The sequence below is a fragment of the Helicoverpa zea genome, chromosome 21 (assembly GCF_022581195.2).
Source record: "Helicoverpa zea isolate HzStark_Cry1AcR chromosome 21, ilHelZeax1.1, whole genome shotgun sequence".
Classification (NCBI taxonomy): Eukaryota; Metazoa; Arthropoda; class Insecta; order Lepidoptera; family Noctuidae; genus Helicoverpa; species Helicoverpa zea.
Genome location: NC_061472.1, coordinates 10,951,531 through 11,461,517, shown reverse-complemented (window position 1 = coordinate 11,461,517; position 509,987 = coordinate 10,951,531). Strand labels below are relative to the sequence as shown.

Sequence of the window (509,987 nt, the reverse complement as noted above, 5' to 3'; positions counted from 1 at the left end):
CTCTAGCTAGAACATTTGCGTTACCTTTCATTTAAAACGGTTGATTAGTTTTGGCTAGAAAACCGGACAGTCAAACAGACAGGGTTACTTTCGCATTTAAATTATTAGGTTAGGATAACACAATTATTTTGACGATCTATCTAAGTATCTTTAATATGTCTTTAATCCCCAGGCAGACCAAAATATGTACCAAACCTAGGTTTGGGACATTTGTGCAATACCTTAACTTGCATTTCACATTACTAGTGCAGCCAGTGGGTGGTTGCGTGGGCCGCGACACGCGACTTGCACCACTCGCTTACACCATTGTTGGGGTAAGCAGGATTCCAGCTAAGTATTTATAGAATTAGAAAACTGATAGAGAAAGTGGTACTTTTTAGCCTAACAATTTAGTTGCGAAATGTTGTTGTCGAAATTCATTGCAACTATTAGTACCTATAGCATTGCAAGAAGATTTGAGTATTAAATGGTTTACTATTAATATCCCTCTTCTTGTGAGATGACGTCAAACAGAGAAGTATGGAAGAAGAGAAAATGGTTTTCAAACACCAAATAAAAATTGTCATGACCTTTCCCAGACTCTAGACTATCTGTGTACCAAATGGATTCAGTAGTTTTGGCCTGATAGCCAAACCGATAGACAGTGTTACCTACTTAAGCATTCGTATATGTATTTACAGTACATAACAAATAGCTACTTAGGTTTAGGAGAAGTGAGAAGCTCCAAGTCTTGGAGCTTCTCACCTATTTATCTGCTATCTATCTATATTCTCTATTTATTTATCTTGGAGTCCAAGATAAATAGGTAGAAATATAGTAGACATACTAGGTAACAATACTCGTATTCAGGAAACTCCTTTTATATCACGATGTTCATACAAGCAGAAAACTCTGCAGGTAACATAATAATACAGTGTCTAAGATTCATCACCCTTTGTGCCACAGTCGGGTAAGATTTCAACACTACATTTTCTACTCAACAATAGCCAGACGAGACGTAATATTACCCGTCTTCGAGTAATTCCGACATTTTCTCCCGGACCGGCCAAAGATCCCAGTTTCATTACACGAAGAAATCTGGGTATCGGCCGTTACCCGGTGTTATACTGGCCCCGGCAGCTAGCATCCGGTTTATGACGAGCCGGGTGGGATTTTGGCGTTTATTTGATAAATAATAATAGTGAATTGTTTTCCTGGTCATTTTGATAGTTCATATTTTTTATTTTGTTATTAAATAAAAATCTAAATTACCTAGGTGCAGACAGATAAACCAGTTCCCAGGGTTCGCAATTTAAAGTCTACCATCAGCGCCACAAATCTACCTTTTTAACATAAAAAATCTTGATGAAACCCTAAAAAACTATTAAAGCCGACGATTTGAGGTCAAAATATAAAAAGAGACCCATAAACTACCATCTGAACAAAGGTGACTCACTCCACCATATGTCGTGAATGGAAGCCAGTAGACACATTGCAAAATGTACCTAATCTATAAAGCTATTAGGTTTAATTTCCCATAACGTGTTAATAATAGGAATCCTTATACGGCACAATTTTCTTAGAAATTCCGAACTAAAAATAGACTTAAGTTGTAGCTTTTTCATTCGTTTTAAGACCTTATTTTGAAGGTGTAAAGTTGTATTTTGATTACAGTTTGTGGGAAAATAGTATGTTTTTAATGAAATGTAGTAACAATAGGGTTTTTATGTAGGAACTTTGTTCTTGTTTAAACGGTGATTATAGGTTGTTTTAGCATATTTAACATGTAAGTCGTGAGAGAACTTTCTTTAAGCAATCTTAAAGTATTGTATTTTATTTATTTCGTAAGGAAATTAATTAAAACTTAACCGTTATTCATTTAAAAACTGCAAATAAGGATTTAAGCCAATAAAATTGCCAATCAATAATAATTCATATCTTAGCGATTAACGGTTATAAGTTTATGTGCTAATATAATATGATCAATTTCTGCGAACAATTATGTACAGCAATACGTCATGTGTAATGTTTGATGTTACAGCAAAGTACTCCTTTCTTTGAGAGTTTTTATATCCAAAACATCCCATTACTGTAATAACCTCCACTAAAAGGATTATTACATAACAAACAAACATTCGAAATTACGATTGTAAACACGACAGTTTTGAAAACGCCATACATGGCAACACTGAAGATAACAATCTTTTATTTCGTGTGGCAACACTTGTGCGATGTAATATTTGTTTATTTCGAGGATCAGAGAAAGTGGTGTCAAGGAATTGTTGTTATGAAGTTGAATGCTGTTAATTAATTTGCACATGCTTTTAGATAAAGAAAAAGCTTTAAGATTGGATCTTAAAACATAACTTTTTTACCATTCGAGTAATATGCAGAGGAAGATTGAAGACATGAATTTGTTGTTTTAATTTTAAACGAGCTGTTTTCTCGTTAAATTAATCACGTTTCGTTGGAATCACTGCCCATACCCGGGGATAAAGAATTTTGAAGTCGTGTCAGTAGTTTCGGATCCTTTTGGCTACAAACAAACATTTTTTCTCATCAATATAATATGATGGAAATATCCGGAAAACTTATACCTACATAATGCAACTATTTTCAGAATATAAATGCTCTACTCTGCCATGTAATTAGGTAGCAAAATGAACACTTTTCCTCTGACTTTTAGTGCCTGACAGAAACCATCCGACGCTCCAGTTAGTTCGGGCAAAAGGAATTTTACATAGTTTATAATAAAGTGTGCTATTTATTGTAGCCGAGTGTTTTGGTTCAACTGTTCGTGTGTCTATTTGCACTCCGGTATTAAAGATAGGTGTAAAATATTTTAAAAGTGGACTGGTGATTCATAGATGAGTATGTTGTTATGGGTTATATACGAGCTCAGGAAGTTTTTTTGGGGAATGATTAAAACCTATATTCAATTTGAATTGTCGGCTCAAATATATAAAACAATTGTTGTTGGACTTTACTTTTAATTTTGACTGCTAAATATTTTTGTGGAGTGTCCCAAAAATGAAACATTAATAGTCATCCCAACTTTCGTTAAGCCCCTTTAACTTTCTAAATAGGGAAGCATACACGTACTTATTATTTAACACCTGCTCCTTATAATAAAAAGGGTGATGGTGACGAAATATTGAGATGAATAGGAAGAAAAGTATAAGTAGTTGCTGTTGCTAAAGTAAAATGTATGACCTACTTATTCACAGGTCTAAATTATTAGTTTACCTAAACAAAAATTACCGTAATTTCCAAGCTAAAACAACAGGTAAATATAGCTCAATATACATTCGAAACAGAGCACAGTTTGTGACTGGTCCCGGCTGTCGATTGCATACTGCGATTGCTGTCACCCCCACGGGCGGGGACGGGTTACACAGATGGTAACGACAGATTAAATTAAACTACGGTTAACGGCTTTGAAAGGTATTGCTCATATTTTAAGTGTTACAGTTTTTGCTTGTGACATAGAAGGTGTAAAATATTTTGTTATCTCCTTAGAAGATGACATAGATATAGGCAATGTTTTATTGAAAACTTAATATGGTTACGAGTTTGAAAGGTATCATTCATATTTCGAGTGTTACAGTTTTTGCTTGTGACATAGGTGTAAAGTATTTTGTTATCTCTTTAGACGATGGCATAGGTGATTCGTTATTAAAAACTTAATTTCAAGGCTTTTGGCAATGATTTTGCAAGAACCTAATTATTTATTCAATGTTTAAAGGCCGCAGTCAAATGTCAAAGCATGCATTATATTGATAAACATCTACATATCAGATATGAAGTGGTATTTCGGGACTTCTGTTCAAATAGCATCTTGATCAATTAAACTAAAATGGCATTCCTTCTCATTGCTATTTGAGGCAGTTTAACAGAATGTTTTGTTGACTTTTAACGGGGGTTTAAGCAAGGGTGCCACCGACCCTGCCCTGGTTAATCTTGAAACCTGTAAGAGCCAGTCATCCCTGCGTTTATCTGCAATCTACTGATAAGTCTGCACTGCAGAACTGCAGAGTTATTTCTGTATTAACAGAACTTTAGCCGACAATAGCTTGGAGATTTTTGTTTTTTCTCTTGTTTGAGGCGTAAATATTGTTTAAATTAATATCTTTTGTCTGTTGTACGGAATACGTGTTCGAGTAAAAAAGAGTCCTGTGCTTTCCCCGATAACTATCTAACACTAAAATCAGATTACTAGTTCCTGAGATTTGCGCGTTTATGAAGACAATCAAACTCTCTAATGTACTCCATACTTGGGTATAATTTAGTAAGATACCAGTTAATTTGTCCATTCTAAAGTAGGTATTTAGTAAGCACGCGGTAATTGTGTAAGGTTATTATGCAAAATTAATTCGATGTTTGTTTATTAATGCTTAAATACCTATAAATAGTAAGTATGTCAATCTACCTGACCTTAGCTGATCTTTGTACCTCTTAGTTGAAAGAGTTGAAGTGTCACATACCTGTAACAAGAAAAAACAAATTATTAATTAATTTTGTTAAAAGACACACAAAACTGCAAGGAAACTTCAGTGATTTTATATAGCCTTAGGTAGTATAAACAGTGATTGTAATAACACAACACAATAAAATCCTCATCATTAAATGCGAAAGTAACTCTCTGTCTCTTTGTCGACCTTTACACAAAAACTACTGAACTGTTTCAAATGATAGTCTAGAGAACGAGCAAGAATATAGGCATTTATCCGGTTGCGGATGGTGAGTTCTCCCAGGACCGCCCGTGGGTGAAACCGCAGGAAAGAGCATATCACCTCAAAAATATCCCTGACATATTTTTATGTACGTCAATAAATCAATTACTACATAAATGCATTTGCAAGTACATATTCATTTCAGAGAACTGCTATCCAAAAATGCAATCGTTACTCACCTATTTGCAATTCCCATGAAATCCTATAAATAAAATATTTATACACACAATGGTTTTTTATAACCATCTCGTATGTTAATTCGGTTACCATTGACCAATATGTAAATCTAAGTCATAGTATTAGTTTGTATGTATTCTGAACACGTAATGTACCATGAGAACGAAGATTGTACTTACTTAGTTACTATTTAGTTGATTATATAGTTTGATGAGAAATAGTTTTTTCCTAAGGTACTTATGGAATTCCCATTAAGAAGATAAGTATCCGACATCCCTGTGATAAGCTATGCAATCTCTGGATTGCTTAGCTTAAGAAAAATTTTACTCATAAATATTTGTTCAGCTAACTTTTACTGAAACTTTTACTAAATAAAACATGGTGTACTTAGTATAACAAAAATAGAATAAATTAACAGTTACTGAATATCAGTTCCAAAATCCAATCATTAATCAACACTAGATACTAATTAGCAGGTTTAGGTAACATATCGACCTTTTCAGTCACAACACTACAACATTTCAAAATTCGAAACAATTTTTCACAAACAACTGTCAACTTAAAATTCCATTTTTAAAAAGGTTTCAGTCTATTTGTCAGCGTCGTCGCAGGAAACGTCAGATTTGAATTTCGAATGTGAGAACAATGCGATGCGAGCGTCGCGTGCGCATGACTCAGGCCGGGAATGTTTTGACATTTCACTTATTTTTGAAGCAAGATGTGATGTCATTGGTATTTCGTGGGCTGGATATGATTTTATGATGAGTTATGAATATTACATAGACAATGTGGTATAAATAAATGGCTGAAGTATGAGTGTATAAGCTGTGAACTTTCTTGGGAATTTAGCAAGCTTTGAAGTTTGACTTGAGGCCTGCTTTAAGATATTTTGAAGTAACTATCTATTGGCTTGCTTACAAAAGATGAAAAAGAGAATTTGGCAAAGATACTGAGCTTATTTTTTTTAATCTGCAGTTGAAGATGAGGTTAAATAATGTTTAACTTTCAGTGATTTTACTCATGTATCATTAGTTACAACTCACAAGTATAAATTAATGAAATGCCTATAAAACCTATAAACATGGTCTACAGCCATTAATATCAATAACTTGGCAGTGAATTGTAACAGTTGTAAATATATCAGTTCAATTAATGAAATGCGGTTGCAGTCAGCTGCTCTTTTATAACTTGCAGTCGGTTAAGCGCTGTAAAACAATGATAATGATTTATTGGGATTAATAGAATCAATTTTGGGATTATTTTTCAAAAATAAGGGTAAATTAAAAACAACTCGAGAAATTAAATATGCCTTAATAGATTATTATGTAAAGGTTTCAATTGAGCATACATAACATGCGAATGTATAGGTCTAGGTTTACAAAATGTTGGTATTTTTGCAGCCGAACATTATTTTGCTTGTTTAATTCAATATCCTTTTACATCTATGCTTCAATGGAAATAACACGAAATCCTTTTACGAATCTACACGCGAGATGTCGATTAAAAAATGGATTCCCTAAATCGTATATCAAAGGAAACATCGCGTGCAAGCAGCCTTTTGTATCAGACTGATTTTGACCAATCACAGCGTGGTTCCAAATTCGATATTTAAATACCTGGCTGGTGTCATGTTGGTACAGATTTTAAAAGCATTCGAAATTCGATCAGTTTGTTAATGGAATGCAAAATAGATTATATAATATTTGCTTTTTATAGGAATTTGATTTGATTTGGCAAATTGCATTTTCATCCCACCATCTCGGAAAGAGCAGTTTTACCCTTTGATATCTGAGCGCAAAAGCCGTTTTTATCCTCTAGAGCGGCAAAGTCATTTGAATTTAGAACATCGTGTGCAATACTCCATTTGTGACAATCTTGATAAGACTTTTCGAACAAATACATATTAAACAAATAAAATACTGCTTAAAATCATTAAGTAATTTTTATTATTGTTTTTACATAGATTTTTAACCTCGTTTCATTTTTTAACTGAGTTTTCAAATAAATGAACTTTAATAGGTACTTCTTTTTAATTTGATACTCATATGTGCGCGCCATTTTGTTTTCTTGCATTTAGTAATTTCCTCGATGAGGTGGGATGAAAAGTTACGTGTTGTACTCGAGTGCAAGGATTTTTCACCTTGTGCTCTTTTGATTCCCTCGCTATCGCTCAGGATTCTAATTATTGAAACACTCGCTACGCTCGTGTTTCAATTTTAGAATCCTTCGCTTGCTCGGTCATCAAAATTGAGCCCGCGGTTAAAAAGTAACTTTGCACTCTTGTATAACAAATAACTATTATTTTTGTTTTCAAGTATGCGCTTCCGAATATAAATATGTGGGAAAATAAATTAGCTATAAAATATAGAGATGGATAAGATGAAGATAATAAATATTATATTCTTAAACAGAACAGTGGAAGAGTCGATATAATTTCATAAATAAGTAGCTACCATTTTTTCTTTTAAACTTACAATTAAATTAAGGAGTTGAGAAATCTTTGGGCGAGGATTGCAATTGCAACAGAGAATAAAAAAAATAATGTAAAATAATGTCACGTACCTATCGAAGTCGCAATAACATTATTTAGTGTCACTTCGTTTAATTTGTTACTTAATTAACGTAACTTTCAGAACCTTATCTGCATTACGTAAAAACAATGATACTCGTAATTGCAACTGTCAAGGGTCTTTCAACAATATTATTACATCAAACTGTTGAGAGTTTCATAAACTAATTTATGTTGGATATTGTTTTTATAGCATTCTCGCGTTTCAGTGCTTCTATTATTAATGACTACATATTATAAGAACCAAATACATAAAATTGTTTTGTATTTTTCATCGGAATAATCTTATCTATTTTTTCGTTAACTTAAAGCTTAAAGCGCCATTCATGTGACATAGATAAAAAAAAACTAAAATTTTACCTACTGCAAATATTTGCCAACACCCACTTAATACCGTTTAACTACTGATTAACATAAATAGCACACACAACTAAGTTAAACACAGACATTCAATATTGTATCATTAATGTTTACACAGGAATCGAACTCCTGACTACTTAAGCTCTTTAAATGAGAAGATATAAAAACAGTTAAATATCATAGAGAGAACAGAAGTATAAATGATTATTTTTAAGTTTTCGTAGGACCAAAATGGATACCTTTTAAAACAACTTGCCTATTAATAATAGGCAAGTTTTTTTACCTACAGAAGGTTTAGTTAATGTCAGCCCATAGAACATATATGTTAATTTTCCAGATTTTTATTATTGAGACTCCTGGCACATAACCGAAAAATCCTATTTTCAAAAATTTTTGAAAGTTCCCTTCTCAGAACATGCTAACCATCTCAACTCCGTTAATTAATTATAACAGTACACTACTTTAAAAAAGAGGTTACTTTAATACATCGTATTGACAAGAAATTGCGAGAATTTGGACTTCTACAATTTAACCTTCACAGTTATAAAACCTACAGACAAATCTGGTTATATATGCAAAATTTCGGTGTGAATGACCTCGATACACTTGCGGCGCGAATTCGCGAGGTAACGCATCATCGCTGACCACATATTTGTGGCCTACACTGTACGGTAGTCTGGGAACATGTTGATATATGAAAAGGGTTTTAGAAATTTCAATATTTTCGGTTTTAAACCAGAGCGAAACTTCTCGTATAACATCAATTTCGAAAATATTGCAGCGGTAATATTGAGGACCTGTTTTTTGTTACTAGTATTTTTTTTTAATATGTATAAGGAAGCTTTTACAATAACATTAGTAAATAACTGTAAATGACATGAGAACATTTATAACCGTCTGAATAGCTTTGTGTTTTAAATAATTTGAGAAATACATAGATACATAAGGTGTTAAATAAATAAATGTAGATGAATCTCAAGAACTACTAGTCCGATTTGAGAAATACATAGATACATAAGGTGTTAAATAAATAAATGTAGATGAATCTCAAGAACTACTAGTCCGATTTGACAAATTCTTTCAGTGTTAAATGGTTCATTTACCGAAAAAGCTACATGCAACTTTTATCTGGTTGCAAATTAGTTTCGACGGGACGCGTGAAAAACTGCGGGAAACATCTCTATGTTTTATCTATAATGTTTAATTCAAAACATTACAAATTATTATGACTACGATACGTTGTTGTTATAAATAAAAGGACAACAGTATTAACATGCTAAATAGAGATGTAATGATTCATATGACTTCATAGGCGTTGCGTTTATGAGATAATTTTCTAAACAAGATGTCTCATCCGCGTGGTCATGAAGCTGTTTTTTATGTAGTACTAATATGATGTAAGGGTGTAATAATAATTATAATAGCAGAGCTGGGAGATTTATATATTAAATACTAGCCGTTTTCCCGCGGTTTCACCCGCGCGCTGAAGGAACTTCTGCCCGTACCGGGATAAAATATAGCTTATGTTACTCGGGAAGAGTGTAGCTTTCCAACAGTGAGGTTTTTCAAATCGTTTGAGTATTGTCGGAGCCTTCAGGTAACAAACAAAGGAAACATTTTCCGTTTTATTATATTAGTATAGAAGAATCATCATAAAACCATCAAGAACATACAAAATGACAAAGAATAATAAAACTTATAATAATACTATAAACTTATATAATAAGTTAGCGATGACTAATAAAAATAAACAAAACTATTCAGACCACAACCACAAAATCGGAAACCGGTAAAAAAATACATTCAATAATAAAACCAACGGTATAAATTAAAGCAAAGATGAACGAGCCGGTAGAATTTCGCGGTCGCCTCGTCCTCCAGACACAAACTGATAAGATTTCTGTCTTGTAGAACAACCCAATTATCAACAGGTTTCGCATAAATCCTCCAAAGATATTCCAACAGATATTAATCCCCTTTCAGAGCAAAAAGAGAGATGGCAATACTTAATACTTTAACGGTTTGATATAAATTATGTGTTGCCATTTAAATTTTAACATGTCAAACGATTTGAAGTGATTTATGATTGAGATTTAGGACACATTTGTTACAGTATATATAATTGAATATACTAATTTGTGGTAATTTTTAATGATTTAATTGTGGCTTGACTTTTTAGGAAGATTTATTGCTATCCAATCATAAGCTCAAATCAAGAAGAATAATCACGAGTTTACTTAAGTATTCCAAGTTTATGCCGCTATACATAAACAGGAGTCATTAACTTACCTACTTTTAAAACCAAATACCTTCCTAATACTACCACTTAAACAATATCCTCAGTAGGTTTTTTTTCTGCAGTGGCGTATTTTACAGTATCTACTAGATTCTCACCGTTTCCTCTTCCTCCAAAGCCCTGATGAGCTCATAGTACAGCATCTCCGCCTCCTGGGAGATCTGTACCTTCTCCTCGCAGCTCTTGTACGAGATCTCGCACGACAAGTCCGTTTGCAGGTGCATCTTCATTATTTATATCACCAACACTCACAAAAATAACATCACTATCAATAAATTTATCATGTACTTATTTGTGGATATCATCCATTGTCAATCACTGTTTCTTTGGTGGGTTTGCTTTATTATCTTCTAATAGGTTTCTGTTTATAACAAAATCTTCAATAAACAAATCTAGCATGTTTATGGCATTAACATTTTGGTTGCTACGCATAATTGCATTGATACGGATTCGTCATCCGATGCATTCAAATGAGGACCGGTCAAGGACCTATGTTAATTTCGGAATATACAAATAATAGCTTTTAAAACGCGACAGTTTGGTCTTTCAATGCGCAGTGCAATGCACTCAGAAAATTGGCAATAACACTTGAAGTCACGACCATCAATCAAATTAAGAAAACTTGAGCGGTAATAATTAATTCTGTCTCGACTTCATCCTGTCCTAAAGGACCAGGGCTGCGACTTTCAGGACCATAAATATCATAATTCGTTACACTTCAGCGAGACGTCGGCGGATCTACTCAAGTAATTCTTAGTATTTAGTTGGCTACTGATCCTTGGATTAACGTGGAATGTGGTAATCCTTAAGGATTAAGAGATTTATAGGAGACATGGTGATGATAATTGGAAGTTTTAAATTGGAAAGTGTCACCTGCTTATGATACGTTAGACGTAGAGTTTATGACATGCTGACAGAATTGAATTAGCTCGAGATAAGTTACGAAATTGAAAATAAAACTATGCTCTCTAATCCAACAGGTTTTATCGGTAATGACAAGACATATTTTGGTAAATGAATGAATATTTTATATCTGACTTTTTATCAACTTATTAATGAGCTGCAAAGGGACTGTCATTTAGAGTTATAACTGCTCAGTAAACTCCAAAAGGTAAAAATCACACAAACACCGGCGGACGGTGTGAAGCCGTGAGCTGAGATACTCGTGTCCTTTTTGCATAGCTTTGTGGCTGAGACGGTACTGATTTAGACTTGGAATGCCAATATACCTACACACAGAGTATAAAACCCTGGTAGGTAAACTTCAGAACCTTTGAAGTATCTGGTAAAAGCATTGCAGGGTAATAAACACGTTGGGCGTGATTTAAGCGATAATAAAGGATTAGACTAACATACTTGTGAAGGTGTTTTGTCTTAAGACGATGCGTATGAATAGCTTGTAAGTACAACCATCTTAGTAATTGCCCTTGTAAGTCTGTACTAAAGTTAATATTCAAGTAGATAATATTACGTTTTATGGTCTTTAAAAGCGTGCAAAGTAATGAGCTTCTAAGCGAGAATCAGACTCATAAATGCCATTAGCAAATTAAGTAACAGGACAACTTTAATTTTATATTAATGGCAGAGTCAAAGAAGATTATGATTGTGAAATATGCAGCGTTTAATTAAATCTTAATCTAAATGTCAAAGTTATTTGCATGAATGAATGAATTTGAGATTTGATCAATGTTGCAAAAAAATAAGCTGATGTGACCGAAAAGTAAATACGTATAGAAGGACCAAAATCGATAGAAGCATTTAAAACCATTGATAAAACTGCTGTTGAATCAGGAATCGATTGGTTGCCTCAGTCCTTTATCGAATCAAATCGTGATGAACGTTTGGCAGTTTTCCAATAGTTGTCCGAAGTGACAGTTAAGTTAGTTACGTATTGACGTTTTAAGCCAGTAAGTTTGTTACGACTGTATTCCTTCACTTATTTACAGTTTTTGGTGAATTGGGTATATGGTGCGATGATGCTTTGCGATTGCTTGTTATAAATAGTACGATAGATTCATTATTTTTGAGTTCAAAACTAGATATAGTTCTGGAATCAGTTTTCATGAAATATTTACAATATTTCTAATTGTTTGCTTGTTTGCAATTATGAATACCTACAATGACCATATCTTGTCATAGTCATACGAAATGGTCATAAGGTCGTAAAGAGCATGACTCTGAGTTCTGTCTACGTATTTTTTCAACCCTAAGGTTATCTCTGTGATCTCTAATCAGAGATAAGTCACAGAGAAGATAAAGCATATTCAGAGGGAAGATAAGGGCAATACGTTGCCTATCGTGTTTCACAGTATCTACAGCACTTATCAGTCGTGGGGTAATTTCTACTTGATAGTTATTTTTAAAACTCATGAACTACTTGATATTCTACATGAACATTATAATGAGATAACTTCTATGTTTAGGTCCTTTTTATTTTTGACATTGATGCCACTAGGCATGAATTTGGAGATGGCCAAGAGATAACAACTACCTCTACATAGTTACAAACAGTCGAGAATTAAAGGGTAACAACTTCTCATTTCATCAAAAGCGAACTCCAAAAATATCCATCGGAACTCGAACCGCACAATGTCTAAACTAGAATGTCGTTGCATTGTTCTAGACACATTTCCAAGTAGTCCAGCTATTTCCAGATCATACAGTTGACTAAACAATATCGGTGGCTGGTCGCCTTCCGTTCCAAGTTGGCACAATTTGCGGAACTTAGCAGTTATGGGCTTATTAAGTTCTCGAGAACTTTGCCACAAACACCCGGATTTAGATACTTTCAGTTCTGCTGTTGCTGAATTTTGGCAGGAAATAGGAATCATGGAATAAGCAATGGTTCTTTGTCGTCTTAAGGGAGCATTTTTGAGGAGTCTTTTTTTTCTATTAGTAGTAGATTTTCTAGTGCTTTTAGATGCATGCCGTTTCTTCCATATTTTTCTTATTAATAGGATCTATATTTTCTATGACGTTAAGACAAATATTATGTTGGCCATGACAAAGTTTTTCATTTATGTATTAAGTTTAGAGCAGTCAGCCCACCCAGTATGAATTGAAGTTACTTAACTCTAAGTACAATTCAAGCAGTTCATCAGACAAATGGTGTTTAAAAGGCCACAATTGAACACAAACTGTTTTAGGTCGTTAGCCATCGGCTGTGGACACTACATTCCTTACAGTTAACCCTCTCTTGTGTGGGACGAAAAGAACTAGATACAAATCGAACAAGTTAACGCGAACATGCCTAAAATGGACTGATGTTAGGTTAATGTTAAACAACATTGTTTGTGAAGTTTGGAATGGTTAATAACAGTTGTATTGTGATGTCTATATGGAAATGAAGAGGTATCCAAATCTGGATTGTATTTTTAAAATAGAAAAAGTTTTGAAAGAAATTACGAGAATTGATATCTTATGAAAGAAGTTGTATAAGTATTATATCTAGGTATAGTGTCGTAGTTATGTTACCTACAACGTTTTTGCCTAAATATCGCACATCTTCAAAAGGGTCGTGTTCTCCCACAAAACGTATGAAACCTATATTCTGAATACTAAAACAGCAACAAGATGAAAGTTATCCTCACAAAATCTGCTTTTGAGGATACAGCCCAGCCTCTTAACGACTTTTTTATTGAGGTCAACGATCTCTTGCCAGTAAAAAAAATATCCCGTACAATTAAGGGCGTGGAGGGTGGCAATTTCAGGATTATTTTTGTTCTGGCAACAATTCTTTGTTGGATGTTAAAAATTAATATTCATTATTATGGTTTGTTCGTGATCTGGGAAAGAAAACTGGCGGTACTTATGGAAACAATTTAGCTTTTAGTTAAAATTATGAGGACCTTATTAACTTTGGTATAGCATATATTTTTAATTCACCTTAAAGATGCATTGTAGGATATTTATTTAAGAGAAACTTTAATTTTTTTTCCCCCTTGTTATTTCAGACACATTAAGTAGACCTCCATTTTGAATGAAATCCATTAAGCAGGATTAACAGCCATGGCCCAGCCATTCTATCAATCGAAACCCCTAATCGTTATACCCACATTTCGAAGAATCCCTTAAAAATAACGATCTCCTTTTTTCGGTCAAAATCTGTCAAACAGGATGGATGCCAGATAAATGGTGCAGAAAGTGAATTTCACTCGAAACTAGTGAAAATCGCACTCAGTATTGTGTTGTACGCGCCCTGAATAAAGATGGCGCTAAAGTAGCATATTTCGTATGCAGGCTGGCAACACTGATTAAATTAAACGGCAAACATCCTTGTCATAAAGTAATAAGGCCATTAAATTAATTTGTGGACTTTTAAGAGTTTTTATTTTCGCTTTTATTGCTTTTTTGTCCGTTATGTTACTTCCGTAGATTAAATTAAAAAATATATAGCACAGACCCTACGTGCATATTGCAATTAAATTATACCATACAAGATTAAATTACCAAGAGTGCCGAGAGCGAAAGCTAGTTTTAAATATTAGGACCAAAACACCTTAAAGATTTATGGAAAACCCACTTAAGTTATCCTTTAGATAATAGTGCCTCCTTTACCTATCTTTTTATTTCTCAACATACCTCGGCTGGTAGCTTATGCAATAATGCTCCGTTTCTGCCATTGTTCTATAAGTGTTTGATATTTAAACTATACACTATAGGTATAGGTATGTATATCTATGTGTTAACGGAAGTACCTTTCCCATGAGTCAGGTATATTGTGATGCTGGTCCGTCAGCTTTATGCCATCGCGAATTTATGGGGGCATTGAACTTTGTTCATAAAAATTAAAATAAGGATATCAGATAATCATCTGTTTTGACTTTATTAGTGGTGTAACTAAAGCATGTTCCACTATATAAGCTTTAATGCCTAGTGTCCATAGTCTTCCCTAATAAGATACTCTCGGGTAGGGAAGACCATTTCAACCAACTAGTAACAATGTCTAGATTCTGGTCTAGACGGCAGAAAACAGGATCTAAGATACTAGACATTCAAAATAACAATCTACCCGCATCATTGATGTTTACAACTTCCGAACATATAGAAAAAAGTGCGAGTATCGTTACCAACCTACTTGAGACCCTATTATTCGAAGGGGTTAACGCCTAGGGCTAAAACATTCACTCATAATCGTAGAAAAGACAAAGGAAGTTGCAACAATAGTGTCAAATCGTGATAATTGCCAGCACCTGAGTATTTACACCGCTACACTGTTAGTCATTAATTACTTTGAGTACAGCCATTGTGTCGCAGAAATTTCGCCGTTGATTATGGAGGCTTTTACTCGACTGCGTAGGGGTGGTAATGATATTAGGTAATGGAGATGTGTATGTGGTTATGAATCAAACAAATCTAGGAAGTATTAAAGCAGTCGATAAAATGATAATTGAATAAGATAGAAAGATGGCTCTTTACATTATTCTATTAGAAGAAGCAAGTCAAGCACTTGAGATAATGCTCAAATTATTTGAAAACATTAACTAATTACTATCAGGTTTTAGTAAACTAGATAGGAAACTTGTTCTTCCTGTCTGATCATTCCATTAATTTATTTTTATGCTTTTTATTTTTCTTGTTATTACTAACATTAGGATATAAACTATATGTAATACTAACACTATGGATCATTGTTGTCCGAAATAAATGTTTTTATTTATTTTATTTTATTTGGGGAGAATCTCAACGAACATGCCTTAATTTTCGTCACGAATACTACTTATATTGTAAGTGTACTATTGGAAGAAGATTGGACAGGATGTATAATAAGAAATTACCAGTCTTCCAATGAATTAGGTTCTAACCCCAGAAAAAAGGCAATCTGTATAACATTACATACAAAAACAGTTAATGAACTAGAAGATTTGCGTGAGTAATATCTGTTACATTCATTACAACAGTAACAAGACTATTATAAGCACGTTTTGTACTCGATATTATTAATAATATCCTACCTATTACTACGACTGGCTTATCGCCTGTCTGTCCTGAAATGGGTATGGATGATAGACAGTTGAATCCTTTTGTATCCAAGTTTTTGATAGGACTAAGTAAGGTTCAAAGGTTTTGCTTTCAAAGGTAGAATTGATATTTGCCGTACGTGGAACATTTAAAATGATCATATCGATTATGTAGGAGAATAAGTTAGACTGTCAGACAGTGGTTAGGTAATCAAAGTTGGTGAAAAAAAGGTAAAAAGGAAGTAGGTATGTTTTGATTTAAAGAATGGAGTTAATGAGGTGATGGCTGAAAAGGCAGGACTTTCGATGTGGGAAACGATTCAGATCGTATGGGAACTAAAAGTATAAACATGAAGGTTTTACTATTAATGAATATAGAAAGATAGCCTAGACTTTAGGATTGGTTTGCTTCAATATCTTTTTTGTATTCCACCATAATTAAAAATGATACCTCTAGATAATATCACGACATTTCATAAAAATCTAAATCTCGTGTATTTCCAAGTAAACTTAATAAACTACCACTCGCGAAGTAAAGTGAAAACAGTAAAAATCCTTTACGACACAATTCCCAAGCTACATTATGATGTCAAAAGCCGGCCAAGGAACATAACATGCTCTCCTTGCATAAGGTTGCATAAACACATACATACAGACTTTACATGTATATATATGTATATACGGGTAGAGGATGACGTCAGTCGGGTAAGAAACCAGTCCCGTTGCAGAATACCCTGAATGTCTAGATTTTATGGTAATATCACAGAAATGTAGATCTCGCCTTATGAGAATATGGAATGCGTTCTGTTTTGGTTGTTTTGGGCTTTGGGAGAGTTTGGGGGATGAATGATGAATGCAGTAATATGTGTATGTATTTGGGGAAACGAATTTGGTTAAGGTTTTGAAGCAGATTAAAATATAATGATGTATGAAATATTTTATGTTGATGGTTCCATCTAGAATTATTTTTTGTTGAAACGCTTGAATAAATCCATTAGTGTCAATGTTTTAAAATATTTTTATGTAAGTTTATTTGTTTACAAACAACAAACAATTTGCATAAAGCAATCGCAAAAACCACTTAACCATGACGAAGCCAATCCTCATTTATTAGGTGAAGGTTCATTGTATAAGGGCATTAATTACAAAACCAATTCGAGCGAATCCGTCGAACGCACTTAGTTCAGAAACACGAGCTTAACATGACAATCGAAACCCATCATAAGATAACAAAACAGTAACACTATAACTCAATTACAAAAAACACATAACACTCACACACAAACAAAAACAAAAACAAGAAAAAAAACACGAGCGAAAAAATATTGCACGGAGAGAAAAAACTTCTTGAATTTGGAACGTTCACGGCGCAGAGCGCGCGTGCGCCTCGCAAGCCGGCGCCATGACACTGGGTTGCGTGCGCGCAGCCAGAGCGGTACAATTTACATATTTATTATTATGCTAGGTCCTGCGGTAAAGCTACTGCGTTCGATTCGTGATTGGAGGGAATGAGGGAATAATGAACGTTGCAATTTATTTGCTGTGAGAAAGCTTTGCGAGTTGCTAAACTTCTGATTTACGTTAAATTTTACCAAGCTTTAAGACTGTATTTTTATGATTCATCATCGGCTTTCCAACCCCCTTTAGGCAAGGCCAATTCTACTATAGAGAAGTCATGACCTCTAAGCTTGCTCAGACTAGATCCTTCTAATTTTTGAACAATTGAAATTAATCAATCAACTATGCCAACCAATAAATCCCCAAGTTCTGATTAAGTCAATCAATCTATCCTCTGGCTCAAAAGCTACGCTATGATAAAACCGCAAACTATTTTTACTAACTTTTTTATTTGCGGTGAACTTCTTCATATCATTGGAAAAGAACTGGCTAGTCATTTGATACTCGAACATTACATTACTACCCACCGCAGAGAGGATCGCGTGATGCAAAAAATATAGCTGATGATTTCTAGGTACAAGAGTAAAATTACTATGGGTCTGACATAATCGTCAAATGATTGTAAGGTTTAAAGGAGAAATTACTATCCTATGTCATGACGAATGAGCTTTATCTTTGTCATTATCAGTTTGTTTTGCAAAACTTGGTGCTAGAATTCATCTCTATTCTTTAGTGTTTTACATCGCAGTTATGTTTCTTTAATTCCTGTATGAAAAGCTACCTCTTTATCCATATAAAAGCATTATAATTTGTCGCCATAGTTATTCTGCGAACTGAGATTATGAAAGTACTTTAAAGTTTCTTCAAAAACACCCATTAGTCACTTAACGTTTCATGATAGCACGTACCCATAACTTTAATAAACATAATGATTCATCTCTAACCGTGGGATATTTTCCCATACTCAACTCTCCTATATCCTTTACAAGGCATATCAAGCAATAAACGTCTGAAACGAAATCATTACAGTACCTAAGTACATAAGTACGTTAATAACTTTCATTTGCCAACCCGGAACTGAACCCATTACCCGCGGGAGGCATTGTGAGTTATTTAGCAACATCCTGTCCACACCTCGGGTCAACGACCGACAGACAGACTTACGCAATTCATTATTGTTATTAGAGAGCTTTTCATGCACTGAAAAAGTTATTATGGGTTCTATTGTACGAGTTGTAATTAGGTGTGTATTGATCTTAAATGAGGTGGGATTGTCATGGTGTAACAAATAATTTGTACCTAAGTACAATCGTACATCGTGTTATGTCATAATTGTTCTCTTAAATAGTATCATTGTAGTATTTTGCTGTTGTTGCCCTAGGTCTGGTAAAATTTAATTCAAAAATGGTTTTATTACCTTGCCCTGCATTTTAACTGTAATGGTTCAGATCGTCTGTGCCATTTACTGCAGCAATCTTAACTGGAGGCTTATGTTCAACTAAACGGTTAAAGTCTAATTTAAAACAGTTTATATCTTCCATTTTATATGACTTGTTTCAGTCATAAACGGTTAGAATTTCAGTTTAGCCAAGTTTATTCCGAAAACCATTCCAAGACATTTAATGTAAGTCAGCTCCAAGATTCCATTATAACAAACGACTTCAAATAGTTTGTTGCAGAAAACACTAAAATTAAATTAGACCGTGTATGAAAACAACCGAGTCGGTTGATATCGAGTTGTTTTTGGCACCGACTTGAAAGTTGTTTCTTGGAAAGCCCGCTTTAGGATCAGATTCCCGAATCACTGATGCGGAAGATATTCCTATTCCTCGTATATGCCTATAAATAATCCAGGATTTTATTGTAGTGGTTGGACTAGGAAGTTGGGAAATCAAACTGTTGGATTTGTAGAGGAAACATCAAATAAGTAATAGCAGGCTTTGTGTAGAAGATATTACCATCCTCGCCTTCGGCAATGTGGAATTCCATACATAGAAATAACGACGTGGTTGGTCTGTCTCCATGTTTAGAAACCTGAAAATAATTGAATTTTCTCTTGATAGGCACCCATTAGATATCTTCGTTAAGTGAAATTATTAATAGGCTATTGTACTTGGTGTCTTAGAACAGGGCGAAATATGTTTACGTCTATAATAAATATTTGAACGGGACATGTTTTGATAGAGTAAATACTTCTTCTATACTGTCGTCATGTATTTAATCGTGAACTAACATAATATTGGTTGAGACTCGATCGGTCTCTTGATAGCAATTAATAGATTACTTCTGTAAACAGCAACACCCTGTGTCAATAAGGAAAGTGAACCGCCTGTAGTTGATAGTACTTATCAAGCTTGTGTCGGGTGATAAGCAGGGATTAAAGTACTAATGGAATTGTATGTCTGTTTTGTAAATTATAAACTTGTATTTTGTTACACTTTTTTATAGGTCAAATCATGCACTTTTTGACAGCTACAAGCATTAAAACATTCTTTGAATGAATATCATCATAGTAATTAAAAGGGTCCTGTTCAAATCAAATGAACTTTGCTGCAATATTGCTTATTGTGTAAGAACATTGAAATAAACATTCGTTAGGGAAGCTATCCAAAAGGATCATACTATGAGCTATTATTATTAGAATTCAAGTGTAATTTCCCAATGTACAGTTTAAAATAACACTTATGTAATGATGGCTGTCTGTCCGTCTATTCATTGTGAGCCCCTATCAATTATATTGTTAGTTCATCGTTAAGTAATTACTTGATTTAAGTTAGCCAAGTTGCGTTTCATGACTACTATTACTAAGATAAACAGTGTTATATTGATATGAAACTAATTACTTATATTAACTTTTAAATACGATTTTAATTAATTTGTGTTTATCTTATTATTTTCTATGATTTATGCCGAATACATTAAACAAACTCTAATCAAGTACTTATTTATTTATTTTTGTTCTTCTAAGTATTTATTTTAAATCAACTACAAAGTCTCTTAGGAAGTACAACAACAAAAGAGAGCGATGTAATTAAAAGCTAGCTGAAAGCTTTCCTGTGATTAGGACGACACGTGTACCATTGACACAATTACACGTGTCAATATAGACACACACACATACACACACAAGTACATATATTGAGAAGAAATGGGTCATACATACGTAGGTACATACAAATAGTGACGCAGATGGGTGACGGAAAACGGATATGTTTGTTACTCTGATCATTTATTTTGGGTTGTCTAATATACATTTATTCTACAGTTTTTTTTTCTATGTTAATAAATAGGGAGTTAGTATGTTGCAATAAGTTATTTTTTTTTTTGAAGAATTTAAGCTGTCAGTCAGTGTTATTCTATTTCAAATATAATCGTTATTGTAAATACTAAATAAATGATAGTATAATGCAAAGTTTCACATCTTCTAAAATTCTTCTCATTAATAAGTCCTGGTTTACATTCCCATAGCGAAACACTACATAAGCAAGTTCTATCATACAAAAACAAAATAAATATTTCAAAAAAATTCCTCAAACAATCCATCAAGTTTTCAAGAGAAACCTTAGTTAATAAGTTGTATGAAATAAGATAGGCTACGAAGAAAAATTAAATATATCCCGCCGTAACGAGAGAAGCCAGCAGTTCACTATTTAATTACGAATTTATGAACAGCGGGCGAAATGCAAACCTGAGGCGGGAGCGGGCACGCTGATGAGCGGAGCGAGTTTGCTAAAAGCGGGTTATTTATAAATTACATAAAAAATGAAATTTTGTTTCATATAGAGACGAAATGAAAATTTTAAGAGCATTACCTATGTTGGGGATTAGGAAGCCTAAAAAATGTTATTTAGGTAGGTAAAGAATCTAGATATTTGGAATACAATTTTGAATGGATTTTATTACTGTATAGGATTACAAACTTAATATCTGTTGCTGGGGAGTTTGTTGCGCCACTTCTTCTTCCCAGCAAAAACACATAGGAAGTGGTGAAGGGTGGGCGTTTTGGGGGCTGTCTTTTGTAAATTTTTTTTTTTTGACGTTCGAAAAGTGCTGTTTTGCAGCCAAGTTTGAATAAATGACTTTTGATTTTGATTTTGATTTTGATCTGAATATTCTTTGTGGAAAACATATATGGTTACATTCGTTTTATGATTAAATACAGAAGCTACGAAATCTTGTTCTTTTTACTGTGCAACTGAAGTAATGAATTGTTATATGATTTCCTTAATAAACCCGAGTAACCCGAGTACATTTTTAATTGGATCTCAATGAATTTCAATTTGCAATTTTTTTGCAGGAACTGGTTTTATAACGATGCCATAATATAAACTTGAGTTCAGACGGCGCAAGCCCTTACACCGGCTCAAGTAACTAGCGTTTTCGTAAATCGCTGTCGCTTATGACGATGTGAGCAGCCGAACCATTGCAGCATCTCTCAGTTTCGGTTAATTAAGACAGTGTTTTGAGTGGCACTTAGAGCGAGCTAAATAAATAAAGCCAGAGTGCGCCTGAGTTGGGGCCCGATGAATAGAAGTAATGTAAAACATTGTAAGAGGACTTTCATAGGAATATGTTTGAGAACTTTAGTAGCTTATTTTACTTAAGTGTGTGTAGGGTTTGCATACACTGAAAAAAGAAGAAATTTTAGAAGTTTGCATATTTAGTTTGTTAATTTAGGTGTGACGCTTTTTATATCGTTTTATAATAGGCACTATTTTTACTTTAGGGTAAAATCATATCTTGCTCCGAAATTCAAAATAAGCGAGCTTCTCGCATAATTAATTTTTGATACAGATTAATTAGCCCAAAATACCTAGAAGCACCCCTGAAGCCAAAACCCCATGATTCATGAAAATCAGTCCACTGATCGCACATTACTAATTCGGCTTTGTCCCGAATTTAATAAATGAACACACTGAATAATGAAGAGTTGCTACAGAATGAACTGAAAACGGTGTGAATATCTCGATTCAATTAATGTATTAATTATATTCGATCAGTTTTAATTAGAGGTGTGTGCTCGCCGGTAATTAATTGTGGCGATCATAGTGTGGTGAGCGACGGGAGTAATATTTATTTTTTATTTTGTGAAAATATTGTATTAATAAAGTATTCATTTTAACATGCAGGAATTATGATAGATATGATGAAATTATTTTTCTAGTATAGAACCATTGGTTGAAGTTTAGTGTTTTTTATGGCAGCTTATTCTACACATAATACATTGCATTAAGGTGGATTTCTAGCCTAAGTATTCTTCTCAATACTTTTGTCAGATTAGTGTAAAATCTTCATCAAATTCTTTTACAATTTTATGATTCACCGCTTCAAAAACAAAACTTTCCTAAAAAATCACTACTTTCCAAACCTAAAATCCAACTATCCTTTACCCACAATCTATCCTCCCACTAACTCCGTCTGAACACGCCATTATCCGGTAATCACAAGCCCACTACACTAGTTCGGCAATAATTACGTGTGAGCCAGCCGCTAAGCACACGTATCGGCGTATCTCGTATCAGCGCATATCTGGTAGATAGGCAAGGAGCTGGCTCTGTGTTAGTGCATAGTGTAGTAAGAGAGCTTGGCTTAATAGACTTGATCGAGTGACTTTAAACGTGGTGTTGTGTTTATTAACGTGTGTTTTGGGGATAATTTAGAGCTGATTCTAGTTAATGGTCTTGTTAGTTACTTGTTCTTCTTATGTTACCACGATCCTCATTCAATAGGTTATCAAAACTCTAGCAACCTATCCTGTGCCTAAAAGACCGGTCGTTAAAAAAGCTATAAAAAGACCATTATTGACGGCCAAGGTAAAATTCAGCAATAGCTTAATCAATAGATGTGTCTGGTCAATCAATACCACTACAATCTTTGATCAAGGTGAGCATTGTCAATTGAGAAGATGCATTTTAAATTTTTCAGTGTCCTTTTAAAAAACTAACAGTTAGCTGTAAATAATGAGCTAGAAACTATTCGTTGTGACGTCACTAAACCAAGATTAGTACAGTCTTTCTTGTATATTAATTACGGTACATACCAAATATCAATTAGCGTATATTTGAAAGCTTGTCTAACAAAGTAACGCAGCGGATATAGACGTTAAAGTCGTGTCGCAATCGCTGCGTTAACTGCCGCGTTCCGGTCGCGCGTTTCAGTCGCAACAAATGTCGCTCGTCTGAGCGTTTCCATTGCAAAGCTATTTAAGATACGAGGTTTTTTGTCTTATTGCACACTTATCACACTTATGGGTAGTTTCATCGATTACTGATAAAGTCTCCGATAGCCTATCAGGAACTTATCTGATAAATAAATCAGACAGAAAATATAAGCAGCCTTTATTTGCCACATAGCTAAAACTATGGAGTCTTCACTTTATATTGACTCTTGTAATTACTTTATTTCAAATTACTTTATTTCAAGAGTAGTCCAGTACAAAACGCCAGCCTATTCTTCAAAATGCCCTTAATACTAAAACATAATCGAGGACTATAAACCCATTTATAAGAAAGCCATATTCAAATACTCGAACGGGCGGGCGTTTTGGGGGCTGTTTTTTGTAGATTTGACGTTCAAAAAGTGCTGATTTTCAGCCTACTTTGAATAAATGACTTTTGATTTTGATTGATTTTGATTTTCTTTCGAGCCTAGTCGATTTTTGAAATATCGTTTATCAATGGAAACGCTACTGAAGTACCATTAAATAAGTATCATCCGGCGTTACGACAAATGGCACTTTATTGCGCTATTGTTCACTAAATAGTGTGTGACGAATCAGTTTGGGGCAATTAAGTTGTAAGTCAAAAGTATGCACAGTGAATAGGAAGCATACATTGTCAACAAAAATGCGTTTTGAAGAGGACTGCGGATGGGCGATGTGGCACACTGTGCGGCCATTACCATATTAATGCAAAACGTTATTAGGCACGGTAACTGATGACCGGCTTAGACGACCATGATGATCACTGATACTTCACACTAGTGTGGTTATTTGGGTAGGCAGGAGTTCAGGTACTGGGTTGATAGATTTTCAAGGCTTTTAGTAGGAGATGATTTAAGATTTCTAGTTTCTAATAAAGAGTACATGGGAGGAGGAATTTTCTATGAAGTTCATTCTTTTTATTTAAGTAAAATGACCTGATCCCCGCATATCAAAAGAACTAGTTCCCGCATCCGGATAAAATGTAACCTATGCCCTTTCTGCATGCTCAGGACTATCACATACTTAAGCTATATAATTCAAATCAGTTGAGTAGTTTTGGCGTAAATTGGGCAGACAAAATTTTGATTTAACTGAGTAGCAATTTTCAACGTAGTCAAACGTCAAAATAAACAAAACTAATAAAAAGTACTTCACAATATAAAACGCATGAATCGACAGTATATAAATACACAGTTCATTGCGTGCCCACAAAGCAATAAAGTATAAATCAAGATAACTGAACGCGCAACGGAAAGCGGTTTATTATTTAACTAGCAGTTACTGTTGTTGTAAAAGTAATTGCCGGTTAAACTATGGTACTTACGTGTTTAGTGTTATTTCTTAATTCTTAAATAGCTTACCTGTAAAGAAACAAATATTATCATTAATTGGGTAACAAGATGAGTATAACAAAAAAAAGTCAAAAGGACGATGGGCGTTTTGGTACCCTGTCCAACAGTGTTGAATCTAGTACCATTGCGTAGGTCTTGGCAAGGCAAAAAATGTTTACTATGACGACTAGTCCGAAATCCTTGTCCATTTCCCGTGACATCGACTAATAGAATGTGTAATGTTCATAAATCATCAACGTAGATGAAGTTCTTAAATCCAACTGTTTTGAATAAAAACTGGTAAAGTAAGAAAAAAACAGAAATTTGGCCTTTTTAGAATGTTTGCCTGCCGATTGATTTAAAAAAAGACTGTGCAAACCTTTGCAGTTCACGCAGAACCAGCTTATGTATTTGATGAAAGTCTTTCAGTATTTACAATCAATTGAGGTTAAAAAGTCAGGAGACGATGTTTACATAGTCCATATTACGACTCAATCTTGCTCCTCAAGAGGTGCTGAGATAATGGTGAATTTCTTCTTAAAAAAAGATGAATAGAAATGTTTTGAACTTTTGTCAAATCAGATGACGATTGTGTTTCCGTAGTATGACTCCATAGACTATTACAATCTTTAGATTATAATACAGTGTATCTCAAACAATGTAAGATGTCTATTAACTGAGTTTAAAATTATTACACTGACGTTATATGCCTCTTAATGAATTTGCATATATGGATGACATACTTGTTTCTATGTCGATTCAATTTTTATCGTTACTTGGATCGGACAGCTAATTGAGGCAAGCCCCATAGTTTTTATTATTGTTCACGTAAATACCTTTCTAATGATATATCATACGTTACTGTTGGAGCGGGTACCAAATCCCATACAAAGTGCCCATTGTCCTTTACTGTGGCTTTTCTAAGTTTTCCTTTAGAAAATCTTTTAATGAACTTTTGGATTTTTCATAAAACTTCAACAAAGCAAAATGGCACCCAAGATATATTATTTTAAATGTAGATTTAAAAAGAGCAGAACTATTGCATATCACCCGAGCTAAAAGAATCGGAAGTGACACGAACTTTTTAATCTTAACGGGAAATCGAACTTTGAAATTAGCAGTCATTTACACAACACTGTGACTATGGAACCATCATAGCAGTCATAAATATAACTTAAGCTTAAGCAATAAATATCACATTACTAACAGACTCCCAGAAAGATTTTCCCAAACCAATATAATATTACTCTCTTTTTAACCCCCGACGCAAAAACGACGGGGTGTTATAAGTTTGACGTGTCTGTGTGTGTGTGTGTGTGTGTGTGTATGTGGCATCGTAGCTCCCAAACGGATGATCCGATTGTAATGCGGTTTTTTTTGTTTGAAAGGAATGTCATTCGGGAGTGTTCTTAGCTATGTTTGGTGGAAATCGGTTCAGGTCTTCAAGGTCATCAGCTCGTTTGTTAGGTGTGATAGGAATGTTACACGCTCAGTTTACTTGCAAGCATATGTGGGATCTGAAATTTGAAATACTAATGTCTTCTGGAACCACTGAGCTGATCTGCTGTTAGGACACGAAGATAGGAGACGTAACCCTGAACTGCCGTTTAGTAAACCCATCGAGTTTGGGCTCGTTGAATTTGTCTTGACGAGTTCTCTTCATGTTTCTGATTGACGAGAACCTGATGCTGGAAATGGGATGTGGCGGATGAAACCCTGGAATGCCGGAATGAAACGGATAAACCGATTTATATTTTTGCTAAAAATCTAGAATGACCAAAGGTTAATCTTTGTTGTTTCTCAATCTGTGCAATTCTCCCAGAGCTGGTTTGTCATGAGGATTGTTAAACAGCTTCTTTTGGCCGAGATCGCATATAGCGACCCCATCTTAAAATAAAAGAAATTAAATGAAAGAAGGAAAAATTAAGGAGCTCCTTCAAAAAGCATGAAATAAAATTAAATTATAAATTTAAAAAAACCCCCGACCCAAAAAAAAGCACGCAATTATTATGACAAAAGGTTAAAAACGCTAAACCCTATAAAAAGAAAAAAATAACTTTTAACACTACGTAAGTACCAACTAAAGCATGTCAGACTAAACTAAATTTTGACGTGTCGGGGGACCGCTTTTTACCTTTAAAAATACTTACATAAATCAAATGATACCTACCTAATTACAACATTCGTATTAAAAAAAAACACGTATCTAAACAAAATTGTATAAAAAGTTATAAGAAGTATATGTAATGTAGTAGTATATAATTACTTCTAACGTTAGGCTAATAAATTAGAGCGGTCCCCCGACACGACAAAATTTAGTTTAGTCTGACATGCTTTAGTTGGTACTTACGTAGTGTTAAAAGTTATTTTTTTCTTTTTATAGGGTTTAGCGTTTTTAACCTTTTGTCATAATAATTGCGTGCTTTTTTTAAAATTAGCAAAATTACCATTCGCGTCAAAATCTAAAATGACTGCATACCCCAAATGCAATCTTAGTGCACCGAAAATAACCTTCTTCCCGTTAATTTGTGTTGCATTGCATTCCGAAAATTGATTGCCCTGCATTGTGTGGTGCATACAAAGTTGATAAGTGGCTGTAAGTCATTTCTTCTAATAAGTAAGGTTGTGTGTACACTGAGAGGGTAGAATATAGGCTCATTAGTTGCTGTAAGCTTTGCAGTGTTGATATTAGCTTTATAAACGAAATATGTATTTGTATATTTGTAATTAAGAAGGAGCTTAGGTATGTATTGCTGGATTATGTTCATGATTGTATGTCTTCCTACAGACAATTCTTAATTAAAATTTGTAATTTACCATTCCTAGATAAAAATTGGTCATCTACCAGCGCAGTTCGTATTTATATTTTTTTATTAAAAATACTTCTCAATACTTTGCCTTTTACTAACAATAAACACCCCTCATCGTAAACCCATCTATCAACACTCCACAATAAACCATTTATCTTTATTTCTTTCTTTCCCCCCTGTATGTCCCTGCCCTAACTAGCGCCATGCCGGCCTCGCGTGCGCCGGCGCCGTCGCTCTCGTATATCTGTCACTGAATGCGCGCGCGCAACGCGACGGAGCCTTTATTGAACGCCCATTGAGAAACGACACACATACACCACAGGAATTTGCAGTTTTGTGTGTGTATGTGTGTGTGTGTGAGTTAAGTAGGGTTAACTATTTTTAGTGTTAACTGGTTTTTAGTTTAAAATTGTCGTTTATTTTCCTAGTAGCTAACGAAATAATTAAATAATAATGCTGGGATAATTATCGGTGCATTTTTTAAGAAAAGCTCAGAAATTACCAGCTGAAAGATTGCTCCATTTGTAGCAAAAACTCTTATGAAGAAAAGCCTTTAACTGCCTGAGTAAAACTATTCACAAGTATCTGGCTATAATAAAAAAAATCTATACCTATATGTCATCGTCATCAGTCTAAATTAGGTACATATTAGACCCCAAATTATTATAAAAGGGACCCTTTTAAAATAATTTTACTCATGTACACTCCTAATTTTCTATCTTCCTTTCTACATCTACCTACGTATCTTTTCAATCTTTTACAGCGTATGAAACTTTAATCTTAACGTTAGTAAATGGCGTGTCGTTAAAATATTTTACAGGCATTTAAAATGGCAGCACCGGGGACTTTATTATGACCTCACATTGTAACCACTGTGTAGCTTGATGGAATATATATCTTATATTATGTCTGTCTATGGCATTTTACTTAGGTTGTAAATGTCGTGGAGATGATGAATCTATCTTTTGCAGATGCATAGTTGCAGGTTCCGTGCTTGATAAAGTAAAAACTGATGGTATTTTTAGAGCTCTCAATCAAATTACTATAGCGGTAAGTAATTTTGTAATCGTACGAAAATATAATAAGTTTTCTTAAGTTCAAAACCAATTGTTTTTGCTTTTCAAAAGGGCAAGGTGCATGGCAATTTTTTTTTAAGGTTCTCATCATCTTTCTCAGCTTGCAATAAATACAGCTGAGAAAGATGATGAGAACCTTAAGATCTTATTCACGCAAAGATAATGTTATTTCTCTTTTTGGTAGGTCCTTATGTACACGATTTTATATGTAGCCATATTTATCCCGAAACACAAGTAACTCCATAGGACCAACTAGAGGTACAATTAACAGTAATAATGTCTTGTTTATTACATATATTGTAATGTACAGTTATTTAGTATTATATTATGTTCGCTTGTTAAGTTTATAACGGCTATAAACGTTTGATTTACGATATATCGCCGTAACTGTGCAGTGTTTGGCTTATAATAACTTAACATTGATGTATATCACCTGTTTACATGATATTCATTACTATTTGATATACCTACAATCATTTCATTAAAAATTGTTGAATTACTTTTAATTAAATTTTGTTAATTTAAAAATATATTTAATTGACTTACTGTTTAAATTCGTAAATCCATGTCGGTCACATTTTTTGGGACATTCCCGATTAGTTGTAGTAGTAGAGTATCTATCGTAAAAGACGTCTTATTAAAGTAATAAAAAGTTCTGGAACCTAAGTTACGAATACCTGCTACGTATTAATTTTACACATTTGATTAAAAGATATACCTATTTTGGCAAAAAAAATCGCATTACTGACATTGACATAACCCAAGTTTGTAGCGCATATAATCTTATTAAGCATAAATCTTATTAAAAAACTTCCGTAAAGCTCCGTGACAGATAGTGGCTAAGCCGCAGTTAAAAAATAAAGTGAGAAAAAACAATATTTTTGCCAAAAACACGGCACAGAAAGCGGAGACCGCAGACCGATTTATTTTAATAACATTTCAACGTAGCCTCCGCAAAAAGTGTAACAAGTCATAACAGACTTACGCCCTTATCACAAGCGAATAAGGTTCAAAATCGTAAAGGAGTGCAGTCAAAAAATAATTAATTTCATCTACGTTATAAATGCAGTCGGTAAACCACAAATATTGGTTCAAATTCGCTTCTGGTGTTTACATAAATTTAAGTTTTCTATTTATTGTTGGGTTCTGTTGCAAATATAGTGCAAAAATTGAAATAAAAGATTCAAGGGAAACAATGAAACTTTTATTTCAGGCAGATTATGTACTGTATTTATGTACAGACGTTATTATAAAAATATCAAAAAAATACGCCTTCAAACGCAACTGAAAAAATCCTAAAATTCTTCCTGAACAAATTCTAATGCCGCTGATCCACTAGGTAAAGCTCCATAACCCAGTATCAGACACACCCAGTCGTCCAAATAAATCCTCTAGCGACACAGGATGTCAATTAGGAGCAATTTTTACAAACTGTTAGTGTGTGTGTGTTTGTGTGTGTGTCACCAAAAATCCCTTGCGAAGGCACGCCTAGGCTCGCGTTTAGTAAGCACGGTGACAATAGGGTGGACATGGTTTGGTAAATTATTGGGACAGTCTCTCATTGTTTGAGAGAGTCATTTTTACAAGTAATGAAAAATAGAGAATAGATAAACTAAAATCATACAAAAATAGCAGTTTCTATTGTTGCTAAAATACGTGAATATAGCGAGGATTTTTTTTTAAACAGGACAGAAAAAATATTTTATAAATTGCAAACTTTACCTTTTCTATAAAGTTTACTTTAACATGTCTGTTGCCCTAAACACGGGTAAGTATGGTTATCCACTCTTCATTAGTCATAGCATTGGGCTTCATCCTAATATCGGTTATTAGGCAAAATTCCAGAACTGTTCTGTTTTGGCATTGCTCCCGCGTGTCTGTCAACACTCGTGCATTAATTATCTGCATCAACGTGCCACTTGGTTAGTGACAGATTGCATTCATTACTTTCCTCAGTAGGATAGTAGAGATATTACTCTTACTGTTATTTTAAGTTCTGTTAAGTATTGTCAGCACAACTTTTTTTCTTGACACTTAACACTTTATTGGTTTTCATTCTTACTATGTAGAATATAATTTTGTGGAACTATTTATGTAGAATATTATTTTTGGCGGCCGGAACAGTACTATCGAAAAACTGTTGAAACCGAACCATATTTTAAGGGACTCTTCATGATTATTTGTTGCTGTCCATTAAGCCAATGCTACTTTCCTCTACATATTGCTTACTAACACCAATCGCAATCGAACCAAACACTTATTTACTACTCTATCTATCACAACACCATCTTACCCCCCACCAGGACATGTCCAGCTAACCCCAGGATTATGGAGGCAGTAATCCGCACCTCCGCCTGCATACGGCCGTGAGCTTGCATACATTACGCCGAGCTGATCGTGCGAGCAGGACTCTCTAGTATAATGTTTATTAATAATGTGTTGGTACGTACTTTTTTTATTTATAAGCAGAGTTTTTGAATGGAGGTTTAGGAGGTTTGTATGGGAGAAAAATGGGAGTGAAACTTTTTTGTAGAAAGATATACAATGCCTAGAAGTGGCAAGAATAATGCGTTGTTTAGCAGACATATCCCTCGTTTAATTGAAATAAAAGCTGCCTTTATAATCAAAACAACATTACTCCAATAACTACCCCCAACAAGCAACATCAAGCAGAAACATCATTAAAAAAATGCACTCAGCATAAATAAAATTTAAAAAAACCAGGTCACCCACTATAATCAAACGACATTTTTATTTCCATATATCGGCAAAGCACTTAAAACTGCAAACACAATTTTTCACATAAATATAAAAAGTTCGCGTCATAGAGCGACTGAAATATTGCGGGCCTAGTGTCGGTACCGCAAATAGAATGCGATTGAATTTATAATGAACCCCATTCACGGCGCGATATGTTGGTCGTCGGCTTCCGATATTGTGTCCAACTAAAGTTATTGGAATGACAGCCTTTATAGTGGGGTAAAAGGGTTGTAAAATATTTCTATATGTTGTGTATAAATAAAGTTTAATACTGTATGCTGGTGAGCGCATTCACTAACCAAATGTGTCTAGGATAGAAGACCCCTTTGGGTAAGTATTTTTTTTTTATGTAATCGAAATAGTATCAGAGACTTTCACAAAGAATCTTGGATACTATTCTATCATTTTACCAATATAAATAACAGTGACAATACCACAGATCGCGCTTGAAATTCTTTTATTATATTTCTGTGGCATTATTGTATTGGCTATGTAGCGTCCTATTCATAGCTAGACTGGGGATATGTCGGGTGACGCCAATTCTCACTTTAATATTGTCGCGATGTGGCCATTCTTTTTAATGGTGTACTGTTGGATTATCATATTGAAAGACTGATATTCTGAACGAAGAATGAAACATAACCATTTTTGTTATTTGCTATGGCTGATTTAGTCTGAAATAATTTTCATGGCCAGGGATTATGATCCCAGATTTAGGTAAACGCTTTTTTCAACTACACTACAGTAAAGCCTATGGTGATCAATTTAGATCACATCAACCCTGGGTGATTGATTCCTCATCACTTTACTTTCCCAAAAATTGAACCCAGAATTTGATGCTCTAAAGTAGAGTTATATTAAAATCAATTGGACCTAAAGATAAAAGTCATCTAGAATTTACTTAAGTAATTTAATGAAAATGCTTTTATAATCACAGACAATTGTATGGACGCATATATCAGCTCATAAGAATTACAAACCACAGTTCTACCAAAGACAATAAGCACATACCACTTTATGGTTTTATAATTCAGGATATAGCCATCTCATCTGGCATAATACGAGGAAAGCAGGACAAAAAATATAACAATTTGTAACAGATTGAACCGACTGCTAACGGGAGGAGCTGAATCTTTTACGTAGTGATGTGATAGCTTTCATTACTCACATCGATATCGATAATTAGGAACTTTTGCGATTTGGGTCATGATTTATCGGTATTTCTACTTGGTAATAGTAACGGATGGCGTATAAATGCCAAACTTTTTCGTATTTAGCTTTTGTTGGAGGTTAATTATAACCTTTTTCTGATTTGTGTAGCATCTCTAAAAAGATAAAACTTAGCAAGATCTTCAATAATATATCACAAGAATCCAATAACCAACTCAATGCTGTAAAATACAACAGACATAAACACAATTATATCCAAGCATCCACCATTATCACACCATCAGGAATTTCATCGACAATCGACACAACACTAGCACTCATCGCAAGTGGTCGCATAACGACGTCGATAACGAACCACGTTGCATTGTTATCGACAAAATGCTAAGCAGCTCGATATACACGGATTAGTGCGGGGAAAGCTCCCGTCTGATTTGAACTCAGCCTGTAGATAAGGATTATCTATATTATCTTAGATCTGGGGTTTGGAAAGCATTAATGGTTCGAAGAGGCTACTGTGTAGAGTGTACTGTTGTAATTTAAAATCTGGTAACCGACATTTTGTATTGAAATAAATATTTTTTGTCGTGTTTTAGTGAAAGGTAATGCTGTACGTTGATAATATTGTAGTACCTTGACCTTACTTGCTACTAAGTAATTTCACATTGAAAACTTAGGAATCGAATCCTAGGACCAAAGAGTTATGTATATTTATTATCATATGTAAAGACAGTGGTGTAGGTCAGTTACATCCTTTAATCTCAGACAGACTGATCCAATTCTCTTACAGCTATTTCTCCATTACATAATATATCTATACATATAAATATACAAATGTCTGTATGTATACGCCTGTCCCGTCTGGAACTTAGTGCCAGTGGACGTCTGCTTAATTAAAATAGTTTCAGTGATTTATAGCCGGCGTCGAACCCGGGACGTCACAGTGGCACTGACGAATAACTAACACAAAAAAATATGCGATTTGTTTACATGGGTCATTCTTATAAATATACTTATTGTTAAAAAACAGACAATTTTTTTAAGAGATTACTGATTTCGTTATTTGTATAAACAATAGATAGATATGGCTTTCTTCTTTGTGAGCCATTTATTAATATCTGTAATTTACATATATTATAAAGCTAAAGAGCTGAGTTTGTTTGCTTGAGCGCGTTTATCTCAGAAACTGCTGGTCCGATTTGAAAAATTCTCTCAGAATTAGATATGCAATTTATCGAGTGAGGCTACAAGCTTTTTTTATCCAGGTTCGTAGAGTAGTATCCACGGGACGCTGGTGAAGCCACTGGTAGAAGCTAGTGTTTTCTTATTTATATAAGACAGCGCAGAAACCTATCAGATTCAAACAAAGTTTTTCACACAACATTTTTCAAAATTCTTTCTAATAAACTCGGTTACCAATTCCTGCCTCCTAATAACTGCTAGCCATTAATTGAAACGCGCATGATAGAGTGGAGGGGGAACGAGTGCGCTCCGATGTGCGGCTTTTGTGTGCGCTCAGTTACTGTGACGGGACGTTGAACTGACACATCCAGTGCTATATAGCTTCGTAAAGATAATCTAAGCTGTTATAGTGATGTTAATTGGGTAGATTTTTGGTAGATTTTTAATTGATAAATAATAACTCAGATGAGTAAAGTATGGAAGGATGAGACATGCTGCATCGACCCCAAATAAAATTGAGATAAGGGCAGGAGGATGATGATGTATAAGTATGGTCACTTTAGCAAGGTATATGGATGGATCGGGCTCAGGTAACTGGGCTGCAGAGGTCATATAGGCAGTCGTTCAATATAAAACACAGGTAACTAAGCTGCATCCTGTTAGATCGAAATCCGACCCAAACATACTTCGAAAAACTTCATAAGGAGTACCTACCTTAAATTAATAAATCCCAGTTTTATTTTTATTTCCATTACTGCAGCCTTCAGCCGTCCTATTGAAATAACATAAATCGTCACCGCCATTCCATCCATTCCACATGGCTACACGGGAGGAATCAAGGAGTGTTCGCCACATACTCGGCATACCGACGGTATCAGATCATTGTCAGCGTCCTGACACCGTTGATGACAATTAACTACGCAATGCATTGATGTTAAGTGCTGGAAGTGGCTGAGGGTAGTTAGTGAGGGTTTGTGAGCGTAGTTTTGGACATTATGATTATCAAAGTTATTTTTTAGAGCTGTTTATACGATCCGGTTTTTGTAGAAACCTCTTGGAAACTATTATAATTTACAATTTTATTAATTTACCTTTTCATTTTGACTCAAAATTTTAAAATAAAAAATGTGCTTTTTTACATTTTACATGTCCATTCCCATTTGCATACACACACTACCACATCTAGCACCAAGACATCCATGGTCCCCAGTTGATTGAGTCGCAAGTATGCAGGGCGCGCCAAGCACCCAGCATCGTCGCCATTATGTCAGTCCCGCTGTACTGCAGCTGCTGCAGCGCTTGAAGCTGCTTACAGCTATTCTTATTAAATCACCATTTAACTATGTAACATATTTTTTAAATAAAAAAAATGATTGTCATTTACACACTCACACACACATTCACTACCACATCCATTTTCCCTACATCCGTGGTTCCCAGTTGATTGAGTCGCGAGTATGCAGGGCGCGCATTAGCTACCATTGTGTCAGCTGTATTGCAGCCGCTGCAGCGCTTTAAGCTGCTTACAGCTATTCAGTAGACATGCTCATTTGTTTGTCAATGGTTATGTCAAGCTGATTGGCCTGTTTTTTGTGAAGGTAGTCTTTTAATCTAGGGCTATCACTTTCCCCCGCAAAAATGTTCTTAGTGTAGTCTCGTAATAAAAATTGTTTAAAATGAGAAATAAGTTGGTAACTGCGGTTAAAAATCAGGTAACCTTACAGAGAAATGTAGCCATGACAATTGTTAAGTAGGTACCTAATTAATCTTTAATTTGAACCGACTTGGAACATAGGTACATGATAAGACTGCAATCATACCTATCGATATACCTACCTATGTATATTATAAAGGATGTCTGAATATCGCACGTCGTATCGTCCTTCATTCATTAAGTTCTTTGACCCTAAATTACCCACGATACGTGATCCAGCATTCACATGATAATACCTATTAAATCCATGGTGAAATCACTGTATTGTGCCTTTTATCTTCAGCGGATATCCGGTTTAACAGCTTTCAATGGGATCTCAGAAGCTTTGATGTGTTTATAAGTATAATGTCAATGTGTTTGTAGAAGTGTATAGTGGCGCCATCTATGATCAGTTTGATGGTTTAACTTTCGATCCGTGGAGCAGTTGCGAGCGAAAGCATATAGATGGCGCGGTATTCAATAAGGTCAAGTAAGGTTTTCTTAAACTCGAGAAGTATGTAAGTGCAGTATAACTAATTATTTACCTATATTCTACAGCAATAATTTCGATGGTAGCAATCTAATGTTATGGTGGTAAGGTAAACTGCTTTTAAAGACTGCTCATAAACTCTAACATAGAAAAGTTAGTTATTTCTAATCATAAATTGATTAGAAATAACTAACTTTTGCATGAAATAATTTAAAATCATCAAGTTCTTACCTGTACAGCATCATCCAAGCACCTTCCCCAAGCGTCGCTGCGGTCCACCAAGGAGTTCCACTTGTCTGCCAGCTTTGCCACCTCCCTCCTGATGGACCTGGCCAGCTCCCGAGCCTGCTCCTCCGCAGACCGGTAGCCGCGGGAGTCTCCTTCGTTGTCGCGACTCGCTGGAAGAGGAATCAGTGGTTAGGAAAATATTGTAATAAAACAGTTGTCACGAAAATAATTGAAGTAGTTCTAAAAGTTGTCTTATGTACCTTATTGGTTATTATTTGATAATTTTTTGCCTAAAAGATACAGTAATTTTAGGTACACTAGGTATAAACCACTTGTGTAAGCATTTATTGTGAAACTATTAAATTTTCTGCCTCTCTGCTTATGCCAAGAGGGAAAACCAGCAAGCAGTACCTACTACGAGTGACTTCTCAAATATCAAAATGATACAACAATTTACATTATTTTATCTACCTACCTTTAATAAACTACGGTGTTAAGTAACTCATTAAATAAAACAGGTAAAACGCAAAAAAGAAATTCCCTTCCTTAATTACGTAAAATAATATTCACAAATGAAAAATAAACATGTCACAGCATTTCAGTGTTAAGTAGCAACTTGGACTATCCTCGAGCGCTGAGCTCTCAATATTTGGAGCGTGAGAGGAGCCCCGGGCTCCGGGGAGAAGGGAGGTGAAGTGCAGGGGTGCGGGAGGGGAGGGAATTTAATAATTACAACGTTACTTCCACGCCGAACGTTCTTCTGCCTTCACTTTGGATATTGCAGTGGCATAGTTCGCGAGTTGCCCAAATTTTGGCGGTTCAGGAATTGTTGCTGACTTTGAGGGTAGCTTTTTGGGGGTTATGAGCATCTTGAATATTTTGGGTACATGTTTATTAATATACTTCAATCTGAGAATGTGCGGATAATAAGTTTTCCTAAGTAAAAAATGAATATAGGTAAAGGTATAATTGATTGACCTCGTAACCTGACTTTACCAACTAAAATAAACAGAACGAAAACCAACAGGGATATTTTTATGAAACCAGTAGGTTTTCAAGTCCACTCGCTTTGTCACTAGCCCACAAATTCAAACGAGGCACTCGTCGACCGCAGCGCCGTCGACCGAATATTTTTCAATTTTTTTCATCTTGTAACATTTTTCTCTGAAACGGTTCAGTAATTTAGTTAGCCTCGACTTTTGAGCATAGTTCTGCATAGTTTTATCTAATCATGATTCACCTTTTCTTTCTTTTCTGTATTGAAACTATTTAATTATGAATTGCTAACGAACGTATTCAACGCCTGCCTCAATGATGAGAAATAGTTTTTAACACATATGTACTATGTGATATTAATTGTAATGTAAAAGTGTTAAGTTAATTAGAACACGTATAAATATCTAGCAACATAAGACAATCTTCTATTTATAGAAAGAAAACTTTATAAGGACTCTATCACCCATTCACTTATATACTGAATAAATCGCAAATATCAGAAGTCCATCCAAACTTCTACAACGCATAACAGAATCATAAACACAAAAAAAACCGTAATAATTCTGCAACAAGCATTAAACGCCAACAAAGATAGCTGTCATCTAACCAAGCCTTTAGAACGCTCGATATTTTGTATAGAGTGCCAACACTAGCCCCAATCGACTTACGATTTTAGTCGAGTTTTTTCCTGTCACTAGTTTCGTGAATTTTGGACGAAGCGGCTTTTGCGTGCAATTTTTGTCAGGGGATTTGGGTGAACGTAATCCTGAAATATTGAGTGCAATTCACAAACATTTTAAATATTGAATGTTTGCACATGGAGACACACCATTTTCTAAATGTATTCTGTTTGGAGGAGTGACGGAGGTAGATGGAATTGTATCTAGGCGACCTGTTACTATCTCCCTCGTTTTCTTGACACTGCGACCTTATTCTTTTATTGTTTTTCATACTATGGTTCCCTTTGGTCGAGTTTCATTGTCATTAAAATGTGAAGGGATTCATAATACCTATGCTTAGTCCCCATGAAACATAGTGCAACAATAAAATATCAACAAAAAATACAACCTCCAAATTCTCCAATAAAAATGACGGGACGCCACTATCCGAAGGGTCGCTGACGTATTTCAAATCCTACCATTGGTCCACTGAGTCGGTTCCATTTTCAAATTTACGACTCAACCAATGGCCGTTACGGACGGTTACGTACGCCCCTCTACTTTATCGATAGAACTTTGATTTCTTACTGAGAATTTATGGAATAGTTTCTCATTGGGAAAATTGCTATTGAAACATGTAGCAGAAAATTTATTGTAACAGTTTAGAATTTTGTAGCTTCATCTACAGTCTAGATCTGTGTAATTTCTTACTGTCAGAGATAAACTCTTACGACTTTTTGCTTAAAAAAATATACCACCCAATTTTCTCGCCAAGATTTTATCATTAGTTTTAAAGACAAAAGCACTACAAGTAGTGATTAATCAAGCGAAATATACTCGAGACATAATTTGGCAGGTCCTGAGCGACACAGCCGAGGGCGAACTGACAGGCATTCAGTCGTATAAGCCGCTCATCTCATAAGACTGGCAGCTGGCAGCTATCGCAGCTCGTAAGCTTCGCACTTGTCGAATTGCCAATTATTATGTCCCTTGTATACTGGCTTTGGAGTACGAAATTGAGTGGCAAGGTGTAGGGTTGTAAAGGTATTGTTTTGATAGGTGTCCTAAACCCTTTGAAGGATAAGTTTAAATATTTTCAAAGGTTAAATTTACCTAAGGCAAGTCTAGGTTGCGTGAGTCACTGAATATTTGGAATGAAATCCATGTAAGAGATGCTGAGTGAAACCCATTACTGTTTCCTACATGGGACGTAACAAGCCACAAATCTTCCAATAGTCATCAAAACGCACTTAACCCTCAAACGCTACCGCTTAAAAACATAATCGGCGCGGCCAGCGCAATCAATCAATGCAGCTGGCAATTGATTGGCGCTAGCCGATTGCTATCACCTTGTGAATGCAAACTATATTGATTGAGCCGGTCCGCACGGAATTTGCAATTAGCGCGGCCGGTACGCTTCTAATTGCGTTCAGTCGCGTTCATTCATTCACTCGTTCACTGCTTTGTTGCTGCGCTTTTGTGATATAGCGTTTTAGGGTTAAGATTTGCGTTGGTGTTTTGTTTCTTTATTCTGCTATCTGATTTCATGGATCTTCTAACTCAAAGAGGTAACTTTTGGTATCTCATTGAACAAATCCAAGTTGTGAACATTATAGACACCTACATAGCTACGTCAATAGGCGTAGAAATGGTTGTGTACCAGATTCATAGTGGCAACGTCTCAATAACAAAGCGGCGTCAGCATCAAATATGCAAATATCAGGCAAGTCAGGCAACAATCAAGGTGTGAATGGCCACCGTCTCGGAACAATACACTCTGACATACGTACAGACAGACTTTAGGTACAAATGCGTGTATAGGCCTGAGGTGCGGCCGTAACAATAAGAGAATAGACACAATATTCTGTAGCACCTAAATATGAACGCTGGCGTGGGGAAGTGAATTTTGATAAGGTCCTCTCACATATTTCGTGTTAGAAGAGGGAAGTAATTACATAGATAAAAATTAAATTGATGATTTATATCAATATGCCCAGAATTTCTAAATTTCATTAACTTACAATGTGTGCTTTATTGCGAATTTTTTCGGTCTGTAAAATGGTGACCCAGTTCTTGCGGCTCGTAGAAATTGGTCCTTCTGTCCATTTGTGGCCTTACTACAAAAACTTTAACCACTGTTTTACACTTGTCTAAAAAAAATGTGGCTCCAAAATGAACCATATGTCAACGTCATAATTTGACATTTTTTTAGACAAGTCTTAAACTGACGTTAAAAAGTTTTTGTGGTAAGACGGATAGTGTTTTAGATTTGTGAATATTGATGTTTCGGCGGCACGGCAGATGGAATTCTGTATTTCGTACCCAGCGCTGCACGGAATGGAATCTTTTCCATGTTTTTCATTTTGTTTTCCATTCTCATGGTAGGCAGAAAGCGAAACGAGTTTTACGGCATTTTAAGTGCAGCATGCCTTTCTATCTAACACTATTGTGGAAACGGATTGCAAAAATCGCCAAAACCATGTACATACTTATAGCCACAAACTCAGTAAATAATATATGTACATACATGTAAATCTTCGAGATGTAACATTATTAGTATAAAATTTGTTAAATCAGCGCCATCTCTTATCGCCAATAAGAACTAGAAGCTAATATTTACTTTTGTTGCCGCTAGATGTCACCACATACCTTCAGTGTCGCTCGTATCTGACAGAGGCGGCTCGTTGGCGATGTATTGTCTGCCACTCAGAAGGTTGCTCTCGACAACTGGTCGCTTGTCTTCCAGTTGTCTTCTGAAAGCTCGATGATCATCCTGGAATAGAGATTAAAGATTAAGTATATGTCAGAGAATCAATGGTATTTTCTGTAGTTTTTTGTTGAAGATACCTGAAGTTAAAAGCATGTAATAGCTTCATATTTTTGTCGACAACTTTTTGGATGTGGATTATTACGAAATACCACGTTAAAGGCTTAGAACTTTCAAAATATATTTAACCACTTCAAAACCTACAGCCTAAAACCTTACAAGGTATTAAGGAATAGTTGCCAAACATCGGACATTCCTAAAACATTATGGGCCTTACTACAAAAACTTTAAACCCTGTTTTACACTTGTCTAATAAAATTTTGGCTGCAAAATAAACCATATGTCAACGTCATAATTTGACATTTTTTTAGACAAGGCATAAACTGACGTTTAAAAGTTTTTGTGGTAAGACCGTGTTAGTTTAATAAAATATCTTCCCGAAGCCCATATTTCCCGAACATTAGCCACAAAATTCGATTAGGGCCGATTACCCGTACCCTTAAACGCTTGTTAACATTCCACACGTTCCCGCCACTAAGCTCAGCCATTTTGTTGCTTCACGTCATTGAGCAAGTTCATACAGAAGTACTGCTTGTAATTAGTGCAATTAGAGTGCTGAAAAACGACTCCAAGAGACCATAAGTTTCTTTCTATTCCTTGCTTGGACATCTAATGTGCCAATTAGTTCTTCGTTCTATTTCTGTTATCAGAAAGTTTATCTTTTGTTTGAGAGCATTATAAGCGACAAGGATGTCAGACTGTTTATCAATTTTATTATGCAAAAATGAGAGACCAACTATGTCAAAATTCTATGTAAAATAATTTGATTCTCCTTCTGGATTCACTAGCTTGTGTCTTCACACAAAATGACGCCATGGTGTGGTTTACCCTCGATCCATGGTTCGGTGTTGGTCAAATTGTTTATCACTTACATAAACAGTTGACTCTTGCGCCGATTTGTGACATTGTTCAATGTTTGCACATCCATTATCGCTAATAGGATTGGTTTCAACTTTATGGTGTACAATAATTTCAGCTTCAACAACTTTTTGTATGTCATGGATGATAGTTTTGGTTCATTTTTAAATATTTTCTGTGTGAAGCTGATTAAGATGCTTGGGCATATAATAAAGTCAGAAGAATAAAATTGAAGCCACGACTTCTTCATTTAGATCTCTTGCAGAACATTGCATTTATATAATTGTCAATAACGTAAATTGCAGTCCACCTTTGTTCGAAAGCCAACTAAATACCAACAGATGCTCCAGTGGTAATAAAAACAAACACACTGAACAATTTAGTATCCAGTATTCCTGAGTTTATTACTAGTAGCTCTTAAAGCAATTTCGAACAAGTTGCCGGCTCCAAACAATTACTCTTGACCGAATTGCTCCGTCCGCCATTTTGTGGTGGAACTGTGACCAAAATGGCGTCGTTTTGCACGTTGAGCACCAGAACTGCCTATATCTATAGCTCGTTAAATTATACTTTCATTTATCTAACCGACTATACTACTACTATTTCGATTATATTTTTTATCACTACGGGAGGCATCTTTTGTCCAGAAGAAGGCAACCAAAATTCATTGATTGAGTAAGGCCTGGTTCCTAATAAAATAAACGATGCCTTTTCCTCACAGATGGTAAATCTAGTTTGGGCGTTCCTTATTGTGATATTACAGATCATAAAACTACCAATTGCAATAAGAAGCCTTTCTTGTTTATAGGAACCAGAAAATCCAGTGTAAAATTCAAAGCATACCTGTTGTTTAAGCAGTGCAGGCAGGTCACCCCTGGGTGGAGCGAGGGCGTTCAGCTCCGTCTCCTTCCTGATAACCCACTCGGTGAGCTCCCGGAGAGACAGCAGCAGAGCTGACCAGTGCTCTGCGTTGCTCTCTAAGCGGTTCCTGTGGAAAAGGAAGATGAGACTGTTAGTATAGGACGGAAGAAGAAAAGTGAAGTGGAAATAAAGAAGGTGTAGGTTTCTTGAAAGAGCTACTTGGTATTCACCTGTTCTATAAAGGAATGATGTGTCTGATGTTAAGTTGTAAAATCCCTAAAATCTTTAAAATAAATATCTCTAAAGTCCACCAGTACCCAGCACTGGTATTTAGCAGATTGTAAGAAAGATTTGATGATGATGACCTTACTGAAATTTTAAGATTCCTCTTATATTAAGAAGAGATTTAAATGAGTCTTACACAAAAAAGGCTTCACATTCAAATTCCGAAGCAAATCGAGAGCAGTAATTAGAATCCAAGCGTCTTGAACATTTCATTGTAATCCCCATTCCGGAAGATCGCTATAAAGCTAATCCCCAATAAAATGAAGCCGTATAAAGTACAGCGAGGTAAGCAGGGAGCCAGGCTATAACTCAAAAACTTGGCCGCGGCACAAAAGGAAGTACAATTGTTGAAATTTGGCCGCGTTGCCCGGACTCGAGTGATACCGAAGAGATTTTGGATAACGGTAGGGCTGGGAGTACAGTATCGATGTTAGATTATCTCTATTGTGGAGTAAAACTGGTGTAAAAGTAGCAAAAACAGGGTTTGGACAGTTTTATGAAAATTGATCTCTAAGAATGAAAATACATTTTGTAATTAAAAAAAAATATTTACAACGATTTTAATTGTTATTTTTGGCTGGATGAACTTGTAAAGCGCTGATACTCAGCTGAATCCGGTTAGACTGGAAGCCGACCCCAACATAATTGGTAATTTGCTCGGGAGATGATGATAATGGGACGAAAATATTCACATTTAATTTTAAAATAATTTATCGATATTTACAGCGGCACATCCCTACTCACACACAAGAGCTTTCACGGAACTTTTATTTAATCCCCGAAACACGATGAACTAAGTTTGCTAGAAATACCGAATTATATTCAGTGCAAACATGATTGATTGAGCATTGCTTTGTAACAGACTAACATACATTGTGTTTAGTTATATGTATAATATTATATTCAACTAGCACAAAGGCGATAATCAAGTTGCCGACAAGTGATATGTAAACGATGTTACTATGCTTAGTGTTGCTAGAACTAATTATGTCTTAACGTCGTAACTACTTTAACATAAAAAATAACTTTATATGGAAGTATGTACAATATCATACTTGTGAATTCACACTAATCTTTTCTTTCTTTTGATACATATCTTTTTAACAATTTCAATTCGGTCAGCCGTTTTATTTCAAAAGCATGTCATAGAATCTAATTCATTTTGCCATTATTTTGCCTACTATTACATTACTATAATATGTTGTAGGACAGATATACACATTTAGTCAGGTAGTTGTCATTAACCCCCCAGTGCCTCGAAGGGTACGTTAAGCCGTCAACCCCGGCTGCTACATTCGCAGCAGTCATAGTTACAATTCCATGTCAGAGGCTGTCAGGCGGATTTGATAAAACTCTGACAAGCGAGCATTTTGTGTTGAGATTTTCTCACTAAATGCACATAGGAGTATGTAACTTTTAAGGTGGTACTATGTGCTAAAAGCTAAGGAATTTATGTAAAGATATTACTACATTGAACTCCCACGTCAATGTTACTATTGATCTTGAAAAAAAGCATCAACACCTTCCTTAATCACAACACTATTTATTCTAATAATTTAAATACATAAAACTAAAGAACTAAACGCAACACAAGCCATTTCAAAGCACCATAGAATCCTTTTATAATCCCTAAAGTTTGACAGCAAAGTGATACAAACAGGACAGTGGGGCCACACAAAGGGCGTACCGACCGCAGGACATAAGTTCTACATGAACCGGCCCGAAGGTTTAACCAACCGAGCGGCTTACAGCGGACCGGGACTATTTACATTACATGATTAATTTTTGATAAGATTATTGTTTTGCATGAGTTATGAGGTTGCTGTCTAATATATGTACATTTAAGAGTAGATTTAGAATGGACTAACGCATTAAGTACTATAGAATGGGCATTGAATGTTGATTTGTTGGAACCAGTGAAATTAAACTGAGTTTTTTAGAAAAATGGTGACTGTAAAGGTCTGTTTGTTACAAGGAAAAGAGTTTTACATTACATTACTTTTGTAAAGAAATTCAAGATTTATTCATATATCGATCAACTACTCCCTAAACATGCAGATTGAGATGACAATCTCCCATTTCAAAGTCACAATAACGTCTCATAAAACGCCCCACTATAAGAATTCAGCTATTAAAGTGACTGCTCACTGCGCAGCCTGTATCGCCGACTTTATGGCCCACTTTACATGCGATAGTGCAGATAAAAGTGCCACAGTACTGCGGTAGGAACTATAAAGCAGGTTCGATTCCTATCCCGATTGGCTGTAAAATTCCTGTGGACTCGTAATTGGGACGAAGAAATAGGGTTTATGCATTGGCTTTAAACATCATAAAAATATCCTCCAGTATACACATAGGCAATTAATTTGAAATACTGGGTACAACGTTGGAGTAATGCAGTCGATTTTATCTTTCTGCTGCATTTTCCCGTAATGTATTTTTTTCAGTATAAGTCTATTCCAACAAAGTTTATAATTACCCAATTTTTCTTGACAAAATTGCTTGTTTTGTAGTCACTATCCCGCTAATTGCTCACAATGTGACCTCGCCTCAAGCTCGATAAAAGAGAATCTGCATGTGTGTCATATAAGCAGTAGGTGTTTAGTGACATAAAAGTCTGTTATATACCTGTTTATATAACTTTATCGCCTTTTTACGGTTTCCCTCACATAACAATATAACCAAGTTATTATTATTATACAACTTTACTATCAAAATATAACTGTCACCGCACCAAACAGGAATCCGCGTAAGAGGTACAACTTTTCAGCGGATAAATAAAGGCTTAAAATAATTTTATATAGTTTCTATCAGTGCAAAAAATACCCGTTCCTTGACGGGTAAAGTTTTATTTTTAATATGAAATTCTGTTTTATCGCACAAATGGTGTTTGATATGTTAATCGTATAACTACCTTTTAATCCATTCTATAAAAAGCTTTATATTAAGCTACCCTTCTACCAAAGCAGAAAAATACGATCGAATTAACATGAAAACACAGCTAAACAAAAGCAAATATAATTTACATAGATGGCACATCATAATTGAGTACGAACAGTCGACGGTTCGATTCCCCGACGGGGATACTTCAGATTTATTACACGTCGTTAAGTTTGAATGATTAATTCACTGATCGGTAGGGCCACTAGAAGCGCGGGAGAAAAAACGAGTCAGAGATTTTCCCCCTAATATTCAGCATAGATTCTTAATACTTTGTGACTTCATGGTCAACTTTTATTGCACCGTTTGAATTACAAGGAAAATTTAATTCCTATTTCATACGGAGTCAGCCGGAGTCATTTAGGCCAAATTCACAGCAGTTTTTAATTTTACTTCGGAACTCATGTTTCGAAATTTTTCTCTACTTTAATAAAATTTACCTGCACGCTGTTTTCCTGGCCCAACACATAAAATGGCCGCCTTTATTACGAATGACCGTTACACAGGCGAAAATTTAATTTTTTACCGAAGGATTATTTATGGAGCCAGCGATCGGTACCGTTTGCAAATAAATCTACTTGTTTGCACTTCTCATTTAATTGGATATCGTTCATTTTACGTAGGTGCCTTTTTCATTAACAGTACTATGAGTTTAGACTGTTTGTTTAATCAACCATATTAGTTTCTGAACCAAACTGAAAAAAAATGAGTAATAAACTTCTCCAGTTAAAATTGCATTTTCAGTCAATCTAGCACTATTTTATTCTATGTACTCGTAAAAGAGACAGTTGTGTCCAAACGTATTTATTTATAGAGTGACCATAACAACTTGATACTTGTGAATCTATTGCTTATTATTTCCGTGCTCCAGTTATAATCACTGATCGTAAACAAGAACCAATCTGATACGTCATATCTTCCTAAAACACTCCATCTTGCCTTCAATATCCTTTTACTATAAATTATATTATCATCGCCACAAGCACCAAACTCAATTACTTCTTGATAATATCTATAACAGTGTCCCTTTACACAATAATAGTCATTTTGAGAACGCCTGACTTTCTCAAAAGAAAAGGTACCTCTTAAAATAATACTCTGAAAGTTACTTTTAGTTCATAAATTCCTTCGACAAAGTGAATATCTAATTTTCTGTTAATTGACAACAGTGAGTCCCGTCAACCCTTTTAGCGCTAGAAAGGACAATATTAATAGTTTTAATATCGGAGAAGGATAGAAGACTTTTAGTTTAAAAGACTGGCCTAAATGTTTTGACTGATGTAATAGACGCATTTTAAGACTTCGGGTTGAATTCAATGGAATAGTTGTATAACTGAATTTTCATGAAAAAATATACTTATAGTAGCGTAACGAATCGGAATAAAAATAGTCCTAAGGCTCTTAGACCATACGGAATTTCAAGTAAATCGTTTGAACATATACTATTGCATTATTAGTAAGGAAGGAGTTATGCTTAACGAGAAGAAAAAGTTATTATTTTATGATATTTTCATCTCAATCAGTAAACATGGAGTTTGTTTAATACCTGTAGTTATCTTTCCATCTAATCAAATTAAACTACGCATTTAATCAGGTAATATAAAACCCCATGATTCATACTTACAAAACGCCATATTTCCCGCATTACCCACGTGGTAGTCGCCATGTTTGCCAACACCATAAATAATACTTAATGGCCTGTTTTTGTTCATCGTCTGTAAATACGTTCAACTTTTTAACGTCCCACGTGCGAGCGCAGTTTCAGGGTTAATTTTAAGCTTTCGTGTCTCAGTGTGAAGGTTTTAAAGTACTTTTCTATACTAATATATAAAGAGGAAATATTTAATTGTTTGAATCGACTAGGCTCTGGGACTACGGAACCAATTCGAAAAATTCTTTCACTGTTAAGAAACTACACTATCTGCGCTGAATATGGACTATGTTTTGTCCGAGTACGGAAAAAAGTTTCTCTAGAACGCTGGTGAAACCGGGTGTATCAGCTGGTGTTATGTAAGAATAAGTATTGAATGTATTTTCAAAACTTCCCGGCTACCATCTGGCCATCGGATTTCCTATTAATGAACACGATAAGCCGGATGATTAAATTTTTATAGAACTGTCTGCTACCAACCCTAAAACCAATTTACAAAATAAGTAAGCAAATAATTGCTTAATACCCCCCGCCACAAAGCTTATCCGAAGATCGATCTATCCCAAATAGAATTAGCTCTCCAATTTATTTCCTATCAAAAACCTTCAGCAGTAAGTGTATACAATTTGTTGAGGGGGGGGGGGAAGAGTTGTAAACTCCCCCCCACCCTCTCCATCGACGCAGCGCGATGTTGTGACACTTTGCAAATTAATTCCTGGTCCAGCAAAATGAGTTTCATTTTCTACTTTTAGTTCGGAAGGTTGCGGGTAGTTTGAGAACTTTCTATGGCAAATGGCTTGCACATAAATGCATATTCCATTTTTAACTTTGTTGGCTTTTGTGGTTCGAATTTTAGAGGTGTGTTTATTTAAATCCGAAGGCGTTACGTTATTTTACAAAGTTTTATTGTGGAACACAGTGAGACCTCATTTGAATATTGAGTTTGCTAACTGTTTTATAATTATACTGATAATTGAACTGTCGATATCTGTTTTAGACATTTTAATCCCACTAACGACCAAATTTTCCACCCTTCTGCTCAAATACTGCTCTGATCACTTTTGTCAAAAAAACGATCAAGATTGTACATCCACCTACGCGTACTACCAACTGTCACAGCATATGCACAATTCGGCACATTAATAGCAATTAAGACGAGAAACCAGTGACGTAATTGATTTAGCAACCAGTCGTGCGGCGGTTGCAGTGCCGATTGCCTCCGGTAACGGCCTGTTATTGGCTTACACGATATATTGATTGTTTTAGGATCTCCGTGGCGTAGCGTGGCGTGGCGTATGATCAGTACAATTTCTGATGTTGCGTATTGGGAGTATTGGTGTTTTGTGGTTGACATGTATTGTTACAGCCTTACTTAAACATCTGTTGAACACTGGTCTAAAAAAATGTGGCTGCAAAACGGACTTTATTTCAACGTCATAATCTGTCATTTTTCTAGATAAGTTCAACAGACGCTTAAAAGTTTTTGTGGTACATACGACGATTAATGTTTGTCTTAAAGCTACTCAGTATATTTAAATCAAAATAAATACCTATGTGCAAAAATATAGTTAAAATATTAAACTACGAAGTACAAAGAGGCAACCGTTTAAAACTGAAAGCTATTTGTTATGTTTAAACCTCAGTTTTTCATTACGTTGGAACTCGTAACGTTTCCAAACGAACATTTTTAAACGTCATACATGAATGACAGATTGCCGTTTGGCGCGAAACTGTGCGATTGTTTGACATGAGTTTTTCTTTGAATAAAATAAACGATTGCACTGGTTTTCACTGATTTGTTGTATTTTTAACGATATCAACTGATGACATTTTATCTACAACCCGATTCTCTTATTAGATTGCTTAGTACTTGTAAACAGTACCCAGTAAATAATATTAGAACACTGGCTTCTGCCACCAGTTTAGCCTTCCTTGATAAATGGGTTATCTAATATTGATAGAATTATTAAATTATACCTACAAACGGATCAGTAGTTCATAGCGTTCAAGCAAAAAGACAAACTAACCTTTTAGCTTTATAATATATAGCATAGATAGGTAAGGATAGGTCCACATCAAGCATTATTTGTGTATGTACATATTTATACTTCAAACTGCCTTGTTAACGTCAGTATCGCTGTCACTCCTCACCGATCCCCTTGAAACACATCACAGGTGCTACCAAATTTTAGGGGAGGCACTTTCAAACCACAATCTTTGTCTGTACTAACCTGATAGCCATACTCTTGGACTTGAGATGATGCCATCTCTGGTTCATCTCGTCGAGCCTCCTCTGCAGCATGACGGCATCCTCCTGCGAGGACAGGGAGCCGAGGAGTCGGCGTCCTGTCCCCGTGAGCGACGCGTACACATCGCGGTGTGTCTCGATCTCTGATTGAAGGTCCTGCAACAATGATGGAGAAGAGTTAGTACCTATGTGATTTTGATTCGGTATTTTATCAGTGACGTGACAGTTATGTATGTGCATTAAAAAAAAGTATTTTCAGGGGCATAAACGATACTGCGTTGAAAAAGGTATCGTATAAACATTTTCGACACCAATTTTTGCAGCATGCCAGGGATGCGCCGTTCAAGGGGCGATCAAATAGTTTATGATACATATAATAAATGTTTAAAAAGTGGTGCAAAAGTGCATTAAGTTGGATGCGGTTATATTAGGAATGAACAATAACGCATAGGTCAACGACTTTATTATATTTCTTTCTTCTTTCTAATATGTTAAAGTCCAACAACGCAGTTCAATATCCTGATGGTAATTCAGATTCGGGTGGTAATGTAGAAGACGACCGCAAAACACAATACTTAGTTAAAAATCGCCATGTACAGAAACAACTCCATCCACTCGCTTAACATTAAAAATCACCCACCAATAGCCCAGAAGAAACCAATCGAACACAAATATCAAATAGAAAAATCCATTTTCATAATGAACTTGAAGTACAGAGGGATATTTTCTTTTCATCCGCATTGTAACAAAACGAACAGAGTCCTATTACTGAAGCTACGCCGCAGTAATGCTATGCCATGTATTATTCATGCTGTGATTTCATAAAAACACAGATATGTCATAGCCTAGGTCTCGTCCTATGTGAAAGCGAGGCGAACAATGTTGGTACTTTAGGATTGGACAAGAGCTATGTTTTGTTAGGACTTTATGAATTTCTTTTTCAGATATTGAAAGCCTAAGTCGGTATCGAATACCTGTTCTAGATGGCTTCCAGATCCATTAACAGTTATGCTGCCATTGATTGGTTAGATGCGTTTCAAAACAAAGTATCAGTATTCCTAAAAGAGGGTAAAACAAGGCATTTTTCTAGATATCCCACAATTATTGCACAGTAATTTATAGCTATAGCATCGCATAGCATTGCCAGCTCCCGTAGTAAAGAGCTCCAGTTAAAGTAGCTTCCACAGCAGACATAAGTGGTCTATTTGTGCGACTTTACCATCGTCGCGTTAGCACTGCGACCAAATTGTCGACACTTATTGCTGTAGGTTTTGCGACTAGTCGCTCGTTTGTTTTCGGCTTTAGGTTATCATGGAGTGGTTTTTGGCTTTTGATTTAAAAGGCAATATGGTATAGTTATCGGCACGAATCTTGAGCCCTGACCTACATCTGCGCAGAAGTGATTTATTAGCAAAGAACCAATCCCGAGTGACGGCTATGACGCGATGCACTGAGAGCCAATCACCGCCTCACTTCATACCACAAAAGAGACCCAATAAATTACTTCTGCGCAGGTGAAGGTCGGAGCTCAAGATTCGTGCCGATAACTATAGTAAATGTTACAAGATAACTTACATGCGATTCAGTTGCATTAGGTATAAATAAATGATTATATGCAATTAGAAAAATATCTAGAGCAAAAAATGTAACTTTATGAATAATAAAATAATGACCAAATTCTACATCTACAAACCAAGACAAAAATAACCAAAATCCACACAAATCCCCATTGTTCGAACAAGTTTAGGCAGTAATACGTAAACCACAAACTGTTTACCCGGGCCGGATCAAACAACAAGTTTAATTATTGACCGGCAGTTAGTTAACTCATGAATAACTGATCGCCGTGTAACTTGTAACACAAACACGCCTGCTTACTCCCTGTACTATTGACGGATTGAAGGATTTGGGAGTCGGGGAATGTGTGCTTGTAATAGAACAATGGATTATGCGGTGAATTAATAGTGGGTTATGAAAAAATATGGGGATATTTAGTATTACACTGAAGGCCAGAAAAATCGGGGTAGTGGGAAATATTATAATTTCATAAGTTTCTACGACAACATTAAATTAATGCTGGTTTATTTTTAGTCAGGCTTGTCATATACAGAATTTAAGGTATAAATACATGACGAAAATCTTGATATATTTTATTTTTGTATATTATTTAGCCGTGATATTCTTCACAACATTTCTTGTATATAACTTGGCACTTCTAATTACTGAACGTGTACCATATGAGGAAGCTTGTAGTAATAAGCGTTGTGGAGGACTGTGCACACAGCTTACCTAGTGGCTGACCCGAGCACGATAGCGTAGTGATTGTAAATGTCGATAGAATTCTATCGATAGTCACTTATTTAAAAACAATACAAAGCAAATCTTAGACTACCAAATACACAGTTAAGTATATATTTGGAAATAAATAAATTCAAATGATATACACACAATTATAACCTGAAGGTGTCAGTATTTTTCCTATTTATGACCTTACAATTTCATACTTTCTACGGTATGCTACGGTTAACATAACCACATGAAAAACTAATGTTTCTAAAAAGATTTCACAGATTTAACACTTACTATACTTGCTATTTTACTATTCTTACTATTTTGACTGTAACAAGAAACACTGGCTCAATAAAAACTACGTAAATATGTTATTACATCGAAACATCGACACTATTATCTACATCGAACGTTCCCACCCCTAGCGACGACAACCCCAGCAATATTGATGTTGTTTACTCAAGCTATCGCCGCCTCACGCGCAGCCCTTATAATATAATACAATATCAAGGGGTTTATTATAATAAGGGCGGCCTAATGCTATGATTCGCCTTTGTTATTTCATCGTAGGGATAATCGATAGGGTTCAAATCAGCTGTAAGGGATAAGTAATGTTGCTTGTCATGCTAAGCAAGGTGAAGAAAATTAGGGTTTGTATTTAAGGTTCTGAACATTGGAACTTATGTACCTAGTATATTTGCCCAAAAAAAAAAAACTGTTAATAAACTTAATTTAAAAAGTTACTTATAATAGTTTGAAATTGCTAAACACATTATCGCACCTAAAAAAAAATTCTATAATCTACAATGATAAAGTTTCTTTTTTTCTTTTTCTTTTCTATAAATCTCTATTTTGATTCAAAGATCATCCACCCTTAGCTATATAAACGAAGTATGGGAACCGCCGTTTGTCCCCTGCGGGAGTTCACGAACAAACTGAACTAACTTCTTAAAACTAAGTTACGACCCTTCACGCAATTATGATGCCTTATTTTATTACTGAACGCGTAAAACAATTATAATTTAGTACTCTTGGACTTTAACTCCACTTCCAAGTAAACTTAATTAAATATCCATGGGAACTTCAGTTCAGAGGAATATTAAATGGTATTGCAAAGATAAATCTAAGTAAAAAAATAAAAGTCGTACACATCAGGCCAAAATAATTGACCACTTTGAATTCATCGCGAGCAAGCAAAGGAATAAAATCATACAGCCACAGAAACCGGATTAAACTGTCGATAATACCATTCATAACGAGATTCGCAGTTACCAATCGTTTAAAATCGTTACAGTTCAATATCAATCGGTTTAAATCATTCACATTCGCAAAACGTAGCAAAATTCAATAAAATTCAATCGAGAATTAATTAAAAATTCGTTATGTACAAATGTTTGTATTGTCCAACTGTTCGTTGATTACAGTGGCGGTTGAAAAAACTTGGCCATTTTTAACCGGATTTCTGCTATTGAATTCGGTTTACTGTGACTGTTACTGTTTGTTAGTTTAACTGGATAGTGATACGGTTGGCGGTTTATAATTCCCGGTGTGATTTGTAAAGATTTATTTTATTATGTTGCTATGTAGTTAATAAACAAAACTAAAAAAAAAATCTGCATATTGCCACATACGTAAAAATATTTCAAACAGTGTCATAAAGACATACGTTATTCAGTAAGGGAGATGTTGACTGTAGTACTTATATCTGAAATACGTATAAGTTTATTAAAAATACCTGAACAAAATATAAAGAAATAAGTTCTTTGACCTGCTTGTAATTACAAGAATTTGTTTCGTAAATATTCGGAATCTGTCGACAGTATCCCCTTGCAATATAAAAGATTCTCTTTAAAAATTACTCTTAGCAATAGCAATACTTCGGATACTTTGTTACAATATTATGAAATATCTTCAGCGAAGAACTTGAAATGTGGCTACTTGAGTCGCTTATTATTTTGAGTCCACGGTTATATGTACCGCAAAATATTTTGCAATGTTAAAATGCAGGTTATAATTCTTATTGCCAATATGTATTAAGTATATGTTGGTCTGCCTTAATTTAAAGTTTTTTTACTTTTTTTCTCAAAAAATATTAAGAAGATAATCAGTCAATAAAAAAGTTAGTTGCATTTTTTAATTCATGTTTATTTAGAATTTGCCTAATTTTATGTCAATGTAGTGTAAATATGACTTACATTATTCCGTCCCGATGTGTATTAAGGGTCGTATTTTTTAAAACACTTGTGTTTTTTATATAATTTATTCTCTAAAGTACTTCGTTAAATATTGGAAGTACTTATACAAATTCCCTTTGACAAAAAGCTGTTTATCTCTATACTCATTATTTATTTGGTCCCCGCGCTCCAAATTTCATGCCCGGGGGAAATTTACCAACTTACTTTCCAATAACAAGCTCTAAGACGAGACAATTCTATTAAATCCTAAAAAGATACAACATTTACATTTTTAGGTAGAAGGCTTTATGGAAAGTTTCGAAAACTTGAACTAAAAAGATCTTTTAGTTTCTAAGGGCCATTTACAAGCTGTGTATAGTTTCACGTATAGTCTTTCACTTTATAATAGGAAAAAACATCAGTCGTACCATATAAAAAGGTATCCAAAAATGTAAAAGCAACTCAAGTTCCCATTTTCCCTAATTCATATTTATAAGTCGTAATGAATATGCAATTACAAGAATATCAGATAACATTTTAGCCTGTATCTAAAGGTCGAGAAAATATGAGTTTCCCTTAGGTACATTGAATACTGCAACACTTCATTATACCGATAGGGGGCGATTCGTCTTCCCCGTCTTACCTGGTCCTCAAAGATTTATTACCTGCCAGATTTACTTAAGTACTTTTATTCAGCTTGTTATGAACAAAGATATTATGTAGACGCGCTAACTTTCTCGAGTTCTTGCCTACAGTTTTATAAAGAGTTTCGCTCGAATGGGTTTGTGGTTTGATTGAATTATGAATTTATTATATTAAAATTGAGTAAAAGATAGCACTCTTTTAATAAATTAATTAATTTTCTGTAACAATGTTTCTATTTCGTCGCTTAGGAATTCAGTAAATATCTCAATTGCAAGCAAGTACATAAATGAATAGTTTGACATTAATTAATTGCACAGTCACATTTGCTTCTTGATATATCTTTTGGGCGTTCCTCTAAAACAAACAGTCAATTATAGAACTAAAAATTCAAACAACTTCTATAAATTGACTCAATATCTTACAGTTAGGCATAAAAGGCGCGCCTAGTCTCTGAGAGGCACAGGTGCGCGCTAACCTGCCGGGTCGTATCGTTAAATTGATACACTCCGCCGGCCTACTGGCAGCTTATACTTAATACTGGCTCTTACACTCGTCACTTTAGCTTGTCACTACATAACAGGTACACTTGTATATCGATCATTAGGTTAAGCAACCCTTGTTGTAGTTGCTTTGTGGGTGGGTGAGCATCTTGTCGTGATGAGTTCCTGCATATTTCGGAAGGCACGTGAAATTGGTGGGTTCCAAAATTTGAACTTCTTTGGCAGTCGTTACGAACAGTCAGAAGTCTGATAAACAGTCTTAGCAAATCAGGGTATTGATTTGCCCAGGTTTGAGGAGGTCAGATAGGCAGTCGTTCCAAGTAAATTACTGGTACTCAACTCCATTTAGTTATGACTGGAAGCCGACTCCAAGATAGTCGTGAAAAGGCTAGGCAGATGACCCTTTAACTACACTTACTATAAATACACAAGTTTGTATGGAAATGTGTTCAGTTGTTGACGATTGCTTGACCAACATGTAACTTTGTTCAAACGACAGTTTGTGAAGTTGGGAATGAAATCTGTGTACTTGCACTGCATGGTGTAGTTAGTGGTAAGCTTATGTTATGTCGTGTAGCTACCGACGATAGCTTAGCTTACAATTTGTGTATCTATAGCTTCAAAGGGGAATATAATATTGTTTATACAGCAATCGTTTCCATATTTGATTAGGGCTGGTTACATAGAAAAAAAAGTTTCAGTGGTATGTATGATCTCGTATTAATAAGGAATGCAGAAAACATAACCTAAAACGTTAATGCAAATGCTGTTAGAAACATTGAGCACATAATACCATTAAATCAAGAATCTACTCAACCTGAATTCACAAACACATCCACAATCGTCAAAATTTAAACAAGGTCAGATTAAAAGCGTCCAACCGCCACTTAAACCTTCAAACACACAGGATAACAGGGTTTAACTATAAATCAAATTGGCCTCACAGAATCATCCCAAAATTCAGCACGAATGTGAATTAGAAAACCCAGCGATAACATTAAAACGAGGATTTATTCAAAACACGAATCTCACGTACTTATATGTCCCGGAACAAATTATAATGTCCAACAAAGCCTTGATGCCCGGGCACACCCGGGTGGAGCCGGGCGTCAAGTGTAAGTAGTTGCAAATTGACCGGACACATTAGGCCGAGTTTGATTAGGATCTAAACGCGGTTTGAATAGTAAAATTTTGGTCATGGGTTTAGGGTTAAGCGACAGGTGGTTGATGGTAAGGGATTTCATTATTGATGACGGGAAAACAGAGCATGTTTTTGTAGACAGAAATAACGTTGAAACTCCCTAAAGAAAAATTGCTGCAGTCATTTTCGGTAAATCCTATTAAAAAAGGACTGATATTTGAATAGAAACCCGTAATTAAAATAAATTATCTTGTCTTAGCCATGGTGATTTTTGGAAATTCAAAGTCCTTTTTAATTGAAATTGCAAAAACATGACGGAAAAAATACGAAGATGGGCAATAAATATTCAAAAAGCACAATAAATTATTTATAATTAAAATGGAAGCGGAAGGCTGCACAGATGGTGTACTAAGATTTACAAGAAACGATGTTTATTGAAATGAGTTAGGCTCAGTTGATATACAGCGAAAATTAAAATCTAAATAAGAGAAAAAGCCTATTAATAAAAAAACAACCACCCTGCGCAAATCATAATCATATTAGTGACAATTAAAAAGATGACGACCGGATTAAACCGGTTAGAACCAATTATAACTGGTAACAACATGATAAAATGGCGTCCAGTTTTTGCTTGAAACAATTAGCGTTTGTACAATTTATGCTCGCAATAATCATATTTGTCACAGCAATGCATTTGGATAATCTAATTTAGAAATTATTAGGCTGTGAGGTTTGGGATTAAATGGTTATGGGAGGCCATTTTCGGTTATTACTGGAAATATTACTGAAACATAAAACGTTTTTAAAGTTTTTGTTAATAGATTAGAAATAGAGGTTGAGGCGCAAAATTGCGTAACAGTGCGATCCTCCTACTTGCTAGTTAATTACTACATTATTATGGAAAACTTGATTAAAGAACATACACACGCTGAAATACCATCCATTAAAATTCACCACACAGTTGATTTAATGTAGTTAAAATTTCACTCACGTCCCTTCAAAATCGTTTAGACAAAGCATCATTAAGCCGAGCCAATTTCAAATGATTTAGCTGCCTTCATCTCCCATAGCCTACATTTCAGACCCCATCAGAAATACAAACATACATCAAGCATAATCCAAAATCGGAAAAAGGGAAATACATTAGTAAAAAAACTTGGTACAGCCAAGTGAATAAATCAAGTTGCAAACGACTGTGGTACCGGGAACCGGATCAAGCGAGTAATCCCTGGCTGGTAACCGGGTTGTAACCGGATTTAGGCGGATATAACCGGGCCGGCCACCTGCGATAACGACCCGTCGCGGTTGCGCTCCACTGGAGCTCAGTTAAGGTGTCCCCACACTTGGTTGTGCAGGCTTTTTGGCACTAAAATTGAAATGCACTTCGAAATACTTGGTATACACTCGAAAAACATTTTGAATTTTTATTTATTTTGTTTTTGATTTTATGAATATTACTTATCCAAATTGGAATCAATCATTTGGTCAAATTGGACAAGATACATTTCTTAAAGTCGGATTTTACATCTTTGAAGTTACTTTAATTCCAATGGCTGACCAGTTTTACAGCCACTGAAATCTTAAAGTCACTCTACGTTGTTCTCACCCGAATGCATTCGAATCCGATAAAAAATCGCGACCGTCAGCGATGTGGTAGCACCCTAACTCTCTTTGCTCGCTCACTCGTTACAACGTTCGCTTTTGTTAGTTTTACAACTTTCTTAGCTCACCTATTGCATCGAATTGAAAATTCTTTTTAAATATCTAGTTTAACTTTGTAGTTCGTTTGAGCGGAAATATTTAAAGGAATCCTGTGGTTGAAGGTTAGTTTAAAGTAATTACAGTTTTAGATGAAACTGGGGGTGGCGATGACAGTGTGGAAGAGTACAGTGACCCAACTGAGGAGAACTGATTTAATAGTAGAATTTTCAATGAAAACTAAACTAACTCACCAAGAAGAAGTAACAAAGAGGATATTTTAAAGAAAAACATAGTTCAAGAAGTACTTAAAGATACAAGTAAAACCACAGCAGACGTTGAAAATGAAGTAACATTTAACAGAGACGATAAAACCGCTAAATATGACAAGCATCTTCCACAGGTAGCCGCAAATTCCAACGTAACTTAGAATAAACTTAATATCTCGCAAGTGGGCCAGATACACCTGAAACTTGCAACTGTGACGTCTTCGTTAGATAAGTGGGATAAGTTATCTGTTCCTTAGTTAAGTAAGGGTGGGCAGACATCCAAGTGTCGAGATGGAAGGATAATGTTTCTCCTATTGTTTCGTGTTTTGTTTTGACTTGTATTAACTTGGATATCTCTGTAGGATCTTATTCAGTGCCTTATAAATTTAATAATTTTATGGTACTTGTTTCTTAACAGTTTTGCTAAAAATGGTGTAGTTTCTCAAAATATAAATGTTCATTGCAGAATTTTAACAACAATAAAGTGTTATATGTTTCCAACAGAGCAGCTTTCAGCTAAAAACCATTATTTTATTGCTATTCTCACAAAGGTTGAATTTACCCAAGCAGACATTTTACCATTTTGAATCATGAATGATAAAAGAGTTGGGTTACTTCGTAGTTACTTCAATAATTTCAAAGTATTTTACTGTGTTATTGGCTGGCTCATCTATCTCTGATGGAGCTCCATAATCCACACATAGACAAGTTAATACGTCTTCCAGACAAACTGTTCCTACATACCGAGACTAATACTTCAGCTGTCTTTTTATCCGGTCTAATCTAGATCGCACCGGTTGGCGGTTGCGAAAACTGGATAAGGGAGAACAGAAGTTCCATGGTTCTGTATTTGTTTATTGTGTATCTGAGTTCGATTACTAATGAGGAATAATGGAGTTTTTGTACAAAATTAATACCTAAAGAAGGTAATTCAAAGTTATAGGACGCGTAAGAACTTATATAAGTTTGATAATCCAGAAAATAAACTAGCGTGCTAACTCCTAATATCAATAACCTAGAAATAGGATTTTGATGTTAGCCTTATAACAGCAATGTCAGATTCCTATCGCTGGTAAGCAAACCCTCACAGATAATTTATTGAAATCCGTTGTAAGAAAACACTAATAAGATATATAAACAAAGTGCACATCTATGGACTTCTGCATATCCCTGCACATTCCACACACACATTCCATAACCGGATAAAACCAGTCACGTCGCTCTCAGGTTGCACGTACCATTACTATTGCATACCGACACTCCAGACACTCAGACACTTGAATATAAATTCTATTTACAGGGAATTATTGAAGCCATTTCTCGTAAAAGTGACGGAGGAAATATTATTTTGCTTATTGGCTTATTTAGAGGTAGTCTCCTTTGGTAACTAATTTATTGTGTCTGCGTTCTTTAAGATGGGCAAAAAGTCTTCTTCTTGTGATTGATAGAATATTTTAAGTTGCAATATAGAGGATTTTGGCTTAGTTTTACTTATCTTCACTACTACTACTAAACCACTGATTTGCTTGTGCTTTCTCTGTGGGACTTTTAGAATATCTTCTATAAGTTCATTATCTTCAACTTAAACCCTTTTGACTTCTCCATGATTATCTAACATACCCTCAGCTTCATATTACGTAATACACAGGGAGCATATTCTCGTCCTCACTCACACATACACACACTACACGTTGACGTCACAGGTATGTAGTTCGCATATTAAATAGAGAAGTGTGACGTTTATTAATGGCGGGAGAACCAACTGTTTTTGTATGAAAGCTTCAATGTGAGATTCTGGAGACAGTTGGATGAAAATAGGGGAAATTATTTATATGTAAACTGAGTAAAGATTAATTATAGGTTTTTCAATTCTTACTAATAGGTATTATAAATGCGAAACTAAAAGTCTGTCTGTCGGGCTTCTACGCCAAAACTACTCAACTAATTTAAATGTGATTCACAGACAGTCTGACCAAAAGACATAGGCTTTTATTTACCCGCTTGCAAACCCGGTGGTTTTGCCGGGTTGTTCATGCAACTACGGGGAACAGCTAGATGTTATATAAAATAAAAGAAGATCTGCTGTATATCGAGGTATTTCGTGACGCCACTGAAACCACTTTTGCATAACAGCGGAGCACTTAGCAAACATATAGAATATAGCGTTGCGGCCAAAAAAAACATGGTACCTAACTAAATATACAAAAATAAAATTCTGCAAAAAAATCTACGCTACCGACTCAGACGATCCAACTCGACAAATTAGTCGCAGCGTCCGCGGCGAGTAATCGCGTTATCTCAATCAGGTGGCGAGCGTGCCGCCGGCGTGCCCCAGCCGTGCCGAGGGCTCCACGCTGCGTTCACGAGATTAAACGCTCTGCTTACAGTGTGTGAACTGTCCTTAACTCGATGACGGACCAAATTGCCTGCCTGATGATATTTTTGATTAGGAAAGAAATTATGGCGAAATTGGTGAAATGGCAATTATGATTTTCGTTAAAATTGGCAAATGTTTTAAATAGAATTTGGTTTTTAATTTACCTAATCAAATCTATGTTTTCATTACAAAAAAATAAGTAAATAAACGAAAAATGTTTGTGTGTACGTCAGCAGCTAATAAACACTTAGGAAGCAGATCTGTTATAATTTTGATAGGTAATTGAACAAATAAATAAATTGTGCTGAGTGCCATAAAATTAGTACAAAAAACTAGGTGAAAAACAAACCTCTTGACCCTTCCCCTGTGAATTTAACCTGCAAACCTAACTACGTAATATCCGACATTGCAACATTCCCTTCAAAGTCGACAAACATCGCGCCTAGCCTCTTAGGGACAAAGTTAATTAATACCTCCGGTTCTACCCGGTTCTACCCGATTATACCCGCCTGCATTCACCATAACTGTGTCATGCTTTGAACCTGGTTTACATCTAATTACCGTCAAACCTACACCCAGTCAAATATCAACCCTATTCCTAGGAATTAAGGTTGAATTTACACTGAGTGTAACGAATTAGGGTAAGCCGCAAGTGAATATTTTAAGGGATGAAATTAATGTTTGATTGCGTTATTGTAATTTTCATGATGTGTTTACCTCGTATTTGTTCGGTTAATTGCTAATTTTAGTTTGTTTAGTAATCAATAAATCGATTAATTAGTATTGTAATAACGTTGATATAAAGTACCTAAAGTGAAAATATTGCAAAAACTCACCTTTTCAAAATGTTTCACCTCGGCCAGCAACACGAAGTTGATATGAATGAACCTCGCGTCCTCGCAGGACCGGGCCTTCTGTCTGTACCCAGGCTTACTATAACAATATCTATAACCCGTATACTCCGAACTGTTAATGTCCACTTTTAAACCCCCACTATAACCCCAGTCACCTCCACATCCCCAACAAACACCTTTGGTAACAAATTTCTCCCAAACATCTGTAAGGCCTCGTTTCTTCGCCCCCGCAAGGCCACTGCGGGGGCGGCCGGGCCATGTCCCGGCGTTGGCCTGTGGCCTGAGGCCCTTTTGAGTCCTTTGCAGTTTCCACTCTCCGTACGTCCCAGTATCAGCTGGCTTTTTCCATTTCCATTTGGATATCACGCGTGATTTTTTGACAAAGTTTTATTTTGCACTCACTTTAACTGTTTTCTTGTTGTTTGTCGTATATTTGCTCGTATTAGAATTAAGTATTTTGATTTCACGGTTTGCATTGGGTCTTTCTTTCTTTCTTTCACTTGTACCTGCTTTCTTCTTCAGTAAAGATACTCGAATTTCTGTTCAATAATTACCGGGTACTTAAACGTAATTAGCTTTTAACATAATTGGAGTTCGGAGCTGGTTTATTCAAAAGCGAAGAGGCATGGCTGACTTTGCTTTTGGATTCTCTTCTAATGTAATTAATTATTTATATCGCTTGTGACGTCACGCATAGAGATGTGTCAATGGTTTTACGATGCCGAAAGTATAAGTTTTAAGTAAGTTGTAGAACTAACTTCGAAAATAAAAAGGAACTTATTTCAAGAACCTTAAAGTTTGACAGCGCCGACGACGCTAGTAAAATTCCGCTACGACCGCTATTTTCCAAAAAAATCTTAAATAAAAACAACTTCTTCTTAAAAATAACGCAAGTTTCTTAACGTTCGAATTTGACACTTTCGTACTTATTAATTAGTCCCCGAAAATGTAAACTGAAGTGGCGTCTTTTGAGTAAAATCGCTAAATCATACCCCCCTCCTTCCCGCTCTACTCACCCCCTTGCAGCGCCTTCGGAGGCCTATTAATCAAATAACTCTCTTGTGATTAATTAGGAAATCAGCAATTAGCAAGAAATCGTTGAAATTAACGGACGTTACGATGTAGGAGAATAGAGCGCACAAACCTGCTTGGAGAAGGTAATTCCATATTGAATTTATATGTTCCAATTATTGAGATATGTTTCTAAGTATGCAAATCAAATCAAAATCAAATCAAACTTTTATTCGCGTTATGCCTCATACTTATTATCTATATCATTTTCTCGTAGGAAAAAAATAAAGTTAAGTAAACAAAAACCAACAACTCCTATGTAAGAAACAACATAATCCACCAACTAAATACATCATTGAACTACAACCCACATAAATAAATTAAAACATTTCCCAAGACCTAAATCTCTTAAGATTTATAGTCATAATAATGCCGCATCCAGACTGTGGCACTTTGTTAGTCTAGTGCCACTTTATAAGAAAATAAATTCGCGAGTGTAATCCTCACGAGGGATTAATATCTTATTGTGGCTTTAGATAATGAACGGGACGAATAAGTATAGATGAATAGTCTTAGCTGAGGAGGCTGGGATTGGCTCAATGGTATTGGTGATAAACGGACAGAGAAAATTAATTTATTCTGGGATACTAACTTTTTTTTCGGTGAAAATAAATGATTGAGTCTATTGTATGTAAAATACTACCTATTTACCTATTTTTAGGGTCTCCTTATAATATAAAAAAGCACTTATGCCAAAATCTTAGTAGAGGACCTTAGTAGGTCTGATCAGCGATTCGGAGAAACTTAGAAACCTAGGACTTTACTACATTTTATTTATCTGAAACTCACCCAACTTTCAAATTTATTTTGAGGGCTAAAAGACACATGTGACCAATAAAACTGCAGAAAAATCCCCACAATTTTTTCCTAAAACTAATTATACCATATTCAGCCACTAACGAGCCATTACACTAAAAGCCTACAATAAATTGTTAAATAAGACATAGTTTGTCTGTCTGTTCGTCTTGGCGATGTTCCAGTAACAATTACCCTGGTACCCTGCCTACCCTCTTCTATGTAAGCGTTATGTATTTCTCTCTCCTAAGGATTTGTTCCAAGTCAGTTTTTAATTGGCTTGCATTTTGTCTTGCTATTGTTTTCTACGAATTTAATTGCTAAGAAGTCTTGATACTGTATTTGGATCGTTGGTTCTCGAAATCTTGAGTCTGATTGGGGTTGTTTGTTTTCATAATTATGGAGCAACAACTTTTTAATTCGGTAATAATAAATAATGTAGTGCAGCTTAGTTTGCCGTATGTCTTTTAGTTTTGTGGATCAATGTTATGATATTAAAGAGATGAAACTCTAAAATGAACAAACACGTCGTAGAAGGTAAGATCTACGGAAAGAAGGCAAGGTGTCATCCGAGGAGTAGTTACATACGGAAGTACAAGAATTAGCATATAGTATAAAAAGAAAGAAGCTGTATCTATGAGAGCAAGGCTCTTAAATTAAGGGAAAAAGTTATAAATGAGACTTTTGGGCCCAACATCGCGTCTTATTCAATTATTATTCACTACTAAGTACATATTATTTACCTATTTGTCCAGTTACATAAAAACCTTCTACTAGCACAAAAACAAAAGCATTACAACCTTACTTATAGTTGGTATTACAAGAATCTACTATAATAATAAACCAGCAAACTTCCCAAACCCAATAGTATTAGTATTAGGATCTCACTCTGGCTTTGCCCGTAAGATCCTAAAAAGACCAGGTTTAAATTAAAACCTGAGAAAACGATCGTTTAAAAACAAAAATAAAGGAGCCACGAGCCACAGAAGTGGAAAGAGTTAGCCAAGTGTATTAAGATCATAGCCGCGGGCCGCTGTTTCTTGTTTACAAGTTTTTTTTAGTTTTCTACCGAGGATTTGTGGAAACTCCGCGCAGGAAATATTGTCTAGGACTTAGAGAAATATGAAAAATGTTAGCCTTTGAAGCTGGATAAGTTTTATTGTATCTGTTTTCTTTGTAAAATTCTATTTCTTTCAAAGAAAGTTTGATTATGACTTAAATTTAATTAGCATTTGAGTATTTCAAGGTTAGTATCCGTAACATCATTTTTCAAATGACAAGCAAACCAACGTTATCATTCAAAAGTTCTGAATAAAATCGATTCAGAGTAAACCAGTTCTCTCCGGAACAAACCAGTGTCGGGCTGATTTTACCCGGCTCACTCCTTTATCTGGTTGTGGCAATTTCCTGAATCACGGAGACTTATTATTGGTACCGAGGAAGGGTTGGGGAGGTTCTTAGGAAATATTTTAGGGGTAACATTTTTGTAGGAACTGTTGATTCGGTTCAGAGTAGTCATGAATTTCTAATCTAAGTGTGTGTTAAGGTTGCCTAAGGTGTTAAGATATTTAGGTAGGATTTGAGTTATGACCTGAAGTGACTGTTAATCAAGTAACAAGCTAAATAGATTTTCAAGTGATGTGATTTACTATGAAATTAAGTGACGAAAATAGGATAGTACAAAATTGTCACTTAACTGTCAATTTTTTCCCCAGATTTAAACCCGACTTTTTATCTCTACTTCTCCGCGGCAAATATCTGAGTGGGGTGTTTTCTACCCCAAGAGGCGTTTAGGAAATGAAGAAATCCGGTCCTTGGAGGGAGGCATGACATTAATAGAATTCTGTTTCATCCCCCCTTCATCCGCCCTGGGACATTATTTGGAAGAAAATTTCGCCAAAAATAACTTACAATTTAGATAGGTACGTTAATTTAGTATGGGGTCTTTTTGGATGGTATTCGATCATGACTCTATGACGAATTCAATTTGAACTTTTTGATTAGATATTGGCAGTTTGTTGGAGATGCTATTGAGTGGGAATTCCGTTCTAGATTGAATTGATTAACTGCGAATAATTAATTAGATACAAACGCGTATATTTTGCGGTTGAAGTCGGTTAAAGAGGGCTATTTGGGAAAACTCTTGACGAATTTCAACTTATTGGTTACAATAAGAATGTAACTAGCTAGTCTAGCTGGAGTAGTTAAGTTCAAGTAAAGAAACAAAGTATAAACCTAAGAGCCGTCGCACAATCTATTCGAGCTGAAAACTTTACGATTTATTAACACTCGCTACTTAATTAATGTTACAGATAGTTTTGTTACTAGATGAGGCAACCGAGGAGGAACTATTTGAGCGTACCTCTGCTTTTCTGTAATGTATTGATTTTATGTAATTGTACAAATAATACAAAAAGAACACAGTATGGTATTGAATAATATTTCTTGCATCCACGTTACGTCACTATTTTGAGCAAATATAAGCGAAAAAATGCGAATGTTTCTGTGAGTCTGTTATAGACTTAGATAAATAACTGAAGTTTTGGATGAAAAAGCCCTGCTTTTAATCTATCTATAAGTTTGTTGTTGACAAACTCTAGTAGCTAACCATATATTTTTAAGTAAAAAAAAAATAATATTTCAATTTACCATCTAGCAAATACATTCATCTGTGACTTCTACTTAAGAGTCCGTTAAAGTTTCAGTTAAGTGCGACTGATGGGTGGCAAATGGCTCCACAATCAACTGATGCCTTAAACTCCAATCTAACTCCTTTGGTTAAGTTTAACCTCGCAGTGTGAGCGTTAGGGTTAGGAGGACTTTCGAAGTCGATTGATTTCGAGTGTTAGTGTCAATAAGTAATTAAAGAGGGTATTAATCTAAAGTAGTTTTACCACGATTTTTTTTTTATGCGCGTAAATAGGTAATCCTACTTCCTACTAATATTATAAATGTGAAAGTTTGTGAGAATGTATGTTTGTTATTCTTTCACGCGTTTTCGGGTGGACCGATTTGGTTGAAATTTGGTATGTAAATAGGTGATATCCTGGATTAATACATTAGCTACAACACATCACGCGGGCGAAGCCGCGAGCGCAAGCTAGTAATTAATATAAGTAAGTTGAGTACAACTCGTAATTCATTGTTAACAGTCGCAATTATGTGAGTTGCTATCAATACTTGTGAAGGCGCTGTGGGTGAGTAATGTTTGGGAAGTTAATATTGATTATCTATTCCAGAATTAAAGAAATATATGAAAATTTGCCAATCAGTCAATGCCACTAAATTCTAACATAACTATTACCTCAATCCGAACCGAACCACACTACAAAAAGTCAAGTAACTTTTTCGAATCATTAATATTCAGAATGGCACGGTTCCTTTAACATCGGAATCCCGTACATTAACCTCGTTCAGTCCCAAAGTCCCGGATGCCGGGACCGAGACAGACAGGTAACCCTTTTTACCGACTTCCAGTTGGACGAAGTTTGAAGTCGGTTTGAGATACCTAATCGTGGCGCGGACTGACAGAATCAGACTACGGATAAACAGTTGGTATTTCTATCTTCGATTCTTGTTCTATTATTGAAGGAATTGTGGCAATAATAGATAGGTATACTTGGATCGATTTATGTCTTTCGTCTATACTATAAACGGTTTGTATCGTGTCTCTATCATTATCTGTATCTAGCTCATCCCCGCGCCACCAAGGAACAATTTTTTGCACCTAGACGAAAAATAACTTATGTCCTTTTCAAGCCCTGGACGTGCACCTTTCATTTATGTAAATCGGTTCAGTAGTTTTAGGGTGACCGCTGAACAGACAGACAGACAAATTTGTTTCGCATTTATAATATTAGCACGGATCTCTAAAGATTCATAATTCTAGACAATAAATTCGTCATTTTGACACCTCGAGAAACTTTTTGAAATGAACTGTTGGAACTTAAACTTAACTAAACAAATCTATAAACTTGGCCATTAAGTGGGTTCAAGTGTAAGCATTCCAGCGAGTTCATTAACCGTGTCTAATTGAATTAGTCGGAAGTTTATCATTTAAAGACAGATGACAAAGAAAGCGAGTTGGTGTCGGGAGATGGCAAGGGGCAAGCAATGAGCTACGAATTATGTCGGGGCGGGAAAACGTTATGATTTTAATTTAAAGACAATGGGCAGATGAACTTTATAGTCTTAGGATTGGGTAAAGGAGCATTATGAATGCTGTTTGCTTGGGAAGTATGGTTTTGATGATTCAACGCGGCGGCTGGGTTACCAATATTATTTGAGAGTGTTTATGCAGTTTAAAAAACGAAAGCAGCTTATAAGCCGCATTGAACTCATATTTAAGTTGCCAAATAAAAATATAATGTGTAAATAAAATATCAGTGTTTTACATGGAGCAACTGTCCATCTGATCACCTCAACGCAGGTGCGTTGCGGTAGCTAGCTTGCCCGAGTAGTTACCTGGGCTACCCAATGGTAAGACTGGTTAGAAATACTGGGTGTCCCATAAGTCCTTTGAAATCTAAATTTCGAATAAAATTTAAATGGCGCGCGGGAATGGCATGCGGGGTGCGGGGATAGCATCAACGGTCTTTCGGAATTCATTCGCCATGGAAAGTGTTACCTTAGCGGACCGTGGTTTTTGTGTGCGTGAGTTTTATCACAACAATGATTCGGCCACCATTGCGCGGCGTAAATTTAGAGAGTATCGCAATTTGCGCACGTTTAATGACTGTCCCAGTGTTCAAACGGTTAAAAATTGGGTTCAACAGTTCGAGGAGTTTAGATCTACAATTTTATTTTGTTGAATAAACAACGATCGGGCCGCCCAAGGACATCACGGACGGAAGACAACATCGACGTAGTGCAAGAGTCAGTTCGTGAAAATCCTACTCAATCCATTCGTAAGCGTTCCAATGCATTAAATACACCCAGATCGACGTTATAGCGCATTTTAAATAAAGATAAGAACCATCCACCACCATAAGAACAACAAGACATACACCAACCATAAGAACCATCCATAAAAAAATCACTTACTACAGGAATAAAAAGATACGCCGCGCAATGGTGGCCAATCATTGTTGTGATAAAACTCACGCACACAAAAACCACGGTCTGCTGCGTTAAAACTTTCCATGGCGAATGAATTCCGAAAGACCGTTGATGCTATCCCCGCACCCCGCAAACCATTCCCACGCGCCATTTAAATTTTATTCGAAATTTTGATTTCAAAGGACTTATGGGACACCCAGTACTTCTATTTAAGATTTTCCGGTGTTTACTTGCCGACCCCTAAAACATGACACGCGTTTCTAAATTACTACCTAATCATAACACCAATAGCTATGGAACTATCCAGCATGTAATGTAGCAAACAATTCAATCAAGTACACGCGATCATACCCGAGGGACGTTCCCGATCGATCGTCATAAGCGGAGCTCCCGCCGGCGCTAATAAACGACATGTACCTGGAACAAGGAAATTGCTTATTAGCATTGCTTTGTAATCACATGAGAAAGAATAAAAATCATCAAGAGTAGGTAAAAAATATTCAACACAAACAAATCGACGAGAATCAATCAATAACCTAGGGAGTCAATCACGATCTGGTTACCAGAAGTGGTATGAAAGTTAAATTATAATGAATACATAGGTTAAAAATGATATCCAACATTTATTGGTTTAAAATGTATATTGTACTATTATGATTTATTAACGAATCGATGAGGCTTATTAAAGCGTATTATGATAAATATAGTTAATTTGATCCGATTAGTGAAGTTAATAAAACCAAAGTAGCCGAAAATTATTTCCAATTTTCAAATCCGACGTAAACGAATGAAAGCTGATTCCGAGGGAAATCATCCCAAATTGTTATGAAAGTACCTTTTAATTTAGAGGTCCCGAGGGCCCCGTCTCGGTTCCAGTAAAAAGCTTGATTTTTATTTCACTTATCAGAGGGAAATAAATCAAAATATTTTTACATGTTCTAATTTGGAAACCCAAGATGTTTCACAGGTTTCAAAACGAAATTTTGAGATACCTTTATTTATTTTTTCAGTTTAATTAGTCTCCTATTTAATATGTTTTATAGATTAGTATTACCTATATTTAAACATTAGCAAGATATGAACAATATATAATACAAGTTTCAGGGAAGACAACGACGACAAAAGGAGTATTACTGAAAGCGCCTACATTTAAGACAAGAGCAACTTTGTCGCGGAACATTTTGCTATAATTTTAACATCAGACGCTTACACTAAGCGGAGGGGTGATAAAATCTGATGTTCCTAGGTGGCGCTTAGGACCTTATGTCTTAAACTTATGTAATTTATTCATGTAATTATACAGGGTGTTTGGCGCATGGACCGACAAAAATTTTTGGGGGATTCGTGAGGCCATGTACTAGTTTTCACTCATAGACCCAATGTCCTATATGTCACTGTATTCGAGATACGATTTTTTTTGTTTGTTTTTAAAAATTACCGGAACTATCACCTTTAAAACGCTATAACTTTTCAGTCTGTTGTCGAATTTACACCAAATCATCTCTTGGAAATTTATGTTTCCAGTCTCCCTCAGACGTCGATAGGTTGTAGCAAACGTCTCGTGGTGTGGTATACGCCGGTTAGGATAACGCTGCTGGTAAATTCTACGCGCTTCACGAGCGTTACAATTAGCGCTGCCATATGCCAACAACATGTCAGCATACTCTTCGTTGCTGAAGTTAGGCATTGTAACAAGCACGGTGAATACACCAACAGTTTAACAGAAAAGTTCAACAAACAAAACTTAACAAAAACAAACTTTAACAAAAAACAACGAAATAGGAAAACGTGAAATACACGGACACTTCCGATAGCAGAGATAGTCAAATCTCGACTAAACAAGGATCACATAATAAACTCCAACCCAATGATAGACAAAGACAAGAGATATTTTTCATGCGTAAGAAAGAGACAGGCAGTTTACCTGCCAATTACCTGCTTACCATTGTTCTATCAAACGGGTTCGTTGTTAGAGACGTTAGAGTGCGTGTTCGTTCCTGCTCTGATTTTGACGACATTATTAATGATTTCACACCCATGTGGCATATCGTTGGAAAGGGTATTAAGTAGGCAATTTTTTTTTATTAAACGAAGTTCATAAAAGCTTTTACTTTTTTTTATAATTAATTTTGAATTTGACATTTTTCATACGTTTTTTCATTTTTAAGAGTTTGGAAGCTCAACAAGTATTTTTTTTCCATCTAGTGCTATGAATTTATGTTTTATTTGGAATAATAATACATCAGAGAACGCAATGAAAGTGATTTGGTGTAAATTCGACAACAGACTGAAAAGTTATAGCGTTTTAAAGGTGATAGTTCCGGTAATTTTTAAAAACAAACAAAAAAAATCGTATCTCGAATACAGTGACATATAGGACATTGGGTCTATGAGTGAAAACTAGTACATGGCCTCACGAATCCCCCAAAAAATTGTGTCGGTCCATGCGCCAAACACCCTGTATAACGCTACTTTAATAAGAGAACTTATTGCTTCTTGTACAGAGTTGCTATTTATGCGACCAAGAAGCTCCTCAATTCTTGTAGGTAACCTAATATCTAGTATATTTGTATATTATACAAAACCCGGTCCTGCCGCAGTATAAACTTAGTAAATAGACTAGAACTTGCATTTGCTCTAAAATCGACCGCAGCCATAAAATTCTTGATCGCTTACTGATTTTAGGGGCCGTAAACAGAAAGTGGGGCATGGTCAGTTACTGGATGAACCAAGTACTATTTAAATAATATTCTATAAAATATCTTCATCTTATAATAATGTTAAGCTTATGCACTAACTATTCTAGGTTTTCTCATTCATAACTTTGTTATCCAAGTACCTAACAATAGTGAAGACAGAGTTATTATTATTTTTAGCTCCAAGACGAAGGATAAAGTTACTCTATCAACATTTTCTCTACGCTTTATATATATTTTAGATCAGCGTCTAGAAGCAATGTCTTGTTTTCCATCTGATCCGAAACAGTAAGGCTATTTCAAGCACAATATTGATATTTTCAGAAATATACTTTATCTGGCTTTCTTCTTGGATATTCTAAAGTTATGCTTGAGGCAAGCATTCTTATAGTAAAGGATTTTGAAGAAAATATTTTATAAAATTTCAGCAGGCGATCCACACACAAAATAAATACGTCCATTAAGGATAACACATAAAAACTCGATCGCACTATCAGTATTAAAATAAGACATGCGCATTTAAAATTCAACGTCCAAAACGTAATTCCGATCCAAGTCATTGATTGGATTAATTTAAATTCTAAGCCAAATAGTAATAAACTTTGAATTTAACTGCCAAGAAAATTAAAGTCTTCCGGACCCCATAATGGGTTCTCACCCAATAAATAATTTGCACAACTTGATAGGTGCTTTGCTGAACCGGGATGCGGTTGATAGTCATAAACTTGTGGACTTAGAGGGTAGTCCGAGCTGGAGCCAACTAAAACTGCTGACTCAAATAACACTAATCTTCGTTTATGAAGAATATTTTGTGGGTAGGCAATTATTACCGATGTTTAAGAATTCACATAAACTATCATCATGTTAAAGTCGAAACAACTTTCATAATAAACTAAGCATCAAACAAGTTAGCATTGATCTTCAAATAGCAGTTAAACAATGATTTACGATTACGCAAAACATTCAGAGGATTATCACAAAATACTATGATATCATCTAGTTACAGCAAACGGCACATAAATCCAAATAAGGATATCCGCAATAACCGCAGCCAACTTTATGTTTGTGGAGCTCTCTGTGCGGATATTAGCTCTAGTTCGCGGATTAGTTTCGGTCTGACCTTTAGTATACAACTAGATATAATATAAGTATACAGATATATCTATTTGATAATATCCTTTCCACAGATCCAAGTTTCGATGGTACATGATACATGTGGTACTTTAATTCAAATAATAGAGAAATGTTAGCTCGCAAAGTAAGGTAAAGTTCAGTAAAGTTACTACATTAATGTGTAGCTACCAGATCAATTTTAAAATTCTGAAAGTATAATGTAAGCACCGCTATAAGTTTTGAATTATAAACAGAAGACGCAACTCCAGTAGCCGCAACAGTTTTCTTGTATCCAGCGAACGGAAAATTTATTAAACATTCCATGAAATCTTAAACGCAAGCCCACATAAAATCAAATACCTACAAACTTTAAACAGCGGAGAAGCAAAAATATAAAATGTAGCCGCAATTTCAAGCAGAGATAGTCTAACCTCGTCTCTAGCTACGAATTGTGAATAAAACAAATCTGTCTTCTTGGCGTTTAGCTCTTATTTCCATCCACTTCCCAGCTATTTCCCACTTATGGTGCGGCCCAAGGCACACGGTAATGGCGTTCTTGTTTAAAGTAGTCGACTCTAGTCCCATGGCGAGGAAGATTAATAGCGTTTCAGAGAATACGTGTGGAAATACTTTGATTTTCCTGTACCTAGAGACTAGTCTTTAAGTTTCAATTTGTTGTGAGACTGTGCTGTGGAGTTTTATACCTAAAATATTTATTGGCTTCTATATTTACGGATACTTTGTTACATCTATGTATGTTTGTTACAGCCAATATACTTATGCTTAGGTATTTTTATTTCGTATTTTGACCTACTTCAACTGGTTTAATAAAACAACGACATCCCCACTCGATATCAAACCATCATTACCAAAGGCATTAATTTACTATCCAACACTTTCCGTACTGTTAACTTTCTCAATAAAACGTGCACAAACTCGCTAGTCGAACAGTTTGCGACAAGCGCGGACCATTTCCCGTGTTCCGCTGTGTCATTGCGCGCACACGCCACATCGTCAACTATTCAACCACTGTTCACATTCTCCTCTTGTGTACGTATCATAGGATTTATCGCTGACTCCGCTCCTTGCTTGTTCAATGTGTAGAAAATAGATTTTTTGCTAAGAATGCTCGTCGGTATCATGATGACTGAGCGAAATTATACCTTTCATATTTTGGGGCAGATTAGAGAAAATATTTGTAAGGGTTCATTGGGAAACAAGTACCTTATCAAAGGGAACTTAAACGTTCTAGTGGACATATACAATTAATTCTTTGAGTACAACGCTCCACATATAACTAAGTTAAAGTGTCATTCAGTTAAACTCTCAATTACAGTAAAACAACTAGATAAAAACGTGCAAATCTTTCTCAAAGACAGAGCTATAGTCAAGCAATTTGCATCGGAAAACCATTGAGACCTCAACAAACTCCAGAAACACGAGAAACTGGTCAAAATAAAGAAGTCACAATCCCGGCTAATAAGAGCGAGAGCCGTTAGCGGCTTCTGCGGGAACAAATCACTCGTGAACAGCTTACGTACTTATTTCCATTCCGGACTATTTCACACGTACCCTCAGTACCACATTATCTGACACACTGCTGGCTCAGATTTGGCTTTCAGGAAATGTCAAAATGTGGTCTAATAGCTTCCTCAAATTGGAACGATAATGTATGCAGTGGATTTGGGACAAGCATCATGCTTGATTACCATTCTTGTTGTTAGGATGGGATGAGCAACTTCTACATAGTTTTTCTGTTTGGTACTATACCTATACAATTATTCATTAAATTAGAGTTAAACTTTATAATTATAATAAATCATTTGAAAATTGAAATCTAACAAATAATTTTCCTAAAATAAATTTCGCTAAAGATTTGGCAAGTCTTTAAATACTATAGAAATGTTCTAGATAATTCTATACAAAAAGAAAAAACACAATGAAAAAGTTACTCGTCAATTCCCTAGTCTGTGTGTTCGGCTCACAAATGGTTGGATCTGAGAAAACATCGCGCCTGAGTTGATCGAGCGTGAATTATATTCATATGATATCCTCCCTGAACGGATTACTGCCGATCAGATTGTATTGATGCCTCTGTTTGCCGTCTGAGTGTGCTATAATCTTGTGATTTCATGTTATTCTGTAACTGGATTCAGTCTACGATGAACACGTTATGTTTGGATGTAGTCGATAAGCAGGAGCTTAGCTTTCTCTGTGTGTCGCTTTACGGAATTAACTGTTGTGTTATCATCAAGAAGCATCTAGTGACAAATGATATTTACTTCAAAATTAAAATCAGTGCTACCCAAAACATTGTCAGTCGAATTGTCCATTATTAAATCAGCCATTTCTTCTAAACTCCCAAATAATTCAGGATCATTTGTCGATTGTTCACCTCGTGGCTCCATTAAATCTACGTCGGTACAATCGTTCGTGACTTCCTCAATTTCTTAGAGCAACACAAACGATTTGTTTGGCCTACGTCTTGGCTTGGGGTCCCGAGTAGTTTCGTTACTGTTTTTTGCGACCCTCCACTGTGAATGATAGTTCTTGTGGTTTATTTGGACGATATATTCTTGTAAACATCGGCTTAACTTTGCTATGTATTGCGCAATAAGTTAGGACAAGCTTGTTATTTAGATTTTGTTTGTAAGATTCTAAGGCATTCATTCTCAGTGCTTTTAGTAACATAAAAGCCGAACAAACAATTACAAATCGTTTCCTTTCGAGTAAAATATTTTTTTGCAAGCAATTTAATGGGCAAGGAAAAACATACTTAATGAAATTGGCAAAGAACATTTTCGAACAAAACAGGCCATTACTTTTCTAACCCATATCTTTCAGACCCCATAAAATCAGTACCACTTAATTTATTTCAAAGCAGACATGTGGAAAGGCGGTCAGAGAAAAAAATTACCCAATCATGTACCAAAACGTTTTCAAGATTAGTTTTCTTTATGCTCGGGAGACAGAGGGGGTGGACGAGGGTCGTGGACATCAATCAGTCTGTCTCCATCCCCCCCACTGACACGGCTGTGATTTGTCAGGTTACGCGCTTATTTAATAGTATAAGTTGGCAAGTGTGAAGGATCTTGTTTTTTCCTCAATTCAATTTTATACTTGTCCTTCTAATGGGATTTTTCTTTTATAACGTCACTATTTTCCAGCATTAGTAACAAAGTGGTTAGTTTTTAAAGCATTCGTACATTGCAGACTTCCAGTAGCCAGTTAGAACAGCTTAAGACAAGTTTAGTCGTAATCTCACAAAGGCTCTCCGTATCGTTTCATTGGCCGTTTTCATCTCTCTCGGCAATTAGTTATGTCTGTAGGACTTAAACTTTTGGGTCCTAAAAACCTTTAGTTTAATTGGGTTCGCTAATGTTACCCTATTTAATAAAATAGAGTCTAAAATGTCCTATATCTGTACTTTCATGTTCTTTCTATTTTTTTCAATTTGCATGATTGTTGCTTCATAAAGCTGTACTCTCAAGCCTTTCTGACTTGTTATTTTCACTCAAAATATCCATTATATCATTCCCTGATGGTGGAATATTGTGCCACATCACGTCGTCAATATCATTCATCAAGAGGAACCAATTTCCGCCTGTTGCTACTCTCCCCTCTCATAGTGTTGATGTATCACCTTTTTATTTCACGTGCTCTGCTCTAGTATTATTACCGAGGAATTCTTGGGATTTGCGTGGATTATTATTGATGATTCTCTGACGGTGCGAATGAGCGTCGGTATTTTCTAGTTAAGTTGCAGATTGAACTATTGTATCCTTGTCATTTCTTATTCCATTGTCGTTGTCTTCCTGCTGTCTATTATATTACTTTTATATGTGAGGCTTCAAACCTACTGAAACGATTAAAAATATTATTTTACCGTTTGAAAGCTACACTCTTCTTTGGTGACATAAGCTGTATTTTATCAGGCTACGGGAAGTTTTTTCTTCGGGATACGAGTAAAAACGCGAGAAAAAGCATGGTCATCAATATTTCCTTAAAAAACACGGTCTCAAAATACCCCCAAAATATTCCAAAGTACAAGCCATAAACCTCATGGTATAAACAACCCATGTCCGAGCTGATTAACTGGTCATCGGATACAGGGGTGTAATGAACCTGACCCGGGTAATGGGGAAACCTACCCGGATGGTAAAAAATGGTCCGAATATGTTGTTTATGGTTTTCCGGTAGCTTAGTGACAGATTTTGAGAGTGATGACGCGGGGAATGTGACAAGGGGTTTACGTAGACGAGGCCTTCGTGTCTCTGAAACTGGATTATTTATTTCAGTTTATTTTAAATATGCATGTCATGTGTATTATTTACTAGCTTCTACTAGACGTTTCACTCGCGTTTCCTGTGTAGTAAGTAAGTACCCTGCCTCGATAAATGAGCTGTTTAATATTTAAATTGTACCAATAGTTCCTAAGATAAACACGTTTAAAATAACAAACAACCAACTCTTAATATAAACTTTATAATATAAACCTTTATAATATGAATAAAGCTTAAACTCTTTTGCTAATTGAGAGCTTCATTTATCGTTAGCTGCTAAAAGCTGTGTTTCATACACACAATACAGACAAAACCGCGTGTAGCAGCTAGTTTGTAATAAAATAAGTCTCGTATAAAATATGGTTTGGTGTACAAGCTACAGCTTTATTTATATCGTTTAGTGAGCGCGGTATGTATGCAAATGATAAATGGCTTTTCTCTCCTGTTTGGGAAACTACCACTAAATGTAAAAGAGTTAAATAAACATATCCATTCTTATAAAGTGACTGGGTCTGCATTATGAGCAGTTAATGCTATATACATATGTCGTTTATAAAGACATTTTGTTAATAATGGGCTTTCTGAATGAAGATAGAAATTAAGGTGATCTATGAAAGAATAGGCGACGGAGTGGCTTAAATTGATGTTTAAGTGCATAAAACAGCTGCTTGACATATTTATAAGCATCAAATTCCAAAGAAAAAAACTCAAAATGTAACACTAAAAATATGATCACATTTAAATCATGCAACAGATTTACGATCAATATATTCAGCGGACGAGGTCCATCGGTGACATAGTACCGACGAAATTGCCACATAAGTTAACGCCCGCGCCAATGGACAGCAAACGATGCCAATTCAACATGTATTCCGGCGACAATATCGATTTCCCCTTCTGAAACGGTTCTGTCTGTGGCAAATGATATAGAATCTTTTGTTTCGATGACAATTTTTGTGTTGTCCGGTTTGATTTGATTCTGATTGGAACGAGAGTTTTGTTACAGGAATATTTGAAAAGCCTATTTCCTAAAATATTGACATTGATAAATCACACAGCTATACTGTGTTAGGCTGGATGCATATTTGCAGATAAAGACTGTTTTATGCATCTGATGTACTTGACGGAGACTCCATTATCAAAACAAAAAAGACAAAAAACTAGTCGCTTAGCTTCGTGAAAATCTGTTATATGGGTATTTTGAACAGGCCACTAACAGCCAGGCAAGAGAAAGGGCAGTCTGCTGCAATGGCTCAGTTGAAACACAAACTCCGGCACTACTTATTTGCCAAAATGACGTCCGATTTCAGCCGAATAGGTTCCGATTGTAAAACCAATGTATCGAATAGGATTTTGCGGGTGTTTGAAACGATGTCCATACGCCTGTCTGTCTTGTTTAATGCTGATGTATTGTTTGTGGGACTAGTCGGTTTGATGGATGGGGAAACGAATCGAATTCGATTGTTTTACCGATGTGTTCCCGAGTTTGGGAATGTCTTATGAGGCAATTTGTTTTTCATCAAATTGTTTGTTTACTGTTCAGATGTGTGATCGGTTTGTTACTCTTCCTTCGTGTATCTATTTGTTATGTTTTATGTATGTGTTATACCTTATAACCATTTGAAGTGTGGACGACTTTATCTGGATGTGGCGAAATCGAAAAATGGCTTGTGATTTTTAATGTGGAAGAATATAAATTTGTAGAACATTGAGAAGCTCTAACAAAAGTTAAGTACTGAATTTTAAAGAGCTGGAACAATTACTAAATTCATAAATTAATACCCAACACATAATTTAACTCCTGAATATTCTAGGAACTCCTGCATCTTTAACTAAACTATTTGTATCCATCGACGCTGTAGAACCCGATGCAAAGCGTTACAAATTATTAACCAACAAATAGAGTTTAACTGGAGGAAATATTTCGCGAAGTGGTCAACTTTAAATTATATATCCAGAGTTTGGTATTAAGGAACCCACGGGTATTGATGTGGATGCAGTTTTGGAAGTTTTACTTTGAATAGAAAGGCTAATGGAGTGTTAGGATGATGAATAAGAGTTTTACGAAGTTGTTTATGAATTAAGTTGATGGTACAAATATTAGCAACAATGCGATGGAAGCTGATGTAAGCCAGGTAGAAGTGAGAGTTCACAGCCATAACAAAAGATTCTTTATTTCACAAAAGTAACAGAAATATAAAATCTAAATCGCAAAACAGAACCTATAGAGACAAAGAATCACTCTAAAGTATTAATATTGTATAAGTTGAAAGCAGTAAAGGAATCCTTGATCTAGCAAAGCATATATCGAGTGGGGGCGGATTGAAACAGATTTGAATGAAGGAATTGTGCAAACATTGCCAAGCTTGGAATTTTTCTGAAGACTTTCTGAAGGAAACGGCAGAGCTGTTGATATTTTTATTAGCTTTAAAAGAGGGAGAATTGTGGAACATGGTTTGAGATACTTATTTTTTGAACTATAAAGTGTAGTAGGAAGGTAGTTGATTTTATAAATTTATTATGCTGTTATTTTTTAAGAAATAAGTTTATTGTCTCTAAGTTGCAAAATAAATAGTTGAAAAATATTAGATGGAGTACCTATAAGTCCGAAGACAGGAACTTTATCAGTAAAGTGTCGTGTACTTTGATCCTTATCAATTGCGAAGTCATATCTATTCATTTCTCCCAAAGTAACAGCTACAACCTTACATTCAATACAATTCCATGAACCATACATATTTATCACCAGAGAAAACCCATTTAATATTTCGTTCAGCTCAGCACGGTATTCTCCAACCTCGGTCGGAACAGTGATTTATATTGCTCGATAACTGCCTTATCGATAGTACATTCGTATGCGAGCAAACAGTGCAGACCACCCGGTCCATATTATCTGGCCACAACACTAAGCACGCTGTAGCCTTGTGGCTGATATCTTAATGATAGGGATGGGGTATATATCGATATGTATGCTCAAGGTTATAATTGTAGACAATGTTCTATTGCTGCACATTTTTTGACAAATAATTTTAGAATTTTTATAACATTTTTCTACAGTTACAATAGCGAATGGCGTGATTTTCACTGAGAAGTATTTGAAACCGTTTATATGGTTATTTATAATAAGATTCAAAAATAATTCAAGCTCTCTTTTCTTCAAACTTTGAATGACAACCTCAAAAAAAGCAACAAAAATATCGACACTTCTCGATATCGATATGATGATGATGATGTCCTCCTAGCCGATTATCGGCTACGGCGGCTGTTCTCATGTAAGGAGATTAGCCAACTGCGCAGGACATATTATAGTGCACAAGCATTTGCGCAGACACAGGTGCACTCCCTATTCCTTCACTCTCATAGCCCGATGGGACGGGAATCCGACATGACCGGAAAGAGATCAGGCGCAGGACCGACATTTACGTGCTCAAAATATCGATATAACAAACACCCATCCCTACTCCACGCAGGTGCGCCTTCGGTCGTTGCGATCAATTAGTCGATAAGCGTTGTGTGCTTACGGCTCTATGGCCATGAACCACAGACAACCATACAGTAGGCAATGCAATTTAATCTAACCGTAATGTTTTATGTTGATAACACTTTATTTGCGTGAGAAATATATTGCTCGGAATATATTAAGCAATAGCTCCACCGAACAACGAGCCTGTATATTTATGTGATAGTATAAAAACGGCTGTCTTTGTAAAATACCGATAAGGCTGTTCAAAGTTGTCTATTTATGAGATTTTCATGTTTTCCGGTATCTAAAACGATGTCAGTTCTACTAAAAGGTGTGCTTAAGTTGGTATTAACAAGGACTACATTCAAGCTAGATAAGTGGTTGGGAAACCAAAAAGTAAATAAGTGTCTTTTATACCTCGAGAAAACAGCTTTACTTATACTCTGTAAAGACTATTTCACACATCAAAGACTTCTTTCATAATTTATTTTATGTTTTATAATAAAACTGAACTGGCATACATAGGAACAGACGCTATATTTTTTATTTTAAAACATAGTAGATACGTAAGAACTTTTCTTAACAGCCGTTCTAAATTGTCCTGCTGTATTGCCTAGCCTGTGGCCAAGGTTCTATTGTGTTGTGCTGGTATTCATAACGAGTGGCTATTGGCTTATTGTCTTAGTATTCATGTAAGACGATCCTATTGGATATTCACTGAGCTCCAGATCTAAATCTAGGGTGATATTTCAAGACTATTATTGAGAAACCCCTTTGAGATTTTTAAGAATAGAATTTGTATTAATAAAATGTTATGAACTTAAGCTAAAAAAGAACATCAAATTCGGTTTATAAAAAAGGAAGTTAAGGGTGAATTTAAGAATCTCTTCCCTTTTAGGGAAGTGGTTAAAAATAAGCTTACGTAAGTTAAAAACGATCTTATTTTTCTAGCCAGAAATATAATCAGAATTAACAGCACATACAGTTATTTTTCTTAGAGAACGTCGCATCGTGTCCGGAAGCAAGTGAGGGCGGAAATAAAAGTTGGATGTAAGGGGGATGGGATGGAGTCTGATAATCCCCAAGTAATCCCCTGATCCAACCAAACTGCTAAGTTGGAAACATTACTTTATAGTAGCATAGAATTATTTGTATTTCTTCATCAATATTCCAAATATGTAACTACAAAAAGTCAATAAAAAAGGCTTTGGAATTTAATTAACTAAAAGTACTCTATTTCATAAAGTTCAAAATGCACTGTTTTATCGACGTGGAGCACTATCAGTTTCAAAACTACCCACAAAACGTTATGAATGAAAACTACACGCAAGAAGTGTTTATAAAACCAAAAGATTTGTTTTTTGTTTCTTTTTCAGAAAACGGTTTATGTTGTAATGTAACCATTGTACGTGACTGAAGCAACAATACTGCTTACCTCGTCAGTTTGAGTAGGTCAATATGTTGTGATAACAATAAATATTATGTAGTAACTGAAAACTAGGTAACTTTGTGATTGTTAGTTTAAAACCCGTGTGAAACTGAATGATATAGTTTTTCAGTACCGTATTGTGTAATTTTCTATAAATAATTTATATAAAGCTGAAAAGTTTGTTTGTCCGTTTGCTTGAACGCGCTAATCTCAGGAACTACAAATCCGATTAGAAGAAATATTTCAGTGTTATACAGCCAATTTATCGAGCTACAGGCTACTTTTTATCCGGGAAATAGTTTTTCTGGGACGAGAATGAATCTTCTGGCAGAAACTACTAATATTGAAAAAGTAGACCTAGTATTAATACATGCGAAGGAATTTGTATTTTTTTCTTTCTTTGTATTTTCAAAATTGAAGTTAAATGGAAAGGACTATTGAAAACAGATTTTCTAACACAGCTTTAAGTTTCAACAGTAAACCAAACAGCACATTCAGCTTTAAACAAACTACCTTCAGCTACCATCTTCCTTAAACATTAGGCAAACTACCCTCCCGATAAGAGGGGAATTCTAATCCTACCCCGTCCATGTATCTTGCGAGCCAAGTGAACACCGGGAAGGCGGGGTCCCGCTACTCTGACGAACATTATTGAATATAGTGCTGGTGTAACTAGACTAGGTTTTAGCATGGATTAGAGGTCCAGACATTGGAGAAGACATGGGTCTACTGATTGGTTAGAGTTATGATGTGAAAAGAGTTAATTTTTAAGGCTGAGGTTAATTAGGATTTGTTTGATGAAGGAAGAATGTATTGAAGAATTCGGCAATAGTTGCCAGCTGTAACTTGTATAAGAACTCTTGGAGTAAACTTCAGAGGAATTACGAACTTATGACAGTAAACAATAACTGAAAACCTCATGTAAAAATAATGGCCATTTCCCAAAAATAGTATATCAATTAATAGTTTTCAAAGAAATCTACTTTGATAGATGAATGTTTAAGTTTATTAATTCACTCATAGAACTGAATATGTTTTTGTGATGGAAAGCTTTCAGCGGATCAGGCAGATTATCTGGGGGGCAGTTTATCAACCCTTAAAATATAACCCTCTGCTAGCGTGCCTTGTTGCTGATGACAAACTTTGTCCTGTATCGAACCTCAGACCGATCGCAATGGTACGAGTGATAAGAGGTAGCGGGAAGTAAATATTGGCGGCTTACAAGTAAATCACTAACTTTTAGTCATGTATTGTAAATCAATCAACGTTTAGTTACGTAGTACGCGTTATATTTGCATTGGTATTTAGTATTATTATTATATTTTAGAAGAAAATTGCCACACCAATCAATGAATATTGTCATTTGGCGATAGTACTCTTTATTTTCTTTTATATAAAATTAAGGTACATGTTGTGATTGCACTCGAGTTTCTAGGCAACTTTTGAATACTCTAACACCTTCTAACAAAAGTCCCTTACATTAAGATACACACTTTTTCCGCTACCACAGCAAAGCAGTCAAAAATCGCTACAACTTATAAACTAGACCTAAAAACTAACCAATAGCGTTTGAGCGAAAGATTAAGAAGTCACCCGGGGAACATGCTTCCTTACTTTGTTGGTCGCGCTAAGCTAGGGTTGTCACTAGGCTTAGCTTTATATTGCGACTTTCACTCTTTTTACTAGTTCTATTTTATTACGGAAGTGTTGGGAAAACTTTTAGTTTGGGAGTTTGTTGGTAATGGACATTGGGACATGCAACGGTTTTATATTTTGGTTTGGTCTTATTGATTGAAGTTGCTTTGAGCAATGTAAGGATATAAACATTTATGTTATAGTAAGTTCAACTCAGTCTTGCGCGCGGCCTTATGTGTGGGTAACCCTTGTACATACACAGTGACTTTGTGTGCGTGACAAGAGGTACAGTCGGGTACAAATACAGTTATTTAGGGGTTACGGCTGTTTAAAGAAAAACAGTTATTACGTAATTTAATGTTTATTTATTTATAATGATTCTGAATCGCTACTTGAAAAATCAAATGATGAATTTTCGGATTCGCTACTCTCACCGAGGTAAATTATAAATTTTGACTCCATGTCAAAATGTCTATAGTATTTTTCTTTTTTCTTTTGTACATGTCGACAAGTATTACCCAACATCCCTTCATCAATATGACTTAAACGTTCATTTATGAGTTTCATTATTTCCGTCTTATTTTGGTCGACATTATGCGAAGCAATATTATTTTTTAAAATTCCTCACACATTTTGTTTACATTATTATACTAGATTATACGTCTTTTTACATTCTTAGTCCACACTTTTATTTATTGTCCGCGTACCCCGAGATCTAGAAAATATGTAAGGAGTATTTAATTCATCTTAGATATTTCACCTCATTTATTTCTTAGATACTGTCAACGTCAATTTGAAAAAACTTATGAGAAAATAATGAAAAACTGTAAAATGTAATAATAAAAAGCTTTGAATGTTGTTTCATTTTTTGAAACGCTACCTGACTCCTTAAACATTTTCTCCGTGAAGAACTAGACATTTTCGTAAACGACTGTACCCATAACAAAAAGCGATAAGAACACGTCATGCTCGGACGACGTCACTGTCACACGAATGAAAGTTGTATATTTACAAGCCGACGCACACATAGGGCCGCGCGCAAATCTGAGTTGAACTATCTATACTAGATAACTTACACAGTTAAAATAAGCAGTTTTAAACCTAAGACAAATAATGTAAAATATAGCGAAAATACTAGACAGTCACACTTCCCAGACCAACAAAAAAGAAACTTACTTTTAACCTACAAATCTCTGTCAAACCAAGGTCAAACCTAGATCCAGAAAAACCAAATAGTATTTCTCGCTTCACAGCACCGAAATTTATTTTGCAAATGTCAGACCATTTATTTACGAAACAAATAAAATCATATCACGTACGTGTCAACCCTACGTTACGCACACATAGACACGAGCCGCGATGATCAATCACAGCGTCGCTTCGCACGCACACACGCGCATTCCTACGCTAATGTCACATTAGTGTGAGTAATAAAATAATAAGGGCTACCCTTACATATGGAATGAGTTTTTCTTGTAACTACGATCTATTCTGTGGACTTATATTTGGGATTGTTATGAAATATATTTTTTCGTCTCAAAAGTGCTTTTTTAGGACTTATACTGAGCTAAATGTGTTGGTTTAAGAACTTTTTACATATGCATTGCTAGCTTTTAGGATATGAAAGCCTTTTTCATGACACTATATTCCTGAAAAGTTATTGTTGTAAAAACCTCATTAGTTGCTCTAACGCTAAAAGTATTGAGAAGATTAATGATACGGTTCTAGACTTAAGTAATTAAGCTATTAATACATAGTTAACTAGTTTAGCTGTTTAAATAAATTAAAGATGTTGCTGCTTATTTAAACTGCGTTATTTAAATGCATTCGAGTTTAATATTGCAAAAGAAAAAAAGCAATTTTAAAAGATTATAAACAATGTCAGATTTATAAATTGTTAAATAACAGTCTTCAAATTCCCTGTAACCGCAGCTAAAATTTATTTAACTCCAAACTAACATAAACAGGATTCGCAGAAATATAATTTCCTAACCGAGGTGTTAGAAGTGAAAAATCAAGAGCTACACGCAAACTAAATTTCCCAGCTTCGAGGTGGAAGTTCAGACCTCGACTAAATAAACTAACAATTTGTTTTAAATTGAACTTGTGACTTCTGCTCTTTGACAACCCTGTGGGGTGCGGTGCCACTGTGAGCGGGGAGCGAACTTTTGTACACTTTCTTTCAATGTTTTTTTTTGTGGCAGTGTCTGATAGTGGTTGAGTTATTTGCTTAGACGGGCTTTTAATTAACTATTTTAAATATGTTGTTGTTAATAAAGGTCAAAATTATCAAAAAATATAAGTAAAGATGTGTTATAGGTATATTATAAGGTACGGCAAATAGACTGAAAAGTAGATTCGAAATTGACGCTAAGTATATGTCTTTAAAAATTAAAATTAGGTCTTTGCCAAATTCTGTGACTTATATTATACCAGCCGAAAATAAGACCGAAAACACAAAAATAAAGCCAAAATTCTAAAATATTCGGCCATCCTCCCGCTACACGCTAGTCATATGACCCGAGTGCACTCATAAAATTCACGAGCGGCGTCGGCTGGCGTTTTATCCGCACGCAGAGGCGAATGCATTAAACATACTTGGAAGATAAATAGGCTGAAAACGGGAGAGCTGGGGTAGGCAGAGTATAGGGCTTAAGAATGTTATATAGGAGACGTTGAATGATAGTTATTTATAATTATTTTTTAATATTAAAATGTTGGGGGACGTTTGATTTGCTTATTTTGACGCCATGTTTTGAAAGCAACTAGGAAAAAAAAGCATTGGTAATTAAAATGTGCAATTTTTTTAGAAAACACTTTATATATCTTAGTTTATTTTTTATAATACTGGAGTGTCTTTCAGGCAATATTTAAATCAGGCAAATCCATAGCATCTAAAGAGCCTAAAGATGATTAAATTTATCCACTTTAAAACATTGATAACCTGATAAAATGAGTCAGTTAATCAACTTTCAGTTTTAAACTACATATTTATTCAGGGGACGGCATAATATTATAATTAGGGTGGCCACAACAAGAGGTGGTTCGTGGTCTATCTCCCATCACGACCCTACAGGCTGAAATATATTTATTTTACTTACCTACCCACTTTTTAAAATAACAAGTGATGGTTTAAAATCTGCGGCGGCGAAATTAAGTTTGCTCGCAAGTGGCTCGAGGAAATGTAAATATTTTAAATTTTAATGTTATTTTTATATTGCTGCTTGGAGCTTGGGTTTTAAATATTAGTCCCAGTTATTTAAATGAAATTAAGTTTAAGTACTTTGAAGATTTCATGAAACATTAATGTAATTTTTGAATATTTCAAACAGCTAACCAAATTATTTCGCGCTTACTTCACAAGACCATGCTAGTTTATAAACCTCTAATTGAATTTATAATGATAAACCCGATAAAAATGGGTCATAAATTCGCAATCAGTTCCGTAGTTCAGCTACCTATAAGAAACCTATGTACATAAGCATCTCTTTCTAGACGTAGTCCTAAAAAGTACCTCAAACATCAATAAACAAACCTATAATTTAACAGTGTCAATCGTAACTCCAGTGGCACTCGTAACTTAACAGTGGCACTCGTAACCCAGTCACAGTGGTGACTGAACGGTTGACAACGTTATTGCGTCGTCACTTTATTACAAGCGGCTATTCACATAATGAGAGAAACAGATAACTTCGGTCTTTATTCTTATTGTTGTTTTTATATTTATTGACGCTGTTGATAGGTTTTTTAATTATGTACATAATTAGATAGATTTTTTGTGGTTCGTTACTACATCTATATCGACTCCAGATAAAACGATGATGCTATACTAATATGTTTATTACCAGAATACGCCAGCAGTTTCACTTGCGTCTTTTTACCGTATAGAATTAGCTAAGTAGGTAGCTCTTAAAGTTAGTATCTTGAAACAAACAAACTCCTAAGCTTTAGGTGTGTACTATTGATAGGTATACAAAGTTTATGCTGAAGAAGTAACAAACTATTTTTTTTTAAACGAGCCAGAAAATGCGCAATAAAAATGACACTGCGGTCTGTTAATGGCAAATGGACAGTTTTTCTCTATTTCTGTACATAGTAGTTGTAGCATTTGCGTTGTACACTCCGGAGACCAAGTTGCAATGAAAGATACACTTGTCTTGCACTACTGAAAGAGTTTCTTGGAAAGAACTCTGCTATGATTTAAATGGCACTGAAAACTATATTAGGTAGATTATTTTCTTGTTATATCTTATCTTTAAATGGCTATGTTTATGTAAGTATGTTTTTTTTACTTTAAATTAACACTTAATGAAACATATTATAATTTTATTTATTGGATTGACAACAGAAGCTACACAATAACATTAGTTACTTATGCCTTTTAATAGCATAGCTGAAGTTATATTTTCTCAAATACACAACAATCCCAAGGTGAAAACAAAATTATTTTTGCAGTTAAATGCCACTTTCAGTGTTCATTAGCCGAAATATAATAAAAAAGGAACCTATGATAATAAATTATTTCAAATTTTCCAAAACCTCTACAACAATAATAACTATAAAAACGAAATCCTAACTAAAAAACAAATCAGCATCAAACACTTGTACATACCCCGTCAAACCGGGTAATCCGTCCGCCGACAGGTTAATACCGTTGTTGTACCGGAACACACCCGGACAACTATTCTGTGAACCCTCGTCCACTGCGGGATGTTCATTCTATCCGTTTGTAACCCGTAATATTTACAGATGATCGCGTGAGGGTTCAAATAAGTATTGTTAGGAACCTTTTGTACCTTAGTTTCAACGTTCTTTTTTTTTTCTTTGTATAGTTGGTGAAAAGTTTGTGTTGGTAGTTTTGGTAATTTTCGTGTTTTGCTACAGTTATAGGTAAAGGGTTGTACATTGCGGTCTGATTCGAGATTTCTTATAATATGTGTTATAAGCATTATGGTTATGCTTAACAACTATTTAGATGTCACATATTTTTTCACGCTATTTTCTAACGTAAAACTTACAACTACGGTTTTTTAATCTTTGTAATAATTCTAGCTTTTCTACCGTATTTTGCTTGTTAAGATTTCTATAAAAATGAGCTCTGTTTTTTACTGCACTGTCCTATTTTCTTCTTGCATTATTTTCAGCGTTATTTATAAATAATTCATGACAAATAATTTTTAAATGAATAATAATACGTCCAGAAAATGGCCACGCAGACCACAAATTAACTAAATCATATCGGAATCATATCCGTATCAGTTTACAAGCGCTTTCGGTCATTTAATTCAATCATTAATATGGGGCTCTGTAACGCTAGTGATGTGCTGACGTCCCGGATTATACGGGATTTGTAGTTTTAATACCTCAAACAGATAATGGTTTTATAGTGGTTTACGCTTGGATGTATTGGATAATGATATTATGTTTTGCATTTTCATAGAATTGAAATGGCTGTAGCTTCAATCTCATGACTACTGTATAAAATGTAACACTTATCACGTGGGAACACCTAGCTTTCTGGTAACATACCATTTTCTTATTCACAGTAAATAATCTTACCTATTCATGATATAATAATAAATATTACTCAATTGATGAATCTAGACTCAAATGCACTATTGTGCCAAATGCATCTTCCATGCAATACAGTAAAAGAATCTCGAACAGATGTACCAAAAAGCCAAGTGGTCGTATTTACAAAATGGCGGCTTGCATACGTCGGAGCAGTCAAAAGAGCGACAAAGGCTTGCAAGCTTGCAGCCTTCCTCCTGGACAGGTTTTGTGCCGGCTTGTGATTTGTGCTGTCAACGGTACCGGGATTTCAAATCCCGGGGTGAAAGAATTAAGCTGGAATGTAAAGTGATGGGATGTGAATTCCGTTTGAGATTATAACATCACTAACAAGAGGTAATAAATAAGATGTATTCTGTGATAAATTGTGAGACTTTATTAGGCCTTTTAAGTATTTACCAACTAATATTTTTAAGTTCAAAAATTGTTGTATTATAGACTATAAAGATTGTGTATATTGATATTGATATTTTAACGATCGGCTTGTCGCATTCGCATCGTGTGGTAAAAATTAAACGTACCATTTAATTACAATTAACTTGCGTTAAATATAATACATAATATAGCAGTTATATACAATTAACTCCTTCCACGTTATACGTAATCGCACCCGCATGATTGCGTTAAACGGAACGCATCGCTGCATATCGCCGTATTATTATATTATCAGAACATTTCGTACCTGAATTATATTATTATATCAAACGTTATCTGTTACTGCGTAGTATTTAATGACAATGAATGGTGGAAATAATACATTATATTTCGATATAGTATAACATGGGGTACATTCTTCTATTATAATTTCCTGCGGTTACTTAGCGTGTCGAAGAAACCAATTTTGCTACAGCCTATCTCCATATTAAACTCAACAAATTAACATACTCGCTTTTCCATTGTACCTATAACATTCAAGTCAAAGTCAAAAGCATTATTTTATTTAGACTCAAAAGTCAGGTTCACGGTTCCATAATAAGGCCCTGTAGAGAAGAACCATCGTTAAAATAATTGATACGAATATTTCAGTTCACTAATTATGACTAACCTACCTGATAAATAACTCTAAACTGGCCTCCAATCACAAAAGACAAACCCATAAAGGCAAGATATACACCACACACCAAACATAGCTGGTTCACTAACTAAAGCCGTGACAGATCAGCGTAATTTCGATAAAATATCGTCGATAACTGCACGTGTTGCGGTCCATAAGATTTATGCGGTACCTTTACCTTTGAAGGCGCGAACTTGTAATTAGGGGAATAACTGCTTGTAGGAGTTTATTAATTGGGGTACATTTTTGTGGTTGTAATGTGGAATTTTGGGGCTTACGGAACATAGGACCATTATTTATTTGCAATAGCTTATTTGGTAAGTAAAATAGGATTGATGCAAAACTTTAATTAATAAATTATCAGATCACGGCTATGCCGTATTATAAAGATTATGTATTTTTTATTATGATACCCAGAGACAGTAAGAATAAAGTAAAAACTCCAATTTAATAATGTAGATACAAGTATTTCAGAATAGCAAGCTTTCACACCCGCAACTTAACCCTCAAATTAGAATAGGTGGGAAACGCAAATTGTCTGTACATAGGTAATATATTAAGTGGAAAGAGCCGACAAATATTTGTTCGTAAAGTTAGCTCAAGCAGGGTTATAAGCGTGTAAACATGCAAACACACATTCGCAGGCGTTTATTATAAATGGGGGATTAGTTGGGGTCTCTGGCCATGGCGTATGGTATAAGATGATAGCGAGTTCATCAAAAAGTAATTAACGGCCTACGTGATTGTTAAAAATCGTAAAATATTTCATTCCTAATGTTGGTCATTTTCGCAAAATTATAAACCCTCTATTTAACACAGTTTGTAAGACTAAGATTCACTGCGAAGACTTTCCCTTCACAAAGGGTTACCCTCAAGAAAATATAAGCGCAGAAAAAATATATGAAATACTATCAAGAAGGAATAAAATGTCTTACAACAAACTCGAGTACTAAGATGTCATACCAGTACCTATCAAAAACTATCTTTCACCATCAACAAATCCCCACATGCTACACACATCACACTACCCGCAATCGCGTCCGCTATCTCTCATCCCTTAACCCCCTGACACCTTAACCTCAGCGGTGTAAAAGCTAGCGCTAATGAATTTAATTAAATCGAGTGGTGTGCGGGATTTATCGGGCCGATGTGTTTGTGGAGCAAACAACTGCTCCCGACTAGGGAGCCTGGCAGACAGATTTTTGGTCCATTTAAAAGTAACTGCGGTTGGATAATGGGAGTTAATAGTTAATGAGTTGAATTAAAACGTTCTAACATGTGGATTTTTGTGGTGAGCATAAGTTTAGATTCTAAAAGTCCGTCCATAAATACTCATATATTTCTAAATACTTATTGGATACCTACGAGTATGTCGAGAATTTATAGCAAAAAAACGCGAATGAAGTACTACAAAAACAACAATGAACTACAAACGCATGTGCCATATACGATGGTTATAAAATGAATATTCGATCAAGTAAATCATTGAACTATCTCAGTAATCAATAACCACTTACAAATTCACGCAGAATCAGAAGAGTAGATACAAAAAAACATCAATTACCTGTAACAAAAATAAACACAAAATTAATCACTACACAAAACACTATCTATCCCTATTAATAACAAATACATTATCTCTACTGGCCTTATAATCTTCCTATCGTGCCATATTACGTGTATACCTAGGCTGAAATACAGAGCTTTCAGTCTAGGCGTTGCCTCATCTGGCTCCCACCCGCCTGTCTGTTTGCAGTCAAATTAACTGCAGTACCAGCTGCACTTAATGCTGTTGTTTTATTTTTAGTTTCAATAGTTGAGCCTTTTTTAGTTTTGGTGTTCAGGTTTTATAAAAGACTGAGAAGGAAAGTTTGTTTTGAAAGTAAGGTATGATTTTATATTAGCAGTGTTAGTGTTGTCAATATCAATATCCCACCAAAAACATTAAATGTAAAAAAAAGCCAATCCTCTACGCAATTCCTCCACCGTAAAAAGTTTTGAGATCGCATAGAAGCCAAGTCCTGTTCTACTTTATTTGTAATAATAAATCAATATTTTGTGACTATATCAATAGTTTCGTTCACTTTACAATAATATTGACTTGGCCATGAGCACAATAAACTGCAAATATAATACAGCATATCTTGGAGAGGTGAAAGTCAAACATGAAGTTTAATATCACAGAATTAAATACTTTTAGTTTATTCAATTGTTACTAAATGACCGACAGTCAGTTTCATCCAACATCAATGAACTGCACATGTACTATGGCGCATGTTTAGTCCATGGTGATCTCAAATTCCAATCAGTCCATAATCAGTCCAATCGTAAAATCATGTCCATATAGAATTTATCAACGCACATTATTTCAAGGAGCGACTTTTAACTTGTGCTCATGGCCAAGACAGTATTATTGTAATGTGAATAAAACTATTGATATAGTCACAAAATATTGATTTATTATTACAAATAAAGTAGAACAGGACTTGGCTTCTATGCGATCTCAAAACTTTTTACGGTGGAGGAATTGCGTAGAGGATTGGCTTTTTTTTACATTTAATGTTTTTGGTGGGATCTAATTTATTTTTTGTAGGTCTCTTTCTTCTCTAAGTATATAACAAATTAAATTAACTTACATGCAACTAACTAAATATATAACAAACTAAATATGTACACCGTGTACACCTAAAGTAGCACGTAAACAATATTTTTTTTAACCTAAAAAAATTCGAAATTGTCGAATTTTTTAATCGAATAGCTTTTAGAATAAAAGAGATTTATTTCAGAGGTAGATGACGCTATCACATGAAATTATTTGATTTTTTTTTAAGTACTACTTATACTAAGCTATGTAACGAAACCATAGCGCGATTTAGACCAGGACAACGCCATCTATCGAGCGAACATGCAGTGTTTATCGCACTGCATTAATATGAAAGATTTTATCATTATTCATTTCATTTAAACCTAGCTTTTTTATTCATATGTTGTATATTTAATACATAATAACAATATACCACTACGTAACAATAAAACAAATAGTAACATTTTGTACATAAATAAATAACAAAGTTATCAATGCAGTCAAAATTCATACACAATGTTCTTGAAAAACCGCAAATATAAATTTGTTTCCTATTTTTTTATTAAGTTTTAAGGTTTTTATAATTTTCCCTTTATATGTAGCTAATAACCTACCTTGGTGCCAAATTTGAAGGTTCTAAGTTTGCTAGAAGTACCTTAGACTTTTGATGATCGGTCAGTGAGTCAGTGACAAAATGGTGTAACTTTGATCGCTCATAACTGGTAAACTATTTATTCAAATGTCTTGTAATTTTGAGACTGAGCTTGTTCTAATACTTACTCTTGGTCATCGAAAACCTAAACTCCTAGCTTTGTTCACATGGAAGATTCAGGGGACTGAAATAGCCGCGAAACGCTTCGAGAAAAGATGGTACGGCCGTGCCCGCTTTGCTCGAGTCTTGGCTGGGGCACTGCCGTGCCCTCAGATAGAAATTGTGATGGAGAAAGTAAAACAATTAAAAACGACACAAGTAATAGTAAATAGTCTTAGGTGATTAAGTTCGGTATTAAGTAATCTGTGGTACTACTCGCAAGATACCAGCTCTTACATTTATAATATCTACAATTGAGCCGATGACAGAAAGTGCGAAATTTCCCAGCAAGGGAAAAGCCGAGAAATACTTAACGGCCTATGTAGAGTTATGTACATATATCTAAATATAAATGTACAAAGAAAGTGAGCGAAACAATCGGATTGTAAATATTGCCAGCTGTTACCGATACAATACTACGTTAGTGCAGAAGGTAAATGGTATACAATAACTAAGATTGCTCGAAAAAAATATTTCTACCGTCGCTAAGTACTATGATAAAATAATTGTATCTTCGATTACTATTATTAACATTCTTTGGTAAATCAATTTCAGGCTTTTCACTCATTAATATATTGAGTAAAGTTAACAGTCCAGAGCACTAAGAATAGCGAGATTTTGTAAATAAAGGTCAATTAAATCGCTATGATTGAAATAGTCATCAAAGAACACATATTTACATTATTATCATTTGTTTAAACGTAATCTCTTAAATGTTCTTGTAAAGTAAGTCTTCTGTATATTGTAAATATGGCAGTGAGTCTGGGATCGGAGCCAAGAAAGATTTGTTTAATGAGAGCCAACACGCGAGTTTCAAGGCCGACTAATGGACCTCCCAAATTACAAGAAATACCCTGATTACTGAACGATTTAATATTAATTTCAAGTGCCTACAATGTACAGCCGTTATTAATTAAGGAATATAAATTAATTAGGGATAAAGGAAGTCTACGGAGTGTTGCTTTTTCATAAATTATTAATATTAACACTTCTAAGGCGTTCGTAATTTGTCTGGGATGGCGGAATTGAGAGAAAACAATTTCGAGTCGACGGAGTAATCTTATGCTTCAGAAAATAGGAGGAAAACTATTTTTAGACAGGCTTTTGCTTTTCCTATACTTACACAAAATATCAAAACAGATATAAGAAGTGATTCAAGAGCTACACAAATACGCCAGCAAACGAGGAAGCTTATAAATCGATCTGCCATAAAAAATGGGCGAAAACCTTACTTCGGAAACAAGGTAACCGAAGGAATTTATGTGGGTAAATTAAGAGTAATGCCCCGCAATATTGAACAACTCCGAGTTTTGAGTTCAAAATATAAGAGTTTGGTCATCAGACGAATAAGTTAAAAGATTAAAGGGACCCCACTGAGCATTAGATAAAAGGGCGCGTGTGTACCGACTTTTCAAGATAAAAGGAAATATTCGTGTGGCTTATAATCTTCTGGTTATAAGCAAGAAGGTAAATGTTAAAATGTGAGGGAAATACCACGCGATTTTCTGCTTGAAGTCATTTTAAAAACACGTGTAATAACGAGGAATGAAGATGTTAGAAACAAGATGACCTTTTAAGACAACCACGACAAAATTGTATATTCTACATTACCTACGCGTTGAACTTATTAATAACTAAGGAAAATTACATCAAAATATAACTCTGTGACGTCACAAATTCCATATTTCCTCCTTCCCATCTCCCATGACATACGCTTAAATATTAATTAAGGGCAAGCTCAAGGAAAAATCTCATGTGAAAATAGGCGAAAGATATAAGACCCCACAAGTAATCCAATAGAGTCTGCGGCAATTACAAAAATTAACACTTAGTCGGGAATCTCGCAATCTCGCAAATGATATCGCGGGAACTGTTTATTGGAGCCCCGGGATCCCGGGGGATGTGTCCGGGACTGTTAATCAGGGCGGGATTACGAGATCTGTTGTGGTCAGCCGTCGGAAAGTTTTCGATCATGCGCCGGCTTTTGTTCGCGTGTTTGCGGCGCTTCGTGACATTTCGGGTTGCTAGAACATTTTATTACATGGAAAATTTTGTTGCTGCTAAGTGTGGATACTTGAATTTATTCGTTTAATTCTAGGCTACGTACTAGAGTACCCTGAAGGCTCCGAAACTACTAAACCGATGTGAAAAATGGTTTCACTGTTGGGAAGCTACACTATTCCCAAATAACATAAGCTATATTTAAACGTCTATTTAAAAAGAGTACAAAATGTCTTACACGCTGTATAGTCTACAATTCTCTTAAAATAATCTCCTAAAACATATTTTCGACTTCCTAAGAACTATTACTATAGCAATAAGATATGTATGTGTCAATTTACATAACAAGGGATAGCACAGAAACAAAACAGCGTCACTACGAAACACTTAGCTATCGAAACTGAAGAAAAAACGCGAAAATCAATAAATACAACCGTGACTGTACCGTAAAATATTGAGAAAAAAACTTTACTCCCACACTAGAATATCAACCCTATGTTGAAGGATTAAGGTTTATATTTCAATGGTGTGGTGTTGAACTAAAGGGTGAGTTCGACTACCCTGAATGGATTTTTATGCAGATTTCATATTCAATCTGCGATAGTACAATTTATTGTCGCCGTGATGCGAACTCGCGGTACATTCCGTTTGATTTGTTATTTTGTTGTTGTAAATAGTAAATGTGTTGTTTTTTGTAGTTTCTTTTTGGGATAAATTGAGTATTGGTTTGCAATTTGTTAGTGAGTGATATTCAAAGTATGTCTTGTTCTTCTTCCTGTCCTGTTCCCAATTTTGGCGCAATATGTTTTCTGCTTCCACTCAAAGTCACTCAAAGTAATTCAAAGTATTTAAAGTAAGATTTTGGCCGTTGACTAAAACATAGATTAAAATAAAATAGAGGTAACATGAAAATTCGTTGTGTATTTATTATTCAAAATATTAATATCCATTTCATTAAAATTTGATAGCACAACTAACCGGAATCATAAAGTAAACTACAATTTTAATAAACAGTTAAACTGCAATCCATTCGTGTAATTTCACGCGTACAAATGATTTACTCAATAAAAGTTACTACAAAACAAACAAATATATTTTATCATTTGTTATTACTGTTTAGAAATTGCTACAGTTTTAAATAAAACTGTTGGTAATATCCGGTTGTTATTTATTTTTGTTTGGACCTCCCTGTAGTGATATCCGCTGTAATATTATAAGATAGTATGTGTGCGTTTTAGAATTAAGATCACATTAGTGACTTCTAATAATAACGTTTTATAGGAAACCAGCTGTTCCTCGCGGTTACACTCACGTCTCGAGAGAATTTCTTGCCAAGCTTTTGAATACAGCTTTCATCAGTAAATGGATAGCCCATTAAAAATAACCTAACATTAATAAAAAATCTTATCAGACCAATCAGACAAAACTCCGGAAATTAGCGTGTTTGTAACTTTAAACATCATAATATAACTAAATATTGTAACAGCTTTTTTTCTCTATCTGAAAAGACGCTGAAAAGTAATGAGCTGTGCTTGAAACTAAACGCTGCCATTTGTGTTTCTAGTCGTTTAGTTTCTTACTTATTACTGCGGTTTGTAGTGTTGAAGATATCTTGTTTTATTATGCACTTTATGTTTTTATTACATTCTTTCAAGCAAGTTCTAAAACGAAAGGTATGTGCAATCGAAGTAAACAGGTCTTCAAATAGAATCGAAATGATTTCACAGCCAAACATCTCAATCATACAGTTTCGATATGATTGACACTTGCCTAAATATTTTCTAAAAGCTGCGAACAAACAAAACTAATTGTGTTATTATCGATTTCTGTTTATTTTTATCCTTCCATTTACATCGTCTATTTTACCTAGCATTACATAGCAAAATGGAATTTAAAGTATCCTAAAAATCATTCTTCTTACAAATGAAATTATGTGAAAATATACTTCGCACTTCATCCAAGATGTAATAAGACAAGCAGCATCTAACGGTGGCACTATCCCTATCGGCTGACATCAATACCGCATCCATATCGGGCAGCAGAGATGAATGACCAGGGCATCCGTCATCTTTGGTTAACTAGAACTGCATCCTGGATTGTTCGCTAGGAGATGAGTTACTATATTGTGTGTGAACCGATTTTAAATCAGTGTTGTCTTGTTATGAATAACTATTTGTTTTTGCTGGCGTAATTTACTGGATGCTTTTACTAGGACTGTCAGTTTGTTGTAGGAAAATACAATTCAATCTTTATACGGTGAATCTTCTATCCTTCTTTGGTAGGTTGGATATCTGATCTGGATGAAGTAGAAGGGAGAAGGGAATGTCTCTTACTGACTCAAAAGGCACCCATGTTTCTACTGGAGCCCTTCGTCTTTCAGGGCACTTTCGAATAATCCCTCTCCTCCCTGAGTTTATACTTTGTTGGGATTTGAAACGAATGAGATTATAGGATGCCTCCAAATGGTCTTACTAACTTATGTGGATAATAAACACTATCTTGCATGTCTACAGGAAAGTTCCGAATATGGATAGATACTGCTGAGAGGCGTATCGTTGTGATACGAGAAACGTACTGACTTACAAATCAGGCTGTTGCTGCATTTGGTTTGTCTCTAAGCACAACACCAAAGGAACTATTGATAATAACTGTATCTCCCTTACCTATTATTAAAATTCTTAATAAACTACTTTTTCCACTAACTATGAAAAAATCTGTTCCAGATGTGGATGAGGAAGACTGTAAGGTAACTTTAAAACAAAGTGCGCGAAGTAGTTCTCACGGGACTTGGGTTAGACCAATTGCGACACATAGTGAATTTTAGATAATCTAGGTATACTTCATTTCATAATATCTCGTGCAGACAAAAACAATTGTAGCAGTCTTGTGAATCATATTGTATTTCTCCAAATCCACAGTCCTATAGTCATCAAACTCTCGCTCATCAAGTCCACATAACAGCCTCATATCTTCCCATAACACCAGTACCACATTACCATTAACATCGCCATAATAATTAATATCAGCTCATAACAATACGTGAGACATACACATGCGATATATTTGACTGACAGGGCATTAATCCACACAAATATCGGCGTGACGGACAGATGTGCCGATTCTAACGTGTATGGGGTAATGTTTTTAGTGGGATCTGGTTTGTTTAGAAAGGTTTCTATGGATAGTAGTGTAAGTTTGAGAATGTCAAAGGATGGTAAGTACTAAATTATGACTTGTTTACCAAAGGGCATTTAACTCAAAGTTAGGGTATAACTGTTATTTCAATGTTAAATGTATGTTACATGCCCAATGGGTATTTAAAATTTTGCGCTATCAGTGGCTATGAGGCCTGAAATACATGACATTCTTTTCTTATTTAATTTCGACTGCTCAAGGCAGTCGCTCCATGTAAAATATTACTACTCAATTGCATCTGGGTAGAGTGAAAGCCGACCTCAGCATATTTGGAAAAAGGCTAAACAGATAATAATTTCCTAGGTACAATTCAATAGCCTACCTTCTCTGCAAGAAAGTCTATTTCTATACCTACACTTTAATCATTACCCTAATTCCTTCCTTAGATTTCCAACCATGACCCCAAAATCTATTATCTCGTAACCGTACTATCTGCTTATCCTGACCTAAACCCACAAGCGTGAACACTAACAATAAATTAGGGTAGGCAAACATTAATCAAGTTTACTTCAATAAGCTACATTGTATATTCATAAGCGGATTCCGCGGGACTAATCATTCATCTTGAGACAATGATAAATATATGAGCTGCGGAGAGAACGGGTCAGAAGGTTTGGTGTTTGGCTACCCTTCCAAGTTCCAAGTACTAAGGGAAAATTGGATGGAATTGAGTATGGACATAATTGTGGATCTCTCTCTAATGTCTTTGAAGAACTAATAGGATATGAATACCAAAAAGATTTGCTGAAAGAAGAGTAAGAATTGATAGCAAAAGGATTATTACCATTAATACCGATGAACTTCTAAATTATATTAAGATTGTATAAAAGTGGTAAATATTTTGAAAAATACTAACACCGTTTGTTTTTTTTTGCAATGGGTTTGGGTTTTAGGTGATATGCATATAACTACAGCTACTCTTTCGAAACATACATAACTGCTGGTTTTTATACATCAAACATATAAACTGGCTCTTAGATGATATTACTATTCTATTCGCCATCTATCTCATCATAAACCTTTGTATAAACTAACTCTTCTGGTTCACCTTATCACATGGTGCGACCCTAAAGTGACAGATAACGTCAAGGTAAGTCAACAGGGTCGGGCTGGCTCCAGCGAGGCAGGTTGGGTAACATGATTGAAGAATAGTAATGTATGGCTCCGGCCGTGTGAGTGAATAGAGTTATCTAAGGTCATTTGATAAGGGGAGGTGATTGAAAGGGCTGGCAGTGTTACGTAAAATTAGGTAGGTACGTTTTATGTGATAGCCCAATTAAGTATATTTTTTGGTTTATAAATAGAAATAAATTAGACATATTATGGTGTAATTTTATGGGAATAATTTATTTTTAATTAATTGCACTTGGCATTGGCAAGCCTCCGGTACTTATAACAGTTATAACTCAAGAATGGTTGAATCGATTCGGCTGAGGATTGGCTTTGACTTATTTTTTCGAAACCGATGGCAGAAGTTAGTACATCCCAACTGAAACAACAGGCACACGGTCAAAGTTACTATTGATTAAAATCACATTAAAATTGACTAGATGCAATCTATGCACCCTCCAAAACAAATACCCAACAGGAACACCAAAAGCAGCCCCAACAAAACAGTCTGAACCAAATCCAAAAATATCTAACACTACATCGATCGGTCTACAAATAGTCGTAACCGGATCGTCTCGCGTTACCGGAACCGAACCGCACACCGCACGGATCGAGTGCTGCCGATGTGAAGTCTGTTGTGAACCGCGAGACACCATGGCTTTGTAAAGGGATACGTGTCACATGAGCTGTGGTGATTTTTAAGATAGGTGAGGGAAATTCTTTTTAAAAGGCTTAAAGGAATTTGTGTGTCCCCGTTTGCAGTTAATTTTAGACTTTCAGGAAAATAAAGATAATATTAAGATCTATCAAAGTTTAAGTAATTTTGGAAAGTATGGTTATTCGATTAGCACTATTTTACGTCAATATTTACTGTGAAACCGTATCTCCAAAAATAGCCCCCGTTCGTCACTTCCTAGTGTGTATGTTATCTTATGTTAGTATTTATATGTAGGGAATAACTTAGTAAAGTATGCAGATATCTTGAATAATACATTGATAGAGTATGACGCCAGCAGAATAAGAATTGCTAAGTTAAATTCAAAGATCTTTTATTTTAACTAATCTAAAACAATTAAGTAACTCGATAAAAAGTTTTTTTAATTTACAGTCTTATTTTATTTCTTGTTATAAATCACTTTAATTGGCCAAAATTCACTACCAAAACAAAACACGACACCTAATCTAAACCTACAAAAAACTACAGAACCCTTGTAAAAACACCAGGAAGCCGGATGAAGACGTCCTCAAATAAGGCCGGACATGTTCCCAGGGTATCGGAAGCAATACGGCCGAGTCTCACGCATGTTTGTTTGTCCGACACTCCGTCGCGTGAGTGTTAAGTGTGTCGAGTGGCGCCTCTGTCACTGTGTATTGATCTGTGACGATTTTAGTGCTTTGAGTTGGAACTTGGATGTGGGGATCAGAATGTTGGTTTGCGGATCAGGTGTCTTGGGTTTGAATCTTGTGTCATCATCAGATGCGGGAAAATGCAGTACGTGGAAAATTTGGCATATAGAAATTCTAGCATAGAGTTATTTGAATATTTAAACAGAAGGTTAGTTACACAAACTCCGTCAATGGTATACGGTGTTGTTAATATTCCTTCTCTTCTAATTAAAGCTGTAGTTTTCGTTTATTAAATAGTTCAGTTTCCATTTAATTTCAGGATATTTCAGATCAATATAACTAATTGCCCTAAGACCACTAACTTAATTAGTCCAAAATTGAATCAATTCCAATGAAATTCCTATAATCTTACACGATTTAAATAAAAATTTCACATTACAAAGCCGCGCTTTTCAGCAGCACATCAATATTTTCGTTTGACAGTAGGACATCCATTATCCGCGAGTCACTCAGGACCGTCCTGTTTACACTGGGTGACAGCAAATGTTGTGAGTAGGGTGCGCACGCTGATGTGTTGAGCGAGACTCCAGGATAAACCGACTTTCTTACTGACAAGATTTGTATTGATAAGTGGCGTATTTTTAGTTTCCACGTGTAAGTGTAAAAAAGAGTGTTTGTTTTATACGAATCAATAGTATAGTGAAATATAATAGTCTGAGATTAATACCTTAATTATTTTTATTAAAACGTAAATTGTTATCAAAAACATGCTCTTGCTTACGAAGGTACCTTATGTTAATATAAAACTAATTCTAGAAAGAAAAAGACTTGATTTTCTGCAAGAAATACTATTTTACTTTAATTCTAATTATATTTTTAGTTTGTAATATTTCAGGAACAACTACCTTAACAACCTCATACCTACCATAGCTAAGATTAATCTGCAAGCAGCTTAAAAGGCCATCGACACCGCATAATAAGTGCTTATTTAATTCACAAAGACAATAGAAAATGATTGCATTACAAGTTGGCAAGATCAAGGCGGTCCACAGCATTATATGCTAATGTTACGTACTCACGGATAAATTAGATTTCAGAGGCAGTCATTTAGAAAATGGACCCATGGACCTTTAATATTATGTAAAGACTAATATGTTTCTTCTAGTGGACTTTTGCACTGTATTTTTTTCTGTTTAAGAAAACTTTTCAGTATTTATTTTTTAATTTGTTTTTTCTCTCAGTGTTTTTATTCGACTGAGACAATGTAACAAGACGGTTTTTAAGTTAATCTCATTTGGCACTTACCGCTTACATATTTCTATACTTGAATGTCTTGGTCGACCAAGTAGTATACCGTAGTTCTTAAAGACAACCATTGATGATCTTACCTGCAACAAAGAAAAATAAAATAATAAATACAATGTTTAAAATTACAAAAAACTAGATAGAACTTAATTTAATATACACAACAATAGTATTTCTTTGAGATGTACAAATTCTAATTAAAACGACAACCCGTGAAGTTCCTACAAGCTTGACTACCAAAAACTCTATTCAAACTAGGCTTGCCCCTCGGCCTCATCCGAAATTTCGGCCTCCAAAATATTATGGCAATTGTAAATAAAACTTCGCCATTCCAGCACTGGACGACCTCTTTTTACAAAAAAAGTTTCATCAAAATGCGCCCAGTATTTGAGTTGTCAAGAGACAAACAAATGACAAAGGGAAAAAATGACCGCCGCGGGTTTGTTCTGAATTGGAATTCCAATTTGTTAGTGGATTGTTCTAACTTTTTATTACATTCTACATATATTATTTAAAGTAACCAATTTTGTTTTCATAACTGTACCTATTGTAGTTGTGATGCATGAATAGACTTTTTTTTAAACATAGGTAATACGTAAAAAACCGTTATGAGTTAAATATTTGAACCCAAAAAACTATTTAACTTTTTATTGTGTGAAATTATACATTTTAACGAAATGTAATAAAATCGTACAAAATAAATTAAAGCATCTATTGAAATAGAGCATACATTTTAACGTTCCACAATTACACGTAGGGCCATTGTAACAGTAATAAAATAAAGTTTTACGACCTAAGGTCACAATGGGACTGCACTATTAATAAATAATAGCAACATTATTAGCTTGGTCACCGTTATATTTGTACGGAACCATCAGTTTTATGGGCTGGCTGTGTTGCCATTAATATTACATGAGAACTGCCGGGATGGGCTCCTATGTATGTATTTCTAGTTTATGGTATTTATAGTGGCAGTTATAATGCTGTATGATATAGTTTGTTAGATTCGCAACAAATCATCGGAATAGCACTCTTTTTTATACGTTTTTTTCAGCCCTACAAGCTTAACCTACTTAAGATGTAATGGTAATGGAAAGATTTTTATGTAAAGTTACATCTCCTTCAAATAGTTCTCGTTAAGTTCTAAGTCAAAAATCTACCTTCTGTTATTCCCCCATTTCGATTTTAAATAATCACTTTTGCATAAAGGCCCCTAAGTTCAGAGAGCACGCACACCAACGAACGTCAAATACGCACTTTTTCCAACACAATTGACTTGGAGCAAATAATCACTGGTCGGGAGAAAGCTCCCAAGTCCCTGATACCTCCATAAAAGCTTTAACGTGAGTGATAGTGTCCATTTCCCATCAGTCTTGAACGCGAAACAATGGCGTACTTAACATAATTACTTCCCTTACAAACCCTCTCACAATGGAAAACCAACCTTATGCCGTCCGCAATAAAGTACATTTTTTATAGTGCATTAATAAAACGGAAAAGGTCTCGAAATTCCCTACCAAAATTATGGTCACTAGACCACACGTGTGTTCCAATTTTTCTTTTTGTTGATATCCGTCCTTATTTGGGCACAGAGTCGTAATGAGTTCGTGTTTGTGCATTGAATAGCTTTTTAAAACGTTAAAAGTATGTCCCTGTGTGGCGTACCTTGTGTTTTCTTCTCAGAAATGACCAAAAAAAAATTTTTTTATAATAAATAAGTGGGGCTATAGATTAGGCCAGGGGTTAAAACATGACACATGTATTACTTTTCTATGATCATCGTCTTCGAATAAAGGTATAAAATTATATAGAATGCTGTAATTTTTTATGATTTCAATTTAACTCCACGTAATATAATAGTCTCAAAAAATTGTGAAGTATCAGTAACAATAATATAAGATATTCAGTTTATTTTAACAAGTTGAGATGCAGATGCACTAATCACTAATATAAACCTCGGTTTTCAGGACAATATGAAGTCAGAATTACCATGTTCATTAACATAGGTAAGCTCTAATTAAGGACAGCTGGAATTTACCGTGGCTTCAGCGTCAGGTAATTTCACTCACATGATATTAACCATTATGCTTCACTGATTGAGGAACTTAGGTAATTAGTGAATGAGGAAGCTCTGTAGGTACCTAAACAATTACCTTGCAGTTTAATATAAGGATCTTGTTAAATATTTGGAGGTTTCATAATTTATGCATTTATAAGTATAACTTCAACACATTGCATTTGACTATCTGCCTAGCCTATTCCTATTCATATCATCTGCCTAGTCTTTTCCCAAACTTCATATATTGGCAGTCTTTCAGCCAGTGTTTTACATAGAATGAAATACGGATATACTCGTCATAATAGACAACGTGTCATGAAAATTCCCTGTTACTTTGTAAAACTATGAATTCATACGATTCGTAGCACTCTAAAATTTTACTATAACAACCTATTTAACATAATACAATTTTACTCTTTTCCAACGATCTTCAAGCCTTCAAAATCAAATATCATATAACTTTGAAGCGAGATCAATAAAACTTTTTACGATATGCTGATAGTAAAAGTTTAGGTTTAACGTTAAGAAGAACCATAAAGCTACCATGCGTTGCTTTAACGGCACTAAACCGCCATTTTTACGACAAACTCCTAGAAACAGGATATTGCGAAGATAGTTCCCATATACGATAAGAGATGGCACTGCAATTAAATTTAATTAATGACTGAGAAACTGAATAGAAATCGTTAAATTAGCGAGTACGCATGAGTTTATGTAGAAATATGATTTTTAAGTTAATAGCTTATTTACAGTAGGCATTTAATGTTCTTGCGAATTTTATTACAAATACAAATTGTTTAGCTTGGGAAAACATCTCTATTAACTAAGTTTCCGATTTCCCAGTTACCAAGTTACTGCTATAGGACAATTAGGAAAACTAAAGATAAACAATTAAGTGAAAGTTAAAGTTATTTCAGTAGAATCTAGTAAACCTACTTAAAAAGAAAAACAAGGCAACACGAATGAAGAAACTTAGCTTATCATTATTGTTTACCACATACTAACTAATAAATCAATCAATATAATCACTTAATTTATCCTCGCTAATGTATACGACGTCACTTGACCTAGTTGCGCGCGCGCCGTTTGTTTATACATGTGCTGAAAGGAAGCGTAGTAACTTGTGTGGCAGAATTGGGCAATGTTTGGGCAATAGTGGCTATGTATTGTGTAAATAAATCGCTGTTCAATGTAATAGGAGTAGTAAATATTTTGAATGCAGCGATTTTGTTGATTTTTTTCATTAAAAATAACTAGAGATTTTATTTCAAATGCAGCGTACCATTGACTTCTTTTACTTGAAAGGACGTGATATTAATTGTACATAGCTTGATTTGATGTACGTAAGAAAAGTTAATTTTTTTTAAAGCAGATATGCAAAACCGCGGGAAACAGCTCGGTGCTGCTTGATAGTAGTTTACTTTTACAATTTCCAAAAGTAAACTCAATATTACAACGACAAATCCATCGATAAACATTAAACTACCAAATTTAAAAAAGCTCGAATATCAAATCCTCAATTTTAGTCTAATTACAAAATAGTCGGAGAGACAACACACGACATGTACAATGTTATTCAAAGTTTGTTCGAAGCTGCGTTTTCTTCCTGCTAGTTATGCTCGCGTTAGCTTGGCTGCAGGCCAGCACTAATCGTTAACAGCTTATGTTTCGCCAGCTAATGTGTTTCTGAAGCCTCTTCTAACAGGTGCGGGGAATTATACAAATGTATGGTCGCTTCATTAAGGGACTGTACTTTTTAATTGTTTTTGAGAAAACAAATTTGAGTGTATGCACCTGCTGGAATAATTCGGAGTTTAACAAGGTGCGATTAATACCGTGAACGTATTTGTTTTTAAGGCACTGTTGTTTATCCTTCTGGCAACGGAAGACAAAACTATCTGCCATTTACTCAAACAAAACTTAAAAGGGTTACCTATTCCTAACTGTCAACTGACGAACCACACATCGCGTTACACCAATCCTCAATTTGTCAACTCATCAAGTTATCAGCCAATCAAAACACAGAAGACCTATATCATCAACACCCATAGTTTACGGTCTATCATCACCGTGGTTAGTTGTAAATAATCACCGCAGTAACATAACGATTGATATGATTACTTATTGTAACGTTTACGATTACTACTCGCTTTACGATGCGTTTTACGAGCGAAGTGCGTGCTTGTAAGTTTGTGGATTGAGTTCGAACTACTTGAATTTAAGTGGGTGTGAATATAGAGATTGGCTGTATATCTTATAGGGGTGTGGTGTAGCTAAACATTGATTTTTAAAATAATCACTATGTCCAATGTAAGTAAATAAATAGTTAAGACCATCCCTCAAAACCTGATTAGTACAACAAACAATCTGAAAACAGATTAATCACATCATCCATTACTCCTCTACTTGAACAACAAACCACTTCCTCGCATACGAAACCGGTAATGTAGTGGGAATTCTCGCAAATGCCTGCTGTAAGTCATAACGTGGTAACTCCTAGCTGCGCCAATTAGGCAGGAATGCTAGCTCTCGGGCTCTCCGACTATAGCCAGCATAAATCTTAGCTGTGTACGGACTATGAGCTAATTTGGCTCATTGCAACTCGGTCTTGGGGTGTGTTTGTTTTTAGTAAATCATTAAGGGGTGAAATATCTGGACTGCAGAAAGGACAGTGTTAAATTAATTGTACGACTCACGTAGTTAGTAATGCATTTAGAGTTAGATATAAATAGTTCATACTATATTTTGTAAGAGGGATACAAAGTACTTTAAAACACATGAAACGTACATAGTATAAACAATTTGAAGAGTCGACCATATCTCAGACAGAGTATTGCACTTCCATATAAATAAATAAAGTCGTAAAAGAAAGAATTTAAAGTTCCATTCAGTTCGTAAGCTTCTTAATCATCGTCAATACTATTCAGCTATTTATATATTGAAATAAAATAACCATATCAACGTCTTCACTTTCAAATGAAATTCCATAAACCGCCTGTAGATGTGGCATTTTAAATTTGTCATCGAACCAAAATTTTATGGTGTTCCATTTAAAAATGAACCCATAAAATTATTGGGAGATAAAATGCATACCAGAGTTGAGTTAAAAAGAGCCGCAAAATATAAAAATCCCATAAAATTGGACCACATAGGTTAGTGTGACCGCAAGTCATGATCTATGGCGCAATGGCACTTCCATGGCAATTTTATGGCATCTGGCATTTTTAATGTATTAGAAAATATAATTTTGTGTGAATTGTGTAAGAGGGCAGCGGTTTATGGGTCGTTATGGGTTGGTTTGGGCATGTATGGGCTTCCTATCTTGTGGGTTGAATCTTTGAGTGATGGTATGTTGTAATGGTGATATTCACACTATATTAAAGTTTAAGCCATTAATAATATCATAGAGGCCCATCCAATACCTTTATTCAGATTTGTAACGCTTAGCTATTTAGAATATAGATATAGGAATTTAGCTTGTAACTTAAGAATGAGATTTGACTAAATTATCCGCAGAAAAAAATGATATTAAACAAAAACCTTTAAGAATAACTCAAACATACTTCATTCGATATTAATCTTACGTTAAAATACATTCCTGACTGCCATTCATTTAACGGTTGTGTCCACAAAATGCTAATATTGCCTTATCTTAAGATATTCCAAATAATTGAGACAAATGCCCCACAATTAGTTTGCAGGCAATTTATTGCTTCATTTATAAACTCGCTTATTAGCTTCCTTACTTTATTTATGTGCTTATTAACCGACTTCAAAGAGGAATTCTTGTATTTGTACCTGTGTATTGTTAATTTTTCTTGAAAGCTACTTATGTATGGGTGGGGTTTTTGGCCCTTGACGAACTTATAAGGAAGGACTCTGAGTTACTCAAGCAGGATTCGGTAGAAGACTTGGTTGTGGTTTTAAATAAGAGCTATCAAATCAATATTATTATTAAATCCGCTAAAGAACTTCTTGATTCTAATTCTTAGAAATGCAAAAAAAACTTGAAGATTATTAGATAAGATAAAGTTACTACAAAACGTAAACATCTCCAAGAATTAAAAAATACAGTTTTTAATACCTAGAAAAGTTAGAGATATCTTAAATATTTAATTAAATACTGGATCACAGTCATTTTTCTAGGAAAACTATTAGCATAATGAGATTTAAGATACTATCGAAGTTATCAAATATGTCGATCTATGATTCATGTACCTACTTGCTATAGTAGGGTATACCATGAACTATGGTGACTCAATGAGTTCATGACTAATGAGGAAAAATGCTATTCAAAACCATTCTTTATGGGACAAAAACTGAAACAGAGGTTTCGATAAAAACAACTGTACATAGTCTTGTATTATTTCATTCAAATTTTATGACGTAGCACTAGTATTTTCTTTATAGACAAGGTCTATAATTTACTTAAAAACACTTCAAAAGGCTTAATTACCTATAATTTAAAAAATCATGTTCAAAACATTTTTCTATTTCTGCATTGAACCACAAACTAAAGCTAAGTACACATCTTACTAAATCAATCACAGTGCAACACACCTAGAACCGATTGATACGGCAACACTACCATTAAGCCATTTATAACATAATAGCGGTTCACGAGCTATAACTAGATAATAGCCGTTGTGTACACAGCCTATATTCCGTGCCCTTGATACACTTGCAACTGTGCGTTATAATTGTTGGTTGATTTGAGTCGGATTTGGTTAGTAAGTGATAGTTTAGGGCTCGTGATTGAACCTTAAAAAGATATTAATACATGGCTAACTACTAAAGGAAACGGATGAGATAAAACTAGTCTTTTAAATGGAGCGATTGCTTACGTTACTTATACAACCAAATTAGCGTATCACACGATACCCAGGGTAAGAAGTGTTGACAATATTACTCAGTCTTTTTGTCTCTAAAAAAGTCCTCAATTACAGTTAACATTTGTATTTGAATATCTACAACGAGAATTCCAGAAAAGTTCACCAATCCGAAACTTTCAGACTCAACCCAACAAAACTAAAATGTTGCATCGAACAAACCAACAGGGTGTTCAGTTTTGATCACCAAACTTCGAAAGTCGAAGTCGTAGCATCACGATTCAGTTGTGGAATCGTCAAAAGCGTTTGATTGCCTCCACTACGCGATTCACACGGCCGAACAATTAAGTAGTGGGCGTTAGTCCAGCGGTGGGCGTTTGTGCGTCGATCAACAGTTTTTGTGGACCGCTTTTGTTTCTATAACTATTGATTTCTTTTGTTTCGTTACGTAGAGGCTTTGTTAGATATTGTGGAACACAAATTGTTTGTGGGCTTGTGTGTTTTGTGTTAGACTAGATCAATGAAAGAGCGGCTCACTCTGTTAATTAATTGCGTACATTATAAATTATTTAGAGTGCAATACCCGGCTTCTTTAGCTAATGTCAACGTCACTTAAATCTTATGGTCCATCTATGATTCCTTATCAATAAAAAACCAATAAAAACAAGCTGACTTGATCTCTAATAAGCCCATTAACCCGTTATTAATTGATTGATATCATGCCCTCAGATCAATCTAGATCGTGGGAGCAATAAACTATATCAATTGGGCGTGTCAGTTCGTCTGTCAGCGTAATATCAACATCCTGTATCAACTCGAGAGGGATATAAGCACTTCCTGAGGGTTAGCCGTGTGAGATTTTGGAGTTCTACGCTTTTTAGTTTAGTTTAGGGGAATATACTGTCCGGGAACTGTCCTGTGGCCATTTATGGTGTTGACATAGAAAGTGAAAATAGTGTCGTTGAAGGATCTCGTCTTTACTTACGCAGAACAATTCTAATATTGTAATGCTCTTGATAGGCTAACCATTCCAGATGACCCATCATCTATTCTCGCGGTCGAAGAGAAAGATTAAAATATACGTATTTGTTATGTGTGAGCATTTTGAGCAATTTTCCTGCTCATGCCAAAATAAATATTCTTCATCACGCACACAACAGGAAAAAATATTATATAAAGTAGCAAATAAAAGAAAAGTCCATATTTCCAAAAGAAAGGAAGAACCCGCGTCAAAAGTTCAAAGGTACAAAATGAGGGTTCAAATAATGATCACGTGCATCCGACTCTGAAACGACTTTTTAAAATATTTTTGAGTAATATTTCTTTTCATTTTACACCTTATGCCTGATATAATAAGAGTCAATAAACTATTAAGGCAAAATGCAACGTCTCCAAATGCCTTTGACACTTGCCGTTTGAAATTAAACGTTTAATATTTACGCGAAAATAAACCCTATTTTCAAAGGCCAACGCCGAAAATCGCTTATCAATATTCCCCGGACAGCGTTGTTCAAAACGTCGCTAGTCCTGTGCAAATAAGATAATAGAATTTTGAAATTTATTGCCAAATGAATTTACACTGTATTCAGCCGAAAATAGGGTTAAATTTAATTTACCTACCTTTTAGTAAAATTGGTTTTACGTAACAGACAGTATATTTGATTTATGATATTTTTGTACGATTAAATTAAAATGGCTTATTAATTTATTGTATGGTTTAAATAGCTGGGACGATAAAATTAATTAATTTAATAGCAGCTAGATATACTGGTGAGATAAATTGTGCCTTTACGTGTTTTAGAATCAATTAACCCATGTTCTACTAGAAGCTATTAAAGATATATCTAGGATAAAATTACATATTTTAAACATTTGGTTACTGTTTTCGGTCAATCATCACTCATCAACATTTACAACTGGCTCACAGTTTTTTTTTCTAAAGTTGATTCACAATATTGAATTCAAAATCCGCGTCAAAAAACCACAAAATGGTTAAACCACCGCAATACATAGCAGTATCGTTAGCACCCTCACACAGAATGTCACACTGCATACACATAACGACACCCGACTTTGCTCACTACATAAATTACTTCCAAACACTAGCACGAACATTTCCAGTGTATCCCTGTAAGCCAATGGTTTTAATCTCATAATTCTTAACAGGCGTACCGATACGCCAATACGGTAGTACGCCGATACGACACGACACGCCGGTACGCTGCATATTTGATTACGTCGTTACGATCCAGTTAGGTTCTCCCGCTGATCCAATAACGCTCTAACTCTATTTATTTCTATTAGCTAGGTAATTGAGTCTTTTAATTAACTAATAGTATGAATATAGGCTTCGTGGTAGTAAACACCGAAGAGTTATCTAGTTCTTGGTTAAGATGAACTTAGAACAATGACTATATTGACTTTGCGTTCCTCGAATTTCTCAAGATCCATGTTATTTTTTGGAAATCTGTTATATCAGGGTTTAATAAAATTACTGTTTTCAATACAGAAAGATAGACGACAACTACTAGAAAATGTGTTTCCAAGTGACGGTGGCATTTAGATCAGTATAAAATGTTAATATTGACGCAGGTGTAAGCAGAGTACGTTCTCAGTATGTCCATGTGGGTTGTCTCCAATACATGACCTGAGAGCTAATTGGAAGAAAACTCTGATAAGACTGGGTTGAAAGCTATTCTTTAACATAATAATGGAGACAGCAATTACAATCTTCGTAATAACTATTTATTTAGCTGACTATGCGACTGTTAAAAATCGATAACTAGGTAGAGCATGATGGTAAGGTTCAATATTTGACACCTCAACATTACAAAAACAAAGAGATTTTTTAAAGATACAGTTGCAAATAACTCAAGTCTTACTAAAACAAACATCAAGTAATTTCGCATTAAAAAACAAACACAGGATAGCAAGTAATATTAATAAGAGAAACCCGAGGTTCGCATGCAGGAACATTCAACAAAGTATCTACAATGGGTTAATTTCAGGCAATTAATACGTGCGTGGGCGCATAGGTAATTACATAATTGGTTCCCTTGCGGTTGGTAATTGTGCCTGATTTCGCCCAGCGCTGGGCATGTGGGCATTCCGCAATAAGGATGACCAACAATCCTGATTTGTAAGGATTCGTTCTAATTTTACACGAGCCTTGGGACGTAAGTTTGTGAGGAAATTATTCGAGTTTTCGTAACGAGAAGGAAACTTCTTGTCTATTAGGAATAAGTTTATTCATTAGTAGGTTTTTTTGGTAGGTCTTTCATTATTTTTCTTGTGTACTAATGATGATCATTTGAAGTCTTTCCTGAGCTGAAGTTAACCTTAATTATTTTATTCTATTTCATTTTTATGTACTTAGATAACTCTAGGTAAGTATACTACTTACTTCGATAAAATTACTTATCAAGCTTCTTCTGTCCCTATGTCCCTTTGTACGCTTAAATCTTCAAAACTACGCAACGGATTTAAATGTGTTTTTTTTTTAAATAGATACAATGATTGAAGAGGAAAGTTTGCATGTATGATAACACTAATTAAACAGTGGAGAAATACTGTTATCCCGTGCGAGGCCGGGGGGAATCGGTAGTCTTCTCTCGGGGTGAAGCTTGAAAAAATCTGTCCACAAAATTCAAAATTGATGGCGATCCTTAAATTAACATAATTAATGAAGCATAATACGATATAAGTGGATATATCCGCGGCTACTACGGAAGCCAAGCACGATGGGCGTCCATCGACAACCAGCCGAAGATCACGTGATTATCGATCGATCGATAATTGATATACGAGCGATGTTCGTAATTGGAGTCTCAGATTTTATCGCGACTTGTTAAATAGAGAGTAAAGTGTGTGTAATGGTTTTAAAAGCGGGTTTATATTGAGAATGTAGGTTTATAAGAGCAAAAAATATATGTGAAGAGTGACATTTGAAAATTATGGGATAACATGACCACTTACCATCAGCGGTTTTCACTTTAGACATTTGAAAAGAATGATGCATTCCTATTCCAAAGACAATTGAAATATCTCAATTGTCTACAATTACATTGTCTTGCTAGTCTTAGCATTTAAGTAAATGTTGCTTTACAACTTAATTGTTATGGTGATACGGTGATTTCTTGGGACGAATTCATTTACGAAGAGTTAGGTTCTTTTTGCTAATTGTGTTAATTAACAAATAAAAATATAGTGAAATTATGAGGTTTCAGGGACGCTGAAACACATAGATCAAATTAATGTAGATTATACTGCAGTCAGTCTGAATATAACTTTAGTATCTAGAGCGAAATATTACGGGAATAAAGTGTTTTACTGTCGCAACATTAACACATCAAAGAGAACTATTAATAATAATGGACCAAAAGGTAGGTCTACATAGCAATAAAGACACGGGTTCGATTCCCGACCCACAATTTTGATGAATGAACTCATACAACGTTTAATGGAAAAATAACTTTCATAGTTTTCTTTGAGAAATTCTCTTGAAGCGCACTGGTTTGTAATAGCGAAATTTTAATTAAAATGTCGGAAAACTGCATTTGTGTGGTAATTAATTATGCATAAAAGGCTGCACTTTTCCTTTATTTTTCAATTCGCGATATTTCTTCACTATAAACGACAGCACGATTTTTATTTTATTTCATCAACTTTGTACGAAAAGCATGTTATTTTTATGATACCAACTATTTTGCCGGAATTCCGCCATGGTTGCACATTCGGAATAAAAACAAGTACATTGCAATCATGGTGTCGGATTGTCGGATGCAAGGTTTTTCAGCGCACAATTTATCTGAATTACAAACAGTTGAAATTCGTGCGAGTTGGGGGCAATGACCTTCGCGCGCGGTTTTTGTGCGAATTTTAGGGCTGCTACCGTTTAGTTGTAAAGAAAAGAAAGTACCTATTGAAAAGTAAGGATGGTTTTAATTTTGAAACTTCTGCTGAGTGAATAAGTGTGAATAACCAATGACTGGTAAATAAACAGTTAACTTTAGATTAAATAAGAAACAATTTGCAAGCAGAAGCAATGTTATACAATGTTAATTTTAAAACGTAGTTGGTTTTATTACTATTTTAAATTGGATGTTTTTATGCCTGAATATGAGAAAAACTCCTTAACATTTATTACGTGTCGATGATTACACGATCATTACACAAGCTTTGTGTATTGTAGGCATATCAAATATTAGACGAATTCTTTATAATCGAAGTGTTTGTCCGTATTGCCCGTAAAGTGCTTAGATTACGTAGACTAATAATTTATAAGAAAAACAAAGAGGTTTTCAAAAAAACGTTCACAACAAAATTATATTATAAATGTTTATTTTTATTTATTAATGTGTTTAGTTATTTATTATTTATAAATGTTTTCCTATTTTCTTTGGTAAAAGGAAAGTAAACGTTGCTTCGAGATAATTTACCAATTTCTTTTTTGTTAAAATTACTTTAATCTTTTTACTGCACCTAATTACAAAAGGTAGGTATCAGAATATGCCTACACAAATGCATTTATACTATATAAACATAATAAAATTAACTCTGTAGGTTTTAAGAAATATGTCATAGATATGCTTATTTGCATCGCAGATCGCATGGAGATGATATTTATGGGAACTAGAATTAACAAGTAAGTATTAATTGTGTACAATAATATATTCTTGTACTTCTAAGGAGCTCAAGGCTTCCAATACATAGTACTGTTGGGTAAGACTACTGATAACTTAAGGGCATTCAATTATTATGAAAGTAAAAATGCACAAAAATAAAAACCACATTTTGGTAAACGAATGACAAATAAGCAATCGTAGAAAAAAAAAAGATCTGCCACGATTTTCATTTGTTTTTTAAATAAACAAAAGAAACCTATTCCACAGACACGAAGTATAAAAACCATCTGCTTCGAATAGGCTTTGTCAACGAGTTTAAAAACGATAGACAGATAACACGCCTCTCGATTTATTGCCAGCAAAAAAATACAAAAGGTTACTCTTAACTCGACTTAACAAAAACTATCGAAGCCAGGATTTTTTTCTTTTATTTTTTTTTTTCAATTTTTTCGGTTCGTTTGTGCCATACCAGTGGCGGTATTCACAGATTTTAGAGCCCCAACGTGTTTGGTAATAAATATTTGTTAGAACATAATGATGTTGTAATATCCTCCATAAAAAAACTTATTTTTTCACTATTTGCCGTGTCAAAGAGCCCATCAATCATTATTTGTGTAATCAAAATATTTTTTGTTCGAACCCTCGCTTAAAGACCTTTTAAATAATACAAATAGGTTTTTTGTGATCCACTATTAATTATATCAACATTTTGATGTGGGCGATTTGCATATTTTTTTCTTATCAAAGCGCAAATATGCTAGTTTGTTCTGTCAATAAATGTTTTATATTTTATTCATAGGTGAACTGTTTATATTATAAAGTTTTTTTGTCAGTTCGGAGCAGAGAAAATATAACAGATTATCACCTACCATTTCTGTAGCTAAAATAAATTGTGAAGTTTACTGTTTTCGCACTAATAATATATTGTTTTTTTTTTATGTGGCAGCCCTATTAACAAAGATGTTGTAATTCCAGCACAGTACGCATTCTTTGTGGTTCATTTGTTGGGCAATTTGCTTTACTTTTTTAGTGGTGAACAATGGGGTATCATGCACCATCTTATATGGTCATGCTTGGTGCCAGAAGATGTAGCTAAAGAGCACTTTCGAAAAAAAAACTGTGAATGAAATTATGAACATAAGAATAAATGATCCTGGCCATATATTACATATTTACATAATTATGATAGTCACCTTATTGCGTTTTTTCCATTTAAATGTTCATTGAAGTTTAAAAGTTGTTTGTTATAGTGTCTAAAATCTCACTCCTTGAACAAAACTTTCAATCATTTAAAAAGTCTAAACGATTTTATAAACTAGAATTTTATACCTTATTTTTTTCAAAACCCTTTACAACAGGCAAACATGAACAATAAGTACAGTATTCAATTGTAACAACTCGCAGTGTCGAGTAAGTGCAAACTCGAGTTGCAATCGGAACATCGATCGGAATATGTTAAACACCGTGTCAATTGCTTAGCAATTAGCTGCCGCTTTCAAGGATAGCTATCATTTAGCAGTAGCTTGTGGAACTAGAAAATTAGAGGTAAGGGTACCAGGTTTTATTCTCGTAATTTGATTGAATTTTTGAGTCTTCTTTTCGGAATATTGGGAGTCTATTGGCGATTGCAATCTAAGGAATTTCTTGTCAGTAACTAAATCTCTGTTCAAGCTACATATTTTTTATCACTCAAAAAGTTTAAGAACCGCCTAACACCTACGTTCATCTAGGAGAGAGTTCGAAAACGTTTTCGATTTAAGTCTTTTTAGACACTTTAAGATAATTGAATTGTGTCTGAGTGCTTATACTTGTATCTCTTGTAAATAATAAATATACAAATGCACCTCAAAAAAAAAAACAATCGTCGTCTTCTAAAAGTAAAGTGAGTTATTCTGACCCGAAATCATGGTGCCCTTAACTTTATCATTGCCATGAACTAACCAACGAGTTAATATCAGATACAGTGAGGTCAGTAGTCAATGGGTACAACTGAGATAATATCGGAGGCTGCAACTGACGGCTGGAGCGGAATGAGAAAGTTCCGACTTTCATTTTAGGTGAAAAATTTACGGGAATTTCTCGAATTTATTTCCGTTTGACAGATTTTTTTTTATTATGCACAAATTGGAATTTGAACTCTTAGTTACCTTGAATGTTACTTGACGTACAGTTTATTCAATACTGTAGGTACGTTTGAGGTGTCTGTTATTTAAAAAGTAACAAATTCCAATACATATCTGTAGTGTATGCAGGTACATGTGCATCATTGTATAGGTTATGTCATTATTATGACGCCTCGTGCGCATACGTCACTCGGTTATAAATACCGGATCGAGCGGTGGGGAGTCAGTCGTTGTCAGACTGTCGACCTGTGTGGTGGTGCGTTGGCGAGTCGATTAACATGATAAAATGAGCGTACAATACATTGGCGACGAGGATAAAACCGTGAGTGTTTGGACCAACAGTTACCTATTATCTAATTTTTTAATTTTGAACTACCTATTAGTTCTGTGATCCAGAAAAATATTTGATATACAAGGTTATACTAAATAATTTGTCCTATTCATGCCTATACCAAATTAATGTATGCTAAATAAGCTTTGACAACAAGTAACCTCTGACCGATGTTAATATTCAATCATATTAAAAAGAGCAAAAGGAAAGAAGGAAGGGAAGAGAGTAGAATGACAAAGTATACATAACTTTTATGTTCATGTATGTATCACCCGAATTGCAAACAAATTTTAACCTTTTTACGTAATTCTTTGTTTAAGTTTACCTTGTTACAATTCTAATGGAAGTAGCAATATTTATTGCATATGTTAATATTTATCAAATGAGTAATTAATAATACAAAATCATTACTTGGTGATCAGTTTACTCATTCTTAAACCTGCATCAAAGTTTATTCAATAATAGGCATTTATTGGAAGCAATATAAAGTTGCTGGTTGTTGAATTGTCGTCAAGACGACTTTAGCAGTGGTGGGATTTCCTAGAGGATATAATACAATAACCTATTTGCCTTATAATCAATTGTGTTTAATAATTGTTGTGCTTGCATGCCAACAAGGCGGAATGTACACGGATCTTATTATGTTGTTTACAATCCTATTTTGTAAGTGCCTGCATTCTAAGCAAATAAAGACCTATTCTATTCCAAAAATCTGCTGGTCATTAAATTGACAGCTTGACGGTTAGCAGTAGTGTATATCTACTGGTCATTAGATTGACAGCTTGGCAGTTGGCAGTAGCGTGTATCTACTGGTCATTAGATTGACAGCTTGGCAGTTGGCAGTAGTGTGTTTCTACTGGTCATTAAATTGACAGCCTGATTGTTGGCAGTAGTCTATATCTACTGGTCATTGAATTGACAGCTTGATGGTTGGCAGTAGTGTGTATCTACTGGTCATTAAATTGACAGCCTGATTGTTGGCAGTAGTCTATATCTACTGGGCATTGAATTGACAGCTTGATGGTTGGCAGTAGTGTATATCTACTGGTCATTAAATTGACAGCTTGGCAGTTGGCAGTAGTCTATATCTACTGGTCATTAAATTGACAGCTTGATGGTTGGCAGTAGTGTATATCTACTGGTCATTAAATTGACAGCTTGGCAGTTGGCAGTAGTGTATATCTACTGGTCATTAAATTGACAGCTTGACAGTTGGCAGTAGTCTATATCTACTGGTCATTAAATTGACAGCTTGACAGTTGGCAGTAGTCTATGTCTACTGGTCATTAAAGTGACAGCTTGACAGTTAACGGTAGTGAACGTCTACTGGTCATTCAATTGACTGTACACGCATAAATTATCTGGCGATAGTTGTCAACTACTGCAACAACTAAATAGTAAATCTTGATAATTTTTATATTTTCTGTGCCCGGTGATTTGGATCATAAAAAGCTTCCAAACTTAACTTCTCAGAGTCTAGTCAACAACTTATACCTGCTATATTGTTCTGGTACTTAACTAACTTAATTCAAGTGCTTGCAATATAGAGGATATTACAAGAACAAACTGGTGGGTTATATACTCAACGGTTCTACAAATGACAAACATGTGCTAGGTATCTAGTTAAACAAACAGCACATTGAGGGACCGTAGTGGGTTGGCCATGGATGTTGAAGAACTCGCCCAGCTATACTGGTATGTATTCACCTATGCACAACATCCAAGTCCATCAACACCTCTAGTGGGTTGCCTACCCATAATAGTGTTAATTATAACAGTTGCTCAGTCACCCTAGGTATAATTTCAATACTTTTACTTTATTTTGCTGTATTAAAGAGGTTGTTATACAACAGAGATATTCCAGAAGATACAGAACAGTAGAACAGCATACAAGCAGCAATACTAGCTGGAAAATGTGGATCAAAATTTTGGTATTCAATAGATAGAATCTTTGGTAAACATGCTAGCTCACAATTGTAATTTCAGTACTTTAGGTTGATATAAAACTCTTAGATCAAAAGAATATGGAACTAAGCATTGGAGCAATCTGTGATTTATTTGACAATGCTACTTTATCTACCCAACTGCCTCGTTGGTCTAGCTGTCGCAAGCGCGGCTGATGAGTTGGTGATTGATACACCCGTGCATCGGAAAGCACGTAAATGTCGGTCCTGCGCCTGATCTCTTTCCGGTCGTGTCGGATTGCCGTCCCATCGGGTTATGAGAGTGAAGGAACAGTGAGTGCACCTGTGTCTGCGCAAATGCTTGTGCACTATAATATGTCCTGCGCAGTTGGCTAATCCCCTTACGTGAGTACAGCCGCCGTAGCCGATAATCGGCTAGGAGGACATCATCATCATTTACCCAACTGGGCCTTCTCATCTGTGACAAAAAATCTTTTAAGGATGATACCTGGAAGGAGTTCCAATGTAGATACTTACTCTGGGAACTGTCTAATGATGATTAGCTCATGGATGATTGTTGCAATCAAGTTCTCAAAAGTTGATGATTGCGTGTGCTTTTAAAACCTTCAAGATTCAGGCTTGAATGAATTTTAATTGGTATCTTAGCCTCTTTTTTATTGATTTACATTGGTGTTTACAAATAGTTTAACAAAGTGGCCCTCATTATAATATTGTTATTTGCAAATTATGTTTTACAGTATTGCAGTACCAATAAGCAGTATAAGTACATTGAGAGTTGTGGAAGAATATGCTTCCATAGGGGCGAATAACATAACCATATATGAACGTATATGAAATAGAATCCATTTATTGATCTCAAGTTAATAAATCATCACATTAATATATTCTTGAAGTGCACACCTACTTGTAATATAAAGTTGTGTAATTTCCTCAACCCATCCCATAAGATAAGATCCATATGGGTGGTGGGATGGATATCTATTAACAAAATAATGTCTTGTGTCCATAGCGTTAGGGTTAATAATAATTGATCTTAGAACACCAATCTTAGGTTACCGTAAGACAATTGGACTCGCACGAGAGGTAAAGAACTTTATCACTATTTACATTTATCGACATTTATTACTCTTTTGTGCTAATTAAACTACACAGTTGCGTCGACATTTGGTTAATAATAACTAAAATATTATTAAGTTCCTAAGTCCTACTGCAATATATATAATCTGAGTAAGTGTTCCTTAAAGTATAGGAAGTAAAATTGCCCTTAGTCACCAAATCGTTTAAAAATTTACTGGGGTGCTGTCCCTATAAAAGATAATAATATTTTTATATTCTGGTTGTCTAACTAAAACAACGTAGATAAAGTCAGCTGCAATAAAGGGTAAGCGCTTTTGAACGAAACTATAAACATACTTATGCAGCCAACTATACTTACATAAAAACAAAAAAAATATTACGTTACCTATACGCGGTCATGAAATTGGAAAAGCGTAAAATATTAAAAATGGAAGCAGCACAAAGCTGATCATCAAATTGATGAGGTCAAGTATGACATGAGAGCAGCATAGCTGCTCATGAAATTGAGATATAGAATTAGAATCCCACATTTATCTATGTGTAGACAAATGTTTTAGAAAGGTTAGCGGTTGTTTTGCAAAAGGAAAATTGCATCGACTAGAAAACTGTTTGTGAGCTGCTGTCACCTTGTTGAAAGGAAGAAGAGCATGAGTTGAGGGTCAGGGACTCTTCTATTTTATGGTGATGCAGAATGTCACAGCTTCAAAATATATAGTGCAAAGTTAGTGACACCTGTTAAAGTGCGTTCGTTGCATAATATGGTTCTAATTAGTTAAAATCTGATTCGTAATGTTACTTTACACCTTCGTTATAATCAATATGTAACCATGACACTAAAAAGCTTACCATCAAAGCATAATAATTCTTTGACTACTTAAATTTTTGAAAACCACATTAGGAAAAGCAAACAAACATTACAGAACGCAATGTCCGGTGATAATAGTGTTCTTGGATGCCTAACCGAAATATAAGTATTCCTATCGCACTATTATATGCAGTATGGTATTCATATGTTGGGTGTTGAATGCTAAGAAGCTTACAGTTTCTTGACTAGATATTGGACATACATTGATGTAGGGTATTTAAAGCCTATATCAGAATTTCAGCGAGTGTACTAGCAGAAACGTGCAAAGTACCAGCGCTGATCAATAGGGTTGAAGACCAGATTGTTTGTTACATTGCTGAGATAATGATAGGCTTTGATATTCCACTCTCAAATTAAAAACTACATATTACCAAAATTAGTTGAGTTAGCATTCTCTTGCTTACAAGGCGCACAAAGTACTTAACTCGTACATAGAACTACAATTTAAACCATTAAATTGGAGACAAAGTATGTGGTCACCATTAAATGGGTGACAAAGTATGGAGTCACCATTAAATTGGAGACAAAGTATGTGGTCACCATTAAATGGGTGACAAAGTATATGGTCATCATCAAATTGGAAACAGTCCATCTAGGTCACCATTCAATGGGGACGATCTTATGTGATTACTTTCCTCGTACGGCTCGTACGGTTTTGAATGAGTGAAAAGCATTGATGAGGTACCCTAATGCCGATCTTTTACCTTGGAACAATGCATTCTGTATCAGTTTTAAGTGAAGTCGAACCAAGCAAGATGAGTGCTCATTATCTGAAGGTACAGCAATATTTGAGATTTGCTTGATTTCACATGGACTGATTGGCGGGATGTCTGCCAAATGGACGGATCATCTCTAGTGTAGATATAATACAGGGCCGGAACAGCGGCTACAAAACCTGAAGTTAAACTTGCCGGCCTGATATCACTGCTACGAATTTGTCTTGTTGAGCCTGAAGCAGATGCTGGTATGTTACCGTCTGCAAAGGGACGGATTTTTATTTATGTTTATTTCACAAGGGAAGGGATGTAGTGTCCCGCAGTATCACCGATATCTGTCGTCTCCTTAAATGGAAAGGGAAATGAAATGGAAACGGAACAAAGTAAATCAGTTTGATGGCAGTGTGATCGGTGGACTGATCTGATAGCGTGGTTTTGTTGTGCTGCAGGTGTTTGATAGATCTTTAAGAAATTACCAAAATATTTATGAGTTTGATTGTTGAACTTTTTGAAACAAGGTTAAAATCAAAACAACAAGGGAGAGATGTAGTGTATGCAGGTACATGTGCATCATTGTATAGGTTATGTCATTATTATGACGCCTCGTGCGCATACGTCACTCGGTTATAAATACCGGATCGAGCGGTGGGGAGTCAGTCGTTGTCAGACTGTCGACCTGTGTGGTGGTGCGTTGGCGAGTCGATTAACATGATAAAATGAGCGTACAATACAATATCTTTTCTAACTGCAAAATAGGTTCAATACCAAACACTATATGCATTTTCCTCGCAAAAATAAAATAACAGTGCAGAGAAAATATAATAATAATGCTTAGAACACACCGTGGAGTTTTGTTTGAACTAGCGCGCATACAGTGTGCCCCGGGCTTTGGCGTAAGGGAATTATTAGACGGGTACACTGTATTTTTAAGTTACATACATTTATAGAATTTTATTAACGGTAGGATTATATTTGTTATTGCTATTTTATTCTGTGGGGAAATAATATTGGAACGTAATAATATGAAGTTTCAATGGTAAATCATAATGTAGTAAGTTTCCAAAGGGTTGATATATAATTCAGGTATTATCGTTATAAACCCAAACTAAATGTATAACAGATACTAAAATCAAGGCAAAAGGAATATTATCAACAGCCACTACAAAACTCCTAAAAGAAAGAAAGCACCTTATCAACGAAAGAAGTACTCAAGATAGGAGACGGAAGTTAGCCAAAATTAGCAAAGATATCAACGAAAGTATGAGAAAAGACAGGAAAAAACGAAGGATGCAAACGATAGAAAATTACATACAGAAAACCGGTGGAACTAAAAAAGCACTGAAAGAACTAAATAACACGAAGAAATGGATCGTAAAAATGAAAAACGAACAAGGACAAATGGACCAACACAGAACTAGCATACTAAAAACAGCTACGTCATACTACAAAAAACTTTACCGAAACAATACTTCGCAAGCCGAAATCAATCTAGCAGAAACTTCGAACATCACTAGTATTCTCAAAAATGAAGTCAGCAAAGCCATCGATACCCAAAAAAGGGAGAAAGCACCCGGGCCCGACGGCATAAGCAATGAAATATTAAGATATTGCAAAGAGATCCTGCTACCCGTCCTCACAGATATTTTCAACGACATCATGAACACTGAAGCCATCCCTCAGCAATGGACTGAGTCTCACATCATCCTACTGTATAAGAAAGGGGATAAATACGACATCGGAAATTATCGCCCTATTAGCCTTATGTCCAATGTATATAAGATTTTTGCTAAGATCATCTTAAAACGGGTCGAAAGAACTCTAGACGAACAACAACCTATAGAGCAAGCAGGATTTCGCAAGGATTATTCAGTGATAGACCACATTCACGTAGTGCATCAAATTCTGGAGAAATACAACGAATACCAATTAACTTACTACATTGCATTTATTGATTACAGCAAAGCATTCGATTCGCTACAACATGATAAAATATGGGAGGCGTTACTAGAACAAGGAATTGAGCACAAGTACATTCGATTAATGAGGAACATATATAGTTGCAGCAGAGCAAGAATTCAATTAGAAAAAAATAGTGCTCCTTTCAGAGTTGAAAAAGGCGTCAGGCAGGGAGACCCTCTATCTCCGAAACTATTCTCCGCAGTACTAGAATCAGTCTTCCGAAAACTTAACTGGGAACATCTCGGAATTAATATAGACGGTGTACTGCTGTCGCATTTAAGATTTGCCGATGATATAGTGTTATTGGCAAAATCAGCAGGAGACCTAACCAGAATGATAAAGGAACTTGCGAAAGAAAGTGAGAGAGTAGGGTTGTCAATGAACCCGGAAAAAACTAGAGTAATGACAAACGGGCACAAACATACCATAGATCTAGGAAACACTGTAATCAACTATACAGACGAATACATATATCTGGGTCAGATCATAACTCAAAAAGACTCAGACAAGTGGCAGGAGTCACATGGAACAGAGTGGCTCAAGAAAGGAAAGAATGGAAAAGGTTGGAGGAGGCCTATGCCGACTGGCAAATAGATCTTGGAAAGATAACTAAGCAACAAATACTAGTTTAAATTAAATTGTTTATTAAGTTAAGTTAGTTAGTTATGTAAGTTTAAAAACCTTTGTACTAAGTGATCTGAATAAAGGCTATATTATTATTATTATAAATGTATGTCTCTTCCAGACCTCGGGACTACAGAGTCCCGGATTTTTGGGAGGCGAACGTGGGGCCGAAGCCAACACGCTGAAGCCCTTTTGAGACAACTTTAATGAAATGGCGACACAAAACCGACGATTATCCCTATATACACTATAGAAATGTACCCAAGGACAATTCCCGGTTCTGTGCTATACTATTGCTAGCTGTGGATGAAAACTACTTGGGCTATTGTGATGGGATGCTAATGGACTGGGAATGGGGATAACTATGGGAACTATGGCACCTGCCGATGACAATGTATTAAAACATGTAAAAATGGCAGGTGGAGACTCGCCACCTCACTTACTGGGCCCCCGGGAATCAGTCGCTAAATTGCAACAAGGGGGCAACAGGTACATGAGGGGCTGAAGGGTGAGGATACCTCGGCGGACTTTAAACGCAGATCACGCGCTCCCTGTGGGTCCAGCATCACCGGCCCACTCGCCACTTACCACGAGGCACCTACCCTCCGAGCTAACCCTGCTCTAGCGACTCCACTCTGACCGGCCGATGAAGGCAAGCCAAGAGGCTTATTATTATTATTATTATCGTTAAGAATAGGTACAGACTATTTGGTGTGGAATTGTGACAATATCTTAATATCTTCAGAATATTTTAATCAATTTTAGATTTACTGTTAACATTCAAAGTAATAAACGACGGCAGAAATCAAACACGCCATTTCTAAGCAATTCCTTGCATAAATGCATATCATTTGTTTAAGCCTATAAGAATCATAAAATCGAACGGATAATTCTACAGTACCTATATTTGCATCCCTCGTCTCTATAAAGTCCATAATACTATAGCTGGCCCATAACAGTCCATAACTCTGAATAGTGTCAATTTGTATCTCGATAACGAACATTATAGGCGACTACCGTTTTACCTCGTTAACTGCTAATAAACTAGCATGAAATAATATTATATATTGTAGAAGGAATGGCAATCTGTCGCCATGATAATATCTTTAGATAAATCCTTTACGAATAATGCTATTTAATATTTATCAAGCATATTGTTTTAATAGCCTCAATGAAAATCAGCTAGAACAGTTGTGTAGAAGTTTTTGAGTCGATTCTAAAGTATGTAGTACGGAAAAACCAAGAGGCAGCCCGATTTCTTTCGCTATTCATTTGTAGAGGACTTAAATATGATGAAAGAAATTGCATGAAGCATTTTAAAGTCCTTTTAACTATTGAAAAGGTTAGTACTTACCTCATAAAAAAAAAACCGATAAAAATGTAGTATTAATAGAAAGGTCATGCTTTTAATATATGAAAGTATATTAAGATAAAACAGATGACGAGCGTCTTTATAGAAATGGGAAACTTTTCACATAGGCACACTATTTGCATTTTATTGATCACTGACACATAGAAACAACAGTTCATTTCATTCCATCAGAAGGGTTTTATTCTCATTTTAATGTATTCAGCAATATATCTGGACAGATAACAATAACAAATAAGCACCTATTATTTTATCTAAAAGACGACAAAAGGTACATTTTCTTAACAACTACGAACAGTTTAATTCAAAAACGAAACGCATGTATGCATAAACGGTCTCATTGTTTCAAATCCTTTGAAAGAAGCCGCCGTGGGAAAAATATCACCAATATAAGTTGGCCTGTCAAAGTGATGAAAAAGTGGAGTTTCTGGTGAGTTTTTTAACTGGTAATATGTCAAGATATGCTGGCTATTATGTGATGTTATAGTTAGTGGGGTAACGACAGTATTCGGGTCACGATTGATAGTGAAATAGCTTTGTGAATGGTTGTAGGAAAGTGAAATATTGAGTCACGGTTTTTATAAGTCTTTTCTGTGGTTGCATAGATCTAAGTTGTATCTGTTCTAATATTGTGAAGCTCAGGAGATGACTGTTTACTTAAACGTACTGATGTCAGGAACTACTAAGCCGATTAGAAAAAATGGTTCAATGTTAGAGTAGCCCATTTATCAAAGAAATGAATAGCGCTGTAAAATACTAGTTAGGTACTCTAAAGACGAGGGAAAGAGTAACTTCAAAATTGCTTGAGTTTAAATTACTTAATCAACTTAAGATCATCATCTAATCTTAGACGCTAAACTTAATCACGTTTATTAATTTAGGAAACCCAAACTTACTTAGCATAAAATAACAAATAATTTCCTAACCGAATTATAAGTAGAATAAAGTATTTTACCCTCCCACGGTACGGGGTCGATTTGACCCCGAAAGTTTGAAACCGAGCAATTTAATCACGCTGAATATTCTTACGGGAAAAACTCTTATTTCAGTGAAATTAATTGAAATTATTGGAGTTTTCATTTTAATATACTTTTTGTTAATTGGCGCTAAGTGGGGTGTGCCTGATATTGTGTTTTACAATTATATTACTGCGGTTGTTTGTTATTGCGGTGAAAACGGAATAAATACTGTTTTAATTTCTTGATTATTTAATAATGTAAATTGTAATAATATTATGAAATAATGATATCGAAAACTTGTGGTTGGAATATAATTGGTGGGAAATCCATTCGAAAGCATTACTGGTTAGTTTGCGGATTTCAATAATCTATCTATGAGCGTAAACCCCTTACTGTCAAGTAACGTCAAATTCCTATCTCTAGTTCAGCTGTTCCCAAATGGGGTTCCGCGGAACCCTGAGGTTCCGTGACAGGCCCTCAGGGGTTCCGTGGAAAATTCAAGATTTCCATATGGTAAATCGTTTCACTTTCGACAGTATTAAATTATTATTAATTTTCAATTAAATTGTTTTAAATATTGCATTCCAAAATTCCATTTAGGCACCATATAGGTGGGTACATAAGTGTAAGTACGAGTTCGCGACAAGTGGCGGGGGAAGGCCACGGCAGCAGATAATTTAATTCCGTTTTTTACAAATTGTAGATTAACTTAATACCTCCAGGTCTTCGGCAATCGGCAAAAGTAGGTAGCGAGTCGGCCAAAAATCACCGCATTTTTTGGGCTTATTTCATCGCCAGGATTATACGTTTTCATACATTTGACAGGACGTGAAATGACACGGCATACGAGTATTTCTAGTGGCTATTTTTACCATGAATCAAAGTGTGACATTATTTCCAATTTTTGCACCTCCGCGAATCCGAAAATTTTGCGCTCGCTTCGCTCGCGACTCCATGTTACGTGTGATGCTTTTATGTTCGTTTAATTGCTCAAGTATCCAACACCGAAAAAATTTCGCGCTCTTCCGTCGAGGTTTCCTTTGATGTTTATTTTTTATTCCTCTGGTTCAGAAAAAGCAATAGCGCTTTCTTCGCTAGCTACTCATTCATTTGCATTTCTTTTTTTGTGTGGATATGGTACTTTTTGAGACCTTATTAATTTACAATGGTTTTGTTTATTCTGTGTAGGTACTTAAACTAAAAAAAATTCGTGCTCGCTTCGCTCGCGATACCGACTACCACAGGGTTCTTGGAACTTCTCTTTTAGTTAAAAAAAATCGCGCTCGCACCTGTACAAACCCAATCTATTTCTTTTTGTGTTTACTTTGTCAGTCTTCAAACTGAAAACTATTCACATAATACATAAAGTCAAGGGCGGCTAAATTGTTTTCTGGCCCGTGTGGCCATGCTACGCCCGAGTATAATGAATATGTCTCTTACCATATAACCATTTGGTGCGCTACTACGCGCCACGAGCCGTACCTAAGTGTATATACGTCTTTAGTTTACTTCTTAAGCTAAGGTTCCGCCGAAAAATGGTGAGACGAAAATGGTTCCGAAGCCAAAAGAATTCGGGAACCGCTGCTCTAGTTAACCAAATCAGCAGATGAATAAAACATTTTGAACGGCTCTTATTATACATCAAAGTATTTATTTGTGTTTATGCGAGTCTAATTCATTTCATCGAAACTATAATCATAAAACACTCGGTTAACCCATTACACATTGGTCATTGACACTACTAATTCCTGTCAACCCTCTAACCTATGGGTTCACCACAAAATCGACGACATCCGGATTTAAACCCACGACCTTCCGGGGGGAAACCCTAATCAGTAAACTATGCCATAGAATCCTTCCTTTTTATCTAGTAGGTTGTAAGTACGGCAAATATTTCATTCATTACGGCTGAACACATAAAAAATATACCTCATGTTCTGCCCAGCCTTTTTCTAACTATGTTGGAATTGTCTTCCAGTCTAACTGGATGCAGCTGAGTACCAGTGCTTTACAGAGACTGCCTATCTGACCTCCTCTAGTAGTTACCCGGGCAACCCAGTGCCCATAAGTAAGACTGGTTGTCAGACTTACTGGCTTCTGCCTACTCGTAACGACTAAAAATAAAAAAATCAAGATATTTGGACTGCCCAAAGTCCTGCATAATAATTTCCCTGTAAAAGCTAAGCCTGTATTTACATTTATAATCTATTCGAAAAGTCCTTTTATCCTTGCATCCTTAGATATCTGCTTATGACAAAAGGCATACGTAAGTACCTTCCATAAATGATGAGAAGTGGCCAAGACCGAGCGCTGCCGGAGTGCTCAGCTGATTTCATTACAGTTGTACCAGCGAGATGTTTTCATAAACATGGATTTTCAAATTGGGATTTTGCATCAATTTTCTGTATACTAAGCAAGATATTTAAGATATTTGTTCATTTTACTGCATAAAAGCACACAAATTGTGTAAAGTAAAAGAATAATAAGTTACACTACACCTACCGTTTACATAATTAAATCATTAACCATCTGACATACACAAAATAATTAAAAACTGCGTCCACAATAATGAAAACCTTCAACCCTAAAACACGCATTTAATAAATCAAGAAGTTAATATTAACCCTACTGATGGCCGGCTCGACCACACCAATTGTCCGCAAACACGCACGGGTCAATATGACCCCAGCAATTATTTGGTAGTTATAATCATGTGGGTATTAATTAAATAGTTAAAAACATATTGTCAGTTAAGGGTTAGTTGATTGAATAATATTTTTTGGTAATACCGAAATTGATGGAATTTCGTAAGTCAAAATTTTGAAATAACACGGTTATTCTTATTCATCCGTCATAGGGGTTTCGTAATGCGTTTTAGAGGATCAGTCCCTTTGAAATGTTTGTACCGTCAAAAGGAGCAATATTTACATGAAAGCTATCCGGAATACGGAAACCGACATTAACTGGTATAAGTGTATAATGTAAACAAGTCATGTCGCATCTGATGGCAGGCTGCGTATGAGCAATAGATCATATCTAAGTCGATATGACGGTAACTAGCGAGACACTTAACGTATTACACGAAGAGAATTTTTATTAGCCCTGTGAACTGAGAAAATCTTCGATAAAAGATGGTCTTTGATTGATTAGGATAAAAAGCTGGTCCATACAACATTTTTACTGTAAACGCATAAGGCTTAGGCAAGGTGTTGTTGTAATTTAATTGACGTTAACTTACTCATTCCTTATTCATAACAGTCGGATTAGAGAAATGATTTACTACACGGTTACTGACAAAATATTAAGATTTGGTATAAAATATTGAAATTGCAAAGGAAAACTGATCGTATAAATCATAACTCGACTTCGTTTACTTCTATTGTAGTCAAAATAGGACTAAGCAGTTTGATGTCAATTTCTACTCTAAAATTCTTGGTTGTTAGAATATTTTGATAGGCCGAATGGTGGACATGCATACAAACAATAACCTGGTATGTAATCACAAAAGTAATTGTATTTTATAATACATATTTAATTTCGTAAGTCCACCTCGTTATTGTTTTATTACAAAAATATGTAAATGTTGAAGCAATGTGTTGTCTAGTTAGTTTCATCAGAGAGGTTTTATAATTATACCAAATTACGAATGATAGTCACTTTAATGTGATTTCTGTTAATTTGCTGCTTGATTTATGATTTCGTAATTAACCGCTTGAGACGGTTTTAATCCACGTGTATTTTGAATACACAGTTGATATTGTAAAACCATATTTATATCGAACACTTAAACCATAGCTTTTCGTGTATCTATCGTAACTTACTTGCTAACATTTACGAATCTTCTTGATAATACAGCTTAAGTCGAAATCTATGAAAACAGATGACAATTAAACCCCCACAATGCAGAACATATTCACAACTATTTAATATGCAATAACCGAGGTTCCGATGCACAGCCTGCATGCTAGGGCATGCATAACGAGCCAGCTTTTACATACAGTCATACATACAAACAGACAGACATCGGCTTTTCATACATACGGCTTTGAGGCGGCTTCGGATGCCGACTGAATTCATTATTTGGAATATTGCAGCTTAGGATTACATGTGTATCTTAAGTTCTCGTTTCAATATATGCTTAATATAGTTTGCTTAACCGTTTCATTTTTAAACGTGAACTTCACACGCACGTAAAATGTTTCAGTGGTAGTTTGACTAGCTAAATAATACGATGATAATACAAAGGTAGGTTAGAATAACATAAGTTAGAATAGCAAAGAATAAATTTGATAAACAGTAGTCATAATATGGCGATATATTACCGTCACAATAAGTTCCTTCCGCTAAGTTAAACTTTTTTTAAACGTTGATAAAAAGTCTGATCAAACGGTTTTTTTTGGTACTAAACTTCAAAACCAATTTGTTGTCTACTTGGACATATATTATTTAGATAATTTTGCTCAAAATATTTTCAGCTAGTGATAAGGAAAAATGTATTTGATACCACACGAATGTGAATGTCCATACTTCCTCATAACTACGTCTACACGTCAATAAAACATCAATATCGTATATTCACAAAGCAAAAGCAATACGGTATCGATAGCAAAAAACTAAGGAAACTTGTTTAATTGAATGTCGTAACAAGGCTTTGTTCGGGCCAAGTGGAGTGGAACAATCAAACGAAGGGTTCCGTACAACGATTATATTGTACAGACGATTGATAAAAATATTTGAATTTATTGAATGATGAGGAAAAACTAGTGAAAATGTTTTAATACATACAGAAGATTTTGGTGATGCTAGTGGTACATACTATCGATATTTTATCTTTATAAGATGTGAGCTGAGGTGAGAGTTAAATTATGCGAGAGTGAGACGGTTAAAATTTAAAAACATGCTAGGGCAGGGCTCTATATTCTACCAAAAAATATGATAAAATTAAAATATGATACCTATGCTGTTAATTCATGAATGGGAAAACATTTTTTGGGGCATGTCTCGTCATTCAAACATTTTTAAAACAGCTTATATCAATTAGTCACATCCAAGAAACTAATTTTACTACAACAATAGCCACTACAATGTCTTTGCTAAAAATTTCCCAAGAATTTGACTTCAAAAAAAACATGGTTAAAAAAACTAAACAAGTTATTTAGCATTGTCGACTACCGTATTTAGTCATCCGACTTCATTGAAGGCCAAAGGTGGTCATTAGAGGCCAAACTTCAGTCAAAAAATTATGATGTACCTGTCAAAAGTATGTGAAATTACATCATTGCGTGTCATCAATATATATTTACAAATAACAATATATTTTTTGTAAATGATGCGGTATTCTGAGAGTGCCATATTAAGGCTCATTTATGTGAATTCTCAAGTACCCTGGCTCCTGTATTATAAAAAGTAAGAAATTCCCATGTCCCACAGTGCTCTCATGGTGAATGCCCTTAACGACCACATAACTGACGGTTAGGTTAGTGTGAACTCCTGCTTATCTGTGTTTATCGTCTACTTGTGAGTTTTCTCACGTCTCACATCTAAACACACAGCTTCTTTGAAAACATCTCGATACCAATCAGACCATAGCGTACATTTCCAATAGGTACTTATTTCATAATAAGTACCTTCAAATCAATGATATCATTATTTCGTGAATTCGACTTCCGTGTAACAACAGCTGATTCGTCACGACAACAAAAAAGATACGTACCTAACAACGCGCGGTTGAATGGCCCATGCGCATACGCATACCCATTGACACATCTCTATGAATGACGCCTTTATGCAACGTAAACCACAGCATTCGCTTACACGCACACTTACGAACCAATACCAATTTTTTCTCACAAAATAATACACAAAAAACAAAACACAGTTCACACACACACACCACCAAAAAAATAAAACACAACCAAAAAAATAGAACGCGAAAGTTCGAATTTTGAAAATTGACAACTGTCAAACGCAGTATAGTCGCGAGCTAAAGTGATTTGATGATTTTTATAGTGCGTTTGAACATGCGGTGCTCAGTGGTGCGGCCACAAGTGACTGACTAACGGGCCGTCCGTCCGTCCGTCCCGCTCCACAGTTGAGCAACTAACGGGGCATAGAGTAAGCACATTTTTGTGTACAGAGACGCGGTACTAAATGAGTTGGTAAACTGATGAAAGCTCTGTTATCGATACTCGATAGTTTAATTGCGATATTAGATTTTTAATCGATCTTATTTTATGGATTATTAATAAGGGATTTGCTATTGTAAATACACATACCTTTGTTACTTTGTGGCATGAAACGTATGCATTCTGCATACAAATAAAATAATTCCCAGTTGCCATTCCAGGGTATGTTGGTTGACGCATGGCATAATCCCACGATTTATAATATTGTCCTTGTGTTTGATCTGTATTTCCCAGCAACGGGTCGTATTCAATTATTCATAGTCTACATTTTTTATTCGTCTGATAGCTACTGTATTTGTATTTTTTTTGCTTTACAGAATTTCAAGGGAAATTAATATTATTTTTTCTTTTATGGTTAATTTTAGATGACACAATGAATAATAATATTTTTATTTTATTTTTGAAGGTTTCCTATTATATACGAATTTCCTTTATTATGTGGTATTGACGTCGTATGTAGAAAATTAGATAGTTGTTAAAACATCATCAGGTAGGTATGTCTACTCTAAAACCGATGACCAACAATTTGACTACACAACGGAATAATCTTTGTTTTACAATTAGGGACGCGCCCACGTGCTCTGCTGTACGTAAACTACACAATAGCGCTTTAAATCACTTGGTTAACTGCCTATAAGCCGGAGGAACTGTACGACGCGCAGCTTGTCTGTGGCGCCCAGTTCCCAGTTCCCACTATATCAGATCAATGAATAATTACTACGTGAAGCCATAAATTACGCATTTTATTGGTAATATTAATTTAATGATAGCGCTCGATGCACTCTATTAAAATTTACATTAATTATAGGTTTTAATATCGAAGTGTAAAAGATGTGTTATCGCGATATGAGAAAAATATGAATAAAAAATACATAAAGGTGTTATTTTTTCAAATTGAAAGTGTTCAGGTGATGGTTGAAGATAGGATAATTGTTGTTTTTAGTAACAGTTTATCTGTGTAAGAACGGCGGTGATCTAGTAAACTGAAATGGAATGTACTCAAGCGAGGCCACGAGACTCACGGGGCCTTGACATGAAAGGTCACGGTTTTGGCCAACGGCGTGCTGTGGCCTTATAGAAGGCCTAATATACCATGGAATACCATGCTCATTGTCTACTATCTACTAATAATAAATGGAAAAGTAAGTATGTTTGTGACGCTTTTACTGCTAAACTAGCGAATCAATCAAGATGAAAATTGGAATAGTGATGGATGAGATCCTGATAATTAACTATAAAATACTTATGTTATAGGTATAGTCCATATAATATTTATTTGTCAGGGTGGTATATTGTAGAATGATTTAGAAAGTTATCATACTGTCCTAAGTAAATACCTTATAAAGTCGCAGTATAAAGCTAGTTCAAACTATAATATTGTTACAAACAAACGCACGTGCGTACATTTCCCGGGAACGCAATAGGGAAGTAAAGAGCTTCTCAATGTGTACCGGGAACTCATGTTAATAGGTATTGTGTATGAGTACGTCTGAACGGACAGCTTTGTGGTTATTTATAGATTTAACTAGACTATTGGAAATTGATTTTACGATTACAGTAATTAAGATTTAGATGGTTTTACTTTTCCGTGCACGCGGTTAAAAATAAAATAAACCTAATATTTCTTGAGATTTGCGTTCAAACAGACAATTTCATAGAATATTAATTAGCACAGATATGTTACCCAATTTTATATCCTGATTTTCATCATAAAATTAGATTTATTACACAAACTAATTATTAAAGAGAGTTACATACCGACTACTAAAAGTCCAAGATTTCAGCATTTACTATCAAAGATTTGAATTGTTAATAATGATAGCTAAGTTATGTACTATTGTGTTCAAACGTGAGTACAAATAACTGAATATTCAAAAGACAAAAATATGCAAAAGGCCATACAGTAACAATTGTATAATCGCACACAATAAATTGTTATCAAACGACTTCCCAAAAGGAAGAAGATTCTTAACTCGTATGCTTATTTTTTCATTGTACTTAAATTGGTAACAATTATTGTACTCACATGAGGCCAAAGTATGGATTTATATCTTAAGTAAGTACCTGTAACAAATAATATAAACATTAGTATCATTCATAATATTAAGCTTAGTACCTACTAACTTGCTCGTTAGCATAATTAATTTCCTTTGTATTAGACAGAGCTTTTGAAGTTTGGATGACGGAGAGTAATTTTTATTACGTGTTCTCTTTTGAAAATGATACCTATGTTACGTGTTCTCTTGTGAATAACCGCAATAATGTAATAACCGCAAAACACGCAATAGTAACAAAGTAAACCACAATCATTTAACTTTAACTCAATACTTTTTCCAATTCACACTCACAATTCATTCGTCCATCGATATGCCACAAAAAGCTGTAAAAAACTATAAAACGGCTAGATCTTTTTTAGTGGAAACATAGTGACATTATACAGAGCCGGTGCATATTTACAACACCTCAATAGCTCAAAAATTGCATGTGAACCGCGCGGGTATCCGCAGGGGAACAAATATCACAACGCGTAGGGTCATGCAGAAGGATTGCAAACAGCTGTTACATGCGGTAAAAGTGCAGGATTGTAGGGTTTTGAAAATATTTGAAAAAAAAAGGAAAAAATTGGGCATTTAAGGATGTTGATGATTGGAAAAAAAAGTTACAGTTCGAGAAAATTTTCTTGATTAAGTAATTAGTAAGCTTAGAGATATAACTTTACCTCTAATTGTGTATTGCAGAGAGCACTTCCTATTTTTTAAATCTTTTTTTATCCAACTTGCCAAAAAGGAGAAGGTTTTCTTCCGAATATGTTTTTGTAACGTATTAGAATTGTAATATCAACCGCCAATTTTATAAACTTTGCAAATGCAGTTGTAGATTCAGTAAGCATCTAGTACTTAAATAATTAAAGAAAATCTCAGAAATTGACAGAAAAAAATTGAAAAACTACCAACAAGAAAACCTGTAAAGTTCGCCTTCTGTAGCTTTCAGTATGAAAACGTTCGACACACAGGCTTTCACGTGGAATAGTGTCAAGTGCGATCGATGGAGTCACTCCCAATATCGTAGGTGTCGATACACCAGTCTAGCAGCCCTTGTACCTACAAGAGGGGAGTTTGTTCTACAAGAATGTACTGTTATTGTACATCTTTAGATTTAAAATGTATGAACTAAAATTAATTTAGCTATCTCAATATTAGCAAAATGGAAAAGAAAAATATTGGTGTTGACTGTACTTTCCTATGCCATTCTCAAGAAAGGAGATTGGGCAAGAATGTATGAAGTTTGGTCCAAATGTCCACCACGATCGAGACCTATATAATTAAATAGTCCACTTAATTTAGAGTAACTTTTACTAAGAAAGTAAAAAAAAAAACAATGCCAAAAAAAGTTATAGCCAAAAATGTATTCTTAATTTTCGGTAGTTTTTGTATGTTATCATTATTATTTTTTATTTTATTCCACTTCCATTTCCGCACTTTATCTAAAACTAAGATGAGTAAGACACATTTGCCCATATTTTTTGCCCAATGGATGTACGAATCACTAACCAATTGAGGCGCCAGAAGTGCTTGAATATACTCAGCGGTTCCTGGATCTAAGAAAGATCGATGTAACTGGTGGTGTCTTCTCTCTAATAATGAACAATTCTATTTTGTCAGAAGTTACAGAAAGTACGAAAATCGAACATCACGAAAAGTAATTGAAAAAATGAAATTGAAAAATATCTATACAATGTTTTATTTTATTTTGCTATAAATTTTTTCTGGCATTATATTTTTTTTTTACTTTCATAACAAAAAATGTTCTATATTTAACGGGCTATCTAGCCATATAGGTCTCGTTCCTGGTGGACATTTGGACCGGAATCGCCCATTGTCCTTTAACCTTGTCCTTTACATGAGTAATCTTCAAATCTAAACTGGGTTTAGCCAGTCACATCAGGGCTCACGCTAGGAGATGAATTTGCCATGGTTCGCCGTTATCGAAATCGATAAGAAGGACTATGTAATAAATAGTATTGCTAATCGTAAGCAACATTGCATGAGTACAAAACATTTCATGGATCAGAAATGCAAAATTCGGGTGAAAGAGTGACAGTACCCAAATCTGAATTAAATTACATTTTTAATTTTCTGTACAGCAACTTATTATCTCATCACACTTTTAATTTCCACCACTTTTTAAAATATTTATTGTAAATAGGCTCTTTAAAGCTAATGTTAACGTTGTTTTTATCTCCTCCAAACTTAGTATAGTAGATGCAAGTACCGCCGGTACATCTGAAGGTACAACTAGTAACATTCCTAGCTCTTGTCGTGGGCGCCCGCGCAGTCGGGACAGGTTGCGAGCGCTTGACAGAAATCGGACCGACTTTTACTTTCCTATAGATGCTCAAGTTCGAGAGCATTGTTATTTAAATATTACTGCTTTGAGTGCCTTATGTTTTGGGTGGCTGGTCGAGTGTTTGGAGAGATTTTTATTATTGTCATGTGGGCTGGTATTAATTGGGAAAAGTTAAATGACAAAATTTAGCACATACTATTAGTAAAGAAAGTATAGTCACAGTTTAAATGTGTAGTAAATTGCAAGTCAACGCGAAAGTGTAAATATTTAAATTAAACATTAATATCTAATTCAACGATAAATTAATTCATTACACAAATAAAAACAAGAATTAAAAAAGGCATTCGCTGAAAGTAAGTCACAATATTAAACCTGGTCTAGCCTCCGAAGCTAAATCACAGAACATCTATTTCTATTAACTTTCAGTTTGAGAACAACCAGTCATTGTGACAAGAAGGAAAAAACAAAATTAAAACTATAAATCATGATTATTACGTGACAGCCGTGGCGAAAATCCGAAAGCGTTCATAATCACAAACCATATTGGAGAGATTTGGAGCGCTCACTACTTGACTTCTAGTCGAAACATTAATGTATAGATTGTCACAGGTATTACACGTATTTATTTAGTAACAAATATATTTTTTGATATTAATAAAACACCGTGCATTTTGCAAGCAACAGTAAAGATAATTTGTTTCTGTAAACAACATTTCTGTGTTCGAGTGTACTTAAAAAGGAAATAAAACGTGGGAATTATCAGTGTAAATATCGATAATTACATTGATGATAGATACGAAATGTTTTACAACCAAATTATTTTATTTTTCAGAAGTGTATAAGTTTTATGAGCAATTACGAATTTAATGGATATATTTTCTTTAATGAAGAAACTTCACTAATAACATCAAGTAGATACATAATCAAGAAAAAACACATTAAAGAGCCTGCAACTAAACACCAAAGTTAATGACCATTTTACCACCAAATATGGACCTACGGTACAAATGTACAAGTGTCCAACATACGGATCATCCATATACGGTGATGTTTGACACATTATAGACGTGGGATGTCCCAAATGGGTGCATGGTGAAATCTTGGAGATCAGGTTTGATGGTATTCCTATTCGCCCACGTGGGTCAGTTGCTTCATAGTACGTAGGCATTGATTATACGGAAGAATGTTGTGTTTTTTAAATATTCTGTTGTGTTTTGGTGGTATGAAGTGAAGATATTGTGTCGTGAGACGTCAAAATGTTGATGGTTTTAGGGTTGTAAGTGTAAATGTTAAGTATGGGGTTCGATTTCCGGGTTGGGAAAAGTGTTATTGAGGCTCTTTTAAGTGGGGTTTCTCTCGCCCACTATGGGGCTAAAAATACCTACCCAACACGTTTTAACGTGAATGAACGCTAAGAAACCATTCACCTATAATGGCACATTTTTCAAATTAGTCACATTCATAATTAGAAGAATTCATAACGCCATATAAGAGGAAGGTCGTTTGAATAATATAATATATCTAACCAATTAATACAGAGGCGTGTTCCAAAATTTATTGACACCACTTCCTCTTATTAATGTTATTGAAATATCTTCCAAAAACGTGGTTTATAAAAAGCCTACTAGTCAACAGGTGGGTCTGACATAACGTGCAGTAAACAGAACTTGTTTTAACGGTCAGACTCCTACGCTATGGATTCGTGAATGAAGAGGAACTAAAACATACCACTACTAAATGATGATGGTATGTATGAGGTAAGCGAAGTGAGGTTGTGTCGAGAACAGATTAACATAGCTATCGAAAAACAATATTGCGAGAGTATGTATTTAAAAAAAAATGCATGTAATTAAAAATAATAACATTCAGGATAAAAAGTATCTCTTTATGTTCATTTGTATGTCAAACTCTATAGAATGATCCCAGATTTAAATCCAGCTAGAGGCAAAAGACTATTTAGGTCCAAGTGACCATCTTCTTCAAGAATAAGTCAATGGTTTTAAGAAACTAACACTGCAAAGGATAAATAGGATTCAAAAAACATAAATGTTATAACTAATTTCACTATACTAAAACAATACAAACATCTACAACAATACAAGAAGCAGTAGATCAATCAAAGCGATTTATAACGGAAAGGGTAAGTCCGGCCGCTGTCGGATTGTCAACAAACTGTGTGCTCTAGTCATTGATGGAGTGTCCTCTCTGTCTTAACAAATATTTGCACGGAAACCATTATCAATCAGCTTCACTGATCTTTGATACAATGGTCAGGGAATTATCGAAATTATCCTGGATGGAACACCTGAAGTTAAGCTTAAATCTGCTTTATTCGAAAGAGATGCGGCCCTGGTACGCAAAGGGCTTTAGAAGGAACAGAGATAAGTTTTAGTCAGTAATAGTCTGTCACTTCCTCACGCTGTACCCACAGCAGAAGAGGTTATCTTTACATTTTCTCACATAAAAAAGCAAGCCATTCAAATACTGTTGAGGAAATGGTACAACATGCAGGTGTCCTTTATTTTAAATAACAATAAATTCAGCTTGTCAAAACAACCTTAAAAGTAGTTAAGTTTGCACATAATAATGAAGCATAGATACTCGAAATGTCCGTCTGTCATAGCACAAAAAGTGACTAACGTACCACTTAGTACGACTTTGTTTACTTGAACCGATAGTATTGAAAGTCGGCTAAACAAGTTTACAGTTCATTGATGAAGTATTTCGTAAGATCATGCATATTGATGCTGCGTGGGAGTCGAACCACGTTCATGCCGCGAGAGATGATCAACTTTAATCAATTCTGGATATGGAGATAGTAGAAGATACTGACTTATTCTGGATGGTATAGATTTTTATGTTGCTGTTATGGTAAGAGATTTTTTAAAATTAGTTTTTAACAATAATTTAGGTTAGGGTGACAATAATTTAGATAACACTAGGATAAGTATCGAGGTAAGTAATTAATAGAATCTTGCTGGTTTATTTTCTAACATACGTACATACCTAACGGTAAATTGTACTGACAAAAAATGCAAAAAAAAGTTTAAATTAAAAATACACTTGTAGGAAGATAAAGTTATTCTTAAGAGGCCTTGACCAAATTGAACGTGACATTGAAAAAAGCCTTAGAACCATTTACACAAGAAATTACAACTTACACTGTGACAATGCATCTTGAGAAAAACAAGCACCTATTACATCCAGAACCGTTAAACAAACAAAACTCCCACGCGTCCAAAAACTTGAAAAACCTATAATCACATCCATCATTAAGTCGAGTACAAGTGCGTAATAACCGCGTTCTACTCGCCCAAAAACTGGCCTCACTACTGGCGCAAGTAACTGGCGTAATTGATTGTCAGCGGCGTGACAACTTTCGCAATATGATTGATTGAGCTGGTGGTGATCACGTGTCAGTTTTGACACATACAGTGGCGCCCTCTGGCGAGACTATTAAGAGATACTAGAACATAAGCTATTATAAATTGAAAGTAGTTGGTTGGTAGTTTGAATCAGATAGATACCTGAGTTTAAGCTATTGTTAGATTGAAAGTAGATGGTAGTTTGGATATCTGTGCTATGTTCAGTAGTTGTAAACAAAAGTAATGAATATTAACAAGTGAAACGCCCACTTATGGATGTAACTATTTGTCGACACACATCCAGAAACGCCTACTTATAGCTCACTTATAAGTTAAGATGTTGTATCTGCTGGCCGCATTATAAGTTAATTGAACTGTCTGTTGTAAATCAACTATTATAAATACATTTTTAATCCACATATTTCTTTAGTAATATAGTTACCGGCACGAATCTTGAGCTCTGACCTACATCTGCGCAGAAGTGATTTATTAGCAAAGAACCAATCCCGAGTGACGGCTATGACGCGATGCACTGCGGGCCAATCACCGCTTTAGCCCGCTACCGCGCCTCACATTATACCACAAAAGGGACCCAATAAATTACTTCTGCGCAGGTGAAGGTCAGAGCTCAAGATTCGTGCCGATAACTATACCTTACTTTTTCTTAGCCTTATATCTATTATTATCTATCTATTTTGCTTATACATAGTACCTATAATTTTACCGTGAAAACAAAATAGAAAAGACGAGTTCTTTAGTTTCCCAGAATTTTCCTTAAATTACCTTGCAAATTCATTATGCATAGTATTCACTTACAAGTATAATCATGTACAATAAAAATACCTTATCTGAAGCTTAAAACCTCACAAAGAATTAACAAGGTACAAAGCAATGAGCTACTCTCCAACGGCCGGTTGTTTCAAAAGCCTGGTGAGCTAGTACTTGTACCAGCACTGGCGCTAGTGGCCGCGCTAGTCGAGTGGCCAGTATTCCACATAATGGTGGCACGGGGTTATTGGGTGGGAGCCACCAGTTTCAATAAAATGGAGACAACTCGCCAACATATTTTTTTTTTCTACTGAAAATTTTAGTAACCTTATACTACATATTTTAGATTAATAAAGGTAAGTATAATTTAGTCTAAGGTAAAGTGTAATCAAATTGAGGGAAATAATAACGATAAAATGTCGACTGAATATGTAGAAGATCACAAATCATAATGCATGTCATTAAATATGTCCATATTTATAATTATGTAGTACTTTCATCTAAACAGGACAGTCCACAATGTAACGTGAATGATGGACAAGCTAGCCAACTGAAGCGCACTGGAGAGCTCTTGAGTGGTAGAGCGCTCACATAATGATACACGGACATAACTAGCTAATTTCTGAATATCATAAAAGCTTATAAACCTTAGGATGAATCCAGTATCTCAACTCAACTCAAAAAATTCTTAGCTCATCGGTCGTTTGTATGTATGTATTTCCATGTATATATTTCCATCGATTTTTTAAATACTTTTATAAATCAGTTACGTTCTTCGTTACAGTTATTATTTCGCAATGCAAGAAACATCAAGAAAAATGCTATACCAAAAACTCTCTATCACGTTGAACTGAAGAAAAATAGAAGAAAAAACAGTAAACAGAAAAATACACTTCCATTTTCAATACTACAGTAACCACAATTTAAGCGTCGCGTAGGACACAGCCCTCGAGGCGTTACAAAGAATTATTTTTATCTCGCCGTCAATAAATAAACGCGAAACCTTTCAACGGAGATGGGGAAAAAATATTTTGGGGCCAAACAAAGGCCTGACGAGTCCTCGGAAGGCCTCAAAAAGACCTCGCCCCAGTTATGACAGTGGATGTTACTGATATCTTATCTGTGATATTGAATTCTAAGTAACGTCTGCGAAATGTATTGGAAATTGAGTCTTCTCTTTTACATTTTTTTTACGAAAAAGAAAAACGAAAATTACAGCGTTGGGGGCTGTTTAGATGGTGTATTTTTATCGTTATTTTATAAAATGAAAAAATCTCTTAAAATGATTATGGTTTTCTTTTAAAATACGAACTCTTTCCTCTGAAACCACGCAGTTAAAATCCATACATCTCCTATTAACCTATTCCCTATAAAATATACATGAAACATTCTTCCATAATATAAAGGTATGCTTTTAAACTCTCATGCTGCAAGTAAAACACTAGTATCTTGCGGAGGAATTTGCAATTCAAGCAAAGTTGCTCCGCCAGCGAATGGACCGCACTAGTTACCCGACAGTACTTGAAGTGGGGAATAAAACGCCTGTAACTTTCACAAAGCATTGCGTGTTTTGTCCAGGAATATAACTAAATGAAAAAAGTGTGAAAAAATTGACGTGTAACCCAGATTAACTGCATTTTTGGAACTCGGTATTCGTGGAAATGTTCCGATGTTTAGTTTGCTGTCCTATGAGTCGCAGGCTCAATTCCCAATAGATGCAAATATTTGTGTGGCTTAAATATAGTTGTTTGTGTATATGGAGTATGTATTTGTGAAGGCACGAACAATTTCCAGGAATTTTACAGTTACAAATGTTCGGCAGTTCAAACTGAAAGATGTCCAAATTGGCATACTCGATTGTCTGAATAGATTTTGAAAGCTACCAACAATGTTGGTCTCAAACATAAGCTTGCTAGTAAGGTAAAGTCACATCTTACCCAGGGGAAAACAATGGACTTAATAACAATCTCAATGAACACAAAACTTGCTCCCCGGGGAAGCGCTGACCACAAACTCGTTCATTCAATGTTTGAACACCCTGTATTATTTACGAGTGTCGATATTGTTGCTTCAATTGATTTATGAGGAGCCGTCATTTACTGTTTACCTGCACTTTCTTACTGTTTTTGTGTCTTACGCCGTTCAAGCAATCTTAAGGGATAGATATCTCAAATCAAATGCAGTTTTCTTTTCAGCATCCCACTATTCAAGGAAGATGCAATTTCGCAAGCTCCAATTAAAACGACCACCAAAACGAATCAAGTTAATAAAAATTCCTCTCATTAAAGTCAGAGCAATCTCGAAAAAGATGAAAAAGATTCCGGACACAAGTGCAGATCGTCTGCGCTTTATAATCCGTTTAAACAGGAATCGAACCCGGTACTAACTGCTATAAAATACGAAGCACTTACCTGATTGGCTGGCTTGAGAGATGGCGGTACGGTTAGCCCCTAAACTCCTAATATAACGCCACTAACTTTTATTTGGTTATTTATTTTGCTGAACATACATTTTGTGTGTTTTCTTCGCAATTCTTATTGGGTTTGGGCGGCCATTTATCTTGGGGAAGGGTTGGTTGAGAAACCAACGAGATTTGTTATGTGCGTGTTTTTTGTGATTGTTAAGGGGAACAAAATAAATATTAATTGAGTGGAATGTGAATGCCGTAACTATGTATTGATTGTTGAAGTGTTAATTAGAGATATTTACGCCTAAGTGAGTGTAATTAGTTTTCTTACAGTTGTCAGTTTATTTTAAACATTATAAGATGATTTGGAATATCAATAAAAGTCATAAATAATGAGACCTAAGACAGAAAACTTCTCTACAAACAAAACCTCCATGAATTAAAGTTTTACAATACTAAAGTGAAAGTGACGTTAATTACAAAAACAATGCTTTTATTTAAAAGTTAAATAGAATTCAAGTGACAAAATCTATTTATCCTAAATATAACTCGACGCAGAAGTTTGAAACAAGTAAGTTGGTCGCACCTGCGACAAACACGACGCGACCGACACGACAGATGCGACACTCGGAGTTTCAGACTCGTCACTATTATGAACTGTATCTATTTTGACGTGAATTATTTAATTATACATTTCTAAAGTTTATAAAGATTGAAGTGTAGGTACCTAGAGCGGTATTTTTGAAACTGAATACCAGATTCGATTATTATTAACGCATCTTTTTGATTTTTTGATATTTATTAATTGATAAATAATTGTAGATTGTGTATGTATGGCAAGTTTCTTTTTCTAGATTTGTATTAATCTTTATTTATTTTAAAGTGGCTGATATATTCATATGTACAACATATATAATACAAACATATTTCCCATGGAATCTCGTGCAATAATAAAAGTAAGTTACAGTCCTTCTATGTGCATATTTCCATCTAAACCCAGCAAGATAATATTAAAACAATACATTTTTAATATAAATTGTTAGCGCAGAGAGCACTTTTCATAACTGGCTTGCACTATCTAGAAAATTGAACTTAATTATTGATAGCCATTCCAGTATTAAAACAATGAACTAGACTTTTATAATTTTGCGGTGTATCGCACTATATTGCTTGCAAAGCGTTTATACACTGGATGTTACATGCGGTTTTACTTGCGAAAAACAAAACTACCTATTTCGTGAAGCCGATCAAAAGAACGTCATACACAAATCATTTTTGTTAGAAACAAGTGGTAAATGAGATACACGTATTTAAGATAGCATGCAACGAATCATCATCTGCATAACTTTTCAAGATATAACGAATACGGTCGTCAAAAGTGACTAAACAAATTGCAAACGAGACATAAAATCCGGAACTCCACAGAAATAAGATCGGTAATAAAATGGTGCATAAATCACCTCATCTGGACAAACTCGGGGCAAAGCAATCCTTGAAATATTTCAGCTTCAGGAAGGAAGCTAGGAAAACTTCCTGGGCACTAGTGGCGCCCCCTGCCGCCGCCTTATTAAAACTTGCGAAACTTCGGTAATTGTACCCAGTGTACATTATTAAGGCGGTGCACTTTAATTTCTCAGCTTTTCTTTAATTAAAAGTGTATTGGATATCTTTTAGCAGTGTCTTCTTGATCTTCTTAGCTGGCAAATTGCTTTTTTTTATGTTATGACGTTGTGAAGTTTATTATTTATCAAGTTGGATGAGGTTGATTATTTGACAAGTTTAATTGAAACGAGTAGAATATCAGTTAAATCTTGGGATATGAAGATTATGTTTTAATGACTACACAGGTAATACATCAATTCAGTTTCTTCAAAACTTTGGCGCGTAGCTAGGTTTACTAAGCATATTATCATAAAGTTGGGTGATATATTCATTACAGAAAGCGTTTTCCTCATACGACGCCCTCAGCTTTTACGAAATAATAACATGTTCACTGAGCGAAAGTGATATTTCAGTCAAAAATGTATCATGTACGAAATTTAAAACGTTTTCAATCTATATTGGCTGAGTGAAATTCCATTTTTTGATTTTAGTATGTCATATGCCAGTCAGTTACACTAGAAAAATGTTATTGGTGATATTCTAACAACACAAAAATACACAGACAAACTTGGTCACTACTACTACGTCCCAGTTTTCCGTTCTGACAATAAGGTTAAGTACAAAGGGATAGTCGAACAGGCAGCCAATGAACGGCGCCGGCCCTTCCTGGCGGAAGCTGCCAAACGAGGGCCAACGGCATTGAAGGTAGCTGATTGTAGATCTCTGATTATTATCATTGTAGAATATACATACATATGATGTTATTGAATTTGGACGCTGTTTATAGATCGGTAAAATGTAGTCAAGGGAGACATAAATGTTTACCTATATCCTACTTATATTATAAATGTGAAAGGTTGTGAGAATGTATGTTTGTTATTCAATCATGCAAAAACGGCTGCACCGATTTGATTGAAATTTGGTATGTAGATAGGTGATACCCTGGATTAACACATAGGCTACTTTTTATCAACACACCACGCGGGTGAAGCCACTGGCGGAAGCTAGTAACTTATAAGTCAATGCCTAGGGAATGTGTAAACTATAGCATAAGTTCAATTTATTTAAGAGACTACTATAACACTCCCTGTATTTTATGTTGATATGTTTTTTTGAGAGATTTGATTAAAAGTACAGAAAAAATAAATGCTTTTCTGTAGTTCTGATCAAATCGTAATTATATCAAACATAATTCGATACGTTTACATAACAAGCTCTTACTTATAAAACGTAACGAAATAATTGTAACCGAATACACTCGAAACGTAACAACGTAAATAAGTATTTAAGATAGAGGAAACTTGATAATTCTTTATGGAATCGATATGATTTCCATTGTCTCAAATACCTAACTCGAAGTCAAATATTTACTAAACTGCATACATACTTAGCTCAGATACATATCCGAAAAATCGTCTTTTCATTTCACGTATTAATTTTATTTAACCTTACTTTAAAATTGAAATCTAAGTAAAAGTAGTATAGATAGTTCAACTCAGATTTGCGCGCGCCCCTATGTGTGCGTCGGCTTGTAAATATACAACTTTCATTCGTGTGACAGTGACGTCGTCCGAGCATGACGTGTTCTCATCGCTTTTTGTTATGGGTACAGTCGTATACGAAAATGTCTAGTTCTTCACGGAGAAAATGTTTTAAGGAGTCAGATAGCGTTTCAAAAAAATGAAACAACATTCAAAGCTTTTTTTTATTACATTTTACAGTTTATCATTATTTTCTCATACGGCTTTTCAAATTGACATTGACAGTATCTAAGAAATAAATGAAGTGAAATATCTAAGATGAATTAAATACTCCTTACATATTTTCTAGCTCGGGGTACGCGGACAATAAATAAATGTGTGGACTAAGAATTTAAAAGACCTATAATTTAGTATAATAATGGAAACAAAATGTGTGGGGAATTTTAAAAAATTATATTGCTTCGCATAATGTCGACCAAAATAAGACGGAAATAATGAAACTCATAAATGAACGTTTAAGTCAAATTGATGAAGGGATGTTGGGTAATACTTGTCGACATGTACAAAAGAAAAAAGAAGAATACTATAGACATTTTGACATGGAGTCAGAATTTATAATTAACATTGGTGAAAGTAGCGAATCCGAAAATTTATCATTTGATTTTTCAAGTAGCGATACAGAATCATTATAAATAAATAAACTAAATTACGTAATAACTGTACTTTGAACAGCCGTATACAACCCCTAAATAACTGTATTTGTACCCGACTGTACCTCTTGTCACGCACACAAAGTCACTGTATATGTACAAGGGTTACCCACACATAGGGCCGCGCGCACGACTGAGTTGAACTTACTATAAGTATACTATATTTTTCTCATACCTTTTAACTTCTACCGACTACTACAATTTTTTTTTTACTTGAACATAATTATGTCACAAAACATAATAAACTTCAAAATACTCTAAAAAGACTATCACCAGCCGATCCATACAAGATCATTACTCACAGAACACCACCTAACATAATAATCAATTAACAACTACACCCAAAAACCAACCTTACTACATAAACCTTAAAGTCTATATTTGCATGTAGCGAGATAATTCAAGGTAGCACCCTTATATAATAACAATTCCTCATTAAAGCATTTCCCGAGTCTCAAAGACTCCCCTTTGCTAAAAGCGCAGGTACGGATAGCAACAGAATTTACCGCGGTAACTAACAAAGATGTCGCACCCACAGTTTCAAGTAATGCGAGCATAACTTAGGGCTGGCTACGTACTTTAAACTATATTTTTTGTAAGTATCTCCAAGTATTTGCTATGAAATATTAACCTAACTAATTTTCTTACTTCAATCAATGTATGTATGTCACCCTCTCATTCAAAAATTGCTGAACATATTCGAGTCCAGCTCTGGGCAGAGAATCATCTGCCTAGCCTTTTCCCTACTATGTTTTTAAAATTAATAAAAAAATAAAAAAATGTTGGAGTCGGCCTAACCAGATGCAGCTAAGTACCAGTGCTTTGGATAGAGAATGGTAATAGTAAATTCATGCTTAAGAGTTCTGCAAAATAACGCAGAAAATATTCAGAATATTCAGTAATACACATGCAATGTTCCGCCACATATTATGAAGAGTACTAATAAATAATTCACGTAGTGGTAGCAACTAAATCTACTGCGGCGTGTAACTGAGATTGCAGGTGGGTACTTTGAGACTTGCAAATACATGTAATAGGGCTGTCAAAACGCATTTTTTTTAGTAAAAAAGTTATTTTACATTAAGGAATTCAACTTTAAATAAGGAGCTTTATTTTAAAACTAGCTTCTGCCAGCGACTTCGTCTGTCTAAGATTTGGACTTTGTGCAAAGAGAGTAAGGAATAATAATCACCAGCCTATCCAATTATCTAAATCTATGCGTACCTAGCCTATTATGATGAGTGAGAGTGTTATAAACGTCAGAGTAGACAAATATAATCAGAAAGCTTTGAACTGCTTAGCTATAGGAAGTTACACGTGTTATTGTGAGTCAACCATAAAAGATAGACATATGCTGTCATGGAATATTTTTTACGTAATTTTAAGGGGAATATTTCCGTCACACATGGTTTCTATATAGCTTTAACCATTAAGGCTGCACACGCAACGGAAGCTTAAAAAATGGATTAACTTCTCCTGTTTTCCCAACATTTCCCTTTACTACTCTGCTCCTATTGATCGTACCGTGATGAAAAGTCCTATAACCTGCCCAGGTGTATGAAGAATAATTGTACCAAATTTCGTTAAAATCCGTCAAGTAGTTTTTGTTTCCATAGCGAACATACAGACAGACAGACAGACAAAAATTTTACTGATTGCATTTTTGGCATCAGTATCGATCACTAATCACCCCCTGACAGTTATTTTGGAAATATATTTAATGTACAGAATTGACCTCTCTACAGATTTATTATAAGTATAGATTTTATGATTTGTATCAACTTCCTAACCTTTTCCCAACTATGTTGGGGTCGGCTTCCAGTCTAACAGGATGCAGCTGAGTACCAGCGTCTTAAAAGATTTTGCAACTTTTGATTTATATTAAAAAAATACATTTGATTTGAAGGTGACCTTCAACGCTCGCAAAGTTGCTAATGTACATTAACTTGTAGAAGCTATCTGCTAAACACAATATATATAGCAATTTGTTCTTTTTTGTTTAATTTGACCCATTTTAATAAAAGAAGGAAGCAGTTTTCAAATTATTTAATGGTAACTTATAAATAAAACATCACTGTTGTGACAGCCCTACCCTGCAGCGTGTTCCGAGCGACATAGCAACAAATGACGCGCCGCATCCGCGCGACGTTTGCACATAAACTTCTCATACTCCGGGAATTATGAACATTTTACCTCACTCACTGTTCATATTTAAACGTATTACTTTTAGGAGTATGTAATGTAATACATTGTTAAGTAAATAATAATAAAAAAAAAGATTTTTGCGACAAATTGCAATTCTAATCTGTTCAGTATCATAAAACATATTTTTCGGTGCCTTCCATTAAAAAGCATGTTAATTATTTACACTCTAAAAGTACCTTTAAAAGCTGCAGTTACTCGTATTTCTTAATTACTGAAAACACTTAAGAAAGAATGAGTACCAATATGCTTTCTTTTGCTTTAGGAGAGATAAAAAAAACAAACTTTCGTCGTGTGTTTTTACTATTGAGAACAATGCGGTAATAGTATACTTTGACAATTAGGTATATGGGGTTTCTCATGGCGTTTTCCATGGTATACTTACTCTCTGTATACTTATTAAAGTTAGTAAGGTTATCATTAGCTTTGTGATCTTATCAATAATTATGGGAAAGTTTAGACGACAAAAGGTTGGAGACAACACCTTTTTTATAAAATTACTACTTATTAGTACTGTGATTACACCTGGTAAGAAAAACTTGTAGTAAAAATATGTTGCACTTTATAAGTACAGTTTCCTAAGTCTCTGACAATTGTGTACATAACATTGTACCACACATATTTTTTAAATTCTTCTACTTCTAGTATAAACGGTTGCATCTGAGCATTTTTATTACACGGAACGTCTGCTTATCTAATCTCCAACCCAGTTCAAGTATCCAATACACATCGTTGTCTCACTATTTGGGTGCTGTCTCCTCTTAACGATTGCCGACATACAAAATGCAGCCACAATTTTAACGAGCTCTCCAAAATATCTGCCAGCCAAAACCACCCAGACATACCTAGAGGTAGATGCACTGGTACGTATAGGAAATGCGTTTCATGAATATCCCGGCATGTATTTGTGCTAACTCTGGCAGCTTCCATTATGGCGGCAGATGGCGCCACTGATCTATAGTGGGATATTTCCAACGCGAAAACTTTTCGTTCATCGTATAGTTCGGCAACATTGAAAAGCTGGTATTTGGGAGTGGATCATATTGACAGAGCTTTTCATAATATTTGAATAAGTATGATTTATGTAAAGTAGGTCGTATTTAGGGTATTATGATTGAGTGATGTTCTTTTTAGGTTTGCATTTGAATAAATATAGCCAAAAAAAAGTATCGACTGATGGTCATAGAGAAATGTGTTATTTGTCAATTTGTAGGATTTCGATCGAAAAAAATTGTTTAATTATTTTATGCACATAAACCTCACTTTCATGTAATCTTTCTACAATTCAATTTTAGACATGTTTTCCAACATTATAATTTTTGCCAACGTAATCTGTGGAAATTTTGTCAGGATTGCATATTTACTGTGTGGTATATTTGTTTATTGTATATGTTTGTTTCCCAAATAAATTAAAATTATTTATTTTCCTACATAAATACTAACACTTTAAGCAAACATCCGAACAGCAACAAGCAAATGATTTAGCAGCATGTAAAACTGGACACAGCTCAGAACAAAGTTTAAATTGCATATGTAGATGTGATCAGCGCACCTGCAGACCTCGGGGGAGTGTCTCCTGTTTACCGGCTAACGAGGAACTGGGGATGAAGACTAGCACTGGAAGGTGGAGAACTTTCTAGAAATTGATGAGAGGAGATGGGTAGAAGGGTCGAGAATATTGATGAATCATTTTGAAGAAGCGGTCATCACTCGTTTTCGTTAAAAGAGGGTTTGTGTATGTCAACACGTTATAAACAACAAGTTGCATATAAATATCAATCGATATGTTTTGTATAAAAACATCGAAAGAGTAAATATGAATAGAGAAGCGGTATGGGAACGTTTATCTAAACTTATAATCTAATTTACCTTTATGACTACCAATCATGCCAAGCGTAAGCTTCATTTTTTACCTGTAACAAAAAAAGAGAATAAATTAGTTTAAAAGTATATTACGTATCTACTATTATTATAAAGAGGTATTTTCAAGCTAAAATATATGCACGTTCATATTGATTGATCTTTTGAGTTAAGCCTCAATTCTTCTTCTTCTCAAATATTCTGTCTTACACAAATCTAGATATCGAATTCCATAGAAACCAATACACAGCAGAATAAAATCAAAACACAGCACATACACACAGCCTATATATTCAAAATCAGATTTCCTTTTCTACATACAGAGTAGGCAAGTTCAGTAAGTAGTTAGGAACAACTTGCCAAAGGAAAAACTCCCGAAGGAGCCTTTTAATCAGTAATTCTCGTAACTACCGTAATGGCATGTAAGTTGGATCTTCTGCAAATAGTTTTATATGGATACGTGATGTGGATTTAGTTGGTTGATAGGAAATCGAGCTGTCTACATAATAATTTATCTAATGAAAATTAAAAACCTCGATGTAAAATACTGTGAAAAGTTTTTTTTTTTTATAATTATGATGATTGTTTATTGAAAACATAAAAATATTGAGCTTAAGAGACTGTAATACGTATTTTTACAATTCATACATTAACAGATACCAAATTAATACACGAAAAAAACTCAATTTATTCAAAACTAACGTACGCAATACAGCTGTCACTAACAATGGCGGCCATCTTGTTTTTAATCAATCACTTCCCGCCAAACGGGAGTGATTCGCTTTCAAATAGGTTTTTCTATATTTGTTGTAGAATTGGATCGCGTTTTGTTGACACAAATTATATTATAATACATGTTATTTCCGTGATTGATTTTGATATTTGTGTTTGCATGATTTCCTAGGGGATGTTAGGATTTTTGTATTGACATAATATGATGGTGATATGACCGCCATTTTGAAATGTTATTACATACTGTATGATTCAAATGTGTTTTTGCTGTTCACGTGGTATGCAATAGAGAGCTCCGTACTATTGTAATATTTCAGAAATGGGATGTTTTTCTGCTAGCAATAAGAAAATAAGTCATGACTGTTAAAATACCCATAATGTCTTATGTTAAACATATTAAAATATTTCATGAAATTCCCACACAACACATTTGGAAAATTTAATTTCAACAACAATGGTAAGGTTCACGCAGGCTTGCACGTAGATGGCGCCACGGAGCGTCATTAGTGGGTCGCACTTCCGTTTCCGGTGGGTCCCGCCCAGCTTCCGGCCGCCCGCCCCATTGTGGTGAAGCCTCCCGATTGTTGCTCTTGTTTTTCAGACATTTTATATGTAATTTTATGTCATTATGGTCTTAAAAATATATCGAGTTGTTTTATTTTTAGAAGCGATTGCATCTTTATTCGGCATGGGAATGATGGCTCTCAAGAATGAGGATTTAACAATAAAAGTTCGTCATTGAGATACTTTTAGGCCTTTTCCATTACGTGAGAAAGGAAAATATGAGTGTATCTAGCTTCGGCCATAGTAATGGTGATAGAAAAATACTCAAAGTATACATTTATTTATATTAAGTGGTACGATAGACGAGGACAGACAAGAAATATTTTGAAAAATCTATTTTCTGTCTATTATATTTTCTAGAATGTCGTTCACAACCTTGACCTTCACAGAAACTGCAGAAGGTAGGCAGAAACTTAATTGATTCCTTTACATATTTACGCTTCGTTTAAATATATTAAAAATGAGATTAAAACTATATTATTTTCTGAATTTAATAATCAAATTGATTTGACATGCGTTTCAATGCGTAGAGAGAAATGTGTTTAAATAGCTGGAGTGTTGGCTGAGGAAGTATCTTCGGTGAGTTTACAACTCACTGTTGGGTCCAAGGTTCAACTAGGGTCCAAGCAATATGATGAAGATCAGGAGGAGCCTTTGGCTTCTCTGCCTTTTGGCTGTGGGGATCACAGCCCGCCCTGATAGCGGTGAGTACTATTTCCATAACTGTTTGTTTTGACTGCTTCGAACTGGCCTTTTCTCGTACAGAGAAGGTATGTTTCCGTAGTTAGACACTGAAATTGGTCCGGTAACTCCTAAGATTAGGGCGTTCCAGACAAACTCTTTACCTTTATAATATTAGCAGGCATAACAAGTTTGAATAGTGACATAGTCAGATATATTCAATCGACACTCATTGTTGAATTGCTGGTTCTTTTGATCATCACAGATTTAACACATGTCATCTTATAATTGATTCTAAGATGACATGTGTTAAATTAATGTCTTGTCTTAATGTCTTCCTTTGATTTATATACTGAATTTTCTTACATTAGCTGAGCCGGCATCATCACCAGTGAGTGACGAAATCAGATCCGCGCAATTGCTCGGATCTTCATCATTAGAATCAGGTAATACATATTTTTCCAATCCATAGCATCGTAAAGAAAGATTTAAACTTAGACTGTCATAGTGTTTGGGTTTAGAACTATGTTAGGTTAGCGTGTGCTTTTCTGAAAGCAGAACATCGGTGAAGAATTGAATTAAAATTTTGAGAAATAAGAGCTAGTGTCAGGCCAGAAAAGAATACATGTCATTCTATAAAACTACTTCATACAATATTCTTAATGCGTAACTTAATTAATATTGACATCGTTTATTTAACAGACGAAGCAGCAGATACCCCAGATGACTCAGAATCCAACGAAAGTCGCATGTTCAATCCTGACGAGCTAATCAGCTTCGCTCCGGGTAAGTTTGCAAAAATAACAAGTTACAATAAAAAACATCAACCAGCTGTCATTTTTGAACTTGAGTTGCTATAAACTGAATATGAAATTCCCAATAAAGATTTAGTCAATTCTAATAATATAATTTTTCTTTGTAAACAGAGCTGTTACAAAAATGCCGTACGGAAGGTGACATGTACTATGAGAAGAAGGGCGGCATATGCTATGTATGCGCTTGCTTCAACAGCATAGGACGCTTGTACTCCAAGTGTGCACCTTGCAACCTGTGCCCACGTAAGTGCACCATCATTCATTACATTTTCAACAGTTACAGTGAAGACGGGATGTAACCTTATATTAATATTTCACAGCGGCACAGCTACCTGTACCTTTCCCGAGTCCAGGTTAGTGATGTGATCAATGTTAATAACGGTCTGTTCTGTTATGCCCTTATCTTTAGTCTACTTTAATTCTTAGTCTTCTAGTTATTGCAGCAGTGCCTTCGGATCACCATCTATGCCTTTGGTTCTACGAATGGCGATATTTTTTGACTGTCGTACATTTTGTCGATCTACAAAACATTATTTTTTATAGTAGTAAAGGTCTATTTCTAGTTCTCCGTCGAAGTACGGTTTTTTTTTCTGAATTTTCAAAACACAGTTTTCCCTTATAATGGGCTCATTAACATGTTACATGTTTGCAGTACCTGTGCCTTAAATATATGTACCAGGTACTTTTACTAATGGACATTATATTGATCTTTAGTCAAGATTAAAACTTAGAACCAAATTGATGAATTCTAAATTTCTTTCAGAAATTGTCGAAATAGTTTTACCCCAATCAGGTATTCTTTTTTCTGAAATATTTTTTTTGTTAATATTTATATTCTAATCCAAATTCCTAGTGTTTTATTATGTATATAAAACTGACAAACACCTTGTCTCAATTATTATAAGATTGATTTATTTGAAAAGCATACTTATATGGTGGATAATATCTTACAGAAGTTGTTCCTTCGCCGCTTCCTAATCTACCAGGTATATTTTGGTTTGAGTTTTATTATTTGTTAGGAATTATTTAAAAACTGGTATTCAAAGTGTTTTGTTAATTTCAGTTATTATATCACCAGTACCACCTGCTCCAGGTAATTTTAATGTAATTCTACTGAGCCTGTATCCTTATGTTTACTTCCACATATTTTCAAAGCAATATTCATTGTACCTATCTGAAATGAGTTTTCATATTTTAGATATTTGCTCATGCACCAATATTTTGTTACCAGAATCTCATGTACACTCTGACGCGCACGCAGGTACTCCAAATTCCTTAGATCTTTTAGTACGATAAAATCTATTATACATTTGACAGTTTAATGTCTTTCTTGTTTTTGTTGGAGTTTTGTAAAAGTTGGGGTAGTTATATTACCATTTTGCTTTATTTCTCATCGTCGGAGTAAAATTTTATCTGATTGCTTAAAGAATTGAGAAATTTAATAGTTCTTAGAAGAATGTGGGTGTACTTCGATGAGTTTCAAGCTCAAATCACATTTTTGTATTCCATTATTTACAGAAGTTCTGCCAATACCTCTGCCTCCTGTACCAGGTAAATTAATTACTTAAAACTTTAGTCCCCAGAGCAATGTGGTGTAGTTCAATGAGTCAATTTAACTATGTCTTATAATTATAAGAACAAATATTCTTTTGTTATTCCTAAAAGTGGATATAATTACAGGGCCACCAGCAACTCCAGGTATTTGATAAATTGATGCTTTCTAAATAGATCGGCTTTTTAATTCAAGCTGTGGAATCTAAATTACCTTCATCAGCATTCAGTTAAAAACTGACGTTTTTTTAAAGCAAAGGTTTTTCTCTTACATCTTCAAGGTTGGTTGCCTCTTCTAAATTTTTATTAAACTTAATTTTTACCTTTTTTAATGGTGTATGAACGGGATCCGTCATCTACATGGGTTAATGCCGCTTTTTATTGATATCGGCAACTTTGACTGAGTCTTAATTTTTACTTGAGGCATCAAGTATAAACACTAAGATTGAGGTATTTAATTCCTCCTTTTCTTTTACAGAGCCTCGCCCTCTTCCTCCATCACCGCTGCCAGGTAAATTATATTCAAGTCTTTTACATTTACCGTTCACTTAATATCTTTATTTACTCTATCATTCCAAAACTAACTTAATATGGATAAATATTTTACACCTCATATGTTATTTATCTAGCTCTATAATGCCATGATTGAAGTGACTTTAGTTCTAAGATACCAGTAGGATTTTTTGTTTGTATTTAAAGCAAGGTCCGTAAATTGATTTATTTTCTTTCTAGTGTTACCGATACCGTTACCACAGCCGCGTAAGTAACAACATCTTTCTTTTTTTTGTAATAATCTTTCTGATTACATAATTGCAATCACTGATGACGCCATGACAAAAACTTGGGTAAAATATTAATTAAAAAAATTAATCACTGCAAAATATTTTAAATAAAAGAATACCAAAACTTTGATTGATTCGAGTTTTTTTGAACAGAACCAGAGCCAGAATCAGGTACCCAATTCGTTTTCAGTTTTTTTTTTTAACAATCGGTTTTTACTGAAAAATATCCCGTATCTGTACCCGTAAAATTACAGATCTCTATAGTTTGAACGACACTACAAAAGTTTTTTCTGTAGTTTTCTTTTAGTATTTGAAGACTAAGATAACTTTACTGAGGTTGAAAACCTTCATTCTGTATAGTTGTATGAAAAGTTTTTCAACAATTATATCATGTTTATCTGTATTGTTTTCTTCAGTGCCGTTGCCGCCAGTGCAGCCGTTGCCGATACCACTGCCGCCACTCCCACCACTGCCACCATTCCCAATACCTCGCATTGAACCCATTCCTCCACCGCCCCCTGCACCTAAGCCGAAACCTCAACCATCAGAGATATTGTACTGTAAGTAAACAAGTTATTTTCCATCCACCATCGTCATTATTCTCATTTTTCAAAATTCCCATATATAGTCTAGAGAGTGTGTGACTTAAAAGAAGCTTTATGGATAAGCCTTAAAATGGACCACTGACGTACACTGTGACTGTGACGTAACAATTGAGTTATCCGAAGAACGTTATATAATATCTGAACAATATCACCGGTCAAACATATTATGCTCGGGAATTTTGTAAAATAAGTGAAATCGTAGCATTCCGCAGGGTCATAATAATCTACCTATTTTATTATCTACATAACTAATTTTTATATAAACTTCAGGTCCACCTCCTATGTTCATACCTGGACCACCGCGTCCATACCCAGTACCGGTACCAGTCCCAGGTAAACCCATATTGGTACCTGTACCCGTACCTGTACCTGTTCCGGCTGAAAAGATTTTCATTCGCGGGCCATCTGTACCTGTCCCTGTACCAGTGGAGAAGAAAGTAGCTGTACCATACCCAGTTGACAGGTAACAGCATACAACAACAACAAATTATTGTCGTTTTGTTTATATAATGATGTTTTAACAAGGTAACTGTCCTTGACTAAACACAACCCATATTTCTCATTGCTAAATATAAATACAACATGAGAAACAAAACTCAGAAGTATATCTCAGCAACAAAGCTTACAAAGAAAACACAAAACTAATAGAGTGTACGTTTTGTTCTGAACAGGCCGTATCCAGTTCCCTCCCCGGCTAAATTGGTACCCTACCCTGTACCAATTATAAAGAACGTGCCAGGACCTGAAGTGAAAGTACCGGTACCTGTACCATCTCCTCCTATCCGAGTACCTTACGCGGTGAATCGCTACATCACTGTTCCTGGCAAAGATAGACTTATACCTGTACCAGTACCTGTACCGGTACCTGTTAAAGTACCTGGAGGTAAGGAAGTAATATTTAACAAAGATGAAAAATACATTTCTCTTCTTAACTTTCTATAACTTATGATTAATTTTAAATTTTCTTTACAGAAACTAAATACTACCCAGTACCGGTCATCCTATACGTAGGTAAGAAAGCGCCAAAATTAATAAGCAATATGTAGTAGTATTATTTGTGCAGTGTAGTATTATTTTAGATTAGATTAAATAGATTATAATTTTATAGATTAGATTATAGATTTGGTTTAATTATTCTTTAAGTTCGCGAAAAGAGACCGTATTTACTTGAAAGCCCTTGATAAGATCCGCAAAACTACTTTATTTTCAGCTCCCGAATGCAGGACCCAAAAACCGCTGGTACCATTCCGCGTGCCATCCGAACCGTGCGTGATCTTCGTCTGCAAAGTTGTGTACAACTACGTCTACATCGAATCGCAACCTGACCCCAAATGCGTAATAGGTAAGGATTGATATGACTATTGAGAGTACAAAATTGAATCATTCATGTAAACAAATAAGATCAAATATAAATTGGATGACCAATTTACCTGCATATGCTTAAAGTCAAATGTTTCTATATATTTTTTCCTGTTTGAAGCATAATACATATAAGATTAAATATTATGTTTTAAGTGGTTAATGTTCAACTTGCAATTTATACTTGATAATGGTAAAATGGCAGATCGTAATTCTCAAATTTCCTGTGTGCAATTTTCAAAGCGGTCATTATAATAAATTTTTGTTTGTCTGTAATAATGAAAATACGAGCACGTCATTAAGAGCTATCATTGCAAGAATCTAGTTTTGTATATTTTTTTTTAACTTTTTTAAACAATTCATACGTTTTTTAGTACCATCAGACGACTCGGTAGCACGTAAGTATTTACACAAAAAAGTTTGAGATTCAGACTTGATTCACATAACACATGATGATTTAAGAATCGTAGCTAAATTGATAGCATTAGTTGTTCAGATGCAAATATTTAATAGTTTTCAGATCTTATTTATTTCGTATTTAAATTCTTTTTTTTTTCAGCACCACCACCACTAATCAGTCCCGGTTGGGGTTCATCCACAGCTATAGCTAATGCTAATGCTAACGCTGGCTCCAGTGGGTACGGATCTAGTGACGCCAGCGCATCAGCCAATGCAAATGCGAATTCTGCTGGTTTATATCCAGGAGCCTACGGTCCCTATGGCTTTTTCCCTGGTTCCAGTTCCAGTGCGTCAGCTGATGCTTCAGCCAACTCTGGAAGCGGAGGCTACGGAGGATTAAATTGGGGTAGCGCTAATGCTAATGCCGCTGCAAATGCCGCAACCAACGCTGGTTATGGAAGTGGATACAGTTCAGCAGAAGCTCAAGCCGCAGCTAATGCCGGATCTGCAGGTTTACTAGGTGGATGGAGTCTAGCTGACGCGCAAGCAGCAGCTAATGCCGCAACATCAGGCTACGGAGGCGGATACAGTTCAGCAGACGCTCAAGCTACCGCTAATGCTGGATCATCAGGTTTAGGAGGTGGATGGAGTTTGGCTGACGCGCAAGCCGCTGCCAATGCTGGATCATCAGGCTACGGAAGCGGATATAGCCTAGCGGATGCCCAAGCCGTAGCTAACGCCGGATCAGCAGGCTATGGAGGCGCATATGGTTTGGCAGATGCTCAGGCAGCAGCTACTGCTGGTTATGGCAGTGGATACAGCTTGGCAGACGCTCAAGCTGCAGCAAATGCAGCGGGCTATGGAAATGGATACAGTTCGGCAGACGCAAACGCTGCTGCTAATGCTGCAACTAATTCTGGCTATGGACCAGTGATAAGTAGCTATGGAGGAGCAAACGCTAATGCCGCTGCTAATGCAGCAACTAATACATGGTTAAATGGCTATGGGGTAGCAAACGCAAACGCTGCTGCTAATGCTGCAACTAATTCTGGCTATGGACCAGTGATAAGTAGCTATGGAGGAGCAAACGCTAATGCTGCTGCCAATGCTGCTACCAACGCCGGCTACGCACCATTAATAAGTGGCTATGGAGCAGCCAACGCTAACGCAGCTGCTAATGCTGCAACAAATTCATGGTTAAATGGCTATGGAGGAGCAAACTCTAATGCAGCTGCAAATGCTGCAACCAACGCTGGCTATGGAGGTGGATACAGTTCAGCCGACGCGCAAGCCGCAGCTAATGCCGCATCATTAGGGTACGGAGGTGGTTACAGTTCAGCAGACGCTCAAGCTGCCGCTAATGCAGGATCATCAGGCTTTGGCGGTGGATGGAGTTTGGCTGATGCCCAAGCTGCTGCCAATGCTGGATCATCAGGCTACGGAGGAGGATGGAGTTCAGCCGACGCGCAAGCCGCTGCCAATGCTGGAGCATCAGGTATTGGAGGTGGATACAGTTTGGCAGATGCCCAAGCTGCAGCTAATGCCGGATCATCAGGCATAGGTGGCGGATGGAGTTTGGCTGACGCGCAAGCAGCTGCTAATGCCGCATCAGGCGTTGGTGGGTACGGAGGCTACAGTGATGCTAATGCTGCAGCACAAGCTGTAACTAACGCCGGATCTGGTTATGGAGGAGGTTACAGTATCGCAGATGCCCAAGCAGCAGCCAACGCTGGAGGATATGGTGGCTTGGGAGGTTACAGCGATGCAAGTGCCGCTGCACAGGCAGCTGCCGCCGGCTATGGTGGATATGGAAATGCTAATGCTGCTGCTCAAGCTGCTGCTCAAGCTGCTGCTAACGGTTATGGTGGATACGGAGGCTACGGCGATGCCAGTGCAGCTGCCGCTGCCGCTGCTGCTGCTGCTGCCGCCGGCGGCTATGGAGGCTACGGTGATGCCAGTGCCGCTGCTGCCGCCGCTGCTGCAGCTGCTGCCGCCGGCGGCTATGGAGACGCTGGTGCAGCGGCTGCGGCTGCTGCAGCTGCCGCTGCTGCTGCCGGAGCAGGCTATGGAGACGCTAGTGCAGCGGCTGCGGCTGCCGCGGCTGCCGCAGCTGCGGGTGGTGCAGGCGGCTTCGGAGATGCAAGTGCAGCTGCCGCCGCCGCCGCTGCCGCTGCAGCAAATGCTAATGGCTATGGTGGCTATGGAGGATCAAACGCAATTTCTCAAGCATTGGCGAACGCTGGCTTCGGCATTCGAAGCGGGGAACCAGATGACCAGTCTAGATCCGGACAGTTAGATGAATCAGATGATCTTATAGCTTCACAAGAAGCTAGGAAGAAACGTAACACTGAGCAACGCAAACCCAATCTCAGAATGAGAGCCTAAACCGAATATCAGGAACTTTCTAGACTTGTAAGTAGTATTCAACTAAATACTATCATCAAAGAAAATAAACCAGTTTTAATATTCTAGTTACGTCTTTAATATTGCAGTAACTACTCATTTATTGGAGATACCTAATTATAAGTTTTAATAATTATTGTTCTCTTATTACAGACCACAAGTCAACACAATGATCTCTCGACAAACATGGCATGAATCTGGAATCGATTTTGTTTAAATTTAATTGAAGCATCTAGAAAATGACGAGCAAACTTCATACTTATATGTATCTATAATAAAGCATTCAGTGGGTTACAACTATAGTTTTATTTGCATTAGTACTAAGGTTAACTTTTCTAAATTAAGTCCTTTCCTTTCAATATAAACTCCAAGTATAATGATTGATACAATATATAAGTTGGGTAATTCCGTACATGCCACTTTCAAATATTAAATCAGTCTGGTAGATATCAATCTAAAATTCGATACTTTGTATCATGACGTATTTATGAAAAATAGTTCAGTCCTAAACCAAGGAAACTTCCAAGCAATCGTTCTGCTCACCTGAGCGATATCACCGATAGCGATAAGTGACTGAATTACCTTCTAAGTAATAAATCTAATACTCGTAAGTCCAACTGACATCTAGACAATAAATTACTCCGAAACAAATTGAATCACACGCACTAATACATTTAGTAATTACGAATATAGTAAATCAAACTTTACCATCATTAAAATGCCAAATGGCAATCATATACGATTATGGCTATAGTTATAAATATGCCTGCAAAGGTTTTCAGCCTACAGGCTTTCAGACAGAAACTATCGTTAATGATACTGGAACAGCCATAAGAGGTCTTAGAGCAACAAGCCGGGATGCAGGGCGGGGTCATTGGGGGCATCTACCTCCTTGCCTTCCTGTTATCCAAAGGCAGAGCCGAAGATATTGAAACCTCCAAAAGTATCTCAGATGGAGAAGATGTCAAACAAACACAAAGTGATCTCAAAAGCGGTAAGACGTTAATATTTATATATAATGACACTAAATTAAGACTTTAAAATATATTTTGAAAAACAATCCTCAACACATATAACAGATTACACATATATCCAAAGTTTAGGATATCATTTCTGAAAAACAGTTTAGCAAATTAAAATATGTTTCCAGGCTCAAATGACGCTGGATTTCCAACTGCGCCATTTAACCCTTTCAATGAAGAATTAGGACCTTATAATCCACCTGGCGGGGGATACTCTAACAATCCAGATCGGAATTCCTATCCTTACTCATCACCCTACCCATACAATCCTGGATTGAACTCTATGCAAGCGCAACCTGATGTTAACAATAGAATATATCCACCAGGATATAGTGGTTCACCTAATTTGAGCCCATATGATCAAGGACCGAACCTGCCACTATTTCCAACCCAAGGTGACCGTGAGTCCCATCTTCGTACGCTTGAGTCTATTTCTGTGAACTCACAATCTGTGCCTAGAACTAGTGCACGATCAGACATCTCATATTTCTCTTCATCTTACCCATATAAACATGGATTAGGTTCTAAACAAATTAATAGTGAACCGTATCAAGCTGTGCCATTACCAGATCCCAGCTACTCGAAGTATGATAGTATGGTTGGACGTATAAACCAACCGCAATTCACCGAAACGAAAACTGATAGCCAGAAATACCAATCAGCATTAGCTAGATATGAGTCTAATTTAAAGCTAAACCAAGGGCAAAATTTTGCACCATCTTTTTATCATACACAAGAAAAAAACCAGTATCAGCCTCTGCGCTCTAGTAATAATCCAAAGCTTTATGAACTTTCGCTAGTTCCATATAAGGAACTTAGTTTTCCAATTACAAAACTGAGTCCGCAACAAGAACAGACTATATCCAAACAATACGGCTATGGATCTGATGATGCTTCACTTATTTCTTCATTTTACAGCCACGCACTAAGAAGTAATGTATCTCAGGAAGACGTTGCTTCTAATCAGTCTATTCCAATACCTGATAGTGAACCTTCATATAAACAAACAGTTTCCAATGATACTAAAGAAATAGAGCAAAATGATGCACGTCAGTTCGTGCCAAGTTCGCAGGAAATTAAATCTGATCCTTTGTCGCCATCCTATTCCAATGTAAGCGAGTCAAGTGAAAATAATCCGGAAGTTGAGGATATTGATTCGAGTCCAGATGTTGAATCAAGGTTGCATCTGGCATATCCTCGATTGTATCCTTCAGGAGCGGGGACTGCAACAGCATATGCTGCTGTCAGACCAGCAACCAGTGGTGTTCCCTACGCATATACTTCGGGTCAGAGACCGATTGTGATAGATTTCCCATCTGAAACACCTCAAAGTCCAGCTGGTGTCTTCACCAGTAAGTAAATATTTATCAGTATTATGGCCTCATAACGTATTTCAAGTATATTATAAAACAGATACGTATACATCGAAAAAGTAAAGCAATTAATAATGTCCGTTATAAAAAGTTTCCATTTATTTTACTGAAATATTTCATGTTTCAGACGGGCAAAGTTCGCCGATCGCATTCGAGGGTAATAATTTCATTTATAATAATTAATTACGTCATCTGTGTCTGGATAAAAGTGTTTAATGATTATGGATTGTTTCAGATGCAAAGTCCAGAGTAATATCTCCGTATGAATATGTATTTCCTAACCAAGTGCCTGGTAAATAATTCACTCAAATTAATAGATAACCGCTATTAAATTATTCTCACAATTTGCATTTAATTAAATTATTTTTGCAAGATGAAACAAATTCGTAACTAAATGGCTACTATCATTTACAGGGGGAGAAAATGTAATCCAGTGTCAAAAAGAAAATGAGTTCCACCATTTTTGGTCGAAAGGACAGGGCTGTTTTGTCTGCATCTGTCTCAACGAATACGGACTGCTGTCCCCCGTCTGTGCAAGTTGTGGTGGATGCGACAACCCTACGCCGGCCACCCCCGAATCAATCCCTCCGCTGCCTGAAAGTATAACTATCCAACCAGCGTCCCCGGAGCCCTATGAACCTGTCCGGATAGTTCCAGTCCAACCTGTGGGGGCAGTGGATGCTGTTCCCACTCCAGCACCTTCTCCTGAGTATGCAGAACCTCCGGCGTCTCCATCTCCTGGACCAGAATATGTTCCACAGAATATTCCAACGCTTCCTACACCAACACCTGGAGGTAACTACTTCAATACTAATATCTATAGTTCTTCATAAACATTATACCAAACATATGAACCATCCGATTTCTCATTGAAACGCCTTGAGTAACGGAGTTTTCATTGCTTAGTTTTAACAACACAAAAAAGAGCGAGGCTAGACTTTTCAATTTCAGGAAGGTTTTAGTAGGTCTCATAGGAATCCAATCAAGGTCTAAAAATAATATTTTTCTGAGAAAGATTAACGATCTTCCTGAAACTGCTATCTTATCTGTCGTTTTGATTAATAACTTAATGTTAAGAAAACGCTTCGAGTTTCCAACTGAAAATAACATTTTAGTTCTGTTTGGTCATACGTGTAAAACTAAGCATTTTATTTAATAGTCTCAGACTGGTGCCGTTCCTGTTATAGTGGATTGCGAATATCTTTAATACTGAAAAAAAAACCTGTTTATTTGACATCATTATTTAATTTGATTATTCTCTGACAAAAGCTCAACATTTTTCAGCATCATGTGACCCTTTGCCAAATGGAGAGCCGTTTCCGAATCCGTTGCATCCTTGTCAGATTTGTGTTTGCAAGGAAACTTCCCTCACTGGCAAATTTGATGTGCAGATAGAATGCAAAGAAGACCCACAGTGCAGTAAGTGTGGTTTTAAATCTTTGAATTCATATTTTTAATCAAATTTCAAATGGCAGACGGCATGTCGCTATTTCTGTGGAAGGAGTAGGACTTTAGTGTGGGACGCGACATGCGTTGACACTCTTGCGCCATCTCACCTTCCCGGAACTGCATGTTGTGCTGGCTCCGCCGCTGCACAAGCAGAGAACCTCAAGCGGCGCAAATATAGTAACCTTATAGGCAATTACACGTTTGAGGTTGAAACTCTAGGGCCGGTGGGGTCCGAGCGCGCACCTTCTTGCCAGGGATATTTCCAGCGCCTGGTTGACACTTCCCGGGACCCAAAGGCTGGCTTTTATTTCGCAAAGAGGTTGAGCATTGCCATCCAATTTTCAATTAATGTAAATATTTTGTGAATAAACAAGGTTCCTTTATTCTTAGAAAAAAAAAAATAATTCATACATTCATAATTTTTCACGTTACAGTTGTTCCAGACGACGTGACCACCTTACGTAAGTATGATGAGATACAACTTTTTGAAATTTTCAAAGATTTATTTTATTGTCATGCTTGAGGTTTATTTGTCTTTACAGCTCCAATACCTGATGAGCCCATGCCGATTCCATGTAAGTTGAACTTGTGAATATCTGGAGTGTATTTTAAAATTATTATATTCCTCTCATCAAATGATTTGCAATTATATTTGAAAAGTCGTGGTGGCCTAGTGGGTAAAGGACCAACCTCTCCAGTATGAGGGCGCGGGTTCGATCCCAGGTCAGGCAAGTACCAATGCAACTTTTCTAAGTTTGTATGTACTTTCTAAGTATATCTTAGACACCAATGACTGTGTTTCGGATGGCACGTTAAACTGTAGGTCCCGGCTGTCATTGAACATCCTTGGCAGTCGTTACGGGTAGTCAGAAGCCAGTAAGTCTGACACCAGTCTAACCAAGGGGTATCGGGTTGCCCGGGTAAATGGGTTGAGGAGGTCAGATAGGCAGTCGCTTCTTGTAAAGCACTGGTACTCAGCTGAATCCGGTTAGACTGGAAGCCGACCCCAACATGATTGGGAAAAGGCTCGGAGGATGAAATGATTTGCAATTTTATATAAACTCTAGAAAAGTTAAAGCAATAATTAAACTTTTCAGTACCTATGTGCGAGAAGTTACCAGAAAATGTACTATTCCCCCATCCAACCGAATCATGCAAGCTTTGCAAGTGCGCTAAAAGTATGTCAGACACCGGAGTTCCTGAGCAGCAAATAACGTGCTATCCACATCCTGATTGCTGTAAGTTTATTTTTCAAATATTTCTTTGTTATTTACAAGGCTAGTTTCTCATCATGCGTGTATTATTCTTAAACAGTACCAAAATTGGAGCCGGTAACAGAGTCACCTCCTCCTCTGCCTATCCCAATAGAGCCTCAGAAGATACCTCCTGTGCCTGAACCGGTTCAGGAACCTTTCATCAATGAGAGGGAAACCTACTCACCAGCGGAGCCAGTGCCACTGCCAGAGATCGTGACAATAGAACCTCGTGAGTGAAACTTACAAATAAGTTCAACAACCATCAGTGCTGAGATTAAGTCATAAAATAGTTTTAGCAAGCAATAGGCCTTGATATATTTCATTTTTTAAATTCAATACATTTTTAAACCTTCAGGTAATTCTTATTCTTCTCTTAATCGGAAATCTTCCTACTCACTTCAACCTAGTTTTTAGTTATAATCTTTTGCAGTACCGTGGCCTCCAATAACGACATTAGCACCGATAACCACGCCGGGACCTCCATTGACTCCTCGAGCTGGACCTCTGCCAGGACCCTCTCCACGTGAGTTTTATGAATCTAGTCTTAAAGCATGAAGACAAGGAATTGGAACTGCCAGAAATACAACCCAGTCAAATGTATACGTAATAATTCAATAGCCTAATTTTATCAACAATAAACAACTAAACATATCTAAACAAGAACCGTATGATTGTTTGAGTAGATGAATAAGATGAATTTTAATTTATTTTTTGATTTATGAAAATAAATTTGTTCTTATGCAATGATTTATGACTTGAACTATTAACATATCCCACGTATTTTTCAATTTTAACATATCATCGTTATGACGAGGTCATCACTAGGATTGTTTCCCCAGATGAGTCGTGCCTGCCGTATCCTCCCAATCAGATGTTCCAGCATCCTTGGGATGAATGCCAAATCTGCATGTGCGCGGAGGCTGTGGCTGCAGGACTTACCAACGTTGAAGTCAACTGTTATACCAAGCCGTCTTGCTGTTAGTATTGTTTTAATACTTCGAGGATAAAATGTTAAAGTCAAAACGATGATGCTTAATATTCTTGCTAACTCTTTCAGGTATAGAACCACCCGATGCCGTAAAGAAAGGTAAAATTATAAAATGTTCTATATCATGATGTGTTCGAACCCATCTTTACTTTACAATAAAAAAATGATATCTTATTTTTCAGCACTTCCAGGTAAAGTTCAACTAAGCATGCTTATAGGTAAGCATGCCATTAACCAGAATAATTATTTGCACATCTTGTGGGATCACACCTATTAAGCAAACGTTTTCGTTTCAGATTAAATTCCACCAGTTCAAGATACCCATTTAAAGTTCAGCGCCCAGTGGACAGTTGGAAAGTTTGCGAATGCGTGATAACTGTCGATTTTATGCCATCGTTCGCTCGCTCGTTTGCACCCCAACGGAACGGTGGCCGACAGGGGCCGACGGGGATGAAATAAAAAACTCGTATCAACTTGAACATTAAAAGCAAACAAATAAAGTAAAAATTTACGAGCGCCTGCGACACGCCGTCAAAATTGCAGATACAGGTGACGTAAAAAAAGATGGAGCAGAACTCGCCCGTATCGGTGAAAGTTCACTGAAATTTTAAATAATGAAAAGCAAAATTTCGAAAACTAAAGTTTCATTATTCCAGAAAACTGAGATATTTCACCGGCGACAAAAAGTATTTCACAGACCAGGGAATGAAACGGCATAACAGTTTTTTTTTTGCATTGAATACATTGAATATAGAATCAGGTCTAGCGTTGCTTAAATTAAACGTGACACCCATTTATTAGAGAGGAAACAAAGCTTTACCCAAAAATTACGTAAAGCGTCCTCTGGCCTGAAAGCACTTTGATGGCAGATAACAAAACAAACAATGGTACATAAATCAATCGTCCTCCGAGATAGCGGTCCCTAATTAGTGGGAGAGCATTGAGGAAAACCAATACGGTGAATCGTTTTGGAAACGCAATAAGGGCGAGGCCGAAACGGACGATGAGCGGCAATCGAGCAAACTGACGCGCTATAGATTGCCCCTCAAGTGTATTGACACCTCGTTGTCCATTTACCGAAGCCACTCACCCCTGAACGTGATAGCATGAGAGTAATTGTGTTCCCCATTCAGGTGCTGCTCCTGTTATCACTGTTTTATTGCACCACGTTAAAATTCGTTTTATTTTTGATGATTTTTGGACAGAGTGGAACGTAAAAATTTAAATCTGGTCGCAAAGTGTTTCAATTTCACCCGGTTTATACAGATGTTTTTGCTGGCATTACTTCAATGTTAACGAACCCAAATGTAATGCAATATAGTTCACTTTTTAACAATTATATATTTCAGGTTTCAATTTGCCGTACCCAGGTCTCGGCAATGCTGCCGTTAGCCCTGATGTCTCATCTCTGCCCAATTCACCAACCGGTGTCATTACTAGCACTTACAGACCTCCACCCACTTACATTCACTATACTCCAAGACCCGCGAGCACCTATCCCAGCAACAAAGCGCCCGTAGAGACTCTGCCTCAACCACCGGGATATTCATCCCAATCATTTCCTAGATTACCAGAGACAGGCTTTCCTGATCCAACTTCAAGTTATCCCTACCAACCGAACTACGCTTCTTCTTACGTTCATCAGCAATATCCTGAATACCCTCCCCGACTGCCTCAGCCAGCTAGTGCTTACAAACCCTCTGGCTATGAATATCCTCCGAACTACCCGTATGGAAGACAGGGTTACAAATTTGACCCAAGGTTTTCACTAGTCTCGTCACCGAATGTGTATTCTTCAATGTACGGGTACAACGCACCCCCCGCGTACCCTCCCGGGAAAGGAGTATCGAGTTATCCGCAACCCCCGGTTTCAGGACCTACTCCAATAAGTAAGATTTAGAACTACACTTAAAGGTTTTAGAGTTTGTAAATCCTAGTGTGGCATAGCATTAACGCTGTTATTGTATTTCAGAATCTCCAAGTTTGGTCCCTAGCTATAGTCCCACAGCACCACGTTCAAAGTCTGGCAACGGTAAATATCATTCATATTAATTATTTAAATTGTATTGTTCTTTATAGCACAAATGCACACACAAATTACACAATCAGAACAGAGAGGTTATGTACAAAGGCGGGCTTAAAACAAAGTTAGGTTCTCCAACAGCAAACATGTACATAAGATACAATGCAACCATTATACATAAACAGATACATACAAATAAGGTCATGTTGTCCGAAAATGTTCTTTAGTTCAACTCTTGAAGACATCTAACGATTACAAAGCCTCGCAGCACGAACAGAGTAAGATCCATCATAACGACTCAAGTATTTATTATATATTTCAGAGGGGTCATGCCTATTTAAAATAGAAAAGCTATTGATCACAATATGAAATACGTTCGGATCAGCATGCCCACAGATGTTTACAAGGAAGGCCCAAACTTTAGTATAATTTTTAACAAGCGCACCCCGTAATCCCGTGCGGATCCTTCAACTTTTTGGACATAAATTAAAAATATATTAGGAGAGCAGATGGTGGGACGCCCGCCATGCAAATTATATTTAATCAAACTTTGAGCCTTTACTAGTTATTGAATTTCTCTTGTACTTGCTTTGAACCCTGTTCGGGGTTAGCTAAAGATTTGCTTATGTGAACATAAAAAATCTTTTTCCAGATGCATCAGACGATTTGGATGACACGTAGTAATTTTAACGTATGATGTGTGAGTATGAAGTATACTTAGAAACAAGACTTTTCAAAATACTTAGACATAAACTCGATTCGAACAAATAATTAATATGAAACAGCTGAAACTGTTCGCATTAGAAATTCGACGAGTATTTCGAAATCACGAACTAAAGCAATGTATTGAGTTTAACGATCGGTATTACTGCTTACAGAAATACTGAAACAAGACTCCAGATTTACACTAACATGTTCCTTATGAGTTAATTGGAACTGTTAGTTTTAACCACAGAGTAAACTAACAATTCTGAAATAGTTATCCAGCTACAAAATTGGCGATTTAAAATTAAACCGTGTCTAAAGTTACATAGATTCAAAGTGAAGAAATTACTAATGATATCATGATTGTTTCAGGATATGATATTAGTTAAGAAGACGACAAGGCCTGATTTGGACTTAACGAGTAGTTATAAGAAGTGTGCACAGCAAGAGATGCTTCAAATTATCTTAAAGTAAAACAGAAGCATCGTAATGATTGTTTTATTTCAATTCCTTTAGTCTTAATAACATAGTTAGCATGAGAAAAATACGAAGATATTATAGATAAAATAGACACAGATACCTGTTTTGAAGAGGATGATAAATTCTAAAACCAAAAACATTCGCGAAATTCACTTTCGCAACAATCATAAAACACATAAGTTGTATAAAATAAAACACGCAGTTTAGTTTAGAGCTAGCCCGATAACAGAAATGATGTAAATGTTGTTTTTGATAAAATATTTAAGTATGTTTAAATAATGTTAGTGTGGTTCTTAGCGATTTTACTTTTAAATGGTAAGTTTGGTCTATTAGGTTAGCTATATCTATTACTTTTTCAGTAATACCAGGACTATCATTTAGAATTGCAACTGTATTCAATGAGTTTAACGGACTCCATTTTCCTTCCATTCCATCTAAAACGTTATCAAAGTTAATTCCTTTCATCTCATATCTGTTTCATTTGCAATAAGGAAAGTGAGCGCCTAGACAGAATGAAGCAAAGGACTCGACATTTCGCATGGCATGCAAAATGACAGATTTTCCACGTCTTATTAAGTTTTAGTGATATGTTCTAAGTGAAAACAGTTTGAACTTCTCATAACATCAGACGGAAACATAATTCGAAACTTAGTGTAGGAGTAAAAACGTCTGAGAAGATGCTCGCGTTTTAATGAACATTTCCATTTTAAATATGATAATGCTTGCGATATTCGAACTTTGATGATGGGGTGAATATAGTTTTGCATCGCACTGTTATAAAACTAAATTGAATTAAAGATTTAATTAGTTTTCGTCGGTTTCTGCTACACCCTACCATTTTTTACCATGAGTAGGTATCCAAATAAAGACAGTATTGATTAGGGGGGACACAATATTAATAAATAACTCCTATCTCAGTTTGAACTCCTAAGGATGTTACTTATAAAGCCTATAAACACTTTATTTTAGGTATGCACACTTTAATCATAACGATTCTTGCTCCTAATGAATATTTTATGAATTCCTACACTATACCTCACAACGCATGCCTGCGTTTTTTAATAATCTTACATAGCTAGTACATACGGTTTCTTATGTTGGAGACTTATCAACATGGCTATCTTGGATATTAAAACTGTTGAATAGACAAAGATACAAGCTATAATACAAATATTTTAGGAACCCTACTAGTAGACTAAAATACGAGAATATAACTCTTAATGGGCTATACCTGCCTTCTTATAAAACCAAAAAGGCTGAGGAAATACTTAGATGTTAACTGTTGAAAATAAATAAAATTTTGCAGTATCAAAATGCCCGGGTCAAACCCCGTACCGCTTAGCTCACGTCAATCAGATGGAGGTGGCCCAGTTTGGTGATGCAGAGCACCGAGGACCCAACTGGTATGATTACACGGAAGGCTCCCAAGGAGCTGCCAGTACCCTGGAGGAAGATCAGGCAAGTTCTACAATGTGAGATTCTTTTGTTTTCTTTAATATTTGGTTGTAGTTTCACCCACAAATGAAAATGAGCCATCTAACTAATGATATAAGCGAACAAGCCAAATCAATATCAAATCCTAATAGATATAAACTAAATAACATTAGTATTGATTTGGATTTTACATAATTATAAATAACTAGCTTCTCTCCGCGGTTTCACCCGCGTCCCGAATGGTGACAAAAACTAGAAGACATTGATGTTTGAAACAAGAAGATTTCCAATTTGGTTATTGATTTGTGTTGTAGCAAAATAAAAGCTTCATGGTGTTTCAAACATAGTATCTCATCCTTTTATTTTAATTCGCTTACAAATAAATTGGCGAATAAATTCAGCCGACCATGTGAAGCTGGAGAAAATTTTCTAGTTCAGCGAAAATACCCATCCTTATTTATGAGATAATTTATTTGCGTGCGCTATGAGATAAATCAGGGGAACGACGCCATTTTACATGGTCAACCCTTCTTTGAGATGTTTCAGCAATAACTGGACATTATCCTCCCATTATCCAGTGTACTACGTGAATAAGGGTTGAGTTTTTGCTTTGAAATCAAAAATCCTTCGGAGCTGTGATTTTTGTTTATAACGCTACATACAGATTTTAATGGCCTTACTACAAAAACTTAAACGTCTGTTTTACACTTGTCTAAAAAAATTGTGGCTGCAAAATGAACCATATGTCAACGTCATAATCTGAATTTTTTTTAGACAAGTCTTAAACTGACGTTTAGAAGTTTTTGTGGTAAGACGGAAAATGTTTAACCTTTTAATTGAAGGTTTCCTTACGCATAATGATTATTTTGAGAAAGTTGATATTGCAATTGTTTCCAGAGAACTATCGACCGATGAAGAAGAATCGAGTTCAGAGACAAGTAGCGGCTCTGATAAAGAGACCAGTGAGAGGAAAAGAGCGTAAGAATTTATTTCTATTATGATAAACATTATTTTTTATTATGTGAAGCTTTCATATTAGTTTAAAGATTGTAATCAAGGAAATAATTTAATAGCCATCTCTATATTGATTCTTTAGAATTACATATCTTGTCTTCGATGAATTTGCTAAAAATTTTCTTATTAAAGGACGAATTGACACGGAAGAATAGAAGCGAAAGACATATTGCGTCGACCCGATAAAATTGGGAACAAGGCAGGAGGAAAAAGAAGTTCTTATTAAAGTGATCATGTTCCGAAGTCGAAATCGAAGGCTGGATCTTATAGTAAAACCAAACATTACGCAAGAGCATACTGTAATTCTTCTCCCCGTTTCCAGTACAGCATTATATCGCGATTGCCATCCATGCCCTCATGACATGCTGAAGAAGTTCACGAACATCGGCATCAAGTGGCTCTGCGGCGCCTACCAGCGAGCCCGGCGCAGCTTCAAGAGTGACTGCATGATGAGGTACAGGAACTGCCAGGATGGCACCAGTAAGTGGACTAGAAGTACTCCATACTTAAGCCTTAGCATTCCATATGTTATACAGGTGGTCCATTTTACAGTTTAGAAACAGTGTGGACTCTATAGGGCACAGCTTAAAGAAGTTGAAGAGGTTTAAGTAGTTTATGTTACCATTACGGTGAGGCTACAGCATGCTATAATTTCTTAGCAAGTCTTTTCGATGGCGAGAGAAGGTTGCGTAGCCCAAATTAAGGCTTACTTAACATACTATATCCCAAAAAAAAAAAAAAAAACCTGAAAATCGTATCTAAGGCTTAAAGTGTTGCTGACTACCTTTCGTGGTCAAGTCTATTCTATCCAGTAGTCTATTCAAACATATAATCACTTGCATGGACACAGTATCCCCAAAATATTTGACTTTTTCTCAATAACTATATTTTGTATAATTTTGCAGTGTTCATAAAGCTACACGACCACAAGTGCAAGAACGACTCGTACCACGGCCGCAGCTGGTTCTACGTATACGGTTTATGATATTTCTGTTAATACTATATTAAAATTTGTTGTACGCACAATTTTATTTGCATTTTTTTTATTTTAACTGAAAAAAGTTATGTATTTGCTATCCCAGAAATATCCTGTAAATTAAATAACAGAGTCAGTTAAAGTTAACCTTAATGTGTTAAAAGAGTTCGATGCCCAAGTTCTTCCAAATCTACTGAAAGCAGAAATGAATCTACTTTGCAAAATACCGCTCCTTGATAGAACTAAAATACATTTCTAAACCTATGGAATCCCACAATAATAAGCACTTTCAAGGATGTACTCAAATATGCCAATCAGGATATATTTTAAGTTACTAAAATCGTTTTGTAATTACATATGTTATGTAAGTCTGAATACCAAAGAGATTCTAGAACAATTTTCCCCTACAACTACACCCAATTCACACACAGTAAAAATAAAATAAATCCGAAGCAAAATTACACGTATGTCGAAATCGTAAAAGAAATCAAATCGAATGAATATAAATGTGTCGCGGCGGCAGATTTATGTGTTTCTGTACGTTTACACGGGAAATAAAATGATTGACGCAGAACCATGCTGGGGACACTGCCATACCTTATACTTGCGTTGATTTTTGGTGAGTATGGCTGTTGTAATATTAATCAGAGATTACTTCTGTTTTGTCAAGTTTCAAAAGTATAGACTGGTTCGATATTCAAGCTCAGTGGTAATCTTATATTAGGATACACTGTTTTATTTCCTCGAACGTTGAGATGAAAATATTCTATTAGCCACTAAACTTATATCAATTTGAATAAAGCTAGTAAGAAGTAGTCTTAAAGGTTTTTAACGCGATCGTAATCAGTATCAGGTAGTAATAATTTATACTATATCATTTGAGTAAATTAAATTAAGAACCAATTCATTTTATTGCAACAGCTGTAAAACTCCATGAAAATGTTGATGATTTAATTAATCCAGAAACATAAGTATAATGCGATTGGCGTACACATTGATTAATTGGCGTGAGCCCATTGCCGGCCAAATTAAATTCTGAAAAAATAAATGCGGAATTTTGTATGTTTGTTTATCAATCAAGCCTTTCCGGGTAAACGGATTTGGATCTAATTTAGCTAACGGGTAGACCATGACCTGAATTGGAACATGGGGCTTTTATTTCGAAAATATTTTTCAGAGTAGATTAGAGAGTGTTAAAAATTGCAACGAAACAAAATATGTTGAGATTGGCAATAATATGCGAATAAAAACACCTAAAACAAATGAAAGTAATCAATATTTTACCACCTTCTTTTTTATAGCGCACGTGGTGACTAGTTTCGTATTCAATGAGACGGTACTTAATAAGGTTGAGAAGAATGACTTGGCCGTGCTGACGAGGAGACAAGGAAGAGGGAAGAAATCTCAGTCTACTTCCTCCGACAGCATTCGAGGCAGCGGTAAACCTTCAAGATATTAATTATCCTAGTTATTTTCGTCAATGGTAAAAGTTTTTAAGAGCCCATTTTGTCATTTTACAGTGACATATTTTATAAAAAATATAAACATGTAAAATAATGTCGTTGGTTGTCAGGCCGTGGTAGTGGAGGTTCGAAGAACAGTGACGATGACGAGTCACTAAAGGAGGAGTTCAGTGAGCAATCTTCCACTGACACTGATGAGAAGAAACGCACGAGGGATAAGAAGGACAGAGCGCCCAAATCCACAGTAGAACGAAAGGGATGGTATGCTGATTATTGTTATGGAGAATTTCTGGCTATGATGATCAAGTATTAGCGCCAAGGATCAATCGATCATAAAGTTAAATAACATGCGCGGATGACCAACGTGGGTGACCATCTTGTCTTGACGAGTTCCAGTTCTCCAGTTTCAGACAGCACGGCAAAGTGGGTCCCTGCGTTCATTTGAGTATACTTGGCAGTTGTTACGATGGGTAGAGTCCAGAAAGTATGATAACTAGTCAAATAAAAGGGTATCAGGTTTACTATCTATCTTGGTTGTGGAGGTGAGATAGGTTGTCGTTCAATTTAAGCTTCACTCGGTTGGACTTGAACCGACCCCAGTAAGAAGTATAGGTAGTTTAGGAAAAGGCTAGGCAAATGATGTTGATGTTTAATAAATTAGCGCAATACGGAAGGGATCTCTAATCCCTTATTATCCGTAATCTATGAGAGAGATCTAAATATGTAGTTCACCATAGAGATTAATTGATTAAAGGCGCAAATGGCACCGCAAGTGCACGAGGTGTGCCGAAGACATGCGCAAGAAGTGGCGCGACCCCAGCATCAAGTGGATCTGCGGCGCCTACCAGCGCGCACGCAGGACCTTCAAGAGTCTCTGCATGATGTACTATAGGAACTGCCAGGATGGTACCAGTAAGTGGACAGCTTGCCTTTTGTTCAGGGTGTACGAGTTCCAGTCTTAGAACACACTAGATATTGACATTGAGGTCGATAAGAGCTATTAAATCAGAGTGAGTCACACAGAAATTCTTGGCCATTTAAACAATAAATTGTAGATGATGGAGAAAGTCAATGATGAATAATTTACATGTATGTACTAGTTATTTCGCATATACAAAAAATACCACTTATTCATAAGCCTTCTTTCATTATCATCATGATTCTAGTGTTCACCAAGATAGCAGACCACCGGTGTGAGAACGGCTCTGGGCAGATCAGACCGTACAATCACCACTTCTTCTATGACTACAACGTGGCGCTGACCGGGGAGGGCAGTGCCGTGGCCTCTGAGTCCACGGAGACAGAACCCTCAGAGTCTTCCTGGGATACCTCCAGGATCAACAAGCTGCCGCCCTTGCGATTTTAAATGTTTTGTTTGATTGGTTGATTGAGATTAAATGTTTTGTGAATTTGTGTCTGGTTTTTGTAAATGCCATACTTCTGGTAAAGGGTTTGGTTAACTAAAAGTCATGTATTTATAGTTATTCGACTCAGAACAGATTTTTATTGAACTAAAAGAACACTACTTCACAACAGGTTCAATACAATTATGAAACTTGAAACAGTTTTCATACACTTGTGCCGTCGTGCACTCTGTAACATATGTACTCAAAACGCCATACATCAAGGTCTATTATCTTACATCAGATCATAAATCTACAAACCGTCATAATACCATTAATCGTTTCCGACTAACAATTTGTCATACAGACAGACAGACGGACAAGTGTGTGACGAGACACAGAATGAACCAACGTGACATACCTCATGTGAAGCCCTTATGCATTCGACACAAAGAACATTTTCGTGTAACGTAACTGCAGGATTAACTTGGTTTCCCATGTGAGATTTGTTGGTTTAATTGCATTTATAGTCCACCTTATCTAGATTGATATAAAGGCGATATTTGTGCGGTTTATGAAGATGCTGAAAAAGGTGCAAATGCATTTGTAATGGACCAATTATTCAGAGAGTGTAGAAATATCATCACTATTGTACTGACTTTTTATTTTTGAATTTCTTAGGTTAATCATTTGAGTTTTGAGAGTACATAATAACTGAACTACCCCGGCAAAATTCTGCTGTAGCTTACAGTAACATTTGGAGATTGATAATTTTCGATTAACTAACATTAGGATTTCAAAGCCTTTTCATTTAGATACGTCATTCTACCCCTTTTTTTCCGACGTCAAAAATCATCAAATGACCCCTCCCGCTGTGGGTTAGCAGCAGTGAGGGAGTGTCAGACTCTTACTGACTAAGAACCGTCGTGTTCCGTCATAGGCCGTTTATGTGCCAGGGCCGCGGTATCTCTTTCGAACAACCCGCAGCCCCGGTCATTCTACCCCTGGATTAAACATCTTAAAAAATATAAACAAAAACAAACAAAATACCTACAACTGTTTACAAAAAAACATGCATTTTATATCTATGTTATCAGGGATTCCCCCCAAAACCTTGAGCTGCATATTTCTCCCGATAATCAGTTTCACCTTACATTCTCCGGGTGTTGTCAGACTTGTGGGTATTCTGCAGCACATTGTGCGTAATGGACAATTTGCATAATGCCCGCTTTCAAAAGACGGTTAGCAGAAAAACCGTAAAAAAAAAGCGTAATAGGTGTTAAAAATGTAATCAACTTCACTATGTGCAAGATGAGAATGTGTAAAAAATAGAAAAATGTGTAAAAAATACATATTCGTTTGGAGTGTATTAACTCCGCTTATTACATCTAAATTGAACGTGTAAATAGAGTTTTTGAGAAACATTTTTGCTGTAGCTTTGTATTTTTCAGCCGCTTTAATATTGTAAACATGAGTGGCCTTACTACAAAAACTTTAACAACTGTTTTACACTTGTCTAAAAAAAATGTGTCTCCAAAATGAACCTTATGTCAACGTCATAATTTGACATTTTTTTAGACATGTCTTAAACTGACGTTAAAAAGTTTTTGTGGTAAGACGGGAGTAGTTTATAAATGTTAAAACTACAATTTAAATTTTTCAGAAGTTAGTGTATTATCATAGCAGTTTTAATCTTATTCTTGCTGTGATATAAACGTTATCTAAGCAAAGACAAGAAAATTAGTTAATTTACAATGGAAGGCATTAGAAAAACTTCTCCTGGATTTTTACCTAGTTTTAAATTCTAAGAATATTTTATACAAAAATAAAATGACAAGAATAAAATATTACAAAAACTTTTCCTCTGGCGCTACATATTTCTATTTTTACGCATCACAGGTGACAACTCTCATTTGCGGGATGCTCAGAGTAGGGTAGTCTGCACAAAAATATATTTTCACCTGATAAAACGTACAAAATGCCTAACTTTTCAGACGCAAGGATGAAAATTGCTCGAAAAAACAATACAAGTCTGACAGGGTACTTTGTTTTTATAGTACAATGATAAGTATGAATAATGCGGTATAATGTTTTGGGTCATATTTCATAGTGAGAAGCATTTTAAAAACATTTGGCTGTTTTGAATTTTTCATCCGGTTTCCTTTCAATTTCCCTAAAACATAGGACATTTTAAGAACCAAACTAGTTCTAATTTTAATAACATTTGCCAGTCTACAACATCAGTTAAACATGTTAAAGCTAATCCACCACAAACTCGCAGTTAATTTAGCGGGCGTTACGGCGGGTACACACTCGCGCATGACGTCACCGGCCGTCAGCCAATCAGCGCTCCCCAGCGGCCGCATGTACTGCTCGATTGCATCGCCCAGTGTCGTGTACCCCGGCCTTAATAACCGGACCGTGTGTCATGGGAATATGGGCTTTCGATTTTTTGTGGATGACAGGTTAAAAAGGTGCAAAAAATTCTTTGAGTATTCTTAGTTTTATGGGTTTGTCAAAATATCAGAAGTCAGTCTGACAATTTTTGATTTCAGTCTTCAAAATGCTATGGATAAATCTTATTTGTAAAATATGGTGTATTAAAAATCAAGGGTCATATGAAACCATACATTACTACTACTGTCACTTTATATTGTTTTAGTAGCTCAGGCTATTTTTATCATCAAGCTTAGCCGTATTTTATGCAGTTAGAAAACAGAACCCCCAATGGGTTCTAATCTTCTAATATACCAAAACAACAATGGCAACTTGTATAATTAAAGAAGAACCTCAGGTACTTGCATTTCCAAAATCAGCCACACTAATGTCAGATTTGAATACCACTTTCATTCCATGCCCATTCTCAAAAGCTGGTTCAAATCCGTCATTCGTCAAGGTTCGGCTTAGCCGAGAGTAGCCGAGCGTGGCCGTGTACACCCGAGCGGCTTAATGAAGTCATGTCGGCCTCCGACTGATGACTACACGACATTGCTCTCCCGAAACCGAAACTAGGAGACTGAATTGTTGGTACATTGTGTATATGCTTATTGGTTTTTCTTTCAGCTTAAATTACTTTCGAAGACTTTCATAAATTTCACCTTTAATTGTATTCAATTGCTAATACAGTAAGTTAATATTGGCATTTCCCATGAGTGGCGCCCAGTGTATGTTTATCTACCTGCCTGGGCAGCTGTCGCAACTACCTTATATTCCTATCTAATTAAAATAACAAGAAAAGTCATATATTTAATTGTAATTCTAACAAGCCATTTGCTTTAAAGCAATGGCTTGTTAGATAGACATACAGACGTTAATCAGTACGAAAATAAATTGCTAATTAAAAATAATAAGATTTACCTCAGAAAATAAATATTCGCCACATATGTAACATGGTGTTGGCGCTTCCAGACATTTTGTATAATCATGTCATATTTCCCGTATGAAAATTAAATTCCATATTTTACGCATTAATAAGGTTTTTAATTAAGATCACTTACATGCATGTTAATTTTCTGGATAAACCGCCATTTAAATTGGTGACTTACCTGAAACAAAAACAAGGCATATTATTATGAATACTGAAAATTGAAAAGCGTAATGAAGTGTGAAAAACAACGTGGATTTATCAAGATGCCTTCCTGAATTATAGTCATCTGTAAATGTTTACCAAGTTTAAAAACACATTGCTGAGCCTGGTTTGGTTTCTTTTTGTTTTTTGCTACTACATAGATTCTTTTTTTTTTTTTTGGTAAGTCGGAGCAATTCATTTTTAATAATCGCCAGCTAAATATGGCAGTAGTAGCACAGATTATATAATAGTTACTACGTAACAGATAAATCACTCCATACAAAAAAGTCCATACCTACTGTTATAAGCACCTACAAGTTCCCCAACTACCTACAAATTCCGAGCTGCGTTATAAAATGAACCTTAAAAGCTCGAGCGCTTGATTGTTATTCCAATGCGATAGCGTACAATTCAGTGACCGCAACCATGCCGTGGCCGTGCTTAGGGTTGCTTCTTACATTTTATTAATATTTAAGTAGGAAAACAAAGTTACGCTTATTTTAAGATAGCCTTTTTTAAAACTGAGTTTTTAAATAAAAAGTAATATCAAGAATATTTTTCTTTAGTTAACTATTGTATTGCCTACAAAATGGAGTATGGGTACATATTACTAAATATTACCTAATACGTAAGCATAGGTAAGTACTTAAGTAAAGCTTTCGTCAAAATCAAAGGCGGTTTCCAACTATTTTTCGAGCACAAGTGCCATACCCCATATGGTACAACTCCGTCGAGTGTTGATACATACCTAAAATTGGTTTCTGCGTAGCGACACGCGTAATGTTCCGAGTCGTCATTAAGTTGGACCAGAACTATACCTACTTACACTCGAGATGTTTTTTGAGCTACAAAACTCAATATACAGTTCATATAACTAAGTAGGTATCTAAAGTAAAATAAGTACCTAATCTCTCTCTGATCTCTTTGGTTAAAATCATAAAGTAGATAAGTACCTATTAATTTATTTAAAAAAAATAGAATTACTAGATAAGTTCATAAATAAAAATGTTTCTAAATCTTACAATAGTCGCATATAAACCAATACAACTCAAAATAATCCATCAGTTTGTTAGGTAGCTTAAAAAATCTAATAAAAACCAACAGCATAACATGCCACGAAATAAAAATAATAAATATTGGAACGCGCGCGGCGCGTGTGACTATTGAAAGCCCTGAGCCGCGTGGGGCTACCGGTAGCCCAGTGAGCGGTAGGCATTTATCGCTCGCAAGTACGTCGAGTGACAGAGGCCTGGTAGTAGTCAGAGGCAATAACCTCGCTAAATAAATAGGTATATGTAGGTTTACATTTAAGTATATCATAGCCAGTCATGAAAAACCAACGTAGTAAGGCAAACCGTATATTAAATTTTTTGTCAAAAAAAAGTTGCACAACAAAAAACACCCTGAATATTCAAAAAACAACCATAAAACTCCACCTTAATTTACAACGTAGTGTATCAAAAATATTAGCGTTCCCAATAACGTAGTAACAGCTACCAAAAGCAACAACATACATTGTGATAATAGCTGTTCCGAAAGAACGGTTACTTTTTATCGGCGGAACGCAGGCTTGGGTGGCAAGGACATTTGGAGTTGACATACGGGGTGCGTGTACATGGACGCGGTTACTCGGGTGCGTGGGCTGTGCGTCAGTGTTAAGCCGGTAATGTATAGTGTATGTATTACTTCGATTGGGTCGTTTGTGAGAATGGTATTGTTTGTAGGAAGATTAGTGCTTTAAATGTATTTGTAGAGAAATTAGAGTCTGAATCAAATCTTTTTTGCTCGTATTACAATTAGGTAGCTCAGTTTCTATAGCTCAATTAACATTACAAAAGGAAAAGCCATACCTATAAGATCTGTTTTGACTGAACTCAACTGTATATTTGTGTTTCCTGACTTGAAACACGAGCGACTGTGTAAATTCTGTTTGAAACCATTATATTAATGTGGATCCCGGGACCTTCGCTTTATTTTGTGGACCTTACTTTGTTAATTTTTTGCGTGGCCACCCCTATTCTTCACGTTGACGGCTTCAAGGTGCGTTGTATACAGGGGGAATTATTATGTGTTATTTGTTTTATGGCCTTACAGGGGTTCTTATTACATACCTTTTTGTATCGTCAGTTTTACATAGGTTTTTCCATAAAAACCCATAAAATACATTTATTTGATAATCAAACTGTGACATGATAATCATACATTTTAGTAATGTATGATTATCATGTCACAGTTTACCAAGGGGTTTCCCGGATAATTGGGTTGTGGAGGTCAGATAGGCAGTCGCTCCGTATAGAACACTGATTTTTAGTTGCATCCGGTTAGACTGAAAGCCGATCCCAACATAGTTGGGAAAAGGCTAGGCAGATGATGGTATCATATAAGACACATTTCATAGATTTTGTAATACCTAATTATACTGCAAATGTGAAAGTCAATACTTCAACTTAAAACAAAAATCAGAGCGATTACAATAATCCAGTTGGCTGTAATAAACAAGACAGTTTTCAGTCAACTGGGTGGATTTAGTTGTGGACCATGATTCCCGAGACGGATCGTGTCTGACCCAACTTTAATCCGGGCCCACTTCAGCTGTGGCCCAAGTTACGAGAAGCGTGTCTAAATAGAATTGTGATGAATATGTTATGTGGAACTTAGTAGATTTTGCAAGACTGAATATTAAAATGGCTCTAATTTTTGTTTGATTTCATTTTATGTCCTTTTATTATATCAGTTCAACAATTTAGTTGAATTGGTCTGAAATAATAAACAACTGATGTGCATTGCACAGAATTGGGCGGGTTGTTCGAATCTAGAAATATTTTGTAAACCAGTTCAATAAGTAATTTTTTTTTAACGATTACTACTACAACTAGAGTTTTAAATTTAAAATGTTGTCCAATCTGTCCATATATTAAAATAAATCGCTGCTCGCTTCCATCACGCGTCGTTTTTCATCTCGGCGGCAGGATATCTCATAAATATTGTATGCGTACGGGCGGGGGCAGTTTTTTCGTTTAATAGATTGTCGGCACACGACGGACTGACGTATGCTAATACGACGCTATGACGCGACATAACAACGCTCAAATTAATCATATTGTATGAATGTTTGTGTGGTTATTCCATTCTATGTATACGCAATTCTATGGGCAGAAAGGGAAATTGATGACAGACGGGTTATGGAAATTTTGACGCGAATTTCAGCGAAAATGCGGCTGCTACCTTGAAAAGGGTTTAAAAACAGTGTATTTTCTCTTTTTGCTGTTGTCATGTGGTAATAAAACCTTATAAAACCCTTATCATGAACGCTTAATGAACGTTTATCATTTTACAATGACTACAGATTAGCATTACTTAGATCTGACAATACTTCTTCGCAGTTTATGAAGTTTTTCTCCAAAATGTTATATTTTAGGTACACAAAACTTGAAAAAAATCCTAGGCAAAAATAATTAAAACCTATATCTGTTAAAACAGGGTAGATGCGTTGCCCCGGCTGGCTTCTCTCATAAATATTAGATGGTGGGCCGGACTAGTTTCTGCCTCTAAATAGGTTACACGGATAGACAGGCGACAGTTACCTTATGATTTTACATTCACGTGCAAAATGGATTTTGGTTTACGAAATCTAAAATCGAAGGAAACATTTGATAGTGGTTAAAAATTATCGGATAATTTTATTTAATGATCAAATTACAAAAGGTGGCCTGCAATTTTTGTCAACTTTTACGAGCTAACATGACAAAAGGTCATGAAAAACAGTTATTCAATCACTTTTGTTTAACAATTTTTGCAGCAATTTATTAGGATTATTTTTTCAACGCTCACTACAATAAAATATAACCTTTCTCGAAAAACATGGACGATATTTCGATTAATCCAACAATATCTCACTACAGATACCGAGTAACAATATCAAATACAATATAAGAGAAATAAATAAAAACAACAAAGAGAAATAACTCGTAGCTGCTCATTCGAAATAATATCGTTTATCAGTTAAGCTGCAAAAACTACGATGAATCAGAAAGAATTACAAAACTATTTATTTTTACGTTACTTTATTGTTATTTATTACAAGTGTTGGTAAGGCTTAAATACAGACTAAGAACCGAGGGACTTTTCATAAAAAATGTCTAATAACTCTTTCTGAAAATGATTATTTCAGCAAGAATCTTAAAGTCATTCCGTTTTACTAGCATCAAAATTAAAAAGTCTTCTTTGTTTATCAAGAGTAATTTGTAAATAATTTTCCACGTCATTGGAAAGCATACAATCAATTCATTAGCGCCATACAGACTAGAGCTACATCCGTAGTAGTTTGTACAAACTGTCCTAGTTGTTCTAAGTCTCACAGGTTTTATTCACAACCCCTGCAGTTGTCACTACTTGTTCAATACTGTTGTTTAGAATGCTGGGTTTTTGTACTCATTGGAAAGAAAATGAGGTTAACATACAAAAACGCATGTAATGTTTTGTATGTTTTTCGTCATCTCTGCAAAACAACATGAGTAATTCTGACAGTGAATGTACAATCAGCCTTGAATATTATGTATTTTCAATTTTGAATATCTACAACTTGTTGAAGAATCTTTTTACCCACCTCAAAAAGGATAAGTACTAACTAAATCATTACTGCTCACTTAAGCAGACACGACTGGATGGAACCGGCCCTAAGTACTACTTATTATTCCGTCCAAGTTTAAGAAATAAAAGGGCTAGTGGATTACTTCATAAGTATGGTCATACGCCATCAAAATGTTTATGGGTACCATGAAACCGTTGGCGACAGCCCTACAATGGAATAAGGCTACAACTCTTTCGTGTAACCTAATTTGTATAAATAGTATTCGTCGCGTTATATTTGGGAATCAGTCCAAAAGTTACAAGAGAACCTAATGCAATTTATGCAAGTTTGGGCTCATAAATTGAGATTCCGTTACTCAAATTGTTACCTAAACGTGCAATCAATTCATTCTCACATTTTGGGTTGGGAAAATTCTAGAACAAAATACACTTACGGACTAACTACGTTATAATCGCAAACTAAACACCCTTGAATACTTGAGTAACATTGAACTTTTCCATTATGCTAATGCAAAGTTACCGACACCGCCTAGTTAGGGATGGGGCTGGAATTCGATTCCCAGTAGTGGCCTTATTTACAGATAGATGGGCTTCGATCTCGGAACAAATCTAATAAGTGCCGGTGACGCTCGGGAAACTGATTTTACCGCACTTTATTTACTTTTGAGAGCTTTTATTGGCGTTCGCAGGGTGAGCAGACGTGAACCTATATTGTGTTAGCGGGTGACAAATGAAGCAATATACTTTTCAGTCGAATAGTTATACCATCGCTATCGCTTACCAAGTCACTATAGGAATGTAGCTTAAAGCATTCTCCTATAATTTTATTAATGAATTAAGTGGAATCAGGAAAAAGGGAGACATAGTATCGAGTGACGCCTGAGAAAGGGCATGGTTCTTCCGGGGCACGAGTGAAACCGCGGGGAACTAGTTCGTAACCTATAAGTTTTGTGTAAAGTTAGGCAAGCGCTAAAAATAACTTCATATCCATAATATACATTCATATCCAGGGCACGAAATTGATCTTACTTGAACTTTAACCCAAACAACAACGAATCCATTTAAAGGTCAATATCAAATAGAACGTTTTTCATTTAATCTCCTGCTGACTAACAAGCTATTTTCCTTTCTACGCAAGTTTAACAACACAGTCTAGTATGTGACCCTTATATTACCCTTAGACGACTCGTCATAAAAGAGAATGCCGCTATCTTTAATTTACGACTTCCTTACAAAAAAGGTTGACTGCCCACTGGATTTAACGACAGTTTACACCAATATAGAAAAAATAAGGTCAAGACATGATATTCACAAGTACCTATTGAAACATTTTAGACAGCACTGCACTGCAGTAAATTGCATAGTTGAGCTAAAACAATGATTACCTTACCCAGACATGTTCAGATAGATCGATGGAACTGTATATTTAGAATATTATCTGTTAAATAAGTACTTGAATAGAGTGCATTCTAACTGTCGATAAAGTGACAGTGAAACTGTGGCTTAAATTAAACAAAGCTTCAGAGACCCTATGCAGAGAGGGATTTCGCGAAATGACAAACATTATTTTAATCAGTCGGTACAAAAATGTTCAATATCGCGGCGCGGCCTCTTTGACAAGGCGCACGCATAGCTGGGGTTTGTTTATGTTGGTGGGTTAAGTTATAAGCGGTAGCGAGTTAGGGTAAGTAGGTCAAATTGAGCATAAGTTCATGATAAAAATGTGAAGAAGGTAAGGAAAATGAAATTATCATAAAAAAGGAATTAAAATCGAATTGATTGTAAACGTTTTCTCGACTAAAATAGGCCTTTTCTTCATTTTTGAAAAGATCTAAAGTAGAAATAACCTTACGCGATAGCAACGATAAGTAACTAATTATAAGAACCATTATTAGTTTCACTATTTTACTGTTACCACACCTATCTCTACTCTGTGCAATAGCACAGTGTTAATATAAAATCATTAATCCTTTAATAAATCGCTCTCCTCTCCTAACTTGGCACCGCAAACCGCTACACGTTTACGCGTTTAAACCGCTTTTACATCTGAGTTATTTTTTAATAAATACCCCCTCCTCCCCCCCTCCGACGCGCCTCCTTAATCATTGGCAATATTAAAAAAAACTGCTTACACAGTGGTGTATTATTACAACGAACCTGTTTATGTAAAATGTGTGTTATTAAAAAGAAAAATAAGAGTTTCGTAACCCATCAGTTTGATGTAAATAGTTCACTGAAATCTCTACCGTACTCTCTATCTACTATTTATGTTGAGATTATAATATCCAACAGACTTGAATATTCAGTAAAATATAAAAAGTATTTCGGTCCACTCGCGGAGGAAATATAATGCAATTCTTATCCTTTACATCAAAGCTTCGCAAAAACGTCCTCCGGGGATTAAAGTAAGTAAGATGTCTTGCATACCCGCGGACTACTTTAGGGAAACGAGTACCTTTTCAACAACCTTCAGATAACTCTGTCGGATGTATTTGTATGTGCTTTTTTGAAAAATTGTACTGAATAGATACAGCTGTGGGTGAAATTGCAATTATTTTTTTTCTTTGATTTGTTTTGGGGCACAGAAAAGACACTTCAACTGTTTGTTATTACAACAACAAAGGAGATACGTTTGGCGTTAATTAAAAATTGTGTTTCATCATCACGTGGAAAACACCAACATTTCCTATAGTTACTTTATATTTAAAGTTTAATAAAAGCGTGTCATCATAACATGTGTGGGTTCAGCTCGTTCATATAATAATATCTGAGCGCGGTACACATAACGGTGTCATTTTGATACTTTATTTAATAAAGCCTAGCTTGTGACGCTAACTTCATATTACATTAAAGCTAAGTCTAGACTAGAAGAAGGGAAAGCAATTGATAAAATGTCTTGAGGTCTGTGCTACAACACAGAAGATATTGTTTTTGTACTTAGGAAATGTAAAAAAGATTCATTTAATGGATTTTTGAGAGAATATGTTTTAAAAAGTGTCTTAAACCCAAACAAAAGCCAGCCTTTTCCTAGCTATGTTAAAGGCAAGTCAGCCTAACCATTCTTGTCTTGTATTAAATTCTAGAATGTTCCAAACAAATTCCACCAATACCTACGAGTATAGTGACACATAACAATAAACAGCATCTCCAGAACGCTCTTCAATAAAATTCAGTTGGCAATTTATTCCCATAACAATACCAATTTCCAGCCCCTTATCCCAGCATCCTTCTCATTTTTAAAGCCTTACACAATTTGGAAAACACTTTCGCGAACTATCCGTGCGATGCTACATTCTATCACCTTATAATAGAGGGATTCCGGGAATCACTTCAGTTAGGAAGCAAATTGCTATAGCTCCACTATGAAGCCTGGTGACTGGGTGACTCTTTATAGGGAAATTGTCAGCTAGTTCTAAGGCTATGTGGCGAGATTGAAGTGTTATGGTGTGCCAGTGTATGTGAAATCGATTGCTTTGAGCAAATTCACGTTTAGATTGGCGATTAACTTGCAGGGGAGCGGAATGTGTTCAAAAAACTTTCAGGCTACATTTAAATGCAAATATTTTCATACACAATATTGAGCAGACATTTTGAATCCATTACTGCCTACCCCACAAGTCCTCAGTCAGCGCGTCTGTGTCGTGGAGAATGAACACATCAGCGGGGGGTGTCAATCGCGCGGAAACATCCGTCGATCGCATTGTAAACACGGCACTCAACTTAAAAATATTCAATAATCCACAAATCCCTGGATGCAAAGGCATCGCGTCATTTAGCAGCATCCACCGCGATCCCTTCCCTCCCCCCTCCCCGCCCCGGTCCCCCCGGACTCGATGCTAAGCCCGTATTTGCATTTATGAATAATGTCCCTCAAACTCACGTATCTGTTGATTTTTTTAAGATACATTTCTTGGTTTGTATTTTTGTCGCAATTCTGTGAGAACTGGATGTTGGTTTTATGTTTTTTATGAGTATTTCATGATCGTTTCGGTCTATTTTTGAATGTTTGTTAAAAAAAAAAACACTCGTCTTATAGCAACGCAACAAGGCAGTCATATCCTCATGGGATATCAACTATCTCAACGTTCTTTCCGACTTCCTTAAAACTGCAAAAAATATATTTCCTTCTAGCAACATAAGCCAGGTTCAATAAAACAAATGTAGCCAGTTAAGCATGAGGCAGCGTCGAAGATAGCACGGAGTCTGTCTACAAAGCGACGCGCGGAACGTTCGCGATTCGTCGCCTTTTGTCTTGCGAGCTTTGTCACCCGCGATTCGTCGCTAGTTGCCACTTGCGAGCTCTTAGGGATGGGAACACTTTCGGATCGGCTGTAACGTTCACTTAAAAAAAATGATGTTGTTAGTTACTGCATTGTTAAGTAGGATGATCTGAACATGTTGCATCATGTGTTGGATGATCAACAGTGTTAAAGATCTGGATAAAATCGTAAAGGTTAGAAAAAGTGTCGTTACCTTAAACTTTTTGGGTGTGTATTTTATATGTATACTTTGCTTATGTGTAAATGGTTTACCTACTTACTGGTTTTAATATGAGTTGGACTGGAATGTAAAGATTAGATCTTTATTTTTGAGATCGCAATCAAAAGCTAAGTTTAACATAAATTGAGTTAAAGTTAGTAAAAACTAAGAACATTAGATTTTAGTACTCCTAAAACTTTAATTTGGACTATTTTATTACATTAAGTAAAATTAACCCTTCGCTGCCCACAACGTGGCAACCTTACGAATCTTTTGACGATGAGCAAGAGACATTGGCATTTTATATCCCCGTATATCTTCGTATAGCTTATCTGCAGCTGCAGTCTTTGTTCGGAACTGTCACAAGTGTGATTGTAAGTTCAGCGCGATCTGTAGATCGTGTGTGTCGGCGCCATCTTGTTCTAAACCCTGTGCCACACCACCTCCTGTGTTTCTTGCCACTTCTGCTTTGTGAAGGAGGTACAACTTTAACTGTAGTTACGAGTATAGTTTAGATGTTATCTTTGCAAGATGTAGCATTGTCTTCTAAACTGAAGTTTGAAGACGCGTTGATAAAATCTCATTAAAGTTAACGTCCCCACCAATTCTTGTGTCTATCATTTTTTCTTATTAATGCTGACAAAAGTTGTTCCATTTCCTTGAAGTAACATTTTTTCAGCGAATCCAGCATTGACAAAAAGATCGTATCTCCCGCTGTAGACTTTCAAAATGAAAAACATCTTCAGTTGTAAGTCACAAAGGCTTCGTGTCAAGGTCACTATTTAAAAGTACCCGTGAACGTACAAGAGCGCCCTTTGTGTACAGTGTCATTCAAAGAGCGGCCATTTTGCTAACCACAAGCCGAAATGCTTTGCCAATCAACCTTCAACCCTATCACCAGGGCACAAGGGTTGTTTAGGGGTTAATGAAACGTAAAACCAAGGTGGTTTTGGTCACTTTGAAAGTAGGTGAGTACGAGTAAGGGATTAAGTCTTGAATTTTTTGTGTGTTACTATGTATGTGACAAACTAAGCCAGTTTGATTTCTGGTTTAAGTTACGATTGTTTCTAAAATGGAAATAATTTTCAAGACGTAATTTTTAGATAACAATGATTCTTCACAACATAAATTCATTTGACCTCCAAACAAAACTTTTAATTAATTCATCATAATCACCGGCGCTGAAACACCAACAAAACTAGTAGATAAACCCAAATATAGCCTTCGGGCATTTCCGTAAAACTTCGAAAACGTCACGTCACAAACGTTACGACATTGCCACAATAAAAAATTTAATGATATAAATTCACAGGGGGCGTAAAAAAATTGAAGGTGAATTTAGGAAAGGGTTAAAACCCAAGTTGGGTCATTACAAAGGGCGGATTAGGCTTGTTCTCTTTAAATTGGTAGGGGTTGGTACACACGGCGTATTAGCGATGGTAAATAAATACGGTCGCGGTTACAGGGTTAACTTGACGGGCTATTGCCTATTGTTATTTGAGATTACGCTCATGTTTACAATGTTTCGTTTGTTGAGGGACGAAGCTCGTTACGGAATAATTAAGTGGACATTTGTAATGCGGTAATGTAATGTTTATGGTTTTAAATAAATTAATCAAATAATAATCTACCCCTTAATACTCAAAGAAAAGCTTACGGAACTATTAGACCATCTTTCTCTTTTGTCGTCTCGAAAGGCAGGTGCAGTGTAAAGTATCACTCACTCAGAACGTAAGTGACAAAGGATCGCAGCTACACAGAAACTGCCGTAATATAATACATATTGCACTCTCAATAGCAGTTTTATATGAAAAGTATAATAGATTCTATTATGATTTCGTATTGAACACGCCTTCAAAGAGAACATTGTGTGATAAAGCGTTGGACGTGTAATTATAAGCGAGCCGAACGCCTGCTCATTTTATTGTAGCAACTAAACACGGGCGCTTGTTGCTAGTTCGCGTTGCGAGTTAGTAAAAACTGTAAGCGTATTACATGTTCCATAATAACTTGATAATAAATGCAAATCAGACAAATTTTACTTATGATTTATTTAAGTAGTTAATTTTTTTTCATGTCTAAAGTTTTATAACTATGCTAGAAAGATTAATTGCTACTTAAAATACAATAACAATGAAAGCAACCATTTTTATGGAGTACAAAATATGTTTAAAACGACCACGAACTGTAAAACTAAGCACTAAAATGTAATTTAATTAATATTATAATAAGTTCCGAATAGTGTTGTAACTACACGGATAATTGCGGGATTTTAGCGTGAACACAATAGGATAAAGGGATTTAGAGTTTGACAGAGAACATTTAATTCCCATTTATGTTTGTTATAGGCAGTAGCCACACAATACAACCAGACTTTATTGGTTTTAGATACAAAAGCTAGTACGCAAATCAGTTTATTGATAGAAATAAATTATTATACTATGGCATTACTTATTTATTCATTGTTTTTGTAACTTATATTTTCAAATGTAAATATATTCACTCTGTTCAATGAACGACCATAAATAGAGCTTCAAAGAAACATACTAAGCCCAAAAAATATCCGTGCGCTATGTATTTAGAAAAAAAGGGAACAACATGATTTTCTGGCACAAAAGATGAAAATAAGGCTTCGTATGTGGATTAATGAATAACAAAGGCAGCCAACACCAACGGATCAAAAACACAAATATGAAACATGGAACGGCGGCATTTAGAAAACGGAATATTTGAGCGTCCCCAACGAGATGTCATGCCGGAATTAAAGTCCCGGAAAATCGGGACACGTGGGCCGGGACTGGAGTCGTTACACATCACTAGTTCCAACCTTTTACTTTAATATTCATATTATTACGGCGAGGGCAATGAAAATTTAACGCGGAGAAGTAATTATGAAGCCGAATGGAGCGAGGAGTCTGCTGTCCGACCTATTTTAGTGTGTATGTCTGTTACACACTGCCTTGTTATAATTAGAATCAATGATGTATTATTATCATACTTAGAATAAAATAATAATATTCATGTAGACATTGCAATAATGTTCTTTAAACTTTGAAATAAGTAAGACAATTTATGCTATTATTATGTGACGTCCATCGTTATCTTCGGAAATTTGTTTAAATCATAAATTCTCGGACCTTCGGTTCTCTAAAATAAACACAATTCTTTCATCCAAGTATCCCATAAAACTAAGCATAATGTGCAAAATATTAAATAACTAAATGCCTGAAATATTTCAGGTTTCATAACGGCAAAATGGGTTTTGTATATAGCCAGTTATGGATATCAGAGACCCTATTATCCTATAATAGCTGCGATCAGTTACACCGTAAATACCTCTATAATTCAGAAATATTAGACTTGTAACAAAAAAGCGCCTGAAAAAATTGTTACTGCAGTAACAACATAAAGTCGTTGCTATGGGGAAATTATCAGGCGCTTGTGAACAGTTGTTCGCGGGTAAGTACATTTTTTATTGAATTACGTATATCGGGATACTCTTTATCGCTGTAGAATGAGGATAAGTAACAATTATTGATGAACCACTTTTACATACATTTGAGTGAATACCAATATCTCGGTAGCGACATTATAATTTGCACGTACCGATTAACTAAAATAACTTCGTTTTTTGATGGATTTTTTAAACATTTATATTTATAGTAAGTGTATATATCAGGTAATAAGTTAGTTGTATGTTGTATATATATTTAGATTCATTTTTTTATTCTTGTACATATTAATTACATTTTTAAATATTAAATATAAAAATAAAAAACATTTAAAAATATAAAAAATAGGTTGCCAGGTATATATATTTTTTATTAAGATATTGTAAAAAGTTATTTGTACATAAAAAATTACGGAAAAAAAAACTTCGGTACTTGAAATTATAGTCTTGTTCTTTTCGCGTGAATGGTCTTTCAGTTAAGTTTAAATTAATTTCTCTCCACCGAAACATAAAATTACCATCAAACGTTTGGAAGGTTTTAGCTTTCAACTTTTCTATACGATCATCTCTTTTGCTCATTAAAACGGCATCTGAATTCTTTACGAAATCAGAGGATAAACTACTAGTTGTACACCATGACGTAGAGCCAGCATAACCGATCCGCGACAAAGGCAGACCCTAATGCGATTTGCGACTAACTTTCAGTCTGGAAGCGCCTCAAAGCAGAATTAAAAAGCTGAAATGCTGCCACCACCTTTTACATTTGAGAACATTTTCACTCACTTTATTTTATTATAGCATTTGCGATTGTTCTTGTGGACTGTAAAGGTTTCACGGTGGTCGTGAATTTTGATTCATTTAACGCAATTGGTTTTAGTAGTATCTGCTACGAAGCTACCATTTAACATCTCAACCCATGATGTTAAAATAATACAAACAATGTTATGAAGATCAAACTTTGATTGATAAGAAAATAAATACTGTTACTTTGGAAGTAAGTTATTCCTTTCAACTTTACTGTCATCAAATAATAACTATTTTGAAATTGCCATATATTCAAGCAAACAGATCGATGTTGAAGTTCAAAACTACACTACAATCCTACTTATATTATAAATGTGAAAGTTTGTGAGAATGTATGTTTGTTATTCAATCACGCAAAAACGGCTGGACCGATTTGATTGAAATTTGGTATGTAGATAGGTGATACTCTGTATTAACACATAGCCGCTGGCGGAAGCTAGTTACATATAACGTACAAATGAGATATTCGCTCATATTCGTTTGAAGACCAACATATTGATGATGTCGTCCATTTCAAAATGGCGGCTGTGCATTAATTTTATTTATTCGCTCAGATAAGGTGGACACTGGTAAATAATGGCCGCTGATACCAACTCACATTCGCTGAAAGCTTAATAAAAATTACTTTATGGACTACAGTTATTTAAACTCTTTTTTAGCATTTACTTTTTCAGGTAATTTTGGGTCCATTTGGGAACAATGACACCCACGCTCGGAGGGTATTTTAGCCTTTTCTGTAGCTTCAGAGTCTATTTGCAAGGGTCCGTAAGGACAAAAAGCGTTAATAACTGAAAAAACAGTGAGCTAACAAAAGATTTCTGTGAGAATGAACTTGTTCGTTAAGATATTACTTTGTGTATTCTTTAATTAATTTTATATATAGCTCTTATGTTTTGGAAAAAAAATTTGAGAACATGGCAAAGTAATAGGTAAGTACATGAATGTTTTCACTGTTATATGACAATGACAATATTCTCCTACAGTCCCTTCCAGAACCATCTAATAGCACTTAAATGGAATCAAATTTTTGAAAACATTTTCAATCACAATCCTCCTAAATATGTAAACCGCACAACTTCAATTGTACACCATGTATTGTGGGTCTCACAATACTCAGAAACAGCAGTAGTACATGAAATCAGTGCGGAATTCCACAGCCTAGTAATGACATCCAGGTTCATTAAAATTCCCGGTTGAAAGCCATTCCCGGTTGAAAGCCGGGTATGGTGTCGCCTCCGCGCATACTAGCACAGCCTGCGGGTATGCTTATGAGCTTTTAAGGGATAGTGCGCAGTTACTGTTGTGCGCACAAAGTGAGTGCTGGTTTGTTAAAACGCTGTTTTGTGGAAGTGTTTGAGTGTGATGTCAAAATTATCTTTTGTTTTTTTTTCTAATCAGCTTTTGAATGATTTATCTTTCGTTGCTATTGACTCGTTACGAACTCAGGTGTTCAGTTAATAGTGCTAGTGACACTTTAATTACAAAGAAGGACCTACTTCTGTTATCCCCCACATAAGACTGCCTACTCCAGTCTAACTAGTCAGACTACGGAGCAGTCGAACTAACTCCGATTGTATTTACAATGTTTGATTACATTAATTCGTAATAACATTTATCTTAATCCCCCGAATATTAATTAGTTAAACAATTTCATTCATAACTTGTGCTAACTATTGTTGAACGTTCACCAAGTCTGCGAAGGTATTTAGTGTTAAGGTTCAAGACCCACTTTGGATATACTACTTGAAGTGGGTACCTGAAAGTACTCCAAATATTCTAGGGTTTCATAATTCTGCCCTATTACATAACTGGGCCTGCAAAGATCAAAGAATGAAACCATTGAGCAGATAATGGAAAAAGGTATTCAATTATATGACAGATTACTAGAGTAGCATTATCATCATACAAGTTTATGCTATAGTTTAAGTTAATTGAACTTAAACATCAGCAAGCAACACGTAAGACAATAACAATTCAATCGCACTTGCCATCAACCAGATGAACTCAAAGCACTCCCATACGTGTACCGACTTCCAACCGACTTACATTAGCGACTTCCAGCCGACTTCCAGCCGAGCCGCGTCTGCTCGACAACTCGATAAACGCTTCACAAAAACAATCACCAATTAAAATAAACACGAAGCACATTCGTTGCGTCAGCACTTCACTGCGTGCAAAGGAGAAGGGGACTTCTGGGCCCAGCAGTTAACTACCTGAAATATGTATTAAAAAAACCGTTACATTTTTTTAAATAAAATCACAAAATATGGTACCAGGATTCTACCCAGGAAGAGAGAAAACTTAAATTAAGATAATAAGACTAAATAATCGATTAAATAATGCCTGAAATGCCTGAATTACTAGTAATCTACTGTATTTTTATTCCGGCAACACTTGTTGGTGGCATGCGTCTGTCACTGACTGACAGATGCACTCGTTTGTTTTCTTTCATTCTGAGTGCGCACATATTTTCCTGGTTTTACTATTTAAACCCACGACCTTGGCTTTTCGACGGATCTTGCTACTCTGAATTACCTGGCTCTCGATTTTGGACAACTGTTACGCCTATCGATTGGATATCGACGACATGGATCGCTGTATGAATTGTACGATTGCGCTTGGTCGCAGTAATTCTATTGGAAGAAAAGTCTTGGAGGATGAGGCGATTTTAACAGTTATTCGTCAGTGGCGTGCATCTCAGCCTGTAAGTTTTTACCCATTTTTTACATATTCAAATCGTGCTTTTAGCAAGCCATTTTAACTTCATATCTATCGGTTTATTGGACAGTATTATATTAGATCAATAGTCAATTAGTTAGCTTAAGGTCTCTGCACACAGCGGGCGCGGCGCGGCGGGACGGGACGGCGACGCGACGCTGAGCAGTTGTAATGGTCTATTCACACAGCGGGCGTGGCGCGGCGGGACGGGACGGCGACGCGACGCTGAGCAGTTGTAATGTACTAGAGCGACAGTTACCGTCGCGTCGAGCGGGGCGGCTCTGTGTGAAGTCGTCCATAGTATCTAGACGACTACGACTTCACACAGAGCCGTCCCGCTCGTCGCGACGGTAACTATCGCTCTGTGTGAAGTCGTCCATAGTATCTAGTACATTACAACTGCTCAGCGTCGCGTCGCCGTCCCGTCCCGCCGCGCCGCGCCCGCTGTGTGCCTTTAAATAGACATATATTTTAATCTGTGGAATGTGGAGTTTGATCATTTCTCTTATAAAAAAAGTGAAGGTCACCCTCGAGTCCCGATAAATCAATTTCGGTCTCGGTTGTGACATCGACATTATTGAACATGCACTAGGGGTTGAACAAGATTTAAATGGTTATGTTATTTCAGGTAACCAGTGAGAACGTTGTATGCCAAGCATGTTGGGACTTGGCCCAAGATGTGGTTCTTGGAAGACGTGCGATTGATGCACCAACCCAAGTTGGCCATTCAAGCGTATGTCTCCGCTGTGGTCGTTCACTCTTAGCCCGGCGGTTCAACCACCTTCTTCGTAATGATTCTGCTCGTGAATCTGCGATATATAATGTGATTAGAGAGTGGATTCTACCACAAACGGTAAGATAGTTTAGTATTATATTTTAAATTATTTAAACTATATCTATACTAATATTATAAAGTGAAAGAGTTTGTTTGGTGCGTTCAACGCACTAATCTCAGAATCTACTAGTCCGACTTTAAAAAATCTTGTCTGTTAGATAGCCTATTTATTGAGAATGGTTACATAACATTACGCTACATCCAATAGCAGCGGAGCAGTAAACAAAGATGCTAGTGAAACCGTGAGGTTCAGCTAGTTAAAATAATAAAACATTTATTTGTAAAGCTAACATGATTTAAAACTAGCACTAAATCATAAAAATAAAACACTTAACTGAAAGACAAGGGCACCCGACACAGGTTAGGTTAGGGTTATTTTTTTTTATTACTATCTGGACTACTGTATTATAGTATAATAGTGAATTTTTATTTTTTTGAAGGTGGACGAGGCAAGTCGTATATGCCATTCCTGTTGGATATTAGCAGACAGAGCTGCTGTTCATATGAGTACAGGTCCTTCGACTTCCTCACAAAGTAACCCACCGCCAGCCCAATCATCAGTTGGTGTTTCTGTTGGACAATTGGATGAAAATCATGACAACATTCTACACGAACCTGAGAATGTTTCCATTCAACCAGAACAAAACCAAGGTAATGATGATGTGCATGAACCCTCAGTGGAACTACATTCACCAAGTGCCCCAATTGTGGAACCAGTACAACAGCACCCTGAACCAACAATTGTATTGCCAGATTATATGCGGGCAGTTGAAACAGAGCGACGGTGCTTCATAGAAGGTTGCCAGAGAACTGAACGATATAGAGTTCCTCTAGCAACGAGAAAAATGTTGCTTAATGAGCATAAATATTATGTACCACAAAATAATCGACTTTGTGATATACATTTAGTAATTGAGGCATGGGACTTCCTTGATAGTTTAAGGAGTAATTATTTACAAACATTTACTGCAAGACATATCCAAGATATGTTTACACTAAAAGAAACCCCAAAAGAAAGGTTTTTGAATTTTGAAAATATTGATAATATGGACGACCATGTTGTGCATACCTGGATCGGGTTTACTAAAGTTCAGTTCCGTCAATTATTTGATGAGGTTCCACAATTGATAGAAATTCGTAATAGTTCTTCAGTTTTAGCAGCCTATCTTATCAAATTAAGAAGTGGGGACTCAAATGAAAGATTAGCAACATTATTTAAAACATCTAAGAAAACTTTAGCCAAGTGGCTGTGTCAAGCCCGTGACATATTAACTGAACATTTTGTGCCTCGGCACTTAGGTTTAGAACACATCACTAGAGAACAAATAAAAGAAAGGAACTTAGCCATTCCTAGTGCTTTATTTGAAGGAGATTCTAGGCCCATCGCTATATTTGATGGAACTTACTGTTATATTGAAAAAAGCTCTAATTATTTATATCAAAAAAAAACATACAGTTTGCATAAATATAGGAACTTAACCAAACCTTTTTTAATGGTGTGCACAGATGGTTACATCATTGATGTTTTGGGCCCCTATCCAGCTACCACGTCAGACTCAGATATAATGAGACATGAATTTTTAAGTGGAAACCCACTCCAGGATTTTTTCCAAAATGGTGATGTATTTATACTGGATAGGGGTTTCCGAGATTCATTACCTTTGTTAAACCAATGTGGATATAGGACATACGTGCCTGCTACTTTGGCGCAGGGTGAAACACAGCTGTCAACACTTGACGCAAACAAATCGAGGGCAGTCACCATTTGCCGTTGGGTCGTTGAGATTGTGAACGGTAGGTTTAAAAGAGATTTCAAATTATTCAGGCAATGTTATTTTAATACAGCCTCAAGAAGTTTAATAAGAGATTTTAAGGTGGCTGCTGCTCTCATAAATAGGTTTCACCCTCCCATAACCGATAGAATAGACTGTGGGGCTATCATTAATCAGATTAATTTAAATATGAATAGACATAACATATTAGGTGATTTTATTGTTAACAACCAATATAATAGACGTAGGGCTGATTTTGAAACAATAACTATTCATAATGATAATTTAAATGATTTTCCCCAGTTGTCATATGATGAATTAATTCTTGTATGCTTAGGTACATATCAATTAAAGCAGGCACGGTCCTATTTTGGTGAACATTTGCGGGGAAATGATGGGTTTATAATAGAAGTGTGCAGGGAGGTAAGCAGCAGCCTTCTTCGACAGCTGTCAGCTTCAAATACTTCTTGGTTATTGCGAGGCCGAATACAATCCCGCCATATAAGTCGCAAAACATATTTTGTTTATATTTTAGTTGATAGCTGTCGAAGAGGACGAGATTCAATATTATCATATTATTGTAATTGTATTGTAGGTAGAAGAACTGTAGGCTGCTGTGCCCATGTAATGTGCATTATATGGTATCTCAGTTGGGCAAGATTCCAAGAAAATATCGTACCCCCTGCACAATTTTTAGATGACATTCTAATAATAATTGAAGATGAATGATAATACATGTTTAATTATTAAGTATATTGGTGTTTTATTTTACTTCCTTCTCCCTTTTTTAGTTTTTAAAAGGTTGGTTCCTGCTGCTTATAGGTTACAGGAAATTGCAAGTAGAAACTTGTCTTCGACTATAGCGAAAGGCCGCGTTTCCACTGACGCGGAGCTGGGCGGAGAGGAGCTTAGCGGTGCACAAATTGACCAATGATTATGCTTGAAATCTCCGCTCCGCTTCAATGGAAACAGTACGAGCGGGGTGGAGCAGAGCTGAGCGAATATTCATACATCGAGGCGGTGCAGAGCGGAGGACAGCGAGCATTGGGGTGCAGAGCGGAGGACAGCGGGGCGGTACGGAGCGGTGCGGAGCGGGGCGGTGCGTGACTCGCGTGCAGTGTGTCTGTAAAAATGCGCGATTCCAAAAGCATGCTCCACTCCGCTCTGCTCCGCTCACTGACCACTCACCGCTCTTCATCGCTCCTCTCCGCTCAGCTGCGCTCCTCTCCGCCCAGCTCCGCTTCAGTGGAAACACTGACCACTTTTCACCGCTCTTCTCCGCTCCTCTCCGCCCAGCTCCGCGTCAGTGGAAACGCGGCCAAAGTCCAGGGCACGCGCCGGTTGCCGCTGCGTAGGGTGATGTCTCGAAGATCTAACAGGTTAGGCTTTCACATGCTTCATGCATAAAACCATTACACAACCGAAGTGATTCAGAAGTATTTCGCAAATTACATAAAAAATACAATGTTATAATATAACCTAACTTTTACTATAATTCAGATAACTTGGTTTCTGGGTAGCCAAAATTCACCAAATTTTTAGTGAAGCCTTGTTATTATATCCTCTTACAAATAAGGCTACTTTGATTCAGTTAACACCTGGGCCCAGGAACCTATGGAGCCATTCCCTTCTCCTTTGTTTGTCAAACGAACACTTACAAACCAAACACAACCTTAACACCTAGCAACACGGTCTATTTTACTCCAACAACATTTAAATGCTCGAGATAACTTGAAAACCTCCTAAACTTGTCGAACTAATACTCTCTTCTTACCTCAAAATGGCTAAAGTTCCACTCAGTTCCCTAAAGGCGTAAACTGCTAACAGTTGCACAGTCAAATTCCAATTTTATTGTAATGTGAGCAAGGTTTAATACCGTGTGCTGGCCGAAATATACAGGTTGATACTAAATAATGGAGTAAGTTTGCAAGTGGGTGTTTTTGAAGTACCCAGAGACCTGTTGAAAGGTTTGTAGAATTATTTTTTTATGTCGAGTCAATCAGAGGAAACGTCTCTCTTTAAATATTCTGCTATTGGGTAAACGTAACACCTGGTGCTTTCAGAAAATTATTATGCAATAGGAACCTACTGGCAGAGTAGCTACAAATACATATATTACTTAAGTTGCCGGTGTTTGTTACTAATCATGTAAAAAAAATACATACATGCGAACAGAATTACTCAAGCAGAAATAGACAGTACAGAAAAACTATGATATCGACACAATTCCCGCAAACTGCCGCTGCTAAGAGTAAGTCTGAGTGAAAAAACTCAGACGGCTAAGTAAGCACGCCATTTGTCTAACAGCCGACAATCTTCCCTCGGCGACGCGGCGCGTTTTTGCGCGATCTCACGCGACATTGTGCGTTTTAGCGAATGTGTTATTTTTTGTAACACGCTGTAGATGTGACAGGTGATAATTTTTCTTTTTAAGGACGTTACGTATTGTTTGTAATGCGTAGGTATAAGTCGGTATAAGATGTTATTATATTAAATGTTACGGGATCCAGTTTATTGCTGAGACGACGACATAAGAAAATATTGAGTGTAGAGATAAGCGGCTTACCGCTCCGAATTGTGAGGGATCTGCCGTCAATAAACAATACTATTGACGTTCGATATTTGTCTATGATTGCCTTTCGTCAACTATCCGTTTTATATGAGAGACTTTATCAAATATAAAAGATCCTCGTAGATATTATTCGCAGACTTCCAGTTGGGTAAAGCATGTAAGGACCGATAGAAACATTTCTGACTCATATCAGGAATGTATAGTTTCTATCTAACATAACATTGATTTGACAGCTTACAACACCCAATTAATACCCAATGTTGCCAGTTGCAAACAATTCTAATTTACGCATTATAATCTCACATCGGATTCCATAGCTACATATCTAATACTTATGGAACTAAAGTGGGGGTGGGGGGGGTTGGAACAATAATTCAACTTCTCTTCCGATGCCTATCTGACAGGTCGTTAGAGGGGGGAGGCGGGGAGGGGGTAAGATATGGAACACCTTGCTGAACAGCTATGAAATTACACGAATTCAGAGAAAGAATCCAATTTTTATCTTCTGAAGACATTTTATTTCATTGATTGAATTTTAAAGTTGATAATTTTTTGCGAATGATGTTGGCTTGAATTTTTGGTAGGAGTGAATTAATTTGATCTCTTATTTAAGAAGGTTTAAACATTTTTGAATTGAAAGATGAAATATTTGAACTACATAATACAAAGTGTTAAAGAGCAAGTTTTATGCTTTTTATTCTGAAAAGCAAAAAATTTTTCAGCCTTAGCTTTTTATAGAACCAGGCACATCTACGTATATTTACGTAAATTGTAATATAATGTTAGGAAGGTAAAGGCGCTCCCTCCTGACTCCTTACCTACGTATTATATTTTTGGGCAAAGAGAACAATGCCTGTCTACTTGTTTCTTTGTACCCTAATAAATGTATGAATTTTTGTAAGAAAATGTTTGATCAAAATTTGATGTTACTGTAGTTGAAGTTACATGGTTTTTATTTAAATGAGTATTACATGTGACCCCAAAGCTTAAGTAAAAATCTAAAATACTGTTATGTATTATTATGGCATAGTAATGTTATAGTAAGTATACGGTTTTTTTTTAAATCCAAATATTATTGTTTTCCATGTATCTTTAAGGGCATTACGCAAAAGTAAACATTTTACATTGCGTTTTATTCTGTTTAGCATATGTCAGAACGTTTCTGTTATTTCTCAAACGTTGGGATGTTTTGTATTCAGGATGAAGGTACGAATCTGTATAATTGGTTGGGTGATTTAAGAGGACAGAAGATTTGTGTAGAATTTTTTTAGGGGGCCCGTTTATGTACAAAGTAAATAAATATTATTTGAATAATAGGTTTGTGTTTATAATCAGAAAAAAAATAAAAGAGAAAAGTCGTATCCACGCAAACAGACTTGGAAGTGAGTATTAAATATTAATCAAGTGCTACGCAATTAATTACAGGCGAAGAAAACTGTCCCAAAATATTAAAAAATACCTGACACAACTTTGTAATAAGAAAAACACCTTATTTTTTAAAGCAAATCTCATAAAAAATATGTTAAGTTGAACATTTTATAGCACTTAAGTTGGGCAGGCCTTCTTAATTAGTTCATTTGGAAACCGTCAGGTGTCGCCGGGGGCGTTCGGGGTAAACAAGTTTCATTAGTAAATCCACGAGGGGGCGCCGCTGTCGAATCTTCACCCTTACACTTGGCCAAGATGATTTGCAAAAAAACTGCCAAATTACTTCGTCGTGTCGAAAACAGGGGATGTCCGAAACACTGGTGAAAAAAACTCGGTGAGTAAGCACTTTCGGTCGCCAAGTATTTATATGAAAACATCGGTCTGTCGGGGTAACGACACAAGTTCAACAAATTAAGACGAAGGGAATTGCGCTCGAGAGGAAACTTTGTGGACGTGTTCATACAATACAGTATGTAATACACATTCATATGGAAACTTGAAGCCAACCTTTAACTTGTGTCGAAGTAGAAATTCATTTAGCGAGAACACTGTTTATCTTTTGTTACTATTGTCTTCTTCATTTTATTGAAATGACAATTCATGGGCTACATAATTTAAGGATTGCGATTCCTTGGAGAAATAGCTGCTTGTGAATACATCTCATTGTAATTGCTGTATCAGATATTTGTAGCTCATTACATAGTGTTCTAACTCGCTCCAACCGATTTATATTTTTACCGCTCTGACCGTACAAATACAAACTATCGCAGTAATTGGAATAGTATACCAAAAATCCTGCTGAACCGCAAAGCCACAAAACTCCACTAACAGATCCTATAGTGAAACCGTGCATTTGTAGCCAAATAAAGCTTAATTTTAAACTCGGCGCTCTCCGCCAAAGATTGTGGAATCCTGTTTACCGGCTGACGACATAATTTCCAGGGTAGAAGGGAGGGAGTCCGGGGGGGAGGGGATAGGCATCCACCCCCTCTATACAGTGTATTGTTAATACGTTCGTTTATTAGGTACATTGTGGTCTGTGCATTCTCACCTCATTTTAGACGAAAATTCGCTCCATTTTTGGGCGAGGTAAGTTAGCTCTTATTTAGGATTATTTTTTGCTGGTTTTACTGAGCTGCATGGAGTGCATATTAGGCTGGGTTACCTTTTAATTTTAAATAACCAAATTCTCTGCGGTGCACATTTCTTTTTTTATTGTCAGTTACAGCCCACGTTTTTTTGAGAATATTCTAGGAATCTCCCATGTGGCATCATTTTGTGGTAGTGAAAAGTAAGTGTCTATTTACTGAAAATATATTCTAGTCCCACCTACAAATACACACGAGTCTATATCCCGGTAGCTAGAACGTAATAATTCAATTACGCCTCCAAATTCCCCGAGTGCAACACAAATAGCTCGCTATTTTGAAACCTACAATTCCTGAAATACGTACAAGTTTCATGTAGGGAATCACAGAATTACGTGTAATTAGGTAACAGGGGCAGAACCGTTATTCAATTATACACAATTACAGCTTCTATTCAAGTTCAAATGTTAATTACGTTCCATTTGACGCTAGAACTTCTCTTACATTAGGGTCTCTTCGGATTTACTCACTTGTAAATAGGGCTATACTAATCGCTTGGCGAACGAAGTAAGAACATTGGAACAACTACCGATTGCTTTGTAAAATGGAGGAGGGAAATAAATCTATGGGATTGTTGCATCATTTATCACGTGGGATATGTCTTTGGTGAATGTGAAATAGAGTATATGGGAGTGTGAGATTTATCTACAGCAGATAGATGCTTGTACCCTTTACTTGTAAGTACTCATCACATCAAAACAGTGGTATAAGACTTGGTACAGACGCACAAATTCTAGATAGTTTTGTCTGCAACAAACATACGCTTGTTTCTTCTATTTCATCTAAAAAACGACCCCCCATCACCGGTGTGACACAGAGAACAAATCGTTTAGCTTAATGCATACAATAGGGCGCAGTAAAAAGACCTACAATAAGACGGCATTAAGTGGACCGTTGTGACGCTCATTGTCACCTAATGTGCGCACAATATTGCCCCCGGGGGCTTCAGCCCTGTTGGGGAGATGGAGTGTAGTTGCTTTATTAAATCTTATGCCTAGGCGGAAGCTTTTCCACATGTTGGTAAAAAAATATTTCTAATGGAGACCTAGTTAGAACTATAGTATATGTTAAACATATTTACAATTTATTTATAATATTATACCTACTTGAAAGATTACGGAAAATAAAGTGTCTAAGCTCAGCAAAATGTAATAAAGTAACCGTAATTACCTTTCCTAGATACAGGGTTTGCACGAGCTTGGCAGCTCTAGATACCAGATGTCCTTATCTCAAGCCCTCGAATATATTCGTGTCAGGTTCCAAAAGGGATGTTTACGATGTACACGATCGCTTTCGATGTCTGACTGCCACAATAAAACCGCCGCAAAACCTTCACAGACGGCACAAAATCACTGAACATTACATTACAAGATACGGCTACTAAAATAAATACATACGCTATACCGCGACATGAAGCAAATTCATGAAGCGCCTCTCGAGGTGACATTACACAATACTGTACGTTTTTATTGAACAATAACCGTTCGTAGCAACAGGTGACTTCTAGCCGTAAAAACCCCCATCGACCCCTTTTGGACCCAACCCTCAACGAACAAAAGAATATCAACTTTATGACCGAGACAATAAGGTCACCATTGTGTTGTGTTTACAAGTTGATTAAATGGAGGAAATGAAATCTGTCCGGGTATTTTGTTGGTTTTGTTCAGTAAACGCCATTTTAATGGAATGAAAAATCTTCAGTTTTGAGTTGCATTCGCTTTTAGAATAATGAAGGAGTTAAGTAGATAACTGTGTTAGTCTGTGCTAGTGGAGAGCCTTATCATCATAATTTGTTGTGAGAAAAATAAATATAAATTCAGAAACAGACCAAGTTGTCTTAAGGTATTGTATTAGAAATTATATTCAAGGCTTTTGGTCATACCTATGTTCTTCTTATCTTTAAATCTAACAGAGAAACAATTAGGATTACTACCTATATAATTCAAGTCAAAACGTTACACGCAGATAGAGTCAGACGTAATCCCTCAATCTTAAGATACTCATTGTATTTGAGATGCAAGAACATTCAACCTTTCCAAGTCATATTTCCTAAATACAGTATCACTGTGAAATATTTTTAATTATTCATTTATTAAATGCTTAACTTCTCTTGGTCTTGTCAGCTATTTCTTAACAAAGAAATTAAACTTTAAACCTACATAAATATGGTATATTTTCAAATAAAAGCAAAGCTATTCATCTAGCCAGTTCGCTAAATAAAATGCTGAATAGAAAAGGGAAAAAAGAATACCACTTTACTTATCCGTATCAAGCTCCCACTTGTCCGGTAATTGGGAAGATTTCCGGATAGAACCAGATCGCGGCGGTAACAGCCAGTTATAACCGGTTACAACCGCCTTTCCTATTTTGTTTTAGACGCGGAAATTGCGAGTTTTCCTTATAAGGGTGTCATTATATTTAGATCGTTATTTTTGCGTGAAAACGTGCGAATGAAAGAAATGCTTACCTACATGTATTTACCTCTATTATTTGCTTTTTGTGTAGAGTAAAATGTGATGTTAAAAATACGCTAACCTTGTGAAATATTTGCTAGCTGTACTTGCTGGTTGTGTTTATCATCAAGGAAACTGTAGTTTTGCCTCTCATAAAATATCGAAGTTGGCATCTATAATCTTAACTGCCTGACTTAGAAATTGACTAAATCCTTTATGGATTAGCACTATAATAAATTAAGAGACTTTCAAAATGCGATTAAATTAATCTACTTACATATACTGCGATTATCTTCACAACAACCAGTACACGATACATACCTGAGAAGAACAAACAGTACAAAATTAACGAAAAGAGAATGTTTCAGTGACGGAATTTATCATTAACACAAGTGCCGACTGATTCCGAATATATTCAAACAAGTGTGAATAATTAATTGTAGTTGCCATGGCAACGGATGCCACTTAATAGGCATGATGACAGTAATCAAAAATCATTAAAATAATATATTTATTAAATTAAACTTGAAGCTTGGAATATAAAACGCGCATTGTTTTCTTTATTAATAATGTGATTAATATGTATTTTTATAAAATAAAATTACGAAATAAGGCAATCCGCCATGATATCTTGAACACCAATCAGAGCTCGTGACGTCATCTCTGAAAACAACTCGCGCGAAAGCGCGCGAACGTCACATTTCGTTACTGTGAACTTCCACTGCGATCTTTGTTTTTAATTAATTAATTGTTTATAACACGAGTTATGGAGCCCGGATTTATCAAGGCAAACAGCGCTAATTTGCCTAGAATTGATATCATAATGCTGGGAAAGTTTTTGGCATCAAATAAAGATTTTTGTTCAGCTCACGGTTCAGCTGAATTTAGAAATGTTAAAACTTCCATGTAAGTATACTAGTTTAATTAAAAAACAATGAGAGATGAAACCTAACCTCGAAATAGTTATTTACATTATAAACTATGCTAGAATCTAGAGAACTATGTAATAACTTACATCAAAGTGATCTTCACAAAAATAAAGTTGTACCCTGGGCAATATTGCTTTTGAATCTCGCTTTGCAAGTTTAAGCCACTTGTTTCGTATTTTTTTATTGTGAGGAACGTACACAAATAACTTATCAGGAGTTGTTTTGGATGTGTTCTTACACTGGGGGACCCCACAACACCTATGCCCTTTCGAATTCATATTTAATAACACAAAAAACTTAATTATTGCACGAGCGTTGTTCACTTGCGTCTTGTAATTTCAGTTGTGACGTCACAAGTGACGACATGACACTGACAAGCGTTTTCGCGCCGGATTTAAAGTGGACAGAGAAAAATGCAATTATTTGATAAAAAAACTTCGCATTTTCTTAAAATTAATAATTTTTCATATAAAATAGACGTATACCTACATCATACAAAGGAATTTAAAAATTTGTCATCATGCCTATTGAGCCTGTAGTAATCAAGAGTACAGCGAAAATGTACGATATTTTCCAAAATATACTGTTTGTATGTTAATGTAAAAATCTTTTGCAACTACCAAAATGTATAATTCAAACGCTGTTTATTCAAATTAGGATAAAATTCAGCACTTTTCGAACGCCGCGACGATAAAGTACATCCCTAAAACGCCCACTGTTCACATTTTTGTATGTTTTTGCTCGAAGATAAACTGTCGCAAACAACAGCCTGTACATAAAAAAATATTCCCGTTTTTATCAAGTCCCAGTAAACGATATTACACCGTTTGAACGTTTGGGTATTTCGGATAATATGCTTAATCTCCGAGATATTAACGTTTTTAAAGATAATACCGTAACGGAGCCGGATTTAACTGAACGATCGAAAACCGCAAGGAAATGGAAATTGTTATTTTGAGATACAACGGAGTAGTTATTATCATGATGTTTCGGAAAGATTATGATGATATCTGTTTGTTGAAGATGTTTGGTGTTTTAAGTTCATTGGGATATTTTAAGGTAGGAGCAACAGTAAAATCAGGTTGTATATAATTTTATGATTAAAAATCTTAAAATTTTTTGATACACAAGGCCTAACGACATACAGACTTAAAAAATAGGTTGAAATGCAATATTTACACTAAAACGTTACATTATTCTTTCTTCGTAAAATAAACTATATACCTGGTTATACCTACTGGAACTAATGCTTCATATTAAAAACTCACAACTACGTCTCGACCATTGAGTAGATCCGATATCTTGAAACCCGTAAACCGTCTCTAACCGGTAAACAGATACAACAAAAAACCGATAGCAATGCAGAAACATCTTAGCGACGAATTACCCGGGTGTTACGGGCATTAGCCGGGCTCCCGGTCAGAGCCTGCGAGCGCCAGGTTTAGTCTGCATTATGCCCGGCTTTTCAAATTAACCGGGCTTGCTAGGGTTATCATTTTAGTTTTTATTTTGACAATAGGAGATATACTTGCATGCTTTAAGAAATAATAATTAGGTAAGTATGTAACACACAATAGGCATAATGTATGCCAATAATAAAATACTAAAAAACAAAATTAAGAGCAAAAAACTAGTTAGTAGTTACTGCATGAGATTCGTTTACAGTGAAAAAAGTTTTTGTAAAAAAATAATCATTTAGGTACCACAAAAATTCAATATCGCATCTATGTAACGAGAGTGAAAGTGCGTTAGCTAGTTTGTCCATTTTGTTTTTTCATGTTCATTCAGCAATTGATCGAAATGAGTTTTTTGGATGGAAATACTGAGAGAAAAGCTAGCTCAATTTACATATGAATATTTTTACTGCTGCTACTATTTTACTCATTGTATTTTTCCTACTGCATATGTTTAATATTCATATCCATTTAGAAGAGTTTAGAGAGCAGGATACAAACTAGTTTCTTAGTAGACACATATTCTCATCATGACATTCATATAGTAGTATGTATATTCATACAGTTGTAAGCACATAGTAGTAGAATGCATACAGGGTGTTAATAAGACAGAGCTGAGCGCAGACGGATCGATAGCCAACTAAAATTGTAACCGCCACTGACCACGGAGCCGCACTCATTGGGACGACCAGCGAACAGGTTACCCGGGTTAGTTGAACCTTACATAACACCCGGGTTACAAAACTAAATCTTGAAAACGGTTCGAAAAGGATCTTGATTTAATTTTTATATTGTTTTTCTGTACGTTATAAAAATTGTGTATTAGAGATTTTGGATAAGTACTGAATTATTATCCCTATATTTAACCCAGCAGAAGAAGTTCAAAATATCCTTATTATACTTATTAGCTAGTATCTACATACAAGAGGTTTTTGTGAATCTATCTACAAAGGCAGACAAAAACAGGCCTAACTACAGTACACAATAACACTGATTCCAAACAAATAGACACGAGCCCAACATATCAAACGGCTAGTTTCACAAATCACTCAACCCTCACAAAAACGCGGCCGGGTCTGTTAGACCCCACGCGTAATTAACTGGCAATTGCTCCATTACACAAACCCTTTTAGGTCTGCTTCGGTTATTATGTGTCGTTTGTCGATTACCATTGTAGACCGCGATAATGTTTTGGGGTCTATTCGACCCCGTTTATCGAAATCGGTCGTGTCATGTTAGTGTAAGTAGTTTTAAATGTTATGTTACTTTAATATGTTAAATACCTAAGTTTTATAGAAATGAGTTTGACCGCGTTTTTAATTAAACTTGCCGTGTTTATTCGTGGTCGAATTACTATTTGTCTTAATAACGAGTTTTGTGAATTTGTAGCGTTTAAACTGAAATGCATTGCATTGAATTGAAATACTTTAAAAGCATAATCAAAGTATTTGGGCCACTGTCTAAATAACCAATTAGTATGTTCCCCTAAGTAAATTGCTGTACGTATAAAATTAACTCAAATACTGTTAATTAACTCAAAACATTTATCTCAAAATCTAATAATGTAACAACTAAACGAGATAAAACTACAAATCCCAGTACTCCCAAAAATAGATTACTTACAAACCCAACCAGAACAGACATTCACTCATTTAACCCTAAACTGGTAGGTAAATAATTTTAAAGTTAATAATTAAAATTGTCGGCCGCAAACTGGACGGACAGAGAATTAAAATGAATTAAATGCAGCGGCCGGTCATGAATAAAATCAGCCGGGAACGGAATAATGTGACCACTTTGTATGCAAGTCCTCGGCTGGAGATAGCAGCCGGATATTGTTAGCTATCGTTCCGGTTATTTCTAATATTAAATAACAAGTTATGTTTTGCTTTGAGGAATACGTGTTGAGATTAGGTTATTCGCTTTTAGCGTTACATGTAGGAAACTATGTACTTATCAGTCAGCTATGCAAGAAAAGAGTAGCTTACCAAATAACAGACGTAGTTTGGTACCTATATCAGAGAGTTAACGTTCACTGAATAACACAATAACACAGTCAGTTGTCGTAAAGTACGGCAAAAATTCATGCATTTATTCCTTACTCTCACTTTAATGTAAATCAAAGCTAGCACAACGGAACAAGAAACTATGCACCTCACAACTCACGAATAAAATGCCAACTGCAACAAATTATAAAATTCCACGAGTATCAGTCAGCGAGCTACGTAACTTTACACTCCATTTCTAGACATTTTTCAAACAAAACCCGCACAAATGTAGATCTACCCTCCGTACAATATTCATTTACATTCACCCACTTATTTTTGCAGCTATGAATTATAATTCGCCGGCGCGCCGCTAGAGGGCGGCAATATTAAACTCACTCGATTGTTCTGCAATTTACTCTCAGTACGTCTGATGTTGAATGTAATTAATATATTCAATAAGTGTAATTAAATCATTTATGCGGCGACGGAAATAACAATACGAACTGCAATGCGGAATGCATAACGCATGGTGCTAGTGAAATAAATCTATTATGTTTGTCATTATTTGTAGTACTATAGCCTTTTCTGAGAGGATTCTATTAACCTGATAGTGTAATGACCAGTAGAATCACAGTGTAAGTACAGTCATGACACAGAGATCGCTACTTCGCTGGTACAAAGCACTGACGGTCCATATTATCGATTCTGTAACAGATGTGACCGGTCCAATATCGCTTCAGGTTTAACTCACGGAATTAAAGCCTTCCATAAGATACTGCAGTCACACTTTATTATTTTTATGTGATATTTTAATATCTATGCAGAATTTTCGTAAAATACTAGTCAAGAGCATTTTAAAACGGGTTACACAACATAAGAACCGCATACTTATTACTTTAAAACTATATTTGGAATTATAATCGTTAATTTGTAGTACTTAAAATAGTTACGAAATAAATCCAAACCGTAAAGTTTGAAGGTCGTTTAAAACAATAGAACTAAATGTCAATCCCACAATCCACAATAAAGCTAACAATAAAATATTCCCGCGGATAAATGGCGTGTTTTATTGTAAAAGTTGAATAAAATCAGCGAGGGATGCGGCTGAGTAATGGCCACCTTTTGTTTGCGGTTAATTAGCGAGCGCCGGTCCGGCCGAGCTCCGGCCGAGTCCGGTCGAGCTCCGGCACGGTCCGGCGCCGGCCCGCTGTGACAGCGATGACAGGAGTGGACCATGGGTCTTAAAGTACCTGTTAGTGGTCTAGCACTTAACGTTAGGACACATTGTGGTACCTTTAGGAATATGGTATGGCAAGGTTATGAAAGCAAAATCGGATAATATCTTAACTACATAAAGAGTAAATAGAAATTAAAAATGTTTGATAGTATAAGTGTTTACAGATCACAATAATATTGACATGATAATGCTTAGCAACGGAAGGACATTGTATTGTACGCTCATTTTATTATGTTAATCGACTCGCCAACGCACCACCACACAGGTCGACAGTCTGACAACGACTGACTCCCCACCGCTCGATCCGGTATTTATAACCGAGTGACGTATGCGCACGAGGCGTCATAATAATGACATAACCTATACAATGATGCACATGTACCTGCATACACTACATCTCTCCCTTGTTGTTTTGATTTTAACCTTGTTTCAAAAAGTCCAACAATCAAACTCATAAATATTTTGGTAATTTCTTAAAGATCTATCAAACACCTGCAGCACAACAAAACCACGCTATCAGATCAGTCCACCGATCACACTGCCATCAAACTGATTTACTTTGTTCCGTTTCCATTTCATTTCCCTTTCCATTTAAGGAGACGACAGATATCGGTGATACTGCAGGACACTACATCCCTTCCCTTGTGAAATAAACATAAATAAAAATCCGTCCCTTTGCAGACGGTAACATACCAGCATCTGCTTCAGGCTCAACAAGACAAATTCGTAGCAGTGATATCAGGCCGGCAAGTTTAACTTCAGGTTTTGTAGCCGCTGTTCCGGCCCTGTATTATATCTACACTAGAGATGATCCGTCCATTTGGCAGACATCCCGCCAATCAGTCCATGTGAAATCAAGCAAGTCTGAAATATTGCTGTGCCTTCAGATAATGAGCACTCATCTTGCTTGGTTCGACTTCACTTAAAACTGATACAGAATGCATTGTTCCAAGGTAAAAGATCGGCATTAGGGTACCTCATCAATGCTTTTCACTCATTCAAAACCGTACGAGCCGTACGAGGAAAGTAATCACATAAGATCGTCCCAATTGAATGGTGACCTAGATGGACTGTTTCCAATTTGATGATGACCATATACTTTGTCACCCATTTAATGGCGACCACATACTTTGTCTCCAATTTAATGGTGACTCTATACTTTGTCACCCATTTAATGGTGACCACATACTTTGTCTCCAATTTAATGGTGACTCCATACTTTGTCACCCATTTAATGGTGACCACATACTTTGTCTCCAATTTAATGGCGACCACATATTTTGTCACCAATTTAATGGTTTAAATTGTAGTTCTATGTACGAGTTAAGTACTTTGTGTGCCTTGTAAGCAAGAGAATGCTAACTCAACTAATTTTGGTAATATGTAGTTTTTAATTTGAGAGTGGAATATCAAAGCCTATCATTATCTCAGCAATGTAACAAACAATCTGGTCTTCAACCCTATTGATCAGCGCTAGTACTTTGCACGTTTCTGCTAGTACACTCGCTGAAATTCTGATATAGGCTTTAAATACCCTACATCAATGTATGTCCAATATCTAGTCAAGAAACTGTAAGCTTCTTAGCATTCAACACCCAACATATGAATACCTTACTGCATATAATAGTTGGAAGCGACCTGCATCCAGCGTCTTCCGGTGACCTTTATAAGGTCGTCTTTATAAGGTATCAAAGGGGGAGGCCTATGTTCAGCAGTGGACGTCCTATGGCTGAGATGATGATGATGATGATGATGATATAATAGTGCGATAGGAATACTTATATTTCGGTTAGGCATCCAAGAACACTATTATCACCGGACATTGCGTTCTGTAATGTTTGTTTGCTTTTATTAATGTGGTTTTCAAAAATTAAAGTAGTCAAAGAATTATTATGCTTTGATGGTAAGCTTTTTAGTGTCATGGTTACATATTTAACTAATTATATTATTAGATTTTAACTAATTAGAACCATATTATGTAACGAACGCACTTTAACAGGTGTCACTAACTTTGCACTATATATTTTGAAGCTGTGACATTCTGCATCACCATAAAATAGAAGAGTCCCTGACCCTCAACTCATGCTCTTCTTCCTTTCAACAAGGTGACAGCAGCTCACAAACAGTTTTCTAGTCGATGCAATTTTCCTTTTGCAAAACAACCGCTAAACTTTCTAAAACATTTGTCTACACATAGATAAATGTGGGATTCTAATTCTATATCTCAATTTCATGAGCAGCTATGCTGCTCTCATGTCATACTTGACCTCATCAATTTGATGATCAGCTTTGTGCTGCTTCCATTTTTAATATTTTACGCTTTTCCAATTTCATGACCGCGTATAGGTAACGTAATATATATTTTTTTTTTTATGTAAGTATAGTTGGCTGCATAAGTATGTTTATAGTTTTCGTTCAAAAGCGCTTACCCTTTATTGCAGCTGACTTTATCTACGTTGTTTTAGTTAGACAACCAGAATATAAAAATATTATTATCTTTTATAGGGACAGCACCCCAGTAAATTTTTAAACGATTTGGTGACTAAGGGCAATTTTACTTCCTATACTTTAAGGAACACTTACTCAGATTATATTTTGCAGTAGGACTTAGGAACTTAATAATATTTTAGTTATTATTAACCAAATGTCGACGCAACTGTGTAGTTTAATTAGCACAAAAGAGTAATAAATGTCGATAAATGTAAATAGTGATAAAGTTCTTTACCTCTCATGCGAGTCCAATTGTCTTACGGTAACCTAAGATTGGTGTTCTAAGATCAATTATTATTAACCCTAACGCTATGGACACAAGACATTATTTTGTTAATAGATATCCATCCCATCACCCATATGGATCTTATCTTATGGGATGGCTTGAGGAAATTACACAACTTTATATTACAAGTAGGTGTGCACTTCAAGAATATATTAATGTGATGATTTATTAACTTGAGATCAATAAATGGATTCTATTTCATATATGTTCATATATGGTTACGTTATTCGCTCCTATGGAAGCATATTCTTCCACAACTCTCAATGTACTTATACTGCTTATTGGTACTGCAATACTGTAAAACATAATTTGCAAATAACAATATTATAATGAGGGCCACTTTGTTAAACTATTTGTAAACACCAATGTAAATCAATAAAAAAGAGGCTAAGATACCAATTAAAATTCATTCAAGCCTGAGTCTTGAAGGTTTTAAAAGCACACGCAATCATCAACTTTTGAGAACTTGATTGCAACAATCATCCATGAGCTAATCATCATTAGACAGTTCCCAGAGTAAGTATCTACATTGGAACTCCTTCCAGGTATCATCCTTAAAAGATTTTTTTTGTCACAGATGAGAAGGCCCAGTTGGGTAAATGATGATGATGTCCTCCTAGCCGATTATCGGCTACGGCGGCTGTACTCACGTAAGAGGATTAGCCAACTGCGCAGGACATATTATAGTGCACAAGCATTTGCGCAGACACAGGTGCACTCACTGTTCCTTCACTCTCATAACCCGATGGGACGGCAATCCGACACGACCGGAAAGAGATCAGGCGCAGGACCGACATTTACGTGCTTTCCGATGCACGGGTGTATCAATCACCAACTTCCAGGCCCGACCCGGGAATCGAACCCGAGACCTCGTGCTCAGCAGCCGCGCTTGCGACAGCTAGACCAACGAGGCAGTTGGGTAGATAAAGTAGCATTGTCAAATAAATCACAGATTGCTCCAATGCTTAGTTCCATATTCTTTTGATCTAAGAGTTTTATATCAACCTAAAGTACTGAAATTACAATTGTGAGCTAGCATGTTTACCAAAGATTCTATCTATTGAATACCAAAATTTTGATCCACATTTTCCAGCTAGTATTGCTGCTTGTATGCTGTTCTACTGTTCTGTATCTTCTGGAATATCTCTGTTGTATAACAACCTCTTTAATACAGCAAAATAAAGTAAAAGTATTGAAATTATACCTAGGGTGACTGAGCAACTGTTATAATTAACACTATTATGGGTAGGCAACCCACTAGAGGTGTTGATGGACTTGGATGTTGTGCATAGGTGAATACATACCAGTATACCTGGGCGAGTTCTTCAACATACATGGCCAACCTACTACGGTCCCTCAATGTGCTGTTTGTTTAACTAGATGCCTAGCACATGTTTGTCATTTGTAGAACCGTTGAGTATATAACCCACCAGTTTGTTCTTGTAATATCCTCTATATTGCAAGCACTTGAATTAAGTTAGTTAAGTACCAGAACAATATAGCAGGTATAAGTTGTTGACTAGACTCTGAGAAGTTAAGTTTGGAAGCTTTTTATGATCCAAATCACCGGGCACAGAAAATATAAAAATTATCAAGATTTACTATTTAGTTGTTGCAGTAGTTGACAACTATCGCCAGATAATTTATGCGTGTACAGTCAATTGAATGACCAGTAGACGTTCACTACCGTTAACTGTCAAGCTGTCAATTTAATGACCAGTAGATATAGACTACTGCCAACTGTCAAGCTGTCAATTTAATGACCAGTAGATATAGACTACTGCCAACTGCCAAGCTGTCAATTTAATGACCAGTAGATATACACTACTGCCAACCATCAAGCTGTCAATTCAATGCCCAGTAGATATAGACTACTGCCAACAATCAGGCTGTCAATTTAATGACCAGTAGATACACACTACTGCCAACCATCAAGCTGTCAATTCAATGACCAGTAGATATAGACTACTGCCAACAATCAGGCTGTCAATTTAATGACCAGTAGATACACACTATTGCCAACTGTCAAGCTGTCAATTTAATGACCAGTAGATATAGACTACTGCCAACTGCCAAGCTGTCAATTTAATGACCAGTAGATATACACTACTGCCAACCATCAAGCTGTCAATTCAATGCCCAGTAGATATAGACTACTGCCAACAATCAGGCTGTCAATTTAATGACCAGTAGATACACACTACTGCCAACCATCAAGCTGTCAATTCAATGACCAGTAGATATAGACTACTGCCAACAATCAGGCTGTCAATTTAATGACCAGTAGATACACACTACTGCCAACTGCCAAGCTGTCAATCTAATGACCAGTAGATACACGCTACTGCCAACTGCCAAGCTGTCAATCTAATGACCAGTAGATATACACTACTGCTAACCGTCAAGCTGTCAATTTAATGACCAGCAGATTTTTGGAATAGAATAGGTCTTTATTTGCTTAGAATGCAGGCACTTACAAAATAGGATTGTAAACAACATAATAAGATCCGTGTACATTCCGCCTTGTTGGCATGCAAGCACAACAATTATTAAACACAATTGATTATAAGGCAAATAGGTTATTGTATTATATCCTCTAGGAAATCCCACCACTGCTAAAATCGTCTTGACGACAATTCAACAACCAGCAACTTTATATTGCTTCCAATAAATGCCTATTATTGAATAAGCTTTGATGCAGGTTTAAGAATGAGTAAACTGATCACCAAGTAATGATTTTGTATTATAAATTACTCATTTGATAAATATTAACACCTGCAATAAATATTGCTACTTCCATTAGAATTGTAACAAGGTAAAATTAAACAAAGAATTACGTAAAAAGGTTAAAATTTGTTTGCAATTCGGGTGATACATACATGAACATAAAAGTTATGTATACTTTGTCATTCTACTCTCTTCCCTTCCTTCTTTCCTTTTGCTCTTTTTAATATGATTGAATATTAACATCGGTCAGAGGTTACTTGTTGTCAAAGCTTATTTAGCATACATTAATTTGGTATAGGCATGAATAGGACAAATTATTTAGTATAACCTTGTATATCAAATATTTTTCTGGATCACAGAACTAATAGGTAGTTCAAAATTATAAAAATTAGATAATAGGTAACTGTTGGTCCAAACACTCACGGTTTTATCCTCGTCGCCAATGTATTGTACGCTCATTTTATTATGTTAATCGACTCGCCAACGCACCACCACACAGGTCGACAGTCTGACAACGACTGACTCCCCACCGCTCGATCCGGTATTTATAACCGAGTGACGTATGCGCACGAGGCGTCATAATAATGACATAACCTATACAATGATGCACATGTACCTGCATACACTACAGACATAACTCAAAAATAATTGTAAACTATGACCATTTTAAGCCTACATGTAAAGGCTTTTTAACTACATGTTCAGTAATCTACCGTAAGCGGAGGGACATCAAAGAGAATAATCCTGAAAGTAATGTTCATGTTCACTACACTTTGAAACATTACTAACTGATCATTGTGAAGTTTTAATGAATCATGTGAAAGTATGTACCTATAATTCTCGCAAAAGCAAAAAATTGAGCCTGGTTTGAGCTTTTTGCAATAAAGATAATAATTTTTCATAGTAATTGGATCAGCAACAAGATTCAAGGAAGAAAAACAAAAGACAATCAGTCACATCGAGAACAGAAAACGGTTTGAATCCATTTTTACCGTTCAGTCATTAACGAAGATCAGAATCGACCACTTGCTCAAAATTATCGTACTTTTATCACTTCAATCATCAGCTCAAACAAATCCAAAAGACTAAAACCTCGGTCAAGTTTATAGACAAAGTTGATGTCATCAGCAGTGCATTATATCCCGGGTACGAGGCGGTTTGTAGTTACCGCGCAGTGTACGTCACATGCGGCGTCATTACGGCGTACATTGCTGGCTTCATTAGAGCGCGGTTGCACCGTTTCGTCGATATGCGGTCTGTGGCCGCGCGCCACTCGCAGGGTTACTCGCGCACTCCGCACGTCAGCGAGGCAGGGTTATCATTTTTATGTCGTATAGCTGGTAAAAGTAGGTAAAAATATTTGGGGTCTTTTGACGATGGAAAACTTTCCATAAACAAAACCAATCATATCTTTGTAATCCCTCCAAACGTTGATTAAACTTAACCCTCAAAGCAGACTCCATACTCATCAAAATACATAAAAGTAACTTCACAATACGCCAAAAGAAAATTTCATCAGGAAACGAAATACGAAAAAATATAAGACTTTCTTTGGAAACTCGAAGTTAAAACGGAGAATCAAAGGAACCAAATGAGTAAGTAATTACTGCGGCCAACTCGAGCCGATTCTTTTGAGGGGAACGAGAATATTCGGGAAGTGTCCGACGAGAAGGCCGGGAACACACGAGCGACTGTCGCGACTGTCGGCGATCCATCACAGATCACTTTTTATGACGTAGTAAAACTAAGATTTTATGGTGACGGAATTCTTGAACATCAATCAACGTAAGTGTGTTATATGAGGAAGAAATACTTTACATGACTGGATAAAAGGATTCATCAAAATAAGTGAACTGTCACTATAAAACATAACATTTTTATACCGAATTTCGAAACACAATACATAGTTAATCCGAACCAATAATTCCTTACACCACAAAACAAAAATCGGATATAAAACAAACAAATATGAATAATACAAATCCACTTTGAATCCGGGATTTCAATGTAAGCCAACAAGCCTCAAAGTTTAAAAGTCGTTGCTTTCTGGTACAGTTCCAAAATAGTTGTCGCGACAACTGTAGCCGCCTTTAAATAGAAGCAAGCACTTGAATTTTATATCTTAAACTTACATTGAATTCATGCAGCGTTGCCTTTTGAAATAAAGAATTTAACTTTTTTGGATTAAGCTATTTTTAAAGTTATTCTTTCTAGGGACGGAACAAACCCAAACCGAAATTATCCTTAGTTGTAAGAAATAGTGTATTATAATGTAGACAAAAAAAAACTTCAGACTAAGTTACTTCAGCACTTGTTCAAGTTTTCTTTACATAGCAAGATAATCCGCTACTAAATCATAACAACTACAGGATGCTCACAAAAACAGAATATTACAAGAAAGAAAAATATGTAGGTAGTTGTAAAATTGCAATTGTTTTAACATCGCTGCATCGCCAAGTGTCCGGAATATATAATTTATGAGCTCTCGGCGCTTGTATTCGCTTTATTCGCTCCAACTCGGAGCTCAGCATGAATTTTGATATTAATAATTATATTATTTAGTGCTATATTTCATGAGTGTTTTTGCTCCTGGAAGGTACGACCCGAAGCTAAGAATGAGGTTATTAATAATGTCAGTTTGCATGCCGCCTAAAAGTCACGTCATATATGTAGTTAATATGAGCAATGAACTCAGGTAAGTTTGAAACCATAGAAAGTGCATCAAAATCCCATCTGCACGAAACTGCCAACGTAAATATAAACAGAAATAAAATAATGTGCAACATATAAACACTTTTATGCTGTTGTGAAAATATTTCTCGCGAGCTGTTTCAGTGGAGCTGTTTTATAAGCGAGCTATTTGGAGCTATTTTCCAGGTGTTGGTACATTCCGACGGCAGCTGATGTAAACTAATAAATCTGAAACCGATCACAAATGTACTTCAGCGGGAATCACGTGGATTTGTTACAGATGTTGTTGAGATATGTATGGACTTTAGTCGTATTATTTGTTGAATCGTGAAAATGGACCTGGGTTTATACGAATTAAATTTGCTGTGCGTATTTACTGTTCTTTTTTATTATTATGATTTTACCTAGTCAGTGTTTCAATGAAGAAAAATATCAGTAGTTTCAACAATTTCAGGGGGAAAATGTCCATATCCATTTTACCACTATTCACACGTCCGCTCTCCTATTTACCGATTCCATACCGAATGAAAATCTTTTCTTACTTTTTCCGCACTAGCCTTACAGAGAGAATTTTTCCGCAGTCCATCTATAAATCTAATATTATACCTCAACGTATTGTACTTTGATGGATCACGTCCGCTCTTGCACTATGTATCGGGCCGACACCTTTCTATATATCCAATCTCAAAATTTGTACGAAATTCAATCTTATTTCTATGATATAAGACTGATATTACGTTGTGGGTGGTGAGTGTTAAGGCCTTACGTGTCTGTATGAGAGAGAAATCCTATATAGTTCTGCAGCAGTGTTTTAAATGATCTCGTAGCTCCGAGGTCTGTTTATGTTCATAATTTTTAATGAAATAATTAAAAATACTGTCTTATATTTGTAACTCCTTATTTCTACACTACACTGTCATTGTTTTCAGTGTTACTGTTTTAATAATAAACTCTCCATAATCTGCACTACATTTCTTCTTCTTCTTTCTCCTGCCCTGTTCCCAAATTTTACTTGGGGTCGGCGCAATATGTCATTTTCTTCCATTTTCCCCTGTCACTCGTCATACTGACACTCACTCCCTTCCTATTCATATCATCTTTCAGGCAATCCATCCATCTTTTCTTAGGTCTTCCTCTTCCTCTCCATCCATCTACATTCATACTTAGCACACACTTTGTTGCATGCGTATCATCCCTCCTCATTACATGTCCATACCACGACAATCTTCTACTCCTCATCTTTTCTGTAACTGGCGCTACTTTCAGACTTCCTCTAATGTAATCATTCCTCACTTTATCCATTCTTGTAACATCACACATCCATCTCAGCATTCTCATTTCTGTTACATGCACTCTCTTCTCATCCCTCTTTTTCAATGCCCAACACTCCGATCCATACAGGACGACAGGTCTAATGACGGATTTGTAAATTTGCACTACATTTAAATACCTAAATTTCTATATTTTTCAAAAGTAAAGCTATCGTACTCTTGAACACATGGATTGTACGCAAGTAACTTATCAAGTTGACAGAAAATAGCATGGGGGCTACAAGTAATGTTGGTAAAATATGCGCGTTGTCATGGCAACGAGACGAATGGGGACACAAATCACGGTGAGCCAACACCATGAGTTATGCTGCTGAACACCATAAGCTCGCGGTTACTCTGCTTACCCATGAATGGTAACACTTCGAAAACATTACTAGAGCATTTCGGCATAAACACCTAGAAGAAATTAGAAAAAAAATGACAAATCCTCAACAAATCTTGAAATTAATAGGGAAAAAATATGTCTATGATAGGCATGGAAGATAGACAAACTGACAGATCGAACGATTCCTTAATATGTGTATTAAACTTTTATTATGACATTAAAGAAAACTGCAGGTACAAGAAATACTACGTAGAGAGCTATTTCTTAGATGTCGAGTCAGTATATGAAAGTAAAGTAAGTGCAACAATGTAGCGATACCTGAAATGGACCTTTTCAGCGACATTTAACAACTTAATATAACTGTAGACAGGTGCTACTCCTGCGCTAAACTGTCACAAACAATATCTCAGTACTGGCCTTCAAAGTATAGCGGAACACATGATAATAATATACTCAGAAGTTATACTAAGCTAAAAAAAAACAATCAAACAAATAATATTTATTATAAACGTGAAAGTATGGATGTGTGGGTGTTTGCTACGCTTGTATGCAAATACTATATTAAATTTGTTAGTACCTAGGTGCGGGAAGAAGTTCCCTCGGAACGCGATTAAAATGACCAGCCACAGCTAGTGTTACATAAGCATACAAGTATCACGGGGATGATATTTCCTATTTCAAATTCAAGTTTGTGTAATTTATTTGTTTATTTTGACTAGTAGTCTTTTATCGAAACATTTATGTCTTGGTCCTAAGAGGTCTCTCTTTGCCCAGTAATGCTACTTCTGAGTATATCATAAAGATTTTACTTCCTCCTGAATTAAAAGTTACAAAGACTTGACTTTCTGTTATTTCTTGTTGAATGTTCGCAATATTTCTTCCGAGTTCCGTCTGCGTCGTATATTGCCTTCAACTTTTATGAAAATGGCAATACTAGTTTAACGATTATTATTTTCTGTAGTTTTAGTGTTCAGACTTTTAATGTTACTTTAACTGAACGTTTTAGTTTACTGGATAACTTTAAAGGTGATTTTTCACTTTAAGTGGTCGATAAGTTAGTAATCTCAGTGCCAATACTATACCAAGGAATGATTACCTACACTATACCTTAAAATAAATTCGTTCTAGCCTTGTAATCTTATATAATTTCTCCACAATCTAGGCTACACTTAACTCAACAATAATCCGACCCACAAAGCGAAATTTCAATAGTACATCATAATAACATTAATATAACACATAATAACGTTTTCAATAGTAAAGACGGAGTTTCTTTATAACGGCGCGCACAAAGCTATCGACGCCTCGCTCCCATTCGTCATGTTGACACCTCTATGCGAACCCTACAATTATTTACTTAAATACCATATGTGGAAATAACATTGAATCTTGAAGAAGGATTTTACGAAGGATAAGTAGTGTATTTCGAATGAGAAAATTGAAATTGTAACAATACTAAAACTTTTCTTTCAATTAAAATACTCCACACAAAAAACAGAATAAAATAAAGGAAGTTTAAAGTTTCATCTCCAACAAAAAATTACTCGAACAAAACTTTAACATAATACAAAAGATTAATTAAAAACATCATCTGGTTATAAAACTAGTACAAAAAAACTAAAGAAACCAGATTTATTCTCCCGCTATCTGAAGAGGAACTCATTTTCCAAGTTAAACCAATCACTTAAGCAACAACAGTACACACAGACGCGAAGACTGGCGAACTAACTCCCGAACAAACGAACAAGTTGGCAAGAACACGCTAACCACGTTTAAGTTATTACGCCAATTTCAAGTACAGCAGCGCTTTGGATATTACATCGTAGAATTACTAGAGACAGGACTTCTGGTGGATACTGCAGAATCTGTCACAGACTTGCTTCTTGTGGTGCATTCTGAGGCAGATGTAACTTGTGCGTGTGATGCTGTAGATGTTGTATGTATTAAAAGTTGTAGATAGCAATCAGCTAACACTCTATAGTTACATAGGATGGCAGCGGAAATAAGTGTCCAATTGAAAGTCTACATTTTTGTTATATTCCCAAAAGCTCTCTAATTCTGTCTTATATAATAAATGCGAAGTGACTTTACATGCCTGTCTCGCTTTCACTCCAAAACTACTGAAGTTATTAAAATAAAATTTGATACAAAATGAAAATCTAAAGCCTGAGGGAGGGCATAGGCTAGTTTTTATACAGATGCTCCAAGTAGTTCCCTCAGGACACCGATGAAACTGCGAAGAACAGTTAATTCCTTTTATTTAATAACAAAATCACAATACCTATATACTCTACTTAATTTACACCCGCAGACCCAGCAACGCATTCACGGAACTAATACATCCAACATGAACCCGTACAGCTAAACAGGCGAGTAATAATGAGTGAGTAATTCCCCAACTGTTCGGGCGAGCTACTGGCGCCAGTGGAAGTTGCTGAACAACTGGCGACTGTCGGGTGACTAATCACGTTATGAAGTTATCATTGTAGCTCAGGGGACATACGGCTCAAAAGTTTCGCTAGCTTTTTTTTGTTGTTTTGATATTGCTTAAGTAATCAAAAATAACGACATGTAAATCTACACCAAATAAGAGGCATCATTTTCTTATTTGTGTGTAACCTAAAGGGCTCCGAAACTACGGAACCAATATAAAAAAATATTTGACTGTTGAGAAGCTATTATCCACAGATTAGATTAGGCTATATTTTATTCGCTTACGGGAAGTAGACTTCTGTAAAATTGGAAGACATGTAGTGTTCTTAAAACGTAATGTCATTTCTTGAAATAACTATGTTTTTACATTGTTAAATAAGATTGTAAAACATTTACCAAGGTCAAATTCAATTCGTCTGTTTATCGTCCGCCTAGTTTACATCTAGTTTTCACCTACTCTCGTGCTCCAACGTTACGGATTTATAGAGGAAACGTAATTAACACGCAGTTTTATGATGAAAACTAAAGTATGCTGGCTCTTGTTTACTTTGGTTCAGCTACAAGATTTATTTTCGTGTCTGCATAGACGCAGTTATTCTTTCACTACAAATCGAAATACAGTACAAAAACTATAACAGAAATTTCTTTTACATTTTAAATTATGTCTGTTATCTATACTAATACTATAAAGAAGAAAGATTTGATTATTTGGATTGAAGTCTCCATAACTACTGGATCAAAGTGAAAATTCACTGTTGGGAATCCCTCGAGTGACACAGGCTATATTTTTATTACTGAAGAAAAAGTTTCCCCATGAAATCGCAATAAACAGCTTCTTTAATATTATATTTCGTCTTCCCATATTTCATTCTATAAAGCTACTAATTACACAATAACTAATGACATAGTTACGTGTATTTATATTCAAAGTGCCATAATTTAAACACAAAATAATAAAAAAAACAACAAGAAAGCAAGAAAAACTGTTACATACATACATTACCGCCCGGCTGCACTCGCTGCCCGCTAACTAGCGCAGTAACGAGTGCAGATTATTGATGGCCACTATTATCTGCTCCCTCAAGTTGCATCTCCTGCACTTTGTACTCGCTACTCATTTTAACGATGTTTCTGTCCCGGTACTTACTATCGAGCTTTTGTTCAAGGGTTATTACTAGCTTTTCTTGCTTCAAGCTTTTTTTAAAAGATAACACTGATTTATTTGTGAAAAGTTCGTAAAGTTAGATATTGAACATCTCGGATAAACAAACCATAATACAGGCTAGTCTATGGACTTAAGAATTTTGAACATAATAATATGTACATATGTTCGTTTTAAGGTATATGTATAGCTATTGTAAATGTAGCCTGAAATATATGTATTGCGAATGTAGCCTCAAAATAAAAGTATTATGCTTTTGATATAATATCATACGCCATACGGTAAAATCGATGGAGTTTCATAACACTAACGTTATTGATATTGAAAGAAGACAAGAATTCACCAAACTATGAGAAATCCCAAGGAAAGGCACGCGATCATTTCTCCATAACAATAGTAGTGTAAGAGACGCGTGTTTCCGGATCCGCTGCGATCGAACAGGATATTAAAAATAAACTACACCACGAATGCAGAAGAGGAATATGATCGCCCGTACCATACTACTCCTATAGTTTCCTTTTATCAATTAGTTTGTGTTTTTTGGAGTCAGTATATCGTCATATTTGAATGGATTTTAATACTGTAGTATTATTTGATGGAGTTTAAATAATAATTCAATAAGGTTTAGACTGACACACACACAAAACATGGAAAAACAGTCGCTTGGATATTAATTTTGATTTGCTAAAAGTACTCTCAACTCAATGCACTTAATGTCTTGTAAGTATGTATGTATATACACCTAAACGTAATTAAATATAATGTATAGTTTTAACTAGTCCAAAATTCATTCGTAACAATGAAAATACCTACGGTAGCATTTGAATAGAAAAATATACTACTAAAAAAACAAAACAAAATCCATGATTACCATTGGCAGGAAGACCACAAAATAACGAAGCGATTGCAACTGGATATTACATCGGTCGATTGCAAAACCTGCCAACAGGTAGCTTCCATTGCTGTCAGCTGCAGACTCTCCCCCCCCCCCAACCCTCTGATGTGGTGGAAACAGGGGTAAACTGTGTCATGAAGTGTTGTCTGTTTGTTTATGTACTTTCAGATTTGATAAATTATTTAAGAAATCCTATGTGTTTATAACGCCATAAAGAGGAAGCGTTTTTTTGTTTGCTTGAACGTGCTGATCTCAGAAACTACTAGAATTCTATAGGCTACTTTTAATCTGAGCGAGTAGTTCGCGAATACGACTGAAAGCACTGGCAAGATGTGGTTACGAGTAAATCAGCAATTCTCAACATAATTTGCGCTAAATGCTTTTTATCAACATACCAACATACAAAATGTCGTTTGTAAGTGGAATTCCATAAAATAATTTAGGATTAAAAAAAAGGTTCGCTTTTAAAGACCCAATTCCTTTTTTGAGGAATCGTTCATAGGGTTTTATATGGCGAATTCCTTTTCCCACTCACACGTTACTTAACTACAGTAATAAAAAGCTATTGGCACGTAGGAAAAAATTGTGCGTTATATACAAGTACGTATGTTAGTAATAAATTGGGAACTAAGGAACGCTTCGTAGGACCCCCTGACAAATGAACCGGTGACTGGGGAGGGTCACAAAAAGCCTTTATGTCGAGATTGTGCACGCAGCTTATCAGGTTTCACATTGAAATCATTTCACAATGGCCTTCTTGTTGCAAATGATGATAACGTCATGGATTTATCGATAGAACTTCAGAAAAGATACGGCTTTAACCGCCATACAATAGCAGCCCATAATAAAGTTATCGTTTTTGCGTAATCAGGGGAAAAATTACAAATAACGAATTTCCCGTGAAAAGAGAAACATTAAAATATTAAAGAGGTTCCATTTCATTGGCCTTTCCCAGCGATCCCTTACAAGATGTTTCAAATTTAATCAAGGCAACAGCAACAAAGGAATAATGAATTAAAACATCGTCACACGCTCAATTACAAGGGTGTCTGTAAATACGGACGAGAATATTCAAATTTAATGAGGCGCCCTCCCTCGCACACTGAATATTCTATGTCATCAAATGACTACTACTAGATGTCGTCGATATTAAACCATACATTGTGCTCAACAAAACTCGCAATTTTATCCCGATTAGTAAATAGATTGAACATTAATCAAATAATTTTAATCATTTTCCAAAAGTCGAATCCGTTCATTGTTTAAAACAATACATATTAGCTGGGAAATCAATTGAATTAAATCAAATCGTAGGCATTAATTAACAGTATTACTGAACTTACAATGGCCATCAAATGAAATCAGATAAAACATGAATTTTCCACGAGGTTGAGTTCAAACAACAGACGTACAGACTAACAACATTACATTTATTGACAGCGAAACCATTTGTAACATTGATTCGAGTACCCGACGTAATCCCGGCGAACATCTCCGCGGGTAATGAAAGGGCCTAAACAAATTATACGCCGGCCGACACTGAATAAATGATCAACGTTTTGTTACTACTTAATCAAATATTCGACACGCAAATGTAAGGGACGAGCTGCATCTTACAACAGCCAATGAACAAGCGGCTAATCCTACCCCACTCGTAACCTACACTCTGTTGTAGGCTTGGAATGCTTTAGTAGTTAAGGTATAGAAGTTAGCAACTTCTACAAATAATGCTGCAGATTATACCAACCGAATAGACTCACCAGAAGATTAATTTATTGACGATAAAAGGGACTGTAAAGAAGATTTAAATCGTACGCCGTGTAATAGAATTTCGATCAAGTTAAAGTGAAATCATTTGGGATTCTTACAACAAAATATTTCATTTCGTACCCAAGCAATCTAAGTTATATCCAAAACGATTCTATTAAGGTTACAGCCAAGGTTTTCATTTAAGAAACGATTTCACTTTCGAAAAGAACCGTATAGTATAATAGTCGTTAAATTAAATAGTTTGTGCTGAGCTCAGCTGGAACTGAAAAATTTATTTTTTCAAACTATTTTCAGTGCTAAATTCCTCGACGTCATAATTAGGTCAATTGCGCAAAATCGCCGGAGCGGGGACCGAGGGGCGTTGAAAAATCGCGCGACTTTTATTTCGTAAAGTCGCAAGTGTGCACCTGAGCGCCGGCGGCGTACGCTTGAAGAATGGACGAAATTTTATGTCACTTCCACTATGCAAATTGTGATATCTGCCGCTGTTGCTGAACTTGTGTGTTTGTTACATTAAATTATTATACTTGAGACTCTATTTCGTTATTAAATATGATGACAAAAGCTTTTTACATTAAGAACAGACTCGTGTCAACTACTATTTACTTAAGGACATAAAGTACTAAAAGACAAGATGACGGTTTTTAAGACGATAAAATATTTGTCACTCAAGTACAAATAACATTACTACGTTCAGTAAGACACTTACCAAGAATGAAACAAGTACGTAAAATTAAAACCAGTTACCGCAAAAGCGATACCCAAGTACACCATTGAAGATACGATCAGAACCATCCATCAGTCATACTTAGCGTAGACCGCAACATACTCCACAAACGACAAGTGCTCATAAAATCCTCGCATTCATCATGTACACAAAACGACATGATAATTTGTCAAAAAGGTTGCCCGATGCTACGCCGACGCTCCGAGTGTACCACTGAGTGCCAAGTGACATCATTACGTATGTCATGATGTGCCTCATGTAGATAAGCGAGTATTTCAGGAAGAACAATTTGGGTTATGTATGTTTCAGCCAAGTAATGACTTCAAGCTACATTTGCGTACACTTATTGGTTATCTTCGAAATTGACTGTCATTTTTTCTGGCAAAATTTTGTAAGATATAATGGAGTCCTATCACTTTAGATAGAAAGGCATTTACATTAAGATTGAGTTGTACCATTTTACTATAACGATAACTAAACCGTACCCAGACGTAAATTTACCGCCCATTGGTCAAATCGGCGATTTGACCCACCATAAGATTAGTAAAATCGCTTTCAAATCCTAAGACCATTTGATTAGCTCAACTCAAAGCCTATAATCCTTAGCCTAAAATATTTCGTCTATAATAAAGATTTAACACAAGCTTTTAGCTATAAACTGGTAAAAGTGCTAAGTATAAGTGAATGCAGGAGCGATGGACGTAAGTAATGGAGCGGTAATCTGCTGCAGCGTATGCACTGTTGCAACTTTTACCGGCAACTCGACTGAACGGTACAAATAGCGAGTTTTACTTACGAGATTTACTTATGAACATATTCAGCGAGTCGTGTGCTGTTTATAGGTTATTTATTAGAATTTAAGTCGCAATCGACACGAAAGAAGAAGAAGGATTTAAGTGAGCTTTTAACATGGTTTTCAATTACATTTCAATTTCAATAAAAAAAACAAGCTTACAGCCTTCCTCGATAAATTGACTACCTGATCTGTCGTTGTGAGCTAGGTTTTTTCAAATAAGTTCATCATATAAGGATCTACAGATTTATTATTTTCCATCCGTATGAAAAGTGTAATTACGCCGGCAGCGGTTTTCAAAAAACTGAAAGCCAATATATCCCTCTCAATCGCTATCAAAATACTTATTTCACATGCTTCTGAACCAAGTTAAAAGTACATCAGTCTTATTTGACGTTCCCACTAAACTTGTTTACGCAATTTGTAATATATCAACCAGCGTAACTTGACCCCTGGCCAACGAAAAGAATCAACCTCGTGTTGAAAAAATGAAGGAATGGCAGGTCTGCTTACCCTGGTCCAGTATGATGACTTAACAAAATCGTTGATCGGATCATTACCCCTGTATACATGTTATTCCGTTTTTTACGCCGAAAAAATGTTCGCGGCTAAATTATTTAAGAATTTGTAGGGTATTTAACTTTGGGGTGAAATTATTGACAGGGTTTTTGTGAAAGTTTGTCGGGGAAATAACAAGTTTTTTACCACTTAAGTACTACGCAACATTCGCTGATACTTTCCCCATATACTTTTTTACGAAATTAATTGAATACAACTTATAATGGAAAGCAAAATTAATGGAACTTTCAATTCTGCTGCTAACATACGTACAAAAATTACTCACTACGAAATTGTTAGCTGAAAACAAAGTTTATTTCATTTATAAATCCGTATCGAAACGCGACGGTATCCATTATTGTCAGTCACAGGTACAGTCGGCCGCACAAACATCGGAGTATATGCGCGAGTGTAGTTACTCGCACGTCACCAACATTAATAAAGACGGATCGAAAGCGCTGAAAAATAACGGATCGCCACCGCCGAGTAAACAAACTGACGACCTATTTCTAGAAAACACTGAATTGTGAATGATTCTCTAACATTTGCGGAGTTTAGTGATTGCCTTTTTTATTTTGATGAAACATTTATTCCGATGTATCGATATGTTTATTTGTAGCCAATTTTATAAAGGTCATGTTCAGGTTTGATTTTATTCGTACCTATTTCAGCAATCTACATTACTCTTGAGTTCTGCAATTTTAACCAAAAGTTTTTTAAACTCATTTCTAAAATGATCAAAAAGTGAGCTTCGTTAATTTCCGAAACGAGTTTCTACCAGCATAAAATCTTATTAACATCTCCTTCAGCTTTCGTCGAAATAAATTCGCATCAAAAGCTCTTAATCAAACGGCCCTGAAACGACGCGTATTATTTTTTAATTCCACTCTTCACAAAAGAATTAACAAGAGCGGAACAAGATGTGGGGACACTAGTAATTGGGAATCATTTTCGTCGACTGTACTTTGAAGATACAACTTTATACTTTACAATTGACAAATTGTATCCATGGGATATGCAACTCTAAATTAGAGGAATAAGGTTCATTATTTGAAGGTGGAAGCAATTGGCTAGCGACATTAAGTTTGTAAATAAAGATGTATGGGAGCAATGTTGCCTTTGAAGTAGTCTTTGTGCAATTTGAAAGGAAAACATTGAAACTGTATTGTGATCGTTTTTGTAACACCCACGCTTGCCTAAATTAGAACGGTTAAATAATCATTTGATTCATTTGTGAACGATGTATATCAAGTTACAAAAGGTGATGAATATTGAGTCTTCAAAAGCATTATTTATAAGTTAAACACAAAGAGAAATTCTTTAAAATACTAAGATATATTTTTTTTTTTTTTTTCAGTCAATACCCAGTTCGCTATAAAGCAGATACATTAAAAAGCTATTACACTAAACATAATAAACAGCAATTTCACTGTTTATAACGCGAACGTGTGAAAAACTCGCGGCACGTACAAATATGGCATAATTTTATTACTGCGATCTCCCTCCAGGGCGTCGTGTCAGTTACATAAACAATAACAAAATAACATTTTTGTCAACTCCACGACGTATTTATAAGTATTGAATATCGCCAGAACTGCGAGATATATTGTAAGTGTGTGTATTTACATGTTTGTTACCTAATGTGTCAAAATACGTAAAAAATATTTTGTAAAGTTCTTAAAAGTTAGTTATTTTATTGTAAAGAGCGAGTACAATTACATGACAATTATTTTTCCAAGATACGAAAGTAGAAATTCATCATCTGTTAATAGTATATATAACGGTAAATAGATATATGACTATTTACCATAATATTAAAGTCTGGTCACTTCAGAGTCATGACCATACAGACGTAATATAGCTTACAGTATGCATTTTGGCAGCAACACGAAACCGTGGACAGCTGCCAACACCCATCGAACCAAGTTTATGGAAAAAACTATGGGGTGATGGGTAAATAAACATGCTGTAACGAACCAGTTTATGGCCACGCTGATGGGATAATGTTCCTCTCTATATGTTGTTATTATCTCTTAAAATATGTATGGAAGCGTGTATGTATTGGGGTACATAAAACAGACAGATTTTACATCATAATATATGAATGCAACACAAATAGCGAGAATATATTATTCTCAAAAAGTGCTAAGTAGATAAAATATCATACAAGTCTTTGCAAAGACGTTGTGTGCATCAAGACATTAGCACACACACACAGAACGCTAATAGTTCTCTCTCAAGCCACCATAAAACGTCACATCGCACCATAAGAGTAATCTTGCACAAAAAGCTGCCCCATGAGTTCCCATAGCTGTCAGCGACAACGACGGGATTATGTCGACAGGTGAGCGACCTTCCGTGTCATGGTGGTCTTTATGGAGACACGGGGAAAGTGCTCCAATGGAAATTGAGAGACTAAAAGACTACAGGCTTGTCAACATGATCATGTGGGGTATATAACACTGTGACATGATGATATTTAGAGATCTTTAGTTTCATAAACACACAGCAATCACATTTATTAATGAAAGCATTTTTACAGCCGCTCATATAAACCAAACGCATTTAAAGCAATAATCCGCCTGATTACCCTGCTCACGCGAGCACCAGGCGACCAGAAAGACAGGCAGATAGTTATTTTTTACAAAAAGCCTTCATCAAAGGATTAAAGTTCAGTGAAAGAATTAATTTTAATTTTTCACTCGACGAACTTCGGTCGGAGAAGAAACGTTCCTAACGAGATAATAAATTGTCCAGACGAGCCCTGATTACTCAACTATTTGACGATGCCAACTATTAATTTCATAACTAGAAATGTGATTAATGACCTTAAAGACTATCGGGGTACAGTAACACATACTGTGAAAGTTCTGGTGTAAATAACAACAAACGACCGGAGAGTCATGAAATAACTCTGTGATGTTACGCACGAAAATCCCCAAAAACGTGAGCATTTAATAAGAATAGTTCCAACATGTCTATAGCGGCATGTGTGGCCGGGCCGCTAAAACGAGCACTAATTTTAACTCTGAAGCGAAACAAAATAGAAAAATCTACGCTTGCTTTTAGCGAGAGAGCTCCGCGTTACACGGCACGACGCGGTGACGATACGACCGCGACGCGGCGCGATACGGTGCGATAACACGGCGAGCGCAAATTGTGAGTCGCCCCGTTTTTACCGTAAAACGGATTTTTCTGGCATACCGAAACCCGTTGCATTGTTTCGTGGACTATTCATAAAGTTTGGCTTTTGATGGAGAATTATGCATGAAACGTGTGGCTTTGTTTTAAATTAGAATAATTTGATCCGACTGTTTGGCGGCAGTAATGACTGATGTTATGAAATTCTGTTTATTTGACGGCGTGCGTTGTGGATCAAATTAACCTAGTTACGACGATATACTTGTTATGCTTGTACATTATAATATATTGGATATCGCTTTATGGGAGCTTAAATTACCTGGATTAGGTATGACAAATGAGAAATTGTTATTTAGTATACAACAACAACTACAAACTATTAACTTTGATAGACTATTCAACCAATAACGAAACCGATACCCAAAGTCCCCTTCAGCTGTCCAATTAGTCAATATTTCATTTAATCAAAAACTACAGTTTGATTTTCAAACTAGACAAGACTAGGTGTTCAAACTTTGCGGTGCTTAAAACTGGAAGTTTATTTAATAAAGTTTAAGACAATATTGTCGTGTGGTGTAAAGGGTATTATCGGTGTTCACTAATTGCTGGGGACGGACACTGCTCTAACCGTGTTGTCTTTAGTGCAAGACGGACAAACACACTCTCCACACAATATTGACTTTTTCACCCGCAGCTGAGAGCTGTATGGGAGGATAATATGGGGATAAGAAAACGTGGAGAGGTTAATTCTGTTTTGCTTATTCGTTCCGTTTTCTTTAAAGTAATTATGTTGGTTCTCTTATTTTATGGGATATACGGAAAGCAGTGTAATTACTAATCTGTGAGAGGCAGAGAAATAAGAACATCTTAGCATCGACACCAAGCGTTCAGTTATTGCACTGACTATAAGTACTTGCAAGAGCTATTGAAATAAAAACGTTTAAAGGAAAGGAAGGACTAGAATTTATGTATAACATTAATAAATTATACTGCATTTTGCCTCAATAAACACCGATATCCAGTAAAAATACGAAATGTAAAAGGCACATATTTGTTAAGATTACTGTTAAAAAATTACAACGAATTTTAATAACTAAAAAACACATTTCACCGTCACTATCCGAATGGCACACACGCACGATATCTTGCTGAAGCTGAAAAGTAAGTATAACCGTAATAACAGCAAGTGGAGGGGAAAACTTTACTCATTACTGTAAATGGGTCACGGCGATCATTTCAGCTGCACTATGTACTGAAACCCGCTGAAATGAGCTGAAACTGAGACAAAACGCATGAACTGACCTACTGCGACGATATTCCAGGCTCAAAATTATAAAAAAGAAAAATATATTTTTTTTTTACATGAAAGTCTAGCTCTGATTACCATACTGAACCGTATAACAGTCCTTAGCCTATTTATTACACAATAATTCACTTAAAATCTACTTAACTCATGTTACTTCAACAAAACATTAAATATCGCTTGAAACGCAGCGCAAAGCAAAAACTTTGCGAAGTTCTGTCAATAAAACTTGTAAGTAAAAGCAATATGGAAGTTATAATACGAGAGCGCCTCAAACTGATTATTATTTCATACTGTATATTGAATGTTTCAGCGACGTGCTCACTGGACGACGATATCCGTACATGTGTCCTGCCCAGACGGCCTGGGACGTCATCCAACGTCTATACACGAACTCAATTTTTGATGCTTTTACAGACTGATGGGATAAAAACAATTGCGTTTTAGAAAGAAATATTGACAAATAAAAAGTCCTATTTCTCCTATGATATTACCTCTGCACCTACATATACATGCCATCATGTTGTCCCACCAAAACCCAACGAGAATTCGAAATACATAAAACCCGAGTAAAATAGTTATAGGCTATTCGTAGCACATGCTACGCGTCTACGCCGCTACGCCGCTACGTAACGCTACGATTTACCGACGAGCTCCGAGTCAAGTATATTAAAATCACGAATACTGTAATTCATGTCAAATCTATAGGTTTATTAGAAAAGTTAGTTCACTTGATGTTGCTATTTCATTCTGGATATGGCTTAGTAGCTTAAACTTTAACTTAAGTCGTACCCACGACTTAGCATGTGTAAATCTGTAAAGTTTTTAGGGGGTATTAGAACAAAGTTTAATACTTATTACTTACAATTTGGTACTTATTTTATTTAAGTACACTTTTATGAGAGTAACTGTGATAGTCAGACTCAAGTTTTTTTTTTAAGTCAAAACAACAAAATTAAGAAATAATGACATTTCACGTTGTGTATTTTTAGATCTTTGAAAGAATAGAATTTTGCGAGTGTAAGCTCAATTACAATTAAATAAAGTCAAGTGGTGCGTCACTCGAACACTCTCCAGTGTGTCACAGGAAGGTTAATGAGCATCTCCAAGCCAAGATATAATACTTTTCCTCTCAACATTTTCAGTTTCAGTAATTTTTCATATTGAAACAAAAGCCTCTTTAAAACGAGGTCGAGTGAGCGCCATGAAATTCAACCGACAATACGGTGCGAGTTGAATTCAGACTCTTTCATCCCAAGTGTTTCGGGAAGTACGTACTTTTTAATTGAATTCAATATTGTCAAACGCTCCAGTTATTGTTAGCAGAATAACATTATTTTAATTGGTAGGTGTCGGAGCCTGAATAGGCTTTCAATTGAGGCCTGTAAGCCTTGTAGGCTTGAGCATCAATTATACCACTGAAATGGTTACGTGTATTTAAAATATATTTTCTGTATAGCCATTAACCGTCTGAGCTACATTATCGCCCGCTTATTCATTGAATTCCATTCAAGTAAGATATTCTGATGAATTTCACTCAACACTGAACTTCAGGCTTGCATGGAATTCGACTACTCGTTCAATTTATCGAAAAGTAAAAGCCTGGCATCCATTTTCATATTTTTTTCATTCAGTTTTCAGTCGAGTGAAGTTCCCAGAAAGTAATGAATGCCTTGCGCGGATCGCTCTCAATACTTTGCCGTGATTATGCGTGCAGCGTATGTGCATACATAACCCGCCTCGCATCGCAAACAGAATTCCGAAACCGGCTTCACATAGGACACACGCAGATATGTGTATCAAAAGCATGCCGACATTCTGCCGAGAGGCTGCACGCCTCAAAACGCTCATCTCATATTTTATGAGCGAAATGTCTTGCGAGTGCCAGCTTAAACTTAGCACTACGTCTTAATACGCTCCATATGTTACGAGACCTCCCCTACAATACACTTTCTTAGTCATTTCACAATTTCAAAGCTTTTAAAAACTTGCAAGTGTTGTCTGGAAGTTGTGACGGAGGCGTGCTGACGCAAACTCATGTATTGGATTATTCAATATAACATTGTGAGCATTATAAATTCCCGCGGAGGGATGATTGAGACAGACGCAAACTTCGTCAGCCACTCGCAAGTTAACTCCTAACACGACCCAAATTTGCATTATCACTGAAAACAACGGATGCCGCTTTTGAATAATCATTATCATTTTCCGAACAATTAATTTTTTGGCGGCTTTATCGCCTCGCTAATGCCCGTAATTACTTTCAATTAATTTCGTTGTTAACACTATCACAACACCGAGCAATTCAATTCTGCGTTCAGTTATTTCGAGCACTGAATTCATTACATTCAACTTTTGACCTTCTTGTATTTTTACGCACATTGAGTATGTTGTTTTATAATTCCAATATAAATATCAGAGTACCGGATAAAACAGATAAAACCTATGTGACCGAAATAAATGTGCTCTAACCCGGAGTTTATCTTATAATCCCGATCTACCTGTCTGCTGTGTGTGGTGTATGTGGCGAGTGTTAGTACCTGTACCTGTGAAAATCGTTCCTGTGCGTCGAGGATCTCGATGAAGAGGGACAGCTTCTGATCCATGATGGGGAAGCCATTGCGAGGCTGCTGCAGCAGGTGGCGCACCGCCTCGCGCACGGCGGCCGGCGTGCTGGGCGTGCCCGGCGTGCCCAGCGAGGGGTACTGCCCCACCAGCGCCGACAGCCCGTGGAACGTCGCCGACGTCTTGGGCGGGTTCTGCACCCCGCCGGGCAGCGACAGCCGGCGCGACGTGGACGGCGGCACAGCACCGTAGCCGTTCGTCATAATCGCCGGTCTTTGCAACTGATAGTCACTTCGGGAGGACGGCAGCAGGGTGGCGCGCGGCAGCGTGGCACCGGGCACGGGCCGCGGCCGGCGCGGCACCGGCTGCAGCAGCGGCACCGGGCCCCACTCATCGTCCACGGAGCCGATGGAGTGCGGCCTCCTCGCGAGGTGGTTCACTGGGGGTCTCGGAGACACTACGCTCTGGGGCCGCCGCGGTCGCCGGTCGGTGTGTATCGGGTTCGGCGGCGTGTACGGACTGAAGCCATCGAAGTCTTTGAGATGTGCGGGCGTGGGGCGCTGCGTGTCGGGCGCGGGCGGCGGCGGGTCCTCCCAGCGCGGCCACGCGAGCGCCAGCGAGTCGGGCTTGCGGGGCGGCGGAGGCCTGGGCCGCGCCGCCCCCTCGGTCATGGCGGCCTGTCCCGGCAGCGCGTCACATGGCGCGGCGTGCGTCGCGCGCGGCGTCCGCCGGTCGACTGGCGTCGCGACGCTGCATCCGTGTCGTGTCTGCATCGACGCACTCTCTGTTTTGGTTTGTGGACGATTTTTTTCACGGCGCTCGTTTGTTTTGGACGTGCGTGAGTTACGTGTGTATCGCTATTTGTAACGAATTCGATGTTGATGTTATTTATTGGTTCGGAAAGCGCTGAGCGAGTGGGAAATCAGTACGGATGGATTCGTGTGTATTGTGTAACTTAATGACTTAAAAGTAAGTCACATTTTGTGTGAAAGTATTTTTTTATATATTATGTTGAATGCTACGTTGAATATAGAGCTTCAAACTTTCAACAATTAATGAACGAGCATAACTTAGCGTTCTTATACTCCGTATCAGGTAACATTTTAGGTTTTCCATTTATATGTAAGTTGTGACAATAATGGCACGTGGTGTGTCAACCCTCCGGCTGCAGCGGCCGGTCCGTAATGCCCGCAGCGGGGGTCACTCTGAAATATCGCCACTTCCGCGCCCCGCCCGCCTGTATCGGCGCACTAAACCTATGATTTACAGCTACCAACATTATACCACTACCTGTTCATGGACCATTAAAATGTTATGTAAAAAGTCTTCATAAGAAGAAATTAATATTGATGTAGAAGTTTACTAACTTTTCTTGAGAGATAATTTCTTGAATAATGTGGCTCGGGAAAATTTGATAACAACCAACCGCTCGTGTGGTGCAAATATACAGGTACCTACTGATCGTTATTAAATACTATGACAATCACATTCAAACAACGTGCATATGAAACTTAAACGCTCATACACAAGATAAATAGCGTGCGTCACTAAAAGCACGACAAGAGCTTGCGTCTTAGCGTCATCCCGACAATAGTATAAGTACTCATACAGATGATAAATTGCCTCACTAAGCACTGGATGCAACGAACCCGCGTGTAATGCATCTCGAGTGCTGGTATTTCAGTTCCGATGCCGATCGAAAGGGGTTTATAAATAGCCCCAGCATTGGAAGGGTTATTTTTAAAGACGTTTGGTTCGAATTGATTGACGGGTTATGAGCTTATGTTTGATTTTGGTCTTGTTGTAATATTTTGACTTGTAGGTTATTTTCTTTTAATAATGGCAATGTAAATAAGCTGTGTTTTCTCTATCCACCTTAATAAACACGGAGTTAAGTTATTCCAAGCTTAAACCTATGAGAATGTACGGTTATTCCTGGTGTAACTTTAATCCGTTTATATTAATAATACGGTGTGAGTTTAGTTATGTTGTAAGCGAATGAGGTAAGTTTAAATACTAATAAATATGGCCTGAAAGTTATGATATAGGAAGGTTCTCTTAGTGGATGATAATTTACAAAGAAGGAAGGAAAAAGTGGCATATAGTCAAAGTTTTGAAATACAGTCTACAAATAAAAACAAGTCTGCAATACATGGAAGTAATCGACGGCGCGTGCGCACTTCGAGTGCTGAAATGACTTGTTTATAACCCGATTGAAAGTTGTGTAGTTAAGTACTCTGAAGATGTACCGCTCAGCTACTGGCGATGGATTTACCGAGATACACTTTTATGTTTCAAAAACTTTACGTTTCAAGTTGTTTATAATATATCATTTAATGAAGTTTAACAACTCAGAAGTAAACTAAGTTTTATGATTAAAAATATATGCTTCAGCCAGCGGTTTCACCCACTTTTTTTCTATATGTTATTCTGATATTACTGAGCTTGTAATTAGCAGTTATTACTGCTCACACATATTATTTAATTGTGTTATTAGTCTGTAAGCTTTCTATAAAATTAAAAAAATATTATACATATATTACTGCGATCTTTCATCAAAATTCATTGAGTAGCTAGTTTTTTTGTGAAAGAAGAACAAAACTTTCTTATTCACAATATTAGTATAGATGTAAGTGTTAGGTATACTATGTCCAGTTTGTCGGCAATATTAGAAGTAGTAAAAGGGCGGCCTCTTATTAAGAGATCGTGACTTTGAACTCCACTAGTTACATCGCTAACAAGATAACTCTCTTAGGAATAAATATAAATAGCCTCTAGTGGGATCACTGGGAATATTTTCACGTCACTGCACGACTTTAGTAATGCTGTGTTTTTTCGGTCATTAATCATAGTTATTATATAAAATTGTGCATGAATATGATTTTTCATTTTAGAGGTGCTTTGAAAACTAGCAATTTTTGTAGTGAGTTCTGGTGAGCATATATTATACGTATATTTATAACTGCGTGTGTGTTTTCCCATAACTGTCTTGAACAGATACAAATGTTCGATTCTTTCGTTCCCATAATACCGCATAGTTTTTTGTCGATGTTTCCAGGCTATCAAAGTAAACCTCTCGAAGTGTAACGGAGCTGAGCTTACTTCAGTAATAATGAAACAGATACCGTTCAGACAAGACTCTCCGGCTACCCGCTATCCGAGCCCCATTGAGCCACAAGACACGACTCTTTATTCCAACTTCAACTTAAACTTTAAATATCATAAGTGTTGTTTTCCATAAAATCTAAATATACTCGAGTCGAGCGCTGATCCGAAATCAAGTTACGATCGATCGTTCGTGGTTCATAACCTGAGCCGTGTAGTTTATGGGAGTATAAATTCATGGCTTTTAGAACATGCTTTATGAGTTCCTTGAGCTCATTATACATGCTGTTCATGAATTAATTAACTCCAAAATAAATAAATAAATAATGATAAAGGCTAATATTTGTACATTTCCCGGCGTTATACCATTTTAAGCCGCACAAATTCAGGGTATTTTTATCCGCCATCCAACCTTAAAGGCATATTCGGGGCTAAGCTCTATATTTTCATATATTTTATTAAACATCCCGGGGATAAACACAGCATCCATATCCCTTACCACGTCCTAAGTAAAAAAAGTCTCAAAGAAAATCCCTTTTTAATCCAGCCATAAACAAAATCAAGGGAGAAAAGGGATTCTCGAGATCAAAGGGCGTCTAGCCAGAATGCGCCGGTTCCGTATATGTTCGTAATTCCTTAATACCGTATTAGGAATGCGTGAGACGCAATTTTCATATGAAACTATAAATCAATTTGTGTTCCAGAAAAGGGATAATCGGCCCACTGGGCAGAATTCCTACTCGCTAGGGCTGGGAAACAACACAAACTTTACACTTATTTATCGATACTTTTGAGGGGAGAATTTTTTAATATTCCAAGTTTAGCGAGAATGTTTACGAAAGTACGAATAATTGCGATGAAGTTCCGCTGGCGGCTTAGTGTTTTTTCTTTGGTATAAAGCGTTTAATAAATGACATAACTTATTTGTAGTTGTTAAATATATTTCCACGGGAGAAGTTTTATGGATAAAGTTTTAGTTTGGAACTAAAATTTAATATCACTTCTTAAGCTTTAAGTCGATTACGAAGGTACTCGTTGGAAACGTATATAACTTCTCGGTTGGTAATTTATTTCCAGTTTATTGCAGTGTATGTGAATGGTAAACTTCGTTAAGCAATTATAACATTTAATGAATGTACAGAAATTTTACCTATATAAAACTGTAATAATCCGTCACTTATCGATGACATATCCCATCATAAAAACAATTGCCACTCAAACAGCGATCGCCGCTGTCGTCACATCACTATGGCGCCGGCGCCCCGCACTAGACGGCGACTGTCGCAGACGATATCCCCGGGAATGCGGGGAATGTGTGACAACACTAGCGATTGTTTCCACTCGACTCCTGTACTGTGCGCTTAAGGGCACATGTATTTGTAGCACGTTTCTATATATTTAGCACGAACACTTTCCATTGCGAATCTGATCGCGTAGAAACTGATTTATTGGTTTTAGATACAGACAAAATATAGGTACATTAAGCTTTCTTTTCACGGATGGAAACTTATAAACTTAGGTAAAATTACTGAGATTATTAGTAGATTCCGCTAAACATTTTATATGGAAGAAGAAGCTACTGAACTCAGTCACCATTTGAACACATGTCAGAATGAATGTGATTGAAAGCGAATGAAGAACAATAGAACAAAAACTCGACACGGTTAACCGGGTAATACCCAAACCAAGGCTACACAATGTAATTGTTCTCTTGAACAAAACTTAAATACACACTTCACGCATAAATTAGAAGAGCAAACATTCATGGGGCGGGTAATAAGGCCTGCTCGGCAAATACTCAGCAAATGATGATTTAATATAATAATTCACATGAGACCCTTTGTACTTCAATCGTCAGCATACTCCATTGACTCGAAGGTAAGTGAGTCTAAACGGATGTAAGTCATTTTAAGATATCTTTGAATTAAAGACTGATTCAGATCTGGCAATGATATTTTTAGTACTGAGTTGCGGTAATGAGTTATTCTTGAAACGTTTCATATAAGTACAATGTAAATTCTTTAAGACTTTAGAAACAGAGATAAACTAATCAAAATATTTAGACGTCATCATGACGAGTTGATGGCAAAACTAATAAAGTAAAGAGAGAAAATAGTGGATCAAAAAAGTAGACACGCTACAATTCGGATATTTTTTATATTATTGGTATAAAAAGTCGTCCCGGTTGATAAATCATCAGTTATCCTGAAGGTCACGGCATCGGAGCCGCGTGTCCGCCATATTTCCCGTTTAGTTTCGCGTCTTGCCTTATGAAACGAATATAAATAAGATCATGATTAATGGACACCTAGTCGCCACTAAGGAAGATAAAATATTTGATTAAATTGTAAAATGTTGGCCGAACAACAATCTTTTTATGAAGACTTTGTTGTACATTTTTTTTTCATTACTTCTTGGCTTTGCCTTTACTTTGAGCGAACAATATTTATTCAGTGTTGACGTTGTTTTCATGATCACGGCCTTAAACCTTTTTGGCATTTTCATGAATTTAATTAAATGTTCTCTTTTTAACCTTTATCTGTAGCATTTATTAAAGTCTGATTTAAAGTAAGTTTACATACATATACAATAAAATACGTGAGTGATTGAGCATGGTAAGGTAAACGCGGGTGAAGTCGTCATGCCCCAGTAGTCGTCAATTAATCTTAAAACTTTTATTATTATTTTCTACTGAACTTAAAATGGGCCGGTTTATATATCAACATATTCATGATAATATATTGCACAATTGAAATAACAATACGGGGTTTTAACAGTCACGGCTTCTAAGATATGTTATTTCAAACGTGTGTGCCCTAACAAAATCGTTTTTTCGTGAAGTTCAGCTGTCAAAAGTGAAACTCAGCACGTGGTTTTGTGTTTTGATTTACATAACTCCACTGGGGTCTGTGGTATGTTTCTTTGTTTAATTAGATAGTTAAGTTTATTTGCTAGCGATGTAATATGCAATTGGGAATACTTTTAACATAGAAGATATATTTTTTTAAAGTGACATCTATTGGTACTTCAAAACTCCCATTAGACCCAAAACCCGTCAATTTTACAATTATTATGACGACTACTGGGACATGATCAAAAGTTGCACCTAAACTCGTCATAATGAGGATATTTTGTGTTTTACAGTACAAAATGCGAATAAATAGCTAATATCGGGACTTTTACAAGTTGATAACTGTCTAGAACAAACATATTTAAGGTTAAGACTACATTTGTTCATAAAACTGCGTTTCTTTTAAGCTTTTTCTTAGGGGTAAATTTTACTCTGCTGGTTCTAGATGCACATACACAGTCATGTTATTCGATTCAATTAATATGTTTCTTAATGGTTAAATCCCCTGTTTTTTATAAGTATGCACTTTCTACGAGTGTTTTTTCAGGTATATATTGGCCGCTGTAGGCCTCCGCCATTTGATTAAGATCTACCGCTTTGGGTACAAGTAGGTCTAGCACTTTGTTTCTACTACGCTTGGATTACAATTTGTGGCAAACAAAAATTGACTGTTCTTAAACTATGCTTTTTGTTCGAAATAACTGCATTTCGTCACGCGTATTGTACCGCGTCTTCCTAACGTGCCTTAATAGCGCCTGTATAAAAATTATGTCATTCAACTAGTTTTGACCCAAAAAATCAGTTTTAAAACTAAGATGACATAGCTTCCATCGCTGTCACTTCTTTGCTTGTCGTATTCGATATTGATGGGTAAAGAGTAATCTTAAGTAAGATTTTTTTTTTTCAAATTGTCTATATTTAGTGATTGCATGATCGTAATTTTAATAGCAGATCATGACTGAAAGAAACTACCAACAAGAGGGCCTTTTAAAAGTCATAAAAGCCCACACACAACATCAGATGCAGCAAAAAAATTTAAAACGCCCTTTTAAGTCAACTTTAATGAAATGGTGATACAAAACCGACGATTATCCCTGTATATATACCTACTATAGAAATGAACCCAAGGACTATCTCCGGTTCTGTGCTAAAGTATTGCTAACTATGGAGGGAAACTACTTGGGCTATTGCGTTGCGAGGGATGTTAGTGGATTAGGAAATAGGAAACTATAGGAACTATGGCACCTGGAAAAAAGTCGTGGTGGCCTGGTGGGCCAAGAATCAACCTCTCAAGTATGAGGGCGCGGGTTCGATTCCAGGTCAAGGAAGTACCAACGCAACTTTTCTAAGTTTGTATGTACTTTATAATTATATCCTGCAATTACACCAATGACTGTGTTTCGGATGGCACGTTAAACTGTAGGTCCCGGCTATCCTTGAACATCCTTGGCAGTCGTTACAGGTAGTCAAAAGCCAGTAAGTCTCACACCAGTCTAACCAAGGGGTATTGGGTTGCCCGGGTAACTGGGTTGAGGAGGTCAGATAGGCAGTCGCTTCTTGTAAAGTACTGGTACTCGGCTGAATCCGGTTAGACTGGAAGCCGACCCCAACATAGTTGGGAAAAAAGGCTCGGAGGATGATGATGATGAGGAACTATGGCACCTGCCGATGACAATGTATAAAATACATGTTAAAATGGCTGGTGGAGACTTGCCACCTCACTTACTGGGCCCCCGGGAATCAGTTGCTAAATCGCAACAAGAGGGCAACAGGTACATGAGCGTCTGAAGGGTGAGGATACCTCGGCGGACTTTAAACACAGATCACGCGCTCCCTGTGGGTCCAGCATCAACGGCCCACTCGCCACTTACCACGAGGCACCTACCCTCCGAGCAGGGCTGCTAACCCTGCTCTAGCGACTCCACTCTGGTCGGCCAATGAAGGCAAGCCAAGAGGCGGAGACCTTCACTCCGGCAGGACGGAGATGGGGGACAGTATACTCTCCCCGGAGCACTCGGATATATAGCCCCGCGGGGTCGCTACTCCCCGTCATCCACATCCATCGCAGATGCCCTGCGGGGCTTATTAGATATTATTATTATTGGGTTTGAACGGTTAGTTGTACCTAATCATATTTTATTTTTTGATTAATACCTTTAAGACAGTAGACAGTTTAAACTGTTTATAGAGATTTTTTTTAACTGCCTCGTTGGTCTAGCTGTCGCAAGTGCGGCTGCTGTGCACGAGGTCTCGGGTTCGATTCCCGAGTCGGGCCGAAATCGCTTTGTGGGTTTTAGAAGACTTTCACAAAGCAGCCCGGAGCCTGGAAGTTGGTGATTGATACACCCGTGCATCGGAGAGCACGTAAATGTCGGTCCTGCGCCTGATCTCTCTCCGGTCGTGTCGGATTTGCCGTCCCATCGGGTTATGAGAGTGAAGGAATAGGGAGTGCACCTGTGTCTGCGCAAATGTTTGTGCACTATAATATGTCCTGCGCAATTGGCTGATCTCCTTAAATGAGAACAGCCGCCGTAGCCGATAATCGGCTAGGAGGACATCAGAGATTTTTGCAAATGGTACTTAGCATGCGCTAAGCAGTTCAGAAGTTTTGATGAATGACAACCTTACCTACATATCTATGAATGTTAGTAATTATTTCGCGGAAAGCTATATAAATGAATGTGGCTTTTATTTTTTGTGAATACTAATTATTTTATTTTACAATTTAAATATTTTAAAAGTAATTATTGTACTCGTGCTACATATGCACATGACTGCATCGTTATTATGATTAAAAATATAACATACTAGCTTCTGCCAGCGGTTTCACCCGCATCCCGTGGGATATACTTCCCGTACCGGAATAAAAAGTAGCCTATAGCCTTCTTCGATAAATGGGCTATCTAACACTTAAAGAAATTTTCAAATCGGACCAGTAGTTCCTGAGATTAGCGCGTTCAAACAAACAAACAAACAAACTCTTCAGCTTTATAATATTAGTATAGATATTTTATAGACTGGTTTTGTGATTCCAAGCGTTTGATAGATAGGAATATAAATTAAAATGCAACCATGTATCTGTTTTATTGAATACCTGCTCTTCTAACAGATTATGACCTGCTATTCTAAATAGGAATTTGGTTTTTTATCTATCCACCTACCTAATGTTTCAAAAGCACAAATATGCTTAACAAATTCAAGCACAAAAAAAATGTACATAACTTGAACCTTATGTTCAAGAGCAGAGAGTTTACATTAGCATTAAAAGTTGACGAGTACTGGGATAATTTGACGAGTATCCGTACAAATCAGACGACTATTGGTACAAATCGCCCTTTTTTTACTTTTGCCTTAATAAGTATATAAACCCATCAAAATGATTAAAAAAACATTAGTTAATTAGAATAATGAATAAATACTCTATCACGTCATGCAAAAATTTTCATTTTCTATTGAATATTTAACACACAGTAGCGCTTCAAAGTCAGTGATTTCCGAAATCCGACGACTATTGGTACGTTTACCTTAATCTGCAACAGTGGGTGATCAATCTCTGTATCTCTCGCGATGTCTAATAACGTTCTCAATCGAGAGAAGCTGCTCTTTGCGATTGTTACTCTCGACTTATTGTAATACGGTTAAGTAATGAGTTTACAGGCTTATTTTACGTATGATTGATAAGACATTTAAATTGTTATCTCGATTTAATAACGATGAAATTACAAATTGCACTGGATTCTCCATATGTGAGTTAAACAAGACATCACTTTTTTTAAATGAGTTTTGCCTTCCATGATATATTTTATGACAGAGTTGTTCAATCATTTGATAGTAAACGGTACGTGAATGCAGCATTCTCATCAAACGAAATATAGACTATTACTAACAGGAATCAGCTAACAAGTTGGCAACACTTCTCAAACATGTGAATACAAACTATCGATGTAATTGGCGAACAATAACTTGCGCGGCAATATATCGACTATTATCGACAAGTTACCGACATCACTGGTGTGTGTCTACGATGAAACTTGATCTAATTGTTTATGGAAGTAGGTGATTTTTATTTGGATTCTCACAATATGCCTAGTCAATGTGATAGCTGTTAGACCAATGTCTGTTTCGGGACAGAATCTTATTAAAATTCTCTATTAACAAATACTTTAATTGAGTACCTCTGCAAGACTTTTCATAGAAAAATAGGATGTCTTTAGAAATATAAAACACCATTGCAAAACTAATAATACTCGAGTATTCAGTTGGAATGTCTACATACAGGAATTCCTGTAGAAGCTACAAACTCGTATGTATTTTAGGAATTATATTTCATTTGTAGCAAAGTATTAACATCCCGAGTATTTGAAGCGCCGGTAACGTTTTATTCCGAGAAGTATTTTTCCAATAATTGGGTAGTCGAACATCTTTGAAATATTCATGTTTTGTTCACGAATGATAGGAGAGGCCTGTAGGACCAAATTAAACATTATTATTGTCAATCCTTGAATAACTAGAGGACAAAAATGATGTGATGTTAAAGTGTGTTAGTTACATTTTCGACAGTAATTAAGTTTCACTTACTAGGTTATTCTTTATTCTATTTATAGTTATATCATAAATCTTAGAGATATACAAACCGGTGATCTTTTTTAAGCGTAATAATATTGTAAAACATGACCGGACAGACGCTATCTTCTAAAGTAGCGGACGATAATTTATTGTTGACCAAACAAAAACAGTAAATAGGCGAGGAAAGAGGACGCCTTTAGTTCATTAATCTTGTGCTAATATATTCATAATTATGCTGTTCTCTCTGAAGACAACAGACGCGGTGGACTTTCAGCGTCGCACAACTTTAAGTTGTGTTGTACAAATATCATAATTATTTAGTGCTTGTAAGTACAGTTAAGTAACAGATGCAATATAAATGTAAAAAATAAAATAAATAATGCTTACTATATTTTAAACCAATTGTTATGTCCAATTGACTGATAATAAATATGCTTTCAATGTATGCTATTAGAGGAACATAAGAGGTAGCTAGAACAGCTTTAGAAACGGTTTAACAGTAAAGTTCACTTCATATATTCTTATTAAGTAGGGTTGCAAGCTATTTTCAATTTAATAAAACTGTTAAATGTTAAGCATTTTATTATTGCAGTCATATAATTAAATTTTAATATGCTCGTGAGCAGAGTCAACCATTGTTTCTTTGCTTTGTTGACTTGGAGAAAGCTTTCGACTCGGTGCCGCGCAAAGCCTTATGGGTGGTACTAGCGAAACTTGGATGCACGGACAAGTTTATAAGAATGATACGACTTCTGCATGATGACATGCGCTGTTGTGTCAGTGTGCAGGGCGAAGACTCGGAGTTCTTTAAAGTGAGCTGCGGTGTGAAACAGGGCTGCGTGCTCGCTCCAACTCTCTTTGCCCTGTACTTTGCAGTTGTCGTTCGGGAAGCCTTGCAGACTCTGTCCGAAGGTATCCGTATTTGTTTTCGTACCGATGGCGGTGGTGTCTTCAACCTAAATAGACTCAAGGCTCGCACAAGAGTGTCTCACGCGACTATCACTGAGATGATGTATGCAGATGACTTATGTTTTGTGGCGGATTGCCCAGATGGGCTACAGAGGCTTATGTCGACACTTCTGCAGACATGCAGCAGATTTGGCCTGAAGATAAATGTCAAGAAAACCGAAGTCATGGCACTTGATACTGTGAACAGTGCCCCAGTTGACATTAGACTCGGAGATGTCTCGCTTAAGCAAGTAAACCAATTCAAATATCGTGGCAGCACCATAACATCCAGGTGTCTCCTTGATAACGAAGTCAACAGCCGAATAGGAGCAGCTGCTGCAGCTTTTGGTAGACTTCGTGCCAAGGTGTTCCGCTCACATGACATAAAGCTCTCTACAAAAGTAGCTGTGTACATGGCAATAGTTCTGCCAAATCTCCTATATGCCTCTGAGACTTGGTGTCTATACCGCGAGCATATTCGGACATTAGATAGATTCCATCTAAAATGCGGCACGTGACATTATGTGCATCCAGTGGTCGGACCGTGTTCGTAACACGGAAGTACTTAGACGCGCTAATGTCAGCAGTATTGAGGCCTATCTAATGCGTCGACAGCTGCGCTGGGCTGGTCATGTCTCTCGGATGTCAGATGCCAGAGTAGCAAAGCGCGTCTTCTACTCAGAACTGGAGACTGGCAAGCGTAAGCAGGGTGGTCAACGTCTGCGGTACAAAGATGTGCTGAAACGCCACATGAAGAGATGTGACTTAGATCCGTCACACTGGGAGGCTATGGCAGCAGATAGGATCAAATGGAGGCGGACTATTAAGGTCAAGGTGTGCGAGTTTGAGAGCCGGCGGAGAGAACAGCTCGACGCTAAGCGAGATGAGCTGAAGGCCCGACCACCCGCGGCCATCCAATACACCTATATCGGAGGAGTGCTGACTTGCAGTGAATGTGGACGAACATTCACTGCAAAAATTGGCTTTGTCAGTCACTGGAGAGCACACCAGCGAAGCTCTCAAAATTAAGCGCAGATCCAAGTCGCTGTGGCCGAAATCGGCCAGGATCAATATATATGCTCGTGAGATGTGGCTTTTTCATTTTTCATTATCCCACAGTCAAGGTTCTATATTAAATGTATGGAATCCTTTATTTTCCAGAATTTCCCGGAAAGCAACAACAATCAACCAACATCCGACCACTAGCGCCACCATTCTAAATTCGCGGAACTAAACCAAAAATATTTCATTGTATTGTACGTAATACAATAGGTCGCAGACAATGGTACAAATAGTTTTCCATTAGCTGTATTTACTACAATAACCGGGGTCTCGAGACCCCGGGGTGAGACCCGTTGCCATGGCAACGCGAGACAATGAACTACGTCACTGTTTAATAGGTCACTGTATGTTGGTACAGTTTTTTCAGTGTTTAGCACATTTGCATTTCGTAATTGCTAGTTCTATTTTTATTTTTGTTGTGGTCATTGAAATTAGTTATTCTGAATTTTATTTCGATGCGTTGTAGGTATTTCTATTCCATTTGCAATTTTAAATGTTTAGCCATACGTAACAGCTATTTAAAAAACATATTGTAAAAATAATCCTGTAAATACAACTTTCACATGAAAGGAAACTAGAGATGTCCTTTGCAAGGTAGTAAACTGTATAACAAGCTAACTAAGCTATTAACTATGAATCAAGCGCGAAGTGTTAATAAGCTACTAACGACAGTTTGATGCACAAAGTTGCACCTTGCACCTTGCACCTGAGCAAGCGACACTCGAACATTCTGTGCACTCTGATTCAATTTGTTACCAGCGCAACTTAGCTTGTTAAAGAAAATAAGTTATAATCAATAATATCAATATCAATAATATAAATGACTGGTAACCTTAAGGTATCAGAAATAATTAAAATTGAAACGTCCACCAAATATATGCATACGTAATACATAAATAGGTACATAATTATTATGAACATTCCATGTGTTCTGAAATTATTTCAATCGCAACAGATAAAACGTACACAAATAAAAGACAATTATTATCTTAAGGTGTGGACGTTTTATTTTTCCTAGATATATTGTTAGTCGCCAACTAAACGCTTTCTATTTACCTCATCAGGGTAAACCTTGTACCGCACTATATTTTAATTTCGTCACTTTCAGTAAACTATAGCCTGTGATAACTAGAGTTCTGATCTCTCTAGCGACAAAGTGACAAAACTTCCATTGTTATTGAATGTATAAAAGAAAACTAGAGTTTGGCGATAACTCAAAGATTAAAGAGATTCCCGCGAAGACGAGTTGCCGTCAACTCGCCGACAAACTTGCGGGAACACGGCGAGATGTCGCGATACTTTCTGCTCGATGCTATTTTTGTGCAATGTTTGCTTTTTTTTCTTTGCTAAGTTTTCTTTTGTCACTTGTTAAGTTGGAGTTAGAAGTGTAGAAAAAGGAATAAGAACAGTGTAGATCAAAAAGTAAATGGTTGGGCTATGGTTCTATTTGCATAAGATAACGTTTTCAGGTTGCTTAAAATAAGCTAGAGGCAACAAATAAACCATTTTTTTTTCGTTAAGATCATTCACTGGAAGAAATTTTGGAACAATTTTGTTTTTTTTCGGAACTAAAGTACCTGTACATATTTCAGTGATTACATAGTTATCAATCCGAACACCATACTATTGAGTGACTAAAAGATGTTTCAAATGATTGTTAAAACAGCAAAAGAATCGTGTATTTTCGTTAATCTGTTGTCACGTGACGGCTTACAAGCTTCTCATGAGCGTGCACTTGATGCAGCTAATCCTGCCGGGTCCGGACCTCTGGAGCTGTCTTATTGCGACCCTCTTCGTTTTTACACACTTTGCTATTCTGCTGAGCTGGTTATTTGAAGGCAATGACTGGCCACTGTTTGAAGAAGGATTTTAATGGTCATTTGCTTCGAGATAACGTTTAATGATTGTTTGTAACAAAGACTTAATTGTTCGTCTATTTTTAACGGGTATAATGAATGAGGTAAACCGCGGCGTCGATATTATTATAATGAGAATTATACAGTCTGAAGTAAAGAAGACGGTCTGATAAGACCTAATGATCTATTTATTATAAGTTAACGATTATATTATATATATATTATTTTGAATTATATATTATTGAATGATTATATATTATTTTAAAGTTAACGATTTTTATACAGCTTAAAGAAGGCGAATAATTAAAAGGTTCTTAAGAAAGGTTGTGTTAATTGTGCCGAGACGAAGGGCGGTAATTCGAGCCGATGAGCGGCTTCTTATTATCGACTGAACAGAACTTTGACTGAACCTTCACTTCCGCCGGAAATGGGAGTTGAAGTCGTAAAGAAATTTGAGGTTTTACTGGCGATCGAGTTCGAGACGTCGTTTATTCTTCTAGAAGTGTAACGCGAATTAGGTCAGCTTCACGAGAGATAAGCTATATAACGTTTGAGTACGTTGTGTTTAAGTGTTCATATTGAACATTATTTTTGTTGGCCTGATATTCTTTCTCACTACATGTACATACATACACGTTACCGTGTTTGTCCACCTATCTGTTCCCGATTAACTTAATTGCTGAACATAACACATATGTTTTTGCAATTTTCACCAGAAAATAACTAATGAGAAATGTGCAGATCCTTACATAAAAAAAACTGTGCTAAACTGTCATAAACATAGAAATAAATTCTTACATACTCCATTTCAGGTACAAAATAATCGCTCAGTTTCCATGTTTTTAAGCCGGCAATATTCAGGTACCTGCTACAGTTCCCTCCAAAATATTTGCTTACGAAGGGAACACGGGGTTCAAAGCGAGCTACATACATACAGTATACACAGGCGCCGCCCGCATCCGAATACTTGTTTTAATTCGAAACTCGCATGAAACGAGAGAAAACATTGTTACCGGATAATGCAGCGGTTAAAATATAACATGCGAGCTTTTACTGCGAAACTGTTACAAGAGAATGCAGTTTTATTTATGTTCAAGTATTTAAAGCGACAGTTTTTAACAATATTTTTTTGCAGTATGTTGGCACAGTATGTTATGAATTTGATGCTACTTGTTTGACAAAACAATTTATCAACAGCCGACAGGCTACTATATACCAGTACTATGTCATATAGATTTTAGTATTCTTCATGAAGTAACTAAGTATACCTACTTGGTCTCTTAAGGTTAGAAAATATTTAGTACCTTCTGGCTAACCCTTTATAAAGGCAAACCCAAAGTACATTACATCAAGCGACATTATGTAGGTCAATATTATTTTAAAATAATACAAAAGAAAAACAAATCAAAATACTTCTCTTTCACACAAATCCCTTCATATTGGTCGCCCACATAAATAAGGGCGAATACAAACGCAATATAAATGGCAATAACACGTCAATATGCATCGCAGGTGTTCTCCTTATATTAATACCGTGCGACTAATATGCGCATTATGCATGATGTCGCCGTTTCTCGCACGCACCACGGTCGCGCGTGTGTGCGGGGCCTTATGTCGTGGTTATGTTGTGTGTATGTGTGTGCGCGCGGGTTTGCCTGCGTCGTTTAATCGAAATTTAATAATATCAGAATGTTGGTAAGTTACTTGAGTTCGCTTATTGTTTTGGTATTGAAAGAGAATGGTAATTCGGGGAAACATGTTTTCCTTATTTTTCTAGTTTTATATTTCGATAATGGTTATCCAAAAGCTCTCCGTGTTCATTACATATTTTCGTGAAAAGATTTTTAGGTCTTACGTAAAGAGTTTTTAAGGGAAAAAATAGTTGCGGGAATCGAACGCGCGATACAACGCTAAAAAGCATAATTAATCAGTTACTGTGAACAAATCGTTGCATATATTCCCCGTATGTTAGACATAACATTTATAAATAGAGGTCTATTCGATATTTCTAGGTATTCAAGCACAATACGGGCTGATAGGCATCGCACAGCATTCAATGGCGAGCGATCCTAAACAGTGTTTGTGAACAATGCCTGGCAAACTGCCCCTATGTACGATGGAGTTAAATTCTATGAATATAACGGTTTAACTATATATTTGTAGGTAGTATAAAGAAATTTCATAGTGGATTGTCGGCAAAATATCATTTAAAAAATCTCTTATCTATCTTTATTTTATCGATGTAAAATTCTTAAAAAAACAACAGTGACGCGATATCACAACTTATGGGACAAACCATTTTATTTATTTGCTCTAAGACCAAAGTATAAGGACGGCCATTTCTCAGATATTCTTAGTTTGTTTCGTGCTACGGCGTAGCGTGATGGATGTAGCCGCCTACGCCGTAGTGCTACGATTTGTATTCGTAGCAGTGTGAGAGTATTTTTGATCAACATTTAGTTGATAGTATCGAGTTATTCAGTGAAGCCTTTTCCGGTCTGTTGCGACGGTTTACCGAGTAACTGTAAAGACTTCGTAAGTTGGAAATATACTGAACTCAGTGAAAAATACGTATTTAATGTTTGAGCGGTTTCTATTTTTGCCGAATATTAACTGTATAGCATTGACAGTGTAAAGTATATTTAATTTATTTGTGCTATCAGTACAGGTCTGAATTATTACTCTTCATAGACAAAACTTTGTTATAAAGCTTACATATGATCGCCAATACATTTAGTAGCAACTCCATCCTCCAAGCCTTTTCTCAACTATGTTGAGGTCGGCTTCCAGACTAACCGGATTCAGCTGAGAATCAATGCTTTCCAAGAAGCCTATCTGATCTCCTCAACCCAGTTACCCGGGCAACCCAATACCAACCTCTTGGTTAGACTGGTGTCAGACTTACTGGCTTCTGACTACCCGTAACGACTGTCAAGGATGTTCCATGACAGCCGGAACCTACAGTTTAACGTGCCATCCGAAACACAGTAATTTAGTAAGAACTAAAATACATACATATTTAGCAAAATTTTTCCTCTGCGAATCCGTCATATAAATATTATGATTAAAACCTCCGGTACCACTCGCAGTACAAAGTAGCAGGTCATCGTTTGTGTAAGGTTTTAACAAAGCCTCCTGAAGAGGCTTCCTTCATTCCTGAATGTTGTAAAGTCACGCGTTTTGTGAACGATGTCGAGTCAATCAGTTGTAGAGAGTGGCACTTACCCGGGGATGAAACAATGCTTACCTGAGAAAGAAGAAATGTTATTATTAGTACAATATTCAAGGGTCTTAAAAATAATACAAAAATAATTTGTAAATACATAGAAGTCATCTTGCTTGAGTAACAGAAAAACGATTTCTTGTTTACGTTGTAAAGGCTTGTGTTGAGTATTAGTGTTTGAGTGTCCGATGTATGAATGTGCAAAAAAACGCAAATCTCAAAATATATTAGTAATGATAAGCAGTGTACCATATTCAAGACGAAAAGTATATTGATTAGCCTCTTCTATATTATTCCCTACTATAATAACACACCATAAATATTAAAACAAACCCCCCCTCCTTCCAGTTAAGCACTCAAAGTGTTGAACTTGTAGTGGGACCTACACTAATTGTTGACGCATCAATATTGTTCATACTGTACTTGCATTGTGTTCGCCTCCGAGTTGTCCCGTATATCGCACTACCAACGCACGCTACTAAATATTGTGACTGTACCAAATCGTATGTAACCTAATTGGAGTCAGAAAATAAAAGTGTATTAATTAGTATTCGGTTTATTTACTTATCTCTGAACACGACACCCCACCATCTAAATTGGTGACCCCGTGTGGAGAAAGTGTGAACTGTAACCAGTGAATTTGGACTTGTAATTCAGTGAATCGGACGACCGGGGCAACTCACACAAGTGTACGTAGTGTCGGCTTAATATTAGTGCGCGTCAAATTAAGAAAATTATAATGTCGTCTGAAGACAAGAAGGTCGTTATTGAAGAACATCAACTGTCGTCCATCTCCATCACAGCTAGAATTCCGGAATTTTGGAAGAAGTCGCCTAGAACATGGTTTATCCAAGCAGAAGCGGTTCTAAATCCTCAGAAGATGTCCGACGAATCAAAGTACCAGGTCCTTATTTCAAAATTACCCCCAGACGCAGTTGAGCAAGTTTCACAGATCCTTGTGGATCCCCCTGAGAAAAATAAATATGAGACCTTGAAGAATAAGTTGATATTTATATATCAAGAATCCGAAGAGCGGCAAGTAAAAAAACTCATTGGCGAAATGGAATTAGGCGACCAGAAACCATCACAATTACTAAGAAAAATGCAAGACCTAGCCAGGGGACGAGTAAATAACGAAACACTCATAGTTATGTGGCAGAATCATTTACCAAATTCGGTGCGAGGAGTTTTAGCTGTAACGGAAGAAAAAGATTTAGAGAAATTAGCATCAATAGCGGATAAAATAATGGAAACGACGACTCCCATACACAGTGTTGCGACTGTCAAACAGGAACCAGGCCCATCCGGTTCTCAGGACCAAATTATTTCGGCAATAAACAAATTGAGTGATAGATTACAAAATTTAGAGTCAAGATCACGAGGCCGTTCAAATAACTGGCGAAGGAATAACTTTAGACGCAACAGACCCAGGTCAGGGTCAAGAAGTCGCACAAGGAAATTCGAAGATCCAAATTGGTTATGTTTTTACCATTATAAGTATCGCAGCAAGGCAACTAAATGTGTGGATCCATGTAACTGGAAGAAAAAACACGACAAGGACAAGCCAGCGGAAAACTAGAGTCGGTGCAGTCTGCGACGGGAGGCTGTGACCGTGCCTTCGGGAATCACCGTCTGTGTGTCAGAGACAGGAAATCGGGCTTAAACTTCTTAGTGGATAGTGGTGCAAACGTGTCAGTGTTACCGCGGAAAGTAGCCTACATGAAAGGTAATACAAGTGAGTGTTGTTATAAACTCTTTGCCGCAAATGGAACTCAGATTAACACGTATGGTACATTGTACTTAGAATTAGATTTAAATCTAAGACGAGCATTCCGTTGGTTATTTACATTAGCGGACGTACAGCAACCAATATTAGGTGCTGACTTCTTAGCTAATTTTCAGTTGTTAATTGACTTGAACGGACGAAGGTTAATCGATCAAGTAACTAATTTAAGCACCAAAGGCAATCTTTCTAATTCTAGTGAGCCCACTTTGAAAACTATCGTAAATAATTGCCCTTATTATGATTTATTATGTGAATTTCCAGAACTAACTAAACCAGTTTCGTACAAAGAAACGCCTAAACATAATGTTTGTCATCACATTGAGACCACAGGACCTCCAGTGCACGCACGAGCCAGGCAGTTACCACCAGACAGGTACGTAAAAGCTAAAAATGAGTTTAAGATTATGCAAGAGCTTGGGATTTGTAGGCCGAGTAAAAGCGCTTGGGCAAGTCCCTTGCATGTTGTTCCTAAGAAGGACGGGAATATTAGACCTTGTGGAGATTATAAACGTTTAAATGCGATTACCAAGCCTGATCGATATCCAGTTCCCCGTCTTCATGATTTTACGTATATGTTAGATAATAAAAAGGTTTTCTCAAAGCTAGATATAAATAGAGCCTATTATTGTGTGCCAGTTTCGGAAAATGACATTGAGAAAACTGCCGTCATAACACCGTTTGGTTTATTCGAATTCGTGCGTATGCCATTTGGATTAAGAAATGCTGCACAAACTTTTCAACGTTTTATGCATCATACTGTTTTACAAGACTTAGATTTTCTTTTCAATTACGTAGATGACGTCATCATTGCATCGGAAAATAAAGAGCAGCATAGAGAACATTTACGAAAAGTTTTTGAACGTTTTAATGAATTTGGTATAACGATTAATTTTTCAAAGTGTAGTTTTGGTAAAGATAAATTAGAGTTTTTAGGTTTTGAAGTCTCTACAGAAGGAATTAAACCATTAGAAGATAAAGTTAAAGCGATTATTGATTTTCCAAAACCTGATACTATAGAGGAACTTAGAAGATTTTTAGGCATGTTAAATTTTTATAGAGCTCATATACCTCATTCAGCTGAACATCAGGCAGCGTTAAATAAATATTTAGGGAATTCAAAGCGTAAGGATAAAAGTAAAATCAATTGGACACCTGAAGCTACGAAAAATTTTGAAAAATGTAAAGATGATCTTAAAAATGCTACCTTATTGTATTTCCCATCGGCACATACACCTTTGTCATTGATGACGGACGCATCAGACACAAGTGTAGGTGCAGTATTGCAACAAAAAGTTGATGGCAATTGGAAACCTTTAGGATATTTTTCGAAAAAATTAACTGAAGCACAAAAGAAATATAGTACATATGATAGAGAACTTTTAGCAATTTATTTAGCAATCATACATTTTCGTAATTTAGTTGAAGGACAAGAATTAATAATTTTTACAGATCATAAACCATTAACTTTCGCGTTTACTAAATTAGGTACCAATAGAGAAACTTCTAGGCGAACTAGGCAAATTATGTTTATTAGTGAATTTAGTACTGACATACGACACATTAGTGGAAATAATAATATAGTTGCTGACACATTATCTAGAGTTGAAACAATAACATGTCCCACGACGTTAGATTTCGCAGAACTCGCCACTGCGCAGGAAGTTGACGAACAGCTTGCAAAATTATTGAGGGCATCAAACAACAACAGTAAAGTAATATTAAAACGCGTAACGTTACTCGATACTGATAAACATGTTTATTGCGAAATGTCTACTAATAGTGCAAGACCATATTTACCTGAAAAATTTCGTCGTTTAGCTTTTGATTCTATTCATAATTTAAGTCATCCTGGTATTAAGACAAGTAAAAAATTAGTAAAAGATAGATATTTTTGGCCTGAAATGAATAGAGATATTGGTAAATGGGCTAAAACATGTGTAAAATGTCAAAGAGCGAAAGTTCAAAAACATACGGTTTCCGATTTACAGTCCTTTAAAAGTACTAAACGTTTTGAGCATATACATATTGATATTATAGGACCGTTACCAACCTCGCCAGAAGGTTATAGATATTGTTTAACGATTATCGATAGATTCACTCGTTGGCCAGAGGCATTTCCACTAAAAGAGATAACTGCAGAAATCGTAGCGAAAACATTATATGAAGGTTGGATTAGTCGTTTTGGTTGTCCCATAAAGCTCACTAGTGACCAGGGTCGTCAGTTCGAAAGTAACTTATTCAAAGAATTAATGATTTTAATGGGAATTATAAAGACACGTACAACTCCGTATCATCCTCAATGTAATGGTTTAGTAGAACGTTGGCATAGATCTTTAAAAGCCGCGTTAATGGCTCGCTTAAATAATAAATGCTGGGTTGACGAATTGGCAACTGTAATGTTGGGGTTACGCACAACGATAAAATTAGATACAGGTGTAACCGCTGCACAAATGTTGTATGGCAGTAATATTAGAGTACCCGGTGACTTTTATGATACAACTGATTTGAAAATTAGCGATTCAGAAAATTTCGTAAATAAGTTAAAAGTTGTAATTGACGGGTTAAAGCCATCTAATAGGAAAAATAAGTCACCAAATAAGATTTTTGTGCATAAAGACTTGTATGATTGTGAATATATTTTTATCCGTAATGACGCAGTACGGAAACCGTTACAACCACCTTACGACGGACCATATCGCGTCATAAGTAGAGATAATAAAGTATTTTGTATTCAGTTGCCCGACCGACAAGTTAAAGTTTCTATAGATCGTCTGAAACCAGCGTACATGTTAATAGAGGATGAATCGCAATCTAAAGTAGTTGATAATAGTAATAGGGATACCGTTTGTCGAAAAGTTACGAAAAAAGTAACAATTCAAACGGACGAACCCGATAGTAAAGTTTATACTACGCGAACTGGTCGAGTAAGCAAGAAGCCATTGAAATACCGATAAATTATTTTATTGTTAAAATGTCAATTTTGCAGATTTATTTAGGATATTAGTTTCAAATTGTGGTATCGCGATCTTTAATTTCATTTACGTTGAGACGATACATCAGTATAGTGGACTAAATTAGCAAAATGGGCTCTAATCAAACGAAAGAGAACGTCATTGTAAACGAAAATGTATCTAATGTGGCCCACATGCATAATAAGCTAAATATTATTGGCATAGTGATGATAGTTATTACAATAATGTTAATCATAGTATTTGCGTACGCACTGAATCGAAGATTCATTAGAGGCGTGAGAAAATGGTTAAGAAAAGAAATGGTAGCCAGTTCTGTAGCCTTACCTAGTACTAAGGTCGAAACTGTGCAACCTCAACATACAATGAGTCCGCCGTCAACAGCCAAAGTTGTGCTGTGATAATAATATGCTGATCAAAAACCCTCGTTCTCTCAAGTGATATTATATTTGTGTGAATGTGTAGTGAATGTTAAACAGTAGTGAATGTATATTTTTTATGGCGTCATCATGTCGGATACTGGAGACTCTTGGTCATTCGTACGAGTAGGCCAAGCGTGTAATTTTATTTTTTAATATGTATAGCAGAGTAACCCGGCATGATAACTACCCTTAACGTATATCGTATATAATATAGATTATGTATATTTCATGTTACCTATTATGTATGTAATCACATTAAATGTCAAGACGGACTCTCTAGAAGTGTTCCGCAACTGTAATAGACGTATATGAGTAGTGTATTACATAGATTTAAGGCAGTTACAGGACGTATTGTGTTATATTTTGTTTTTCGATCGTAGGACATTCTGCATAGTTTGTATTGTTGGTACCGGCCGGCCACAATGACTCCAAGAGAGGAGAACAGAGTATAACACAAAGGTTAAGAACATTTTGTACTTAGTTTAAGATTTTTTTTTTAGAAAGTTTTATCCTTTTTGAAGATAGATTTTTTTTCTACTCTGTATTTGATATTTACTTTGTAATAATGAACATAAGTTTGAACCTGCACTCTCAGGCACGAGAGGTGTATCTTTTAATCACTAAGCCATTAGGTACAAAGCCAGTAGTACTGAGACAAACATGCGCTTATCGCACAACCCGTCAAGCATCTTGTTTCAAAGTTGTTATTGTATAAATGTATACTGTAAGCAAATTTTTGTCGAGACTGTAATTTAATAATATTGTTTGTGAACATTGTAAGCTTCTTGGATTATATAGCAACTGGATAAGAATATTTTTTTTGTAAAAAAATCTTTTGTCAAAATTTTTTTTTAAAAAAAGGGGAGGAATGATGTAGTGGGACCTACACTAATTGTTGACGCATCAATATTGTTCATACTGTACTTGCATTGTGTTCGCCTCCGAGTTGTCCCGTATATCGCACTACCAACGCACGCTACTAAATATTGTGACTGTACCAAATCGTATGTAACCTAATTGGAGTCAGAAAATAAAAGTGTATTAATTAGTATTCGGTTTATTTACTTATCTCTGAACACGACACCCCACCATCTAAAAACTAAATAAACTTGCGAACAATTTAAAACTAGTGAAGTTGTCGATAAGCTGCAGTTTGATTGCCTTATTAATATATTGACTGCTGAGCGAACTTTCATAATAACGCGTTATCATCACCGATCTCGTTCACTTTAGACTAACCTTATTACGAAGAGTAACTGATACTAACTCGGTAAGTCTTTATAACTACGATATTAAGTTATCACAGTATTTATAGTTCAGTTTTAAAGATATATTTATTTAGCCTAAGAGATTATTGATCATGAGTTGAAAGTGAGATATGAATCGAAACCCTAGAATTCCACGATAAGATAGATAAAAGCCATAGCTTGCTTATTAGGTAAAAAAGCTAGGTCCACAAGAACGTAAAATTAAAATTATTCTACTACAATTTTACTGAACTGTGAAATAATCGTTAGCAATCAACAAAATACTAAATGAAGATATTGAATGGATTCATAACTTCAGTAACATCTACAGTTTCAGGCTGTAAGAAGTGAAAGCCTCTCATTACAGCAGTAGTACCGGGTGAAGATGTGATCTCATTCATCTCGCGCTTATTAACGTTTTCACCAATATTTCAGCTGTACGTAATGATAAGCCTTATTTCATTCATGAAGAGACTGAAGCTTCAAATATTGTGACTTTTAGCTAGAAAAGGTGCAATACTGTATGAAAATTATGTGATAAATAGTTAAGTTATTTTTAATTTTATTTAACTAACTCAGTGGTCTTACTTGTAATGAACACTGTCCAGAAAATGTAATACGCCAGAACGAAAACTGTCATCTAAATACAATCTCGTTCCTTTGATTTCCTGTTCATACAAATAACAAAAAATAAACAAATGTTCTTACGTAATATGAAACTCCGAATTACTAGGAAGCTCAAAGGAAAACTAATCTCCGCTACGGCGTAGCGAACGACTACGAGCTACGAGCTACGGCTACGAATACGTAGCCTACGAAGCGACTGTGATACATGAATTCGTAACGTTATCACAATTTCAGAAAGTTAATCAATTCTCAGAACGAGATATAATGCTGATATTACAGTTATAAGAATTATGAAGAACTTGTTGGATTATATAAAGCAAAAACTAATACCCCTAACTTTCGATAACATTGTTCTTTGTTCTATCTGAACAATCTACTGTTTATTTAACTCTACACACACTGCGTCACGGGATCTTGTTAGACGGACGTATTGCTTCCAAGTACCATTTAAAGTATAGAATAAATATTTCAATATCAAATTAGTATATTATTTCTTTTAATCCCATACCTCCTATAGGTTATGGGCCCAGTGCGAAAAAGGACATTTAGTAGTGAGAACATTCAGTAGTGCGTAGTGACAGTAAAGTGCATAGTTGTAAATAAAAATAAAGTTGTGACAATGGAAAAAGTGAAAAGAAACATTAAGCCTTTTAATGGAGAAAAGTACAGTGTATGGAAATTTAGAATTCGTACACTGCTTTCAGAGTTAAACTTGCTCAGTGTTATTGACGAAGAAATTCCTGGAACGCGATCCGCTGAGTGGGAAAAGAATAATAAGGCAGCCAAAAGTATTATAGTCGAATATTTGGCGGACTCATATCTTAATTATATTAATGAAAATGGGACTGCTCAAGCAGTTTTTAAACATTTTGACGCGATCTATGAAAGGAAAAGTGTAGCAACTCAATTAGCGCTGAGAAAACAATTATTGGGATTAAAATTAAAAGCCGATATACCCTTGATCAAACACTTCTCAACATTTGACGATCTGCTGACAGAATTATCAGCTGCTGGAGCTAAATTAGAGGAAACGGACAAAGTAGCTCATTTATTACTTACTCTCCCGAATACATATGATGGCGTTATCACTGCAATTGAGACACTATCTGAAGAAAATATCACTCTCGGTTTTGTAAAAACTAGACTATTAGATCACGAAGTAAAATTAAAAAACGAGAGTCGTGATACCAGTTTAAAGATACTCCATGTTGAAGAAAAATATAATAAAAACAGATACAATCGCACAAAACAAAACTATTTGAAGAATACAACATTCAAGAAAACAAACAAACAAAAATTTGTGAAATGTCATTACTGTGGACGCAAAGGACACAAGAAACAGGATTGTTTCTATTTCAAAAGACAGACAAATATACAAAACAATGCCCCAGAAAGGACAAGACAAGTCCAAACTATTGCCCTGCAAGAGGGAACGACCTCGAATTCTTCTTTTTCAGGATTTGCGTTCATGACAAGCGCATACCATTATGAAAAAGACCACTCGACAATTAAATTCCTATTAGATTCAGGAGCGTCTGATCACATCACAAATAGAGATGATCTCTTCACATCGTTTGAATGTTTAAATCCTCCTTTAAAAATTTCAGTAGCTAAAAACAATACATTTATTTCAGCAACTAAAAGGGGAAACATAAATCTTATCAGTCAAACAGGAGTGCAAGGAATACTTACAAATGTATTGTTCTGTGCCGAAGTACCATATAATTTAATATCGGTATCAAAGATGCAGCAAGCAGGATTCACCATAATATTTGATGACAAAGGCACACAAATTACAAAGGAAGGTAAAATCATCATGAAAGGTAAGACATTGAATAACCTTATAGTTCTAGAGTTTAAAATACCAGTAATAAAAGGGGAATCCGCTTCCCAAGCATGTTATGTTAATGAAAATAAATATGAATTATGGCATCAACGCCTAGGACATATAAGTAAAACTAAATTCCTGCAGTTAAAATGTCATAATATGATTGATGACTTAGATGAAATAAATACCGTAACTCCAAATGATAAGTTGTGTGAAGCATGCATAAATGGGAAGCAGACTCGCCTGCCTTTTAATAAAGTTAAAGACAAAAGTTACATTAAACGCCCTCTGTTTATTGTGCATTCAGATGTTTGTGGTCCTATAACACCTCCAACAATAGATAACAGAAATTATTTTGTTTTATTTGTTGATGAATACACACATTATTGTGTGGTGTATATGTTAACTTACAAATCAGAAGTGTTTACAGCTTTTAAAGACTATGTCGCTAAAAGTGAGGCTAAATTCAATTTCAAAGTAGTAAATCTTTATAGTGATAACGGTGGTGAATACTTATCCACCGAAATGAAAAACTACTGTAGAGAAAGAGGCATAAGCTATCATTTAACAGTTCCTAGGACCCCACAGTTAAATGGTGTTGCAGAACGTATGGTTCGCACAATAACAGAAAAAGCTCGTGCTATGTTAAATGGCACTAAAGCATCAAAACGTTTTTGGGGAAATGCAGTTTTAACTGCAGTTTATTTAATAAATATTACGCCTACGAAAGCTTTAAGTCAATCAAAGACACCATACGAGATGTGGCATGATAGGAAACCAAGCGTTAAAAATCTCAGAGTTTTCGGTTCAACTGTATATGTTCATAATAAAACCAGTAAAAACAAATTTGACAATAGGTCGTGGAAAGGAATACTGGTAGGTTATGAACCCAATGGTTATAAAGTTTGGAATACAGAATTCGAAAAATATGAAACTGTAAGGGACGTTGTAATTGATGAGACTAATTTTATCGAATCTAGGCCTTCATTACGACCTGAACGGAGTAATAATACATATTCCCAAGACGAAACTGATAATGACTCCGTAACAAAATCAGTGTCTTATAAGTCTCATAGTTCTGGCCCTAAATCAGATAGCTCTCAATCTGATGAATGCAGTACAAGTAAAATTCGAAAAATCGGTAGTCATGAAATACCGAATGAACCTGAAAATGAATCTGAGAGTAGTTTGAAACACAAAAATCAGGATAAACCTGATGAATTTTTAAATTTACGAAGAAGTGAAAGACTGAAAACATGTTCGCGTAAATCATATAATGAAAATGACTATGATGTCTATAGTGCGTTATCCATCACAAGTAATATACCAAAATCATTAAATGAAATTAAATCTCTGAACGATAGGAATCAGTGGGAAAAAGCAGTCAGAGAAGAACTCAATTCTCTTAAGAAAAATAATACATGGACATTAGTACCAAAACCATCAAATAAAAAATATTGTAGACTGTAAATGGATATTCACTATTAAAAATGACGTTTCAGGTCAACCTTCAAGATATAAGGCACGTCTTGTCGCTAGAGGTTTCAGTCAAGAATATCTTAGTGATTATAATGAAACATTTGCACCAGTTGCTAGAATAGCAAGCTTTAGATTCTTAATTAGCTACGCAAATCAATATAATTTACTGATTCATCATATGGATGTAAAAACAGCATTTCTAAATGGTACACTAAAGGAAGAAATCTACATGAAAGTTCCTGAAGGTGTAAAATGTAAAGATAATTACGTATGCAAATTAAACAAAGCTCTTTATGGCTTAAAACAATCAGCTAGATGTTGGTACGAAACATTTGAACAATGTCTCAAAGAAATAGGTTTTCAGAACTCCCCAGTAGATAGGTGTATATATATGAAAGGTAAAGGAGACATTTCTAAAAATATTTACGTAATCTTGTACGTCGATGATTTGGTTATAGCATGTGCAGATTTGCAAACAATGAATAATTTCAAAGCATATTTAATGACTAAATTCGAAATGACCGACTTACACGATATCAAATTATTTTTGGGCATTAAAATAGAGAGACACCATGATAAAATTACTTTAGACCAAAGTGCTTACATTAAAACCGTTTTGAATAAATTTAATATGAGTGATTGCAATCCTATAAACACACCGATGGAGCTTAAATTAAACTATGAAGCTCTTAACGCTGATAAGAAGTGTGACGCACCATGCCGTCACCTGATCGGTTGTTTAATGTACATTATGCTTTGTACGCGTCCGGACTTAAGTACATGCGTAAATATTTTAAGTCGGTACACAAATAAGAACAATAAAGAATTGTGGTTATGCTTAAAGCGAGTTTTAAGATATATCAAAGGCACAATTGATTTGAAGTTAACATATACAAGAAATAATTACAATAACATCCTAAGTGGATATGTCGACTCAGATTGGGGTGGCCACGATTGTAATGATAGGAAAAGCACTACTGGATATGTGTTTAAATTATTTGATCAAAATACAATTACATGGTGTACAAAGAGACAAACATCAGTAGCGGTCTCGTCTACTGAATCCGAATATATGGCTTTATATGAAGCTGTTAAAGAAGCATTATGGCTTAAGTCTCTGGCAGAAAGCATAAACTTAAAAATTAATAAGCCCATTATTTTATATGAAGATAATAACGGATGTATTAGCATAGCTAATAATCCAACAAGTCATAAAAGGTCCAAACACATAGATATAAAATATCATTTCTCTAGAGAACAAGTTGAGAAAAATGTAATAAAATTAAATTATATTTCCACAGGTAACCAGTTGGCAGACTTGTTGACAAAACCTTTACCAGTCGTGTCTTTTATAAGACTGAGAAAAGGATTGGGTATAGAATAAGTTTTAATTTAAGTACAATTTCATTATGAAATGGTCTGATCAGGTTTTTCTGGGTTTTCCCTGATCCTGTGCAGCAAATGTTGGACCATTATTGTACAGTTGTCCCAGACCTTACTTGGAAGTATAATATGTTACGTCGTATTTATAAGTTGGTATTCACTTTGTAATGTTGAATTGTAGACTAGATACTGTATAGTAAACTAACGAATGACTAAAAGTTAGGGATTAATTTTTGAGGGGGCGTGTTGGATTATATAAAGCAAAAACTAATACCCCTAACTTTCGATAACATTGTTCTTTGTTCTATCTGAACAATCTACTGTTTATTTAACTCTACACACACTGCGTCACGGGATCTTGTTAGACGGACGTATTGCTTCCAAGTACCATTTAAAGTATAGAATAAATATTTCAATATCAAATTAGTATATTATTTCTTTTAATCCCATACCTCCTATAGAACTCGATTTAAGATTCAGTTTTACATACATTAAGAAGTTGCCAAAATAACACGTTACTCGTAATATGTAAATTGTAAAATCTTCTATCTACATAAAAATCTTCGAAACTCCCCCAAAGGTTCTAAACATCTTAAGCAAAGCAGAAATCACAATAAACACAGATGGAAGTACAACTTAAACCGCTTAAGTAATCAAAGCGAACTCTTCCATTAACTCGGGATGGTGAATTAAAACACGTGGGGGACTCGTAGGGGGAAGTCCCCCAAATATCCCGAATACCCCGAATTCAGGGAACTTTGGTGACAACATTCCTGGAGTTCCCGCAGCTGGGTAAGTTTGTTTGTGGGTCATTCAGACGCGTCGTCTTGGAAGGGATTGCGAAAATTTGGGCTTTAATTAGTTGAAAATTTGTTAAATATGCCACCAGTAATGTGAGGGACAGGAATGTGTGTGGCAAACAATTTTTGACCGACGTCGACGTATCATTTTGCACATTTACGAAAAAATAAAAGAAAACTTGGAACAACACAAGAGTATACCTACTAGTAAAGTCAAAACCAGTCTAAACTATAAACTGTAGTCAATTTAAAATGATTCACTAATACCGCCCAGATAGTCCTGCCCAGATATCATTTTACCCATCTTTTACATACTTCAGCTCATAACACAATTATCGGCAAGCAAAGGGCAACTTGTCTCAGAAAGTATGATAGAATTAAATCCGTTTGTACCAGTTTGCTTCGAGATTAGATTAGGAGTAAGTTCTCGATGTCGGCGCGTTATAATCAACTTCACATAAACTCGTTATGTTCTGCGTTTGAGACGTAAACCAGTTAACTGTGCTCCGCCAGATGCGTGTTCCAAGTATTTAAGATAATATACATTGTTAGGACAAAGTTTGGACTTTGTTTTGCATTCATTATCGAAGTAACAAATAAAGCAAAGCGTTATTTTAAGGCAATAGAATTCTATACGTTCATTTTGTAAATGCAGCGAAAATGCAAATACAAACGTAATAAAAAGTAAATAATGTGAAACTGAGATATTTAAATGAAACTGAAATACAAGTGGCGATACCTATAGTTCAAAAACGAACCATACCTGGTAAATGACACCCTTTCAACGTTCCCCTCTCAAGACTACCCTTAACACAAGCCAAAAAGTAGTAAATACACGGAGCTTTACACAGATGGCGCTGTACACATCCGTAGCAAACCTTCCTTCGTTTTACTAAGCTTCCCGTCAAGTAACAGCCTCTGGCGGCGAGCGTATAAACTAGTAACAAGCCGAAGTTCGCTCAACTTTCGATAGATGGCGTGTAACTCAATTTTGTACATGTACTTTTAAAAGGCTATGTGTATTTCTGCACAGTATCTTAGCTTCACTTCTCTAAATTACATTGTAACTGATATAAATATGTTGCTTTTACTTATATTATCATATTAATTATTTCATGTTACACCTTTAACAGATGTGGATCCCTCTCGGCCGCGTCCAGCAACGACTCCGCCTCGCTCAGCCACGCGACGAACTTCTCCAGCGACCGGTCGAAGTTCTGCAGCGATGATACTGCTGAATGCAGCGCCTTCCCGCGAGCAACAATACTGTGGAATAATGCATATTATGAGGATATATTTACAGATTAGATAAAAAACATGCAGACTAATTCAATACGTTTATTTAACAAGAGTGTGTAACTCGATAAAAGCTTGAATAAACTTCCAAAGTCATAAACGAATGATTTAATCAGAATAACCGACCCAACGTTAGAATTATTATTTTAATTAAAGTTGTTATTTTAATAAACAGTTTACAAATGAAATATTCATGAATTTGAGCCCTTACGTGAATATTTATGAGTTAGTTTATACGGAACCTTGTTGAATATTAAACGTTTGGTTAATTTAAATGTTACAGCAGAACAGCAATTATACACCTAAGATGGTATCACAATTGCACTTTTGAAAGAATATGTAAATTCGGCGAAACAACCTCTCCATAAAAAATGGCGTGCCATCTAGCTACTAAGTTACTGCATGTGTAAGGGTAGTACCTCGGCCGTACGGATCGCGAACAACTTAGACCCAAACAACACCAAAACTTAAACGATAATTCGAGAGATGGCGCTGTTTGTGGGAAAGCAAAAACAGACTACAGATGGCGTTACTTGTTGGAAAAATGAAGTCTAACACTACTTACAACATTCATTTCCAATTTATTATATGAATAATATTTAAGGTTTACTAACCTGTTGTTAAGCTCATTGTATCTATGGTTGATGGCCTCAGTGGAGCGCTTGATGCGGGTTGTGTCATCATTGCGATATACAGCAATCAGGCGCTGTGTCAGCTGCCCGAACAGCTCGATTTGATGTTTGTACTGATGTACTTCAGCATGGAATGACTGTAAACAAAATAACAACATTAATTCCTGCTAGAAATACATATTTACAACATAATAATTTTCACATGGTAAGAAAGTGTTGTTGATATTTCAGCGCCATCTACTGCGTGAGTAGTAAAGCTCGTGGTGTTTCCCTTGGTACAGAGTTCCGTCAACAGATGGCGTTGTTCTATAAAAAAGTGCGTCCAGTTATACAGGATATCTTTGGCTGTAGCAATAAAGATCGAACGTTGTGATAAGCGTAATGAATGTAATTAAATCGCTCCAGCAATATAAACATTAATTTTATTCAAAATTAAGTCGGTAGGTTACATTCACGTTGTGTTTTATAAGTAACGGTTTGTTGACCCCTGAGTTCATAATACTCTAACTTTTCGATGAATCTTAAAATCAGTACATATAAGTAGTTTTCACATGCAATAACAAGTGAGGATTGAACAGAACAACGTTGAAATCATTTTAAAGGATTTTCATATTCACTTATATTATGACCAATTGAAGCTTCGAGCAAATTATTCAATGAAAATTTAAACAAACATAGACAGAGAGATAGCTCGTAAAATCCCCTGCAAGTGCCATCCCCATGCAAAGTAGAATATGAAGGGGTCTCACCATGGACGACTCACAATTAACCGGGATTTATGACGCGTATGAGAGAACAGTAACTAAGAACTAACTTGTGAATTATACTGGCGGTTGTTAAATATACTTACAAAATATCATGAACGATTAATATTATAAGTCATCGAATTGTAACTTGGATCATATCTACTTATATAAATTAAATACTACAATTACCGATCATTTCACAACATTTTTATCTCTTTCTAAAACGAAAAGTAGGGAACCCGCTAGTACAATTACCACGACCATTAACTTTGAAAATGCACTAAAATATTTACAAGAAGAAAATATTGCAGAGTTGCTCTTTTGTGACGACCCAAATTTGCTAACAGATAAACTAATACAAAAACTCATCAATTCTATTAAGTGCAACACAGACATAAAACCTATCCCCAGCAGCAAACGTATAATTAAGCCGTGGATAACCCCAGGATTATTAAAATGTATTAAAAATCGTAATAAGTTACAAAAAAGCTATCGTTCAGATCCGTACAATGACATCCTAAAAATAACCTACTGTCGATACAGAAATTACTGTAATAAACTTATAAAAAAATTAAAAAGAAAATTTGAAAGAGAACTACTTGCCAAATCGGTCACAAACACTAAATTACTCTGGAAAAATATCAAGTTAATAACCTACTCAAATAAACCTAAAAATCAAAGTTCGGAACTATTAAATATCATGCCCTCTCCGACAGCATCGGTTAATTCTGTCAATAATTATTTTGCTAATGTTGGAAAACAATTAGCCGAACAGATTCCAATTTCTAACACCTCTGGCCAATCTAATATTCTCCATACGATAAGTAATTCATTTGTGCTCTTGGACACTGATCCCAAGGAAGTAGAAAGTGTTCTAATGAGTTTGAAATCCGACAGTGCTCCAGGATGGGATAACATTCCAACGAAATTTCTAAAATATATTAGCAAGGAAATTATCCCTATTGTAACTCATCTGGTAAATCTCTGTTTTAGAAAAGGTATCTTCCCAACATTACTGAAACAATCCATTATAACACCAGTTCACAAGGGAGGGAACAGCAACGATGTCAATAACTACAGGCCTATCTCCGTCTTACCAGCTTTATCCAAGATTCTAGAAAAACTAATTAATACAAGACTCTTAAAATATTTTGACAAATTTAACATATTGTCACCAACACAATTTGGCTTTAGACAAGGAATATCGACCGAGGATGCAGTTACCGCACTCAGTTCGCTGGTAACAAAATATGTTGATTCAGGAAAAAAATGTTTGACAGTATTCCTTGATTTAAAAAAGGCCTTTGACACCGTTTCTGTTCCAACCCTTGTATCCAAGCTGGAAAAAATTGGAATAAGGGGAACCCCTCTAATGTTTTTTAACGATTATTTAACTAACAGAAAATAGAGGGTTAAAATAGGGGCTTACACTAGTGATGACGCGGAAATATCATTCGGCGTACCCCAAGGAAGCGTATTGGGACCAACACTCTTTCTAACATACATTAATGACTTATGTAGCTTAAAAGTAGATAACGCAAAAATCTTCTCTTACGCGGATGACACTGCCATTGTCTTTTATGGCAGTAGCTGGCCTGAAGTAAAACTCAAAGTTGAAATAGGGATGGCTCAAATAGCTAAATGGCTTAATGAAAACTTCCTTACGCTAAACACAACCAAAACCAATTATATCTGTTTTACAATCAGAAATTGCTCGCAACCAGAACAAAACTTAAATATCAAAATACATTCTTGTAAACAAGCCGCGAATTATGACTGTACTTGTCCTATAATTAATAAAGTCACGCAAACAAAATATTTAGGTGTCATAATTGACCAACATTTAAGATGGTACTCCCACCTCGAACACGTTACTGGCAGAATTAGAAAATTGGGGTGGATATTTAAATCATTAAGATACGTTGTCCCTACAAGGATAGCCTCATCAAGAGAGGACACTAAGAGAAATCTTTTAAATGAAATCTACATAGCCCTTGCACAATCTGTGATAGTCTACTGTATACCTGTATGGGGAGGGACAGCGAAATCTAAATTTATAGATGTAGAACGAGCGCAAAGGGGTCTGATAAAAATAATGTATTTTAAGAAACGGAGATACCCTACAGAAACTTTATATCAGATCAGTGGCCTGCTATCTGTTAGGAAATTATATATGTGTGCGACAATCTTAAAGAAACATAAAACACTTACATACAATAAAAATATAATGTTAAAAAGGAGAAAGGATATTATTGTGAAAGTTCCACAATCAAAAACTAATTTTGCTGCTAAACAATATAATATACAGTCGGCACGGTTATATAACAAAATAAACAAAGACATACACATCTACACTAAACCACTACATGAAGGAAAGAAATTGCTAATAGATTGGTTAAAATTACGTACATATGTAGATATTGAATCATTGTTATACTAAATTAGTAGATACTAGATATATTGCACCGTTACAACTACTATATAATCTAGTTATTGTATTTGAGTGACAACATAGAACTGCATAAAAATTAAATATAAGTTTGCTTTATATAGTATAGTTACAAACCGTAAGTTGTACATAAAAACAGCCAAAGCTATGGAGGAGCGGAGCCTCCTAACACAGGCATCGTTATGCTTAAAAGGTGGCTCCGATCATAAACTAATGTAAACATTTTGGTACTGAAATAAACATTTTGTATTTTGTATTTTTGTATAAATTGATTTGTTTTAGATACAATAAGTACCTAATATGTTTTATCTTTTTTATAAAAAAATCGTACCTAATACACTCGAAGTATTTTTGACACAACTAAATTATAACACAAATCCTATTTTAACTGCCGTAACTCGTAAAACTCCACCGAAAAGTTTAGTCACGTTATTGGCAAACATTCGTACTTAAACCTGTCAGTAATGAGTCAAAGTTAGTGTTAACGCACAAACCGACTCGGTTACGAGTGTGTATAACAACACGTGTAACTATGTTCGTCTGTCTTTGCGTATCGTCAGCAATTATGCAAATGTACAAAGTTTCCGTCGGCGGCGTTTAGGGTAGCAGTACACTGAAGATGCGAAACTATTTATGGGCACGTTCGGTACGGAAGCGGGCCGTACACTACCTGAACGTGCCCCAAAGGGTGATAGCCATCAGGCTAATCCGGGGGTGCGCACGATCTCCCGCGAAGCCGCTGGCCTAGTAGCCGGACTGCCACCGTGGGATCTGGAGGCGAGAGTCTTCTTGCGCCTGTACGACTGGCGCGAGGAGGCTCAGCGCCGGGGGGAAACCCCGTTGCCGTGGCAAGTAGTCGCGCAGCGGGCGGAGCTCCGGCGCGATCTCATGGTGGCCTGGAAGGAGCGACTGTCGCAACCCAGTGCAGGGCACGCCACCATAGTGGCGGTAAGTCCCCTCTTTGAGGAGTGGCTCGGGAGGAGTCATGGCGCCCTCACGTACCGCGTGACGCAGGTCCTCACCGGACACGGTTGTTTCGGGAGGTACCTGCACCGAATCGGTCGTGAGGAGGCGCCCGGGTGTCACCATTGTGCGGACAGCCCCGAGGACACGGTGGACCACACAGTCCAGGTGTGCCCCGCATGGCAAGGGCACCGCCGGGTCCTCGTCGAGGCTTTGGGCGGCGGCGACCTCTCGCGTCCGGCCCTGGTTCAGACCATGGTCCGGGGCGAGAGGGAATGGGATGCCGTCGCCTCCTTCTGCGAAGCGGTCATGCTCGAGAAGGAGGAGGCGGAGCGCCAGAGAGTTCGCACCTCTCATCCCGGCCGCCGCGCTGGACCAGGTAGACACCATGGGCGCCGGGTGTCGCGTGATGACTCCCGGCCACCGTAGGCGTGGGTCTGTGGGCGGTGAGTTCGGGTGGCTCATCGTCCCTCTGTCTGCTTAGACGACAGACCCGTGTCGACGGCGCGCGTTGTTCCACGCGCTCCTCAAAGTGATGTCAGCAACCCCAGCGGGGCCCAGCAGGGCCAAGGCCTGCCGGGGCTGCGGGTTGTTCGAAAGAGATACCGCGGCCCTGGTACATAAAAGGCCTATGAAGGAACACGACGGTTTTTAGTCAGTAAAAGTCTGACACTCCCTCACCGCTGCTAACCCACAGCGGGAGGGGTCATTTGATGATTTTTGACGTCGTTAAAAAAAAAAAAAAAAGATGCGAAACTATTCGAGCGCGAATTCACGCGTCTAACGCATGCATTCCGAAGCTTCAGTGGGAATCGTACGATGAAGAATGCGTGCATTGGTTCGACAGCATAGTTTTCGGTTTGGGATGTTTCACTTTTTATTTAACCAGAGGTTCCAATGTGTAAAGTAAGTAGGTAAATAATTATTTACGTTAAAGAGGTATTACCGAAGTAACTATTATCTGTGGTATTGCTATAGAAACGGTAATTCTCTATGTATAGGTTGTCAGCTAATCGTAGCATCTAATAGCTAGTTAAAGTAATAAGTTTAGCAAAAGTTTACTATAAATGAAGCTTTTCAATTAATTACTATTTTCACCTAACCTTAACCAGACCCATGTTTTAGCACTATAATGGCTTGTCACTTTAACAAAGTATAAAGTCTAGCGTCTCCAACATAGTGTGTGCTCAGCTTTACGGCCGCGTTCATAATTTTGCTTATTCCGAAAGAAGTTTTTGTAATAGGAGCGGTGGGGGGAGGGGGGCAGACGTGGTCCTACAGACAATCTTTGGTGGAAACTTTAGTAATAAAAACAAGCCTATGATACATGAAACTAGCTCCACTTCCAACTAGTTGGGTTTCTTGGTTTTCTTTGCACGTTTTGTTGATTTATTCGAGTAGTTTGCTTATTATGGTAGGAATTAAACAATTCTGTAGATAGAATGAGATGGTAGCTGAACTAAGATGTATGTATGCCTATATATGTATATAGTATTATGAAAACCCTCGAGAGTCGGGTACTGACTTGGTCAAGAAAATGCTGTAATTAATTCCAATAAATTCAATAAAAAAGCAGCAAATCCTTTATTTATTAAATATCTTGTGAAAAACCCTGAATGCTCCACATAACATGAAAGTGTCGCGTGTTGAATTGCTTTCATTAACGTATCCATGTATCGAGAATCCGCTCACGAGTGAACGAATGAATGACTGAACGGAATGAGCGAGAAATATCTTATTTACCGGAGGATTTCCGACTTGTCATTTTGTTCATGTTCGTTATACCTAGGATATTTTATTTATACTTTTATACTGGTCTCAGCAGGAATCATCTTTCAGTTCTTTTTACTGATATGAAGCTTTGCAATCAGAGACAAAAAGAAATCTACTGAATTACGTGTAGAAACTGTTGCAATACTTACTACTCGAAGTTTTAAAAAGGCAATTGTGAGTTTATTACGATAAAGAGTACCTTATCTTTGAAACGGCTGAACCAATTTTGATAAAATTTCTAGATACTAAAGTTATTTAAAAGTGACTTTTCTCTACATGTTCTAAGTAATTTGCAGCAAGAAACTGTTATAATCTTATTACATGTGTTAGGAGTGTTCTTGTATGGAGCTGTCATGATCAGCAAACAATACGTCGTCACATGCAGTGGAGCGAGTTAACGCGAGATGACGTAACACCTTAGAGCCACCTCACACGAGCGAGTCGCGCGTATCGTGCGCACCAGTGACGCGGGGGGTTTATTGGAATGACAGGATAATGTAGTGATGATTGGTTGGTCTGGTTTTGGTTATACCTGTCAATATATTATTATAAAGTAACGCCTGACTTATACCGGAAGATCTTAGGGACCTTTGGTTAAGATTGATTTACATTATACCCACGAAGTGCAGGGAGTCAATGATTTCTCATTCCATTCGATATCAGCAAAAATATTTTACCCTTGACATTTTTAACATATTTATCCGAATTAATTATCCTCAAGATGTTAACCAGCTTCTCACAACCCCAAAAACCCTTCCTCCCAGCACATGAGACACAACCCCCGTCTCCCAGACACTTGTCTGTCTGGTCACGTCCCCCAACCTAATACAAAACTACACGAGACACGACGCGGTTCACGCTTTGCAATTTTATCACCTTTTTATACAAACATTACTTTAGGCTACATGTCAGCTGCTTTTATGTTTCCTTAGTACTTAGAAGAGTCTGGATGACGGAAAATTTGGGTGAGAGATGTGATGTGTGGGAATATTTCGTCGATATTTTTAGGCCAGACATGAAAAGTGTCACTACAGAAATGCAAAGAGACGTCATAGATTTAGGTCAAAGTTTTTTATTTATGTATCTGACTTTTTAGACTGGAAGCCGAACCCAACATAGTTGGGAAGTCTCGGAAGATGATGATGATCTGACTTTTTATGATCTCAGGTTACCGTATGTTACCTTACCTTACCTCATGTTCAAGACATGCCAAATGCCTTTCCAAATGATTTAACGTACTTATCCCAATAACTTGAGGTACCTTATGGGGTATGCGGTTGTCTCAGCATGACGTCGATCCATGGACCGACAAATCGACACTAGTTCCTTCACCATACTTAACAAAGTATCTTATTTATATTGTCACATACCTTCTGCTCCCTAAGCTGCATCTCCAGCACATCGGCAGTGTTGGCGGGCGGCTGCATGGCTGCCAGGCGCGCCTCCATGCGCGACAGCCACGCGTCGGCGTCGCGCCGCCTCGCCTCGTATCGCTGCGAGTCGCCCAGCATCGCGTCCAGCTGCGCCTTGCGCTGTAGGACGCGCGCATTCGCCTCGTCCCAGTGCTCGCGTAGGGCTGTTACTGTGGACAAAAAAAACGGTTGTCTGTAAAGTCGGTTTACTGACGATAGTCGAACGTGACAACGTCATAAGAAATTGATCGTCAGATGTCGAACGCTGCCGAACGCGGAGGCCGATCGTGCCTCTTTGTCGCTCGTTGCGTGCTCTCGCTTGCCCTACAAGCCTTAAACGGAACGCCTCAGAGCGAGGTAACGACGCATGAGTCATGTTTTTTCGTGCGTGCAGCCGGCTCCATCGATTTATAAGACGTTGTCACGTCAAAAGAAAAGAAAAATATATTTTATAAAAATTGGTGTCAATTAAATTGGCCCGAAGTGTTTCGTCGTCCTGATGTACGTCAACCGCAGCTAAAAACCAATCCCGAGTGACGGCTATGACGCGATGCGCTGCGGGCCAATCACCGCTTTACCGCCGCCCCCGCGCTCCCTTCATACCACCAAAGGGACCCAATAAATCACTTCTGCGCAGGTGAAAGTCAGGGCTCGACTTCCGTGCCGGTAACTGTACTTAACTAGCAAACGACAAGTCAGTACATGAACGCGCGATTGATTATTTAAAATGTGTAGGTAGTTATAAAAAGTAATCTCGTAATCTTGATTGCAACTACAATTGGACGTAGTTATGCAGAAACGTTCCAACCCACTGTACGCGTAAATGCTTATATCTCAAATTAAACTTAAATTTGAGATATAAGCATTTACGCGTTTCAGTTGTATTCTTTTTTATTCTAACTAGTAAAGGTACTAGAGGTTTTATTGTTGAATTATATTGAGTTTAGATAACCATATGCTAAATTTTAGGCTGTTCAATCACAATAACTCGATTTCAGGTGACTTGTGGGTTGGAACGTTTCTGCATAACTACGTCCAATTTGTAGTTAGTAATCAAATTTTTTAACTACTTTTTACGATTATTTAATGTAATTTGCAGTTTTGATTGGCTGGCTATGCTCCATAATTATTTCGATCGAATAGTAAAGCAATTGATTTTTTACTCATCGTGAAATAGTTCTATTACCTAATTAATCATTTATTTATTTAGAACATATAATTTACATTTTTAAATATTAACTATAAAAATAAAAAACATTTAAAAATATAAAAAATAGGTTGCCACCGATATCGGGCACAGGGTCCAAGGTACCGGTGGTTAGGGTCCCAGAGACAGAAACCTCCTCACAATACGTGCCGTATCAAGGAGTACTGCCTTCTGAATCAGTCCCTTGATCCAGCCGCCCAACGAGAGCCTCCTGAGGTGTTCGTCGAGGCTCTTGGCTATTAAACCATTGGCCGTAACGACAATCGGCACAACAACAGCCGTGTCGACACTCCACAAGGCGACAACCTCGTGCGCTAAGTCGAGATACTTTATTTGTTTCTCTTTCTCAGCTTTCACAAGGTTCTCGTCATGCGGAACGGCGACATCGACTATCATCGCGCGGCGCGCTAATCGATCTATCACCACAATATCAGGCTTATTGGCTACAATAGTCCTGTCAGTGATGATAGATCGATCCCAGTACAACGTGATATGGTCCTTTTCGAGAACTGGGTCGGGCGCATACTTGTAGTACGGTACCTCAAGGTCTACAAGGTTGTATTGCAGAGCAAGCTGCTGGTGGATGATCTTGGCCACTTGGTTATGTCTGTGCAAATATTCACCATTAGCCAAACGAGAACAACCAGATATAATATGTCTGATAGACTCACCCGGATGGTGACATGCCCGACATATGTCAACCGTCCCGTCTTTCACGATATATCTCCGGTAGTTATTCGTAAGGATAACTTCGTCCATAATTGCACATACAAACCCTTCGGTTTCTCCAAACAAGTCACCGAAGCGTAGCCAAGATACGGACGCTTTGAAGTCTACATCGGGGCCATGAAGAGCCCCGAAGAAGCGTCCGTGTAGCTGTTTGCTCTGCCATACCTCCCTGCGATCGTGGGTAGTTAGTACGACAGGTTTTATTATTATTATAGTTTTGTTATAGCATAACCTACAATCGCTGCACTAGCGGACTGATGCTATTTATTTTAATTATGAAAGCACGAATATTCGACAATATATCACTGAACATGTATTTAATATCGAAAGAATCATTACCTTTATCGTCGCAATTATCGTTGCTATAAACAATTTACACCACATTCACTTTTCAAGCAGCTGTTTACGCGGACGCATCGCTCACTCAAGTGGGAGAGAGACAGATGTCGAACGCTGCCGAACGCGTAGGCCGATTGTGCGATGGAACGCCTCAGAGCGAGGTAACGCCTCAGAGCGAGGTAACGCCGCATGAGTCATGTTTTTTCGTGCGTGCAGCCGGCTCCATCGATTTATAAGACGTTGTCACGTCAATAAGATGTTTAGCATGCTATGATTTCGATTTGACACACCTGTGTCAAATGGTTATTAGACTGAAAGGCGTTTTTTAAATATACAGTGTTTAGTATTTAGATTAAGGCGCAATTCATTGTTAATTAAGTTTTATTTTAAAGCCTACAAACAACACAAACGTAATTTTACTGTACTAAAATTTTTCTTCAGTAGTAGTCAAAAGATCCTTAACGAATAACACAAACTTCAAATTATAACTTAACCTACACACAAGACGCTCATAATTAATCTTTCAGAGGTACAGAGTCAGTAACTCATAGTAATTACATTTATTTACTCAGTAGCGATACTAGCAACTCTATCAGCATAAGCAAACTGTTGACTATGTACTACATATAGCTATGTACATGTATAGAGGGGCAGCCGTCTCTAAAGAGTCCTTAGGTGCGATGGTTTCAGCTTATATATTTTACCTTTGAGAACGTTTGTGGCTTCATTCTCGACCTCTATATATTTCACGTACTGAAGCCACAGACGACGGGACCTAATTAAATTAATTAGTCCGAGCTAAGTGTGAGCTTTGAAACGTCTGTCGACGACTTACTAAATATTATGCTAATTTCATGAGTGTAGGAGAGGTTTATTTCATTAAGTAGAACTAAATAGATAGTAATCATCGAGATAAATGAACAAGTTGATATGAAAAGATTATCCCAATTTCGTAACACAATTCGTCGGATAATGATAAGCTTATAGGAATGTCCCAGAATGTGGGACAAATAGCCGTGGTCGCCATATTGGAAATATTTCATCGAAGCAATACCGCATTCTTAGCGAAAGTATTACAAGCGAGCCATCCAGGACAACATATTAAGGGTCCCAAACGTCTGATGTATTTGTATGAACAAACATATTACACTCACAGCGCCCAAAGGGACCAGTTTGTCAAACTAAACTATACATATTAATACACATATCTATACAAATACTGAAATACGAAATATACTTGAACCACAAAACGTTATTTGATTGTTGTAACACACGAGACGTGGCGCTTGTTTGCTTTCTATTGCGTCACTCGCGCGCGTCGCCGGTAATGTTATTGAAGGAAGCCAGCAATGTATTGCAAAACGGATTTTCCTTCAGGATTTGATGTGACTCGGAGATTTTCTGAATACGGTTATCTAATAGATAAAGACGTGGATAAGTAAATATGGAAGAAGTTTGAAGTAAATTGCTTTTGAACAAGCACACCGTGGAATTGTTAAGATTCTTGTTGGCAAGGAAAGTTCTTTTAATGTGACAGCCACGAGCCGAGGTTTTTGAGGGAACAAATTGTCTGACATGTACATTATCGTCAACAGAAAATCTGTTTCAATCACTACACTGAATATTTTATTTACTTCGCAAATGACAGAGATTTAAAGAGATTTCGTATTTGCGGCAAAATATGTAACCTTTTAAAAACTGCCTGTTGAAGTGACCTACTTCAATAAGTTCTAGCATAACAGACACTCTGCCTATAAACTTCGGAGCTCCAAAGTAATCAGTGGCTGTTTTCGTTCAATTTCTCGGCAATCTCCGCCATTTTGTATCAAAAACATTGTTAATTCAAAGCAAACACACGAACAAACAAATAATACCTCAACACAAACATTAGACGCAATCTCATACTGATGTATGACTTTTATGAATAAAATATCATGCATTGCGAACTACAAGCTCATTACAATTTGAACTCTGATTATTATGGAATAGGGTTTAGTTTCGAATGGTTGCAGGAGAGTGTTGTTGGAATAAGCTGATGTGTTGAGTTAGAAATGTGAATATTATAATGAAGATGTGTTTTGCTCGGATCGCCGCCATCTCTAACGTCCTGCCGTCATTAAAAATTTCTATTAAGAAGTTTATTTATTCGCGTTAATTGATCGAATTATTTCGAAGTTATAATTAAAACGCTGCTCAAATTGCATCTTTTTATTTTTTTAAACAACCATACACATTTTAAATTAAGTAATGATTAAGTTCATCAGAATTGCCTGAAAAAGCTTCATTCAAAAGGGCCGTTATTCCCACCAAAAATAAATGAACATTCGTAAAACACCTAACGAACCACAAGCAAGCACCGTCCTCTAAAGAGTCATCACTTCACACGAAATTAAAACAAAACCTGCACAGTGTACCGACGCGTCGCGCTCCCGGACAAAATTCGACGCAGTGCAAATGAGATGCACAGTGAGTCAAATAGTGTAGTAAGGTTGTTACGTGATGCCGAGTGGAATACCGTGTTGGTTTGATATTTCGGTCTGCGTTCGCTTCGGGATTTCAAATCGTGGACAGAATAATGTTAACTTTAACTTTATAGATGTCACAGGTGAGATTTGGTAAGGTATTTTGTTTGAATACCGAATGTGATCAGGAATTCACAGTTCGTTCATAAAAATAAGCAACATTGGTACTGAAATAGTTTTCCAACAAATAATAATATCCAGTGCAGTTGTACATAATATGTAATTCGGCATTATTTATTGGTAAAACCTAATTTCTTTATCTATTTATCCATTTTCCAAAGCTCTTAAGACCCCATCGCCATCGGAGCGGTAAAAGACAAGCTCTTCCCTCGTTAAAATATAAGTAAACACAAATAAAATAACAATAACACAACTTTATGTCCTGGAATTACTTCTTATAGCGTTGTAAAAACTTTGACGACATCCCGTTACTCCGGTACATGAAGTCTCACAATTCCCTTACGGTGGTTAAACTTATATCTTTCAATTTTCGTGTCTCTACCTGTGAACGCTTTTTCATTTCGCAGTTAGAAATTAATGAATGCAATGTTTTTTTCTTCAACATAAAACATAACATGAATGTCAATGGTGAAAGTTGATATTATAACATAAATGTCAATTAAACGCTTCTGTACAAGTGTTTCAAACTAATACTCGCACATCAGATAACTTTAGCGCACCATCAGTAACATAAATAACACAGATTAGTTACTCAGATCCGACGTCTTAGCCGCCGTGTAACCTGTTCACCTACTAAGAAACCTTACCGATACAACGTACAACAAAATTAATTAGACTACGCAACGGGATACGGCGGTCGGTTAGCTTTAGTTAACAACTAAACTTTGTCCAGGAGTCAGCGCGCCAGCCCACTGTGCGCGCATACTAAGTACCGCACAGTGTTTACTTTGACCACGCCATTTGAATTTACATTTTGTAAAGGTTGATTGTCACCCCGACACTGTAGCGTGCAATTTTATGAGCTGCTACCGCTTGTGTCTTATTTTATGGCAGCTGGAAGTTTACTTCTTCATTTTTAAAGCATAACTAAGAGGTTGTCAAACTTGCAAACAATGATGAGGACTTATTAAACAAATGGCATTATTATGATTCTTACCCTTCATGAAAGTCAGAATATAGATTGTCAAGTTGAATTTCTACAAGGTTTGGGTTTTATATTGCAAACTTTATCTCTTAGTTAAAAAAGAAAACACAACTGTACCTAAGCAACAGTAAAGCCAAAATATTCACACCATTACTACTGCCAACAGCTCGCTCGTTCGAAGCATGATATCGTCCAGTTTGTAGAACTTTGTCCAGCAGTCGGACTGGTGAGCACACTGCAGTGCATGATACTACGGAGGAACAAGGAGGATTACATTCACGTACAAGTCGTGCAAATGTAACTTTGACTTACTTTCAGGAGGATTTTGGAGTAAGTAGAGAGTATGTTTTTTTTTTTATATTTTGGTCTATTTTTAGGAACAAACTATGCTCTCATGTAATATTTGTATAAATAGTTCATCCTCCGAGCCTTTTTCCCAAACTATGTTGGGGTCGGCTTCCAGTCTAACCGGATTCAGCTGAGTACCAGTGCTTTACAAGAAGCGACTGCCTATCTGACCTCCTCAACCCAGTTATCCGGGCAACCCAATACCCCTAGGTTAGACTGGTGTCAGACTTACTGGCTTCTGACTACCCGTAACGACTGCCAAGGATGTTCAATGACAGCCGGGACCTACAGTTTAACGTGCCATCCGAAACACAGTCATTGGTGTCTAAGATATACTTAGAAAGTACATACAAACTTAGAAAAGTTGCATTGGTACTTGCCTGACCTGGAATCGAACCCGCACCCTCATACTCGAGAGGTTGGTTCTTTGCCCACTAGGCCACCACCACGATTTGTTTAAATAGTTAATAAGATAAATTAATTAAATATAAGGAGGAAGCCATTCTTGTCAAAGTATTAGACAAAAACCTACTTTTTTAATTACTGTTGTTACTAGTTTAATTGGCACACAATATCACCACATTATTTATAAATGTCAACATTGACTCTGTTATTAATTAATGGAGTTATTTGTACGACACAAGCATCGAACCTTTCAACAGAGACCTCAAGTGTAATAGCTGGCCGCTAGTCTTTGACACTGGGAAACCGGTTATGTCTGAAATATAAATAAATATACATACATACTATATAGTGTGTGTAAATAGCATATGGGTCGTGTACTATAAAATAAAATACATAAAATAACGCCTTATATAAAACTAATGTTTAAAGAACACGCGTTAGTTCAGAGTTATAAAATAAATACACATTAGTGGTTTCATTGAAATGATATTTAACTCAAAAAAGTATGAAAACTCATGTAAATTACGTATACAAATGATTCTGAAAACTATAATTAAATAACCCTAGGGCACAAACCACTGGCACGTCATTGCCACATTTAAACAGATTAAAAAAATACGCCTGGCGGCTCAAAGCCGGTAAGCCTAAAATCTTCGTTTAACGAGGTCTAATCGACCCGCTAACGCCACCATTAGTAGTCATCGGAGGGTTGCCTCAAATGACCGCATATTGATCATGAAGCCAATCACTTTTTGGACAGTGGTACTCGGTATACAAAAACTCAGCTACAAAAGCTCAGCATCTACGAAAATGTAATATTATAACCACTGTGCATTGAGAAATAAATTCATGTTAAAATTACATATTTTTCTTCTTACACACCATCGAAAACTTAATAAATTTCCGTCATAACATAGTCATATAGTCATAGCAGAAATTCTAAGATAATATGATACATCACAGCACAACAAATGTGCAGTAATGACAAGCGTTACAGCGTCACGTAGAACAAGGTTCGTGCTACACGCTACATAAAATATGATACATCACAGCACAACAAATGTGCAGTAATGACAAGCGTTACAGCGTCACGTAGAACAAGGTTCGTGCTACACGCTACATATAATATGATACATCACAGCACAACAAATGTGCAGTAATGACAAGCGTTACAGCGTCACGTAGAACAAGGTTCGTGCTACACGCTACATATAATATGATACATCACAGCACAACAAATGTGCAGTAATGACAAGCGTTACAGCGTCACGTAGAACAAGGTTCGTGCTACACGCTACATATAATATGATACATCACAGCACAACAAATGTGCAGTAATGACAAGCGTTACAGCGTCACGTAGAACAAGGTTCGTGCTACACGCTACATATAATATGATACATCACAGCACAACAAATGTGCAGTAATGACAAGCGTTACAGCGTCACGTAGAACAAGGTTCGTGCTACACGCTACATATAATATGATACATCACAGCACAACAAATGTGCAGTAATGACAAGCGTTACAGCGTCACGTAGAACAAGGTTCGTGCTACACGCTACATATAATATATCATGGTGCAACACATCATATATCATGGTTCCCAGCATCTGAGATACATACGACCAGATGGCATGGTAGTTAGAGTATCTTGGTTGTCAGATGGAGATTGCGGGTTCGATTCCCGCATAAGTTAAAAAATGTGCTTTAATATGAGTGTTAGATTTGGTCTAGATGTCTTTATATATTAGTTTTTAGAAAATAACTTTGTGTGAACGTGAGAAAATTATTTTATACCGTCACCATATATTTCAATTCATATAGAAGACAAGTTCTATAGTCCTATAAACCCCAGTGTTACAAACAATGCCATAGAGTGGAAACAAAAAACTCTGGGAAATAACGACAGGTGCGAAATTCACGCATGGAAACTATGATAGCAGGATTTAGAAGCTTTATATTTTAAAACGCTTTTTTAATCACTCATGGAATATTTTTTTTTGTGAGTAGTGGCATTAATTTAATTTTTGTATTGTATTCGTTAGCTTGAATTATGTGACTCATTTTTAAGGTTTTAAAATCTTTTACCAAAAACATATAAACAAAACTTCGCATAAACACAAAACAAACTCTTTCCGTCTCCACAAACGTAATTGGCAATTGTAACGCACGATGTTTCTACACGTTTTCAAACAATTCGCTTTGACAACACAACAATATTAAGAAGAAATAAAAAACTCGACTTGTACAGACGAAATTTCGCTACAACATCAATTACTGAGTAAAAAAGGTACCTCAGTGCAACATCAAAGGACTGCCGCCCTCCCACCGCTGTTAGAACATTTGCTTAATTAAGTTACATTAATGAATAACTGTGCCTTTAGCTTGTTAGTCATCAAGTGGCCGAATAGCTAGTTGTTTTATGCACAGCTATAGTCGTATAGTCTTCTTGAAAAATCGACCTAGTATGTTAAAATATCTTCAACCAGTAACATCCCTATTAGCCCTAAAATTCAAGTGTATTGGTACTGCAGGCCGAACGCTCGCCGAGTGCCGAAAGCCGAGAGATTGTAAACTGTTCTCGCCATGGTTTCATTAGCGAATCACAATTAGCGATTCCGTCCTTTTAGTTAATTAAACCCTTAGACAAGGCGAGTGATCGAGAAAGTACACGTTCACTTTACAGGCATAAGGTAAGCTATAAAAATTGAAGAACCTTTTGAAGTACATAATTAAAAATTAAAAGTTGCTGAGTGGATCGAGGAAGTTTCTTTGGAAAATGTCCAGATGCGCCTCTTGATAAGGAAGAATACAAGTGCTTTCATACTTCCCATGACCCCATGCCATGCTCTGAAAATAACTTAAGGGTACCCATTTACACTTCACTTTACGAGGTTGAAGAAATAAGGAAGAAAATGAATGTAAACACAATTTTGGAGACAGGTAAGTGGTCAAGTCGCGTGTTTATGCATATTTCTCTCGACAACTAAATGATAACCCCAGCAGGTCTCACTAACTTATTCAGTAAACACAAGCAGCTAAATAAATGACAAAATAAAGAAGAAACGCAACAAAGAGATCGCATCTCCTTTATTAACCGTTTCTTACACTAACAATAAACTTAAAAACATACAACATTGTATTGCTCTGAAGAAACAAAGCCATTTTAATTTAAATCAACTGCAAAAAGGGTAGGTGTTAAAAAAGACAGCGGAACGAACAAGTTAATTAGTTCCGAGGTGGTAGGGGGGGGTGCAGGGTTGCAGACGACATTAAAATTGGAGACCCCTTACGAACTGTGAATCCCTAATTTCGGTGATTGCATGCAAAAAGTGGAGGAAGAAATAAAAAGATGTTTATTGTACGGAATGATAATTTGAGTTCCTTTTACTAAAAGATTGCGCAAACCGACTGAGGCTTTACCGTGGTAATATTTTCGCCAACCACTGCTAAAGGGTTAGGCAGATACCATTTCTGTGCACATTTATTGATAAAATTAATTACATATCAATCTTAACCATCATATCAATCTTATTCGAGAGAGCTATGTTTTAGCGAGTACTTGCGGGCGAGTATTTTAAGTAACTCTGTAGAACACTAAGTAAGGTACAGTTAATCAGAAGTGGCACATCTGTCAGCACTCAGGCAGATTATGAAGGATTCATAGTTTGAGTGTTAATCTTAGAGGATGGCGTTCTACTTATCTCGTAGTGAGGTAATTTATGTTCCGCGCGACAAGTGGCGACAGCTTTACTAGTATTACTTATGTCGAGACAGGGGGTGGGTTAGTTTTGTTGTATAAGTGATACTTTTAAGGTGCGTTGGTGTAGTTTGTGGCCAAGAATTCCATATTTTAATAACTGTAGCATTCTAGCCAGTACCTCTTCTTAATTACACAAGTAAAATATTGAGCCTAATTAATAAGCAGCTACATTATTATGCAAACTGTTTATCCTTTGGGTCATTACGGTAGATATTTATTTTAATAAAACAAACAGGCGTGATTCTATGTCGGGAACGGCAACAATTTCAAACTGGCGACCACGTTTAAATGCCTGTCATACATGAATTTAAAACAACACCGGACCCATCATAGTCCCGTAAAATTCCATTTTCCAAACTGAAATAGTGAAAATAAAATCCAGTGCAGCCACAAAAAGTTTATAGGAAAAAGTGAATTAAATGACATAGCAAATGACACGTATATCGCGCGGGTTGGCAGTTCAATCTCGACTGAGGTATTATTTACGAGCCGCGCCAATGTGCGGGCCATTTATTATTTATACTACAATTATTGCGCCTACTTTTTATCCTGAATGGGTTGAGTTTAGTTGGGAAGAAGTATGTAAAGCAGTAGAGAACAAATGAAGAGAGTTCATCAATCTTACTTACTTACTTATTATTAAAATAGTACACCATTCTGCTAGTCGAGATTAACGAGCACTCAACCTATTAGGCTTGCGATAAAATAATGCCTATGTGTGTATACGTAAAATCAAATAGGTAATAACAAAGTCATTCATAAAACACATGCTACATAATAGGCACATAATATTTTCAATGAATCACCGATAGATTCACAGTCCGACAATAGTGACAAATGAACTCGCGATACGTGTTACACTGCAGTGCAAAATAATATGTATGCGCGAACGCTCCGATGGATTTTAAATCCGAATCGGCGAATCTCTCATTTATATCGCGAATGTCTGCTCGTGGCAATGGACAGCTTATTACGACGCCAATTAATCCAGGGACGAGCCACTGAATTGCCCCGGCAATCGATGGCAATCGCTGCCAATAGCTTTTAGCAGCCCCGGATTAGTTGCCCTGTGAAATGTTTGCCATTTCAGGACAGGACTGTTTCGTGTTTAGTACTTTGCTAGAAACAAATTATTTTACTTATAAAACTTTACGAATTTTAGTAGCCAGACGAAAAGTACTATCCTTTCATCTCATCAAAGGCTTGGTTAAAATATTAATGCTAATGGATTTCTTGTCTAATAAAACAGATTTTCTAAATTCTCCGACCTCGAGCAGTAGCGAGCCTTCTATTAATAGAGCCTTTCAGTCCACTTCTCAATGTGCCGCTTCTCTATAATTTTCTTATCTTAAATATACTTTAACATAATTATGCTGTCCATTACCTATTCTAATAATAATACCTAAGAGAAACACGTAGGATAAGCCTCAGTAGCCACACATGGAACACCGCACGAAAGATAAACATTACCTCGGAAAACTTCCAATATTTACTGCGAACAGTTGACCGAAAACACAGTAATTATAATTCAATAACAATGATTGAACAGACTGCTCGGAGCCGTGCGCCATAAACCTCAGTTAACAATAATAAACCTGTTTAAATTGAGATCCAAAAATCGGCCGGCTTCGGGCAACATCGGCCGAGATCGGAAGTACTCGGCGATGTAAGGGTTGGGAAGGGTTGTCGGCTGAAGCGTCGAGGGACGTCGCTATTTCCAGTGGTATTGTAAAACTTAATAGTACCTTCGTCTGAATGTACTTTGTTTGAAGATGAAAAATGTTGTGTTTGGGTGGTGCAAAGTATTTTGTATTATTTTAAAATCCTGAGATCCTGAGAATCCTGAGATGAGAGAAAAGTCGTAGTGGCCTAGTGGGTAAAGAACCAACCTCTCGAGTATGAGGGTGTGGGTTCGATTCCAGGTCAGGCAAGTACCAATGCAACTTTTCTAAGTTTGTACGTACTTTCTATGTAATCTTAGACACCAATGGCTGATAAAAACGTGAAGAAAAACATCTTGAGGAAACCTGGACTATAAAGTCTGAAATCACCAACCCGCATTGAGCAAGCGTGGTGATTAATGCTCAATCTTTCTCCGTGAGAAAGGAGGCCTGTGCCCAGCAGTGGGACGATAAAAAGGCTGCAACAAGTAGTTTTATACATACATATAAACGAAATAAATTGCAGGTTGTTCAAAAAGATAATCATTTAAGTCAGAGCTATCCTACAATACATTGTGATATGTTCAGATACCTAGGTAAATAAATACCGCTAACTAAAGTAGGTATACGTCAGAGCAAAGCACGAGCCAGGGCATTGGCCGCCAAAGCCCGGGATTTCGTATCCCGGGGGCCCGGGGCGCTGGCCAGCCTCACGTTTTGTTAAAAACCTAACAAAACAGCCGCTCTCGCCAATCTGTTTGGCCCAATTTATTACACAGGTAAATAAATACAGTCAACACGAACAATAGTTAACTAAGTGTCAATGTGGGAGTGTTTTCGATAGTAACTAATTACTGCCATAATATGTATTTCTGATGTATCTACAATTAAAGACAAAAGAAGTATCTTGGCGTGCCAATGACAGTTATTTGTTTGTCTCTCGCAAGAACAATCCCGTGACCTACGTCATACGAGCCGTCAAATGTAGCTTAACTTACTTCCCAAAAATGTGAGAATAAAAATAAAAGCCAACCCGCGAGCAGGAATAGTAACATTCATACGAGGGTCGGTGCATAGATAACGTGTGACCGTACTACATTTGTCACTCCACAGGCTGGCAACACCGGCCGTGACGTCACAGCGCCTGAACGCCCTTTCATTATTCATGGGACTTCTTTCGGATTATTTTTGTGTGTCCCATTTTTTCGGGCCGGCATTGTATTTTTATTTTTATAAATAAAATATAATTTGTGTGTCGTTTCCGAATTCATGGCATTTTTATTTGCCTTTAGCGAAAAAATATTGTCAGCTTTGTTACTTTCTCTGATCGTCGCTCTTGTAGAGGTGATGTCACGGGACAGTGGAACACACAAACGTAAAATGTTACTTTTTGTCTGTGTTATGCTTGGACTGCTGACGTAAAAGGTTTTATTGTAATGAGCTTAAGAAATAACAAATTAAAAACAAAACTATCCAATATCCAAACAGTAATTCTCAATAGTATTAACAAACTAGACTAAACTAAAATATTATTATATGGCAAAGAAACATTTATCCCTTTCCTCAGCACACTAGTATTTCATGCCCGAGTTAATATTTACAAGTCATGAATAATTCTAATCTTAATTCTACAGCTTCAGGCTTCATTTAACTTGTTTTGCAGCAGATTTATTCGAGATTAATTGTTTTGTATCTCTCAATACGCTAAGATGTCTGACAACGTCATCCACTTAAGATGTGATTTGTTAAGTTATATAATTTAAAAGTAGTCTGCCTCAAAATCCAATTAGATTAAAAACTATTTTCAAAACAAAATTACAGAAACCAATCAGCTTCTACTAGACTTTGATGTAATAAAACGAGCAATATTGACCACTACCATTAGCAAATATACATCAAAACTTCACATCCAATATTGTATAATAATAATAAACCATGAATAGGTGAAAACATTGCGGCAATGTATTCACTAATTACATCTTTATTTCTATTGCTAATGAGGAAACAGGAAACAAACATGAAAGAAAATGCTTTTATAAAAGCAGCAACATAACAATACATTATTGTTATTGACAGTTATTGAGTTCGTAACTAAGTAACAGCAAAATTATTATCATATAATGTGGTATTAATGACCATCAGTTTTTTTCTCGTTCAACATAGCATACGATTTAATAACGTAGACTTCATCGTTTTTCTAAAATGTGTGTGACTTAACAATATTGTAGAATTATTCGATATTCTTCATATTCTTTATGACAAGAAAAAATCGCAAATTGAACTCGTTACAATGGAACAAATTGTCGAATCACAAAAACTCTGTAATGAGTTAAGCTCACACATTCGCACAATCACACACACACATTGATACGTGGCCACATACACGTTGTCGTCGAATTATTTTATCTCAATTGAGTCGCTCGCCTCACTTCATTATTGATTTTACTCGTTTTTGTATTCTGATTTTTTATATAAAAAACCCCAAATATTTTTTTTATGAATAATAAGAACTTAATTTGCAATTTATCTACGTAATACATAGTCAAGATTGTGTGGGATGTTTCTTTTCAGTGTGAATTCTATGGAAGACTCTTAGTTTTCTTAACTACTAAGTATTTTTATTATGTAAAGTGTAAAGAAAATACTATGAATCGAAACCTCTTTTGTTTATTTCATTCTATAATTTAGAAAAGACGTCAGCGATTAAGCTGAAAGCTCTTTTCACAAGGATTTTCGACAGACGAATTAAAAAATAATAATGTGTATTGAGGAGAAATAAATAATAACTTTTACAGATTAACATAAACTCGTTATCTGACGGTCCTACTTACTAAAATGTTGCTTCTATTTAGCTATGCAAAAGTAACAATAGACTAAATTGTAATCAATCAGTGATTGACAAATGGCAGAGAGCGCAGGATTGGCGGCATATTAGCCGAGCTAATGCATCAGCCAATCAATCAGTGAGGGCGCGATTGATTCGCTGAACATGTCCCAACAACCAACCAATCAACTAGCTATGGTGACCATGCGACACCGGATTTATGTGACAGTTTCAATATTATCGGGTTGAGTTACAACGTCAATGTATTCATCATCAGCAGTTTTACTAACTACCAACCTATTCTCAAGCAAGGAGTGAAGTTTAAACGTAATTAACACGAACAGAGCAGAAATGTGCGGATTTTGCATTTATAAACAGAATAAAACAGAGCGCAACACTTTCATTAATTAATTGTTTATTAACGCTTGTAAATAAGCTTTACAGGTCATTTTCCCGAAGATAACCCTAATTAATTTTGACTTTTCAAAAATAAGATACTCATATAAATGTCTGAAATAAAACAAAAATACATTCTTTAACAATCTCGTGGTGCCCCTAACGGGTTCAATTCAATTTGTCAGCTGTGCACGTCTTGCGAGATTGCGGGCCGGGTGCGGCGCGCGCGACTCGGCCCGGCAATGAACTGTGACAGATATCTAACGACGTAATGCCCGACCATTACTACAACCTACATAAAAACTACTAGCTAGTTTTGTTTTGTAGCCATTTGGGCACGCGGACATATTGTATTTGTCATTCATGGAGTTGGTTCAGGAAATTGTTGTTCATTTGTTCTTTTTACCGAGTTATTTCAATTTATATTTTTACAAAACGTGTCACTATATTGCATATAAAGCAGCTACATGCTTTTGCTAATTTGCTTAACCAATACCTCGGTGCATTTTGTGCAATTCAAATTACGTCCACTAACTCTTCTGAGGTCACAGCAAAGTGTAAAAATCTAAATGATAAGTACGGCAAAGAGGCACTCTTTAATTAAACCAGTTTGTTCCGGCTGCAACCGGTTCACAGCGGGACGAGCCGGTTTTTGCGAGCGCTGTGACAATTTTACACTATGTTCGCACTTTTTACACCACAGCGAACCGGTCAAAGTTAACACAATTTGCCTGTTATTTATGGAAATTGTAACAAGCATAGATTTGATTACAATATTTTATCAGGTACAGAAAGGGGTAAAAAGGATTCGCTTTAAGACAAAAGGTAAGAATATATGTAACAGAATTATGCTTCAGACAGAATTCTGGGGAACGATATACATTGTCAATAGTCGACAAATCATATTTGCGAATTGGGAGCTCTTTCTGTGTTGTGTCAGTAACGAAATAACTACATCGCAAATATCAGATATTGCCTTGTTGAAAGTTTGCCATTTTATAAATCTTTGTACCTAGAATGTTTCAGCTGGGTAAATATAATTTATATGATGTTGGCAAAATAAGCTTTCTTAACATATTGGCTCCACATCGGCTGGGAGACATATTGATAAGCTGTCAGTCACAACCGCGCTTTAACCTAGTTTGCTGGAAAATGCTGTGCTGTTTATTACGCTTTCCTACTTCGGAAAAATGGGGTACAATAAATTATCAAGAAATTGTTGCCTTACAATATCTTGAAGAGCACATAATGATTGTCGTAAGTGTAGATCTTACAATTACTGAGAAAGAATATTTTTTTGAGAATTGCCGAATAAAAAAACTAACTAAACTAAATTCCTACAAGATGTCATTACAGTTTTTCAGTACCATGAAGCACATGTTTCCTCTAATGTCAGCTAGTCAATGGGGGACAGACACTATACCACGTCAGTGAAGAGAGGGGCGGCTTGTAACCAGTGATGGATGACCAACGGGGTGCGAGGTACGGAGGGAGGCCACTTAGTGACGTCATGAGGATGCCACTCTTCGTGGTAGACAGCTCAGCTGTTCTTGTCTCGAGAGAGGAGCTTAATTTTTTGTGTGTCGTGTTGTCTTAAGTTCAGCTTCCTTAGTTGCCTCAAAGAAAACATGTTTTCTTTTCACTCAAATAATATTTTGACTAATGCGTGAGCCCTTGGCCTCATAAATTAATAACCAATATAAAGTAAATAGACTAGCGAATTGTACTTGATAGATTCAGTTTAAAGCATCTGTGTATTATAATAATCACTTCCATGGTAAAAATTTTATTCATCACACAATATTAATAAAAATGAATAATAGTAAACAGGCGTTTGAATTTACAGCAATAAAATCAAAACAATAGCTGTTCCCGCGCGTTAGTGAGCACAAAGTGATTATAATCCGCTCCAACATCCTAATAAGTTACGTTCCGTTCCACGGGCCGCGCCGACACCACGAGGGCTAAGTACCTGCCTATTGCCGACTAAATTCCATTCATTACTAATTTGCTAAAGTCCTTTACAAAACCGAAATTTCGAATTTTGGTGTAGCTTTGATAAAATAATTGACTACGACCACGTAATCCTGTCAACCAATTAGTGTTTTGCACGCGTGAATAGATGTGTTTATTGGTTTCTACATTTTAACTAGTAAAATGTGATGTTTTGTATTGATAAGTTTTTGCACGGATCGATAACTTTCCTGTGTAAAAACGTTCAAACTCAGAGCGTTTTTTCGAGCGCGAAATAAACTAAATTAGATTTTTATGGACGAAGTATTGTTAATTAAAATCCGTAATTTAAATCAGCGTCACAATCTGCTGTGTCAAACTTTTATGATTATAATTATGTCAGTGTCAGTTCCATCATTCCGTGTCACAGACGTTCGGGGATGTTCGGCAACGTTCGGCAATGTTCGGCAGTCGTTCGGCGGGCGGCATTCGAGTAGCGATGCGGAAGAATCGCTTGAGATACTCTTTTGATGTGAAAGCACACGAGGGGAGTTTTTGTAGTATTTCAGTTATTTGTCGAAGATCTGGCTGTTGTTCTGTTTAGAAGATTTACAGACTATGTTTGCTTCGGATGCGATGAGAAAATAGTTTGTCTTGGACGTGTAGTTTATTTATTTATTTAGTTAAAAGTACTTTAGGATATTTAAAGCTAGCTTATAATATTTATCGTCTAGCTCATAAAACATGGAACATAAAACTTTAATGGATATGAATGGGTAGTATGACACGCATCAGTGTCTACCTGGTAAAGCGAACATGATGTGCAATAAACTTGCACTATTTTACTAGAAGCAGATGCTTTTAACTATAGTCTAGCTAGAAGATACCTGGTATATTATAAGATATCACTCCCAGGTAAGTTTTAAATTGTAGAGAAGCTGTAAAGTGCGCTGCGAGACTACTTTATCGGCGATAAACATGTCTGAAAGTGCACTTAACACGAATTATTTTATTTCTATATAAATGTGCTCCTGTTTGCAGACAGAATGATAAGTATTCTGTTGTAGTGTATGTGTTCTAGTTTTAAAGAAATTGTTTAATTACTATTTCCCTAAAAGTATCCTATTTACTTTCTCAGGCGCTAAACTGTATGTGTGCCCCATTTAAATCTGTTAAGTAGGTTTAGCGTGAAAGCGCGGCATGCAGATAGACAATTTCTTTCGCATTTATAATATTTTATGAGTAAGAATAACTTTGAAAATAAATTGCTTAAAATTAACGATAAAACAGTAGATACTGTTTATACTTTTGTGGTAAACTGTAACTTATATTTTCCTTCCAATTCTAATAATTTCATACCTGAAGGACTTCTTGAAAAGCTTCCACCTTTATTTGTGAAGTTAGGGCAACTTAGCCTGAAAAAATATAACTTGGAAGTCATTTGTGTAAGTAGAGTACGACCCGAGGGACTGAAGCCAGTGTTTTGGTAATTTTCCTCCATATTGTAATTATTTTATACTAACAGCTTTGTTACTTAAAATAAAAGCTGATACATTTTCATAAAAACTGGATGACGATCAATACTGTTTAAAATTCATAAAGAAAAGTGTTTTTCTTAGACATTAACTTTCACTGAATTACTTTTTACCGAAGATGTTATAAGAGAATTTAGATCTCCTTCAAATCATTTTTAAAGGCGTGTTTTTTAATTAACTTCCTGTAATTTGCCTTTCATGCTTTGTTTTCATAGCCAACAAAAGGATAGAAGAAGGATTTTCCAGACAATAATCTGCTATTTGAATTTTAAGTCAGTTAGGTAACTACAGGCGACAAGTCGGAAATTAAAATCCACATATAAAATAGAAAAATCTGTCAATCAACTATACATACACAAAATATAAATACCATTTCATATAAGATGATTTCCTCTCGTAAAGAGCAGAAAGCCGGTGACAATTTATCACGCGTCCCGCCGGACGGCCGGACGTCAGATTTACGCGAACCGCACAATACCTGGCCGCCCCGTCACCCCACCGCGGGGGGCGGGGTGGGGCGAGGTGGGGTGAAATATAGGCAATATCCAGATATTGAGGGTTATGTGTTATGTCTGTGGTAACGGCTGATGGTGGAGTGGTAGCCTGGTTTATTATCTTAGTAGTGATTGGGATTTTAACTAAAGCAAAAGTTCAAAAAGTAAATATTTCTGGTAAGCCCAACATTTGGTTAAAAAATACCGTTCAGTTATTGATATATTAACACAGAAAAAATATATCTCACACATCAATCTATTGACTTTAGTTCCCTTTCTTCAATATATTATAATAGTTCTAATCAAGCTCTTCGCTATTAACGCTACCGAATTCATAAACAAACAAATCTGTACATTCAGTTCCAATATCTCATCCACCACAAACACAGGTCGCAGTAATGTCTGTTAACTACAACACGCTGTTATCACTTAACTGTTACCAAGCGATTACGCGACTAACCGAACGTAATCCAAACTTTACTGGCGGCACGCTTTCAACTTCACTAGTTACAGGTTAACTATCGAATCTGTATGTACGCTTGTTCAACTTTATAATGTTCCACATTTGTCAAAGGAAATCAAAACGGGGTTCAAGTTATGACGAGGTTTCGGGAAATAAATGCTATTTCATTTAACTATAGATAAAGCAACGCAATGGTTATCAAAAACCCAATGGGACGAACCTCATTAACGCCCCTCCTATTCTAATAGCCCTTCACATTATTCTTCCTCAATAAAAACGAAAACGAAACGTCGCTAGATCGCTTTATAAATCTTTTGAAACAAAACATCCCACTGGAACAACTGAACTAATAAAACAGTTACCTTAACAAACTATAACACTTCCAGCATCACATAATCCTGTAAAACATTTAATTTTATATATTTATACATCAGCTTAAACAAAATGCTCTCCGTAGGAAATCTTTCGTGTAATAAATTTCCATGAAAATGCATGAATAATGAAACGAGTAGGGTGACCACGCGGCGGACAAACATTGAAACTTTCATATTTATGCTAAGTTTATGCGTGCTCCATATTTATCCTCTACGCTGTATGATGGCGTACAAAATAAACAAGATAAGGTTTTCTTATTAAACTTAGTAAGCCGTGCCGTATTCAGGGACTAAATTAAATTATGGACTACATCACCTAGAATAATAAGTTTCCGTTTTTATTCAGAAATTGTGGTAAGATATTGTGCCTCGTAACTTACTTATTTTCCCAAACTAAAACAATAATGTTTGAGCTACACAAACGTGTATCATGAAATTAGATATTTGTTATTTTAGTTTACAACCTAAGTAAATTTATCATAACTTTATTTGCGGTTTTGTGCACAACATCAAGATCTCCATTTATTTTTCTCGGTACCAAATATACAAACTACTTAAAGATGTCGAGTGTAGAGTAGCTACTGTAACGAGGAATATCCGCAGAGATCCAATCAGATGGCCACCGATAGCTAGAGCTAGAAAATTATTCGTGTAACAAGAATTAGTCGGTGTAAACCGGAGCGGCTACATTAAAGCCTCACTAACCGTCCTGGAGGCTGTTATTCCGTCCAATTCGCTTTTACCTCTTTTTTAATATAATTGAAACCCCTTTTATACAACTCGTCAGTTTTTTAGCTGGAATTTCGGGTAATAAATGAAAAGAAAATATCCGTTGTTGTGATCAGCCGATGAGCTGGCAACCCTTTCAGCCGGCGGCTGTTGCGAGAATGGTCACACTGGGAGGTTTTATGGCACGTGGACAAGGAATTACTCGGTTATGGCTATTACAGAAACGCGGGGGTTTTTATTGTGGTATTGTCGTGTTTGATATTGTCGTAAGTAGGCCAGACGAAGGAATAGTAAGCTTGCCATACTTTTAGAAAATAGGCTATCTAATATCCTTGATAAAAATGGCACAATCTCTAAAGTAAACGTAGACAACCGCAACAATAATAATAGTTACCATTACGGGTCACCACGCATAGTGCTCACAATTCAATAACCTAAGACGGGCAGTGTTTGCGCAAATCCGATAAGCTCCTCCGCTACATTTCCCACGGTATATTTACTTTCATTAAACAGGAAAACTCACATTTCTATTTTAGATTTAGATCTTATATTCAATATTATTCCTGGATTTTATTAATATAATTGGATTTTACATGTAGTTTACTCAAATAAAAAAAAATATGAGGTTTTCAATACCAATAATACAGGGAAAATGAATGATTTGTGTTGAAAATATGCTTTTCCCGCGCAACCGTGGCCGCCATCTTGGGCGGATAATCACGCGCTAGTGAGGGGGACATGTCGACAACACGCCGCCAAATATTTCAAAGGATTATTCACATGGATTCGTTTTTTATTGCTGTATTGTTGCTGTTTGTATGCTCCAAGCTTCTAAGCTGTTATGTTTGTTTCTAAGTACAGATTTATATAGAATTTTATTTTATGCTTTACAAAAATATCCACTGACAAAACTTCAGCATAAAATATGCCCTACGATCTCAACTCGGATATCAATTGGTTAAACATGTAGGTACTTTGCTACAGGTTAGTAAATCAAATTCACATTACGGTCGACGCGGGACTCATTCATAAGTGTAGCAAAAACTTAAATTTTACTTTTAGCGGAAGTGAAATAGTTCCGTGTTGAACGTGTGTTTTATCCTAATTGGGATAGTGTTTCTTTGTTATTTATTCCTTACTGCTGTTACACACGGACCCTATTATTTATTACCAGAGTATCAAATAACAAAACACAAAAGTACCTACTCTCTTCTTCACCATTTCGCAAATTGTTTTGGGAAAGTTAGAAAGCTCCTACTTTTCTTTAGCTTCTATCTCAAGGGGTATTAAAAATTCAATGTCTATCATTTCAACAAGGAAGAGATTATTTTAAATGTTGACAGTCTGTTACGTTCCGTAGCGGCTCCACGAGCCGACACTCATTTCCAATTACCTGCTTTAATGAGCTTTTTTTCAAAGAATTTTGTTGTAGTCTTTTCTCATAATAAGCCTGATTTTTTGTCCCAAAATTGTCAAAAGAAGCAAATCTGATAAATACTGACAAGTTGTTGAAAACATCATGCATATCATTTAAACTTGACTGTTCAGTTTTCCTGTTTTTAAACGTGGCTGTGTTCACCCTACAGTTCGATATTAAACTGTCACCTTTTATAATTTAAATGGCTGCGCTATAACAAAGTTGTGAAATAATTTAATTTGGCTGCCATCATCAATCTGCGGGGAAAAAATAATGATAATTGATCAAGTTCCCGCGACGTTCATCAATCACCCGCGGTATCACTCCTGTGGGCGGTATCGACTGCTCCAGAGATACCTACGCGAGAAGTTATTGTCTACTTATGGGTGCACATACCTTTAAGGTATATGATCATTATTACCTACGTTTCAAGAGAACAAGTATGTACAGAATGATGGAGTGGTTTTCGAAACCGTAACAAGGTGCTATACTAATTAAATAATATTATTTTCATCCCACCATCTCGGAAAGAGTAGTTTTACCCTTTGATATCTGAGCGCAAAAGCCGTTTTTATCCTCTAGAGCGGCAAAGTGATTTGAATTTAGAACATCGTGTGCAATACTCCATTTGTGACAATCTTGATAAGACTTTTCAAACAAATACATATTAAACAAATAAAATACTGCTTAAAATCATTATTCAAATAATTAAGTAATTTTTATTATTGTTTTTACATAGATTTTTAACCTCGTTTCATTTTTAAACTGAGTTTTCAAATAAATGAACTTTAATAGGTACTTCTTTTTAATTTGATACTCATATGTACGCGCCATTTTGTTTTTTTTTTGCATTTAGTAATTTCCTCGATGTGGTGGGATGAAAAGTTACGTGTTGCACTCGAGTGCAAAGATTTTTCACCTTGTGCTCTTTTGATTCCCTCGCTATCGCTCAGGATTCTAATTCTTATTGAAACACTCGCTACGCTCGTGTTTCAATTTTAGAATCCTTCGCTTGCTCGGTCATCAACATTGAGCCCGCGGTTAAAAAGCAACTTTGCACTCTTGTATAACAAATAACTATTACTTACATGTAAGCATGTCTTTCACTGGTAGTAATTAAGTATTCAACTTCTAATAACTTACAATCTCGTAGTTTATAGTAGTCAAACACTGTATTACCTGAAACAAATTAACAGACAAATTAATACATGAACAGAATTTACTTTAACAGAATAAATCATACTACATAATGAATGTAGATATAGGATTAATAAACGAACTCATAAGTTTTCTTCTCCATACAAAAACGTTGAGTATAATACGAGCAATTTATATGTAGGTCCCATGTTCGGCAAACGTTTTATATGTCACGAGAGCACTTGTGTCCGTCCCGCGCCTTCCCTCGGGACCTCGATGGAAATATTGTTTCCTTTTGTCGAGAGACCGTCACCGAGCCGAGGAGATTTTGTTCAGTTTGGATATGATATGAAATGATAATGATTATAGCAGTGCGCTGAATTTTTGGAATTATTTAAAAGTATTATATGTATAGAGGAATGAATTTTATCCAGTGCGCAAACTTTGTCAACTTATAGTTTAATAAGTTTTATAGATACATATATTTTTATTTTGTCGTGTTTTAGTACAAAAAAGAAAAGTTATTGATATCGAAAGATGTTTATTTTGTAACCGATTGTACGGTCACAGTCGTCACAGTAGGCACAGCGCGGCAACACAAAACCGGTTTACTGACGCGAGCGCTGCTCCAAGCGCGTGAGAATAGTTAGTATCCATATTTTGCTGATTTTAGGGCGGACAAAAGAATGAAAAAAAATGTTTACTGATGATCCAGATATGTTCTGTTAATGATTCTGGACCACCAGTTTTTTTTTGTGCACTGCTTAAAATTCATTCCTGTATAGGCATGTTAAGAAGAACTGAAATGATTCCGAAGCAACAATCTTGTAAGCAAAATCAACACACGTCAAAATAAAAAGAAGTTCTGTTTGTATACGTGTTCCATTGCCCGTTCTAAAGGCAAATGTTTCCATACGGTGAGAACGAGCACCGCATTGTACGAATGACGACAAGCGACGATCGTTGTTCCTACGTCTTGAGATAACTGTCTATAAGCACGAGACTGACTATTTGATGGTAAACTCTTTGAAGATGCAAGGAGATGGTTTACAAAGAGGTTTAATGACGACTGTTATTGTTTTTGGTGTCTTATAATGCTGGTTTAAAAATAGGAACTAGTTACAAAATAAGTCAAGCTCAATTTTTTGGGTGATCTAATTTCTGAAGAACCTTAAACGATACAAACAAAAATGTACAATATCTTGCTCGACAGTGTTCGGACATTAAAACATAACTTTAAGGTGAAATATGATGCAAAAACTACGTTGTTTATCCGTGAACCCCCGGTTAAACGCTCCCGGATATAAAGCGATAGGAACGTTTCAGCTATGAATCACGCTAGCTTTCTTAAATAATTACCCCCAAACCGGGCGTGTCCGGCAAAAAATGCATTATTTTAATATTGCAAGCTACGTATGATGTATGGAATATTAGGCCAACTTCAAATATTAAAAGCGGTCAGGATTCATTTTGATGTGGGAATTCGGTATGATGAGTATTTTATTTATGTGAGGTAATTATTAACGACGTTTTACCCATGGGACGCGGCATGGGAGGCCTATGTGCAACAGTTGACGAATGTTCAATGGGGTGGTGATGGCAGCAATTAATGGTTTTTTTTTTGTGCTTTAGGATTGGCCTTCCTTTTAAAGGAGAGTAATGTTTACCATCTATTTTTACATCGTGTGTTGTTCAGTAAAAAATACAGTCAAATTGAGACAAGTTTCTCAAGTCAGCTAAAACAGCAGGTATTCGATAATACAAAAGTATGAACCTTATCAATGAATACAACAAGTTTTCAGTAGCAATTGTAAAGAAGTAGAAACCTTGTATGGCAAACATCAACAGCTTCTGTAGAACAATGTCTCTGGGGGTGGGGGGAGGGGAGGGAAGGGAAGACTCTGAGAAAATACCGCGCGGTTAGAAGTTCCCGTTTGTGCGACACCGGCGCGAGTTCGCTTTGAAAAAACCGCTTTATTCGAAAGAAAATTAAATACTTTGTTTACTGGCTCATTGCGAATTTCCGTACAAGTGAAAACTTCTTCTAATGTAGGTGTTGTTGTACATTGAAGTGTAAGTTTGTTTTATACGCTTTTCCAGTACCAAATATGTATGGCTAAACTGAATTGTGAAAGATGTGCATTTTGAAGTTAGTCAAATTAAAACATGAGAAAGCAAATAATTTACATTATAAATTAATATGTATGTAATATAACACTATGTAAGTACATAGTTTTTAAATGAAAAGGATATAAAAATCAAAAGAGTTGAAACAACTGCTAAGAATAGCATAATACCTTCACTTTATTGTTTTCTGACAAGTTCATAATGTACCACATAAACAAACAAACAGACGTATCAACCGCTGAGTGCACCCGCCAGGTTCACAAACACGCAAATATTTATATGTAGACATTTAGACGACCTCCCCGGTGACCCGCGTCAATCGGGCGGTAGCGGCAAGGTTTCATCGCTTTCAAATATCAAGGATTTTTAATTCTGTCAGCTAAGATGTCTGTTTTTGATAAAGGACTGAATTTTATGGAATTCAAATATTTTTTGGTAGAATATATATAAAGGCAAATTTCCTGTATGGATGTGCATATGTTTGTAACTCTTTCATGCTCAAATTGAATGGATTTTGGTGACTCTTGACAGTGATATAAATTATGTAAGTACCTAACAGAATAACGTAGAAGCAAATTGTTATCCATATACTTGTCAAACTTTAGGTCTCTGGAAATTACCCTTTTAAGAAATAAAATAGCACTAATATACATCAATCATACATAAAACAATCGCCAATATAATGATAACTGTGAGTATGACGTCACACTGTCGACAACACTGAATTATTCAGCATCGGACCAAGATGAAGATAATTTATTTACTCATCTCACCCGAACAAAATAACAAGATATTTTGTGTGTCAAACGTGGCGGGATATCGTTCAATATTACTGAAATTATGTAGATAGGCAGGTAAATACAATTTTCATCCCACTATCTCGGAAAGAGTAGTTTTACCCTTTGATATCTGAGCGCAAAAGCCGTTTTTATCCTCTAGAGCGGCAAAGTGATTTGAATTTAGAACATCGTGTGCAATACTCCATTTGTGATAATCTTGATAAGACTTTTCAAACAAATAAAATACTGCTTAAAATAATTATTCAATTAATTACGTAATTTTTATTATGGTTCTTACCTAGATTTTAACCTCGTTTCATTTTTAAACTGAGTTTTCAAATAAATGAACTTTAATTTAAAAAGAAGTAGGTACCTTCCTACTTCTTTTTAATTTGATACTCATATGTACGCGCCATTTTATTTTTTTACATTTAGTAATTTCCTCGATGAGGTGGGATGAAAAGTAATACGTGTTGCACTCGAGTGCAAAGATTCTTCACCTTGTGCTCTTTTGATTCCCTCGCTTTCGCTCAGGATTCTAATTATTGAAACAGAATTTTTTAGAATCCTTCGCATGCTCGGTCATCAAAATTGAGCCCGCGGTTAAAAAGCAACTTTGCACTCTTGTATAACAAATAACTATTAATATTACATGATTCGGATTTTTAATTATATGATCCAAAAATCCTGCGAGTGTTTTACACACAGCGAGTGTCTATCTGACAACAACCGATTTCTCTTGTTTTTTACAAATAAACAGGTGTGATTAATGATACCAGGCCATTTATCAGAGCAATACTCGGATGCTATAATGTTCCCAAAATCAATACTCGCTGCATATTAGTGCATATAAAGTTAAACATAATTCCTATTTATCATGAACTCAATAATATTCTTAGTCACGTATTCAATAAGAAATTCACAAATATCATAAGTAAACCAGATATAAAGCTCTTTAAATCAATAAGCAACGCATGCAGTGTTTAGACAAGGTAGCGCCGTAGCTCAGTGGTTATCGATCGCTGCCACCGTCAGCACACAGGTTCTATGCCGCTTTGTGAACACCCCGTGTTTGTGCATACGACACACTGCTAAAGTAAACTCGTATATCCACACTTGCACGTATATTAAATGCTATTTCCTAGCGGTTGAATTATCATTTTGATACATTTTGCCCGTTATATATGAGTTTCTATATTTGCTTTGGGTTAGCTTTGACATATTCCAAATAAAACGGACGGCTGGTTTGTGAGAGCTAAATTGCATCGCTAGATTTAGTTGCGTCATATATTTTTTAGTAAATACAGAAATGTTCATGTTTGATTTTTTGAAACGCGACTTTTCATTTTTATGTATGTGTTATTAGAGATACATATACTATATGAATCGTTCGACTTTAATTGAACTATCGTCTATTGACCACTAGTGCTCCATTCAACACAGAACAAACCTATATAAAAAAAAACCTCATTTGTCGTAAGTGAGCACTCATCAGCAGACACATTATCTAGTTTTGTGATTATTCTCTTTAGTGTAACGCCTCGTAAAACTAAGTCCGAGTGGTTCCCGACAGCGCTGGATTGTACGGCGCGAACAAATACAGCTCATGAATAACTGAGAGCACGAGAGCGAGCGGAGCACTCGCACGACTCGCACGAGCCGCTCGCACGAGCCACTCGCACGGTACATATAATTATGTTATGTGCATGAGTGCTTCACCAGCGATGTTTGTATTGATGGACCTTTTTATAATGCTATTATAACATTGTCGATTTCCAATTCATTTGCTGTTCATCTGATTGAGATTTCATGGATATGACAGCCAATTCAGTCGCTCGTGTATGACATGACCAGAAGGACTGTTGACCCGTTTTATGAGGGTCATAATTCGACAAGCGTGAGTAGTAGAGTTCCTCAGCAGTCCCCGACAATAGCGATCGAAATAACCGTCCTTTGTGGGGGACATTAGTGGTAGTGGGGGCTTTTATGGGCTAATGACGGATTGATGGGATCGGCCCAATTGTGGGGCCCAATGATAACTATCGATATATCGACTCCAAATTAGTATGTAATTTTGATGTTGTTAATTTCACGTAGTTTGTATTTTTAACTAGCTTTTGCCCGCGGCTTCGCTCCCGTCAACTGACTTCTCTACTTTACCCTATTTTTTTTTTCATAAGAACCTTCTCCTGACAATAACAAACACAACAAAAAAAGAATTAGCCAAATTGGTCCAGGCGTTGTTGAGTTATGCGCTTACCAACACATTTTGCGATTCATTTTTATATTATAGATTAGGTAGTACAGAGGTATTTTTCTACCACCACTAATGTGGTGGTATATAATATGGTAGCAATTTCCTGCTCTATTAAAGAAAGGAACTAGCTACACTTAACATTAATGATTAGGAAACATGCAACCTAACATTTACACTACCTTACAAAAAAAAAGAAATAATCCATACTATCGATATTATTTTGTCGAAACAAGTGAGTAACTTAACCCGTTATGTATCGACAGTCCCCCGTCCCTACAGGCACACAATCAGGGCGCGATGGGTGAGAGTGGCTCCTCAATCATGGGAGGGTTCAGGAAAAACGGCATATTTCCACGTCGGAAACACGGAACGCACTGACCGACTTCATGGTACTTAGTATTGAACTGTGGATTATGTAGACGTTTATAGAAAATGTTATAGTTTTTTATGTATATGAAATTGTGTATAGGTACATGAGCCAAGCATCAATACTCACTTCAATGAGAAATACACCTGCTTCTCACGAAATACAGATTCAGTCAGACAGTATAATTTAGTACTTAAGAAGAACGCATAACCAACTTGGAAATAACGTAGGTATCCAACATTCTTCATAATATTCAATAGTCTACACATTGCTTAAATTCTAGAATTGACAATTTATTACAGAACATCTTTAAATTCACAAAACGGTAGTAATCAATTAATCTATTCCCAATCAGTCGGCTCAACGTCTATGAAGCGGGAGCCATCACATCCCCGGCGTGTCTCAGCGTCAGCAGTAATCACGTGCGTGCTGACATCCGACAGCCGGGTTCCGTGCTAATTAGTAAACGCTGACTTAGAACATAACACGCAGATTATATTACTGGCAAAATGTACTATGTTGGCATCTAAAGATTGGCTAAAATCTAGGCAGCTTTATGATTGCAAAGAGGATAGTAAGCAGAAAGGAAATGATGTAGATGGGACATGACATTTACTATCAGCGATAGTGATTTTAAATATTTAAGATAGTGCACCAGACGAATACATCGATTGTATTCTTCCGAATTACTCATCTTAACGAATATTTTATAGCTATTATTTAAAAGTAGGATATGAAGAGTTAGCTAAGTACATACACGCGAGGGGTCAGATTTCACCGCGCCGCTAGCAAACTGTGCTAACCACAGCGACTGCGCATACCTATTATTATAGAAGGGGAAAAACGGGAGAAGTGGACACTGATATATAACTTACACTGGTAACTCGAGTTTTTTGTGTTTGCAATAAATAAATAAAAAAATAGGAATAGTCTTAACAGTAGTAGGAGTGTTTATCACTTTAGCGTAATACATTTTATCAGAATGCAGTATTTAGTAAATAAAAGTGCCCACCATATACCACATATGCACCATTATTTATGAACAGAACATGTAAGAGTTACAGGTACATTCATATTAAAGCAGATTAGAAACACGCCGCTATGAATCAAGTCAAATTTACAACAACCTGAACCAATTTACAGCACGGTCTACAAATCTTATAAACAGCACCAAACACTTACGTAGGTGAGCTGCAATTTTCTCCCCACTGCAGCACTCATACAGTTCGGAGCGATTAATAAGCCGCGCCACAGCGCCAGCGCCGCGATAGATATGCTAATCTAGTGTTTATGGCGGCGGTCACGCAATCCCTTAATGGCGGGGGTTGCAAAATGTATATGTACCCACTAATTGGGCACGCTGTCTGCGATTGAGGAATTGGGGAGTTATAATGTTACCCGATACGCAGGATCGCGAACCAAGGGGTTGGGGTACGCCAAATACATTCTATGTGATACACGTTACTGCATGTTATTTATTACTATCATTCTGTATCATGAATCCCCGCCATTAACGTTGCCGTTTCCTGCAAAAGCAGCAACAGAATTCGAAAATACTTTTGCAGGAACAACGGACGAAATGAAAAGTTAGTGCGATTACGCTACAAAGTACAATACACCGCCCCCACTAGACCGGTATTTATCCACATCACATGCATTTAAGCCGCCATAAATTGTACCCACACTACGATACAACTACACAAATCGACTCTATCCGAGAACAATCAGGGGCTAGTAAATAAAAAAGCAGCTAATAGGCCTCGGGTGTGAAGTATTGCACTAGACCGCAGAGTCAACAAGTGCACGAGGGTGCATACAGAGCGCAGTATAAACTAGCCATACACAAGGGAGCCTTGGTAATTGGGCAGAAACACTTTTTGTTCTCTGGTAATGCAGTTTCAAATACCAGCTCTTGATGGCTGTGAAATGATACTTTGGAATGGTATTTTACCATCAGAATAAATGACTGTGTTACAGTCATTTTGTTTTATATTAGTGTGCGTGAAGCTGCGGCACATAGTGTGGAGTGGGTCTTCTTACGGTATATTCGTCGCTAATAGGGTCGGCGGGTGTAAAGTATTGCACTAGAGTTAATTGCAGCGCCGGCTGCGTGCCTGCGAAATTTTAATCAGGTGAAAAGATATGACTGTGTAGTGTGTAGCTGCTCGCGAATATGTAGCCGAATTATTTTGTGAATTGTGTTACTTTCAATTTAAGATAGTAAACCAATGAGCTGTTTAAATCTAAATATGGCCTGCTTACCGAAAAAGTAGGAAAATATTGGCAATTTATTTTTAGGTGAGCATGTGGGAACTTCCATTAGGAAGATTTTCTGATAACATTATATTTACGATGAAAAAGATTCCTCCTTTCGGCCTTGACCTGTTCAAATTAAATCACAAAATATCTCCATTAGGGCCGTGTGTCACTCGACCCGACCCCACCCTTTTAAACTGGCCGCCATTTTCGTCTGTCTGGTTGGAAATAGCCGCACTTACCCCTGAACTTCGCAGGTGGGGGAGCAAATGTAGCGTAGTATTGAATTTTTATTAATACTACCCTCCGGTCACAATAGTGTTTGTTAATGGCGCGGACCGACGCTATACTAGTGCTCTTATACGTGAAACTTTCATGTTTCATTTGTTACGTGCAGCGTGTGGTTTGATATTTTTACTGAATTGTTAGTTTAAGAAACTATTTGCTACTGAATGTAAAACTATCAAAACATACATTATTTATTCTTGCATCACTTAATCCCCGTTTTAATGCACGCATATTTATATTCTATAATCACGATAACATTGTTTTAACAAGCCTCCGGATTTAAAACCCCATCGCGCCGCAGTAGGCAGCACGACAGGGTGCGGTGTGCCGGAAGGCTTGGGGAACCAAGTCCCCCGTATTCCCCTAATGTCCCCCATGTTCCCCAAAGTCCCCGCGTTGGATTTGTGTCCGATTGTTATTAGCCTGTTGGGATGACTTTTAAATCTTTTATAGGTCGCACCTGGCGTTACAATAGAAATGAGTTTGGATTGGAAGTTAAACTACTATAGTTCGGCCATTCAGAGAATGCGTTCCTGACACGTCGCGATTGAACTGACGACGTAATAACATTCATTGATTATTGATATAATAATGTTGTTTTAATGCTCCTCAATTGTTAAAGCGGTAAACAACCAGCAAAAATATTTTTATCGTAACTGCAACGCCATTGCAAAGTTACGTCGTCAGTTCAATCGCGACGTGTCAGGAACGCATTCTCTGAATGGCCGAACTATAAGAGGTTTCATTTTATTTTTAGGGGACTTTTTTATACCTGTTAATAATATGATTATAGTGGGAGGTATGATTTGCGAAGAACTAAGTATAGCACCTACACTTAAAATTACGGAACTTTTTGAGCTGCATGTTATGTTGATTAATACTTTAGAAATCCTACTTTAATTGGAGTAAATAAATGATAGCATTGACAGTGGCGTAATCTGCTTAGCACTGTCCCGCCGGTGTCCATCAACGTCACGCGTCCAACGAGTGACGTAATGACACAAAATGGTGTCGTTTACCCGCGCTGTCGGATTTGTGACCAGGGACATTACCCAACCACTGGACAGAAGCAAAGGATTTTAATTTCGTTATTCTAATGAGATACAACGTGCCTAGAGATAAAAAATGTACAAACAAGGGTTGGAATAATTACCTACCATACAAACGCACCAAAGGCTATGTCTAACAACAGTTTGTTGCCACTTAACTCTTTTATTTCATAACATTCCTGTACACGAACAATATCAGAGTCATTCGAAAGTCTAGACTTCCTATCTTTACTCGCAAACTTAAATAATAAATCAGGCCGATAACAGAATAGCTGCCGCCACAGACTAATTCTTTCTCTCGCGCCGTATTGCATTACCGTCAGTATAACAACGGCTAGCATAAAGACTCGTCCCGCGTTGGGTTGCGTTTAAGGCAGAAACACACTGCATGTCGTGTCGTGGTTTGACGCGCCATAAGCATATCGGTTTCATACATTTAATATGGTTAGAGAAATATTTGTCTGTCGTGTCGTGTCACAACACGTGTATTTAAATGTATGAAACTGATAGCTTCTGGCGCGTAACGACAAGACACGTAAGTGTGTTTACGCCCTTATAAGCGTTGTCGCATTGTACTTTAATATTGCAAGCAGGCTATCGCAATAGCTCTTGTGCTTTATGGTTGAGACAACCATGGTTGTGCTCATATCAGTTCACACTTGCTGCGTGAGAATTTAAAAAATATTTGCGAATAAATAAATGTCGCGGATAATGCGTTGTGTCGCTGTTTTGCAAAAATGTAACATTATCAAGCTACTGTATGTAGTAAATGATCATTATTTTATGTTGTGTAAATGTTACAATAGCGATGATGTTTCGAGGTATCTAATCTAACAGTTACTGTATTAAAGTATTTTACATAAAGTCAGCAAAAATGTATTGGCACCCAATCAACAAAAGGAGTCGACATTTTAATTCAACTTAGAGTAGTTTTGTTAAGTGAAGGGACGAAGTTCTCTGAGAATAGTGGTGTTTGAGTAATTTTACTCCAAGTAGTATTTCATTCGCGCTCAGCGGAGACCAGGTGCGGGATAATATCGTCTTATTACTGCGAATAAACAAGATGCAAGCTATTTGTTATATCATTTGAACTTGAATTATACTTGGTACGCTAGCGTTAAATTATTCTAACTGATATTGAAAATGCTAATGTGAATCTGTCTGTTATCAATTTAGATTAAACTGGGTATGAAGATTTCAATTCTACGGAAGGTACAGAAATCCTCTTAGAATGAAGGTGAATGTAGCCAATCAGAAATATCGAAATGTTGATTCTGGTATTATTAATTCAACAATCTACCAATCGACATTCTGTTGGTCAGGATAGTTCCAATTATAACTTCGGTCAGCAATTAAGATCACTAAAACAATCCGATCAATTCCGTCATTCGCTACCGCAGCGTGGCACTAGAGGAGAGGCACTATAGTGGCACTACGGTGCGGTACCGTGGTACACTACGGTGGGATCGGGATCGCATTACCGACCAGCTAAGTCCGGGATTTGCTTCGGGAATTGTTTCGTATCGGAAATAAAGGGAAATGCGAAGGTTATTTGTTTGTAAAGTGTACGTAATACCGAGTCGAGAAATGTGAAATGTTCCACATCTAGCGTTGTCGAATGCTGACAGATGGAATGCTTTAGATATAGCAGCTCGATGGAAATCTATTGAAAGTTGATAACTTCGGTTTATTTATTGTTAGCTCGTTTGGAATTCATGTTGCATAGTTCTGTGTAGTGCGAAGATCGAGTTGTGAAGATAAAATGCTTTATATAAATTGCACAATCTTAAATAACCTGCAGGGTTCGTAGAGCGCTCTCACCATAACATTTATTGTTTTTGTTATTTTTTCCACTGCTCTATTTTATGCTCCAAACTACTTTCGACACAAACACATTCTTCCCAATCAGCACTAACTAGCTGCGAGTCCCGACCTTGCACCTGATTATACAATGTTTCCTATCAAACCGACAGACCGCAGACACCTGAGAACTAATAAACTGAGAAAATTGCACCTCTACAGTATAAATAAAAAGTTCACTTCGGTATCATTGCGCAGGCGCGGTAAGCTCGTATTTCAAATTGCTTACTTTCTTATGTATGGAGTTTCGAGGAATTCCCAAGGAATTGAAGAAAAACAGCGACGGTCGCCTCAGATACTCGGAACACTGTAATGAATTGTTTTTCCTGGAAAATACTAGCATTACGTGAAAAAATCTGGTCATTGAATTTAAAGTCTGTTGTGCCGTCAACAGTTACTCCACTACACAGAAAATGGGAAAATTATGTTCAGTATTTTACATTGTTTGTTCCACCAATATTTATGATGCACTTTATGGCTTCTACAGATAGTGACGATCAAACGGAAAGGAATAAGCGAGTGACTACAATGACGCACAAACTTTACGAACAAAGGTGTCGATAAATCGTCAATACGAACACAAATCGATAGTAATTAACTATCTTCATCAATAGGCACAAACACAACACATAATGTGTTCGTCACTAATTCAGCGTTGTTCGTACAAACTGGCTGGTATCACCGTATAACGACGTCACCGGGGATAGCTGTTTGCATTATGATAATGCTGTTACACCTTACAGCCCTTAATTTGTATGTATTGGTGTTATTCTCAGGCAGGGAAGAAATATTTCCACTCCGCAATATGATAAATAGGCGCCTAAGGGATGAAAGGGGTGGTTTTTGGGCCGCGTTTACTTAAACGACTGAATTTTCATATTATTTTATGTTTTTTGTATTGCCCGTAAGAAGAGATTAGAGCTAGATTTGAGCTTTTAGAGTTTGTAAATAGCTTGATTATACCCTGGAGTATTTTTAACTTTATCTATGTAATGGTCGATTTAGGAGGAAACATCGGGCTTTGTTCAAATAAGAAAATTTTACGTAAAATCTAAAAAACAGATCCCGGTGAATTTTATTGGTTACGAAACATTGTGTATTTTTAGCTTTTGCTGAATTTTCTTGGAAGAGCTCTATTTGCAATTTTTCAGGCGTTGCGTAATCTGATTCAGTTGAAAAAACGATTACGACGTCGATTTTAAATGTGGCCTTGGACGACAAAGCTTGGTCTCAAGCTACACTTCCCATCCGTATGGGAGGGCTTGGCGTCCGCAAAATTTCCAGTATTAGTTTACCGGCATTTATTTCCTCCGTCCATGGCACTGACAAATTGATCAGGAAAATCCTACCTATTACACTGATCAATTTTGAGGTGCCATGCCTGGCGGAGGCTATTAATGCCTGGAAAGTCACATGCCCGAATACCGATCTACCCGCCAACCCATCCTCCCAGAGACAGTGGGATGAGCCGCTCTGCAGAGTAATACGGAAAAATCTCATTGATACGTCAATTACTTCTGCGGAGCGAGCACGCCTACTGGCTGTGGGTGAATGGGAGTCAGGTCTTTGGCTTCACGCATTTCCGTCGGCAAACATAGGCACCATGTTTGACGACACCACTTTCAGACTCGCTGTCTGCCTGCGTCTGGGTGCTTCATGCTGCACTCCTCACCGCTGCCACTGCGGGGAAGCTGTCAACAGCCTCGGTCACCACGGCCTGTCGTGCAGCCGGAGTGCGGGCCGCATACCACGACATGCGAATATCAACGACGTGATCCGTCGGGCTCTTGTTGCCGTCGGCGTGCCAGCCGTACTTGAACCAAATGGTTTGGCACGCGACGATGGCAAGAGACCAGACGGCATGTCGCTATTTCCGTGGAAGATGGGTAGGACTTTAGTGTGGGACGCGACCTGCGTCGACACTCTTGCGCCATCCCATCTTCCTAGAACTGCGTGTTGTGTCGGCTCCGCCGCTTCACAAGCAGAAGACCTCAAACGGCGCAAATATAGTAGCCTTATCGGGAATTACATGTTTGAGCCGTTTGGGGTTGAAACTCTCGGGCCGTGGGGTCCGAGTGCTCACGCGCTTGCAAAGGAAATTTCTAAGCGCCTTGTTGACACTTCTCGTGACCCAAGGGCTGGCTTTTATTTCGCACAGAGGTTGAGCATTGCCATCCAACGTGGCAATGCTGCCAGCCTTCTGGGTACATTACCCGGTGACAGCGATGAGGAGCAATTTTTTGATGCTATGTATTAGTTTTAAGTTGTATATATAAGTTTATTTTTAATTTTTAAAATTAATGTAAATATTATGTAAATATTTGAATAAAATTATCGTATATGTTGAAAAAACTGATCCTGAAACAGACAACTTACTTTGGGTAATTAGTTTTTCCTAAAAGTTTATTTGTTGAGATAGAAGTATTTTATAAATTCGCAATCAGGTGCTAAATTCCTAGAATAAATCAATACAAGACAAAGTACTACAAAAAAGCTGAAATCTTTTTTGGCAAATAAACACGAAACTTCGAAAAAGCCTGACTTTGTCAGCCTTTTGACTTCGTTGAACGACTTCCGAAACCATCGAAGTATAAAAACGACCTTCAAAGACTTCCCTTGTAGTATTATTTCAACAGGTCCATTGTTTTGCAGTTCGGCATTTTTGGATAACTTTTTGATTGAGTTATTGAACCAATTTGACTGTCAGGTATTGCGAAGTTACTTGATTTGAGAAATTAGCATGTATTCTGAGTATCTTAGTTAGCACCTACATATATCTAATACATACGGTGATTACATAGAATTTCCAATAACCCCACGATAAAAACTACTCGTATACGGGTTGATAAAACCGTCCCATCAGTCGGCTGTTCAAGTAAATGCATTGCAAACTTTACGCAGTGCGGTGCGGCGGTGCAACGCGAGTGCAACGCGGCCGCTCTCACAACTGCAGTTAAAAGTGACACTTTTTAAACTACACTTGTTTAAAGACATGCGACTTTAGAGACTACTCCTAATCCACTATTGATCTTTATGCTACCCGAGTTTTCAACACCTATTTTTCTCGTAAAAATCGACTGGTGTAGATATCTAAAGACATGCGGTGTAAGAAGATATTATATCTTCCTATGGTATATTTAAGCCATCACTGAAAACATTAGCCTTTCAAGCGCCTAATTCTGGATACGAAATCCACATAGCTTAAACATCTATCCATGTTAGCATTTTAAAACATAACAGTGTTATATTGTGTACCACTTAAAATAAACCACGCCAAGTATTTCAGGAGCCGAATGTGTGTGTGTGTGTGTGACTTCAGGCGTACGGAACAAAGGTACAATAGAATAACAAGCAGCTCAAATAATCCAGCGAGCTTAGATTTAATTTGAGCGCAAAGCTATTGTTTGCGTTAAATTCATTCAGTTGAGCCGTGTCAGAACACACGTGAATAAGTGCGCGGCTACCGACGTTATTTATTTAGTCAATTGTATTATATGGAGCGAGCGCGTATTATACGCGAGTGCTTTTATTTCGGTTTCAACTTCTCAGGAATTTTACTGGTAACTCTGTTTGACGTAAGCCCTAATTTAAGAGTACTTGCTTTGAAAGGAATGAAAATATCTGAAAAGTTCCATCAGACATCAGATTTACGGTTTACGGTTTTAGACATTTATTTTCTCAAAAGATTTACACAATCACTTACAGAGAAAATACAATATTATAATTTATAAATACATGAGGCCGATTTGCATAGTGGATTGTACAATAAGTCAAATAACATCACTTCTTAACAGTATTATTAACTCGTAAAAAGAAAAAAAAGGTAGGGTAATCGTAGAAATAAGTGCACGACATCTTGTGCGCATCGCTAGTGCGGGTAGACTGAGGAACGCAGTCATAGAAAAATACAATACATGTTTGTTAAGGCCCATGACACAGTGGCTATTTCACCGCGTTTAAAAATAGGTAAGTACCAATGTTGTTATTGTTGTGCTCGTAAATTTAGTATCTTATTAGTAAATATGGTTGTAGTAATTATAATAACTAGGTAAGTTGCATTTATATTATTTTGATTACTTGAGTTTGTTTATGTATTTATGTGTATGATTTTGTGTGTTAGGTGTTAGGTAAGGAGTGTGGTTTGTATATGCTGTAGGCACTACATATAATATTTTTTTTTTAATGTTTTTTTTTTTTTTATGGATATAGTAGCAAATGTCAAGTACGTAGGGTAAAATATATTAGATTAACATATGGTGAATGTATATATTTTGTTTTATGTATGTATACAGTTTTTTATGTTAGATTGTGGTTTTTATATGTTAGGTATACTATAATATTCTATAATAATGTAGTGTATTAAAATCGTAAATGGAGAATTGAATTGTGAGTAAAATATATTTTGAGTTGAGTGTGTTATAGTGTAGATTAAGTTAATGATTGATACCACTTAACCTAAATTTAACTTTTGTTAATGAAATAATCCTTCAAAATGTGGCTTTTTAATAATCTTTTAAATGTGAACAGAGATTTTGCTTCTTTTATAGATTTAGGTAATTCGTTATAGAGTTGGGCCCCGTTATATAGAATACTCTTTTTTCCGTAGTTTGTCCTAGGGCTCCTCAAGCATAGGTTATTAGCTCGCCTTGTCATGCGTTTGTAGTGATCTATCCTTTTTGTGAATGTAATTTGTGAGTGGATATCTTTAGTAAGGACTTTTCTAATAAAAATACACGTATTATATTTATATATTTGGGCTAGATTGAGTAATTTTGTTTCTTTATAAATTTTGGTTGTGGGTGTCAGATACTTGTATCGAAATAATATTTTAATAATTCTATTTTGTGCAACTTGCAATTTTTGCAAGTTTGTTTTAGATGCTGTACCCCATACCTCTATTAAATAATCAATACGAGATTTTACCAAGGAATTATATATCGTGTATCGAACTTGTCTCGGGAGACATCTCACTATGCCTCTTAGCGCGCCTGTTAGTGAATTTATTTTATTGCGGATTTTTTCAATTTGCGGCTTCCAGGTAAGGTGGCTGTCAAGAGTAATGCCTAAATATTTTTCATTATTAACTTTAGTAATATTTTCACCGTTAATGGTAAGGGGACTATGATTACCAATTTTTTTGTTTTTAGCAGAGAAAATAACGTATTTCGTTTTCGATGCATTAATAGTAAGTAAATTTGACTGTAACCAGATGTGCAATAGATCTAGATCTTGCTGAGCTTGGTTGATGACTGTTTCTAATGAGTGACCAGAGTAAAACAGGCTAGTATCATCGGCATATAAAGTAATGTCTCCCTTTAGTCCAATTTCATGTATGTTATTGACATAAATAAGGAATAATAAGGGTCCTAAAATTGAACCTTGAGGAATGCCACAAGTAATCAATTGGGGGTCACTTTGGTGGTTACTAATTTTGACAATTTGAGATCTGTCTGTAAGGTACGATTTAAAAATCTCGTATGCTTTACCAGTTACACCTATGTCCTGTAGTTTTGATAGTAGTATGTTGTGGCTTACGGTGTCGAATGCCTTCTTTAGATCAATAAAAATTCCTAAAGTAATTTTTTTCTGATCAATATTAAGTCTAATATTGGTTACTAAGTCAACAGTCGCAGAAACAGTGTTTGATTTGGGGCGGAAGCCGTATTGTTTATTGTAGAGGTAATCAATGTTAGTTAAATATTCATATAGTTGTTTATGCAAGATCTTTTCAAATATTTTCGACATCACTGGTAGTACCGATATAGGTCGATAGTTACTGGGGTCAAGTTTGCTGCCCAATTTAAATATTGGGGTAACTTTCGCAATTTTAAGGCGGTTGGGGAAATGGCCTTCATTTAAGCATTTATTAATACAGTTTGCTAGGCTTTCCGCTATAGTGTCTTTCACACATTTTATGGATTTCGTATTAATGCCATCTAAACCGGAGCTAGTGTTAGAATTTAGGTTTTTTATTATTTCCAGTACTTCGTCTGCAGAAGTTGGTTTTAGCTCTGACAATTCACTATTGTTATTTTTCGGTTTATTATATGTTAATGTCTGAGTTAAGTTTTTATGGTACTTTTGTGGTATTTTATTTGCTAGTTCAGTGCCTATTGTCGCAAAAAATCTGTTAAAGTATTCGCAAATTTCCTGAGTATCTGAGATTTCTCCATTAGAGGTATTGATTTTGAAATGTCCAGGGTCGGCCAACTCCGTTTTGTTATTTGATAATCTGTTAATTAGTTGCCACATTTTTAAAGGATATTTCTGACAATTCATAAAAGCCTTAAAGTAGTACTGATTTTTAGCTTGTTGGATATTTACAAAGGTATGGTTTCTTTGTTTTAAGAATTCGTTACGCAAGTCTTCGTCTCCGGGTGTTTGATTTAAGCTGTGCCACATTTGGTTCCTTTTGTTTATTAGTGTTATGAGGTCCTTATTTATCCACTCCTTGCAGGGAGGGTTTAACATTTTTGTCTTCCTTATTTTGTTCTTTGCAATTGTTTGTAGCAGCTGAGATTCTAGTTCTTCATAATCATTAGGTAGTTTTATGTAAAATAGGTTCTTGATATCGTTCTGTAAGTTAATATAGTTGATTGATTCATATTGAAACCTTTTTATAGGTTCGTTTCTAGATCTGTTTAGCTCAAGATAAATTTGTTTATGGTCAGCTATGGAGGACTCAATAATGGACATCTGGAATGTGTTGTTCTGTAAGTTTGTACATACATGATCTATGATTGTTTTTGATGATGTGGTCTCACGAGTACAGTGTTCCGGGACGATCTTATTCAATACTTTTATATTATTCTCTCGCAGGATTGCCTTGTATTCCTTTACAGATTTTTCATTAGTTAGCAAATTTAGATTTAGATCGCCAAAGACAATGACACGTTTTCTTCTTGAAAGATGTTGGTTATATTTTTCGAGGAACCTATCTATGTTTGCTGCTGGTTGCTTATATATTGCTCCTATGTCCAGAGAAAATGTGTCAATATGTACCCATAGAAAATGGTTCCCATCTTCGCACTCATCTTCCAAAGATTCATGTTTTAAACTGTTGTGAATGAACATAGATACTCCACCACCTCTGGTGTTTTTTCTGTAATTATAGTAGTGAGTATAATTTGGCAGTTTTAATCTTTGTGCTTCCTCATCATTTTTTATCCAAGTCTCTGTGATGATTATGACATGAATCTTAGCTTCAAACGATTCTATTATACATCGCAACTCATCCAATTTGCCTGTTTTTACTAAACTGCGGATATTCGCATACATAAATTTTAGTGCTTTGTTTGTAATTATTATATCGGCATAGTTATTATATATTTTATGAGTTACAAATTTGTTAACTGTGGTTTCGTTTATTGTATTTTCTCCAGTGTCTCGTTTTTTGGCTGTTGTTTTATTATTTTAGGGACTCCTTTTATATATTTTATAATTAGGTCATTCTCTCCTTTCTCTTTACGTTGACGTAACTCTTCTCGTAGGTTTTCCATATCCAGCTTTTGATTAGGTGTCTGGTCGGAGAAAATTTTAATGTTTTTATCCTTGTAGTTAAATTTATTTCTCAGTATCCCTTTAGCTGCTCCTGTTGTTGAGAAACAAACTTTTATAGGGCGTGTTTTCTTCCCGTCATATTTCCCTAAGCGCATGATTTTTTCCGGTTCAGGATGGAGAGGATATATGTCTGATAATATTTTCTTCACTTCACATCTATCAGTTTCTCTCTTTTTTTCCATGTCTTCTGAGTGGGGTTCAGAGATTCCAGTGATTATTATATTTTTACTGCGTTCCATACGCTCTTGAAGTTCAATCATAATGTTACCATAAGCAGATGATGATGTAGGATGTTTTGTTTGATTTTGTAGAACCTGTATTTCGTTTTCAAAACATTTTATTCTTTCCTGATTCTTATTGACAGTATTTGATAGGTTTTGAATTTCAGACTTAAAGTTGTGATGTTCCATAATCAGCTGGTCCGTTTTCGTCTTCATTTCAATAAGTTGTTCATTTATAGATGAGATATCTTTTTTTATAGTTTTAATATTTTCTGTCTGAGAATTACCAAACTCTTTCAATAATCCCATAATATCGCTTTTAAATTCTTCAAAAAGGTGCGAGAAGTCATCCTCCGGCGTTTTTCTTTTGCGCTGTGATACATATTCGTTATAATCAGAAGTACCGAGAGTTGATAGGTCGGGCTGAGAACTACTATTCCTAACAGCGTTCCTTTTGTTAATGGATTTATCAGTAGGTGAACGTACGGTACTCATGTTGTATAACTGTTTTCTTACCACTCCGCTTATCGCTCCGCTCGGTTAATATGTGGGTGACCCTTATAGTGCAGAAGCAGTATGAAGCTAATCTATCCACTTCTTTCTAACACGGATTGTGGTTCTGTGTGACACTCACTGCGGTATGCAAGATAGGACTAACTGACGCACACAATTAAGTTAAAAATTGTATAGCACTATTATTTTAAAATTGGTGTTTGTCGTAAGTAAAAGGTGAACACGACCGCTCACTACGCAAGCCGACGGTTATAGATTTCAAATACAGATAATAACCGTAGCCATTTAAACTTCTCTTCATACTACATCGACAATTCATAGTTTTCCAAAGTGACAAAACATAAAGTGTCCCTGTCCCGACTTACTGGCAGGCTGTAAATTCCCGACATTCATAAACTTGCGTCAAGTGGTCCCCTCCAGCGGTTCCCTACGATTAATTATTAACTAAGCACCTCTAAATCCCGTCGTGTCTTCAGGGTTCTGCAAGGGGCGAAACCTTTGTATTTTTGTACTGATAAATATGAGTGGGTCGTTGTTTGTGTACGGGCAGGTAATCGGCCGGACCGACAAACAAATGTTATTTTATTGTGAGTAATGGAGCCTCTTTGTGGCGGTAACGGAGCCTATTTTTATTCTGTTACTATGTAAAAGATATATTCGCTGGCAACGCGTTTGTTGACCTCTTACACGTGGCAGGTGTGAATTGTCATTAAATGCGATCCTAATTCCCTTTATTACTATGGCGTCTTATACCCATGTATTCGTATGCACGACTAGAAATTGTGTGTTACATAAAGTGAAGAAAAGTTGATCGGCCACAACATGGATACTTATTGATACACTCCCTATAAACACAAGAAGGAGCTTTGAAGCCGTTAACTATTCGAGCGCAGTGGACCACAAACCGTATCCAGTATTGAGTATGAATATCGGAGGTGAGGGAGCGCACAATCACACGCCTCGCGCCAATTTATATTGTCTAGACTTCCCAGTCGATACCACTGTGCTACACGAATGAGGGAAATTGGACCTTATTACAATACTCATCGGCAAATCCTATTTCTAACGTGTACCTAAGCTTTAAGGTAATCTGATAGCAGATGTAAGTATTTGTATTTATCTATTCTTGTTAAGAATTTTTCAATCGACAATCTTAATGTGTAATAATACGGTCTATCTTATTTTGTATGCATTTGAAGACTAGGCTTTTATTACAAAGTTCTTATTGTGAGTGAAGTTAACAGAACCAACAGAAACAACACGCAAAGGTAGGCCATTACAGCGGATGACAGTTAACATTAGTGGTCGCAGATTATGTGCGGCTTACGCGCGCCATCGGAATTAGCTCGCACCATCGATTGCTTGCTGTCTGACAGCTTTCATCTAGCTATCCATAGGCACATACGAAGGGTTTGAAATAAGGCACTGTTAAGTTTGAAAATAAAAGGATTCTAAATCGTGACAATTAATTTAGTCACAAATATTTTGTCTGACAGCGTGTTATGTATTAAGTTTGTAAAAAAAAAATGTTTTGTTTTTTTTTTCACTGTTTCATTTTCTTTTCTTTTTTTTTTGGCTTAGTTAAGTAGGTTTATGTGCAAATTATAGTGCATGCAGTGCTCTTCTTTAAGTGATGAGGCACTTAGATATAAGTTTAAATGTACAGTTATAAATGTAACCGTGTACTCATTGTTGAAGAGCCAAACTAAATAAATAAATAAATAAATAGTACGGAGATGAATATGCCATGTTAATTTTTAACCGAAGTATGCTTTAACGGGATTGACGAGAACGAATTGATGAATAAGTCTTCTAGAATATCTACTGTCGATTTATTTATTTGTCCACGCGACATGATTGTATTCATTATGCAATACACACATGCCGTCAGAATGATCAGAAATTGGATCATTTGCAGGAATTTTAATATTGATCGGCAATAAAACCATGTCGTAATAAATTCAACGTAAATCTACAGCGATATAAAACATTCGTAAAGCACATTAATATCTCGTGCTTATTTATGTTACAGTTATAAACAAATACATAAATAAGTGCCTTGTTTTTTATGCAAAACTCTTTCACAAGATATTCATTGAACTCTATTCGATGATCCTAGCATAATATGAGTATGGCTAGCATGCTGCATTCTCTTGTTTGGTAAGGAAAATGTTAGTATAATTGATACTGAATTCGTACTGAAAGCCTTCATGACTTAATATTGTCATGGAAATCTCTTTAACAGTTTTATTTCAAAGAAACATCTTGAAGGGAAAACTAGATCTATAAAGACTTTACCAAAGTAGTCGAAAAAGCACAGGCCTTTTCAAGATCTCCAGTTCCGACCACTATTTGTGAGGAAGCTACGGAGAAAATACAATATTGTTACACCAGTTTGTAGGCCAAACATTCAGACCTTTGCCCACTAGACCGATGACAAATGCTCCAGTTGCCGACTGCCCTAAATTTTTTTGACAAAATTCTTTAGTTAAATGCAATTTGGTCAGTGTTATAAATACACTTTTGTGAAGACTCAAGCGGATATTTTTAATGACAGTGATTTTGAAATCGTGTACAAAAGTAAATGTCTTGCGTTTGGTAAGAAAATATGATTGTAAGGTAACGATAGCTGAGACTTTCTGAACCGCAGTTCTTTTTGTTTGCGAATAACTGAAGGGTTGAATTATTTTCCCAAGAAATAGAAATAACAAACCTTTCATAAAATACTGTGTTTACCGTTCATTTCTTATTTTGCTCTGTTGGATAATCAAATAAAACTGATAACACAAACAGATGCAGAAGTATTTCATAACACCCTTTGATTTTCAACCTAACTGTTAAAAGATACATTCAATACAGTTACTATGTATGGTCAAAAACAATAAACTTCCTCTTCACATGAGAAGCATGCAACAAAGAAAACAAATATCTACATACTTTCCTATATCGATCAGCACGTCAATTCTAACACTGCATCGATAAATTTACACTCGATTCTCGATTCGGAGAGCAATCTATCTTTCCGATACTAAACTATACTCGACTGTTATAAATCAGTGTGAAGCACATTGTCTACATATCTTGTACGTGTATATCAGTCGTGTATAACACCGTGTGCTAGTTAATCTAATTCAGTAATGCAATAAAAGTAAAAATGCTATAAACCCGCGAGCTATGGTTTACGAGCGTCCCGCGTGTGAGTAAGACAACTGTTTATTGTCATCATAATAATTGGTTTACTGACGCCCCACCGCGTAAGCTTTAATATTTTTGTTGTTTAAATTCAAGTTTATAGCGCATTTTCATTATAAGCCACTGTAGAAATACCGGTCCTACATTCATTCGTAAAAGTTCTAACAAAAGAAGTGACTGTTACACCTAAAATTGCTACAATAAAAATACACACCCACGTCACTTGGTTGACAGAAATAACCCAAGCGCAGGTTACTATCAACCCGTGACGTCACGCCGGTCAATGGCTGCTATTCCAACCGTTTTATGAGTTATCAACGAGCACGCTTTTATTTCCACGGAAATGGCGAGTATGGTAAACAAATAGTCGAGGGCGTCGCGGACTTATTTCTCTGTTGTTGCTGCTCTGTGGACACAGCTGTGCACAATTATACAGAATGTGCAACGCATACATCTTTTTATAGTTGTTTTATTTGTGACGGAATCTTTTTTGTCATCATGTAAATCTGTGCAATATGATGTAACAATGTTATCTCTATATTTTAATAGGTAGGTAATATTAACTTTTCAACATAAGATTTATATAAATAGATGCACATTTTATAAACATGTAAGATACAAAATATACGAAGTCGAAACTTCCTCTTGCTAAAAAACTGAATGGTATATTTAGGGAAAAAAATAGATGGATTAAATATTCGAAAAAACGACACACATGTCTAGAAGCACTGGTTGAGATTACTTATATGAAAATAAAATCCTAAGAATCACACGATGGGTCGATGCGAATTGAGCTGAGTCCCACAAAGCTTAACCCAACCAGCATAATATAGAATTTATCAAAAAGCTATAGAGTTCCAAATTGCTTGCATAGTGAACGTGTTGGAAATGCTCCATCTCTAATATTGAGGCTCGATATAAGTATTTGAAGTTACACTAAAATTTTAAGGTCGAATGAAACATGGCTGAATTTCTTTTGCCTTTAGTGATGGGCTTTCATAACGTTGCAATCAAATGATATTACTTTAGAAAGGATTGCGATATCGTGAGAATATTCTTGCGCGAGTTTTGATTCCAAGATATTTACAAGGCAGCAAATAGCCGCAATAAGCGAAACACAAATACAAACAGTCGTCATTTGGAACCTCTCTAAATCGCAAACCTAATCAACATCGTCTGCGGAATTACGGAGAATTTTCGCGTTTTCACGAAATTATAATTTGGTAACAGAAGCTCTGTTTTACCGCCAAATATCCATTACGGAACAATAAATGGAGCAAATAGGCCGACGTTTAAGGGGAATTGTTGAGCCATGGATTCATTCGCCATGTTGTTACGGTTTCGAATGTCTGTACTTGTTTCTATAACAAGTCGGAAGGCAATAGCAACGCCGTGATCGCGACGTTGTTCGTGAATTAATAAGCGACAGTGTTCATTGCGCGCTGCGAATGGACAATGTTTTATTAGCTTAGTTCGCGAGAGACCGTGAATTATTGTTATGAGAATTTCTCAGATTCCTGCCTCCCTGTCTCTTTAATTAGTGAAAGTTTAAATTAATTTGCAGATTGAGCGTATTTAGTATTCCGTACCTGAAAGCGCTGAGTCAACTTTGCCTCGTTACAAATTATACCAAACTGATTCATTTATCTAGTTTTATTTGAAAGACACCTTTTATATTTTGTAATAAAAAGGTACATCTTTTTGTAAAAGTTATCACTTTTAGCGGTTACCAGTACATATGTTGAGGGATGTTGGTTGCAGTCCAAGACACTTCAGTTCAAGAGTAAACACTCCCGTTCTTTTGAACTATGACATCGGACAGCTCGATTTCACATTATGTCTATTGTATTTTTGACGATGTGTGTAATATGTTGATAAAACGAGTTCAATCATTATATTTTTAAACGAACTGTTTTCTGAAGAAAAAAACTTGAAAAAAATATAATAACATGAACATAAAGTGATTTCTCGCCCTAAACAAAACCTATAATAAATCGGGTTCAATAAAGGCTCCTGACGGGTCGTTCGTCACCTGAACACCATCATATTCCCCCCCCCCCCCCCCCCCGTGACGTCTCCTCACCCCCGTTACAGTCCCCGTCGATTGATGAGGTGAACAGGAAAATAAACTGTTCTTTGTTTCCTTTCGAACCATTTAATAATAAAACCAAGACTTGAGGATTTTTATTTGAATCGTTTCCCTTTGTTATTGCTCAAATTCGTTTTGATAAGGATTCATGCGGCTGCGGTATTTGGCTTAACAGTATTACGTGCCTGCCGGGCCGCCATGCCATCACCTTTGCAAAACCTTTTGGGAAAGTATTTTACCTATTTATCCATGACTTTCGAAAATTATACTATACTTCCTTATACCTAAGTGGTAGCTTGTATAGCTTAGAACTTTGAAGTCATGATAATCATGTCATAAAATAGATTATGATGAAGGCTAAGTTTATACACATAATAATTTCCTAAAACTCCATTACCCACTGAATAAAGTGACTAATTAAAATTGATACTAGTAACAAAGCTTCGGTATTAATTTGTTTGCACACAAAGTGAGTTAGGCAGCTGAACTAGCGCATCATTAGCCGCTGCAGCGCTGTGTCAACATTATACAGCGAACGCGTCAAGCGATGCAAGCGCTGATTGCTCACTCGCGTGTTACATAGCACCTATCACATCGAAAGCACATTTGTATGCTGCAAAAACTGAACACAAATTGATTGAGTCCAAATAGATTTTTAATGAACAGCGGTAACATGTAACTTTCCAGTAATGTAGGACTTCATTTAATTAAAAACGGTTTCCTCAACTCAGTTATATTTATTATTATAGTAAACAGTCGTATGGGCATAACAACATAACAACTTAATTATACTGGCACAGAGTAGTTGCCATAGCAACCTAGTAGCAGAAGCTTAGAGCTATATCTTTTTACGATATAATTGTGGAGTCAGATTATTAGCATTCTCTTATCCTGGAGATAAAATGTTATTAAAGTATAACATGGCGGATACCGGAGCTCTGCGAAGCTTCACTTTAATACCATAAAAATATCATGGTTTTATTAGTCATTTGTTTTTAGTGAAACGCCCCCGGGCGAGTGGCTAGTCGGAGAGCAATTTAACCAAGCAAAAAATCTTTAGTTATTTTTTGGACAACAATTTTGATCGTGGTTTGTATAAATCTCAAAGCAAATGAGAGTTTTTAAACTTAATCATCTGATAAAAAAGTTTTTTAAATAATTATTTTGACCTATTTTAATTTTGCTATGGAACAAAATACATTGTTTGTTCAGATCTGAAGCCAATCTGTAGAACAAAGCAGCACGAACACATACGGAGCTCATAAAAGAATATTGCATCGAGTTATTTGTGTTCACAATGGCGTCTAATCTGACATCTTAACGCGAGTGCGCTGGCAACACTGACGCTCATAACACAGGGAAGTTATTTATCTCGATAATGCAAGAATAGTATTTGTTATCTCATACAAACTCTCATAAAGAGGAAGTGTTAACTAGAAGGTAGAAGAGACAATTTTAGAAAATTAGACAAAAGTAAGTGGTTTTCATGCATCTTTTATTTTATCCATATATTAATACATAATTAGAATTCGGCAACAGTTGCCGCGCATTGCATAGCAACTTGCGCGAGTAATTGTATGCGCATTCGTTTCAGGATTTTTACATTTGTCGAGACAGATGATACCAATGAGCTGACGCTGGGGGAGAAACCATTTGTAATGGGATTTTATGTAAAGTATGACGACAAACGAGAACATAATACCTTCCTTAAAATATTGAAATGTTTCAAGAAAATAGACCCGAGTCGCATTTAGTGAACCAAATGCATGATGCAGTTTATTGATTCTGATTGAAAGCAGAATCAATAAACTGCATCTATTAGAAATAATACTAGTTCCTTTTTATATAAAACTTCTTTCTATAAGGAAATAATCTTCCGACACGCGAATGAAACTCGAACACTCGTTCTCTACAAAAGAAATCAATGTTTTCGAAAATCGATTAAAAGAAAGTCGCAAGTTCGGCCAAGTGGGAGTGCGCTTGGCCACCGACCAACTTGCACGATATTGATACTCCTACAACTTGGCTATGCACTTCGATAGTCGCTTTTTACTGAGATAACTGGAATTTGCAGGGATATTTCGAATGCAACACCGTTTCTATATGCAGCCAAACGGAAAGTGAGTTTTGTATTATTTTTCTGTTAAAAGGCTGAATGGACTTACTATGGGATACCAGTAAAATTACAGGAGCAGGAGTTCAACAAAATTTTTTTCACCTCTTAATAAAGAGTAATAATTATTTCGAGTTAAAACAGCTCATCAAATTCGCAGACACAATAAAACCATAGAACCCATTTTACAAATAAAAGCCGAATCGAACCGCAACTACACTTGAAGTTAGCAAAACCGGGCCAGTGTAGCCGCACTACTCGGCCGATAGGGATCGCTAACGACCGGCGCACGGCGGGCGCAACCGCGCGATATTGTTATACTCGCTAATGAGCAGCTCGTCATTAAGCTGAGTCTAGGATTAATTACCGCCCCCATCAATTTTGCGATCATCACCATAGTTTTGTATTGCGACGTAAGTGGAAACTGCGATTACACTGGCGGCAAAGTTTGCTTACTTTACTTGGAAAACGTGCAGCATAATGTTCGACATTTTTCAGTTATTGTATTTAGTGGGACTGTTCTAGAATTCCTCACGAGACAGCGAGCGGCTCAGTGCTTTATACAGGGTTACTGGTAACTCGACGTATTCCTTGCAGGACATCATAGTAGGGTTAAAATGCAACAAATTAAGCCACTAAATGTTCTACCGAAATTCAGTAGTTTTTGAGTTAGTAAGGGTTTTACATTTTTTGTGAAAAATCCCAGATTAAATTATTTGAAGCCAATTTGAAAATTATTCACGGGGCGACTGTACTGAAATTGAAGTTATTATCATAGTTGACACCGTAGCGGATCGTTTTTAATAACTAAAAGTTCAAAATGACTAAAACTTTGGTGAAGATCACTAATCAAACATTTTTTTTTTGTAATTTTTGCTATTACTTCATAAAAAATGTTGTCTTGGCACAAAAAAAATACACTACACCAGGTGTACAAATTATTAGAAAAATATCCTTGTCTTATCAGCTATCCAAAATAGTATGAAAGTTAATACAAAGTCTTGGATTGCATTATGAAAATCGTTGTTGCTTTAGTACAAGAAGGTGTTTATTCGGAAAATCAAATTAAACAATTTCGTGAACATAATCATTATTTTTAATCAATATGAGTTTGTGGTCTTTAATAACATTATTTCACACGTCTTGTTCGAAGTGCTGTCCTCGGTTTCGAATACATGCTCTTATTCGCTTCCTCACTTCGGTTTTTGTGATTGTGGTTCTCATCTGATTCGCCGCATCTGTTATTCTCTCCCTTAGTTCTTCAATTGAATTTACGGGGGTGACATAAACTAGGTCTTTCATATGACCCCAGACGTAAAAGTCTAGCGGCGTCAGATCAGGGCTTCGTGCAGGCCACGGAATCGGCCCACCGCGCCCAATCCATCGGTTTGGATAGTTTTCATCCAGCAATTGTCGAATTGTGATGCGGAAGTGGGCTGGACATCCATCATGTTGGTATATCATGTTTGCCCTTCTTTCTTCGGGTACATCCGTGAGCAGTGCTGCTAAATGATTTCTTAGGAAATCTTCATAAAGTTCCCCATTTAATGTTCGGGGTAAAATATGTGGGCCTATTAACTTATCGTCGACAATACCCATCCAAACATTAAGCGAGAACTTACGCTGCGATGCGGTTGGTTTCAGTTTCTTAGGGTTTCCTTCTCCCTTCGGTGCCCAGTAATGTAAATTGTGGTAATTTGTGATACCATCACGGTCAAAACATGACTCATCGGTCCACAGAATGTTTTTCAAAAAGTTTTCGCTTTCGGCATCGGCATTAAGCATGAAACGACAAAATTCAAGCCGTCTCTGCGGATCTCCCTCTTCTAATGACTGCACGGGTTGGTAGTGGTATGGATGTCGGCCTGACAAGTGAACTACAGACCAGACTTTCCACTGTGACATACCAAGCTCACGCGCTACCATGTTTGTAGATATGTTGGGGTTGTCAATAAAACGCTGAAGAATCAGCTCCTCGTCCTCAGCCGTGTATCTCCGAGAACGACCAGTGTCAATTTGCCTACTTCTTTGAACACTGCCAGTTTCAGATAATCGCCGATAAGTCGATCCGAAGACACTAACGTGGGGGAGTCGGCGGTTTGGAAAGCGCAGTTGATAGGATCTTCGTGCCTCAGCAGCGTTACCGTCACAAAGTCCGTAACAGTACAATATGTCAGCGTATTCTTGATTAGAATATGCAGCCATAGTCAGCACTTATGAACGCACAGAACAACACAAGAGCAAGATATGGAGCAACAGTCAAGGATATAGCCAGATTACAAAACACGAACTTGCGCGACGTAGAGTTGTAACTAACTAACGCTGACGACCAGATTTTGTGTAGTCGCACCCTGTCTCGTACCGAGGGAACAATAGTGACCAATCCTAAAGCTTGCCGAGTGTTTGGAATTCAAACGCAGGTAAAAACTACGAATAATAGGAATTTAAAACAATAGGTTGACCGTCTCGCAATTTTAGCTGCTCCCCATAAACCTTCTATCTTTCCCTGTCACACACGCAAAAGTATTGACCATCATACCTTTTTGGATAGCTGATAAGACAAGGATATTTTTCTAATAATTTGTACACCTGGTGTAGTGTATTTTTTTGTGCTAAGACAACATTTTGTATGAAGTAATAGCAAAAATTACAAAAAAAAAAAATGTTTGATTAGTGATCTTCACCAAAGTTTTAGTCATTTTGAACTTTTAGTTATTAAAAACGATCCGCTACGGTGTCAACTATGATAATAACTTCAATTTCAGTACAGTCGCCCCGTGAATAATTTTCAAATTGGCTTCAAATAATTTAATCTGGGATTTTTCACAAAAAATGTAAAACCCTTACTAACTCAAAAACTACTGAATTTCGGTAGAACATTTAGTGGCTTAATTTGTTGCATTTTAACCCTACTATGATGTCCTGCAAGGAATACGTCGAGTTACCAGTAACCCTGTATATAGTGCCTCTACTAGCTCGCACAGACTTTCGCACAGACGTTTATGCATCGGGATATCGGAAGGATAAACTGAGCGTTTTAAAGTAAAATTTTGATAAATTGATATAAAATATATAAATGGTATTCAGAATTAATATAAGGTCATTTCATTTAAACAAGATGTGTTAAACATCCTTTATCCACAAAACATAACTCCTACCTTTTTACTGAACCCTTATCGGGTCAAACTAGGGTCAAATACATAACTTTAAAACAGATACTCTCGTACATTTTACCCGGAACTATTGCTAACCGACAACAGAAACTGAGAGCAACATTGTATAAACACAGCTTTAATCAAATCAGACTACTACATATTAAGGCAAGGACACAATAACCCTAACAACAATATTATGATATATTCCCTCTATTAGTTGTGCCTCCGAGCTGTGCAGTTGTTATGGCTTATTATACCCCATGTCGTGTCCAAGCCCCGAAGCATAGAGATAACCATCTCTTGCAGGAAAACCAGGCGAAACTCACGTACTGTTTAATTTGCGTACATTTTTGCGAGTATAATTTAATTCTGCAAGCAAGTGTTCGCCTTCCCTGAGGAGTTTGTAGCGTGAATATGTACAGTTGGATAAAACGGTTTGTAGTTAGTGTTTTTAAAAATGTTATCGTCATTAAGGGTTGTTTTATAAAGTCATTGACTTATGAAGCTCAAAACAGGACTGAAATGGAAAAGTAAGTGAAGTGAAGACTTGGAAACAGGGTCTATTAGCAGTAACCTGCCTAAGTTACCTCTTGAAGCTCGCACGCTGCCGCGGGCGATACGTCCGACCTCAAACTTAGCGCTGATTAGTTTGATCTCGTAATTTGACAACAAAGCTGTCAGGCGGCGCCGCGGGAAACCGCTAACTAGTTCATACCAGAACCTGCCATTTAGTTTATGAGGTAATTTTCCATAGCTTTATTAAAGGACCGTTCTATTAAAAACAAACGACCGATTATCATAAATCAATTTCAAGGCAATCTTAAAATAGCAACAGAATTCGATGAAAGATTTTGATTTTTCAAAACACGTTATTTTCGAAAGTTTACGGAATATAAAGTCAGTTATTGCGACAAGCTTTGAGGTACTATATAATATGTTATTTGAGGCTTGAATTGTAAGGACATGTCTTGGTACAACATAGGTGGCTGGTGGGTTATTTCCTGGTGGCAGGTGAGCCACGCGTGGATCGATACGGAGCCGCCGGGTCGACGACCGCGCCGCGCTCATCTTTGGGTCAATGTTAAACGTGCTACGTACGTGCTGTAGTAGTTTCTGAAAGGGTCACTTTATAGGGTTACTTTAGTTGGTAGCTGGTTGAAGGGGTAGAAAGTCGAAGGTGTATGAACAATAGATTGTTTTCTGTCTATGAAAGTGGTTTCCACTGATTTCAAATTACTTTTGCTATTTTTATTTAATGTTGTTTAGTCTACTCTTAATGATGTTACTTCAAAGAGAATAGGAGACATTTGGTTTCATCAAAGCACTGAAAGATTCTTTATCTCTTATTCCGGTAAAACACGAAAATGTTTCGTTGCTATACCAAACCCGAGTCAGAAATGAGATCAAAGCGAAATATTGTGGGTTTGAACAAAAACATTAGATAAATTGTCGCCTGAAGAGAACATATTCGACGTAAAATTGAATGAAAGCGTCGGATGAGCTCGCGACAGCTTCAGCTCAGCCCGGGAGAGACGCCCCGGGACCTCGCGCCGAGCCGCTACGTAGACACGGCAGAAGGACTACTCCGTACAACACAAACTATACGTTGCAAAACTCATATTAATCACTTTCTGCTTGAAGAAAAGATTTTGATAAATGGCCGTATTTTCATTTCATTGCGATTATTTCCAAAATAAAACTACACCAGCAAAAAAAAAAAAAAAATTTACCACTTGTTAATTTAAAATGTTGAATAGTTTGACTACTGAAAAAGTGCAAAAGTTTTTGGATTATGTGTAGATTAAGAAGTTTTGAAATGGAAATACGAATATATTTGCCTAAACATGGGAAATAAAAATATATTTTTTGGGGTAGTTTACCATGGATCTTCTGTTCGTCGAATATTATTGGTTTTTCAGGGTAGCTACAGCTGATTGGAAAAATATGACGTCCCGGTGATCTCAGGGCGCGTCATAAACAGGATATTTTAATAGGATATCTGCGCGGATGCTGCGTCGCTTTGATCACAAGCTTCATACTGATCTGACGTTCTCATCAGATTATTGTCAATAAACGAATAATATAGATATAACATGTTTGATGTAATTAAACGTGCTCCGCAGATACTTTAAAAGAAGTTTAAGCCGCAGTTCTTATTTGAATCAGGAACGTATTTACATAAAAAGTTTTAAAGGTTCTAACAAAATACGTCCCTATTTCTCCCTTCTTTCCGATGTTACAAAAAACCGTTCTTATATTTTAGTTCAATAAACAGCAAAAAACGATCGCTCATACATACGACAAGCGCGTAAAGTACGCCTAGATCTTTCAGCCATTACCTGCGCTACTAACGACATACAAAACGTCATAAACGTATTTAAAACGAACACTGCATACTCAACTTTATGTCCACCATGTAAGGACCATATTCATTTGTAAGCTATATGCTAATGGATGTTTAATGTGAAACAATTCAATAGATTTCGGTGGAAGGGTTATAATGATATTTCCTGAAGCGATATTTACGAGGGTCGACCCGGCTCATGCTGAACATATTGTGATGTAATCATTATTGTTCGACGCGGATATTGGCAAACAGATAACAGATGTTAACGACAGGTGCAGCGGTCACGGTACTGTATTGTTTATGTGAGTTTATAGATGTGTTGAAGGGGATGAAACTTACGAGTAAGTTATCAGCCAAGTGCCTGCTTAGGATTTCTTACCTAAGACTTTTACCTAACTTCCTCATTAGCTTTAATCTGATTTAGTCGAAAGCGTATCCTAGGATTGCAACACATTATAATGTTTCCTTTATATACAGCGTAAAGATCATAGAGAAGACCTCTTTCTGGTATTCGGGAAAATGATTTCAAGATATAAATCTTTAATTTTAATAATCAGTCATATCGTGTCGAGTCGGCTAATTCCGACACGAGCCGAACATTGCCGAACACAGCCGAACGGCAAGTACATCACATTTACCTACTCAAGGATTACAAGAACAAAAATTCAAGTAAACATTTCCAGGTTAAGTGGGTGAGTTGGGGATTATTGGACCACCTGCCTTCACATTTCCTGATTGCGAAATTAGCTTTTTTTATTCCGTAAAAGGTTTTATTATTTTACATGGTAACTTTTGCGATGACTTTTTATTAAAATAACTGGAGTTTCTTTTCAGTGTATTTTTATATTAAAGGTATCCGTTTACCCGGCGCCGTGAGCGCTGCCAAGCTTATCTGATGGCACTATAGAGACGATTTTCACATTAAGGTAACGGATTTTCTTTTATAAAATCTTGATGAGAACACGAAATGAATATACTCTAAGATTATATTAAACTCTGCTCGGATTTTACGACAACATGAATATTTTGAAACTTGGTGATATCAATGTTTTATCTAATTCCGTCCGGCTGGTTTTATTACCGGCCAGTTCATGGTTCGTTTGGACAGGCCATTCGTCAACACAAACAAAAACGTATGATCAATACGTCGCGCGTCCAATTTATAAAAATGTTTGTCGAGTGCGCTCACCAAACATAAATCTATTAACGATCCAATTCTATCGCAAACCGTATTTATACGAAACGAATGAACGGCTCGGCGGGGCGGCATAGGCGCGCGATTGTTTCTCCAAAGTTATAATAAAGCCGAGATTAATTTATGCTGAACGTAACTTTTCTCATTGAAAAACATTTAAAGCTTTTCTCTATACTGAATATTTCATCTACAGGTGACGTTATTTATAAAATAGAATGAATAAATACCTGTCTCCGGGCTCTGCCCAAGGGAATGCAGATCCTGCTGTGATCGGCGTCGCTGTCGGTACTCCTGCCTGTAGTCAGGCCAGCGCCCGTACTGAGCTGGTGCGTTCAGGTACTCCTGCGAGGAGAACCGCGACGCCCGAGGAGGAGAGAACCCCATCTGACTGTAGTAGTCATGTCTGAACACCACGTCGGGGTGGTTGATCCCGCCCGGCACAATCTGACTCCCGAAATGACTTCGATGCCCCAAATATTCAGGCTTCATAGGAGCATCTGTCATCTCATGTCCGTGGATGGACGTGGACCGCTGTGGGCCATAGTCTCGCAGTCGATTGGAGAAGTCGAGTCCCATTCTGTGGGGAGAGTAGTCAAGACCACGTGGACCCATCTCAAAGTGGCCATGAGGTCGGCTGTTACGGTAAAAGTTAGGTGAGAATGGATTCTTGCTTTCTAGGTTCTGCCTGGATGCGTAGCCTGTTTCAACTTTTGGCTTTTCATCTCTGACCTGTTTTTCAGGCTGTTTGTCAGTTCCATTCTGATGAGCATCTTTCTTGGGCGTCTCTTGAGGACGAAGTTTAGGATGAGGAGCAGACTCCGTCACTTCTTGCGACGCTCTCCGGTTGAACTCCTGAATCTTTTCAGGCACAAATCCTTGTTGCGGCGGTTGAGACATTTTTAAGTTTAAATTTAGCTTGTTTTAATATTATAAATACATCAAAACGGACACTCACTAACACTGGATATTAAAATGTTCTACACAAATAGTGGAATATATAAAAGTCGTGAATACACAGAGTTATATATTGAGTATAATTAATATTTTTAAAAAGTGACGTCAGTTTACATTAATTGTGCAGTAAATTTATAGGAAAACATTCACAACCAAATACACGCACTGGCAAAGGAGAAGATAATATTAACGTGGTTACACACAGCACTGACATTGATGTCCAACATTATCGGCATAACGAGTGAAGGCAAAGCGAGAAACATATAGAAATGAAAGCCAAGTCTAAAATAATCAACGTTTAAACTAAACTGTAACGTTTAATGATAGAGTTTGCTAAATAATTCAACCGCATATATTACGGTATTCAAAGCAAAGGGTCGGAATATGAATAGCGCCAGTAACATGGCTCGCAAATTATTCTCAAGCTAACTGCTTTAATTAAATTTGTTTGGCTATCCTCCGAGCACTAGCTATAGGCCTTGAGAACTAATTGTGTTCATATTGTTATTACTTTATCTGAATATTATTTGAGCTAGCTGAACACTGCTTTTCACATTAACTCTTAAAGCATCTCTAAGCCTACTATTATAATTGCAGTATTCAGTGCAATTGACGGCATACAATCTCTATTTTGAGGAGTAAGCAGGCAGGAACAATCAGAGCTCATTATCTTGAGCGCGAGCGTGCTCGAGGCGTCGCCAAGTTCGGCCATTACTCGTAATTAGAGCCCGCCCTTGGCGCTTGGCCGTACCACTTGGCCGACAACTTGGCCCGTAAGGCCGTAACGTATTTACGTAAGTCGCTGTAAAGTTCTACGTGAAGAATTGTGACGTAGGTACTAGTAATGAGGTAGGTTTTATGATGCTCGTTGTTGCAAGAAAGTATAAGTTGTTTCCTTAAGGTGTTGGCATTACTTAAGAGAACTTGGATGTATGATGCAATTTTCAGATATCTACCATATAACTTCTTAAAGGTATTTAATAAAAGCCCTTGAGCTTCTTCACTCAACCTAAGAAACTCCTGGATATTATATAAACCCTCATAAATCTCTACGTACATGAAGGGTAGCTACCATCCCTCCTATTTCTCCCCCGCACACATCGGCACGAGTTCCCTCACGGCGTGAATGACGACTGCTATTAATTGCGCAACTATCGCGCGACGCAGTTCACCGTGTCGCCAACTTCCAACAGTTACGACCGCGCTAGTTCACTAGTTTTGTACGAGTTTTAACTATGACATATGGTTATGACTTGCTCTTTATTGGGTTATTTCATGGGAGTATTTTATAACAGTAGTAAAATGTGTGTTAAATAACTAATTTGGGTATGGATTTCAATTTGAAATCGCTTTTAAATGTCTACTTTTGCATTTAGAAAGAAAACAGTGAATAGGGTCACCCATAAAAAAACCCACAAGTAACAAAAAAAAATGCTTCAGCCAGCCATTCGTCTCTGTAGCGAGAGCTTAAAGCGAGCTAATAAAGCAGTTCAATAACGAGGCCTGCCCCACATGCCTCAGCCGGGACCTAATTCCGGACAACGCAATCAACAGCACTTGGCAACCGCACGCGACAGTAAAAACTGTGTACGCAAGTGTACAGCCTGCTCAATCAAACGCCCGTGCAAACACAAGCGCCACAGACTGGCGGAATGCAGCCGCCCCACGGCGAACAACGCAAGTCACACAGACTCGAATTAAAAGAAAATATTGGAGCAACGCGCTGTGGCTACACTGTGGCTGCAGAACGCCGTGCTTAATACTTTAGCATCGTTTGTTTATGTTCGTTTTATTATTTATCTTGCTTCTCTTTTAGCCATATTGCGGGTAAAGCTTGTTAGGTATTTGACGATGCTTTTGACTGCCTTTGCAATTGTGGGCAATTTAAATCACCATTTCCAACATCAAGGGTAAAACTTTTGTATCAATTTAGGCATGATCACTAAATATTCAGTGGCAGCCGTCACTGCAGTGGATATGGACATCTGGCCAGGATCCAGCGACTATCGATATCGGTATAGATCGGAAGCTATACGCGACCCCCTGACCCGGTCGCCGCGGATATGGCTCATCAAAATTAGGCGCTATGAAATTGCCATTTTGTAAAATATTGGTTAAACTGCAGATTTCGGAATTTATTTATTTACTGTATAATGTAAGTTGTTATTGGTTCTCCATATCATCAAATAATTTGACGCTTCATAACTCCTTCAAGGAATTATATCTACACGCGTAGTACCAACTTGACTGATGAGGTAACAACAACACTACCAAACATATGCGATAACATCACAATCATTCATTCGGATAAATAAATAATATTACAAATGGTGGGTCGCTCGTAAATATCCAGCTAATCGGCGTGGTGTTCCACTTGAGCGTGACGGATGACGTCACAGCGTGACCGCGCCCGTGACGTCATCCGTCATGCCGCAGGTCATCGCTCAGACGCTGGGCATTTCGTCATTGGATTTATGTACCCTGTTGTAGGTTGGATTCGCGGACAGGAAATGGCACTTTCACTGCCAATATAAAATATTTCATAGCGTACCTACGTAAAAGGTAAGAAAGTGGACGACAGAGATATTTTAGATCCGATTTACAAATGTGATATCCATTACAACGGCAATACATTTCATTAATTCAATATCATTTGACTGAAATGTGCGGCGTGCCATTTTCAATAACTATCGCAATTGGCGGTAGCGGCAGGTTTGTTAAACAATACAATACGTCATTATTATCCCGTTGATTATCTGCCAATTAGCGATCAAACCAATATGGAATACCACACATTGCGAAATACATTCCCCGTTACTACTACTAAGATTATAGCTAATTAAACATAATATTATGTTTCCCGTGATACATTTATGCCCAACCTCCCCTTTTAACTTTTATTGCTTATATTTAGATAAAAAAAGTACAAAAATAAATGAAAACTGTCCAAATAAGTGGCGTGCCCAATAAACCCCCGTATTCCGGGAATATGTTCGTCCTTCAACTGCCGGGGCCTCGTGAGAGGTCACTCGGGCCTCGCGCCGCGAGCATGTTGCGCACTCGCATAGCCTGAATACTAATAAGCAACAAACCTTCCGCAGGGTCCGACCATAGATACGTGCGGCAAAACACTCTTCTTAATATCATGGTCAACCCGCCCCCACGAGGGGATGTGTACAAATGATATCTAATTATGTTATCCGATATCGAAGATGCAGTTAAGTTACACTACCGTACTCGAAAAGGAAAACAATATGTAGAGAGAAAAGGTAATACTTATCGTAAGAGGCTGTTCAGATTATTCTATTTGCTGAGTACATATTTCGCCCGGTAAACATTCTAACATAACACAAGTACTCATTTTCCTCAGTATATTAGTAGGTACTGTGAAGAGAAGCTCTTACGCGATGACGATCAGATTTCCCGCCGAACGCGAACACAACACAAATGGCGTCGTTACGACAAACTGACGCATCATAATATAATATGAGCAGCTTTAGAGCTTTGCCAAAATACTCGACAATTGTGCTGATTTTCTTAAAGGAATTTGTTGAGTCTACAGATACAGAATGTCTCATAAATTAACGATGAATCAATTACCGTTTGCCGCGTGAATAATGTCGTCAGTGAAGAGCGAGTTAATTGTGTAACAGAATTACATTGCTAAAAAGATTGCTGGATTTGGTTCCATTTATTATAAATAGACACGAAAAGAACATATTTGAACCAAAAACACCTTAGCTAAAAAAAAATCTTGCAAATGAATGTTTCTGATTACACGTGAAGGTTGTCAAAAGAATCAGTAAGTACAACCAAATCCTCGTTACTTAAACCACACTACTCAAAACAACATGTTACCGTTACAATATGAGGGAGCGTTAGTTTCCCCGCAATATATGTAGATGATCGTTAACGAAATCAATTACATGCGTATACAAGGGGTCTCGTAAGAAGCGAGCGAAGTCGGGAGGCAGATGTGCACAATGGCGACAAATGATCGCCTTGTGAGAAAGTTCCGGCTTGAATAGTATCGAGTGCGGGTTATTGGATTGTGAGACTTTTTGCTGGGAGGTAAAAATATAATCACGGCAACATCCCTTTCTAAATGAACCAGGAGAAAAAGTAAAAACTATATGTATATAGCTTCCAAATCTTTTTCAGAGTGGATAAATATTTACTAAAGCTGTTAGGTGGTAAATGTTCAACAGTAAAAAAATATGTAGCTATTATAAATGTTGCGCATTCATCCGACAAAATATTCATAGCAAATAATTTAATATCCGAGCTAAAATTTGTATAGCAACACATGTAAATATTACCACAGCCACCGTTCCATAAAAGTTTCCCACATTTGTAGCTATTTGCTACCGAGTGAAAACAGCATCGATTGGACAACCACAAACGAACATACACAGACATAACTATGTATGTATGTAACATATGTTTGTATGTATGAGTCGTATATCATAGTTTTACGAGAATTTATTCCGGCGAGTGCGAGGCGCCATAAAACCCGTGTGCTGTACGATTAGGAATCCGATGCAAATGTTCCAGCAACACAAATGACTGACGGCTGGCCTGACGACATGGACATTTAACTTCAATCAATGGAATTTTAAACGGAAAACCACTGGACTTTCTTTCAGGTGACCAAAAGGACCATACATGATCCTAGTTACTAATCTCAAAACAAAATGTTCTCTGAGTAATGTGGTCTGGCTCCTCTCGATGTGCAAATAATATTGATTATGTTTTACGAGGAAGTATGTGTATCTGAATCTATGTCGAGTATGTGTATGTGTATTTAATTATGTGAAACTTAACTGAAAATATATTTTCTTTTCCATAATTAAAATTGAAAACAAAAGGTGTGTCATCGTTCCAGCAGCCTGTAGGATGATCAATGGATAGACATTAGCATCACCGGTCCCGCATTGAGCGCAGCGCCGGCGCGTCCGGCCTCACCAACGCACGTATTGTGTTGTCACAGTCACGCTATGGTATACGACAGAAGGACCACTTCATGTAGAATTCATATTAATAAATGTATGAGGTGCTGTTCAAGTATGACCACCTCGTTCCATATGATATGAAACAATTAAAGTTGTTAAGTTTCAAAAATATTAAAAGTAATCTTTTATGATAATGGAATGAGGCTTCATATTCCAACATTAACTAAGGCTTTATCTATAAATGTAAGATTATTCTTATTTAAAAGGAATCTTCCCATCTCTACATACAACTCATATGTCTTTTTTGGAAAGGACAATGGGCACTTTGTATGAGATTTGGTACCCGCTCCAACAGTAACGTATGATATATCATTAGAAAGGTATTTACGTGAAGAATAATAAAAACTATGGGGCTTGCCTCAATTAGCTGTCCGATCCGAGTAACGATAAAAATTGAATCTACATAGAAACAAGTATGTCATCCATATATGCAAATTCATGAAGAGGAATATGTCGTCAGTGTAATAATTTTAAACTCAGTTAATAGACTTCTTACATTGTTTGAGATACACTCTATTATAATCTAAAGGTTGTAATAGTCTATGGAGTCATACTACGGAAACACAATCGTCATCTGATTTGACAAAAGTTCAAAACATTTCTATTCATCTTTTTTGAAGAATAAATTCATCAATACCTCAGCACCTCTTGGGGAGCAAGATTAAGTCGTAATATGTACTATGTTAACATCGTCTCCTGACTTAACAACCTTAATTGATTGTAAATACTGAAAGACTTTTATCAAATACATAAGCTAGTTCTGCGTGAACTGCAAAGGTTTGCACAGTCTTTTTTTAGTCGGTAGGCAAACATTCTAAGAAGGCCAAATTCCTGTTTTTTTGTTACTTTACCAGTTTTTATTCAATACAGTTGGATTTAAGAACTACATCTACGTTGATGATTTATGAACATTACACATTCTATTAGTCGATGTCACGCGAAATGGACAAGGATTTGGGACTAGTCGTCATAGTAAACATTTTTTGCCTTGCCAAGACCTACGCAATGGTACTAGAATCAACACTGTTGGACAGGGTACCAAAACGCCCATCGTCCTTTGGTCCTTCTGTAATGTATTGTCACAATGGTAGCTGGAAGCGCTTTTTAACAACAGCTTCAGTTGTAATTAAAAAGACTAAATAAAATATCGCGAATTTTGGCGTGAATTGCTTCATATTATCTACATAGATTTCTAATATGAATAGAATATTTAAGCCATTTCTATAAGGCAATAACAGCACGGGGTTAAGAGGAATATTTACAAAAGAAATTAGAAAATAGCTGATAATAACAAGGAAGCAACATTAAGACACATTAATATTGCACAAACAATAGACAAATGCAATTATTTTTGTTTAATTATTCGTCAGAAGTTCACGCTTATTAGTGAAGTATTCATGAATAATAACAATGCATTCCGAACATTTATGAATAATTAATGATTTGTTGGCGCAGCCGCTTTATATAACTTCTTTGTTTGAGATTAAAACAACGACGTATAACAAAAACCTATCCATAATCTTAATATGGGAGAATATCAGACAAAAACAAAACACGTCGAGTGCTAACAGCCCCCGAAGAGGTCAATAGTCCATTAGTGATGTCACTTGTAAACAGTGACACGTGCGAGCCCCGCCCACCGCTAGTGTTGTGACAACCGTGTCTTGTCTTACTGTTCACTTGTGTCGGTGCCAAACTGTGACGTCACCATGACAGGTGGCAGTGATATGGCGACAGTGTGTCTGGGAGAAGAATTGTATTTAAACAGCAAAGCCGGTTGCGTGGCGTTGTCACAACTTTCAGTGACCAATCGGCTTTTGTGAAAACAGCTGCATGAAACAACCTATTGGATAAAATATAGAAACGAAAATGCATCCTTAAAGAACATTTTTTTAGTACCAAGATATAATAAGTCCTTGTGCACGAGATCTAGCAATTAGCGACATTATGAAATAAAATTCCTGAACTCCTTTGAACATACCTGGCGAGTAAAGCCTGAATTTTTCACATCGCTCGTTTTAATCAACATTTATTACTAAGATTTTCTCTGAAGTGGAAGCTACACGGAACATAGATATTAAGTCTCCGTGGAACTATTTAACTGAATTTTCTTAATGAAAACTTATGGACAATGTAAGTGGTCGTAATACGCGACTTTTATTGCCGACGGCCGCGGCAAATTAACTCGGAGACGATAAAACAACACATAGTAACATTAGTTTTAGTATTAGCATCATAAATCATACAGCTTTACGATAAATCGAAAATAAACCTAAGTATAGTTCCCTCGGGGAGTATTCTGAAGGCGCGCGTTATTACATCTCGTGCTCCACTCTAAACTGAATACTAGTATTATCCCTTATAAAACACGACATGTCCGATTCATACATATTTATTGAGCCGGCCCCGCCTGGACTCGCTCCAAGAGGCCAGTCGCGCTAGGGCTGGGACACCCTCCATAACAATATTTAATGCTAATATTTTTCTTGTGCAACATTTTCATCACATAGCGATCCTTACATTCAGTTTCACATAAAACTGAGGTTTCATAGCAACTGTTAGACAATGGATGTTTATGTTATTGCGGCCATGGATCAGTCGACTCTATTGGAATCCGTGAAAAATGCTCTCGTATTGAAAAGCAGACATTTAGCACGTAAAACACTAATTGATGGCGGCTCGAGTCGATAAAACTTGACTTTATTAGTTTGTTAACAATCGATGCAATAAACCTGTCGTGTAGCTCTCACCTGTGGATAACACTTGTTTTATGTTCAGCAGTAAATCTTAGAGAAATATCTGCTATTGATGAAGAGATGCTTCTGTCTGGATTGACGTCAGGATTTAATGTCTCCTGTTTAATATGTTTTTGTCTGTTCCTATCAAATACCATTCCTATCATCTGAATAACCACTTAAATCATTGCTTGAGGTTTAAAAAAAGGCTGCTGAATAAAAAACGACTTTATTAGATACAAGTGAAATAATAGTAATATTGTGTGTGGGACATCACTAGCAGTGGCTATGTGACAGGAATATCGAGTGCGCAGCAATGCTCCGTCTCAGTCGCTAGTGATAGCTCTCGCGACGCTGGCTTTACCTAGATTTATTGTACAGCCTGGAAGAATACGCATCCTACAGTACCTATACAGAATTCACTAACGTCACATGGTCAATAAGGCCATATATACAAATGTATGTATGTACAGTTGTGGTGTTTGTTGGTAAGATTTACAGAATAAGACCAGCACATGCATTCGCACGTTTTGGCAAGTTCAGCTGCCAACAACTAGACTTGGTGACCGCCACGTTAAACCCACACAGGGTTACTACGTACTACAGTACTTGTAGGTACCTAATAAATAGTGTATCGTTATTTACAAAACTGATATTATCTCCGGAAGATCATTTTCCAATTACGATTGAACTACAGAAGTAATCGAAGGACACAAAAATATAAAGGGTTTTCTCGGTCTTAGTCGGAGATCTAAATTATACACTATGTAGATTATATTTGCTTGTGGAGCTACTAGGTGCTACTTATGCTAACTGAAGCTGTAGTAAATTGATGTTTCGAACCCAATTCGGTTTGAATACATTTTTCGTTTGATGCCAGCTGGTGGTCTGTTTAAATTCCCATTTAAATGAAAATATCAAAACTTTGTACAAACGTAGAAATGCAAGTGTTTTTTAAATGAATAAGTCCGAAATGGCATGGAATCAAAGTGTAACAGCTGTTCGCCATCCCGCGCTCAGAACTTCTACAAATCCTGTTACTTGCATAAAAACATCTCTCTACCTTCTCGCCGACCAGCTCACTACCAGCGTGAACTGAGACGTACCGACAATATACATCTAAGAATAATTTTGCTTCCAAGAACTTCTATAAGTATAATTCACGACAAACGTCTTACTGACCGAGTGAATCTTTAACAACCCATTTCGGGCATCACCTGTGTACCCGAGTAGGTACCACACGAGGAGTGCGATATATTTCCGTCCACTTGAAGCCGTCCGATCGATGCGCGCGATACGACACTACACGTAACTCTAAATAGGCTGAACATTAAGTTAATTAACGAGCGCCGCTCGCCGGAACCGCTAAGATATTGCCTCGATCTTACCTCACACACACACACACACACACACATTTGTCACTCCACTGCGCGTGTGTGCGTGATGTCGCCTATGTTCAGAGTATGTGTGTCAGTGTTACGTTAGTGGGCGTGTAAACATTATTAATGCCAGGTTACAGTGTTTAGCCTGCAATTGGTATTTAATGTACGGGAATGTGTTTGCTGCCATTACCATCTTTGTAACACACACTGTTATTATACCAGCTATATTCTATATCAATATATAGCTGTGTTTAATTAATCCTTTCAGGTGTATAATCGTGATATCCGCTTCAAAACAACAAATGATTGAACGAGGGTTGAAAGGAAATAATAATTAAAACTAATTTAATAAAACTTTGTTTGAGCTAATTCTAACCGAGGAGTTTCAGTTTAAATTCGCGGAAACAGGTTATTCAAATATTAGTTTTTGCACACCGGTGTGCAGCGATATCAAATAAATTATCATTGATCGGATATTATGGTAATATTATGGGTGAGTCAGTGAACTATACAACATAAATCGTTCATACATTGAGCTATTTCAGTCGTCGCTGAACGTTTCAGCGCATCTCTAATATTAGCGTTATCGACGGACGGACAGACAGTTTACGTGCATTAGTGAATGTTTGTATGTTATGCTAATATACTTAGTTGTTTGTTTAGCCGGCGCGTAGTCGGGCGTTACTCCTGTCTTACCTACTGATGCACGGTCGAGTCTCTGAGGACCGAAGTTTATGGGAAATTCTGGACCTTTATTTCATGGTTATTTATTCTAAGGTTCTATTAAAAAAAAAGTTTATTACATGTGTGGTCGTTTGTTCATCTTCCATGCAAAAGCTACTGGATGGATTTTATCAGTAACATAGCTTACACATCTATCGGCTTCTTTTTATACGGGACCGGGATGAAGCTCCCTCGTGAAGTCGGTAAGAAACGGAGGAAGTTGGTAAGAATAAATGCCATATTTTTCTTTTATTATCTTTGCGAATAACTCCCCGGCAGTAAGTCAGTGGGTACGTCAAATGTTTCCTCGGGCCGTACAGTCGGTATATTGCATCGCTCGCTATTCTCCCGCTTATCGCGCCGGGTACGCGAGTGGGTGGCTCCGCTATTTATGGTGATAGACACACATGCTCAACAACAAGTGCTCGTTCTTCCTCGCGAATTGCTCTCTCTAGCACATGCTTTCTTTTTATCTAAATATTTTTTTGCATATGCTGTATAAATATTTAGTTTCGGGATAAAAGAGTTGGCCGTGAGCTCGTTCTCAATAAGTTTGACTAGTCAAATGCATTGATGGTCTAAGGCAGTAAGAATGTTAAGGAAGGAATCATCCAAACGATTGCGAAGTTACTTAGATAATTCAAAGTATGCTTGTCAAATGGGTTTACAACTGTACCCAAATTCCAAACAATGAGCACCATTAACACGCGCTTACAATGGAACAGTAATTATTACACTAATTAATCAGTAATCAGTCGGATCGCATCCTAGGAATTGTTCAATAACTGTCCGTTATGTAGCTGTGGTTACTTCGATACGTTAATCATTGTGTATTGGCGAGATTGTTATTTTGTAGCTCATGTTAGTGGTATGATTTATTGGCTTCCCCTTAATATCGTCTATTCTGTTTATAGAAACGAATGTATGACTTTCCTTTCTAAAAAAGTTAACTTATATATGGCATAAAATAACGTTTATGAGAATATTTTCGACGCAAAGACGACGAAGAAAATATGAATTTACTTAAGAAAGACAAACAAATAAGTTTGTTGTAACTCATCGCCTTCCACGCCACATGTGTCCCACATCCTAATGCAAAGACAAAAGATTAACTCGATAACGCGTCCTTCAGCAGCTCATCAAACTTATAATGCACCCCCCCCCACCACCACCACCACCCCCCGAGCTGGTGCAGCGTTGCGTGCTCGCCCAGCAGCCGCCGGGATTAGCATGCTCTCGCCGCTCAAACGAAACTATTATTAAGTTCCTCGCCAAGATATAGGGATGGTGACGTCATTTGCATTCAGTAAATAAAACTACGTCTAGCCTCATTGCCACCACTGAATATTTAGTTTTCATTACCCTCACAAGGCTAGCCTCCTCTCATACACCAGTAGTCTGGCTATCTAGTTCTTGCAGACAGTTGCAGGCCAATTACTGGGAATTACCGATCCCGTGCAGCAGACAAGCTGTCAAACAGTCTGACAAATGACAGGACGAGTGACAGATGTTTGTGTGGCTACCGACTACAAGATTGTGTTGTTTCCAGTCAAAATTCTTCAGCTATGATAAGTCATAGTCACAGACGCAGTAACGTCACCACATTGACATCGAAATATGTTACTTCGTGAAATACAGCCTTCTGTGACATGGCACGTACTATCTATTGTTACAACGAGCACATTTGTTTGATGTTGCTCTTTCATCTGCGCGTATATTATGAAGACGTAATGTAATTAGTTAATGAAGCCGGCTGTCGTGACGTCACAGCAGACAGTTCATAACTACTTTATTATAATTTCTTTGCTCTCTTGTAGATATTTTCAACATTTTTCTTAATAGTATAATGGTGAAATGTGACTTTGAATAATTTATAACTTCGATACAATTCAATTGCATGATATACAGGGTGGCCCATCCATAGGCGTCCAAAAGAAAAATTTAGAAGCTCTATGCTATGGGGTATCCGAATCACCCCCATGTATGTTCAGCGATTTTTTGTAGTTTAGGAGCTTGAATTGTTTTTAATTTTTTTCCGTAATTTTCATTTCAACATTGTTTTTTCTATTTTATCTCGTTTTCCTAACGTTTACAGATGTTTTTTTTGTGTAATTAATCATCATGATAGTAGCTAACACCTGAAAAAAAGCAGTTTGGCTAAACATTCTAGAACTTAAATAAAATTTTATCTGAAGTTCACGATCAAGGACGCCTATGGATGGGCCACCCTGTATATTAAAGGAATCACCGCCGAAGCCATTGCTGACTATGTTATACAACTCGTAACACGCGGAACAACTCAGGATAATAGGTAAAGTGTTCACCAATTCAATTCTAGAATATTAGATCAGACAGACGGTGGCTTATTGCCTTACAAACTCAAGTACCAACCACATTTCACAGTGTACCTTAGTGTTATGTTTCAGTAAGTTGCTCGACGACTTAATGTTACTTGTCGAGTAGAAACTGAATAATGAAGCGAGTTGTAGCGCCTCGATAAAGTTTCCAATATATGTGGAGCGATTAATTACAAGAGATGTGACGACAAACAGGTAGCAACGCAACAAGTTTACTGTTATAAACTTCCTGAGCATCATTAAGTTGTTAACATATGTATACCTACCTAACGATCTTATAACTACATGATAAGAAAAGTAAGTTGGAAAAAACATAGAAGTTATTTCCGGGCAAAGATGGCTCAAATCGATCATGAAAAGCATGACTTATGATCAGACATGACTTATCGATTAGTCACCTGTTGGTTATAATGATCTTAAATTACTTGATAGACATCAATATAATATCAACTCAAAATAAAAACGGATAGTCATCCCTAACGACTAAAATAGCAAGTGAAAAATATCCCTACAGTTAACTTAATTAAAAGTGAAAAAAAGGACAAAAAAACCTCATGAATACATTTAAACAAACTCTAACAATAACTGCAAAGCTTAATCATGCAAAAAATCAGTCCGCTTGGCGAATCGCAACTATTCACGGCGATCACAATGCTTCACTCATTATGCCACGCGACACTCACTCGTTGTAAATTACACCTTAACACTATTACACTAGAATACATAATTAAAAAGCTGATATGTTTAATATAGGCCTCGGATTAGTATGACCGGCTTGTCGCGGCACATTATTCTCGGGGTAATGTTCGGGCGGGCGGCGCGCGTGCGTTCGGACCGGAGGGCGGGCGCCGACTGACGAAGGGCGGCGCGGGTGTCCCGAGCTATATAGGTTAACGATCACGTTTCCTTACAGCCGTGATAATGCTCGGCTTGATTTGTGATCGTCCAGCGATTGAAGGTTAAGATCTGATCACCAGGAGTGCTCTCCAGCAGTTCCACTCGGCTCGCGAGGGAGTTCGCAGTTAGTGTTATTGTTTTGGTCAATTAATGGGAGTGGTCCTCCGGGCTCTAACTCGGGAATATTTGATTGTATTTCTCTCGGTCTCAATTCTAGGAAGTTTCTCCGGTCGTATACAAACGTTTTAACTTGTACAATATTTTGTTTAAAGCCAAGAAGACGCGAACAACTCATAAAATAAGTTTTTCTTTTTTAACCACATCCGCCGAGGTTACTATTCTGCCACACTTCGCAATAAGGAAGCTATAAACAAACGCATCGGCCGTCGCGCTGCTATTTACAAGTCAATAGAATTTGTCAGCGCGATCGGAAGTGTTTGAGGAAACTACGAATAATGGCCGAACACTGCTTTATTCATATCTCTCCTTTATTGTGCGCAGTCGGCAAATATAGTGAACAGTCCACTTATTGGCACTTTGATACAAATATAGTGAACAGTCCATTTATTGGCACTTTGATACAAATATAGTGAACAGTCCATTTATTGGCACTTTGATACAAATTTTCATTTAATGTGCATTAAAACGGATTGATTCTCCTTGATCAGGGATAGCTCTGCGAGCACTCTTGAAGTGTGGCAAACCTTGCTATGTTTATTTATTTTGTACTTTAATTTATACCTTTTATCTATACTATACTAATATTATAAAGAGGAAAACTTTGCTTATTTGTTTGTTTGGTTGTAATGAATAGGCTCAAAAACTACTGGACCGTTTTTGAAAATTCTTTCACCATTCGAAAGCTACATTATCCACGAGTAACATAGGCTACATTTTATCCCGGTGCGGGCAGTAGTTACCACGGGACGCGGGTGAAACCGCGGGAAAACGGCTAGTGTATGTATAAATTGAGTATTTGTAGGTACTTTTGTAGTAGAATTATTTTTACATCGTAAAAGAAGTACGTTCGTTTTTTGATTTCATATCATAGTTTGATATAAAATCCAATTTGCCTAATCCAAGTGTCCTCTTACATATGCCTCACAAAGTTAATGTTTCAACGAAAATACTCCTTAATAAACCCTTACCAATTAAATGATATGAAGCGTTTGCCGACAAAGTCCGACCACAGATAAAGACGCACCCCCCTATTTACCAACTTAGCGCAAGTATGTACCGAAGTTAACATAAGTACGTATGTAGGACTCATTGCGTCCCCCGGCGCCGCCTGCAAATGAACTCGAGCGTCTCCAATACCGTTTGAGAAATTAATAGACAAATTCCGAGTATTGCGCTCAAACAGGTATTATACCGTCGCTATGCAATACTCTACGTGCACTGCAAAGTAGTGAGCACTGGGAATATTATATTTGATACAGACCTAGGTATATACCCTAACGTAAGGTGTAAGTGAATACAGTTTTTATTACACTTGAGTATTGTAAGGAGGGACAAAATAATTTATTTATTTAAAATACTTTATGCACATTGTACAACGGCGGACTTAACGCCTTAGGCGTTCTCTGCCAGTCTACCTTAGGGTGGTGGTGAAACAGAAGTGGTAATGTACTTCGTTGCCATAAAAAGTATTGAACGTGGTAATAACATAGCTTATACATTTGGCAGTTAACTTTAGAAAATAAAAACTTTAATTAATCCAGTTACGGAATGCAGTTAAATAAAAAACACTAGCTTACAGTGAGTATTATCAAGTGTAACAGCGCTCCGACAGACAGACAGACAGACACACTACACGGTCTAGCTAACACACTCGCACGCCACACGCGGCGCCGAGGCGCGAGCATAGTGCAGCTATATGCTATGCTCAGCGATAATGTGCGATAACACAATTTTATTTACTTGATAAACAAAAACGGCCACTGCCAGTTACTTTTGTTTTAAGATATAATAGAAAAAAAGCATTATGTGTAATTACTGCAAACATTTTAGTTACCAGTAGTAGTCATAATTTAATATTTAATATTGAAAGTACGTAAAATGTAGTAAGAAACGTAATATAGCTTATTTCCGAAACAAATACAAAGTATATTATAACGAATAGATTCCTACTTTATTTATAGAAGTTACACGCCTTTTATATCCATTTATAACAAATCGATGGCTTGTTTCGTTACTTTCAAAAACACATTACCAAATCGTTTGCTGGTTTTTGTAAGATAAACAGAGATATACAATAACAGAGAATTCAGCTGTTATATAGCCCAGTTATAATACTAGCTATGAACATGAGTAGAGATAATATTGCTTCAGATTGTTTCACGCAGTACACGGAGGCACCTAGTTCACTCAGCATCAGAATATTAAACGCAAGCACAAACTTTGAATTACTTCCAACAAAACCTATGTATACGAAATGATTTGTTCCACAACTTTCTACCTGAACTCTCGTATTATTCGCTATATTCAGGTTATACAAAAGATTTCTTTTGTGAGTAAAATAGCACTTTGAGCCTATGTGCTTGATTTCACACAAGCACTGCTAGCAATATTGGTCCTTTTTCCCACAGCAATAAAGACTGTTATTGTATGTACATGTAAAGCGGTATGCATACACAGAATAAAGGGCTGTTGGAAGGTTCGATTGTATTACAGAGAAGTTGCCAGACGTCGTTATGGCCGAAGCCTGAAATAAATCACGATATGTCTGATCTTTCCCCTCGAAGCCTTAATGTCTTCGGAGATACAAGCCAAATGTGCCCGGGTGTGCCCGGCTGCTAAATATTAAATACTACAAGACATTCATATTTAATCATATCGCACTAATAGAACAAATTAATACCTAACTTGCACATAACCTTTTTAATATTTTATTTAAAGATTTTTATTATGACGGCAATGAAGCGTGCAGTTTTCATTATTAAACGCTACGGTAGCTTTAGTAAAATTCTTCATGATATTTTCAGCGAGATCTTTGATTGAGACGAACAGTTCTCAGAATTTAAAGCATTGAACAATTTTTCTTATAAAAGTTAATCACTTCCGCATCCACACCAGTAGACAAACTAAGTTTAATTACAATCTCTAAGAAGATGATATTAAACTAAAGCTTTTGCTTAATAATAATCACTGTAACAGTAAGAAAATAACATCTCGCAGCAAGACGAAGAAATTCACGCTTATTTAATTGTAGAGAATACAGCATGTTTTAAAAATATTTGTAACTTTTCTGCGAGTACACCAAGTATACGAAAATCAGACGGTATTTGTTCTCCTGCTAAAAGTTGTAGCTGTCTCTTAATTTTAAACATAAGTAAGGTAACCTGAAAATTATGTTACGTTTGTTATTCGTACTATATAAACACGCGAACTAATAACCGCATGCATCCACCCTGTAGATACACCGCCAGTAACAAACATTCGCGAAGAATAAAAAGGCTAAAAGGCCACAGTTAATGGAATGCTGGTCGTGACCGCGCCGCGCCGCAGACGCACCGCCGCCGCCCCGCAGCCGCGCCGCAGCCGTGCCGCTGTCGCGCCGCACTCGCCAGGGTTAATATTTACAGAGAGAGTGCCTCAAAGGACCAGTGCGGGGCGCGTATGAGCGTTCAATTGTATGGATTAACTGTGCAGTCATAGTGCAACACTATACTTTTATATATTGGAAATTATTTCTTGTATATTGGAAAAAAATGTATTCAGATATAATAACCGAATAATTTTCGGATATACGGTTACAGCAGTACTCTGATACCGGTAGGGGAATACAATACTTTATGAATACTGTAGCCTATTTATTCAACTCAAACCCATTTATTGTATAGGCTCTTTCATTGTTTGCTTGACTTGCTACTACAAATCCTATTTATTTATAAATATTTAAAAGATATAGTTTAAGTTTTTAAACGGTTTTATTTAGCTTACCCCGTTTGTTTTATTCATTCTTGGGTCAAATTTAGTAATTCAAATTTCACCCTCTTCCTGTCAACCGATTAATCTGAAATTTTGTATACACCTTTAATTCCGATGACAATACAATATAGTAATATCAATAACATTGTAAATCCAATATGGCCGCCGGCACAAAATGGCGGATAACGTAGATTTTATCAATCCCATCAATATGGGTATCAAATGAAAGGGCTCAACAAGCAGAATACAATATACTATAAAAAATTGAAATCCAAGATGGCGGCCGCTACAAAATGGCGGATAACGTAGGTTTTATCAATCCCATCAATATGGTATCAAATGAAAGTTCTCAACCAGTAGAATACAATGTACCATATAAAATTAAAATCCAAGATGGCGGCCTCTACAAAATGGCGGATAACTTAGGTTTTATAAATCCCATCAACATGGGTATCAAATGAAAGGACTCAACAAGTAGAATACAATTTACTATAAAAAATGAAATCCAAGATGGCGGCCGCTACAAAATGGCGGATAACGTAGGTTTTATCAATCCCATCAATATGGGTGTCAAATGAAAGTTCTCAACCAGTAGAATACAATGTACTATATAAAATTAAAATCCAAGATGGCGGCCTCTACAAAATGGCGGATAACTTAAGTTTTATAAATCCCATCAACATGGGTATCAAATGAAAGGTCTCAACAAGTAGAATACAATTTACTATGCAAAATTGAAATCTAAGATGGCGGATAACGTAGGTTTTATCAATCCCATCAATATGGGTATCAAATGAAAGGGCTCAACAAACAGAATACAATATACTATAAAAAATTAAATCCAAGATGGCGGCCGCTATAAAATGGCGGATAACGTAGGTTTTATCAATCCCATCAACATGGGTATCAAATGAAAGGTCTCAACAAGTAGAATACAATTTACTATGCAAAATTGAAATCTAAGATGGCCGCCGTTACCAAATGGCTGATAACAATTTTTTATCAATCCCACCAATACGGGTATCAAATAAAAGGGCTTCACAAGTAGAAAACTGTCAGTAACTCCAGCGGGGCCCAACAGGGCCAAGGCCTGCCTGGGCTGCGAGATTGTTCGAAAGAGTTACCGCGGCCCTGGTACATAAAAGGCCTACGACGGAACAAAACGGTTTCTAGTCAAGAGTCTGACACTCCCTCACCGCTGCTGACCCACAGCAGGAGAGGTCATGTGATGATTTTTGGGGTTGTTAAAAAAAAAAGTATCTGGAAGGGCTATGTATTGAGGAATTAGATTGTAATAAATTGTCAGGTAAGAGACCGTGTAATAATGATACACTAAATGAATTAGATAGAATGAGGAATATTCGGTACGCATTTTCATTAAATACTAAAAACTAGAAAATAAAAAATCGGTAAAAAAACTTTTAAGTTAAACGGTTTTATCTTATGTGCACTGAAAACTAGAAAATAAAAAAATAGTTACTTACCTGTCAACCTACGTAGGTGGTCCCGGTCATATTAAACTAAAATAAAAACGTGGGGCCCCTGTGAAATCCTACCTATGGCAAAGCATATCTTTATACTTTGGTAGATCATGAGCTCGGCGTTCGCCGGTGAAGCTGCTACGGCTGATTATTGATTGTCAAAATCTCCAGTTACGATTATAGTAAGTCGATGCAATCCACACCTATTATACCTCTAGAAGAAAGTACTACAGCAATAGTTAATGGGCCCCACGTTTTTATTTTAGTTTAATATGACCGGGACCACCTACGTAGGTTGACAGGTAAGTAACTATTTTTTTATTTTCTAGTTTTCAGTGCACATAAGATAAAACCGTTTAACTTAAAAGTTTTTTTACCGATTTTTTATTTTTATAAAATGCCACTTATCCTAAACGTTGAACTCGTAACTCGTCGACACATACACACCACTACAAGACAGCTACCTCGTAGCCGGCTACGACCCTCGCTGTTTAGCTCTACGACCCTCGTAGCGCGTAGCTCGTAGCTCGTAGCCCCACCCTCTACGCAGCGCTACGAGCTCTATGAGTAAAGATCGTAATTTGCTACGGAGAATGTTCTTAAGGACATAAATTTGCGGAAAATTAGATTTGAACTTTACAATTATGAGTGTATTTGTACAAGTTCAGGGCAGATTCATTTGTACCACGAATAGCTTCATAGTAGTGAAGGCAAACAGCCTTTAAGGCTTATGATTGGCGCGGCTGTTGTTTGAAGCAAAGGCTTCGCTACCAGTCGGGGCTCAAATACGCCGACGACGTTTTGCTAAGGTACCTTTGACAGACTTACGTCCAATAGCGTTATGAAACTAGGAATATTTCATCATGAAATTAAACATAGCTATACATAGCATGCTTTGTTAATGAATGCTTAAGGTTTAAAAGAGAAACAAAGTATTCATTAATTTGTCATAGCAATGGAGATATGTATTCATGAGTTATCGCTGACATTAATAAACATATGATACAGCGGACTTGGAAACAGAATACAAGTGAAATATTGCGCGTAACGTTTTTTGTAAAAAGTGTGTCTCGAGGGAGTCTCGTGTGTTTGTGTAATATAAGAGATGTAGTGTCATGTGTGATGTTCGCAGATATTGTATTACAAGTGTTGGCTGATACAGTGATGATGATGGTCGAGACAGTTTTATCTCAAGTTATGTTTTAGGTTGATTGAATACTTGTGTATTGAGGCAGAAAATGCAAGGAATTAGTAGCAAGAACATGTCAACTCTATCGTGCAAAATAAAAGTCACAAACTAATATTAATCGCTGAACAAATTGAACACTAGTTTGTGGGGTCATTAGCCGTACGCCAGGTTAAATGTATTTCGGTTTTATAGCGGGAAAATATTTTTATGGGCGTGTAACCACATAAATATTGAAAAGCCATCATTTCTAGGAGCACATTAGTACGGCGCGCGTACTATCGGACTGCCCCCCCCCCCCTCCCTAGCCCCGGCCTCGCCCCGGTCGCGTGGCGCATAAATTGAATGCTGCTAGTGTTGCCAGCATTATAAACGACGCACCGGCTCGCGCCATCAACAATGCACGTCCTACCGCAACGCAATCTGTTATTCACTTTAACGCCGAATATTTAAAATTCAATTTCTATTGCACCGACTTAGGGTGGTATCTTCAATATCTGTCATTATAAAATCGACTTTAACACCTTTGAACAAGATCAATAATTGCATGTCCGTGGAGGTTTATAATCAACAGCTGAGAGGAAGGGAGTGAATCAATTTATCCGGGGAAGAGGGAATTATGAATGCTTGGGGGATTTGGTTACTAAGATTCATTCTGTAAGAGTTTGTTCACAATCCGCGCCTATCGCACCCACTGAGCACTGAATGTCTTCACTTTCTGCTAACGTTGTAGACTTTGTTGAATGGTTCAATTTGTATTAAACTAATTTTAAATATTTACTGATTAACACCTCCTATTAACAACTTTTGCATATTTTATTATAAATAGATTCATTTCTTACAATATACATACAGGTTATTAATTGTATGTTCACCTACAGCCTGTTCCAAACACGATAAACATTCAATCAACATTCTATTCGAATCTTTTATAACCAGCGAACCATAGTCAAAACTGTACTCGAAACCAATTCAAGGTCTAAGCCAACATAACACAAAAATATTCTTCAAAAACCGTTGCTAATTGGTTCAATTATAGCGAAGGTCTCTTTTGAGTCAGGGTCCTGGCTGAGCTAAAGTTGATTATACTTGAGCACTCTTCCTCACACAAAGCGTCCCTCCGGCGAGAGGGCGGGGACGACACCGTGCCTAACCAGATTAAGGGCCGAGTTTACTTTACGCGATCAACGGACGCGATCTCACCGCGATCATTTGTTTCGTGTATCATTTTATAGTTTTATGTTCGAATACATATAGTAAAGTGCTGTTTTATGGGATTTTTCGCTACAAATTGTCTGTTGTGCTCTTCAAACTGAACCTGCATTGAAAGTCATTTGGCTTGAATCGAAGACATGATGCTTTGGCTTTTTTTTAAACTCAGTCATTCATTAAAATGAACAAGATTAATTTATTAATTAAGTAGTTTTTCTTCGCCTTAAACTGTAATCGTCCTAAGAATCCCTAAGGGTCGCCAGTAACGTGTGGAGGCGCACGCAGACAGTTTTCAGACCTCTTTATATTTAGGTTAAGACGCGAGGACGTCTGTCAGCGAATATATTATGTAGCACAGTAACAAAGTCAAATTATATACGATAAGCAGTAGGTCAGTGGTCTGGTGAAACTTAAGCGAATCTGATTTCGTTCTATAGTGAATCTTATGTAGTGAAAGATGTTTTAAATAACAAACTACAAACATCGCTGATAACTAAAAGTTGGCTGAGTTTAACCTGCTATACTGAGAGCTCTCTAGTTTGACCTATTTATCACAAAAAAAGCATAGTAATAGCTTGAGATAATGACGCAGTTGTATTTAGTGACAAGTAGTAAGTTTGTTGGCGAGTAATTGCCGCGACTCGGTCGACTGCCGCCCTAAGATTGTGCACAACTTTCTGCTAATTATGTCACCCACTTGCTAATGTTTCGTGCTGGCGAAATTGTTTATTTTATGATGTTTTCTTTAAGTCTCAGTTTTAATACTGCAGACTAGTGTGTTAAGCAGTATAGTGAGACACATAACACTGATTGAATTGCTTTTCACTCGATCTAGAAGTAGTCAATATCTCAAGAAGACGATAAAATATAAGTTCAATATTGAACGACTACTATAAAAGTAATGGCTAGCCATAGTGGAAGCTGTGCAATCACCTGAGGGTCGGTCACTCCGGCACTCCGGTCCTCGGTATAACAACGCTCTCAATTCTTTTAATTCCCGAGAGGGGCGCAGTTAATGGGGCTTACAGCGCCACTGAGCGCGGCTGTGTTGTATTTGTAATTATTATAGATTGGCGACTTTTAATATAAGTAGATTGAACGATATAAATGTTTAAAGGTTTCTCTATTTAAGTATCATTGATCCTTTTTTCGGGAGAATTATTAATTGAAAGCACTTATAAGAGTTCGTTTCGAAGTTAACGTAATTTACACTGAAAACCTGTGACGTAATTAAATACTTATTTCAAGAATAAAACACGCACTTGTTTAGCCCGTTTGCAAATAAAATCGGTTTGTAAAAAAATAGGAAACAACACGTTACAAAATGATCCAACTGTTTTCAAATGGTGACAAGCCCTTAAGGTTTAAGACGTACCTTTCCCGTGCAGCTGCTGCCTGTTCTCGGTGCCCTTGAGGCTCTCGGCGGTGTGCAGCAGCTCGTCCAGCTGCGGCTTCTTCTGCTCCAGCTCGCGGAGTACACCCTGGAGGTGAGAGGAACTTGTTAGAAGAGTATTTACTAAGAGAGGTTTGTTGGTTACGTAGTTAGTAGGAGACAGTGTATGGGCAAGGGAAAATTTTAATTCTAGTTTTATAAAACTCGCTATCGACAGAATTTTTTTAATACGAACAGATTCATTGATAAACTAATGAATGAAGTTAAGGTAAACGTGAACGGTAAAATTTCAGTAAGTGTTAAAGGATTTTATAACAGAGTATGGTAGTGAATGTTTACTGTAATGTACAGATTACATTTATGTAAACAATACCTCCCAAAAGGATCGAATAAAAAGTTTTCTTGTTGTATTTTTTCACAACAAACGAGGAGACCAGGGCGGCATACGATTCACGTTCGACTCGATTCGACTGAGATCCAATCCCGACTCGATTACGATTGAAGCGTATGTGGCATTCCGCTATTTTTTCTTTGAAATAAACGTTTTTATCCTTTTCTGTCATTCAATAATGAATCATTTTGTCTGCAAATGATTTACGATTGCAATATGATTGTAGAGCAAACTACCGTATAGACCAAAATCACCAAAATAGCAGACCAATCGCACACCAATCAAATGTCATACGAATACGATTGGTCTTTTATTAGTAGCAGAATGCCCGATATGGTTAAAACTGTTATTGCGATCATATTGCGATTCGATTTCTATTCGATTTTGATATTATTAACTTAGGAGAATCGGGGCCCAGTGAAGTTCTCAACAATATACATAACAAGCGAAGTTTACAGAGTTTGTGTGTGGGCGGACACACAGATGAGGATAAGAGGTTTGTTAAGTACATTTAAAGAAAGCATGCTTATTTAAGGTTCAATAGGTAAAAACATGACACTCGTTCAATTGACTTCGCAATAGTTGTGATCATAAACTTCAGCTTAGAGTTTACTTATAAACACGTCACATTTAACAAAGACATCATACAGCCGCTTGTTATTTCAGTTAATTTGGTGTGTTTCAGGCGTTACACCTCATCTAATGTACAATTAGTCACAAAGAATAAGTTGTTGTTAGCGCGCGGAGCCTCACTCACTCACTCGCTCACTCACTCAGGCCACAAACGTTATTAACTTACCACATTACACCGACACTTGTGCGTATTCGTAACAATATGATTACACCCTAAAATAGATAGATAGAATAGATAGAAAATATTTATTCTTATTCTAGTGAACATAGGTACTTTTAACACCAAAACATTCATGTCTCAATCAAAATAAAAGCTAACCCAGTGTACCTATGTTTTAACATTTTTCGTTCATCTTTCTTTTCAATCGTTTGAGCATCTGTCATGTAATTAAAGTCCCAAAGTCTGTTCAGGTGAATCCCAATGTTACATACTTTAGTAAACGCCTGTATTGAAAGAGCCACTCAATAATATTTAGTATGGCCGCCCGTCTGTCTGTTGTAAGAAATGTTTGGCAAATTCTGTAACTTTCTGCATACCTTTATGACCTTGCTTTATATAATGTATCACTTAGTATAATAACTACATAACTTTAAGCCTATTTTATTTGGAAAGGCAGATGTAAAGCATTTGCCAAATGTATTCTCTATTGCCATCAGCAGGCAACCGTCAGGGCATCTATAATTCTTCGCTTTATTAATACACATTGGTTCAAATGTGCATATATAGGAGCTTTTTGCTATAGTCCATTAAAAAATGCATGAAGCGTTAAAATTCATAGTGTTGGAGCCGGCTCACATGTTGCGCCTTCCGGGAATCCATCATGGCGGCCGGCGGTGCCAAAATATTGCCCAATATTCGTTTTGTACCAGCCGGGCAAAGAACACCGGTAGCAAAGCTTTTTGTTACATTTTAGGCTTTGGTACAAAAGTGTACAGGAAACTATCATAGAATACCAGATAGAAAACTTTTAAGCGAAACTTGTTCATTTCCATTTTCTCGAGTACCTACCCTATGAGACTTAGATAAGTACTTTGCGCACCATAAAAGTAGCTTTTTTTGATAAATGAGGTATCTATATCTGAAGAATATTAGAAGGTATCTATACCAAACAGCCCAATAGTTACTGAGATTAACGCGTTCAAGCAAAGAATATATAAATTCTTCAGCTTTAAAATATTAGTAAGATGAAGTTTTTCGTTTGTATCAAATATATTTCAGTGTGAGACTGAACATCGCCAGTGAGAGTGCAGAGCATATTCGTCAGCATACAACGAGATGATGTTATCAATATGTATCTCGCAGCTCTGGGCACCTCGTTTATCTCGAGAGATTCGCTCTCCGGGGATACACCGCCATACATTCTTATGTTCCAGCTCCGAGGAACGAAGGATTGCCACCGAATATACAGGTAACAATAAGTACGAGCAGACCACGTGAATTATTTGACTCGTTTCACTGACACAATATCTTTCAAAAAACTGATCACATCGATTATAAGTGTGACAGTATGTGGCTTCGATAATTTAGATATTTGTTCTTCAATTACGCTTCAACGGCTGACCAAATATAAAACAAAAACGTAATTTTATTCAATTGCAGTTGATAGACATTGTTCCGAACAATACGCCATCAAATAAACTTGATATCTTTCCCGATCGATCACCAATTATAAAATAACTAGCTTTTGCCCGCAACTTCGTTCGCGTGGAATAGTGACTACCAGCAGATTTTTGATTTGACCAATAGATAGCGCTATATGTCCGGAATAATTTTATTTTTATTTTTATTTTTTGTAATAAAAACTATCCTATGTCCTTTCTCAAGTTTCAAACTATATCTGTACCAAATTTCACACAAATCGGTTCAGTAGTTTAGGCGTGAAGAAAAGACAGACAGACAGACAGAAAGACAGACAGACAGACAGACAGAGTTACTTTCGCATTTATAATATTAGTTTGGATTACAGAACTTTAATAAACAAGCTGTACAATAGAACTTCGGTTAAATACATTAATCCAACAAAACTCATTTGATAGCCAAAAAGCCACGCAATGCTTTTAAAATTGATCATTATGATAACCATTGATGCATTCATTATGAAGTTTTTAATTGTTTTCATATAGCATTAATAGCGAACAGATTACATAATCGTCACTATGTACAATACCATTTATAAATATTACATTTATGTGGAAAACATTTCATTTTCATCGTCCTCTTCAAAACTTTCTCACCTAATTGTTTAAACTAGTCTGACCGTGATCTCATTGACTGAACCCTTCACTAGCGGTGACCAGCACCTTATCTCAACCGGTTTATTTATTTCCTTGAGGAAAGGTACGTTCTAGCACAACTTGCTGAAGTCAATTTGCAGAGAGTTACTTTGCTTCAAGTTAAGTTAAGCACAAGTTGTAAGAGCGAATAGTTACCTAACAGACGCTCGCTTAACGAAACACGCCGTACTGTTACAATCTTACTTGTACTTTGCACTTACAGATTGAAATTAGCAAATATATGGACAATCTACGCTGAACGCTGTTTTTGATAAAACAGTAATATAAAACCAAAGTTTTCGTCAGGATATGATGACTGATCCACGACAATATTTAAGGAGCTTATGTCCTTTACACCTGATATTCTTATCCATCAAGTAGAAACACATCTGATTGTCATCAAAGTGAACAGATTATGTCGCCTGCAATTACCACTATAATTAAACACTAGAAACTATTCAGTTTGAGCTGAACTCACCGCGAGCACTTTAACTTTCCACAACTTGACGTTATTCTAATGACAGCTCGTAATTAGCTACAACTTGCCGCTCGGCTAAATTTTAAGATAATGTCTACTGTGCAGACATAAAAAGAAAATCTATAGAGGCTGAGTTGCAGGTTTCATCCGCAACTATTAATATTTTTGATGATGATACTTTTGTATCTGTACTTAACATTTAGTTTTTATGCGAGCATGTTGCACATTCCTTGTTAGCAGCGCATGAATGAACTCCCTAAGGGCGTGTACACACTACACATGTACAAGAGCGCGACGGATGGCAGCGAGTTTTTATGTTCCATGATATATGTTCGTGATTTATTTCCTGTTTCATCTGCCATGTCGGAACACGTAATATACACGCAACAGGACAGATGGTAAAAATACATTATGTGTGATTATACCAGGAAGCTGCACACGTTATCTGCTCCGCTTATCTTCTGTTACACAAGAAGACTTTTATTAAGAACTAGCTTTTGCCCGCAACTTCGTTCGCGTGGAATAGTGACTACCAGCAGATTTTTTATTTGACCAATAGATGGCGCTATATGTCCGGAATAATTTATTTTTATTTATTTTTTTGTAATAAAAACTATCCTATGTCCTTTCTCAAGTTTCAAACTATGTCTGTACCAAATTTCACACAAATCGGTTCAGTAGTTTAGGCGTGAAGAAAAGACAGACAGACAGACAGACAGAGTTACTTTCGCATTTATAATATTAGTTTGGATCTAGCAAGCTGTTTGGCTGTACAGCAGAACATATTTAAATAAAAAGCAGTTTTCCTACTCCATCAGTCTAGTCAAAGGGTCGATATCTCGATGTAACAGCGACCCATTCGGTAGATAAGTTAGAGCCATGGTGTTCACACCCAAGATATGAATAAGTTGAACGAGTGAAGTTGTACCGTCGCGCCCCGGCGGCGTGTCGGCCCAGTCACGCGGGTGCACCCGGCGGGGTTGCGAAAAGAATGTGCGTGTATTGTGAGTTAAATCTCCAGACCCCTTCTACATGAAAGTCGATGGGACTAAAGTGTATCAGAATCAAAATCAACGATAATAATTGCAAGTAGGTGAGCAGTTAAATCTAACTATAGGTTTAAGAAGTTTCATCGAAGTACCTGTAACTTTGTGATTTAAACAACTAACCGAGACGAAACTAGTTTGCCACTAAATGATAATACTTTAACTTTGGAAAGTTATTTCACCTAATCAAGTTTGAGACCAAGTTTTAAAGGAGCTTAAAACTAGGACAGTCTGCCAATCTACATAGATTAATATCTTCAACCCAGTTAAGATTATTTCATCCAAAACAAATTCAATTAATTGAAACAAAGGTCAACAGAACTTTAGAAATAAGACAAACAATACGAGATCAATTAATCATTCCTTTTTGTAATAGCACAGCAGGAGCGGCACGTCCTCCCCGTGCGGCGGCGAGGGCGCGAGTGTCGCGGCCGGCGCCCCCGCCCCCCGCCGCCCCGCGCGGCACCCTTATTGATCCCCTCCCGCCGCTCCACTGAGTAACAACTAACCAACTTAATAAGAACTACTTCGCCCCCCGGGCCGACTGCTCCACAAGACGATTTAGGATAATTGCGTTACATGCTAACAGCTCAAACTATACTAGCAGATGTGCCCAGGTAAGTAATATTAACATTTTTATAGAAGAGAGGAGGCAGTCTCTCAAGGCTTCCTGTCTTAATAATAATTCGTGATAATATTTTCGTAAATAAAACTTGATCATTGAATGCTATTGTAGTGTATGTATAGTGATGTTGCGGGAGACGTTATGATAACAAGCCGCGGTTTGTTTGTTTGTGATCGTGTAGCGCCGACCGTGCGCCGTGTTGTTTCACAGTCCGTAAGCAAAATAGTTCAACTGAGATTGTTTCTGCTAAACAAACTGCTGCTTCATCAAACCTCAATTTAATTCCGCTTCGTAAGCACTGCGCAGGTGATTAGTCAACGAAAATTACAGGGATGGGGATCATAGTTCTCGCAACTATCAGCAATAATATTTCACTTAGCTAGCTAGCTGTAGATCTGGTACGTATTATGTCATTGAATATTGGCGTACTCAGCATATGTCACACTGGGATTATGCGACGTATTGGCATGTTTGATGGCGCATAACCACCGCATACTAGTTAATCACGAGGAATTACATACATCACGTCATAAGTCATAACATACGCCACGGCGAAGCAATACGGATCAGAGAAACAGCTTCTAGTCTATACTCAAGTGTAAAAGTAAATTAATTAAATACAGGAATGAATTCCACAACTGCTCAAATTCAGTTTACGGTTAAAAAAGGTCGTGTAAGCGAAATTATAAATTACCATGAAGATCCTAATGGGCCATTTGCCGGACAGCCGTGGCACTGTGCTTATCTAACAGATACAGCTTTATGCGGCATCATGACGATTGTATTACTGACGGGAATCAGCAGGAACTTGCAAGATATTCTTATGTCATGTACCTCTCAGAAATACTGTTGGAATTGACACATAGGTAATATAAACAGCTATACAGGAGTTCCGCAATAATGTCAGTAAATATGAATCTAATTAGCGGACCAGCAATAGTAACGAGTCCCAGCTTGAATAGCGACTGAAAACATTAAAGTGCTCCTTTGAATGTTATTCACCAATTTCAATGTACACGTATAAAGGCCCAGAGCCTGATAGCCAGCATAGAGCACAAAGCTCTCTGAGACCTATTTTCAATTTATGAGCTGAATAGATTGTTCCTGTACTTCGACGAGATTACAAAGTGTCCTAAAGAGGGTTCCCGAGTTACGACGAGATATTCAATAGCCGACAATTTTACTACCAGGATCAGACCTTCCGAATTCTGAGTTAATACTACATGCAGATATCTCTCAATGCTCAACAGAGCAAGTTTGGCATAATACTGTGCATTAGTGCAGCATCAATGGTGATGTTCATTCAGAATGCTGTGTTCACTCTCCGTCTGGCTAGCTGCCAGGTGTTACTTGTTCACAATATTCTTACATTAGCAACTGCATAATGGTTAGCATCAGAAATCAAATCCATTTAGTCCTCTTTTCTATCGACTGGGCAGTAATTGAAAATTATGAAATATCACCTTTGTAGGAAAGGAATATGCCTAAGATGCAAAGGTATCAATGCAATGTTCGATCCCTCGAAACCTATTAGCTTAATCATAGGATTACCAAGTATCAACCAGCTTACAAGGAAAAAGATCGACCCCTATTACTTTGAGACTTAAGATAACTCTCGAGATAACTGAACACAGTCTTTAGAAAAGGTACATGTAATTCTAAAAACAACAGCAAAGCCTTCTATGGTTGCAGACATAAATGCTGCGTATTAGGACTACTAGTTTAAATTCTTCTGTCAGGAAGCTATATCATCATAATCTAAGTGTGGCGGGACGTCAGCTGTGCTCCGTGGTCACGGCCAGACTGGCTCGTGGCTCGTGCCGGGAGTACGGCGTGCTCGCACGTGGAGTGCCGGCGCCGCGTCGCCTAGCAACCACGCCGCACGGAGCCGGTGGGGAGGGTTATAGGGAAGTGGCTACAGTCGATAGACAAATGTCGATATTTTTTGTTATCGATGAAATTTAAGTAAAAATTATCACTTTCACATAACTTCGTTTTTTAAGCAAAATTTTAATTTTGCTTAAAAAACATTTTTTAAGCGTACATAATTTAATTTTTTATTTACAATAAATGATAGATATAAGTATGTCAAAAAAAAAACTAAAACCATAACCCAACTCACAAATAACCCGTCCGGGAAGCTATTTACAACTTTCATGTGGCTAAAAAGTTGGACTTTGTATGGGCATGAACAAAATGCAGTTGGAGAACACTCTTATGAATATTAGTAGTTAGTTCTTTCTTTTGTCTGGTTGCGAAAGTCAAACTTATAAAATTAGTGGTATAAACTTTTTAAAACTACTCAGGTCCGCATGAATTTGCCCTTAATTATTTTGGCGAGTCTAAACGTGGCCGGTTGACTGTGCAGTAGACAATTTTTCCCACTAACCTTGCTATTTGTACAGACCCTTTTTTTAGATTTTACCATATCGATGCCATAGATACGGAATATGTTGTCTGTTTCGCTTTGCAAAAAACAAAAATGTATAAATAAAACACTGTTGTACACAAATATGAGGCAACAAATGGCTGTGTTATATGCTGTGATGTTACTTGACGAGAGTTATAGGGACTTCGAATTTGTCAAAATATACAGTCAAATACGTGAAGTTACTGATAGCCGAATTCAAATCGACAATGTTGCTTCACGAGGACTGAATATGTATTTACATATATTTCTACATATCCAGTTATTCATTACATTTCTTGACAACAATTAATATATCTAGGATTAAAATATCTAGGACATTTTTCTTGGAATATTTCCGTCATAAAAACAAAATTTTATTAAATTCATCTATCGACACATTCCCAGCACTGTGTTCCGCGCGCGCATGCGTACTAAATATCAGGTAGTCTTTATATACCGAGCGGTGAGGGTCGAGCGAGTAGTCGCGGCTCAGTGAGCGATTGAAGCACACGTCTCGAATGAACGGGAAGACGAACAGGTACATACTTTATTGGAAGGTAACTATTATGCCGTGATCGGAACGTTATTTCAGGTTTCAGCACTAATTGAATTTCTATTTCAGCAATCAGGGTGAAATAGCCGTGATTCAGTTGATACAATAAAATCGTAGGCGCGTTCAATGTAACGCCGGCGTTTTTAATTTGCTCTTAATTGTGCAGCTGAAAGCTTTACTGTTCATTAACGAGGGTTACAGCCAGAGTATGTTTTAACTGTTATTACAATTCAGCACGAGGAATTAATTGCTGAACATTTTTGGTCAGTAGGTATTTGCTATTACATTTTTTTAACGTAACTGCTTCTTCAATGGATTTAAAGCTTTCATTATGTAGATATTGTTATACGGATATTCAAATACTCATTAAAATATTCAATGTCAGCACAATTAAAACTCAGTGTTCCCTTCATGGGTCAGAAGTGGTTAGTTAGCGGTAACCCTTATCTAAATAAATAAGTAATGTGTCGCGCGGCGGATCAGGGTCACGGCTGTGACGTCACTCACCGAGACGCGGTGAAGGTGACGCTTATGATAAAGAGATGAGATTGCCGGTAATGGTGGAAGAATATATTTAACTTGAGGCAATTTTATCCTAAGATACATTTATCGATATAATTATTGAAACGTAAAACACTAGAAGAAGAAAAGTAAAATTAAATCAAGATTATATTCTGGTGTATTTACTCCTTTAGGTAACAATTATTTGTTTAAAACTTGGATAAGCGTAATATAATCTTATCGTTGCCTACTTGTAAATAATATCGATATTTCCATGTAATTGATAACTGCTCACAAAGGCGTGACGAGCTTCAGTTAGAGAGTTGTTTGTTTACACGACAATGGCTCGGAAGACTTCCAATTTAGCACTTCATTGGCAACGTTTACTAATATTCCGGTAAGATTTAGCTATGTACTTGTATTACTTTATAATTAGCTCAGCTGGAGCTGAAGTTATTCCTGTCTTTGTGCAATAAACAAATTCCCATCAAATACCGTGTTTACGCAGGCATCTCATAATCACATTTCCGAGTCTTTGCAAAAACTACACAAAGAATGCTCGCGGTATTATCTTCTTTATAACGCGGCCAAACGTTCTTAAGTAAATTCCTCAGATAAAAAGCTAGCTTTAAGTATTTTTGCTAGCAAGTTTATGCTCTATTTTTTTTTCATTTGTTCTACTGAAAATTGATGGTAATATTCCTAGATTTGATGCAGAGATTTTTGGTAGACCTTTTTGGATGGGGCTGTGATGTAACACATCTTATACTAGAATGTTTAAACACACATAATTAAACTGAAAACAGGCTAATTGGTTGACTTAACAGCTAAAATGCCACTAATTGAACTACAAACAAATTCAAAGATACAAAATCTTGGAGAACGGCTGGAATGTAACTAGCTGCTAACAAATACCTCCTGGATATCTCATCCAAGTAATGATCATGTATGTCATCCTGCGAGTCTACAATAGGCATGATGACAAATTTTTAAATTCCTTTGTATGATGTAGGTATACGTCTATTTTATATGAAAAATTATTAATTTTAAGAAAATGCGAAGTTTTTTTATCAAATAATTGCATTTTTCTCTGTCCACTTTGAATCCGGCGCGAAAACGCTTGTCAGTGTCATGTCGTCACTTGTGACGTCACGACTGAAATTACAAGACGCAAGTAAACAACGCTCGTGCAATAATTAAGTTTTTTGTGTTATTAAATATGAATTCGAAAGGGCAAAGGTGCTGTGGGGTCCCCCAGTGTAAGAACACATCCAAAACAACTCCTGATAAGTTATTTGTGTATGTTCCTCACAATAAAAAAAATACGAAACAAGTGGCTTAAACTTGCAAGGCGAGATTCAAAAGCAATATTGCCCAGGGTACAACTTTATTTTTGTGAAGATCACTTTGATGTAAGTTATTACATAGTTCTCTAGATTCTAGCATAGTTTATAATGTAAATAACTATTTCGAGGTTAAGTTTCATCTCTCATTGTTTTTTAATTAAACTAGTATAGGTACTTACATGGAAGTTTTAACATTTCTAAATTCAGCTGAACAAAAATCTTTATTTGATGCCAAAAACTTTCCCAGCATTATGATATCAATTCTAGGCAAATTAGCGCTGTTTGCCTTGATAAATCCGGGCTCCATAACTCGTGTTAAAAACAATTAATTAATTAAAAACAAAGATTGCAGTGGAAGTTCACAATAACGAAATGTGACGTTCGCGCGCTTTCGCGCGAGTTGTTTTGAGAAATGACGTCACGAGCTCTGATTGGTGTTCAAGATATCATGGCGGATTGCCTTATTTCGTAATTTTATTTTATAAAAATACATATTAATCACATTATTAATAAAGAAAACAATGCGCGTTTTATATTCCAAGCTTCAAGTTTAATTTAATAAATATATTATTTTAATGATTTTTGATTACTGTCATCATGCCTATTGGCGAGTGTTCGTAATGGCCCAACATACATGGAATATATTGTTTATGAGATACTGACGGTGGGCGCAGTGAACGCGCATTGGATGCTAATCACTGGGGAGTGTCGAGGCGCATACTGACGCGCTCGCACTCGCCTTGCTAAACAATGTGGGCGCCGCGGGGGTACCAACCAAGGTATTCCTGTGTCTAAGTATAACTACCCTCTCAGCCATACTTACTACAAGTTCAACGTTTCAGTTATCAAATAGCATCTACACTAACCACAACGTGTAATATCTTGCTTTTGTCTTTCCCAGACTTATTTTTGTTATCTCTCAAAAATTAAAAACAGTTGGAAATGATCTCCAACATCTGTGTGTTTATATTGTCTCTGCGGGGACCAAGTCCGGTATTCTACAATACACATTTTCAGCTCGTTTCATATTGCGTCTAAATTGAAATTTTCATAAGATGGGGGAATTATTATTAGCTTTTATCACGTATCTACGTCGCCTCATGTATTTTGGGTAGACTGTCTTATTATATGTTCAATAGCCCCACAGGCATTATGTTACCATTCTGATTTTACCATTAACATGAGTATGAACGTGGACGGATATAGTGGAAGAGGAAGACCAAAAAAACGATGGATGGATTGTGTGAAAGTAGATATGGTAAGAAAGAATGTTACTTGTGAGATGACGGGAGATAGAGGAGTATGGAAGAAGAAAACATGCTGCGCCGACCCCAAATGAAATTGGGATAAGGGCAGGAGGATGATGAAAGTAATTGAACGTGAGAGTACTGAAACCGAACGTTGTGACTGTTGCAATAAACACGTACGCCAATTGTGCATACCCGGGATTAAGATACTCATTAGCATGCGAACCATATTGATTGTGTTTAGTGTACATGTGTGCACACACACACAGCTGTCACTGCGTATCGGTAGTGTGAAGGTGCCATAAAGACGCCGACCTTACGCGCGGGCCCCCCAGCTCCGACACGCGGAAATAACTCCTCACTCACAGGCAATAAAGTTTAAATTAGTTTCTACCTATTTAGGGGTAGTAATAAATTTAATCTTTTGTCTAATGTTCGCGGAATGATCTACGTTATGTTTTAAATTTCTAGAATGGTCTCTGTTTACCGGAAGACCGTTTGTTATGTTTATTGCTTATTTTGGGTGTCGAAGATATATTGAAGTATTTCAATTTGCTCGTGTTTTGTAGCTGTTAAAATATCGACTAGCTGGGGTGTAAAAGGGGTTCATAAAAGCCAACATATTTATACCATCCACACAATATAAGGACTATACATAATATTACGGTTCATAATGTGTGAACTCAGCCCAATAGTGACAACACTTGGTAAGTTCCAGGTGGTGCTGCTATGGTGAGCGCTGTGAGGCGAGGAGTACTGACCTTCTGCTTGTCGAGCTGGTGCAGGATGTCGTCCACATCGCCGACGGCGACCGCCTGCGTGCGCAACATGTCCACCTCCACAGACACCCAGTCGCGGATCTGAACACAAACAGGAACACATTACATCATTACAATCCAAACACAGCTACTAATTATCCTCACTGCTGGATAAATAAAATGGTTCCATCGCATAACAACAACTAGGGATGCCAAGTATGCTGATCTATGTAAGCAAATAGGGATATGCCGTGGCTAAAGTGTAAATCTCTAATATTTGGTCTCCCTATCATCGTAGAAACTACTTATTGTTCTAGAATCATTAGACAATTCATACAAGACGTATTAGGTGTCAAAGTAACTCAATTATCTTATAAATCCTATACAGTATTAATATGGTGGAAAGGGAAGCCGTATCAATATATCGTGGAACAATACCCGTTATTGTACAAGCACACGACAACTTGTATCAATTACATTTAGTGAATACTTGCGACACTTCCCGGACGTGAGTGTTTCCTCTCTCTCAGCAATCAGAATAACATTTACAATAAATGTCAGGAGACAGCGACACAAGGCCGCGTCTTTACATAATGTTCACATAAAAAGCAATGCAGCCGACCTTACGACCTCACCGATAACAATAAGATTTTATTCCAATACTGTCCTCTAGGAAAAAGGCCGCTGGCGGTACAAAAATATATCTTTAGTAGATTGCCTTCGGATGGGTGGGCAAGGAATTTTATAGGAATCAGAGCGGCGATGGCGCATTTTTTCCATTTCTTTTCGGAATAGAAAAGCCTGAGGTCATCTGCGGCCGTTATGCCGAACACCCAATTCTGATTTACTGAAGCCGCGCGACCTTTGTGCAACATACGAGCCGAGCCAGCGTCGACACACGCACCACATGACTGTCTTCAGCTTTAACACATACGACACAAAGAAGACATTCAATGCGAGCTATTTCATGTGCGTATGTACATAACTATGAATCCAGCGACAGGGTTAAATATCATTTGATATGTGTTGAAGTAATAAATGCACACGTCACCAGGCCGGTACAACAACGGCGTTCAGTCTAGACTGGGGCAATAAATCCTTTATGTCGATACCGTCCGTCGTAAAACTGACTGTCGTTTGGTAGTGCACTCACTGCAACGCGTGCCAAGTTATAAAATATCAGAATGCACATCTGGAAACTGGGTAAACTAAAGTTGATTAATTAAATACACGTATTTGAAGGTATAGGATGGTTAGTTTTTCTTTATATAATTCAGTGATCAGCGTCCATGTGTGTAATTTCCGCACGTATGTTTCCATTCGTCGAAGAAATATAACATGGTAAGCATCACTTGGCGGAATGTGTCGGCTGAGCTGTGCGTCGCTTGGAACGCCTCCCGACGTCGCCTGTCGTCGCTGTCACACGACAATGCCGCTATTGCGATGAGAGATTTTGATGAAATTCAGTTCAGTAGGTTAGTAGGTATTTGATGCTATACATTGTGGTTGGATAGTCAATAAAACAGTTCACTTTTGCATGGATTGCGTCGTTTTGCCTAGATTTTTTTATGCAGCGGATATAGAGCACAAGTAAGCTGAAGTCGTCCAGCTAAGAAATCCCAGTCCACAACAAATAATACGCGTCCGAGGGATGGTTCAGCCCGCAAAGAAGCTCGTGGACACATACATCTGATGTGTTGTAAAATAGTTGTAATTGAAAAATACGATATTATGTAAAGGGAAAAATTTTTATTGAGTGAAATTTTGACAAGTCAAGTGACATATATAAAAATATTTGAAATATAAAAAATAAATACTGTAACAGCCAGTACGATTAGATATAAGAACTCCTTCAACATCCTCCCTTTAATCGTGCATGACTGTACAAACAAGTAAACTTATAAATGTCCTCGACTGTACTTACAATAAACATACTTAAATTTACCTGACTGTACTTTTCACAAAGTAAATTATAAAAACAACACGAGAGTACCTAGTCAAAACTTAAAAACAAAACAATCAATTCTTACTTAAATAAAATAAAAACAACTTAAGATATCATTAAGCCTATATCTGACACGCAACGCTGATGTTTGCAACGACTCAACCCTTTGGTTAAAATATCCGCTAACATCCTGTCAGTTGGCAAATATGATAGTTTTATTTTATTATTTTCGACCAATTCTCGAATAAAATGATATCGGACATCAATATGTTTGGTCCGATTATGGTGGACCGGGTTCTGCGCCAACTTCTGAGCACTTTGGTTATCGTTACAAAGTGTAACTACAAAAGACTCACCAGTTATTTCTCCAATAAGGCGTTGTAAAAACACAGCTTCCTTAGCAGCACTAGTTAATGCCATGTACTCGGCTTCAGTCGATGACAATGCTACTGTAGGCTGTTTTTTGCATTCCCACGACACTGGTGCATTAGCTAATTTAAAAACGTAACCTGTGTACGACCTTCTGTCACTGCCGTTGGCCCAGTCAGCGTCGACAAAACCGCATAAGGGTTCACCAGTTCTTTTAAAAGTTAGTCCATAATCCAACGTACCTTTCAGATACTGCAAGACACGCTTAGCCGCAGTCCAGTGTGCCTGCATAGGATTCTGATTAAATTGACTAAGAAAACTAACAGCAAACAAAATATCAGGCCTAGTATTGATAGCTAAAAACATAAGACAACCAATTAAGTTTTGGTAGGGAACATTGCCAGCCGATTCAGTTTGAGAACGCAGGTCAATGCTTACATCCATAGGAGTGGTTACAGTCTTGCACTCCGACATATTAAAACGACTCAAAGTCTCTAAAATATACCGTTTTTGGTCTACCTTCACATCGTTAGTTCCGTTTTCCCTAGCGATATGCAAACCAAGGCAATAGCTGAGTTCACCTAAATCCTTAACACCAAAATATTTTGTCAAACCGTTCTTTAAGTAAGATAGCTCAATCTCATTATCATAGATAAATATTAAGTCATCTACGTATACTGCTAGAATGGAAATATTTTCAGGACCTCTTTTCAAATAAATACAGGGCTCAGACTGTAATCTGTTATAGCCTAAGTCCAGAAGTACCTTATCAAGACGTTTATTCCAGGTTCTAGCTGCCTGTTTGAGACCATAAAGCGATTTGTTCAAATGACACACTTTTGTCTCTTCGCCTTCAACAATAAAACCTTCAGGTTGTACCATGAACACATTCTCTTCAAGTTTACCGTACAAAAAAGCAGTGTCTATGTCTAAATGATGCATTTTCAAATTCTGTTCAACTGCTAACGCAATTAAAACTCTCAGCGACGAATAACGAACAACCGGTGAAAAGTCAATACCATAACTCTGATGAAAGCCTTTAGCTACCAAACGTGCCTTGTATCTACAAATGTTACCTTCGGAATCACGTTTTAACTTGAAGACCCATTTACACGGTATAACTTTCTGACCCTTGTTTTCTATTAAGGTCCAAGTACCGTTGGTCATCAAGGAGTTGTATTCGTCTTCCATAGCAGCTATCCATTTAGCTTTATCAGGTCTTGAAAGAGCATCAGAATAAGAATAAGGTTCGTCTGTTAACTCACCACTTAGCATCGTCGAACAACAGACAGTACAGCGATAATTTACAGGTTTTCTATCCCTCAAATTGTACCTCATACCAGTTTCCACAGGCACTACTTCTTCCTCAGCAGGAACTATAGAAGTTTCAGGAAGAGGAGAAATAGGTAGAGCTGGTGGTGTAGGTACAGCAGGAGCACTACTTGTACTTGCCACAGGATCATCATTCAAGGCTGACTCTATTGCTGAGCTGCCTTGGACCTGTAAAATATTGGTATCAGAAGAGAGAATAATGTCACGACCAGGTGACTCATTCTTTTTCGGAACCATATCTAAAAAACAATTCTCCAAAAATACTACATCCCGTCCTTTAATGGATTTCCTAACATTAATAGGATCTCGAAATCTATACGATTTGTTGTCATCACAATACCCAACGAATATATACTGCTTTGCTTTCGGGTCTAGCTTATGGCGATCGCAAGCGGGTACATTTACGTATGCACGACAACCAAAAACACGTAAATGAGCAAGATCTGGCTTCCTGTTATACCATAGCTCATACGGAGTACGGTTTTCTAAAGCTCTGTGTGGACATCTATTTTTAAGATAAGTAGCTGTACGTACCGCTTCTTGCCAGAAAGTCTTGGGTAGGCCACTATCTTGCAGCATACACCTAGTTTTTTCAACTAGGGATCTATTTGTCCTCTCAGCAACCCCATTAGACTCAGGACAGTATGGAACAGTGGTCTGATGCCTAATTCCTTTTGAAGCAAGATAAGCTTCGAACTCAGCATTGACGTACTCACCGCCATTGTCAGTACGTAAGTTTCTTATTTTAAGAGAAGTTTCTCTCTCAACAAGAGCTTCAAACTCTAAAAACTTTTTCTTAACATCCGCTTTAGAGCGTATAAAATAAGAAAAAATCATTCTAGAAAAATCGTCTACAAAAATGAGTAAATATCTGTTCGATTCTAAAGAAAAAACATCAAAAGGACCACAAACGTCAGAATGTATAAGCTCCAACATTCTAGTACCTTTCTTATACTCAATAGTTTTGAAGGGTTTTCTACACTGTTTTCCTTCTATACAAGCTACACAAGGGTTTTTATCTAAAGAAGAATATTCAATACCTTTTGCTTGACCATGACGCAGGTGTTCCAACGCAGCGCGGCATAAATGTCCTAGCCTGCGATGCCACAAACTCGAAGAAGTATGTACATCGCCAACCATTGCGCTTACCGGGCAAATAGGTATATGATCGAGTCTGTACAACCCACCAACATTGCGTGTTGCGTGCCCTACTGGCTTGCCAACTACCTTTACGTTGTTATTGTTGTACATGTTACATCCTCTTTTATCAAAAACTACAGTAATGTCTTTGTCAACTGCCTTACTTACAGAAATTAAATTTGTGCTTAATTCTGGAACAAAAAGAACGTTTTTAATACTACTTAATTCTAAGTTATTTTTCTTTAACAACTGTACATCACCAATGCCTGTCGAAGAAACCTTCTTATTATTGGCCAAAGTTATTACTTTACTCTCAACATTAGAATTGAAGTTAGAAAGCCATTCCTTTTTGCATGACATATGTGTGGAGGCGCCACTGTCCACGTACCAATCCGACGAACTTATACTTCCTCCAGCACCAAAAGACATTAATGTCAATTCCTTGACATATCCTTGCTTTGACTTTTGTCCTTTTTCCTTTTGCGGACAATTCGGACTTTTATGTCCAGGCTCCTTACATCGGTAGCACACAATCTTCTTCGCTCTCGACAATTTAGAAGCAAAAACTAACTCCCTCGACTCACGTTTTGCGCTTTCATTAAGCAACTTCTGCTTCACGAGTTGTGACGTTATGTCCACGTAAGAGTTTTCTAGGGCCATCACAAGGGGATCATATTCTTCTGGCAATCCACCGAGTAATATCGCACCAATAGATAAATCGTCAATTTTACGACCTATATCTGCCAAGTCTTGGACAGTGCCAGTAACGGCATTTATATACTCCTCAATAGAAACAAACTGCTTCAACTCGTATCTATAAAGCTTTCGCTCTAGCGCAAGTCTCCTTCCCATGCCTTTATCTTCATACGCATTTGCTAAAGTGTCCCATACCTCTTTTGCGGTATTACAAGAACGGACATGTGTGATAGCACCGCCATGTAAAGTTAAACACATCTTCGTGAAAGCTTTTATCTCTTTAGCCTTCTTCACGCTGATCGACGTGTTGTCATCGGCACCGTATCCCTCTATGGTAGACCAAAGGTCTTCGTGCATTAAGTACATGCGCATCTTAAATTTCCATTCCGGATAGCCACTTTTCTCGCATAAACTTTTTACAGAAAGAATGGATGCCCCGGAACCCGAGGGAACTACATTTGTATCACCGTGCGACATTTTAACACATATGCGTTACAATTACAACATTGGTAGGGCTGGGCCCATAACCATTTGTTGTAAAATAGTTGTAATTGAAAAATACGATATTATGTAAAGGGAAAAATTTTTATTGAGTGAAATTTTGACAAGTCAAGTGACATATATAAAAATATTTGAAATATAAAAAATAAATACTGTAACAGCCAGTACGATTAGATATAAGAACTCCTTCAACATGATGTTCATTAAATTCAGAATATATGAGGGACTAAGTGCATAAGGGACACTATAAGAGGAAACACATAGGGAGGTACGTATAAGATGAACAGATACGTATGACGCCACAAGTAAATGATGCCTACTACGGCAGACCCGCGCAGCCGCGTCCCGACTAACTTGTCGAGTGCAAACAAAAGATTAACCTCAGCGTACTTAGCGCGAGTTAACTCTTTCTAACTTCGAGTAACTTTGAGTGTACTGTACCGCACTGTAGTGTACGGTGGCTTCTTTATAACATTGTGGCGACAACTATTGAAGTAGGTAGTGGAAGATTTTTTTGTCTACTTACACGTTTTGTTTTTACTTTTTCATCAACTTGAGTAACTCGTCCAGTTAGTAATCGTTACACAATTCATTGGAACTCATTATGTGCTCAATTTGACGTTTTAACTTACTTTAGCATTCTTGTTCGTGGCTGAAATATAACTTGGAACGACAACCATATATTATGTGAATTGGCCACTTTCGCCAGAAAATTTGAATTTTTGGAAACATTAATTTCACGAAGAAATGTTTTACGATCGTATCGCGGTATACTATTATTTTCGTAAATTAACTACGTGAACGACTCTGCTGGAGGAAATTAGGCAGTTATGTTTAACGTTCTTTGTGCCGCGGTAACCGGGGTCGGAAGTATCAGGAGTAATGTCAGTCATTAACACATACCCGAGCTTATTACTACCACCGAGACACAAGTCGAACTCACAATTAGTGATTTGGGAAGTCGGTTTCATTTTTTTGTAAAAAAGTTTTTTATGTACAGCTTTTCAGTGATACGAATAGTTGTTACTATCCATATAAGTGGGAAGTTCTCATCAATACAAAGAATATAAGTCCAAATACGAGGTATTTTACATATTCAGTTGTCGAGTTCCCTCGACTTTCTCTGGTCTCCATCATCAGGTCAGCTCCAAACCTTCACTGTTGCAAAGGTCTTGTCAATACAAATAATTTAAGCCCAAACACGAGGTAGTTTAGATATTCAGTTGTCGAGTTCCCTCGGCCCTCTCTGGTTTCCATCATCAGGTCAGCTCCAAATCTTCACTGTTGAATAGTACTTTTAGACGTTCACCTGAGTGTTAAGTTTTTACCCTATGTATGCCAACAACTTTCGAAGGTTTCCATCATCAGATCCTGACCTGATGACTATGGGACCAACTGGCAGCTATTCCGAGTTGAACAAAAAAAGAATCACGTAAATCGGTCTATAATCTTCGGAGTAATCGATGTACATACATAGAAAAAAAAAAACATACCGGCCGAATTGAGAACCTCCTCCTTTTTGGGAAGTCGTTTAAAAATAAAGCAAAACTAGTTCCGACGAATTCGGGGAGTGTTTGCTGAACTAAATATGAACAGTGTGCACGTTTGAAATAGCATTACATACAGCACCGACGAGCAGAGCATGCCCTCTCGAGAGTGCATCCCTCGTCGTGTGTATCCCTCCCGGCCAAGCGTGATCACAAACGTAAAATGTTACAAGTAGAAATATATTTTTTCCCCGGTCCGCCATGCCGCCATGCCGCCATGCCACCGTGCCGCCCGCGCCCCGGCACCCGCCAAATTGTGCGGAAGAGATAAACTTACCGACGACATTCAGTAAAAAAGCTACAGAAGATTTAATGCTGGCGTAATGTCACATGGAATTCAAAATAGGCTCACGACTGAAATGACTGGTAATTCACAATCTGCATTAAGCTCGGTCAGTTGGCACTCTACGAGAAGAGATATCTACATTGCATCGGTTAATTGAATCCAGTCCTTTGTATGCAATCGATACGTCACGCATTACTGATGCTACTTCTCCGTAACTTGGTATTTCTCCCGACACAAGCCTTCACAGAGAACTGAGTATAATCACGTGACTCATTTCACACAAATGATACACATTACATTGACGACTTCATTACCAAATAGAATTCCGACTCGAAAAAGAACAAGCAATATCGTACTTTATTTTAAAATACCGCTATTATTTTAAATGGATCAGGTTTATTGTAAGATGAATTCACAACGCCGCTGTTTTGCGCTAAATATTCTTATGATCTGTTAGCTAAATATGAAATGGTGTAAGGCATTATTATCACTCCGCTGGTGTATGTCCCAGAGCAATTGAAGTGTTCGTCTAGCGACATAACCTCGGTGGGTATAGCAATGGACTGGCGCACTTCAATCGCGTTGTGTCCGCTAAATCCGAGTGCTTGCTACATGTCGTCGTCAACCCGACCGCTACAGAAGTCTTACTCATACGTTATTTTAACTTTGACACTAAACCTCTACGAAGCGAAAATACGAAGCTTAAAAAACTTTATTTAAACCTTAACAATCATAAATTTTAACGATCATAACCCATGATGAAGATTGTTAATGAACCATCATAAGGTATTATTAATTTACTCTGTAATACAAGGAACAAGGAACCTATTTAGCTATGAACTTGCTGTATAGAATTTGCATGAAGTGGTCCTACTGGCCTTCCTGCATAGTGACGCGGTCCCGGAGGGTAGTCGTAGTGCGACTTCAGATTATATTCACACCGGCTGACTTGCGGCCGTCAGCGGTTCCCGAGCACCCGCACTTTATGTACCATCAGCCGCGTCTGAGAGCTGTTCCCTCCAATTATAGCTTCCCTGGTGGATAATATTAACACGCCTGTTTCAGTTTACCGAAATAGCTATATTAATTAGCTAGTCTGAAGCTTTTGATGTCGTATTTAAATACTAGTGGTGGAGAAGTTTGTGCCTAAAAATAGTTACACGTGTGCTTTAACTTGATGTGTCCAAAAAGTCTTAAAAATATCATGTTATCCGAGGACTAATTGGTGAAGAGGCACAAAACACACAGGCGACATAATTGAAGCATGGAGAGGCCTGTATAGAAGTACCGTTATATGCAACATAGTAGAGACACAATAGAATGTTATTCACCTGCAGCACTGTGGTGTCGAAGTGCGCCAGCAGCGCGGCCGGCGACTGCTGCGACGAGCGGCGCCGCGTCGACGCGCGCGCGCTCCACTCTGCAACAAACATGCACGAGGTCAAATATCTAAGTCAAATCATTTATTTCGTTTAGGCCTTACAGGCACTTATGAATTCCACGATACTATGCCAACAGAACATGTCAAATAAAATACTGCAATATCTTATACGGGAGCAATAGATGTTTCAATGCCTATGATTTTGTGACTGCCCGTGCAATTTCAAAATTATGATCAGACAAATAAAAAATATGTAGAATCATATTCGTCAGTTCAGGTACATTTATTGTGTGTATTATACAGATTGATTCATATTGCAGAATGAAAAACTAGGAATATAAAGTAAGTAGGAACGTCGGTTAACTTCGCATAGCACAGACGACGGTCACACACCGGCTCTGTGCGCATACAAACTGCGGGTCAACATTTAAAAAGTCCGAACATTTCAGTGCTGGAAAATAAGCAAAATAAACAGAAACTTCCGCCGGGGGCGCTCGTGCCGGCGACAGGAAACGAACCCGCGATGGAACACACACGCCCCGGCGACTGAGCTATAGCGACCCGCGACTGTTCATATGTTCTGTTTAGATCATCTCACGTACTGCAATCCGTTTGCAATGTACTCACGCTTTTTGACGTACCTATGTGTTTTTTCTCATTCGATACATTTTGCAGTCGGATTGCTATAAAAAGTTTTGATTTTTATTTCAAATAATATTTCCCACTGGAAAACGTATAAATTTCCCCCAGGTTTCCATCGTTTCAGGTACGTAAATCTCTTTTTGAAATAGAAATAGTGTCGAAGTAACAAAGTAAAATAGTGTCTGGTCTAATTTATTAGTTTACCCAAATGCATCATACACCCAAGGCACAAAACCGCTTAACTGTAACATAATCTCCGAAGTTTGCTGCTCGTAAATTAAATTAAATATCTAACAGCGGCACAGAATTAATATTAATTAGGTGAAGTTTTGAGCGGCACAACACTGCCGCTGGAGATATTTTGTAAAAGTTGCTCAAAGTCGTCCGAAGTCGCGTCCCGACGCTTTATCTGTCGACAGCGACTGCCCCCCCCCCCCTCCTCACTTCCGAGCAATGTTTGCAAAAAACAACTTCCTACTTAATACCATCGTAAAACACCAAAACATGTTGAGAAGTCCCATTTAAACTTTATATTAGAAAATTGGCACGTACTTACCGACGGCAACACATAAATACTGGGATGATATTTTCTTTCAATTTTGTGTTCTGAGCTGTCGGCTGCCAGCCACTAACTACGTGGGGGGTTTTTCTAGAAATATTCTCTTAAAAGGCAACTAACTAACGTTAGACGTAGGTACAACGTGCTCGCGAGACGCACACACGCGCACCTCATGTAACGAAGTAATGAGATCTGCGTGAGTGTGTGTGTGAACTTCAATATTCATGGACTTGTCATACTGTGTCATATCTATCTTGTGTCACTACAAGTTCGCAGACTTCTAATTGATTGGAATTTAATTAGTTTTAGAAAGTTCTAGATTCTTCAGCCTCAATATAATATAATTTGAAAAACGTACCGCTTAGTTCAATAACCAGCGATGTAAGAAGAACATAAAAGATATGTTCGGATGTTCCATTAGGGTATTGCTTTCTTTTTATGTTGTCATGTAAAATATTGATAAGCGAACGTGGACACGCGGTATTATATAGTATTGTCATAGCAATCTTGTTATTCTGTCCGCACGGCGAGGGTGAGTCGCGTGGGGTGTCACCCTTCCACTGCGACGTAACCTGTAACTACAAGACAGTGGACATCTCTATATCTAATAGTGTACACGGTCCAAAATCTCTATATTCTGAACTTCGCAACTCAAATTAATTAGAAAACAGGCTCAAATTGTTATAAACAGTGTCAAGGGGTCATGAGTTTGGACTGGCACTTACTAGATTCGTTTGTCACAATCAGTTTTATTCTTCAGATCCGTCACTAAAATGCGCAACTGTGTATCGTTATAAAGCTTCTTAAGACATGAGTGAACGCTTGTAACGAATAGGTAGACTACAAAACTGTCGCTGGCAAGTGAAGCCCTTCAGTTCATTACAGTTCAGTGACAGCACATAAGCGGATCAAGCGCTCCACACGCAGGTGACGCGGCTGCGTGCGCGCCGAACACAAGCTACTGTTGCTGACCGTGACTACTGGCGACCGATGATCAGCACTTGTCGGATTATTGCCAATAAATAGATGCTGAGATCAGTTGCAACATTGTGCCCAACCAGCCGCAGAGCATTACTGTAGGCTCCTACATAATGCAAACGTTTGATTGCTGGAAGATGAGAGATCCATCGGAAAGTGAAACTTTAACTTAATTTTCGTAATAAATAAAATAAAAATCCATTAATCTCAGGAGTAGTTACAACAGAAATGAAATGGACTAACAAATGTTTAGTATTTGCGATGCGATCACCCTTCAGTAATTGTACAAATGTACGAATTCATTAGCTGTTGTTCGTGCTTCATTATTTATCTGTCACCGATAGACGGACAGACAATAAAGATAATGCAAATAAATGTGAAATAAACTCAATAGAATTAGGCAGCTTCAGTCGTGAATACCGATGAGCTGAGCCGGTTCACAACACAAGGGTATTAGGCCGGCCGCGCACGACGCCACCCGATAATCTTGTTAAATTAGTTGCGAGTTTCTTAGCGCACTTCGTTTGTAGTCGGACAGTTGTCGCCCTGTTTCATAGTGTTTAGGGGGATTAACTGTAGCCTGTTAATAGATTAGTTTGTTTGTACGTGACGTAACGACCTCATGACAAACGATACCATAAGTAGGTTTCAACGTTAAATAATGTCGAAGAGACGTGTATTTCTAGAGCTATGTACAAATTAACTTTATACATACTCACTCGTATATGAGTATCATGTAATGCATACTAATAAAGACGTTGTAAATAGATTTAAGATGAAAGGCTCTAGCTTGTCGGTATTTAGATTGATGTATAAAGCCTTGACTAGATGTCCCATTTCTCGTTTACTTAGAGAAAAAGACAGCAGGAATATCGTGGTGATCAACATACAGGTCATATTAGCACCAACACTGTTCTTTATATGGACTAGTATATTTATGTATATGGCAAACAGCTAATTGTTATTAGGCATTCTTTGCCAGACTATAAGAAATCAACAATATCAGGTACTTCAGAACCGTATTACCGTATTTAAGTAGTGCTTAATCTACAGCTGTAAGCAGTCACCGCGGGGTGCTGACTGACGACACTCACAGCTATCTGACAGGCATCTGTTCCTTCACTAATAATGTTTTCAAGGGACAACTGCAATATGCCATCCAATAGGCACAATTCTTTACTCTATCCTCATATGATTAATGTTACTTGTGCCTTAAAACTTATGCCCCATAATTGCTTAATAAGACTGGTTCTGATCATGCCTTTTAAATAATTCCTCATTGAGCTCACGACAAAAAGTTACAGTTCATTTGTGTTCTGTCACAAAAAGTTAATACACTTGTTTGTCCCCACGAGAGGAGTATTTGTCTTGCTAACAAACTCCTCGAGTGTGTTGTCTCACGCTCGCGAACAAATATACATCCAAACAACGATATTAACAGATAAAGTTATTTTTTGACGGATACTAAATTCGACGAACGACAAATGTGCATACAAAAGAAGAGAGCTACGAAAATAGCCAAAGAGAAGAATTTTTATAGATATCAAATATTGTTCTTAATAATCGCTATACATTTTGAACTTGCATGTACCTATTGGAAGTAACGTAAAACCGTGTGGTTAAGTGAAATCCGAAATTCTGTTACAATGCGCGGCGGGCGTCCATTGTGCACGAGTGTCATGCACACTTGTACCAACTACCGGTGTTGTGGAAACTCACGCCTTTGTGTTATACTATTATTAATTGTCATTTATTTATTTTCAAACATATAATTTACATTTTTAAATATTAAATATAAAAATAAAAAACATTTAAAAATATAAAAAATAGGTTGCCACCGATATCGGGCACAGGGTCCAAGGTACCGGTGGTTAGGGTCCCAAAGACAGAAACCTCCTCACAATACGTGCCGTATCAAGGAGTACTGCCTTCTGAATCAGTGCCTTGATCCAGCCGCCCAACGAGAGCCTCCTGAGGTGTTCGTCGAGGCTCTTGGCTATTAAACCATTGGCCGTAACGACAATCGGCACAACAACAGCCGTGTCGACACTCCACATGGCGACAACCTCGTGCGCTAAGTCGAGATACTTTATTTGTTTCTCTTTCTCAGCTTTCACAAGGTTCTCGTCATGCGGAACGGCGACATCGACTATCATCGCGCGGCGCGCTAATGGATCTATCACCACAATATCAGGCTTATTGGCTACAATAGTCCTGTCAGTGATGATAGATCGATCCCAGTACAACGTGATATGGTCCTTTTCGAGAACTGGGTCGGGCGCATACTTGTAGTACGGTACCTCAAGGTCTACAAGGTTGTATTGCAGAGCAAGCTGCTGGTGGATAATCTTGGCCACTTGGTTATGTCTGTGCAAATATTCACCATTAGCCAAACGAGAACAACCAGATATAATATGTCTGATAGACTCACCCGGATGGTGACATGCCCGACATATGTCAACCGTCCCGTCTTTCACGATATATCTCCGGTAGTTATTCGTAAGGATAACTTCGTCCATAATTGCACATACAAACCCTTCTGTTTCTCCAAATAAGTCACCGAAGCGTAGCCAAGATACGGACGCATTGAAGTCTACATCGGGGCCATGAAGAGCCCCGAAGAAGCGTCCGTGTAGCTGTTTGCTCTGCCATACCTCCTTGCGATCATGGGTAGTTAGTACCACAGGTTTGCGCCAGTTCTCATGTGCCAACGATAGCGGGGTGAGTCCTTTGTCTACTGCTACCATATCACGATGCATACCCGCGTCGCTTTTGAGAAGATATTCTCTGAGACTGCACACCTCACGGTTGTGGAGCGTCTTTGCATTTAAAAAGCCTCGGCCTCCACATTTCCGTGGGATGTACATTCTCATCACCGACGATCGTGGGTGATGCATTCGTTCTGCGGTCAGCAGTGTGCGGACTCTCCTATCCAAGGCATCCAATTCAGTTTGAGTCCATTTGAGTATGCCGAAGGAGTACATCAGGACTGGTATGACCCAACCATTATAGGCGCGAACCTTGTTGCCGCCTGATAAGGAACTTTTTATGACCTTTTTCAGGCGGCCAAAGAAACGCTCCCGTAATGACTGTTTCATGACAGCCACATTGATGCCTAACCCCTCCGCCATACCCAAGTATTTATATGTATCGTTTGCGAAGAGTGATCTCAGGTTTATGGAATCTGAGAGTTGTACTCCCTCAGATTCCACAATTCCCCCTCGCTTTACATGCATGACTGCACATTTGTCCACACCGAACTCCATCCTGATGCAACTACTGTCAGTGATTTTCAGTAGCTTCATCAGCTGCAGTTCTGTAGTGGCAAACAGTTTCAGATCATCCATATAAAGCAAATGGGATATAACCTGACCCCCTCTCCGCAAAGGATAGCCCAGCCCCGAACCCTCTAGCAATGTGCTCAAAGGGTTCAAGGCCAGGCAAAACCAAAGTGGACTCAAACTGTCACCCTGGAATATTCCCCGCTCGATCTTAATAGGATCGCCGGTCCCTTCAATTTGTCTACATCCTGGATAGTGAAGAACCGTTCTCCATTGCTCCATACATGACGCAAGAAAGGCGCGTAGAGTTGTATTTATTTTATACAACTCCAGTACCCTCCTAAGCCATGTATGGGGGACCGAGTCGTAGGCCTTCTTATAGTCTATCCAACATGTCGACAAATTCTTTCGGGATCGTCGAACCTGTTGGCTGATGACCATATCAGTGAGGAGCAGCTCCTTAGTAGCACGGGACCCCTTCTTACATCCATTTTGAGAAACTGACATAATTGAATATTTTTCAATATGTTGGTTTATTTTTAATCTCAAAATAGATGTAAGAAGTTTATAGACCGTCGGTAAACAAGTGATCGGTCTATAATTTTTGGGTTCCGCGGTACTGCCTGATTTATGGAGCAGATGGGTAACTCCTGTTGTTAGAAACTGTGGGAGCGACCCGGCTTCTAAGGATGACTGAAACTGTGATGCTAAACAGGGGTGTGAACTTTGCAGCCACTTTAACCAGAAATTGTGCAGTCCATCCGGTCCTGGTGATTTCCAGTTTTGCATCGGACGAAATGCACAGGCTACGTCGGAGGAGGTAATATTGACCTCCTCCATTTCTGGTATTTGTTCACACTCCCGTTCAACATCACGTGTCCAGTCACCCTCCTCGTGAAATACGGGCGTCGACCAGAGGTTGCGCCAAAACATATTTGTGGCACCATCATCCGGCCGGCTCCCGTCCATCACGTATTGCTCAGGTCGCCTAATTATTATTATTAAAGTTCTAATAATGTGTGATTACCGAATTAATAGAGGTACCTGAGACTTCAACTGTCGTGTGAAAAAATACAATTAAATATTTCACTAAGTATCTACCTACGTGCATTAGGTAGGAACCCTTTTTATTTTGGACTAGAAATTGTTAAGTAATTCAATAAAGTGCTCACATAACGTTATAGCACACACATTATGTACACAAGGCTAAACAATGGTGGACGTGTAATCAGCCGCGTGTGAGACGGCGGCCGCAGAGTGATTGACAACAGCGGATACCGACAAGTTGCGCGGACATCGATACCACAAAATACAAATACAGCCAAACAATATGTCGACCGTTGTCTACGCGTACCTCTAATATACCAAAGTATACAAACGAATTATTTTCAGTACTCATATTGTCCTAATATTTTAAATGGCTTTCTTTACAATGAATAATACAAACACATTATTTTCTTTTTTACAAAAAACCCATCCGAATTTAAGTAATAATAGAACCGGCATGAGTCTTGGGGTTCCGTAGTGACTACATTGTGTAGGGGACAATACGCACCGCGGCGTAGTCCCGCGTACTGTGGCGTACCGTGTGCACAATCACGGGAGAGTATACCTACACATTGCTGTGCCGCTACAAACTCTTGTTAAATGAGATTTTTCAAACCAAGGTTTCAGTCAATAAATACTACCGATTTAGTATCGAATCGTCTAGCAAAGTTTGTTTGAAATCACAACTCATATGCGGTAACCAACTCAAACCTGTCATACGAACAGCATCCGCCGAATCGATGGAACCTCCCGACTGAATCGTCTACAGGTCTACACAAATCCTTAGAGTTTATTACAGGCAGATTTAGTCAAAAGAATCAGGTAGGTAAACAGTTCCGTGTATGACCCCCCCGCATCCAATCTGGCGCAGCGTCTCAACATCGCGCCACAATGGCCGCCAACCCTTTGTGCGACAGTCGGAAAAAGCGCCATTATTAGCTTCGGCAAGACTCGTATTGTTGAGAGATCCTCTAACTGTGGTAAGGACGATTGTTATATTATTTTTAGTTATATGCTTCGTTTCGTAGGGATTCTGTTTGGGCAGAGACACGGCCGCTATGTCTCTGTATGGTGCTCTCCGATAAAGTTATCTTACCACGACAGCCGTCTTTTGTCACTTAGAAGACTGATCTATTGACGTCATATTAAACTCTTCTCACCCGCTTACGATTAGATCTTATTAAAAATTAAGAAAGTAAAAGAATATTGTTGCATGTATCCGTTTGCCTTCTAGCGAGCAAACACCTGAAGATACTGATTCTAGTTCCGATAGAAAAGTGAATCTTTATGCCTTAGTGAGCAGCCTTTGTCGTGGCATCATAAAACTGGCATACGATGTGTCCCAATCGGCAGGCAGTACCGCGCACTCAGCCGGTATACATTACTTATGGAGTCACTCGGCTAGCATGTGCAGTGCATGGTACTGCACATGCAGGTATTGCCATAAATGTATTGGCCGTGTAGATAAAGTATATTGCCAAAGCCAATTGTAGCTCACATTACGTAAATCATCTATGTATCTGAAACGAAAATTAGCTACGACGAAATAGAGCACCAATTCCATACAAAAAGTACCTACGCGCTATAACCACCCAATTATGATTGCAATCCGATTAGATATTATCAGCTAACTGTAAATCGCTGAATTATGAGTTATGGCTACAAAGACCAAATGGACCACAACTGGATTCGCGGGCTGCCGAACTCCCAACTCAATTTACTAACAACACGATAGGTAACGTTCAGTACCCCCCCCCCCTCCCCTCTCTGCCGCCTAAAGTATTTCCCACCTGGCAATATTTTCGTATATTCCCTCTTAAGTGAAACTGGAGACTAGTGGCGGAGTATCTCTCGCTACAACTTGTAGTAGTTGAGCGTGACTGCGGCGGCTGGGTGCTGGTTGCTATGTTCGGCCATTCAGAGAATGCGTTCCTGACACGTCGCGATTGAACTGACGACGTAATAACATTCATTGATTATTGATATAATAATGTTGTTTTAATGCTCCTCAATTGTTAAAACGGTAAACAACCAGCAAAAATATTTTTATCGTAACTGCAACGCCATTGCAAAGTTACGTCGTCAGTTCAATCGCGACGTGTCAGGAACGCATTCTCTGAATGGCCGAACTATACTCGCTCACTGACAACACAATTTTCGTTGCCGCGATCTTGTAAAGATAAAACTTTTTTGATGAATATTCTTGTGTGAAGAAAATGCCATCATATTTTTCCTATATACTCCAGCCGCCTGGAAAATGTTGACGGCAAACTGCTAAAGCCAATTAATCTACATTTGATCACAATGTTATAAATAAATCATGAACGATGGGTAAGAATAATTATGAACCCAATTATAAATCCCCGCAATATTACAACAATTAATACACAACATCATAAGTTTATTAACCCTGTGTAATCCTAAACATGGAGGCGTACGAGCTAATCCTACCGCTGTAACGAACTCGGCCACGTCGGTATAATCTGGCGCTCGCTCACAATGGCGCTAACCGCTTCAATATCGCTCGTTATGTACTTATTAAGGACGCTCTTAGGGCGCCGTGTCGCGCCGCCCGGACACGCCGGACACTGCTCTACCGGACGCCGGACGCCGGCCGGACCCCTACGTTGGGGATATCACGGCGAGCCCGGATCTAACTCCGGCACTCTGTACGGACACCGGACATTCGCAGTCGGACGGCTTTGCGTTACCTAGTGCGGGGGTGAGCGGCCATGACGTGACACTGAATACTACGCACTGATTATATTTAACTGACCATTTGACTAAGTACCATACATATAATATAGTAGTATCATATTCTTATTTTTAAAGTTAATTTGTTTCAAACCTACAGTGTTCTCGCACCGCTGCAGATACAAAACTTCACTTTCTGCCATTTAAGTAAGGCATTTTATTTTCTTTGCTGCGAGCACCTGTCAAACGTTCACAATAGTTTGCCACAACATCAATAGTATCTCTCGTGTATCTGCTTCATACCTCTATTTTCTTTTGCTGGGGTCTAACTACATGACGTTTTATCTGTTATGCGCCGATAGATTGTTCTATATCCTAGATTGTTGTCTAAATGATCAAACGGAATCTGAGGGCACGGCAGTGCCCCAGCCAAGACTCGAGCAAAGCGGGCACGGCCGTACCATCTTTTCTCGAAGCGTTTCGCGGCTATTTCAGTCCCCTGTATCTTCCATGTGAACAAAGCTAGGAGTTTAGGTTTTCGATGACCAAGAGTAAGTATTAGAACAAGCTCAGTCTCACAATTACAAGACATTTGAATAAATAGTTTACCAGTTATGAGCGATCAAAGTTACACCATTTTGTCACTGACTCACTGACCGATCATCAAAAGTCTAAGGTACTTCTAGCAAACTTAGAACCTTCAAATTTGGCACCAAGGTAGGTTATTAGCTACATATAAAGGGAAAATTATAAAAACCTTAAAACTTAATAAAAAAATAGGAAACAAATTTATATTTGCGGTTTTTCAAGAACATTGTGTATGAATTTTGACTGCATTGATAACTTTGTTATTTATTTATGTACAAAATGTTACTATTTGTTTTATTGTGACGTAGTGGTATATTGTTATTATGTATTAAATATACAACATATGAATAAAAAAGCTAGGTTTAAATGAAATGAATAATGATAAAATCTTTCATATTAATGCAGTGCGATAAACACTGCATGCTCGCTCGATAGATGGCGTTGTCCTGGTCTAAATCGCGCTATGGTTTCGTTACATAGCTTAGTATAAGTAGTACTTAAGAAAAAATCAAATAATTTCATGTGATAGCGTCATCTACCTCTGAAATAAATCTCTTTTATTCTAAAAGCTATTCGATTAAAAAATTCGACAATTTCGAATTTTTTTAGGTTAAAAAAAATATTGTTTACGTGCTACTTTAGGTGTACATATTTAGTTTGTTATATATTTAGTTAGTTGCATGTAAGTTAATTTAATTTGTTATATACTTAGAGAAGAAAGAGACCTACAAAAAATAAATTAGATCCCACCAAAAACATTAAATGTAAAAAAAAGCCAATCCTCTACGCAATTCCTCCACCGTAAAAAGTTTTGAGATCGCATAGAAGCCAAGTCCTGTTCTACTTTATTTGTAATAATAAATCAATATTTTGTGACTATATCAATAGTTTTGTTCACATTACAATAATACTGTCTTGGCCATGAGCACAAGTTAAAAGTCGCTCCTTGAAATAATGTGCGTTGATAAATTCTATATGGACATGATTTTACGATTGGACTGATTATGGACTGATTGGAATTTGAGATCACCATGGACTAAACATGCGCCATAGTCCATGTGCAGTTCATTGATGTTGGATGAAACTGACTGTCGGTCATTTAGTAACAATTGAATAAACTAAAAGTATTTAATTCTGTGATATTAAACTTCATGTTTGACTTTCACCTCTCCAAGATATGCTGTATTATATTTGCAGTTTATTGTGCTCATGGCCAAGTCAATATTATTGTAAAGTGAACGAAACTATTGATATAGTCACAAAATATTGATTTATTATTACAAATAAAGAAGAACAGGACTTGGCTTCTATGCGATCTCAAAACTTTTTACGGTGGAGGAATAGGCATGATGACAAATTTTTAAATTCCTTTGTATGATGTAGGTATACGTCTATTTTATATGAAAAATCATTAATTTTAAGAAAATGCGAAGTTTTTTTATCAAATAATTGCATTTTTCTCTGTCCACTTTGAATCCGGCGCGAAAACGCTTGTCAGTGTCATGTCGTCACTTGTGACGTCACAACTGAAATTACAAGACGCAAGTAAACAACGCTCGTGCAATAATTAAGTTTTTTGTGTTATTAAATATGAATTCGAAAGGGCATAGGTGTTCTGGGGTCCCCCAGTGTAAGAACACATCCAAAACAACTCCTGATGAGTTATTTGTGTACGTTCCTCACAATAAAAAAATACGAAACAAGTGGCTTAAACTTGCAAAGCGAGATTCAAAAGCAATATTGCCCAGGGTACAACTTTATTTTTGTGAAGATCACTTTGATGTAAGTTATTACATAGTTCTCTAGATTCTAGCATAGTTTATAATGTAAATAACTATTTCGAGGTTAGGTTTCATCTCTCATTGTTTTTTAATTAAACTAGTATACTTACATGGAAGTTTTAACATTTCTAAATTCAGCTGAACAAAAATCTTTATTTGATGCCAAAAACTTTCCCAGCATTATGATATCAATTCTAGGCAAATTAGCGCTGTTTGCCTTGATAAATCCGGGCTCCATAACTCGTGTTATAAACAATTAATTAATTAAAAACAAAGATCGCAGTGGAAGTTCACAATAACGAAATGTGACGTTCGCGCGCTTTCGCGCGAGTTGTTTTGAGAAATGACGTCACGAGCTCTGATTGGTGTTCAGGATATCATGGCGGATTGCCTTATTTCGTAATTTTATTTTATAAAAATACATATTAATCACATTATTAATAAAGAAAACAATGCGCGTTTTATATTCCAAGCTTCAAGTTTAATTTAATAAATATATTATTTTAATGATTTTTGATTACTGTCATCATGCCTATTGCGTAGAGGATTGGCTTTTTTTTACATTTAATGTTTTTGGTGGGATGTTTATTACCCGCAAACCGTGTATCAAAGGCCGCTAAGTAAATTCCTGTAACTCGAGTCATCTAATCCCGGCTGGGTCGTGTGACGCCTTAATACCAATTATCCCGGGCCTCGGGCGCTGGGCCCCGGCGGCGGGCGCGGGCCACTCTAGCGCGGGGCCCGCTGGCACCGCAGACGACGCGCAGACGATTGTGCGGCTTAATTGGATGTGTTTGTCCGGCTTTGTCTAACACTAATGAAAATCATTTCGGTTATCTACATTAGTTTGTTCAATTACACTCGGTAAATGACGTTTGCGAGTACCTTCAGGCGAATAATGTCAAAGAAAGGTAAGCACGGCACCGAAATGCAGCGATTGTTATACAAGAACCAAGCTGCGTTGTGTAGACATGAACAAAGAACGTTGCTGAACATTTTTGTGACCCAAATTCATAACAACAAAGTTGACATTTGCGCGTCGCCTGGCGATGCCTGCATTGTTCATGTTCCACACAGATGATGTAGCACTACAGTAATAACCTTCTATTCAGGCTGATTCCATAAAAATAGCTTGTAAAGGGCAGCCCGTTATTTCAGTGCGTACGGGAGCCGTGGGGGAGGGTAGCCAAACGATACAGGTAAATACGGAAAATCCACTCTACACAAACTTTTATGAAAAGTATGTCGACATGTTTTACACTTAGTTCTTAGAGACTTCGTCTCTTCCGACAAATGGGAGAAGGGCGTATTCGAGACATTAATGTTCGTATCAAACGGAGTGAAGTGAAGAGCTGAAGGAAACTTCAGCAATGATCAACAGTCATGTAGTGTCAGAGTAGGCTGCTATTGAGATAACTTGTAAAGCTTGTTGGCGTGCCTTCTGCTCTGACGTGTGGTGGTCACGCGGCGTGTGCTCGGGCGCGCACCTTCACGCTCTGCTGACTTGTTGCTCGTGTCAGCGGAGCCCTGTGTGCGCCGCGCCTTATGTCGCGGGGCGCTAGGTACCTGCTTTATTTCAGGACTTTCACAAAGGAGCGCTCAATACTATCGCTATCTCTCTTGACTTAACCTTTATAAGCGACGATATTTTCTTTTTTTTTAATAATTATAATTCATAATAGAAATCTTATTCGCACTATGCAGAGATATTACACATAAGATTCACCAGTTCTTCAAAGCTCATGTAAACTATTCATGGCTATTTGCATAACACCAAAACATTATAATTACAACACAAACAATATTGTACGTTAGCTTTACGTTTTTTGTTGTTGTTTGTCATTTTACTCGCTCTATTCATCTTCATTTATAATGTTATCACGCCAAGCAAAAGTTTTATCAACAGCGCGCAGTAGTTCCGGAGATATACAATTTGTGAATTAAACTCATAAATTGCGGATGTTTTTTACAATAATTTATGTATTTCGAGATATAGGGGAACTTGGAAATTGGACGCTTTTTAAAAGTTCAGCTCACGTGCGTACTTTGTAAGAAACAGGGGAGCAACTCAAGTTAAACCAAAATGAAACTTTTACTTCGGAAAATAAAGTTTGAAATTGAATGCACTTGACTTTATCATCCGGTGCCGTATCAAGACGTTGAATAAAACACTAAAACGGTAAATCTGGCGTTTTATTATAGAAACGCAGACGCCAACTGATTGCTTCGCTGTTTTAACGTCAAATTATTTAGTAGGTATTATGCAGACAATTCGAGAACGGTTGTATCTGAACACACAGCAGCAGATATCCGTGTCAGTGTCGGCAGCGATGACAATTACATTCAAATGACGGACTGCGGAGTGATTGACATTCCCTTGCAGTAGCGCGGACACCGTGTGCCAGCAATTATGTTACAATCGCTTGCCAAGCAGTCGCGGCCGCGCGGCAAGCTGAACGCGTCAAACAAAACGTTCGCTCACCGAGAGAGCCGACAGCGTCGCCCCAAAATGTAATTTTAATATGAATCACTGGCTCTTTAGTCACAGTCACCCCAGGTGCCATTACGTCCGTCTGCCAGGTACCCGGGCCCCTGGGCCCCGGCCCTCGGGCGCCACTATTATAGTCGTTGAGCGTATTTTATTGTTACATGTCCCCCTCACGACGGTGGATGTTTAATTTGCGTTATTGCTGCGTTTCGTAGTTCTTTTGATACTATCGGCGAGTTTTTTTGTTCTGAAGTGTTAAAACGTAGGGACCGGGGGCCTTTGATAAAATACGCGCCATGAACGAAATTGGTACTTTGTCTAATTTACTAGCGCGCGCGCACGCCTCTAATTTATGACATTGCATTATTTTGCTTCTAGAACGAGCGCATTATTAGTTCCGAAATGAGAATTACTTAAAAGACTGTAATAATTGACATTACTGTACTTACTCTGTGCCCACTGTACGAGGCGAGGCATCACACAAGGTGAGTGCTTAGTGCGAGTTTTCGTGAATTTATTTACGGACTCACATGAGAGCGCGTATACTAAGATTTGTATGGAACAAAAACAGCTCCGCCTAGTGTCAAAAATTGGAACCTAAAGTAGCGAGTGCCAGTTTACAAATTTTCGAAATCGAATCGCTCGGACTCTCAAGTGAACGTGACAGGCACGGGATTGGTTTATTTCTGCCGTGATGCGAGTGCGAGATTCAGATTTTGACAGATCGAATAGTAAATAAATACAAACGCGATCGAATTTAACCAAAAAGTTCTCACAAAGATTTTTGTGGTGAAAGTGAAGTGAGGAGATATTCGTATATCAACAATTAAGTTTTTATTTAGTGAAAATAATACCAAAAATATGGCAGGACGCTTTTTCTTTGCTCGGAGGATGTTTGCGGCCGCAAAGGCCCAAGATGAACGCAACAAAAGCGCCAGAATTGGGGCATGGGCTTGCGCATTTTTTAATTCGTTAGTTCACCTCACGGAGACGCAATTTAGACATAGATATAGATTGTCCAAGAAGATTTTTAAGTTCTTGTGCAGTTAACTGAGACAAAGCACAAATCTAAAATCCACTCTACGTGTTTCCTTGGAACATAAGGTACCTATTTATCAATTCATGTAAGTTACAATATCAATTTCCAAAACAAAACTATAGTTCGGCCATTCAGAGAATGCGTTCCTGACACGTCGCGATTGAACTGACGACGTAACTTTGCAATGGCGTTGCAGTTACGATAAAAATATTTTTGCTGGTTGTTTACCGTTTTAACAATTGAGGAGCATTAAAACAACATTATTATATCAATAATCAATGAATGTAGTTACGTCGTCAGTTCAATCGCGACGTGTCAGGAACGCATTCTCTGAATGGCCGAACTATAGGTATGTATATGATTGAAGAAACTTTCTCCTTCTTTTATTTGCAGGTGCTTACCGCTTTATTCTTTTTTGCCACTGGATCCTATCAACGGCCAATTACAGAAGCAAAGCACGTATCCCAAAAAATGTGCAGTGTGTATTTAGAACAAGTAACTGAGGTTCTGACTCATAGAAATATATAAGCTTCCCTAGCACTCCAGGTGCTAGACAAGAACTTGTCTTCATTTTAAATTAATTAATTTAAAACAACTAAAAACTTTTTTCGGGCGTCGCGTCAAACAGCAAAAATTTTGAAAGACAGTCGTCCCATACGATTACATGCTAAAATGACATCTTTCTAAATTTGGTAGGTTTATCCCACCAAGCGAACGGAACACCAACCTAACAAAAATGATCATCGCTATTCGCCGTGAGGAAACGTGATGCGAGTAATTTGCGAGATGGCAACTCGCACTCGCTTAAATATTGCATTCGGTTCGTTTGAAGTTGACTCGCTAAACTCGACAGTGAAGTCATTCGCAAAATTTTGTTCAACTCGCACTAGGCACTCTGTTCTTAACAATAATGACATTTGCTATTTACTCGTTGTCAATAGTTACATGGGAATGTACTTCATCTCATCATCTTTTATGCTGGCTGTACAAGTACATATTGTACTATAGGTATCTACTATCGTTTCGTGGATAATGTATCTGCTATCTGTTCATTTGGTGTCCTGGCAAAGGGCTCGTGACGTCACCGGCCTAATGGCGTCTACCCGAACCATTACACCGTGCCCAAATTGCATTTACACACCAAAGGTGACACAAACCATTCCACACCTTACTACCCTATTCATAAAGTTCACATTGGATTGCCAACATTGTGCCATTTACTCGCAAAGTATAATATAGTAAATAGATATTTTGAAAGCGTAATTGTGTGAAAAGGAATGTAATTTTGCTAAAAATTATGCTTACAATGTACGTATTTGGATGGTCGGGAAGTGCGTGATAAAGATATTAAGTAATAAGGTAATTATGAAGTAGCAAGCTCTAATTTATAACTATATAAAAGGACATTGTTCAATTTTGGCCTAAGAACCGATGTGAATATAAATTATACTATAATTTTCATTTATTTTTATATTGTTTGAAACATATTTTAGTATTCCACGGACACTTCAAATAAATAAATTCCAAATAAAAAGTTGGGTCACAATTATTGATGCCTTATAAAATGTTTCCGTCAGCCAGTGCTGCCAGTTTCGGAAGGTTTCGCGATTTCGGTAAATACGGATCGAATTGAGAACCTCCTTTCCGAAGTCGGTTATTAAAATAAGTTGCTAACACTTTATTCATTTAAATACCTAAACTGACTAGCTAGAAAAAAACTAGTATTCTATATGTTTTAAGTGAAATCGCGAATTTCTAGCTTGGCATTCGAGTAGGATTATAGTTTTCGTAATTGGCAACACTGGTGTACTTCAGTCAGTTTGCTAGAAGTCAGTTTGATTGCTTTGCGACTTTCGTTTCTTTTATGATTTTCTATGCGTTTCATGGTTTTATTCTAACAACTTTGGCTTGATTACGCACTCCGATTAGATTGCGTACTTGGTAGACTCGGCTGTGTGTAAAGGACTGGATTTTCCTGGCATTTTCGGATATTGCTGTGTCTGTGATCGAATTTAGTTGTATTATAATTACAACAATGGATGCAGAATATAGTATATTGTATAAATTGTGGATCTGCTGGAGGTTCTTTAGTATTAGAAAACGAAGATATACTTCGTTGCATACAACAATGGACTGTTCCCCGTATGGTAAGTGGTCTACGAAAGTGTTTTTCTAATTTTGATAAGAATGTTACTACCTACTTATGTTTTCATAAGCACACAATTTCTCGGTTTTCAAATCAATTGCCACAATTGCAAGTTACTTGACATTTACTAATGTTTTATTGTATTTATTTATTACAGGTTGAAGCTCATGACCTTATATGTACGACGTGTTGGTCTGAAGCAGTCGAGCATAATAAGATGCAATGCACTGTTGGACGCAATTGTGTACTTTGTAAGAAGCTCCTACCATCAGGCGTTACTGTTGCAATTGTATCGTTGGGCGTAGAACAGTGGGCTGTCGTGCCCACATAATGACTATTATCTGTTATTTAAGCTGGGCGAGATACCAAAATTCAATTGAACCCCCTGCTCAGTTAGTAGTAGTAGTCAGATAATATATTATTGAGAAATATTGATGATTAAAAACCTTTAATTGAATATAAAAAATGTTTTTATTGCACATCCTCGAAAACCTCTTTCATTGTTATTGGTAAACCTTACTTTAACTGTTAAATTATTTTGTGTGGTAATGACATTTTTAGTATGGTTGTATGTCCTTCTTGGTAATAGACCGCGGGTTCGATTCCCGCCTTATGGCATGTAGATAGCTAGGTAACTGTCTAATATAAAAGTAGTAACAATCATTTAAATAAATAATTCTCCATCGTAATAATATCGATATTTTATGAATTGTGGTGAATGGAACTCTTCCATTTTGGATACTTATGCGTTTTATCACAAATCCAAAGTGGATTCACTATATATTAAGAAACGTAACGTTGAAAGCAAAAGCGTTAAGGTTGTTGTTTTTCATAAAAATTCTAAGCATTTATGAAAACTAGTCACACGCCCCGTCTTCGCACGGTGGCAATGTAAAACCTTGGTGTAAACCTTCCTCTTGACCTACTCTATCTATTAAAAAAAAATCGCACCCAAATCTATTGCGTAGTTTTAAAGATCTAAAGCATTCATAGGGACAGACAGAAAATGCAACTTTATAAAATGATCATTGTCAAAGAATTATCTTAAACTTGACTAGGTACTATCTCTTTTCCTAGTATCTAGTAGAGTAGTCTTTTCCTAGATCTAGAAGAGAACATATAGAGCTGTACATAGTATTGTTGATATTTTGTATAGTGTAGTTTGATAATACTACTCTGATATTTCACGCAAGCTTGGTTATTTTTTATTTATAACCTCAAAATATTAACTTTTTTCGTAATTATTTTAGTTTCCTGAAGTGTCCGTTCGTGAAAACTTATTTCATAGGATTCCATATAATTTTAAGAGTTTATAGAAGTCACTTTCCATTCGAACGGTTCTTAGGCAGAACATGTATGGAGCCGGAACAATGTCCTTTCTGAACATTTAGTGAACTCCTGAGTCCCGAGGCAAGTATCGCGCACACTACTGCTACTACTAATTACCGTTTACCAGGAGTTTACTCAAGTCATAACGGTTGCCAAATTGTATGCGATCCCGAACGAATATTCTGGAACAACCACACAGGGAGGAAACAACTCTGTCTCGTATTGACGACGACACTAACACAGCTAGTATCGATCACACTTCCACTGAGGGCTGTTATATGATAGGTATTCGAATATTTCAAAATTTAATCGCGACCATCACCAATGATTTCGCAAAAAAAAATGTCATTATAAAAACAAATCTAAAAACATATTTGATTCGTTTGAAGCTTGAGACAAAAACAAACTAGAGTGGCGACAGTGAAACAAAAACTACCATACGTCTACACAGGTTATACCCATAAAGTGGTGACGTTGACGTTCTTTATTAAAATGTATTTAAAACCCCAAGACGAGCAATTAATTAAACTTTTACTAAATAATATCAATATGATCGATTAAGAACAATAACTCGCAACTCCTCGTTATGTTTAGCTGGCAGCACCGCACCATTCTAGGTTTACCTATTTACAAGTAACATTCGGCGAACAATGACTTTCTGATAGTATAACTATCAGGAGTTGGGAGTAGCGATGGCGTTCTCACGTGAGCTCACACTAACGACGTCGCCTGACTCCGCCTGACTATAGCTTCACGCGGTTATGCGAACATAACTGACAATACCGCGCGCTCAGAAGATTCACTAACAAGAATATCATGATATTGGATGTATCTATCAATGTTATTCCATTCCCACAAAAAAAAACCCTAATAGTACAGACAAGGTCGAAACTGATGCAGAGTAAATGCCAGTCACATAAAGCACTGTAATTTCATTCAGTAAATATGAGTCTACAAGTTCCTTCAATATCCAACTATAGAGAACTGGTCATCAAGTTATTTGTAAGGCTGCTGTGTGCCCGAGTTAGTCTCTTCGCAGATATGTTAGAAGAGCGTGGTGAGTGAGCCTTCTGCGCATGTTCCTGCACGACAAGCTTGCCGCCATTAGATAGGTTACATCATCGCTAATGGCGGAAACGGCGCCCACGCACGACAGCCTTCTGCTTAATTACATCACTCTAACTGGGATCTAAATATATTTTTATAATGCCTTACATACCTTGCTACGTGTATTGGTTATATCTAAACACAATACATTTATAATGTGTTTTATTATTATTTTATATTTATAACATATTGTATTTTTTTTGTAATAACACGTTGTATGGATGTGTTTATCCGCAAAGTAATTAACTCCTTAAAACATGAAGCAAATAAAATCGCAAACACACGAGGGTCGAATTCCGAAGCTAGCAATGCCCAATAAAATGCTAGAAAGCCGTCGTCCCCAGCTGTCAGCAAATGAGTTCCCATAATTAAAATTCATATATTACCACATAATTAAGTGTGTTGGCACGAAAGTACGAGCGACCCTCCGGCTCATCCCGCCTAATCCGCAAATAAGGGCCGATATTAAACCGCTCGCGAGACATCTCTCCTAAGCGATCATTTTCATATGAAAATTCTAGCATGGCTTATTGAAATGCTCTACAGTTAAGGGTTAAGATATTGGAGTCATAAAAAAATATGGCTCTTCCTCCAATTTCAATTTAAACATTATATTTTATTCAATTGCTACTGATTGTGAGCTTTTATCAAGCAGGAGTCACCAAATCTAATAATGTATGGTTTGGCAGTATCATTTTGTTCTTAGAAATAAACTATATTAATTCGGTAAAATATAAAAAAATATAATGTTTCAGCAAAAATAGCCAAACACAGGTTTTTTTCAGTACTTACAGGTAACCGTGTTATTGAAAACTGTGAGTTGATCGCTAACATGCAGCTCATATAGGCTGCACAAACCTAATCCCGGTGTAATCCGCTGGGTGTACATTTGCACTCCGACACGCGACATGACGGGCCGATGTCAGACGATCGGTGTCAATCACCCGACATCGCGCGTGGAGACGGCAATCAGGTGGGCTTAGTGTCGACCGCGGGATCTAATGCCTCTCCGAGCGGCTTCTGCCGGTGCGCTGCGAGTGCCGTCTCATGTCGGCCATGTGCCGCACACTGACTACTCGAGACCACATCAGTATTACCCGATGAAACAGACTAAATAAAAGTTATAATAACGTGACTAACAAATAACGATATCGGTATCTCAAGCAAAACTTGAATCACATTTAACACGTTTGCCATTTCGCAGAATAAAGATAAAGTAGAATTATTTGCAAAGATAAAGTAATCTCCATTTAAATGAACATTGTTATAAAGCAGTGCATTATTCCCGGCGGCCGCACTGTTGCCACACAATCCCGTATAATCCGGGGGCGCGCCGCACGTAATCCGGGATGATCACGGCCGCACGCGACGCCCGCGAAGATCCCGGAGGCTGCAGGTAGCCATCAGTCTTCATCAGACGGGGACAGCTCGCGTCCGACACCGCGCGACACCAGCGACGGAGATACATTCGCGCCCGGCTGATTGCCATCGTTGGGAAATAAATAGCGGCCATCGATTAAACACCTTCAAGGCATCAATCTCGATTATAGAGCGGACACCACGATAGTTTCTGTCATTCGCGTGTGGTAGTGGGATCAAAAACAAACTTCTCGCCTAGTGCAATGAAGTCTTGGTTACAATGTCGATGGCTGAATGGAACAACACCTGAGTAATCCTCGTTCACAGGATACACAATATGACCCTCTTGTATGAACCAGCAAAAGTTGAATTAAATAATGTGACCTCTAATGTGGCATCAAAGTTCCTAGGCAAGCTTAGTTTAATACTCTTTAGTCCACCTCTAACACGTAACCGTGTAAAACGAAACGCGAACAGACTGTTTAAGAACAACTATCTAGCCTGACTCCCAGCGGTTAATTTTCTTTCCGCCTAAACACCCAAACTTTACGGAGAATCACATTTTACCTTAAAAAAGTTTTAATTAAAGGTCGGCAGACACCTGGCACGCGGGCGGCGCCGGGGGGCAGGTGTAGCGAGCTTCTATCGACGCTACCCTGTTGGGGATTCTTCTACTGAACTATTCAAGCCTACAATGTTTCTTGATAGTAGTAGGTGTTGCTGCTGTGAGTAATCTTGCTTTATGTTTTTGAATTTTATCCGGTTTAGGAACTGGGTTATTAACTTATCTTTGACTTTGTAAAAAATAATATTCACAGTAACGTGAAAATCGAATAATATTGAGGCATGCAACTCAGACAATTGTATGAATAATTATATTTTATATTGAACATTCATCTAGAAATGAGTTTACAGTTTTGTGTCGTTACACTAGGGATCGCTCAGACAACATTAACACTTATCTAGATGGCAGGCACCGAGCTCGCGTGCAACTCCGCCACTACTATGTGCCGCAGCATCACAAGTTAGCTATAGTGAAGAGCGTTAGAGCAGCTCCACACAAACTGGCGTCGTGCTAGACATTCGCTTGTCGTCGGCTAGACATTTACATAACAGTGAACTTCTACACCGACTAATTAACCCGCTACATTCATGAATTCTAGCCTGAAAATGTAAAAATAATCATTTATATAACCATGGGAAGCTTTAAATGGACCTTGGTCGTATACTCCCAGTGTCCGTGTGGTATGAAACGGCTCCAGCGTGCCTACCGCGAGATGCCGCGCTAATAAACCTTACCGCTGGTACACAAACGCGAGCGTCACAGAGGCTTCATTACCACCGCCAAACACACCCTCGCAGTTATGAGTCAATCCAATGTACATAATTACATCTGTTCCGAGCTTAATAACCGTGTGTTTGAGCTATGTACTGCTTGTTTGACTTCCCCCGCTCCTGGCAAACATGTAGTATCATACATTTCATATAACTCGACGAGTTTCAATACCAAACCTCTTTCCGTGGGGAGATGTAATTTCAAGATAATGAATTTAGTCATATTGCTCACCGTCTCAGATGGATCACTTAATGAGCAGTAGAAGTGAGATGCTCTGAGGACTGGCAGGGCACCCCTCGCGGTTCCAGGGGGCTACGGTTACCGTATAATTGTAGGCGAGCTAGTCGGTATTGATTGATCAATCAACCTCGAAGGCGCAAACAACAAGTTTCCGTTTGAAGCGATATTGATGACGCTGAAAGCTGTCAGTTTGCGTTTCATTAATTTCCATTAGAGATGTACCGGCGCGGAGCGCTCGATATCGGGTTATCGCCATAGAAACGAACCACTTGTACTTACTAGCTTATCTCAACATCCGTTATTTTACATGGACTACCTCTTCTGATCTCGTACACGAGTGTATGGGAGCCTCCGCAAAAACATATTGTTTCAAAAGCTTACAAAACGAAAATGAGTAAAGAACGCGATTTTTACAGACTTACGAAGTTGCTAGGGAAATGAATGTTCTAACTCTAAATAATCGGGAAAGGCGTATTGTAACTTTGCAGGAATACTTATATGCTGCGGTAACCTGTTGAATGGCTTTAATGGAAGAATACACTTTGCACCCATCACGACTAGAAGCTATTGTGAACAGGACAGGCTTACTTGTAACAAGACACAAGTTAACGCGACACACAGTTAACTATTGCTGTTGTTAGTACTTACTGGAAAAGGCTTTAACTACTGATTTTATGAATGCACTACAAGCTTCTTTGTGTCCATGAATCCGCGGTGTGTAATGCATTATGACGTATTATTGTGTGGTTATGCAGCGTGGGCAAGTGTCCCGGCGACGGCTCACGACTCGTGCTTATTTTCCGCTAGTTGTGGTGAAGGGTGCTCGGCGCGCGACACCCTCGCGCCTGCCTGCACTCGCGCTCTCTATCACTCTCACCTACGCTACGCACTGAACGTGGCTGCTACAGAAAAGTATTCGTGTACGACACCATTGGAATTTGACAAAAATCTAATCCCCGACCTTTACCTGTAACCTTTAATTGTATGTAACAATATGGGTTATGATTACCTGAAATAAATGTATTTTATTTTTATTTTTTTATTTATTTACCACACCTAAGAAAAAAATACTCAAAACTGAACCGTTTTAAAAATCACTTTCACTATTGGAAAGCTACAAAATATTTCCGAGTTACATTGGCTATATTTTATCCCGCTACGGGGCAGAAGTACAAACTTGATTTGTAGCCATTATTAACTGATGTGAAAATAATAAACGATCCGGTAAGTTTAGTAGAAGACAAATACGAGGCATTACTAACGAAGCCACCCTCGCAGACGCAAAGGGCGACCGTGACGCCACTCGCTGCAATATCACATTCGCATATCAAAGCAATATGGAAATACTACTCGAAACTTCAAAACAAATATCATTGTGAGTCCCTCGATGCCAGGCTGCAGTGCCGCCAGTGCTTCAGACAGCACCCTCGGGCTTCGCCCCTCGGGGGAGAGGCGCAGGCGCCCGGGGCGGGAGGGGGATGTTTATGTTTATTGTTTAGGGCTCGTTGTGCCGCGATTAGGTGCAGACGTTGGCTTTGTGCTGCGCTAGCGCGGAGAGCTCGCACTCACCGGAGGGGCGTCGGCTTTACTTACTAGTTATCAATTACGTCAATGGCTACTTCAAAGCTGAGCTTAACACCATAAATAGCTTGGTAAAACAAACATTGGAATTCTATGCGTTTAAACGCGGTCTTTTTTTTTCTTTAAAATAAAAGAGGGATTGACAGCGAATATAATAAACTGGTGTTCAACTTCATTCGTAGGTAAGAACAGACTAATAGCTTAGTAGAACTGAGTAGTGAGTAGTGTACACAATAGAGTATCGGACAGCTCATACATAGTAGATGTGATGCTTACACTATCAATTAGCAGCCGCGCGACGAGTACCCTCGCTCACGGAATTATTCAAGCTGTCAATAGCCTTATTGGAATCCAATTTAATATTTTAAATTGCATTAATTTGTATGTTCTCACTGACGCACTAATGAGGAGAGTTCCGAGAGTGTCACACACGTAATAAGTTCGGTACTCGGGTGTCGCGAACCCAATTTTTGGTCGAAATAAAACTTGGTGACCAAACATGGCCCCCAAAAAACGTAAATCGCACGATTGCTAAATAGTTATGGAGATGTCTTTGACTGTCTACGCATTAGTACTCCTCGACATCGTACCATTAGGTATTTAAGTAGGTGTACATCTATCTACACAGGAGCTATTGCGGAAATAGTAGGTAATACATAATTCACGTAATATCGAGCAACAGACAATAGCACACATTAAGCTGTAGAGCAAGTAATAGTCACTGCTGCAATATTATGAGTTATGACAAACATACAGCAACTTAAATCTGAAATCCCTTTCAGATTTCCGAATTGCTATTAGCAAAGCTACGCCCGATGGATGGATCACCATTTTGCTTTTTCGTGAACTTGAATAACTACATATAGAGGTGCAGTAGGTGCTGCAGCAGGGTTCAGACAGAATATCTGTTATTGCGGTGTGACGTCACCGGCGCCGCACTCATCACTACCGCGACCGCCACGCTGTCACTACTTTCACTAGCACTCCGACGCTACTCGCGACACACACACTCGACGCAGAAGTACCACTCTGTACATTTACATTACGCAATCGATACACAGACATTATTTAGGCGTAATGGCATATCTCCAGTATCTCCTTATAAAATCCTGTCAGAAATAATTGCGGCAATGTATGTACGGGGTGGTTCTTCTACACATATGTTAGGGTACCGCAGGTCGGTGCGGTAATCCGCGCATTCTCCCGGGAGCCATCGTGCCGCCGCCCGGGACCGGCCCGGATTACACCGGAGCGATGATCCGGCTAAATTAATATAGCCGGGTAAAGTTCAGCCCTCGCTCCTGTCGTGCCGGCTAAATGATAGTTACGGTCTACCTTGAAATTATCTGCTGATATATGGGTAAGGGTTGCGTTTTGCAACATTCTAGTTAATATCTCGCCCCTACCTAGTGTGCTTTATTGTGAATAGATATTACGTACACAAGTACTCCGAAATCAGACTTAACGTTGCGTTACTTAGTTAGAATTATTAATCCCAAACGCGAGCGAATAATGTGTCACGTCGACTATATGATTCCTTCTGCTTGTAGGCAACAACAGTTCGCATATGTCGCAGGTAGTGATCATCTGTGCACAATAGTCATGGGATCGTTTGTACGTACTGTCATAGATCACGAGCGAGCCCCCCCCCTCTCCCCGCACACTCTCCCGTCACCCCCGCCCCGGTGATACGTCGCACCCCACACCATGCGAGATAATCAGGTTAACAGCGATCCTAACACTTTATTATTAAGGCCTAATTGTACGACTTAGCAGCACTGGCTGTTTCATATCGGCTATCGTGAATATTGCATCAGTCAATAATCAATTACACACAAAAACATCTTTCTGTCTAATAAAGTTGAAACCTAAGTTCCTATAAGTAGGAGTGCTACTGAAAGTTGTGACCCCTGGGCGCGGGTACAAGCAGACACTCCGCCGTGAATGCATCGTAAAGTGTAGCGCACGCGGCTCTAACGACGGCTTTATGCCTGAAACAGTTGCTTCCCGACAAATATTAAACCTCTATTCATAATAAAATGCAACAATGTTCGGTGTTTGTCTGTTTGCTGCCAATATTATACACGAAATCACATCATAAACCGCCGCGTGATGCCGCCTTATTGTATTAAACCACAGTGCAAGCTGCTAAGCCCTTTCATTTCTATATTTACATCATATTATTATGAGCGTTTTATTATTGAATTAACATCTAGTCGGGAGCAGAAATAAAACAGAACAAAAGCGCGGTAGGTGAGTAATTACACAGCGGCGCGACGTCAGCGACGCGGCTCATGGCAAACGCATTCGCAGCCAGCGCTCGCTAGCGGCCCACCTCACCCCGCGCTTTAGCACGCCACTCATACAGAGAATCAAATAATGAACATTGCAAAACATCATATTATAATTTGTATAATATGATGACGCATTTTCATCATGTTCGGATTATCAGATTTGAAGTGCAGTGAGTATTCTGCTGATAGCGTGAATATTCCGCCGCGCCCGACCCGCGCTATCATCCGGGGCCCGGCCGGTGGACGTAACGACATCCAGCACGCACTACTCCAATAAAAACTTCATTCATTTTGTTTGAGACAGTAGAAAGATAGAAAGTCTTCAAGTTCCGTGACAGCTAGGTACCTAATAACGCGCAGGATATAAGTATTATTCCTTCACTCTCATAGCTCGATGGGACGGAAATCCAACACTACCGGAGAAAGATCAGGAGCATTGACGTGCTCTCCGATGCACGAGTGTATCAATTACCAAGTTCCAGACTGCGGGCTGCTTTGTGAAAATTTCTGAAACCCACAGATTTCAGGTCGACCTGGGAAACGAACCCGAGACCTCGTGCTCTATGGTAACTAGACCAACGAGATAGTTCCTAGGTAATAAATACATATGAACAATAATAAATGTAAACTACGAGAATTTGGTAGTGACTGCGACTTGCCTAGCCCGCAGGGTGGCGCGTGGTCAGCTCGTGGCCTTCTGCGAGTGTTATTATAAGTGCGACTACTACTATCTACTTGTGTACAAATAACGTGACACTGTGCACTATGAAGTGTATATATTGTATTTTTTCACAATTTATTGACGCTTAGTATTTATAAAATATTGCATGAACAAAAAAGCTAAGTGGTGGTATTATTCGCGTGCACAAACGAGGGTTTGGCAGCTTGCCAGGCGGCACTGCTGGTCGCCGCCGGTCTAGACTTAATGCGCTCACTATACTAGTGATCACCGCGTGTGTCTCCGTGCACACGTTCGTAACTACACACATCACACACAATTAGCTATTATCGTCTGTCCGTCTGCGCTACACGGCTGTGCATGTTGGTCTCTACGCACTCATTAATTTATTAACCGTACATACTATGTCCACGAAACATACTATATGTATATAGTGTCCGTATGTATGGGCGTTTGTATAAGTAACATTTTATTTGTTACTAGCTTCCGCCCGCGGCTTCGCCCGCGTAGAGTTCAGTTATCTCGTTTCCAAGAGAATTCTTCAAAAGTCCGGGATAAAAACTATCCTATGTTCTTTCTCAAGGTCAACTCTATCTCTGTACCAAATTTTATTAAAATCAGTTCAATGGTTTAGACGTGAAAGCGTAACAGACAGACAGACAGACAGAGTGACTTTCGCATTTATAGTATTAGTAGGGATTGTTCTTAGTATTGTAAGACTTTTACTTCGGTATATGATGTGAAAGGTATAACGGCATAAAGACCAAGAGTCTGTTAAAATGGCCAGCTAGCTTCGAATTCATTTTGTCGCAGTGCTATTGCGTTTAGTTTTTCGTTTTGAAATATAGGAGTTCAGTTGTGCGCACAGGCTTCAACAGCACGACAATAAAACATGATTCATGTCTCAATAACGAACAGGAACCGATCATCTACACACACATACACAGCACACTGCACACACACACACTGACCGCTCGACAGAGAGGCAAGTTGAAACAAAGTGGACGCCGCCGAGCGACGCTCATAACATAAATATGTGCTGGACGCGGGACACCACCACGTCTGAACTACACAATAAGGGAAAATTCTTACTAGATGTATAGGACTTTCCACTTTATCTGTCTACCCTGTGGCAGTACGAATGCTGATCCAAAATAAGTCTGGTTAATATCTAGTTGTTTTATGCCCTAGTACAAACATACGGCAGTGTTTTTGTGTTTAGTCTGCCCTCACGCCGGCTCATCATCAGCAGACATTGAGGAACAAGACCCGGAGGAGCCGGAGCCCCTAGTCCTATGAAAGTACATCCTCCGAGCCTTTTCCCAATCATGTTGGGGTCGGCTTCCAGTCTAACCGGATTCAGCTGAGTACCAGTGCTTTACAAGAAGCGACTGCCTATCTGACCTCCTCAACCCAGTTACCCGGGCAACCCGATACCCCTTGGTTAGAATGGTGTCAGACTTACTGGCTTCTGACTACCTGTAACGACTGCCAAAGATGTTCAATGACAGCCGGGACCTACAGTTTAACGTGCCATCCGAAACACAGCCAATGGTGTCTAAGATATACTTAGAAAGTACATACAAACTTAGAAAAGTTGCATTGGTACTTGCCTGACCTGGGATCGAACCCGCGCCCTTATACTCGAGAGGTTGGTCCTTTACCCACTAGGCCAACACGACTTTTTTAGTCCTATGAAAGTACAAATACCAAAATATATAACAACTCAAAACTCTCGGAAAATATTGTAAGACTTCCTTTAGATAACTATCTACTATATTTTAATTTAACGCTGACAAAGTGTTATTGCAGTTTCCAAGCTAACCGTGAGGCCGTACGGCCGGTGCGCTGCACACCTCGGCAGCAGCCCCGCGCGGCTCATCCTCACAACAAACTGCGGAGACGCTCTCCAGATAACCTGAGTGCTGATTCCGAGTTTTGACAGCTTTCGCAACTGGATACGTAATTATAAGTCTATTGAAATAAAGAGTCGTATGCTACGTCACATGATTTAGATATGACATCTTCATTCATTTTGACGGTTAATAATGATTACACTCGCAAAAGTGAGCTCAAGTGTAATACGACCAAGTACTGATGACAGTCTTTATTAAATAAACAATTCTAAGATAAGTGCTACGTGATTCAATGGTATGTTACTCTTCGCATCGAAAAAGTTAACTTGCAAAACTCGCACTAGGCTCTCTGAACCGAAGTAGCAATAAGTATTCCTATGATTCAGCTTCTCTTTCTATAGTTACAATAAAACCATTTCTACACTTTTCGAACTAGCGCATGTTTAACATCAATGTAAAGACATGAACGTAGCACTATATAGTCACGAGTATCCAGCAATAACTCGACTGACACACAACCGCTACAATATTGTCAGTAGTAAACAGTTAAGTGTCACTAAATCTGAGTTCCGCGTAATGAAACGCGCTCGACATACGCGCGACATACCGGCACGCTGTTACCGAACACTATGTTTATTTTAATTGATTTTGTAGAAAACTAATAAATTACGCGCACATCTGGGTGTAGAAGTCATGGTAGCCTAGTAGGTAAAGAACCAACCTCTCAAGTATGAGTGTGTGGGTTCGATTCCGATTCTGCAAATCTCGCGTCGTAAGTAATGTGAAAACTATGTAGACGTTACCCGTTTATAGTATTTATCTAAGTGGTGAGTGATTGTACATAAGTACCGATATGAGTGAATATAGGTTCGCTACCGCCGTAGGATGTCGGCGCGCTAGTTCGCCTCGCAGCCATTACCCGCGTCTTGTAGCTGCGAGTTAACGAGACAAGTAATGGCGGACCTGACCTTGACCTCGCTCTTGTTTTACGGCTGTCGGCTGTTGCTGAAGTGCCACTTCATGCGGATTGCTCGACTGTACGCTCGATACGTGTTCACGTCGAACACACTAGTGGATACGAGATAACGGTCGAGTGACTCCACTACCGGCTTCCTCACTCTAAGGCCATTTTTTCTGAATATTAAGCAAATTAAGTATTTTCGGCTGAATCAGTAATATTCAGTAGAAAATATGCACCAGCCTCGGCTTTGCAACTACTACACATTGAGCAGAGCAGTGCGCCGGCCGCTGCAGCCATCAGCTAAAAGCTTGCTGTTACTGTATGCACTGATATATTATGTTTGACTATCAGTTCGCACTGCTGCCCCCGCCTGGTGGTTCTATATGGATGGGAGCGATTGTGTACTAACATGCGTCTTCATAACATTACCAGTATATAGAGCTTCACAACAAAAGTCTGGGGACGATCGGAGCGTGTAAGTGTCAGTAAGTTGCGAACAAAGTGTTTGCTGACAGTAGCACACACAGAGCACACACTCTCCACAAATACGTTCTGCGGCGATCGACCACCTCCTGCCAACGTCTGCTTTGTACCTACAATCATATGCACTTGATAAACTTCAATCTAAAAGGGAATTGCACTGAAGGTAAGATTATTATAATCCGTTCTGTCGCAATGATCACAAACAAGGGCAAGGTACTGAAGGCAACCCTTTCTTTACTTTTTACAATGGCGGCAAGTTAAGCAGCTTACGTGAGTAGCGAGTGTTTTTGTTTAATTCCCGGATCGCGGCCGAATGTTTTGTGATATCGTTATTGAATAAAACCGAAGCCTCGCGACTGGCCCTGAATAAAACATGCGTGAGACTGCCCTACTTATCAGATAATCCATACACGCGTGTTTCTGCTTCTTTTGTGAGAGAACTTTGTAAGCGATTGGAATTCGTCTCTTCTGCCGATAATTTATACCTTTGTAAATTGGATCTGCCGGTATCGCACCCGAAACTGAATTTTCGATTACACACACACACACACACAGTGTCGCACGCGGAGTGCGGCCGCAGACGCATTACCTTGCAATGAGCATGTGATGCTGAATCATTGCAGCGCCTACAGGTGGCCGGTGCAACACTACAACCTGCGTTATAAGTACCCGCTTTATTTGTTGGACGGATTACATTTAAATAATCGAATACAAAGAAAACGAAAACACAACATAGAGAAGGGTTTTCAAACACTACTGAACACAGATTTATTATTTTAGTTTGAAAATCTGTTAATTTAAATAAAATACAATTTTATGCATTTCGAGAATATTTTAAAAACAAAGTTGGCAGTAATATGGAATTATGAGAAGATTGCAGGGGGCGCGGCTGATACTGTAAGTGCAAGGGGTAGCGCAAGACATAATAAATAATAAGATAACGCTCATCCCCCGCGGGGGTCGTCACGTGACGAACTACTCCACGCTGCCGGAGAGCGCGAGTCAGCTGACAGCATCGTCACGTGACGCAGCCGACACTTACCGCTGCGGGGACACCGGCGGTATTACTGCTGCCTTACTACACTCCACACCGGCATGGCCACTACTATGTTCACTCACAACTATGTAATGTGTTCTATACTGACACTCAGTGCCACAAAGCGCTCGTACCCGCCACTAGTTGTGACATCACAATAGTTTTCGCGCGCTCAACTTAATCAACTGTGAACTGAGTAAATAGTAGAAACTTTATTGTAACGCTGAGGCACGTGCACGCCGGAGCGTCTCGTGCAAATGTAAACAACAGTTTGGTTGATCAGGTGGATTTAGTGAATATTTGGGCTCTGTATTAGGTGTGAATCGATCGCGTGATATCTGCAGCGGGTGCAGCGAGGGTCGCGACAGGGCGCGTGTGTGCGGCGTGCGCGCCCCGCCGCCACTGCCGCCACTGCCGCCCAACGAGAGGGAAACCATCCCCTGCACCCTCCGCCCCCCCCCACACCCGCACACGCCGCCCCCGCCCGCGACACGCGACGCCTCAATGTTGCCTTGTTTCATTGACGCCTCGCGGATGTCGTCGTGGCTGCACCGACCACCTCACACACGCATCACGCAGCCCGCACCGTACATATATCTTATTCTTATAGTATTATACTTACACACGATTAAATGCCAATTCAACCTACATACTACAAATACTAATAATAATCTTGTAAATTTAAAATAACTTAGAGTGCACTACTTGCTGATGATCATTTTAGTTGTTTGTTTGCGTCGGTATTTCTATTAATTTAGTCAATGAAATAATCTATCTACTCCTATCATTTAACGTTTAGTTCCTTTTCACGCAGACTACATAGGAATGAAGATTCGATTGTTAGGCTCTGCTATGTTTATATAATACCAATAATACCATGTTGGAACATTAACGTAGCATTCTCGTAGCGAACGCGACTTTGTAGTGAAGTGCTACGACTGCATTGCTACGCGGCCGACGTGCTACGAGAGCTACGAGCGCGCGAAATAACGTAGGCATCGCTACGAGAGCACGTAGCGTCGGGCCGCACAAGGAATACATGGGGTCGCATTGTGTTCCCGCGTGGCGCTCGCGCACCTCACCGCACCGTGCACGATAATGTACGACGACGCGCGGTTATATTATAGCTACACCAACTCACTGAATTCATTAGGGACTACTGCAAGACCACACAAGAGCGACCTACTAGCCGCCAACATTACTACCTACTTACGTCATTTAAAGGTGTTATATGCCGGGTCCATATTGTTTCTAATGTATTGTTTAAACTTTATAAAAATACCACCTGTATTACATATGGAACGCAAATAAAGAATTGAATTGAATTATTTTAGTTTTAAATAGTTTAAGTAAATATTATATAGTATATAAATTACTCATACAACATAACCAAATTAATATTCAATGGCACGGTTAATTTTACCTTGATGTGGCCACAGAATGCAGCTTACGTCCAGCTTAAGTGAAACTACCCAGTAAATCTTGGCTGAACTACTTCACAAAGCTTTTCTTAAACAAACTCGTAAATCAGTAGAGCGGTATTTGTGCGGACTCCGGGTATCGAAATACTAGATTTATAAAACATTCCATTGCTCCCGAGTGCAGTAAAAGCTGCGAATTCAAATAATTCTCAGCCGTACAGCCGGCGGTAATGTCCCGCCCGGTCGGGGTATACTCACCTACTGCCGTAGACATACTAATATATTTAGCACTTACCTGAAATAGAAAAACTATGTTTTAGCAACAAAACTTATTATAACAAGGAAGAAAATGAACCACAACAGATAAAGATTAGGTGCAACCAACCAAACCGGTGTATGTAGTCACGTGAGGTTCACACGTCATGTAATGTGCATCGGATGCGGCCACCACCGCCGAGCTACTCACACCTCGTTAGTTCACAATATCCAGTGCACCAGCCACCAGCCACCACCAACACAAACCAGCTGATTACATTCATACGGCCGCATGCGTTAATCATAAACAAGTAGTTCATTCATTATTATGTACCTTAATAATTATTGTTATTGAACCAAGTCCTTTAAGATGCTGCTATTAATGGCAGGAACAGTGAGCAGCGTCGTGACTTCACAACATTTGTCCCAAACACATACACTGCCTAACATTAGGTAAAAGGGAAGAATTGTAAGGTCCCTCACTACGTACGAGACATTCCTACAAGTGCTACAACGTGTGTAAACACTGCACACTTATACAACACGATATTGCTTGGCAGTTGCTGAATTCGGCGGACAATGGAACTGGTCGCGCATTAGCGCATTCCGACTGTCAGAGCGTACATTACAGCATGAACAACAAACACCTCGTGACACAAAACTCGCACATTCCGACACCGTCGAGCGCCACCTACACCACACCACACCACAATATATGCAGTGCACACAGAGTGTACTCAGTCTGCTGGCCGAATATATGTATATGTATGCCGATTATAGCCTTAAACATTTTAAAATACATAGGTAGACATAGCTCGTCTGAGCTGCAATAACGCTTACACTACCGTATTTTAAGTACGCCGTGCACCGTAAATGCAGAAGTGCGCAGAAGAATGCGATATTTCAGATAAGCTTATACCTATACATTTCCAGTTTTTTATTATTATCGTCATAAGCAGTGGCGGATCTACCGTAGGGGGCACTGTAGGCATACCCTAATTTACTTCTGTCGTCACACTTATTATTTTCAAGCAGAGAATATTCAATTTCACCAACAAATACCTAAATTAAGGGATCCCCTAAGATTTATTACGGAACACTTAATAAGAATTTCGTTTTCATCAAAGTTTAGGTATCCCTTATCCATAGTTATTTATGTCAAAATTGGGAGAGCCCTTATTCTAAGTGGCACTTAGATTAAGAGATTGTTGGTGAAAATGGGCTTGAATGTTTACGATTGAAACTTAGCAGTAGGTAATGTAACATACAATAACAGCTAGTATGACCGATAACAAATAATCATTGCGAAATTTGTTGGATGGTGAGAAAAATAAGTGACGAGGGTGCAACCAGATGTCGCTTCACAATGATCATGAACACCGGCGAGTGCCCCGCAGTGGCAGGCTCGGTGCGGCCGGCACTGGCGCGGCGGCAGATGAGACAGTGCGGGCGCTGATTGCGCGGCGGCCCACTTGCTTTGTGTCGCGCCGCACCGCCCATTGTTTGTTATTCCAGTTTTTCGTCTTGCAGCGACGTTCTCAGATAAGTAGGCCGTGTCTCTTTCAGTCGACCCACTTTCCGAGCTTCGTTGGAAATGAAAGCAGGATTCGCAGCAAGATGTTCGCAGAAAATGTTTAGTATTTAGAGCCGACTGTCGCTATCGTGAGCGGGTAGTGCGCCGCATTCCAGCCCGACTGAGCGCTAGTCGCAAACTCACTAATAATAAGGCAGTTTGCAAGCTTTGTGAAAATATTTGGAGAGGCGCGAGTGACGAGAAATCGCGATTACTACAACATTCTTGTTAGTGTGACACCTGTGCATGAGCAGCAGCCGCAGCAAGGCAGTGGTCGCGCCGCGCTCGCCTCGCGCCTCGCCTGCCTCGCGCCTCGTCTGCCTCGCGCCTCGCCCGCTCTTTGTAGTGGAAATGAGCTCACGTCTGGGCATGCAGATGCCTTGCTATTCTAATGTTTGGGAACAACTAGCTACCGACCGATATTAGATAATTCAACACGCATATGTTTTTGACTGCAGTAACATCACAACTCAACGATAAATTCGCAGAAATTGACGAAAATGTCTATTAGGTAGGTACTATGGAAGCACTATTAATTTATTAGTAGCATTTGATATTATATTTTTTAAATTGAATAGTTAATTGCACTCTTGTGATTTCTGCGACTGCTGAGTGCTGCTAGGTACCATTGTTTGTGCCACTCCAAGTAATTTCTCTCCTTATTACATCAGACCGCACATTTAGTTTTGTTACACATATTTGAACAATTTCCTTATTAAGTTACCACGCAAAGAAAACGATTTCTATAAAACTTTATGTGAAGAGCCATTAAGATAATTTTTCAGTGGGTAACCACACGATCATATTTGTTTCGATACATTGAATGATTCCTATTATGTGATTAAATGTTTTTAACATTAGTATCGCAGTCTGATGCATGTTGATATGTGTTGTGAACATTATGTTTTCAAGACAAGTTAATGTTATTACGCTACAGTCGACATTACCATTAGCGACAGTGTAGTGTCGTGCGAGAGTTAGTGGATTAGCTACCATCTACCAAATACAATTCGAGCGTGTACTACCGTGCCCAGCCGCCAGTCATCAGACTGCCAGTCCCTCAGAATATTATGTTAGTGCATTTTTCAGGCTAGTATTTAGAGTGTATCAGGGTTATTCTAGTGTGTAACATTGAATAAAACGCGGAGTTAGCATCCCAACCGTTTATTTCCCAATAGCGCGACGACACAGGCAAGATTAGGCAAGCTCTGGCAGCAAGCTGTAGCGACACAAGGCGGCACTCACCGGGCGGGGCGGGCAGGCGCGCCCAGGCGTCGCGCAGGCGCAGCGCCGCCTCGCGCAGCTCCCCCGCCGCGCTCTGCCGCGCCGCGCCGCACTCGCGCTCCAGCGCCGCCTGCGCCTCCAGCACGCGCCGCGTGTCCGCCGCGCGGCCCGCGCACTCCGCCTGCACACCGCGACACGTCACCCCAGCTTACAAGTAGACCTCGTCTCATCGATAACACAATAAAAACAAGCAGCGACACTGACCGCCAACTCGTCGAGCTTCTGCTGGCGCTGGTCGGGCGGCGCGGCGTCGAGCGCGGCGACGGCGTCGCTGGCCCACGTGAGCGCGGCCCGCAGGCGCGCGCTGTGCTGCTCCAGCGCCGCCAGCTTGTCGCCCAGGAAGAGCCCGTGCGCCGCCAGCTTGCCCTGCGCCGCCTGCAGCTGCGCGCGCAGCTCGGCGCCGCCGCGCGCCTCCCGCAGCGTGCCCGCCAGCTCCTCCGAGCGCGCCTGCACGACACACGCTCATCACCACGCGCTCGACACGTCGGGAACACACCTCACTAGGTTCAACTAACATTACCATGTCAGATTTGATCACTTGATATTATTCAGAATAATTCTGATATCGCGCATCCTTGAATGAACCAGGTGATTGTGTGAAAAGAGGCTTTTACCTTGTAGTGAAATAATGAAAAAACTAATGACGATCATAATCGAGTCAATAATAAACACTTATTATCATGACCAATAAAACTGTCCGAACTTGCTTTACTTTATGATTGATCGATTCAAACGGCTTTGACCACGAGTTCTTCTTTTACTTCTGTTACATATCTCGTCAAATAACATAACCGCTCTGAAGTTGAACTGTTCTGCAATTTTTGGACAAAACTGCACAACGGTTAAAATCTTTGTGCTGACTTCACTTCACAAGCTTCGGAATTGCAAAGTTATTTGACGAGATATATGAGATATAAATATGTAGATATAAATATGTATTTGTATAAATAGGAATTTAAAGTAGACATATAAATATGTAATGGAAGTTATTTCTCCAACATACTCGTATTGGGTATACCATCGCAACGCACAAATTGTACGAACACTGCGGCTTTATGCAGAAATAAAGAAGTAGTTACACTACATACAGTCGGCTCAGAGCAGCGCGGGTCAGCAGACGCGCGGACGCGGCACTCGCACGTAGCGTCACTACACTCACTACTCGCGGAACCGCGCCGCGCAGTGGCGCCGCGGCATGGGACACGAATATTTTCATAGCTTCAGAAATAGCCGCGTGCCGGCGACCGCGCGCCTATCTCTGCGCTTCCTTATACTCGCGCGCTGTGCTCTCGCTGCACTTGTTGTACTTGTTGCACTTCATACATTTACATATTTATTTCAGAAGCGCATTCAATGTATTAAAATTCAAGTCGTGGGCCGCGCCGGAGCCGGCCGCTCTCCGGGACGCGCCGTCTGCCGCACTTGTGCCACGCTAGCACAACATCAACCACTTGGATGTAGAATGTGAAATGCGCGCAATACTTGCAACCGTTATATCTCAACTGTACGAGGCGCCGTGTGCATCCACTCCTCTAAATAGCAATATATACGTAAGATTCGACCACAGTGCGAATAGCTTCCCGTGTACCCAGCGATCTCGACTCTGACAGGTTGCGCAGATGAATCTCAGAATTCATGACTATAAGGATTGAATCATAACCGAAATGCAACATTGACAAAGAGCGACGGCGTCGCGTGGCGTGTGTTTATCAGAATACAAACAAACAGCGATCTATTTGTGAACCGTCGTAAATATAACTGCGTCGGCTATTTTTATATCGGCGAGGAGTGACGCGAGTGACGTGAATGGCGCGCCGGCTTGTTGCTGCTTCTGCCGGCACGCTGGCTCTCTCAATATATGTACGTCCTCACTCATTTTATCAACGACTAGCCGTTTTCCCGCGGTTTCACCCGCGTCCCATGGGAGCTACTGCCCGCACCGGGATAAAATATAGCCTATATTACTCGTAGATAGTATAGCTTTGTAATGGTGAAAGAATATTTAAAATTGGTCCAGTAGTTATGGAGTTTATCCTCCTTTTTCCTCTTTATAATATTAGTACAGATAGTTATATATTTATGTATTTGCTTTTTGCGAAATATAAGAGTATGTATGTATATGCCTTAAGTTTAGCGCAATAGTGACGCAGTTTACAAAGAATGACTCGAAGCAAATCCACTGAGCAGAACGCAGTAAGACTTGCGAGTGACGTCGCCCGCGTCTCGCGCCGACACTACCGACGCGAGTGTACCGGCTTCCACCGCGGAAAAACAAATGTATTTACGATTATCTAAAGATGTCCTCATTACTATAGTCCAGCGTGAAGGTAACCTGTGGCCAGCTATATATGAAGAGTTACATAAAAATGTAATACACGTACATATTCATTCAAATCTACAGTTTAATAAACGGCAGTGTTTCATGGTAATTTCTGCTAATGCTTTTTTAGAAAATGACCTTTAGATATATGAAATGTTATATTGTAGACTGAAAGAACAGTTTATCGGTGGAGTAGACAAAGATATCGGACAGGGATGTCACCTTGACGAGACTGTGTCGGATGGCGAGGCAGGTGCGGTCCGACACGTTGGCGCACGTGGTGTCCAGCAGCTCGGCCACCGAGCGCAGCTGCGCCTGCGCCGTCTCCGCCCACTGCGTGTCCGTCTCGCTCTGTTCAGTGTCAGTGGTAGCTTCCGTAGTGGGCGGTTCCTCCGGTTCACTTCTGTACAACGTGTAATAAGTTCCTCGTATATACATGACAACAAATACATATGACGTGTCCTTTCGGCTTTGAGAAGAAAGGTTATAAGCAGCAGCAAGATAAAGTAGTGTCCTCGCGGAGCAACAGAGCGACGTACGTGTCGGTGTGCAGGCGCGCGGCCACGGCGTGCCAGCGCTCGGCCAGCTGCTGCAGCTGCTCCTGCACGTGCCGCGACAGCGGCGCGCCGCACGCCGCCACCACCGCGCGCCCCGCCGCCCGCGCCCGCGCCGCCTCCTCCGCGCGCGCCGCCTGCTCCGCGCGCAGCGCCGCCAGCTCCGGCGCCGCGCCCGCCAGCCGCCGCTCCGCGCCGTCCAGCCACGCGCCGCACGCCTCCAGCAGCGCGTACAGCGACGCCCACTCCGCCTGGCACTTGCGCCACCTGCACCAACACCGCACATCTCCATATTATTTTTTTTATTTGTTAATTTATTTCAGGCAACTAGGGCCCATAGAAAATACAATACATAAAGGAATTACATTACAATATTATAAACTAAGACATACAAAAATAAAGTAATTAAAAGCTACGCGTATACGCAAATATGCGGTGTCATGTTGCACTTCGTGGTGTCGCGTAACCTCCCGCGGAATCGCCGCAACACGACACCCTTCGGCCAAAACTGCTCTTGAAACATGTCGAGATGCTGCTGATGCTGATGTTACCACAGACGATTTAAAGTTTGTGTTATGATTCGACTCTAACTTCTCGACTCTCAAAATCCAGTTGGTCTTCACTCGAATATACTCCACGATCTCCTCGACCTTCGTAGAGTAACACAACTGCGTCATAGGTATAGCTGGACGCAGCAGCATGTTCGGACCCGTCAATGTAGTTCCGCATTGATTCCGACTAGATGGCTTCTTCTTTTTCCTCCACCTTGATGAAACCATTTGCATCAGCCGTCCCTTTGCTAGGTAAAAGATGAACCGTGCCTTGGGTTACTTCGGGGTGACTCTGAGTTCCCACACTAGCCTTAGGTTGTCGTTCAACGGGAATTTGCTTTACGGCAGCCGAATAAACACGTCTAGTCGTGTTTGCACGTGTGTCGTGTTTTCGATTTTACTAAAACTCTCACATCGAAAACGACGACCTTTTTTAGTAGTCTGAAATTCTTGACATAATAAAATATGCATTGATCATTACCTAACAACTCCATGGCCAACTTATACACCATAAAAATATTAGGTACTTATTTTTTTTTAATGTAGATTATTTTTATACTCAGGTCAAAATTTAATAAAAAAAGTCTCCACCCTTTTTTTTTTTTTTTTTGTTTCAGCTGAGGAAAATGCCTGACGCATACACACACCGCCCGGGGAGACGGTGAGGTTCCACCCTAGCCTCCATCAGTAGGAATTCTTAGTAATCAATCCTTCATACCCATGACGGTAAGATGGACACACACACAACCTTATTAGAAACCGTACTCGGAGATAAAGCATCATGTTGGTGAAAGTGAAAGTGTGGAGAAGCGAGTACCTCTCTTGTCTTAGCGCGATCGCGTCCTGCACGGCGGCCCACTCGCGCTGCAGCTTGTCGCGCAGCCGCGCGGCCTGCGCCTCCTGCGCGTCCTGCGCGGCCTGTGGCTCGGCGGGCGGCGCGGGCGGGTGGGGCAGCGCGGGCGGGTGGGGCGGCGCGGGCGGGTGGGGCAGCGCGGGCGGGTGGGGCAGCGCGCGCAGGGCGGCGGCCGCCTGCGCGCCCACGGCGTCGGCGCGCGCGCGCACGCGCTGCGGACACCACACTTGTACTACATGTGTCTCCACTCATACACTCCGACTGCTGGTATTTGACTAACATCATACAGGCTGGACGAGCCGCGTTACACAAAAACTCTTTGACTTTGAAGCACGCCAGCTTTCTGAGCTGCGTGCAAAATGTGACGTCAAACCTGAATATACGTATACATATAATATTATAGAAATTACCGAAATCGGTTTTGTAGAATCATATCATAATTAATCAAGTAACATAAATGTAATCAAAATAAAAAGGAAAGTGGGTTCTTCTGGAACCATGTTTTTAAACTTAAAAGAAGAGGTGAACATCAATATTGCTGAGCTAACTTCTAAGTGAATGTTTTAAAATTATTGCGATTTGTATTCGACCGAAGCGATGGGAATGAAAAAGGTAGGTATAGTGCCTATATACATATATTTACATAATTGTCTTAATTGTTAAGAACCTTAAAATATTTTTCATTTTCATTTCAAGAATAAATAGAGATACTTTTTGGTCTGATGTGGGCATTCTTCAATGGGAAATGAGACGTAAAGTATGGTCGCATACCGCGAGCGCATCCTCCTGCAGCGGGAAGTCGTCGTAGTCGCGGCCGCCGAGCGGCGGGGCGCGCAGCTGCGCCGCCAGCGCCGCCACCGCCTCGCGCGCCAGGTTGGCGCGGCGCACGGGCTCGGCCGCACCGCCCGCCGCGCGCTCGGCCCGCGCCCAGCCCGCCAGCGCCCGCGCCACCGCGCGCTCGCGCAGCCCCACGTGCGCCGCGCGCAGCGCCCGCGCCAGCCACGCCGCGCGCTCCGCCGCGCCCGCGCGCGCCTCCAGCTCCGCGCGCGCGCCCGCCTGCACACACACACACACACACGTCACGCGCCAGCCACGCCGCGCGCTCCGCCGCGCCCGCGCGCGCCTCCAGCTCCGCGCGCGCGCCCGCCTGCATACACACACACACACCCGTCACGCGCCAGCCACGCCGCGCGCTCCGCCGCGCCCGCGCGCGCCTCCCGCTCCGCGCGCGCGCCCGCCTGCACACACACACACACACACGTCACGCGCCAGCCACGCCGCGCGCTCCGCCGCGCCCGCGCGCGCCTCCAGCTCCGCGCGCGCGCCCGCCTGCAGACACACACACACACACGTCACGCGCCAGCCACGCCGCGCGCTCCGCCGCGCCCGCGCGCGCCTCCAGCTCCGCGCGCGCGCCCGCCTGCACACACACACACACACACGTCACGCGCCCGCCACGCCGCGCGCTCCGCCGCGCCCGCGCGCGCCTCCAGCTCCGCGCGCGCGCCCGCCTGCATACACACACACACACACGTCACGCGCCAGCCACGCCGCGCGCTCCGCCGCGCCCGCGCGCGCCTCCAGCTCCGCGCGCGCGCCCGCCTGCACACACACACACACACACGTCACGCGCCAGCCACGCCGCGCGCTCCGCCGCGCCCGCGCGCGCCTCCAGCTCCGCGCGCGCGCCCGCCTGCACACACACACACACACACGTCACGCGCCAGCCCCGCCGCGCGCTCCGCCGCGCCCGCGCGCGCCTCCAGCTCCGCGCGCGCGCCCGCCTGCATACACACACACACACACGTCACGCGCCAGCCACGCCGCGCGCTCCGCCGCGCCCGCGCGCGCCTCCAGCTCCGCGCGCGCGCCCGCCTGCACACACACACACACACACGTCACGCGCCAGCCCCGCCGCGCGCTCCGCCGCGCCCGCGCGCGCCTCCAGCTCCGCGCGCGCGCCCGCCTGCACACACACACACACACACGTCACGCGCCAGCCACGCCGCGCGCTCCGCCGCGCCCGCGCGCGCCTCCAGCTCCGCGCGCGCGCCCGCCTGCACACACACACACACACACGTCACACACCGCCGCACAGCGCGCGCACACACACTCGCACACACACTCGCGCACACGTACCGGGTCGCTGGCCAGCTTGTCGTCGAAGGCGTCGCACCACGCCTGCAGCTCGTCCACGAGTCGGTCCAGCTCCTTCAGGTTGTCCTCCGCCTGCAGCGCCAGCTCGCGCTTCTGCTCGATCTCCGACATCACCATTGACCACTTGTTCCGCAGCTTATCCTGCCCGGTATTTAATGATCATTCATCTACACTGGGCGTCAAAAAACAGCACACTAATTGCGTTACCGGGAACGGGTATAAAAGGGTAAAGGTAAAAATACACACACACAAAACGTGTCTTACCTAAGCACACTAAATAATTAAATACGTTAATTATAAAATACATTAAAGACAAATAAAATACGCAAAAATAAAAAAAAAGATTTTTTCAAACAAAGCAAATATAATTGAAAATGTGCTAGAATTAGAACACCATGGAAGCCCAGCCTGCGAAAAATGACTCCTGAGGCCAAACCACTGATTGGAATAATGGATTAGGTTATTTTTTTACACCCGATATACAGGTAATAATAAGAGTTCGGGCGATGATGTACATGTAAGTACAGTAAGGAGTGAGAGTGGGGCGCGGCACCTGGAAGTGCGTCTGCAGGTAGTCGGCGAGCAGCGGGCTGTGCCTGTGCTTGTCGTACACGAGCGAGTCGCCGCGCGAGATGAGCGCCGCCGCGTCGGGCGCCAGCTGCCCCAGCTGGTTCTTCAGGATCTGCGCACCGCCATACATCACTACACTATGTGTCGCTACATACATCGATCTATCATCTTATGCTGATTTTAATGCGATAATGTTCATCATTCATCATAGAATCTCACTGTCACATATATTTAGTCGCTTTTAAAGTTTTAAAGCGTGATTCTTGTAAATTTTTCTGCAAGTTAATTTATTCGGTAAGCAGTTAGGTGCAATTATCGTTATTTTCTTACCTGTTTTTAATAAATAAATGCTAACTTTGAACAAAATTGTTTAGGCAACCCATTAACAATACCTTTAAATAAAAATAAAGATAAAAAATAGTTTTCAATCGGTAAGCAGATCGGTGAGAGTGGTCCATGATGGGATCCTATACTTTAAGTTAAGTACTAGTAGAGCGGCTGGCACTGACCTCGAGGCGCTTGGCGGGGTCGCGCTCGGCCGCCACGCCGCCCACCGTCAGCAGCATGACGTCCATGCGCCGCGCCAGCGCCGCCGCCGCCGCCGCCCACGCCGCCAGCTCCGCGTCCGCCTGCGCCGGGAACCGCGCGCGCAGCGCCGCCTCCGCGCTCTCCTCCGCGCCCTCCTCCGCGCCCGCCGCCGCGCCCTCCGCGCTCGCCTCCGGGTCCGCCTCCGCGACCGCCTCTGCTTCCTGCGCCAAGCATACGCTCACCTTCTATCGACACAACGTATGACGAATTCGACAAACTGTGTAAATACAGGAATACTGACGTTAGCAGAGTCGTCGGCGGTCTGGTGCTGGTCGTGCTGCAGGTCGGCGGGAGCGGCGGGCGGCGCCGGCTTGGGCGACATGGCCACCACCTGCGCCGCCTGCTTGCGCTCCTCCGCCTTGATGGGCGTCGACGTCGACAGCGGCGGCTTGTCGTCGAACTCGCTACACGACGTCAAACGCAACTGCAAGCGGACGTGCCAGTCAGATGCGACCTTAACGCTCTACCGTGCCCGATACACCACACCTTATTATTCTAATCTAGTCATATACATTTAAATCCTTAATATAACACATCTCATGAAGAATAACGCTTGACAAAGAAAACATGAAAACAAAAATCTAATCTAAACATCGATAAACGCTTCAATAAAAGGTACGAGGTCTTCGGAAAACCTGCAAAACATCCGACGCGTCCTAAACTGAAGTGAGATCACAGTTGTAATACAAGGTTTACCTGCGGCGTGTCGTCCACCTCCGAATATATAGCTTCGTGCGGCGCTAGGCTGGCGGCGGCGGCGGCGGCCGTGGCGGACGGCTCGGGCAGCGCCGCCTGCTCGCGCGGCACCTCGTCCAGGATGAGGTACTCGTTGAGCTGCTCGCGCTGCGCCAGCCGGCACAGCGGCTGCTCGGCGCCGGCCACCACGTCGGGCACGTCCGCCGCCGCGCTTGCCGCGTCTTGCTCTGAGCTGCTCTTGCGCTTCAGTATGCCGAGGGTAGGTTTCATTCTTTGTTCCAGAGTTTTGACTTCTACGACAAAGGTCTTAGGTTCGGTTCCCAAATCGACGGTGCGTCTCTTTTCATCGGGTCCGGGAGAGGAGTGCGCGTCGTCCGAGTCGGTGAGAGAGTCGTTCTCGGTGTCGTCGATGATCTCGACGGTCTCCACGCTCTGCGGTATGAACTCGACGACGGCGTCGATCGCTTCGAAGGGATACATCTCCATGGGCTCTATGGGGCTGACGGTAGACTTGACTATCTCGTGCTCCTTGACCTCGACCACGTGGCACGGGTCGGCCTGCGGTCTGTCGGCGGGGGGAGCGGGCTGGGGCACTATGTTGTTGTTGGAGATCTGCGTGAAGAGGTCGCTGTCGGAGAGCAGGTTGAAGGTGCTGCTGTTCTTCTTGGGCGTGTCGGGCGTGGAGGGCACGGAGCTGACGCGCGACACCGACGGCTCTATCGAGTCCGTCGACATGCCGCTGTTCACGCTGTCCGACATTGGACTTTCGGACACTCGCTTGCCTCTCTCTAGTGACGAACCCCTACTCCTATGGCCACCTTCTTTGATTTCTTTCTTTATAGGTACAGGACTCTTGAGAGCGAGCGGTATCTTAGACTTTTTGAATTCCGGTTTTTCGGTCTCCGGAGTGTTAACAGGACTCTCTAGGCGTCTCTTAATAGTATCCGTAACGTTCTCGTACTCGACAGCGGCCGCTGCGTCAGCGTGCGCTTGCGTGGCGGCCTGCAAGCACAAACCGCGGCTGTATAGTGTCCCTCCCATCGTTAATGTGTTACTAGTCACACCGTTATTTACATGTTAGTGAACTCGTGCGGTCCGTCCGTCGGATGAGATGCGTGATACAAGCGTGATCCCCGCGGTGACTCCAGCAAGCTCGAGGTGGCCCATGTATGCGCGGACACCGTGACACAAAGCGCAGTTCACAGCACACGTTACACCGACACCGTCCTATGTACATATGTATAGTGGGGCGCGCGGCATCGTTAATGTGTTATGACGTCACAACACTTACCTGCGCAGAGAGACACTCACCGTGACGCGGTCCAGCGCGGCGGCCAGGCGCCGGGCCAGCGGGCCGGGCGGCGCGGTGCGGCGCCGCAGCTCGCCCGCCAGCACGCGCAGCTTGGCGGCGCTGGCGGTGTCGCGGCACTCCAGCTGCTGCTCGGCGTCGTCCAGGAAGCGGTGCAGCTCGTCGTCCGCGGCGGGCGCCACGCCGTGCCGCTTGAGGCGGTCCCAGCGCGCGTTGATGTCGGCCACCTGGTCCGCCAGCTTGTCCAGGTAGGCGGGGGTCGCAGTTGCGCGCGAACTCGGCGTAGTTGGCGTTGAGCTTGTTGCGCGTGGCCTCCATGCGCGACATCTCCAGCTCCAGCGCCTGGCGGCCCAGGCCGGCACCCAGCCCGTCCAGCCAGGCGGCCAGCGCGTGCAGGTCGTTCTGTATCTCGCGCGCCGTCAGCAGCGCGTACTCCAGCCGCGCCTTGGCCTCCGTGATCTGCGCGCCCAGCTTGTTGTACAGCTCCTTCAGCAGGTCGATCTTCTTGGAGAACTCCTGCGGCTCCTCCACCGTCTTCTCCTCCACCATCTTGCGGCCCGTCTTGATGATCGTCTCCACCTCCGACTTGATTTCACTCAACGTCCGATAGAATCTCTGACGAAAGAAAAAAATTATCGTTAACTAATATTATCGATGATGATTGTACCGCGGGAATGTGTGTACTTACGAGCCATTTGTAAAGCGCTATAGTTAATATAGCAAATAAGTAAAGGGAGTCCCAATTCATGAGTAGTGATGTGTGCGGGCGGGCGAGGCGCGAGTGCCGCGGCCGCCGCGCGGGATGTGCGAGCCGGCGCCGCCGCGTGCTTGTGCACACTCACGCGCCGCGTACACATTCCGGAATAAACAATCACCACGACCAAAATGCACGATCGCGTTAAACTACATCTTTACATCAATCTGATTTAGTATTGAAGCTAATATACGAGAATAACTACAAGTATGCAAATAAATAACACAATGCAAATGTGGTGTAATGCGATGCCTTCTCCGCGTGGATAGAGGCGGTCGCACATCGGTGCCATCACAAATGGAATCACAGAATCCTTTCAATGTCAGTGATGAGGCACGCGAGCCGCCGCCGGCTTAGCACACACCCACCTACCTCTAAACAAATCAACGACTAATCCGCGAAATACTGTGCACACGCTTTCATTATTGTCTTTTGAGTTTCCCTCACAGGAAATGACAACAAATCAATAAACTTTTTGTAATTTACGGTTAGCCATAGATTTTAACACCTTTCACGACTTCGAAGGAAATAATAATGAAACGTACTTTTTTATATAAGCTGTGTAAATATTGAGTGTGATACGCTAGGAACGGACAACACGTGAAGTAGAATGTCAAACACTCGGCACCGTGAGCAGCCAGCGCGAGCGGCGGCGGCGGTCGGGCACAGTTGTTGACAAACACCCGCGCGCGACCAAGCGAGGCCGACACCCGACACGCTGCGCAATGTGCACCGCGGCTCCGGTTACTGCGAGGCGCGGCTAATAACTACTTTCTACTCAAATCCACTCATTGCCGAATATCATCGATTGACCATTTCGAAATTATATCGTACCGCTTGTAAAGTCATGAAGCTTCTATTTTTATACGCAAGCAACGAGAAAATAAGCTAACCTTCAATAAACTAATTCATCTTTTTTACAAGAATTAAAAAAACACAAATTTGGAGAATCGAGGTAAACCCTCCGAAGTCAATATTATTATGATTTTTAATTGTGCCGTATCACATCCATCAGTTACAGCCATATACATGAAGACAACAAATCAAAATTTCAACAGTAAACAATTTGTGTACTTTTCATTTTATGCCAACAAACCGATTATTACAAGTAAAGAAAAGTCGAAAAAATACGATTCTAACGTCATTTCTAGTAACGGAACGTCAAAATTGTTCGTTTAAACAACCTCACCTACGTATATTACCGAAAACGGGCGTTTTTCGTGCATAAACGGTCGATGTTCATAGATAACAGTTGTGTTAAGAAAAGCGGATGTTACGTAGTAGGTGAACTTGGGCTCAAGTTAAGGTGGCTTTAGTTATGTGGTGGCCTTATCGTAGACTTGACCACTTCATGAAATGACTCGACCATTTCATGAAATGGTCGCGTTTCATGAAATGTTTTACTATCTATTAGCCAGATCATGATGTGACTTGGGCAAATCAATGATGAGAAATCGTTTCTCGATATGTGCAACTGAAAGTTCGGCTTCTTCATGAAATGGTCAAAATTAATTGATCACATCGTAAAATAGTTATGTAAATTGCCCCTAGGGGCGCTGCCAGCGCTTTATTTACGTTTGAAGATGGCGGCCGTTGACTGCATTGAAAATTCTCACAGCGAAAAATTGAATAATTCGTTTGAGGAAGAAAGTGACAAAAGAGTTTACGACGAAAATAATAATAATATAAAATAATTCTACGTTGGTGAATTATAACAACGTTTTTTAATTATAAGGTTATAAAACAAATCAAGAACAGTAGGGTGACCACGCCAAAGAAGTAAATGGACTATTACTGGCTGTCAAAATATGACGTTATGGAAACTGCAGATGAGGAATATCTTATATTTAAGAAAAAATGCTTCGACGATCCTACTATCCGTATGATTCCGATGGAGAAGTATTTTGAAATATTAAAGGAAGTTCATAAAACTGATGGACAAGGTTGACGACTAAAAATGATTCAATACATTAAAAATAGGTTTATATCCCATAGAAACCCATTGAGCTATTTATTGACTATTATTGTGTTATTAATAATAATATATATGACAGGAACATACTTTGCTGTTTAATTTGCTTACTCCAAACCCCATGGAATTATTTACCAGCGATGTAACCCTTATAACCTCTTGCTAGTAGTAGCGAGTGTAACATCCACCAGATACAAGAACCCACCGCTCTCAGAACGCATCCCAAACGAGCCAGCTGAGCGCAGACCTATGTAGGTAAGGTGGGGTAAACTCATCTACCCCGATAGTCTGCAACATAGTATGCAACAATAATGTCCTCTTAGCCAATTATCGGCTACGGCGGCTGTTCTCATGTAAGGAGATTAGCCAACTGCGCGGGACATATTATAGTGCACAAGAATTTACGAGGTGACACACAGACATAGGTGCACTCACTATTCCTTCACTTCCATAGCCCGGACGGGCTATGTTGGTTGGATTGCCGTCAAGGGACGGCAATCCAACACGACCGGAGAGCACAAATACCAACATCCAGGCTTTCTTTTTTTTTTTTTTAAGACGTCAAAAATCATCAAATGACCCCTCCCGCTGTGGGTTAGTAGCGGTGAGGGAGTATCAGACTCTTACTGACTAAAAACCGTCGTGTTCCGTCATAGGCCTTTTATGTACCAGGGCCGCGGTATCTCTTTCGAACAATCCGCAACCCCGGCAGGCCTTGGCCCTGCTGGGCCCCGCTGGGGACCAACATCCAGGCTGCGGGCTGTTTCGTGAAAGTCTCTAAAACCCACAAAGCGATTTCGGCTCGACCCGGGAATCAAACCCGAGACCTCGTGCTCGACAGCTGCGCTTGCAACAGCTAGACCAACGAGGCAGTGAACCTACAGGTTACGTCATTTTAGATTACGTCTGTTCTATTTTAAGATTTATAAAATGTTACTAAAGTTCCTATTTTATTTAAATTATTATGTATGTCGGACTTAAAGGACAATGAACAAGTTCTTACTCTTAATATGTGCAATTGAAGTTATGAAAAAAACCTAAGTTTTTTTGCCTCCTGACAATTTTGAGCTGTGAAAAATTTCACAACTACTAGATTTTATGAAATTAAACTCCAATGGGTGGACTCAAAATATTGTGGATTTATATTAAATATTTTATGGATACCCTACTATACCATACGGCCAGACGCGGATGACAAAATTGAGAAATGTTGACGATTTAACGATCTGGTCAAATTAACATGAACATTTCATTAAACGCAACCATTTCATGAAATGCTCAAGCTTTTCATGAAGTGGTCAATTCTACGATATGGCTACGACAGTTACATTTTGAACGAAATGAGTTGAAAAGTCAGAGGCTCATAGAATATTATTATGCCAGAATGTCTGTTGAGTTATTCTATAGCACCTATGTACCTAACACTCATGATTGCAATAAATATTTATAGTTTAAAGTTACGAATGTTAAAAAATAATCTGGATGCCGAGTTGTATTTGAGTGGCTTATATGAATGATATATGAATGCTCAAACAAATACAGTCATGGACACATAATGAAAGACACCCCCGACTCGAAGTAAAATAAATAGTTATGGTACTGAGATGAGCTTAAGCACGGTATAAAATGTAATGTAATTATTATTAAAACATATATTACATTGTGTTCTTTAAATTAAGGACAAAAAATATTTACTGTCTATAATACTTTAGATAAAACGCCTTATGGGAACTGAACACTAACTTTTGTAGCGGATACTTGACTGGTCAGCTAATTAAAGACAGTAAATGCTTAGTTAAGAAAAAAAAATGAAAGATATAGAAATAATCGCCATACCTTTTTTTAAGTGAGTAAAATATTTATGAGAACTCAAATTAGGTAATAATTTAGGTTCCCTTCATTAACATTTTTCATTTTAGTCCAATCAATATGACTAAAACAAAATTTCTGGTAAGTAAAATGTTTCAGGCTTTTTCAGTGCATTAAGGGCTTTGTACGAGGCTCTTGTGAAGAGTCATCTGGAATACAATGCGGCCATCTGGAGTCCAAGTGAAATAAAGTACAAAAAAATGATTGAGCGTATACATAACAAATATATACGTTTTATGTATATGAAAATGTATAAGATATATCCGGGATATCCATTACTGTACCCCACCTTATTCTGCCTCGGTATGGTAGGTTACTACAGATTGGAAGTCAGACGTGAAGTGGCTTTGGCGACTTACCTGTTAAGAGTTCTGAGAGGTGACATAAAAAATTCGGGTCTTCTAACAGAGATAGGTTTTTGTGTACCGGACGAGTACGTGGGGCGGTGGCTGCTGGTGGTGCCGCGCGCGCACTAGCTTGCTGCAGCGCGCGCCGCTCACCCGCGCGCTGCGCACTCTCAACACGGTGGCTGACCACATCGACATATTTAACTGTACACTGAGCGAGTTCACAAGGGCCACTTACTGTGTAGTATGTAAGGATTAGTAGTTATTTTTCTAGATATAGTTAAGGAGATATTAATTGTAAGTAGGTACTAAGTCGCATTAGATTTAAGTCTGTAAAGGCATAGTAACTTGGAGATGAATAAATAAATAAATAAATAAATCAAGTTTTATCATGCGGATTCATTCATACTATTTGAACTGTAATAAGAACATGGTAATAATATTATTATTAAAGATGCCTTGTCAATGCACTAAAAAAGTCGAAGTTTTAGAACAATTGAAAACCGCCGTCAAGGAAAACTTATCCGCATTAATAGACTTCACGGTGGTGTTATAACGAAAATAGAGAACCATTAATATTATTCCGTACTGTTTTTTCGGGGCCATTTGATGCTAAAAGGACGAAAATTGTGTCTGCAGAACTTTAGGATAACAGAAATCTGGTCTGTTCTGGAGTCCCTGCAGCGTTGTCAAGTAGATTGGCGATACATCCAAGTGATGAGATGTCTTTACGAAGCCGCTACAATGTCCGTCCAAGTACAGAATCAGCAAACAAGGCCCATACCGTTGCATCGAGGAGTGAGACAAGGGGATGTTATTTCCCCGAAACTGTTCACTAATGCAATGGAGGATATGTTCAAGACGCTGAACTGGAAAGGACGCGGCATCAACATCAATGGCGAACACATCTCTCACTTGAGATTTGCTGACGATATCGTCATCATGGCGGAAACGCTGCAGGACCTACAACAGATGCTGAACGACCTGGCTGAATCTTCTCTACGCATCGGCCTACGGATGAACTTGGACAAAACCAAGGTCATATTCAATGAACATGTTCTACCGAAACCGATTGCGAAACACGGCGCCGTTCTCGAAGTTGTTCGGAGATCAATTTTACACAGATTTTAATTAAGCATGGAAGAAAATCCCCTTAGCGACTTCTACAAAACTGACTGCTTGCTCGTTCAGGGATGTCGTACTGTTATTGAGGTAAAATGAAATAAACCAAATATTAATACATATTGGAATGTTTAATTATAGTGTAGGGAATGTTGTTGTAGAAAGGTAACTCCTATTTCTCGTACTCCTAACTATTTCTTCCTCAGAGCAAATGGAGTGTCTTTAATTAGATGGCCAGGCTTCGTTATGGATCATACTGCCCGGGATTCGGATAAAGCGAAAAAAAACTAGGGGCGGGGGATTATTAAATATAGTCATTAGTTTTAACATTTCACAATGCCTTCTTAAATATTTTAAAATAGAAAAGAAAGTTCCCACGGCAATGTAAAAAAAGAAATACAGATGAAATGCCCCGGTAAGTTAAGATTCCAACAGTGTCTTTTATTACGTGTCCATGACTGTATAATTTATGTTCAAGTAATATTTGATATAGATTTTCATGATGGGTATTCAACCCTCATACATAGGATCGCTCATAGTAAGTACAGTTTCCGAGACGACAATAGGGCGCAGTACTCACGAGGCAGGTGCGGAGCTGCGCGCGCACGGCGTCGGGCTCTTGTCCCGCCGGGGCCAGCGCCGCCGCGCACTCGCGCTGCACCGCCTCCAGCGTGCGCTGCGCCGCCGCCAGCCGCTCCGGCAGCGCGGGCGCGGCGGCGGGCGCGGCGCCGCCCAGCCACGCCTCGGCCGCCGCCAGGCGCCGCGCCAGCAGCTCCAGCTGCTCGCGCAGGCGCGCCGCCGCCTCGCGCCGCCCCGCGCGCGCGTACGCGTCGGCCTGCGCGCGCACGTCGCGCAGCGCCGCGCGCTGCGCCGGCAGCTGGCGCCGCAGCGCGGGCGCGGGCGGCGCGGGCGGCGCGGGCAGCGCGTCCAGCCACTGCTGCACGCGGTCCAGCGCCACCTCGCAGCGCGCCGCCTCGCGCGCGCCGCGCTCCAGCAGCGCGCTGCGCGCCGCCGCCTGGGGGCACAGGGGTCGGTGAGCGGGCACAGGGCGACACACACACACACCGCGCTGGCTCGACACGTACCTCGGCCCGCAGCGTGTCCCAGCTGGAGGTGACGGCGTCGATCTCGGCCTGGATCCAGGCGGGCATGATGTGCGCGTCGATGAGCTGCCGCCCGATGTCCTGGATGCGCGACAGACGCTCGTCGCTGTGGTTCTGGATGTAGTTCTCCAAGTCCTACGCGACCACCGGTACGTTAAATGCCTTGCATTGCCAATCAGGTGTTACAAATTTTCTTACAATAATTTATTGTATGGCATGCATTGTCGAAATAAAACGGCACACATTATGATTTAAGTTTAAATAAAGCAACTTGATTGAGTTTCAGAAAAAAACAACATTCAAAGCTTTATTATTTCATTTTGCAACATTTGATATCATTCTCATACCTTTTTTCATTAAATTAAAAAAATATTAAGAAGAAAACGAAAGAGGTAAAATAAATAACAAATTAAATTCCCTTTTCATGTATTTGAGTTTATGAGCTTCTATAGACATGTAAAATATCGTACTCTATTTCTGTTTTTTTTTTTTTTCAAACGTTCTAATGAACACAGTATACGTATTAAGAATATCGCAATAACTACACACCACATATGATAAACATGACCACAACATAACGACAACTAATCTCCAGATTATGAATACATATACTTGATTGCTAAAATAAGAATTACTTATCTATACTAATATTATAAAGAGGAAAACTTTAAAGGATAAACTCAAAAACTACTGGACCGATTTTAAATATTCTTTCACCATTAGAAAGCTACATTATCTGCGAGTAACATAGGCTATATTTTATCCCGGTGCGGGCAGTAGCTCCCACGGGACGCGGATGAAACCGCGGGAAAACGGCTAGTATACTATATACTACTTAATTAGTTATGTTTGTGCAAAGCGACGCGTGCTCGCCTAGTGCGAGTGTCGCGGCACATACTATAGATAGTTCAACTCAGATTTGCGCGCGGCCCTATGTGTGCGTCGGCTTGTAAATATACAACTTTCATTCGTGTGACAGTGACGTCGTCCGAGCATGACGTGTTCTTATCACTTTTTCTTATGGGTACAGTCGTTTACGAAAATACTAGTTATTCGCGGAGAAATTATTAAGGAGTCAGATAAAGCGTTTCAAAAAATAAAACGACATTCAAAGCTTTTTATTATTATTAAATATAATAATTTATTTTATTATTAAATATATTTTTTCATACGTCTTTTCAAATTGACATTGACAGTATCTATATAAGAATTGAATACTCCTTAAGTACATATTTTCTAGCTCGGGGTACGTGGACAATAAATAAAAGTGTGGACTAAGAATGTAAAAAGAGGTATAATCTAGTATAATAATGTAAACAAAATGTGTGGGGAATTTTAAAAAGTTATATTGCTTCGCATAATGTCGACCAAAATAACAAAATAATGAAACTCATAAATGAACGTTTAAGTCAAATTGATGAAGGGATGTGGCGTAATACTTGTCGACATGTAGAAAAGAAAAAAGAAGAATACTATAGACATTTTGACATTGGAGTCAGAATTTATAATTCTCCTTGGAGAGTAGCGAATCCGAAAATTCATCATTTGATTTTTCAAATAGCGATTCATAATCATTATAAATAAATAAACATTAAATTACGTAATAACTGTTTTTCTTTAAACCCCCGTATACAACCCCTAAATAACTGTATTGTACCCGACTGTACCTCTTGTCACGCACACAAAGTTACTGTATATGTACAAGGGTTACCCACACATAAGGCCGCGCGCACAACTGAGTTGAACTTACTATACACACTACTTACCGCATCGTCATCTAAGAGTGCATACAAACAAAATGACGCGTTAAACAAATAACATATGAACACAAGTTACACTACACTGTACTCAGATCACACATAAAACTGTACTGTCATTCATTACACATGATTGATGCGTATTTTACCTTTTGTATAGCAGAAGTTACAACGTTTTGAAAATGAATGAACGGAACTTTCATTGGAATTAATATCAAGATAAAAAAGTTTACCAACCATCAGGTCAACTGTCGGCCGACTGTTTAATCTGAAGTGTGCGGGTGGTACTCTAAGGATCATGGCACATTATACCGGCACCGCAACAGCACCGCTCCACACCAGCATTTAACTTGTCATTCAATTTAGAGCATTAAATCGTGTATATATCTAGTTTGAGGGTCATTGCCAAACAATTATTGTAACTTTTTTTGATGAATAAATAATTTTGAATTTTATTTTTTTGGAATTTTGAATATTATATTTCGTAATCAATTATAACTGTCTTAAAATAATATTGAGTTTGCGGTGTTAGCAAGCTTACACCTCGCGGCCGGCGCACGGACTGCACCTTGCGGACAACGCGTAGTTAGCGCGCTGGCAGCTAGCCGTAGTCTAAATTCGAGGCGACGCCGTGCTGCAGCTGTGCTGTTGCGGTGCCGGTATAATGTGCCATGACCCTCAGTGTGTTAGAGATTGGTATCCTTCGGTCAACATTCCATAATGGCGGGAACTGATTCATAATATAAATAGTGTTTTTTTTTTTTAAGTTTAATGGTATTATTAGAAAAAAGCAAAGGTCTTGTGCGACGTAATATACTGACGTAGAGCTCGTCGGAGATCTCCTCGGCGTCGGCGGGCGCGTCGGGCGAGCGGCGCAGGCGGCGCTGCAGCCCCTCCAGCCAGCCGCGCTCCTGCGCCAGCCACGCGCGCAGCTCGCCCGACTCGTGCCACGCCTCGGCCAGCACCTTGTAGCGCTCGTACACGCCGTGCGTCACGGCCGTCCAGCGCGCGTTGAGCTGCGTGAGGCGGCGCGCGAGCGCGGGCGGCGGGGCGGCGGCCGCCAGCAGCAGGTCGTTGCCCGCCTCGTTGAGCGCGCGGAAGGCGGGCGTGCGCGCGTCGCAGCGCTCCTTGAGCGCCTGGAAGCGCGCCTTCATGGCGTACAGCGCGCCCGAGTCGCCGATGCCGCACTCGTGCTCGCGCGGCGCCTGCGCCTCCAGCTCGCGCAGCCAGCGGGCCGTGTCGTCGATGTCGCGCAGCACGGCCTCCGTGCGCTCCAGCGCGCGGCGCAGCGCCTCGTTGCTCTGGAGCGCGGCGGCGGTCGCGCTCTCGTATCGTTTCTTTAAGTTTTTCGTATCGTTCTGGATCGTCTTCGCGACGCCTTCCTCGCAGTCTTCGAGAATAGATTCTTTGGTACTTTCTATTACTTCTAATTTGGCTTTGAAAGATTCTTTCTGTTCTTCGAATTCCTGCGAATGGAAGAATGTTATTATTTTCCTACGACATATTGTAAACATTCAGTTAGAAAAAAAAGGAGGGCAGACTGACGTTGCTGGTGTGCAGCAGACGCTCGAGCGCGTCCTGGTCGCCGAGCGGCAGCGCGTCGCACTCGCGCGTGAAGCGCTCCGCCGCGTCCAGCCACGCCGACACCTCCGCGCTGAGCTGCTCCAGCTGCTGCATCTGCGCCTCGCCTGCGCACACGCAACGTTCACAGATAGTCATTCATTATTCTAATGGAAGCAACTTTACGTCTGGAGTTATGGACTGCTCCTACCGTTTTCCAACTTGGTAATCTTCTGTTGTAGGATTGTTTTGGTGTCTTCGAACTTGGAGAGCAAGTTCTCCATGCTATTGTTGAAGTCTAGCTCGTGCGCTTCCGACGGCGCGGCGCGGTCGCGGCGCTCGCGCTGCGCGGCGTCGTGCAGCTCCAGCAGCTGGCGGCGCAGGTCGGCCAGGCGCTCGCGCTCGGCGCGCATGGCGGGCGGCGCGGCCAGCAGCGCGTGCTGCGCCAGCGCCTGCTCCTGCAGCGCGTGCAGGCGCGCCGGCAGCGCGCGGTCCGCGCCCGCGCCGCTCGCCGCCGCGCGCGCCGCCAGCGCGTCCAGCAGGCGCGCGTGGCTCTGCGCCAGCGCGGCGGTGGCGGCGCACAGAGCGGGCGCGGGCAGGCGCGCGTGCAGCGCGGCGGCGCGGGCCTGCAGCTCCTGCAGGCGCGGCGCGAGGCTACGCAAGGCGCGGGCGCGGGTGCGCAGGTGCACGAGCTGGTTGTGCGCGGGCGGCTCGCGGGCGAGCGCCTGCAGCCAGGCGTCCGCCTCGTCCAGCTCGCGCTGCGTCGCCTCCGTGTCTGACCCCAACTTCTCTTTGTCTTCCAACAGATTCATAGTGTTCCTTATGTCTAAAATCGTTCGTTGTATATTTTCCCATCGTGTTTTCAGGTCGTCTATGCTTTCAGCGTGTCGTTGAGCTTCGTCTGCGAGGAGGACGGAGGAGTGAGTGCAGGTCGGCAGAGCATGCACAGCCAGCACGCGACACTTACCTTGGAGGCCGGGCTCCGCAGCGAGGCGGCGCTGTATTTCCTCCACGTTGGCAAAATCCGCGCGCTGACTCTCTATCTCCTTCTCCACGCGCTCCAGGATGCCCGGAATCTCTTTTCTCTTTTCATTGTCTTCTTCCAAATCACGTTTGCACTGCGAATAAGAATATAGCAAAGTCTCCTCACTAGAAAACAGGTAATCCCACCAAAAACATTAAATGTAAAAAAAGCCAAGTCTCTCTACACAATTCTTCCACCCTAAAAAGTTTTGGGATCGCAAGGAAGCCAAGTCCTGTTCAACTTAATTTGTAATAATATAATAATAAAGCCCTTTATTCTGAAACCATTACCTAATTACAATTTACAATGATCTATTACCTACTACACATATTTTACAACGAAATTCATTACACTATACTAAGTTCATTACAATATATCTCTAGTTTCAGAGTGCCTGTTGGCATAGGCCTCCCCCAAAAACTTCCATTGACTCCTGTCATTTGCAACCCTTCTCCATTTTGCACCAACAGTCTGTTTAAGATCATCTTCCCATTTCATTTTTTGTCTTCCTCTATTTCGTTTTCCATCTCTCGGGTACCATTCAGTTATGGCCTTATTCCATTTCTCCGTCTTGTCACGAATCATGTGGCCAGCCCATGTCCACTTTTGCTGGTCTATTCTTTTTAAAACATCTGTCAGTTTCGTTTTTGATCTCAGAATGGTATTTCTGATCCGATCTTGTCTTCTTGTACCTGTCATACTTCGCTCCATTGCTCTCTGGCATATGGCTAGTTTTTCTTGGTCTTGGTCATCGAAAACCTAAACGCCTAGCTTTGACCACATGGATAATACAGGGGGGTGAAACAGCCGCGAAACGCTTTGAGAAAAGGATGGTACGGCCGTGCCCGCTTTGATCGAGACTTGGCTGGAGCACTGCCGTGCCCCCAGATAGTCAATGACGATAGAGATTATTTACTTAAAATATTGGTCGGTGAACTCACCCGGTCGAGTGCTTGCTCGGCGTCACCGGCCCAGGTCTCGAAGGCTTTGTACCCGAGCTGGAAGTCAGCGCGCTGGTCGGGCGCCAGTCGCGGCTTCTTCGAGCCGCTATGCGCGTCGTCCGGCAGCGCCTGCTCCTCCTGCGTCTCCTGCGGCGGCGCGGCCGGCGACTCCTGCTCGGCCGCCGAGTCCTCCTCCAGCTCCATGTCGAAGCCCAACTCCTTGATCTGCGGCGAGAGACGCGGTGAGCGCGGGCCGGGCGCAGACGCGGCGCCGGCCACGCCACACTCACCCGCTGCGCCTGCACGTGCAGGATGAGCAGCAGCGCGTCCAGGCGGTCGGCCAGCGCCTCGGCGCGCTCGCTGAGCTCGGGCTCGCCCAGCGCCTGCGCCTCGCCCAGCGCCGCCGCCGCCTGGCGCCGCCGCGCCGCCAGCTCGCCGCGCAGGCGCCGCAGCTGCCGCACCCGCGCCAGTGCCGCGCCCACCTCGGCGGCGGGGTTGGCCTCCATCTGCTTGAGCTCGCGCTCGCACGCGTCGGCCGCGCCCAGCAGCGCCTCGTGCTGCGCGTCCAGCGCGTCCCAGCGCGCCTGCAGCTCCTGCAGCCGCTCCAGCTGCTGCATGGTCCACTGGCACGTGTGCGACCAGCGCTCGCTCAGCGCCGTCAGCTCGTCCTCGATCTCCGTGACGCCTGCACAACACGCAGGTCGCGGTGAGTGGGTCGCCTCGCGCGCGGCGGGGCGGCCGGGCGGTACGTACAGTTGTCCTGCGCGTCGTCGTCCACCACGACCACGGCGTCGGCGAGCGCGTCCACGCGCGGCTGCTGGCGCCGCAGGTCGGCGTGCAGCGCGCGCACGGCGGCGAGCTGCGCGCGCAGGCCGGCGCGGCCGGGGCGCGCGGCGCCGGCGCGGGACATGCGGTCCTCGGTGCGCGTGAGCCAGGCGCGGAACTCCGCCAGCTGCTGCTGCTGCGCGCGCATGAGCGCCGCGTGGCCGCGCGCCTGCGTGGCGAGCGCGGCGCGGCGCAGCGCCTCCCAGCGCCCGCCCAGCAGGCGCAGCTGCAGCCGCACCTCGGCCGCCTCGTCGCGCGACAGCCCGGCGTCCAGCAGCCGCGCGCCCTCGTCCAGCACGCCGCCCACGCGCGCCTGCTGCGCCGCCAGCTCCAGCAGGAAGCGCTCGTGCGCGTGGAAGTGCTCCTTGAGCGGCGCCAGCTCCGCACCCTCCGGCTCGCGCGCCGCCGCCAGCCGCTCCTCCGCCTCCAGCAGCCACGCCAGCACCTCCTCGAAGGCGGCATAGTACCCGCCCAGCTCCACCGAGCCGGTCGTCGCCGTCGACAGCGGCCGACTGCCCGCCACCTGCCGGTGCATACGACACTTGGTAGCGCCCGGTGGGCCGGGTGCGGGAGCTGCGCTCTCGGCGTTGCATCGCACTCACCTCGGGCGGCTGAGTGGCGACCGGCGTGCCGGGCTCCGAGTTAATGCTCTCCATGTCGGCTACGTCTTCGCACGAATGTGGCAGAGATTGGAACAGACACATCACGTACATCATTATCGATTTTTTGTCAGGATTAGGCGTATTCACATCTAAAAACAGAAATGAAAATCGTTAAAAACGATATAGATGCAGCGGGGCGCAGTAACGGGTAGCGGTGGTCACCCTCGGGGTCGAGCAGGCGGTCGATGTTGAGGTGCTGGTGCGCGACGCTGAAGGCGTGGTCGAGCCGCGCCGCCGGCCCGCGCGCCACCACGGCCGCGTAGTCGAACAGCTGCGGCCGCCAGCGGTGCAGCAGCGCGTTGAACGCCAGCCCGTCCGACCACGACGTCGTGAAGTTGCGCACGTTCACGCCCGCGTAGTTCTGCACGACACAACCATGCTATACCCTCATTCCATTCACTTTGAATACGGTACTGTTTATCACTACAATGTCAGTAGGTACGACAGTTTCAGACGAGATTGACACTGCGGTCAGACTACCACCGACCTGCGTATGAGTGCGGCACCACGCTAGCAGGGTCTTCTCCAAATTGGTCTGCTGCAATTCTGACATGAGCTCCTTGAGATGATAATGCACCTGCCAGTGCAGGATGATGCTCCACACCAGTCCTGTAAGATGGAGGAAGGCGTGAGATTGAGCTGGGCGGGGCGGACGCAGGGGGCAGACAAGCGCAGGCGGCACATACCTAGCGTGAGCTTGGGGTTGGCGTCGACGATGTCGTTGCTGCTGATGTTGACGAGCTTGACGCCGTTGGCCTCCAGCACGTGCAGCGCCGTGTTCACGTTGTTGATGTGGTGCACGCGCATGCGCCCGCGCTCTCGTTTCTGCAACATATGCACGTGCGCCGTCACGCCCTGCCGCACCTACACGCTACCTTCACCATATATACCAATTTTCGTTCGACAACGAACGCGAACAGGCTATATTGATATTCTTGAATTCACCACGTCCGAATACACAAAGAGTGATGTACGGTTTACGTACAGGCATTTTTTTTGCTAACGTCGCGCGACCTACTTTCGCGAGTCGATTTAATTATTTTTGTATTATTTAGTGTTCAGTTGATTAGAGCTATACCCACGATTAGCATCCCACGGAACTAGTGTAACTTGCACAATAAACTATTGAACGGGAAATCTGTGGTCTTTTTCAACTCAATACAAACTAACGACGCCTGAGGTCCATACATCAATAAATGGTCCTTCGAGCCGGATCTGAAATATTGAAGTGAGGGTCCGCTAACTTTAAGTTTTCCAGATAACTCCAATTTTTTGTTGAAAAGGATGTTGTTGGTAAATTGTTTGTAAGTTTTTTCATGATAAGTGTTTCCAAGTTGAAGCGATAATCAGAGTGAATTGAAAGTTGAAAATTGAAAGGTGAATGCAAAGTTCCCACTCTTGTAGCGGTTCTTTTGGGTGAGATCTCCAAATTATAGTTTGCAGATGTTTCTGTTCTGCATGAAGCCAGATGAAACGGTAGAGTTTCTCTACATCTGCTGTGAAGACATATCTGTAAGTTCTCCAACTGGTGAGAAGGGTAAACATGTCTTTCTGTAGGTTAGGGCCGCAGTACATGTTATCATTGAGGCTGCTGTGGCCCTAACCTACAGAAAGACATGTTTACCCTTCTCACCAGTTGGAGAACTTACAGATATGTCTTCACAGCAGATGTAGAGAAACTCTACCGTTTCATCTGGCTTCATGCAGAACAGCAACATCTGCAAACTATAATTTGGAGATCTCACCCAAAAGAACCGCTACAAGAGTGGGAACTTTGCACTGTAACGTATGGAATGAAATGTGCCCCCTATCTTGCAATGCGCACTCTACATAAACTCGCGCAAGACGAACAGGATAATTATCCCGAGGCCTCAAAGGTACTCAGAAGCTCGTTCTACATGGATGATTTGGTCCACGGAAAAGACACAATTGAAGCATCGAAAGAACAAGTAGCCCAGCTTGTCGAATTACTGAAAAAAGGAGGCTTTAACTTACGCAAGTGGAAAAGTAACGAAACGACGATCTTAGCCGACCTACGAGATGATCAAAGAAGCAGCGACGCTCACATTAACTTCAGCCCGGAACAAACGACAAACCAAACAACAAAGATGTTGGGTATGAGGTGGAACCAATCGAGTGACTGTTTCACGTACAGCTGGAACTTAGCTGAAAAGAAAACCCTAACTAAGCGAACATTACTTAGTGAAATAAGCAAGTTGTACGATCCGCTGGGCTTCCTATCACCTTTTATTATAAAAACAAAACTATTATTTCAAAAGATCTGGATCAGCAAAATCAGCTGGGACGAACGCCTATGTGATGAACTAACTAACGAGTGGGAAACATTGAGGAAAGAAATCCCCTTGTTATGCCAAATAGCAATGCCAAGATGGCTGCAGTGCCATGGCACAGATATTGAGATACACGGATTCTGCGATGCCAGTGAAAAGGCATATGCGTGTGTCCTTTACAGCCGCGTCCGAAATCTGAACGGCGAGTATGTCACCACGCTAGTAACTGCAAAAACTAAAGTTTCACCGCTCAACAAAAGGATAACTCTACCTAGGATGGAACTATGTGGAGCATTACTACTCGCTAAACTGATAGAAAAGGTCAAACAAACACTCGTCGAGAAAAAGCTTCAGATAAGGTGCTGGAGCGACTCTAAAGTCGTGCTAGCATGGTTGCAAGGAGATATAAACAGATGGGAAAAATATGTAGCGAACAGAGTGGCTCAAATAAACAACGTTATCCCTGCGACTCATTGGAACTATGTCAGATCAGAAGAAAACCCAGCTGACTGCGCAAGCCGAGGACTTCTGCCTTCCAAACTGCTAGAATTTAAGCTTTGGTGGGAGGGCCCAAGTTGGTTAGAGACATATGATTCTAAAAATAGCCAAGACAATTATTGTTTGACCTACATAACAAACAATGAACAAATACATAACAAACCGGCAAAATGCTGCGTTTCAACTTACAAAACATGCGACATCATTAAAAACTTGCTAAATAAATATAGCAGTTTTAAACGTGTAATTCGAGTACTTGGCTGGATACTAAGAACTTTGAACATGAAAAATAAGAAGGTAATTCGCTCTAATAATAACTTAACTGACTGCGAAGGAAAAAAGGCAGTTATGTGTTTATCAACGCAAGAAATTAAAGCGGCTACAGAGTTGGTGGTCAAAAATGTCCAAAGGGAGTATTTCAGCGACGAAATGGAGCGTTTGGAAAAGAAACTGCCAATATCATCAAAGAGCCCACTGTTGAAGTTGTCTCCATTTCTTGATGAAAACGGGTTATTGCGTGCAAAAGGGCGATTAATGAATTCAACACTGCCTCCGGAATCAAAACAACCTCTAATTATACCCGCTACAGGAAGATTAACGGAACTCATTATTCAAGAGGCGCACCACGACACTCTCCATGGAGGCGCCAGGCTCACCTTGGCCTATGTGCGACTTAAGTTCTGGGTCATTGGGGGCAACAGGACTGTAAAAAGGGAGCTACGACAGTGTGTGAAGTGTCACCGGTTCAAACCTCATCGGAACGTTCAACTGATGGCAGACTTGCCGAAGGAGCGGGTAACTCAATCCAGACCCTTCACGAACACTGGCGTTGATTACACCGGACACGTTGACGTAAAAATAAACAAAGGGAGAGGAGTGAAAACATGCAAGGCTTACATAGCTATTTTCATATGCCTGGCAACTAAGGCGGTACATTTGGAACTAGTGTCGGATATGACCACGCAAACATTCCTCGCCGCCTTCAAACGACTGTGTGCCCGCAGAGGCACACCCCGGCACATGTACTCGGATAACTGAACGAATTTTGTGGGCGCAGCAAAACTGTTAAAAGAAGACTTTGAAAAACATGAAACATTTAAGACATCCGAATTCTTCAATGAGATGAGCCACCTACAAGTGGAATGGCATTTCAACGCTCCCCTATGGCCAACAGCTGGGGGTCTGTGGGAAGCTGCCGTGAAAGCAATGAAATACCACTTAAATCGAGTGCTGGGGGAACAGAAGCTCACTTTTGAGCAATTTACCACGCTGCTAACTCAAATCGAAGCATGTCTAAACTCACGTCCGTTGTGCCCATTAACTGAAGATATAGAGGATCTCGAATACTTAACTCCTGGGCACTTCCTTACTGGTGGGCCCCTAATGGGCCCAGCACAAGAGGAACACGACTTCGCCGAGCACGATTTAAGAAATAGATGGAGACTAGTCGAACAACTCAACATACAAATCTGGAAGCGTTGGTCGAATGAATATCTGCATCAACTGCAAGTAAGAAGCAAATGGCAGCAATCTCAAGACAATCTAAAAGAAGGAAGCCTAGTACTCGTAAAAGATGAATACCTTCCTCCAGGACGATGGGCTCTCGGAAGGGTAAATGAGGTTCACCCGGGAACAGACGGAAGAGTTCGAGTGGTTACTTTAAAAACGAAGAAAGGCTCTGTAAAACGACCCATTACCAAGCTGGCGCCGTTACCATTGCGGTCTACCGACGAGTATCAAGCCAAGACACAGCCTTCTAGCCCGGAACCGAAAAAACGAGGTCCAACAGGAGCAAATAAGAATGCACTATGTCTCATTCTTATGTCTATATTAACTATGACGGCGTTAACGCAATCCACGCCCATAACAAATAATTTGCAAGTGACACCGATTGTAAACAATCATCCCGTTTACTTTGATGAAGCTGGCAAATTACAACTGATTCATGACGAATGGACACTGCTCATCTACTATAACCTAACATCATACTGGCAAGCCACCGAGAAGATCAGCGCATACATCGATCAAATTGACACCTTGTGCCACAGGATCTCACACGATTATCCGCCTTGCGAAACAGTTGTCAGCCATTTACGTCATGAACTGGAACACCTTGCAGAATACGATTCAATTCTGTTGTCGCAACATTCCAGACAAAGACGTGGCTACTTTGATGGTATTGGCAAGTTATCGAGAACGTTATTTGGGACCCTTGATGTGGAATTTGCAAACAAATACGAAAAGGATATACAAAACATGCAATTAAACGATAATTATTTATTACAACTAATGAAAAATCAAACTTTGATCATAGAAGCAGAAAACAATGTTGTCAAAAGAAACGCTGAGTTCATGGAAAAACAACTCCAATCAATTAAAACATACATGAATAGATCATGCAACGTCAGCACAAAAATCGAGAACCGCGCGCAAATGTTGTTTACAATAGATGATATCAATTCTGCTGCGGTGACATCGACTTTAATTTTCAAGGAGCTGAACAGGATTCTAGAAATGCTAATGAATGCCTTAAGTAACATCAACAAAGGTCATTTAGACACTCACCTGTTTCCAGCATCCCAACTGATCGAACAACTTAATATCATATCGGGAAGATTACCCCAAGGACTGTCGTTGCCTGTGAAAGATATTCAAAAGGATTTCCTAAACATCTACGATCTAACTCACGTCAAGGCTCGAATAACAAACAACTTCTTTCTATTTGAACTTCACATCCCGTTACTAAGTGACGAAGATTATAAAATATATCGAGTCATACCGATACCATTTTTACAACAAGGGCACTTAAAACTTCTACAACCTGGCTCCAATTTTATTGCTATTAACTTCGTGAAGAACTCCTACCTAACTATGGAAGAGCAAGACATACGTCAATGTACTGCGTACGGAGAAGATGAATTTATCTGCATATCGCACCTACCAGTCTACAGCTTACACGATGAGGCTGCGCCTTGTGAAGCTAAGGTGTTCAGCCAACAGACGTCATTATCGTCACTAATTATCGTCAGTTGACACCAGTGGTGCAGGAGATGGCGACTATAAAGAAGAAAAATCAGATTGAGGCGCTACTCACATACTGCTGCGCGGTGAGGATCTCGAGCAGCGCCAGCAGGATCTCGCCGTCCCGCAGGTCCAGGAACAGGTCCTCCACCAGCGGCTTGTCGTTCTGCAACACGACACTCGCTCAGCGCCATCACATCTATACTATGTATCTGGTCCACCCCAGGGCCCAGCCAAGTCTCCAGCAAAGCGGCCTCGACGGGTATCACGGGTACGTGTTCAATTTTTATGGCTTATTTGTCTTCTATACCCACTAATAATATTATTTGTAGTTCTATCTATACTAATATTATAAAGAGGAAAACTTTGTTTGTTTGTTTGTTTGGTTGTAATGAATAGGCTCAAAAACTACTGGACAGTTTTTAAAAATTCTTTCACCATTCGAAAGCTACATTACCCACGAGTAACATAGGCTACATTTTATGCCGGTACGGGCAGTAGTTACCACGGGATGCGGGTGAAACCGCGGGGAAACGGCTAGTATACAATAAAGAGACATAATGTAATAAAGATATTTTTTATACAAAAATATCTTTCTCGCCAAATAGAGCATTTGAAAGAAGAGAGAATTTTTTAAATCAAGTTTATAGGCACAGGTTATATTTTTGTATAAAAAATATCTTTATTACCTGTGCCTATAAACTTGATTTAAAAAATTCTCTCTTCTTTCAAATGCTCTATTTGGCGAGAAATATCTACAAGTTAAATACATTTATGAAGAAATCTATTCAGTACTTTCAGTATTTCTCACATCTGGCGTAGCAGCATTGCCACACCCGCTCTGCTTTCTTCTGGGTGACGGAAGCGACCCAAAACTTAAACTGATAGGTACGGCTGTGAAACTTTTAGCAAGCCAAGAGCGGGTCAGGATCCTTGCCTGGGACATACTGTCCTCAGAGCATGATTACACTTGTGGCACAAGCAGGCGCCGTGCTCAGTGCCACAGCGGAATTGACCCTAATTACGGCGCAAAGCCATCTGCGAGCAGCAGTCGCGTCGTCCCGATCAGCTCGGACTACATGTTTCACTCTCATTGTATGAGCAAAGGCAAGTTCAATTCAAGTGTATTAAGTTAGCACTAGTTTTAAATACTAGTCACGAATATAACTCAAACTCACTGTTAGGTGTTGAGTCCATATTTATTTACCTATATCTCACATCTCAAAATGCTTGCTTGGTTAGTACATACATAAATAAGCAATAACGTGTATGAACTACTTATTGATTGGACGTAATGGAAGGCGCGGGTAACAAACGAACTAAAACTGATCAAAGTGATCGACCAATATCGAGCCGAGACCTTTAATTTAACGAGTAGTTTGGTGGCCATGCTTCATCATCAACATAGTCTAATGTGACAGTTGATGTAGTCAAAGCGATAGTTTTACCTTCACAAGTTGAGAGTTGATCCATTTTGTGAATGTTTTCTTCTGGACATCTTCTCGTTCATCTGAAACAACAAAAGAACAATACTAAATACAACTTTCCGTACCTAGATAAAAATAACATCAGTAGTTACCTGTACGTTCAAATTAATCAAATAATTGTTGCTGCATTAATACCTTGTATACATAAAAGTATCAAGGGGAAATGAGCTCATAAGCGATATCCGCTATCCGAGAGGCATGCCTAGATGCGGACTGGCTACATAGAGTGCGAGGCGTCAGCGGCTGCCGCCCGCAGCAGCTCCCAGAACTTCAGCAGCGTGAGCATACACGAGTGTGCCGCCGGCCGCGTGCTCGACACTAGCGCTTCATGGCCTGGATCGGATGACGGTGCTCCTGTTATCCTCGCTCCAGTGGACTTTATTGCCGCTTTGTTTGACGCATCCGTCGCATCATGTATTGCAAAGTCCTTCGGCGTTTTGGCCAGCATAAAATCGAATGATCAAATCCGGGGTGCCAAATTCAACATTTTAGAAATCTTGTTTGCAAAAGAAACGATTACCCTCAACACAGCGAGAGAGATATTAAAAAGACAATTTTATTATAATTTTTTTATATACAATGTATACTTCTGTACTCTATACTAATATCATTTAGAGCAGCTATACTCTCAGTGTGTTCCGCAGAAACCTAAGGTTTCGCGATATCTCTGGAGGGGTTCCGCAAGAATTCAGAAAAAAAAAAACAAAACACTTCTCCATTGTATTCTGCATATACAAGCACTTGCAAAAGAAGCAAATGCCATCAGATTTAAAATTAGTTATGGATGAAGCAGCAAAAATAATTAATTTTATCAAGTCACGATTGTTCTCATTATTGTGTGAAGATTATGGCAGCAAAGATAAAACATTGCTGCTCTGGCTGCTCCATACAGGTGCGCGATGGCTGTCTCGGGGTGAAACATGTCATCACATAACAAGGCATTATTAACTTAGAGCCGAGTTCACTGAATATGCAAAAGCCCGAAAGTATGTCAAATGAGATATAAGAATCTGTTTTAATTTTGTCATACATCAGACATAAGTCACAGTTCAAAACGATGTCTCCCAACGATTTCAAATGCAGGATCCGTGTTGAATATCCAATGCTTGGCAAAATGGCTTTATAAAGATACACGTTTAAAAGTGTAATAGTCAAGACAAATTCAACGAGCCCAAACTCGATGGGTTTACTAAAAGGCAGTTCAGGGTTACGTCTCCTATCTTCATGTCCTAACAGCAGACCAGCTCAGTGGTTCCAGAAGACATTAGTGTTTCAAATTTCTGATCCCACATATGCTTGCAAGTAAACTGAGCGTGTAACATTCCTATCACACCTAACAAACGAGCTGATGACCTTAAAGACCTGAACCGATTTCCACCAAACATAGCTAAGAACACTCCCGAATGACATACCTTTCAAACAAAAAAAACCGCATTACAATCGGATCATCCGTTTGGGAGCTACGATGCCACATACACACACACACACACACACACACACACACACACACACACACACACACACACACACAGACATGTCAAACTTATAACACCCCGTCGTTTTTGCGTCGGGGGTTAAAAATGAGCAAAAAAATCACGTTTGTTGTATGGGAGCCCCCAAAATATTTATTTTATTCTAGTTTTCAGTATTTGTTGATATAGCAGCAACAGAAATACATCATCTGTGAAAATTTCAACTCTCTAACTATCACGGTTCATGAGATACAGTCTGGACAGACGGACGGACAGAGGAGCGAAAACAATAGGGTCCCGTTTTACCCTTTGTGGTACGGAACCCTAAAAAAACTTATAACTTAATGAGTATTTACTGAAGATAAAGTACACCGAAGGCGATGCCTATGTCGCTTAGACAAGAGAAATTCCATCATCCTCCGAGCCTTTTTCCCAACTATGTTGGGGTCCGATTCCGGTCTAACCGGATGTAGCTGAGTACCACCTTGTAAAGCACTGGTAGTACCAGTGCTTTACCCGCGCTCTCATACTCGAGCGAGAGGTTGGTTCTTTGCCCACTAGGCCACCACGATCTTTTCTTCGGTGAAATCTTGCCAAGACCCTTTTAGGATATAGACCAGTATCTCCTATGCAGGAAGCATCTTGTAGTAGCGAGCTTATCGCGTGACCCTGTCGCCGCTCCAAATATCAGCGAGAGTTATCGATGCCAGTGTCGGGCAACGGCACGCATTACGTAATGTAAGCTAATCGGTCCCTTGCCGTGGCACCGCCCGACACTCGCCTCACATAACGCGACTATATGCTTTGCCTCATTGTCAGTGTTCTATGGATGCTAATCAGGCGCACTTGAACAATGCTAGGCGACCGAAGCACAATAAAAAATCTGGTCAAACACTGAGCACACTAAAGGTACGATGCGTACAAATTATTCGTCTTTAACGATGAATAATCTCGATGAATAAAAATCACTCTCATTAAAATAACACAAACTGCCGCTGCTGGACCTGCCTCAACATACGCACGCGTACGGCAGCAAGAGTGCGCGCCGGACTTGTACCTGTGTAGTAGTACAGTTATATCGTAATATTGTGATCGTACATATACTTAGCTACCTAATTAATACAAATAGACGATAGTAAACAACGGCTAATGTGTGGTGTGCACAGTGCAGGCGGTGTTGATCAGTTTAGAACTGCTAAGACTTTACCATCCTCATAATATGCAATGGCAACTTTTTCAACAAGGGTAAACATAAGAATGACGAAAATCAGTACGCCCCATCGCACGGACTTGTGGGAGGTACAATATGAAGAGGGTTAGCTCATCTTGAGGTAGGCGTACCTGTACATACTCGAATGAATAAGCTTTATTATGCATGCTGATGATGACCTACAAAGCGAATTTGATATCTAGTTTTATTAGTTGCGTTGTCACTACTAGCTAGTTAACGTCTCTAGAAGTTACAGGGATCACTGGGTTGGTTGAGAAGTTCACTGAGAACGCGGCTCAAACTACGAGAAGTACAGAATTATTATAGCCTTGGTTTTAATGTTTTTGCTGAAAATAAGATACACTAAGCTCGGTGTGATGGCGTATATTTTGCACATCTGCAAAAGGGAACTAGCAACCCTTGCTTTGCTCTCTTTCATGCACTGGAAACCATACAGATTAACCTCCTCGCAATATTGTAAAAGTAAGATCAGAAAAATTTACGCACGGTCGAATTGAGTTCCTTCTTCTGTTTGAAAGTTGGTTTAAACCAATTAAAAATTTGCAAGGAAGTAGGTTTTACATGTGGGAAAGAATAACATACTCGTACCGGTAAGATCTTGGTGAATTAACCGTTGTATTAAGAAAGAAAAACCAGCCATGTGGGAGTTGGACTTATGCACAGAGGGTGAGGCTTGATTTTCTTTTTCTGTATTTTTGGCTACAATTCTGGACTATTGTAAGGTTCGAAATGTTTTTCACGTTTATTTTATCTTTTTAATTACGAATTCTGATGCTTTAGAATTTTTATTATGGCAACATTTCAATTTGAGGAGATTTTACTTTTCGCCATCTGGCAACACCGGAAATTGATTTGAACGGAATAAGATCAGGTGGGGGCATTCTGGCTCGGACCGTTGAATTGTGCGGTTGCGTCAAGTTGTTCAAGTGTAAGACGTAAATTGGATGGCTGGATAATTTTCAAGGCTGGATTGTTAATTGTTTTGGTTTACTAAATATATTCAAGTTTAAACGAAGAATCTTTGTTTCCTGTTCGTGCCCTTACTTCTGAGGTAGTCCTATATCTCAGAAGTGGGATAAAGAAAACGTAAGTACACGCCTACATCTATTTTTACTTTTATATTTAATAATCTGTTTTGCAATAATCACGCCAACTTAAGTGTTAAAAATATTATTCAAGAGGTACATACATAGTTGTACCTGCCTATTCCACAATTTTTAATACATGTATTTTACTTATTTATTTTACTTAGGGCCGATTTTTCAATCGCCGGATGGCTCTTATCTGAGGAGTGTGTTTGACAGCTTTTGTATAGAAAATATGTCAAACCGCCATATTTATTCCTTAGATGGAAGTTAGCTGATGATTGAAAAATCAGCCCATGCGGACAATTTTCTTCAGTAATATGGAATCCAAATATCCCAATTCAAATACTTTGCATGTACCACATAGTTATTTAAACCTTGCGGATTCAATTATATTATTTTTGCATCTAACCCGTATACAGGGTATATTAATGATTGAAAAAAAAAAAAAAAAAAAAAAAAAAAAAAAAAAAAAACAACAACCACAAAAAAAAAAAAATATTGCAGGGGTATATAAAAGGGGTGAAAAAACGTGTTATTTTTGTCGTCAGACTTACCGTTTACGAGATATCTTAAGGTTTAGTTCTCTTACTAAAATCTACAATTTTGTTCGACGAGTTTCAGAAAATGGAGACTGGAAATGGCCATGGCAGGCTAGAGACCCCTCGAAGCAGTCGTTCACTCACACGGCGTAGCCACAGCCGCGAGCGCAGCCGCAGTCGCAGTCGCGGAGTACGGGACCGCGAGTTGGCGCTCAGGCGGGAGCAGGAGAAGGTTCGGCTCTTGGAGTTGGCCTTGCAACAAGAACGAGACGCCGAACAGCGCAGGAAGCACAGCGAGCATCTTAGCGAGCGCCGCAGCGAGCGTCACAGCGAGCGCCGCAGCGAGCGCCGCAGCGAGCGCCGCAGCGAGCGCCGTAGCGAGCATCACAGCGAGCGCCGCAGCGAGCATCGAGGCGAGCATCGAAGCGAGCGCCGCAGCGAGCATCGCAACCGGCGGCGCAGCGTGGACCGTGGCGAGCATGAGATGAGGTCAAGGAGTCGCAGCCGAGCCAGCGTCGAGCATCGCACTAAAAGGTCATGTACTCCCACTTTTACTACTAACGATGTCGTGAAATTATTTAAGAATATTAGAGATGTCATTCCATCGCAGCCGTCAAATCAATGCTTACCCTCAATTAGTAAAGGTTTCGATAAAAATATACTTCCAGAATTTAATCCATCTCAGAAAAACCAACGTATGGACACGTGGTTAAAGAAGGTTAACGAGTGTGCAGAGGTTTACGGCTGGGATGGAAGAACTACAGTGCATTTTGCGATGCAGAAACTCTCGGGACTTGCAAAAACATGGTACGAGAGTCTTAACTCGATTTTGTTCACCTGGAAGGAATGGCAGATAAAGTTGATGAGTGCTTTTCCCTGTGAGCAAAATTACGGACAACTTCTTGAGGATATGTTGAAGCGCAAAAGTCGTCCCAATGAGTTAGTCGAGAATTATTATTACGAGAAATTGGCCCTCCTTAATCAATGTGACATAACGGGTAGGCGCGCGGTAGACTGCATCATCCATGGCATTAGTGATAAAACTATGAGATCTAGCGCGTTGGCGTTGAGATGCGATGAGCCGGATCAATTATTAAAATTCCTACTAAGTAACAACAAAGAACTCCCGACACATCCATTTTTTAACCGGGATAAGGTGGGTGCCTCCTCTGATGATCGACAAAGTTTCAGGCCCAATAGCAAGAGCAATCCAAATGTGTATTGTTACAACTGTAAGGAGAAAGGACACCCTTTCTCTAAATGTACGAAGCCTTTAGTGAAATGCTCAACGTGTAACAGAATTGGACACAAGGCTGAAACATGTCGCTCTAAATCTGAAATGGGGAATAGTAAGACTGACACTATAACAAAGACAATGCGTATAAAGAACTCAAATCCGAACAATAAATTCATAAAATCAGTTAAAATTGGGGATAATATCGTTGAAGCCTTCGTTGATCTAGGTAGCGAGGCTAGTTTAATACGGAAAACTACATTTTCAAAGCTTGGGCTACAACATGATAATATTCCAATCCCACTGACTGGTTTTGGTAATAAATTGATATATTCCTTGGGTTCTGCTAAGTTTAAGATAAGTGTTGACGATATTGAGGCCGATGTCGTATTTAGAGTAGTAGACGACGTGTTTTTAGAAAAACCAATACTTGTTGGGCAAACTTATTCAGAGCAACCACATATTGCGTTGTATAAAGATGCGCATAAGCTGAATTTCTTATGTAATAGTAATGACACTTCAACTTTTGATATCATAGAAGACGGTGACAAGATAAGAATCAGATCCGCGGCTCATAATGTACTATTCGGTCCAGCCAGTATTAGAGCTTTAACGCACAAGGAATTCACAGGAAATTTAATACTAGACTCTAAGATAGTAGGTAAGCCAAATGATCAATACTTGGTATGTGGTGGTGTCTACGAGGCCAAGGATAGTCTCCTTTTTGTCACATTAACGCCGTGTTCGACACCATGCCGGGTGCTAGAAAATTTCGTCTTTTCGCGAGCCGAAAGAGTGGAGGCAGTTTATAGGCTCACGGAGGTAGCAAAGTCCATCGAAGGTCAATTCTTTGAGAACAATGTGGGCGAGGGTTTCGACGAGAAAGACGTTCACGTAGGCGATTCTATATCTGAAAGCGACAAGGAAAAACTGCTTGAATTGTTACGTCGCCACAAAGAATGTTTTGCATCCACTTTGGGTGATCTGGGGTGCACAACAACCACCGAAATGAAAATAGAACTGAACAGCCAACGTCCAGTCGTCTATAGACCGTATCGACTTTCGCACTTCGAACGTGAAAAGGTACGCGCCATGATAGATGAGATGTTGCAGGCGGGAATCATTAGGGAATCTGCTTCCAATTACGCGAGTCCCATAATTCTTGTCCGCAAGAAAGATGGCAATATTCGACTATGCGTCGATTACCGATTACTAAATTCGGTCACGGTGAAGGAGAGATACCCCATACCTGTCATCGATGATGAGATTGCCAGACTTTCTGGACAAGCGTGGTTCATTACGTTAGATCTTATGTCTGGGTATTATCAAGTCCCCATCGCGGAAGAAAGTAAACACCTAACGGCGTTTGTCACGCCGGACGGACAATACGAGTACAATCGTATGCCGTTCGGCTTGGCAAACGCGCCAGCAGTATTCCAGCGAATGATGAATAACGTTCTAGGTTCAGCTAGGTTTGAGAAGGCTACTGTGTATATAGATGACTTGCTAATATACGGAAAGGATCCGTCGGAATGCATGAAACGGTTAGAAGATATATTACAGTTGTTACGGGAAGCTAATCTAAAATTGAATCTGTCTAAATGCAGTTTTCTTCAAAACAGGATAAACTATCTGGGCTACGAAATTAGCGCTGAGGGTATGCGGCCGGGGATGTCAAAAATTCAAAGTGTTGCAGATTTTCCCCGTCCGGAAAATATACACGGTGTGCGGCAATTCTTAGGTCTGGTGAGCTATTTTAGGAGGTTCATCCAAGGCTTTGCACAATTAGCACACCCTCTCACTAAACTGCTTAAAAGGGATACTGTGTGGAACTGGTCCACCGATCAAGAAGAAGCATTTAGTGTTTTAAAACGGAAACTAATCAGTAGACCCGTGCTGACAATATATGACCCCTCTGCAGAGTTTGAACTGCATACTGATGCGAGTAAACTGGGTGTAGGAGGGATCCTTTTACAGCGCCCAAAAGGGAGTGAAGGTTCTTTTCATCCTGTGGCCTATTATAGCCGACAGACGACCCCTGAGGAAAAGAACTTTCACTCATACGAACTGGAAACTCTAGCTGTTATATGCTCCCTTAAAAAGTTTAGAGTATACCTGTTAGGCAAAACTTTTAAGGTCGTTACAGACTGCAGCGCCTTACGTTCCACGTTTGGAAAACGCGACCTAATACCTAGGATTGCCCGATGGTGGCTCGCTATGCAGGAATTTGATTGCGTCGTGGAATACAGGGCAGGTACAAGGATGAACCACGTTGACGCATTATCGAGAAATCCTATACGAGATATAGACACGCAAAATTGTCAGCAGTATCCCACAGTCATGGCCATAAGTGAGGGCGACTGGCTACTTACTCTGCAGCTAGGAGATTCGGAGCTTTGTCGAATTCGCGATATTGTTGGAAGCGACTTAGATCCTAAAGGGATAGAGTATATTAAGGAAAACTATGTTATACGGGACAATAAGCTATACCGATACGTGGATAGAAATAAGGACTCTGTTAGATTTGTGGTGCCGAAGGGTGCAAGATGGCAAGTTTGCAAGATGAACCATGACGACCTAGGACATGTTGGTTTTGAGAAAACTTACGAACGTATCAAAAGAAACTATTGGTTTGCCAAAATGAAACGGTTCATCAGAAAGTACGTATCGGCGTGTATCGATTGTGCTTTCGCAAAGAAAAATGAAACCTCTCGAGAAGGATTATTACATCCCATCGAAAAGGTTGCGATTCCTTTTCATACGCTACACGTCGACCATCTTGGACCCTTTGTCAAATCAAAACGAGGCAACACACACATACTGACGGTGGTTGACTCTTTTACAAAGTTTGTATTTATTAAACCAGTGAGGAACACAAATACCCAGAATCTTATTAAGGCTTTAAGAGACATCTTTGATACGTTTAGAGTCCCTGACCGTGTTATCAGCGATCGAGGGTCCTGTTTTACCTCTCATTCGTTCAGGAGGTTTTGTCTAGACCAGGGGATAAGGCATGTTCTTAATGCAGTTGCGAGCCCCAGGTCAAACGGACAAGTCGAGAGGTATAACAGAACTATCCTCGATTCCTTGACAGCAGAGAACCTAAGAGATGATGAAAGAAACTGGGATGACAAATTAGGAAAAATACAATGGGGCTTAAACAATACTATGCAAAAAACAATTGGTAGGTCACCTGCAGAGGTTATGTTCGGATCTAAAATGAATAGCGAAAAGAATTCGGCAATGAATGAAATAGTAATTAATACTCGTGAAGACGAGGATGTAGATTCAATTCGTGTAGAAGTCAAGGATAGGATAGATAAATGCCAAGTAGCTCAGAAACTATATTACGATAAAGGACGCCGACCAGCACGTGTATATAAAAACGGGGAACTGGTTAAAATAACTAAAGTCGCTTTTCACAACAACGGTAAAAGTACAAAACTCATGCCTAATTATGAGGGACCGTATAAAGTTATTAAAATTCTGGGCAACGATAGATACAAGGTAGCCCCTATTGCCGGTTTTGAGGGAATGAGGAATAAGAAAAAGACCACTGTTGCTTCAGACAGGATGAAGCCGTGGATTCACGTAGCGTCATTGGAAATAGAAGACGTAGTTGATGAGGATGACGGGCCTGATGATGGCGATAATGCAATGTCTTCTGATTGACTAGTTGATAAACAATTACCTAAGTTTCAAAAGATATTTATTAATGTTTTATTTAATTATGTTGTAAATTATTCGAGAGATGGCTACATACCTACATATATGTTTTATTTTTCTGTTTCAGGTCAAGCATGAGGCATCAAACGGATACGCCGTGACTTGACCTGTTACATGGATGGTTATTGGTTAATCTACAACTGACTTAATCAAATGGAAGGTGGTTAGTTAGTTGATAGATTTGGATTGTTATTGGATGGACGGGTAATACAAATACTCATGGTTCGATTGATAATAATTGAAGGATGGTTACCAGTCTTGTTCTCGGAAATTCAGGCTCGTAGCGTTACCGCGTGTCTGGATTTTGCATGGCTAATTTCTCTTAGATATTTTTATGTTCAAATTTAAAATGTATAGTTTTGGTTTTAGACAAATTGTATCTAGTTAACACCAAATCATACTTACACTAATTACCTAGTACAAAACTTACAACTGGATAGCCAAAATAGTCAATTGTATTAAGTATAAAAATAACTAATGTTAACTGAAGGTTTAGAAATACGGTAGTCTAATATAATAGCAATCAACAAACTATATACGACAATCAAAACACGAAGCCTGTAAAATATGCGATTCTTGTAAAACAAACATGCATGCACTGTAAAATACTATACATAGATGTTTCTAAAAATAACAAAATATAGATCAAAACATTTAATTATACTTATAGTATCACTTTATATTAGGTCAAACAAAATATTATGCAATTGAAATGATTATTGTGTAAGCAAAATGTTCCCACCCACTTGCCGAGTGTAAGGTTCCACCTGGGTTGTGTATGAGGGCATACACAATGTCAGGATGGACGAGTGTAAGGTTCGAAATGTTTTTCACGTTTATTTTATCTTTTTAATTACGAATTCTGATGCTTTAGAATTTTTATTATGGCAACATTTCAATTTGAGGAGATTTTACTTTTCGCCATCTGGCAACACCGGAAATTGATTTGAACGGAATAAGATCAGGTGGGGGCATTCTGGCTCGGACCGTTGAATTGTGCGGTTGCGTCAAGTTGTTCAAGTGTAAGACGTAAATTGGATGGCTGGATAATTTTCAAGGCTGGATTGTTAATTGTTTTGGTTTACTAAATATATTCAAGTTTAAACGAAGAATCTTTGTTTCCTGTTCGTGCCCTTACTTCTGAGGTAGTCCTATACTATGTAGCCATTAATCGGAACCCACTTTTTATCCGGGTCCATGGCATGTTTGGCGGTGCCTAACCACGCCGAGGTGGGCATGAGGAGGCGCGGGGCCGAGTGGGCGGACCCGCCCGCGTGACGTCACACTGCACCGCTCGTGCCATGTGCTAGCAGTACATGCGTGATCACATTCCCAATTAGGACCATCAAAGCAGCTCTTACTTTACAATGACGATCATTTCATTCGTACACTATGACAGTATCAATACCGCCCGCGGTCATGTTATGCACTCCTCGCTGATAAGCAATTGCCAGCCATCATTTATGTAATAGAAGTAAAAACATGCGTATAATATTAGCCCATAGAATAATATGTTAGTCCGATAGTGCGCGGAGATGGCATTCCATGTTTCGCTGCGTAGCAATTATTTCCAGTAATTTCTCTTGATTAAGCGGAGCGTGCGTGTGCGGCACACAGCTCATCAGTGCAGCGCGTCGCGTGCGCCGTCGCCGCCGTGTCAATGCTCCTGCGCCGGGAAATTGGAAGCGTCACCGCGGCCGGGACCTGCCGCATGGCGGTTGAGTCGCTCTACTATATCTAGCTGCATCCAAATGAAACATCTCGATGGGAACTTTTAGCAGCACATTATGGACCGAGCTACAATGTGTTAACCGGAAGGCCGTAACTAAGGAGCTCTAATTCCGATAATATACTACATGCATGAAGGTATACAATATGACAAGTAGTTAGTATGCAAGTGCCGCGATGTCCGCTGCTGTAGCAACATCGCCGTGCGGCAGTGCGGGATTACGAGGGATAAACGTCCCAGTGGAACGCCGCACTTGACAATTCCCCTTATTAGAACTGAATCTATTATTTTTTTAAAATTTTTATAAGTAAACATCTTCAGTAGGTTTTGGTAGCCACAGATTCATACATATCATCTGGTATTCCATTTTATAAAACGGACAAATTGAGTCGGTGTGAAAGTCCTTATGGCTAGAAAGAATGTGCATATGAATGTAAAGATAAAATTGGAATAAGGGCAGCAGACTAGTCTTTTACACGCTTTTCCATATAATAGACCGAAAATCAGCATATTATCAGCATATTATCAGCTTTGCATCCGTGCGAAGAAGGGCCGGATCGCTTATTGTACAAATTTATAAACCTTTGTCTTTAATCACTCTATCTCAAAAAAAAAACGCATAAAAATGCGTTGCGTATAGTTTTAAAGATTGAAGCATACATTGGGATATAGGGACAGAGAAAGCGTGGTGTTGGCCGTCAGCTGTGCAGAGTGCAAGAGGGCGCTCAGCTCACAGCTCGCGTCCGACACTCACCCGCCGCACGCCACTCGTTACTCACTCATCAATGAAATTAGTGGCGTGACATCATCGCAGTCATTGTGCAAGACGAGAGATACGCACGCCAACCGCTCAAGTTCACCACACGACAACACTAATCTGCCTAATGGTTCCCTCCATTCGTTTCATTGTACTATGTAGTATAGTATTCCGAACAAAACTAATTGAGGTTCCTTAATTTATGTTATAGCATGTAAGGGTTGTGAGTTTGTAAACTTGTGAATACTCACCTGTGCGTATACCTGTTCAAAAGATTTTGAAAGTACTTTTACCAATAGAAAGCTGCAGTATTTGTGAGTGTCAGTGTATTCTACATATCTGTTACAGGAATTGACTACTACTATTATTATATATAGGAATAGGAATACTAAGAAAAACTGTTGTCAGCTTATCTATAGATACTAATTAGAAAGGAAACATTTATTATTTGTTTGTTTTGTAACATAAAGGCTTTAAAACTGCGATCCCATGGAAAAGATATTTTTCTAGGCTATATATAATATGGGCATGGGAAGAAATTCCCATAGGACATGGGTGAAAGCCTGCAACATATTGGAGTTCATATGCAGCTGAATATCTTACAGGGTGGACTCAATTCTAAATCCAATCCAGTACCAGATAACCTGATATCTGTTGGTAAGACTTGAAAACTGAGAAAACTTTTTGGCCTCTAATTAGAAACGACAGTGGAAAATGTGGTACTCAGTTTTTCCATTGAGTGGCAGTAACATCAGCCACATTCTCCTACTCTCTGTGTTGATTAAAAAGAGTTAAGAGTATCTTATTTATTACAGTACAATTTACACAAGGCATGTTGGCGATGCAAACACTCAGAACAAACCAGTTCCATAAGGAAGAATTTGATCTGCTGTAAGGTGATCCTATTAACTTACATTTCATACACAGCTTTCTTTAACACAATTGGTGCATGACAGATTCTGCACAGTGAATCTACTTGCACGCACAAGCATGTCCACAGCGTACAAATACTTAATAGTTCATTCAGAGTATCACACAAATGATGTAAACATTACAACGAATTTAACTGTTAAACATATTGCACTCATCTATTTCTGTAATAAACAGGAAAGATTTATTTTATTTTATTTCTACCCAAATCAATTGAACCAATCTGAACAATTCTTTCACTGTTGGAAAGCTATGCTTTTCCTGAGTAACATCTAATAGCCTATATTTCATCCTATTACAAGAAGTTCCTGGGAGGCTAGTAAAACCGTGGGATAACAACTGATTCCAAGTAAATATATTATCATTGTTTCTTCTTTCTTATCCACTCTATGTTGAAAACAAAATAAGAAATATACTATATTAGGTCTATCTGAAATATTCAGTTTGGTGCAAACTATTGACAAAATTTGTTAGATAGGTAGCCATAAATTAGTGAGTTGTGCTGACACCAGCTGTTTCCCTTTCACAGAACATAATTGTTTTGAATAGCATGAAAATCATTAAGTTACTATACCAAATATTGTAATGAGTGATAGTTTTATGATAAATTGCTGAATCAACATTCAGGTCAGGAAATTATCTACAAATCCGCATGAACCCTGAGTATCTGTGACAAAAACAGAGTAAGAAGTTGGTGTAGTTTCAGCCCTACTGGAGCCTCTCCAGGACTGACCATATGTATACCTGAGCTAGGGCTATAAAACTGCATGAACCCTGAGGCAAAACAGAATATACCTGAGGTGACCTACTGACTAAATAAACAATATTGGTATTACTTAAATGACCTGTAATACATTGCAGGACAATATTCACAAAACTTCAGCATTTTAATACAATTCATCTGTTGGAACACAATAACAAAACATTAGATTTGTGTTGGGTTGCTTGGGCTTTCCATTGTATAGATTGTCTGTGAGAAGAGAGTGGGCTCCCGCGTTATCAGGCTGAGCACACAGCATTGCCAGATAAGATAGCGACAGGTGCGAGCGGCGGCGCGGGCGCAGTGCGCGCTTGCATCATCAGGCTCATTGCACCTCTGACAGTACAGTATCGGAGCCTTCAAGGTCTTGCTGCGCTAACTTGTAATACGGAGGCGACGCTCGACGCCAGAATCACTTACCTACGTAACTTGGCTCCATTTTCTCCGAGCCTTATCTGTCTTGACGATACGTTTTCAATCCAGTTTCTGTGATGATAAAAAGTTTTTCTGAGACATGACAACACGCACACAGGCACAGCCACTCCCGAGTTAAAACTTTGTCCAAACTTTTCAAAACAAGAATAGCGAAACTAAGCGACAGTCACTGTGGTCGATAGACAACACGGCTTTCTCTAAATATTAACACCTATCTGTCACTGTCACGGACACAAAACTTATTTAAGTAAAACAAAATTAATAAAAAGCGGGGAAAACATCACGAACGGAACGGCCAAAAAGTTAGTATCCGAAACTACGAAAATGTCAGACAGACGAGATGACAAGTGGGGGGGGTGGGCACCTCGCGGCACCGAGCAAGTAGCGTACGTACATAGAAATACTATGTTTGTGTACAACATCACGCACACAATCTTATCTCGCAGTGTGACTAGACTAAAGATTTCAAATATTTTTGATGTCTACGTCCGATGTTGTATAGGTCTTTTTATTCAAGGATTCTACAAAATATTGATGTAGAAAATGTTAAACAATTTCACAACGCGGCAACGTACAAAAGCGTGGCTCAACTACGCCATCTAGTATGATTTTTAAGAAATGAACAGTTAGTGTGATTAAAAAGTAACAGATGGCGCGGTTTTTACTGAAATAATTTACATTTTATTATATACATTATTAATAACTATTAATCTTATGAATCGGTAATTCAGTATCGTAGCGTCACCAAAATTGGCAACTGCATGTAGTTCTGACGACATACAATATATAATAATATGGTAGGTACTGTCGAACCGATCTGGGGGGTGATTAAATTAAGGACAGTACATGTATGTAAGGGAAATACACAAGGGAGTTCCTGCACAGGAGAAATACTTAAAGGAGTGTTTATAAAGGGAGTAGGTACGTAAAATTATGAACTGACTGCCCACAAGCGGGGTATTAACAGCTCACTATGGTAAATCCGCCTCTGTTTTCTGTATTAAATAGATACGAAATTAATTTGCAGACTTCGTTTCTTTGAACATGCTACTTTTTATTTTCTTAGTGCTCTACGATGCACGGATGTATCAATCAATCAGTCACCAACTTACAGACTGTGGGCTGCCTAGTGAAAATATCGGACAATTCGGGAATCTTACCCTCGTGCGTGCACAGCAGTCGCTTTTGCATAGGTACCTATACAAATTTTCCGTAGGTATAATCTGTGGTAGGTTTATAGTATTGAGTATGTATTGTAATATGTAGGTATGTACTTACACTTGCTATTATTCAGATGATTTTCATAGGGCGCGAATGCAGACGCCGGTATATCCCCGATTTCCACGATCCACGTAACTTTACACTGCCCCAGAAAGGGCGAGCGCGATGCCATCTCGCAGCCGTGACACGCACTTTATTATGACATCACTCAATCACAATTGACACTAGGTTCTTCACAATGTGCTTTGACGACACTCTCGTAAGCAGTTTACACTTTTTTAATAGCTGAACGAACTTTCGATAAAAATAGGTTCTTATCAAAAACTTCCCGTAGCGGTTCCACAATATACATTCCGAAAGTGTTCTCTCGGAACTCTTTTGCGCAGTGCGCAGATAACAAGGTTCAATAATAAAAACCCCTTAAAAAAAACTTTTAAAACGAAAATCCTGAAAAGCAAAAAAATCTTACAAGTGGCGACCGAGGACACAGCTTCGGTAAGTACCTGTGCTGCATACACAGGGAGCCGGAGGCTCGGTGCCACCACTGCAACACGCTCGCCGAGAGTGCGGCTCGCCGTGTCCTCACAAATGAAGTAGCAGGTGATCTGTTGCTGCCGACCGTAGGGCCAAAGTGGACGCGGTATGTGTTGTCTTCTAATTAAACTGCGGAACGAGTGAGGGAGATCTCGACTCTCTTTCCGGACGCAGGAGGAGCACCGGGCGCAGGAAAAGGGCGGACTACGTCCTTTTCTGCCCCCCGTGAACGAGTCTAGGAGGAAATAGACTTGCGGTAGTGCCCGCTTCTATATCATCGGTCTCGATAGGTGACCTCACTACTCCGTGCAAGATTTTTGATTGTTTGTTTGTAACTTTGTACAAAAATATAAACTGATTTGTAAATGTGAACACCATGTAGCATTGTAATCTTTTTTTATTATTATTTATTCTCATATTCTTTGTCTATTGTGATTCTACATGATCTTCGCATGTTATTATAGTATGTATCAATACATACAAACTGTAATACCTATTATTTTTAAAAAGAGTACCTAACCATGGAGTTTCTTGCCCGTTCTTCTCCATAGGAAGCTACTTTTGGAATGGACAACTAGAATCAACTTTATTTATATTTTTGACGTTCATAAGTGCTTGTGAAAGCCTAAATGAAATAAATGATTTGACTTTGACTTTTTGACTTTGACTTTGAAAGAGATGATACCTGGGTGATTTTAGCTGGTAAGAGTCTGGCACGCCCCTCTGCCTCTTTCCTAGGCAGAGAAAATCCATGAGGATTTCTCATCGATAAAAAAGGCGGTGACTATACTATACTAGGCGTATAGAGAGGATCCAGTGAGTGGGACACGGGCTGGCCTTGCCCAAGACCACGGCCACGTGCTTCACGATGAGCCTCTCAATCCTTCGAGCAAAAAAAAGTTCGTGTTTTATCTGGTGCTGGATGTACCTTACTTTGTGGGACGCAAAAGAAAACGTGGTATTTAAATCAGAATCTGATCTTGATTTGCAACTAGCGTTTCATCCGCGTCCTTTAAGCAACTGAAAATTCAGACAGATGGACAGCAAAGTATTAATAATAAGATTCCGTTTCACCCTTTAGGTACGGAACCCTAAAAAAGTTTTATAGGCATACATATTTGTGCCGAAGCCATAAAATCGTAATTTCATGAAATACTCTCGAATTAGTAAAAAATGAAATATGTACTCGATTATTTCATCCGTTTTGACATTGTTTTTAGTGTCTATTTAAACACATATGATTTAAACAGACCATATCCGATTGAAGGTGCTAATAAATCTGATCATTTCATAAAAAAGCTCGATTGTTTCATAAATGAAGTGATATTACTTTCCACCTTCACTAGAAGCTTTTGTTTGTTGTGAAAGGCAGAACTGCGGCAGCGTTTCATGTAGTCGCGGTGGTGTCGGGTCGCGGTTATTTTTAGGCCTATGTGGTTCACCTTGGCTGGTCGGCATCCTGCAGATAGCCTTGCACGTTGAACTTGCAACGACACCCACTGAGCCGCAGCACGCGAACCGGCCGCACTACCCGGCGCCCGGCTATGCGAACACTTTCATCAACGCGTGTATCGATCACTATCTGATAGGTCCGATAGGTACACCAACACTACCAATATATTACTTATTCGTAGCTCTATAGAAATATGTATGCGTTCCATTAAAGTTCGAATAGAATGCAGCAACATTTTCTTCACAGGGCACGCAATCTTCTTTGATCCATGTATTTTATTTAAGGAGTGTGTATTGCCCTTGTTTCGTTTTAGCCCGAGGCCCAAACCATAACAATATGACCTATAAATTGGATGCCTTTCCCGCATAATCCGATAAGAAGCAAGTTTGCAAGACAAACCAGAGATACCGAGTGCATGAGCGCGCAGTACTGCAGTCGCCGGTCACTCCGTCCGCCTCCCTGTCTGACATTTAAGTTTATTTTGATCAGCGAAGCGCACGCGCATGCGTCGCCACAGCTGATTCACACACCGCTCGCTACGGATGACATTCGCTAAGTCCTCTATAAATACAACGCTATAACATTTAACCAGCCTCGATTTGTTTCTTTTTCACGAAGTATATGCTTAGGTACCTACTTCTTATTACCACTTTTAACCTAGGAGGCGGAACTAAATTGATGGAGAGGTAGCTTGGACCTGAGAATGGAAATGGCATATTTTGATCCCCATCTCATTTTTTAAGTTGGTACTTAGTTCTTGGTCTTTTTTACGCTGTTGTTATACAGTTAAGTATACTTAGATACTGCAGTATTGTATATAGCTGTAATGCGCAAAAGGACAACACCACATTCTGTAATTAATAAAGTAGGTATAGAAAGCGGTATACTGGAAGCACCTACTTGCTACTAGGTCGATATTCGTATGATTTGAATTCCTAGTATAAACATATTGTATTCATTACAAGCTGTAATTTAACCTTTAGTATATAAGAATATACCTAAGTACCAGCTTTCTGTGCCTTCTATATGTATAAACTCAGCAAAGTATATAAAATTCTATGTAAAAAGTTTTCCGTAAATAATTTTTTATTTTTTTTTTTTTTTTAATGGTAATGACATTTTTTATTGTTGGGTTCAGTTTATGTACATATTTACATGACGTAAAAAAAAAGCCTTATTATATACATATATACAACTAAAAAATGGCATCAAAAAACTCCTCATCGCTGCCCACCGGGAGTGTACCCAAGAGGCTGGCAGCATTGCCACGTTGGATGGCAATGCTTAATTTTTGACCAAAATAAAAACCAGCCTTTGGGTCACTTGAAGTGTCAGCAAGTCGCTTTGCCAGATCTTTAAAAAGCAGATGAGCACTTGGACCCCACGGCCCGAGGGTTTCAACCCCAAACGGCTCAAAGGTATAGTTACCAACCAGGGTGCTATATTTGCGCCGTTTGAGGTTCTCTGCAGCCGCAGCAGCGGAACCAGCACATCGCGCCGAGCTAGGAAGGTGAGATGGTGCAAGAGTATCGACACAAGTCGCGTCCCATACTAAAGACCTACCCATCTTCCACGGGAACAACGACATACCGTCTGGTCTCTTGCCATCGTCGCGTGCCAGACCACTGGGTTCTAATATGGCTGGAACGCCTACGGCAACAAGAGCGCGACGATTTTTTATTTTACCTATTCTATAATAATTATTGTAGGTACCTATGTCGTATCTCCGAGAATAATTTATTGTTTTACCATTTATCAGGGTATCCTCGAGTACCTACTCTTGTAGATCTTAAAGTAGAGTGTCCCGATTCGATAAATTAATACAAATTAGAACTTTGTAATTTATTGTATTTTTGATAAACATAATGAGTTGATGATAAACATTATCTAGGTACACCAGTAGTAGGTTTTACAAAAACCTTGAAGCCTTCCGGCGCGTGCTGTGTGTGTAGGCTCCTCAGCTCCTTAGCATAAATAATCAGTTTGTACTACTTAATTATTGATATTATTGCAGAGATAGCTACTGGCACCTCCTATTGTTATCTTTTCATAAATTAGTCACATGCCACGCTTTGATAACGCTTACACACTGACTTGATACAAAACAACAGTTTAATGTTAGGACAGTTGAACGGTCGTCAACTGGTGTCAACTGTGCCCAATATTATAATAATAGGATGGCACGCGAATAGGGCGCCAACGCGGCAACAGCGTCTGAGCCGCCGTTTTCATTAGCATCAATTCAGAGAAGCATGCGACTGATTGAGCATGTTCATCTCATTGTAAATTGTAACGACTGACTGAACTATCCGCTTTCTAGCGATGCACTAGTAAGTGGTACATACATAATTTGGTTTCAAGGAGGCCTGACGACGTAATAGACGTGTTAGCCGGTGATGTATATACAGAATAACCTCACTGAATGAGCACTAGCCACAAAACAGACAGGAGCAAATACGTGCACCCCGCATCCATTCCACGCGCATGAATCTCATGTAAGTAAGAATAACAAGCCAAGTATCCCGACTGACTGAAATGTATTCTCAGCCATTACTGACGGCTTGGCCAGGCCACCAGCAACACCTAAGACTCAAGTGCTGCCAATGCATATTCATATGGTTGGTTGCGTCAAGGCCTTGGAGGCAGTTCTCCATGACACGGCTTGTTTAATAAATGGATAGGGTACCCTATAATAAATTTTATCTAACCATCTTCCTACTGCGGATTCGAAGTGAGTTTAAGTAGTATAAAACAGAAAATTGAGTTTAAGTAATATTCAATGGATTGAATGTGGGCTGTTTTACATGTATAAGTTAAAGTAATCAAATAATCGATGACATAAGTGATTATGGATGTCGCTGGCTGCTCCACTTTCGGAAGGAAAGCGGGGTTGATAAAGACTTATCATCACTCACACGGATCATTAAGACGAGTGCACGCGGACGCGAGCGGCGAGGCGCGGTGCACGTGCGCGCGCTCCCTCGTGCCGCGTCTTACTGGTTAATTTGGCGGGAACCAGCGTATCGGTGACGGCATGCCCTATCGTATTTATTGCAGCCGCTTAAGTGTCACATTCCAAAATCAAACGAACCGCGATCAAAATAACAAAATTATAGTTTTATCGTCACGAAACTTAGTAAGAAACCAGAAGAAACCGTTGTTAGGTGGCGGAGGTGCCGGATGTGTATGGGTGTGAATTGCATAGATGCGGACCGATACTGAGTTTTGTGAGAATCGTTATGCCCTTTTCATCGGTTGGAACCTGGAATTCATCATAGCGGCTGGAACTTTTGATCTGAGATCAAAAATGGAATAAAAAAAATCCCAATCTGAGATAAGTACGTTGATGCTATCGCCCGCCCTTTAGAGAGTTGGCTTTCCTAGTCAAGCCTGAAATGGCACTCAACAACATTCGCCAGTACGAATGAAATAAGCCTAAACACGTGGTACTTGCTACAAGTGGAATTCCCCTCTCTGTTGTCTCCATCATCAAGTCAGATCCAAGCCAATATAAACAAGCCAATATACTTAGCCTTATCCTATGTACCAATATCATGTACCCGATGCATGAATATTTTTAATGAAAGTCGCCCTCGAATTGTCATGGTTTCCATAAACCGACTTGATGATAATGATAATAAACCAAGCTGTAACCAACCATTATATTAAAAATAAAAAAACCATCCCACCATCTCGGAAAGAGTAGTTTTGCTATATGATGATGTCCTCCTAGCCGATTATCGGCTACGGCGGCTGTTCTCATGTAATGAGATTAGCCAACTACGTAGGACATATTATAGTGCACGAGCATTTGCGCAGACACAGGTGCACTCACTATTCCTTAACTCTCATAGCCCGATGGGACGGTAATCCGACACGACCGGAGAGAGATCAGGCGCAGGACCGACATTTACGTGCTCTCCGATGCACGGGTGTATCAATCACCAGCTTCCAGGCTCCGAGCTGCTTTGTGAAAGTCTTCTAAAACCCACAAAGCGATTTCGGCCCGACTCGGGAATCGAACCCGAGACCTCGTGTTCAGCAGCCGCACTTGCGACAGCTAGACCAACGAGGCAGGTAACGAGGTTTTTTGCTATATATTAAGTACTTTGCTATGTACATACGTATTTACAATAATTATGTTTCGAATCCAGGTCAGGCACGTGTCACTGTAACTTTTCAAATAACTACAAGTTTGTATGTACTTTTTAAGGAGGTATATCTTGGACACCGATGACTGTGTTTCGGATGGCACGTTAAACTGTAGGTCCCGCCTGTCATTAAATATCTTTGGCAGTCGTTACAAGTAGTCAGAAGTCAGTAAGTCTGATACCTACCGTCTAACTATTGCTACTAATTGGGGAAAATCAGAAAGTAGTTCCTCCACTTTTGGGAAGTCGGTTTGAAAACACAAACCGGTTAACTAACAGTTTGCGAAATCTGAGGAGATGAAGCTTGGGTGAGTAGTGACAGGAGATGAGTTCCCTCGGCAGGCACGAGCTCGTCAGCCACACTCTGAAGTGGAGCTGGTCGCAGGCTGTTCCCGCTGCGCACGCCGCCCGCCGCGGGAACTGGGTGACGAGCGCCATCGCCGCCCGGCACCGCTCGCCCTCCGCCACAGGGATGTACTCGCTAACTGTTTAACTTGCCGTGCCGTCATTAGTCGATTCAAGAAGTCAAGTCAAACCTTGCGGTTTTAAATAGACTTATGACAGGTCCTACCAAAAATCAGAAGCTGGGTGCACGGTTCCAAGGATTTGGTCTCATGGAGACGAACTGACAAGGAACTTCGCATAGATACTTTTAAAATAATTAAATTAATAAATTGCTCATTTTACATTTGTAACTATGTAATATGAGGACCACATATCGTAGACGAGGGCAAATGAAAACATTACTACCGAAATAGGAGGGCCAAAATTCAGTTTGAAGCAGCTAGAAGCTCAGCAGGCTCGATTGCTGACTTCCGTAGACGAGCACCACGAATGCTCTGCTCCTGTTAGGTCGAGCATATGAGTGCTGCCCTGGCGCGGGCCGCGCAGTGCCAGCCACGGCGCGGCAGTGTGCCCGCCACCGCGCTGCCGCCCGCACTTGCTGTTCGGATACTATTTGCAAACACTGATTGATCGGATGCATTGTTACGTGTTACTAGCTCGGTGTGAACCTATTAGTGTCGTGCCTCTGTCAGCTACTCTCGAGATGTGGCGGCCGCAGCTCGGCCGCATCACTCACTGCTACATTAAAATATCCTGAGAAGTCCTCCATTAAAGTGCAAACAAACATGAATGGCGGAAGATCAGATGCGTCAACTTCTACTGACGACGTAAAGGTGGGTTTTCTGTAGTGTGACTATCTACCTACTTGCAGTCTTCTTCTTCTTCTGAAGAAGAAGAAGTAATTACTTAGAATACGTGTGAGCACACAGTGTGAGTGAAGCGAAGGTACTTTATGAGGTACTAGCTACCCGCCCCGGCTTCGCACGGGATAAGAGTAGGTATTTCCCCACTATTTAATGTATTATACATTAAACCTTCCTTTTTAACCACTCTATCTAAATATTTAAAAAAACCGCATGAAAATCGGTTACGTAGTTTTGAAGATTTAAGCGTTCGGACACGGGGAATAGCGTCTTTGTTTTATACTACGTAGTGATTGTTGTGGAAAGCTACTCTTCGCCTGTACAGACACAACCTCTGTCCAGTCTATTCTCCTTATTATAACACGCCTGTTACTGAGGACTGTTTACACTATCGGGATCACTCTGATGATATTTCATGACATTTAGAAAAAATATGCTTTCACGTATAAGCCTGGGTCTATTTGGATTTCTGACACACATACGATTAGATGATATCTTACAGAAGCTGATATTGTAGTATTCCGGACAGCTTCAAGTAAATCTGTGAGTAAAAACACAGAAACAGAAACCAAAGAAAGTAACTCTTGCTTGTAATATATCATTATAGTTACTAGGTATTGGTAAAAACCGTGTAAACTACATGCAGTACATGTAGATAATTAAGTACCGAGATGTTGTTGTATCGACAGAATCGTCCGCTGTGCCTGTTCTACTTCACGCACCCGTTCGGCGTGCTGTCGCCCGAGCCGCCGACGCTGGCCGCGGCGCCGGCGCACATCGCGCGCGCCTTCCTCAACATGCAGCCCGTGGCGCCCTTCACGCTGTGGAGCCCCCCGGGCGCCGCGCCCGCCGCGCCCGCCTCCGACGACGACTACAACACCGCCAGCTCGGGCTCGCGGCCCAGCTTCGAGCTGGGCAACGCCACGGTGCACCGCGCGCCGCTCAACCTGCTGAGTGTGACGCGCACGCGCAACTGCACGCTCGACTTCAGCACCAGCCGCGACTCCGTGTCCGAGTCGTTGTTCGCTACCGACATGTGGTTCAACTCGAGCTCGAGCTACCGGACTACCGACTACCGGCGCCGGCTGGTCCCCTACAACAAGATCCTGCCGCCGTTACAGCTGCCCAGCCCCAAAGACTCCACTAACTTGTCTAGTTCCGATGACTTTTGGCCAAAAAAATGTTTAAATCCTGAGAAATTCTCTCTGCCCCCCATCGAAATGCCTTCAGTGAATGTGAAATCAGCTCGGAGTAAAAAGTGTAGCTTGAGCTCTGAGGAAGCGTCGAGCGCTGAAGGGCCGACGGCGCGCAGCCCGCGGCACCGGCGCCGCCTGGGCGTCAGCAAGCCGCGCCGCGCGCGCGCTGCCGACCTGCGCCGCCTGCTGGCGCTGCGCATGCGCCGCGCCCTCGCAGGTAACACTTGCTCATTGCTCATACTGTATGCATGTTACAAAGTGCTGGCTCATTACACTTCACCTTATACCATGCAAACTATTTTGTCATTTTTAATGAAAACAATTATATAATTTACCAGCGGTTTCAACCGCATCCCGTGGGAACTACTTCCCGTACCGGGATAAAAAGCCTATAGCCTATAGCAATTAGTAACATTTTTGTGTCTGTCTGTCTGTATGTTCGTTATGGAAACAAAAACTACTCGACGGATTTTAATGAAACTTGATGACTAATGGCACAAACATTCTTCATACTCCTGGGCAGGTTATAGGATACATTTCATCACGCTACGACTAATAGGAGCAGAGCAGTAATGGGAAATGTTGGAAAGACGGGAGAAGATACTCCATTTTTTAAGCTTCCGTCGCGTGTGTAGCTTTAGTTGTTAAAGCTAAGTAGTAATAGGCTAGGTACGTATAGATTTGGATAATTGGATAGGCTGGTGATTATTATTTCTTCCTCTCTTTGCACAAAGTCCGAATCTAACGCGGACGAAGTCGCTGGCAGAAGCTAGTTTATAATAAAATTGCACATACAAAACATTACATGGTATGCATTTCTCTCAGAGAGTTTCTAGATACCCAGAAATAGGTCTGTGTTACTTCTAGGCACACGTTTCAGACTAGATAGGAATGTTGTATAGGATTTATCTTCAATATTCTTCCGCAGAAGCTACCCCACTAATGAACTTGTGGTTAGTGTTACAATGACAGGTTTTTTGGTGGATACCCCTGATCTAGTGGCCGTCGAAATTCGGAACTCAATCATTGTAGGTAAACTCTTTGAATCGTTCTATCCTTGTTGGCTTGTCAAGTGTCGTGTGTCAACGTCTGTTTATGGTGCGGTAATAATATGTCAGTAAGAGTCGTGTTGAGTGTGGTGCGTGGGCATCACACTTTCGGTAGAGTGAGGTAGAGCGGCGGCGCAGGCGGCATGGGCTACCTGGCGGAGCGGTGCCCGGTGGTAGACCGCGCGTGCGGGCTGCCGCTGCGCGCGGCGGCGTTGCTGGCGGCGCTGGCGGGCGCGCTGGGCGCGGCGGCGTACCTGTGGCTGTACAGCGCGGCGGGCGCGGCGCTGGTGGCGCGCGCGGCGGGCGGCGCGGCGCGGGCGCTGCGGCTGGCGCACGGCGCGCTGGGCGTGCTGCTGCTGGCGCTGCACGCGCTGCTGCTGGCGGCCGCGGCCGCTGAGAGCGACGCGCTGTGCGACGTCTACGTGTGGGGCATGCTGCTGTGCGCGCCGGCGCAGCTGCTGGCTGGCCTCGCGCTCGCGGTGGCTGCCGCGTGCGCCGGCTGGCTGCTTTTCGCCGGCACCACCTTTTTGGTCGTGCTGCTCAGCTTTGTCATATACTTTTACTTCGCTATTGTGATCGTTAACTACAGATTGACAATGCCGTGAAATGTTTTGCTAGGTCATCGTATGGCAAAAATTTTTTTTGACTGTGTTTTCAACTACAATTGTTCAAAACGTAATCATCTCCATGTAAATAAAAATGTACTGGTAATATTGCGATAAAATTGCAGTAATGTCGCTGTAGGTGCAGTGCAGTGCGCAGTGAGTGTGTCGCGCGCCGGAACAAAGCCGACCGGTCTGGCGGGCTCAGGTTACGATTGTTCGTGTCGCGGAATCGGGTCACCTATTTACATAATGGTTGCACTAGCCGCGCAGCCTGCGCCCCTGGCTGCGTGCGTTGCGTGTCACTCGTATTGGGATATACTGTTGCTCATATTACTTAAGAGAATAGGTAACTTTTATAATATACTGTTGCTCATATTACTTAAGAGAATAGGTAACTTTTATAACAGAGAAAAATATATCAAACATACCTACCTCTTTTTAAAAAGAGATTCACATATTATGGGCAAACGGGACCGATTTAAGCCTCTTAACTTTTTTAGTAGTTGAGTATATACATACTCTTTAAAATTGTAGAAGGATTTTTTATCAAATTATCATTTCAAAATAATAAAATTACAAAACCATTTTGTCGCTTACGACTTTTAGTTATAAGCTAGCGCGGGTATTGTTATCCTCGCCCCGCTCAGACGCTCCGACCCCTTTTGGCGCCTTAGATGCGCGTGCCGGTTATGGAATTATTGTTGACCAATTCGTCGCCTTAAGTATAAAGCTATAGCAATGTTTTACGTGTCTCTATGCCTGACTACATTAGGCATAGATCACAACTCCTGTAATTAGCTATGCTTGTGTGGATTCAACCACTACCTTCTTGTTTAAGTGCCTCTCCGACTACAGAAGTTGTTGTCAGTTTCGCATATTTCTTGCAATCCTTGGGGACGCGAAACCGTTCCTGGAAACACTTACCTACTTATTTCGATGTTGCACTGACTGAACACACATCACACACAGTCACAGCCAAGCATAACATGTGTATTGAACTCAGTAGCGGCGTAAAGGGGGGGGGGGGGAAGGGGGCGGTCCGCCCCGGGTGCCATCTCGGTCGGCACATATCTGCATATTATTTCTCATTTGTTCTGCTACTCTTTGAGTCCTCAATCTAACAAAAAGTTAAAGCACTGAAGTAGCAAAAAACAATTGACGCTCTACGCTGACGATTTTTAGCTGCTGCTGTTTAGGAGTCGGAGGACTTTTGTGTTCCAAGACTCAAAAATTTCACGCTCGCTGCGCTCGCGCCTATCACTTGACACTGACTTTTTTCTCATTTCTTTAGGTATCATTGCGTCCCAAAAATGTCCCAAAACTAAGATTTTTTTGTACTTAGGTTTTTTTCTCTGGAAACTTATATATATGTCGTATCCATGGGGATCCATGTATATGTCGTAGCCATATCGTAGATTTGACCACTTCATGAAAAGCTTAAGCATTTAATGAAATGGTTGCGTTTCATGAAATGTTCATGTTAATTTGACCAGATCGTTAAATCGTCATCATTTCTCGATTTTTAACCGACTTCCCAAAAAGGAGGAGGTTCTCAATTCGGCCGGTATGTTTTTTTTTTTTTTTTTTGTCATCCATGTCTGGCCGTATGGTATAATAGGGTATCCATAAAAAATTGTCAGGAGGCAAAAAAACTTAAGTCTTTTTCATAACTTCAATTGCACATATTAAGAGTAAGAACTTGTTCATTGTCCTTTAAGTCCGACATACATAATAATTTAAATAAAATAGGAACTTTAGTAACATTTTATAAATCTTAAAATAGAACAGACGTAATCTAAAATGACGTAACCTGTAGGTTCACTGCCTCGTTGGTCTAGCTGTCGCAAGCGCAACTGTCGAGCACGAGGTCTCGGGTTTGATTCCCGGGTCGACGAAATCGCTTTGTGGGTTTTAGAGACGTTCACGAAACAGCGCTCGCCACTTACCACGAGGCACCTACCCTCCGAGCAGGGCTACTAACCTTGCTCTAGCGACTCCCCTATGGTTATTTATTAATTTGTATGTCTCTACCAGACCTTAGGACTACAGAGTCCCGGATTTTTGGGAGGTGAACGTGGGGCCGAAGCCAACACGCTGAAGCCCTTTTGAGACAACTTTAATGAAATGGTGACACAAAACCTACGATTATCCCTGTATACACTATAGAAATGTACCCAAGGACAATCCCGGTTCTGTGCTAAACTATTGCTAACTATGGATGAAAACTACTTGGGCTATTGTGATGGGATGCTAATGGACTAGGAATGGGGAAACTACGGGAACTATGGCACCTGCCGATGATAATGTATTAAATACATGTAAAAATGGCAGATAGAGACTCGCCACCTCACTTACTGGGCCCCCGGGAATCAGGCGCTAAATCGCAACAAGAGGGCAACAGGTACATGAGCGGCTGAAAGGTGAGGATACCTCGGCGGACTTTAAACGCACATCACGCGCTCCCTGTGGGTCCAGCATCACCGGCCCACTCGCCACTTACCACGAGGCACCTACCCTTCGAGCAGAGCTGCTAACCCTGCTCTAGCGACTCCACTCTGACCGGCCGATCAAGGCAAGCCAAGAGGCGGGAGACCCATCCCCCGTCATGCTTCACTCCGGCAAGCCGGAGATGGGGGACAGTGTACTCTCCCTGGAGCACTCGGATATATAGCCCCGCGGGGTCGCTACTCCCCGTCATCCGCCTCAGATGCGGGGCTTATTTATTATTATTATTAACAATGCCGTTTGGCGATAACTCAAGTGGCGGTATGTCAAAGGGTTTAACGCGAGTATTAACGCGTTGAAGTGGCCACACTACGCATTGTCAGTGTGCGTCGAGAGCGCAACGGGAGCGTTAAAACGCGTTAAAAATGATTGCAATAATTATACGCGCAGCCGACACTGCTTACGGTAAAAACGTGACGACTTGTTCAAATAAGTCTTGGTCACCCAGAAATAAAAAAATGTGGAAAAAATATGTTTTTAGAATATAGTTTTTGGCTCTTTTTACACAAAATACCATTAAGCTCATTGTGCAGATACGAACAACACTACTACACTAATGCCCGTTTTCACCAACAATCTCTTAACGTTTCCCTAACTAAATGTCACTTAGTATAAGGGCACCCCCAAAAATAAAGGAGACACTTAAGCTTTGGTGAAAACGAAATTCGTATTAAGTGTTCCCTAAATGCTCTTAGGAAAGCCTTAAATTTGGGTATTTGTTGGTGAAAATGGGCATAAAACACTACACTTACTTAACTTATTTAAAATAATACACAAAAGCTTCTACCGTTACCCTACATGTTCTTTTCTCAGATATCATCTGTAGGTCTGTATCTATATTTTACATGGACCAACTGTAGATCATTTCTTTTTTTGAGACTTCCTCTACTGAATTGTCCACCTGGCTCCTTGCTATGAAAGGCTGTCAGATATTTTGGTTTGTGACTTTGGAAGTCGTTAGGGATATAACGATTTCTGAAACATAGAGGAACTCGTCATGTCAAGATAGTCATCCATCCACGAGCCGACTGCGCCAAGCTTTGCTCGATCGACCCGAGCGGCTGTTACATCATATAAACTTACACAAAACTGCATACTACGTAGGAACCTCATGTATCCAACAGCTTTTAGAAGAAAAAGTCTCATTTCAATCAAGAAAAGGTTTCAGATGGTAGTCGAGGGTAGCCGCAGGTGAAACCGGTGCGCGGAGGTTAGTGAGTAAGTTCATTGAGGTGCTGTCGACTCGCGACCTCGCCGGCGCGCGCCGCCGCTCGCCGCCACTCGCCAGTCCCGCCTGGCCACGCGCGCGGGCCGCACGCCGCACGCACACGCACCCGGCTAGAGCCCATGGGCTGAGCTGAGACGAGCGTCGCGTGCCGCCGCCGATACCACCATCACCACATTCAGACTCGTGTTCCGGAAAATCCCCCTTGGGAGTCGAACACGAATCTACTCAAAACGTAACACACTTAACGTCATTGAATTTGTTGACAACGGAAACTAAATCAAATTCCGACCGGATAGCTGGCTGTTGTTATTATACGTAAAGTAGTGAGATCGACACGGCAGGTGAGGAGAGTCGCCACCCACCGCTTCATCGGCGACTACAAGTTAGTATCGATCAGGCTGTTCAGCGGTATGATGCTGTAAGCTGTATGTGACGCTTACAGCACGTACAGCTGCGCCGCACGCCGCACTGGCGCGCTTGTGTTGTCGCCGCCGTCTCCCTGACACCCACCAGTGACGCATTTCTCAAATTCGCATGGAACCTCATCACTACTTAAGTACATACTTACAATATTTATGAGTGCTGCTTTGTGCATTCGGGTGACTATATAAATGACCTGAGAGCCTATTCACACTATTTTCATTCCATATGTATGTAACAACAGAATACATGGTCAGTGGGTCATCTCAGGCATGGTCGCTGTAAAGTGGACTGCATAAGCACTCAGTTTTATTCAGATGGAAATGTTTCCAGGATAGCCAACTTACTTAGAATGCCATGCAGCTTTTTGATTTGCCACCAAAGCAAGTAGGACATTGTCAAGATAGTTTCATTTCATTCGAAGCGAAATTGTGCAGTGAGACTATTCAACCTTTTTTTTAGATGAGATATCATCATGGGTGTCGGACTTTACTGACTAAAACCCTTTATGTACTACCGCGAACTTATCCGCCTGACCACTGGTGAATTTTTGCGTTGTAAATCCTACGGCGCTATTCAAAGAAAAAGAAAACCCTTTATATGTAGGTTTAACCTTCTAAGAAAGCTATCGTTTATGTAAGGTCATTAAGGCAAAGCAAGAAAGTGTATTTTTCTAATGAGTAAGCAATAAATTAGCCAGCGGTGGTCAGGCGGGAGCGTTAGAGCCGCGTTAACTCTTTCGAACAATCCAGCAGCCCCCGCGTCTGGCATCATCATCATCCTTTGCGATGTTGAACGGTTCATTCCGCTTTGAGATTGCTCAATACAAGATACAAGTCTTAGGTTTTGATGATCACATCTATGCACCTTGGCCAGTTGTTGGAGGGCGAACTGTTACGGCACGAAGTTGATAGCGACCTAGCGACCAATCAATGTCTATAAATCGGTTAATCTTTACGTATTCACGAGAACATGCATGAAGCGTAAACATCACAAAAAAGAGAAAAGGATAAATCGAATCATAAATATCCCTGATCACATCGATTGTTAGTAGTTCCACAGCAAAACAAACAAACAGAACACATTCCGCTAAGGCCAAGAACCTACCACTGGTCATGACGATTTGTAAATCTTTGACAGTATTAAAACCTCAGTCAGGAATCATGACAGGCAGTATGAGGTATCTCGATCATTGTAAGTTAATAATAATCACGAGGCTTGCGATATGTTTCATTTATGAAAGTAGTTGCAGGCTGCAGTGTATTTGCTAAGGTAGGAGGCGCGTAGGCGCGTCACGAAGCGACACTGTTTGTAAACAAAGTGCTATTGCCTATACCTGCGCTGTAACCGCTCCGGGAACAGGCGTTACGGCTAGCAGCGGCGAAACTCGCGGCAAGCGTGAATTTGTTCACAAACATGCCAAGTGGTGCATTGCGCTGATGTCACTGACAGTACTTACAACCCGGTCGCAGTCGTGGGCACAGCTCAAACAAACACTGTACTTGTAGATTATTATCGCAGAGAATAGCGATGCTACAATCACCTACCATTAGTGTCCTGCGCAGCGGTGGTGTCACAATCATACCGACACCACACACGCCAGAGCCAGAGAACAGTCGTCCAGCTATCTCGCAATTGAGTTAGGTATCATATCTGTCCCCGAGCGGTTGTGCGCGTGTATAATCAGCACTACGGTCTGTTCTCTTGACCATTGATTTCTTATGTTATTAAACGCAACACAAAGTATTTAATGTGCCTACAGGCCTACTGGGTGTTACTTTCTAACAAATGAAGTATTTATGTCACCCATATATTTTAGAAGGAACAACTTAAAACATTTTAAATTTCAATGGTGTTTACAGTCAGATCGTTTATCATTCTCAAGTTATTTTACCGCGTCTTCAAGGGAAACGAGGATTCATCGTCACCATAACAATATACACAAATGCTGCTGTTAGCAGACACTGGTGTCAATATGCGTTGTCTTCCAAATTATGTATCTATTGACACGAATCATAGACACATGGTCACCAAGCTCCGTGCTCACCGCTCGCGTCTTCCTTAGGGAGGTTCATAGCTGACGGAACATGCGTCGCGTAACGCCAAAACAGACAAATCACATTCAATCAGTCACACCTAACCGATGATTCGTTAGTGCGTCGCTCATACATACAGGACACTCACGCATTTCTGCAGATATGAACCTATACTTACAGTAAGTAAGACAGTAAGTCATAAAAGCCCTTATCTCAATGCCACTGAAATAGCCTGTGAGTCAGTCGTGTGCACTACTGTCTCATGATTAGTCAGTGCAAGCGACGACGCCGTCGCTCGGCTGCATGTCCAAATATAGCAGTATTGAAGTAGCCACGACGAGTTCAGTCGAGTGCGGCGCACTTGCTCGCCTGTGCAGAGGCGGCCTCGACCGCCCGAATTGTCAAAAGTAACCGCGAGCGGAAGTGCGCCCCGGAAGCGGTGCGACCTCGTGCACACTCGCTTTTTATTTACCCGACTAGGCCATAATAGGGGTCATGTTTTGAGCAGATCTACAATGTTTCTTTGCATAATAATGCATGCATGGATATGAATATTTTACCTACTGCTAAAGTTCTTCCGGGACGGGTTACGCGAGGTTCGGGTTCCGCCGGTTATAACCGACATTTCCAAGCGAAGTGGCCGATCTTTTATTTAGTCATGATGAGCAACATTGATTATTTGAGAAATGTCCTAGTATAATAATGTAGTAGTAAGGAGTAATGATGAACGTGTGACGTTGTTCCAGAAGGCTGCGCGCGCGGCGTGTCCCCGGCGCTGCGCGACGCGCTCCGCACGCTGCGCGACGCGTGGCCCGAGCCGCGCTCGCTGCGCAGTCGCTGGTCAGTGCCGCTACACTCATACTCGACTGCACCTGCTGACTCTGCATCAAAACTCACAATTCACCAGCTCTAAACTTACAAACAAATTCAACATTCACACTTGGGGGACTTTTCAATAGAACACTTTTTGTGTCCCTTTCACTCATCATCCTCATCCTCCGAGCCTTTTCCCAAACTATGTTGGGGCGGCTTCCAGTCTAACCGGATTCAGCTGAGAACCAGTGCTTTACAAGAAGCGACTACCTATCTGACCTCCTCAACCCAGTTACCCGGGCAACCCGATACCCTTTGGTTAGACTGGTGTCAGACTTACTGGCTTCTGACTACCCGTAACGACTGCCAAGGATGTTCAATGACAGCCGGGACCTACAGTTTAAGGGTGCGTCCACATCTGGCGAATGTGCCGCGAATGCGCAGCTCGCGAGCCGTTTGCGACCTGCCCGCGAGCTGCGCGCGTGCAGTCACTGCAATAGCTTGGTGCACCTCTTTAGCGCAACTCATGCAAGGCTCGCATTCGCGGCACATTCGCCAGATGTGGACGCACCCTAACGTGCCATCCGAAACGCAGTAATTGGTGTCTAAGATATACTTAGAAAGTACATACAAACTTGGAAAAGTTGCATTGGTACTTGCCTGACCTGGAATCGAACCCGCGCCCTCATACTCGAGAGGTTGGTTCTTTGCCCACTAGGCCAGTTTTTTTTTTTACCTGTTTTATGGTTTTCAGTGTTCGGAACCAAAACTTCAAGCAGCCTCAGTAGCAGTCTTAGATATCCCATAATGGTGTTATTAGTCCTTGTCAATATGCAGAAAATATGCCCAAACACAAGCTGGTTGCTACCCAGTCGGTAGCAACCAGCTTGTGTTTAGGAGTTAAGGAGTTCCCCTTGATTTCATTGTCAAGTTTGATATTGATAGCCCTTTTGTTCATGCATGTGTAAAATTTTCGAGAGTCTTAACACATTCACTGCGTTACGGCAAGTATTTGGCCGTATTTGACTCTCAGCCAGTGCGGTAGCTCGTTGTCCTTGTTTTGCGTACTGTGCGGGGGCGATTTATCTAAGTTCCCTTGCGCGTAGGAATGAGATAGTGATATTTTCAATATTGTTGCTTTTAATATAATAATATTGTACACTAACAATATACGGCAAAATAGTTGCCGTAACGCACAGTAAAATAATTATTTTCATTCAGTGCGGTACGGCGAATATCTTGCCGTACCCCCCCAACCCCGCACCACACTGCATGCGTCCGCGCGGCGGTTCAGTGTGCGCTAGTGCTGGCCGTAAGCAAGACGTAACAATATTTTTTGTGAAAAATATTACGCGGTTCTGCTACAATGAGACGTTCACATAAAAAACTGGATTTGAGTAGAGAGAGAGAGGGGAAATCATCATCTTGATGCCAAAGATGTCAAGTGTGAAAATAATTCAGTGGAATAACTACCTACTTACTAAGTTTCATACACGTCCTTTAATAGTTTTTAGTTTTTTTTAAATTTGTCTGTTGGCGTAGTGGTTGTGGGTTAGATTCCCACACAAATCAAACATTCTTTGTCTAGTTGTCTTGGTCTGGGTGTATTTTCTAACTATACTATGCATTATATGTATTTGGGACTAGGTGGCGCTATAGTGTGATTGTGGTAGAATATAAATACATATTTATACATATTATATAATTAGGTTACATAATTATGTTGATTTATATAATAATATAACACTGATAAATATGAATATTATATCTACAATAAAAATATTTTTAAACCATCGACTATCATTCCAGAAGTAAACCCCATCCCTAGCATTTTTTCACTTCTACGCTGTACGGCATATATATTGCCGCGAATGAAAGATTTTGAAAAATCTCTGTATCTTTCAAAGTATAACAGAGAACCCGGGGCGACTGCAGCTAGGTGTATACAAGGATATAGTCTATCGATTTGTTGATAAAAACCATTGATATAGGTGGTTTCCACGTCTGTATAGGCTTTGAAAGTCAGGTTCTGGTACGGCAAAATAGAAGCCGTAACGCATATCAGGAAATATAGATACGGGCAGCATTTGTCTCGTATCGCACTAGTAGAAAGTTTAGATTTAACGCTGCCGCAGTGAATGTGTTAATCAAAGTAGACAGGTAAAGTTTGTTTGTTTTTCTAAAGGCACTCCTCATCCACCTCATCAGGAACTCCTCAGTCTGATTGAAAAAAATGTGTCAGTGTCAGATAGCCTATTTATCGAAGAAGGCTACAGGCTATTTTTCTAAGCCTGCGAAAAGTATTTCCCGAAGTATTTGGAGGCAGATTAAAACAAAAATTTTAAAGTATCAACCAACATTGATACCTATTTATAAAAAAAAATGTTCGTCCATATTGGGCCCATTATTTTAATAAATGTATGAAGATTTGTAATAATGTACCTACGTTCAAGGTAATCGTTCCCCTCCCGTATTTTTCTTGACTGAAGTTTTGACCAGTTAGGCAGAGTCCTCAAACGAAGAAAAAATTTCGCGCCCTCTTTTCTATTAAAACCCTAATCTGTGTCCTTAATAATATCATGTCAACGGCTGTCAACTGATTTGGTAATTTATATTGGCCCGCGATAATATTTAGTGTGGACCGGCCTGGGGCCCGATTCTGCTAAGTTAATAGTGTCAAAATTGAATAGAAATTGAAGCGCAATAGCAGTATTAACCTTAGCTGCTACTAATATAAGACCAATCGTATACCAATGTCTTTCGATTGGTTTGCGATTGGTCTGCCATTTGGTCTACTATACGGTAGTTTGCTCTACTACTACTAAAAACGTTTATTTCAAAGAAAAAAATAGCGGAATGTCACATACGCTTCAATCGTAATTGAGTCGTGCGTGATTGGATCTCAGTCGGATGTGAATCGTATGTCGCTGATGTACGGTTTGACAGATTACGTGTATTATGCCGGAACCACACTTCGCTATGCGTTATTGGTTATGCGCGTTATTCGGGGGTGCATACGGCGAAGTGTGAAGGGTTCATTCGTCTATATTTGCCCGCAAAACATAAGCGCGAATAACAAATATGGCTATCCGTTCACCTATCGGTTTACTTCAAAGGACACAATAAGCACAACGGCACCAAGTTTGGCACTCCGGCACAAAGTGTGAATGTCGTGTTTTTTGTTCGCTCACATACTTAACAAGTATTTGAGCGTAGTCGCATAACAAATAACGCATAGCGAAGTGTGGTTCCAGCTTTATGGCAAGCATATAGGGAACATTGTGGCGCTCGCGTGCATGGCGCTGCACGGCCGAGTGGCGCCGCAACTATGTCAAGTATTCAGCGGCCGCGCGCAGTCTCTGCAACTACTTCGCCTGAAATAATACGAGAATGTATTTATATCTGAACCGGCGCGTGTCGCAGTCCCGTACTCCCCGTTACAACTCAATCATATTTTCATTAATAAGTTCAATGAAACGAAACATATTAAATACTTACATATTATACTTTTCGGTACTTACTAAAGTTTGGCATTAACAATTGTTTTAAGTTATTCACGACGTCGTCGCCCGGACTGTCGCACCACCAAATAAAATCTGCTATGTGCAAGGTAGGGGTCATTGTGATTGCGTTGAACGTTTTGGTGGCGTCGTGCGGCGACCCCCGCAGCGACCGCCGACCCGGAGACTCCCCACTCCCGAGTGTTCCGGCGTCAATCAGCAATGAGGACGGACTATAAGACGAAATCCCTTGATTGTTGTTCCGGACTCTGAGAATATTCCGAGCGAGAATGGATCAGTCTTCTCTTGAACAGTGCTGTATTACGCAAGGGAAACTAGAAGCAAAATTAGCGCGCTGCCTCTTCGTTTAAAAAGTAGTAAATTACAGCTGCCGGTAATTAGTAAATTAAGTTTCCGGAGGGCTGGCTTTTTTATAAAGCAAATATGTAATAATAATGGGGAACAAATATAATGACCACCATAAAATGCTTTGATACCCTTAGTTTTGCAACCAGAAAAATCTACTGAACACCAGAAAAATAAAGTCTAAAAATGTAATAGTACCAGCTATTTTAGTCACGACTTCACTTTAAATTGTATTCGACCACCAAATTTAGTAAATGATCACCAACTCTTGACGACCAAATTAATGTATTATTTTTGCCTAAATAAGTCACTGTGATTGCCATAAAATGAACGCTTATTACCAAATAAAGTATTATGATGCCATATTAAGTTATGTGTCCGGCTTGCAATGCATGCGTGAGTGTCAGTATGACGAGTGACAGGGGAAAATGGAAGAAAATGACAGATTGCGCCGACCCCAAGTAAAATTGGGAACAGGGCAGGAGAAAGAAGAAGAAGAATGTGTTTCTCAATACACTCCTTCGAAAACACACTCTTATCGCACTGTTTAGAGGCATGCAATAGACAATTTATCACCCTAGTGCAGGAAAAGGGTCCCCATAATGTTATTACATTTATTGTATCAGGCCGAACTTATTTTTTTGGAGTCAGTTTACTTAAACAGGATAGCAAGATGTAAAAACTTTGATTATCATTTTATATTAAAACGCTGGTATAATTTTGATGATCATTCACTACTTTTGGTGATCATTTACTACTTTTGGGATAACAATGATTTATTTGGACTCATTTTGCTTAAATAGGATAGCAGAATGTAAAAACTTTGGTTATCATTTTACTTTAAAATGGTGGTTTAATTTTGGTGATCATTTACTATTTTTGGCTTGCGCATGATTTATTTTGGAGTAATTTCACTTAAATGGGATAGCAAAGTGTTAAAACTTTGGTTATCATTTTACATTAAAATGCGAGTTTCATTTTGGTGATCATTTACTATTTTTGTCTGCTATTTGTTACTATTTCTGGTGATCAGTTAAACATAAGCCATAATAATGTTCAGCCGTGCAGGTAACCATTTAGTTTAGCAACGATAATCGCGTAAACGGAAGTTCTTAGTGCAGATTGAAGGAGTCGCTGACTAGTAACATAGTCAGGTCATATAAGGCGGACGCGCACGTGGACGGCTTCCACGCCGTGCTCCGCAAGCGGTATGCCGCGGCGCTCTGCAGGCTGCGCGCCAGCACCAACACCATCCTGGCCGTTACAGCGGATAGGCTGGACTCGTGTTACGTCCAACACTGGGTCAGAGCCCATGCCATAAAATAGATTTAAGTTTGTTGTTTTAAATGTTTTTATTGTATTTACTAACACTAGATTTAAGTTTTTTCAAGTTACTAACATTCTATGGACTTGTGGGTCTGCAATAAAAAGTTTTTATTTTTTATTTTATTTAGTTTTTTATAACTATGTACAGTCGATTTACTGTCTCGCGGAATAAGCTCTACATAAGTAGGTAGTTCTCCTAATATTTTATATCATGGATTTCCGCAAATTAACGCCTGATTCCATAATGTATCGTACGTAATCTGTAATCAGGCGTCAATAGCTTGGTGGTGAGCAGCGCTCGCACTCGCTGCTTTGCATATTTTCTATGGTCCGGTCGAGTGCGCGCGCTCTCGACGCGCGTCTAATGAGCTGCGGCTTGCGGTCCGCGCGGGGCCGGCGCTATGCGTCGCGCGCTATCGCCGACATGGCATGCCCATCTGCCTCGGTCTACTATACATAGCAAACATAAACACCTACCCATGAGTACAACTCCGTCTTTGTTTTCATACTAGCTGTTCTCCGTGTCTTGAGGGACCTTTTATTAAAAAAGAAAGAAAAGTAGCCTTTGTTATTTTGGAGATGTATTTATGAGATAAGTGGTAGATTATTAGAATGATTATAAGCAATACCGTGATACGCTTCGTCGTTGTTGCAGTGCCGCGGCGTACCGTCCCCCCGCCCCCGCGCCGCCCACACGTCCCGCCCGCGCCGCCATGGAGCGCGCCGCCGCCGAGCTGCCCCCGCGCGCCGGCGCCTCGCCCGGCCTGCTCCGCCGCCGCTATTCAGTGCCCGAGACTATAATGAGGAAGTAAGTCGTCAACCGCAATCGTTCACACGCGTGCTCGCACCAGACTACCTACACTCCCTAAGGGATACCAATTTGACCTCGCCTTTGTCACGTTGCAGGTATCGTCTCGCGCAACAAAGATCTGAGTCCGAGGAGAGCGCGCCCGCTAGCAACCGGTCGGGCGCGTCGGCGTCGCCGTGCAGGGACGGCAGCGGGTCGCCCACGGAGCCGGCGCACCGTTTCCTGCGGCGCGACCGCGAGCTCATGCGGCGCTCGGCGCTGATGCGGCGCATGTGGGGCCGCGGCGCCGAGCCGTGCCGCAGCTGCTGCTGCTGCGCGCCCGGCGCCCGCGAGACGCGCTCGCTGGACGGCTCGCGCTCCGAGCTGCGCGCGCTGTCCAGCCTCGCGTCCTCGCGCCACTCGCCCGGCGCCGGCTGGGCCTCGCCAAAGCGCCAGCGGCTCGACTCCTCGCGAGACTTCCGCGGCAGCGACGAAATGCTCCGCGCCGCTATGAAGAACAGCTACGACCGAGCTGAAGAGTCGCGACACGACAGGGACACGCGAGCTGACTTTTCAGATTCTACGTATCGGTCCCACGGCCACGAACCATCTCCGTACGCAGAGAAAGCAAGTAATATGTTTACCGACAGTGATGGCTCTAAATTCCATGTTATGGCAGCCCGAAATGCATTCGTAGAATATTCAGATCAGCAGTCGTCAGATATGACCACTATGGAATTAAAATCAAGCACAGCAGACGACGTGCCCATATCCAGCAAAGAATCTGCGCAGTCACCAGTGAGCGACGAGCGCTCGCTGTCTGACTCGTCGGAAACGTACTCGGCGTCGTACCCGACCGCCAAGGAAGGGCGGCTCGACGAGCTGGTCGCGCGGAGCGGCCACTGCGCAGGCGTCGTCAGCGAGTCCGGCCTGCACCGTGACGACAACGACGCGGTGCCCTACGACAAGCCCCTCGCCGTCCACACGCCCTCCTACGAAGTGCTGGAGATCGTTGTGTCGGAGACGCTCAACCTCAGCGCCACGCCCACCATCGGCACGCTATCGCCGGACAAACCCGCGCACTGCTCGCGCCCTCCGACAATCAGCCAGAAGAACGCCCACAATATTAATATTGACGAGTACGTATCTAACATTCTAGTGGAGAGTCTTAATTCTTTGACGGATCAATTAGAATGTATGAATGCCTCCATGGGAAACGAGAGAAAAATCAGTATCGTTGAAAAAGAAATAAAAGTAAAGCTTCAAAATACAGGAGTGAACACAATAGTTCACTTGAGCCCAACATCAAACAATCAGATCATATTTGGTAACGAGGAACTGTGTATAAACGAAGAGGGCAAGGACGATTGCAACAACAAGACCGACGCCAGCGCACTAGCCATCCGCGACGAGCTGCCCAGCGCCGAGTCCAACAACAACCGCGCCAGTTCGCCCGGCGGCTTCGACCTGCAGCACGACGCCGTCAACCAGGCCGTGCTGCATCAGATACAGAAGCTGTTCCGCGACGAGCTGCACCAGTCGCCGCCGGAGATATCGCACATAGAGATATCCAATGTGACGGACGTGTTCATCAACAACGACAACGAGCCCAGCCGGACGGACGCTGAGGGCGGCGCACGCTACGAGCTCATCAGCGGCGTCGGCACCGGCAGCTACTACCCTGACGCGGACGACAACCCCGTGGTGCCGCGCTTCTCCGCCTTCCCGCACACCGAGTCCATGGAGGTGAACACCTCCTCTTCCGACGACGCAGACCTCATGGGCTCCGACTGCACCAGTCTCGTGGACAGCCTCGACGATCCCAACTCGCCGCGCTCCGTGCTGCTGCGCCGGGCGCTCAGCACCAGGCGCAGCGAGCTCGTGCGCTCCGCCATAGATGTGCTGGACCTGCTGCCGGAGAACGCCGCCAACAACGAAGTGTACACCCCCAAGGACAAAGGCGAGTCGTTCTTTATTCAAATAACAGATAACGAGTGCGACTGTGATAAAGAAAATGTCAACGTCGCTGATCGAATGCCCGAGAAAATAAAACAGAGACTGTACCGACGGCATCGGAAGAGAGAAATGCGTATGGAGTGCGCGCGACGGTCGCGCGGCAAGCAGCGCGCGCGGGATGGCGAGCGAGCCGCGTGCCGCGACGGAGAGCGGGCCGCCCGCCGCGACGGAGAGCGGGCCGCCCGCCGCGACGGAGAGCGGGCCGCGCGCCGCGACGGTGAGCGGGCCGCGCGCCGCGACGTCACGCGCGACTGCCTCGCCATCGTCAACGCGCTCATCGACGACGTCATCGCCAAGGTGGCGCAGGACGAGTACAAGTGCATGCGCATCAAGCACCGCCCCAATCGAATGGTCACCTCCAAATCCGACGACAATGTAGCCAAACGGACTTGGAAGAAACAACTAGAGCCAATTAACGACCGAGATCCATTCAAATCTTCGAAGAATAACTCAAGATTAGACGTCATCGATTTAGGAAAACAAAAAAGCGAGCGGCAACAAATACACGGAAAATTGTCGCTTATGACTCGACCCACCGACGATCGCGCTGCCAAGAGAATATATCAAAAATCGGAAATACACGACGGTAACAAATGTATCGAAATATTAGAAATTTTGGAATACGTAAACGGTTCACAGAGTTCACCAGAAACAACGAATTCCGATGAGAATCAAAATCTTAGTATGAAAAATAAAAAATCACGAATACCTATCCCAATTTATGAGAAAATGCAAAGGTACACGAGCAGTGACTCGAATAAAAACAGCAAACGCAGTTCATTGCCTCGCACCGAGCACGGCAGCAACGCCAACAGACTGATCACAGACATGCTGCTGGGGGCGCTGGCGTCCCCTCCCTCCACGTCCCCGCCAGCCTCGGCGCCCGCCTCCCCAACCCCCGCGGCGCCCGCGTCACCGCCGCGCCGCGCCTCGCTGCCGGAGCCACGCTCGCGCTCCAACTCTCTGCGTTTCAAGCAGACATTTGACATCATCCCGGAGGAACGCAGCAGCCTGAGCCTCGACTCCGGCAACGAAGATCTAAACCATAATCGCCGAGCATCTGCGCCTGACCCACCCAACCAGTCCCACCACGCCCAGCCATATGACGTGCCCTCTGCGCACTTGGCTACGGGTACCTACAGTCCACCTCATAAATTAAAGCCTCGAGGGGATTTATCGGGTCGGTGCAAAGATATGAAAAGCGCAGGTACATCTCCAATGACTGATAGTGATGGGGAAAAGCGGTTCAGATCTAAAAATCAGATCACAATGACGTCCCCTGGCAGCAAATCAGCTACGACCAGCCCCATGCGCCTGTCGATAAGCGAAGCAGGGACGAAAGCGGACGTGGAGCCGAGCAGCAAGCGGACAGCAGCCCGCGGGCGCGGCTGCACGCCCGCGCCGCGGCACGACGCAGGTACCTCGCTGTCGGTCTCGTGCGCACCGCTGCCGCACCGCACTGCCTCCGTGCCCGTCGAGTAGCGCCGGCACCCGCGATGCTTTCATACTGCCGCACCCAAACACCAATATCACGAGTAGTTCTAATTCTTATCACCTGAATACATAGGCACCAAAATAAAGCAAACTATATTTTTATATGGTCAATGTGGAAAGCTGCTTCGTATCGCAATAGAGGCGAGACCGCGCAAGCTTCACTTTGCCCGGCCGCCGATCGTGCAGCTTGCAGCACTCTTGAAGGGCACGGTTGTTGTAATTAGTTATTTATTTGTTATATTAGATAATAGGAGAGCATTTATGTAAACAAGAGTTGGAAAATTAAAATATAAATATATTTTTAAACATTGTTTTATTAACATACGAAGGTGACAAAGAGAGGGCAGAATCAGATTCCGTGAGACTGCGTAGATCCATGAGCACGCAGTACTCAAGAGAGTGTGCTCAAGAGCCGCGGCGGTCCGAGCGGCCGGAGCGGCTGGAGCGGCCGCCGCGGCCTGCGCCGCGCCGCCCCCCGCGCTCTCCCGACGAGCGCTCTGACCGCTCACACGACGACTCCGCCCACAACCTCGGGGAAAAACGAAAATCTCGGAGTTTCTCCCTTGACAGAAGTGACGCCGCCGGGGTTCACTCGTCCCCAGTGAAACTGCCTGAGTTCAAGGAGGGCGGTGGCAGCGGCGGCGCCACGTCGAGCGACAGCAGCGAGTCGGGCGGCAGCCTGCTGTGCTCGCTGGCGCCGCGCTGGCTGGCGCAGGGCCGCGCGCGCCGCCACGCCCGCCGCCGCCCGCCCGCGCCCGCCGCTGACTCGCCGCCCCCAGGTGACCTGCTTATATCTACCTCGGCCCGCGTCTCGCGAACGCGACATCATACGCGTCTCTTATAAAATCCGCACAGTAATAAATAGGTACCACCAGTTCAATCCACGGGTGAGTAAAACCGTGGTTCAAATACACTTATCCTAGCTACGAAACACGTTCTTACCTTTTTGAATAGTTAATATATGACTGATAATATGACTGACTTCTAGAAGTTGTAGAGTCTTGACTTCCTAAAGTTATTTTCAATTGCCTTTTTAAGCTTTTCTTAAAATTCTAACTTAATTCAGGGCAAAGACACTAGCAATTTGCTTCGAGCTATATTATTAAAGCGATTAATAAGATAATATCAAAAAACCCTTTTTATATTTGAATTCGTCTACGCATTCGCCTAACTAAAGGAAGCTGTATCATTTTATATAGAGTGTGTATTACCGCAATGGGATGGCAGTGTGCACCTGATGATGTAGTGTGTGAGTAGTAAGGAGCGGCGGTGTGCGCAGGCGGCTGGTCGGTGACGGTGGCGGGGTCGTGCCGCGCCGCGCTGCCCGCCGACGTCGAGATGCGTCTGCGCTTCCCGAACGACGCGCGCGCGCCCGCCCCGGCGTCCTGCCAGGTCCACTGAACATATCATTATATCCTACGTATAATCCTAATTTAAATACTTACGAAAACGCTTAGGATGTATCCGTATAAAAAGTTCCGTTTCATTCAAAATGAGTTGTCTGTGCCGACTCACGCGCATAATGATTTAAATAAAAAATAAAATAATTCCAACCAAATTGAGTAAATTGAATTTGCGGCGAGCGAGCTGAAGGGGCCGAGCAAAGTGTTAGTTATTTTCAAATTAGTCTTCGAGAAATCGAGTAACAAAGACAAAAAAAAAACAAACAGGCGACTGGAGAACCTTCTCCTTTTTTTGAAGTCGGCTAAAATAAAAAGGAATTGAGTGATTAGAGAAGCGGTTGTGCAAGTGCAGCGTATCGGCAGGAGTGCACGTGCCGGCACTGCGCGACGTGCGCGTGCGGCGCGCGCCCCCCCGCGCCCCCCGCCGCCGCCGCGCTGCCCCCCGCGCCGCCCCACCCCCCGCCCCCCCCGCGGGCGCGCGCCGACTCCAAGCTCACGCTCACCATGAAGAAGGAGGCGCTGGGTACGCACTCACACTCTGACACCTATGAACATTCACTTCCGTATTTTCGTTTTATCAATTCTCTATCTAGCTGACTTGCCATATAAGGGGAGTACATGGAGGTAGAATATTATAAGTACCTAGTACTTACTACTATTATACATACTGTATACTGTATGTATAAGATTTTACTCTACAAAGACTAGAAAACGAACGCTCTGCCGAGGCTCCTTATGCTGACCGAGAGAGTTGGCAGTATACAGGGTTACTGGTAAGTAGACCGCATCCTTTCAGGAGGTGATAGTATAGGTCAATACGGACAAATTTGACCCTGGGATACACTGGGCAAAAGTTAACCCATTTCAAGATAATCAAGTTTCAAGATCAGTCGTCTAGGTACACGTATAAATTTTCATTATTAGTCAAAAGTCTCGTTTTTGTGGATTTTTGTGTGTTTTTGGATAGAAGATGAATCATTACATAATAACAAACCATAAAACTGCACAAATCACAGAGGAAATTATAGCGAACAGCAATTACTTTTTTAGTAGATATTTTCTCAAAAATATTACTCTTCATTTTTTTGTGCAGAATACTTAAAAAACATCTACATTTATCTAGCTATCCAAACAGCCACAAAACACACAAAAATCTGCAAAAACAAGACTTTTAACTAGTAATAAAAATGTATACATGTACCTAGACGACTTGTAAAGAAAAGATCTTAAAATTCGATTATCTTGAAATGGGTTAACTTTTGCCCAGTGTATCCCAGGGTCAAATTTGTCCGTATTGACCTATACTATCACCTCCTGAAAGGATGCGGTCTACTTACCAGTAACCCTGTATGCTTGAAAAGGTTTCTTAGATCAGGACAAACCTTGTTACCTAGCATGCGTCAATACCACTGACTTGTTTTCAGATTTTTGTTCATAAAAACATTAAAATATCCTCAAAATCCTGAAAGGCGAGGGGGAGGGGGGTGAGGACCCGGGGAATCTTTCCCACATGTTCAGGCCTTGCCCCTCCTTGCCTCTGTGTAAAAATTCGTGTCTCGAGGTTTATGCTATGTTTACTCACTTCAATGCCCCGGCTCGTTACGTAAAATTAAGGTACATAGTTTTAACTTTGTAACATTGGAGCCGTGAAATAAGTATTATTAACTTTAAGTGGACATTTTCCCACAAAATAATTGTTTGCAGACTCTTCTATCCTTGCGTCGAAGAGTAGGAAGAAGTCCGGCTCGCCGCTGCCCGACGTGGAGACGTACCGCGCGTCGCGCAGCAAGCTCCGCAGCTCCGTCAAGGTAGGCGTCGCGCGACTGCTGCGTGTGCCCCACCGCCCACTGCCTTATATACCTAATATAAACCTTGCTCATCAATCACTCTATCTATTATCATAATCCGTTGGGTAGTTTTAAAGAGTTAAGCGTACACAGAGATATAAAGACGGAGAAAGCCTCTTTGTTTTATACTATATAGTGATGTCATATTTGCGCATCCAAATCTGTTACTCTCTGTGTGTCGTACCTATGTGACATTGTACCTACCTGCTTTCAGTTTGTTATTGGCAAGCATTTACACCTAGAAGGCGGTTGTTTCAGACGCGTCGGGGGTACTCCCTGCACTGCTGGCTGCCAGACGACGAAGCCGCGCCGCTCAGGTATCCTCATCCGTCTCCAAGCGACCCGCACTCTCCGCACTCCCAGGGGGGAGATAACTGACTACTGGTAAGTATCCAGTGTAGTAAGAAGAGCTACGTTGTGTGCAGGCCGAGTAACGGGCTGTCGGTGCTGGGCAGCGCCATCATCCCGGAGCTGAAGCCGCGCGTGCCCACCATGAGCGAGCGCGACCTGACGCGCGTGTACACGCCGCGCCACTATCTGCGCTCCTAGCCCTGCGTGTGTCGTCTGTGGCGCTCCATCGTTCAAAACTAAATGCCATTCATATTATATCTTGTATATTGATAATAAATTTACCAATTTTATAAAAAAATGCTTTATTTAAAACCGTCCTTCAAAGCAAAAGAAGGCCAATAAAGACGGCTAGTAGATTAGGTCACTCAAACGTATACATTGGGAAATACAAAAAATAGAACAGTAGAGCACAGTAGAAAAATATAGAAATAGTACAGTAAGGAAATTTTTTTAAGTTAATATTAGGCAGTATTTATTTTAAAATTAAAACACAATATTTACATGACCTAAAAATAAACTTATTTATATAAAAATATTTTTGAAATCCGGCTCAGGAGGTTTTTTCATGTAAACTCCTTACATTAAAAACTTCAAATTTTTTTTTTACATCTATCTACGTAAACCCTTTCTTTGTGAAACTTAAGTTTAAGCAACAGGAAGCGCAACGGGGGCAGAAGAAGGAAGGGAAACATAGAAGACAACGCCCTCTTCCGGCCCCCATGAGCGGGGCAACGGACTCGGCGTTGGGTTCGCCCTCAGCCACAGACTCTCCAGGAAAGGAGAGCACCGTTGTCCCCGAGGCGACCAAGCAGAGACGAGAGCGGCCGTGTCGCGACTCCGGGCTCAGAACACAGCGCCCGGACCCGACGGAGTTCCTGGTCGAGCTCTCGTCCTGGCTGAAGTGGGATGATTTTTTTTTTATTGTTTTGAGGTCGATTTTAAACCTCATTACATTTTTAAACTGAAATTTTGCGTATATAAATTTTAATAGGTACATCTTTTTAATTTGCCATGTGTGACGTACATACGTGCCATTTTCTTTTTTTGAGTTTAGAAATTTCCTCGATGAGGTGGGATGACAAGTTACGTGTTGCACTCCAGTGTAAAGAATTTTCAGCTTGTGCTCTTTTGATTCCCTCGCTATCGCTCAGAAGAATCCTTAATTCTTCGCTTGCTCGGTCATCAAAATTGAGCCCGCGGTTAAAAAGCAACTTTGTACTCTTGTACTTATAACAAATACTTAACTATTAAAAGTTATTTGAGAGTCTGACGTTAATTCTGTATGACATTCGGCGGATGACGTTCTGTTGTATCAGTGCGTTCTTAATTTATCAATCACTTAACATCAAACAATGTAATATTAAACTCCATAGCGCAAGCAGCTATATTATCTTTGATCGCGTCCATTTTTATGTCTCTTTACATGACCTTCAGCAGATTATTCATTATCACTTTGTAGGGGAAATATTTCTGCAGAACCCATAACATTTTCTGTTGTATCTATGGTCGGTTATATCAAAACTATATAAAATCAAACACAAACATAACTACATATAAGAATAAAGTTCTTGTACCCGTCGTATTATAGACTAGAGTCAAGTCTTCTTTAAAGAAGCCATGTAACTTGCCTTTTTAAACGCCTTCCCAAAAAGGAGGAGGTTCTCAATTCGGCCGGTATGTTTTTTTTTCTATATATCTACATCGATTACCCCGAGGCTTAAAGACCGATTTACGTGATTATTTTTTTGTTCGACGCGGAATAGCTGCCAGTTGGTTCCGTAGTCGTCAGGTTAGGATCTGATGATGGAAACCCTGAGAAATCGAGGGCAACCTTCTGAAGTTGTAGGCATACATAGGGTAAAAACTTGACTCTCAGGTATATGCCTCAAAGCAATATTCAAAAGTGAAGGTTTGTAGCTGACCTGATGATGGAGACCAGAGAAGGTCAATAGAACTCGACAACTGAATGTGTAAAATACGTCGTATTTGGGTTTAAATTATTTGTATTGATGAGAACTTTCCACTTATACGGAAAGTGACAGCTATTCGTATCACTGAAAAGCTGTAAGTAAACAAAAAACTTTTTTACAAAAATTATTTTTGCGACTTCCAAAAACACTAAAGCCATGTATTCACTGAGAAACAATAGTTTATAAACACTGTTTCAGAAACAATATATACGTGTTTCTGAAACAAATAATTTTGTTTCAGAAACATATAATTTTGTTTCTGTGGACGATGTGGACGGCAGAATTTCCGAAAAATTGTTGCTGTAAACATCTACGTGATGTTTCAGAAACTGTGTATCTGAAACATTGTTACCCAGTGAATCATCATCATCATCATCATCATCATCAGCCTATCGCAGTCCACTGCTGGACATAGGCCTCTCCAAGTGCACGCCACTGAGATCGATTTTCAGCTTCTCGCATCCAGCTCCTGCAAGCCGTCTTGCGCAAGTCATCACTCCACCGTGCCTAAGGACGTCCTACACTACGTTTGCCGAGGCGTGGTCTCCACTCTAGAACTCGTTTACCCCAACGGTTATCGGTTCTTCGGCTAATATGGCCAGCCCACTGCCACTTCAGCTTGCTGATTCGGTGGGCTATGTCGATGACCTTGGTTCATTGACGGATTACCTCATTTCTGATGCGATCCCTCAGAGAAATGCCGAGCATAGCCCTTTCCATAGCCCGCTGAGCGACTTTAAACTTGTGAACCAGCTGTACCGACAGTGCCCACGTTTCGGCTCCGTAAGTCATGACAGGTAGGACGCACTGATTGAAGACTTTTGTCTTTAGGCACTGTGGGATCGATGATGTTAGGACTCGATGTAGCTTCCCAAATGCAGCCCAACCCAACTGAATTCTCCTATTCACCTCGTCCTCAAAGTTGTTTCTACCTAACTGCAATGTCTGCCCGAGGTATACATATTTCCGAACAACTTCGAGAACGGCGCCGTGTATCGCAATCGGTTCCGGTAGAACATGTTCATTGAACATGACCTTGGTTTTGTCCAAGTTCATCCGTAGGCCGATGCGTAGAGAAGATTCAGCCAGGTCGTTCAGCATCTGTTGTAGGTCCTGCAGCGTTTCCGCCATGATGACGATATCGTCAGCGAATCGCAAGTGAGAGATGTGTTCGCCATTGATGTTGATGCCGCGTCCTTTCCAGTTCAGCGTCTTGAACATATCCTCCATTGCATTAGTGAACAGTTTCGGGTAAATAACATCCCCTTGTCTCACTCCTCGATGCAACGGTATGGGCCTTGTTTGCTGATTCTGTACTTGGACGGACATTGTAGCGGCTTCGTAGAGACATCTCATCACTTGGATGTATCGCCAATCTACTTGACAACGCTGCAGGGACTCCAGAACAGACCAGATTTCAACCGAGTCAAAGGCCTTCTCATAGTCCACAAATGCTAGACACAGGGGCTGATTATTATGGGGGCTTTTCGGTCTTCTGTATAATCTGCCGAACTGTGTGGATGTGGTCTATGGTGCCGTATCCGCTCCGAAACCCAGCCTGCTCCGGTGGTTGGAATTCGTCGAGTCTTCGCGCAAGTCGGTTCGTGATCACTCTTGAGAACAGCTTATAGACGTGGCTCAGGAGGGAAATGGGTCGATAGTTCTTCAGCTGGGTTTTGTCTCCCTTTTTGAAGAACAGGACGACAACACTCCTACTCCACGCCTCTGGAGTTCTCCCTTCAAACAGGACGGCATTAAAAAGCTTCTGGAGCTCCCCCAGTAAGGGGTTTCCTCCTGCTTTTAATAGCTCTGTTGTAATGCCATCCTCGCCAGGGGCTTTTCCATTTTTGAGCTGTCTCAGAGCGATCTCGATTTCGCCACTGCTGACTTCTGGCAGGTCTTCGGTGAAATGGCGTGTTAATGTGGCTCTAGAATCCTCATTTCCGGGATCAGGTCGAGATGCATGCGATGCGTATAACCGGCCATAGAAATTTTTAACTTCCGAAAGGACTGCCGGCACCGAAGAAACGACTTCTCCACTTGTTGTGGTCAGCTTCGTCAAGTGGCTTCTTCCAAGAGATTGTACGAACACCTTTGACCCCCGATTCAGCTCAATTGCTCTTTCAATGGCAAGAGCATTGGAGCACCGGAGGTCGCGTCGTACGTGCTTGTTGATCTCTTGGTTTAGAGCCCGCTTAGCTGACGAAGTGACAGGTGGGTTTTCACGTCGTTTCTTCATAAGCCCTAACGTCTCTTCCGAAAGTTTTGATTTCTTGCCCTTACGCTGCATGTTACAGAATCTCGAACCTTCCTCCCTGAGAATCCGAACCACATATTCATGGTTCTGGTTAACGTCTGTTGTGGTTTCCACGGCGGCAAATCAGTTCTCCAGATTTGACTGGAACGTTTCAGATCCTGTCATGGTTTGGAGCAGTGTTGGTCGGAGCCTGGCCTTCATCAGACGGAAACGTTCAGCCTTGAAGTTGATATTCAGAGAGCCTCGGACAAGTCGGTGATCGCTCCCGGTATTAAACCTATTGATCACGGAGACGTCTCTGAATATGTGCTTCTTGTTCGTCATGATGAAGTCAATCTCATTTTTAGTCATAGTGTCGGGGCTTTGCCACGTCCACTTCCTTTGGGGCTGCTTTTTGAAAAAGGAGTTCATCAAAAAGAGCCCCTCGCGTTCGAGGAAGTTGACGAGCATTTGCCCCCTATGATTCCTGCTTCCAAATCCATGGGATCCTACTGCCGATTCGCCACAAATCTGTACTCCCACTTTAGCGTTAAAGTCCCCCATGACAACGGTGTAATGGGTCTTTGTAGTGAAGTGGAGGGCCCTTGATATATCATCAAACATATCCTCCACTTCATCGTCTGAATGTGTCGAGGTCGGTGCGTACACTTGCACTACCTTGAGGCTATACCTGTCGGTGAGCTTTATGATAAAGTACGCTACCCTGTTCGACACACTAGACACCTCCACAACGTTATCAGCTAGGGACTTATTAACCAGAAACCCAACGCCACCTTGGGATTGTTGGTCTCCCTCTCGGAAGTACATTAGGTGACCTGATTCGAGGGTTATGGTGTCCTCCCCCGCTCTTCGAACTTCACATAACCCTAATATGTGCCACCTAATCTTCCCAAGTTCCACCTCGAGTTGCGCCAGATGCGAGTCAAGCCGTAGCGTGCGGCCGTTGTACGTCGCAAGAGTCAGTTGTGTTTGGTGGCCTCCCGTAACCCGGAGATTCTTCGCACCCCCTGTCCCGCCGTAACCACGGTCGCCACCGTGACCGGGAATAGCGGGACTGCCGGGAACTAGGGGCCGTGGCTTTTTTGTGCTGCTCATAGGGGTATTTAGCCTACTGCTATCACGCTGGCCAGACGGGTTGATAGAGGGTTTTTTTCGAGTTTTCCTTCTCTCGCACTGGTGTTCGGTGCATTTTTGACTCCATTAGTCGACTTCTACGACACCCACTGGAAGAAGGGGTAGCGACATATGTATTCTTAAGCCGTCGCTACACGGCGTTCCCAGTGAATACGTGGCTAAAAGCCAAAAAAAACAAATGGCAAAATTTACTTAGGAACATCCATTAGACACCAACTTCTAGGCCGATGCACTTAAAATTAGTTTTATTTTGGCTTTTTAGTGTTTTTGGAAGCCGGTTTATTTTTTTTGTAAGTAAATAGTTATTTGTTATACAAGAGTGCAAAGTTTCTTTTTAACCGCGTGCTCAATTTTGATGACCGAGCAAGCGAAGGATTCTAAAATTGAAACACGAGCGTAGCGAGTATTTCAATAATTAGAATCCTGAGCGATAGCGAGGGAATCAAAAGAGCACAAGGTGAAAAATCTTTGCACTCGAGTGCAACACGTAACTTTTCATCCCACCTCATCGAGGAAATTACTAAATGCAAAAAAAAAACAAAATGGCGCGCACATATGAGTATCAAATTAAAAAGTAGTACCTATTAAAGTTCATTTGTTTGAAAACTCAGTTTAAAAATGAAACGAGGTTAAAAATATACGTAAAAACAATAATAAAAATTACTTAATTAATTGAATAATTATTTTAAGCACTATTTTATTTGTTTAATATGTATTTGTTTGAAAAGTCTTATCAAGATTGTCACAAATGGAGTATTGCACACGATATTCTAAATTTAAATCACTTTGCCGCTCTAGAGGATAAAAACGGCTTTTGCACTCAAATATCAAAGGGTAAAACTACTCTTTTCGAGATGGTGGGATGAAAAAGTTTTTTAGCTGTCTTGCCTCCCAACTTCATCTCTGCTTTACACATGATGTTGAAAATTATAAAAACGGAAAATGACTCCTGTGGTAGAACCACGAATGGATTAGGTTATTTTTTTTAACAATTCGCCATAGAATATCGTAAAGTAAGTAGGTATATGCGATAGGATTTAATGTGATTGTAAACACACTCTGTAGAAGCGAATACCTAGAGTCCTAGACCCAGAAATGAACCACGCACTTTATGAAGCCGGTGAAAGGTACACAGGTAGGTAGTTGTAACTGTGTGTCACAGAGTCTGTAAATGTTTATCAGAGACCGAACTGTTTGTGTTATTTATTGTAAAGTGAAAAAACACATCTTTTGACGAAGCAAACCATACTAATTACTTTAATTTATATCTAATCAGCAATTTTCCTATAATAAATCTCATATCTAGATAAAAGCAGTCTAGTTGTAGCTATGCAATTCTGATGTCTAAATTGAACCTATTAATTATCTAAACTTTCAGTAGATTTGGTTTGATTATGCATCCAGTGGGAACCTTTGCACGAACCCGAAGAAAAAGTAGCCTTAGCCTTCCTCAATAAAGGACAATGCTCAAAAAACCCAAGCCCGGCGCAAACGAAAAATAACTCAAATTATAGGTAATAATAAGTAATGAAATACTGCATAGGAGGCATCATCGAAATCAATGGCTAAATGTATGAAATTGCTATTTGATTTTTTTAAGGGGTAACATGAGCAGCTGGGGCTTATAGTTTAATTAAAGTGCTATCTGAAACAACAAACAAGTAATATGGCAAGTAATAAGCTTCTAGAAAAAGATAAATCAATACCGAAATACAGGCTGCAGCGCCCACGTCATCGCGTCATGAGCGTTTTACATTACTTAGGGTGGGCTAGACATGAGGAACAGTTCGCGCATCCCGCAACATTTTTGGATCTCGTCGTGTTAGAAATAAAGAATCGATGACTTTTAAGCGTTATTATTAAAATGAAAAGTACATTCATATCCTGTTTTAGTTCTATCATCCTATTATCTTGTAAAAGTAGGTAGAATAGTGGAGAAGTTGCTATAAACATGTCATTATGTACACTCTTAAACCACAACTGTATCTGTTTGCTGTTCCTTTTACTAATACATTATGTTACCTCTAAAATCTTGAGTAGCAATGTACCGCAGATGTTCAAATTCGAATAGCAATTTCACACATATAGCCACTGATTTCGATAATGCCCCCTATGTAATATTTAATTTCTTATTTTTACCTATATTTTGAGTTACATTTCTTTTGCGCCGGGCCTGGGTTTTTTTCACATACTTCATGAGCATTGTCCTTTGCTATCTAACACTGAAAGAATTTTTCAAATCGGAACAGTAGTTCCTGAGATTAGCGCGTTCAAGCAAACAAACAAACAAACTCTTCAGCTTTATAATATTGGTAAGATACTATAGAAGTTTCATTTATTTGCAAATTAGGAAATAAGTACCTGAAGGAAATCAGAGAGCATTAATTGATAGATAAGACATATTTACAACAAAAATTAAAACTATTAGGTACTAAATTTTTTGTTTTTGTGGAAAACGACCTAATGGTTTATTTGCTATATTTTTGAATAAGGAAAAGTATCCACTCAGTTCTACACTAGTATAAAATAGTTATTTGTTATACAAGAGTGCAAAGTTGCTTTTTAACCGCGGGCTCAATTTTGATGACCGAGCAAGCGAAGGATTCTAAAATTGAAACACGAGCGTAGCGCTTGTTTCAATAATTAGAATCCTGAGGGATAGCCTCGCTATCATAGCGAGGGTATCAAAAGAGCACAAGGTGAAAAATCTTTGCACTCGAGTGCAACATTTTTTGACGTTTCGTAAAAGATATCGCAACGTGAGTGGTGTCAAAAAAAGCGTCTCGGCGAGAGCTATCCAGTGGTATATGTATTATAGGAAAGTATAGCACAATTTTAAAGTTTTGGTCGAAAAACTGATTTTACCTAGAAGTGACAAAAATACACACAGAATAACGTTTGGTTTGCCGAAATTGGTACACAAAAGTCGCACTCCATAGGCCCGATAAGAAAGCACTGTGTTGCAATGTTTTATCACATAATATAATATGTATCTATCACAAATTAACGATAGAGTGAAAATAACTCAATTTTACGACACATAAGTTTTCAAAAGTAAGATGAAGTTAAACATAATGTTAAATACATAAACGCAATATGCGGTTCTCTACCGTGGTCTTATCTTCTTAAGAACAAATTAATGACATCTAAAACCTGACCTTCTCCTACTGGAACCTAAAGAAGTAAGATCTAACGTCCTGAAACCAAAGATAATGCAAAGTTATGGACTTCCAGCAATTTAATACTGTGCAAAATACAATATTCGAACACAACTTTGAGTAACAAAACCCAGTGAAACCTAACATTGAGCAACCTTACGTATCGAAACCTTACATTGAGCAACCTAACGTAGCGAAACCTAATTTTGAGCAACCCAACATATTAAACCTAACATTGTGAACCCTAACGTAGCGAAACCTAACATTGAGCAACCTAACGTAGCGAAACTTAGCCCAGTGAAACCTAGTTTTGAGCAACCCAACATAGTATCGAAACCTAATTTCCAGCAATCTAACGTAGTCAAACAAAGGTTTGAGCAACCCAACATAGTGAAACCTAACACTGAGCAACCTAACGTAGCGAAACCTAACATTGAGCAACCTTGCGTAGCGAAACCGTGAAATGTTAGGTTTTACTATGTTGGGTTGCTTAGTTAGGTTAGGTTAGGTTAGGTTAGGTTAGGTTTTTTTTTTTTTTTTTTTTTTTTATAAATTGCACCCGCCATCATGGGTACCGCTAAAGTTCCTCTGACGGAATCAGAGACTTTGTTTGTCTTTTTTGATTTTTTATTTTCTTTGCTGTGGACAAAGACGCTCCGGATTAATCCGAAGCGTTTCTGTCCACGACAGTTTTGCAAATTTGTTCAGCAAACGTAAGAAAATCGCCTCTTAATTTTTTATTTGCGATGAGCTCGTAGGCTCTACTGGCTGCCACATCTGTCTCGAGTCTTTGGGCGAGGTCAAATCGTTTTCCCTCGAATATAGGGCACTGAAATAGAATGTGCTGAACGGATTCCTCAACCGCAGGGTCGCAGACGCATGACGGGCTCTCCCGACACTTGAAGCGGTGCAGGTATTGGGAGAACCCCCCATGGCCTGTAAAGATGTTAGTTAAGATTCCCTGCGGCTGTATTTTTCGCACCAGACGATATGCCTCCCTCGCGTCCGGGAAGAACACTCTCGTGACGGAGGCCGTCTCGCCCGTTTTGTATCTCCGGTTCCATTCGTCAAGAGAGTCTCCACGAAGTTCACTCCTGACGAATGAGACCGGGCACCGGTCATAGTCAGGCTTCCTCCGGCTCGAGAGTGCTGCTTCTTTTGCTAGCTCGTCGGCGCGCTCATTGCCATCGATGCCGGCATGGGCCTTGATCCAGAACAAGGTCACAGCTTTGCCACGGGTCAAGGCCACGCTGAGGTTTCGGCGCGCCTCGATTGCGAGGGAGTGCATAGACCCGGGATTGGTTACAGTCTGCAAGGCCGCCCGTGAGTCACTATAAATGCCGCAGCTCTCCGCTCCGCTGTTCAGGGCTTCGCTAGTGGCCCTGCATATGGCCAGAAGTTCAGCCTGGTAGACTGTGCAGTACGCTGGCAAGCTCAGTTTTCGGCTCCGCAGTTCGGTCTGGTTGTCCCATATGGACAACGCAGCACCGACTTTGCCCTGGAACTTGCTGCCGTCTGTGAAAATTCTGAGCGACTGCACGTTGTGTTGGTCTACCAGGCTTCGGTCATCAAGACACCTGAAGTTCAGGTCCATACGCAAGGCGGGGTGTGGAAGCTCTGCAAATCCAACCACCCGCTCGACCTCCCGGTCTCGTAGCACTAGCCGGGTTGACCCTTTGCGAGCCTCATATAGGCCGGCTGCTTCCTTGACGCGTAGGTCCAAAGGTGACATCCACCCGGCGAGTAGTAGGGCCGAGTTTAGGGAGACGGTGCGGTAGGATTTGCAGATCTTCTGTGCGAAGCCCCGCTGGACGGTGTTTAGGAGCTTGCGGACACAAATTTTTTGAGCGGCGGGCGACCATGCGGCCGCAGCATAAAGAATGACGGGCTCCACTGTTGCCGTATAGATTGTGCGGATGACGTCGGGGTGCAGTCCCCAGCTTATTTTTGCAGCTCGTTGGAGTTGCTTCGCGATATTTAGGGCCTTCCTACAGACGTTGGCGACGTGGGTGTTAAAGGTCAGCTTATCGTCTATAGTCAGGCCCAAGATCTTTATTTCGCGAGACATGCCAATGTCGACCCCGCCCATGCGCAGAAGTGGGGTGTCATGCTTTAGCTTGTTTGTCAGCAGCATTGCGCAAGTCTTGTGTGGCGCGAACTTGAGTTTGTTTCTGACACCCCACTCCCGAACGAATTCGAGGGCGGCATTGGCATGTCGCTGCACCTCCAGCGCAGTATCCCTGGCAAACAGCAGAACCACGTCATCTGCGAACGCCTGGCACACAACCCCGCGGTCATGTAGGTTCTTGAGAAGGGGATCTAGGAGGACATTCCACAGTATCGGCCCGCTGATCGAGCCTTGGACGCAACCCTTTTGTGTGTTTCTAAAATGTTCGACTCCGGCATACCTTAGTCGCACACATCTGTCGCCAAGGTAGCTGTCAAGTAGCCGCCTGATGTTGACCGGACACTTTTCCTCCGCCAGTCTGACCTTTATGGCTGGCCACCAGGCGCTGTCGAAGGCGCCCTCTATATCTAGCGAGACGATGGTGACCAACTTTTTGTTTTTTATTTCAACCTTTATTTGGTTCACTAGATTATAGAGGGCGTCCTCGGTGCTCCTCTGGGGCATGAAGCCGTACTGGCGGGTACTCAGCCTCGGTACTAGGTGCCACTGGAGCCTCGTGACAGCCATCTTCTCCAGGACCTTTCCTAACACGGGCAGGAGCCCGATCGGCCTATACGATTTGGCGTTTGTGTAGTTGTCCTTGCCCGGCTTCCTCAGAACCACAACTGTGGCTTCTTTCCACTTCTTGGGGAAGTGCCCCAGACTGAGGCATTTGTTGGCCAGGGCAAGGAACGCCCCGGGGTCCTGGAGAATTGCCTGGCGACAGATGTCCGCGGTGAGACCGTCCGCGCCTGGCGCCTTCTTAGGGTTAAAGGAGGACACTGCTGTTATGAGCTCATGCGGAGTAAAAGGCGGGTCATGTTCTTCATCATGATCCGGGTCGTTTACCCGCATGGCTAAACGTCGGATGTCCTTTTGTTCTTCAGTGTCCTCTTCTTCCAGGTCCTGCGGATAAAAGGTCTCAGCCAGGTGCGATGCGGATTCTGCCGGAGTCAGATATACACCACTTCTAATTAGGGTTGCGTCTTCGTGCCGTGTTGCGGTACGCCCTATCACCCTGTAAATGCCCTCCCACATCCCCTCCCTATCCTGCTTTGTGCAGAACTCCGTCCAGCTCCTCGTTTGGGCTATCATGGCTTCTGTTTCATATTTATCTTTGTGTTGCAGGTACTCTTCGACGACGATCTGCCTTCGGACTGGAGCGGCGCAGCGGACTCTTCTCTTCCTGGTGGTGACCTCCTTCTTCAGGCTTTCGAGCTCCTGGGACCACCACGGCAAGGTAATTTTTTCCGAGTTTTTCTTTTTCGGTATAGTTTCCTGACATGACTTTTCTATTAGTTCTAAATATTTATTTATGGTTATTTCTAAATTTTGACTATTTTCAATTTCTTCAAATTTTGACTGATTTATATTTTCTTCTATTTTAAGCTGGGCCAGTTTCTCACGAAACTGGACCCAGTTTGCTTTTTTGGTATTAAACGTCCTAGTAGTTGATTTTATTGCTGTGCCTAAAGATTTTTGCAAGTTTATCCTAAATTTTTTGCCGTTATGGTCCGAGCTCGTCAGTCCCTCGTCTACCTCCCAGCCTTCAACCAGGCAGAGAAGATCCACCGAGCATGCCGTCACGTCGACGTGACTGCAGTATCTCCTGCCCCCTCGGATGGTGTCAAAAGTGGGCAGGGTGCCGCTGTTGAGTACCTGCAACTCCAGCTCGTCCAGTGTGGAGCATAGCTCCTCCCCCCTGCTGTCCTCCGTAAGGCTCCCCCACCATGAGCTTTTCGCGTTAAAGTCGCCTCCGATGAGAAGGTGGCGACTTCCCAGCTTCCGCCTGACCGCTCTGAGGTGCTCCAGGTACGAGTCCATGGGCTTGTCCGGTTCGAAGTACACCGATGCTGCTGCGATTTCCCAGGCTTGGGTCCGGATCCTCACCACGACGATGTTATGGGTGGTGAGTTCTGGGCACTGTATGACGTCGAGGTCGTGGTCGAACACTACAATGGCAGCTTTTACAGTGCCCTCTCCCTCCTCCGAAGCCTGGTAGATCCGCGCCCCCCGGTAGCTCCGCATTCTCCGGACAGAGCCCACGTAAGGCTCTTGGATGAGAGCGAAAGACGCCTTCGACCGTGAAGCGGCCTCAAGCAGCTCGGCGGTCGCCAGCTGCTTTCTCTGAAGGTTGGCCTGCAGAACTTTGTATGACCTGGTGTCCACTGCGGCGCCCTCAGCAGTATCCGATTTTTGACCTGGCCAATGCGTCCCATCTGCGTCTCACCGGGCAGTCCGGGCTGAACGCATTATGCGTCGTTCCCTCCAGCCCGGCTCTAGTGCAGTTACAACAGGTTGGGGGCGCATTGGCTTTCGCTTCTGGGCAAGAATTGCGTAAATGAGGGCCACCGCAGTGGCTGCAGGCTTCTTCTTTTTCTGTGCAAAGGCGTCTGCCGTGCCCATATCCTAAGCATAGGGAGCATTGAACCAGGGGAGATTGGTCTTCCACCCTGATCCGCTGCATGTCTATATACACGCCAGACGCCCCCGTCAATCTGCTCCAGAGGGTGGGGGAGACTCTCGCAACAATGTGGCACATCAGCTGGTTCCGAGCCCTTTTTCTATATTTTATTATGACGCGGTCATCCTCAGCCGCAAGGTCGGCGAAGAGCTTGGTGTTCTGCGTCCTCAGGGCTTTCGTGACGTCCTCGTCGGTGTTGTAGCTGAGGACGTCCCTGAGGATAATGAGCGGGTCTAGGTTTGCTGCGTCCTGGACGGTCAGCTGTTGACCGGCCGACCTAAGCTTTTCCCGGACCCTGCTCCGCTCCTCCTCGTCCCTGCAGCTGATGACGACCTTGCTGTCCTTGGCCTTCCTGACCCTGTCAATGCGGTAACCACCTTCTTTGGCGTTAATAGCAGTGCGGATTTTATCCAGCACCTGCTCGCCAGTTTCTTGTTTATCGTTGGAGGCGACCACAACCGAGTGTAGTGTTGGTCGCGGTGATGCTGCGAGCGGCTTTGGTGCCGCCAACACCCCCGCGTATGTGGTCGCGTCCAACGCTGTCGTGTGTTTGGACAGACTTTGTTGGAGTTCCTCCATTTTTTCGGCGTTCTCCTTCACAAGCCTACTGTGGTCCGCCAGTGAGGAGAGCAGCTGGGAGTACTCTTGACTGCAGCGTTCCGGTGGCTCCGCATCGACAGTGGCTGGCTGCTCCTTTTTTGAGGATATAAGGCCCCTCCCCTTGTCCGCTTCCCCATCCCTCACCATGCGATAGAGGGTGTCAATGGCCAGGGTGACATCCTCCTTGATGTCGGTCCGGAGGTTCCGGCTTTGGCCAAGAGCAATCTTGGCCTTAGTCACCAAATTTCTGGCTTCTTGCACCCTGCTGACGGAGGCTGGGGGTTTTGGGGCCTCTGCCGCCCCAGCGGGTTTCTCTGGAGCTGGTGACACGCTCTTTAGTGTTGTGATCTTTTTAGGTTTCACTGGGGCGGCAGGTGCCGAGCTGGGCAAGGGGGTTTGGCTGGACTCCAACACCTCGATGCTCCTCCTGACGTTTGTGTTTGTCGGCTGAGCCGGACTCACATTTGAAGAAATGCCAGGAGAAGCATCTTGGGCTGGAGGAGCAGTCTTCCTGTTAACGGGCGTTCGGATTCCAAACATTATTCGAGTTTTGTTTGCTGGCGAAGGACAAAAAGACAATTTTTTGAGATGGATGGCGGCGTCCGAGCAGCTAGCTGTGTGGGCACCTTAGCAGGGCTACTCTTCTTGCTAGGAAGAAGGGTCCAAAGGGCCCTGGTTAGCCTGTGGATACTTCACGAAGCTAATTGCCGTCGCGTGCTCGTCCTTGTGCAATGCACCGTCCAGTGTATAGGGCTGGAAGGTGCTGTCAACAGTTTCAAAAGTAAAATCAAAACGGATCAAAAGATCTAATAATGTTTTGTGGTGATTGTATAGGTTTTAAAATAGTTTGTTAAAACAGTCAAATATATTAGAAAATAAAATAATTAAATAAATAGGCATAGATAAAAAGTACGAATTAAAGTTTCGGTCACAGTTGACTAGAGTAGATAAGGGCAGCCAAAAAAGCTGTGGGTTCAAATTTTTAGAATAAAATCTAAGTGCAGCGGTCAATAGACACGTTACACTGCGTGAGAAAAGATAACTTATGTTGGGGACTTCGCCCCGGTCAACTGATTGGTCAAAAATGTTTTGATAACTTTTCTTGGATAAAACGGTACTTCAACCTACGCTAAAAACCGCTTGATTTGAGTAAAAGAGCCTAGATTGAAGCGAATTTTATGTTATCTGAGTCAGGAGACTACTGGGATACCAAATCCGTCAAAAAATAATTTTCAAAGATTTGGTCCCAAAGTCACACCCTTTCCTATAGTAAATTTTTAATACTCTGAATTGCGACTAAAGGGCGAGTGGGTGGGGCATTTTTTGACGTTTGGTGCGGCGTAGAGGGACGTGCGATACGTCAAAAGACGCGTCTCGGCGAGCCCTAGCCAGCTGTCCAGAAACTAGAATAGGCTTTCCTAGAAATTTTGAAAATTTTGGTCGAAAAACTGTAAAATTTAGTGTTTTTTAATAGAAAATATTTAATTTCGACGTCCAAACCTACCCAAAATCGTGCAAAATGCAGTCAGGAAGACAGGTCGGAGTGGTAAGTATTTAATAAAATTTTTACAATGAAAAAATCTAGTCAGAATTTTGATAGATAATTAATTTTGTGTTTTTTACAGGTCGAGAAGGGTGGGGGTGTCAAAAAATCGGGTCACACCGCTTCGATGTCGCGTTTGAAGGGTTATCGCGTGCTTACAAGCCTGTTGTAGCTATTATACGCAAAAAACCGCATCAAAATCGGTCTCCTTTTGAAAAAGTTATCAGGAGTACTAGTGTTTTTATAGGGGCTTTTTTTTTTTTTTTTTTTTTTTTTTTTTTTTTTTTATCGACGTAAAATCATCAAATGACCCCTCCCGCTGTGGGTTAGCAGCGGTGAGGGAGTGTCAGACTCTTACTGACTAAAATCGTCGTGTTCCGTCATAGGCCTTTTATGTACCAGGGCCGCGGTATCTCTTTCGAACAACCCGCAGCCCCGGCAGGCCTTGGCCCTGCTGGGCCCCGCTGGGGTTGCTGACGTCTCTTTGAGGAGCGCGTGGAACAACGCGCGCCGTCGACACGGGTCTGTCGTCTAGGAAGACAGAGGGACGATGAGCCACCCGAACTCACCGCCCACAGACCCACGCCTACGGTGGCCGGGAGTCATCTCGCGACACCCGGCGCCCATGGTGTCTACCTGGTCCAGCGCGGCGGCCGGGATGAGAGGTGCGGACTCTCTGGCGTTCCGCCTCCTCCTTCTCGAGCATGACCGCTTCGCAGAAGGAGGCGACGGCATCCCATTCCCTCTCGCCCCGGACCATGGCCTGAACCAGGGCCGGACGCGAGAGGTCGCCGCCGCCCAAAGCCTCGACGAGGACCCGGCGGTGCCCTTCCCATGCGGGGCACACCTGGACTGTGTGGTCCACCGTGTCCTCGGGGCTGTCCGCACAATGGTGACACCCGGGCGCCTCCTCACGACCGATGCGGTGCAGGTACCTCCCGAAACAACCGTGTCCGGTGAGGACCTGCGTCATGCGGTACGTGAGGGCGCCGTGACTCCTCCCGAGCCACTCCTCAAAGAGGGGACTTACCGCCACGATGGTGGCGTGCCCTTTTTTATAGGGGCTTAGGTGGATTTTGGCCGTCTACTGTTTGTATGGAAACGGGTAAAGTGCGAATTTTTTGACGTTTGGTGTGGCGTAGAGGGACGTGCGATACGTCAAAAGACGCGTCTCGGCGAGCCCTAGCCAGCTGTCCAGAAACTAGAATAGGCTTTCCTAGAAATTTTGAAAATTTTGGTCGAAAAACTGTAAAATTTAGTGTTTTTTAATAGAAAATATTTAATTTCGACGTCCAAACCTACCCAAAATCGTGCAAAATGCAGTCAGGAAGACAGGTCGGAGTGGTAAGTATTTAATAAAATTTTTACAATGAAAAAATCTAGTCAGAATTTTGATAGATAATTAATTTTGTGTTTTTTACAGGTCGAGAAGGGCGGGGGTGTCAAAAAATCGGGTCACACCGCTTCGATGTCGCGTTTGAAGGGTTATCGCGTGCTTACAAGCCTGTTGTAGCTATTATACGCAAAAAACCGCATCAAAATCGGTCTCCTTTTGAAAAAGTTATCGGTTAGGTTAGGTTAGGTTAGGTTAGGTTAGGTTAGGTTAGGTTAGGTTAGGTTAGGTTAGGTTAGGTTAGGTTAGGTTAGGTTAGGTTAGGTTAGGTTAGGTTAGGTTAGGTTAGGTTAGGTTAGGTTAGGTTAGGTTAGGTTAGGTTAGGTTAGGTTAGGTTAGGTTAGGTTAGGTTAGGTTAGGTTAGGTTAGGTTAGGTTAGGTTAGGTTAGGTTAGGTTAGGTTAGGTTAGGTTAGGTTAGGTTAGGTTAGGTTAGGTTAGGTTAGGTTAGGTTAGGTTAGGTTAGGTTAGGTTAGGTTAGGTTAGGTTAGGTTAGGTTAGGTTAGGTTAGGTTAGGTTAGGTTAGGTTAGGTTAGGTTAGGTTAGGTTAGGTTAGGTTAGGTTAGGTTAGGTTAGGTTAGGTTAGGTTAGGTTAGGTTAGGTTAGGTTAGGTTAGGTTAGGTTAGGTTAGGTTAGGTTAGGTTAGGTTAGGTTAGGTTAGGTTAGGTTAGGTTAGGTTAGGTTAGGTTAGGTTAGGTTAGGTTAGGTTAGGTTAGGTTAGGTTAGGTTAGGTTAGGTTAGGTTAGGTTAGGTTAGGTTAGGTTAGGTTAGGTTAGGTTAGGTTAGGTTAGGTTAGGTTAGGTTAGGTTAGGTTAGGTTAGGTTAGGTTAGGTTAGGTTAGGTTAGGTTAGGTTAGGTTAGGTTAGGTTAGGTTAGGTTAGGTTAGGTTAGGTTAGGTTAGGTTAGGTTAGGTTAGGTTAGGTTAGGTTAGGTTAGGTTAGGTTAGGTTAGGTTAGGTTAGGTTAGGTTAGGTTAGGTTAGGTTAGGTTAGGTTAGGTTAGGTTAGGTTAGGTTAGGTTAGGTTAGGTTAGGTTAGGTTAGGTTAGGTTAGGTTAGGTTAGGTTAGGTTAGGTTAGGTTAGGTTAGGTTAGGTTAGGTTAGGTTAGGTTAGGTTAGGTTAGGTTAGGTTAGGTTAGGTTAGGTTAGGTTAGGTTAGGTTAGGTTAGGTTAGGTTAGGTTAGGTTAGGTTAGGTTAGGTTAGGTTAGGTTAGGTTAGGTTAGGTTAGGTTAGGTTAGGTTAGGTTAGGTTAGGTTAGGTTAGGTTAGGTTAGGTTAGGTTAGGTTAGGTTAGGTTAGGTTAGGTTAGGTTAGGTTAGGTTAGGTTAGGTTAGGTTAGGTTAGGTTAGGTTAGGTTAGGTTAGGTTAGGTTAGGTTAGGTTAGGTTAGGTTAGGTTAGGTTAGGTTAGGTTAGGTTAGGTTAGGTTAGGTTAGGTTAGGTTAGGTTAGGTTAGGTTAGGTTAGGTTAGGTTAGGTTAGGTTAGGTTAGGTTAGGTTAGGTTAGGTTAGGTTAGGTTAGGTTAGGTTAGGTTAGGTTAGGTTAGGTTAGGTTAGGTTAGGTTAGGTTAGGTTAGGTTAGGTTAGGTTAGGTTAGGTTAGGTTAGGTTAGGTTAGGTTAGGTTAGGTTAGGTTAGGTTAGGTTAGGTTAGGTTAGGTTAGGTTAGGTTAGGTTAGGTTAGGTTAGGTTAGGTTAGGTTAGGTTAGGTTAGGTTAGGTTAGGTTAGGTTAGGTTAGGTTAGGTTAGGTTAGGTTAGGTTAGGTTAGGTTAGGTTAGGTTAGGTTAGGTTAGGTTAGGTTAGGTTAGGTTAGGTTAGGTTAGGTTAGGTTAGGTTAGGTTAGGTTAGGTTAGGTTAGGTTAGGTTAGGTTAGGTTAGGTTAGGTTAGGTTAGGTTAGGTTAGGTTAGGTTAGGTTAGGTTAGGTTAGGTTAGGTTAGGTTAGGTTAGGTTAGGTTAGGTTAGGTTAGGTTAGGTTAGGTTAGGTTAGGTTAGGTTAGGTTAGGTTAGGTTAGGTTAGGTTAGGTTAGGTTAGGTTAGGTTAGGTTAGGTTAGGTTAGGTTAGGTTAGGTTAGGTTAGGTTAGGTTAGGTTAGGTTAGGTTAGGTTAGGTTAGGTTAGGTTAGGTTAGGTTAGGTTAGGTTAGGTTAGGTTAGGTTAGGTTAGGTTAGGTTAGGTTAGGTTAGGTTAGGTTAGGTTAGGTTAGGTTAGGTTAGGTTAGGTTAGGTTAGGTTAGGTTAGGTTAGGTTAGGTTAGGTTAGGTTAGGTTAGGTTAGGTTAGGTTAGGTTAGGTTAGGTTAGGTTAGGTTAGGTTAGGTTAGGTTAGGTTAGGTTAGGTTAGGTTAGGTTAGGTTAGGTTAGGTTAGGTTAGGTTAGGTTAGGTTAGGTTAGGTTAGGTTAGGTTAGGTTAGGTTAGGTTAGGTTAGGTTAGGTTAGGTTAGGTTAGGTTAGGTTAGGTTAGGTTAGGTTAGGTTAGGTTAGGTAATCT

At 38.7% G+C, this 509,987-nt stretch overlaps 6 protein-coding genes and 1 pseudogene across 6 annotated transcripts; 6 read left to right on the top strand and 1 right to left on the bottom strand.

The window, feature by feature from the left end:
• Positions 1-35,182: 35,182 nt before the first annotated feature.
• LOC124641066 lies at positions 35,183-460,978 on the bottom strand (annotated as a pseudogene).
• LOC124640994 (spidroin-1-like) lies at positions 153,439-161,776 on the top strand. The gene is made up of 15 exons (XM_047178998.1): positions 153,439-153,591; positions 153,940-154,014; positions 154,271-154,354; positions 154,495-154,626; positions 156,413-156,445; positions 156,667-156,693; positions 157,133-157,276; positions 157,592-157,784; positions 157,993-158,204; positions 158,294-158,332; positions 158,532-158,663; positions 159,055-159,078; positions 159,240-160,097; positions 160,302-161,491; positions 161,636-161,776. Exons 1-14 carry the CDS (start codon positions 153,519-153,521, stop codon positions 161,462-161,464), a joined length of 3,189 nt encoding a protein of 1,062 aa, XP_047034954.1. The 5' UTR covers positions 153,439-153,518; the 3' UTR covers positions 161,465-161,491; positions 161,636-161,776.
• On the top strand, positions 162,341-170,737 carry LOC124640989 (SH3 domain-containing protein C23A1.17-like). Its single transcript, XM_047178992.1, has 18 exons — positions 162,341-162,476; positions 162,633-163,856; positions 164,005-164,034; positions 164,113-164,169; positions 164,292-164,672; positions 165,162-165,296; positions 165,761-165,787; positions 165,869-165,901; positions 166,424-166,564; positions 166,641-166,811; positions 167,013-167,105; positions 167,422-167,559; positions 167,640-167,669; positions 167,753-167,761; positions 168,920-169,459; positions 169,543-169,602; positions 170,246-170,293; positions 170,671-170,737. The coding sequence occupies exons 1-17, from the start codon at positions 162,341-162,343 to the stop codon at positions 170,272-170,274; spliced, it is 3,234 nt and encodes a 1,077-aa protein (XP_047034948.1). The 3' UTR covers positions 170,275-170,293; positions 170,671-170,737.
• Positions 174,776-177,031, top strand: LOC124640992. Its single transcript, XM_047178995.1, has 5 exons — positions 174,776-174,821; positions 175,504-175,641; positions 175,776-175,926; positions 176,420-176,577; positions 176,832-177,031. Exons 1-5 carry the CDS (start codon positions 174,779-174,781, stop codon positions 177,029-177,031), a joined length of 690 nt encoding a protein of 229 aa, XP_047034951.1. The 5' UTR covers positions 174,776-174,778.
• LOC124640990 lies at positions 196,086-199,978 on the top strand. Its single transcript, XM_047178993.1, has 3 exons — positions 196,086-196,604; positions 197,247-197,471; positions 197,894-199,978. Exons 1-3 carry the CDS (start codon positions 196,488-196,490, stop codon positions 199,952-199,954), a joined length of 2,403 nt encoding a protein of 800 aa, XP_047034949.1. The 5' UTR covers positions 196,086-196,487; the 3' UTR covers positions 199,955-199,978.
• Positions 449,222-455,422, top strand: LOC124640993 (splicing factor U2af large subunit B-like). Its single transcript, XM_047178997.1, has 2 exons — positions 449,222-450,279; positions 454,773-455,422. The coding sequence occupies exons 1-2, from the start codon at positions 449,831-449,833 to the stop codon at positions 454,804-454,806; spliced, it is 483 nt and encodes a 160-aa protein (XP_047034953.1). The 5' UTR covers positions 449,222-449,830; the 3' UTR covers positions 454,807-455,422.
• A 7,054-nt stretch (positions 460,979-468,032) lies between the features above and the next one.
• LOC124641065 lies at positions 468,033-491,124 on the top strand. The gene is made up of 11 exons (XM_047179072.1): positions 468,033-469,296; positions 474,813-474,848; positions 477,669-477,762; positions 483,583-483,735; positions 483,834-487,208; positions 487,597-488,003; positions 488,504-488,616; positions 488,991-489,150; positions 490,332-490,435; positions 490,733-490,791; positions 490,900-491,124. The coding sequence occupies exons 1-11, from the start codon at positions 468,555-468,557 to the stop codon at positions 491,021-491,023; spliced, it is 5,367 nt and encodes a 1,788-aa protein (XP_047035028.1). The 5' UTR covers positions 468,033-468,554; the 3' UTR covers positions 491,024-491,124.
• Positions 491,125-509,987: the final 18,863 nt, after the last annotated feature.

Excerpts from the sequence above, each read along its gene's own strand:
- LOC124640994 (XM_047178998.1), top strand. The coding sequence starts at position 153,519 with ATGATGAAGATCAGGAGGAGCCTTTGGCTTCTCTGCCTTTTGGCTGTG. Across the intron at positions 154,355-154,494 it reads GCTAATCAGCTTCGCTCCGG|AGCTGTTACAAAAATGCCGT; the intron begins GTAAGTTTGCAA and ends CTTTGTAAACAG. Across the intron at positions 157,277-157,591 it reads ACCATCAGAGATATTGTACT|GTCCACCTCCTATGTTCATA; the intron begins GTAAGTAAACAA and ends TATAAACTTCAG.
- LOC124640989 (XM_047178992.1), top strand. The coding sequence starts at position 162,341 with ATGCAGGGCGGGGTCATTGGGGGCATCTACCTCCTTGCCTTCCTGTTA. Across the intron at positions 163,857-164,004 it reads TCCAGCTGGTGTCTTCACCA|ACGGGCAAAGTTCGCCGATC; the intron begins GTAAGTAAATAT and ends TTCATGTTTCAG. Across the intron at positions 164,673-165,161 it reads TCCTACACCAACACCTGGAG|CATCATGTGACCCTTTGCCA; the intron begins GTAACTACTTCA and ends AACATTTTTCAG.
- LOC124640992 (XM_047178995.1), top strand. The coding sequence starts at position 174,779 with ATGCTGGGGACACTGCCATACCTTATACTTGCGTTGATTTTTG. Across the intron at positions 175,927-176,419 it reads ACAGTAGAACGAAAGGGATG|GCGCAAATGGCACCGCAAGT; the intron begins GTATGCTGATTA and ends AATTGATTAAAG. Across the intron at positions 176,578-176,831 it reads GAACTGCCAGGATGGTACCA|TGTTCACCAAGATAGCAGAC; the intron begins GTAAGTGGACAG and ends TCATGATTCTAG.
- LOC124640990 (XM_047178993.1), top strand. The coding sequence starts at position 196,488 with ATGGATCGCTGTATGAATTGTACGATTGCGCTTGGTCGCAGTAATTCT. Across the intron at positions 196,605-197,246 it reads AGTGGCGTGCATCTCAGCCT|GTAACCAGTGAGAACGTTGT; the intron begins GTAAGTTTTTAC and ends ATGTTATTTCAG. Across the intron at positions 197,472-197,893 it reads AGTGGATTCTACCACAAACG|GTGGACGAGGCAAGTCGTAT; the intron begins GTAAGATAGTTT and ends ATTTTTTTGAAG.
- LOC124640993 (XM_047178997.1), top strand. The coding sequence starts at position 449,831 with ATGGAGACTGGAAATGGCCATGGCAGGCTAGAGACCCCTCGAAGCAGT. Across the intron at positions 450,280-454,772 it reads GTCGAGCATCGCACTAAAAG|GTCAAGCATGAGGCATCAAA; the intron begins GTCATGTACTCC and ends TTTCTGTTTCAG.
- LOC124641065 (XM_047179072.1), top strand. The coding sequence starts at position 468,555 with ATGTTGTTGTATCGACAGAATCGTCCGCTGTGCCTGTTCTACTTCACG. Across the intron at positions 474,849-477,668 it reads CGCTTCATCGGCGACTACAA|AAGGCTGCGCGCGCGGCGTG; the intron begins GTTAGTATCGAT and ends ACGTTGTTCCAG. Across the intron at positions 490,792-490,899 it reads GACGAAGCCGCGCCGCTCAG|GCCGAGTAACGGGCTGTCGG; the intron begins GTATCCTCATCC and ends CGTTGTGTGCAG.